Source organism: Xyrauchen texanus, chromosome 15 (assembly GCF_025860055.1).
Source record: "Xyrauchen texanus isolate HMW12.3.18 chromosome 15, RBS_HiC_50CHRs, whole genome shotgun sequence".
In the NCBI taxonomy this organism is placed as follows: domain Eukaryota; kingdom Metazoa; phylum Chordata; class Actinopteri; order Cypriniformes; family Catostomidae; genus Xyrauchen; species Xyrauchen texanus.
Window position 1 is genome coordinate 41,976,593 of NC_068290.1, and position 576,716 is coordinate 42,553,308.

General features: G+C 40.4%; 1 protein-coding gene across 2 annotated transcripts; it reads left to right on the forward strand.

Moving 5' to 3' along the window:
* Positions 1 to 64,974: 64,974 nt before the first annotated feature.
* LOC127655889 (glutamate receptor ionotropic, kainate 2) lies at positions 64,975 to 366,248 on the forward strand. 2 transcript variants are annotated; one of them, XM_052143929.1, is made up of 16 exons: positions 64,975 to 65,381; positions 139,722 to 139,889; positions 140,896 to 141,153; positions 148,267 to 148,448; positions 161,617 to 161,670; positions 164,319 to 164,492; positions 217,566 to 217,709; positions 235,500 to 235,607; positions 239,336 to 239,449; positions 259,127 to 259,333; positions 271,602 to 271,825; positions 288,740 to 288,858; positions 292,234 to 292,451; positions 323,523 to 323,748; positions 342,893 to 343,143; positions 362,141 to 366,248. In XM_052143929.1, the coding sequence occupies exons 1-16, from the start codon at positions 65,252 to 65,254 to the stop codon at positions 362,303 to 362,305; spliced, it is 2,742 nt and encodes a 913-aa protein (XP_051999889.1). In that variant the 5' UTR covers positions 64,975 to 65,251; the 3' UTR covers positions 362,306 to 366,248. The 2 variants fall into 2 exon arrangements, with proteins under 2 accessions (XP_051999889.1, XP_051999890.1); XM_052143930.1 differs by lacking the exon at positions 259,127 to 259,333.
* The last annotated feature ends 210,468 nt before the right edge of the window (positions 366,249 to 576,716 follow it).

Below are 576,716 nucleotides of genomic sequence, written 5' to 3' on the forward strand. Positions count from 1 at the left end.
ATAGGTGAGCCCATAGTTCAGGTTGTGGTATCTAGCCAGCTTAGGGATGTGGTGATGCAAGCTGCTCATAGTGATGTCGCTGGTCATTTAGGAAAACATATGACAGTGAGTTTTGTGACAATTCTATTGGCCTCACCTGAAAAAAGACATTGCTATATACATAAAGACCTGCCACACCTGTCAGTTAATGGGGAAACCCAATCAGTCTTTGAAGCCACTCCCGTTGTGTCTGTTATCTGTCATCACTCAACCATTTGAACATATAATAATTGACTGTGTTCGCCCATTGCCTCCATCCAAGTCTGGTAACGTGTATTTGCTTACTGTAATGTGCCAAGAAACTCGTTACCCTGCAGCTCACCCACTGCAAAACATCACCACCAAAGCTGTTGAGAAAGCATTTACACTATTCATTTCTATCTTTGGTTTACCCAAGATTGTTCAGAGTAATCGAAGGACCAATTTTTTATCATGTATGTTTGCTGAGATTTAGCACTTGCTTAAAGTGACGTATAACCAATCAAGCGCATTTCATGTTAAGAGTCAGGGTGTGCTCGAGCACATTCATCAAACCATAAAGGCATTGTTACGTGCTTATTGTGTTGAATTAAATCGTGATTGGGAAGAGGGGTTACCTTGGTTAATGTGCGGCCCAGGAGGTAACACAAGAGTTTGGGTTTTAGTCCAAAAAAAATAGTTTTCAGTCATACAGTGTGCGGTTCACTTGCTGTTTTTCAGGAGGAGTTGAAAGGTAATGAAGCACCTCAAAATTTGTTGTATTATGTCAGTGGTTTTCACAGACGTTTGTATTGCATGAGAAACTCTTGCCAAAACACAGACAAAAATGAAGCAGCTGTTTGACCACTTGGAATGTTTTGACATTGAATTGTGTTGACCAGGTTGGCGCGGCAATGTATGTGAGCAAACTGGACCTCATTAAATGTTACTGGCTGGTGCCATTAACATCATAAGCACAAGAAGTAATCTCTTTTATTACGCCATCAGGATTATATTCGTTCTCCGTTATGAGTTTCGTTTTTCGAAATGCGCCGCAACCTTTCAGAAATTAATGAATCGAATACTGTCTGGAATGGTCTGGATGGTTGTGCCATTTATCTTGATGACGTTATTAATTTTTGTGACTCTTGGGAACAGCATATTTTGTGTATAAAAGCTCTGTTTGCACATCTAGTTGATGCGTGCTTCACCATTAATCTGACAAAGCATGAGATTTTTGGGAAAAGAGGTAGGGTAGGGTGAGGTCAGGCTAAAGTATCGGCCATTGACCGTTTTCCTCCACCATCGACTAAAAATGAGCTGATTCATTTTTAAGAATGGTCAGCTATTATTTCAGTTTCTCCTTATTTTTCCACCATTGTTTCTCCTCTAACTGATCTGTTGAAAGGTTCTGCTAAGTTTGATTGTACTTTAAATTGTCAAAAGGCCTTTGAAAATGTAAAACTGTTACTGTCAATTTCTCCTGTCCTGGCTGAACCTCAGCTTGATCGGCCTTTTAAAAATCAAGTGGATACGAGCCAAGTCGGAGCAGGTGCCGGAGTACCGAAACCGGAGTAGACCATTCTGTGTTTTTTCTTGAAAATATAATATTATAAAAAATATTCTGTTATCAAAAAAAGAGGCTTTGGCTCTGATCTGGGTGCTCCAACATTTTAATGTGTATTTAATGTGTTCGAGGAGGTTTATCTCAGTTTGTTTATTCAGACCACAACCCTCTGACATTTTTACAAAAAAAGCCCAAATCAGCAGTTGGTGTGATGGGTTCTCTTTTTGCAACCCTATAACCTGAATGTGAGACATATCAGAGGATTCGACAGTGTATTGCTGATACGTTGTCTCGTGCTCCTGATCTAAAAGATTAAGTTGATGATCTCATGTTTGTCTTCTACTTCTTCTGTTCTGTCTGCCATACTTTATTTTATTTCCTTAAATTGCTTTTAGGATCCGGATTGCTGGTTATGAAGAGAGTGGGTTAGTGCGACAGAGGGTGTTTAGTGGGACAGACAAGGTCCTAAAATCGGTGATCCAGAGGTTACTATGGATGTCATAAATATATTGAAGGAGCTTACATCATAATTTGTATTATTTAAATTTTCTTATTGTAAGTTGTAAGACTTGGCAATATAAATAATATTTTAATGAGCAGCTAAACAAAAGAAAAACACACACATGATGGACATGTCTGTAAACGATCTCTCTCTCCCGCACAATCCTCGGCAGTCTGCCTTTATCCCTCTCAGAGGCTTGATTAGCCTGATAAGGGACCGGGTGTGTATAATCATGACCCAGCCCCACCCTCCTCCCTGCCACACTCCTCTCTCGTTCTCTCAGGCAGGGGAGCCCCTGGCATGACGTACACCCCCCTTTCCCTGGGGGAGGGCGTGCCCTAAGCCCCGTCTGCCAGCAGGTCATCACCGTCTACCTGGATGAGGGAGGGGACAAGGGGAGGGAAACAGAAATAATTAAAATGGGGGGGGTACTTCCTGTAACAGTGTAGTACCCCCCAAAAAATTTTACCGTAAAATTTAAAAGAGAGGGAAAAGGCCAACGCAGTCCTCGTCCCCCGGACACGGCTGCTCCATTGGGGTGGGTGGTAGTGGCGAGAAATATACTACGGCATATGCCTCCTCCTTCCTGGATTTCGGCACCAGTGTACAGCAGTTCAATGGAAAGGAGGCGAGAACCGGCTTGACGACATAAATAATATTTTAATGATTAACTTAAACCAAAGATAAACACACACACACACGACAGACATGTACGTAAACGATCTCTCTCTCCCGCCACACCGTCAACAATCTGCCTTTATCCCTGACATACCTGATGCTTGTGAGTGGGAGCTTTATTTGTCCTAGGAAGTGTGGGGCATGGAGCTTTGTGTGGAACTGTTCCAAAAACTTCGTTCTAGCACCCAGTTCCTGCTTTGGATTCTTTCTTGTTTTGTTGTATCCATTCAGACATGCAACACTACATTTGCATCATGCACTTGAAAACACAACTGACTAACATTTATACTGACTTACAACACATTTCATAATTTGTATATCTATTTTAAAATACATTTTATTTTGGAGGTTTTGCACATTTGGTCTTTTTCCTCCAGTTATCATTATACAAAAATATTACTGCAATCAAGTATTCAAGTATTACAGAGCATTGTGTAATAACTGTTCAAGATATATGTACAAGAAAAACAGAGCAACTAAGGCATCAAACTCTGACAAAAAAGTACCATGGTACCAACATGTTTTTTTGGACATGCATCATGGTAATACCATGGTTTTTTTTTTGTGGTTTTTTTTGTAACTTGGTTGCACATAACCACTTTAATTTTGAATATACACTCACTGACCACTTTATTAGGAACACTATGGTCCTAATAAAGTGCCTGATGTGGTCATCAGCTGTTGTAGCCCATCCGCCTCAAGGTTCAACAATGTTGTGCATTCTGAGAAGATATTCTTCCCAGCACAATTGTACCGAGCGGTTATCTGAGTTACTGTAGTCAACTCTCTGATGACCTCTCTCATCAACAAAGCATTTCCATCCACAGAACTGCCCCTCACTGGATTTTTTTTGTTTTTGGCACCATTCTGAGTAATTCTTGAGACTGTTGTGTGTGAAAATCCCATGAGATCAGCAGTTACAGAAATACTCAAACCCGTCTGGCACAACTATTATGCCATGGTCAAAATCATTGAGAATGGCCGGTGAATGTATATATACTGTATATATTTTTTCATTTGTTATGTCCCAGGATGTATCTTGTGTGTGCGTGTGTGTGTGTGTGTGTTTGTACTGTGTGTATTCTTGTTCCGTCTCTCTCATCTCTCTTTTCACAGACTGCCTTCAACTGCTGTCACTAATTGATGCTAACCACTCGGGTGTCATGATTGGTTGTTGGGAGAGGAAGACTGTCTACCAGTCTTGACAGTGCCACACTACAGGGAGCTTCCCTTTCCTCATTCCAGACTGTTGTTGCTGCTGCATATTGTTGTAGCTGATCAAGGTTGTAGTTGTTAACAGGCTTGGGGAGTAACAGAATATATGTGTCACGCTTCCCTATTGTCTGCTCAGTGTTTCACTTGTCAACTGTCTTAAAATTACACTTCCCATAGTTCCCTGCCCTCATCACTGCCCGCAGTCACTCATTGTTCTCACCTGTGTCCTGTTTGATCATCACTCTCCCTGTGTATTTAAACCCTGTTTGTTCCCCCAGACATTGTGGATCGTTCTGTTACGCAAGTAGGAGAGGCAGACGAGGAGTGGGAATCTAAACGTGGGTTCTTTATTGAACAAAATGAAAATAAACAAGACAAGAACAAAGGAAACATCCACGAGGGGAAAATTAAACCAAAACATCAAGGGAACAGGGAGAACAGGGCAAAGCATCTACATCAGACATCCACAAACAATGATCCACAATGACTGGGGAACAAACAGGGTTTAAATACACAGGGAGAGTGATGATCAAACAGGACACAGGTGAGAACAATGAGTGACTGCTGGCAGTGATTAGCTTTACACTAAAATAAAATGCTATTTCTAGCCATTTTACATGCACTTTACCAGACACCATCATATTTTTATCAAAAAAATTAATGTTCTTATTTTCTAGCAAGATCTTTGATATTAGGTCAAAAATCATATTCTTGATAATAATTTGTGTATTGTTTTCCTGTAAAAATATCTAAAAATACTTAAAACAATATCAATTTGATGTACCTTGTTTTAGAAACAACACTGCATAAGATAGATTTAGGTTTTTCAGAGAGTGTATTTAGCAGGGTGTACCTGGTCTGCAACAAACTTTAGGTAGGTGGTATGTGTCAAAGTATCATCCACATAAATACCAGGACCCAGGCTTTCCCAGCAGAATATTGCCCAGAGCATCACACTGCCTCCACCGGCCTGCCTTCTTCCCATAGTGCATCCTGCTTCCATCTCTTCCCCAGGTAAACGATGCACATGTACCCGGCCATCCACGTGATCTAAAAGAAAACGTGATTCTTCAGACCATGCCACCTTCTACCATTGCTCCGTGGTCCAGTTCTGATGCTCACTTACACATTGTATATGCTTTCGGCGGTGAACAAGGGTCAGCATGGGCACTCTGACTGGTCTGTGGCTACAACCCACAAGACCTGCCATTTTGGAGATGCTATGACCCAGTCGTCAAGCTATCACAATTTGGCCTTTGTCAGATCCTTATGCTTGCCATTTTACCTGCTTCCATCACATGAAATTGAAGAACTGACTGTTCACTTGCTGCCTAATATATCCCCCCTTGACAGGTGCCATTGTGATGATTTAATCAATGTTATTCACTTCACCTGTAAGTGGTTTAATGATGTGACCAATCAGTGTGTGTGTGTGTGTGTGTGTGTGTGTGTGTGTATATATCACACACATTGTACTGTATATATTACATATATTCGTGTTTTGGTTCATCCTTTAAAAGTACCATGATATTACCACTAATACAATTACTGTAGCTACCATGGTACCACAGCAGAATTTTTTGTCTGTATAAGCATGAGCGCTCTTGCCACAGACTGTCTGAATGTAAATAAGTTGGCCGAGATGGCAACAGTTCTGCTGCACTGTTTCTGATCATGTTGATAATGGCACCTGTACCGCAGTGGAGGTCTGTTCCAGTAGCATTATACTGACATCACAGCTGCTTGGCAGACAATACACACGTATCTGCTGACTGAGTATCCATCATTTCAGCTCTAAATTACAGTCTGCTTCTCCTCTTGCTATTCATTCAGAGCTGTTTGGATTTAATTTAGTAAACGCTGCACCCTGATCAATATTGTAACAATGACCTAATTATCCTGATGGAGATGAGCATTGTTCATTTATAGTGTCCACTGAAAGGTATCGGCATGTATTACAGAAGTACTGCAGGTATGCCTTACTGTGACAGGGTGGAGGGCGGGGCCGGGTCGTGATTTTACACACCCGGTCCCTTATCAGTGTAATCAAGCCTCCGAGAGGGATAAAGGCCGACTGTGGATGGTGGTGTGACAGAGAGAGAGAGAAAGAGAGAGAGAGAGAGAGAGTTTTTAGGGGCAGCTGTCCGTCGTGTGTGTTTGTGTCTTTTGGTTTCAGTTTTATATAAAAAAATATTATTTATATTCCATTCAATACTTGCCAAATATTTTAACTTACATGTTATAAATGCTTTATAAATACACTTATTCATAATTGTATTAATCAAAAACATAAAATGGCCTTATTCATGATTCATGTCACAATGCAGGAAAAATAGACTATTATAGTGAGATTAAAATAAGGGATTATGTCATTTTGCTACAGTCGGCTTTGTGTTTATATTAATTACTGTATTGTCTTGACTCACTTGTGTAGTGACATTGATGTCAAAAGAATAGTGCCACTCCAAGTGCTGTCCTAACTTAACTAGTCCTCTGCAAAAACACTTTTCAGATCTTCATGCTCATTCACAGCATACTGTATATCATATAATAAAGTGTGATGACCAATAAACCATACTGAACTGTATGTACATGGGTTTCTAATGTTGGCAACTCCTTAATAAATACTTCATATGTGTCCACTTTACATTAAGGTACATTTTCATAGGTTACTAATGTTGAATAGTGTTATAAAGCATTTATAAAATATGAGGTAAAATGGCTCACTATTAATCAGCAGGTTTGCATGAAAGTTGCCCTTTTTCATGTTGTTAAAACAACATATTTATGACTTATAATGCATTTGTAAATGAATAATTAGTCATTAATGAACCCCTTTATAAACCCATAAAAAGGAACATTAATGTAAAGTGTTACCAAACTTTCTCTTATACAGCACAATCTTGTATATTTTAAACCAAAATCTTTATGAAGATAAACAAATATCAGTGTATTCTTAAGCAGCACATACATTCTATCCTTCTTCCTGCAAATGCATCCTGACAGCAAAACCACTCCATAGTCCAGCCACAATATTCATATCACTATGCAGGAGACATGTAGCGATCTGCTGCAGTGAATGGGTGCATTTGTTTATGTGTGAATGGTGCTGAACACTCACTCATGCACTTCAGGAAAGCCTCATGCTGTCGTCTCGCTCCGACATGTACACACATATCCTAATTATTCACATTGTGAAGAGCACTCCGCAGTGAAGGCCTTATCCCGCTGAGCAGCCCTGACCAGATACATCTCAATAACTCACCCCCTGAAATACAAACAGCAATCTGTCCTGTGTGTTAGTTAGTTAGTGGTGCACTTTGAGGACGATACCGTCTCCGATTTTTTTAACACTAAGATCGGCCGATACGATATAGATTTTTTTTAAAGTGCCTTTTGTCACACTTTTGCAATTTTTTTTTAACATTTAAATTTTATTAACGAACATTATAATTAATTAAAAGCTGTAAAAATATATTGTTCATTGTTTGTTCATTATACATATGCATTATGCTGAATGATATAGTGTTTCCAAAATTACATTAAAATGACATTATTTGTGAATTGCTAACATTTATATGTTTTGTAACCGTTATGAATAGGTCTGTTGTCAATATCAAAAGGTCACTGTGACATACTGGCAACCAGTAAAAACCATGAGAGCATCACACACAGCAGAGATACATTCAGAAATAAGACAAATATTTCCATTACAAGCCCTAAACTGCTCCGGTGAGAAATCTCTCATACCTATGGTTTAGTTTACTGTCTTTGGCGTTTTACAGTAACACAAATCACAAATGATTAAGTAAATTCGTGAAGACGCGGTGCAGATATGGTTCAAATGTAGTTGCCGTGATTAGTGGTAATGTGACCAACATTAATCTGATTTAAATTGAGATAAGTGACTGATGATGAGATATTGAGAGCACCTGGAGAGCGTGTATGTGTGATGGACACCACGAGTGAGCATACTGAAGGGAGTGAAGCTGAAAGTGCTCATGATCGCTCAAACAGTCTCTATCGCATTGTCATGACTCACGTTACATCACGCGTACTCAGATTTGTATACGCATGTTTATTCATTGTTTCATTCGTTTTATACCCGTTTACAGTCTCTTTATCCTCTCAGTGAGTCAGAAATACTACCGTAATGACTCTAGAAAACGGGCAACTTAATATTCATACACGTGCAATTCTTACAGTTTTAAAAACAAAACGGCATATTCATCTGAATAACAGCATGTCTGAAAGTTTCAATTTGTGAATACTTACCCATATATACAACAACCCCCAGAGGCCACTCTGTCATGAATCAAGGGCTGAGAAAGCACTCATTTATTAGAGTAGTGCATGTGTGATTCCCTGCGTGCTGCAGAAAAGGTTGGCCCTGAATCTAGGCATGGCCAAACACAGACTTAAGAAAAAACATCCAGTGAGCAGCAGTTCTGTGGATAGAAATGTCTTGTTGATGAGAGAGGTCAACAGAGAATGGTCAGACTGGTTTGAACTGACAAAGTCTACGGTAACTCAGATAACCACTCTGTACAATTGTGGTGATAAGAATATCATTCTGAGGTTGGTGCTGTTTTGGCAGCAAGAGGGGGACCTATGCAATATTTGGTAGGTGAATTTAATGTTGTGGCTGATCAGTGTTTATATATACATATAAATTTAACTTATGCAATTCAACTTTATGATAATACAGCATGTTATTGCACCTGTGCTATTTTTTTATGTTCTTTGCATTTGCTGGACAAAGGTGTCCCGTAATTATATACAGTAATGCCTTTTATAAGGAACCACACCAGAGTGCACTTGAAAGGTGGTCTGGGGTACGGTTCAGTGCGGTTTCCTGCTGATATGAACGCAATCGTACCAAATTGCAGAAGTGAACCAGTTTTGATGACGTATGCTATAATTTGCATATTTGCAGACTACCGATCGCAATTATTATGGTATAATGCATTTCTACTACCTGCTTGTGTCCAAATAAATCACCTTCAGAGAGCAGCTCACATTCTTCACATCTCTTGCAATGGATCAGAGGGTTCGCGACAAACAAATGCTAATATTCATCAAATAATTGCACATTCAATGCATCCGCGGGAGACAAACACAAGTGTATTTGGATAAAAGTGTTTGCTAAATGACTAAATGTAAATGATACACTGTAAAAAAAAAAAAAAAATAAGCAGTGTCTTTTTAATTAAACTTGAATTTTTTTTATATTAACCCTTAAATGCATACCTCAGGTATTTAGAGACCAAGGACCTCATTTCACCCCCTGTACCTCATTAATTTTTTGGAGTTGTGCCCACACCTCTTTAGCATTCCTCAATCTATCTCTTATAAATAGTGACAACCCCCCCAAAAAAACCCTATAATGGTTTAAGTACCAAAAGTGATTACAGGGTCTCTAGAGTACCCAAGGCATGTAAGTGTAATTTTTTTTTTGTTTTTCTTTGCACTTCCATGAATTGATTTTTTGGATTATTTCATATCTATTTGAGTTTACAATCACAGGATATCTATTGTTTTGTGTAATACAAGATAAATGTGTTCTATATTCAGACAAATAAACACAATATCACGGCAAATTCATCAACAATGGTGAATTATCAGTATTTATATGCGTATTCACATATAAGGTGGTGCTGATGTTTCATTGATTGATTTGATTTACATTTGACATTGATATTAGATGAAGAAACAACAAGGAAGTAAACTATAGCAAGTATAACCATTTGGGTGTACTATTGAAATAATGTAAGTTGTGCAACTATTTAGACTCAACAAGTGCCTGAGAAAATACACATAAAATACACATAAGTTACACATAATATGTGTTTGACAGCCAGTTGTGTCTCATGAAATTTCAGTGTGAAAATAATAAATCCTGTTCTTGATTTGTCCTGATTTGTTGCATTATCTCTTTAATTTATGAAAAATAAAACATCAAAAAATATGTTATTTTATTATTTTCTAATGACATTGAAAATATTTTGAACATTTGACACTATCAGTTCCTTTTGTACATCCATTTTTGATAGATATAAGTGAACATGTAAAAGTGTTCATGCATTTAGAGATAAATTTATCCTAATTTAGTTCAAACAGAACACTGTAGTTCAATTTATGTTATCATGAATTAATCTTATTGAATATCATAGAAGTAATGTGTGTTACTGCAGTATGTCCAAGATGAATTCTAATGCTACATGTTAAAGTGAAAGTGTTCAAAAATGAAAATTCTCTCATCATTTTCTAACCTTTATTCCATCCAAGATGTGTATGACTTTTCTTGTTCTGCAGAAAACAAACAAAGGTTTTCAGAAGACTATCTCCAGAGCCGAGATCTTCTTACAAAAATCTTTGTTTGTTCAGAAGAAAAAATAAGTCATACACATCTTGGATGGCATAAGTGTGAATAAATGATGAAATAATAAAAAATTTTGGGTGAACTCTTTAGATTAAGATAACAAAAAAGACAATATAATTTTTTACACGTCTAAAAAAACGTGTATGAAATTATGTCATACATGTTCTTTCTTCGATTTTTCAAGAATTACAGTATATTGGCACCTCAAAGTTGCACTCAGCGATTCCTGAGAAACACTGTTGACATTCGAACTCAACTGCCAAAACAAACACAGCCCTCCCTTCAGTGCTCCTTTGAAAGCTCCGCCCCCCAAATTCATGCACGAGAGATGGTTTTAAATACACTAGCTCCAGACACTCCTAACTCTCCTGCTACTATATCTAACATCACAACAACAGCATATATGGGTTCTGTGAAACATAGCAAAATGTATGTTACCCACCTATCAAGAAGAAAAAGAGCAACTTCTGCCTCCATCTTCAAGACTTTTACCTCTCGGAGGTCTCACCATCGGTGAAAATCCTCGCCGATGTTGACGTGGCTATAAACTAAAACCTTTTTAGTTTATATTCGTCAGACCTTTTTCTCTTGGTCTGTTTCCATTTGTCCTCCTTGGAGTTCATAAAGATTTCATCAGCCAGATTTGCCGTCGCTCTGCCCCCACCCCCCATCCTGTGCACGCAAATAACCACCCCTGTGCTGATTGGCTATAGTGTTGTGTGGACCGGTCAGTTCCACTTTGTTTTTGTCCCATTTACAGAGCCAGGGCTGCGTCCAAATATTAAAAGCCCTTCCCAGGACGGACAGCTAGCAGACTGTGAGGAGATTTTTGCAGAATTTGACAAAAAGTGTATTGGATTAGAATTACTGGGTGCATGTTTTTTTTAGTGCAAGTCCAATTGCTTTGAAAAGTAATAACACAACTCCCTCAACAAAGCTGCATTATTTGTGGTATCCTTCAGGTCTTTGAAAGTTTTATTATAGGTCTTTCGGGAAGAGTTTTTGAATTTTAGATGAAAAATGAACCTTTAGCAAAAGTATCAGACTGTGCTCTTAATGGATCTCCTGCCTTTTGCTTGTCGAAAGCAATAGTTTGGCTTACTTAATTCAGTGAAAGTTTAGGGTGCATTCAGATTGTTGGTGTGCACTTTAATGAATATGTAGTGTTCAGCATGAGGGACTTTCCAACTGTTTGCACTTTCCAATGATCAGGCCAACAGAGACACAAATGAACAGATTGATTTAAGCTCCCCAAGTGGCCAGATATCCAAACTCCATCCATCACCAGCACACAATAGCTTTCTCAAGCGCATCGCTGGTAAGAATCACTCCATCACCTCCGACCAGAGAGACAGGGAGCCAAGACGAACTACAAATTAGTCTGTGCTCTCTTTCCACCTCAAACGAAGCAGTTTGCTGAAGCAAGAGGTGTAAACACAGTCAAAAGAAGAAACGAAGAAGGAAGCTGACGTACTGCTGCTGCTCATCTGAAATCACAGCACTGTTCTCATGGAAACCAGAGTATACCTGCGGAGCTGTCAGAAATATCATCTCTGACCGCATTGTCCATTGGCTGCAGGAGGTCAATACTCAATTCTGCCTTTCTGTTGTTACTGTAGCAATTTCATAATGGTGCTGTTGGTAATTCATTAATTCATAATAAACCCGTTTCTCCCGTTTGCATCTTCGGATATCGGATGCAATCTCTCAAACCTTACACTTCCTGTAAACAGCAAGATGGTAGTGGGCACTTTCCATGAAGAGGATGCAAAATAGTCTTTAAACCTTATATTGTGTTCTGGTCAAAACTGCCCGATTAACTTGTCAATTTTAACATGACTTTGGTCACTCAGGGCATCTGTTTATATATTTATGTGTGTCAATAGTATCATATATTGTGCTTCTTTAGCTCATATCATGCAAAAATAACCACCATTTTTCAGGCTGGTGCAGCTAATGTCCATGTGTGTTCTCGACAGGTGATGTCTGTATCTAAAAGGTCAATGGCTCTTTTATGTGAAAAACTGGCCTTTCTTTTCTACACCCGGCATATTGGGTATTCAAATTTCTTTTATTCATTAACACACACACACACAGTCACACAGCTTCGTGTGTCTCTCTTTCTCCGTGCACCTCTCCTCCACTGCGGTTTTATCTCTCGCCCGCTAACACAGTAATTGACAACAGCTGCGAGAGATAATTCGTCCCAGGTGTCCATACCAGCATCACTCCGCACCGTCTTCACTCAGCCACACCCTGCTCGCCACATACCCCCATCGGGGACCAGGACTAGGGGGAGGAGGGAGGGAGGGTGGAGAGAGAGAAAGAGAGTGAGCGAGAGAGAGTGGAGGAGAGAGAAGATAATAAAATCTTGCCGGCCCCCAAATATGCCGCCGTCAGTGACGCCGGGCAATAGCACTGTACCTACTCAACCGTCCCTTCCGGTAGCCTGCTGATGAACTGCTCCAGTAACACCAGATCGGGCATCTCCTCGGAGTCGCGATCTTCAGCCAGCGGCGAGGACTACAGGACAGCGTGTTCCTCCTCCAAATCCCGGTTTGGGCACCAATGTGACAGAACAGTCTTCTTGTACACTTTCAGTGTCATCACTTTCACACATGGCTTTTCAACTCACCAATCACACAATCACTCTGCTTTCAGCAGTCTCTTAAACACACACACACAGTCACACAGCTTTGTGCGCTTCTCTCTCTCTCTCCGTGTGTCTCTCCTCCACTGCGGCTCTGGCTGGCCTTATCCCTCGCCCGCTAACACCGTAATCACCAACAGCTGTGAGAGATAATTTGCCCCAGGTGTCCATCCCGGCCTCGCTCCGCACCGTCTTCCCTCGGCCATGCCACACTCGCCACAGATAAATAATCTTGTTTTGAGTGGTATTTCAACCCGATCTCATGAAAAGTTGTATGAAAACGTAAACAAACATGCAACTTATAGACCAAACGAACACATAAGCATCCCTTGTCCCGCTGTCTACAAATATTTCATTTCTTCTGTTGTACAGAATACGTATTTCAATGCGAATATAAATCTAATGTGGTGAAATGCAGTTATTTCTGTGTGTTTGCTGCTGAATTAATGACCAAGCCTCCAAGGTAACCACTTATCATTGAGCCCTAGTCAGGGGGTATGTAAAGGCGTTACTAGGGTGAACAGGTTTTGCATCATTTTCAGCAGATCGCATTCCCAGAATTCCACCGTGGCGTATGTGTTTGCCGTTTTGCATTTTTAGTTGTTGGTGTTTTAGACTACTAAAAGTAATTTTCCTTATGAAGCTGCTGCTTGCTCGGATGTTCGCTGCGCCATATGTTGATGGTTGATCACATTTTTGCTGCCGTTATGGTCCTCTTCACTAAAGAATTGTGTGCATTATTGCATGGTGCATCATTGGGTGACTGCTGCTGCCTGCATGGTACATGTATTCTCTATTTATACGCATATTTAGTGTATTGTGCGGGTTATTGGATGTATGATTCGTATTACCCTTTTGTCTAGTGATCTGGAAGGTGTTGGCTTCTGGATAGCTGATTCAGTCTGCTTGGTTTGGTATGTAAAACCCACTCATGTCTCAGTGGCCCTCGTAAAGGTATGTTCATTAGTTTTGCCATAACCTTCTTTGTATTTTAGGAGTTTAAACCAAGCTGTGAGCGTGCCTGTTCTTTTGGTTTTGGCTTTGCATGGCTTACAGATTCAACACTGATGTATACTTTAATTGGGTTGTTTTGTTTTAAAAGTTTAGTTTTGCTGTTGTTTTGAGTGTCAACATTTCTATAACTGTGATTTATTTTTTTGGTTGGAGCAACCTTGCTTTCTGTTTTCTTTTGCATTGGTTGTATGTATTATTTATTTTATTTGTTTCTGTTCTGTTGGATGCTGTGTATCTTTATTGTTAGTTTTTGTTGGCATTCAAGTTTAATGTTCTTCTGTTTTTTTTTTTGGTTTATGTAGTTTATTTTATTGGCATTAATATAATAATCATTGGCCAATTATTAGCTAATTTCTTTATTTTCTTTCTTTCTTTCGTTTTTTGATTAAAACAATTTTGCAGGTTTTAATCTTTGATATATGTATCTGTATACATGCCATAACATCAGTGGGCATGCTGACAGTTTAGGGTTATTGTTACAATGAGATTGCTCCTCACTGTTTGGAAAGCATGATTCTGTTATTAAAACGCATTAAAGAGCAAAATCTGCGTACATTTTCCAGTGGACTTACAGTGTTTAATAATAGGATCAAGTGGGCAGATTAAATTCATATCAAGCTTTATTGGCAAAATAAACTTAAATGTACAGTACATTACCAATGCATTATTAGACTCATAAAAAATATTGAAGGCTAAAGTTTAATTTGCTGAAGTTTAAAATCTATAAATTATGATTTTCTCTGGATGCTGTTCAGTCTAGTATACCTGTCTGCAGCTTGCTGAATGTCCACACTATCACACGCACACACAGTGTCTCTTTTTCGCGGTTCTGCTTTTGAAACTGGCTTGAGAACAGTTCTCCATTCTCCGTGCATTAAATAATCCACTCCCGTGTTTATAATGCCCGGGACACGGGTCACGTGTGACGAAACATGCACTAGAAACAGACAACACCTGTCAATCAACTCAAGAATGCACATACGCATTAGTTATACAAGCCAGGAACATTGCGTTTGTTTGCGAAATCATTTTATGATTCCAGTGTTGTCGGATTTAACTACTGATTTGAAATATGTTTTTGATCATAATCTTGGCCAACCGTTTTGGAGAGTTCGGTCTTTCCTCATTCAAGTAGATATGAGCTGAACTTGTATGCTGCTTGCTTACATAGAAAAATAGCTGCCCGAGAGTGTTCCAAAGATGGCCGCCAGTGGACTGACTTGCTAGAAAGACTTTGCTGTCAATCAATTAGCACGTTCTCATTGTGTTCTAGTTTCAGAAAACAACTGAGGCTTAATCCCATTTTTATGGCATGTTTTCATAACAGTTGTCAGTTGAGGGCGCTATTTTGCTATTGTTGAGTTTGACAACCATGGGATGATGGTTTTCTGCTTGGTTTCACGCTCTACAGTATCTTTGATGTGCAGTGTTTTGGAAAGAGGGGGCATTTGGTTCTTCTCTACTGGTGTTGTGGCATAACCTAACAATTATGTCAAACCCCTACCATGATTTAATTGGAAAATATGTTTGTGTACCAGGTTTAGAAGGAGACAAGGTAACGTATGTATCAGGGTTCAGAAGGAAGAGGACTCAATTGCAGGGTTCAAAACAGTTTATTGGGAAATTGACAAGCACGGGTCGGACAGGACGAGGTCCACAGATAGTAACGGCCTCAGGAAACGTAGACTGGGTCCGTCGGACGGTAACTCCCAGCCAAGAGCAGTCTGCAAAAGAGGTCAATGATGATGGCGAATGAGACGGGGGAAGCAACGGGCAGTGTAGGCAGGTGAGGCGCGGCAAGGGGGAAGGGAGATGACTGCTGGTAGCCCGGAGGTGGCGAGGGAATAGGCTCTGTCCAGCAGCCTGGAAGACGGTGAGACTGGAGAGGGGAAAAAAGGGGAAAAAGGGGAAAGGCTAAACTGCTCGGAATGCAAGCCACAGGGGATGAGAAAAATGAAGCAAAAATCTATAAACTATACAAAGTTAATGTATAGCAAAATAAATAGAAAACATCAATAAAGATAAAAAATAATAAATCAAATCAGGGTTGAGCAAGCTGGGATCAAGACACAGCAAAAGAAAAGCAAAATAGGAAAACCCTAGGAATCCAAAGCAAATCTAAATAGAAGAAAAAATAAAACTTGACTAGATAACTAGATTACCACAAATAGCAAGAAAGAGCAAGATTAGCTCGATGTGAATAACACACGCAAAAACACATTTACATTTACATTTATGCATTTGGCAGACGCTTTTATCCAAAGCGACTTACAGTGCACTTATTGCAGGGACAATCCCCCGGAGCAAACTGGAGTTAAGTGCCTTGCTCAAGGACACAATGGTGGTGGTGTGGGGATCGAACCAGCGACCTTCTGATTACCAGCTCAGCGCTTTAGCCCACTACCCCACTACCACTCCCGATCTGGCAAGAGACAAAAAACACAAGGGGAATATAAAGAGAGGCTAATGAGGAGTGACACGTGAGTGTAATGTTGAACTAACAAGGTAACAAGAGGGAGGGGCGACAGCTGACAGTTGCGCGCATGGAAAACAACACGTGCAGACACACGGTGAACGAACACAAACACCACGCGCCGAAGCACGCGGGCGGACAAACAAGACAGTGAAGTGCTACGGACGAACAACGATACAGACACAAACACAACGAGGCTGATCAAACCGGCATCCTGACAGTATGTGATTGGTTGGTCAAAAAACAAAAAAAATGTATGAGACTGAGATGGATATTTCAGCTTAAATAATTCTTTGACATGTGAGAAATGTTTCATGTGATGACATAGTTATGGTTAGGTTATTACGGTTACGTATCAAATACATTTCGTAACAAATTCTCAAACAAACCTAAACCTTTTTGTTGTAATGCTTTAACCGTCAAACTAGTCCTACTCATATTTACAGCATAACTGCAACCTCCACCTGGTATTAAGATGGCCAATAAGCCTGGAAACTTGCAGAGGTTTCTTCCAGCAGTGGCCAACAGTAAAAATCCATCTCCCATCAACAATAATAAACACATCCAGGCACGGATCATTTGCAGTACAACTGAACACAATCTGTGGAAGCACAAGAATGTTTCTGTATCCTTTTTGGTGGAAGCTTTATGAAACCACTGTCAGTGTTATAACATGACTGCTGTCTTGACCAGCATCTCAAATTAACAGTTCAAACCTGCTTCTCATTAGAGCTCAGCACCTCATATCCTGGTCAACTTGTATTATGCCTCTCTCATTGTTTGTCAAGTGTCACATTAATGTGATGGAGAATTCAACTCCCCTTAAATCACTGTCGTCCTTTGACTGCCCATCACTGGCCCACATCCAGACTCACAGCAGCAGGAGGGCCACAAAACCAAAGCCCTGTTGAGATGCACCTGATGCTGATTGTGCCATAAATCCAGTTTTCTCTTGTGCATGCAGCAAGTGTGTGTGAGGTGCAGGTAGGGCACGGCAATCATGTAAGGAGACGTTGTGTGCTGCATGAAACTCGAGAAAGCATTTGTGAACTTGCAGAGATATGAGGCTGCTGTTTCAGTGCAATGTTCAAACAAGGAATTCGGAAAACTGTGAGTGCCAAATAAATAAAGAAATGAATAGTCAATTAATTTAGAGGGAAAGTGGAACCTCTGAAATCACCTTAGCCACTGATTATGACAACTCAGATACTTTCTCTTTTCAATGGGGGGCAAAAAACCCAGGTCTCCCACACTGCTGGTACAACATGAAATCAGTTAAACCACAGGAGAGGGAAAAACTCTTAAATGATGGTGCTTGTCAGTGAAGACTGATTTATACTTCTCTGTCGAACCTACGATGTAGCCTCAGTGTAATGGGCAACGCTGTGGTTTGCATTCATTGTTCTGCATTGGTATGTACACAGCCAAAATGCTAGTTAATGAGAGAAAATGTCATTTCTGAATTAACTATACATTTCATAAATAACCAAAAGCAGTGCCATTCATGGATTCAAAAGTATTTATTATTGTAGTAATAAAATTAAGTTAATCAAAGTGTGTTGTATTAAGGAAAACATTATTTATTATGCATGTTGCCTGTGATGCAGATCGAAAATACTTTCTGCTTGCACTTCAATTGCTTGAATTATAATAAATAAATATTTATTGACATTGTTTGATATTCATTCCTTGCCTAAAAAACCCTCATTAAATTAAGAAATAAATACTCACTTGACCAAATACTCGCCTGAGTAGGTTTGATGCAGAAGTATAAATCAGCCTTAAATTGGCAGAATGGGGTCAATGTCAGTGTCCTGGAACATTCTGTAGCAGAAGGTTGACTTCCTGTGTGATCATTTCATAAAATTCAGTTAACATTCATTTGTTGCTTCCACATGATCAACTGTCCGATGACATTTTCAACTGACAAATGGATAAAGAAAAGCAATAGACAGTAACAGTCTGGTTCCAGAAGTTAAATTCCCATTCATTTCCCCCATAGAGAAATTGATTTTTAGCAATAAAGTGTACAACTTTCAGGACAGACTAACAAGAGCAGCTCAGAGGCTGTTAAATGATGATACATGCCTCTGTAGAAGCCACAAGCCTGTCTGAACTTCATTCGTAATGATTGTGTATAATTGCAAAAATCAAAGTGAAGAACTACACTACTTATAATCCTGAAGAGCGGTCTACCAATCAGAGAAGGTACTGTTATCATGGAAATGAATATCACATCAAAAGAGTGCAGTAGCAGCAGCTGTCCACTCCCATAAAGCATTGCTTATGATGCTATCAAGTCCAACTCCATTAACTCTGAAACTACTTATATTTTTGTAATCAGAATGAGCTTTATTGCCTAGGGTTCTCACATACACAAGGATTTTTTGGGGGGTTATTGGAGAAGCAAGTGCACACAGAACATTACAGTGTGACACAGAATGTAAAACAAGGTAAGAGTATAAATAGACAGATATATAACAGAATGGAATATGTACATGTGCATGGTTGGGGTACAGTTATTGAATTATATATGTACATATACAGATGTACATGAGATATTTATTTACATTATTGAGGGAGTCCTGAGGCAGTTTAATTGTTCATGAGGAAAATGTCCTGAGGGTAAAAACTGTTCTTTTAACTGGATGCCCTGGCGCTCAGTGCTCTGTAGTGCCATACCTCTGAACCTGTACGTTTACTCATTGTGTGACTGTCCGTTGTAGTTTCCTTCTGTCTGATTTGGTGGATAAAGCAAACCAGACAGTTATAGCTGTACACAAGACAGACTCAATGATGGCTGAGTTGAACTGTGTCAGCACCTCCTGTGGCAGGTTGAGCTTCTTGAGCTGGCGAATGAATTACAAACGCTGTTGAACCTTCTTCACAATGGAGTCTATGTGGGTGTCCCACTTCATGTCTTGAGAGATGGTAGAGCCCAGGAACCTGAATGATTCCACAGCTGCTGCTGGGGCTGTGGGTGCGGGAGATTTCTCCTGAAGTCCATTATCATCTCCACTGTTCTGAGTGTGTTCAGCTCAAGGTTGTTGTGACCACACCAGACAGCCAGCTGTTCAACCTCCCATCTGTATGCAGACTCATCACCATTGTGGATGAAGCCACTGACCGTGGTGTTGTCTGCAAACTTCAGTAGCTTGACAGTGTGGTCCTTTGCAGTGCAGTCATTTGTGTACAGGGAGAAGAGCAGTGGAGAGAGAATGCATCCCTGAGGATCACCAGAGCTAATAGCGAGGGTCCCGAATGTGAGTTTCACCAGTCTCACTAGCTGCTGCCTATCTGTCAGAAAGCTGTTGATAGACTGACAGATTGTGGTTGGCACAGAGAGCTGGGTCAGTTTGGTTGAGATGAGATCAGACATGATGTAATTGAAAGCTGAAATGAAGTCCACAAATAGGATCCTTATTTATTATTAAAAATGAAATACATTTATTTATTGGTTAATAAATCAAATCAAAATAATATAAAATCAAATCACTTTATTGTCACACTACCATGTACACAAGTGCAGCAGTAGGTGAAAGTCTTGTGTGCAGTTCCGAGAAACATAGCAGTCATGACAGTGATGAGACATATACCAATTACAATAAACATCTTCTGATGATCCTCCAAGCTTTTTTCACTCACCGCCTGTTATATATGTCCTGGAGGGAGGGAAGCTCACCTCAGGTGACGTGTCTGGAAGTTCGCACCACCCTTTGCAGGTCTTTGCGGTTGTGGGCGGTGCTATTGCTGTACCAGGCGGTGATGCAGCAAGTCAGGATGCTCTCTACAGTACTGGTGTAGAACCGTGTGAGGATGTGGTGGTTCATTCCAAACTTCCTCAGCCGTCTCAGGAAGAAGAGGCGCTGGTGAGCCTTCTTCACAACGGCCTCAGTGTGGACAGACCATGTGAGTTCTTCAATAATGTGGACACCGAGGAACTTGAAACTGCTGACTCTCTCCACCGGTACTCCATTAATGATGATGGGGCTGTGTTCTCTGTCTGTCTTCCTGAAGTCTACTGCAAGCTCCTTGGTCTTACTGACGTTGGGGGAGAGGTTGTGCTCCATTAATGGTGATGGGGCTGTGTTCTCTGTCTATCTTCCTGAAGTCCACTACAAGCTCCTTGGTCTTACTGACGTTGAGGGAGAGGTTGTGCTCCTGACACCAGCGTGTCAGAGTGTGCACCTCCTCTCTGTAGGATGTTTCATCATTGTCAGTGATCAGATCTACCACCGTCGTATCATCAGCAAACTTAATGATAGCATTGGAGCTATGTGTTGCCACACAGTCATGTGTGTATAGTGAATACAGGAGTGGGCTGAGAACACAGATTTGCGGGGCTCCAGTGTTGAGGTTCAGTGATGAGGAGATGTTACTGCCCATTCTAACCACCTGACATCTGTCTGACAGAAAGTCCAGGATCCAGCTGCACAGTGAGCTGTTTAAGCCCAGAGCCCGGAGATTCTCATCAAGCTTGGAGGGCACTATGGTGTTGAATGATGAGCTGTAGTCTACAAACAGCATTCTCACATATGTGTTCCTTTTTCCCAGGTGGGAGTCCAGTGATGATCTCTGATTAGCCTCTCAAAGAATTTGCTGATGATGGGGGTCAGAGCAACAGGATGCCAGTCATTTAAACAAGTGATTTTTGATTGGTTTTGTACAGGCACAATGGTGGATGTTTTGAAGCATGTTGGGACTACAGACAGGGAGAGGGACAAGCTGAAAATGTCCGTAAAAACACCAGCCATTTGGTTCGCGCACGCTCTGATGACGCGGCCCGGAATGTCGTCTGGACCCGCAGCTTTACGGATGTTCACCTGTCGGAAGGATCGGGTTACATCCACAACAGAGACAGAGAGTGAATCAACCTCTGTAGCATTAGCCGCATGTGCTCTCTCCACGAGGGCGATGTTATTGTCCTAATATATAATTTATTAAGCTCATCCGGGAGAGAGGCAGTGGTGTTCATGACAGAGTTTTTATTCCCTTTGTATTCCGTGGTGATGTTAATTCCCTGCCACATACTTCAAGAGTCGGTGGTGTTGAACTGTCCTTCAATTTTGTGCCTCTACTGGCGTTTGGCTGCTCTGATAGAGTTTCGGAGGGCGTAACTGGCTTGTTTATGCTCCTCCGCGGTCCTCCGGAGGTCCACGCATTAAGTGCTGTGCGAACATCGCCATTAACCCATGGTTTCTGGTTGGGGTAGATCCGTATTGTTTTGGTCGGAACAACGTCCTCTACGCACTTCCTGATGAAACGCGTTATGCTATCAGCGTAAACCTCGATGTCGTCATCAGAGGCGGACTGGAACATCTGCATCCCAGTCTGCGTGATCAAAACAGTCTTGTAGCATAGAGTCTGATTGTTCTGACCAGCACTGGATCGTTCTGAGGGTGGGTGCTTTCTGTTTCAGTTTCTGCCTGTAAGTGGGCAAAAGCAGAATGGAAGAGTGGTCTGATTTGCCAAATGGTGGGCGGGGGAGGGATTTGTAGCCATCCCGGAAAGGAGAATAGCAATGGTCCAAAACCTGGTCCCCTCATGTGTTGAAGCTGATGTGTTGGTGGTATTTTGGTGCGATTGTTTTAAAATTGGCTTTGTTAAAGTCCCCGGTAACAATGAATGCAACCTCAGGGTGCAGGGTTTCCTGCTCACTTATGCTCCCATACAGTTCCTTGAGTGCCCGGTCTGTGTTGGTTTGTGGGGGGATGTACACAGCTGTGATAATGACCACTGTGAATTCACTCGGTAGCCAGAATGATTGATCAGGATAGCAGAAAGACTTGATCAAATGTACGTTCCTCTGATCACACCATGATTTGTTGATCATAAAACACCACCACTGCTGCTTTTACCTGAGAGGTCTTTTACTCGGTCCGCTCGGTGCACGGAGAACCCCGCGGGTTCGATGGCCGAGTCTGGAATCTCTGCAGACATCAGCAATCTCTCGTCTCTCGTTGGAAAGAGATCCGTGCTCTCAGCTCGCAGAGCTTGTTGTCCAGAGACTGAACATTTGCCAGTAGTATACTTTGTAGTGGGGGTCGATTTGCATGACGTCTTACTCTGATGAGCACGCCGGCTCTTTTTCCCCTATTCCTTTTGCGTTTCTGCGGCCGGGCAGCCCAGCCCAAGGGCTCCGCTGGTGTGTTTGCAAACAGCGGGTTGGCATTGAGGAAACTGAAGTGCGGTTTTCAGTGTGTAATTGCAGAACCAATGTCCAAAGGTGTTTGTCTGTCATATACAATAAGGCAGACAACATCCAAGACAAAAAAAAACTAAAAACTGTAAACAAAACGAACAATAAACTGCAGTGATGTGTCAGAGCTCACAACGCAGCAGCCATACTCGGCGCCATTTTAAGTCCAATAGGGTGCACTTCTAAACATTGACAGAATTAACATTTAGCAGATTTGTACACATTTAAAATGTACAGTCTCTACTCAGGATAATATTAACTAGGACAATTCAAGATGTCATAAAGTTATTAAGAAAATGTCCATTCAAATGCTTTCTAGAATGAGAATGTACCGCATGAGTACAGCAAAAGTGTTCTTTATTCTTTATATTTAGTGTAATGGGTATTATTATTCACAAAATTGGTGCAAACAGGTGCACTCAGTGAATTGTAATTTTGCAATATATGTAGTAAATCATGAGCACTCACATTAAAATGAAGACTCCAGTTATATCAGTAACCTTATAAAAGCTGTTTTATTCTACATGGAGAGGGTCCACACATGGGGCCGCCATGTTACAATCACATGACCAGCCGAATACTACTCACTTAATCTCAGTAACGTCCTGTTATTTGACACTTTCACTCATTGATTAAATTAATCATGGCTGAATATAAATGCAAAATTTCTACAATGAAAATGAAAACTATTGATTTTAAATTATGCTGCAGCCAAGACACTTGGTGTCAGTGTAAGTCTTACACCTAACCTTTATTTTTAGTTGTAACCAAGATAAAATCTCTTTTACAAGAGTGACCTGGCCAAGAAGGCAGCACTGACACAAATGACAGATAACATTACATAAGTACAATTTACACCCTTTCCCCCGCCAAAAAGAAAAACAACCAAACAAAAAAACTAAATGATAAAAATTGATCAACCAAAAGGGATAGAAAAAAATAAAGATCAAATCCAGTCAAATATAATGACATAAAACAAAAGTTACTGTGTGCACTTTTAATATATTGCAATCTTTTACTCTTGTTTCTCTTTCGTCTGTATTGGTCTTGCACAAAAGCTCTAGCCTCTTCCCTTTCCATGTCCATCTAAAATGAAATATTATTAATACATATGTATGAAAGGTTGCTTGAATTGATGCAAGAGCAGACCTTTATGGTTCATAAAACCATAAAGATGCTGAACCATTCTGGATGTTAAACTGTTATAAAACTCACAAGACTCAAAAACAAAAACAGCTTATGTTGGTCTTTGTTTATGAGTCTTACGAGTTTTCAATAGAACGCATTGTAGTCAGTAACATCATCTTTCGGTTCTCAAGTGAGTGGAAAAGCAGTCGGACTCTGTATTGATTCTCTGGCTAAACAGCAGCTCTGGCATGAAAAGTGTGTGTGTGTGGCTTTGCCAGGCTGTGATGTAAACTAGAGCCAATCGATAACCAGTTAAGAGACGCCAGCACTGGTGTAAGATGTTCCCTCTTTTTAGTACCTTTCAGAAGCCTCGCATTCTGTACAAGTTGCTGGTGGGACAGATGGTACTGTGAAATTCCCATGAATAGGGAATTACAGTAGTCAAGATGAGAGGATATAAAAGCATAAATTACAGTTTAGAAATACCTCTCAGTTGAAAGAAGCTACCTTTTACAACACAATATATTTATCACATTTAAAGGCTAGGCCAAAGGTTACACCAAGGCTTTTAACATGGTCAGACACATTCATTGATAAGTTAATCTATTCTTGATCTCATTGGTGGAAGGAGAACCAAAAACAATACAGTCTGTCTTATCATTATTAAGCTGGAGAAAGTTCCTCGCCAACCACAACTTAACATCTTCCAGGCACTGAAGAAGGGAACTGAGAGAGTGAACATCTCCTGGTTTAAGAGGAATGTACAATTGTGTGTCATCAGCATAAAGATGGTAAGAGATTTTATGCTTGCAGAAAATATAATCTAATGGACACATATATTGGGAAAATAAAATAGGCCCAAGGAAAGAGCCCTGAGGAATGCCACAACTATGGGTTGCTGATGAAGAACACAAACTTCCAAAATTAATGCAAATGGACCTGTCAGTTAAATAAGATCTGAACTAATTTAAGGCAGTACTTTGCAACCTCACCCTCCAAGCACCCTAACAAAATGCCATGATTAACCGTGTAGAAAGCAGCACTTAGTTCAAGCAGAATTAGAACCAGTGCAAACCCAGATTCAACAGCCAGCATTATGTCATTAGTGACTTAAACCCTCTGGAATCAATGGACAGGGGCGAGTTTACAATTTCTGAGGCCCCAAGCAACCCCATTTTGAAATATTTGGCTTAAAAAATTACATAAAATAGATTTTAAACAGTAATTTTAAATTCATCCATCAGCTATTGAGGCCAAGTACATTCAAAATGTTTAATTATTATTTAATTAAATAAAAATTTAGTAAAGAATGCATGTTTTATAGTTTTTCCACAATACAGTGATAAAAAAAGAAATATTTACCTACATTTATTTTTACCTAACATTTTTTATTTTTAATGAACAGGGTGCACAAAACCTTTACTTCGCTCACAATCATTGTGGAAATTAGTTATTATTTATTATTATTGTAACCCAACAATTATTTATTTTTGTCCAATTTATCATTATAATATTACACTGTATTATTATTGTTTCTTTTAGGATGTGTTATAACAAATTGTAATATATTTCTGTCTTATTTACTTTCAACTGGAGGCTGCAGTGTATTGTTCACCATGTTGCAAAAGGCATTATTTTATGTAAGTATTGTTGGCAACATTCATAACAGAATTATAACAGTAAACATACAAGGTACAGCAGCCCAATTTAATTATTTAGAGGTGAAATCATCTCTGTACAATTTACAAACTTAATATGTGCGCACACCAAGGTCGCCAAATCTCTCCGCCTGGGTGTCATTGAATCCACTCGCACCCCGCCGCCACAGTCCGACAACATAAAAATGCTGCTTGAAAATTTCTGTGCCACCACAGACAGATCGCTTGCCCCTGCCTGGCCACCCTTTTGAAAAACTCCTTGCTCCGCCTCTGCCCTCAGAACACTAGAGCAGAAGATGAAAAACAATGTCAGTTGAGACCTGACTTTCTTTTAACTTGACACAGTGTCGAAACATTTGCCAGTCCTGCGTGAGACACTGAAGAAATAATGAGATATGGTGCAGCAGTCAAGGATGTTCGTCTTGCTCGTGTTTACGTAGGAAAATAATGGAAAACAGAGCACAAGCACATAAAAACACGTTTGGTGTGAATCCGCATGTATCTGTGAGTGAGAGCGCGTGGGCGAAACAAGTTCAGAAGGCCTGTATATTTTTCATAAAGTTCAAACCTGAACCCATAGTCCTACTGACCCGACTCCGCCAGACCTCTAACGTGAACCGCTCTGAGAGCGCTGACAACATCGTATTCACGCCAGAACAACATGTCACCCCTCGAGCTGTTTTTGCTGAGCTTTCCTTCTGGGGCGGGGGGGCATCCCACAATTACGTGTTGGTTAAAACCGCTCGAGGCACTGGCGTGATGACTTGGATTTTTTTTTTAAAACAACAGCAATGACTTAAAATACACCATCATTGATGGTGTATTTTACAAGAGGAAGACATCATTCGAAACTGTAATAGGTCTACTTTTATTTGTGTCCATTTACAATAAAAACAGTATGCACTTTTTGCTGCTTAAATCTCAGTTTACTTTTACTAAGAGCATATAATTGTCACACAGACATGATAAATATGTCCATAGACACCTTGAAATGTCTACTTTTAAATGAACCAATTCAAATCCAATACAAATTTAACTCTGATTGTGTAATGCCTATGAATCTCATGAAAGGTACAGTATTTCCGTCCCAGCTCATTAGTGCTGGTCTAATTAAAGCATTCACAGAGTCCGCTATTCATACGGTTATAATGTGACGCCCCCATCAATACTGTAAAAATGGCATCAAGCTTCATCAGATCACTTTTGAATGATGGCACACTACACACACAGCCTGAACAGTGAGGAAGAATTCACATTTTTGTCAGAAGAAGATCGAGACTCTGATGAGAAACGCTTGCATTTTAATATTGACTTGATCCAGCGGAGGATATCATTTCTGATGAGTAAGTCATTTATTCGTTTATTTCATTGTTTGTGTACTTTGTAATAATAGGGTACAACGGGGCAAAAGGCTCTGCAGTGTAAAATGCTCCTTTTATTTTCTCCCAAAACACTAAATAGTATAATTTTTATTCCATGCTATATATTTGTGGTGATGGGGGCATGGTCATGTGTCTGTCTGCGGGAGAGAGGGAGTGGTGTGGCTCGTCAAGCTGGTTGACATGATTTGTAACAGCTGTTTCTCATTACAGTGATAGTGGAGAGACGCCTTAAAACAGCTGAACACACCAGAAGAGAGAGAGAGAGACCGAGTGTGCAGCATTGTCAAAGTGTTTACATTATGTTTTGAAGCTATTGAGTGATGTGAAGAAGTTTATGTTTATTTTTGAGAGTGAATTATTGAAGTGAGTGAAAAACCCGAAAGAGGGTATCAGCTGCGCAGAAGGCAAGAGAATAAAAGCCTTACCTGAATCGTGTCACTGCTCCCCGTCTCCTCATTTTCCATACCCAAACATGAAGGTCTTGTTACAATATTATTCCAGTATATTATTCCAAACACAACGGAGGTTTATTTCTTTATAGAAAAATGAAATGTCAGTTATGATTGAAATGAACAAGAAATGAAGCGCACCCTTTTCTGACATTTTGAATTACCTTCATTTGTTACTCTAAATCTTGCATCTTGCTGTCTCAAATGTATTTGCCATATTTGACAAATTATGCCATATAACTATTTCTCTAATATTTACACTTCTTCATTTCACAAAAAAAAAAAATAATAATTATATTGTTAGTAATCGTTATATATACACTTGTGGCCAAAAGTTTGGAATAATGTACAGATTTTGTTCTTATATAAAGAAATTGGTACTTTTATTCACCAAAGTGGTATTCAACTGAACACAATGTATAGTCAGGACATTAATAATATTAAAAATTACTATTACAATTTGGGAAAAAAAATCAGAAATTCTTAAAACTACTTCAAAGTGTTCCTCCACATGCAGCAATGACAGCTTTATAGATCTTTGACATTCTAGCTGTCAGTTTGTCCAGATACTCAGGTGACATTTCACCCCACACTTCCTGTAGCACTTGACATAGATGTGACTGTCTTGTCGGGCACTTCTCACACACCTTACAGTCTAGCTGATTCCACAAAAGCTCAATGGGGTTCAGATCCATAACACTCTTTTCTGTTGTCCAATGTCTGTGTTTCTTTGCTCACTCGATCCTTTGTTTATAGTTTTTATTTTCTGTTTCAAAAGTGTCTTTTTCTTTGCTATTCTCCCCATAAGTCCTGCACCCCTGAGTCTTCTCTTTACTGTTGTACATGAAACTGGTGTTGAGCGGGTAGAATTCAATGAAGCTGTCAGCGGAGGACATGTGAGGCGTCTATTTCTCAAACTACAGACTCTGATGTACTTATCCTCTTGTGTAGTTGTACATCTGGTCTTCCACATCTCTTTCTGTCCTTGTTAGAGCCAGTTGTACATTGTCTTTGAAGACTGTAGTGTATACCTTTTGTGTGATATCTTGTTTTTTGGCAATTTCAAGCATTGTATATCCTTCATTCCTCAAAACAATGATTGACAGATGAGTTTCTAGAGAAATCTGTTTCTTTTTTTAACATTTTTGACCTAATATTGAGCTTAAGACATGCCAGTCTATTGCATACTGTAAAAACTCAAAAACAAACACAAAGACAATGTTAAGCTTCATTTAATGAACCAAATAGCTTTCAACTGTGTTTGATATAATGGCAAGTGATTTTCTAGTACCACATTAGCAATTTAGCATGATTACTCAATGATAATGTGTTGGAGTGATGCTGCTGTCTAGATTTGATCAAAAATGACTTTTTTCAAATAGTGATTTTTTACACCAGTAATGTCCTGACTATACTTTGTGATAAGTTGAATGATACTTTGGTGAATTAAAGTACTAATTTCCTTCTGAAACATCAAAATCTGTAGTTTATTCCAAACTTAAGGCCGCCAGTGTAAATTATTTTGTGAACTATGTTGTCAATAAAATGCAAAAAAACATTCTTTCTTCAGTCATCTAAAGGTGGCATTTCACATTGATAGCCCCATTAAGGGGTATGTCATTATCACCCTAGTTGTGAAATACATCAATATTCATGACCATTGACACTCCCTTATATACAGACTTTCTAAAACAAAAGGTGACTTCCAAAAGTTAAATAATTTTATTGTTTAATGTGAATGAATTGACATGGTTTAGGATCTCATGGGCTGAAGAATTGTTAATTTCCACACTCAGTGGCCGCTGGAAGTTCCTCAAAAAGCCATAAACTAAGAGACTGACAAAATGGCTCCTTAAAGTCTGGCATGACCCAGCTAAGTGATATAAGGATGACCATCGGTGTAACTTAATCATCTTTAGAAACAAAAGCAGATCTATCCAAACACACTCTTGGAAAACCCCAACCACTGGAAAACACATTCCAAGAGAGAGTTAACCTCTTGATACGCAATTCCCCTGCACGCTGTAGTGACGTCATTCTGCTTCCATTTAATATATAATTTACCATCTATAAATGTAATGAATGTTAACAAATGATACATCTTTTCAAAGGTCTAAGGGTTCAACATTGATATCTGATCTCTGTTTTACGATAGCAATGCTCCAGAAACAGCCATTTAGTTATTTGTGCCAGGAGTACAAATGATAAAATACAATATCAAAAAGGGACTTCATACCTTTTTTATGAAAACACGATCGCCAGCTGAATCCAGTTCAACACACTTGGGTCAATTGTCCATTACAAGCGTTCATTGAAAAACATCCAATAGCACGTATTGTCCATAAAAGGGATAAATCTGAGAAATATTGATATATTCTCCATTTATTCTCCATTGTTTACATGAGATCTCGCCTGAAAGAATTACCCTTCGTCGTTCTTCAACAAACTGCAATCTGAGCAGCATTCATGTTGTAAAACTGTATATTATTTTATATATTAGAGTCTCATAAACAAAATGAGCATGTCTCCAAAGTCTATTTTTAAAAATGCTGTGTAGTTTTATTCATAATAGCCAAGAACAGTAGTCAGATTTTGTGTCGTTTACTCTGTACACCGGCAGTAATTTTATAGAGAAAAAAAGCTGCAGGAACCTCATTTATTTGTAGTTCATCTTAAAATTTGAAACAAAACTTCTGTAGACTTGTGGCTTTGAGAACATTTTATTTCTGGGTTGTCTTGGAACTTTTATTATTGTTTTTTTAGATTATAAAAACATGTTCAGCACAAAATATTTCCAATACTATAAACTTCAGCTTCTCTAACTTGGGAAATAAAGCCCAACGTGTCTTCTTTCAAAAGATCCTACAACTGTGTCCATACTCCAAAGGGTCCAGTAAATTCAACCATTTAAGTTCAGGAATGTCATTTTCATGTTTTGTGCTCAAAAAGGGTGTGCGTATCAACAGGTTAAAGAACCATCACCCTGGAAACCCATGAAAAGCTAAGATATTCTATTCTGGACAATAACCTTTCTGACACACTTAAAATGAGACATTTCCTGGGGAAAGCCTGACCGTCATATACTAAAACTTAAGTGCTTGCAGACTTGAAGAAAGCAGGTTTTCTTTGAAAGGATTCCTTGGTTTTATTTTTAGCAGAATAAACTAATGCTCATAACTTCAAATGTACAAATGGATTTTTCAAGTGTATCTCAGGACATTTTACCTGTGACAATCGAAAAACTGCACAAAATCTGCCAAAGTGCCTAGAACACTCATTCAAGGTTTAACCTGATCATAATCCTGACAATTATGTTTTTCATAATGAGTAATGTATTATTCATGTTTAAAACTAACAAACTAATTAGTAGGAAGTTTTATCATGCATTATAACTGAATGATAATTGAAATTTAATAAGAAAGTATGTCATGATTAATATGGAAATGTTTGCCTGTTTATGTAGAGAATGTTGATGTTAACAGATGTCATGTCTCTTACACCGATTTCAAGATATAAAATGTATGTTTAAAACATGTACAATTTAAATCGGGAATTTTTAAGAATCCTTTACACAAAGGATTGTAAATCAACTTTGAAAAGGAAAGATAAGTTGACCATGTGACTCTGAAAAGCTGCCTCTGAATGTCTTTGAGCGTCTTTGGGCTACACTCAAGACTCTGGTATGAAGGAAGATGTCTTCAGCAGTCTTCTCTCTTCACCGCTCTTCACCTCCTCTGCACTCTTGCCGTCATGGCTTGCAGCCTCCGTGTCATGTAGAGTCCAAGGAAAATCATGACACAAAGTCCCGAGGAAGCCTCATACTCTCTGCTCTACGGTTCACACTCATAACTATCCTTGCGGAAGGCCTTGCTTCAAAGCCCAGCCTCATCATCCATCAACCCAACAGACATCCACAATCTAATAGATGTCCAAAACATCAACAGCACAATCTTTCTACAAAGAGCCCAAGAACCAAGCAACGCAAGGATACACAACGACATGCAAGTACATCTCCAGACTTGCTGAAAGTGCTGGTGTATTAGTTAAATACTTTGGGTAATCCGATTGCAAATCATATTTATTTTCTCTGTATTGATAATGTTTTTTTCACATTCTGTCACTTTACTCACCAACCTGTTTCATGTTTGTATGTGTTAGATTAGTTTTATGTTTAGATTAGCAATAATGTCTTTCTTCTGCTCTCAGCCTGCATTTACAATACAAGCTTTAGCAGCGAGCTAAACACGAGACCCAGGAAAAGGCATACACAGGATTGGAATTCAAACTTCTTTACTGAAATCCATTTTCCTTTATATTTGTCTCTTCTTTTGTCTTTTGTGTGAAACTGCAACAAACAATAAAGATATTCTCAGAATATTGTCTCTTACAAAGTCCCTTTGATTATGTACATGCATCACAATATGAAGAGAAACACTATATAATACATAAACTGAAACCATTTAAATGTAATCAAATGTCTTTGCTTATATATGCAATATCTTCAGCATATCTAAATTTACGTGAAATCTCTATTCACTCACACTATATATTCAGAATATGGATTACTCTAAAATAAATCCACAATCTTATGACATCCACATAATAAGATCACACAAAAATTATTTAGAGTATAAAACTTACAGATTATGCCTTTCTCAGGAGCAAATATATAAGTAAGAAGAACGTGTATGCAGCCTTGAGATCTCCACCATGTGCTCTGACTAAAACCAGATGACTGCTACATACTTAATGCACTACAGTTCTTATAATAACCAGTAGGTGTCAGCATTCAGACAAAGAAACCACAATTGAATCCAGAACAGTCTAGTTTGTATTCAAGGATAAATTGACTGTGGTATATTTTGATGAATAATCTCGTCACTTGATTTTAAAAGATCTTGCTTCAAAGCTCATACCTAAAATATGTTTGTGATATTATTTCCAATAAGCCATGAGAATAAAAATATTCCAATAAGTGAATTAATTATAATTCTCTTATTAAAGCGAATTCCTTACGATAGAAATTGTGAGCAGATACAATGTTGTATTACCATTTTAATGGTGGAGAATTTTATTCAGACAAATAAGATAATTATTTGTCATTTATCTTTCTTATAATGTTATCAGTGTCCTTAATTTTATTTATCTGAATAATTATTTTTTGCTCAACAAGTTTAAACAATTTTTCAAAATACAAATATGTACATACATGTTGTTGACATATTATTGCAGCACAATTTATGCTGTATACAGTATAATGAGACTTTTCCAATTAATATTGTGTATGTAACTGATCATCAACCATAAGGGAAAGGGATAACACATGACACTTGAGTGTCATGCAAGGCATCTATAAATAAAATGTATAATAATAATAATAATAATAATAATAAAATAATTAGTTGTAAGTTTCATTTGTGTGATTGTATTTACAAGCTTTAAGAGAAACAGGTTAAAAATTACTCAAATAGTTTGATGGTGATTCTACAGGAAAATTTGAAAGAAATATGTGAATTGAGATTTTTTATTTTATTCCAGAAAAAACTTTAAACAATCGTCACAGGTTTTTACATTTACTACAAAGGACTTTGGAACTACAGGGTTTGGCACTTTGTTTATAGTTTTAAATAAAACATTAGGCCTATGACAATTATTCTGAATAATATCTGAAAAATAGCTCGCTCTTGCTGCCTTCAATACATGTTGAGCTCTCCAGTGAATCTCTAAAAATCTCAAAAGAAATTTGGAGCTTATCTTTTTCCATTTTTGCTCTTGCCTAAGGGTTCGGATTTCACTATTCAGCCAGGGCAGAGGGCAAGTTTTTGGTCTCCTAGGCTTGGAAGGAGCAACCACATACAAAATGTCTGTGCATGTCAAATTGAACAAAGTTCTTATGTACCTAGGCCAAGGGAAGGGGATTCTATGATAAGGGTGAATGGAGAAGCAAGAAAAGCCTCAGAAAATCTCACTGCTGTAGACTCATTAACTACCTGAGTAAAATGACCCAAAGTTTTAGTTATAGGAATTGACCAAGAAAGTGTAGGATTAAAAAGGATAGGAGCATGATCTGATAAATGGATTACATCAGTGACAATATTAGTAATAGGAACACCTAAAGACAGATCTAGATCCAGAGTATGACCGAGCCTATGAGTAGGTCCAGAGATGGACTGGATGATGTTAAACGAGTCAGTAAGTTCTAAGAATTCTCTAACCAGAGGTTTGGATGGACAGTACACGTGAATATTAAAATCTCCAAGAATATGAAAATTATCAACAGTAGGAACAAAAAACTCTTGAATAAAATCTTTGTTATATTTAGGGGGTCTATAAATAAATGCACAAATCAATAGAGATGCAAGCTCCACCTTAAACAGTTGTAAGTCAAAGCTGGTATATTTTTCAGTTGAGAGTTGACAACATTTAAAATAGTTCTTAAAAACACTTGCTATACCCCTGTCCTGTCCAGAGGATCTAGGGGAATTTTGAAATGTGCAGTCATTTGGAGAGAGTTCTGCAAGAGGACTTACTGTATGTCCACAACATCCAGCCAATTCTCTGTCACAAATAAAAAAGTCCAAATTATGAGACAAAAAAATTATCATTAAGTATAAAAGTCTTATTCACCAGAAATATTGCGTTCACTAGCACCATCTTAACCGTGGAAAGGTTTACAGATTGAGGAGAATCCAACACAGTGTGTTTCAAAGTTTTTTAAGATTAGGTTCTTTGTCTCGTATACACGATCTCCTCGGGACACACGGAAGACTTGCCATCAGCTGTACTGGAACAACCGGGAGGAGCCATGAGTGTCTCATCTCCATGGTAACAAGGTGCACCAGGAGGACCTGCAGAACGCTGAAGTTCAAGCAAAGTGTTTGCATAGCCAGAGGAGGCATTTCTCTGGCGGATTGACTCTCTCTTTGTTCTTAGAAGTCTGTATGTTAATGACAGTCAACATACATCTCGCACACAAAGGTACGAGAGCCGTAAACATAAACATACACAAGCGAACTACAATTGGGACCTGATGGCCCGCCAGCAAACATTCTGGTGCCATCTTGGATAAGCAGTGATGGTAAGATGCACCAAAGAAAACTGTTCTCGTCAATGCACTTCATGGGGACTTCAGAGTAGGGCTGGGCGATGTAGCGAATATTCACAATATAATCGCGATGATTTTAATGTGTTTTTTTATTTGGCCATTAAGTGTCATAAAGAGCACATCAGAGCACATTTCACGATCCTTCAGGGCTGCACAATTAATCATAAGACCAAAATGGCGATATAGTCATATATGAATATAAAACTGAAAATGCTGCGATTAAAGACAGAAAAAACATGGTCTGTGTGTGCTTCAGAATAATCTCGCTTTTAGAGCAGTTCACATGCAGTAACTGCTGAAAGTTACCATAAATACTTCACAATGTGTCATGGTAGGGGACGGTACCTGCAATGCTCTTTTGCCGCACATTGTTTGATGTGATTTTCTGATTGGTGGATGAGTTAGACTGTTGCTCTCTATTAGTAATTATTTTAAAAGTGTTTTCAAAACTCATGTGGCACCTCTGTTGTTTCATATAGTAGTAAGACAGCATTAAAGCGCAGCATTTTTATGTAATTATTAGTCAAAATGTCATGCTTACCTTGTAGCCTATAGTGTAAAAAACTGAATTCTAAATGATGTAGATTTTTCATAAAAAAAAAAAATCTTAGTGTACTCTGGAACACTTATTTCTTAAAAATGTCTTAAAGCGTTCTGCTCTCATATAAAGTAGTACATCACCATTTTAGATTTAATTACTCACATGCTGAATATTTTCACATCATTTAGTACACTAGAAACTTTTAAAAGCAATAGCTGAATACAGAATCAATTCTGAACATTGTTCTCTCTCATGAAGGAAAACTATTAATAGCACACAATCAGTGCTTTAGATGATTCCTGCTGATAACCAACAGATTAAAGAGAACTTTATTGAAATTATATCTCTTCATCTGCTTATCTGAAGAAGAGAAAATATGTCTTTTGTCGCCCATTCTAAATGATCATGTGTTATGATGCTCTGTGTCTCTGCTAATTCCTCTGTTCTTATTGAAAATATAAGTTAATTCAAAACAATTTTGGCCTCTAAATGACTGATTCCACTAGCATAAATGTTTTAGGGAGAGCAAAGTGAAGCAATTTATGCTCACTCTTCCAGTACAATATCTGTCTGGATGAGAAGTGAGCAGACGATGTGAAATGAATTTCAATTCCGATCTGTCCTCCGTCAGTGTGAACTCCAGCAATGTTCAGGGTGAAAAACTGCTTTGTTCTTCACTTTTCACTTTATATCTCATGCTCAAAGGTCAGATTACTGCCCATTTGTTACATTAAATACTAAAGTACTAAAGAAAGTTTATTTAATATTTCATACTGTATATCACACACTCTCTAAACCAATTTTTCTCTGTGAAATCTGTATTGGACATTGTTAATCTCTTTTTATAAATAAGGCAGGAGAACAAGAAGTGCATAGTTAATAAGCCTAGTCTGACAGTGGTCCATGAAGCACACCAGGTGTGAATGTTGCTTCATCACTGTTGTCTTTAAAACACAGAGCGCACCTCATCTCAAGGAGCCGTCTTCAAATCTCCATGTGTGCACATACTTGCATCCTTGCACGCCCAGGACCAGAGCAGGGAGTGTTCGGCTGAGTTAGATGCGTCACCGGGGGAGAACAGCATGCGCCGCGGCCGATGGGCTAGAGGACGGGCCGCCTTCCCCTCTCACCAGCTGTGGGCCTGCGAAGACAGGCCACCAAGGACGCCGCAGCCACACACACCACGGACCCAAGAGGGGAGTGTGTGCGGCTGTTGGACCCCACTCATGCCTGGGCCATTCCACGGACACTTCCCCGCCCTTCATGGAGCGCCTTCTCATCATGTGGATGCCAGATTCCCCCTTTAGGGTGAACACCATTCCCCCTGGACACTTTAATTTCTCTTTTTATGGACATTTTATGTTTATTATTCACCCACTGTGTCTGTCTCTTGGTCACCCCGCCACTATATATATATATATATATATATATATATATACACTTTGCAAGTTTATTCTGGTCAAGAACTACCCACTTAGACAGGAAGAGAACATCTGACTAATATGTAAAGCCACAAACCACATGAAACTAGTTTGTTTTGGTTTTGCATGGCATTTGGGGGCAAGTAACTTGCGTGTTATAAATGCTTTATAAACACACTTATTCATACTTATATTAATTAAAAGCATAAAATGCGCTAATTCATGATTTATGACACAATGCAGCAAAAATAGACTATTATAGTGAGATTAAAATAAGGGATTATGTCATTTTGCTACAGTCGGCTTTGTGTTTATATTAATTACTGTAATGTCTTGATTCACTTGTGTTGTGACATTGATGTCAAAAGAATGGTGTTACTCAGAGTTCTGTCCTAACTTACCAAGCCCTAGTTACCTAAAGTCCTCTGCTAAAACACTTTTCAGCTCTTCATGCTCATTCACAGCATATATATTATATAATATATAGTCTGATGACCAACAAACCAAAGGAAAACAAGGCTCTTAAAAGTTTGATGATAAAAATTGTCATAAAAAGTGCTGACAAAGGAGGTGCAATAGTAATCTGGGGTAAATATAAATAGAAGTTTCATAGAAGAATCAAATAGACAATTGGAGAATACAGAATTTACTTAACGACTCAACGGCTTACTTTTGATCCTACAGACAGTCTTATGTTAGAGCTGGAACATTCTCTGAAACAGGCTGTGGATAGTGGTTGGATTTCTGATAATGAATTTAAAGTTTTATTCTATAAAAACTCCCATTTAGCCTAATTGTAGTTGCTCCCAAAACTTAACACATTTTTTGAAAATCCTCCAGGTTGACCAGGGATCTGTGGTAATGGGAGCTTAACTGAATCTATTTTAAAGTATATTGACTATTTTATTAAAGGGACAGTTCACCCAAAAATGAAAATTCTCATTATTCACTTACCCTCATGCCATCCCAGATGTTTATGACTGTCTTTCTTCAGCAGAACACAAACTTTTTAGAACAAGATACATCTCTGTCAGGTCCTTATAATAGAAGTACAAGGGTGCCTGCTCTTTGATGGTCCAAAAGTCATATTTAGGCAGCAATAAAGTAATCCACATGTCTTCATTCGATGTCTTCTGAAGCAAAGCGATACGTTTGTGTAAAAACTAATTTGATATTTAAAACGTTATTAACTGAAAAGCGCTTCCTGCCAGCAGCTGACGCGAAGCGTGACTTAAGTGCGTCGGTGAGTTCATGTGGGAATGGACGCTTATTTACAACATAAGAATGCACGTCACGCGAGAGTTTGGCCATTTCAAACCACATCAGAGCCCTGGATGGAAACGGCAATTTTAAGTTACAAATGTTTTAATTATCGACTTTTTTCTTATATAAACCTATGGATACGCTTCAGAAGACATTCATTCACATGAATTACTTTTATGCTGCCTAATTTATTACTTCCATTATTAGGACCTGACAGAGCTCTATCTTCTTCTAAAAATCTTCATTTGTGTTCTGCTGAAGCAATACAGTCATAAACATCTGGGATGGCATCAGAGAATTTTCATTTTTGGGTTTAACTATTCTATTAAGCTCTTTTTACCTTCATTACCAGCAGACATCCAAGACACTACAGATTTATTGAAAAAAATCCAAGAATTGAACAACATTGGCATTATTTCTTATCTAGTAACTGTGGCTGTAGAGTCATTATATACTAACATTGCACATGAAAATGGATTGTTGGCTTTGGAATATTTTCTGAATACTAGAGTTACCACCTTCAGGCTTCATACTGAATCTTACTAAATGGACCCTTAATAACAATATTTTTGTGTTCCAAGAAAAGCTTTTTAAACAAGTAAATGGATGTGCTATGGGCGCTTGGGATTATTTTTAAGGTAAATGGGAACATGATTATGTATTGAATACTAGAACAAATAGTTTTTAGATAACATCATCTGGTGGGGACGTTACATTGATGATATAATCCTACTTTCATCAGGTTCAGAGGAAGCTCTAATATCATTTCACCAATATCTTAATAGTACTAACTCTATCCCTAGAGTACAACAAGGAAAAGATTCATTTTCTGGACCTTAAAATTTGTAAAAATAAAGATGGCTTTTTACATACATCAGTATTTAGGAAATCTACATTTGTAAATGAATCATTAATAAACACCTTTAACAACACCTTAATAAGGGGTTACCCAGTCCTGCTTGTGGATATCTAGTTTACTTGTCAGCATGTTCTTCAAACACTCTGATTATCTTTCAGAGATTTGATTGAAAAACTATTCTAATAAACACTGGTGAGTCCAGTGACTAGTACTGCCTCAAAAGCACTCATTGTGTTAACTTTGTTTTCCATCAGGCTGAAAAAAAACCTGTGCATCCCGACTCCTGGAAATGTAGCATTTAGGGAAATCTGATTGGAGCTTCAGATTTTTTAACAAGTGCTTTCCACCTTTAGGGTGACATATGCATCAGGCGGTCAGTGAATGGACTGTGGGCAGTCTGTGAGTGTGCAGTCTGACTGAGCCTGAGACTACGGACAATCTACTGTAGACCTGGAACATTTCAATAATTTACGTTTCAGACAAAAACGGTCCAGTTAGTTTGCATTAAGCACAACTCCACTCACTGCTCTGCTCTCATACTCCGATTTTGAACTTGTGGTGTTTTGTTCCACAAAAGAATGAGTGTTTTTGAACGAATCATTTTAGTGAACGAATCTTTCATTGCTTCGGTGGTGAATGACTCTTGAATTTCTTTACAAATCAGTCGAGTGAGTGATTGAATGACTTATATACTATATATATATATTTAATTTGTAATTATTTAAATATAGCTATTTATAATTATTGAATCATTATATATTGAATAATATGTATGTAATATTTGACTCAGCAAATATTTATATATGTGATTAATTTCGATTCATTAGATTAATTAATTGGCACACCAATGTTAATGGACAGACAGCCCTATTTAAAACATATTTTGTCTATGATTTTTTTTAATCATTATCATAAATCATCGTATTTATCGTTAAACATACTATTGGACTGCTTAACCAAGCAAGCTCACAGACTAGTACAAAATGACTCATACGAGTTATATGGGGTTTGTGGCTACTTGGTAGGGTTGGGGTACTCAAGTTTGAACTCAAGTCATGAGTTCAGTTTTAATGGACTTGGACTTTTTGGATGCATTTTTACTCAGACTTGACTCAGATTCTAACCTTTGGATTTTTTTTTTCAGAGTCCAGCTGAGTCCATGACATTTGTAATGCTATTAAAAAACAGAAATTAATGAACACACCTCTGTCTGCATGCAGCCGTAATGTAGACATAATCTATTTACACAGAAGACTTCTGTAGTCTTTTGTGGTCCACGCAGTGTTATCAGCTTGGTGCAAAAAAGCTTTATTGCTAAAGCAGACAGCAAATCTAAACAGATAAACAGCACCTATTTATTACTGATTGTAGTAATCAATCATCATTGATGAGCTGCTTAAAATACATTCTATAAAATAAAATAAAGGTGTTATTCAATGGCAGAGTTTGTGTATGAAGCTAAACTTTATGTTACGAGATGAATTTAGTTGGTTATGACGTTTTTATTTAAATGTTTATTTTATAATCTTTTTCTAGCCTATATGTCTGACACTTTTGAAGGACAATTCTGTTAAATGTATGACCTGAAATTATTATTCTCCATGTTTTTGTGGATAAAGAAGAGCTCAATTATATTTTCTATGGTTTTCTATGGTCAGACTGATTGCAGACCAACGCGACTGTCGCTCGAGCAAATATAAAAAATGTGTTTCTTCTGCGTCAGATGCTGCGAGATGCATCAGTGAATTATGTACAGGAGCAGCATGCAGAACTGCCCTGCAGTTTGCAGTTTCCCACTAATTAACTAGAATATCATGTCCATGTTAAATGGCCCTAACATTATCAGTGGGCTTTTCCAGTGTTTTTGTATGTAGCATTTGCAGTCAAATCACGAGACGTAACTTCTCAGCAAATGTATTTTCCCAAATCAGTCGGCAGATAGAGATAAAAGACACAGAAAGAAATCTCAGTATATACTATTTCTTTAGATAGGGATCATTTTAAATAAAACTAAATTAAATTGAATTGACAAATTGAAAATGAAGCAGAAATAAAAACTAAATAAAATTCGAAATAATAAAAACTCTGGTTAGCTTTCACTTTCTGTAGTGTATGTTTGTGTGGAGGGAAAAAGCAACAAATAATTGAAAAATTCAACAGAACACAATAAGAATTGATGGACAGTTTTGTCTTCATACACCTAAAGCATATACTTTCATTCTGAAACCACATTGAGGTTTGTTCAGCTGGATACTAATGTCATGTCTAGATGTGTTCATGTTCATGTTCATGTTTTGTGTTTATGTCTTTTATTTGGAAAAGTAGTGCCATGTCATGTGATTTATCATGTTCCCTCATGTTCATGTGTCTTAATCCCATTGGTTCATGGTCTTTTGTCTTTTTATCTTGTTTATAGTTCTGTTATGTCATTGCTTTATGTCCCCCCCCCCCCCCGTCACGTATTTAAGCCCTCATGTTTACCATTGTCCTTTGTCTAGTATTGAATGTGAGTGTAGATGTTTATGTCAAGTCAAGTTTTAAGTCAAGTCATGTTCATGGTTTAGTTAGGGTTTTCACGTTTATTTAATAAATTGGACTTAGGTTCTCACATCATCATTGTCTAAGCCAGCAGCTACGTTAAAACTAATCATAAAATATAGAGGTAATATAGAATATAGAGGTGTTTTGGTTCCATTTATATTGATAAACTGTTTCTCTTCGTTGTGAAGTTTAAAATAAGCTTAAAATATTGATGTTGAGTTTACAGTTACAATTTTAATTCAGGTTCATGAGCAGATTCATTCAGACTGGACTGGGATTCGGCCTGTTATGGACTCAGTCTTGAGTCCGACTTGGCCCCTTTTGGACTTGGACTTGACTCAGACTCGATTGTTTAAAGACTCGGACTTGACTCGGACTCGACTAAGGTGGACTTGAACCCGACACTTCTACTTTGGCCTTACAGAAGTAGAGACTGGAGTAGACACGAGATATTTGTCTTTGTTTATTACTGCTAGATGGCGCTCATTTGTGACGTGACGGTTTTCATGTGTTTTCATGTCATTTTATGTAACATAAATACGATGTGGATTTGACAAAAAGTCAGATTCTAAAATATGACTATTTATGGAGAAAATTTTTAATTTTTAAGCATAAACTTATTACAAACACCTGGCTATGCCCACAGAGTTTAAGTGGTTAATTATACTGCAATAGGCATGATATTGTCCTTATACTGTTATGTAACTCTTACACTGTGTCCTAACCAGGATTCATTCCATGTAAATCCAAGTTTTTGTCCAAAGCAGAAGCAACTACAACTAGTGACAAGCAACAGCACATTCTGTTGATCACTTTGTTTCTAGCCCTGCCCACTGTAGATGGTCTTAGGTCCAAAATCTCACTCCTCAGAACTGCACATTAAACATCAAATACATTCTGATTGGCTGTTATTGTGTTAAGTGGACAGTAGTTTCTTGCCTAGTGTGCACAAAACTTGTTGCACCATACCTGGTTAGGACACGGCCTAAGGCAGTTTAAAGGAAAAATACAGTGCTAAGGAAGCAAATTTAGTGCTATATGGCTTTAATGTGACCCTCTGAGCTCATCTTATTCCAGAGCTGAATCAAACATGGCTTCATATAATGTGTTTGAAAGCAATCACAGGGCCAGATCAATAGAGTTTTAATCGCATCTCTGCAGCCCTCTGCAACACTCACCCACCTTTTGTCTTCTGGCTAAATAGCTAGTGGCTCTTATTTCGATGTCCTCCATACCCACTTACCTCATCTGGTCAAACTCTTTCTTTCATTCTCACTCGAGTCTTCCTTTCCTTTCTCATCTGCTCTGTCTAACTTTCTTCTTGTTTTAGAAGCAGGGTGTTTCTTTCGGCTATAGCTCAGTAGCTTATACAGTATGTGTATGTATGATTGATAACATCTGCTAAAGTCCCAATTTAGTTGAAGAATCATCTGTTTATGGATAACATCTGTGAAATGTTGGATTATGTTGGATAACTGTGTTTCCCGTCACTGACTGTACCTTCTGTACGTACTGACAGCATGTCACTTTGTTTAGTTATACACAGCAATAACTGTTCTGATACTCACAGTCAGGAAATTCATCAGAAATGGGCTTGTATCAAATTTTCATATCTAAGAAATAATTTTTTTTCAATCTTATGAATTAAACCCTCACAATAAGTTTGGTGTTCCCTCACAATGAGTTTTGCATTTCCTCACGATAGTTTGCATTACCTCGTCATACGTTTTCCATTTCCTTGCAATAGTTTGCGTAACTCTCACAATAAGTTTGGCGTTCCCTCACAATAAGCTTTTTGTTCCTTTGCAATATGTTTTTCATTTCCTCGCAATAAGCCTTGCGTTCCCTTACAATTGGGTTTGCGTTCCCTCACAATGCATCCATCCATTCCTTACACAAATGTACCATGGTTTTACTACAATAATCTTAGTTTAACCATGTTATTCTTAGTAAAACTATAGTAATAAAACAAGAAAACCAAAACTAACATGTAAAATATATTCACTCTGTGTAGTAAACCTGCAGTAACAATGTAACCAATTGTTTGTGGTAAGACGTTTAATTATTGGCTAAACAAAGGATCTTTATATGGTCTGCACTTATATAGGACTTTTTTTAATCTTAGCGGTTTTCAAAGCACTTTACGCTGTGACTCATTCACCCATTCACACCCACACACACCAATGACGCCAGAGCTGCCATGCAAGGCGCTAGCCTGCCATTGGGAGCAACTTGGGGTTCAGTGTCTTGCCCAAGGACACTTCAGCATGTGGAGTCATGTGGGCCAGGAATTGAACCACCAACCCTGTGATTAGTGGCCGCCCCGCTCTACCACCTGAGTCACAGCCGCCCATGCTTTATTTGGCATGTTGTTCCCCATTTACCATTTTTTACTGTTTTAACGAGCCAAGGGCTGTACAAAGAAAAACACTGGCAAATTACAATCAAATTCCACAAACAGCTCTAATTTTGCAAGAGTTTGCGGCATTACCCAATTTGCATAATGTATTCAGTTAATCTGGTATAAATGTATTCTTAGTGAATCTCCCCCAGTAGTAAACATGGTCATACAAAACAGCCAACTTGTTCTTAAACATTTTTAACAATGCTTTAGAAAGAATAACTACAAATCAGACATCTATACTCTACAATTATTTGAATAATAGTTTTTCCAAAAAGTGATCACCCCAGTTTAGTAATCATTGGGCATGTCTTGTGTGTTGTAAGAATTATCCAGTGTAATTTAAGAAAATAAATAAACAAAGCAATTCCAAGTCTTAGGATTCTTTTGATAAAACATATTCAAAATAACATTGACGTTTTAGCATTTAGAAGAGCAATTACTTTTTGAAGCTGAATGAGCTGAAGGTACAAGGCCTCTGTCTCTCCATATAGAAAGAGAGAAAGACACAACATTCTCCTGCTTGTTTTCCATCCTCCACCTCAGCATTCATAAGTAATGTGAAATTAAAGGCTTCTTCACAGTCTATAATTAGTCGACCTTGACTCTAATTATAAATGCTCTGTATGGTGCCACTTCATATTAAACTGAATGGGATATTGTCTTTCATTTTCTGCTTCTGAACATTAGACCATATCACAGGCTGAACGGTACAGGGGCAGAATGAACCACGCACAAACCATCAGAGGAGGAGAGAAATATAGCAATTATTACTGACCAATCAGCATGTGGTTTTCTGGCTACAGTCGAATATTAAAGCAGAAGCATCCTAATGAATATGGATATTTATTCTACTTTGGAATATACACAGGTTTAGTACTGTATAATGCTTATTGGTTATGTGAACGGGTGGTCCAGTAAGGATACCCAGTAACACCAGTTTGACAGGTAATGTGCATTTCATCTGAGAGTAATGGTTACAGAAATGTCAAAGGTGGGAAAATAATGGTGATCTTTACCATGATGTTAATTTATTCAAGACCATTCAGCAAACATTTGATGTACAGTGGCATTAGTATGCAGCTCCTGTCCTTTAAAGTCCTTTAACTCATGTTGTTGATTAGCTGTCCAGCTCTCTGGCTTTCAAAGCTTTTAAGCACCCTTATTTAAATACCATAAAACAGTGAAGTCACAAAATTTTTCTATGGATGATGTATGGCAAAAAAATACAATCCCATCTAAAGCAGCTAACAAGCTTGAGTTTACCTGTAAGGTGGTGTTGTTTTTGGTGTTGTCTTGTAAAAGCTTATGCTGACTTTACACTACACGATTTTAGCCTTGATTTTCCACTTGCCACCTGTTAATGGAGATTGCCAACAAAAGCCCGGAATCAGAGGCAAAATGGTGCTTGCTCACGTGTGCGATGATTGCTATGTGTGAATTTTCAAAGACGTGATCTGAGAGATGTGCCGAAGCATCACAGATGCCCAAGATATATATTTAGCAGGTTAAATATCTAGACCTGTCTGGGACTCCAAGACCTGCAGAGATTTTATCAGAATAAATTCGCATAAGCTTTCAATTATTTGAAACAAAAACGAAGCACAAACGTGTGCTTCTCGAGCCTCAATACCAACAGACTGGTGCTCAATGCAAAATTATTTATTTACCTCCAACTCTCTCTGCAGAACAGACAATCCTTGCTATCCACGTCTCCCCAACCATTCTGTCATTCCATAATCAGTGCACAAACAACTTGGATCGCAAGCTTCATGTGGCCCACCATTTTTAAAGGGAAGAACTCCAGTCTTGTGCAAGAACTCCTGTCTCATATGTGATCTTACATCATTTCCTGTATCACTTCTCATATTCATTTTGTTGTGAAACGTAGTTTGGAGACCAGACAGAGTTGTGTGGGATTCTTTCTAGTAAAATGTTTTGTAATGTGTGTCCCCCTGTCCCTGATCTCTTGTGTAATATGCAAACCACAGCGACTTCAAGACACCCCATTATAGACAGACAGTTGTGTAGTGTGAAAAGAACAGCAATCTAATGACTTTGAAAGTCGTATAGTGTGTGGGCAGCATTACTTTAAAGGGGTCGTCTCTATGGAGCCTCTAAGAGTACAGGAAGTGTAGTTATTTTCTGAAATATCCCTTACAAAATTTTTTTTTTAATGTGGTTATACTATAGTATACCATAGCTGAACTATTGTGTTCGGAGTGGTGGTGGCGTAGTGGGCTAAAGCACATAACTGTTAATCAGAAGGTCGCTGGTTCGAGCCCCACGGCCACCACCATTGTGTCCTTGAGCAAGGCACTTAACTCCAGGTTGCTTCGGGGGGATTGTCCCTGTAATAAGTGCACTGTAAGTTGCTTTGAATAAAACCATCTGCCAAATGCATAAATGTAAATAAATATAGTAAAACCATAGTAATGACAAAATGTACCATCTTTTTTAAACAGAGATACTGTATACACATTACACACACACACACACACACACACACACACACACACACACACACACACACACACACAGATGCTTGAAGACTGTTGTAATCAAAGAGAAGGAGAGCATCTCAGTGTCACATGTAAAAGAAAAAAATTAAGTGCATACAACTTGATGTCATTAAACCAGAGAAATCACACTAATCTTGTATAGGTAATATGAGGTAACAGTAGTTGTAAAAATGACAGTAGAAAAATAGTGTTCTCACACAACATACTGACAAACTGAAATTCTCAACTTCCTGCTGGCCATGTATGAACACACAGAATGATCGGCAATGATTGGTTAAACTAAAGAATCTGATCATGGCCAGCATTCCAATATTTTTGTCTGCTGTTTACAATGCTTATAGAGCTGTTAAAAATGCATGTGAGATATATCATGGCACCTATTGCAGTGATATCTGAAAGGTAATAGGGACATTTTCTCTGTCATTTAAAAAAAATACTTAGAGTAATCCATTAGAAGTTATCTCTAATTTAATTACTTCTCTTCAGCCTGCTTCCATTGTCAGGAACCTTATCCGTAACATCGAAAAAAAAGTCAATATATCTGAAAATTTTATTTTCCTTTGCAAAGGTGTTTTCACCAAGGGCACTGACTTATCCGGTGAATGTACAATCACCTGGACTTTAGTTTCTACTCTGGTGATTAAATCTGAATTAGAGTGCGTTGCTGAAGTAAAATTACATAAAACAAACCCCTGGAGGCAGACGCTTCACATCCACAATCAATGTTTAACATATATTTTTCCCCAGCTGGCGATTTCATACAATTATACAGTGCTGGGGATGATGAGTGCACTGCAATCTTCTTCTCCCAAGCAATCTTCTCTCTATTTTGGCTCTTTGTAATCCTATTCCCCTCTGACAGCCAGCATCTAACCAGCCTTATTAGGACACACTAGAGTGATGAGTTAAAGGTAGGCTGTTGTCCAAGGTCCAGGCAGCAGAGTCTATGAACTGTGATCAAGCCCTTTTCTTTCTGGGTTAAAATGAATAGCTTTTTTTTTTTTTTTTTTTGGCTATTTAGTAAATACTCTAATGACACTAATTTAGCAGATATGCAGATACAGTATTGTACCTGCAAACCCTGGCAACAGCACAATACAATGATCCATTCATTTGTTTTTCTAAATAGTAGAAATAAACTTGGCAGTGACCTATTTTTGACATTGACTTAAGTTGATTGATGATGAAACTGTAGGATCTCATGGGCTGAAGAATCATTCATTTCCATGCTCAGAGGCCCCTGGAATTTCCTCAAAAGCCATAAAATTAAGAGCTGACAAAATGGCTCCTTAAAGTCTGGCATGACCCAGCTAAATGATATAAGGATGACCATCGGTATAACTTAATCATCTTAAAAACCAAACACACTTGGAAAACCCCCACCAGTGGAATACATATTCCAAGAGAGAGTTAAAGAACCATCTCCCTGATATTCTTTATTCTGTACAATTACCAATTTTCTAGTCCCCAAATTAGTCATCAGACATACTCTCTGATCAGTATTCTGCAAACAACAGCTAAAAAAAGTCCCCATGTTTCATTCATTAACACGTGAACACTTAAAATGTTGACATTTCCTTTCGTCATTGGTTCAAGACACAGAGATTGAACAGACTGGGAACTGTTGAACTTCTCTTTAGGAGGACAAACTAACACTCATAACTTGAAATGTACAAATTAAATTTGTAAGTCTATACAAGTGTATCTCAGGTCATCTCATCTTAATCTAGGAACTTTGACACAAACGCAAAATGTACTGTAATATAATTTTATCCTGCACATAATCTGCCAAAGTGCCTAGAACACACATTCATGGGTTAACGTGATCATAATCCTGACAATTATGTTTTTCATAATAGGTAATGTATTATTCATGTTTAAAACTAACAAACTAATTAGTAAGTTTTATCATGCATTATAACTAAATTATATTTTGAATTTAATAAGATGATTAATATGGAAATGTTTGCCTGTTTATATAGAGAATGTTGATGTTAACAGATGTCATGTCTCTTACACCGATTTCAAGATATAAAAGTTAATGATTAAACATGTACTGTTTTGAGCGAGAATCGTCAAGAACCCTTTGGTAGTATGAATGTACACGGGATGGTTAAAGTGCCCACGTACCTCCACCATTATATGTAGGGAAACAGTATGTGTGAGCTAGGAATTAAATGAAACTGTCATCTTTTTGTAAGGAAATTTATAATGGAATTAGTCACGTTCGACAGCTATAATACATTTGTAATTAGTAATCATAATACAATGCCTCGTTGTATATGCTAACAATTTATATTGTAAGGAATTAGCTTTAATAAGGGAATTATGATTAATTCACTGATTGGAGTAATGTTATTATCATGGCTTATTGAAAATAATATTACACATATTTAGGTATAGCTTTGAAGCTAAATCTTTTAAAAACAGGGATGAGATTATTTATCAAAATATACCACAGTCAAATTATCTTTAAAAGGGAAATATGAATAATTAATCAAAACTAATAATTAATTATAAATATTTGGATCAGTTAATAGAAATGTAAGCGCAGCGTAGTTCTAGCGGGAAGACTAGAAGCTGTACATCATCACATCATTAGCTGGGTCACCCCTAGCCAATCACATGTAAGCCATTGCTTTATAAGTCTGCTCACAATCTATCACATTGCTGTTTCAGTGTGCTAACACGGCAACCTCCACCACCCCACCACCACCAGTTGAGCCCCGTCTCGCCTGGGGGTAGGCTCCTTGCCCCTGCCTCCTATCTCCGGCAGGATATGATGGTTCTGAGTACAACTCCCTTGGACCGCCAGATGGAGCATACGCCAAAGAGAGACTTCACTTTTCTGTTTTACTTTCATCAAATAAATGTAATCTTAAACCTCACTCAAGCCTGCGTGTCTTCCCGATAGAATTAACTTGATGTAGCTGAATTAATATTACAATTAACTAATCTGTTCATCCAGTGTACACTAAGTACTGACCTTCTATCATATATATGATATTTTTCGTGGCAAAATAGAAATAACTCCGAATCAACTCGCAAGAATGTACACAAAAGCTTGATTTAAATAAATCACGAACACATAACTAATCTAAACAAACACATGTACAAAATTAATGAAACTGAAACAGAGCAGGGGAATAAAGCTATGAAAAGAGTCATTGTACCATCTGAAAGAACCATCAGTTTCTTACTTCAAAGCACCTTTGTTAACAAAGGGGTTTTCAGCTTATCCTAAACCTCTGTTTAGTTAGATTATTGTATGTTACTTGCAATGCCTTCGCTGTTGAGAGAGCGCCCAGATGCAGTCTCAGGAGAATGCCTTGATGGTTCCTTGAGTCAATGGTGTTGAAGTTGCAATCAATTTATTCCACATTGAATGAAGAAATGATGATGAAATTGCAGTGTTAGTTTGACTCATTATGTTTGAGGAAGTTACACAAGGCTTGATGTGTTTGAGGCCTGCCGACCCACGACCTCACAGTCAGATCGGGTGTTTCCAGTCCCACACAACCAGCAACCAGGAGAAGAAGGGAGAGAGAGGGAGGTCACTCTAACAGTGCCCTTTAACTCCTGAGGGAGGTCACTCCTCTGGAGTTTTGCTTGATCAATGAGAAAGGTGCAATTTTCCAGCAGGAATAGTTCCTTTATTTGGAAGCTGACTCCATTGCATGATTGGAGCAAGCTGACAGTTTGTGCTCTCTTTATGCTCTGAATAATATAGCAAGCAAACAATGCATGCTATAAGGAGGTAATATACACCAATGTGCAGGGCGACACACAAGGATTAATTTGATAGGAAGCATGATACCAATACTTTTACATTATCTAGTGGTTCTTTCATAAAGCATGCATAAAACGGTATCCAATACAAAAGACACAATACGAGACAGTAATAATCATACACACAATGTCCTGGGGATATTTTATTTTTTTAATTATTGAGTTTGTCAATAATTAATGAAGAATAGTCTGTTTTATGGGCTTTATTGGTCTTTCCTATGGGGGAATGGAGTGATTTTATCTCCCCACATTCCTTGGCTTTGCATGTAGCTTCCCTCCCCCAACAGGAATGTCTCTGAGTTCCTCTAGTTGCTGGACCAGTGTCAACAAAGGGAGGGTAAAAGCTGATAATGATCAGTGGGAGAGCAGACATCTCAGAGTCTGCTTGAGCCTACTTGGAGCTTTGCTTGTTACGGTCTTGAGACGTCTTTTGGATTATTCATTAAATAATGAATAATTGTGTGTCTGATTGGTCCAGATGCTACACTGTTTCATGTTTGTATGTGTTAGATTAGTTTTCATGTTTAGATTAGCAATAAAGTCTTGTTTGTATTCAGAGATAATTTGACTGTGGTATATTTTGATAATCTCGTCACTTGATTTACTGAAAATATGTGTGATATGATTTTAATTAAGCCATGATAATAATATTACTCCACTAAGTTAATTAATCATAATTCCCTTATTAAAACTAATTCCTTACAATAAAAATTGTGAGCAGATACAACAAGACATTGTATTACGATTGTAATGTTGGAGAATTCTATTCAGATAAATAATATAATTATTTTTCATTTATCTTTCTTACAATGGTTGTCAAACGTGGCTAATTATAAATTTCCCTACATAATGATGGAGGTACGCGGCACTTTAATCCGTACTTTGTACATCAACATTAACCAAAATTCCTACATAATAATGACGTAGAATGCGGACAGTTTAATTTAATTCCTAACACACATACTGTTCCTACAAACCCTGTACCATCACGCCACTTTGATTGGCAGGTGGCACTTGACGCTCTGTCTTACGCTTGTGTCATCGTGGGCACTATCAGAATTTTCAGACTTATGGGAGGAGAAAAATCTGCAATGCTGCACAGCTATGCTGCCTCTCATTCCCTCCTTTCAGAGAACTAATTTTAAACCCATAACCAAGATGTTCCCTTTCAATTTGGTCACTTAGATTCTGTGTCATTAGCTGATGACGTGGGAGCCGTATACCATATCCTGAAAGGGCAATCCCCACTAGCCAACAGGGTAGAATAAAGACATTGCTAAAACCACCCCTTCATATTGAAAAATAGGAAGGAAGGAAGGGAACAATAAACCATATGGCACGATGCCAAGCATGAGACAATTGCCATACTGGGAAGTGGTCTAATGTCTTAACACATCTTCTCACTTAGTGGAAAGGAGGGGAGCAGGATGGTCACCTTGCCAAAGGGCTTTGATACTATGACATAAGCCAACGGGATAATGAAACATTGCTTGCATATTCTGATTCACAACAGTGGATATAGAGAGACCACAGTTTTTGTGTCCAATACAACTAGCAAAATGATCTGTGAACATTGGACAATCAACCCTCTTTCTTAGTGAAAATCTGTGAAGAGAGGGAATCTCTTGGAACAAAAAATGGAGAAACATGCAGATTATAAAACCTGGCAAATGTGATAGGGAAAGCCTTACCTGCTGACAGACATATATCTTCTATTTACATGTCCTTTGCCCATGCCCAGGAGGAGGCAATGCTCCTAGTGGAATGAGCATGAACACCCATGGGACACTGTATGCCTGACACTGTATGCCTCTGGGCCTTAGAATGGCCTTCGACATGCCAAGTTCGAACTCTAACAAAAGTCACTGACCGAAAAGGCCTGAAGTTCCAAGACAAGTTTGACTGATGCCAAAGTGAGTTGCTGCACATTCTTCAAAGAGAGTATGCTAAAGCTTACTGCCTCTAGTGGCTCCAATGTGGAACAGGTAAACACAGCGTTAAGTCCAGATCGTTCCTTGACCTTGTGTGAGCAGTTCTGTTCTCAAAGGAATTTTCTATAAGGGAGCATCCAACAGCTCAAACACCTTTGTGTCATGGAGTACCAGAGGTGATAATGCATGGTTTCTGGAGAGACAAACAGGTCCACCTCTACTTCCCCGAATATCTTCTAAATCCTAGTAGGAAATCAGTAGGAGACATGACTTGCACCAGAGGAGAATTTGGCTTGCCATTTCAGCATTGGGTGTGATCATACGGCTTCTTGGCAACATATATACGCAACATCAATAACACTGTCTGAACAAATTAGAACGTGTAACCCTTCAACCCATCCCTTTGATCTGATCAAAAGGCTTTCAGTGCAGCAATAGGCAATTTAAGTGCCACACAGTTTATGCACCTGTTCAGGTGAAAAAGGTTGGGAGTCCTTGGCACAGGGCTCCCCAGCCTGTGTCTGACAAGTCTGTAGTGACAACTTTGCATCTGACCATTTGGGAGAGTATCATACCTTCCTGATAAAACTTGGGCCTCCTCCAAGAGGAGAAGTATCCTTTGTAGCAAGCCTAGCTGAAGCCAACATCAGACCCAGCGCTCCCAGGGTATGACACATTGGCACAGTTCTCCCTGGCTTGAACCTTGTCAATTCAAGGAGAATAGACTGAAAGCATCTATTGGTCAGGTGTACAGACATGATTACAGAGTCAGGCTTGAATCCTAAGAAGGAAACTTGCTGATGACAGAACAGTCTCATCCCCAGATGTCAGTGATGCCCTGCTCTTTTGAATAGCTGCCATTCCTAGGCTTAAAACTCAAGTGGGTGTTAGAGAAAAGGGGCACTAATTATGATCCTTATTTTGTGAGTTGTGATGACGCGCACATGAAGGTAATAAGATTCTTATCACCACTGACTTTATATGCAGGGCTTGTGTCTCCTCTGGAATGCTGTCTCTTCTCCATGCATGCACACTGGTTTCCTTGCAGGTCCAGTAAGTGAGCAGGTAGGGAATCCTGCTTTGCCGCAAAACCTGATCCCCAGACTAAAGGTCCTTTACCATACGTCTCGTTTACTGAGGCTCGCCCTTTTGAAGCCAGCTTTGGTAACGTTTCATGCCTGTAAAGACTTACTAAATCATGAGCCAAAAGCATTTGGCTGCATATCATTGGTTTGATCCGCTGAATGAATATGCCCTTCACTGAACCAGTCGAGTCAGTTGTTTGAGTCTGAACAAGATGAGACATCTCGTTAATGAATGAACTGAATGTACTGGCATACTCGTTTGCAAACAAAATGAATGAATCACCCAGTCATCTCTTTCATGAACAGTCATCTCTTTTTTGAATGTGTAAAAATTACTGAAGACTGGACCTCTGTAAATATGTAATATTCAAAAATAATTGTTGATGCTATGTACAACTGAATAAAAATAAATAAGCGGTTGATAACTCCTTTGAATGTCTGCATGTATGTATAATTAGATTATAAATATAATTATGTTCGGATAGTTGGATGGATTCTTTAGTGTCCGCAAATACTGCAAGAGTGTGATGAATTGGTGCTACCTGAAGCTGCGCAGTGCATTTACAGGGCAGAGCAGAGTAAAAGCGGTCATACTAATCTACTGCATGCTATCCCGGGGTTAACACAGTGCGAGTCGCGTGCAACCTATTTGAATTTGACACAGAATTCTCTGTTATGAACCCATCTGATATGGGCGCTGTGCTGAAGCTAGTTGAAACAAGATTAAACAGCCTGTCATATTAAACTACAGTGACGAGGTAAACAGGAAAACATTGTTCCATTCACAACGGTAATTACAGACTTTGCATTCCTCAAATCAGCACCCTTATAGAAATATACCTGACAGTTACTCTAGTAATATTAACTGTAGTAGTAACTATGGGATTATGAGACAAATAGTGTATATATTTATAATAAATGTTAATATTATTAGCCTACAAATATATGAAATATCGTATATTAGGGCAATAAAAGTAACTTATGGATGTTGCTTTTATTATTTCTACATGTGTTTAGGATATTGTTTTTTATGACAAATTCCATAGATTATTATTATTATTATTATTATTTACAAATTAATTACATACAATAATTACATCTAATCATGGTGATCTTTTTTTAATTTTTTTACCTGTGATTAACACGATTTTACTAATATCATAGTTAAACTCTGGATACTATAAACAAACAATGGTAAATTGTCATAAAGGCATATACAAAGCAGAATTTATCAAAAACGTTTTAAAGCCTGGACACTCATGAATCAAGTATGAAGTTATTACTTTTTCTCCTTTGTAAATATGTTCAGTTCTTATTAACTTTAATTGAAAAAGGTGAATTACATGCACTCAGTGTTGATGTAATCTTGGATTTACTGTGACACCTTGTGGTGTGGATGCAGCATCATTCAAAATCAGCAGTTTTCAGTTACAGATACCATTGTAGAAATTCACTATTCACAATAAGCCATGATTAATTTAATCCAAGAGTGAAAGTGTCCAAAAAGAAGACGGTTATTGAGATTATGTGAGTAGTATTCCACTGGTCATGTGATTCTAAAATAACAGCCCCCATGAGGGCATCTCTGCCCCATGTAGAATAAAACAGCTTTTTTAAGGTTACTGATATGACTAGAGTCCTCATCTCATGTGAGTGGTCATGATTTTATACATATGTTTCAAAATTATAATTAATTTTTTCAGAAGTAAATCTGAGTGTACCTTTAAATAATTAAGAGTCTGGCAAAAGGAAAACAATTGATTGATTGATGATATTAATATGTAACAGAGTTAACATAGTCCTAGATAAATTAGTTGTTTCTGTAGTTAAAGGGTAACTAAACACCTGCTCAGAGTCTGACTCCACCCATTAGAAATATTTGAAAATGCAGGAAAAGTGGGCAGACCCCGGCGGGGATAGAGGGAACGAACCGAGTGCGGGGGGTGGGGGCTGGGGTGGCAAGACGACATGTACATGAATCTGGCGTGGTGAGCTGGAACCTGCTTACGTCAGCTGTCACCACTTACGTCACGAAGTACCCCAACAGCCAATAGGAAAATTCAACTGCAGTAGCCACCGTTCAACCTGAAGAGGGCAGCACTCAGACGTTTTTACACCATATACTGTAGAATTAAAACACTTTATACACAAATGTCAAAAAAATTACTTGAATCAATGACCAGTACTAATAAAGCCCCATTCTTACAGATCATTAACTAAAAAAAGTTGGTTTAGGGTTTAGTTACCCTTTAATATGAGAAAATGTTGCTGCCCAAACTAAAATCAATGATTTATTGTCAAATGTGCATTTCTATCTGACAGAAATTCAGTATTAATATTGTTAACTGCATTTGCGATAAAAAAAAATATTTCATTAATTCATTTTGTGTTGCTTTGCCCTACTATTAAAGGCTGACTACAGCGTGAGCCAATAGTATTTGAGTGCATGTAGCGAATGAGAATATCATTGGTTTGACCCACTGAAAGAAAAAATATTAAATAAATGAGACAAGATATCTCATTTGTGAACAAACTGAATGTAATGTACACTTGTATTTGTTTGTAAATGAAATTAATGAATCATGTGTCTCGCTCATGAACGAGGATCTGCTGACCGACTGAATGAGAGGAGGAGACAAGTCTGAATTATGGAGATGGATGAATTATGAATAAAAGTGAGTTATGACCACACAGTACATTGACATATGGATGTTATTTTTTAGGCTAATATTGTGATCTTTTTGTATAGCTTGATAAAAAGTTGTGTTCAGCAGTTCAGAATATAATATATATTCCTTGTTGTTATTTGTGGGGAAATGCATGTAATGTTAAACTCTCTGCAGTGCTGAAGTCTCTAATTACATCAGTTCTGGTTTTGAATGAATGTGCTTTTAGTTCAATGCAATTACTCATTTAAAAAGTAAAAAACTGTCATCTACATGCACAAAGGCGTAATTTGCAGAAATGATCAATTAACTAATCAATGAGTAAATCTGGATGAATTCAAAAGACACACTAAACTGGCTTAAAATCCCCGAAAGTAATGGCATAACAAAACAGAGTGCAGCTCTGGTTCCATTTTTAGTTCTCTCTTGAGCTAAAGGTGTTTAACCCAGTCATTAGAGTGAACAATGACATTATCAAAGTTAATGTTTTTGGTTACCCTTAAAAAAATCTTACAGTTAACATTAATATTAATAATAATAATAATACAAAATAGGTACCATCTAAATCAGTGTTTTACAATCCTTTCCTGGGGTACCACTTTGCTAACACACCTGATTCTACTGATTAGCTAATTAGTAAAGTGTGCCCAATAAGGGAGCCATCCCCAATGTAAAGTGTTAAGCTGTACTGAAACTACACAGCTGTCAGACTACCTGAATCGCTTTACTGCTCACATTACACTACAAGGTTTCTTGTCATCTGTTGTCTTCTTGTCATTGCAGCACACAAACTACACAACAGATCCCTGACGAGATGCACAAATTACAAGATCTTTGACCAAGAGGCATAATTTCACGTGACAAATTAGAGTAATCACAGGATATTTCCAGAGGGTCATGGTCACCTCACTGTCCAAAAGTTGTCTGTTTTTTTTATTTTCTCTGAAAACAAAAAAGGAGACGAAAAATGAAAATATGGCAGAAATAATGATTGGCAAATCGCAATCAGTGTCTGTGTCTTTTTGGAAAGAGAGTTGGACGTAAATAAAACATAGCACAATGTCAATTATGTCGCTCAGGCCATTTGTTAAAGAATAAGTATTGTTAGTTTATTACAATTAATAACAATTATGATCAAATTTGTGGGTTTCCAATCCTGTACAAAGATGCATGATAAGGTTGAGATTGGCTGGAGCAGTTCGCCATTGTTGCTGCAATGTTCACACTACAAGATTATGTGGCAATAATATCAAATCAAACATGCTTGAAAATATCACAGCATTTGTAACAGCTCAAGACCGGTTCAGATCACTTCGCTGAACTGCTCATACTTAACGAGCATTGCTGATTATAGGAAGCACTGATTTGGCTACGAGTTTTGTCATAGACCTCAGAAATCTGTCTGCGACGGCAAAATCAGTCTAAAAATCTTGTAGTCAGGGCACGGCTTTAGTGGTACTCCAGGAAAGGAATGAGAAACACTGATCTAAATTATATGATTTGATCAAAAATATAATTTCACATATCTGAATCAACCTAAAAACAATTATTTACACTTACAAATCTAAATGTAAGGGTTAGGTCAGGTAGAAATATCTCCATATAGGTACCAATTGCAGATTACGATTTTTTAGAAGTGTAAATATTAAGATAGACATACTTTATCCTGTAGATCACTGAATAGAATAAATGTTTACTTTCTTGCAGCACCACATGTTTATTTTCTAAATTAACTTTCACTTTTTCTGCTGAACTGTACCCCCAATTTTTTTTTCTTTATTACAACAACCCTTTGCCAGTTTGAAAACTGAAAGTTCACTAAAATACACTTCTTTGCATGTTACAGTTAACGGCTCTGTTCTGCTTTAAATCTGTTGAAGTGTTGGAAAGATTTATTTGTTTGGCTGATGTGTATGTGTGGTTACAAGACAGCACAGAAACAGTACCATGACAACAATTACAGAAAAGGAGCATGGAGAGAGAGAGAGAGAGAGAGAGAGAGAGAGAGAGAGAGAGAGAGTATATGCTGGACAAAATAATGAAAAGGTTCAAAAAGACTGAACTCACACATTATTTTCCCCTCGGTTACAACCAGCAAGCACTTCCTCCATTCGAGTAGACACAGCAAATTTATAATCTTGTGGGAACGCCACAAAATTCACAAATATCACCCTTCTCCCCCCTGGACGATCCGCCATCTTGCCTGTTTGTCTCATAGGATGTTTCCTCAGTGATAATAAGGAGACATATTCCAGTAAGAATGACAGGTCTGAGATATGGGCTGATCCAGCCTTTGCGGTAATCCACCTCTATCTTTGTTTGGGATAATAGGGGCGACCAGGGGCTCATTAGAGTCTATAGACTGCACTGGATAAACTGCTGAAAGACCTTATTAGCGTTCCTCTAATTCAAAAAGCAGCTGAGGGATCTTAATAGGGATGTCCCCATAAATAATTGGTGTAAACACAAGCGTTCAAAACTAGAAATTAGTCCTGCACCACGCAGGATCAGAGATAAGCTCTCTTGTTGATATTTTCCCTGTTTAATCAAAAGCATCATTCGGCAGAGATGTGGTCTTTGGTTTGCATTTCCCAAGGTAGCTTGTACTACTCTACAGGTTTCACTTATTTGCTGTCTGTCGTACAAAACAAAGAAACTATGAATAATACAAGTTTCATTTATTTCAATTGCAATTGTTTCATCTAGTTTTGCTCCACTAATTAAAATAGTTCCAAACAAAGCCAAAGCAATCTCTGCACACAGATTGACAGCTTGTCTGAAGCGTCCCAGTGCTGTTAAACTAAATATCAGCTCTTTTGGAAGTAATTATTAGTAAACATAATTATGTGTCCACAGAGTGTGAATACATCCACAAAATATGGTAAAAGATAAAAATACAGTGTCTCCGAACAAGCCGTTTAGGTTTGTAAACCCTTATGATGTCAAAAGGGGAAAGGTACCACCCATGGCTGGCGAAGAGATCCGCCCGAGTAGCTTAAATCTGCTCTCATTAAAACCTGAGTCGCCATATTTATCTCCTCACTAGAGCCACTTGTGCTAACTCGAGAATGTCTCAGCTATGAGGTAAACACGCCAAATGTTCTGTTGATGGATGCAAGAGCGAACACAAGAGTCTTCATGTACTCCCGGCATCTTAGCCACTGGATACCCAGTGGATTATTTTTATTTTTGATGGCAATGTGCCCACAACAATAGGAAAATACCACTTCATCAACGATGGTCAACATAAGGCTGGATTTGCGTCCATATATATTTATCAAATTAAAATACAATATATATGGCCAATTTTTATCAGACCAGCTTCCAAGATTGTTAAAATCACGCTGACTGACTTGTTATTTATCAACATACACAGTTAGAATGCTGAAGTAATCTAACTAAAGAGATTCAAATCTGCATCCGTGCTGAAACAGAGAGAGACTGGTTATACATGTTCACAGTTTACTCATACCTTTAATGTAGTAGTGGTCTTTGGCTTCTTTGATTTAACTGGAAAACTGTATTGGTTCAACTGCGTGTTCTTGTGTATCAGTCCCTCTTTTTGTGTGTTTGTTAAATCGTTTGACAGTTATTTTATTGTTTGTGTCTGAAGAATATCACAAAACACAGTTATTTTACTTGATAAGCTTGATAACATTGTGCAAACAGTATATGGTCATTCTACGACTATCATATAAGTCATAACATGCAAGTTGTTTGTAATGGAGCACCTCCTTACAGTTCAACACGCGTCTACAAACAACACAGAATGGCAGTAACAGCCAGCCAGCACGACCTCATCCACTTTCATTCATTTCTTGCTTGATTTATTCATGTTCTGGGGCTTTTGTAGATCAGTGGTTAGATGGATCGATCAGACGTCTGCATTTTTTCACTTTTCTTGATGCAAAAGGCAAAATGGAACGTTTACCAATTTAAATGAATATTAGATCCTAAAACTACACGGAATTATTGTCCTTACCAGGAATATACTTTAATGTCTGTTGTTGTTCATACTTGCTCTTGGACTTGCTATTGGCTGTTGTCATTGCATAATTAATTAGGTACATCTGTGCTGATTTTGGGGCCTGTTTGGGTTTGTTTTTAATGAACATTTAAAAGTTATTGGGGTTATAGTTATGTTTTAGGATCCGTTTAATGCTAATTCCGTTGTTTTACGTTATGACGTTGTTTTTTTAGTTACCATGGGTGATATTAGTGTTCCTTTGAATTAGTTGTGATACTGTTTGACATAATAGTTAACACAAAGTTTTTGAATTGAGTAAATCAATCAATTAATTTCATAAACAATTAGTTAAATTATTGTTTTGAAGCACCTGCATTGTCACACAATAGCGACACCTGCTGGTCAAAACACATGACTTGACCAGTGTGATGTATGGTTAGGCACATTTGTACCAAATTGTTTTTTAAGGTTTCAAAGCTGTATGAAGAGTGTTTCTAAAGCACTCATGACTTGTTAATGTTTGTCTATTCCTGATATTTGGATTGCTTTTGGGATAAATCAGTTTCATCATTATTTTCTATCAAGAGTAGGAAAGCAAAAACAGCTAGTAGTCAATAATTTTCAGTCAATTCCATGCTATACTACTATTAATGCATGAGTGCAGAAGTGCACATATTATTATGTCAGCGGAAGTTCAGTTGAGTTGTAGGCTGGGGGGTGCTTTTTGGCCCCTTTATTATATGATATGTGCTGTGAATGAGCATGAAGATCTGAAAAGTGTTTTTGCAGAGGACTTGTTAAGTTAGGACAGCACTTGGAATATGGAAAATAAGAATATATAACATGCAAGTTAAAATGCTCACTATTTGGCAAGTAATGCATGAGACCCTTTTTATTAATGTTGTTATAACCGCATATAAATTATGTATATTGTATTCATAAATGACCAATTCGTTATTAATTAACACCTTAATAAACCTATAACACAGGAAATATGAATGTTAAGTTTTACTGTGTAAATGAAAAAGTAGATATATTCATATATTTAGTGTGCATTGTTTCAGGTGGTTCTGTATACTTCTGAATTAGATGCAATAAAGTAATGATTTATATACATGTTTATGTGTATGATTATAACTGTCTTTTTGTTAGTTGTTTATAGCTTTGTGTTAGATGTTTCTTGTTGTTTGTTGCACTGGCGGTGTGTTTCATTAAACGTGTATTGCTTCCTGTGGCAGATTAGGTGAATAATTAATTTCCTCTCCGATATGGTAGACTGGTTGTAATTAAAGAGAGAGGGGGAAAGCATTGAGACAGCCCGCTTGTATCACTTCCTCTCTTTCTCCATCTCTCTCTCTCCTCCACACAGTCAGAGACACATCACCGCTCATGGCACTCGCACACATAAACATAGAGATAGAGAGCCGAGACTGAAGCTAGTTTTTCGTGTCCTTTATAAGCCCCAAACTCTCATGGCCATTTTTTTTTATGCACAAGTTAAGAAAAGGTGGGAGCAGCTTTACTTCATTGAAGAATTTAATCTGGACCATATCACATGCAAACTCTCTCTCAAGACCTAAAATTAGGGGGCAATATACTTTGTGCATTTCTCTGGTTGAAAGGCGACGAATAAAGTTAAATAAAGTCTTTTTCACAATTGAGTTGAAAATAAATGAACATAATAATACTCATCAGTTTTTTTTTTTATTTAGGACATTAGCATGGTACCTTGCGGCACTTCTCCAAATAAAAAGTGACTAATTAAGGTACATCTTAGCTAGTTATCTTGGTGGTATGTTGTCACATGTTTTATATATTGTATTGTGCACAATGTATGGATTATAATATTTGTTGTTAAAAGCCAAGGTGTCTTACTTTTAAATGTTGCCTCATCCATTTTTGCTGTTTCATGAATTGTTTTGTGTTTCACAATGGTTCCTCTTTTTCCTGTTGAAATGTCTATAGGTTGTTTAATAAAAGGTTCTCATTGTGACAACTTACCTCGTAGTGTGACATGCCCTGATGTTGTGCCATATTGTCACAAAAGGTGAGCTTGTGTTAAATAGACCTTATCTTTTGTCCTGTGCAATAACTGTGGACATGTTCAATTACTATTGGAAACTAAGGTGTGTGTCTATGAAAAGAAAGGGTAACACTTTAGATGAATGTTCATTTTGTTAAGGGTTTAGGGGTTCATTAATGACTAATAATTTACAACTGTATTATAAACAACTGATATGCAGTTTTCACAACATGCATAAACAAGGTGACTTTCATGCAATATCTGCCAAATAGTGAGCCATTTCACCTCACATTTTATAAATGTTCAACAACACTTTTCAACATTAGTAACCTATGTAAATGTACACATATGAAGCATTCAGTAGTTCAGTATGGTTTAATGGTCATCACACTTTATTATATGATATACAGTATGCTGTGAATGAGCATGAAGATCTGAAAAGTGTTTTGCAGAGGACTTTAAGTTACTAGGACTAGTTAAGTTGGGACAGCACTCGGAGTAACACCATTCTTTAATATCAACACAAAGAGGACTGCAGCAAAATGACATAATCCCTCATTTTAATCTCATTATAATAGTCTATTTTTCCTGCATTGTGACATAAATCATGAATTAGAGCATTTTATGTTTTGATAAATATAAATAAGCGTATTTAACATATAAGTTCAAATGCTCACTATTTGGAAGGTTTTGCATGAAAGATGCATTTTTATTGTATTTATTTTGTTGTTAAAACTCCATATAAATAATTTACAATGCGTTTTTAAATTATTATGAGTCATTAATAAACCCCTTTATAAAGCCTTAAAGGAAACATTAATATAAAGTGTTACCAAAGAAATTGGCATCTCTCCCCTGCTACGTCATTAGGTTACCTTTGATTCAAAGTGACCTTTGCATTAATAAGTGTGTGTGCTATTTCTTTGCATAAAACTTTTTTTATGCAGAGGCATTCTACGATAAATTGCTGTTCCAACACAATGTTCAGGATTATTGCATTCTATTGCAGTATTTTCCAAAACAAAAAGTAGCCTATTTCTTTTGCCGTGTCTGTTCAAACGGTCTCCATCAGTCAAGCACTACACACGATTCATTTCATCTGTAGGCGGCTTACCGTATAATCCATTTTAAAATTAAGTGTTGACGTCTTTGGAGTGTAATTCCCAACACACATTGATTGCAAAAATAAAAGCTTTTAAGAGCCGATGGAGTGCGGTGCTTGAGTGTGTGTCGGTCTTTCAGCGGTGAGTTGTGTTTGTTCGTCCGACAGGAGGCGTGTCTCCTCCGCGGAGCTCCTCTCCTCCAGCAGCCGAGCACATCAGCTGCTGCTCCCGCTGTACTCACACTCCTGCAGCCTGAGCCGAGGTAAGGACATTTAGCTTCACCATCAACATACTTTCATCGCCTCTTTCATTGCTTTTAAATTCATGTCTAATTGAAACATTTTAAACACGTAAGTTTGGCTTATATTTCACAGATGGATGGAGCAGTTCTTAATGCTGCATGTGTGTTTTTGATTTTTTTTAACCTCAAATTATGACTATAATAGCAATTACACAGAGCACACTTTTATAAAATATGAAATAAAAATGAAGGCTTTAGAATTGTTGGTTGTGGTGTTTTAGGGTGTTTTCTGTCAGTCCTCACCTTGATTTTCAAAAAGGGTTATGATGATTTGTAAGTTAATAAAGCATGCTGCCATGTAGAGACGAGACCCCGGGTATGTCTGCACAATACCGCCCCTCACACACACACACACACACACACACACACACACACACACACACTCACACACACACACACACACACACACACACACACACACACACACACACACACACACACTCCGAATCTAAATACGTCAGTTTCCATGAGGTTGAGGCATTGATAAGTTATTAGAGTAAATACACAATACTCTTGCTTAAGTGTGTGTTACAGCTGTCGACGAGTCTTTAAGAATTACTTGAATTACTTTTGGAGTACCTTTCACTTCTGGAGAGACATTTCATTTCAAACTACAAAGCTACACATGACACGCGATTTTCTCAGTATTTGAGCAGATAAACACACGAGTTTAATGCTATACTGAGATGTTAACACGTCCGACAGTGATTCGTTTGCAAGCCTCTATCTATCAATGTGAAACACGTATTTATTTATTTATTTTGTATGTATTATTATTCAAATAATTTTGGAGCAAATAACAGGAGGAAAAAAGATGACCCTCTGTTTTTGCAGAAAAATACAATCATAATCCACACCCGTTAAATGGTCACGATGGCACATGGGATGCAGATTTCCAAATAGCTACATTTTATCATCAGTCATGCGCACTGACCCCGCATGAAATTCTCGGATATGTCTTGCAATCTTGATGAGCCATCTGAAAGGACAAAATCGCATTTGTTCATTCAGCTGAGAGGTGAACTGAGCTACTATTAAAATACAGTAAAACGCTTTGAAGAGGCCGATCTGTGGCCTTCTAACACACACTGTGCGGTCGCTGTCCATGGTGCTGAAATCCACGAACTCCCATTGCTCAGCACATGAGCTCAAGGCGATCTATTCTAGTGCACATCTTTACACGTACTTAAAAACTAAGGGCATTTTTTATTTAATGTGTAATGAGTTCGCCCTCATTGGGCCCTGTTTATTTTTTGAGAGGCCTAAAGAGTCCAAAATATATTATACAGCTGACAGCTATCGTCCTCGTCGAGTTATTAATAACACACTATTATAATGATCAGGTTGAGAGGCTTTTAAATAAAAAAATAAATAAATACAAATAAATGATGAGAGGGATTAGCTGGATCAGTAGCCATATGTGGATGCTATCTTTTGTCAATTATACATTGGACACACACACACACATGCGCGCGCGCGCATAAATGTACCATAGTGAGCAGTTTCCACCACTTACAATTATCACTACAGACATTGTTACTACTGTAAACTGTAAAACCATTATAAATAGGCATATTTATGGAATTTACGTTGAGAATATTTCCGAATCTTTTTATATTGATTAGATTTTAATTTTTTATGACAGTGGTGACTAACACCAAGTTACAACCGTTTAGCTGAAATGAATGTAACGATGGTGTTTTAACGGAAAATATGGTTATACTGGAAACAATTCCTCGATAATTGTAATAATAATAATAATAATTTTATAAAGGAACAAAATTCAGACTCAAAAAGTCAATATTAATTTTCAATTTCTTTTTAAGAGTAGGCCCTACTCATTTGAATACTACCTTGTTACACACTACATAGGTAAATATTGCTACAAACAGTAAAAAACTTGTCAACAAATTGTTGTCTTTCGTCATTGAGCCTCACTGCGATTTTAGGACTGAAGTAGCATATCTGATGAATATATCTTACAGTCAGCAGCCGAAGGTTCTAGGTGTCAATCACCAGTGTTTGAGTGTATGATACAGATCTGATGGTGTTGTGAGTGGTCAGTGTTGCGCTCGCGCTGCTCAGGGCTCGACGTCAGTGTGAGTGCAGCAGTGCAGTAGAGAGCATTGCACACGCAGCCCGCGCGCTCATTCCTCCCGCTTCTGCCATCAACACGCCAAGTGATCCGCTACACCGGGTCTTATCATTCATTTCTGTATCGCTCACTCTTTCAGGCGGCCCCTACATGGATTTCTCCCGGATTTGTCATCTCTAACATGGACGACCGGTCGGAAGGTTGCTCCTTTGCGCAGTGAGTCGGACATGCGGAGTATCGCTGATCGAATGTCCTCTTCTCCATCAGTGACCATGCCGTGATCACGGATCGCTGAAGAAAAAAAACACGTCCAAAGCAGAAATAAGTAGGAACCTTACGGTGACATGCAGTGCATCACAGACATCATGAAGATTTGCTCCCCTCTAACAACTCATGACAGATCCAAGCTTGTGATGTTGCTGATTTTACTGTGTGTGGGATATTCTCACGGGATGCCACATGTGTTACGATTCGGTAAGAGCATTTTAAAACACATTTCGAGTGATTATGCATGCCATGCGTCGTCTTGTCTGTGAAGCTCTTGGTTGTTTTAGTGTTGCGTCACTGTGTGTATTAATGTCAAATAAAATCTAAAGCAGAAATGTTAAATGCAAAATGCTTTTTTGTTCGTATTTGCCACCTTAATTGGAGTTTGCAGTGTATGTAAGCTGTTTCAAACCAAATTTGTAAGATGGGTTACTTTTTCAAACTCCCAACTTGCTTTTTAAAAGTTGCATCCAGTTGCAGACCTCTTCAAAACAATATGCAGGGGTTACTTCATGAGTTAGCACATTATCATTTCTCTAGAGACAGGATGATATTCTCTTGTTCCATATTGTTTGTGAATGTTTTATGAGCAGAAAATCTTGGCTGTGAGAGACTGGACTGACACTTCTCAATTTGGTTGCACTAAGCTCTGTTCTTTCCTACTCTTGTAAGTGGTGCTCTATTCTATTGTATTCTATTCTGGTCTATTCTATTCTGGTCTATTCTTAAATTCAAGGTAGAATAAACGTATCCGTCACTCTGTTCTAGCCTAATATTTTACATGTTTTTCTATTCTATTATTAAATGCAAGATAGAATAAACTTATCTGACACTCTGTTTTACCCTTACATTGTAAATGTATTCTATACTACTCTATTCTATTCTATTCTATTCTATTCTATTCTATTCTATATTCTTCAAGGTAGAATAAAATTATCTTTTCACTCTATTCATGCCTACCATTGTAAAAATAATTCTATTCTATTCTGTTCTATTCTATTTGTCTTACATTTAGGATAAAATACAATTCTTAAGCACATGATGTGGAGGACGTGTAATAAAGAACCAGTTAGATTCAGTGTGTTTCAGTTTTGGATCCTGGCATGACTTTTTGAGAGACAATGCATCAGTAAAGTTTTTTTTTATTACTGTAATAATAATTTCAAATATCACAGAGAAAGTTAGACATGATTTAGTGTAAGCTTTCACTGCATAGATGATTCTTCTTGCATGTTGCTATTAGCAACCATTTAATGAATGCTTTGAAGAAGGCCATCCAAGCTCAGCATTACCTCTCACAACACTAGATCTCTGCTTTCTTAATCGAGTAGCAGTTTTAATTGGAGCAAACCCGCTCGCTTGAGTCTATTATGGTCAACATTGAGAGAGGAAATTTCAGCACAAATGTCAGTAGACTAATATCAAAGGTTGTTGCACTGTGTGGAGAAAGGCCTGTCTGATGTGCACCTTTTGCAGTCTCAATCAATACACTCAAATCATGTTAAATGTACCATAGGGACTTCCACGGCATCGTCCAGGGCTTCCTTTAATTATGTGATGTAATAAGCTGCTTTTCCTCACTTCATGCAACCAGCACACACCGAAAGCACCTCATGCAATCACACACTAGCAAATTTTGTGCCTTCAAGTCTTGTTTTCATAACTGATTTCCGACGACTTTGCCTTAAACTATGGAACTAATGTAACATAATATCTGCAGAGAGATTTTCAAAATGCAGTTTATCATTACTTTGCATGGTTTGCGATTAACTGAATGGTTAAGCATGAGCCATGAGGGAATTATTTGAAACTCACAAACAAACATTAACAGCGTTTGCGTTTTCTGCAGTACATGAAAGCACTGGTAATAAGGCTGCCTCTATGTTCTGTCATTGTCACCCTACACATTGTGTTGTGTTGAATTCTTCATAGATCAAAACATATTGAAACTGAGTTATGTTTGCTGAGGTCTTGGTCATTGTGTGTATATCATGTCTGCATATTTTTCAAAGAAACAGTGAGGGAAATAGCACTTCTCCTTGTGCCAGTAGGATATAGTCTTGTGTGTGTGTGTGTGTGTGTGTGTGTGTGTGTGTCAATGTCTTGTGTAACTGCATTCTCTGGTATAATATTGGAACAATCTATAGGCATGTTGGACAAGAGTGTTCATAAAACTGAAGCTTCTCGTGCAGCGAAAATACATGATGTTGAATCAGATGATGGCAAGAGCTGGAAAACTGAACAAGTGCCACTGTCTTTTGCATGTGTCATCATATTCTCAGTCCTGCTTTAGGAAGCAGCTGTCTGTGAAAACATCTGGCTCTCAGCCACTGTCCCAGCGTCCTCTGTGACTTCACATACGCTTTTTACACACAGTTCACTTCAGTTCTTTCAATTACTTTTTTTTTAAAACAATGTTTTTTTTAAACAAAGGATAATTAAATATATGGCATTTCTCAGTCCAAAGGTCCCTTCAAAAAGTGGTTGCCGTGGTGTTTCAGTAGGGAAGTAGTTCTCCACAATCCAATTTTCACAATAAGATGAATTCCTGATGGATAAAATAAAGTTACTACATCTTCTTTTACTTGTTGAATATGTGGTTTCACTTGGAAATCTATCACTTTAAGACATGTAATTGGGATGTGAATGGCATTACATATTGACTTACATGCTGACGTACTGTACATATTTTTTAACAATTGTTTTTAAATCTTAATTTTGACATGAAGGCAGGTGCTAGGAAATATTTTGTTCCTCTAATACTGTTTTTTTATACTGTTTCTAATACTTGCTTAAGTCTTTCTTTTCTTTCCATTTTTGAGGTTGATGTACTTTTTTTGTATTAAATTGCTACTAAGAGACTGAAATATGCAGAGATAAATGAGAAATACTGCCATTACAGAAACAGCTTGGTTTTGACAATTACTCAAGTCACTAACAAATACTATCACTTCAGGGCCTTCGAACGAATCAGAGATAGTAATAACCAGAGCAACACAACATACTGTAAACATATCACACAAAACAAAATGCAGAGCTGTCTGTTCAATAAAGGATGGTACACTGCGGCAGAATCAAAAGACTCAAAGAGCACAGACAGTCCATCAAAACAAATAAGACACAAAAATGATTTCTCCAGATTCTGTTAGCTGTGAAAGAGTAACTGGATTTACACAGGATTAGAACAAGATGTTCTAGGAGGTCTATAAGTGCTCAAAACGCTATTCAATCCATGCTGAATTATTTATAAAAAGTAAATAAAAACATCTTCAATTCAAGCACATGATCAAAGCAAAGATTATGTCTTTATATTGCGCTCCCAGGAAAAATGAATGGCAGCATTTATTTATTAATATTATGTATTTATAAATCATTTGTTATGTGTTATGTCATTTCCAATGTTCTTAAAAGTGCAGCTTCTAATTTCTGCCCCACTAACCACCCCCCTCTGTCATTAGTCAATTAGGTAATCCCTCCTTATACGCACTTGATTGAGCCAGTGTTGTCGTATATGGTTGCTTATAGGCATAGTTCATCATTTACGCACCCTCATGCCATCCTAGATGTTTATGACTTTCTTTCTTCAGCAGAATACAAATGAAGATTTTTAGAAGAATATTTCAGCTCTGTAGGTCCATACAATGCAAGGGAATGGTGACCAGAACTTTGATGCTCCAAAAATCACATAAACGTCTTCAGAAGTGATATGATAGGTGTGGGTAAAAAAACAGATTTTTAAGTCATTTTGTACTATAAATCTCCATTTTCACTTTCTTCTTTTGCTTTTTTGGCAATTTGCATTGTTTATGCATATCAACATCTACTGGTTGGGGCTGGTCAAATGTGTAGATTATAGTAGTATTGATCTGTTTGTCACCCACTCTTATCATATCGCTTCTGAAGATATAGATTCAACCACTGGGGTTATATAGATTACTTTTATGCTGCCTTTAAAAGCTTTTTGGACCTTCAGAGTTCTGGCCACCATTTACTTGCACTGAATGGCCCAACAGAACGGAGATATTCTTCTAAAAATCTTCATTTGTGTTCAGCAGAAGAAAAAAGTCATACACATCTGGGATGGCATGAGTGTGAGTGAGTAAAGGCTGACAGAATTTTCATTTTTGGGGGAACTATATCTTTAAATAAACAGATTGCAGTTCCATTTGATGCCACTAGTCACACAGTTCAGTCATCAGTACACATTAGGCACGCTTAAAGTTGAAGTTAAAGATGGCTAAAGGTGGTAAGCATTTCCCATTAATGTGGCTGGATGCTGTCCTTCTGCAGTACGGCTGACCATATCTTATGCACCAGTTCTGACTCCATGACCTTTGGTGCAGGTCTACTTCATCAAGGACATAAGGGACCTTGAGAGACAAAGACGAGCATATCACAGCTATCTATATTTGTTTGTATGCTGAGCACGTAACGTAAAGTTCATATCTCATGTTTCAAGGTCTTTGGCATCCGTTGTTCATCTCCTAGAGACATTCAGTGTATTATTACATCACCGTCCATTGGAACCCCTTACAACGAGTCCTATTTGTTTTAAAACGCAGTATATTAGAAACCATTTCATTAACAGAATGAAATACTAATGGCAGACCTGTTCAGAAAGAACCTGTGTTCTTGATGTTCACACACAAATGACATCTTCGACTTCATAAAGTCTTCGTAAATACTCTTGAGATGACCCAATGATCAATGAGTCAATGCTATGTTTTCAAATTGTGCATTGTGCATTTTGGAGGCTGGTCCATAGCATGGGATGTTGGTGTGTTGGTGACCCCATCCAGACATCTTAACTAGCTTAAGACTTCCTTGGTTGACCAGCGTTTTTGATGGTAAACACCATGGTGGTAAACGTAACTAATGGTTAACCCACTAGGCCAGCACAATACCTGAAATGACCAGCATAAACCAGCTTGAACCAACATGTAAATGAATGCTGCTCTAAGACGATCCTTTCAGCAGAGGGAGTAGCTCTGTTCACTGCAGTTCAAGGTACCAGTGATCTGTTCTGTACTTGTGATTATTTGACCTCTTGTACCCTCACATTGAACTTTGCAGACCTACTTGATATCATGAAGTTGTTTCAAACTTTACACGCTTTTAACTATCCAGGGTTTGGCTTCCCTCTACTCTTCTTCTGTCTACAAACCTCCTTATGTCTACCTTTGGCAATCCTGTTAAATGTCATGGTGATTTGTCCACCCACTTCTCTTCTCTCTGGGGCAGACCTGCTATGATTCTGTTTACCTGTGGTACATCTGCACTCCATTTGTCTATACTTCTACCCTTCCAGCCATAAGCTGGACAGATTTAATATGTTAACCTGATATGAATGTATGTGACTGTGGGGACATTTTTGCAAAATTATAATACATGGCTCATGACATGACAATTTTTAACGTTAATGCTCTATTGAGTTTTAAACTAATAGAAAGCGTCATTTTCTGGTGCTTCTATGATGCTTTCGGCTCACGCGCAACATTTTAAGTCGTGCTTTGGTGCAACATTATCATGCTTGAACAAGCTTGTAAATGTAGTTGGTTATGTAATGCAAACATTAACATGTATCGCTTTGCAAGTTATGTGCTATAGTAAAAGTTTTAGGAAAAGAGCGAAAAGCAAGTGTTTATAAACTGATTTTCTGCAGTTTAACTCTTGATTTGTGTAAAAGTCAATAAAAGTTGTTGTTGCAGCACCTCTAGTGTTCTATATACATGGATGTCTGATATGGAGTTTAAAACAAATGTTTGGAATAGTTTCTATAATCCCTCCAATCAAGATTCCCATCAACATTTTTAGCCATCTTAGTTTCTGAATAATTTTTCCCAGTTGTTTTTTCCATAGGGATTTCTTAATAACTTTCCACTGAACGAAATCAACCAGCTTTTATGTTAACCACAACATTGCAAACTTTCATTGTATGCATTTAAAATCATAAAAAAAACTATTTGCAGTAGTATATAAGGTACGAGCCAGTGTACTTAACGTCTTTAATAAAGGAATGAACTACAATCCCATGAAGCATTGCAAATGACATCATTGAATTTGAAACAGTGGAAATGTATTAAACCATTGATTTAAAGCAGTTTTTTTCAATATATTGTGGTTTTATATCAAAATATTCTGTATGCAAATAGGAGTGTGTAAAGAGATCTACTTGATTGTGTCATTAAAGGTGCATCGTGGGATTGTGAGGTCGCCACAGAGCTCTTTTCGTGTGCTTTGTTGGTCGCAATTCTCTAATTGGTAAATATTTTGCCATTTGTAACATTATTTTTTTTAAATGACATTGAAATAATGCAGACTGGTGGCTTTAACAGAAGCATATACCATCGATGAACAACCTCAGAGCTCACGGTAAGTCTGTTTTTAAAGGTTTATACGTTAACATTAAAAATCTATTGCCTATGGAGAAAATGAATGGGAGTTTTACTTCAGGAACTAGACTGTTGCATTCTATAGGCATTTTACCTTTGTTGCCCTAACACTCAGATTCCCTTTAGGTGTGCATGAGCTATAGTGAGTCAGTTTCCAGACTTTGCTCTGTAAGAGAAAACATACACTAGATTAGTACACATTTTTTTGTTCAGTGTGTCCAGTGTTGTACTTGTGGATTGAGGTGTGCCACAGGGATACAGAACTGGAGCAGTTTTAATTTGCAGCAGTGGTCTCAGAAGACACTCACTGCAGGTGCAACGGCAGCCAATGAAAGTGCAGGAGAATGGTGGGTACATATTGGATATTGAGGGCCTTTCTCTTTGCTTTGAGATAACTGAAGGTTTAGTAGCTCTGTTGGAGGATTGCTAAACACAACCAACCAGTGTGCAGATCTACTGATGCACAGGATTTCAGAATTGTTTGATTCTTTAATAACTTGTTGGTTTGTGTCCTGTTCATTTGCATGATGTGTAGTAAGGTAATGTCCAAAGTTGCTGCTTTAATTGATGAGTTAATTATGGGGGGTTGAATTATTTCTTAAATGATGTATAGTTAGTAAATAGTTATGATGTCCAGAGCTGGACATGCAAATTGTACTAAGGGACTACTGTAACAACCAAATGTTCTAAATAAGAACTGACCTCTAATAACATCTGAAGCACATTCAAGTCTAAGCTACCTGGTCGAAGTTCTGAGCCTGTAAGCACACCAAAAGCGCAATGGCGCAAATTCTTCAAATTAATTTAGAACAGTGATTGATTTCTATGGTGACGCTCCAGCACACAGAGAATGGGAGAGAGAAGAAAGAATTAGTTTAGACAGAAGCAACGTCAAACTCCAGCCAGTGAACACAGTAAGCTCCAGACCGGCTGCCTCCTCAACAGGAGTTCCAGTGGAATTGCTTTCAGAGACAGAGTTGCAGGCTGTGAAGCAAATGGTAATTCCATTTCAGTTCACAAGAAGCCGTTTTCGGCTTGGCCGAGTTGAAGATCTCTATCTGTGGGTAAAAATGTTCTGCTCCAATGTGAAGAGACTCATGGCGTTTGGTGGGGGCTGATGCTGTAAAGATTGGCAACTCGTGTAGGTCAATATTAGTTATATTATTGTTATCAGTTTCCATTATGCAGTTAAACAACATGAATAAAAAGGGTGACTTTTATGCAGTGCTTGCCAAATAGTGAGCAATAAATGCTTTATAAGCACACTTATTCACACTTATATTTATTAAAAGCATAACATGCCCTAATTCATTATTTATGTCACAATGAAGCAAAAATAGTCTATTATAGTGAGATTATACAGAGGGATTATGTCATTTTGCTACCGTCGGCTTTGTATTTATATTCATTACTGTAATGTCTTGACTCAATAATTTCCTTGTCACATTAATGTCAAAAGTATGGTGCTACTCCGAATGCTGTCCTAACTTACCAAGTCCTAGTTACAGTACATAAAGTCCTCTGCAAAAACACTTTCCAGCTCTTCATGCTCAGTCACAGCATACATGACCTTTAAATCATACTGGCTCAGTTGGTAGAGCGGGTCAGCCACTAATCGCAGGGTTGGTAGTTTGAATCCTGGCCCACACGACTCCACATGCCGAAGTGTCCTTGGGAAAGTCACTGAACCCCAAGTTGCTCCCAATGGCAGGCTAGCACCTTGCATGGCAGCTCTGCCATCATTGGTGTATGAATGTGTGTATGAATGGGTGAATGAGTCACAGTGTAAAGCGCTTTGAATACCGCTAAGGTTAAAAAGGCACTATATAAGTGCAGAGCATTTACCATTAAATTACATTTTAAAAGGATTCTAATGTTATATAAGTGTTATTAAGCATTTATTAACAACATTAATGTTAGGTGTTACCATAATGATACTTCTACTACTAATCCTATTACTACTTCTACTGCTAATAATACTCGGTTAAGTATCGGCACTACTGAGCCACACGTTTGTTTATTTGGCAATAATTACAAATTTAATGTCAAACATCACATTAGCCGCTAAAAATATACGCAGATGCTAGTGAAAACAATGGACATCGGAAAACGGAAAAAGGCTTCCTTTATGAATCGTGGAACACTTCTACGTTGGATACCCTGCTGCTCATTACATTACATAAAAAATATGTTCTTGTGCTGCATTGTGCAGCAGTTTCACATTCAGTGTTGACAGACACTGTTGTATCATGTCTGGTTAGGACACAGTGTTACACTTTAAAGCACCTTTAAAAACTTGGTGTACATTTTGAAGAATCTTCTCTGAACGAGAGGGGTCAGAATCACTGGGACCGAAATTTAATCACGAGTCAATAACTCATCTTGATGAATTTGAATAATCTTGACTGTAGGGTTTGTACACTAGGACCCATGTTCACGACAGAAACATGATTTAAAATCTGCTGCCAGAAATCAATATGGATGCAAAGCCAAAGGGCTAGATATTGAAAAGTCGCTCTTTCACTCTGACTTGCTAGTCCTGGGAATTTCTGCTGATATGCTATAAATCCAATTTGAAATGTCATGTTAAATGTGCATCGGCATTGAGAATGTTATCGGTTCTCTGGAGGCTTCAGCTTCATGGTAGTGGCTTTTTTTGAAGAAGCTTGTAGGCCATTCCTTGAAAAACTATCAAGAAGTTTGAAAGTATACGAAAGAAAAAGACTTTCAAACTGCAGTTCACACACTGTGAACAGATCTTTGAAAGAGTGTGTTGGCAGCAGTCTGACCTCGTCTTGTAGGACGTTGAGAGAAAATCTTTAATCTTTTCTTTGTTTTCATCATCCTCTCGTCTCGAGTTATCTGTTGATACTGCCAATCAATAGCCCGTCCAGTACCCTAAAGCCCAAACAAAATTACCACGTATGGTAGCAGATGGTAGCGAATTAGGGTGCTTAGTAAATGCCAGCTCTGCCATCCCGACTGACATTTTCAACAAAGATCTAGAAACAACAGGAAGAGAGAAAAGGTGTCACACCATGTGGGATGGAAGAAATGACAGATTCTCCAGTTTCCCGGAACATCTGAGATGTCTGTTATGTCCTTTTCTCACTGGCCTTGGGGATGTGTTCATCTGACGTAACTGCTGAAGCTCAGCTCATAGGAAACTACACTTGGTGAATGTCTGCGGGCAGGGCCGTAACAGGGGTTTGAAAATTAGTGAGGGTGCCAAGAATTGTACCAAAATTACAATTATGTTTTTGCCAACGGCATTGTGAAATGTTAGCTTCTAAAATGAAATAACATAGCCTTCATCATGGCCACTGTTTGCATATTTGACATATTTCATACTGTAGCCTCTACTACAGATGGTGTACTAGTGTAGTGTGCTACTGTTTTTAAACATTTCAGAAAATGTCATGATGATCTGCAAGGCTGGATTAAGACTCCTTTTTGGTGTTTTTTTAATTTTTTATAAAAAAACGATAATTGCAATGATTCGTACCTGTGGGTAGAAATCCGCCACAGCAGTATCTATACAATAATTTCTTAAACTCCTCATCCATCTAGTAATAATAATAAAATAAAGAACTGTGATTGGTCCATCCTGATCAGAGCTGAGAAAAGTAACAGTTGCCAAGTGATAATGGTATCAATGTGTTGCTTTAGTAGTGGTCTGGACCTCTGGACAGCTAATTTACATTTACATTTATGCATTTGGAAGACGCTTTTATCCAAAGCGACTTACAGTGCACTTATTACAGGGACAATCCCCCCGGAGCAAGCTTGCTCAAGGACACAATGGTGGTGGCTGTGGGGATCGAACCAGCAACCTGATTTACAGCCGATTAATGATTTTAAAAACTTTAAATAATTACTGAAATAAAAAAGCTGACAATCGCAGTGATTCTTACCTGTGGATGGAAGCAGTAGTATCTATACAATCACAAACCAGTAATAATAAACAACTGTGATTGGTCCATCTTGAACAGCGCTGAGAAAAGTAACATCCGTCTGGACCTCTGCACAGAAATTTACAGACGATAAATGATATTTAAAACGTTTTGAATAAATATTGAATTAAAGATTCAATGCGCTGTTTTGTGAACTTGTAAGATATAATCTGACCTAAGGCAGTAGAACAATTGCAGTCGCGTGTTGTTCAGTTATAGCTTCAAATGTAATTATGGAATATGATACATTTACCGAGGTCTGGACCTCATAGCTGGTTATGTCCATGTTTGCAGGTCAAGTTTAGTGTAAGCACATCCTGAGAGATTCTAGACTGTTTCTATCAATCAGGCTTTCAAAGTCTCATCTATAAGGTCACAAGTGTGTGTGCTGATGGGTTGCTGTTTTACCTGCTAAGGGTTTGTGCTGATGTTGAACATTTTATATAGTGAGATCACAGTTAGCCTAACACTAGACACTTTTTTGCTTTTTTCTTAGATTATTTTCTCGCCAATGCAAAACACATGACGCCTGGGTGTTGCTGAAAGTTTCCAGGGCATTAACTACTAAACTGCGGTTAATTTTTCAAAAATTTTCAGACTCAAATTTAAAAGCTCACCATTCACACATACTGTGGAATAATAATTTAACAAATTGGTCTAATTTTTCAGAGAACCCTCCATATAAAAGAAAAAGACTCAAATTATTCATAAATAATATTGTATGTATTTACAATCGTATAATAAACAGAATAAAAAGGTTTTTGTTGTCCTGACTTTGTAAACATGGTTTTACCTCACTTTGAAATGCAGTATTGTATTCCACTAGATGGCAGCAAGCACTAGAAATTCTTTTTTTTCTCCATCACATTCCATCACAATGTACAGAGCTGAATATAGGTGGTGCTCTAACATATTTTAGCCCTCACAGATGTGCTCGTCCATAGACATTCAGTCTAAATTTCAGTTAATGCACCACTGTCGTTATTTCCTTGAATTTCTAGGCCTCTGAATGGACTACAAGCTCATTCTAGGTGTCATTAGAATGCTGAGATCCTCCCCTTTCAGATGATCTATATTTTATCATTAATAGTTTATTAAAGATTACTCAATTCAGTTGAATGGAATTTTGTTATGCAATTGAAATTTGTAAATCTTACAGTACATTTATTGTGTCAAACCTATTTTACCGTTTTAGTGTTAATGCTGTAATCTAGTTTCTTAATCTAGGAAGCCCGCAGAGAATGCTGTTACACTGAGAGGGAACTCAATATGACTCCTCTTGTGTTCAGCCTGGGTTATGTGTGCTTTCATGTGTGTGCACGTCTGTGTGTGTGTGCAAGTGTGTTATTTTACCATAGGAAGAGAGCAGAGCTTTGATTTCCCCAGATGTCAAAGTCAAGCTTCATCAGTCCTTTGGAGGAGAAGACTTGAGAGGAAGAGAGAGAGACTAGAGAGAGAGACAGAGACGGTTAGAGTTTGGGACACAGATAAAGAGAGAAATAAATAAAGGATGTTTCCCTTTAAATTAAACATAATTCTAAAATGCTCTGAGACTTTGGGGACTCCTTTGGCTCAGCTCTTTCTCAACTAGAGAGTGTGCTGTTTAGGAGAGTGTCTCGAGTGTCTCAGATTATGTGTGAGCTTGTAAAGTGTTGGGATATGTAAATAAGTGCTGAATACTTCAGGGAATACTGTTGAGTGGATGTTTGAAAATCTCTACAGATCTGCTATAGCACTGAGTTAGGATATCAAGTGAGATTTACTGCTATGACTGTAACGATTTATCCTCAATGTGACACAACCTGATTCAGAGTCTCTTTAATGTGATCAGAACAAGAACCAACATGATTCTTTTTCTGTGGTTATGGGTTGTTTTCATTGAACAAACAGCATAACGTTGGCATCTAAAAATGATGTACTTCATACGGTTGAGCTAAACGGCATAGATAGTGGTTTTCTGAACTTATTCTGTTCAAGTTCAAAGTTTGCTTTTGAATACCCCAGTCAAAGAAAAGATCCAATGAATGGGCCAGTCCATAAACATTCAAATACTCATGGTTTCAAAAGTACAGTCACAAGATGTAAACAATATATTGTGTCTTACAAACATAATCTGTGTATGGGTATATCAAATAATGGGGTTAAAGTTTTTCTTTAGCTAATGGATTTACCCAGATAAGGTTTGTTAGCCAATCTTTCACACTAATATAATTTTTACATGTATAATGTTTATGTCTTCTGGCTATACGTTTGAAACCGTGAGTATGTTTTTGTTGTAATCAACAGTATGTGTCAAATGATGATAATTGAGCTTAACTTAACCCGGAGTATTCTATGTTATAGTGAGTAATTAATGAAGTGGCGTGAACTTTTTCGGCCAATCATAGAAACAACAGGCCCCAATAAATCATATTTGGTGATTTGTGGCTTTTAGTCTATGTCCAGCCTGGTTTTATGAATATAATGCCACCATGGCTAATCACGCTGAAATAAGCGTTTAAATGTACGGTATATTACAAGTCTTCTGAAGCAATATTATCACTTTATGTTATAAATAGACTGAAATTAAGTTCTTTTTCACCCTTAAATCAAATCACTGGTCAGCTCCTGTTTGCAGGCCCAATATCAAATATGGAGGCTACTGCACATGTGTGATGTTATGATGTTTGGTCCCGAAACACTCAAGAATCTATGAAGTTTGATCTTGTTAATGTCCAACCTGCGCTATCAACATAAGGATTTTCTTCTTTTTTGTGATTCACAGTAGAAAGATCAGGGTTCTAGTAACATTAGAGTGAACAAACAATGACAGAATTTGCAAACCTGATCTCATAGAATCAAGTTAAAATACCTACAGCAGTGTTCCTCCTCACCCGGCCCGTGAGAGACAAGTGTTTGGCTCATGCTTAAGGCCTGTTCACACCAAATTGAAATGATTTAATAGCCCCACCATAGCACTTTAAAATAACAATTCTCATGTATAACTCAAATGAGTTTGTTATGCGGCATGACATCGAGGGAAGCCCAATTTAATCATGCATGTGATCCACTATGTGCTACTCTGTTACCGGAGCTTGCATATCGAGGGGAGCCCGGTTGACGTGCACACACCTGCGTGCTCCAGTGCACAGTAGTTGGATAAAGAAGAGTGTATTACTAGCGCTAGAGATTCTCGGTGGAGCGCGCGGCACGCAAGTGATACCAGTGATCAATTACATAAAATTTACTTCGGCGGACCTAAATTTCGCTTTGGTGGCCACTGAAAAATTTTCAATGAGGGAAAAACCTTGTAAACGTGGAATAGTACACATTAAGAAGAGTAGGGATGTAGGTTTTTTGACTTGTGCATTCAGTAGTTTGGAGCCAATTTAAGAATGTTTACACATTAACGAATGAATTGTGTTTTTGTGAAGAGTGACCTGAATGGTGTACACTCACATGAGATGAAGACTGTATAAATAGCTTTCTTTAAAAAGTTTTTTTATTATACATGGTGCGGGTCACCGCCTTTCGCCCAATGTTAGCTGGGATAGGCTCCAGCCCCCCGCGACCCTGTACACAGGATAAGCGGTTGACGATGGATGGATGGATGGATGGATGGTGCGGGTCACCCCTTCAATGTGTTTCACCATGTTGAAATGACGTGACCCACGGTGTTTCACTAAATGTTGAAGAAGAAAATCCTTGCACTCATTGGCTGCCGCCTATGTACTGTAGATACGCTTGGCTATGCTTAGTGCAGTGTTGTTTAGTGATGCGAAGAGCAAAAATAAACAGAATGAGCTTTATTGCCAAGTATGCTTACACACACAAGGAATTTGTCATGGTTACAGAACACAATGGAACATACTTATTTATCGTGATTTCGCAGCGGAGACAACGGGAGATCCAGTAGCTGCACTGCCGAAGAAGTTAAAATAGCAAGAAGACATAAAGATGGCAAAGACAAAAAATGGTAATGTATGCATCTATGTTTTCATTAGTTTAGTGTACAGTAGCTTGGCACAGCGATTGTTGTGGATTTTGACGTTGACGTTGGTTTGCTTGGAAACAAATGAGTTCTTCAAATACAGTAATCATGGTACATTGTAATCTTTCCTTTACCGTAGTATTCTGTATCGCTAGATAATTGAGGTTTATATCACGCTAAGCGGTTCTCTAATAAAAGTAATAACTGTCTTTGGAAATAACATGAAATGCAGTTTCCAAAGTTGATTGATTTGATGGACAATAATTATCAGTCCTTAACAGTAAAGCATGTCCGCTTGATTTCTGACGTTTGTTTAGGCAAAGCAATTATATTGTAGTTGTAATATATAACTTTAGAAATGACCTCAAACTCCGACATTTTCCAGATGCAAATGATATTCCAAAGCTGACGGGGACAGCAGAGGTGATCATGCTGATCCATGTCGATAGATGGCAGTACAGCATCTAACACCACTGTAACATCAGTACTTAAATACACGAAGAAGAGCAACGCTAACGCTAGCTAGAGAACTACTGAATGCCCCTTTAAAGCTTAATTAAAGTTTGTCCTAGAAACCTTATCTGTTTAGGTGAAAATGTAACTTGCTTTTAGCACCACACGGTGGACATTTCTCCTCAGAACGGCCTTTATATGTCTGATGAAAAACGTAATATAATTTTGCTAAAATTTAGCCACAATTCCATTATTTTCATGAGATCAGGCTGACTAAAAGCCCCAAATTGGTCTGTAATAGTTCCTATTACATTGTTTGGCAGGACTTTAACAGGTTGCAGTTGTGAGTGTTTATTGGTGAGGTGATGAAACTGTTGGAGTGAGGGGGAGCTCACTGACGAGGGAGGAACCCTGATGATGGCTCTGGTTGTGCTCTGTTTGAGTGTGATCATGTGGTGGAACATTGTAAAGCTGTGCTCTGGCAGGGGGTAGTGATGAGTTTCACTTCTCCTTAGGTTACACACCAAATGTGATGCTGCCGATCCTTTTGTATCTCAAGTTTAGGATTCAAAAGAGTTTCTTTAGGCCTTTGGTGAAGATTGTGGCTTTGCTGTGCTGTTTTCTGTGGTGTTGCTGCATATTCTATGGAGAAGCCATAATGATGGTGGTTGCACAAAATAGGGAATGCCACAGTGTATACGAGCTATCATTTTTGATATGCTATGAACTTTAGAGAAAGTGACTCATGGTGTATGGACATCTCTGATGTGATCTGCATTGTTTGACTAGGGGCTGTTGGTGGTCTTTTTCCTCTTAGAGGTTTCCTGCACTAAACCTAATTGCAATTCATTCATTAGTATTGAAAGACATGCCAGTACATTGAGTTCTCTCCTCTTGCCGGTTGACCTTTGAACTCTTTGTGTTGGTAAATGAGTGTGACATGATATTACACACAGGTCACAGCTCCCGGGATCTTTCGCAGCTCATTATTACATGGGTGGCGATGCACGCTACATATTTCAATCAATACTGGCTTGCTCACCACAAGTGGAAGAATATGTCATGGTGTTTCATGGTATAAAGCATATGTAATTTACAAGATAATAGTGAAATTGTCATTTATAAAGCTTTGCTCCTTCATTACTAGCTGACATGAAATTCTTAATTTGACATGTCCTGCAATGTGACACAACCAAAACTATTTTAGACAGAATTTTGCTAAATCTACATTTTAATATATGCAGCTTTTATGACATAATAATGGGATTTTGTACTTTTAACAATTACATTTTCACCACACCACCAAGTACAAGTATATATTTATATATATCAGCCGCAACATTAAAACCACCTGTCTAATATTGTGTAGGTCTTCCTCGTACCCCCAAAACAGCACCAACCTGCATCTCAGAATGTTATACTTCTCAGCACCATTGTACAGAGCAGTTATCTGAGTTACCGTAGACTTTGTCAGTTCAAACCAGTCTGACCATTCTCTGTTGACCTCTCTCATCAACAAGACATTTCCATCCACAGAACTGCCACTCGGGCTTGTCAAGCCCGACTGAATAAAGCAAGCTTTGATCTGCGCTATCCCAAAACTCTGGTGATCTTTTCTCTGGAGCATGCTGAAAGCACGCTTCATTCGCCCCGCACAGATGTCTGTGTAAGTTATAAGAGGCACGAATACCATTAAATTTGTTTCGGCAACACGGCCCCAAGTTGCGAGAATTTCACAGAAATTTAAATTCAAGAAAAACTCTGAAAACATCACCAGCCAAAGTGGCTAGAAAGAGTGATGGAGTTAATCGCCACTGATGATTTTTACCTGCGTTTGGTGGGTAGGCGGGTGTTCATTTCAAACCCTGCTTATTCTAATAAATACATTTAATATAAAGGTTGATTCTCTTGCAGTGATTTGGTCACAGTGATGGTCAGGGAGAGTAGAGAAAAGTTTGATCTAGGTAAACATTTACCATGGTTTTACGATAGAAATTTTGACGTAACCATATGTTTTGGCGGAAGCCGTAGTTTTAATGCATTTAATCATGATGTTACTGCAGTAATGTGGTGTAAATGTAGCAACCATGTTTAATTTTGTGGTTACTATGATTTTACTTCATAGTAAAATAAAACAAAAAAAACAATGATGAAACTGTTTGGTTACTGTAGTAATACCATGGGACATTTTGGTAAGGGAAGGTTAGAGTTAGGGGTTGGTTGGTTTATACGCATTTTTACATTTTATTTGAAATATTTTGTTCCTTCACCTGTACTTCTTGTCTTTATGACTCACTTATTGTATTCATAGATTTTTTTCTGTGTAATATTGTACTTCTTATTGAATAATTTACATTGAACCTTCTGTTTTTCAAAAATATACAAATAAATAATCCACAGCTTTAGCACAATGTGTGGACTTTTCAGACGGTCCCTTAACACATCTTCCACAGTATTAGCTCATTTTAGCACAATGTGTAAACTTTTCAGACAAATTTATCAAAAATGTCCAACTTATATCATTGATAAATTAACGATCTGGAACAATTACACTGTGACACCATCTGACCAGCGTATGGGTCATACCATGTCCTGTATTGATTCTATAGGGGACGCATCATTTCGTATTTAAATACAGGATGGGTGGCAACCCTACCTGGAGGTCTAATACATTCTTATGAGCAAAGTTTGGATGTGTAAAATCATGCTTTTATTGTGAAAATGTGTAAATACACAGTGGGTGGAGGGATGTATAAATGGGAAACACCTGGTAAAATCGGGAGTGTTGGCATGTATGGGGTAGAGTGTCTGTGGGATGCTAAATAAACACAATAAACGCATTGCAGCGATGCCTCTATACTGTATTTTAGTCTATAAGGGTGCAAATATTATCTAACACTTAGTGTTGATGCTTTTTTATTGCTATTTACACATAGTGTAAACAGCATCTATCGATAAATAGTATATTAAATAGTCTGCCTTTTATCACCCCATTGCCTAAATGTTTTTATTGTTGTTGTTAAAAGCATAAACTCAGTTGTGTCATATTTCTCAGAATTTGGGGGATATTTTACTCATCAATTCTTTCAAACTGATCATTTTAAAGGTGTACTCAGTAATGTTTTATGTATGTCATCTTGGACTTACACTTACCATAGTGTCTTGCTGCAGCATCATTTAAAATCAATAGTTTTCAGTTTCAGATAACAGTGTAGAAATATTCACAGTCAGTCATGATTACTTTAATCACTGAGTGAAAGTGTCAAATAACAGGACGTTACTGAGATTAAGTGAGTAGTAGTTCGGCTGGTCATGTGATTGTAACATGGCGGCCCCCATGTGTGGACCCTCTCCATGTAGAATAAAACAGCTTTTATAAGGTTACTGATATAACTGGAGTCTATATTATAATGTGAGTGCTCATGATTTACTACATATATTGCAAAATGACTATTAATTTATTAAGGAGTACGTTAAGTACGTTTTTTAATGAGGAAAAAATTACTGAGTGCACCTTTAATAAGTGGGTTCATAAAACCGATGTTGCAGTGAATGTGCTTTATTTAACACCTTAAAACTCTTTGATAATATAAAGGAAACCCCAGCTTTAACTAGTAGTGCCTGGTGACAATACCGTATATGTTTGATTGATGTATTGCTCAAATTGTTCAGTCACTGTTGACTCCTGCATGAAAAATAAGCATTGTGGGTACAGAGACCTGTAGCATTCATTCATAGATAGACAAACATTCACTTTCTGCAGTATTCACACGTACCCACAGGAATAGACAGACAGCACAAGGCAAAAGGGAAGAATCAAGAAGAATTTATCGAGAGATATATGGTGAGAAAGGAAGCACTTCTTAAAATTGTCATTTATTGAAAGAGACTCAATTCAGTCACTCTTTTATTATCTGATCAGTAAATGTCACTCAACGTGTGCAATACCTCAGTCACACACACACACAAGGTCAAAAATTTTGGGTTTTACTATCCTTATGGGGACATTTGGTCCCCACAAAGTGATAAATACACGCTCACACACACACACACACACACACACACACACACACACACACACACACACACACACACACACACACACACACACACACACACACACACACACACGTTGTGTTTCCATGTTTTATGGGGACTTTCCATAGACATAATGGTTTTTATACTGTATAAACTTTATATTCTGTCCCCTAAACCTAACCCTACCCCTAAACCTAACCCTCACAGACAACTTTCTGCATTTTTACATTTTCAAAAAACATCATTTAGTACGATTTATAAGCTGTTTTCCTCATGGGGACTGAAAAATTGTCACCACAACATCAAAAATGTCAGGTTTTAGTATCCTCATGGGGACATTTAATCCCCACAAAGTGATGAATACACACACACACACACACACACACACACACACACACACACACACACACATACACACACACTGATTTTGAGCTAGCTGACAAAGGTTTTTTACATTTCCTTCTGCATTCAAACTCATTTTGGCTTGTCAATTCTAGTGAAGGATGGATGGATAGGCTGTAGGGTCACTTAGTTATTCAATTTCTAAAAATGTTAATATTTTCAGCATCACAAAAATTCCATGATTCTAAATCCACCTAGATTTTTGCATACTTGTGGTTTGAGTTGCTTTAAAATGTTTTCATAAATTATTGAAATAGTTTTGTGTTAATTTATTGATTAATCATTATTTTAGTTTTAGGCACCAATAAACCTGAGCCATTAAGCAGATAAGTTGTTCAAATAGTTGAAATGTTCTCTGGGAAACAGATGACAGATGCTCTAAGTGAGCTCAGATTGTGATGTTTGTGGTAAAGGCCGATGGCAGAATTAGAAGTGCGGCTAAAGCACAGATATGTCATTGTTCCTGCTCATCAGATAGAGCTTCCTGTTCCTCCATATGCTTGACCAGTCCGATTCACCCGGCTAACAGATCGATGTTGAATACCCAAGCATAGCTAAATTCAATTACTCTTACACTATTTGCATCAGAAAAAAAAAACAGCACAAGCCCAATGCAAAATGCTTGCTGTCAGGCTCAGGAAACAAGAATAAAAAATACTGTCCCAACCTCCAAGGACTGTTCAAACTCGAGCTTAAAATTGTCACGGTACCAAAATGATGTAGTCTATAACGATATCAGTGGAAGTTCACGACTCAGAGTACCAAAAATGTATTTGCTATGGAACATACTCTTTTGCTACGAAAACAACAACATGTAGCCTGTATGTATATTTTCAATTAAGTACTCATTGCTTTAAGTGTTAGTGGAGTTTTTGTGCTCTTCCTGGACATAACCATCATTTTGTGCTTATCATACACCTCTGTTTTTGTTGTGGCTTGCTTGACCTTGGTGTCAGCACTTCAATACATAGTTAGTACTAACTAAATGTGACTCAAACGGAGTACTGTATATTCGATCAAAATCCAGGTATAGCATTTTTTTTTTGTTGCATTGTATCAACTTGGCACCAAAGAACTGGTAGCCTACGTTTGGCATCACTAGTAACAAGCTGGAGTTGTCTGCTATTCTGTCTCACCTTATACTTTTTTTCTCACCCAAAATGTTTTTCTCAGAACTCTCCTTTCCATTTTCATTTCGTTTTCTCTGTTATTTGGGTATGGGGTCCTCAATTTCTGCCCTCAAAAGCAGACTTTGGAGCGGTAAGCTTGTGACAGGCTGCAATTGCATTCTCTCCAATTTTTACTCTAATAGTTCTTTTTTCTCTCCCTCGCTTGTTTGCAGTGATTTGTTTGTCTGCCGCTACGTTGCTGTGATTATCTCTTAAAGTTTTTGTTTGTCTTCAGTTTCTCGAGGCATTCAGGAAATAGTTCACCAAAATGAAAATTCAGTCATCGTTTACTCTTCTGTGGAACACAAAAGAAGAGGTTTTGCTTTAAGTTTTACCAAACAATGAAAGTGAAACAGGGCAGGGCATTCTGTGAGAAATGAATTATAATGTTGTTATTTGTCCAAATTCTCCTCCCTTCACCATACCTCAAATATTATTCACATACATGGATGTTATATTTTTTCTTCGCTACAGGAAATGCATAATTTAAATGAATTTAAACCAACTGAATACTGTCATTTAAGGGTTAAACTTCATGTGTCATGTGACACAGCAGCATGATGTCGATTTCTGTGAAGTGCTTCTCAGGCGAAGAGCCAACAAAAGTGCCTCTGGTAAGAAGTTTTGTCATTGAAACATGTTTGGGTGTAAAGAATAGCTTCTCTAGTTTTGTAAGATACACTGCTTTAAAAAAAGCATACATTTATCTTGTATCAGCGTGCTGATAAACATGATGTCCACATATGTGGATTTTGGAACATAATTCCCTTAAAAGTTGAAAAAACATTACTTGTTTTAAATATCTTTCAACATTAACACATCTGTGGATCATGTAGCTTCATTTTAATATACATTTAGTTTTTTCAGTTTTTTGGGGGGTTATTTTATTTTATCATTGATAATATGGTGATATGTTTTAACATTAGTAAATACATTCCTATATATTTACTGTGCATTTTCACATTGAGAATCAATGGGTTCATCCAAAAGCTGGCTTTATATGGAGTTAGGAAGGTGCATTCAGAACTGATCTGAGACCAGTGCAGACAGACAGCACACTGGAGGTTAAGTCACTCACTAGATAGGGAGCAAGGGAGCGTCCTATAGCTTTGTTTGCAGTACCTTCAATCTAAACGTTCTATATCAAAAGTACAGTTTCAGGCTGCAGATGATTTTTGGATCACTCAACATGTTTGACACACATGGGACAATGATCATCAGTGCATAGATTCAGAATTAGAATGTATCATTTTAATTTAGTATGGTTGGCAGTGATTGGATGATGCTGAACATTAATTAGAATCAGAATTAATTATGCTAATTTCTGATGAAATGTCTGTAATGTCTCAAAAACATAAATAACCAACACTTCTGGAAACATAAGAAACAATTTGAAGAAAGAAATCTGACTTTCTATAGCTTGGTGTTATTAAAATTTTTCGCAACTTAGTTCTGCTGTCCACATATGTGGACTTTATTTTTTAGGAAAACTATTTGCTCTAGATTGTTGTTTTTGCATGTTTATTATGTGATACTAGTTACAAAACCAAAAGGGGAATGGAAAATGCACACAGCAGTCACGCTCGAGTCTCTATAAGATGAGGTTAAATATGATGCATCAAAACACAGAGTGACAGGTTCTGTTAGATCACTCAAGCTCAGTAACTTAATCTAAATACACTGACAGATTTTTTGTTTTACTTGTTTTGAATAACAACTAAATAACAAGTTTAACAATAAGTCAATATCAAGTAAAAAATCTGCATCAAGACAAAATCTAGTTGAATTAAAAAAATAATTCACTTTTTTAGATTTTACAGGAAAATAATAAAACAAATCTTTTGTACAATGTTAAGTAATCTCTTCAGTAATCAGAATAGTTTTTGGATGGATCTGTATTCTGATTACCTGCATTCTGATTTAAGTGTAACTGTAATGGAATACATTTATTAATTATTTTTATTATTTTCTATAAATTCAGAAGCAGATGTTGATGTCAGTTCTGAAGGCACGGTCGGTCACTAATTATATTATTTCCACAGTGCTCCCTCTCTTCCACTACACTATTATTATTATCCTCTGCTGTTTTAATTCTACTCAAAAATCTGCGGCTTTAATTGTGACCAACTCTCTCTCTCTGTCTCTCTCTCTCTCTGAGCCTCTTAATAATGGATGCCAGAAAACATCAAGTGCTTTAGCACAGAAATTAGCACTTGACCTTTGCTTTCAAAAGACGATAATGTCTGCACAGTCACTGAGGAGAAAGGCCGTCCATTTCTTCCCCTGAGGTTAAGAAGAAAGACATTACAATTCTCACCTTTGATGAGCGAGAGAATTGAAGGCGAGTGTGAAGCAGAGAGAGAGAGAGAGAGAGAGAGAGAGAGAGAGAGAGAGAGAGAGATGAGACAATGGAATCGTCTTTTAGCTTCTTCTCGTTCTTTTGTTTGATGGAAATTACCCCTGAGGTTCCCGTTTACATTTGCAGCACACCCAGAGATTTTTTAAGGTGTCGTTAAGTCTTTGCGCTAATAGCAAGTGCTAATATTATTAGATATACATGGGTGACCAAAAAAAATTGCCTCAGAATCCCTCTGATGAAAGTATTAACATCAAAACAGATCCCTCAGGCAGCACACACTGAAATAAAGTCATGAAGCACAAGAGTTGGGGGATATATTACAGAAGAGGCGGCTATAAGTCTGATAGATTTAACAAAAAAAGGAGGAGAGAATGGAACTGGGGGATCGGAATCATGATTTCCTCCTTTCTTCCGATAAGAGCTTGGCGAATCCAGAGATAAAGGCCTATTCAGAGGCCTGTAAGAGGAAATTAGGGGGAGGGGGATGCGTGAGGAGAAAAAGGCGGCTTTCATCGGCTCACGAAACTGTGAATTTCCACAAATACACGGCAAGGTTTCTTTGCACGGAAACTAGAGCATGTGGAATATGTTATTTTCACTTACAAATGACAAACAGTGACATACAAGGATGGTGAAAGAGACCCAGAGAGAGCGAGAGAGAGAGAGAGAGGTCAGAATTCAGTTTGAGAAAGTCGTGTGCCTTAAGGTCTGCTGAGAATCACATTTCCTTTGAAAGACAGGAAGAAAAAGGGCAGAATTCACAGTTATGCAATATGTTCAAACAGTTTCATATTTTTTCTTATTCCATTTTCTGACATTTAAATGCTCTAATAGCAAAAATAAAAAGTGAAACTTTACCATATGGCAACTTTGAACCACATTGGAAAAGGGTACCATAACTAGTATTTTCTTAAAAATCCAAATAATTTTTCCCTTTAATAAAATAATATTTGTTGATTGATTGATGCATGAATACACTTGGAACTCCTACAAACTAAAATGTAGATCATTATCAGACATTCTTCAAACTGTTGATTATAAATGTCCTTTTAACCGAAACTAAAGCCTTCGGTTGCTCATCCGCACTGTTGTCATTTGGAAGAGCTATTGTAACTGACTCTTCTCTTCTTCTTGCCCTTTCCGCAAAACATTGCAGTGATAATTTTTGTCTAAAAAGAAGAAATACAATTGTATTAATTATGCATAAATGCATCTATATTTTGGTAAACACTTCCAAATAAATGAATAAGTGAATTAATATAATTTATGCCAGTATCTGTAAAAATTCTCAGTGAGAAAATGTATTAGTAAAAAATCCATTGTGGGACAGTTGCCATATGGCAACATGGCAGTTTTCTTCATTGTGGTGCAGTTTTGCCATTTTGCAACGTTCATATTTTAACTATGTTAAATTTAGTTAATCACCAAACAACAACATCTAATTAACTAATCAAAGATGCTGCAAAAAATCATGTAGAAGAAACCTGTTTAATGCAGCAATTTGTGTAGCACTTCAGCAGGTATCTCCTCTGTAAGAGTTTTTGAGTGAAAGTGTCAAATGTGTCTTAAAAATTGCATATTATTGTTTACTTTAAAGACTTTACATTTACATTTATTCATTTGGCAGACGCTTTTATCCAAAGCGACTTACAAAAGAGGAAGAACATCAGCAAATCATCTTAGGGAGACAGTGGTACAAAAAGTGCCATATTACAAAGTTTCACTATCATCATAATAGTATACAAAACAGATTTAAGTGCAACAAGAAATGTATATATATATATATATATATATATATATATTTATTTTATTTTTTATTTTTATTTTTTATTGACCGGTTAAGTGCTTTTGGAAAAGATGTGTTTTTAGCTGTTTTTTGAAGATAGAGAGAGAGTTAGCTTCCCGGATTGAGTTGGGAAGGTCATTCCACCACCGTGGTATGATGAAACTGAAAGTCCGGGAAAGTGTTTTGGTGCCTCTTTGTTTTGGTACGACAAGGCGACGTTCCTTAGCCGACCGCAGACTTCTGGTGGGAACGTAGCTCTGCATAAATGTTTTTAGGTATGCTGGAGCAGACCCAGTGACTGTTTTATATGCCAGCATCAGGGCCTTGAATTTAAAACGGGCATGAACCGGCAGCCAGTGGAGAGAGACACAGAGTGGTGTAACATGTGCTCTCTTAGGTTCATTAAAGACCAGACGTGCTGCTGCATTCTGGATCATTTGCAGGGGTCTAATAGCACATGCAGGAAGGCCTGCAATGAGAGCGTTACAGTAGTCCAGTCTAGTTATGACAAGGGACTGAACGAGCAGTTGTGTGGCATGTACAGAGAGGAAGGGTCTTATCTTCCTGATATTGTAGAGTGTAAATCTACAAGATCTTGCAGTTTTTGAAATGTGGTCTGTGAAATTTAGCTCATCATCAATGGTTACCCCTAGATTTCTGACCGTTTTGGAAGGCGAAACTGTAGTTGGACCCAGCTGCACGGTGATGTTGTGTTCAACAGCCGGGTTGGCTGGAAAGACAAGGAGTTCGGTCTTGGCAGGGTTGAGTTGAAGGTGATGTTCCTTCATCCAGGCCGAGATGTCTGCCAGACAGGCAGCGATTCGAACGGTCACTGTGGTGTCGTTGGGCTGGAAAGACAAGTAGAGTTGCGTGTCATCAGCGTAGCAGTGGTAAGAGAAACCATGTGACTGGATGATGGGTCCCAGTGATGTTGTGTATATGGAGAAGAGAAGTGGCCCAAGCACTGATCCCTGAGGTACCCCAGTAAGTAACTTGTGTGGCTTGGATACTTCCCCTCTCCATGCTACCTCAAAGGACCTTTCTGAGAGATAAGAGTTGAACCAGTCAAGCACAGTTCCAGTGATACCCAGTTTAGAGAGGGTGGAGAGTAGGATCTGATGGTTGACTGTGTCAAAGGCAGCAGAAAGGTCCAGCAAAATCAGAACGGATGATCTCGATTCAGCTCTCGCCTGTCTCAGCTACTCAGTGACAGACAGCAGGGCAGTCTCAGTGGAGTGTCCACTTTTGAAGCCCGACTGATTGTCATCCTGCAGCTTGTTCTGTGTGAGATAGACGGAGATCTGATTGAAAACTGCCCTTTCAAGTGTTTTTGCCATGAATGGGATGAGAGAGACTGGTCTGTAGTGTTCTATCTGTGTGGGGTTAAGTGCAGGTTTTTTCAGCAGTGGGGTTACTCGAGCCTGCTTAAATGTAGTGGGAAAAGTGCCTGCAAGAAGGGATGTGTTAATTATGTGTGTAAGTGCCGGTAGGATGGACGGAGAGATGGCCTGGAGAAGGTGTGATGGAATGGGGTCAAGGGAACAGGTTGTGGGGTGGTTGGAGAGGAGGAGTTTAGAGACCTCAGTGTCAGTTAAAGGAGAGAACATAGGGAAAGAAGGGTTGCATACAGGAGCCAGGTGTTTGACAGGGTGTGGTGCTGTGAATATATTGCTGATGGCTGTAACCTTATCAGTAAAAAATGTGGCGAATATATCTGCTGTCAGTGATGTGTCAGGTGGTGGAGGGGAGGGCAGAGAAGTGTGTTAAATGTTCTAAACAAGCTACGAGTGTCTGTGGTGCTGTTGATCTTGGTCTGGTAATATGAAGTTTTTGCAGTTTTAACGTTATTTGAAAAAGTTGCGAGCAGAAGCTGATATTTACCTAGATCAGCTGGATCTTTAGATTTCCGCCATCTCCTCTCAGCTGCCCTGAGATCAGTCCGATGTTCACGAAGGACGTCAGACAGCCAGGGGCTGGGTGGTGTAGTCCGTGCTGGTCTAGAGGAGAGAGGACAGATGTTGTCTAGACAGGTTGTTAAAGTAGAGCTAAGTGTGTCTGTGGCAGTGTTCACATCAAGCATGGAAAATACATTTATTGTGGGAAGAGAGGCAGAGACATCAGTGGAAAGGCGAGAGGGTGAGAGGGAACGGAGGTTACGGCGAAAGGAAACCAAAGGTGGGGTCGGTTTTACAATGGATGGGAGAATCATGTTGAATTGAACAAAGTAGTGATCAGAAACATGTAAAGGTGTAACAAGAATATTAGAGGTGGTACAGTTACGTGTAAAAATGAGGTCCAGCTGGTTGCCCGACCTGTGAGTTGCTGTGGTGTGTAGTCTTTCCAAGTCAAATGAGGCCAGAAGAGTATTCAGTTCAATGGCCTGGGGTTTGTCCTGGTGTATGTTGAAATCACCAAGAACCACAAGTGGCCTGCCATCCTCTGGCAAGGAGGACAGCAGGACATCCAATTCCTCAAGAAAGCTTGTCAGCTGACCTGGGGGCGATAGATGACAACAACATGTAATTTTGTGGGTTGCATTGTAGTAATGGCATGGAATTCAAAAGATGTATTGTTACATAGTGAAGCATGTGGTGAAAAAGTCCAGTTATTATGAATGAGCAAACCTGTTCCCCCACCCCTACCAGTATGTCGAGGGGAGTGGGAGAAGGAGAAGTTGTTAGAGAGAGCAGCAGGTGTTGCTGTATCCTCAGGACGTATCCATGTCTCTGTCAGTGCCAGGATGCTGAGGGTGGACTGCGTGGCGAAAGCTGGAATGAAGGCAGCTTTGTTCACAGCAGACTGGCAGTTCCAGAGTCCCACTGAGAACGAGAGTGGAGCAGGTGTTGAAGTGCAAAGCGGCCGTAGGTTGTGTGGGTTGCGTTTTGTCTTGCATCTGTATCTTGTGAACGGTCTACAACAGATAACAGGGATGTGCTTGAAGGCATGTGTTTTTAGTGAACTAGACATGTTAATATGTATGTATAAGTAAAATAATAAAAGAGATAGAATAGAAAAATACTTAAGTGCTTTGGTGAGTGGCGCCTTGTCAGTGTCCTTGCTCGGTGGACTCGCACAGGTAGACTCGCTGGTCTTTACCCAGGTAGACTCGCTGGTCTTTACCCAAGTAGGTCTTCACACGAGGAGGGCTTCACACGAGGGCCACCACTTCCGCTGCCGCTTCCGCGTCAGCATTAAGTCCAATAAATAACAACTTTTACGAGCTGTTCAGTGGAAAAAAGCAGCCACGCCTTAATGCTACTTATCACAACAAAGCCAGTCACGTGGTCACCCGAAACCGAAACTCAGGGTTGCGCGGGAACAAACGCAACTTCTGTACAGCGCAAATAAATTATGCTGCACTTAGCAATAAATAATACTCTGAAACCAGTGAAGCACTGTTGGCAGACACTAAAACGACGAAAGTTTTACACACACACACAGGATAACCAACCCGAAGTGTAAGCAAATCTAGCAACGAATCCTACGTGACAAGTTTAAACAAGTCTAGCAATTCTATCAGCGAATACTATGGGACAAGTCAACACAAATATAGCGCGAACACACACCAAACACACGTCTAAGCGACCCGCGTTCAAGACAGTAAACAAACAGCACCTGATCTAGCAATGAATACCACTATAACAACGTTAAAAACAATGAAATAAACACACTTACATACAACTGCAGACTCCTGTAGATAGATCGCTTCTCCTGAATGACTATGTTTCTAACAGTTTAAATAGTTTACCTGGTGCTGGCCATGCCTTAATGCTACTTATCACAACAAAGCTAGTCACGTGGTCACCAGAAACCGAAACTCAGGGTTGCGCGGGAACAAACGCAACTTCTGTACAGCGCAAATACTTTCATTTCCAACAATGCATTATGTTTTTCATTAAATGAAAAAGTTAACGAAAAATAGATTGTTGCCATATGGCTATCATACAGGGATGTACTGTATACTATACATAGGCGGAAATCGGGGGTGGTGGTATGGTTGTGGTGTCGGTGGTGCCCTAAAATATCATTAAAATATGTGTATTGTAAATAAAATAATGATATATTCTTAAAATAATTGTTTATGAAATAAAATGATACAAATGCAAACGGGAAAAAACCCTTGGTGTCCCCTTCACAAATTGCTCTTGAGAATTGTTATGTTTATTGTCCCCCCCAACATTTTGATGAAATTTTCGCCCTTGACTGTATATATATATATAAATAGGGGTAAGTGTTATAGACTGTGTTTTGCAGTTTGTTGGTTGGTGGTTTGTGTGTGCTGTTTATTTCTGCTGAGCTCTATGAAAAGGGCCAGGAGAGACTTGGCAGATGGAAAGATGCTCCATACCGGCCCGGCAGGTTTTCTGTAAACATCTGTACATCCTCATTTGCATTCTCTCCGCTCTGGAAATTAGCAGTGTAAGGCTAATAAAAGTCATTTCAGAGAAAGCACCAGTATTAGGTCACCATCTGTCACCTGCTAAAACCTGTCCTGAACTCAACATTCATCATGTAACTAGAAGGCCTACATGAAACAGCATTCGCAACTTATTTTACTTTATAATATTTAAGATTATTTAAGAGGACATTCAATGAGAAAAAAAGCTGTTTTCATTTGATTCATTGGGAATTTAAGGGTGGTGAAAAATTTGTGTTCCATTCCAGAATGAAGCCTGACCTGAACTTGCACAGGTGCTCACTTTTGATGAGGCTCATGGCATGGGGCTGAAGATCACCCTCTATGTATCACTTTGAACATGTTTGCACACCATTACACTGATTACTCCCAAAAATCAGCTGATTAAGGAACAGTTTATTGCGTTTACATGAATACATGCATTGTTAGCTTATTAAGCATAATCAGTGTTAGAATGTGCATGTAGACTTGATAACTTCTTTCTTACTCTTATCCTAGTTTTGTTAACTAGCAATACATTTCTGCATAAAGTATGGGGGGTAAAACTTTACATAAATGTTCCTTTTGTGAAGAGTTTATAAAGAGGGTCACTTATTACCAATAACGCATTTAAAAATACATAATAAATAATTCATATTCAGTTATAACAACATCAATAAACAGGGTGACTGTCATGCAACACCTGCCAAATTGTGAAATATTTTATATTTATTACAGTTATAACTGTTTAATAACACATGTTTAACGTTAGTAGCTTCTGAGAATGTACCTTCATTTAAAGTGGATGCATATGAAGCATTTATTGAGAAGTTGCCAACATTAGAAACGTATGTACCAGAGATTCAGCAAAGAAATTTTGGTGCCGTCAAACGAGTCTGGGAATTATAAAGTTTACTGGACAAATTGGAAATACCAATTACCTGCACAGCTCATATTTATGTGTACAGGTGATGTCAGACGAAAAAGAAAATTTATTTGGAGGCAGACCAAGTTGCAAATATTTTTTTATGCACTGTGAAAAAAAAGTCACTAATTTTTCCCAAGCGCTGTTTTCCGTACACACTAAACAGAAACACAGCAGCCAAACAGCCTTCATGCAATGGCTCAATTGTTGTCAGCTACATGATAAATGAGTGTGCGTTTGTAAGCGAATAATACCATGTGTTCTAATATCAGACCTTATGAGTTCTAAAATATATTAACACTATTAAATGCTTAATAAACAAAAGTATTATTTTACTACTGTTTCATTACTATTCAAATATAATGTCATTCATGATATCTTTATACTTTATTCAGACAGTCTTTATGAAACATCTTCTCTCAGTTCAGTGCACATTATGAATGCAGTATAGAATGCTCATTAAAGTCAACGGGTACCAGACCACAAGAGGAAAACAGTTCAATCATGATGTGCCCAGAAGACACACAGGCAAACGGGGACATTTGATATCTCTGTAATGCAAAACCCACAGACTGGCATGCTGAGAGGTATGAATAATGATTTGTATCTTGGTAATGATCTACCTTAAATAAAACAGACCAAAAATGTTAAAAATTCAAAGGTTTCTGCAGCAAAATGAGGTTAGGGTTACACTGACCTATGAGTATAATCAGAGCTATTTTTGGAGCTGTGGAAATATGTGGTTATGAAGTTGGTAGATGCTTGATGTTTTGATTTCTGTGGCTGTATGTGATGGCACACCGTGGGCTGGAATCGCTCTGCTTTTGCCATTTTACATAAGCACTCCAGTATTAAGTGGCACTTCTACAGAATACAGGGTTTTTTTGCATAAAGAGAGAGAGCGAGAGAGATAGAGCGAGAGAGAGAGAGAGAGAGAGAGAGAGAGAGAGGCTCACAGGTATTTATAAAGGTAGTTCACAGGTCTGTAAGTGAGCGAGCTCAGGTTTTACATATTCCAGAGGTTTAGCCTGTAGCGTTTTCCTCAGTAGCGTCCCAATAATGCATCATATATTTTTAATGGTCTCTCCCTTCTAAACTACAATTGGTAAATGTGTGTTGAACAAAGAAGCTGTTCACACTAGGGCTGTTGATTTAACAAATTCAATGTGATTCATTGTATAAATAAAAAATAATGCGTAAAAACAATCTACTGCCATTTATCATGTCCCTGGACTGTAATAAGGAAAATGAATTCCATATAAGCAATTTAAGCTTGTAGTACCACCTGTTTTCTCCAGGGGTCAGTAAGCAAAACTCAGTTTATAGGCAATCCGCAGCCCATACAGAGAACAAACCACACAAACCGAGAGCAGACAACACAAGATGAGAACACGCGTTCTTGTGTACAAACATTTATTGCTTCGTTTTTTCTGTGCATGATCTGTCGCTGAAAATTCACATTTTGATGCAGGGATATTGTGTGTTCGCTAGGATTCAAGGAAATCTTGCCGCTATACAGGCTTACATCAACTGAGCAGGGGTTTGCATTTATTTTGGTAAAGGCCAGGGGCCAGGTAAAGGCCAGGGGCCATCAGCCTTTAAGTTGTTCTACATAGTTCTTGCATCTTTTAAGCCCACACATAGTAGTGCACTTATTCTAATGCATGATGCATAGTTGGTGTATACAGTGTGTAAAGTGTATTCAGTATGTGACTGACGGGACTACTCTGCAATTGCCAAAAGTTTTTCTTTACAAATAATTAATTTCTATCAGGTGTTAGAAAAACTGTATAAAGGCAGAGTATAATTATTAATAGTTTATTTTACCATCTATACTTCAGTGCATTGGTAATTTATTATCTGGGGTCAGTTTTAATAGTAAAATAAAATATTTGGAAATTATAGATTCTATAATCTTTTAAAGTTTGACGCAAAGCAGCATTTTCAACATAAGCCTATAATTGGCCTACAGTTCACAGCGATCAATTTTGCAACCGAATTCGTTAATCTGTTCGAGGTAGATTTAATATAATGGCTTTTCTAAGGACACCTCAATCTGCATCAGACAGTTAATTTTGGAGCATCTCACTTTTGTTGTGTCATAAACATACCGTATTTAGTTGGCTGTGTCAAGTTAACAGTAGTTACCTAAACTTCGTCTTGAGGGGGCCTGGGTAGCTTGCGAGTTCAAATCCAGTGTGTGACTCCAGCCAGTTCTCCTAAGCAACGAAGTTGGCCCGGTTGCTAGGGAGGGTAGAGTCACATGGGGTAACCTCTTTGCGGTCGTGATAAGTGGTTCTCGCTCTCAATGGGGCGTGTAAGTTGCGCATGGATCAGAGAGAGTAGCATCAGCCTCCACATGCTGTTAGTCTCCGTGTTGTCATGCACAATGAACCGTGTGATAAGATGCAACGTGTTCTTATCTGGTGCTGTCTCTATCAGTGAGTGTGGTTTGTTCTCTATAAGTTGTGTGTTGTGTATACAGTCAGAGTTTTCACTCACTGTCTCCTGGAGAAAACAGGTGGTACGTCAAGCTTGAATTGCTCAGGAATATTACTTATTATGGTCCATGGACATGATTAATTGCATAATTTTTTTGAACACATAATTTTTTATATAATTAACTGCACTGAATTAATGTTTTAATTCGAGAGCCCTATTTTTAAACATAACTATTTATAATTGTTTAATCATTATATATTAAATTATTGTTGTTTGAAGGGCTCAGCAAATATTTATGTATGTTATTAATTGCAATTAATACGATTAATTAATCAGCATACCATGTAATTAATTTGATTAAAAATGTGAATCAGTTGACAACCCTAGTTCACACAGGATGTGTTCTTGTTGTTGATTTATTAGGGGCAAAATGTCAGGTTCCTGACACTTGTCAAGTTTTTATTTAGTGCTGAGATCATGTCACCTTTCTTTTAGATTTTGTTTGGGGTTTTTCTCCTTCGTGTGCTCTGTCTCGTTTCTTGACCCTAGCCCCTCATTTACCTTGTTATTCAACACTCTCATGATGAAATCATCAGGATTTGAACAACTTTTAAAAATTTGGCTAATTCGTATGATATCGTGCACTTGCACTCGTTTGAATTCCATGACTTTCACTACAGTCAATAACATCGCTGGACATTGTTTCCATCTAATCCGTGACAATTACTTGCTTCTGTCACACATAACAGCTTCCTATCATGATTACACACTCTACTGATTGGATAAGTTTAGATAAGGGTTTGGGTAAGGGCATAATTCTTAATTTAAGTCATATGCGTGTATATAAACAACATTGTGCAAGACCATACGAAAATCCGTTGGTTACTTCCTAGCCTGTAATGTACCCCAGTTTGAGGTTGACTTATTGGTTTCTCTGGTATATTGAACTTCTGCTTTCTGTTTGTATTCTTAGCTCTTCTTTTATGATGTTTGGGTCAAAAATTACCCATATAGAGTTCAATAGATTTTCAGTAGATTTTCAGCACACTTATCTACTATATTAATAACATGAAAATTGGCATTGGCTTACTTGTACATGCTTTCACACTGAATGCATGCTTATATAGTAGCATTTTAACTGGAAAGAGCACCATCTATAAATCTGTTGTGGTACTTCTTGTGTAAAACTTAGTTTTACTGTAAGGATTTACAGTACTTAAAATAAGCTGATAGAATAAAAATAAATGATAAAATAAGCTGATATATTACATCATTTACAAAAATTGTATTAGTGTGAAAAAATAAACAGAATCATGGTGTAAAGGTATTAACGGAAAGGTGGAGGCGAGAACCGGCTTGACAATATAAATAATATTTTAATATAAAACTGAAACACACAAAGGTGTTGGACAGCTGTCCGTAAATGTCTCTGTCTCTTTGTCACACTGGCATCTTCGGTCGGCCTTTATCCCTCTCGAGGGCTAATTAGCCTGATTAGGGGCCGGGTGTTAAGCATCACGACCCGGCTCCGCCCTCCGCCCCTGCCACATTCCTCCCTTGTTCTCTCAGGCTGGGGAGCCCCCCTTTCCCTGAGGAGGGGTGGGCCTTCCGCCCCATCTGCCGGCAGGTCATCCCCGTCTAACTGGATGAGGGAGGGGACAAGGGGAGGGAAACAAAAAAAATGTGTCACCTACATGCTGTAATGGCGATCGTTCCAAATTAACAAAACATTTTAAAAAGAGAGGGAAAAGGCCAACATGTAGCTGCACTGGGAGAGTGAGAGAGGAAAAAAAATACTTACTTGTCGGTTCTCCGATATGCCACAGCTTGGTCCTCGGCCACTCCTCCACTCTCTAATGGACAACAGCCACGCCTCCCCGGGTGGATTGGAGGCAGTCTTCAGGACCCTGGTTGATGGAACGCCCCGCCACGTTCTCAGTTCTTGTGGTGGTATGTCTCCAAGTGGTCTGCCAGGAGCCCCTCCCCACTGGGTCAGATTTGACCTGAACATAAAGGTGCAGAAAAAAAGTTTGGCATTCAATAAATATAAACACATATGATAAAAACAATTCTCAAAATTGATAAAGTCAATTTTGAGGATAACACCTTTTGACCGAACGTTTCTTGACACAAAATTGTTTGGTGCTGTGAAAATGACACTGCAAATGTGGGACAATCATACGTTTTGAAAAATAAATAGATATGATTTCCCCACAATAAATATTTAAATGTTTTATGTCTTTGTTTAATTTCTCTTTTGCTTAAACATAAAATCATTTATATATTTATAATGGATTTTCATAGTTTAGTATTGAAAGTCAGGGACAAGGCTAAAACAGTCAAATCTATATGTAAAAGGCATTTGAAAAGCACCAAAAATAAATGATTAAGACCTGGTAAAAATCATTCTGTGTGAACGGCCTCTATAAATCAGGCTTTTTCATTTTTCTTGGCTCTCATCCATCGTCATGATCCTTTTCTTTATGGTGATATAGGGAACAGAGGTTGACAGTCCAAGTACAAAATTGATCTGCTCTTCTCTCAGATGGAGTCCTGAGAGAACTAAAAGACTGTATGAATGATGGTGCATAAGAATGTATTTAAATTTTAGAGAGGACCTGTAATAAATTAAGTGCTGGCCAGCCAGTCAATCACAGTGGCTTTCTGATCACTCCTTGGGATGGAATTTACTTGTTCAACTGCCACACAGATAATATATTGTCTCCTGTGATCTGATCAGACCATCCTGATGTTGCAAACAGTGTTGGTAGGACAGTTTTAGCTCCTTTAAGAGAATATGTAGATACAATATCAATTTTGGGAGATTGTAGGTCAGCAATTCAAGAAATGCTTGTTGAGAAGGATAATCGTTCTATTTTCCTTAAAACATGATACCCACATGTGTACAAAAATGCACATAATATTGAGACAATTTTTGGTTGTTGTAACAATTACAACAATATTTGATTAAAACTACGGTTCTTATCTCAGAAATGCACATAAAGCAGTGCCTAATGATGGTTCAATTTGCACATAAGAGGGAAGATTAGCACTACTGGTTTGATCAATACTGTGTTGAAGTGAGAATTTACCAGATGGTATTAAGCAGCTGATGGTATGGACTGTTGTGTAAAATGCCAAAAGCATTGTTGAATCTCATTTGTGGCTCAGTATTTGACAAAGGAGTACAAAACCTCAAGATGGAAATGGATAATACCCATTTTTGGTGTTTTACTGTCTTCTACAGATGTTCTAGATTGTGGTGGTATGTCTGGTCTTCAACCAACCAAAGAGGGTCCATGTCATACCTCTTTTGGTTTACCTTAAGACGATAATGAGCATCAATAGCTCAGTTTGTCCTATCTGTAATAATGGGTCAATTTATACATAGAAACTTGGTTTATATGCCTTAATAAAACACATTATTGGCAAAAAGTAAAGTATATCAATATTGAGGTGAGGTGAGAATTCAACAACTGCTATTAAGCTGTTGATTATTGGGTGTGGGCTTGTTGTAGATGCTCATTTGTGTCTCATTCCGTGGATAGTGGCAATAGAAATGGATACAGCAGGGTTTGGAGTAGAGAAAAATGGCAGGTAAGTGGACAGTTGGGGCAGCCATTACAGGTCACCTGAAACTCAGGAAGGGAAAGTTTACCAGTGTTAAAATTACCTGTTACCTGCAGTTGCCAATTCTGAAGCAACCTCAGGCTACTGAGAGTTATTGACATACAAATGACAACAATCTTAATGAGGAGTTTACATTTGGTGTGTTTCCTTTCCAGAAGGTCCTTGTGAGGTACATAAGGGATCTCCTATACATACTGATCTTTAGGACCATTAGGCCAGAAACATACTTTCTGCAAGAATGCGAGCACTTGACCAAATGCATTGCTAACACGTGGTCCGGTTAAACATACGTAACTTGCGATCTCACGTCACTGTGGTGTTATCAAATCTCAATACCCATGGGTGTGAAAAGACTTACCTTAGAGTCTGTGCTATTACACTGGGTGTGTTATTATTCAGGTGAGAAGCTTTAAATATATTGACATACTTGCTCTGCAATATTCTCTTCAGATCGTTGCGCCGCCATGTCAGTAGTTGATTTTAGAAGAGAAAAACCCCACTGTAGAAGCAAACATTTCACATTGATGTCCCCTGTAGCTCCCTTTGTGGCAACATTGTAACTGCAGTGCATATTTGGGTTGCGTTATAAATTGCAGTCTGACACATTTTGGAATGCAGTTGGCGTGGTTAGAAGTGCCAGCATTCACGTACTTGTATAGAGTATGATTTGACCTATAGAGTCAGAGAACATACCACTTTCTCTCCCGATGGTCATAGGAACTACATATAAATTGTCTGGTATGTCTTCAACTTAACTGTATAATTCCAAATCTAGTGCTGCAAAACACAAGCGTTTATTCCACCATGCAGCACTTGAGAATTAACAAAATCAGTGCTATGTATAAAACTGATTTGCACTAAAAGCGAGAGCCTGCTTTGAAATGACAGATACATTATAATTTAGTTAGAGGCTTCTGTGGGGAAACTCCAATGTGTACTTATCGTATATTTCCATGTATTTGCCAAAGGCCACATTGAACTTAAAAAAGTATAAACTGGAGTCAGTGCTAGAATAAGTTGTGGGAGAGAAGAGAGAAAAGACCTATACCCACACCTGCTTAAAGTTGATAACTATGCTTCCTGGAGGCAGGGACTGGCTCCATGATCAAGCCATGTGGATGAGCAGCATGCTTACAAGGGAGGACAGAGGGGAAATACCAAAGGGAAACTGCTTGAGAAGTCAGCCTCATATTAGGATCTAATATGTAAACAGTAAAATTAGTGGTCAAAAAGAGGTATAACACATTGGGGCAGCACAGCCGATATACATGGTTGGTGGACAGAACAGAACTTCAGTCAACAAAATCTTGACAGCACAGTCTCTTGGATTGGTTTGGAAACCCATAAGATGTGACAGATTGTAATAGTTCTAATACTGTCTCTTTTGGATTGTTTTCACATCAGGTTCGATTGCTTGAGTTTATTTCTACTTCTCTGCCACCGTTGGTCTCTTTTCACAATAGTTCTAGTTTGGTATAAATTGCATTGTGCTTGCATCATCAATGTATATACCACCAATGGTACTAGCTTGTTCCTCTGTAGCTAGGTAACCACTCAGGAGAAGGTGCCAGCTGTTGTACTCATGTTTTTGGAGGACATCATTGCTTGCTTCTGTGTGCTGCAGAGTTCTGCAAGAGATGCAGAGAATGCTGAGTTGCTTGCCAAACAATAAGAAATTCATTATACTATATTGGTGCTTTCAAACTTGGTATGATTACTTGGTCCGAACCTTAGTTCGATTCCTTCCCCTGTCCCCACTGGTTTCTGATCACATCATGTTATTTGGGGTCAAACTGCAGAACGATCGCATCATTAATGCGAGTACTAGTGGTTCAGCTGTTTACCGTTATAACTAGGCAATGACTCAAGAGGAGAATATTATAGCTATTGAAGTATAATCCACAAAAATCTTACATGCACTGAACAGCACTTGCTTTTGTCACCCACGGAAGATTTTAATAAGCAAAGATGTGACGAATGTTAAGCTTGTATGCAATGGACCCACAGATGTGTTGCAAGAAATAAAAAAAATGTGAGCTGCTCTCTAAAGACGATTTATTTGGAGACAAGCAGGAATTAGAAATGCATTATACTGCAATAATTGCGTCCGGGAGCATTCAAAGACTCAAGCAGTTCACATTCGCAATTTCACATAAGCATTAAACCATACCCACTGAGTTCACATGAAGCGTACCCTAGACCACCCTTTCATTTGTTCCGTGGAAATACACCTGATTCGGAAAACAGCATTCAAATCCCCCAAATGAATCAAACTTTGACATCAAACAAACCTATGTGTGCACCAAAAGTTCTAGGCTGCACTTAAAAAAGTGGTTTGGGGTTTGATTCATGTGAACTCTGGTACGGTTTGCTCCTGATGTGAACACAATCATCCGAAATTACAGAAGTGAACCACTATTGATGACATATTTTGCATCTTTAAATGCTCCCAAATGCAATTATTATGGTATAATACATTTCTCGTACCTGTTTGTCTCGAAAAAAAATTGTCTTCAGAGAGCAGCTCACATTATTTAGATCTCTTTCAACACATCAGCAGGCTCACAGCAGACAAACGATAACAATCTTTTAATTTTTGCACATTTAATACATCCGTGGCAGACAAACGCAAGTGCCACGCAGTCCTCTCTTGAACCCGCCGTGTTTCCTCCGCCCCTAACAGTGGCCCTGACTGATCCAGGCGGTCCTCCCCTCGCGGTCGGCGGCCATTCTTCCGCTCTCAGGTGGCCAGGCCCCTCCATCCCCGGTGGATGGCCGTGGCTGCTCAGTTGCGGTGGATGGTATTGGCGAGGACTCTACTATGGCGCATCCCTCCTCCTTCCCGGGTTTCGGAACCAGTGTAACAAGGTTCAATGGAAAGCAGGAGGCGAGAACCGGCTTAACGATATAAATAATATTTAATTGTCAACTTAAACAAAAAGATACAAACATAAACACATGCAGGGCAGCTGCCCGTAACTCTCTCTCTCTCTCTTTTGAACTGCCGCCTCCGGTAGCCTTTATCCCTCTTGAGGGCTTGATTAGCCTGATTAGGGTGGTGTGCAGCATCACGACTCGGCCCCGCCTTCCTCACTGCCACAGATGTGAACAGAGAGCTGCGGAGTCAGGGGGAGGAAACCCTCTCGGCTTCTAACCAAGCAATAGAATCAAGTGTAAAAGCACCCTAGGGAAACAAAAAACTCAGACATTAACCCTTCCTTGGGCTTGTGGAACTTTCAGACTCATTTAGAACCATTTGAAAAATGGGTGAAAATAACCTGCAAAACCAAGGACGGGTTAAACTAGAAACTTTAGTTGGTAATAATTGCATCTGCTTTGTCATTATATGCTGAATTATGACCGTGACCTCATTCTGTCATCAGTTGCATTCCCCTGATCCATAAACCCTGCCTGAGGCCATACTTACAGACATTTTAGGATGGACAAACTCTTGGTTTCCATAGAGTTTAAATATAGTTTGCACAGCAACCACTCAGACTATTGACTAAATGTAAAATTGACAGATTCGTATACAGCATTTGACAGGACGTTTTCAATTATTCATCTGGCCTATTGAATTTTTCCTGCTGGACAGGTTGTTGGAAGGAATGTAAAAGCTCTTACTGTTTTTACTTTGAGCCCTTAGTCTAAACTCCAAATAGACTGGGTACTGTGGATACGTCTCTGTTTCTTCATCCACTTATTTAAGAGCATATGTTGTATATAAATGTGACCTATCTTACCTGCCCACAGAATACCTAGTGAAGGTTTTACCAGTTAGTTTCAGAGTTTAGGGGTTAACCTATATGTTCTTTTGCTTGAAATATAGATGAACCTAATCATTTATCTACCACCAGCGGATGTTTTGGATCTACCAAAACTTGTGAGACTTCAACTCTTCTTAGTCTATCTCAGTTTTTAGGGAAATTGGTTCCTTGCTAAAATATGAATCCTCTTTTACAGATTCTAAATACAGTTTTCTAATCTATGCCTCATTAAAAAAATGTATGCTGGGACATGCTTTATTTGAATTGGAAGCTGGAGACATGGCAGGGTACTCATGCCGGCGGTGTGGCAAGAGAAGCCAGACAGAGAGGCTTACATAGCTCAGGGGTTTGGTCAGTGAATTAACACAGCTTTACAGGAGGACTTCTGGTGAGCTTTGCATTTGAGGAAATATATGCTTTGAAAAATAATGCAGTTCAATAAAATGTTTTGTAAGGAGGTCTCAAGAAACACTTCTTGAGAAATTCTTGATGAACCAGCCTCTTTCAACAAAACACAGACTTTATTTTTCTTGGAGAAATGTATTGTGGACTTTTTGATGCTTAAATAGAACCAATTAATCATTTAAAAGGATCCACTTTAAGGGGTGTGAATTTAAAAAAGTTAACAGAATGAAAAATAACTAGGTTCTCTTTGTATTCACTCTTTATGTTCTCTATATACTTCCAGAGAAGTTCTTCTTTGTTCTACATTTAGGGGTAAAAAGAAGTTCTAAACAGCTGACGGTATGCTGTTTCCGAACATTCAGACACCGATCACACTGCTGTGGGAGGTGTTTAGAGGAGCATTTAAATAAGAGGACACTACATAAACTAATGTGACATTAAAATGTGTTATCAATTATGAGGATTCAGATGAGGGCAGTAAAATAAGTTGTTTTAACCACTCACTGATGATTTACAGTTGGGGCAGCTGTGGATCAGTTGGTAGAGCGGGGTGGCCACTAATTGTCTAGGGTTGGTGGTTTGATTCCCGGCCCACATGACTACACATGCCGAAGTGTCCTTTGGCAAGACACTGAACCCCAAGTTGCTCCTAATGACAGCTAGCACCTTCCATGGCAGCTCTGCCATCATTGGTGTGTGAATGGGTGAATGAGACGCAGTGTAAAGCACATTGAATGCCGCTAAGTTTAAAAAGGCGCTATATACTGTAAGTGCAGACCATTTACCATTTAAAGTAATATGCAGTAGAAAATGTTTGTCTTGTTTAGATTCCATGGGAATGGCCATTTGAGAGTATTTGAGTAGATTTGATTCCTTTTGTAGACTAATAAAAATACATTTAAAAAATAGAATGACATGGTCTTGCACACAGGTGTGTTCAAGTTGAATACTGAACAAAAAAGGTAACAAAGTAGTAGGTGGAGCTTCAGGTCACACCTACTGATGACATTGACTAATTGCAGTAAGAAGGTGTTTAGCAGCCAGTTAGAAGTTTTCCTAAAAGTTCACCCCATTTAAAACAAAATCTGTCTGAAAAGAAGGTATTTTTTCATTTGTTTTGGTGGTTTGGAACAGCTCGTCCAAAGCACCGAAACATATGCAAAAATACCTAATAAATTCGAATTTATGTCATACAAAGTATATCTGGGCCTTTAGTTGTGATAGGGTATCACCTAACTTTACATTCAAGTTGTTTTTTACAAACCAGAAGTTTAGAGATGAAAACATTATTTTTGGGTGTTTTCACCATTCTCAAACCACTTTAACTGGGCCAAAACATGAACAGAATGAAAAAGGGCCCAGTTCTCTTTACATTCACAATCTCTTTGGTCTTGAAAGTGGGCTATGATCTCTTTTTGGTTGACTTTAGCCATTAGTCCAATCCATGGTCTGCATTCACACTGTTATTTTTTCTAAATCCAGCACACATTTCAAATACAATAGTGATGAAAGTGATTATTATTAAGGCTATATTTTATGTTAAGAGTACAATTAGCTCTACATTTTAACTAAACATCTATAATGCTATAATTTAACATAAACATTGCATGTTTTATACATTAAAAGATAAAAGTAACGCATTTAAACTGAATGCATGGTATATTTACATAAAAATACTCTATTTAGAGACAAAGTTCAACAAATTCAATCTAGTCTGTTTAGTAATATTAACAACAAAAAATACAATTGATCACAATTAATTTGAAACAATTGAAAACCATGGGCTACATCTATTCATTGAATAAAATTGAATATATGTCATAATTTCTTAATGTCATGCAACTTTGCTAGACGGTCTGGTACTGAAGATAGACCTTAGAGTTTGTTTTGTGTGAAGCTTTAATATGCTCTTTAATCTATTATGTCCATAGCATCTGCGTCTCTCCTCTGCATGCTATCAATACCAAATGGACTTGAACTGAACTATAAGCAAAGCACCTTGCATGGTCTCAGCTTGGTTTACTTAAAACAATCAACAAAAGTTTATTTGGAAGGTTCAAATATCAGCAAAAATTCTTTCAAACCACTGAAACATTTAGCATGAATCGCATGAATGGCATGAATCACACTGAAGGCCTAGACTTAGATATGAGCAGTCACGGCCCGTGTATTTTAAGTTTTTTACATTGTGTGTACAAAACTTAAAATGCATGGGCCGCGACTGCTCAGATCTAAGTCTAGGCCTTCAGTGTGATTCATGCCATTAAGAAAACACAGTTTCACAATGAATTGGATGCCGTACGCTGTACACAGTCATACATTATGTGGCAATCAACTAATAATACCAATTGACATTTTAAAAACACGTCCATGCACAAACACCATACCCAAAGAGGTCTAATACAAAGAAAAAAGCAAATTAATTGCAATTTAAATGTTGCTTGCAATTAATTTTGTTTCGTCCGAGTACACGGTTACTTTTCAAAACTTGATCTGACATCGAATGCTCAAGCAATAAAATTTACACTTAGAAAACTCCTGATGCTGCTATAACAAAGCAAAAAGCACTTACTAATCTGTTTTCCTTTCCTGTTTAATTAATCAATCGCTCGATCATGCAGAACATCTCAGGTTTGTAAATCCATAATGATCTCTTTCTCAATGGCGATACCAGCAGTGATGACAGCCGACTCGTCAGCAAGATCTCACACTCTTCGATTTCAAATTACATCAATTAAAGCGTGATTGTGTCACTCAAGACCAGCTAGAAGGCCTGGACTGGGACATATCCTAAAGACCACACCCACCAAGAACAAATAAATCAGTCTGATTGGCTAACAATCTTTTGTTAGATTCAATCAGATTGAATCTAACAATCTGACTTTAATTGCTCATTCATTTGCACTGTTGAGGGATTCTGTAGCAATTCTGAAGATGGGGTGGAGCTCAGACTCACGCGCTGCTTCGGCTAAGGAGCATGCGATTTGTGAAACAGTTGTCACACTTTGCTTGTAAACATCGAGGAATAAATTCTGATTGGATAAACTTTTATTTGTTTGTAGATGAATTAGGAGTGGAAAGCGATTGAAAAGGTCAATGAGAATGAAAGGATGAAAATAATATTTATTTATTAGGCATGTTATGCCAGCAGAGAAGGCTTTGCTGGCCCTGAGAAATCACCACTGGAGCTGAGTAACCTAAATGCTACTTGGAAACTGAACCTGCAGCATTACTTTCAAACTGTTCATCAAGCTGTGCCATAAACCATACGGTCCAATATTTTTAGCTATTCTATTAATAATGATAACCTTGTCCCACATATGTTCCGCATACGGCTTTCTCCCAGGGATTTGTCACAAAGAGGCTGTGTTCTCCCTGAGGTGTCTTCTTCTGTCTTGGCCACTCTAGAAAATATATATGCACAGGTAAAAAACAAAACAAACAAACAAACAAAAAAAAAATCCTTGGCTGTTAGATTGAGTGCTCTATTTCAGGTTACTGAGCTCTACAGTGATTGATGGATTGACTCTCTATATTGATGAAGGCATTGATTGATGGATGGATGAAGCCGGGAATGAATATGTGCATGGCTGAATTGTAAGCGATCACATTGAATCATTGGATTATTCTATTAGAGGGTCTGGGCTTGACTGTGGCCAGCCTGCACACACACTCTCTCTCTCTCGCTCTCTCTCTTTCTTTATATGCTCCCCTCCTGCACATCCTGAAATATATTGTGCTCTTGATTAGTCAGTGTGTTGAACATAATTTCTTGTGCAAGGTTTGCACATTACACATGCAACTTTTATGAACAGGATCACAATTGTTCTGGAAACTGAACTGGCATACACAATCACAACTGCTGTAGAAGGTGGAGTGTGTAATATTGTGGTTGGTAAAAATCTCATTTTAATAGGCAAAGATAACTATAAGCCACACTGTGTAGCTCCAACACATTTTCGCAACAATTTTTAATAATTCAATCACAATAGTGAAATTTAAAGTTATAGTACGACTTGGCTTGTACAAAGCATACAAATTGTATTCCCATAGAGGGGTTCATTTCCCTAAAACATCATAAACTAACTATGGTCGCAAGTTCCATCATTTCCAACATAATTCAACGATTTGGTCTTTCTCGAAATCGTAGTTCCAACAAACATTCGCAAGCAGAATCGCAAAGTTGTGTGGTTTGAACTACAGATAGTAGCATAGTTCCTTGTTAGTTTGCTGTGTGGACATCATTTGACTTCACAGAAGCTTCTATATCTTTTATTTCATTTATAACTTTCATTCTGTCAAGACTTTTACCACATTTATTTGAACTTAAGAAAACAGCTTTTTCCGGGGTTTTGAGAAAGTGGCATTCTGAAACATCATGTAAATATGAATGCAGTCTTCCTTACGCCATTTAAAGGATTAAAGGCTGTTAAGAGAAAGCACTTTAACACACAGTTTCTATTGAAGAACATGAATTATGTGTCCATGTTAACGCATAAGTGAAGTTAGTATGTTTTTGAAGAGTGCGCATGTGTTCAAGTGTGTCGGGGGAACCCTGAAGTCTGATGTAGAGGGAAACCACACTATACACTATAAAAATTCCATATTTATTTATGCAATACAAATGACTGATGTATGTCAATAACACGTAATAAACTTCCATTGCCTCCTTCAAAACTCAAATGTTGTTTTTTTCTTCCGTGGTACACCAAAGTTATTTTCTTATAAAAATCATGGTTAGGTTTAGGGTTTGGGTTATTGTGATAACATTGTTAGTTGGTTCGTTTATTTTTCTCTATGGGAGTAAAAGTTTTAGTTTTTGTATGATCCAGCTGAAATTTTTTTTTTACTAATTATTACGACTTGTCTTGAGACTGGGTTGGTGGCAGTAAGTCATGTTGATGGTATAAAAACTTTTATCTGAGTTTCCACATGTCGTTTTGCTTCAAACAATGGCGTGTCCTTTTTCTTGTAGACCCCAAAAAACGAGTCTCATGTTTGACTTTTGATTATCAGGGTTACGAATGAGGCAGCGAAGGCAGACGAGGAGAGCGGATCTAAACGCAGACTTACTTTATTGATTAAGCAAACTAACAAACACAAAGGAAAAACCCTCAATGGGGAAATAAACAAAACTAGAAAAACACGGGCAGAGGAAACATACCAGGCTGACAACAACATTCAACGACAGACAAGGACTGAACCAAAAACCAGGATATAAATACAAAAACATGGGACAAAGGGGCCAATGAACAAACAGAACACAAACTAGATGACAGGGTGATTAACAGAAACCAAAGGCAAATTAACAAGGGCAGGTGAAAACAATGAACAGTGAACACGAGGGAAAACAAGACTAAGGAGCTACAAGGGTGCCAAGAGTGAAAACTAAGGAACTACAAAAGTGACAAAAATGACAAACAAAGGGCAATGGAAAAAACAAGACAAGGTAACTGTTACAATCAGAATAAAGTCTGGTCCACACTGTAGCTTAGTCTGGCCAAGAATTGCCCACTTAGACAAGAAGAGACAGTCTGGCTGACATGTAAAGCAGCCAAGTAGAGTTTGCTTTGTTTTTATGTGCCATTTAGGGGCAAGTTAACATGGAATCTGACAAAACTCATTTGAATAATGGCAAATGAGTGTCTATAGAGTTGTACGGACAACACTTAAGAAATAAGCATAAATGTGTGTAGAATTTGTGATCAAGAATTCTTTACATTCAAAAGTTATAAGAGCTGATTATTATTGGAGTTTGTTTGCCTACATTATCTTAATTTGATTATTCTTAATAACCTGTAAACTCATGAGAATAAAAAGCTCTTCATTTAAACACATTTGCTGGTATTCCGGTGGCTTATCCAATGCACGCATGTGATGATGTTTTCACTATAAAACCAGAGAAAAACCCAATTATTTCAAATGTCATGTCAATGCATTTTTGTATTCTTTTTTTTTTGCATAGTCTTGGTTTTTAGAATGAACTAATTTTTTTTTTAGTTATCAGCTTATTTTTGTTCATTTAAACACACCCACAGACAGAAAACAAAGCAAAATATACAGTTCCTTACATGGATATCTTTTACATTTTCCCAGTTTTCTTGTATAGTCGATCTATGAACAACAATTAAACTTTTTAAAGATGCAGCAGAAAATTCAGCTGAAGAAGAACTGTACAGAAATGTATTTAATAGTGACCCCAGGAAAAAAGATCTTTGTGGTCTTAGAAAGATACATTTTCTTGTGGCTTAACAAAAGGTTGCCAGACTCCAAGTGTCAAGTTTTATTCTGAAAAACATAACCACAACGATGTATATATGCTAGACAACATACTGACACAATGCCTTCATTAATGTATATTTCTGACAGTAGGTCTGTGCTCGATCACTCAAACAGTGTGTGTGGTGATATATGCTCTTAGCAGTGCAGTGTCACATTGATTCTGAGTGATGACTTTACAAGGACTTTTACTTATTTCATTCACCCTGAAAAACAGAGCATTAGTTTCAGACAGTTAATATGCAACAGCACAGAGACAGAGAGTGTTCATAAATAAAGAGAGAGATAGCAAAACAAAAATCAATATCAACTTGATAACATTGTGCAGGGGCATAGATTCAGGGGGGATGAGGGGAAGATAACCCCCCAAATAATCAAAACAAGCAAGTCATTTTTACCAACATTTTTTCCATTTGACAATGAGAACTCACCTTGCCATTTCATTAAAAATGTTAAATGTGTAGTTATTGACCATTAGGGGAAAACTGGATCATGCTAACCAGCCAAACCCTGACCCCTTGGACGTAAACAACATGCAGGCAGCCATTTTTTTGTCATGTGAAGAGAAAACCATAAAACAGAAAATAATATCACAGAGAAGAACCCTGTAGACATTCATGACTGTGCATCATGTTTTAAAAAACATCAGATCAATGGTTAGCAAAAAGTAGCCATTTAAAAGCAGCCATGTATTTTGACTGATTGGGCTGTCAAACTATTAAAATATTTAAACGTGATTAATTGCATAATTTTTGTTGTTAATCGCAATATCTTTATAAACATGAGTGGAAAAAATATGCTTTTGTATTTTGATGTATTTTTCAGTCATCCACACAAAACCTGCCCTATCAACACTCACTCAACAAGTTTTGGGCCTGTTGCCATGTAAAATCCTGGACCGATTTCTCTTCCCAGTCAAGCCCTGATGTCTAAATGTCCGAATTGAGCATGTGGGAAACTTTTGTCCACACTAACTGCATGTGTGAGATAACAGAATGTGTCTTTACCTCTCCGGGCAGTTTGGTAGAAAGAAATTGCAATGAGAAGATAGTGGCAAGGAACTCCTGTTCAATAAAGAGCAATGGAGGAAATCTTTCAGGTGGAAGTGGCCAATGCAGCAAATGTCTGAGACCAAAAGAATAATAGTAAAACTAAATATTGGGGAGACCTAACCCACCTTTGTCAATTGGCCTGTGTAACTTGTTAGAATGCATTCAAGAACGTTTACCATATCCAGATAAAGGATTTAACTATCATATTGTTTAAAATAAAGGAGGGGAACTTCAATGGGGAGAGACTGTAAAGGTAGTTAAATTTGGAAATACCATACATTTTTATAACATTAATCTTTCCCATCATAGATACATGTAATGAAGCCCACCTTTCCACATCACTCGAAAACCTTTCCGGCGTCAAGTGAGATGGCAGCGACCGGAGACTGATCATTCGACACTGTCCACCTAATATTGATGAAACACCTAATGTTATCAGAAGAGCTACGGCCCAAATAAATCCCACCTGATCTATATGTATAAGAGATGCCGTAACTTTACTTAATCTGTATATTTTTACATCTAGCGGGATCAGGGAAGTTGGATGGTAGCTTTTACACTCGCTTGGATCTTTGTCCTTTTTAAGAATCAGACTGATCCAGGTTTGTGTCACGGTTGGGGGAAGCTTTCCTTTCTTTAATGATCTGCATGGCGTCATGTGACCTCATCTTTTTGGAGCTCTTTGCTGTAAATCTATCCTGCGACAAAAGTGTGAAGGGTGAATTAACGTATGAGCATGCGTGAGCATCAGTTTCCAGGTGAAAAATCCACAGAGTGGCTACAAAAGTGTATAACTTGTATATTTAGTTGTAAATTATGTACTATAGTAAATTAAAGTAATAAAAGTAAAGAAAAAAATAATTATAACATTTAATATTATTTAAGTCTACCCCCTAAATGCCCCAATATACTTCTGGAGAATTTCTTCTTCGTGAGCAACAGTATACTGTTTGCAAACATTCAGACATCCATACATTTTTAACCACTCGATGATTTAAAGTAATATACAGTATATGCTGTAGAACATGTAAACATTTTCTTGTTTACATTTTTAATTTATAGCGCTAATGTGCTAACACACTATATGCTGCCATAATATGCACAGATTATACTGTTATTGCCATTTATGATGACATTGATACAACTGCAAGGATGGGTGTATAAAAGAGTAATAATGGGCAAAATACAGACAAAAGAATGCTGATGAGAGGCATATTAGATTTTGGGCAGATATGTGATTGGTTTTCGCTGCAGATTGCACATGAGTGAATGGGCATTTGAGAGTATTTGAGTAGATGTGATTGCTTTTGTAGACTAATAAATGTAGTCCATCAATAGACCGAGGTGATGCAGGCATAGATCAGTGAGGTGTATCGCAGTTCAACCTGGACGGTAATTTCGGTGCGGTTCGGTGTGGTCCATCCTAAATCCAAGGTTCAGACATTTATGGTTGGAGTTGGCATCAGTTCATCCTCTGAAGTCCATCATAATAGACTGAAGTGATGTTTGGCTGGCAAAGGCTGTATTTAGTCATCATCACACAGCGACATAGCAGTGGAGTCCAACATGAAGCAGGAATGGAGCTGTATCCAGCCGGTACTGGTGACCTCAGTATAGGAGTCCTGAGGTTGAGACAGGGAAACAAATAAAATTATATTAGCATAGATGCCATTCAATCTATTGCAGAGTTTTAGATCATGATCAATGTTTCTGGTTTCTGGTTCCAGCAGACTAAACTAAAGCAGCCTAATTTTGCGTTGGCGGATAAATTAGGTGTATGTCTGGCTAAATAGATGAGTCTTTAGTCTAGACTTAAACTGAGTGAGTGTGTCTGCATCTCGAACAGTGTTAGGGAGACTATTCAATAGTTTAGGAGCCAAATATGAAAAGGATCTACCTCCTTTTGTGGATTTTGATATTCTAGGAACTATTAACAGGCCAGAATTTTGCAATCATAATGAATGTGATCGAATATAGCGTGGTAGAAGGTCACTTAAGTACTGCGGAGCTTGACCATTCAAAACTTTGTATGTAGTTAATAGGATTTTTAAATTAATATGAAATTGAACAGGTAGCCAATGTAACGATGATAAAATGGGGCTAATATGATCATATTTCTTTGTTCACGTCAGCACTCTGGCTGCTGCATATTGAACTAATTGAAGTTTTTTTTATCTTGCTGGACATTTTCCCATTAATTCATTACAATAATCTAGTCTTGAGGTCATGAACGCATGAATACGTTTTTCGGCATCAGCTACAGAGAGCATGTGCCGTAATTTAGCAATATTTCTTAGGTGGAAGAATACTGTTCTACAAACATTGTAAATGTGATTTTCATTCAGGACAGATTTGTATCAAATATAACACAGAAGTTCTTCGCTGTTGAAGATGATGTAAAAGTACATCCATCGATAGTCAAATAATATTTTAGCAGCTTATTTGTAGAGGTTTTTGGTCCAATAATTAGTACTCTGTTTTGTCAGAATTGAGTAGAAGGACATTTCTGACCATCCAATCTTTTATTTCATTGATACACTCTGCAAATTTGGAGGACTGTGAAATCTCATTATGTTTTTGAAGAAATATAAAGTTGGGCATCGTCGACATTGCAGTGGAAACTTATTCCACGATTCCTGATAATATCTCCCAGGGGAAACATATACATGGAGAAAAGCAGAGGCCCTAAATCTAATCCCTGTGGCACTCCATATTTTACTTTTGTTTGTTTTGACAATTCCTCATTTACATATACAAAGTTGTAGCGGTCTGCTAAATAGGACCTAAACTATGCTAATGCAACTCCACAAATGACAACATAATTCTCCAGCCTATTCAAGAGAATGTTGTGATCTATCGTGTCGAATGTAGCACTAAGATCTAAAAGCACTAGAAGTAAAATGCAGCCACGATCAGATGATAAGAGCAGGTCATTTGTAACTCTGATAAGTGCAGTCTAAATTCCTGATGAGGCCTAAATTTGTGGTTCATATATACTATTTCTCTGTAGAAAAAACATATTTTGCAAGACACTACCTTTTCTAGTATTTTCAACATAAATGGGAGATTTGAAATCTTTCTATAATTAGCCAATTCTCCAGGATCAAGTTGTGGCTTCTTAATAAACGGTTTGATAACTGCCATTTAAAAGTTTCTTGGGACATTAAAATGGCAGTCCTCAGACAAGGTCTTGCACGCCATGTGTTCATGTTGAATACTGACTGAAAATGTAAACCAAGTAGTAGGTAAAGCTTCAGGTCCCACCTACCGATGACATGGACCAATGGCAGCAATATGTTTAGCAGCCAGTTAGAAGTTTTCTTCAAAGTTCGCCCAGGCGAGCTTTTCCGATCCACTGAAACGAATGCAAAAACACATTTGTTTTGGCCAGATTTTATTCTAAGTTATGTTATACCCCTTCGTTCTTCGATTTTGTATTAAGTATATCTGTGCCTTAACTCGAACCCCAAGCCTAAAACTACCTGTCAGTGAATTAAAAATAGAATTTTAGAGCAAAAATGCAACCTCAAAATCACGCTTACCATTGTTTATGTCAGTGGTTCTCTACCGATTGGGCAGCGGACACTCTCCGGGAGCTGTGATCAGGCTACGATGGAAGGGAAAAAAAACCGTTCCCGCCCTGGCTTACAGAGCGGGGTATAAATGTAAATGTTTACTCACTCTCACACAAAAATAAATCACTGCATTTAAATTGACTCACGACATAGCTTTCCATTCACTCTAGTCTAGTCTCTTGCCAAGTTAAGCTTGTGCCAGCTCTCGCTAGTCTTATCAATCTTGATTTACATAGGCCTTTACTACAAAACCCCAACATTCTTTTTAAAGACTAAACACACAAACATTCTTTTTTAAGATTAGATCAAATCTCAGCCCTAGCCAGTATTTTTTTTTAACTGCTAGGCAGTAGCTACACTTAGCTAAAACTACCCACACGACTAACACACACACACACACACACACACACTGAGGAGGACTACAATCGTTAAATATTAAAATAAAATCTGAATTGTCTGCAAAATAATTATTTTGTTCGTTTAATTAAAGATTGTGCCTAAGTCCCGACTGATTAGCCCCTGATACGTCTCTCAACATACACCACACACACAGTTACATATTGCCTAAACTTTATTGAAAACACATCAAAATGGAGAAATTTCTTGTGAGGACCAACAAGCCAACCGATGCACCACCAGCTGCAAAAAAGCTCGAAGGTGCGATGAAGCATACCTGCAATTTGGGTTTACAGTCACGGCTGATCTGAGACCTCAGTGTGTCGTGTGTGCCGAGGTGCTGGCAAACGACAGTATGAAGCCCTGCAAATTAAAAAGGCACCTCGAAACAAAGCATGCTGGCATTAAAAATAAACCAGCTGAATATTTTAAAAGAAAGCTTGATGGCCTCCATCAGCAACAGGCAACCATTTCAGTGCACAGCACTGTGTCTAAACAGTGTTTGGAGGCATTGTATGTAGTGGCCAAATGGATTGGTAAACTGGGTAAACCGCATACAAGCGCCGAGACTCTCATTTTGCCGGCAGCGCAAGACATGCGCAGAATAATAATAGGCGATAGTGCAGCAGCCAAACTGGGTGCAGTACCACTGTCCAATGACACAGTCGCTAGGAGAATTGTAGACATGTCCAATGATATCAGAGCAACTGATAGAGTTCGTAAAAAAGAGTCCTTACTACGCTCTGCAGCTGGACGAATCCACTGATATTGCTGGCCAGGCACAGCTCCTCACCTATGTCAGGTATCTGCGGGACAAGGCGATTGAGGAGGATGTCCTGTTTTGCCGGCCTCTTCAGTCGCACACTACAGGAGAAGCCATTTTCAATGTCCTTGATATTTTTATCCGTGAAAATGGTTTGGTTTGGGACCGATGCGTTGGCCTATGCACGGATGGTGTGCAGGCAATGACGGGGCGTGAGCGTGGCCTAGCTGCTCGCGTTCAGCAAGTAGCTCCACGTGAGAAATGGACACATTGCATGGTCCATCGCGAAGCACTAGCGGCTAAAAAAATGCCGGTTCTCTTTGACTCCGTGCTGAACCAATCCGTGAAAATAATAAATCTCATCAACACTCGCTTGTTTGGGGTCCTCTGCCAGGAGATGGGGTCAGGGCACGAACAGCTGCTTCTGCACACTGAAGTTCGGTGGCTCTCCAGGGGGCGGGTGTTACAGCGGTTGTATGAGCAGCGAGAGGAGGTGAAGTGGTTTTTGACAGAAATCAAATCAGATCTGGCGAAGCATCTGGATGACACTATGTGGCTTGCGTCTCTGTCCTATTTGGTCGATATATTTGACCGCTTGAATGGCCTCAACCTGTCTTTGCAAGGCTGCGAAACTCATATTTTGCTCCTTGCAGACAAAGTGCACGCCTTCACACAAAAACTAGACCTCTGGCATGGCGCATCAGTCGAGGAACTGCGACATGTTCCCCAGCCTTGCAGACTTTATCACTGATGCAGGCACGTCACACGATTTCTCCTCCCTATTTCAATCAGCGTCTGAGCACCTGTCAGCAATGAGAAAACAATTTGCGACGTTCTTTAAAGAGGATTATCGCTCTTTTGCGTGGGTTCGAGATCCGTTTGTGTGCACAGCAAACAAGCTATCAATTGATATGCAGGAACAGCTTATTGAGCTGAAGAGTGACAGTAGACTGAAGGAACTCTTTAGCTCCTGCCCTCTTTCGTCATTCTGGGCAGCATTGATGCAGGAATGCCCTGAACTCTGTGACGTCGCCTTGAAGATTCTCCTTCCTTTCGCGTCGACATATTTGTGTGAGGCAGGATTCTCAAAAATGACTGCACTCAAAGCGAAATACGCTAATCGTGCACAAATCGAGGATGATTTGAGGCTATGTTTATCAAACATTGAGCCAAGAATTGAGGATCTTTGCAAGGCAAAAGCAGGCTCAGGTCTCACATTAACATCACCTACCAGCAAGCTTCTGTAAAAAATGCAGATGATGCCTACTATTAGGCCTAGTAATAATAACAATAATAAAGCATAAATTAATATCAGAGGTCTGGTGCCAATTCCCAATTATAGCAATAGCCTAGTAATGATAATAGGCCTACTGATGATGATGATAATAATAATAATAATAATAATAATAATAATAATAATAATAATAACAACAATAAAGCATGTAACCTCATATAATTATATAGCAATAGCCTAGTAATGATGATAGGCCTACTACTACTCATAATAATAATAATAATGCCTGCAAGCTCACATTAGAAGTCTGGAGCTACTGCCAATTATAATAATAATAATAATAATAATAATAATAACAACAATAAAGCATGGGGCTGGGCGGGAGGCACTGGGGCCCCAAATGCAATGAACCAGCTTTGGGGGGGGCCAGCTTGCAAAAGGTTGAGAACCCCTGGTTTATGTGAATACAATTTCTTCCTGGTTTCCACAGGACCATAGCCAGTGTTAGATTGCTCATGCAGCACATCAGTAGCCCCGCAGGGAAAGGCAAACACATTTGTATTTATGCAAAAATAAATTATGGGAGAGGCTACTTGTTATTCATTTGGGAAAATGGGGTCTATTTCAGGGTACCTGAACATTTGGAATCAGTATGTTGATTTCCTGAGTGATCATGATTTTCTTTAATTTTTAATTTTTTTTAATTTTCGCCTTTTAAGAATTTTTTCTTCAGTGTGTTCTTAGGAATGCCATGTCGTTTTACATTAAGGGTTATAAAAAATGTCACATTAGTTTTCATAAAAAACTGAAAACATAATCATATACAGAGGTGTACTGAAATCATTGTCTGTATGCATTGCACTTTTCATAAATAAAATGTATGTATTTGTGAAAAAATTAATAGAGCCAGACAATTACAGGGTAAGTCTGGTGGTTCAACACCTGATTCACTGTCATGGTCCTGTCACTCTGTCAGTCTGGGTTTTTGTGTGACAGGACAGTTGCATCATCGTCCCATGTCTGTCTTGTGTTTCGTGTGCTGTCTTTGTGTGAGCACACAGGTCCTGATGTGATTTTGTGCTCTTCAGTTGGTCTCGTGTCTCATGTTTGGAGCATGGTGTCTGGATCCTGACCCTTCTGTCTGAGTCGGTTTCAGTTTTGGTGTTGAGATCTGGACACTCACGTTCCATGTCTAGTCATGTATTGGCATGAGTGCATTGTGCTTATCTTCTTGGCGACATGCAGTTGTGTAAATAATCTATGTCTGTCTCTTGCGACAGCGGACGGTTGTTCCGCTTGCTTTGCGCTGCACACCCGGGTCGTGAGCTGAGGTTCGGTCACTTCGGTCTGAGGTGTGGGGTGTGTGACCGAACTCTTGCACAAGTGTCCTAACTAATTTTGTCACCTGTTGCATGCATCATGTGGTGTTTGCCTCACGATGTGTGCTCAGGTTTTGTTTAGTGTGGGAATGGTGATGCTACGCATTCTCTCGTCTGTTCTGTCGCTTGCTGTGAGCGTATATTGCCTTATCATGCCATTTGGGTGTTTTGTTGTCTTGTGGGTGCACGTGGCTTTATTTTGTTTTTGTATCGCTGCATGTCTCTCAGTCTTGCGTCATACCCAGCCTACTTGTTTACCCATTATTATTTCATTAGTCACACCTGCCCAGTCTTGTTAACCTATTGATTTCTCTGCCTATTTTAGTCCCCCTATGTGTGCTGTCCAATGCCAGTTCGTCTTGTGTGCTTATGTTTCCAGTCAGCCTGTTAGTCTGTTTGTTGGTTCATTCTGTTGTTATTCCCTGTTCCTGTTTCTAGTCCTGTTGGTTCTGTTATTCCCCGTTACCCTCTGCCCCAGCCTGGATAAATGTTTCCCCTACGTGGTAGTTTATGTTTGTTTTATGTAGTTAGTCTTTAATTTTTAACTCTGCTTTTGGGTCCTGAGCCTCTGTTATTTGCAAAATCGTGACACACAGTGACACAATCTGAGCTTAACCAAATTGGCACAGCACATTTTTTATTGTACCGACCTCCAATTAGTTCTAATCACTAGATAGTGGAGGATGCAGCAGACCACTGTGATCTGGACTGTACAGCAACACTCCAATACTGTAATCCAGGAACCTGAATCACCTCTTTATCATGCCGAAAGTTTGCTTGACTACAAAGCGCAACTGGATATATGCGAAGGTTTAACACTATTCAACATAATTTTATCATTATTTGATAATTAACTGCTGCCGTGATGAACATAATATGTACAAAAACATCTCTTTGAAATAAAATTTGGTTTAATGCCTACTTTCCTTGGAAACCACAGAGTTTTTTGAATCTATAATGAGCCTAATATAGAAAGGAGTTGTGTTTGCATGGAAAGGATTGACAAATATCTCATTTTAATACTCACTGCTTCAACTAAATTGCAGGAGGTTAGTGAATAAGATGCAGGTTTGTGCTGAAATATCATGTGCAAAAGTGGCACAACTGCTTAGGGAATGTGTTCCTGTGTTCCATTGACCCATCTGTGAATAAAGAAAATTAAAAGAAATTGGGATGAACCAGAGGGGCGAGAATTGGAATGTGTGTTTCAGTAGAGCTTAACTGATATGCTTAGATGTTGATGTCACTTCTACAGAGTGTGAGGTCTAATTAGGTGCTGCTGTTTCCTCATACATTATCACCCATAATGTGTCTATGTGACTGTGAAATACCTCCCATCACACACAGAAATCACTGAATCTCAAAACATCCAGCTCTTTCGGAGGCACAGAGCGTGTGCTTTTGTCTCCTCAGCTCACCACACCCACAAAAAACACACTGCTTGCTCGCTCAAATGCCGCCGTTTCTCCCCACACGTCCCTGTGTTTGAATAAATAAGCAGCTTTATGCAGAACAGCAAAAGTGATTACCCACTTTTAAAAGCCTTTATGAATATTTATAATGAGTTACTGTCACTGCTTACTTCTGAGGCTATTTTGTTATTCTCAGGAGAAGCACTTTAGATTTTTCAAGCAAATGTTTGATGTGGTGTACGAGCCTGTCTGCCTGCCTCAACTCACGCTAGTGTACATTAACACACACTGATATCTGGACTTTTGTGCTCACTGAGAGAGACTGGAATGACCTAGTGGCTGAGAGAAAGAAAGGGAGAGAGGATGTGAAGTAGTGCAGATGAAGAAATAAAAAAGTAAGGTGTAAATTCTCTAATACTCTATCACATGTAACACTGCCCTTAAAAAAACCCTCCAACTCAATGTATGCAAATTGCAAATGCAAATTAGCTTGTGTTTCAATGCAAATGTTTTCCAGAAGTTTGCAGCTCTTCACCGATAGTGCTAAACCTGCAGCAAACCTTTGGCAACATAGAAGAGTTTACCACAAAGCTCATTTGTATGTTAAAACAACGAGTGGCAAGTTTGCCAGAACTCAATTTATGTAAGGGTGTACACTTTTGTGCACAGTATTATAATGCAAAACCTGAATTTGATTCTAAAACCACCCCCAATCAGATTATATAATCTGATATTTCACTGTAGATCTAAATCAGTTTTATGACTAGGGTTTCTAGGCCGGTTGTTGAGTGGACAGTTCAGTTTCGAGACGTGTTTTCTGGGTCCAATGCATAAATTGGAGTCAGAATTGGTTTTGTGAAGATTTAAATCTGGCAACTGTATATTGCTGGTATAGTCTAATTTTTAAAGCCACCTGACATTGTGTCTGCATGAATCTCTTTGGTTGAAATCACTCTCTTCAAATCTCCTCACTACATTTCAAACTAAAAAACAATAGTGTTATTTACACACACATCTATGCTTTTGGACTCCTTTCATAGTTGAACATATTTGAACAATTTTTTCAAAGAACAAGAGGAGATACTTTACCTTGGTGATGATGTTATAGATGAGCAGACCGAATCCAGCTTCAAGTGACAGCTGGACTGCTGAGGGAAATGAATTGACACTCTTCAAAACCTAAGGGGGGCATTTGATGGACATTTCTCAAGGCTAATGGAGATACTTGTTAAACAGTGAGCCCGATTAAACATCTTTTCATCTGTCATTTCGATGCACAATTCAAACAGTAGTCAGATGTAATTTGGCACATTCCATCTATGGTAAAAAGCAACAATTGTGGAGATACGTGTTTTTCTTCAGACAGCGATGATATGCTGGTGACCGGCATTGCTGGTCTTTTCAATAGGGTGTCAAACTGTTCCTGGCCTCATAGAATCATATTACTATATATTTTTGCTAGATTATTTTATTGGGCTATTTATTTAACTATAGCACATGACTAGCAGTACATTTTAAACTTTTCATTACATAATCAGCTACATTTATACGTTTATTTGTGCACAATCAAATTGAAGCATCACAAAATAATGTGGTTGGATTGCCCCTGTAGTATATTCATGGCTCTATTCCACTGGCCCTGGTTATTTGGCAATTATAAGATTCTATTCATTTGGGTCTAGTTTGAAGTCAAACTGATCTAGCTTGAAGTGATGTTTAGTATTAGCAGAAGTTTAATGCTTCCAGTGATCCAGACCTGAATACCTGGTCTTGAGTGGGGCAGGAGTCATCATTCCGTAAACAATGCAACGTCACAATGTCTATGAAGCTGCTCCGCTGTATTAGAATAATATTCTATTTTGCAAACTCACAATTAATTCCAGCTGCTGGGCCCAGAAGCAATATGACAGTGGGATTTAAGAGCTGTTATGAAGCATGGTTAGAACTGTAACTTAATATGCTTTGAATAATGATTCAGGTTTACTCTTTGAATATTAAAATATATTTATTTGTATCAGAAACACACAACATATGTAGAACTGCTAAACCAGAAGAGGAGTCCTTTCACAAATTAACATTGGTTTTACTTTAGTAATAATGTGATAACCATGGCATGTTTTTGGTGGAAAATATGGTTTGAACACAATCAACCTTGGTACAGTACTACAGTATTGTAGTAACCATAGAAATTACATGATTACTGTAGTAAAACCATGGGTAGATTTCATAAGGAGTTGTAATGCACTGAGAAAAAAGAATAAATAAAACACTGGAAGGAAATTTGTTCCATTTGCGGTCAGCTGAAAATTGAAGTTAATACATTTATCAAAAGTTTATGATGTGCAATGTTTGATGTGTGTGTGTGTGTGTGTGTGTGTGTGTGTGTGTGTGTTGAGAGCATGAAAAGTCATATTGATAGACATTTCACCCAGAGCTTTGACAACAGACCTACTGTCCCGTGCTCAGAGGTTGTTCATCGAAGCCATCAGTCGATGTTATTTCAACTTCATTATTTAGAAATCGTGTTTAGTAGCTGAATTCCTGGTGAAGAACTACACTACCGATGCTGTAGAGAAACACTCTACCAATCAGAGAGACACAGCAAACAAAGTGTGCCAAAAGAGCAACGACCGCCCAGTTCCATGATGCACTCTAAATGACAAAATCGAGTATTCTCCCTACACTTGCAAACTACATACATATTTCCATATATCAGAATAGATTGCTACTAAAACGTAAACTAATTTATTTATATAATAAACAACTTTAAATCAATGGCCAGACATTTTCCATTGTTTTTAATTCAATTTCATCATTCGCAGTGTATCATGGGATTGTACTTTATTCTCTCATTAAAGATGTTAAAGACACAGTCTTTATTACCTTTGTCTTTTTGTCTGAATTTAAAATATTTATTTATTAATTAATAGTTCTCCACTTTTCTCCTCAATTTATAATGCCCAATTCCCAATGCACTCTAAATCCTCATGGTGGCATATTGAATCGTCTCAATCCAGGTGGCAGAGGATTAATATCAATTGCCTCCATGTCAGAGACAGTCAATCCACGCATCTTATCACGGGGCTTGTTGAGCACATTAATACGGAGACATAGCATGTGTGGAGGCTTCACGCTATTCTCCGAGGCATCCACGCACAACTCATCATGTGCCCCACCGAGAGCGAGAACCACATTATAGCAGCCATAAGGAGGGTTAACCCAATGTTACTGTACCCACCTAGCAACCGGGCCAATTTGTTGCTTAGGAAGCCTGAATGGAGTCATTCATTTTTTTTTTATAGTTTTGTGTGGTTTGTGAAGTTTAATATTGAGTTGAATCTCATGTACAGTACTAATCTGACATACCTAATTCAGCTCATGGAGTCACTACTAACGAGCTGGGGTGCATTTCCCATAAAATGACATGACTCACTGTGTAACCACCATAGTATGATGCATCGTTGGAGAAATGAACTAGCTAGTCATGGCTGTTTCCCGAAACAGTAGTAACAATGCTGCATGTCCATCGTTCGAACCACATTAGTTGAGCTGTTGTTATTGACATTTTAAATGTTTTGTTCCATCTCAAAAATTCCTGTGAAGTAATAACTTCCACAAATCTTAAATTATAATAGCTCATTTACTCATACACCAGAAAGCCATTTAATACTAGAAAGCTACTAAAGACACGAAAGCGGCATGCACTTTGTAATGTGACAGATGCATTGCGCTACATTAGAGGGGTTTACCTCTATATCAGACTTCGGTTTTCCCCTTATGCAGTTGAGCACATATGCACATGTGCACTCTTCAAAAACATATGAATGCCACTTAAGCGTTAACATAAACACGTAATAGCTGTGTACTCTGACAGAAACCGTGTGAGATAAAGTGCTTTCTCTTAAGAGCCTTTAATGACTGCACTCGCATTTATGTTTCCATTTTCTTAAATGCATGTAAACATGGACAAAGTGTTTACAGACTGAAAGATATACAGTACATGGAATAAAATATATAGAAGCCTCAGCAAAGTGAAAGAATGTCCATACAGAAAACGAAGAAGAAACTATGCTTCTAACCACTGATAAAAAGCTATAGTTCCAACCGTTGGAACTATGGTTTTGGAAAACAACAATAATTGAACTATGTTGTTAAAGATAGAACTTGCAACCATAGTTGGCTAATAATGCATTTGGGAAACGCACCCCTGATAAGTTGAATCAGGTGTGTTTGATTAGGGAAACATTCAAAATGTGTATTGATGGGGAGGCTCCATGGTTGAAAAGTGTGCATTATATGAACATGTGGACAAGTAAAATAATGGAATTGTGCTCTGGAAACATGTGTAGTCACAAACTGAGAGGGATTGACATCAAAGCAGTTGCCACTTCCTGTCTTTAATCATTGTCCATCTACATGGCAGGCTAGCTAGGCATGAGCGCAGATGGAAAAGAGTTAACACTTTCTCTCATCTATCCCTGTCTGAGAATCCTAGGGAACGAGTTAATTACTGAGACAGCTAGCTTATTTCACCACATCCATCAGCCTTTGTTCCGTCTCAAAAAATCCTGAAGAACCTTCTAGAAGCAGCGGCTCACTTCAGCCCGTTTATGCTTTTATAAAGAGGCCTCTGTTGCCATGGAGCCCACCTGGCCATGACCTTGTGGCTGAACTGGAGTTCATTAGTCACAAAGCATCGCCATGGTCCATTCACTTCGCCAGGCTAGCCAACCAATAGAAGCTTTCTATGTAAGTGTGAGGCCACTGTTTTTTTTTTTTAACCAAGAGTCTGCATAGCAACAGAGTGTTTTGGTCAAGTTCATCAGACTTCAATATATATATATATATATATATATATATATATATATATATATATATATATATATATATATATATATATATATATACCACACCCACACATCTAATCAGCTGGAGAGATATTATCCTTCTCTTTGAAAATGTTTGTGGTAGCTCAGCCTTGCAGTTTCATTTTTTATGACTGCATATTTCAACCGTCTCAGCTTTACATTGCAATTCAACACACACTTGACATTTTTCACTACGAGAAAAAATAATTACTGTCAGTTTGATTTGCCATCCTTTGTTTTCTCATTATCTGGAGTGCGTGTTGCAAAAAGTTCTTCTCGCCCTAAACGCACCCGCTACGAGTTCATAAGTCACAAAATACTCATTTGCAACAGAACGGATAACTGTCTGCACAACAAAAGTGCACAGGTTCAATTTTCTTGGCCACCATAGAATATATTCAGAATGGATAAATAAGATGCCTGTGCCCAATTCGCAGGGAAATGGATTTCAAACAAGATGACAAATGTTCCAGTAATAGCTCTGGAAATAAAGATTGATGCAGTTCCCCGTGAAATATCATTTTGCATCTTTAACCTTTTTTATTTTAAAGAGAAAAAGAAGCTCACAGGCGCGACACATCCCTTGTATTTTGGTCTAGAAGGATAAATCTGTTCAGTTGAATTAAAAACTGAGTGCCTGTTAAGGAGGTCTTGGGACAGTGGGTTAAGTTGTTGCCTTTTATCCGAAGGTTTTCTTTTCAGATGAACCAGCCATAGGTGCTTTGGTGTAGCATCTTCTGGATTTTGAGTTTCAAGAGGCAGATAAAGCAAATGCTTATGGACATTGTACTTTGGGGGAACCAAGCTAAAGGACTTCTTGCCCAGAATTAAAGATTCACAATTAATTTCCTCGTAGATGACCGCACACTCAAAACCTCATGCAGTGATTTATATCTGATGCCCAGTGTGAGAGTGAGCATTTATCACCAACACTACTCGAAGCCAATGGACCTCATGAGGGTTATATTCAGAACTCATTAGATCCAAGGCTGATCTCTTAAATGGGCTAGGATTATCATAAAATGCTGACGGGTCAGGGGCCAAACCATACAAGAAATTAAAGAAAATCGCATTTGAGCACATCTTCCAATCCACATCTCTATTTGAGAACATTTCAAACACTTGACTGCGAGAGGAAAATCAATACGCCATGGCCAAGTTCAAAAATATTCTTCATTAAAAATGGAGAAGGCTGCACATTCTACTAAAGAAGAAAGAAATGGAGAGTAAAGAGAAGCTGTAATAAGATTCATTCTGAAGTATATTAACAAAGTGCTACTGCAAAACATGCAGAAGTGTAAGAGCTCAAGCTCTGCAGCTTCAAAAAGAGCTGTGTTAATGCCAGTCTGTTGTAGTTGCCCACAGTCATTTTTCAGCACTCAGATTTCAGCACTGTTCTCTGGTCTGGTGTTTTCATAACTGCATGAATGTTTTACTAGAAATCAAATTAAAGGCAAAAATATTTGAATGGCTTGAACATACATATTTACCTGTTGGGTTTTTATTATTTGAGCTCTCATGCCAGATATATGGTAAATGGTCTGCACTTATATAGCACCTTTTTAACCTTATCAGTATTCAAAGCACTTTACACTGTTGACTCATTCAGCTGCCATGCAAGGCACTAGCCTGCCATCGGGAGCAACTTGGGGTTCAGTGTCGTGTCCAAAGACACTTCGGCATGTGGAGTCGTATGGGCCGGGATTCAAACCACTAACCCAGCGATTAGTGGCCGACCCGCTCTACCATACTACTTTCTTGGAAATTATATTTTGCACAAAGAAAATGAAGACTATTTTGGGCTAATAATAATAATATATATAAATAATAAATAAATACATAAGAAAAGTTCCCCTTCTGTCACTCACTCGACTTTGTGTCGATGTAGTGACACTAGGGGTCTCTCTTGAGAGCCTCTTATATTTGAAAAAAGGCCAATGAAATTTGGCTAACAGAATTTGCATGCCCCTCCCCCGGACATACGGGTATAAAAGGAGGGAAGCGTGCATCTGTTCAGACAGATTTTTGCTTTGGAGCCGAGCGGTTGTGTTTCATTGAGTTGAGTAAACCCACTGCTGTTCCACATACCTCTAGAGCATACGCTGTTGGAGGTACAGCGCATTTTCAGCGGCTTTTCACTTCTTCTGCACGCCAGTGCAGACTACGCCCCTGGGTGCTTCGACAGCCCTTTTAAAAGTGTATATACATCTGAACGAGTATATTTCTCTAAAAGAGTACACACATTGATGTTGAACGTCTTTTTAAAGACGCATCTTTCACAAGATGCCCTTCTGCCACTTCTGACGGCCATGGGCGCTGCCTCACACTTTTATTCTTCCGGGGGAAAGCCACTATAGCCGCCACCCACGTAGCGCCTTCTACCACGCGCTATTGAGACGGGCAACCCAGGGAGAGATACGTCTACTACAGAGTTGGTGTTCAGATCACTCCATCCCCTGGTGGAGGGCAGGGTGGAGAATCTTTTTCCTTTTCTTTGTTTGATGCAACCCCCATTGGGCTGCGGTACCTACATTGTCACATAAAAGTAGTTTCCTCACTCCCTGGGCCACTTAGCCGGTGCCCACAACTGGCTTTCTCAAGGCGATCAGACACCGAGCCCATGAACGTGGACCTTCCGCCTTCACGTGCCCAACTGCACCACACTCCCACCTCAGGCCGGCAGGTGGAGACGGGTCTAGAGGCCATCTCTACAGAACCTCCTCCTCAGTCGCCTACCGGCCACAGGCCGGGTACGTGGAGAAAGGTAAGTGCTTCGAGCTTCTCCTCAGCACAGCCACCTCGGGACGAAGCAATACTCCCTGATGTGACGTCGCCCGCTCCCCCCTGCCGCGAGGCCTTACCTCCAGGTACTTCACACTTTAGTGCCCCTCGCCCGGAGCTTGGATGCATGGCTTACGTGGGTTTGAGCATACTCTACGAGGAGTGTGGCATCCTTGTGGGCACAGGCCAATGACACCTATCTAGCAGACATCTGCAGAGTGGCAGGCTGGGCAACACCCAATACCTTCGCAAGATTTTACAAACTGCAGGCACTGGGTTGCCTGTACTGGAACACGTGCTCCACAGGTATTGATTACTCTGGTAACCCCCTGTGATGTATTTTCCACAGTATGGTCCCCCTGACGGTGGACCCGCATCTCCCTTGGGCAGAGTTTCCTCTGCCCCCTGGCCGCTGTGTTTGTAGAGCTCCTCCCCATTGAGGCAGGACCTACCACCGCGCCACTTCCATACGTGGCTGGTAAGCCCATGTGACGTCTTTGCAACATGATAACCAGGACACCTTCCCCGATGCGTGTTATAGCATTAGATGGCCCCAGCCGCATCTAACACTCTATGGAGAGAAAACATAGAGAGAGAAAAGGCCACGGCCTGCTCCCATACTAGTAACACTAGCTCCCATTTCTTTATTTTAATAAAGCATAAAAAAGCTAAAATTGCTAAACAATAAATAAAACTATAAACTACTTAAATTGTAAATATGTTTAAATAATTTGATTTTTTTTACTGTAAGGCAGTTACAGAAATGAGAATCACAAGACTAACAGTAACACATTTGGACACATTACGGCAATTTTAATTGCTATGAAATTTTCTGGAAAATAATGTCAAAATACAAAAAAAAACAACCTTAATGGTCCTAAAAAGACTTAAGTTTCTTAATGAAAAGAAAATATCTTGAGATGATTGTAATAATGAGGGTAAGAGGGAGAGGCAGATGGCAGAGCGAGTTAGTTTGTGACCAACAGTGACAGCTGCAGTAAGTAACAGGCCATTTCTCAAATACACTCAACATGAACTAATTTAGTTCTTTATTACACAACATGCTGGTGTTCCTAGAGGCAAAGAAACAATTAATGCATGCAATTAATTTTAAATATTGTTGTATTAAGCCTCTTGATCACCAACATTTGTTCCAGCAACACCAATATTTAAATGACAATTGGAAATACGTGTTGTAGTGAAATTTAAAGGTGATTTTTCAATGTTACACTTTCTCCTATCCCAGCTTACACTAATATGCAGAGTCGATAATAAGGCATTTGCAGGTTGATTTCCCTGAAATGTATAAACTTGTTGTCTTAACCAGCCTGACACATCAACATTGGCCTAACTAATGACATGAGTTCTGTTTGCTGAACAATGGAAGTTAGGGAGAGTGTTCAGGGAAACCTGTCTTTTTTTTTTTTTTTTTTGGTGACTAGTGGATGCAAAAATGTCATATTTTACCTGGTGGCCTAGAAAAACACAAGGGTATTTTACATAAGGGTGCTTTCCTCTCATGATGGGTGTCATGTTGAGATCACATAACCAGGCCGGTACTACTAGATTTGATCTTGGTAACTGCCTCTTATCAGGCACTTTTACTTGTGGAATAAAAAAATCATTGTTGACAAAAACAGAGTGGTGGATCTTGGCATAGACAATATAGGCAGTCACCTAGGGCAGCAGTGTTATACGGGGTGACCTCGACAAGCTGCACTGCAACCCTGCAGCAGTTTTGGAAAAGAAGCGGTTACATTATACAGTATTGTTACAGCAGATAAATTATTTTTACAATAGTGCAGCTTTTCCATAACTAGTTACTTTTTGATGTAGCATGATAAAACACTACATTGCTTTTTGTCACATTGTTTTCCCTTCTCCACACTACATTGTGAAGATGGTGGACTAAAGGCCAAAACATAGAGAAAGTGATGCATTTTCGAACCACATTAAATCATATACTATAAATAAGAATTAAATAATAGGCCTATCATTTGAAAGCTATATTATTACAAACATTTTCATCCTTTAATAGTTTCAATGCAGTTAGCAACTTTTTTTGCTAGCTGCTTTTTTTTATTTCGCCTAGGGCACCATATGGTTCAGAACCGCAACCCCAAATCTTTCAATGCATTTCTATAATGGTATTGGTAAATAGCTGTCTGTATACAGTAAAGTCCAAGACAAATGTTAGCCATTAATTAACAAAAACGTACTTAGTGCATTTTAAAGTTTGTGGTTTCCTAAAAAAGACACCGTAGTTTTAGGGTGGTTCAGGAGAATAATTGTATTTAAGGACATTTAAATTCATGTATGAAAAGGCTTCACATAGAATAATGAATTATTGTTTTATTTGAGTGCACCTCTGAGTTCACCTCAGCCTTGATGTATTCGGCAAGCTGCTCCCTCCCAACACTGCCTCCATGCTCCTGTCTCCTGCATCACAGCTCCAGGCTTGATAAAGATGGAAAGGGTCTTACAAGCCTGCTACACTGTGCTACGCATCTTGATGTACCAGGCTGATAATCTGACACTGACAGCAGTCCACATGAGAACAGACCTGTTGAAAAGAAACTTCACAAATGAGATCTCTTTAGTATCTTCTTCTAGACAGCTCTGAGATCAAATGGAGACTTTTGCAGAAGAATCTCTCATCTTAGAAATAGTAGTGTCAATCTTGAGCAATTTGATGCTTCAATATGGTGCAAAATGCCTTCAAAACAAGACGTTTGACGGTCCGACATTCAGTGTGAAGAGGGTCCTCCTTGATCATCTTTCTGCTAAAATGAGGGACAATAGGCATCCTGGCTAATACAGGACAGTTGGCAACCCTAGTGCAGGCTCACGGTCAATGGAGTATATTTTGAAAGACTAGAAATCTTGACTGTGTGCGAGACGTAATCAGAAGTGAAAAAGCTTAACCTTTACCGTATGTCAACAGTCTGATCTCACAGTGAAATCAGAAATATTAAAGAAGACCTATTATGCCCCTTTTTAGAAGATGTAATATTCCAAAAAAGTAAAAGCCTCAGGTGTCCCCAGAATGCATCACTTATCATTTAGTATACCATATGAAATGCAATGCAAATAAGCTGCTGCTCCCCGCCCCTGACATGGCTCTGGTCTCCATGAATACAATCAGAGACAATGGTAACTTTAGCTGCATTAGCCGTGGAATCAGCTAACAAGCACATTCGTAAATGCGATTTGCAAACATTCACAAAATATACAGTGGGATACTTTCATCTTCAGGATATAAAGCTGGAACATGAACAGTTGGTTCTGATCCATGCTTTAGAATCAAATGTGTTGAAAATCTTGCTTTATATTGACACTCATTCACAAAGCTGTTCGGTGTAAAATGATTTGCAAAAACATATTTTTTTTATGTTTTGGGGCACATTTCCTTCAAAAACAAAACTTGTCCACTGCGTCTTCAGTGGATCTGATGCCGGGAGTACATGAAGACGCAACAGAACACTTATGATGCTTACAAAGCTGTTAAAACATTATTCTTCTCACTCTATCTGCTCCAGCATGGGAAAAAATGGTGGACTGTGTATAGCTCTATGATAGTAGTGTGGAGTCCATCACCAGTCGTGGGCGAGGCCTGAAGAAATGAAAACCATTCATTTTGACACACTGTTTTTGATTAATAGAAATATAAGAATTATATTATAGGTCCCCTTTAAGTTGGCTTTTCTTTAGATATAATCGGTCTGTGCTTACCGATATTTGAAACACTGCCCCCAGTGGCCAAAGCAGTAAGTGTTGTTGGGCTTATAGGCATGTGCGCTAAAAGCAAGTTGTGAATCGGGTTGTTTTCAGCTGTATACGCTAGTAATATAGTGAAGAGGAATGCATATTTTATAAACTGTACCCGCAACTCAAACCCCAAACTTTAACCATTAGCAGAGTAAAAATGTTATGTTATAGGGAAAAATACAACCTTCAAATCCCGCTTGTAACTGATTTTGGTTACATTGCGAAATACGCTGTTGACTCATTTACTTCCGGTTGTACCACAGGGGAAGATAAACACACTGGGGCCAATGCAAATTGTCTGATAGGAGATGGTGCTTGTCAATGAGTCGGCATATTATAGCTGATCCTAGGGTACTTCAACTCTCAGAAACAACATGTCAACTTCCCATGTGATCCTGTTGATGTCAACAACTCTCATTTGGGTCTACTCTCAGTTATTGTAAGGAATTTTTGGAAACAATTGATACCAAATAAATTAGATAAATGGATAAAGAACATTAATGAGAGCTCCAATAAGTCTACTGAGCTTTAAAAGAGTAATAACAATTTCCTCTGGGAATGACTGGAGGAAGGAATAGCTATTGTCATATCAGGTAATTTTCTCATGTTCAATTGGATTTTCTGACCATTTCTTTATACAGCTATAGGGATCTTGTTGCTCCTCTAGCAGACTCATGATATCATTTCTCAGCACATTTCTATAAGCCATTAAAGTATGTGGTTGCACTTAAGATAACACCAATATGAATCAACATCTATGTAGATGAGATTTTACTCCACTCATCTTTTCCCCTTTCAAATCCTCTTATGTTTTCAAAGATAAAGTTCTTCTGAATTCAGCAGCTCTACATGGCTCATTGCCTCCACCGAATGGGACAGCAACTAGAAAACAGAGATGTTTTTGCAGACCTACTAGTATCACTACTACTGATTATATTTATGTAAGTTAAATTCTGAGAGAGATGAATGGGTGGTCTGAGACAATACCAAGTGATTCTCCAGGAGGTTTGAAATAACAGGAATATGAGGAAAAGTAAGAGATGAATTACACATCTGCCAATCTAGAAGGGTATCATTTTGTATGTTGTCACAAAATGTAAATAAAACAAATGCTTGTTTACAATGAAAAACAATCACTTTGTTAATAAAAGTGTTTTTATTTGACCATCTATGTAGCTATTGGAGCTTTTCATTAGCATTCCCATTCATCTCAATGGCAGGTTCTCGGCTAGCGATTGAACCACTGGAAGTACGCGCCCTGCCTGCTGCCATCTTGCTCACTGGTACTCATTTTGGAAAAAATTAATTACCCATATATATACCAGGAGCTCCAAACGTGCTTCAAAACCCACAGAATGCATACAACGGCATCTTTTCTGAACATATGTGGATTCTGTTCATAGAATCCAGGCAGAAAATATATTATTTTAAGCTTTCTACATGACAATGAAGGCTATAATGGTCAGCATTTGTCATATAAACATCCTCTTGTCTTGTAAAAAAAATACAAGACGAATCTTCGGCCATTTTTCACTTAATATTTCTATTTTTGTGCACTTTTAGGAGTACACTATTATGAAGATGACAGTATAGCTTACATGAATTAAAAGCCAAAATACAAAAAAAAAAGTAACTCAAAGTCTAGTGCCCAAAAATGGTACTTAATAATTATTTGTAAACCTTTATAAACATTTACAATGGATCAATATTTTCAACTTTAGATTGGGTACTGCAAAAATACGAAAAAATCAATAACATAAATATGCATGATTTCCTTTTCCATCAACATGGCAGCCAATATGAATAAAGAAGTAAAATCCAACACTTGAACCTGCATCATATATGCCATCATGTGCTGTGCCCATCGACAATGTCAGAGTCAACTTAAGAAGTCTTTTTCAAAGACGCAATTTGATACAATTTGAATGGAATAGTTTTTAATGCAACCAAAATGTCATAAAAATAGTTTGTTTCATGAATCAAACTACTTGTTTATTATAAAACCAAAATGTAGAAGATTTTTAGAAACTAAGACATTTTCTCTGCGTACACAATCGATGTAGAAAGTTACTCGGAGCCACTGATCCAGAGTCAGCTTTTATTTTGAGTATTACACCTTGTGTATCATGTTGTGGCGAGTGGAAGACTAGTCTTATAATCCCAATGCCTAAATGTGTTTACTGATTTTTTTAATACAATGTGTTATCACATAAATCAAACATGTATCACTCATCCAAATGTTCACCTCATATTAAACTAAAACACAAAATGTGCATGAACATTAGTGAGTTGATTGACAGGCGATGTCTGTATCTAAAAGGTGATTGGCTCTTTTTCCTGCAAGGCAGGACTTCCTTTCTACATCCATTGACTGTTGGGTGCTAGAGCTTCTTGGTTGGGCATTCCAATTTCTCCCATTCATTTAAACAGGAGTGACTCATCTCTACTAAATAGACTTTGGCCTCACACTCTTATGTAACTACAATGCCCATCATGCACTACATCTCCTCCCTGAAGTTTGCTCACAATACAGCGACAGTAGAGGTGTACAAAAGCAACACATTACTTAATTTATAAAATAACTCTGATATTATGGTCTAAAATAAAAAATATATTGCATTACTTTGTAATCTGATTACGTAACACGCATTGCTTTTAACTAACCCCAACACTGCTTCTGACTATTAGAATATGCATTAGTTAAAGATCTGTTTAGAATTATATGTTTGTTAATGATTTATTAATGAAAGTTATTACAGGATAAAGTGTTACCAATACTTAATATGTAAGCACATATTAGCTTTATAGATAGTGAGACTGTTCACTGTTTGACATCAAACTTCCTGGTTGCTCAGGTAGGCTTTTAATGTTAATATTGATCTGTTGTGAAGGGAATCCCTCTCTGATCACATCAATTGATTATGTGTGATAATAAAAGACAGTCGTATATAGCTCTCAGACAGGAAGATGACAAGTACTTTACTAATTTTCTCTCTGCTGTTATGGTGCTCTGCTGTACACATCCCTGTGGATACAGAAATGAATGTATTGTGCTGCATTGATTATGTAGCTACAGTGTGATAATATATCACAGCTTCAGCGAGCACTATCGAGCGAGGTGGCATATATGAGTCTGTCGCGAGTGAGCGGGCAGACAAGGGGCATTGTTCACTAGACAGGTGCCCAGCTGAGAGCAACAGCAGCAGCCCTGTACCACTCGCTGTAGGTCTGGCTCACAATGACAAACCTTTGGCAAGGCTGAATATTGTAAACTAGAACTAGGGCTACACAATTAATTCAAATGAAATCAAAATCACGGAATGGCCTAGTGTGATTATTAAACTGAAAGAGACTTAATAAAATAAATATATGTAATGAATGTATTTATGCACTGCTTGCTTTAAAGTGAGTGGTACACTTATATGAGGGTAATTGTAAAAATCCTCCATTCTCTGCACATTTTTAAATATAAAAGGTTGTGTATATGTCTGATCAGATGCAACAGATGTTCAGTGGGAGGGAAAATACATGTAGAAAAACAATGATTACATTATACACAAGATATCCACATTTAACAAACAAAAACATCTGTTTGACAAACAAATGCAAAGAAAAGATGACAGGTTAGTTAACTTATAAATTGTACATTAAGAGACTGACAAGTCTTCTGGAACTCAAATTAAATTACAACAATATAAAGAAATCATGTAGACAGTTATGACTATATAAAAGTCCATATCCTGGAAAACATTTTGACAGATGTTTGAAGATTTGTTAACACTTCAAGAGTTGCATGAAAGCCACACATTTTATTCACATTTTATAACTGTATATCAATTGTTTATAAGGCATTTGTAAATGATTTATTAATTAGGCCCTTTATAAACCCTTAAAATTAATGTTAAAGTGTTAACAAATCTTCAAACATCTGGCATTAATGTTCCCTTTGTTGAGGGTTTATAAAGGGGCTCATTATTGACTTATAAACCATTTACAAATATGTTATAAATCATTTATATACAGTTAAAAAAACATGCATAAAATCAGTGACTTTCATGTAATTCTTACCAAATAGTGAGAATTTTATCGTACGTGTTATAAAGGCGTAATAAATTATGTAAACTCCTAATTCATGATTTATGTCACAATGCAGGAAAAATAGACTATTATAGTGAGATTAAAATGAGGGATTATGTCATTTTGCTACAGTCCTCTTTGTGTTTATATTAATTACTGTATTGTCTTGACTCATGTCATGTTGATGTCAAAAGAATGGTGCCACTTAGAGTGCTTCCTAACTAGTCATAATAACAAATTCCTCTGCAAAAACACTTTTCAGCTCCTCATGCTCATGCACAGCATACTGTATATCATATAATAAAGCCTGATGACCAATAATCTACACTGAAATGTATTAACATAGGTTTCTAACATTGGCAACTCCTTAATAAATGTTTCACATGTGTCCCATTTGCATTAAGGTATATTTTCAATGAGTTATTAATGTTAAGAGTGTTATTAAACATTTATAACATGTGAGGTAAAAGGGCTCACTATTTGGCAGGTATTTCATACCTGCCCTTTTTATTCATGCTGTTATAACTGTATATGAGTGGTTTATAATGCATTTGTAAATGACTTATTAGTCATTCATAAACCCCTTTATAACCCCCTTGAGAATCGATTTCCCCCATTACACGCAGCTAATCAATATTAAGTCTCTGTTCTACATATCTGTCTGGTTCTCTATCATTATGAAAGCAGTGAATTTTGAAATATGCAGGAATTACATTTCTGAATGCCAGCATAACTATGTAATATTGAACCATAAAAAAAAAAAAAACTTGCCAAACTTGGAATTAATACCAATAAAATGAGGTCTAATTAGTCAGTCTGTCTAAATGCTACATTTCATATTGCAAAATAGAAAAGAGAGATTTTACAGTAAATTCACAAGGTGTTTAAAAAAAAAATATCCCCTTTTCTCCCAATATGGAATGAACAATTCCCACTACTTAGTAGGCCCTCGTGGTGGTGCGGTTACTCACCTCAGTCTGGTTGGCGGAGGATGAATCTCCGCTTCTGAGACCGTCAATCTGCACATGACACTGCGGAGACTCACAGCATGTGGAGGCTCATGCTACTCTCCGCGATCCATGCACAATTTACCACATGCCCCATTGAGAGCGAGAACCACTAATCACGACCACAAGGAGGTTACCCCATGTGACTCTACCCTCCCTAGCAACCGGGCCAATTTGGTTGCTTAGGAGACCTGGCTGGAGTCACTCAGCACACCCTGGATTCAAACTCATGACTCCAGGGGTGGTAGTCACGCATCAACTCGCTGAGCCAAACAGACCCCTGGGTGTTTGTTATTTTAACTTTTAGTCTATCTTCCTGTTTAGTTTGTGAGATTATATACTGTAAGAGTCATTGACAGGGAATGCTCAATCAAAAAATCAAAAGTTGAATATGTTAACATTAGTTAATGCATTATAAACTAACATGATCTTACAATGAACAACTGTATTTTTATTAACTAGCATTAACAAAGAATAATAAATACTGTAAAAATGATATTCCTCAATGTTATTTAATAATACCTAATGCATTTACTGATGTACAAATGCAACCGTATTTTAAAGTCCTACCAAAAACCTTTCCACAGTATTATTTTCTATTACACACATCCTACAAATCATGATGACAGCAATAACAAAAGAACATGCAGAAAGGGTTGGCATTATACAAGAACAACTATTATTCTATACTTATTACAACAATATTAAGAAATAGCTCAGTATTTTAATACACATTTAATTACAACAGTAGACAGTAATGTATCGAGTGTTTGTGGCAGTGACCTGCTTTTATTCGTGCTGTCTTGAGGGATCATTTAAATGATGGAGCCTCCAGTGAGTGTAAGTAAAACATTGAGCAGAGCTTTACTCTGACATATGGTGAGTCAACAGGGGCAAACTGCTGACTGACCCAAGCAAAACACTTCAATCTCTCTACGCTGTGCTTCACTGCTCCTCAGGGCTTGATTGATTGATTTGCCAGCCAATCAGAAAGCATCACTCCCCAACACTAAAGGCATCCATTTATCTACAGCCTGTCAAGCACACTCACAAAGGGAAAGCAGTTATGTAGCTAGCGCTTTAAAACATCACTTCTGTAAAGAACTACAATATTTATTTATTAAATGCTTGCACGATTTCAGAAAAAAATAATATATATATATATTGCACTGTTCTTTGACATTACATGTGTTGATGCATTATTTCCTATATTTGTATGTTGTTTTATAAAAAATAAAAAAAAAATGTTAAACCCACAATACAATATTTCTATTTCAATTTAACATTGCTCCTCAATGGCAGTTTTTTCAAGTTGTATTTTTCACAGCTGTTCACATGGTGTTTTGCACCAGTGTGCTTTTGCACTGTGGCTCCCGGTCACATTGTATTTTTGTTTCTTCTCCTTTAAAAAAAATAAAAAATAAAAAAAGTAAACAAGCCAGCTTTCAATTTCACTAATTTCAAAAAGAGGTAACAATAAGTATTTTTATTTATTTTTAATTTTTTTTGGAGCCACCCTGTATACACACACGCATTTGCATAATACATATGTGTAAAACAGTTAAAGGATGGGCAAGGAGGAGGCGAGAACCGGCTTGTCAATATAAATAATTTAATGAAAACTCAAAAACACATAAACAAACACACATGCGGACATGCCCGTAATTCTCTCTCTCTCTCGAACAATCGTCACCGGCCGCCTTTATCCCTTGTGCGCCTCATCAGGCCGATTGGGGACCGGGCGCGCGATATTCCGACCCGGCCCCGTCCCCGCCCCCCTCCGCTCCACATTATGTTAAAAAAAAAATTATAATAAAAAGTTTAATTAATAAAACTGACCGTTTCTCTCATTCTCTCTGTTTCTTTTAGGTGGAATATTTGAATCGATCGAAAGTGGTCCATCAGGTGCTGAAGAACTTGCCTTTAAGTTTGCTTTAAATACTATCAACAGGAACAGAACTTTACTGCCAAACACCACACTAACATACGACATCCAAAGGATAAACATCCATGACAGTTTTGAGGCCTCCAGAAAAGGTAAAGCTATCTCCAGCTGTCTTCAGGGGCCGTAGATGAACAGAGAGTGATTATAGTTAAGCACGTGGGATATATGTATCAGGAGGGACGTGGGCTTTACATTTAATTCATTTAACCACGGGAAGACATCAGTAGCTGTCTGATGCATAAACACAGAGAATTGATTTGTTTCAGGTAATGAGTTTCAGTGACCTGCTGATACCCCTGAGACACGTACACACACTGCAGACGTCTGTCATTTACACATCGGGAAACCATCTTAGAATTATTAGACACTCCATTAGCTGATTTCTCCATGTAAGTTTGTTTAAAGATTATAGAGATATTAGATACACATATATGTCATCAATAAAAGTAAATGAATCCAAAGCTCAGTGTTAACACTGTTGCAATACAATATATAGATATAATATAGACTACTATACTAATATAGATCGTTAATATATTAATTGTTACTAGATTGTTATTATTTTGGAAAATGTAATTAAGCTTATTTTCCCACAGTATGGATTGGGCTCTGGTGTTGTTGTTAAGACATAATATAAAATCCAAAATACTTTTTTTTTTAAATAAAAAAAAGATATAAAATCATTATTAAAAGGATTATTTAATATGCTAATATTTTGCTCTTGGAAGTTAGAATAGTTGAAATATTATATTTTAAAAATAAATAATATTATCTTATGACTCATATATAATTTAATGTCTCATATTTATTTATTTATATTTTATTATATTTATTCCCTCTCAGAAAAAAATAGTTTAATTTAAGGTATCTTTTTATGTACCTCTAAAATGTATTACTTGTTTTCTGTACATAATTGTAGCCTAAGGACCTATTTCCTGAGAGTGTAGTTTATTTTAAATAATAAAAATTAATATTGACTTTTTTAAACATTTTAAAAACTTTTTTAAAATTCTAAATAAATGTTTTTTAGTTTAAGCACAAATGCACTTTAGATCAAATCGTTTAATGTCTCATATTTGACTCTACTTCTGTCTGCAGCTTGTGACCAGCTGTCTCTGGGCGTGGCTGCCATCTTTGGCCCCTCCCACAGCTCCTCTGCGAATGCGGTGCAGTCCATCTGTAACGCTCTGGGGGTGCCGCACATCCAGACCAAGTGGAAACACCAGGTGTCCGACAACCGCGACTCGTTCTACGTCAGTCTGTATCCGGACTTCTCCTCCCTCAGCAGAGCTATTCTCAACCTGGTGCACTTCTTCAAATGGAAAACAGTCACTGTGGTTTACGATGACAGCACAGGTGAGCACTCGCTCGTTTATGACTGTGATTTCTCTCCAGCGGTGTGCGGGCAGACTAACCCTTTGGCCCAGACCGTGCACCATTCCCTGTTCTCCGTCTGGTCTTCAGTATGGCCAAACTGCCCTGCTTGACAAGCTCTGTTAGAACAGTCAGCAGCAAGTGCTAGCACGGCGAGGGGTACATATGCCATATGCCAGAGGTCGCCGCAGGAGCAAACATGCCAACTAGGGGACTTACTGCCAGATTTCCCAGAGCTTTCACTCAGCCTTATTTACACTTCTGTACAGCAAGGATACACTACTATACTGTGACACAATATTAGATGAAGACTAAGACCAATAAAGACTAAAGCACATCGCTTGGCTACAGTAGAAACTCTTTAGCAATACAGAACATTATGCTTTCAAAGTAGTTGAGAGTTAATTGACTGTTTATAAAGCATTGTTCCTACATACATTTTTTTTTAATCATATATTAGTTTATATATATTATATTATATTATACTTTTAGCACTGAGGATTTCTAGAAATTAAAGTCTCTTTAAAACATTTTTCACACTCTCAATCATTTTTAATTAGTCTCCTAACAATATCCAACTGTGTATTTCCATGAATCACAGGAGATTTATATCATTTTTCTCATGAAAATCAACGTGAGCTAGTAGTTGTATGAATATAGTACTCATTTGTCTAGTAATAAGCAAAGAAATACATATCCTGTGATAGTAAACATAAAAATATGATTTATGGAAGCGCAAAAAAACAAAACAAAACAAACGACACTATTACACATTTATTTTGGGTCTTTAATGACCCTATAAACTTTTGGTAAAGAAGTAGATATATAAATGTTACAATTGTGCCTATTTATTTGTTTAGTATAAAAAATAAATACAATTAATGCAATTAATCGCATGCCCCCAGACAGTAATAAGGAAGATTCATGAGAAATGCAAGCTTGTAGTACCACCTGTTTACTCCAGAGGGCAGTAATTGAAATTTCAGCTGTGTGGTAACTCGCAGTTTACATGCAGCACATGCGTTACGTTCTTGCATTCAAAACACTTGATGGAGTGCAAATTCGAACTAAGAGATCTCAAGATGTGTTCTAAGTATTAAACTATATTTAACACAGTGACCTAAAACATTTTATGTTTATGACGCAACGCACCGAGACACGACACAATATATATATATATATATATATATATATATATATATATATATATATATATATATATAGCCACAGATGACGTTCCTGGACCATGAGAGTGGCCATCGCCTGCCCGAGTGACTGCGCTGTGACCTTCATGGCTCTACGGGCGAGGTCAGTCGCTGAGCGCAGTTCCTGCAACACGTCGGGATCAGGGCTACCCCAATGCAGATCTTTAAGTGCCTTGGCCTGGTGGACTTGCAGGAGGGCCATGGCATGCAGGGTGGAAGCGGCATGTCCGGTGGCACTGTAGGCTTTGGCCGTCAGTGACGATGTTGTCCTACAGGCCTTGGAGGGGAGTACAGGGCGACTCCGCCAGGTGGTAGGGTTTTTGGGGCATAGGTGACCGGCCGTGAGAGGTGCGGAGCCCCCAGGAAGCAGTCATCCAACCGCGATGGCTGTGGGGAGGACGGAGGTTTCCAGTCCAGCCCCACACCGGCCCGGGCAGGCATATCGGACATCAGCGCATTGGCCTCAGCCTGGGCATGCAGGCCCAAAGGCGGCAGCCCAGGGGAGTCCTCAGCGTCAGACACCACACTCTCCGATGCAGCAGCGAGCTCATCCACCTTGAGCTATAGAGGATAGGCAGACTGGCCGTGAGGCGAGCCGCTGTTGCCTCGAGCACGGACGGGAGTCAACGAGCGTGCCGGGGGGCTGGTGGTCCGAGGGGGCGTACCTGGCGGAGCTGCACCCGCTGCCATCCCCAGATCGCCTCCATCGCCAGCCGCACCATCCTCAATCACGTGGGAAGAAGGAGCAATGCGGGGAGCGGCTGGAGTCGCAATTGAAAACAATTTCAATTGAAAGCAAGCCGTGACCGCAACGTTGCCATGGTCATGCTCTCGCAGTGAGAACATGAACAATCCACAAACGCTGCCTCGGTGTGATCAATTATCAATTACTAACACAAAGAAACAATGCTTCATAATTTATAAACTACTGACCATTACAGCAACAATCATAAGGCTTTAATTGAGGAAATTCCAAACAACTGATGCCAAACTGATTGACTTTAGAAATATGCTCAAATTGAGCAAGAGCTAGATATGAAAAGACTAAATGGAGCAAAACACATGTGTTTCTCTCCACGCTGTACAACAACTTCATTAATGAATGCAAATCAATGGTTATAATGGCATTCCCTAATGAATCATCTCCGTAATGACATGAGTGGACTGGAAGAGGTCTGCCAATATAAACTCTGTCATCGCCACTCAGCTATCAATATTCTTTTAAAAATAAATGCTAGTGCTGAAAGCATATTAGACACATAAAGAAAGTACACACTACACGTGCCTGCACAACTGAAAACCAAAAATCTGTGCGTATTTAAATGTGCGCAGGGTGTCAGCCTTCAGTCGTAGTAGTGCACACTTGGCTTAGACAATAGTATTGAAAACGCTGTAAGGAAAAGGAACTTATGGTAGGCCCTACTGTTGCTAAATCACATGTATAATTGCTGCTGCAAAGGCTAGAAATATTACCTCTGTTAGCAGGATGTGTCAACTTTGAAAGAGCTCTGAAAATAAATTTTGATCTGTGAGTTTACAAAGCAATGGAAAGCACTTAAAGTTCAAAAGAGGCAAAATAGTTTGTGCCCACATTGCAGAAAACAAATGCTGCTAAATTATTTAATGTGTCAAGGGGAATGCATTAAAGGTTTATGCATATGCCATTCATGCACAAACTCCATCAGCAGAAACAGCGGTTGCAAATCAACGCGCATTGAAAGGCTTAATGGACTCAATAATAATAATAATAAAATGTCTTAAAATGACAACTGTGACATAGTCTTGAAGTAATAGTTCACACAAAAATGTGTCTCATGTCAATTTAAAACCCATATGCTCCATGAAACACAAAATAGGATGTTAGGCTGAATGTTTTTTCTACTTTTTTCCTCCAAAAGTGCAAAACGCCTCAATAAAAAGAATCTTCAGGGTCTTCTGAGGTCATAAAATAGCTTAGTGTGAGGAACAGACTGAAAGTTGTCATTTTCTAAAAATGCCACCTTCAGATGCGTCTTACCATGTTTGACTTCATTGGCACCATTAAGGATGTGCAGGAAGCTGAATTCCGTATTCAGAAAGGCAAGGATAATGACTTAATTAGTTATATTAAAAAGTTATATTGCTCTTCAGGGATTGATATTTGAAATAAACAAATCTAAAATCAATGCAATGGTGAGTCTGTGAAGCCAATATGACTAAAATGTAGACTTTATGAATGAAAATTCAGATACAATTTGGCTGCTTTGCAGTTTGTGCCCAGCTATTTCAAAAGAGTAACATTCACTAAGATACTACAGCCCCAATTCTGAAAATGTTGGGACAGGATGAAAAATGCTAATAAAAGCAAAAAGGAGCTATTTGTAAATTATATTCACCCTTTGCTATATTGAAAGCACATAACTAAACATTATATGATGTTTTACCTTGTGAATTTCCAAATTTTTTTTTTTTTTGTACAGTCATTTCAAATCAGATCATTGCAACATCCTCCCAAAAAATTGAGACAGTTGAGTACTTACCACCGCAAAACATCACAATTTTTTCTAATAACACTTATTAAGCATTTGGACACTCAAGACTTTTAGAAAGTGGAATTTCACCCCATCCATTATGCAGGTCTTCAGCTGCACAATTGTACAGGGTCTTCATTGCTGTATGGTGTGCTTCATAATGCACCACACATTCTCAATTGGAGATGGTCAGGACTGTAGGCAGGCCAATCTAGCACCCGCACTCTCTGCTTTTTCGACCAGTATGTGGTTTGTGGTTTCCTGCTGGAAATTGCAGGGACGTCACAGGAAAAGATGGTGCTGGATGGCAGTTTATGTTGCTCAAAATTAGTATATATCTGTCTGCATTCATGGTGTTCCACAGATGTGCAAGTTACCTATGCCATGGGCACTGACACACCCCTGACCCATACAGACACTGGCTTATGGACTGACGCTAATAACAGCTTGGATGGTCCTTTTCCTCTTTGGTATGGAGAACATGACGGCTGTGTTTTTCAAAAGACTCAATGGATCAAAAAACAGTTCCACTGTTCTACTTTCCATCTAAGATGAGACCGAGCCCAGAGAAGGCAGCAGCGCTTCTGGACAGTGTTGATGTACGGCTTCTCCTTTACATAGTAAAGTTTTAACTTGCATCTGTGGATGCAGCGGTGAGTGGTGTTGACTTACAAAGGTTTACTAAAGTAATCCTAAGCCCATGTTCATGATATCCATTACAGATGAATGATGTTTTTTAAGACAGTGATATCTGAGGGATCAGATATCATGCGCATTCAGAAATGGTTTTTGTCTTGCCCTTTTCGCACCGAGATTTGACCAGATTCCTTGAATGTTTTAACTATATTGTGCACTGTAGAGGATGAAATACCCAAAATCCTTCCAATTTGTCTTTGGGGAACATTGTTCTCAAAGTCCTGGGTTTTTTGCAGAAGCATCTGTTGGCAAATTAACAAGTCTCGAATTATCCTTGCTCTTGAAGGTCTAGGCTGTTTTTGGAGGCTCCTTATTCAGTATACAGTACTATATCAACATTCCTCACCTGTTTAACATCTCCTGTTACATATTGCCTTGTTTTTCAACTCGTCAAATTGTTATTAGTCTTAAATTTACCATCTTACATTTTTTGTGTGTTCCAGAATTCCAAATGAGCCATTTATGCAGCTTGGTTTAAATTAATACTCTTTTCTATTAAGGAGGAAGTTATCAGTTCTGAAACTTGCAGTTTGTCTTAATAGTACAATGGCCTCTTATATGTCAAAAGATCAAGGACATTTTTATTCCTCATGTCATGACCCCTTTAAAAATACACTGGACATTCAGGCGCAGATATTCCCATCAGGTATAATTGCTCCATTACTGTAAAATTAACTTACAACAGAAACAGCTCTTTTCTTCAAAGGATACAGTTCTCAGAAATCCTTCCAGATCTCAGACTGCCTCTGATATTAATGAGAGAATGAGATTGTAGATCTTTTACAAAGCATCTGAAATCCTTTGCATTTTGTCATGTCTATTAAAATCTGTGACTTGGTTTTCATCTTGTTCAATTTGTTCTACACATTTAATCACACATAAATAAGGCCATTCATTAAAGGCTACATTAACCTTGACCTTCATGTTTGGAGCATTCAGAGTTTCACATCAGGAGCCAGCACCCGCCATCCTCTGCAATTAATGCCAAAGAGAAGCTTCATTCATCTCACAATACTGACTCATAGCAGCAGTGTGCTGAAGAACGCCCAGAGAACCCAGCAATTATTACAAGTCACACACAATGCTTTTTTAAAGGGGAATATATATATATATATTAGGGCTGTCAATCGATAAAACATTTTAATCAAATTAATAACATGGTGTCCTGATTAATTAGTCTCGATTAATCGCATATACAAATATTTGCTGAGAAAGCCCATCATATAACAATAAATCAATATATAATGATTATACATATTTATATCAATATATAATTATACATAGTTATCTTTAAATATTAAAAAATTATATATATAATAAAAAATATTCAGATAATTAAAATGCATTACATTCTTGTGGCAGAAGAGATCATCACTGATAAGACAAAAAGTGGCTTTAGAACACAATGTATTGTTTACTACCATATTACTGATCATAAGTCAATCATTGTCATACAGTTCACAGCAATCCATTTCACAAGTGAATTTGTCAGTTGGAGATTTATTATGAGGGATTGTATAAGGACCGTCAATTTACATCTGAGTCAGACATGCTTGTGTAGCGTCTCGGGTGCGTTGCATCACAAACATAAAATGTTTAGGTCACTGTTTAAGTTAAATATAGTTTAATACTCAATCTTTAAACACATCTTGACATCTCTTAGTTCGCATTTACGTTCCATCAAGTGTTTTGAACGCAAGAACGTAACATGTCTATGTTGTGGGTTGTTTTCTTCACTGTATAACTGTGTGTTGCTCATACATCTAAAGTTTCACTTACTGCCCTCTGGAGCAAACAGGTGGTACTACAAGCTTGCATTTCTCAGGAATCTTCCTTATTATGGTCCAGGGGCATGCGATTAATTGCGTTAATATTTTTAACGAATTATTTTTTGCTATATATATATATATATATATATATATATATATATATATATATATATATATATACACACTGGTGGCCAAAAGTTTGGAATAATGATAATATTTTGCTGTTTCGGAAGGAAATTGGAAAGTGGCATTCAACTGATCACAAAGTGCTAAAAAATAATTTGGTGCTAGAAAATCACTTGCCATTATATCAAACACTGCTGAAAGTTATTTGGTTCATTAAATGAAGCTTAACATTGTCTTTGTGTTTGTTTTTGAGTTGTCACAGTATGCAATAGACAATTTCCATAAGAACAAAATCTGTACATTATTCCAAACTTTTGGCGCAGTATGTATATATATATATATATATATATATATATATATATATATATATATATATATATATATATATATATATATGTGTGTATAAGTAGCACATTTTCTGTTGTGCTTTGAATAAATCAGCCCAAAATGAAAATGTTCTTACTGTTCACTACGATTTTCTTTTATTTGTGGAACACAAAAGATACATTTTGCTGAATGTCCAAGCTGCTCACAATGGTTGTACATTCACTATAGACAGCATCATTGATTGTGCTTTTCTTTCATCGATCTGCTCGTGTCTGGTGTAGACTGTGTGTGACAGTTACTAAAAGATCAGCTCGAACATTCTGCCAAACATCTCCTTTTGACTTCCACGTAAGAAAGAAATTCATATAGGTTTGAAATGACAGGATTTTATTTTTGGATGAACTATTTCTTTAATAAAATACTATAATAGCCTTATTGATATTCTCTCTTTGACTCTCTCAGGTTTGATTCGATTACAGGAGCTCATCAAAGCTCCATCTCGTTACAACATTCGGTTAAAAATACGGCAGCTACCAGCAGACACAAAAGATGCCAAGCCGCTTCTTAAAGAGATGAAAAGAGGGAAAGAGTTTCATGTGATCTTTGACTGTGGCCACGAGATGGCTGCTGGAATCCTTAAACAGGTGAGCAGCTCAAATTTCATAAAAACAGGACCTTCTTCATTATGTTCTATTAATCTGCATGTCTGTCTTAGACATGATATACTACACTGAAGGATCAATTCTTCTGCTTACTGGCTATTGTAACAACATTTCTCTTTCAGACATACAATATGTGTATGAAGTTACATAGATCAGAAATGTACAGATACAAAGATGCATAATTGTTGATATGTAGAGACAGGTGATGCAAGCATATCATACAAGAAATGTGCCATTTATCATGTATTATTTCAGCTAACCCCCCACCCTAACCTAAACCTTAACATCTAAAGCATTGCTTCTCAACTAGTTTTGCTTTAGGACACAGAATATTGAACATTAAGTGAGGACCCAACACATTATCAACAAGTAAACAAAAATCTGAAAACAATTTGAATGTATTAAAATGACCATGAACTGCATTATCCCAACAATATGCTAAATGATTTTGGCCTTTGACGTCAACAACTAAAGATGAGGGAAGCATTTTCTCCTCCTTTTTAAAAGTTGATAAGCCTATTTAGTTTGCTATCCTAACTGTTCACTATTATATGTTTCCTTCATTTTTTTATTTTAATTACTCGTAGATGTCAGATGACTACACACATAAAATTCCATTCAGAAAATTACGTTCACCTGATGTCCAAATGACTGGAAGAATACTCTCCAATTATATGTCCACACCAAGAGAACAAAATTCAAAAATGTCAATCAATGAGATTCATTTAACAGCTTTCATTTGTGCCACAAGGTAAAGAAAGAAACTACATTCTCAACAAACAAGGTTGTGCAATATTCAGAAAGCTCTGTGAACATGTTACATTCCTATTCCATTTGAATTGAGGTAGCAAACAGGATGTGAAATTGAATTTGGAGTCAAGGAAGTAGAAAAAGTGTAATTAAATGGAATGAAATTTTAAAAAGATGTAGAGTAAGTGCTGTTTGTGTTAACACATGTTTTTATTTTTTATCTTTCATATTTATCTCTCATTATATACTACTGATATTTTATGTCACACACACACACACACACACACACACACACACACACACACACACACACACACACACACACACACACACACACACACACACACACATGTTGTGTTTCCATGTTTTATGGGGACTTTCCATAGACATAATGGTTTTTATACTGTACAAACTTTATATTCTATCCCCTAAACCTAACCCTACCCCTAAACCTAACCCTCACAGAAAACTTTCTGCATTTTTACATTTTCAAAAAACATAATTTAGTATGATTTATAAGCTGTTTTCCTCATGGGGACCGACAAAATGTCCCCACAAGGTCAAACATTTCGGGCTTTACTATCCTTATGGGGACATTTGGTCCCCACAAAGTGATAAATACACGCTCACACACACACACACACACACACACACGTACACACACACACACACATCATTTAGGGTATTTCCAATTAGATGAAATTGGGGGAATTCCAAATGGCCTTTTTGAACCCTTGAAGGGCACAGCAGGAAGGGTACACCACTTGAAGGTTGTTACAAATGAAAGTGAACAATTGATTGCCAGCGGGTCGTTCAACAAGAATGTTAGCAAAGGGTACATTTATACGGTAATGCCATACATCCAGGGCTGGACTGGTAATCTGGCATACCGAGCATTTTCCTGGTGGGCTGACGCACTTTGGGGCCGATCAGGGGCAGACTGGCCACTGGAAGAACCGAGCGTGTCGATGGGTCGGCAGCAAAATGGACATAATGGGTAAAATGGACACCCCCCTCTCTTCCCTGTCCAGCCCTGCATACATTCTTTAGAGAACCATTGAATTGATTAAAACTTTTTAACGTATTTATTTCACAGCTTTCTTAATCGCTATTAATCAAGGTAAATGCTGCATTAAAATTCATAAATATATTTACTTTACACTTTGTATCAAAGAACTTGGTTAGTCATCATTTATTCTAATTATTTAAATATAAACATGTAATTGTTTTTTTTGTTTTTTTTTGGATAGTTAATTACACATTTTTAAAAGTATTTGTAGACATGCCATAAAATCAATAGACATGCTGTAATTAAAAGTTGGAGTGGACCTTTTTAATAGTAGGATCAAATGGGCAGATTCGATACATATCAAACTTTATTGGCAAGAGAAAATTCTGTTTACATTGCCAATTTATTATTAGAGACTATGCATACAGATATAAAACAAATGTAATGCTCAATTTTCATTTCAACTACCACGGCGACAGCAGAGGCACCCGGAGGCCCTTTGAGACTTTTGGAACTTGGGCGGAGTCCTCACCCTAGTCCAAGGAGGACTTATTGTCATGCGGACATGAACTGTTTGTCGCTGAGTATGGGTGTTATTCTGTGTGCCAGGTTAAGAAAAGAACATCCTGACTTTTGGCCAAGTGCCCTTTTAAGGCGGCTTCTGTGGCTGCCTGTATTCCAATGGGCAATGGTGTGTGAAGGATAGGGTGCCGGCACCCATTGGCCGCGACATGTGCTGTAATTTCCGGTGAGTCAGCGATCTGACTCACGCCGGGGTTCTTTGGGAATGGGTCCGGCTGCACATCTAAATCGGCCAGTATACTCCCCTCTCTCCTCCTGGACCTGCAGGGATGCCAGTGTATGAACTCAACGAGATAGAAGCCGGCTTGCATACATATAGGAAAAGGAAATTGGGCAAACACTTTTTATTTAAAATAACATTATTTTAGATGGACAGGTCAAATAAAGTGGACGGATTAGCTCTGCAGCATGAAAATTAAAAACAGACCTAAAGGCAACTCACACATGTCTGGACGGTATAGATACAATCAAATTTATTCATAAACAGGATAATTTGGTTTCTTAGTAGTTCAAAACTTAAATTGTTGAATTGATGAAATAAAATGGCCCTATGTTAACTAATGCTAGTATCTGGCTAACTGAATTGTTTGCGAATGTAAACTTTAGTGTTATAAAGCTACTTACTGTTAAAAATTACCTTGCAGATATTTATTGTCAATTGATGAATGTTTGAAAAAATTATAATAAACTGCTAAAAGATGTTGCATGCAATTTTTGTCCAGTAGAAAACAGATCACTCTACTTCTGCTCCTCCCAAGTTGTGTTACCAGGGGTGCATTCACATGCAATTCTCCTTCTGTCTGACTGCATGAGTAAATCCAATACAATCACTGAATGATACCACAGATTTCTACTCTATACTGTGTATGTACAGGTTTGAGATTAAGTAGGTTATGTCAATATCTCACAACAGCAAAGACACAACACCAGTCTTCACACAATTTAACACGAAATTACTGTAATTATTTTCCCACTCATTCCCCCAGAATACAGCACATTTTGGCAGCAACAGTTCCTACAGTAAGCCGTGGTTAAAAATACAGTGATAATATTGTAACATACTAAATGTGTTTAAATGCACTAAAGAAAAAGGTTTTTTTTTCCAGGGTTTTTGCAGAAAGAGCAGTTCAGAAACTTCATGTAAACCAGAATGCCGATATCCTTACACCATTTAAGGGATTAAGAGAAAGTTGTTTAACACACCTGGGTTTCTCCTCAAGAATGTGGATTAATGTGGTCATGTAAACATAAGCAGTGTTCTGATGGGTGTCTGAAGAGTGCGCTTGTGCATAAACATACCCAACAAGTCAACACAGCGGAAAGAATTCAAAATTTCTCAGAGTACAGTGGGAAAAGCTCATTCACTCCCTCACATTTGCTAAATGCGCTTGTACATTGGGGGAATCTCTGAGTTTTATGTAAGAGGGAAACCCCACTATTGCAGTGCAATTCCGCTGCAAGTCATGATGTAAAGTTAAGAAAACAAACACAGCAACAACTCTAGAATGTCTGGAAATAAAACACAGCAATAAGGATTGAAATAGCAAAGTCTTCCTTGGATGCCATGTTTAACATTTACACAATGTTGAAGAAAGATACTGATGAACTGCATTTATACAGGAGTAAAGAGTATGCCACTTATACAGTGCATGTGAATGGGAGCGATGCTTTCTTGTGTCCATGTAAATGTAGACACATGATGTTAACAGATGCAGTTGCAGATGATGATACAGCAATAATACTGTCAAAACCACAAACATAATTTACAGTGTATGGCATGAAGGAGAAAAGAGCATGTATTGCTTTTGAGCTGTGAACTTATTGTCTCTTTTGATGTTTTTGTTCTAGATTGATTTCTACACAATCAGTGAAGTGTACAGCTTCTATTGATTACCGATCAGGCAGTCATGCTTACATGCTCTGTTAGTCAGTATGTTTGTATGTATGGAGTTAGTCAATAGGATAACAATCATGAGGTAAAGTGCCCTACAGGCATGATTTAAAAAAATGCTATCTAATTCTAATTCCTTGGAAGAAATTTTGAGGTAAATAAATACATTTGTGCAAAAGTTCAAATGTAAAAGGATATGCATTCATTGTAAATTTCTTTAAATGGGCTCAAATCAGAGAGCCTAAAGAGAGAACTGACATTTCAATGTGTGTATTAACTGAAAGAATTTCCCCCAATTACAGGAATAATAAAATATTAAAGCGGATATTATTCAGCATCAGATTGACTCACAGACCCACTCAATCAGTTCCCGAGAACTGCAGTAATTATGAAGCTGTAAGATGGTCATTATTAGTGGCAGGATATATGCTTCTATAATGGGCAGCTCGGAGAGGATTTGTGTGATATCCACACTTAAAACTTTCTGCTTTGTGAAGTCTTCCCACACTTTTGAACTTTGTTAAATCTGCTTAGACTACAGAGCCATTATTTCCCAACCATATGTTTCATACAAGACTGAATTCAATAATTAATTTCTCTGTGGGGCTGATGATGGAAATGGTAACTAGGTCTAGAAATGATGTCATATTTCAGGTATTTGAATAAATCAAATTGTATCTTTTTTTTTTACATGGTGAAATAAATTACAAAATGTATTACAACAGGATACTTGCCCAATAGACTTACCAAAAACAAAAGTCTGTGCTACTGTCATGTTCTCTGTTGTCTTTTGTTTTTGTGCTGTTATTTTGAAGTTTAGTTTAGTTCCTGTTTGGTTTTTGTAGTCCTTTGTAGTTTCATTTTATGATTGGTTTTCACCTGATTAGTTCTCATTCCCTGATTATTTCACCCAGGTGTTCCTTATTCCCTTGTTTGTTCCTTTCTGTATTTAAGTCCTTGGTTTCCCTGTCTCCTGTGTTAGTTCTTGCATGTTTTTGATGCTCTGTGCCAGGTCTCCCCTGTTTGCGTGTTTCTGAGTTTTTCTATGTTTTTGAATAAACTGCTGCGTCTAGATCCTCATTCTCCGCCTGCTTCGTCACAGAAGAACTAACCAACCATTATGGATCTAGCAGCTGTCAGAATTCTCCTCCTCAGGCAAGAGGACCGTCCAGTTGAGGTTCACGTTCGTGAGTTTTTAGATCTGGCAAATTTAGTGGACTACCCAGAATTTTCCTTGGTGGTTTTCTTCAGAGCAGGTCTCTGTAGTTCACTAAAGGAGCTGTTGCCTCCGGCGGAACCTCACTGGACGCTCCTTGAGTTTGTGGAGGAGACTCTATGAGTGAGCGGCTCGCCGTTCACTGTGGGTGTAGAGGAGGAGGGTTTATCATCTCCTCTCACTGAGGTCACCCCCCAGACTTCCATGGCTCGTCCCCTATGCCTGCCACGGCCAACGAGCCAACACCCACGCCTGCCACGGTCAGCGAGCCAGAGCCCACGGCCACCGAGCCAGCATTGCCAGCTCCATTCGCTCGGAGGAGGAGAAGAGGAAAAACTTCTGCTCCCCAGTCTCCGCCTGCCACGGTCAGCGAGCCAACACCCACGCCTGCCACGGTCAGCGAGCCAACACCCACGCCTGCCACGGTCAGCGAGCCAAACCCACGCCTGCCACGGTCAGCGAGCCAGAGCCCACGGCCACCGAGCCAGCATTGCCAGCTCCATTCGCTTGGAGGAGGAGGAGGAGGAGGAGGAGGAGGAGGAGGAGAAGAAGAAGAAGAAGAAGAAGAGAAAAACTTCTGCTCCCCAGTCTCCGCCTGCCACGGTCAGCGAGCCAGCGCCTGTAGCCTCGACCGTCCCAGAGCCAGCAGCCATGACCGTCCAAGAGCCAGCACCTCTCGAGTCTTCTAGGGCTCCTCCTCCCAAGTCTCCCGAGCCTCCCAGGGCTCCGCCTCTCGAGCCTCCCAGGGCTCCGCCTCTCGAGCCTCCCAGGGCTCCTCCTCCCAAGTCTCTCGAGTCTTCCAGGGCTCCTCTTCCAGGGCTCCTCCTCCCAAGTCTCCCGAGCCTCCCAGGGCTCCGCCTCTCGAGCCTCCCAGGGCTCCGCCTCTCGAGCCTCCCAGGGCTCCGCCTCTCGAGCCTCCCAGGGCTCCGCCTCTCGAGCCTCCCAGGGCTCCTCCTCCCAAGTCTCTCGAGTCTTCCAGGGCTCCTCTTCCAGGGCTCCTCCTCCCAAGTCTCCCGAGCCTCCCAGGGCTCCTCCTCCCGAGCCTCCCAGGGCTCCTCCTCCCGAGCCTCCCAGGGCTCCTCCTCCCGAGCCTTCCAGGGCTCTGCCTCCCAAGTCTCTCGAGCCTTCCAGGGCTCCGCCTCTCGAGCCTTCCAGGGCTCCGCCTCTCGAGCCTTCCAGGGCTCCGCCTCTCGAGCCTTCCAGGGCTCCGCCTCTCGAGCCTTCCAGGGCTCCGCCTCTCGAGTCACTCGAGTCTTCCAGGGCTCCGCCTCTCAAGTCACTCGAGCCTCCCGAGCCACCCAGAGCTCCGCCTACCAGGGCTCCGCCCCTCGAGCCTCCCATGGCTTCAGTTCCTGAGCCTTCCATGGCTCCACCTCCTACGGCTCTGCCTCCCAGGGCTCCGCCCCTCGAGCCTCCCATGGCTTCAATTCCTGAGCCTTCCACGGCTCCACCTCCTACAGCTCCGCCTCCCAGGGCTCTGCCTCCCGAACCTTCCAGGGCTCCGCCTCCCGAGCCTCCTCCCGAGCCTTCCAGGGCTCCTCCTCCCAAGTCTCTCGAGTCTTCCAGGGCTCCTCCTCCCAAGTCTCGAGTCTTCCAGGGCTCCTCCTCTCGAGTCTTCCAGGGCTCCGCCTCCCAAGTCTCTCGAGTCTTCCAGGGCTCCTCCTCCCAAGTCTCCCGAGCCTCCCAGGGCTCCGCCTCTCGAGCCTCCCAGGGCTCCGCCTCTCGAGCCTCCCAGGGCTCCGCCCCTTGTGCCTCCCATGGCTTCAGTTCCTGAGCCTTCCACGGCTCCGCCTCCCAGGGCTCCGCCCCTGGAGCCTCCCATGGCTTCAATTCCTGAGCCTTCCACGGCTCCACCTCCTACGGCTCCACCTCCCAGGGCTCCGCCCCTCGAGCCTCCCATGACTTCAATTCCTGAGCCTTCCACGGCTCCGCCTCCCAGGGCTCTGCCTCCCGAGCCTCCCAGGGCTCTGCCTCCCGAGCCTCCCAGGGCTCCTCCTCCCGACCCTTCCAGGGCTCCGCCTCCCAAGTCTCTCGAGCCTCCCAGGGCTCCGCCTCTCGAACCTTCCAGGGCTCCACCTCCCAGGGCTCCGCCCCTCGAGCCTCCCATGGCTTCAGTTCCTGAGCCTTCCATGGCTCCACCTCCTACGGCTCTGCCTCCCAGGGCTCCGCCCTCAAGCCTCCCATGGCTTCAATTCCTGAGCCTTCCAGGGCGCCGCCTCCCGATCCTTCCAGGGCTCCGCCTCCCGAGCCTTCCAGGGCTCCTCCTCCCAAGTCTCTCGAGCCTTCCAGGGCTCCTCCTCCCGAGCCTTCCAGGGCTCCTCCTCCCAAGTCTCTCGAGTCTTCCAGGGCTCCTCCTCCCAAGTCTCCCGAGCCTCCCAGGGCTCCGCCTCTTGAGCCTCCCAGGGCTCCGCCTCCCAGGGCTCCGCCTCCCAGGGCTCCGCCTCTCGAGCCTTCCAGGGCTCCGCCTCTCGAGCCTTCCAGGGCTCCGCCCCTCGAGCCTCCCATGACTTCAATTCCTGAGCCTTCCACGGCTCCGCCTCCTACGGCTCCGCCTCCAGAGCCTTCCAGGGGTCTGCCTCTAGAGCCTTCCACGGCTCTGCCTCCGAGGGCTCCGCCCCTCGAGCCTCCCAGGGCTCCACCCCTCGAGCCTCCCAGGGCTCCGCCTCCAGAGCCTTCCACGGCTCCACCTCCCTCAGCTTCGCCTCCCGAGCCTTCCACGGCTCCGCCTCTAGAGTCTCCTATGGCGCCACCTCCCCCAGCTCCGCCTCCCGAGCCTTCCCGGGCTCTGCCTCTAGAGCCTCCTACGGCACCACCTCCCTCAGCTCTGCCTCCCGAGCCTTCCACGGCTCCGCCTCTAGAGCTTCCTATGGCGCCACCTCCCTCGGCTCTGCCTCCAGAGCCTTCCAGGTCACTGCCTCTAGAGCCTCCTATGGCACCACCTCCCTCGGCTCCGCCTCCCGAGCCTCCTGAGCCCCCCACGGCTCCTCCTCCAGGGCCTTCCATGGTTCCGCCTCCCAGGCCCCCTGACCCAGTCCCCGTCCTGTGTCCTCCTCCCAGGCCTCCTGACCCGGTCCCTGACCTGTGGTCTCCTCCCAGGCCCCCTGACCCAGTCCCTGTCCTGTGGCCTCCTCCCAGGCCCCCTGACCCAGTCCCTGTCCTGTGGCCTCCTCCCAGGCCTCCTGTTCCAGTCCTGTGGCCTCCAAGGCCCCCTGACCCTGTTCCCGACCTGTGGCCTCCTCCAAGGCCCCCTGACCCAGTCCCTGTCCTGTGGCCGCCTCCCAGGCCCTTGTGCCCCCTTGGACTGCCTGTCTGCCCCTTGTGCCCCCTTGGACTGCCTGTCTGCCCCTTGTGCCCCCTTGGACTGCCTGTTTTCCCCTTGTGTCCCCTTGGACTGCCTGTTTGCCCCTTGTGCCCCCTTGGACAATTTGTTTTTTCTTTTTTGTGCCTTTTGGAGCGTCTGGAATCCGCTCCTTAAAGTGGGGGCTCTGTCATGTTCTCTGTCTTTTGTTTTTGTGCTGTTATTTTGAAGTTTAGTTTAGTTCCTGTTTCCTGTTTGGTTTTTGTAGTCCTTTTGTAGTTTCATTTTATGATTGGATTTCCCCTGATTAGTTCTCATTCCCTGATTATTTCACCCAGGTGTTCCTTACTCCCTTGTTTGTTCCTTTCTGTATTTAAGTCCTTGGTTTCCCTGTCTCCTGTGTTAGTTCTTGCATGTTTTTGATGCTCTGTGCCAGGTCTCCCCTGTTTGCATGTTTCTGAGTTTTCTTTATGTTTTTGAATAAACTGCTGCGTCTAGATCCTCATTCTCCGCCTGCTTCGTCACAGCTACCCCACTTGTGAAAAACACTAGGCACCACTGAAAAGTATCTTTAAAGTGATCCATAAAAGTGACTTTAAATCATTATTTCATGTAAATCTCCCCTCCGCTGTAGCTCTCAATGGTGTCATTAGACACACTATGTCAGGTTTGAAATCAATGATGTTTGGTCATGATTCATGCAAGAACAGCGTGCCTATTTATTTAGTCCATGCAACATCACTGTCCATATGGTCAACTGTTCAGAGCTTTGGCAGAGGGGTGGATAAAGAACTCAGTATGTTCCTCACGCAAAGCTAGCCATAAGTCATATGGAACACTTTTATGATAAGTCCATGGTGCTTTAATGTTTCATTTTAATGCTTGATACCCCCAGTCCTCATTCACTTCATTAAATGGAAAAGACTAACCAGGACATAAAAAATTCAACGTTTGTGTTTCATAAAGTCCTATGGGTTTGGATTGACATTAAGGGTGAGTGAAAAATTATGACAGAACTATTCCTTTTAAGGGATACAAACTGGCTTAAGTGTCATATAGATCTAAAACCTATCACTATGTTTTAACTTCTGTTGTCCCATTGGCTAGTATACAGATAGTTCATTCAATAATGCTGTAAGTGCTTGTGGCTCATCAGAGCAGTTATGAGTTTCCAGCAGCAGACAGCAGATCTCTCCTGGAGGTATTCCACTCCATCTGGACATAATAGCAACTGTTATTAACACAGCAAGCCCACAAAACAACAAATGTAATTACTGACCTGACCTTTACCAATTCTAATCACCCTCTTCTGGCTGACGGCGGTTATAATCTATGATTTGTAAGCTTTGTTTTGTGTCTAAATGTGTATAGCACACACCTGTGCCATATGGCAGAGCTTCCTGTGGTACAGGAGCTGAGGATATCACAGGACCAGTTCCAAATTGAATTTTTACATAAATAATGTGCTATTCATAGGGCTGTTCCAAAAGAAAGTAAGCTGGGGAATCCCTTCAATATGGGTCATTCAGGTAGGTAAGCAAATTGTACATATAGCTGTTTATGAACAGTGTTACTCAAAAAATAATCTGCTACAGTTGACTGAATAATTCCAATATATTGTAATCTGATTACTTTACTGATAACTTCATTGAAAAGTAATCATATTACTAATTACTTTAATTTTAAGTTACTTTCTAAAGAACCTTTCACAGAAACGTGTTGTTTTTTATCTAAAATAATGACATCATTGTCGCAAACAAGTCAAAACACATTTCTCCCTTACAGTGACTTGTTAGGGGGCACACACCCTTCACCTGTCACAAAACACAAACAGATATGCAGTGGCAAAAAATAGTATGTGAAACCTTTGGAATTACCTGCATTTATGAATAAATGTGACTCAAATCTGGTTTGAGATTCATCTAAGTTACAATAATTAACAAACACAAATGGTTTTTACAAATAGCACACAAATTATTGTATTGTTCTTGTACATACTGAATACATCATTCAAACATTCACAGTGTAGGTTGGAAAAGTATGTGAACCCTTAGGCTAATGGCGTCAACAAAAGCTAAAGTCAGGAGTTGGCAAGCCTGGCATTCAATTAATGAAACAGGATTGGAGGTGTGGGTTAGAGCTACTTTGACTGATAAAATCCACTCAAACATTTTGAGATTTCTATGCCTTCACAAAAAAGAGATCTAAAACAACCTATGATCAAGAATTGTTGCTTTGCATGAAGCTGGAAAGGGTTACAAAGTTATATCGAAGAGCTTTGATATTCATCCGTCCACAGTTAGACAGATTGTCTATAAATGGAGACTTCAGTACTGTGGCTACTCTCCCTAGAAGTGACCGTCCAACAAAGATGACTCAAAGGGCACACTGCAGAATGCTCAATGAGGTAAAAAAGAACCCTAGAGTGAAAAATAAAGACTTGAAGGTATCATTGGAATTGGTTAACATCTCTGTTCATAAGTCTACTATACTGAAAAAAATGAAACAGGGATGCTGTCCATGGCAGGACACCACAAAGGAAGCCGCTGCTTTCCAACAAAAACAAGTTTGCCAAAGACCACCTTGACACTCCACAACGCACAATGCTGGAAAAACTTTGCTGGAAAAGGTTGAATAGTTTGGGAAGAACGTGCAGCACTACGTAAGGTGTTAAAAGGGCACTGCAACCAACATGAAAACATCATCCCAATGGTGAAGTACAGCGGAGGGAGCATCATGATTTGGGGTTGCTTTGCTGCTTCAGGGCCTAGAATGCAAGCCGTCAACAAGTTTATCAAGATATCATACAGGATGATGTCAGGATGGCTGTGCGCCAGCTGAAGCTCAGTAGAAGGTGGGTGATGAAGCAGGACAACGACCCTAAACATCAAAGTAACCTTTTGGAGTGGCCTAGTCAGAGCCTAGAACTTAACACCTATAGAGATGCTGTGGAATGACCTCAAGAGAGCCATTCACACCAGACATCCTAAGAATATGACTGAGCTGAAGCAGTTCTGTAAGAAGAATGGTCCAAAATTCCTTCTGAACGTTGTGCAGGTCTAATCCACAGCTACCGGAAACACTTGGTTGAGGTTATTGTTGCCAAAGGAGGGTCCCACCAGTTATTAAATCCAAGGGTTCGCTTACTTTGTTCATAACATTTATCACAACCGTTCAGAGGTGAAATATAAACTGTGTGGCGCTAGACGTGAGGTAAATTTTCTCCCAATCAGATCATAGATCATATCATATCATAGGTAAATTCTCTATTGAGTTTTAAATCAACAAAACAGACCTCCCTACCCTAAATCTAAACCTAAACCTAACTGATAGTATCATAAAAGCAAATGTAAAAAGTGTTTATGAACTGATAATCTGCCTTTTTACTCCTGTTGTAGCACATCTAGAGTTTATTTCACCCAGAAACTGATGCGATACGTACAGCAAGACATGTAATAATTTTGCAAAAATGTAGGTATAGTAACATGAAGTACAAGTGATTAGGCCACAATGATTCTCACATTTCAATTTGTATGAGAAATTGGACACAATTAGCTTGCGTGCTAATTCAGGATCACTTCTGTGATGTAGCAGCTGTTGCCAGGCGTGGAGCCGCTTCATGTAAGTTTCACATCACCCTGCAGTGCATACTAAATAGAGCACATGAAACAGGCTAACACTTGGGTTTAGGCATTTGTTTTTCCAACATTTAACAACACAACAGCTTGGCACATAAATTAATTATTGTTATGGATTGAGTTGTCTGTCAGTCTTCGAGAGATGCCGTGCGAATGTGTGGTTCTGTTGGCGTGGGAACTCTAGAGCTCATTACTTTTATAGAAACAAACAAGCAACAAGTAAACCAAATCCCATCTGCTCTTCTTTTAAATACTTCACCTTCTCTCATCTGCTGCTGAATACAGTAAAACAACACTGTGCTATATACAGTGCTTTAAAACAAATATCAGCCTTTCTTATTTCTTTTTACAAAATGACTATTTGCTATGGGGTTAAAAAGTAGTGGTAGAGCGTATACTATATATGTATATACGTACATACAGGATATATGGTAAGAAAATTGTAAAATATGTGTGCATCTTTGTTATCACTGAATTGGAGTATTTTGAGGTAATGTAAGAGCTCTGGATGGATTTATAAGCAACAGCGAGACAGTTGAGGGTGTGTTTCAAGGGTCTAAAGGAAAGACAGACTGAAAGTTTCATATTATTTCAGCTCACAGTCCTTCGCATATAAAACTTTTATGAGCCACAAAATATCATATAAACAATAAAGGCCATTTTCCTCACATGCCTTTCCTTTATTCAATGATAAATGGCACATTTTCACCAACAGCGTTACTCTTGTCTGAAAATGTTTTCATTATAGCTCAATCTCTTTTCTCAGGCTCTGGCCATGGGAATGATGACTGAATATTACCACTACATATTTACCACCCTGGTAAGTATGACTTTTTATATCATAAAATACTTTAAAATTCATACATCAGACCAGGATAATTTTTTTTGTGGGAATATTGTAAGTTTTATACATGTACACATATATATATATATATATATATATATATATATATATATATATATATATATATATATGGGTGAATAAGTAAAAATAACTGAACCTGAATAAAAAATATATATATATTATTGCTTTGTTGGATAGCGTCCTGGTTTCACAGCCGAGTTACACTTTCATTAAGTGTACATCTCATAGTCTAATTTCTGTCAAACTTTCAGAGATATTCTTTCTTACCTTTTGCGCCATTGGACAACTAATAATAATAATAATAATACTAATAATAATAATATATACAGTGCATTCAGAAAGTATTCAGACCCCTTCATTGTTTCACATTTAGTTTTGGCAGTCTTATGCTAAAATGCTTTAAATTATTGTTGTCACTTCAATCTACACTCCATACCCCATAATGACAAAGCAAAACAACCTTTTTTGATAAAATTGCATTTATTACATTTATTAAAAAGAAAAAACTGAAATAGCACATTGACATAAGTATTCAAACATTGATGAGTCCACCTCTGGCAAATTCAATTGATTGGACATGATTTGGAAAGGCACACACCTCTCTATATAAGGTCTCAGAGCTGAAAATGCATATCAGAGCAAAAACCAAGCCATGAGATCAAAGGAACTGCCTGCAGAGCTAAGAGACAAGATTGTGTCTAGGCACAGATCTGGGGAAGGCTACCAAAATTGTTTGGCTGAATTGAAAGTTTCAAAGAGCACAGTGGCCTCCATAATTCTTAAATGGAAGAAGTTTGGAACAACCAGGACTTTTCGTAGAGCTGGCCACCCAGCCAAACTGAGCAATCGGGGGAGAAGGGCCTTGGTAACATAGGTGACCAAGAACCTGATCATCACTCTGGTTGAGGTCCAGAGATCATGTGTGGAGATGGGAGAAACTTACACAAGGACAACCATCACTGCAACACTCCACCGATTTGAGCTTTATGGCAGAGTGACCAGATGGAAGCCTCTCCTCAGTGCAAGACACATAAAAAAGCACCCAAATGACTCTCCGACTGTGAGAAAAATGATTCTCTGGTCTGAAGAAATAAAGATTGAAATGTTTGGCCTCAATTCTAAGCATAATGTCTGGAGGAAAACAGGCACTGCTCATCATCTGTACAATACCATCTCAATGGTTAAGCATGGTGGTGGTAGCATCTTGCTGTGAGGGTGTTTTTCAGTGCCAGGGACTTGGGGACTGGTCAGGGTTGAAGGAAATCTGAACACAGCAAAATACAAAGATATCCTGAATGAAAACCTGTTCCAGAGCACTCAGGACCTCAGACTGGGCCGAAGGTTCACCTTCCAACAAGACAATGACCCTAAGCACACAGCAAAGACAATACAAGAGTGGCTTAGGGACAACTCTGTGAATGTCCTTGAGTGGCCCAGCCAGAGCCCAGAATTCAACCCAATCGAACATCTCTGGAGAGACCTGAAAATGGCTGACTACCGACAGCCCCCATTCAACCTGACAGAACATGAGAGGACCTGCAGAGAAGAATGGCAGAATATCCCCAAATCCAGGTGTGCAAATTTTGTTGCATTATACCCCTTAAAAACTTGAGACGGTAAACGCTGCCAAAGGTGCTTCAACTAAGTACTGAGTTAGGGGTCTGAATACTTATGTCAATGTGACGTTTCAGTTTTTTCTTTTTAATAAATTTTCTAAAATATAAAATTTTTTTATATTATATAAACAGTGTTGTGTGTAATCCACACGTTATTTTTTATATAATTAATCACACAGAATTAACATGTTAATTCGATATCCCTATATATATATATGTGTGTATATATATATATATATATATATATATATATATATATATATATATCAGCTGTGGCCTGTGCATTTTAAGTCTAGGCCTTCAGTGTTATTCATTCCATTAAGAAAACACAGTTTCACAATGAATAAGATGCTCATACATTATGTGGCCGTCAACTAATAATACCAATTGACATTTTAAAAACACGTCCATGCACGAAAACCATACCCAAAGAGGTCTAATACAAAGAAAAAGCTCTCTAATAATATTTGCAATTTAAATGTTGCTTGCAATTAATTTTGTTTCGTCAGAGTACACAGTTACTTTTCAAAACTTGATCATGAATGCTCAAGCAATAGAATTTACACTTAGAAACTCCTGATGCTGCTATAACAAAGCAAAAAGCACTTACTAATCTGATTTCCTTTCCTGTTTAATTAATCAATCGCTCGATCATGCAGAACATCTCAGGTTTGTAAATCCATAATGAACTCTTTCTCAATGGCGATACCAGCAGTGATGACAGCCGACTCGTCAGCAAGATCTCACACTCTTCGATTTCAAATTACATCAATTAAAGCGTGATTGTGTCACTCAAGAATATATATATATATATATTATCCTTATAATTTGAAAGCTGCCTCTTACTTCTCAAGTCAAAGTCAAACAAGAAACTCAGGATGCCCATAAGCACCATTGTGCACATTCACACTCACAAGGCCACGTCTCTTACATTTCCTATTTTTTTTTTTTATTTTAGTAACAAATGACATGTTCCATATTCTTTAGGATCTCTTTGCATTGGATGTGGAGCCATATCGCTACAGCGGTGTGAATATGACAGGATTCCGTATCCTGAACACAGAGAACAGTCAGGTGTCATCAATAATTGAGAAGTGGTCCATGGAGCGCCTGCAAGCACCTCCTAAACATGACTCGGGCCTGCTGGATGGTTTCATGACAGTAAGACATGTTCTTTTTAAACTATACTGACCAGTTCTTCCCAACTGGTTTTGCTTCAGGATGTGCCAGCGGGTCATAGAGATAAAAATAATTAGCAACATAATAATTAACTACAGTCTTGACCAACACAAAATAGGTATGGTTTAAAGAAGCTCTACTTTACAATGCATGCAGGCATTATGACCAAAACTGACCAAGTGCTTTGAAATCTGCAGACAAATCAGAAGTATTATGATAAATTAATATTCATTTTGCACTGTAAAATTATTATTGCAATCAGTAAAAACATAAAACGGATCAAATAGCCATGTGTCATATGTTGTTGGAAAGCTCTAAATGGGTTCCAACCCACCAATTGTAACCAAGGGCAAGTGGGAATTGATTTATGTAACTTAAATGTTATAATAGCCAAGTCATCAAAAAAAATTCAACCTGCAGAATAATACGAGTATACAGTAAAGATGAAAATATTGAAACTCTAGTTGCGTTTATTGCTGCTGATATCAGCTGCCGGATAAGTTGTTGGCTCAGTCTGTACAGAGCAATTTTACCCAGAAAACTTGAACCCACAACCTGCAGGGTATGCAAGGATCTGACGCATGTGTGATACAGTACGTGCAGGCACTCAATCTAAAATCTGTCTGATATCAGCATACTGGCAGGATCCCAGTACTTCCTCAACAGTGGCTCTTCTGTCCGGGAAAATGGCCAAAGTATGAACTCACTCGAGACTGGGTGAAACGCAAACAGAAGAAGAGATGAGAAGCCACATGCCAAATAGAGCCAACCTGCCAAAATAAATCTCAAGAGACACAAAACAATGACACACTATTGCACTCAATGGTTTGTTTCCTGTTCAGAGAGGAACTACAGATCTATAATGAGGCAAGATTTGATTAAACTCTGCTGTCATTTTAAAGGGATAGTTCACCTAATGAATACTATTCTGTCATTGTTTACTCACTCATGTGTTGTTTTAAAGCCATGTGACCTTCTAGAATGCAAATTGTATTGGTAACACTTTACTTTAATTTTCCCTTTGTTAAGGGTTTATAAAAGTGTTTATTAATGACTAATAAAGCATTTACAAATGCATTATATATCACTGATTTAAAATAGACTAATAGAAAGATTAAAGTAAGGGATTATGTCATTTTGCTACTGGCCGCTTTGTGTTTATATTTATTACTGTATTGTCTTGACTCACTTGTGTTGTCACATTAATGCCAAAAGAATGGTATTACTCCAAGTGCTGTCCCAACTTAAGTCCAAGAAACCTAAAGTCCTCTGCTAAAACACTTCAGATCTTCATGCTCACTCACAACATATATCATATATCCAGAATGTATTCCAAAATGTATTATCAAGAATAAGATTTTTGCCTTAATATCAAAGATCTTACTAGAAAAAAGGAATTTATGATACAATGTGAATTTTCTTGATAAAAATATGATTGTGTCTGGTGATGTATGTATGTGCATGTAAAATGGCTAGAAATAGCATTTTAGCTTAGCATAAAGCTAACAATTTACACAAGGTTTATTTCTATTTCTTCAAACGTACTTCTCTGTCTGCTCGTATGAATGTAACACATCATAAGAAAGTGTTTCACCGCTGTTCAAATGCACTTTGGATCACATCATTTATATGTATAAATGTTTTCCATCTGAAAGTACTAAATATGAAAAAAAAAAATGACAATAATATGCAAAGTAATCTCTTCAGTAATCAAAATACTTTTTGAATGTAACTGTATTCTAATTACCAATGATTTAAATTGTAACAGTAGTGGAATACAGTTACTTATATTTTGTATTTGAAATACGTAATCCTGTTACATATATTCTGTTACTCCCCAACCCTGCATATAATAAAACCTGATGACCAATAAACCATACTGAACTTTATGTACATATGTTTCTAAATGTTGGCAAATTAATGCTTCATGCCTTTTAAAGTAAGGTACATTTTCATAGGTTACATATTTTCAATGAGTGTTATTGAGCATTTATAAAACGTAAGTTAAAATGCTAACTATTTGTCCAGCATTGCATGAGTCATAACTTTTATGCATGTTTTTATAAAAATAAATATACTAGTCTTTAATGAACCCCATTTATAAACCCTTAACTAAAGGAAAAATGTAAAGTACCTCCAAAAAAAATATTCAAATGTTTCCTATACATACATACACATACTGCATATACAGTACATAATTATAACTTCCAGAACCCCTACCAGAATTGTAAAATTGCTCATGATCCCCATCCCAATTCAACATTAGGCATTAATTCCTGTCCATTTACTAGTGTATAAAAGAGAAGCTTGATTATTCTGCTTAACATCTCCATTTGTGCTTCACAGAAGATAGAAAGTCAATGACATGAAAGTGAGTAAATGATGATGATGATTTTTGGAAGTTTTCGTAGAAAATAATTGAGGATAGAATGCAGTAAAGAGTGAAATATATCTATATACTGTTTACTGTCATACACGAATCCACCCGTTCACACACACAGACTGGATTAAGACAGCTGAGGGAGGGCAGCAGGAAGGGAGGGCATCGATTAAAAGACTCAAAGACCTTTAATTAGCTGACTCAGCCTGTCGTACAGCACAGCACAGCACACACAGTAACTCAACCGTATATCTGCACTTATCAAAGGACAAACACTGACTATTCAATCCTCTCTTTCTATGTGTTCTAACGTTGACATTGATGATTATTTCAGAACCTCAATATTTCAGGTTGCCCTGGGATGTGCATTTGAAGGTGGGTGTTAATCAATCAGCCAGTTGGCCAGCCGTCAGAGGCTAATGCATATTGACACTGAGGAAAGTTTCTGTAAACGTTTGATTAGCAGTTTCACTGGTGCTCTGTATTTATAGTCCCGTTAAAGCTTTATATTGAATGACTGGAGAGTAACTTATGGAGCTCAGACTGACAAATACTTCTTGAGAAAAACATAGAGCCACAAGATTTCTGACTAATTCTTTTTTTTCACCCAACTGCCATCAAATTTAGTAACGAAATGCCTCTTCCACTGTAGAGACTGCGATTTGGAGCTCCATATAGTTTTTATTAGAGCTGTCAATTGATAAATTATCAATTTACAAAGTAATGTCTGTTTAGCCAGAGTAATGCATCTTTAATAAAAGTTTAATTGGGCATATCTAGTGCTTACTTTAGATTAGGTCACGCAGAATACTTAGCTTGCAATTAAACAGTGCTTTTATTATGACCTTTATTAAGCAGACATTGCTTTAATAGTAAATGTTCCAAAAACACATTAAAGGAATGTTCCGGGTTCAATCAAGTTAAGTTCAATCAACAGAATTTGTAGCATAATGTTCATTATCACAAAAATACATTTGGACTTACTCCTCCTTTTCTTTAAAAAAAAAGCAAAAAAATGTGTGTTACATGGAGACACTTATACTGGAAGTGAATGAGGCCAATTTTTGAACATGAAAATACTCACAGTTTCAAAAGTATAGACACAAGACATAAAGGATAAGTGTGTAAATGTGATAAACTCACTTACTAACCACATCTGTGTAAAGTTATATCCCATTCGTTACCATGACGATGTACATAATGTCAACCATCCCTAATACAGCTGTAAAAATTTTAATGTAAACATCTTTACAGCTCAAATAATACACGTTTCAACAGAAGAATTATTGATAAGTTTCACATTTGTGTGTTTAAACTCTCCAGAAATTGTCCCTCTCTATGTCAGCCCTATCCCATTAAAAAAAGCCTAAATGCCATAAAAAATACATTCATAAAACATTAAGCATAAATGTATATCCATTTAATTTCATATAAATGTGTGTATATAATTTCCTTAATGACTATGAATTTATACCTTATTAATGTTCTCACGAGCACTTCTTAGCAACTGGTTTGCATCAACTAAAATACATCAGTTGATTAACAAGATTTACAAATTGTTTACTAAGAATGAAAAACCGTTATCAAACTGTTCTTAGAACCTATTAAACAATAGTAAACCATTTGCTACAGAGAATATAAATGAATCACATTCTATTTGTATGTATCTTATTAATGTTTTAATAATGTAGGAAAAATCATTTATAAATGATCAATTAACTATAAACTTGTGCTTTACAAATACTTTATACTGCATAGTTATTATAAAGTGCTACCTTTTTTTACAGTACATAGAAAGACTGACAATTTTGTATTGTTGTTATTTGAGGGCCTATGTTTGTGAGATTAGTTTGTGTGCAGTGGGTTGTGATATCAAATTCTACACATTTTCTCTTTGGACAATAATTAATCTTCATACGGTGAAGGTCTGCCCTAAGTCATGGTTTAACATGCATAATGAAAATGACCTAACAAGGTCCTCAGACTTATTAGCATAATTTCTCTGCTTGCTAATTGCTTTAGTTTCTGTCTGATTTACTTGGCAAGAGCTGATCTTCAGCACAAATCATCATCTGCTGAAAAACACCCATTCATGCCTGTAGAGTCAGTGTCCTTGTGAGTTTATGTAAGGAAGACACAGAGAAAAGACAAATGATTCTTCACAGTACTCTTTAGTGGGACGCACAGAGCTTTTACAAAACCTACCAGGCCCATTTCCATATTCTCCACGTGGCCTGTAATGTATTCACAGGTATTTCTCTAATACATTTAGTGAAATAAGTTATTTTGTAAGTGGTTTTCTGCTTTCTATTTTTCATAATGTTTATTGAATAACTTTATACTATACATCTAAACATTTATTTTATTGTATTTGGCTGTGAACAGATTCTTAAATAATGGTACAGGTGGTACAATGATACAGTGATAGTATCAAATGCTAATAATATGGTACTTAAACATATACCATGGTATACTGATTTATTACCATATTAAAATATCATGTTATTTAAATCGCACTGCTAGGTACTTCCAGTAATACCCTGGTACATAACCAAAATATACTCTCAGAAAAAAAAGTACATTTTAAGGTACAAGGGCCATCAATGGGGGTTGTAACCCTCAAGTGGACCTTTTTGTACTTCTAGTTTTGGGACCCTAAAGACCCTTGAAGGTACATTGTGTACCTTTCAAAGTACATGTATATGTTATGGTCCTCTGAGAACCAAAATTGACCTGCGCAGTACCTTGTTTTCTCCTCAAGGGTACGGTTATGTAAAAAAGGTACAAAAAGGACCCGTTGAGGGGTATCATCCCAGTGACAGCCCTTACACTTTAAAAGGTACAATTTAGTTTTTTTTCTGAGAGTGTGCCATGGCATTGCCATGTTTCCATAAATCTATGGTATTACCATGTTACATATCCAAAACAACACATTATTACGATGTCACATGTTCTAAACATTGGCGCTACCATGTTACCATGTCAAAAATATAGTAATGCTGTGGCATCTTTTGGTGCTTTGTTAGATAAACACAAGATGTTCACTGTAATAAAAAGATTGTAACACATAGGTAAATAGTATTATACTGTGGAATATATTAGCTAAAAATTTATGAATTTGAATATTGCACTCAGTCCCTTATAGACCTGTCTGTCCTTACTGTCTTGTGAGAGATTTGTGTGATTGGCAGCTTTCGTTGGGGAGAAACCATGAGCTTGAAGCGGGGCAGGTGATACCCAACCTACCAGCAATTCAAAACCTACTGTTTCATAAATTACCCTTAAAGCTTAGCTATCAGCCTCCATATCTTTCATTAGACCTGTTATACTCTCCAAAAGTCCCTTTTGTTTAACAAATGGGCTCCTATAGGAGCTGTTAACTCTCTCTGATCCCATTAGCCCTCCATTCCATCATAGCACTGCCTAGAAAGAATCCCTGTTTAATGGCAATCCTTTTACGCACAGAGCTTTTACACGTTTAGCTTTTCTGGAATATTCCAAGAGCCCTGGAGAGTAACAATTGAGCTCATTCACCAGAAGTGATTGAAATGACTCCAAAATGTGTGGGTGAGAACAGCATATGATGTTGTTCTTGGCTGGGAGGTTCTCCCATGTATTTGCTTCATCTTCATTTCTGAGAGGTGGAAGAGAATGCCTGTAAATCTTTTGTATTTGAGAAAAGCCCCACCCTAGCTGCCTCGTATCCAAACAAAGCCCCTTAAGCCTCAACCAACTGCCTGCTCCTAAGATGTTGTGTGGTTTGGTTTGGATGGAGAAGCTGAGATTTGGCTTGGATCTGGCCCACATGCTGCTGGAGGTATTTGGACTGTGCTTAGGTTGACATGAGGTGGATCTGACATGAGCTCAATGTAAAATACTAGAGCACAAAGCTTGTGGTTGCAAAAGAAGGTTGCAGTGGAAAGCAAGAAGTCTTTGTTATTCATTATTAGGAACATTTCTAAACAGGATACCAAAGGCCAGTTTCTGTAACCATGGTCCAGTCCTTGAACAGCTACTATCTAACCCAGTATCCTAACTAAAATTGAGCCTTTTAAATGATTAGGGTTGCCAACTGTCACTTATTAACCAGGACATCCCATATTTTGGCCTAAATAGCTGCTTTACCACCATCGGGCCAGTGTGAGCCAGGTCTATCAACTGGTCAGATAGGGCTAGTAGGCCAAAATCTATGCATTCCTACCATCGAGCCATAGCCCCATAGCGCTGCCTTAAAACCCGCCCTTAATACGCCGCCCTGGTGCCAACTTCACACACCCCGGCCATTTCACAAGCAACAAGGAAACTCAAGCTGAGGTATCAGACTCTGGAGACTAGCTAGCCTTTGAAATGAACCTAGATTTGTACTGTGTCTGCAATTTAGAATTTTTCCCCCCAAAACCTGTACTGTTGCGTGCTGGATATACAACTTGGCAAGTTCGGCGACAATATATTTAATCACTGCTTCATTCGGCAGACAGTCGATCTGACGTTGCGCATTTTCATCAGCCCAAATATTCAGAAGAGACCTGATTTCATCTACTGACCAGTACTGAAGATTCTCCATTCTCTGTTGATCTGTTGAGGTTAGCTGGTAGCTAGATATGAAAGATTGGGGAATGAATATCGTAGTGATGAAACCTCTGACCTGACTCAGCGAAACTCCACCTTTGACATTGACCATGCCTCAATCCCCAGCTGTCCTTCTTTGGCTCAAGGGCAATCGGCGGGCCAGAGAGCTTGGCAACTGGCCTTGAGGAAACCCGGAAGTGACAGTGAGAAGGCAACTGGCCCTGGCATGCACTAGCACACCCTCATTTGGCCAGATAGTGAAAATGCGGCCAATGAAATCATCCTATGTTTTAGCGGCGAGATGTGCAAAAGTAAAATGTCCCATATTGACGTGGAAAAATGCTCAAGTGGGAAGCCACAAGTACTACATAACCTGGTATGGTACAAATTTTCAATAACATTTTTATATGGCTCTTTGTACATACAGTATATGCGGCAGTTTCCTGGTGAAATTAACATTAGAGGTGCTAAAACAACAAGTTTTATACCCTTTCACACAAATCACAAATAAAACGGCAGATTATCAATTCGTAGACACTTTGCAATGTTTATTACACAATGCTATCTTATGACATAAAAACTATTTTACTCTGGTGCATGACTTGTAGTGCAATACATTTTATAAGCTTGTTTATGTATGATCAAGTTGCATGGTTGCTGAACTAATAGAGTGCTGTGCTTGTGAGGAAAAATACCAGGGTATGAGTCCTGAAGAGCAGGTGAGTTGACATGAGAGCTGAAAGATCGCAATTGCATTCTACACCGCAGATTTGCTTTTTATGACACTTTTGGTTAGGTTTAGGTTTAAGGTTAAGGGTAGGGAGGTTGGCAGGTTTTGTTGATCTAAAACTTGTTAAAAATCTCATCCCAAAATTTAACTCGCTTTTAGCGCCACGCAGTGGACATTTCACCTCGGAACTCTGTGATGTGTATATGGAAACACTTAATATCGTTTAGCAAAAATTTCACCACCATCTTGTAATTTTCACAAGATCAGATGGTGTGTGGAATATTGAACACCTCATGCATTCAGGAGTCACACTTTCCTATGTTGCTGAAGGGGCGAAGTTATCTGGCCACGATGCCAGAAAAAGCAATTGTAAAAATAGCAAATGTGGCAACAACCAGGGGCGTGTCCAGATGTGGGGCATAGGGTGGCCCTGGCCAAATTAAATTATATTTAGTGTCTTCTGTGTTTTGCAGTATTAACCTTTAATAACGGTTAATCAGTTATTTAGGAAAGTAACATTTGACTTAAAAAAATTCAGAAAATGTACAGTACATGTCTTATTATTATTATTATTATTATTATTATTATTATTATTATTATTATTATCAGGGATGTTGAATTACGCTTCATGCCACCCTTGAATGAGTCTGTGCCCCACGTGGGCCACCCCAGTCAAAAAAAGTCTGGACATGCCACTGGCAACAAACAAAAATTCTGTGAAGTTAGTGAATAGAAATGTGAGTTGAATGCTTTCCCATCACCCCACTCTGTATGTGCTTATACCGTATGTGCTTTATTTGAGATAAGTGTTGGACTGAGGTGGACTAACATGTTAAAGCTAGCGGCAACACATCATGTGTGTTTGAAATGTAAATTTCTTCAACTAAAAATGACAAGTGTTTCATGCAAAATAAATACATTTTATTTAGAGACAATAATACTCTTTGAAAATGCATGCACTGGATGGCCAAGTACATAGTGTATAGTGCGTCATTTGAGAAACCGGTAACATTTCTCTCACTCCATCTGCCATCTTGGACTTGACACAGTATATTCTGAGATAGCTTTATCCATGAAAGTTGCATGTGATGTTGCCTAAAAAATTCAGCAAAAACAAGGTATTGTATCTTAGAAGGCAGAATAATTTTGTTACCTTCCTTTTGGATCTCGGTGCTCCTATGATTCTTTAAAATGCTAGACAGCTCACTTGGTTTCGGGCCAGAGATTATTTTTGTGCCTCTGGTTTTTCAATTGCCCCGCCCTACATCAACAAATACTAATTTCTGAGGTGCAGAACACTGTAAAAACAATTAAATAATGGCACTGAAAATGTGTCTCGGTGTGGTTTCTCTGGATGGCAATTATGTTTTTTTATTATGGTGTTGTGCTGTGGAGTATAAAAGTGCTGTCACATGGAGGCTGATCCAACACACGAGGGTAGATTAATGACTCCAGGCCCTGCAGTGGAACCGTCAGGTATCCACCTAGACAAGTGTCTCTGGAGACAGGTAACACCACAGACACGAGCCATCATGTTGATTTTAGGAAGCTAAATCAGCTCTGGCCACCCCCCTCTCCTCACTTACCCCTTTCCGCCTGTTTCCCAGAAGACTGCTTGAAGATTCATCCTGTTCCTCCCTGGAGACACAATGTGTTGCTTGCACTTCCCAAAATCAGATCACTTCTCTGAGCGTTGCTATAAAAAAAACAAAACACACAAAAAAACATCTCTTTTGTCCTGCTTCCCTGATCCAACCTCAGAGCTACTGTTAGTGCCGGATGCAGTCTCTGTTTCTATTCATTTTCTGTTTTGCAGTTTTCCTTCATCTTTAAAAACTGGATTTGCTTTTAACCACAGAATAACATTGGCCATGCATATACTGTATATATATATATATATATATATATATATATATATATATATGGCTGAAAAAACGACATAATATGTTGCTAATATATATTTATATAAATGTATTTTGAAAACCAATTTATATATATATATATATATATATATATATATATATATATATATATATATATATATATATATATATATATATATATAAATATATATAAATAAAACAGTCAAAAGTAGAAAGTACATTTACACTTTACATTTATTCATTTGTCAGACATTTTTAAAGCATTTATAGTGCATTCAAACAATCAGTATATCAGTATGTGGGTTCCCAGGGAATTAAACCCATTACTTTGGTCATTTGGTCATAAAAAGGTCATTTTAACGCAGATTACTTTATTTTTTATTTTTATTTTTTACTTAATCCAATTAAAATTCTTGATTTTGTTCACATATGGTATCTGAAAACCCCCAAAAATATTTGGAACATTTTCTTTAATCGTTTAAAAAAAAAAAAGCCACTGGAAATGAATGGATTAGACTACAAAATACAGAAATATTAAGTGTTCAGGAGCAACCCAATCCTTTAGATGGAACACAAAAAGTCCTGGGACATGTGCACACACACACACACACACACACACACACACACACACACACACACACACACACACACACACACACACACACACACACACATGTTGTGTTTCCATGTTTTATGGGGACTTTCCATAGACATAATGGTTTTTATACTGTACAAACTTTATATTCTATCCCCTAAACCTAACCCTAACCCTACCCCTAAACCTAACCCTCACAGAAAACTTTCTGCATTTTTACATTTTCAAAAAACATAATTTAGTATGATTTATAAGCTGTTTTCCTCATGGGGACTGAGGAAACTGGTCAAAACTGGTGTTTCAAAACTGGTCAAAGTTTTGAAACACTTGACTGAAATGTTTCTCATGATCTTAAAAATATTTAGATCTGAAGGCATACGCTTAAATGTTTGAAATTAGAGTTGTAGACAAAAAATAATTTATTTCATTATAAAACTTAAATGTAATTGAAAAAGAAAACGTTTTTGAAATTGATGACTTGGACCAAATAATAAAGAAAAGCAGCCATTAAGTGCCCAACATAGATGGAAACTCCTTCAATGCGGTTTAAAAAGCATCTCAGGGTGATTCCTCAAGAAGTTGCTTGAGAAAATGTCAAGAGTTCATTTCTGCAAATTCTAGACAAAAGGGGACTTCTTTGAAGATGCTAAAATATTACACAGTTTCAATTTATTTTGGATTTGTTTGGCCGGAGGTTGATAAAAATTCTGGAGCGCCACGGAGCTCAACTCGCATAGTTTTCCATTAAATCTGACCCCAATACATTATCAAAGAACATGGATTATTTACTCTTGTCTTTACTGGCATGTTGTGTATAAATGTCTTTCATAGAGCCTACATGATGTATTTTCAGTTACAAGTATGTTGTTTTGTGGTTTGACCGCTTGAATGAAAGACCTACTGTATTCAAGATACAGAGACATTTCATAATAAACATCACCATTTCTAATAATTCAGTTTGCACAGTTACAGCAGTTTCATACACTAACCTGGAAAGTCATCAACGTCACTTAGAAGTACACTAGAAGTACTAAATCCTTCATAACTATCATCGCCCGACTCTGTCTCACATGTTTAACTGTCATTGTCATGTACCAGGAGCTCAGCAACTAACGCTACAGTCAGTGCATAGGGTTTGAGTTCATGAACAGCACAGCAGAGAGGAACACAATACAAGCACAGATTTAAAAGCTCACTTTGGGACTAACGTCTGTTTAGGTTCTGGAACACACGCTTGTGAGTAGTACTCTCAATGTTTTATTGCCATCTTGCAATTTAAAAGAGCAAAAAATGCATTCACTTTTGAAAAGATTAGTGATGTTACCTAAGGCAAGCATCAATATTACTGTCACTCATAGTTCATAGTACTACTTCTACACACACATAAACTCGCGCAACTATTATGTGTGTTTGGTTAACATTCCTATATATGTTTCTCATATATCAGCATGTACTGGTGATTCTATCTGGTTTATAAAGCACAATGAAATCAAATTCAAATCAAGTGTTTAAGGCTATTAGTCCACCTGAATGTGTGTATCTGTCACACCACTGAGACTTCTGCTAGCTAAGACTGCATTCAACTCTGTTGTGTCTACACAAGTTGGTAGACAATTTTAAATCAATATCCATTTGTTTGACTCACGAAGGAAGATTTTATTTTATTTTTATTAGTAAGATTTTATTCTATTTAATTTGCGACGCCATTTTTTTATGACTTGGAAACACATGTATGGCTCCCAGAAGATCTGTTTGAAGTAGTGGATAATGGGCATGGACTGTAAGGTCACTTACTTTTGGGACTGGTCTGTCAAATCTTTGCACAGAAAAGAGAAATATTTAAAACACAGACCCTCTATTTACTAGATCCCTTTACAAGTAAATAGCTATCTGGAGTGGTGGTGGCGTAGTGGGCTAAGCGCATACCTTGTAATCAGAAGGTTGCTGGTTCAAACCCCACAGCCACCACCATTGTGTCCTTGAGCAAGGCACTTAACTCCAGGTTGCTCCGGGGGGATTGTCCCTGTAATAAGTGCACTGTAAATCGCTTTGGATAAAAGCGTCTGCCAAATGCATAAATGTAAATGTAAATCTGGGGGCTTCATCAAGATGGCCCCCGAGTTATCTGAATTGCCTTAAGCAATGTTGCCTTTTCTTTAAGCCCACTGCAAAGCTCACTGCAGATCAGATTCAATGGTAAACTGTGGTGCATACATACAGTATAGCACAAACCTGAGTCTGATGACACTCTTGTCCCCTGGCTATCATATTTTCTTCTGTTCCTATTCTGTCACTTAATAAATTAACAACCAAATGTAATCTCATAAACTGACATATTTGACATAGTGATATATCACTAGCACTGCTTTAATATGTTGCCACATTTACAAACACAAAACAGCAGGAAGTGTTGACATATGGTAATTGGATTAGCTACAAACACCACATTACTTCTTAGTCTGGCCATTGTTATATTTATATTTTCATATTTATATAAATATTGGTACCCTTGGTAAATATGCTCAAAGAAGGCTGTGAAAAAAATAAGCACCATTTATCCTTTTGATCTTTCTTTAAAAAAACTCACAAAAATCTAACCTTTAATTGAAGTAAAACAATTGAAACTGGGGAAAAATCTCATTATTAAATACAGATTTTTCTCCAAAACACATTGGCCATAATTATTGGCACCTTTTTATTCAATACTTTGTGCAACCTCCCTTTGCCGAGATCACAGCCCTGAGTCTTCTCCTATAATGCTGGTTGATCTGAGACCATTCCTCCACACAGAATCTCTCCAGATCCTTCAAATTCAGACTCTCCTCTTCAGTTCACCCCACAGGTTTTCTATGGGGTACAGGTCAGGGGACTGGGATGGCCATGGCAGAACCTTGATTTTGTGGTCAGTGAACCATTTTTGTGTTGATTTTGGATCATTTGGGCAGAGGCAGCCAGGTTTTGATTTTTTATCTGTTGGTATTTGATAGAGTCCATAATGCCATGTATCCGAACAAGCTGTCCAGGACCTCTGGCATAAAAACAGCCCCACAACATTCAAGATGCACCACCATATTTAACCGTGGGCATTGAAGACGTCTTCATCTCTGTGTGCGCCAAACTCATCTCTGGTGTTTACTGTCAAAAAGCATTTGGTTTATTTTTTTTTTCATCTGACCATAGAATCCTGTCCCATTTGATGTTCCAGTAGTGTCTGGCATATCGAAGACACTTGAGTTTGTTGTTGGACGAGAGCAGAGGCTATTTTTCTTGAACCCTTCCCAAACAACCTGTGGTGATGTAGGTGATTGTTTTTAGACTCCAGATGTGATCCTTGGAGATTCTTTGGCCACTTGAACCATCCTCTTCACCATGCGTAGAAACAATATAGACACACGTCCGCTTTCAGGCCGATCCTAAAAATCTCCAGTTGATTGGCAATTCTTAATGATTGCCCTGATGGTGGAAATGGGTATTTTCAATGCTTTAACTATTTTCTTATATCTTATATCTACCCATTTTGTGAAGCTCAACAACATTTGCTGCTCAACAGAATTTAATTCTTTAGTCTTACCCATTGTGAGGATGACTAAGGGATTTTGGCCTGTGTGTTACCTCATATTTATACCTATGTGAAACAGGAAGTCATGGCTGAACATTTTCATGTTGCTTGTCACCCAGGTGTGTCACCCAAAATGTAATATATGAATGATAATATACTTCAGATATATTTTATAAGAATTTCTAGGGGTGCCAATAATTGTAGCCAATGTGTTTTGGAGAAAAATAGTTATTTAATAATGAGATATTTCCTCTCTTACAATTGTTTTACTTAATTAAAGGTTAGATTTTATGAATTCTTTGAATGAAAGATCAAAAGGATAAACAATGCATACTTTTTTCCCACAGCCTTCTTTGCTCATATTTACCAAGAGTGCTATTATTTTTGGCCACTACTGTGTGTGTATATATATATATATATATATATACACACACACACACACACACACACACACACACACACAATCTTATCATCTTATTCCAACATTGTTTTCCCACAGTAATGAGCAGATTCTGCAGGCACATTCCCCTTGTTGTGCTGGGAGAGATTGATAGGGCTTTATATCAAAGAAAAACTGTTCCTCAAAGAGCCATTCCTCGAATCCGTGAACGAGAACGGATTAAAGGTTTGTGTTATCTTAGTAGCAGTCATGATGGGAAGTTGGAAACAAATCACTTTGAAATGGTTGTTATCCATAATGACATTGTGATATTTTCCTAATTAGTGGGATTTGATAAGACGTGCGTCACTATTAATGGCACTTTCCATGAATACTTTGGTGTTCCATTACTTTTTTAAGGCATAAGAGGCACAATTACCATGTGGATTGTTTTACGAGAACTATTAGATATGTCGACTGAACTTTTATCTAACATAAACTTAACCTAGGATGAAATGTAGCTAATTTTAAATAATTAATAATAATAATAATAATAATAATTCCTTACATTTATACAGCACTATACTAGGCCCTCAAAGTGCTTTACATAGTATAGAGGGAATCTCCTAAACCACCACCATTGTGTCCTTGAGCAAGACACTTAACTCCAGGTTGCTCTGGGGGGATTGTCCCTGTAATAAGTGCACTGTAAGTCGCTTTGGATAAAAGCGTCTGCCAAATGCATAAATGTAAATGTAAAAGTACCAATTTCATTCCATAAGAGCAAAATCTGTACATTATTCCAAACTTTAGGCCACCAGTGATTAATTAATCAACATACTATATATATATATATATCTCAAGTATAGTTATGTATATTTGAGTTTCCCTATATGGTACATTTTTCATGGAAACTGCAAATTATTGCTCATATTTAAGGTTAGTGATTGAAACAAATCTCAGACTTACATATTTAACAGTTTGTTACTCATCCTGTTTATACTAAAGACATGACTGATATCTCAAATTGTGCTGCTTGTTGAGGACAGGTGTACTATTACTATACTAAGAGTTCAGACTTACAATTTTCACCTGATTTATGTTAAAGGAAGAACACAATCCAAATCTAGGGACCTAGGGAATCTATTGAATTGGACCAGTAAGCAACCACCTAGAAGCTCAGAACACCTTAACAAGTACATAGCAATGTGTTAATAACCACTCCAAAAAACAAAAACCTTAGCCAACACAACCACTCACAACACCTTAGCATCATGGTGATCAGTTTTGCATTTGCAAACATCACTCACATTAACTTTATAAAATGTAAAAATCTAGTTTGCTTCATTAATGCCTCAAAAGGGTGAAAGCAATTAGATGTTTAATATATTATGTGTATTAATAATTAATTATACATATACTTAATTATATTTATTAAACCTGTGTTTTGAGAATATAAATGTTATAATTGTGGGATGTAATGCAATGTTAAACCCCCCTGTGGTCACTGTCATTTACTGCCCTTCGTTATAAGAAGAATACTTTTTACACAGATTAACTGTTTGTTACACTTGCCGGAGTAATTGCAGCCTTCTGGGACGCTTTCACAGGATGCACTTGCTCCCTTTGAAATGTGAGAATTGCTATGAGAGAAAAAGGGAATTATGGGATTGAATCATACACTCTCAAACACACAAATACTGTAAAAATGCATAAATATAGAGATAATTGTGAATATGAAACTTTTTTTCTTTTTTTTTCTTCTTTTTTTTTTTTGCCCTAAGAAGTTTATTTTGAAGTGAAGTGCAATTCAAAAACTCATTTAAACTTCTGTGCAATTATCTGAAAAGATTATTTGCAGCTGGAGGGGATCAATCCTGCTAACCTGATCTGGAGCATTTTTATTTTTATTTTATTTTTTGGCATTGCTGAACTCTGTTTATGTAGTAAGACATTAACAGAAAAAAATATTTTGCCCCAAGCAAAATTATAAAAATCATTAGTAAATCATCAGAGTGTTTCTTTAATATTGGCCTATGAATATATAGACTGGGTCATGCTTGAAGTTTCAAGCCCAATTTCTCCATATTTAGCAATAAAATGTAACAAACAGACATCAACCAAAGGTACACGTAACTTGGTGTAAGATAATAATATTCTTTACTTAATCATTTAAATTATGAATTATAATACACCAGTTTTGGGAATGTAAATATATCATTGTAAAATTGCTTTCGGTAACCTCTCCATGCACCTGTTTACAGAAATAGCACAAGAGTCGTTATTAAATGCCAATGTAATGGTTTTCACTGTCTGATCAATTGTTCTCATCAAGTAGCTGGTTTTGGATATTGCATTAATGTCACTTTCCTGGAAGCAAGTTTAGGTCATCAATAGAGCTCTAGGAGTTTATAGCTGACATTTCTCAGGTGTGTCTATTTGTGTATTAGCTAAACACAGTATTGATATCCAGATAAAGATTTAAAAATAAACTTAGTTTTAGTATTTAAAAGTGTTATGTTTATTTTGATATTCACAATTTCTGGTTAGAGTTTGTTTTATTTATGTACACTCACTATAAATATATGTTACAGTTGATCTCTTTCATCAGTTCATGCCAACTGTTAATCATGCCAACTAGACAGTAATAAATACATGACTATTTCTGTTTCATTTGCATTAAAGGGGTCATATAATGGTACATGCACTTTTTCAAGTTGATTGTACTGAAATGTGTGTTGGCTGTGCCTGTACACAACCATCCTATTATGATAAAAATCCATCCAGTGTTTTTGTTTTAATCTCCTTATATATTTTCCCCTGCCTCAAATCGAGCCGTTCGACCATGTGACGTCACACGGTCGGACGCCCCTCCCAGGATTGTTGATTGACAGCAGTGTTTCAACACAGACCCCGCCCTCGCTCGTGAGCGAGCTGTCAATCATAGTCCGTCATCATTGTTGATACACTGGAGCAGAATGGTGCCTAAGCGATTGTGGTGTTCTGTTCTTCGGTGTAATAATGAACACAGCAGTCATTTTGATGTTCCTAAATCTGAACCGCTGAAGACGCAGTGGCTGAGTTTTGTTTACGATGGGAATATTCCCCACGAGCAACGTCAATGCGTTCATGTTTGCGCGAATCATTTTTCACCAGACTGCTTTATAAACGAGGGTCAGTATAAAGCTGGTTTTGCTAAGAAGCTGCTGCTGAAAAAAGATTCGGTACCAACTATTTATATTCCCTCTGCACCTACAGAAGAAGTAAGTGTAACATTTTATTAACCTTTATATTAATCTTTGCAAATCGCTTGCACGCTTCACAATGAATGTGGCTAATGTTTACACTCAGGGTACATTACGGCATGTTTTCCATAATGTTACGACGTTCTCAATATAATTCATAATCCCACGTTTATAATGAACAACGCGTTATGGTTATTGTGTTATTAAAAACTGTGTACGGAGGGGCGGGGTGACCAAAGCTCATTATCATTTAAAGTCATATGCACTGAAACGGCGTGCTGAAAGCAGAGCTGTTTTTGAGCAGGTAAAATTAGTGTTTTCTTAAAATACTAATGAGAATTTTTAATAAAAGTATATTACAAAGTTTTCATTTAGACCCTAAAGATTCATATTAACTTGTACAAAAATGGCATTATATGACCCCTTTAAACAATTAATAATAATAATAAACTTTATTTTATATAGCACCTTTAAAAGTAGCTTTTTGAGGTGCTTTATACAGTAAAAACAAACGTATAAGAATACAAAACATTAGTATTAATAAAATATATAAACATGCACATCAAAAGACAATTAATAACAAATCAGAAACACAATAAAACATGCATATGAGAATACATAACATAAAAATATAAAAACAAAACGTCTCAGGTTACGACTGTAACCCTAGTTCCCTGAGAAGGGAACGAGACGATGCGTCGATGACGCTTTGGGAACGCCTTTGCGTGTTTACCCCTGAAGCACATATGTCAACTAGTCAATGGAATGAATGAACGCCACAGGCGGGTGACGTCATGACCAGGAAAGGATATAAGCACATCCGGTGCATTACTCGCGTTAGCTTTTAGAGCCACGAAGGAAACGAATAACCAGGGGTCTCGACCCAAAGATGTACTACCCACAGGGGCGCAGAAAGCCGCAATGGCCGCCACGTAAACCTTTAAGGTAGAAGGACATGAACCTGATGTAAAACGATACTGGAGAAACTCAAGTACTGTGTGACTGAACAGTTATCTGGATCTCGCTGATGCTGGTGACACCAAGACATGAAAACTTTCCACTTAAGTGTATATAATTTCGTAGCCTCGGCCACGTCTGTACCATAGCGTCCAACCCCAAGGGGGCTGGTTGCGTGAGGGAGAACCAAAGTGGACAGTGCGTCGTAAGCTGAGACGCAAACAGATCCACTTCTGCTTGGCCGTAAAATTCCCAAATGAGTTTCACCGCCTCGGGGTGGAGTCTCCATTCCCCTGGCCTCAGCACCTGCCTCGACAGGGTGTCTGCTCCTATATTCTGGTACCCTGGGATATACACTGCCCTCATGGAGAGTATTTTCCCCAGGGACCACAAGAGGATCTGGTGCGCCAGTTTGCAGAGTGGACGCGAGCGCAGACCCCCCTGTCGATTTAAATAAGAGACCACGATGTGTTGTCTGTACGGACAAGCACATGATTGCCCCTCAGATCTGGGAGGAAATGTCTCAATGCATTGAAGACGGCCATCATCCCCAGGCAATTTATGTGCCAAGAGAGATGATGGTTCCTCCACAGACCCTGAGCTGAGTGGCCTTCCATTACCGCTCCCCAGCCGGTGAGAGAAGCGTCTGTCGAGATAGCAACTCGATGGCAAAGAGCTTCCAACACCGGACCCTGGGACAGGGACCAATGTTTCCTCCATATAATCAAGGCGCGGATGCACCGCCGCGTGATCTTGATCATAAGAAGTGGGTTCCCCATTTTTTTTTTTTCTACAAGAGGATCTGGTGCGCCAGTTTGCAGAGTGGACGCGAGCGCAGACCCCCCCTGTCGATTTAAATAAGAGACCACTGATGTGTTGTCTGTACGGACAAGCACATGATGGCCCCTCAGATCTGGGAGGAAATGTCTCAACGCATTGAAGATGGCCATCATCACCCTGGGACAGGAACCAATGTTTCCTCCATGTAATCTAGGCGCGGATGCACCGCCGCATGATCTTGATCGTAAGAAGCGGGTTCCCCCTCGGGGAGAACCCTCTGGTGCTGAGCCACCACTGCAAAGGTCTCATGTACAGCAGGCCAAAGGGGATCACATTGGATGCTGCTGCCGTGAGGCCTAACAGTCTCTCGAACTGTTTCACAGTGCGTGACTGGCCTAGCTTCAACTCTTTTGTGGTTGTGATGATAGCAGCTCCACGAACGGGCGATAGTGTGGCCCGCATCGTGACTGAATCCCATACCACACCAAGGAAAGTGGTTCTCTGTAATGGAGAAAGCACACTCTTCTTGGCATTGAGTCTCAACCCCAATTTCTTCATATGAGCGAGAACGACATCTCGATGCCGACCCGCTGACTGCTCTGATTCCGCCAGAATCAGCCAGTCGTTGATGTAGTTCAGAATGTGTATGTCCTGCAGCCTGAGCGGGGCCAGAGCTGCATCTACGCACTTCGTGAACGTGCGGGGTGACAGAGCTAGACCGAATGGAAGCACCCGATATTGGTATTCTTTGCCCCCGAAAGAAAACCTCAAGAACTTCCTGTGTTGAGGGAGGATGGAGACATGGAAGTAAGCGTCCTTCAAATCTATCGTGACAAACCAGTCCTCAGATCTGATTTGAGTCACTATCTGTTTGAGTGTGAGCATCTTGAATTTCAATTTCATGACTGCACGATTCAGCAAACGGAGATCTAAAATTGGACGCAACCCCCCATCCTTTTTTGGAACAATGAAGTATCGGCTGTAAAACCCAGATTATCTGTCAGGGGAGTACACCTGTTCTATAGCTCCCTTTGCTAAGAGAGACTCTACTTTTTGCTCCATTACCAGAGCCTGCTCAGGATGTACTACCGTGAGTTACACCCCGTTGTAACGAGGCGGAGGAGAACCGAATTGGATTCTGTAACCTTTCTCTATTATCTGCAGGACCCAAGGAGATATATTCGTCAGATTCTTCCACTCTGTCAGAAAATCTACTAAAGGTACCAGTCTTTCGAGACTGGCCTCTGGTGTTAAAGGAACAGCCACTTCGGCGACCTGAAGCATATTGGCAGGAAACAACCGAACTGACTGTTTTTGAACCCCCCTCAGAGGGCTCACGTCCGACGCAATGTCGAGTCGACATTGCGCCGAACTTTCGCTGGATACCACTGTGCCCCGAAGCACCAAGGGTGGCGGGGTTGGCAGACTGGTCCCATGAGGACCCCGAAGTGGAGCGGGCACCGTATTCTGAGGTGTACACCGCTCCACCCCGGTTGGGGCTGTCCTCGATGGTCTGACGTGCATGCATCAGGACCTTTTCTGAGCCGAAGCCTTCTTAGCCGTAAGTACGGTCCTCAGATCCGGCTTAGACTTAGCCGACTTCGGCTGAGAGCGTTGGCTCGGTCCCCAAGATTTATTCGGGGGAGCACGGGACGCAACACTTATTTTCTGTTGCACACGGTGCGAGGAACTTGGCTGGGGATGCTCACGCCCAGCATCCCCAGGGGGATGGACTCGGTGAGGAAGGAATTTTTTAAAAGCCTCAGATTGTTTTTTATTTTCTTGAAATCTTTCAACAACCGTATTCACCGAGTCACCGAAAAGACCAGAGGGAGACATAGGGGCATCTAAAAGAAAAGCCCGCTCTTTATCTTTAATCTCTGCAAGATTTAACCAAAGATGTCTCTCAGTAGCTACGAGGGCTGCCATAGACCGCCCAATAGCACGGGCGGTCTCCTTCATAGCTCTGAGAGAAAGATCTGTAGCCTGACGAAGCTCTCGAATTTCGTCGGGACTAACTCCCTCACTCCTATCGATATCCCCCAGCAGATCTGCCTGATAGGCTTGGAGCACTGCCATCGTGTGCAGACAGGCTCCAGCTTGACCTGCTGCCGTATAAGCCTTACCCACTAAATTGGATGTGGTTTTTAGTGGTTTATTCGGCAACACGGGATCCTTCAGGGACGATGCTGACCCAGGAGACAGATAGCTCGCGAGCGTCTGTTCCGCTGGGGGCATCGACCCATAACCAAAATCTTTCAGCCCCTTTATATTTGAATATGATTTATTCCATGATCTACATAGCTCACTATGTAGATCAGGAAAAAATGGAAGGGCCCGTGATTGAGATGAAACATTAGATGTGAGAAAACGCTCGTCTAATTTGCTTTTAGGACGAGTATCTCTTTTTTTCTGCTGGCCAGTCAATATTTAATTTAATATAATATAATAAAATATTTAACAGCACGAGTTATCACCTCAATAAGCTCCTCATATGCTGGGGAGAGGGATGGCGAATCCTCTCCCCTTATTGTATTAGTGTTTGTCTCACTCTCAACAATGCTCAGTAACTCCACCTCCTCAGAGCTAGAGCACCGAAGCATCGGGCTCTCTTCCCGGGCGGAAGAAGCCGCAGCGCAGGCTTCCGACACCGGCAAGAGAGCAATGGATCCCTCGGGTAAAGGAGGAGATAAGGCAGAGCCCGTCTCCAACCCCGCCGAGAGATCCATTTGCGAACCCCAAGTGAGCCTTCTCTGCGCTGCCTCGGCAGCCGCAGGTCCAGAACCCTGAGGTTCGCGAGCCTGTCCATCATCCTCAAATGCGGACAGACGGGAGCAGAGCACGCGGAGCGGCAGACGCTCACAATGCTGACAGTCAGACCCCTCGAAGGCTGACATCGCATGCTCCACTCCCAAACAAACTACACAAAGCTCATGTGTATCTCCACCCGTGATATAACGAGGGCAAGGAGAAGCACAGGCTTTAAATAGTTGTTTCGCCATAATATCCATTATAAAGAGAGACAGACAACAATAAATAAGACAGACAGTTTTGACACAGAGCGCTTTGCTGAGGCACAAAAGCTAACGCGAGTAACGCACCGGATGTGCTTATATCCTTTCCTGGTCATGACGTCACCTGCCCGTGGCGTTCATTCATTCCATTGACTAGTTGACATAAGTGCTTCAGGGGTAAACACGCAAAGGCGTTCCCAAAACGCCATCGACGCTTCGCAAGTTCCCTCGTAAGGGAACTAAAGTAATCAAGTAAATCTAACCTGATGAGGTATATTTTAGATAAGATTTAACAGGAAGTGAATTGCACAATGTAGGAGCATAAGAAGAAAAAGCCCTGTAACCCGTGGAACATAAGCGAGTTGATGGACAGCCAAAAGTTGACTGGGAGGATAATTTTCTGCAGATATTAAACTTTACTTTTGTACCCCAAAAACAGACTTTTGGGTATAAAACGTGCATTGGTGTGAAGAGACTGGCAATCTTTAGCATGAAGAAAAGGGGGACATTCAGCGGTCATGCATGTGCAATGGCATCACTGTATCCTTTTGCTTATTGGAGTAAATAACAGCCTCCGGTCTCCCGTACATAAAGAAATCTGTGTTCAAAACCCTGTCCTTGCCTTACCACAAATCACTAAGGTAAGCTTACCAACAGTGATTTAAAATTTGAGCTGTCAGGTCAAATTTGGTGCAAATTTGACAGGACAACAGTGACTGGAAATCAGTCTCTGGATGTTTATCTGTTAACTGTTTAGTGAAGTAGTTTACTTTCTATAATGCCTGGATATGTTTCTGGTAGGGTTGTGGAAGCTTATATTGGCTGTCATGCTTTACTGAATCGCTGGCCACTTTATTAGGTACACCTGTACATCTACATATTCATGCGATTATCAAATCAGCTCAGGATCTTCAGCTAATGTTCAAATCAACCATCAGAATGGGGAAAAATTGCGATCTCAGTTATTTCGACCATGGCATGATTGTTGGTGCCAGACGGGCTGGTTTGAATATTTCTGTAACTGTTGATCTCCTGGGATTTTCAACCACAGTCTGTAGAATTTATTCGAATGGTGCCAAAAACATCTAGTGAGTGGCAGTTCTATTAGGAAGAATCGCAGACTTAAGTGAAATATAAGATGACATTTATTTGATGAATATAAAACAGAAATGTAATGTCACTCTTTGGCTTAAGCCCCATCCCGAAGTTGAAGGCAGGGGTGAGGAGCTTACCCCTGTGCAGGATGGGATTAAACTGATGGCAGTTAGTTGGTGGAGGTTGCTGTGTTAGCACACTGAAACAGCAATGTGATAGATTGTGAGCAGACTTATAAAGCGATGGCTCACATGTGGTTGGCTAGGAGTTACCTAGATAGTGGTGCGATGATGTACAGCTGCTAGTCTTCCCGCTAGAACTACGATGCGCGTACATTTCTGTGGGCGAAATGGTTTGTTATTGACTACAGCAGATACAGATCTGATCACCGTTATTTCTTTAAAAATATTTATTTGCCACACTTTTGCAAGTTACATGCTGCTGTTATATGTTGTGGCAGATTGACTGCCTTCCCTAAGCGGGAAGCGGGACTCAGACTTTAATAACAGACAGTATCCCTCTCCCAGCTGATTGGGGTAATTCAGAGCCAGTCGTCCATCCTATCGGCCCAGACACACCCTCCTCCTCGTCACATATGTTTTGTAAAATTACATTCAATTTACATTAATTGTGATATGACATTTATTTGAATTGAAAACAGTAATGAATAGAACTGGTGTCACTATCAAAGATCATTGTAACATACTGGCAACCAGTAAACACCTTGAGAGCATAACACACAGAGAGATGCATTCTAAAATAAGAGATTTTAGAATGGATTTTTTTACCATCTTTAGAGTTTTGTTGAAATTAAAATTACTCATTAGTATTAGGCAAAGGCGTAAAAATGTGGTGCTGTTATTGAAGGTTAAACTGTTTTTGCTGTTATTACTGGTATTACAACAACATATTTGTCCTTTCTGTGTCAAACGGAACAGTGAGTCAGAATTACTACTGTAATGACAAGAATTTAATAATATTCATAACATTTAATTCATACACATTGTTAAAACAAACTGGCATATTCATCTGAATTACAGCATGTCTGAAAGCTGAAATTTGCGAATGCTTAGAAGCATTGAGCAAGTGGTCATTCATTAGAGTAGCAGTGTATGTGTGACTTTGTGCATGCTGCAATTAAATAAAAAAGGGCCCTGAATCTGTTCTCCCTCACCCCAGTTTTAATCATGCGCACCTGCAACTTATCATCACCTCGTTAAGACTTGCACTTAAACTTCACTCTCACACTCTGTCAGTGTCTAGGTAGACACACTCTGCCTTATTTTAAGGTAACGTGGACTCCCCACTTGCTTAGCCGCAGTAGTAAACTGCTTCTCTATTTGTAACTTTGTCAGCGACATGTTTTGGAGAAACAAGATAAGTTACTATGTGAATTCTGTGATTACGACACATCTACTCCCCTGTGTTAACCTCACCAGTATGTCTACAAACTTTTCTGGCTATACTGTACATAACAAGTGACTCTGAGAATACAGCGTTTCTACTCACCTGTGCTTCTACTCTCCTGTTTGTCTACGCAATATAATATACAATATACTTTTGCGCAATATAAGTGACTTTTGAAATCTGAGTTTACTGCTTATTTACTTGCCTGTCTGAAATGTACCTGTTATACCACAAGCCTCTCTGAATGCTCAGGAAACGTGACTTTGAAAACTCTAAAAATATTTTGTTTCAATATACTATCCTGCTCCTCTGTTCTTGCTCGTGACTCACCTGTGACCCCATCTGACGTTAAAGTTACCTGTTTGAGAACATGTTGATCTGGAAATTTACCACTTATTGATTTGTGCCTTCTGTCTTGGCTCTCTGATTGAATATATATATCGCTCCTGAATACTAGCCTTGCTTGCTTGCCTGCTTTTCCCGTGTCCTGTGTAATAAACTTCCCCATCTGAGTTCATCTCAACCTTCTGTGTCAGCGTGTCATTACAGAATCTTGGCAAAATCGGACAATTGCCAACACCGATTTAAGACAAAGACCAGCTGATCTACACTCACCTAAAGGATTATTAGGAACACCTGTTCAATTTCTCATTAATGCAATTATCTAATCAACCAATCACATGGCAGTTGCTTCAATGCATTTAGGGGTGTGGTCCTGGTCAAGACAATCTCCTGAACTCCAAACTGAATGTCAGAATGGGAAAGAAAGGTGATTTAAGCAATTTTGAGCGTGGCATGGTTGTTGGTGCCAGACGGGCCGGTCTGAGTATTTCACAATCTGCTCAGTTACTGGGATTTTCACGCACAACCATTTCTAGGGTTTACAAAGAATGGTGTGAAAAGGGAAAAACATCCAGTATGCAGCAGTTCTGTGGGTGAAAATGCCTTGTTGATGCTAGAGGTCAGAGGAGAATGGGCCGACTGATTCAAGCTGATAGAAGAGCAACTTTGACTGAAATAACCACTCATTACAACCGAGGTATGCAGCAAAGCATTTGTGAAGCCACAACACGCACAACCTTGAGGTGGATGGGCTACAACAGCAGAAGACCCCACCGGGTACCACTCATCTCCACTACAAATAGGAAAAAGAGGCTACAATTTACAAGAGCTCACCAAAATTGGACAGTTGAAGACTGGAAAAATGTTGCCTGGTCTGATGAGTCTCGATTTCTGTTGAGACATTCAGATGGTAGAGTCAGAATTTGGCGTAAACAGAATGAGAATATGGATCCATCATGCCTTGTTACCACTGTGCAGGCTGGTGGAGGCGGTGTAATGGTGTGGGGGATGTTTTCTAGGCACACTTTAGGCCCCTTAGTGCCAATTGGGCATCGTTTAAATGCCACGGCCTACCTGAGCATTGTTTCTGACAATGTCCATCCCTTTATGGCCACCATGTACCCATCCTCTGATGGCTAATTCCAGCAGGATAATGCATCATGTCACAAAGCTCAAATCATTTCAAATTGGTTTCTTCAACATGACAATGAGTTCACTGTACTAAAATGGCCCCCACAGTCACCAGATCTCAACCCAATAGAGCATCTTTGGGATGTGGTAGAATGGGAGCTTCATGCCCTGGATGTGCATCCCACAAATCTCCATCAACTGCAAGATGCTATCCTATCAATATGGGCCCACATTTCTAAAGAATGCTTTCAGCACCTTGTTGAATCAATGCCACGTTGAATTAAGGCAGTTCTGAAGGCGAAAGGGGGTTAAACACAGTATTAGTATGGTGTTCCTAATAATCCTTTAGGTGAGTGTAGATCGGTGGCCAATTGATCGTGCATCAGTTGCACCACAAAATTGCACGTCATGACCCTGAATCTGCAGGTGAGTATCTCTGAGTGATTTCTGAGAATATTGGTAGGCAATGCAAAGAAGCTAAAACTGGAGTAAAATGATTTAAAGACCTCAAGCTGCAGCATTTTGCATTGATTGTAGCTGTGCTAAAGTGTGTTTAAGCGCATGACAGTTATCAAGGCAAGACAAAATAAAATAATGTATAAGTGTGGCAGGGCGGAGGGCGGGGCCGGGTCATGATTCTACACACCTGGTCCCTTATCAGGCTAATTAAGCATCCAAGAGGGATAAAGGCCGGTTGCGGATGGTGGTGCGGGAGAGAGATATCGTTAACGGACATGTCCGTCATGTGTGTGTGTTTGTCTTTGGTTTAAGTTAATCATTAAAATATTATTTATGTCATCAAGCCGGTTCTCGCCTCCTCCTTTCCATTGAACAGCTTTACAATAAGCTTCTCTGTATCCTTGAAAATCAAGAAATGTCTAACCTTTGAAATGATCCTTAACTGAAAACAAACAAACTGAACTAACTTCCAGGCGTGATATTCAACATTTTAATTAGTATCAAAAGTAGACTTCCAAATGTTTCACCACCTGCTGATTATATGGGACCACAGTGCTTACTCAATCTGACTTTTTTTTTTTTTAAGAAACTTGACCGATTATAACAACCTCCGTTTTGTCAGTATTAGAAAATGACATGCTTTCCCTTGTTTTGTTTTATTTCTCTTATACACGCCTAAAAACATTTAAATAATTCAGATCACTGGGATTCAATGAATACAATAAAGTACAATTGTAGGTCGTCTGCACAGCAGTGAAAATTAATGTTGTATTTCCGAATCACAGAAGTGACATATACAGTATAGTGAAAACAGAATTGGCCCTAAAAGGGATCCTTGAATTAACTTTTGAAGAGGAGGACATCTCATCTCCAGACACTACAAATGTACTATTCACATCATCATAGTATTTGCATTTAAATTACAGTTGGTCTTCTCTACATCTGTTTGTGTAAGGATTTCAGACGAGGAGTGGGGATCTAAGTGCAGCTCTTTATTGAGTAAACAGGTAAACACAGAATTAAACAAAACACTGGGAATAAATAAAACATCCACGATGGGATAACAAAGATGAAAACATAAGAAACACCACGGAGGAACACGGAACAAAGAAAACACGGCAGGACAGGTAACGACGCGAACAAGGAACCATAAACATACACGTGAAGTGCAAACATTCAACGACCGACAAGGGAATGGAGGAATAAACAGGGTTTAAATACACAAGGACAAGGGTAACAAGGCCAATCAACAAACAGAACTCTGAAACAGGATAACAAGATAATTAACTAAAACCAATGACAAACAAGAACTGAATCAAAGTAATCAAACAATGAACCAATAAAAACCAGATACAAAACATGGAGGGAAAACAGGATCTGACAAGACTAGGAACAGAACAAGAATTTCAAAATAAAAGTGCACAAAAGAACAAAGGACAATAATGAACATGACAGAATCCCCCCTCAAAGGATTGGATTCCAGACGATCCTAAACACATGACAAGGCAAACAGACAGACCAAGGGAGCAAAAGGGGCAGACAGACAGTCCAAGGGAGCATAAGGGGCAGACAGAGAGTCCAAGGGGGCACAAGGGGCAGACAGACAGTCCAAGGGAGCATAAGGGGCAGACAGACAGTCCAGGGGGCACAAGGGGCAGGCAGGAAGTCCAGGGGGGCACAGAGGGCAAGACAGGCAGGTCTCGGAGGCGCAAGGGGCAGACAGGAAGTCCATGGGGGTATGTGACGGGGACCGGGTCAGGTGGTCTGGGGGGTGTCCACCGAGTAAGGACAGGTTTAGGAGGCCAGGGAGGTGGCCACAGGACAAGGGCCAGTCTGGGAGTGACCACTGGGGAAGCTGACAGAGCTGTGTGATGCGGGGCCAAGGAGGACTTCTGAGGCGGAGCAGTCGAAGACTTGGGTGACGGCGCCGAAGGAGGCGTAGGCAGGGCCGCAGGAGACCCTGGGGGCGGAGCTGAGGGAGCCACTGGAGGCGGAGTCGGGAAAGGCTCAGGAGGCGGAGCCGAGGGAGGATCAGGAGGTGGAGTCGGGAAAGGCTCGGGAGGTGGAGCCGAGGGAGACTCAGGAAGCGGAGCTGAGGGAGGCGGAACCATGGGAAACTCTGGAGGCTCAGGGGGTGGAGCCGTGGGAGGCTCAGGAGGCAGAGCAGAAGGAGGCACAGGAGGCAGAGCAGAGGGAGGCAGAGCAGAGGGAGGCTTGGGAGGCTCAGGGGGCAGAGCCGAGGGAGACTCAGGAGGCGGTGCCGGGGAAAGCAGAACTATGGAAAGCTCTGGAGGCTCAAGGGGCGGAGCCGTGGGCAGCTCAGGAGGCGCCGTAGAAGGCTCTAGAGGCGGAGCCCTAGGAGGCTCTGGAGTCTCTGGGGGCAGAGCCGTAGGAGGCTCTGGAGGCAGAGCCCTGGATGGCTCTGGAGGCGGAGACCTGGAAGGCTCTGGAGTCTCTGGGGGCAGAGCCGTAGGAGGCTCTGGAGGCGGAGCCCTGGATGGCTCTGGAGGCGGAGACCTGGAAGGCTCTGGAGGCGGAGCCCTAGATGGCTCTGGAGTCTCTGGGGGCAGAGCCGTAGGAGGCTCGGGAGGCGGAGCCCTGGATGGCTCTGGAGGCGGAGCCGTAGTAAGCTCAAGAGGCGGAGCCCTGGATGGCTCGAGAGGCAGAGCCCTGGAAGGCTCGAGAGGTGGAGCCCTGGATGGCTCGAGAGGCAGAGCCCTGGAAGGCTCGAGAGGCGGAGCCCTGGATGGCTCGAGAGGCGGAGCCCTGGAAGGCTCGAGGGGCTCGAGAGGCGGAGCCCTAGAAGGCTCGAGAGGCGGAGCCCTGGATGCTCGAGAGGCGGAGCCCTGGAAGGCTCGAGAGGCAGAGCCCTGGAAGGCTCAGGAGACTTGAGAGGCGGAGCCCTGGAAGGCTCGAGAGACTTGAGAGGCGGAGCCCTGGGAGGCTTGAGAGGCTTGAGGGGCGGAGCCCTAGGAGGCTCGGGAGGAGGAGCCCTGGGAGGCTGGAGAGACTTGAGAAGCGGAGCCCTGGACGGCTCGAGAGACGTGAGGGGCGGAGCCCTGGAAGGCTCGAGAGGCTTGAGGGGCAGAGCCCTGGGAGGCTCGGGAGGAGGAGCCCTGGGAGGCTCGAGAGACTTGAGAAGCGGAGCCCTGGACGACTTGAGAGGCGGAGCCCTAGGAGGCTCGGGAGGAGGAGCCCTGGGAGGCTCGGGAGGCTTGAGGGGCGGAGCCCTGGGAGGCTCGAGGGGCGGAGCCCTGGAAGGCTCAAGAGACTTGAGAGGCGGAGCCCTAGGAGGCTCGGGAGGAGGAGCCCTGGGAGGCTCGGGAGGCTTGAGGGGCGGAGCCCTGGGAGGCTCGAGAGGCTTGAGGGGCGGAGCCCTGGAAGGCTCGAGAGGAGCCCTGGAAGGCTCGAGAGACTTGAGAGGCGGAGCCCTTGAAGGCTCGAGAGGCTTGAGGGGCGGAGCCCTGGGAGGCTTGGGAGACTTGAGAGGCGGAGCCCTAGGAGGCCTGAGAGGAGGAGCCCTGGGAGGCTCGAGAGGAGGAGCCCTGGAAGGCTCGAGAGACGTGAGAGGCGGAGCCCTAGACGGCTCGGGAGGAGGAGCCCTGGATGGCTCGGGAGGAGGAGCCCTGGATGGCTCAGGAGGAGGAGCCCTGGAAGGCTCGAGGGTCGCTAGCCCTGGGACGGTCAAGGCTACTGGCACTGGCTCTTGGACGGTCATGGCTACAGGCGCTGGCTCAGGGACGGTCGAGGCTACAGGCGCTGGCTCAGGGACGGTCGAGGCTACAGGCGCTTGCTGCTTGGCAGAGGCAGAAGCTGGAGGGCAGAGGCCTTTCCTTTTCTCCTCCTCCTCCTCCGGGCGGACGAGGCTGGCAACGCTGGCTCGCTGACCGTGGCAGGCGTGGGCTCTGGCTCGCTGACCATGGCAGGCGTGGGCACTGGCTCGTTGGCCGGAATCAAGAGGGGTGATTCCTCGGCAGCGAGTTTCTCTACCACGAGACTCACATACTCCCGCCACACGTGCTTTCCAGGTTCCGGTGCTTCCCTCCTCCGGCATGATGGTAACCCGATCCAGTAGATGGATTTCAGGGAAGCGTCGTCGAACCCGGTGTAGATGGCGACAGTGGAGAAGAGGTAGGAGTACACGCGGATCGACAGATCTGCCTGGGCCAGTTCCGTGAAGCAGGCTGCTAGATCCATTTGAGGGTCAGTCGTTCTGTAAGGATTGCAGACGAGGAGTGGGGGATCTAAGTGCAGCTCTTTACTGAGTAAACAAGTAAACACAGAATTAAACAAAACACTGGGAATAAATAAAACATCCACGATGGGATAACAAAGACGAAAACATAAGAAACAAACCACGGAGGAACACGGAACAAAGAAAACATGGCAGGACAGGTAACAACGCGAACAAGGAACCATAAACATACACGTGAAGTGCAAACATTCAACGACCGACAAGGGAACTTTGGACTCAAGATGGCGCCGAGTATGGCTGCTGCGTTGCGAGCTCCGTTACAACACTGCGGTTTATTGTTTGTTTTGTTTACAGTTCTTTGTTTTTTTGTCTTGGATGTTGTCTGCCTTATTGTTTACGACAGCCAAACGCTTTTGGACATTGGTTCTACAATTTCACATCGAAAACCGGACTTCAAATTCCTTAATGCCGACCCGCTGTTTACAAACACACCGGCGGAGCCCTTTGTCTGGGCTGCCCGGCCGCAGAAACGCAGAAGGAAAAGAGGAAAACGAGCCGGCGTTCTCAACAGAGTAAGACGTCGTGCAAATCGACCCCCGCTACCCAGTATACTACTGGCAAATGTTCAGTCTCTGGACAACAAGCTCTGCGAGCTGAGAGCGCGGATCTCTTTCCAACGAGAGACGAGAGATTGTTGTGTTATCTGCCTTACAGAAACCTGGCTGGCTGCGGAGATTCCAGACTCGGCCATCGAAATCACGGGCTTTTCTGTGCACCGAGCGGACAGAGCGAAAGACCTCTCCGGTAAAAGCAGAGGTGGTGGTGTATGTTTTATGATCAACAAATCCTGGTGTGATCAGAGGAACGTACATTTCATCAAGTCTTTCTGCTCTCCTGATCTGGAATATCTCATGCTTCTGTGTCGACCATTCTGGCTGCCGAGGGAATTCACAGCGGTCATCATCACTGCTGTGTACATCCCCCCACAAGCCGACACAGACCGGGCACTCAGGGAACAGTATGGGAGTATAAGTGAGCAGGAAACCGCGCACCCTGAGGCTGCGTTCATTGTTGCCGGGGACTTTAACAAAGCCAACTTCAAAACAATCGCTCCAAAATACCACCAACACATAAAGTTCAACACACGAGGGGACCGGGTTTTAGCTCATTGTTACTCTCCTTTCCGGGATGGCTACAAATCCCTCCCCCGCCCCCCCATTTGGCAAATCGGACCACTCTTCCGTTCTGCTTTTGCCCGCTTACAAGCAGAAGCTGAAACGGGAAGCACCCACCCTCAGAACGATCCAGTGCTGGTCGGACCAATCAGACTCTGCGCTACAAGACTGTTTTGATCACGCGGACTGGGAGATGTTCCGGTCCGCCTCTGATGACGACATTGAGGTTTACGCTGACAGCGTAACGTGTTTCATCAGGAAGTGCGTAGAGGATGTTGTTCCGACCAAAACAATACGGATATACCCCAACCAGAAACCATGGGTTAACGGCGAGGTTCGCGCGGCACTCAATCCGCTTTTAATTCTTCTAACACGGAGGAGCGTAAACAAGCCAGTTATGCCCTCCGTAACACCATCAGTGAAGCCAAACGCCAGTACAGGCACAAACTTGAAGGTCAGTTCAACACCAGTGACTCTAGAAGCATGTGGCAGGGAATTAATACCATCACGGACTACAAACGGAATAAAGACTCCGCTGTGAACACCGCTGCATCTCTCCCGGACGAACTTAATACATTTTATGCTCGTTTTGAGGACAGTAACACCGCCCTCGCCGAGAGAGCACTCGCTGCTGACGCTACAGAGGTTGATTCACTCTCCGTCTCTGTTGTGGATGTAACCCGATCCTTCTGACGGGTGAACATCCGTAAAGCCGCGGGCCCAGACAGCATTCCGGGCCGCGTCATCAGAGCGTGCGCGAATCAACTGGCTGGTGTTTTTACGGACATTTTCAATCTGTCCCTCTCCCTGTCTGTAGTCCCCACATGCTTCAAAACATCAACCATTGTGCCTGTACCGAAGCAAGCCACAATCACTTGCTTAAATGACTGGCGTCCTGTTGCTCTGACCCCCATCATCAGCAAATGCTTTGAAAGGTTAATCAGAGATTACATCTGCTCTGTTCTGCCCCCCTCTTTGGACCCATTGCAGTTTGCCTACTGCAACAACCGCTCCACTGATGATGCCATTGCATCTACACTACACACTGCTCTCTCCCATCTGGAAAAAAGGAACACATATGTGAGAATGCTGTTTGTAGACTACAGCTCAGCATTCAACACCATAGTGCCCTCCAAGCTTGATGAGAAACTCCGGGCTCTGGGCTTAAACGGCTCACTGTGCAGCTGGATCCTGGATTTCCTGTCAGGCAGACGTCAGGTGGTTAGAATGGGCAGCAACATCTCCTCATCACTGACCCTCAACACTGGAGCCCCACAGGGCTGTGTTCTCAGCCCCCTACTGTATTCCCTATACACGCATGACTGTGTGGCAACACATAGCTCCAATGCCATCATTGTTGACGATACGACGGTGGTAGGTCTGATCACTGACAATGATGAAAGAGCCTACAGAGAGGAGGTGCACACTCTGACATGCTGGTGTCAGGAGCACAACCTCTCCCTCAACGTCAGTAAAACCATGGAGCTTGTGGTGGATTTCAGGAAGAAAGACAGAGAACACAGCCCCATCACCATCAATGGAGCACCAGTAGAGAGAGTCAGCAGTTTCAAGTTCCTCGGTGTCCACATTACTGAAGAACTCACATGGTCCGTCCACACTGAGGCCGTTGTGAAGAAGGCTCACCAGCGCCTCTTCTTCCTGAGACGGCTGAGGAAGTTTGGACTGAACCACCACATCCTCACACGGTTCTACACCAGTACTGTAGAGAGCATCCTGACTGGCTGCATCACCGCCTGGTACGGCAATAGCACCGCCCACAACCGCAAAGCCCTGCAAAGGGTGGTGCGAACTGCCAGAAACATCATCGGAGGTGAGCTTCCCTCCCTCCAGGACATATACACTAGGCGGTGTGTGAAAAAAGCTCGGAGGATCATCAGAGACTCCAGCCACCCGAGTCATGGGTTGCTCTCACTGCTACCATCAGGCAGGCGGTATCGCAGCATCAGGACCCGCACCAGCCGACTACATGACAGCTTCTTTCCCCAAGCAGTCAGACTGTTGAACACTTGATCTATCACGATCAATAATTAGCACTGCACTTTATTCAGCTATAATCTCACACTGGACTGTCAACATATTCTCCTCAATTCAACTACTTATATATATTTCATCTACTCCCACTTATTGTATATTGTGTGTATTGTATATAATTATTGTGTTGTGTAAGTATGTCTACATTTGATATGTAAATTGTTGTTGTGTAAGTATGTTGTTTATTGTAATATAAACATGTCTCATCACTGTCATGACTGCTATGTTGCTCGGAACTGCACACACGACTTTCACCTACTGTTGCACTTGTGTACATGGTAGTGTGACAATAAAGTGATTTGATTTGATTTGATTTGAATGGAGGAATAAACAGGTTTTAAATACACAAGGACAAGGGTAACAAGGCCAATCAACAAACAGAACTCTGAAACAGGCTAACAAGATAATTAACTAAAACCAATGACAAACAAGAACTGAATCAAAGTAATCAAACAATGAACCAATAAAAACCAGATACAAAACATGGAGGGAAAACAGGATCTGACAAGACTAGGAACAGAACAGGAATTTCTAAATAAAAGTACACAAAAGAACAAAGGACAACAATGAACATGACAGTTTGCATACTGAATTGTGATTGTTCTTTTCTTTATTGCATTTCAACAGCAACTAGAAATGCAAATCCAGTTCTTAATTGTATTTACATTAAATTGGTTAAAAATTTGTCCGCTAGTAGAAGATGTCGAGATGAGTTTGTCATTGTTTTGCTCAATAAGCAAATTAAAAGGACAAGTTGTTGATTCTTGGGATACCCCATTCTTAAATACAACAATATTAAAAACGTAACAGATTGAAAGAGCTGAAGATGTGCACTTTTGCTGGTAGTTGTGGATGTTTGTGGGCGAGTAGGAGACATTACTGCAACTGTTGGCAGTCTTGTTGTGCAGAAAATAAGCTACTGTGAAACAATTGATCCTGAGCAACATTTGGCCTTGTATTTAAAGTTAGTTGGCTTACATTTTATTATGCGCTAATATGTGTAATTATTGTGTTATTAACAGAACTATGTGAAGCCTGAGATGCTTTGTTATCGAGATTAACTGAAGGGTTCCCAGAGGTTAAATACTGTTCATTTTCTGTTAAACAATGTATACATCTTCTAACAAAGACCTACCATGAGCTCTGAGGCTGATCAGTGATCAGTTAAAACAACATGAATAAAAATAGCAACTTTCATGCAATACTTGCTAAATAGTGAGCATTTTTCAAAAACATTAAATGCCCTAATTAATTATTTTGTCACAATGTAGCAAGCAAAAATAGACTATTATAATATAGTGATTATTTCTTTTTGCTACAGTCTTTGTGTTTTTATTCATTACTGAAATGTCTTGACTCACTTTTGCGGTCACTTTCCTTGTCACGTTGATGTCAAAAGAATGGTGCTACTCTGAGTCCCAACTTACCTAGACTCAGTTACCTAAATTCTTCTGCAAAAACACTTTTCAGATCTTTTCAGAAGCAGAGAAATGCTTCATATGTGTCCACTTTACAACAAGGTACATTTCCATCAGTTTTTAATGTTCAATAAGTCTAACAGCATGTGAGGTAAAATGGCACACTATTTGACAGGTGCTGCAGGTTGCACTCACAATCCTGAAGACAAATCAGTCAAACCAGAGAAGTCGCAATGGCTCCAGCTGTTGCAATGTGTAACATTATAATAGTTATGCAGATCAACTGTTTTTTCTGGTTGGCAATTCATCTAGTATCTGGTTGGTTTGGTTTAGAACTCTTTATTAAAGAATGAGAGACATGGAAGCACCATTGTTTGGGGCATCTTTGCCAATTCAGATCTAAGTTCACTTTGTGAATGTCAAAAAAGATCAAGCAACCAAACCACAATCCAGACAAATTGACACTGTTATAAGCAAAAGAAAGAGCTTAAACCAATCGAGGTGCGCAGTCAAAATTCTCTGACCTATGGGAGATCTCGGTTACAGTGCTGATGCAGCAGAATGGCAGTTGCAAGTGGATTGCTGTTCTTCTAGATAAACCATACAAGTGAATATTTTGGAGTGGAAGAAGCAGCTTTCTTCTGAAATCTGTAATGGAGTTCTTCCTGCTGGGAGTGCGTGCTTGTCTCTATTGTTGTGTCAAGAAGCACAGACATACATTACAAACGCAATGGCCTATTGTGTGCATGCGGTGGTGAAATGTTCACGGTAGATTAGATAACCCAGGGCTCTCATGCAACAACACCGAGCCTGTGAGGGGATGGGGGGGCAATGACATTACGGCAGTGGCAGAAATACAGATGATTTCCCATTTAACACTCCATTGAGCTTCGGGTTATTCCAAGACCTGACTGGCGGCAGTACTTTTCAGCATCAAAATCCCCCCTCCTGCATCCACCCTCCTGGGACACTGGATCCATTTGCCCACAATAAAGAGTGGGTGGTTATTTTTGGGGGTCTCTGTAGGACAATACCAATGTGTGTAAAATAAAGTGTGTTTGGGATGTTGAGAGTGTGCGAGCGAGCGAGCGAGTAGAAGGAGACAGAGAAAGATGAAAATAGAGTGCAAGTGAGGAAAAACAGACATGATAAGAGCCGTGGAAACTTGGTACAACAGGAGATCGTGGTAATCGTAGCCAAGCTTCAGCCTGTTTGCCAAACAAAGAGCCGGCAAACTCAATTAAAGGGCAGATTTCCCTCCGGATGAAGGGCAATGTGAAATTATTCCTGCCTGTTAAAACTGTCACTTCATTTCACTCTAATTATTACCTCTGATCCCCAGAAACATTTAGCTAATTGTTTTTCTCTCTTCTCCTTCATTATGTTTGATGTGATATCAAGAAGCTACTTTATGGCTTTAGCCCTGGGATCCTTTACATACCGACAGAAAAACAAGAAAAAAATGATTTTCCGTCTCTAAACTGATATTAGCGTGACAATGTCATTCTCATGTTCCATTTCTTTATTTCATGTCTTTATTATAGATGAATATGTGATCCACAAGAATAGACATGCTGGTGTTCTAATTTCACATGAATGACCCAAAATTTGAAAGGTTAATATTGTAATTGCATGTTACGTTTCATCTGTTATCAGTTTCATCTGATATACATTACTTGGTTTCTGTTATATCTTTCATTCAACACAGTACATTACCTTTACCATACAGAGATAATGAACAGCAGAGAAAACATAAATAAAATAAAACATAAGTACAGGTTACAATTTCCACTAACATCTTTCAAAAAGGTTGCATATATTAACATGAAGTTGTTAGGATCCTGTCATCTCTAAGTTTTTTCTTGGTTCTCCAGTTTATCCTGCCCTGTTCTCCTTGTTCTCTGTGTTATGTGCTGTGTCCAGGGTTGGGAGGGTTACTTTTTAAATGTATTCCACTACAGATTACAGAATACATGCTGTAAAATGTAATTTGTAATGTATTCTGTTAGATTACTCAAGGTCAGTAATGTATTCTAAATACTTTGGATTACTTCTTCAGCACTGGTAGATTTTTTCACTTGTTTTGACTATAAAAACTCTGTCAGTACAGTAAGACAAAATACATTCTCTGAAAAACCCAAATATCTTATGCAGTGTTGTTTCTAAAACAACATCAATTAATTGTTTTTAGGATTTTTAGTTATTTTTACTGGAGAACAATACAAAATGATTATCAAGGATATGATTTTTGACCTAATATCAAAGATCTTACAAAAAAAAAAAAATTATGATCTAACATGAATTTACTTGATAAAAAAATATAATCGTGCTGGTAACGTGTATGTAAAATGGCTAGAAATAGCATTTTATCTTAGCATAAAGCTAACAATTTACACAAGGTTTATTTCTATTTCTTCAAACATACGTCTCTGTCTGCTCGTATGAATGTAACACATCATAAGAAAGTGTTTCACCGCTGTTCAAATGCACTTTGGATCACATCATTTATATGTATAAATGTTTTCACCTGAAAGAACTGAATATTAAATGAAACAAATGACAATAAAATGCTAAGTAATCTCTTCAGTAATTCTAATTACCATTTAATTGTAACTGTAGTGGAACACAGTTATTTTTATTACAATATTTTGTATTTTAAATACGTAATCCCATTACATGTATTCCCTTACTCCTCAACCCTGGCTGTGTCGTTGTTAAGCACATGACTTTGTGTTTTGTTGTGCTTGTTTCCCCCTGGCCACACCCTTTTGTCAGCCAGCATTTGTTTATTATTTATTAGTTTCACCTGTTATCCATTACTGCATTTGAGTCCATTATCTTCACGTTTCCTTACAGAAGTAACAATGAACAATAATTTTTAAGCATTTATTAATATTGTTTAATGCTAATTTCAATCTAAGAAATATACTTTTTAACAATAAAAGTTATTTACATTAACATAAATTAATTCATTATTAACTAAAATGACTAAATTATGATTAAACAAGATTAATAAATGCTGTTAAAAATATTGATGAAAAATAGTTCATGATACTTAATGCTAATGATCCCTATTGATACTAAAGCCCCATTTACACATGCAGCAACTTGCAGCCAAAAAAGCAACATAGGCTTCTTCATTTTCAATGAGAGCTGGCAAATTCCTGCGAAGTGAGCGACAGCGACCGTTGGCGACTAGATTTTGTTTTCAAACCAGTTTCCCCAAACACTGTCACCATTTTCCAATGGTCGGACATAGTCCTACTCCAAATTCTCCAATGTTGTCTTAGGCTGCTCCAACAATTAGGGGAATGTTTATAGAGCGCAACAGAGCTACAGTGTTTAAACTTTTGGGAAATTCTATGAAGGTCCGACAACAAAAATGAACTGGATAGGGAAAAATTATGCAAGTGACATTTAAAGACATACTATGTTATCACAGGACACATATAGCTCTGCTTAAAAAAAGTTAGCAGTTTTGTTGGCAAAATATACACTCATAACTGATTTGAAATGTTTTGCCTGATTTTAATGGAAGTAGATACATTTAAATCAAAATGTGAACGAATTAAAGGGTGGCAAGGACTTGAGATTGGATGTGTAATTAGCTAAAAGATGTTGATGTGTAGACTGATTACACAGTGAAGTGAAGGAAGAGCGGCACAGATGACAGACTAGAACTATAGTAGAAATCACAGCAAGACAGTAAAGCCTATAACTACTATATTTATAGTAGAAGCACTGTAAGGGTATATGTAGTCATAAAAGCCTTTCTGCTGAATTACTTTTATGTTATAAAAACAAAAATCGAAATTGGGCATGTTGTGTATATTTTTCATGGTAAACTAATGTATTAAAGTTATTGTATAATTATCATGTTAAATTTTACATATTACTTTTGTCCCATGGTACCATGTATGTTTCTGCAGACATGCGTGTTCAATGCGATCTGTTTTGCGAATGATTAGACATGTTAAAACATGATTCTGTTATAGGTGATCTAAGTTTGTGATTGACCATTAATTCCTTACAAATGATTTGTTGAGGTGCTGTGATATTTGCAAGAGTAATCAGTGGGGTCTTAAGTAGATTTTTGTATGCTGTTCACTTGTGTGAATGAGGTAATTAATATGCGGCTGGAGGGAAGTGATGAGCGACCTTGTGCCGGTGTGTGCGGGGAGGTGAGTGTTCAACATGGTTCTGGGTCTGGCAGGGTAAGCACGCGTGTTTGAGAGAGCGATGGGCAGATCAGCGACAGCGAAGCGGAGTGTACTTGAGTGGATCTCTACTCTCATTTCCCTCGAGTCACAGCGTGTCATGGATCTATGGGATAGAGAGAGAAAGTGTGTGCCAAAGCATCATTCAACAAAATCAGGAGGAATGTGCTTAAGTCTGTCTATCTATCTATCTATCTATCTGTCTGTCTGTCTGTCTGTCTGTCTGTCTGTCTGTCTATCTATCTATCTATCTATCTATCTATCTATCTATCTATCTATCTATCGTTCAGTATGGTCATTCATATGCCCTTAACAAGGCATAAAATATAAAGTGTTACCATTAATATTAATAAGGGGGTTCTAATACACCCGGAGAGAGTTAGCATTCCTATTCATCTCAATAGCACTTGCTTGGATGCATGCTAACATCTTTGCTTATGGGCCTTAAACGGCCAATCAGCTGAGCTGTAAATGCCATGTGACTAATCACTCTGTAGCCACAGAAAAATGACATTTGAATGACTGTCAATGGAGAAACATGGTTTTTGCTTTCATAATGGAGTACCAGCTCCAGCAGTAGCTAACCAGCCAAATCCTGAACCTCTCATATTAATAATTGTAATAAACATTTCTTTCACCAAACAATATAGTTTATCAGTCTAACTATAGGATCTATACAATTGGAATTATAACCTACATTTCTATTAATATATGATTCTATTCTATTTTATAACAGCTTCTAAATGTAGCTCATCCATCAATTATAAGAGTCTGATCTATTTGTATTATAATGTTTATTTTCCCAGCGCTTTGTTTCTCTTCATTCCCAGCCGCCTTTTCAAGTCCACTCCATCTGCTCAGGACACTCTGGTTTCTCTCCGCTTAACTCTATGTTGTCTATGACTATGTTGTCATTACTCCATCACTCATCTTCAGGGGTCATTTCCCTACATCGCTTCCCAGACAAGTGCAGAGATGGGATACGCAGAAAGCATATTGTCATTACAACCGAAAAGCCGAGCATAATGATGATACATTTTACACAGTCAATTTGCCTCCCCATCGAGCCTGTTCTCATGACAACATTTTAAGATTCTAATGGCGAGGTGAGGCCCATCTCGCCCGTATATTTCTGCTCTTAATGCCCTCTGTGTGCTTCTACGTCTCAAAAACTCCAAATAACTCAGGCTGTAAAACAGACGGTGGTGTTTACTGAGGCAGGGTGGAGTCAGAAAACTGCAGAGGCATTGAAGTTTAGGGAGAAATTACACCGAGCACATTGATAGCACTGAGAGAACAAACATAAAGCTCCATCTGGAATATTGCCCCAGGCAGAATCACAAAAACAAACAACAGCCTGCAGGCATTTCTCATTCCATGTACACAAGCACTTGCCTGTCCATATCGTTTCTGATTTCCGTCATCTTTAGATGGTTTCTTTCAGGTTCACTAGTTTGATAAAATGAAAAACTACAACAATTAAAGCTGATCTGTGTATTATTTTGTGCATCAAAATACTTTCTCCTATTTCAACTTAAATGAAGATATGATTATAAGCAAATTGATTCCAAAAATACCATGGAAAACAAATTGCCATTGCATGTATTGTATGTGTATGTGTATGTGTATATATATATATATATATATATATATATATATATATATATATATATATATATATATATATATACACTGGCAGCCAAAAGTTTGGAATAATGTACAGATTTTGCTCTTATGGAAAGATATTGGTACTTTTATTCACCAAAGTGGTATTCAACTGAACACAATTTATAGTCAGGACAATAATAATGTGAAAAATTACTATTACAATTATAAAAAACATTTCAGAACTTCTTAAACTACTTCAAAGAGTTCTCATAAAAACATCCTCCACATGCAGCAATGACAGCTTTACAGATCCTTGACATTCTATCTGTCAGTCTGTCCAGATACTCAGGTGAAATTTCACCCCACACTTCCTGTAGCACTTGCCATAGATGTGACTGTCTTGTCGGGCATTTCTCACACACCTTACAGTCTAGCTGATCCCACAAAAGCTCAATGGGGTTAAGATCCATAACACTCTTTTCCAATTATCTGTTGCCCAATGTCTGTGTTTCTTTGCCCACTCGAACCTTTTCTTTTTGTTTTTCTGTTTCAAAAGTGTCTTTTTCTTTACAATTCTTCCCATAATGCCTGCACCCCTGAGTCATTTACTGTTGTACATGAAACTGGTGTTGAGCGGGTAGAATTCAATGAAGCTGTCAGTGGAGGACATGTGAGGCGTCTATTTCTCAAACTAGAGTCTCTGATGTACTTATCATCTTGTGTAGTTGTACATCTGGTCTTCCACATCTCTTTCTGTCCTTGTTTGAGCCAGTTGTACATTGTCTTTGAAGACTGTAGTGTACACCTTTGTATGAAATCTACAGTTTTTTGGCGGTTTGAAGCATTGTATAGCCTTCATTCCTCAAAACAATGATCGACAGATGAGTTTCTAGAGAATTCTGTTTCTTTTTTAAATTTTTGACCTAATATTGACCTTAAGACGTGCCAGTCTATTGTTTACTGTAAAAACTCAAACACAAAGACAATGTTAAGCGTCATTTCAGGAACCAAATAACTTTCAGCTGTGTTTGATATAATGGCAAGTGATTTTCTTGTATCAAATGATCAATTTAGCATGATTACTCAAGAATAAGGTGTTGGAGTTTTTTACATCAGTAATGTCCTGACTATACATTGTGATCAGTTGAATGCCATTTTGGTGAAAAAAAGTACTAATTTCCTTCCGAAACAGTAAAATCTGATCATTATTCCAAACTTTTGGCCATCAGTATGTGTGTATGTATATATACATAGTTTGTCAATATAATTATTTAGCAGTTAGTTTTTTTTTTTTTACATTTGAAATAAACAAAACATACATACATGTAAAATTGCAACACATTTTATTTCAGTTTTATTTTTTTTCTTTTCCAGCCAAATGTTGATCATGAAATAGTATTTCCCTGTTTTCTCAGAATATGTGCATATAATTAAATGTAAATTGGTTCGTTTGGCGAAATGGCAATAACTTGGAGCAAAGTAATATTAATTTTAACCTAATCAGCCAGGTAAAAATGAGACAAACTAATACTGCATATACAGTTAAACTAACTATAACTTTGTTGTCCAAATATCACAGTTAATTTTACTACTGTAAAACCATGAAACAATTTTGTAAAGGTGGTGATGTGTAATAAAATGCAAAAAAACTAAAAAACAACTACATTGAGTTCTGGTGTCTATATGAGTCCCACTTGCTTGGTGTTCAAGTAACCCTTTCAAAAGTATTGAATATATACACTGCAATAGTGTTAATTATTTTAAAATTAATTAAGTAAAAATATACTCTAATGTTAATTAAATATTGCTCCCTGCAAATTCATTGTTTGATTTTACACTGACAGGGTAAATATATACACCCTAGCACACATTACTTTACTCTGAAAAAGTGTATATTTCTCAACTTATATATTGACTGCATGAACAATGATTGTGTATTCAATATTGAAATAAACAACACCAAGTTTCCAAAAGAGCTTGATTTATTTGAATGCAAGGCACAAAGGCTGCAAAAATCAGTGTAACACATTCAAGAATCACAGTTTGGTATAGAGTGTTTACCACATTAGGTACAGAAACATTAGAGCATTTCAACATTTAAACTCTGTGATCAGTATGTATAATTGCCATTTTTAAAGTCAAATAAAATGCATAAAATGATTCAAAATCTTCCTTTCAGTTTGTCCAAACCAACTTTCATAATTTTCCCCAAGTGAACTATGGACCAAACTTCTTATCTAAGTTCCCATATTCAAATGAACAAGTCTTACCTTGCTATTTCACTTACATTCATCGGATACCAAGCTGACCAAACTGCCCGCCAGTTTTCATATTCATATTAAAACGTGGAGCATGTCGACTCAATACACGTTCCTGTATGTAAAATAAACACTGAACTGGTACTGAAACACGCATTGTGTGTTTTCATCATCAAAAAATAAAAGAAATGTGATGTATGTACAATAAAGGCAGTTCCACTATCTTGTGAATTTTGGTTAGATATTTTGTTTAAAAGCTTTTACACTAAAACCAACCATTTCTAAAAAAAAAAAACCTTAATGTCAAGCTTGTCATCATTTGCATTTCATCTTAAGTTTCCACAGAAATATCTGCCATTTTTTAATTTGAGTTGCTCATCAAATGTGGACTGTGTTGACTCAGTTTACTTCAAGTTCCCATATGTGAAATAAACACTGAATGGATGTTCCGAAACGCAACACCAAAAAAAGTCACACCACTAGAAGGCGCCATTTAACCTGAGCTGAGGTTAATTTAAGTACAGGTTCACTGTAACTCTTTAGGGGCTTTCACAGAAAATGTAATACCACAGAATTTGCTGTGTAGCACAGTGTTACTCTTTTCCTCCTCAGTCCTGTGTGGCGTGTCACGGCTGCCCACAGTTTGAGAGATTTTTCTGGACTTCCTCCATAACACTATAAGCTAGAAACTTCTCACCATAAATGTGTCACATCAATTTTGAGGTCTGCATGCCACAACATCGAGGGAAGCCCGATTGAGAGCAGATCGTTAGCTTGAGCTGATTCCGTTTTACTCTTTAATCACACTGCAAAAATATGGCAGTACAGATTAGATGCATTTAGCTGAATGTGAGATTACCATTCAATCTGTATTTGCAGCTCTAAATTTCACTTGGGTGTTTTCAAATGGGAAAACTTTAGCACTGTTCTTTCCCTGCTATCTGCGACTCAGTCCAAATAGACCCACACTGTTGTAGATGACTTGAGCCAGAAATGTCACTTTTTCAGGTATAAATAGAAACAGACTCCCTTACCTTTATCAGAAAATCAGTTAACCTCCTGAACCAGAGCGTGACTGCTGTGTGAATTTTCCATTTCACTTTCTGATTTGTAACTAGTAGCACCTAATATAAAAGCAAAAAATAAAAAATAAAAAAAACTAGAGCAAATAGTTTTCCTAAAAATGAATGGCAACATAAGTGGACAGTTTTGTTCATGCATTACGGACTGGTAAATTAACACTGGGGAATATGTATGCATAACTTTCCAGTTGTTACATCAGAAAATGTTATCGTAAACAGAGCTAGAGAGAATAAGCAAGCTTATGTGTGTGTGCGTGTGTGTATGTGTGTGTGTGTACAGGTTTAGATGGTTTACAAGGACATTTTTAAGGTTATAAACTGGTAAATACAAGAGTATTATGCTATAAATGTGGTTTATAAGGACATTTTTAGTGTCCCCATTTTTCAAATCACTTTAAATGCTAAATTATGTTTTATTGAAAATGTAAAAATACAGAAAGTTTTTGGTGAAGGTTAAGTTTAGGGGTAGGGTCAGGCTTTAAGTGATAGAATATTTAGTTCATATAGTTTAAAAATCATTATGTTTATGGATAGTCATACCAACGTTTGTGTGTGTGTGTGTGTGTGTGTACGTGTGTGTGTGTGCGTGTGTATGAAACTGGATATGATGTTTGGCCCTCGAGGCCCCTGCATCTCAAAAGCGGCTATTGTTGTACTGGGGCCAAATTTCAGCCTATTTGTATACTCATCACACACACACACACACACACACACACACACACACACACACACACACACACACACACACACACACACACACACACACACACACACACAGAGATAGCCTGAAAGAAATGATAGCTCTTCGGACACACATCATCATGCTCAGTAATGAATTTAATTAAGGGCATATATGACACATCCCCCCCATAAGCCTACAGTCTTATACGTTTTTTCCCCTCTCTGTGTTTTACTGTTTTTTAGTTTGATAATTTGCAAAGGATATGAAAAAGAGGAGATTATGTGCCTCATGAGCTAACTAATTTTACAGAAAATTAAGGACCCAGTTTAAGCAATTAAAAAAAACACAAATAATGTAAGGCTTTATATAACTGAGCAAAAGTCAGAAATTATTTTTATTATTATTATTATTAAGGGGTAATGTTTGATTTTTACAGGCATTTTTGTCTGACTCATTTCCTTGAACTGGTATGTGCCATATAGTAGTAAAATAAAATGTAAAATGATCATGAGCCACAAAACAATTAATCAAACAATGAAAACGGAAAAGGTAAATTACAAAAATATCAAAACATTGTTTTGGCTAACAAATCATGCAATTGATAAATGTAGATATGTATGACATTTAAAACACACATGACAACCTGCGCCAATAATACAAATGTGACAACATGCCCCCAACCTTTGTCCTTGAACACATTTAATCTTATCATTAAAATCAGACTGATCTCACAGTGATATCGTAATAAGAAGGCTGACTATTCTTTTGCTGATGCCTTTAGGTGCTTAACAAAATGCCCCCATTGGCCAAAGAGAGAAGTGTTGTTGGGCATATGGGCACATGAGAGTTCCATTTTCCAGCTAAAATGTCCACGGAGAAGCTGTCAAAAGCAAGTTGTGAAGCCAGCTGTTTCAGCTGTACAGGATGTAATACTGTTAAGAAGAATGCATATTTTATAAACTGTACCCCTCAACCCAAACCCCAATCCTAAACTTAACCATCAGTGGAGTAAAAATGTAATGTTAGAGGGAAAAAAGCAACCTACATGTCATGGACATCACTGATTATGCAAACACGATTACTTCCTGGTTTCAACACAGGATTCACACAAAGGTCTCCCATGCTGCTGATGGCAGCCAATGCAAAAATGCCTGATAGGAGATGCCGCTTGTCCGGAATCCTCAAAAGCAACTTCATGTGTGATCATTTTGTAAAAATCTGCCTTTTTAATATAACGGACATGTAGATACTTCATACTGGCAGCTCAAGTGAGCCATGTCTACATTCTGTTTTAGATCATAAACGTCATGAATAAAGATCTTAAAATGTTTTGTATTTTTTACTCTAGCCTTGGGAGTCAAGCAAATAGTCCCTCACACGCAAACATAGAAGCATTGTTCCTAAACCTCAGCATTTTCTGTGTAGTCTGGGCTTTGTAGCCCGAGCACACTTGACTGACAGCACCATTGATGCACTGTGTGCAGGACTGTCCCTATGGGAAGACCTTTCATTGTGTAGGGTTGGGGTCGACATGTTTATTTAGCACCAGTCATGTTTTAAGAAAGGAAAAGGGACTGTCCAACATAGTAAAAGAGAAAAATATTCAACTTTGAATTTGAAATAAAAATGGGAGTTTTCTAAATGCTTGTGTACACCTATATTACTCTTAAAAATCTTTATGATGAAACACAGCATGTCAGTCCCATTTGCTGCATGTACAGTATGCTTACCTGACAGCTAAAGCGTGGAATGGTCACATGTGCAGTGCTTTATGTGTCAGTTGTAAGTGCTTTTGACAGCTAATAGCATGACATCTCCAAGGTTTTGTCTTGACACAGATTTGCTAACCTCACTCTTCATAAAGAGCATTGGGAGATCAGTTTAGCCCACCTGTTTTGAACTTGAGTGCAAGATCATGTTCCAACAAATGAGTATTCCCACACATGTGCTTTATACATCAGAATGAATCAATCTCTGTCTTACCCAATTAGAGAGACGTATTGTTGACCATGATTTTTTTTCAAGTAGGATATGTCATATCTTATGTTGACCAACATTCCTGGCAAACAAACCCAGTCCAGATCCTATCCCTATACTTCAATGTTCAGGATCGGATCACACTCAGTCAACCGCGTTGCCTTTTAAAGTATACTTTTAACCATGAGTGAATACGAACGTGTTTCACACGTCCACTACAGCTATTTTGGGATACTCTTTTAGTACATTATAGCTGGTGCATGTGGCATTGATGCGCACATGCCCGCAGGTTGAGAGTATCTGGGCCGCACGGACTGTGCTGATGACAAAATTTGTGTAGCATTACGCATACTGTTCATTGAGTAATCAGCAATGCAGACAACCCCTAAATGAAAGTTTGTTCAGATTACTAACCCTAAACATGAGCAATAATAGCTAATATTAATAGTTATGCATGCCTTGGCAACACAACTAATTAGTGCTGATAAGCCCTGCTGAAGATGTTATGCTGCAATGCATGACCACATGGTCACATTTTTATCCAGAGCCCCGATCAGGGACGTACAAAACCCTCCCTACCAGACCTTCACATTTATCAATTCATAAAAGTGTTGAAAGCAATCTAAGCAGAGAAGATTAAATCTTTCAGCACAAGGCAAGAGTGCAAGTGCGAAGGAGGTGTGAAAAGAAAATACATCTGAGCTAATGCTCACATCGGCTGACACATGGGAGTCATGGCTCTTAAAGTGTTTAGTTTTGATTTCATTCAGGAGTGACATAATTGATTTTAATGAGATGTTTATAGAGTGAAGTGGTTGTATTGCTCAATCATTTGCTGGTTTGCCCGTTGGGCTCTGCTAGAGAAATGAACGCCATTCTCTGGTGTCCACTCTCATAATACTTTGCCTCAATCTCTCTTTTTCTTTTCCTTATTTTACAGTTTGCCTCTTTTTTGTTGCTTATCCACAGTGGTTGAATTGGAATGTTGAAGGTGCTCTGTGCTCCCCTTCAGAATATTGACACTCTATGCCAGTTTTGCCTATGCCAAGGTCCATGATTTAATTTTTTTTTCTCTGTGGTGCCTCAGAGACAAGTTCCAAGTTCTGGTCCCTTGGTAACCAGGAAGCAAGCACATTCATATAATCAATGATGAGCTTGATTCAGGTTACATTTTCCCTTACATTTTTAGATTTTTTTTTACTAAGGATTTGGGTTAGGTTGTGGAGTTGATAAAACGTCATTACATTATTTGCTGCTCAAAACAACTAGCTTGGCTGTTGGTGCCCCTCTGTGGACATTTAGGCTGGCAAACTGGAGCTCACATTTGCCCATACATCCAGCTTTGGCCGCTGGGGGCAGTGATTAAAATATTGGTAAGCACAAACCGATTTCAGCTGAAGGTCTTTCAACCTACTGTGGCCGAATTTAAATGCAATTGCAAAGATAATCACTTTTATTTTCAAACAGGTTTCCTGAAAATTCAACCTTTCTGCCATTGGTCAGATAGTCCCAACCCAAACTCATGCCATTGGTTTAGTACCCTTGCTAAATTGGAGTCAGAATGTTTTTAGTGGCTCAAACAAAACCTGGACTAGATCATGCACATACGAAATTCAATGGAAAAATCTTTTCTTTTTTAAATGAAAATTGCGGAATGCCATTATGGATCATTCCAGCCCATGATAACCAATTTGTTCTTATGGGGTTAAAATGTGTGGATTTGTTCTACTACTATCTTCATGCCTTTAACTCTAGAATCTTTTGTATACATTTTAACTGATAATTTTGTTCAAAATAACTTACAGTGAAGGTATACATTTATACCAGGTACTCAAGGTGTACATTTTTCCAGGTAATCGACCCAACATAGTATCAAGACAACTCATAATAATGAGATGACTTACGAGATACAAGCTAAATCATTAGATATTATAAAACTTCTATTCCTATACAGACCAACCAATCAAAACGCTTAATTTCAAACCACAATATTTATCTTCTGTGATTGACAAAAGTTAATTTCCTATTAAAATCATGGTTAGGTTTAGGGTTTGGTGAGGGATTTGAATATATGGTAAGGGTTAGGTATGTGTTAGGGGCTAAAGCGTTGTTCTTTTTTGTTTTCTCTGTAGAAGGAGTTTTTTTGTTCGAGCCAACTTGTGTGATTTCTTATGATTTCACCATCTCATAATATTATTAAGACTTGACATTATGTCAAACCTTTGACCTCAGCATTGCAATCGCCATGCTCTACCAGTTGAACAGCAGAATCACCTCTTTAGAATCTCTAAGATGGAAGCTACCATGTTTTACAAGTCTTTACCAGTCCTCTGTCATTAGCATATATTTATAGGCTGCTTTGGTACAAAGTAAGCCAAAGGCTGCTTTGGTACAGAGTAAGCCAGACTGATGGACCCATAAATCTTTGATGAAAATCTGAAGAAAACCAAAGCATGCCTCCCAGGAGAGAGCGTGTGCACCCTGTGCTTTGATTCCCTATACCCCCAACCCCACAAAAGCCGCACTAATACACACAGACATTAAATATTCATTCATTGAATATTCAGGTGGAGGCCCTGTCTTCTGTTTGTCTGGTGTTATTACTTATTTATTATTCACAATGCATAAGCCGGGCTCATTGACGGGCGATGCCTCAGCAGTGGACTGGATGACTAAGGATAATGTGTATTCTCCGCAGATAGGCAGCGATTGCCCCAGCCTCTGCTGTCCTTTTTTTAATGGCCCGTCCAGATGCTGGGAACAGGGGGATGGGGGCGATCGCTCATGTGAATTCACAGCACGTCTGTGCCTGACAATGTCTCATCCTGTGTCTCAGCTTGGTGTCTCATCTCCTTCTAAGACTAGCGCCTACCACTTTGCACTCCCTTCACACTCTGATTGATTGACAGGCATGGAATGGCGGACAAGTGATTATGAAGCCATTCTGTGTGTTAGTGTTGGACGAAGTGGGAGGGTGACTGACAGCTTTGTGGTGGTACGAAACAGTCACCAGTCAAACTTTCCAAACACATACCCCTCTATTCATTCTGGCCAGCAGCTGGTGACTGGGACCCCGAGGCAACCAGCATGGGCCACTTGCCTCCCGCTGAATTTTCACAACATCTCGATTCCATCAACGCTCGCTCCTGGACAGATTATTAATATCATATGAGTATTTCCTCCCCCAGTCATAAGGGAACCTTGTCAAAGGCGTCACCAGTTAGCATATTGAGCAGACCGTATTTATCTGTCTATTTCAGTAGACATTGGTATTGGCCAACTAATAATTAGGGATATCAATAGACTCAAGTAATCCATCAATTAATACATCATTTATATTAGGTATGCACCGATTTGGCAGCATAATCTCATCAGACTTTGTAAGAATAGGATGAGATGGCAAAATCGCAAGAAATCATACAACTTAATTCGTACAAAAACGCACAACTTATTCAAAATAAAAGCTCCACCTTGTCCATTCACAAAAAAGTAAAACATATATGAAAGTAAATAATGCTTTTTATTTAGCTACTATGTACCATTGTAAATAAAATTAAATGTGCATATCAATGAACATTATTAGAACCAATTCTCCTCAATGCCTCCCTAAATTGAAACTGCTTGGCTGCAATGGCTGTTTGGGTGAAATTATGATTCCTCTGAAATAAAAAAATATTTTAACCATTTCAGAACCATTTATATATCAAATATCATCAATAGGCGGAAACATATCGAGATATAATTTTTTTTTATCCATATCACCCAGCCCTAGCTGTTACTACATAATAAAGTCTTTGAGGACAAAAACTTTCATTTAACCATTATTTTATTAAAGGAATAGTTCACCCAAAAGTGTTGATTCTCTCATCACTTACCCAGCCTTTTGCCTTTTCAAACTCGTTTGACTTTCTTTCTTCTGCAGAAAGCAAACAAAGATATTTAGATGGAGATATGAGATGTTGATATTCATACAATGCAAGTCAGTCTGGCCCAACACTTTCAAGCTCCATAAAGGCCACACAGGCAGAGTAAAGGTAATCCATACCACTTGAGTGGTTTAATCCATGTCTTCTGAAGCAATGTGATCGGTTTAATCCTGTATTTTGTTTTGTCATTCTTCTGTTGAACACAAAAGTTATTTTGCTATTATTTTTACAAGTGAATGTAGAAACTAAAGCAATTATTGCATATGTGCCAGATTGCAATAAACCAGATTTAAAAGCTGTTGTATGGCATCAGAACATTTGGAATATAGTGCACAAATCATATGGATTATTTTATGGTAATTTTTGGAGCATGAAAGCTCCAATTCCCATTTACTTTTCTTATTAGTACGGAACAAAATTGAGAAATGCCATGGCCTCTTTCTAACAGATTCAAAATTAAATTCCTGGTAAGGTTCAGGGTTTTTAATTTGCTGAAGAAAAAAAAGATTTTCATGCAAATGAAAGTGTTAATTATGTAGAATCTGTTTTATGAAGCAAAAAGTCACTTAATTTTATTTTGTGAATAAAGTCACAATATGGGCACTATACTCACACAGCACGGCCTTTGGTAAGTTGTTGCATTATTAATAAATACCAATAGTAAGTTGTGTATCTAAATGACTGGCAGTATGAAGAATGAATCCAACTGTTTATATTCACTATAAAATATACTGTTTAACACCAATAAATGCTACTTAATTATATAAAAGCTTTTATCACGGAAGCACTGTTGTGTGTGTGCAGTGAGTCTTTAATTTTCTAAGATAAGAACCTCTCCGGCTCCATCATAGGAAAGAGCCTTCCAACAGTAGTCTTCCTCAATTTAGTGTCTATGGTACGCTGCATTATGCTAAGCTTGTAGGCTCACCTTGGTTTGTGGTGTGTCCATCAGTGTAATGACTCCAGGCATACACATTACAAAAGTTCCGCCCTTCCAACAAGTGTTTATGCTGGTTTATACTGTATTAATGGTAAATGTGTTAATAACGATTACATTTCCATTTATGCATTTGGAAGATGCTTTTATCCAAAGCGACTTACAGTGCAGTTATTACAGGAGCATTCCCTCCGGAGCAACCCGGAGTTAAGTGTCTTGCTCAAGAACACAATGGTGGTGGCTGTGGGGATCGAACCAGCAACCTTATGATTACCAGTTATGTGCTTTAGTCCACTACACCACCACCACCACTCTTTCTTGATGAAGAAAATGTAATGAGTTAAACTTTTTAAATTAATCTTATGCATTAACGGGTTCATTCTGACTGCTCTAATAAATAAATAGCAGATTTTCAATACATATTGCTCAGTAATGGACACACTGAATCTCTTGGTATAGTGCTTTTATTTATTATTATTGTACTGTACGTTCTGTCTAGATGGTGGTGTGTCTAAAGTCAGTAATGTTTATTTTTTGGGCCGGTCTGACTCTGAATCATTTCCCTGCAAGCTTACAAACAACCATGTGTGAAGTCACATTATTATTAGGGCAGAGCCGTCTTTAGACACAACCTTGTGGCAGACAATCAGAGACAAAAGCTGGAAAATGACAGGTTAGCCTATTATTTATTTGGCAGGATGGCAATTTCTGAAGCCCCCTCAGGCATGATTTCCATACCGGCCTCAGTCTGGGAAGTGTTGTGATTGCTTTTCAATCATCCAAGGCAAACAATAATTAGATTTTATTTTGGTCTGTGGAATAAGAGGTCTTCGATACGGAGGTATGGCAGTAATTCGAAGGCGACTCTGTGAATGGTCATTGAGTTGAATCACGGATCATGACACTGAAATGTTCACATGTTCTAGAGGCTTGATTAATCAGTGTTGGAAAGCTTCAGGTGGTTTTCTGCTGGTGACACCAGTGTGTTTGTATGTGCTTTCAGACAGATGCTGCCCTGATGTATGATGCAGTTCATGTGGTGGCAGTGGCCGTCCAGCAGTCTCCTCAAATCACTGTCAGCTCACTCCAGTGCAACCGCCACAAGCCCTGGCGCTTCGGCAACCGCTTCATGTCACTCATTAAAGAGGTACCACACAACACACCATCTCATTTTCAATCCATGTGTACACACATATTTGGGCTGGGAGTCAATCCCATATAGAAACACATTTCTGATTCCAAGGTAGTCTTTGGATCTGGAGAACTGATTCTGCTCAGAAGCATAAAATAATCTGTAAATCATAAATCTGTAAATCATCAAAGTGTGTTGTTTGGACATACTAATTCAGATTTAACAAGAACAACTGATGAGCAGTAACAGGCAATTTCAATGTGCAGGTGAACTGATGCTTTGTACATTGTTTGCTGTAGTTCTTCGGAACGCAGGCGCATCTGTTCAGCCAACCTTCCCATAAATTCATCCTATGGGATTGAAGTGTCACACGTTTGGATGCATATAGATCCATATTTATTATAAGAATAAACATTACTGCATGGAAAATGTCAAGATTCATACTATCACATACTATCCCATTTTTTTAAGAATCAAGAAAAATAGTCTGAAATCAAACTGAGCATTTCCCTGCAGAAATCATAATTCATCAATAACTTTGCACGTTTCGACATTAAGTATAACATTTAGGACCCACTGAAACCACACAAAAATCAGACTGCATTTATATATATATATATATAAATATATATATTTTGTTTTTGATGTATGATTATTAGCATATAAAGTAACACTTTACATTAATGTTCCATTTGTTAACAGAGTTAATTAATTACTTATAAATCATTTACGAATGCATTATAAATGATTGATATATGCAATAATAACAACATGAATAAAAAGGGCAACTTTCATGCAGTGTATGAGATTTTCTTTGGAAATGCTTAATAAATACACATATTCATACTTATTTTAATCAAAAACATAAAATACCCTATTAATAATTGATGTCATAATGCATAAAAATGGACTAATATAGTGAGATTAAAAAGTGGGATTATGTCATTTTGCTACACTACACTTTGTGTTTATATTCATTACTATAATGTCTTGACTCACTTGTGTTGTCACTTTCCTTCTCATGTTGATGTAAAAAAAATGGTGCTACCTTAACTAGTCCTAGTAACCTAAAGTCCTCTGTAAAAACACTTCCCAGCTCTTCATGCTCATTCATACTGTATATCAGCATACTGTATATCATTTACTAAACTTTACATATGTACATATGTTTCTAATGTTAACAACTCCTTAGTAAATGCTTCATCAGTCCACTTTACATTAAGGTACATCTTCATAGGTCACTTGAGTTGAGCAGGTGTTATTACGCATTTATAACATGTGAGGTAAAATGCTTACTATTTGGCAAATTGCATGAAAGTCATCCTGTTTATGCATGTTCTTATAACGTATATTAATGATTTATAATGATTTGTAAATGACGCATTAATGAACCTCTTTATAAACCCTTTATAAACCTACTTTACTGTAAATATCTAAATGACCCTACAGTAAGTTTGATATATTTACAAAGTTACAAAAATGATGTGTGTTGTACAGTAGCTTGATCTGGGATAGATTCTGCATATAAAGGTAGCCGCTCATATGTAGTTTCTGCATTCATACAGTAAAAAAGTGTTAATTGTGTTTTAACTAGTTTTTCTAAGGATAGGTTTGCATAGAGGGATGAATGGTTGTACAGCAGAGGTTGCACAGGAAGTACTTATACGGTATGGACATGGTGTGGTGTGTGATATGCTAATTACTAGGGATGTGCCAGAAGCCAAATAGCTTATTTGGAAAGGCATGAATAATGACTTCAAAATGAATAAAAAATCATATTGAATAATAGAAAAAACATTTTGAGTGATTATCCAACATGCAAATAGATAAAGCGATATTTTATAGAAACAGATCTAAAATTGCAATGCATTGATGAGTCTGTGAAGCCAGTTTGATGACTAAAGTATAATCTTAATGAAATGTGCATGGTGTGATTTCAATTTCAATGGGATGGCCACGATGGAGTCTGTTTATTGCCCACTTGTCAAGAGTAACATTAACTAAGATCCTATATCGGATATATTGTTAACTTTTTGAAATGTCCATGTTAATGTTTAACATAAAGTTAAACATAGAGGGTAAAGTTTCTGATCAATAAGTGTGATTAATTTATAAAACAAAGCAAATGCATGTCACCTGCACAGAGCAAGAATGGACTGTTGTGTAGGGCTTCATTGTGCCTTTTATTTGCCCACTTGAGTTCCTAAAGGGCATCATTAGACTAATTTCATGATCCTTCAGGGCTGCATAATTAATTAAAATAACATCAACATTGTGATATAGTCATATGTGATTATTAAACCACAAAAGGCTGTGATTAAATTCAATTAATAGCCTACATTGTCTATGCACACTTCTGAGTGAACGACGTGCTGTTCTGCGTGCAAAAAATAAATAAAATAAACAGTTATTTTAGTAATAATAAAAAATAAATACTTGTATGGATTATACAAGGCACATTTGCTATATGGAAACATTAAATAGAACAGTTACATTTATAAATGTAGTTTTGATGCACTTCTAGTTTAAGTCCTGTCCATATTCAAATACATATATATATAATTTTGCCATTGCAACAGATACAGAGAGTGGCTTCGCTGCACAGCCCTACTAATGACTAACTGCAGGCATGTGCTCCCCATGAAGAAAATGATCTGGATTCAACATTAGAACAAACAGAAAACATGTGAATTTGATGGAAACTGTGCAATAGAACCTTTTCTGTGCACACTTTTATAAATTAATTTTCAATTATTAGTAAATTTGCCCCTGTGTTTATATCCTTGAGTGTGTATTTTTCCTTGTTTTTGACCTGAAATAGCACTCTGTTAGAGCGCTACCACAGAAAGCAGTAAATTATCTTAATCTCCAGAAACGATTCTTCTCCGTGCTATTTTCAGAAAAGACGGCTAATCTGAACTCTCCCTGTCATTCTGCTGCCTATATTTAGACTGACGAAAAGCCTTCTTTATTTGCTGTGTGTGATATTGTTAACTGTTCAGCTAAGACTAAAATGGAACGGAGGATGAAATAGATACATAACAGCGTTGAAAATACATAATTTAATACATAAAAATGGGACCAGTGCATAAATCGGCTCAAATCTCTCTGGTTGGGGTGACCGTGCTCCAGACCCCCTGCCCTCTTTTGGATCTTCTTTGCCAAGATTTCATGAAGAGCCTGAGGCAGCAGGCTGTTGTGTTCAAACAGATAAATGGAGGGACTGGCTGAACATGGCAGAGCCATAATCTAGATCAGGGTTTCCCAAACAGGGGTTCATAAGTGAACTCCACGGGGTTTGTGGGAGTGTGAAGAGGTTGCATACCAAAATATTTCCATCCTTTACCAAATTTTAAAAACATTGATGGATAAATCAAAATGTTGCCTGTCAACTGACAGATAAAAAACAAGAACATATCTCTGACTAAGCACATCAATTTCCCTTTTTACCATTGTATATGCAGCTTCATTGTCTCTCTGAGGGTGAGGGATGCAACTAAGGGTGAGAAAATGCCACTTTTTAATGCAAAAGTAAATTACACACTACTCTCAAGTTATGATCAAATTACTTTCATTATCAACAACACAATCGTGTGTTAAAAGTAACCTAAGAGTCATTAATCTAGCATTGTTACCCTGTACACCTGAAAAGAAATTGGTCTGTACCGTTACTGTTTGTGCATTGGTTCTGATTGGTTGGCAGAGGATTCTTTTGGGTCTTAAAGGTCTTTTTAGGTGGCTGACTACTATTTCCTTGTACGTCTGCAGAAGCTTGTAAAATATATATATCATTTCTGAAGAATAGAAACACTTTTTATTTTCTAAAAATATTTCTACGAGTAAGGAGGACATGTCTCCCCAACCTAGGTTTGTCAGGTTTATGGATAGAACCCAAACTGCAGACAGTGTGCATTCAAAAATTCTTTATGATAAAAAAACTAAAAACTGCATAGTGGAACACAGCAACAGTGGAAAAAACAGAACAGACTCTCGATGGAGCAAAACAAGACAGAAAACAAACTAAGTAAAACTATGGCAAGACTAAGCAAAAACTGATAAATGAACAAAGCACTGACCAGCAAAAATAAGATCAGAAGTCAGTGAAACAAGACCGACACAAGGGAACAAAACAGCACAAGACAAGATTAACAAAGGGAATTTTAAGTTAAGGAAAACAGTAGGGCAACAAAAGTGACAGGTGAGGCAGATAAACTAATAATCATATGGGTAACGAGGCCAATAATGGTGGCGGGGTCAATACACAAGGCCGAGCACATGGGGAGTAAAACACATAGAAGACCAAACCAACACTAGAAACAGGGGCCTGTACCAGGTGGCCAGCTAGGAATGCATTTCCCAACAGCATCGTTTGCCAACTATGGTCACAAGTTCCATCATTACCAACATAATTCAACGATTTGGTGTTTGGAACCCCAAAGACTGATGTAAATTGAAACCCCACTATTTTAGTAGTAGTAAATCGGTATTGTCCTTTCAAAGGGCAATTTCTATTGCAGCATTCTGTTACAGCACCTTCATACAACCAATATATAAAATAACATTAAAACAGAGACCAATCATAACTTTTAAAATGAAAATAAACATAGTAATACAGCACCATATTTCAACCGTTATATAAACGACTTTCTAACTTTTCATCCCCTACCTCAGATAAACATTAATAACTGACAGATCATTTACAAAAAGAACTTGAAGCTCTCGCATAAAACCAACAGATGATGGAAAAAGTTAAGACCGTTTCGATAAAACATCTGTGAAACAATGTTAGTAAATATTGCAGTGCAGTCAACTGTCTCTTTACACAGTGCACATCGCATTCAAATTTCAGCTGTAATTTTATATCCTGCAGAAGTTATGTCTCCACCCCCTGCTTAACGACATTAATGGCAGTTCTATATTGTTGACCCAATGTGGTTCAAACGATGGATGTGCAACATAGTTACTAAGGTTTCAGGAAACAGTCATGACTAGCTAGTTAGTTTCTCCAACGATGCATTGCACTATGGTGGTTTAGCAGTGAGTTACGTAATTGTACAGGAACCGCACACCAGGTAAGTTTTAATTTAGTTTGCATCAACCCTAGGTTTTTCACACCATGAAAGTAAATAAACCTTAACCGATGTTTATCGCCATAGTAACTTATGCTCCTCGGCTTACCTGCTTCGTAGCAGGTTTTGTTCTGGGTAACAGATCGCTAACAGATAATGAACGAGTCAACTGTGAGTGAAGTGACATCTCTCAGAGATCTTCTATACCTAGATAACAACCTCCACACTTTTACTATAGGAGAGAGCTTAACTGTCAACTAGCGTGCTACGACAGTATATCACTGTTTGTGATTTACTGAATGAATGGGAAGAGCCATAATCTACTTGTGGCAAAATCGTCTTCTCATATAAAACAGCAATTTTATCATAGCAAACTCCACACATAGTTAATTCCAAAAGGATTATTTAGTGTAAAACATGTTGAAGATTGGTGGACAGGTGGTCAATTCATTAAGTGATGAACTGTTTCCTCACAAAAGCAGTTTATTCAGCGTAATGAAGCATCTCCTACATACTGTAGACATCAATTAAAAAAAGAAAATGTCCTCTTGTCTCCTCACCATTGTACCACCAATACACATTGCAATGCTTACCTTGTAGGTTCCCCTTGATAGAAGGACTCTGCAACTCTGACGCAACAAAGTCACTCGCCCATGTAAAAATAAATAAAATGTTCCCCAAATTAATCACAATTCACTTCTTGAGCTAAATTCCTTACATATTTCATATAAGGGTGGATGACATGGAAAGAACCAGCATTGCTAAGTCCCCTACGTACTTTACTAAATAAATACAAAGGATATTCTGTGGTTATTTTCTTTGAGTTTGCTAAAATATGCAGACCTGGCAGCTTTTTGAGCCTGTCTGTAGTTAGAGACGCTATCCTTCCATGCACCATGAAATATCTCTATTTTGTACTCTTCCATTTGTGTTCCATGTGTGGCCTAATGAAAAGAATTACATAAAATCTTTGGAAAAATAAGCCACTGTGTGAGATCTTACTATTGAAAGAGAGTCTATAAATACAATGACACATCAGCATCTTTGGGACATGGAAAATTATATGCTTGATTTTTAATAACCTGGGTACAATTAAACTGGGTACAAATAAGTGCATACAGAGCACATAACACAAACAGTAAACTAAAACAAGTATGTTTATGGTTCATGGTAAAATACCAATTAAATTGACTTTAAAATAATTAAAAAAATATATATAGTAAACCTACACTGGCGGGAAAAGTTTGGAATAATGTACAGATTTTGCTCTTATGGAAAGAAATTGGTACTTTTATTCACCAAAATGTCATTCAATGGATCACAATGTATAGTCAGGGCAATAATAACATAGAATTTTTTTTAGAACTTCTTAAACTACTTCAAAGAGTTCTGTGACAGCTTTGCAGATCCTTGACATTCTAGCTGCCAGTTTGTTCAGATACTCAAGTGACATTTCACCCCACACTTCGGGCTTATCGGGCACTTCTCACACATCTTACAGTCTAGCTGATCCCACAAAAGCTCAATGGGGTTAAGATCCATAACACTCTTTTCCAATGATCTTTTGTTCAATGTCTGTGTTTCTTTGCCCACTCTAACCTTTACTTTTTGTTTTTCTGTTTCAAAAGTGTCTTTTTCTTTGCTATTCTCCCCATAAGGCTACACCCCTGAGTCTTCTCTTTACTGTTGTACATGAAACTGGTGTTGAGCGGGTAGAATTCAATGAAGCTGTCAGCTGAGGACATGTGAGGCGTCTATTTCTCAAACTAGAGACTCTGATGTACTTATCCTCTTGTTTAGTTGTACATTTGGTCTTCCACATCTCATTCTGTCCTTGTTAGAAGAATGTAGTGTACACCTTTGTGTGATACAATTTCAAGCATTGCATATCCTTCATTCCTCAAAACAACGATTGACAGATGAGTTTCTAGAGAAAGCTGTTTCTATTTTTTTTTGGCCATTTTTGACCTAATATTGACCTTAAGACATGCCAGTCCATTGTGGCAACTCAAAAACAAACACAAAGACAATGTTAAGCTTAATTTTATGAACCAACTAGATTTCAGTTGTGTTTGATAATAAGTGATTTTCTAGTACCAAATTAGCAATTTAGCATGATTACTCAATGATAAGGTGTTGGAGTGATGGCTGCTGTCTAGATTTGATCAAAAAGGACTTTTTCAAATAGTGATGGTGCTGTTTGCTTACATCAGTAATGTTCTGACTATACTTTGTGATCAGTTGAATGCCCACTTTGGTGAATTAAAGTACAAATTTCGTTCTGAAACAGCAAAATTAGGGTAACACTTTATTTTAAGGTGCTTGTAATAAGCGGTAATTAACAGTTAATAAGACACTTATAAGACCTTATAAGATGCATATAAGTGTTAATAAGACACTTATAAGACCTTATAAGATGCATATAAGTATTAATTACTTCATATAAGGGTTAATTAAAGCACAATTAACACATTTATTATTGCTTATAAGACAATTATAAGACCTTATAAGATGCATATAAGTGTTAATAAGACACTTATAAGACCTTATAAGATGCATATAAGTATTAATTACTTCATATAAGGGTTAATTAAAGCACAATTAACACATTTATTATTGCTTATAAGATAATTATAAGCCCTTATTAGAAACTTGTTAACAAGCTATTTATACCTCATGAACCTTAATAAGATGTTTATTAACATTAATTAGACTTAATGAGTGTTAGTAATGTCCTAAAACACATTTGTTATTGCTTGTAAGATATTTTTGAACACTTATTAGAAACTTGTTATCAATGTTAATAGGATGTTTAATGACAGTAATTAGACTGTAAGAGGTTTATATTAATGCCTTATTATGGCTAATAAATCCTTTATTATGCACATATTAACCATTAACAATGCTCCTTTGCAGCTACTTAAAATAAAGTGGGAACAGTGTTTTTTAAATTAATAAATCCTTTATTATGCACTTATTAACCATTAACAATGCACCTTTGCAGCTACCTAAAATAAAGTGGGAACAGTGTCTTATTTAAATTAATAACTCCTTTATTATGCACTTATTAACCATTAACAATGCACCTTTGCAGCTACCTAAAATAACGTGGGAACAGTGTTTATTTAAATGAATAACTCCTTCATTATGCACTTATTAACCATTAACAATGCACCTTTGCAGCTACCTAAACTAAAGTGGGAACAGTGTCTTATTAAGATGAGTGTATTGTGTATATGATAAATTATGAATAAAGGATCCATTTGAAGAACACACAATGAGATAGTGATGAAGCTTAAAAACACACTTTTAGACAGATCTTTTGCAAAGGTATTTGTTTTAGTAAACAAGCGTTTAAAAGCAGTTAACAATTAGTGCAATTATATACTGACCAGAGAATCCTAAAAAAAAAAAAATTATTAAATGTAGTGTAACGCATGTAACGCATAAAATGAAATAGAAATGGCAACTTAAAGTTTGAGGTAGTTTTACAATTTAAAAAAGAAAAATCAAATTTGAGGTAGTTTTACAATTTAAAAAAGAAAAATCCCTTTAGAAAATATTACAAAATAAGGATAATAAATAAATTAAATTAAATAATACATTTCTCAAGTATCAATACATTGCACTTTTAGAACAGCCGAACAAACATAAATGGTAACACAAACTCCCAGTCACTTAAAAATTGCCCTTCCCAAGAGGGAGTAGTTTCCCTGATCTCTTCAGGGCCTGGACCTTGTCCTCGATGTCCGTACTGGTAACAATGACATCCAGACATTTACCAGCGAAATCTCCAAGCTTGTCCTTTCTGGTATGTTGTTTGCTTAGCTCAGCATATTTCTCTGGGGCAGCGATGGCAAGCTCAGCAATGGGCGCATTTAAGCTGATAGTGTTGCGGTCCACTCCCACCTTTCTGCATGCAGCAGTGATTGACTTCTTTTTTTTGTAGGTCCTCAGGACTTTAGCGTAGCGTTCTATGACTTCTGCTGGACCACGTGCTAAGACAATAAAAAAAGGAAACTTGGTATTAGCCTCAGGGAAATAAAATGTGCAGTATACTTTTCAGTTCTTCCATAGGAACCCTAGTCAAACATTGCATAATATAAGTATTCGACTGTGTCAATCTCACAGTCAAAGCTTCGCAGGGAAAAAAAGGATCATGCCATTCAATCAAATGTTATATTGTTTTTAAATAGCAGGCTACTTATTAAATTAAGCGTCAAATAAAATGAATTTATTTTAAGATGACCATTTACAAAAACGTTTTTCAAATGCAGCCTTTAGATTACTTACGCCCGCTTCACACATACTCCGTGTGCAGTGCGTTATCGCGGTGCGTGTTGCGGTGCGTATGCGGTACAGGAGCAGCACGCGCTATAGTCCTTTCACATATGCTGCGTTTGCAGTGCGCTACTGATCCGCAGTTTCTGTGTGCCACAAAATCAAAAATGGCTAAGTAATTTTGATTTTAAATCCAAACGTTAACTTTGACATTGTTTAAGACATTGAAACACTATGAAAATTAATTTGAATCATTGTGATTCTTTGTTTTACATGTAAAATTTACATTGTTACCCCCCTCCCCAAAATATATAATGTATTTTTTGAGGGGGGAAAAAAATCATATATGATGGCATTTTGCAACTTTTGGGACTAATCATACTTTTTTTATTTTTCTTGACCCTGTAATGTAGTAACTGTAGAACACATTAACTGTAATTATGCGTATATGATGACATTAATACAGTTTCTTATCAATGTATGTCTATTTTAATGTGAACAATGCGCTGTCACTTTAATTCAGTGCGGTGCAGCACAGCAGAAATAGACTCGGTGCGGAAACGATCTCTGCACTGCTGTATACGCACCGCACCTGGAACGGATCGACGGACCGCACCCGCGTGCAGTGTGAAAGCTCTAACCTGTTAACATGGGTATGGGAAAAAATACGCACCGCATACGCACTGCAAACGGAGTATGTGTGAAAGGGGCGTTAAATTTAGAATTTATTATTAGACTAGTTATTATTTATTATACCTTCAGTTTTATATGAAAACTGACTGATTTGACATTTGTTGACTAAAAACACTTGTTGATACAACTAGCTTATACGTTATGGTAGGCTAATGAATGATTTGCTTCGTGACATTTTCTCTGGACCTCTTTGATTTTTTATTGAACACCCCTGGTTTACATGATTAACCATTACCTCTTGAAACACAGCTCCTTGTGTTTCTCTTGCTTTCTGTCCCCTCATGCGTTTCTTCCTCTTCGTCTTCTTCATTATCTTCTTTGACTTCTTCTTCATCCCTTTTCTCTTCTTCTTGCCATCGTCCGAAGATGTGGAGGTTGAGGAGCTTGATGAGTAGTTGGTAGATGACGAGGAACTTGTCTCAGGGGACGAAGACGAATCAGAAGCTGACTTGGCAGAGGGGTCAGGGGATTTCTCATAATTTGTTAAGCTGGAGGTTTTTGATGCTGTATGATAAGACAATTATACATTGTCCCCATTAGACAGGAAAAACAAGAAGTACAGCTCACTATTAGGAAGATGTCCTTGATGTTTAGGACTTGAACTGAAAATCTCTACTATATATAATTACATAATACACATATACAGTATGTTTATTGATGAATATCAGTAATTATTGACTTACACAGAGACAGTTGCTCTCTTAAGAAATCTCTCTCCCTGGTTAGCTCCACGATCATGTCTTCCTGAGCAGCTATTTTTTGTTTAGCCAGTTCCACCTCGTGTTTTTGCTTCTGAAAAATGAGATTGGCAGTGGGGGCCATTTGATCAACACCTGGGACTGGAACAGAAAAAAAATGTAGCATTATTATTAATCTGTATCATAGATTTTCCCTTGCAAGGATCTAGGATGGGTGTTTACAGGTGTAACTTGACAACACAGATTGAAATCTTTATACAAACCATGGGAAATACAGGAACACAGTGTAGCCATTAATAATAACCAAACTTCAATCAATTGTTCCTCTGCATGGCTAATCTGACATGTCATTGTTTATGTTACTGTTAACCACAGCTGGGTTAGGGTTAAGGTTAGCTTACCCCGCAGCTCCACTTTAATCTTGAGCAGCTGCAGTCTCTATCCATTAGTCAGTGTAATTTAGCACTCCGAACAAAGTGAGTGAATATTTGCATAAAATAAAAGTTTATCAGTTTGAACATTAAATGTCTTGTCGTTGTGGTGTATTCAATTGAACATTGATTGAAAAGGATTTCAAATCATAGTATTCTGGATTTATTTACGTTTTACACAATGTCCCAACTTTATTGGAATTGGGGTTGTAGATGATAATTCTATAACGCTAACGTTATTGTTCTTTCCTCTATTTAGCCTAAAGACTCATCTAATGACACTTACTTGGCCACTTCTCTAATTTTATTGTCTTCATGTGATTGAAGGGTCTTAGATATGGGAGGGTCACAAGTGATCTATGGTTGTCTGTGGCAGGAATTTCAACTTAAGACCTACATAATCATTTATAATGTTAATATTTTGGCCTATGTATATAACGTTATGAATATGAGAGAGAGAGGTTGTATTTCCGTCCACCTGAGGGAATTTTGCAAAGTAATAATAAGTTACTGGCAACAATCTAACTTGCGCTAACCTTAGCTAGCTAACTGTTATGCTGTTACAGTGTTACGTTATATTTCTTTACTTACCAAAAGAGTCATTCTCCATCTCAGAAATCTTCCTCTTTTGACATTTCCTTTTTTCAGTACCGGCCCGCGTCTGAATCCGACTCGTGGTTTGGGGTAGGGATTTGACGTTGTCCACCTCCTCCATCCCGCCCGCGCTAACACGACGTTCGTCACGACACGACATCTTTTCCCGCCAGCTGCCTAAGCGGAACTTCCGCCCCGCCCCCACTGTCGCCCCCGCTCTCGCTCTTCCACGTTAGTCTCCCGCCAATAAACGAAATAAGAAATGACTTTACCAAGATGGCCCTGCAAAACAAACTCAGGAAACTTATTTTTGAAGGAAGTTCGGTTAGAAAAACATTAAAGCTAATTAAATACCTTCAGAAAAATAAACTTCTCATTGGAAAAGCAAGATGCCGCAGATGTCACCAGAAGATGAGGCTCACCAAAAAGGGAGGACAGGACCATTACAGCTGGTAAGAACTTGTGTTGTGCTTCTTATAATGTAATGCAGACAAAACATTTTTTCTCTCAATTATATATCTCATTCTTTCTGTCTGCAGTGTACATAAGGCCTATTTCATAGTTTTTCACACGATTTCCAGACTTTTGGAGGTGTTTAATCTGGGATTACTTATTAAAAAAAATGAATTTATTCAAATCTGTTCAATGTGTTTCTAAGGCTATCTATTATTATTAAAGGTTAATACCACAATGAAAAATAAATATGTTGATATTCTGTATAGTGCAATATAAACTGAGCTTTACAGTGAAAGGGAAGCTAAGCTATAGTAGTCATGATTGAAGCCTAACTTATAGGAAATAACTAAAAACAAAGGTATTCTAACTCGCCTTGCGGGTCACTCCTTTTCACCCTTAAATAAAACCCCTCAAATGATAAAATGGTCTTTTGCAAAGTGTAATTTGTAATTTGTGTGTAATCTGTAATGTTATAACAAGTATAACAATATATAATAATATACAGCACACGGCTGCATACAAAATTTGGAGTTCCTTCATGCTACATGCATATTAAAATATTGTAACATATACAAAAAATAAAATAAAACAATATAAAAACAGTTATTTATATACATATACAAACATTTATATGAATATAAACAGCAGCAACCAGATGATAGTATGAAAGTTTCATCTTCACAATAAACAGTCTGTCCATCTTGATTGTAATGTAATGTAATTTACTGTAACACTAATGTTACCTATAAAAACTACTGTGTGTTTCTCTTAAGGACATGCCAGCGGTCAGTTCATCGGAGGACTAGGACCATGAAGTCAATCCGTGATAGGTCTCTTTTTCACAGGTCCCACCTTTCTCTTTTTCAGTGGATGCAGTTCATATATAGGTAATGTATTTTAAAGTGCTACATAATTAATTATTTCAAATAGCAACAATAAAATGAAACGTAAATAAACTCAAGATTTTTTGTGTTCATAGATTTGCGCAGGGTCTCCGACTCGACAAGTTGATATGATGCAGGATGAAATAGCAGCAAGCACCACAACCTTGTCAAGTATGTCTCAAAAGCTACGCCAAGTCTGCAGAGAAGCTGTGGAAAAGATGAGAATAAAAAAGGGCAGCTCCTTGGTGGACGACGGAATTTGTCCTTATTGACGAAAGTCTGTTCCGGCATAAGAGAAAGGTGTGAAGATTTGCAACGTAGTCCTTAAGCCTTTTTTGGTTACATGTCCAGTAGGCTTTTACACTCAAAGTTCCTTTCTTTCTACCTTTGTTTCTTAAAACAGTTTTTCATATAGACTTTATCATTTCTGCAGTTTAAGATTTCAGTGAATCTGCATATCAAAAACACAACTTAGGATCCATAATAAAAAAATCTACAGATTATTGTTTATTTCTGTTTATGAATGCGATACCAAAAAGGATTTAATGTTTGGATCTTATAAAAAAGTAATAAAAAAAGTTCCCCTTTCAGATTGTTACCTGCAGCAGAACGGCTGTTCTCAGGTGTATTTGTTTTATTTTGCTATCACACTAATAAACCATAAATTAAATTACCAATCATTCTTTCATTTTGAGCTTGAATTCCCAGTTATTTATCAAAAGAATTTATTATATACAGATTTAATAGTACTCAAATGGAATGTATTGATAGTCAAATGAAGGTTATTGCAGGAACATATTTAAAAAAAAATTAAAATATAGATCTACATAATAATAATCGAGATTTAGCCAAGAGGTATCGCAATATTATTTTGAGGTCATATCATACTTCTTGACTGGACAGATCAATATCCCAGAAGCTTGCATTTTACTGTATTGGGTGTTCCCTTCTTTCTTAAGCAGTAGTTTGCTTTTATTAATTTACCGCACCATTAGCCAATATTATTAAGAGGTGAAAAAACTGAAAAGAACCAATGGTTACCCTGAATTTAGTTTAAAAAAAGCATGTTTTGCTGGAAATTGTTCACTGCATAAGGTCTTTCTTTTTTGCTTTGTTTGTGTCATCACAACAGTATGGGAGAGGAAGAATGGGCGGCACCTGGAGAAGGAGAAAATGGGTGTTTGGCATGTTGGGTGTGAAGCAGGAGGAACAGAAGGGAAAAAGGGTCAAGCCAGTGCTTCGACTGGTGGAGAGAAGGGGTCGTCAGAACCTTGTGCCCCTGATTGCACTCCATGTAAAGACTGGCTCCTCTATCATAAGTGACGAATGGCGGGCATATCGTACGCTAGGTGAGCTCGGGTACAACCATGTGGCAGTTAATCACTCCAGGTGGTATGTGGATCCAAGAACGGGTGCCCACACCCAACATATTGAACGTGCCTGGAGAAGCATCAAGGAGCAGGTTTGGAGGCAGAGGGGGAATCGAACCGAACGCCTACTGTCTGACCATCTTTGCCTTGTTGAGTGGATGGAGTGGCTGGGCAGGAGACACAAAGGTGGCCCTCTCGGAAGGCTCCTGCATGATATAGCGAAGACCTACCAAGTACCAAGTTAGGATGTAGCATGTATTTTTTTTTTTTTTTTTTTTTTTGGATGAACACTTCTTTGAGATATGTAAGTCACTGAGTGAGAGAGGGAAATAATTACATTTTCTATGTAGTAAGTCTGTTTTAATTTGAATACTTTTTTCAAACTTCTTTTTGACTTGAAGTTTTATAGAATGTTCTTTTGGTTGATGCGTTTAGTTAAGTTATGAAATGTGTATTATTATACAAAAAAAAAATGTTACAGTGTGATTTCCTGCTTCACAAATAAAACACCATTTTTTCCAACATACTCATTTTATTTTTTACAAACATTACCTTACTGTTCCCACTTTAGTTTAGGTAGCTGCAAAGGTGCATTGTTAATGGTTAATAAGTGCATAATGAAGGAGTTATTCATTTAAATAAACACTGTTCCCACGTTATTTTAGGTAGCTGCAAAGGTGCATTGTTAATGGTTAATAAGTGCATAATAAAGGATTTATTAATTTAAATAAACACTGTTCCCACTTTATTTTAAGTAGCTGCGAAGGTGCATTGTTAATGGTTAATAAGTGCATAATAAAGGATTTATTAATTTAAATAAACACTGTTCCCACTTTATTTTAAGTAGCTGCAAAGGAGCATTGTTAATGGTTAATATGTGCATAATAAAGGATTTATTAGCCATAATAAGGCATTAATATAAACCTCTTACAGTCTAATTACTGTCATTAAACATCCTATTAACATTGATAACAAGTTTCTAATAAGTGTTCAAAAATATCTTACAAGCAATAACAAATGTGTTTTAGGACATTACTAACACTCATTAAGTGTAATTAATGTTAATAAACATCTTATTAAGGTTCATGAGGTATAAATAGCTTGTTAACAAGTTTCTAATAAGGGCTTATAATTGTCTTATAAGCAATAATAAATGTGTTAATTGTGCTTTAATTAACCCTTATATGAAGTAATTAATACTTATATGCATCTTATAAGGTCTTATAAGTGTCTTATTAACACTTATATGCATCTTATAAGGTCTTATAATTGTCTTATAAGCAATAATAAATGTGTTAATTGTGCTTTAATTAACCCTTATATGAAGTAATTAATACTTATATGCATCTTATAAGGTCTTATAAGTGTCTTATTAACACTTATATGCATCTTATAAGGTCTTATAAGTGTCTTATAACTGTTAATTACTGCTTATTACAAGCACCTTAAAATAAAGTGTTACCCGAAAAGGTAATGTTAATACCTATTAATTAGTTCAGTAAAACAAATAACATAACGATCAACCTGTTAAACAATAATTTGGGTAAGACTTGTCTCATATAAAGGCCGAAACATACTTCAATAAAACACGCAAATACAGACACGGTCCCATTGTGCATACAGTATGTGTGCTCTTGCCATGCTCTGGTGGTTACAAACCTCAGACCACAAGAGGGTAATAGATTTTTTTAGGTGTGACCATGAAACCAGTGCTGCATCCAACACCAGGAAAATGTTGCCTTTGGAGGCTGTTTACGGAGGCTGGATGAAAATAAGGTGCTTTTCAAACTGTTTGGGGACTGGTTTCCTTAAGAGTTCCATTCATTCAAAATGGCTCTCAGTTAAGCCATTTACTGATTAGGGAGCAAGTCAGCTGCCTACATTTTCGGATGCAGCCTGGATGTGGTAGATGAGTCAATATTTCAGGAGTGTGGTGAGACATGGAGAAAAAACAAGCTTGTTTGAATGGACTGGGGCCAAAATGTTTGATATATTTTTCGAGAAGATTCAACTCAAATTGCTGCCCGAGTCTGCCATGACAGTTGTTAATTGAAAGAAGAAAATCTGCTCTAGCACCCCTTGCAGCAACACTGACACATTTCACAACACAACACTACGTGAAAGAGCTTGCATAGCAAGGTGCATCTGCGTTCACATACTTGCGTGTAGAGTATGTTTGGGCCTTAAATGTTGAGTTGGGCTTATACAAGTGCACTAAAACTTTATAGTTTTTATAAATTAAAACTCACGCATTGATTCAGTATGCGCTCCATAAAGAAAATTCTCAGTCCTTATCCATTGCAGCCTCTCTCGCTGACTACTTTATAATGCTTGTTCGCAGTCATTAAAACGTAAAGTTTTAAGTCACTGCAATATGTCATGCATTTCGTTTTAGCAAATGTTTCCATGGCGAATCATGGATTTGGCGCTCTGCTGAGAACTACTCTCTTGTTCAGCGTGAACATGCACAAACTGTGAGTTTCAAACTCAGGGTTGAGTGAACTAACCCAAAACTTGTAACAATCAGCCGCACTAACTGTGTTACACAACATGAAAAGTGGGTCTGAAGTTAAGTGTGGGAAGAGGGTGTGTGAAATAAAGGAAACAAAATATGATTCAACTGAGGTGCATTTATAACAGAAGTCTTTTCAATATTTACAAAGGTCTCTCACAGTCTGTAAAAGGATTACAGGCTCTTTACAATACCCCAACAGTTCTTAATAATCAAATTCCAAATGCAAAGTTTTCACCAGTGTTTATACAAATTCCAAGTGTTGTAATCCAAATGTGCTGTGCAATCATAGAAAGGTAAGTAGTCCAATAGTGATCAAATCCACTGGTAGCATACTCCACAATCTAAGACAGGTGTTGATCGTCTACCAAACACCAGCCCCTGTAGTGAACATGCTGCTGCCTTATATACAATTAGATGGTATAAACACTTCTTACTCCTTGTCACATGACCTCTTGTGACAGGAAGTTAAAACTTTTTTTCAAGACATTTCATTTACTTTAAAACAGGAGTTAAAATAGAAACTGTAACATGTAAAAACAATATAGAAAACACTATTACATTTTTAATAATTTTATGTACATAGTGTTAACATTAAAATGTCCAGCCTTGATGGCTTCCCAGCCTTAATTTCTGGATGAATATAGATATTTAAAACATGCTTTCTCTATGTGTAACCTTAGTTTCAGAGCCAGTTTCACAGGCTTGGAGGTGAGCCATTCATTCTTATAAATTATGTATTTTCTCTGTTTGCCCAGAAAGGAAGAAATCCTATCGAATAGCGCATGTAATTAATATTCTTTTCTCACGCCTCCAGGCACACTGGGACGGCTTGACCGGACGGATAAATTTCAACAGAACCAACGGCCTGAGGACAGATTTCGATCTGGATGTCATCAGCCTCAAGGAGGATGGTCTGGAGAAGGTACAATCTGCTCTAGTCTCAATGGGCATGTCAGATGTCATTATATATATGTAGTCTACCTGCTGTCCTTTATAAGGACAAATATGTGCACACCCGAAAACATACACGCATACATTTCCCCAATTACTAACAAACACACCCACAGCCTGGAAGCAAGTGATGACCTCCCAGTTCTCTTTTGCATGTGCCTGCACCTCCATGAATAATGTATCCCATTAATAATAAAGTCCTCAGTAGCCTTTTACCCTCATGAACACTGAATTAAACAGGTGATTTGCAATTACAAATTACAGCTTGGGTGTTTTCTCAAGTACTTTGTTTTTTGATGGTCGAACGTGCACTTCTTCACTTTGCCGTCTGGTTTTGAGTCAACAATTCTCAAGAGGGCCCTCTGCAGTAATTGAGACAGTTTTGAGAAGGGAGGAATGGGATAGTCATGCTCAATAGTCCTCTTCTTCTGCTGAGAAATTCTAATTTTCTCTCTTTTGTCTAGTTACTTATTTTGCTCTCTCATGCATGGCAACACAGTCTTTTAAATATTTTTTACTTCAAAATACTTCCTGCAGGCGAATGCAGATCATTTTTCAATTAAAGTCCATATACTGGATACACTTTTTTTTTTTAAAGATTTTTACATGTTCCACAGCTATTGGGATGTTAATGTATAATCGGCCCTGTCTGTGAGAAAACTAAGACATGCATATTATTTTCCTCCTTTTCCTTTTCTTCCCATTTATTATAGTGCATTTCTGTCATTTTTGACAGTATTTTAATCAACTCATTATTACTTATTCAAGTCTTTAACAACAGCACAACCTCTTCAGCTTTGCATCACTCTCCGGACCCAGTTTCCAAAAAGAAAAATAATAATTATACATACATATCTGTGCAATTAATCGCGATTAATCGCACACTTATCATGGAATTAAGTATAGACCATTTATCTTGTTTAACACGTTTATTTTGTCATCATTTGCTATATCCAGCAAAGTAAACCAGCAGATTGAACAATTTCACTAATTTCTTTTGATTGCCAAAATTAAGACACAGCACAACTTATTCTGAAATGTCAGGTCAGCTTATTTTTCTAGTCAACATTTAACCAGCTGCTAAGGCATACAAGTTTGTTAAAATTTTCAGGTGCCAGAGCAACCTTCTTCTTGTGCACTATGTGTCCTGCGAGTGAAAATAGTCTCTCACACGGTACAGTTGAAGCTGGAGTTGCTAGATATTTCTGTGCAAGAGTTGCCATCTTGTCATGACCTCTGCTGTGTGCAGACCACCATTGTAGAGGGCGTTGTTCTAGGCATATGCTGGGCAAAGCTCTATATGTAGCAAGAGGGATGGATTCCAGTGATGTTTCATCATCTTACTCTGAATCAGAGCCCAACAAGAGGAGACCAATTTTCTTTTTTGGTGGCTCTGATTCAGCATCTGAGTAATGTGGAGCCTCTTTTAGAATCTTGTCTAATGTTTCCCAAACTTCAGCTCTTTCGGCTTTAGGAATGCATTTCAAGTTTTTAAATCTGGGATCAAGAGCTGTTGCTATTTTGAGCCGAGCAATGTTTGTGTTTACCATGCGCTTTGTCAAATCCCCTTTGAATGTACTGTACAGGTAACACGACAGAACAGGAAACACATTTTTCACCCCCAGAAGTTCCAAGACATATCTGCATAATAAACACACAAAAACACACATCTAATTAATAGATTGCATTTGCTTTATTTAATCAAGTCCCTACAGTACACACAAGCCAGAAAACACATTCTCTCTACAGTTAACATGAACTAACAATGAGCAATGCTTCTACAGCAGTTATTAATTATAGTTCATTTTTAATTTAATTATAGGTATTAGTATTAGTAAAAATTTCTAAACTATGAACGAAGATTAATAAACACTAAGTAATAGTTTACAATTTTTGCTAATAGTTGATAGTTTACAATTGTTGGATTAATATTCATGAATAGGACCTTACTGTAAAGTGTTACCCTCTCTCCTGCTTTACTATCTTTCCTGGTCTCTCTCATACACATGCTGCATTTGACATGAGCTAGTCTAAATATGCAGTAGACAGGATATACAGGACATGTTTTAACAGCAATTATAAAACGCCATCAAAGTCGCCTTCACGAGGAGTCGTGACGATTACCCTCTGTATAATGTGTGCTATACAAGGTATGTGCTCAATAGGAAGCAACCTCGAGTCAACAATCATGTTCCTCGTGCTGTCCGTACCAACAGTAGTGATCTTGCTCTCTATCTCCCACTCCTTCGCCACTTTCATGAACTGTTCAGCGCAGATAATGCGAATGAATCCATATGTCAGTCTTTATCAGTTGTATCCAAGTAATTATAAATGCTTACTGATGTCCAGTGGTCCCCAGTCAATTCAACACTCATTGTTTGTGATAGCAGCTCTGCTTTGCATTTCTTTTCGTTAATGTATAGTTTGTGAATCCTGGACATGATTGTTGATTTTGACGGTAACTCGAACGATGGGTCGGAAGTGGCAATCATGATCACTTCTTTCAGGCCCTGGTCTGCAACGATGTTGATTGGATGGCAATCATTGGCAATCCACTTTGCTATGGCAGTAGTAAGCCTAGCTGAAAATACACTGTATACACTGATCCAGTGTGGGCTGTTGCATACTTCTCGTCGGTTTGCTAGTAGAAACTGTGGTGTTTTTTTACACTTAAATGGTACTTCAAGCTCGATTAGCTTCGATGGTAGGCCAGTTCTTCGTTTCAGTGTATGCACACAACTTTATTTTTATACAGAGTGCCATCTGATTTTCTTTTAAAGTAGACATTTACACCTACTAGGGTTAAAGGTGCTTGCGCCATTGTAGATGATAAAGTAGGGTGATAAACTCCCGACTCCCAAGTTCATCTAACTGCATGACGTGCAGTGTGCTTTAGTAATTTATTTGCGTTAAATTATTTTAACTCGTTAAGGATTTTGAATTAATAGCATGCGTTAACACATTAATGTTGACATCCCTAATATGAATACAACATGTTTTCAAATATTGGAGGATCCCAGCTTTCCAATGACACCTAGATTAAGCTTCTAGTCCACTCAGTGGCCGAGATATTCGATGAAACATTGGGGAAGGTGTGTGGGATCACAAAATAAATGGAATGTCTATGGACAGCTGCGTTAGAGCATCACCTGCATTTCAGATCTGTATATTGTGATGGAAGGTGATTGAGGAAAACATATTTTTCCAAGGAATTGATGCTATCTAGTGGAACAAATGAACACTTTTTACAGGACATCGAGCATACAGAGCTTGAATCACAGGCTTTAAAAGACAGTATTTATTTTTTTCTCCCCAATTTGGAATTCCCAGTTCACTAAGTCCTCGTGGTGGTGTAGTGACTCGCCACAATCTGGGTGGCGGAGGACGAATCTCAGTTGCCTTTGCATGCAAGAGACAGCTGACTTATTCACATTGAAACCAGAAAATTGTCTTTATCTGATCATACCATTCGAGTTAATGTGTTCACTTGATAGAATTCTGATTAATATTGGAATATTCTTCTGAATGTTATGCAGTTTTATACAACATTCCCCAAGATGCTTTTACTGATTCTATGACCATACAAAAAGCTTGGATATTGAAAAAAATGTATTCTCTGTGAAATTTAAGTATTCATCCTCAATTTTCTATCATGTCATACACAAATGAAAACATTAAGTGCCAGAGTTCTTTTTGCAGATTGGAACATGGGATCCTTCGAGTGGTTTGAACATAACTGATAACCAGAAAGGAAAGACAGCAAATGTGACGGACTCTCTCTCCAACAGATCACTGGTGGTGTCTACCATACTGGTAAATACAATTAATTATCTTTAATTTAGCCTATGAACGTTTTCTCTTTAATAACTTCTTTTCTATAGTTTTTTAAACAGGTTTATATGTAACTGTTTACATAAATAGCCTAAATTAATGATTAGGATCTCAACATTTGCTTCATTGCTCACTGCTATATATTATTGGATGTTTGTGCATGTCTTGTTGCTAGGGTCATGACCACCATACACCTAAAACGTTTACACCCTTGCTTTTGCCTCTGTGTTTACTTATGCTACCATGATATTAGCTACTAAAAAACCATCAGACAATTACAATTATTCTTAAAAAAAAAGTTAAGTTTTCCCTCAAACTTCTCTGATATCTGAAGGCAAAGACAGTGAACTTGTGTCAGATCACACACTATCATAGACACTATCATAGACATGATAGATCACTCTATCAGTTTGAGGCTGTTCCAACAATTCCAGTCTCTCACCACCAGTCAGGATACCACATAATCACTTTATCAAACATTGTGTGCAGTGTCAATCAATATGTATACAAATTTCATGATCTTACAACTCATGTTGTAAACAATTACACAAATGTAAAAATTGCATCCTGCCTTTAGAATAAAGTAATTTCACACAGGCAAGAGTGCCGTTGTTCTGAATATCAGCATGGACCAGAACTGTTGTTCTATAATAATTACAACATAGAGGATAAAGCAATAGTTCACCCGAAAATGAAACAATTCTGTCATTGTATTTACTTTCTGAACCCGTAAGCTGTTATTTTTTCCCATGGAATAAGAGAATTTGAAGAATCAATAAGCAGCATTTTCTATTGGACACAGTCACCACATCTCTCAACTCCAAAAAGAACAACAAAAACATTTCTGAAGTAACACGCTAGCTTTGTGTGAGGAAAATACCAAAATGTAAGTCATAATTTACTGATAATCATCCTCTACACAAAGCTCAGAAATCTCTTTTTACCTTCTTTCATCTAGAGCTAGATTTCACATTTCTGAATGCCTCTAAAATTCTTTCATTGTTGTATCAGCCAGTCTGACTGATGAAGGACTTATTGAATCCCATTAATTTATCCCGTAGAGGAATTGATGTTCAATGAAAACATATAAAACTTTAAAGACAGACCTACTGTGAGCTATGAGGTTGTTCATCGATGGTGTGTTCTTCTGTTGAATCCATCCATCTATGTTATCTCAACTTCATAATCAACAACCTAAAATCAATAGTTTTATATATTCCCATTGTTTTTTATTCAATTACATTATTCTCAATGCTTCATGGGATTGTAGTCTGTGCCATCATGAAAGGCAGTAAGTACACAGTCTTGTATCTTTGTCTTTATGTCCTATTTTCAAATCCTTTTTTTGCCTCAACAAAGTTCACGATATTGTGATTCACCTCTTAGCTGGTTGGTTTGGTTCATGGCTTACAACCAGGGGCGGATTTAGTTATTTTGGGGCCCTAGGCAAAGTACAGGAATGGGGCCCTCTTCAATGACATATATTTACATGAATATTCTCTTAAATATGCATTATTATTATTATTATTATTATTATTATTATTATCACATCCTGAAAGATATCACTGAAATACAGTAAGTGTCCTGAAATACCTCATCGGTCTCTGTGGCAGCACTAAACTGTGCAAACAGCCTACAGAAATGTGTCTGTGGATGTGTCTTCCCCCCCAAATGGAGTGGGGAAAAACCTGGCAGTGGTGGCTCAGTGGTTGAGGCTCAGGGTTACTGACCAGAAGGTCGGGGGTTCAAGCCCCAGCACCACCAAGATGCCACTGTTGGGCCCTTGAGCAAGGCACTTAACTCCAGGTTGCTCCAGGGGAATTGTCCCTGTAATTAGTGCACTGTAAGTCACTTTGGATAAAAGCGTCTGCCAAATGCATAAATGTAATGAGTGAATAATATGACAGCACATTAAAGAAACACAATATGGCTATTATGAACTATAAAACATACCACTACAATATCTTTTTTCTTTCTTTATGCACTTTTCTTCCATCAACTTGACCTTGAATTAACTATATCCAAATTATTAGACTTAAAGTTGACTTTGCATGTTTCCAGAAGGCTTTGATCAACTTTAAAATTTGAAAACATTAAAAAGTTAGCTAGATTTATACTGCTAAATAAGGGAAAACACATCAACAGCCTGAGAATTCTTAAAATTTTTTGTCAATTCTCAGGTAATAATCATCATCAACACTGTATAGGTGACTATAGTGAGTGCTGTGCTCGTGGAAGCAGCTGCCGGTGGTGCAGGCTGTGCAGCTGTCTGATCCGTTAAGAAAAACAGCGTTCCCTTATGAAGTCTGGATTCTGTTTTTTCTCTCCACAAATTCAAACCAAACTAAACTAGCAACAATGGAGCTTAACTGGTAACTTTCAACAGAGTATACGGTGATATCACACTAATTTGTCCAAGCGCTTTGACTCATTTTCACCTTTTTACGAACTTGTGTAGATGCAAGACTTTAACCTTAACCTTAAAAGTGTTTCTAGTGAAAATTTCAGCACTCGTTATTTACCATTAATGATAATAACAAAGCACAATATTTTTATTTTTAGGGGCCCTTGGCTTATTTAATGTCTATGGAAGAATGAAATAAGGGAAAATACTTCCTGAACTCTTCCTGAAAATGTTGTGCTCTATTGCTGTCAAATGGTGCAACTATTTAAAACAGGATTTCAGTTAGGAACGAGCCCACAAATCTTCAATGGAAAATGATACATATAAAGACATGAAGGCTTAATGCACTTTCTTTATTTACTATAAAAAGGCCCAATTTACTATGCAATTGAATAAGTGTCTAACAAGTAAAAAGTTTGAATATGAGGTGAGATGAATATTGAGATAATGGGATGAATTTCTCCCGGCTGTATACAATAAACCAAATGGGAGTTGGTGAGATCGAAAGTACCATCATGAGAGATAAAGTGAAAAGAAAATAGAGTTGTGGCTTAGATGTACATAATGACATCAGAACTCAATCTCAGAATGAAGTTCTTTCCTCCCACAAGATGTTTTCTTTTGTCAATAAACATAATATATTCCAGCTGAAAGGACCATTTTATTAAACTGAATGCAGTGAGGGTTTTTATACGCTCTCAGAGCACAGCGCCCGATCTGAATGCATTAAATGCTCCAAATGCTAGTTGCCTGAGTCAGACTGTTGAGGATCAAAGGTGTCATGAATGAAATGAGAGAGACTGTGAGAAGAGAGGTGGGGAAAGCCATGAATGTCAGTCCTTACATGAAAGTTTAATGCCTTCAGGTTTGCCTCTGAAGCATCATTGTGCCGCAGCAGAAAGGAAACTGTTATTAATAGGCTGTGAGCAAATATACTGCTCAGGTTTCTAAACCAAAAAAAGTGACAAAAAGATATTAGAGATCTCATTGTCATTAAAGGATGCAACAAATATCAATGACTTTTTCCATTGACTTTAAAAAATCACATTGTTCTATTTTTTTTAACATTAGTGTATTACAAATGATTTATTTGTGTATCTATGTGCCATTTTTTTTTTATTATAGCATAATGTCTTGGTCTAGTTTAGTCAAGAGTTTCTGGCATAGCGTCTGGTCCACTTTGCACCTTATTCTGACCAACATCTGCCTTCCTAGACAGGAAGAGACCGTCTGACGGCATCTAAAGTGATCAACCACATTTCATTTTGTTTTAATGTGTAGTTTAGGGGTGGGTTTATCTGAAAGTTTGTGCAACATGCATCAGATGGTGGTCGATGTATTAATAAGTCTCCGGTGTAGAGTTGTTGAATGCATGAAGCTGTGGGTCAGTGTCTTGTGTTACTGTGCTTTCAGATTCAGTTGGTCCATCACTGCCTTTTTACACAATGTTAAATCTACACAGTGAACTAGATTGATAAAACTGTGATTAATGTTTAAAAAAGGCATAAATGAACCAGTATATTTTCTTGTCTAAGTGTCAAAAGGCAGAGTGAAGGAAGGTGACTTAGCCTTTAGGGACCGTATCTCTACCATCTTAGTTTAGTTTGATATTTTCTTAGTCACTTTTTTTATGAGTATAGATACAATAGCTGGTGTTCTTGAGAGGTTTTGGTACAAAGAAAAATAATCTAAGACAGTTTGCCCCTCCCTCTTACAGCACACACACACACACACACAGAAATACACTGGCTTATCCCTAATTTACATATCAAACAATATCCATCCAGTATTAGAAGTAATTTAACATATACAGTTCTATCAGACAGTAATAATACAAGCCAGAATTCTGCTCAGTATAGAAAAGTGGTTGGGTTTTTGTTAGATGGAAAATAAGTAAATGAGGCACAAAATGCTCATTACTGTAATGAAAAAATTGTATGTATGTGTGTGTGTGTGTGTGTGTGTGTATATATATATACACACACACACACACACACACAGTTGAAGTCAGAAGTTTACATAAACGTAGCCAAATACATTTAAACTCAAGTCCTGACATTTAATCATAGAAAATGTTTCCTGTCTTATGTCAGTTAGGATCACTACTTTATTTTAAGAATGTGAAATGTCAGAATAATAGTAGAGTATGATTTATTTCAGCTTTTATTTCTTTCATCACATTCCCAGTGGGTCAGAAGTTTACATACAATATGTTAATATATGATAGCATTGCCTTTAAATTTTAATTTTAATTTTAACTTGGGTCAAATGGTTTGGGTAGCCTTCCACAAGCTTCTCACATTTTGTCCCATTCGTCCAGACAGAACTGGTGCAACTGAATCTGGTTTGTAGGCCTCCTGGCTCGCACATGCTTTTTCAGTTCTGTCTAAAAATTATCAATCAATTTGAGGTCAGGGCTTTCTGATGGCCCCTCCAATAGATTGACTTTGTTGTCCTTAAGCCATTTTGCCACAACAAGAGGTATGCTTGGGGTCATTGTCCATGGTCACCTGTCCCTCCTGCAGCAAAGCACCCCCACAACATGATGCTGCTACCCCCATGCTTCAAGGTTGGGATGGTGTACTTCATTTAGAAAGCCTCACCCTTTTTCCTCCAATCATAACGATGGTCATTATGGACAAACAGTACAATTTTTGTTTCATCAGACCAGAGGACATTTCTCCAAATAGTAAGATCTTTGTCCCCATGTGCACTTGCAAATTGTAGTCTGGCTTTTTTATGGCAGTTTTGGAGCAATTGCTTGTTCCTTGCTGAGCAGCCTTTCAAGTTATGTTGATATAGGACTCGTTTTACTGTGGATATAGATACTTGTTTACCTGTTTCCTCCAACATCTTCACAAGGTCCTTTGCTGTTGTTCTGGTGTGATTTACACTTTTCTCACCAAACTATGTTCGTCTCTAGGAGACAGAATGCGTCTCATGGTGTTCCCATGTTGTTTATACTTTCGTACGATTGTTTGTACAGATGAACGTGGTACCTTCAGGTGTTTTTAAATGAATCCCAAGGATGATACAGACTTATGGAGTTCCACAATTGTTTTTCTGAGGTTTTGGCTGATTTCTTTTGATTTTTCCAGGATGTCAAGCAAAGAGGCACTAAGTTTGAAGGTAGGCCTTAAAATACATTCACAAATGAGTTTTAATGACTTCAACCTAAGTGTATGTAAACTTCTGACTTCAAATATATATATATAAATATAAAAATATTTACAGGTAAAACATTTTTCAAACATTTTTATTTGTTTATTTTAATGTTGCGCTGGACAAATATTTGTTTTGGTCTTATACTGATATCTAGCTGCATGTAAGCAGCATTATGCAAATTCAAATGTTCATTTTTGTGACCCGCTCACACACACACAAGACGAGACAGTCACAATGTAAATCAAAACTGCTTTTATTTTTAAAGAGCAGACGAAGGTACAGTGGGGAAAATCCAGTGGGAGAATGGTCGAGGTAAGCGTAGGGTCGAGAGCCGGGGAAACAGGATATAAGAATGATGAGACTAGTGGGAGCAAAAGACAGGGGAACAAGGGGAGCTGGCAAGCTAAGAGGAAGACAAGAGGAGTTCAAAACTAGACAAGACTAGCAGGGGGCAAAGACACGGGAAACTAAATACAATAACCAACCCCCGTGAAACGGATGTGCTGTGGTATTTATAGGGGAAGGTGCAGGTGTAAACAATGAAAGGTGATGAGACGAGTGCAGGTGAAACTAATGTGCAGGAGGATTGGAAGCGCGTGAGAAACTCGAGGAAGGGAGATAACCTACGAGCATCTGAGCGAGTAGGAGCAAAAGTGGGCGTGAGGGCTCGAGCGAGCAAAAAGAGCGTGAAAAGCTCGAGGGGGTGGAGCGAGGGAGTGAGGTCGAGGGAGTGAGTGTGTGTGCTGACGAAGCGGGGATGGGGCAGAGGAGCGGGGTTCGTGACAGTACTCCCCCCTCTGAATAGGATGGCTCCTGACGGCCGCGGGAGGCGGTGCAGGATGATCGGGGGACAGACAAAGGGAAGTGAGACAGTCCATGGGCAGTTCAAGGTAAGGTCAGGGGGAACATAGTGGACAGGCGGGTGGTCGGGAGATCTAGGGGGCAGCCCTAGGGCAGAGACTAGGTCAGGGGGTCTGGAAGGTGACTGGAGGACAGGGACTGGGTCCGGGGGTCTGGAAGGTGACCACCAGACAGGAACAGGGTCAGGAGGCCAGGGAAGAGGTCACAGGACAGGGAGAGTGTCGGGGGCCACCGGACAGGGTCAGGGGGCCAGGGAAGAGCCGTGAAAGGCGGAGCCGTGGAGGACTTGGGAGACGGAGCCGTGAGAGACTCGGCAGGCGGGGTACTGAGAGGCTGCGGAGGCGGCGCCATGACGTGGGAGGTCCCCGAGGCGACGACCTGGCAGGCTCTGTAGTCTCGGGGGGTAGAGCCGTAGCAGGCTCGAGGGGCGGAGCTCTAGAAAGCTCTGGAGTCTTTGGGATCAGAGCCGTGAGAGGCTCGGTAGGTGGAGCCATGGGAGGCTCTGGAGGGGGAGCCGTAGGAGGCCCGAGAGGCGGAGCCGTTGAAAGCTCTGGAGTCTTTGGGAGCAGAGCCATGAGAGGCTCGGGAGGTGGAGCCGTGGGAGGCTCTGGAGGGGGAGCCGTAGGAGGCCCGGGAGGCGGAGCCGTAGGAGGCTCGAGAGGCGGAGCCGTAGGAGGCTCGAGAGGCGGAGCTGTAGGAAGCTCGGGAGTCTCTGGGAGTAGAGCCGTGAGAGGCTCGGGGAAAAAGGTCGTGGAAGACTCGAGAGGCTCTAGAGGTGAGGCCCTGGAAGGCTCGAGAGGCTCGAGGGGGGGAGCCATGAAAGACTCGAGAGACGAAGCCCTGAGAGGCTTGGAAGGGGGTGGAGCCCTGAAAGACTCGAGAGGAGAAGCCCTGAGAGACTCGAGAGGGGAAGCCCTGAGAGGCTTGAGAGGGGGAGGAGCCCTGAGATTCTCGAGGGACGGAGCCCTGAGAGGCTCGAGGGGAGGAGGAGCCCTGAGAGGCTTGAGAGGGGGAGGAGCCCTGAGAGACTCGAGAGGCAAAGCCGTGAGAGGCTTGAGGGGTGGAGCCATGAAAGACTCGTGAGGAGAAGCCCTGGGAGGCTTGAGGGGAGGAGGAGCCCTGAAAGACTCGAGAGGGGAAGCCCTGAGAGGCTTGAGAGGGGGAGGAGCCCTGAGAGACTCGAGAGGCGAAGCCGTGAGAGGCTTGAGGGGTGGAGCCATGAAAGACTCGTGAGGAGAAGCCCTAGGAGGCTTGAGAGGGGGAGGAGCCCTGAGAGACTCGAGAGGCGAAGCTGTGAGAGGCTTGAGGGGTGGAGCCATGAAAGACTCGAGGGGAGGAGGAGGCTTCAAGACGGGGGCCGTGGTAGGCTTCAAGACGGGGGCCGTGGTAGGGAACGCTGGTTCAGTGTCTGCCTCCCCTACAGTAAACGAGGAACCAGCGTACAGTAGGGCGAGGTCAATAAACTGAGCCAGGTTAAGGGAGCAGCGACCACCAGGCATGAATGATGAGGCTGGCTCATTCAGTCCATGTTGAAAAATGGTTTTCAGAGCCACCTCATTAAAATTCACCTGGTTGGCCAGGGCACAAAAATCCACAACATAAACCTCCAAGGGTTGACTCCCCTGACGCAACCCCATGAGTCGGGCCGCTGGCTCCATAATGTCGAGGGCGGGGTTATGAGTTACACAACCGCTGCCTCGCATAAAAAAACCCTTGGTCAGCGTCCGAAGAGCCATAAAACCTCTCCGGGGGTGGAGAGTGCACAGCGCTCAGAAATGCACTGGAGGCATAAACGGGCTCAGGGGCAGACACAGGTGAAATAGGATGAAACAAATCAGAAATAGCGCATACCTGCTGCCCCTGGGCCGTGAGCGCGTGGTCATCACTCCACACTGTAGCTCCTCGCGCCGAATGTGACGTGCTTCTCCGCTCTAGTGAGCTGCGCGAATCCTTAGCGCGGGGCATTGTGACTGTCTACGGTGATGTTGGTTATTTTGTAACCCGCTCACACACACACAAGACAAGGCAGTCACAATGTAAATCAAAACTGCTTTTATTTTTAAAGAGCAGACGAAGGTACAGTGGGGAAAATCCAGAGGGAGAATGGTCGAGGTAAGCTTAGGGTCGAGAGCCGGGCAAACAGGATATAAGAATGACGAGACTAGTGGGAGCAAAAGAAAGGGGAACAAGGGGAGCTGGCAAGCTAAGAGGAAGACAAGAGGAGTTCAAAACTAGACGAGACTAGCGGGGGGCAAAGACACGGGAAACTAAATACAATAACCAACCCCCGTGAAACGGATGTGCTGTGGTATTTATAGGGGAAGGTGCAGGTGTAAACAATGAAAGGTGATGAGACGAGTGCAGGTGAAACTAATGTGCAGGAGGATTGGAAGCGCGTGAGAAACTTGAGGAAGGGAGATAACCTACGAGCATGTGAGCGAGTAGGAGCAAAAGTGGGCGTGAGGGCTCGAGCGAGCAAAAAGAGCGTGAAAAGCTTGAGGGGGCGGAGCGAGGGAGTGAGGTCGAGGGAGTGAGTGTGTGTGCGACGAAGCGGGGGTGGGGCAGAGGAGCGGGGTTCGTGACAATTTTTATACATGTAAAAGTATTATTAAAATGTTTTATCTACTGACACACAAATCCTGGCTAGTATTAACAGTGATTGACTTGACTACTATTTTCAACACTATTTTGAAAAATGTTCTTCATTTATTGAAACATAAAATAATTCAAACAAAAATATTACTTAATTCAAATTACACTTCGAACAAAAAAATAAATATAATCAAGAGGTGGTATTGCTTGGACCCATCCTTTCACAACATCACCATGACGGTCATTGAAGCACATGGCTTTTCCGCAACTCTACCTGCCATTCTTGCCTGATGACCATACTGTCTCAACTTGTATGTAGCCTGCCTCTCTGAAATTTCGGCTTGGATGAAGAAATGCCACCTTCATGCAACCTTGCCAAGACAGAACCTTGTGATCCCAACCAGCCCATCTGTTGACCACAACCTCATTATTCATCTTGGTTCAACTACATTAACACCAACCAGAACAGCTCAAAACCTGGGAGTGGTTGTTGATGGCCAGTTTAATTTCACTGCACACATCTCATCAACTGCTAGGTCTTGCAGATTCATGCTCTACAACATCAGGAATATCAGACCTTTTCTGTCTGAAAATACTGCACAGCTCCTGGTCCAAGCCCGGGTCATTTCAAGACTGGACTACTGCAATGCTCTGTTGGTTGGCCTCCCAGCTAACACAATTATGCCACTGCAGATGATCCAGAATGCAGCAGCATGTCTGGTCTTCAATCATTTAAAAAGGGCTCATGTCACCGCACTCTTGATTTCACTCCACTGGCTACCTGTAGCTGCCCGCATCAAATTTAATGCTTTGACTCTGACCTTCAGAACAGCCAATGGAACCACACCCTCTTACTTCAACTCATTTCTTCAGGTCTATGCTCCAACTCCCTCTCTGTGGTCTATGAATGAGTGAATCTTGGTGGTCCCATCACAAAGAGGCTCAAAGTCTATTTCACGGTCATTCACTTTTTCTATTCCACTGTGATGGAATGAACTTCCAACCTTCACACAATCTGCTGTTAACTTAAACATTCAAGAACTAGCTGAAAACACATATATTATACTTACATCTGCACTTAACCTGCAATTAATGTACAGAAATTATTTTTATAAAAAAAAATTATTGTCTGTCTCTTTCTTCTGTGCTAGGATCTTTACTACTCCAACCACTGTGAAAACATGGCAGTCTTATACTGCAGATGTTGTTAAACTTTGTATGTAGTGGTGGTGGTGTAGTGGGCTAAAGCACATAACTGGTAATCAGAAGGTCGGTGGTTCGATCCCCATGGCCACCACCATTGTGTCCTTGAGGAAAGCACTTAACTCCAGGTTGCTCCGGGGGAATTGTCCCTGTAAAAAGTGTACTGTAAGTATTTTTGGATAATAGCGTCTGCCAAATGCATAAATGTAAATGTATTAAAATGTATTAGTGCAACGACCAAATTCTTAGAAAAATTGCAAATTGCGCCTTTTCATTTACATAAAATACACCCTGAGTTTACACGCCTACACCCACAGTAGCGCAAACACTGCCCCCCACGGCCACTTTTTCTGTGCACTGGCACGAAAATCACACTTAGAATTAACACTCTCATGAAAATTGGATTAGATGTTGCACACAGTCATAGCGTGTAGCGCTGCACTTTGCGCACTCATGAAAATAGTGCCCTTTGATTTGGTAGACAAAGTTTTTTTCAAATATTAATCACATTTTTTAATTAATAAATGCACTGCATTTAAAAAAAATGTTTATAAAATATTATTCAGCACAACTCATGCCAAACTGTCTTTTTTTTTTTTTACAGAAATTTCAGCTTTTAATGAGACTTTTAATTTTTTGACTGTCTCCGTAAGGTCGCACCACATGACATTATTTATTTAAGCCACAGTAAAAATATCAAAATGACTTTGAATTCAGTAATTGAAAGCATGTTCATCACAGAAGAGGTGTATTAAAGTAATTGTTTTGTGTGAATTGCCTTTGTATGTATTTTTTAATAATTTATTACACGCAGACAAAAAATGGGCATCACATCATTGAGCCTAATATTTGCTGTGAAACCTTCAGAAAAAGACAATTCAATATAAATAATCAATATATTAAATAACATATTAATTCCAATTATATTATTATGGAAGGTGAGTTAAATCATTGATTAGCCAATAAAAAAAATAACTTTAGTCAATTTATTGAATTTATTTTATTCCCATATCATTTAAAATAAGGCAACAGTCCACAACAATCCATTTTGCAAATGCGTTTGTCCATTTGTCCTGTTCTCACATGATACGTTCTTGCATTTCATCTGCACTATTTTTAATTGTTGGTCTATGTATGCGTCAGACAGATGTTTTTGAAGCACCTCACTGGTTTACAGTATCATGTTGCAGTCTGAGGACGCTGGGTCATGTTATAAGTAGCTTGAAACTTTGAAAATAGCGACTGGAGACCACATTTTCTTTATGCTAAATAACATGTATTATTTTGCTCTCTATTGCATGTATTATCATGACTCGAACATGTTTTTGACAGGTTGTCTGAGTTTCACCCCAAAATGATTTCCATCTGAAACAGATTACTTGTAGAAACAAAGTTGCTTTTTAAAGAACTTTTGAAAGTATTTAGGCTTTTTTTTTATGTGTTCTGTGCTGTTGGGGTTAGGACTGCGAAGCGCCGACATCTCAGGATTCATATTGTTGATCAAGGGCGGTTTGAAATGCAGAAATAGCAGTTTTACAGCAACATTAATCAGAGACATTTGGCACTTATGAAATATAATATATATCTTGCTATTTTTCCCACAAAACATTTCACAAGTACTTCAAAGCATGCCAGAATATTTCCAGATATTAAGACGCATTTTCTTCAGAGTTGTGAGTAGCTGTCCTACCCATCTGACCTTGAATGTGCTACGTTTCTCTTTGGCGTAAACATGCTACACAGACTCACTGAAGGGCTTTCAAGTATACTTTCTCTTTAATCACAAATAGACATTTTAGTTGGGAGGAAAGAACAGAGCGAACATTTTATAGGAAGTAAAAAATGAAGATACTAAAAGGTTCATTCTATGTTTAATAAATAAATATTATTTAATCATTCAAACTTATAAAAAAACAAACAAAGAAAATTTCACCCTTCTGGTGGCAAGATTTGCATTACACCAGTGTCGCCTACGGATACAGCTTGCAGATGTTTGAGCTCAGCTCAGTAAATGAAACCCAGATTAATGTGGAACCCATATAACAAATAAACGACAGCAGCGGTGCTCAGCGAGCATTCGGCTTCAAGGATAAGTCATAGTGCTACCCCTGTTTAAAATGCTCAGGCAGACTGTGAGAAGACCTCTCCAACGTCAGTTGTGTTTCCATGGAAATACACACATGTACAAACAGGCATAATAAGCATGGTGAACTCTCAAGGGTTATACGAGCTTTCGTACAAAGAAAATAAGATCTGAAGACTAGAGGCCTGAAGAAGCGTGCGGTCAGAGTTTAGTAACGAACTATAGCTCTGACTGCGCTGGAAGCAACACAGGTGCAGTGTCACTCTTATAGCATTTCAGCGCTCTCATATAAACACTTATTGGCTTCACTTTGATTTGAACTCTCTGCAAGACCTTTTAACCCAGAGCAACATAACCAGGACTGAATTTAATGCAACAGAATTCATGACTACTCCTAAATGAGACATGAAATTATTGTTACGAATATAGCAACGAGATCTCATGAGAATTTGTATTTATTCTTACATACATTTTGGTTTTATTCGGACATCAAAACGTGCGATATTGACGTACTGACAACATCTAATTGACATAATTTTACGTCTTAACACCTAGAGACACGACCAAATGTTTACGTGTACTGTTTGAATTTATTAACATTGAATTCATAGAATTAATCAGTTACTTACCTTTAATTCATAATCAATGAGATAAGTTAAATGCCACCACATTTATTTAACACAGTTGACATAATAATATGACATTTGAATGGTTTCTTTCAGTTCTGCTGTCCTATTTAAAGTTTTAAAGGATTACATCACTTTAACCAAGACACCAATTTGTTCAAATGAATAAAAACTCTATTTTTAATTATTTAATAATTTATTAATCATTTAATTGTATTTTTGTTTGCAACTGGACACAAAATGACTTTTCAGAATATGGCAAAAACTGAACTGAATTTTTCTAAATAAATTATTGTGATTAAACTTTAATAAATGGTTTGGTTTAGGAGTAGGTGTAGGATTAGTGGCTGTAAAATATATATAAATGAATATACAAAAATTATTGTTGCTGTAGATTAATCTACTTGTTTTATATTTTTATGAAAAGTGATTATGTTTAGAGGTTGGGGAAGGGTTAAGGGATCTGAAATATCTATAAAAGAGTAAAAATTTACAAATATATTTGTAATCGATTTGTGTATTCAAATATATAATGGATTTGTCAATATTTTAAATTTCTGAAGCTGTAAATATTTTTGAATTTTTACAGCTTTAGAATTTATATATCTGCCTAGTTTCTTTCAAAACTGTTCCTACTCCTTTTTTTGTATTATGTATCAAAATGTATATATTTTTTTAAATATTTTTTGTACCATCCAAAACGCTTTGAAACCTGCAGACTTTGACCTCTAGAACATCTGTATGGTATCATTAAGGCTGCGATTATAAGACTGAAATCATGATATGGCCTTGCGCCATTGCTAAACTGCTAAAGGCTGCATTATATATTGCATTGACTGCTTCAGTCAGCGATGTGCAAGCAAGCAGCGCCCTCTTGCAGGTATGTGCACAGATGCAATGTCTCATTATGGAGAACAGCAGAGTAGGTGTATTAATATAGAACAGTGATTAAAACTTACTGGAACTATCTGTGCATTAAACGTCTATATCGCACACCCAAAGCGTCTCCCAACTTAAAAACTTGTATCAGGTAGGCTCCCTGAGCGTGATTAATTACTCCATCTGTCCTGATTTTCAGCTGTGTTCTGCACTAATGCTGAAGCTGTTAGTTTAACTCTATTTCTCATCTATAGTGTAGCGGTAATCCGAGTGATCATCGAGTGAGAGTCAGTTCCAGACGTCAACATCAGCTCAACTAGTTCGTAACACACACAAGACAGTCTTTTGTTGCCACCTGCTGGCTCAAACCTTTAATGTCTTTAGGGATTAATTAAATTCCCACATCTAGCTGCTCTTACACATCTACACTGCCTTAACATGTTAGTTTGGAACACCACGAACACAAGCGGAGTGATAAAAACTGTAAAGTGTCTCAGCGCTGAGGTTTGAACGCCTCCTGTCCAAGCTGAACTGTTTATATATATATATATATATATATATATATATATATATATATATATATATATATATGTATACTGTTGAATTACTATTATGTATAAATACTTTACAATGCAAATTGTTTCACATTGCGGTAGTGAGAATGTCATTATGGCCATCTTTTTCTCACTGCGGTAATGAAAATTTTCATGACAATAAGTTCACATTGTAAAAAATCTTAAAGACCCTATTGATATCCTTAATTTTCTATATGCAAACGTTTGGTTACGTATGTAACCTCCGTTCCCCGAGGGAGGGAACGACACGTTGTGTTGGAGAAGCGACACTAGGGGTCTCTCTTGAGCGCCGATATTCACCTCTGATCTATGAAAAAAGGCCAATGAGAGTTGGCAGCCAGTATTTGCATGTCCCGCCCCCGGACATACGGGTATTTAAGCGGTGCAAATACGGGAGTTCATTCAGGATTTTTCTGAGGAGCCGGAAATGGTCCGGCCACAACAGTGGCTCGGTTCAGTGACATGGCGGAGGAAAGACACAACGTGTCGTTCCCTCCCTCGGGGAACGGAGGTTACATACGTAACCAAACGTTCCCCTTCTGTCGCTCTCTCCACGTTGTGTCGGAGAAGCGACACTAGGGGACCCATTCCAATCTTGCCATGTGCTGAACCGTGTACGTGAACTGCCGATACAGAGGCGGGCAGGGATTCATCCAGTGCCACGCATCGTCTGTACCCGGCTGCACGTACCCTTCCCCAATGCCCCATACGAACATCGGGATCCTTCTAGTTACCCTGGGAGGGGAACAAGGCGATGTTTGCCAACATGGGAACGGGCCAGCCTGGCTGGGCCTCTTTTCTCTCTATGTTTCTCGCATAGAGCAATCACGGCCAGGGCCCTTACACGCATATAGGGAAGGGGGTCTTACCTAGACCCTGCGGAGACCACACCTGCGCTTTTTCTTGGGGAGGAAAAGTGGTAGACACGTCACACGGCCGTCTTAGGGCTCGTGTGGAAAGTATGGTGCGGTGGTAGATCCCAGCCTCGAAGGGGGGAGTTGCTACAGCATGGCGACCGGGGCAGCTGTAACTGCCTAAGGGAGACACGGGGGTCTGCTCGTAAGGGGACAGAACCGTGGAAATACACACAGGGGGCGTCCGCATAGGAGGCCTTCTACTTTACCTGTGGAGCACCTATACCAGTACAGGGTAGCCATCAGGGTACCCGCAGTGGCTTGGGTCGGCGAGTTCCTCCGCTGAACCGCGGACCCGGAGGGCTGGGGAGGAATCGACCAGGGGCCCGACTCGGAGTGGGGCGCCCTGGGAAGAAGGCGCACTACTTTACCTTGACGTCAGGAAAAGGGCGCTGGGCGCAAGCGATCCACCCGGCCGGTCGGTCTACGTGTTACCGAGTTCTACGGGCTCGGACCTGAGAAAACACGAGACGCAACCGACTCAACGCGGAGGTTGTAAAACCTCGCGAAGGTGTTGGGTGTTGCCCAACCCGCGGCTCTACAGATGTCTGCTAGGGAGGTGCCCTTGGCCAGTGCCCACGAGGACGCAACACCCCTTGTTGAGTGAGCTCGGACCCGTACGGGTAGGGGCACGGCCTGGGTGTGATAAGCCAGTGTGATGGCATCGACAACCCAGTGGGCGAGCCTCTGTTTGGAGATGGCATTCCCTTTCTGCCGTCCCCCAAAGCAGACAAAGAGCTGCTCAGAGCGTCTGGTGCTCAGTGTGCGGTCCAGGTAAATGCGCAGGGCACGCACTGGACACAGCAACGAAAGGGCTGGGTCTGCCTCCTCCCGGGACAGCGCTTGCAGGTTCACTACCTGATCTCGGAATGGTGTGGTAGGAACCTTGGGCACATAGCCCGGTCGCGGTCTTAGGATCACAGACGTATCTGCCGGACCGAACTCCAGGCAAGTGTCGCTGACAGAGAACGCTTGCAGGTCCCCGACCCTCTTAATGGAGGCGAGCGCGATCAGCAGGGCCGTCTTAAGAGAGAGGGCCCTGAGTCCAACTGATTCGAGCGGCTCGAAGGGAGGTCTCTGGAGTCCTGCCAAGACTACCGAGAGATCCCAGGAGGGAACTAGGCCTGGCCGGGAGGGATTCAACCTCCGGGCGCCTCTCAGGAACCTGAGGATCAGGTCGTGCTTACCCAAAGACTTGCCGTCTACAGGATCGTGGTGGGCGGCGATAGCGGCAACATACACCTTGAGGGTGGACGGGGACAGCCTCCTGTCCAGCCTCTCCTGTAGGAACAGAAGCACTGACCTAATCACGCATCTCTGTGGGTCTTCGGCTCGGGAAGAACACCAATCTGCGAACAAGCGCCACTTTAGGGCGTAAAGGTGCCTGGTAGAGGGAGCTCTGGCTTGGTTGATGGTATTCACAATGGTCGCTGGTAAGCCGGCTAGCTCTTCCGCGTCCCGTCCAGGGACCAGACGTGGAGGTTCCAGAGGTCTGGGCGCGGGTGCCAGAGCATGCCCCATCCCTGAGAGAGGAGGTCCTTTCTCAGGGGAATTCGCCAGGGAGGAGCTGTCGCGAGGAGCCTGAGTTCCGAGAACCAAGTCCGAGTGGGCCAGTAGGGGGCCACCAACGTGACTTGCTCCTCGTCCTCCCTGACCTTGCACAGCACCGGTGCAAGAAGGCTCACTGGGGGAAATGCGTACTTGCGCAGCCCCGAGGGCCAGCTGTGTGCCAGCGCGTTGTCCCGAGGGGAGCCTCTGTTAGGGCGTACCAGAGCGGGCAGTGGGAGGTTTCCTGGGCGGCAAACAGGTCTACCTGGGCTTTGCCAAACTGTTCCCAAATCAGCTGGACCGACTGGGGGTGAAGCCTCCACTCCCCGCCGGGCAGGCGTTGTCGTGATAGCGCGTCCGCTATGACGTTGAGCTCGCCGGGGATGTGAGTGGCACGCAGCGACTTGAGCCCCCATCAGGGGGTGTGGCAAATGAAAAAACAAAGGATTCTCCTCCCGGCCCTCCACCGGGGACGGAGCAGTCTTACCACCTCCGGAGCTAACGTCTTCGGCTCTGGGTCGGCTGTCTCAGGAACGCTTGGGAGCCTTCCGGGTCCTGGAGGGGGTTCATGAGACAGGGGGCGTGCGCCGCCTGCGGAGTGCTCGACGCTGGGGCTGAGAGCTGGGCCCGGGTTGAGGCGGAGCAGGAGCTGGTTTCCTCGCAGGGGACGCCCTCGGCGGGCAGACGGGGCAGGGCCCGTAGCGGCAGGTCTGCGGCGGGGCATGATGTGCGAAATGGCCTCCGTCTGCTTCTTCACCGCGGAGAACTGTTGGGCGAAGTCCTCGACGGTGTCACCGAAAAGGCCAATCTGGGAGACAGGTGCGTCCAGGAAGCGGTTTTTGTCAGCCTCACGCATCTCGACCAGGTTGAGCCAAAGATGGCGTTCCTGGACCACTAGGGTGGCCATCGTCTGTCCGAGTGCCTGCGCTGTGGCCTTCGTCGCTCTCAGGGCGAGGTCGGTCGCTGAGCGCAGTTCCTGCAGCACATCAGGATCAGGTCCACCCCCGTGCATGTTTCTGAGAGCTTTGGCCTGGTGGACTTGCAGGAGGGCCATCGCATGCAGGGCGGAGGCAGCGCGTCCAGCCGTAGTGTAGGCCTTCGCGTTAAGCGAGGATGTTGTCCTACAGGGCTTGGACGGGAGTACGGGGGCGACCCCGCCAGGAGGTAGGGCTACCGGGGCATAGATGGTGCGCAACTGCCCTATCAACCTGGGGAATCGCGTCGTACCCGTGGCGCTCTCCGCCGTCGAGGGTGGAGAGAGTGGAGCGGGTGGCACCTAGACGAGCGGAGAGCGGGGCTCTCCACGTAGAGGTCAGCTCATCATGCACCTCCGGGAAGAAAGGGACCGGGGGGATGTGAGGCCGCGAACGGCGCGCTGCCCCCAGGAACCAATCATCCAACCGAGAAGGCTGTGGGGAGGATGGAGGGTTCCAGTCCAACCCCACGCTCAAGGCGGCCCGGGCAAGCATGTCGGACATCTGAGCGTCGGCCTCAGCCTGGGCCTGCTGGCCCGAAGGCGGCAGTCCAGAGGAGTCCTCGGCATCAGACACCGCACTCTCCGATGCAGCGGCGAGCTCATCTGCTTCGGACTCGGGAGGATAGACAGCCGGGCCGTGAGGCGAGCCGCTATCGCCGCGAGCGTGGACGGAGACCAGCGAGCGTGTCGGGGAACGGGAGGTTCGCGGGGGCTACCCGGCGAAACTGCACCCGCTGCCGCCCCCAAATCGCCCCCAGCGCCAACCGCACCGTCCTTAATCCAGTGGGAAGAAGGAGCAATGCGGGGTGCAGCTGGGGTGGCTTGCTTTCTGTTGTAAGCGAGCCGCGACCGCAACGTGGTCGTGGTCATGTTCTCGCAGTGAGAACATGAACCATCCACAAACGCCGCCTCGGTGTGATCGCGGCCCAAACACACAAGACAGCGCCTGTGGCCGTCTGAAGCAGAGAGCACTCTACCGCATCCAGGAACGACACAGGGGCGGAAAGGCATCTTGAAAAAGACGCGTCCTTAAAAGGACGTTCAACGCCGCTGTGTTTGCTCTTTTAGAGAAAATTACTCTTTTAGTAAAAACTCTTTTAATACACAGTGTGTGTGTGTACGTGTCTGCGCTGTCGAGCGCTCAGGGGCAACAATGCACGCCGTGCACTGAGAAGGAGAAAGCCGCTGTTGTGCGCCGTCAGATCCAACAGCATGCAGATCGTCAGAGGAAAACAGGAACGTTTAAGTGGCGTGTAACTCGCAGCAAACTGCAGACAGACCATCGGCTCCGAAGAAATTTTCTGAATGAACTCCCGTATTTGCGCCGCTTAAATAACCGTATGTCCGGGGAGGGACATGCAAATACTGGCTGCCAACTCTCATTGGCCTTTTTTCATAGATCAGAGGTGAATATCGGCGCTCAAGAGAGACCCCTAGTGTCGCTTCTCCGACACAACGTGGAGAGAGCGACAGAAGGGGAAATATAGTTTCTTATTTGTTTGTGTTAGCTCTACTGTTGAACACCTGAATGAATATATAACCCCCATAACTAGCTTTTATTGTTTTTATATGCTAAGTTATCATTGAAATATAGAGGGACATGCAGAGAGAGAGAGAGAGAGAATAGAAAGAGAGCAAAAGACCATGGATCTTTCTTTTGGCACCTGTTCAGACCATATCACAACATTTGATCTAATTTCTGGTAGGTGTAGAATGAGCCGATGCTGAGCTGCATTACACTTCCTGTGTGAAAGGCTTATCGCTCAGTGTGTCCACCCTGATACCCTTATCTCAAACATCAAAAACAGAGTGCCATGTCTTCTGCCTCCACAGGAAGAGCCCTACGTAATGTTCAAGAAGTCAGATAAGCCGCTGTATGGCAACGATCGTTTCGAGGGCTTCTGCATCGATCTGTTGCGAGAGCTCGGCGCCATCCTGGGCTTCACCTATGAGGTGCGACTGGTGGAGGACGGGAAGTACGGAGCACAGGAGGAGAGCACGGGCCAGTGGAACGGCATGGTCCGAGAACTGATGGACCACGTGAGTCATCCTCCTTTTATTGATCTGTCATATCATTAGAGCACTTAACTGAGCACTGAAGGCTTTTCTTCAAGTGTCTGTCACATTTTCATGATTTTTCAAGATTAAAAGAGAGAAACAGATAGGCCTGTGTATACCACAAATTTGTTCAAAGACCCCATGATGCATAGTATATGTGTGTGTATATATATATATATATATATATATATATATATATATATATATATATATATAACACACACACGTGCGCGCACATATAATATCATATGCATTTGTACTGTATGAAAATGAATATAATACACAAAAATACATGCAACGCTGAGTAAAATTAAAAAAAAACACAACAAAGCAGAAAAAACGTACATAATATAAACATAATGGTAACACTTTCTATGAAGCCCACATTTATAAAGCATTGTAAAGGCATTAATATGCATTAGTAATGTCTCATAATACACCTTATAATATGTTATAATTCTCATAAATAATTGTAACCAAAATTACCTATTCAAAGTTATACCTAATAGTATATATATATATATACACTGTACCATAATGCATTATAATACAAGCAACATCCAATTTTATATGCAGAAGTTATAATATATATATATATATATAATAGGTACATTGGTAGCCACAAATTTTGAATAATGTACAGATTTTGCTCATGCAAAGAAATTGGTACTTTTATTCACCAAAGTGGTATTCAACTGATCACAATGTATAGTCAGGACATTAATAACATGAAAAATTACTATTACAATTTGATCAAAAATATTCAGAACTACTTCAAAGAGTTCTCATCAAAAAATCCTCCTCGTGCAGCAATGACAGCTTTACAGATCCTTGACATTCTATCTGTCAGTTTATCCAGATACTCAGGTGACATTTCACCCCACACTTCCTGTAGCACTTGCCATAGATGTGACTGTCTTGTTGGGCACTTCTCACACACCTTACAGTCTAGCTGATCCCACAAAAGCTCAATGGGGTTAAGATCCATAACACTCTTTTCCAATTATCTGTTGTCCAATGTCTGTTTCTTTGCCCACTCGAACCTTTTCTTTTTGTTTTTCTGTTTCAAAAGTTCTTTGCAATTCTTCCCATAAGGCTGCACCCCTGAGTCTTCTCTTTACTGTTGTACATGAAACTGGTGTTGAGCGGGTAGAATTCAATGAAGCTGTCAGCGGAGGACATGTGAGGCGTCTATTTCTCAAACTAGAGACTCTGATGTACTTATCCTCTTGTTTAGTTGTACATCTGGTCTTCCACATCTCATTCTGTCCTTGTTAGAGACAGTTGTCCTTTGTCTTTGAAGACTGTAGTGTATACCTTTGTATGAAATCTTCAGTTTTTTGGCAGTTTGAAGCATTGTATATCCTTCATTCCTCAAAACAATGATTGACAGATGAGTTTCTAGAGAAATCTGTTTCTTTTTTTGACATTTTTGACCTAATATTGAGCTTAAGACATGCCATCTATTGCATACTGTAAAAACTCATAAACAAACACAAAGACAACGTTAAGCTTCATTTAATGAACCAAATAGCTTTCAACTGTGTTTGATATAATGGCAAGTGATTTTCTAGTACCACATTAGCAATTTAGCATGATTACTCAATGATAATGTGTTAGAGTGATGCTGCTGTCTAGATTTGATCAAAAATGACTTTTTTCAAATAGTGATTTTTTACATCAGTAATGTTCGGACTATACTTTGTGACCAGTTGAATTTCCACTTTGGTGAAATATAGTACTAATTTCCTTCTGAAACATCAAAATCTGTATGTTTGTACTGACGTTTTCCACCAGTGTATGCTTTAAGTACAGTGACAAAAGCAACTTCTTCTTATAATCATCCATAAGATATTTTTAAGTGTTTATAAGACATTGCAAGTCATGCTGAACGTTATATACATAACACATGCACAAAATACAAAATAACATGCATTTAATGTCAATTTTGAGATATTACGAAAAACACTTAAGGTTAAAATATATCAGACACTCTAAATATGTAATGTTGATCACACATGTAGCCAATCTTATTGGGTGTAAACGCAAGAATAAAAAATAAATAAATAAACTGATTCTATACTGGACCCTTTTCAATAAAATGTAATGTTTGTACATCTTATTTAGGAACTTATTTTATAAATAACTCCCATTATATGTTTGACATGTAAGGTATTACATTTAAGCTTATGAGAAGATATTGTTTTGTAACTTAAGTAAAGCAGTTAAAGACCACTTATAATATGATCACGTCATAAAGACTTTTGAATGTTTATTTAAATATTATTATTGTTGTTGTTTTTATTATTAATATAATAATAATAATTATTATTATTATATTTTATAATTATTATTATTATTTAATTAAATGATTGATTAAATGGAATATGTAGGCTACATAAACTGTGGAATGTGTTATTAAATGTGGTTTCTCCTGGTATTTCTGACATTAATATCTACTGAAACAGAATTTTCGTTTATGTCTGTGCAGTGTGCAAGTAACAATGTTATTCTGGAGGCATGAGGTGTCACGCAATTGTAAAAGGTCAAGTACATATTTTGCATATTAAAAGAAATGAGAATAAATTAATATAGCCTACAAACTAAAATCACCGTAAATCTCTATCACAGTTTTATGATACACTGTGTTCGCATATTGGTTGTGGAGAACATAATTAATTAATTAAATTACATGTGCAGAATTAGTGAAATGCAGTGGAATAAATTGCAAGATAGAGCCTCTATATATATCTAGAAATGAAAAGAAATTATATTTTTTTCTTTGTAATCCTCCGTGAGCAGGAATATTCTGAATAGATTTACACTGTATGAAGTATTTAAGCCTCTATGGAGCATCCAGGTGGTGGAGGACGAATCTCAGTTGCCTCCACGTCTGAGACAGTCAATCAGCACATCTTATCATGTGGCTTGTTGAGAGTGTTACCACGGAAACCTAGCGCATGTGGAGGCTTCACGCTATTCTCCGTGGCATCCACGCATCACTCTCCACACACCCCACTGAGAGTGAGAACCAAATTATAGTGACCATGAGGAGGTTTCCCCATGTGACTCTACCCTCCCTAACAACCAGGCCAAGTGGTTGCTTAGGAAGCCTGACTGGAGTAACTTTAGCATACCCTGAATTCGAACTTGCGACTCCAGGTGTAGTAGTCAACGTCTTTACTTGCTGAGCTACCCAGGATCCCCTCTATGGAGCATTGAAACACTTTGGGAATAAAGGATTAACCAGATAATTACCTTAATGTGGATATAAATGTGGTCAACTTGCAGTCGAACTCCACTTTAAAATCATCACGTCTTTGGTCAGGAAAACATCGTGCTCAGGTTGGTTTATAAATCCTTACGTGAGAATTGTGTGAAACATTTGTTGTTAATGTGATCAGACGTTTCAAACAGACATTTCAAGAAGTGGAAAATGTGTATGATATAGATCAGCAGTGACCAACCCTGCTCCTGGAGAGCTACCTTCCTGCAGAGTTTAGATCCAACCCTAATCAAACACACCTGAACCAGCTTATCAAGGTCTTTAGGATTACTTGAAAATGACAGCCAGGTGTGTTGGAGCTAAACTCTGCAGGAAGGTAGCTCACCAGGAGCAGGGTTGGTCACCCCTGATATAGATAATACTCAAGCTTAGATTTCTAAGACACCCACAATTAACATAGACTGCAAACAGAGTCGAGAATGCGGCCATTCGATCTGAACTTAAAATCACCATGCGCATTTTCATTCAAAAGGTTTACACTGTAGTAACATTGGCTTCACATACTCATCATTGCTTTGTAATTTTCTATATGTGTATTTAAAATATCGCTTTATGCCTGTGCTCGTTGGATGAACAGTCTACCGAATATTGATCTATTATTCTGATTAATTCGTTATTCATTTTGAAGTCATTATTCATGGCTTTCTGAAGAAAGTATTCAGCTTCAGGCACATCCATATTAGAAAGTGTTACCAAATTAACAGAACAGAACAATAACAGAATAAATATAGAAAAACAGTGTAAAGGGATTTAGACGTGCAAGGAGGAGGTGAGAACCGGCTTGGCAATATAAATAATAGTTTAATGAGAAACTTAAACAAAAGACACAAACACACACACACACACACACGACGGACATGTCCGTAAACAATCTCTCTCTCCCGCACAATCCTCCGCAGTTGGCCTTTATCCCTCTCGGAGGCTTCATTAGCCTGATAAGGGTGTGTAGAATCACGACCCGCCCTCCGCCCTGCCACAGACAGCAATAATAAGAATCAGATAAATAAGTAAATAAGTAGATAAATAAATACCTGGTTGAGTAAGCTAGGGTAAATTCTAAACAATTTATGTGAAAAAAAGTAGATAACAAAAATACAAATGTAAAATCTATTTAAAAGAAATATATCACAAATGTACTTTTACAGCAAAACATTTACAAAAATAATGTTGTTGGGTTTCAGAAAACAATAGATATTGTCACTTTATTTGTACACTTGTCAAACATCTTGTTGGTTACAAAATAAAAAAATCACTGTAACACCAGTTAAAATGTCCGTGTAAAAATGGCTGAGAAAAGTAGTTACACTGAAAAAACTGCTAACCTGCAACTATTACCTCGAGGAGCTATTTATGCCTGAGTTGACTCTTAAAATCAGTTGTGTATTCTTATGTATTCAGATTGATATATTGATGTTAAATAATGTTTTTGACTTGAATCAAACCTATTGATATAGGTGTTACCACATGAAGCAATGTTTCAGTGTAGTTCTGAGAAAAGCTCCAGCATTAGTTTGCAGATGACACTTGCTTTGATATTATGTTATCTAATGCACTGACATTCATAAATTGTGTCCCACAGAAAGTGTTCAAAGGTGTCAAAATATTTTTGGAGCCACTGTGTTTCCTTTTTAAATAGGTTATTAGGCTATTTTAGACCATTTTATTGGACATTAAAAATAGATATGCCCCCGAGAGCAAGATTAGCCATCATTATTTCTGTCTGTATTCCCGGAGGTGATGTGTACGCTGCTAAAAGTTAATTGTCAACTTTTAAGATTACACTAGCATATAGATGACCTCAAAGCTAACAGACATGTACTAAAAGCCACAGTTCTCTAACTTTGATTTCATGGGGTCTGTGTGAAATCAGTGTGTGTGTGTGTGTGTGTGTGTGTGTGTGTGTGTGTGTGTGTGTGTGTGTGTGTGTGTGTGAACAGCAGATGGTACGAAGAAGTGATAAAACTCAAACACATAATGCCGAAAGGACACAAAAGAAAAATCTAGCATTATGTTTCCTCTATAGAGCCTATTAAGCACACACACTTATTAAGGTACACGCTTGAGCAAACACTGCCCACACACTCATTAAACTCCACAAAAGTCTATGATAAGAATAAACACACAGCTGAAAAAGGAGCATTTTCAGTATTCAATAGCAGTATTCACTGTTCAATCCAATGTCTCACACATGTAATACATGTCTCTTAGTCACTCCTCTTCAGTTGGTCAAGGTCAGATCATCTGGTGTGAAAACAGAGCATTCCCCGGCAACGCACACACAGAAGATGTGAGAAGGACACACTGTAATTGGTCTTGACAAGCTTTGAGAGCAGTCTGCGGTTTGCCAGTACATTGATGTGCTAGAGATAAAAATATCTTGTCAAAGGACTTTAGAAGCAAAAAGAAAGGTAGCGAGACAACATCTGCTCACTTCTGGCATTAATTTGCCCCCTCTGGGAATAATTACAGACAGTTCAATAATTCTTGACGTAAGCCTTTATTTTGACTGAAATTATACAAATTCCAGCAGTTAAAGTAGTGAAATTGAACCAAATGTCACTTTTAGGGGCCGAGTTGCCTTAGCTGGTGTTAGCATTAAGACAGCTGCTGCTCCGTCTTGCTTGAAGCGCATTAGCTTTACTGTGTCAAGACTGATGTTTCTTTGAAGAAAAATCGCTTCAAACTTGTAGGTTATATCAATTAAAGTCAAACTTTATCAAACTACAGCACTGGGATTGGAAATATATATTTCAAAACTTGAAAAGTTTGAAGAGCTTAGAAATAACTTAAGGGGCTTAAAACTTTTACGCATGATATAAACGAAAGTGATATAAAATATAAAAAAATATAAAAGAGAAAACGGAATAATCTTTTACATGCAGGTCAGTGCAAGGAAATGTTTCTTTTAAAAGTAACACATTACATTAATATACTACTCCCTTAGAAACAGAAATAATTACATTGTTCATTTTTATGAAAAAAGAATACCTTTAAATAAATTTTCCTTACTCTTACTGTCATTTGTATAAATCTTCTTTTCTTCCAGATTGTGCTATGCTTTGTTAACAGGTTACTGTGCAAAAGTGTTAGGAACACATGTCTTATGTCTTATGATTGTTATTTATATCTTCAGCTTTAGTGTGTCAATAGAAAATATACATTTTAGACTCCAAAACATTCATTTTGCAAATAGAATGGAATAGAAAAGAAGAACAGGGAGGCCTGCAACAGATGGCATGGGCACAACAGAGCCCCCCCCCCCAATTTGGAATGCCCAATTCCCAATGCACTCTAAGTCCTCATGGTGGCGTAGTGACTCAATCCGGGTGGTGGAGGATGAATCCCAGTTCCCTATATGTCACATACTCAATGTTGTGTCGATGTAGTGACACTAGGGGTCGCCCTAGGGAGCCCAAAACACCTCTTACCTTTGAGAAAAGTCCAAAGGGAATCGGCGAATGGAATTTGCATGCCACTCCCCCGGACATACGGGTATCAAGTGAGCTGGCTCACAACCATTCATTCTGATTTTTTTCTCCGGAGCCGTGCGGTGTTCATTCATTAAATTATACTGCTGTTCCATTCACCTCTTCATATGCTATTGGATATAAGGTTCATTTCAGCGGTTTCTCCCCCTTGTGCATGTATAATTGCAGAGAACGCCCCTGGGCTCTTCGACAGCTAAAAAGTGAGTATATTCTAAAAGAGTATTTTCATCTAAAAGAGTGCCACTGATGGTGATTATCTTTTTAAAGATGCCTTTCGAGTGTTCGTTGATGGTTCATGCTCTCACTGCGTGCGGAGCTGGCACCCATTCTTGCCCGGGCTGCCACGAGGGTCGGGATTGAGTAGAACCCTCCACCCTGCCCTGAGCCCTAGTGGCTTAATGATTGGTTCCTGGGCACAGAGTACCACTCACAGCTGCGCCCCACCCTGGTTCCATTCTTCCCGGAGGTGCATGAGGAGCTCACGAAATCTTGGCAGACACCTTTTACTTTCTGGACACAACCTCTTTGCACCTCGCCTGGTGTCTCCTCCTCTGGAGTCAGCAGCGACAGAAGTACCTGTACCTGCAAAATGCTGCCACCTGGCAGGGTCGCCTGAGACTCCTGTCCAACACCTGTAAGTCCACGATGTCCTTGGTGACCAAGGCTTACAGTGCCGCTGGACAGGCCGCCTCCACCTAGCACGCCATGGCCCTCCTGCAAGTGCACCAGGCCAAGGTGTTGAAAGTGTTGCACAAGGTTAGTCCTGACTCAGAAGTGATGCAGGAGCTGCGCATGGTGACCGATCTCGCCCTCCAGGCTCTCGGGCAGGTAATGTCCACCTTGATGGTCCAGAGGCGACAGCATCGAGGACTTTGCCCAGCAGTTCTCGGAGGTTAAGAAGCAGATGGAGGCTATCCAACACATCCTTCCTCGGCGTGGCTCAAGGTCCCGCACCCTGTCTGCTCATCACCGAGGGCATTCCCCTGCAGTGACAACACTGGCTCCGCTGCAACCCGGGCCGACTGCCCCGCCCCGACGCATCGTGTGGCCATCACGCCATTCTGCAACTGCATATTTAGCCCTTAAACGGACCTTGTATTTCTGCGGGCAGGGATCCCCTTAGAGCAAGTGTCCAGTAGTTTCATTGTTAATACAGATGCCTCCAAGTTATGCTGGGGCGCCGGGTTCAATGGGCACGCAGCCATGGGCTCCTGGACAGGGCTGCGACTGCGTTGACATATCAACTGCCTCGAGTCCTTGCGGAGGCTTCAGCCATTGATCCAGGGCAAACACAGGTAGACCTGTTAGATCCTCCCACTGCCCACTCTGGTACTCCCTGGCCGAGGCTCCCCTCGGAACTGGCACACAGCTGGCCCAAGAAGCACAACCTGATCATCGGGTTCCTAAGAGGCACGAGGAGGTTTGATCCTCCTAGGCCGCACCTCATTCCCTCGTGGGACCTCTCTGTGGTCCTGCTGTGCCTGTGGAGAGCCCCTATTGAGTCCCAGTTGAGCTCTGGGGCAGTGGTGGCTCAGTGGTTGCGGCTCAGGGTTACTGACCAGAAGGTCGGGGGTTCAAGCCCCAGCACCACCAATATGCCACTGTTGGGCCCTTGAGCAAGGCCCTTAACCCTATCTGCTCCAGGGGCGCCGTATCATGGCTGACCCTGCACTCTGACCCCAGCTTAGCTGGGATATGTGAAAACTAATACATTTCACTGTATATATGCAAAGAACTGTGTGTATAATGTGTGACCAAAATAAAGGATTCTATTCTATTCTATTCTATTCTAGAGTCAGTTGAGCTAAAGGCTCTCTCATTGAAGACTGCCCTCCTGACTGAGCTCACGTCCATCAAGAGGGTTGGGGACCTGCAGGCATTCTCTTTTAGTGACACCAGCCTTGAGTTTGGTCCGGCTTACTCTCACATGATTTGAGACCCCGACTGGGCTATGTACCCAAGATTCTCATGACCCCTTTGGGGATCAGGTTGTGAGCCTGCAAGCGTTGCCCCAGGAGGAGGCAGACCCAGCCTTGTCGTTGCTGTGTCAGGTGCACGCTTTGCGCATCTACTTGGACCACACACAGAGCTTTAGATGCTCTGAGCAGCTCTTTGTCTGATTGGAGGACAGCAGAAAGGGAGGGCTGTCTCCAAACAGAGGATCGCCCACTGGGTCGTGGAGGCCATCACGATACCAGGCCCAGGACATGCCGCCTCCTTTGGGACTATGAGCAGACTCCTTCTGGGCTTTGATCTATGGTGCCTCTCTAGCAGACATTTGTAGAGCAGCGGGCTGGGCAACACCCAATGCCTTCACAAGAATTTATAATCTCTGGGTTGAGCCAGTTTCATCCCGTGTGTTGTCAGGTACGAACAGGTGTACCGCTTGCGTAACTCCCCATGAGAGTTCATGAGACGTGAACCCTGGATGTCTTTCCTCCTCAGCCCTGTGGCAGGCGAATTCGGTGGAGAAATTAGATGCCGGCCCAGTACGCTAGTATGCCCTGTATTGGGGTTGGTGCTCCACATGTGCTGGTTGCCCGTGGGTAACCCTGTGTGATGTATTTTCCGCATTATGGTTTCCCTGCTCTTCTTGGGCAGAACTCCCTCTGCCACCGGTCGCTGTGTTTGTAGAGCGCCCCCCCTCTGGGTAGGACCTACTGCGGGGACTACTTCCACATGGACTTAAGATACCAGCAGTATTTTAAGTCCATGTGATGAATTCTCCACACGTTACCTCCCCTTAGGGCAGGGTGTGGTCTCCGCGGTGTCTTACCCCTTGGGAAAGGACACCGAACGCAGATGCATATGGACCCAGCTTAATGATTTTCTATTTTTGTGGGAGAAAAAAGAAGAGGCCACGCCTGATAGCCTGTCCCCACTGTAAGTTTGTCTTGTCCCCGGGGTGAGATGGGCTGTACGACACTCATGTGGTGTTGGGGAAGTTTACGTGGGCACCGGGGGCACTTGCTACGAGGCACGCAGTTGTCTGCCTGCACCTGCACCGCCAGTCCATGTAAAACAGTTCAGCTGGTTGTGGTTTTTCATATAGGGTCTCCTAGTGTCACTACATCGACACAATGTCGAGTGACTGACAGATAGGGAACATCTTGGTTACTCTCGTAATCTCCTTTCCCTAATGGAGGGAACGAGACTTTGTGTCCCTCTTGACACAATGCTGAGCTACCCGCTGAAATGGCCTGGACCCTGTCTCGACTCCTCAGCACAAAACCTGAATGAGTAGTTGTGAGCCAGCTCCTTTTATAGTCAGCGTCTTTACTCGCTGAGCTATCCAGGCCCCCTTACATGTTGTTTGTTAAATAAAATAAGTGCCTTTTATATTGTCATTGTACAATAAATAATTAAAATATTATCTTAAAAATATGTACTTTTTATTATGTTGACAGTGTATTTTTTCCCTACCTACTGTTTGAGTAATGTTTGATATACAAACCTAAAGAGAAATAATTAAACAACAATTTCAATTCAAATCTATTTGTGTAGTGCTTTGAAAGAGACGAACACTTGGAAATCCATAGTATATAATATAATATAGTATTTAATTACATTTGAAACTATAGATTATACAAAGAATAACACCAATAGATAATAAAGATTAATTTCACACTGTAAAAAAAAAAAAATCTGTTACATTTTTGCTAAAAAAAAAAACTTGCACTTATGGATGCCAGAAATTCACCTTACAAATATACTTTACGGGATGTCATTACTTCTTACTTTTTACTTCTTGCAACAAATACATCATCGTGAACATCTCTTATTCAGAAGTTACAAATGTTTGTGCTGTTTTATGCTCTGATTTGGTCGCAATATTACAAAACGTATGTGATGATCCCATCTATATGAATGTAAGAGCTGCTTTTAACTCATGAAGAATACACAGAAAGAAACCAAATCATATTAGTGTATAAGAGTAATATGTTTCCATTGTAGTCTGGTGGTGTGAATACTGTATGTGCTTCATGATCTTATGATGTGTTAAAATTAGTATACACACATTAAATATATACTATATATTCACATTATTGTGCTTTTATTATTTATTTCAATGTGTTACAATTATGATATACTGAGTGTTATGAATAACATCGTCCTGTGTGCATTTCCAGTGTTATAAATATAATTGATACAATACAGATGTGTACAGATATCTGACATGTCTGAATAAATGAGCAAAGACCATGCTCTCCACCTTCATCACTGTTTCATTTAAAAGCTAAAACTTGATTGAAAGAGAAAATACATTTTGCCTATGTTAAGTAAACTGAAGTATCAAGATTTATATAAAAAAATAAAAATAATACATTTGCCTGGTTTTGCTGAATCCCACAAAGCAGCACATTGAAGGTAAATGGAAATTTGGTTGGAGTGGTCATACAGTGACGTCACATGAAACAGTTCAATATATATATATTTACCATATATGGTAAAGTAACTACAATTTTACCAGTTTTATTTTTAAATTACATGTTATGTCGTGGAACATGTTATGTAATGGAATATATATTTTCCATTATTTTTCAGTTCAAGTTTAGCTTTTTTGTAACAGTGCATGATTTCTTACCAGTCTTTATACTGCAGAATGAAAAAAATTATAATATTTATAATCTAGTTTTTATTATATTGTGTCACTCGCTGTGTATATCTATGTGACTAATTGTCTTAAGCTAAGTGTTTTCAGGTTTTTGTTTTGTTTTGTCAGGATTTACATAAATTTTTAAAAACATTGTGATGAATAAATATTTAATGAGTAGATTTAAAAAGTTCTTAATATGTATTGCACATTACTTATCAACCGTTACCCCAAAACTGAAGTGTGATAAGAAAATGCATAGATTCATGCATAAAATATTTCATATGTTTAAGCACTCTTACATAGCCCAATTCAATCTGACAGTGTACATAAGAATCGTTTGAATGATTTACACAGAAATTCGCACTGCTTATGTTTCATGGATGTTGACATTTTTGTGTCAAAAAAACATTTGGATGTGTACGATGAAATTTGCAGTTAATCTGTCCCTGAAAGTGCAGAACTCAAAGTGCACACCTTTCTCTAAAAACTTGGGATATTTCTGCCTCTGACAGTGAGCCAACAGCAGCAGACCTCTTCAAAACCTTTAACCCTTTTCATTTTGCCTCTTTCATAAGTGCTATTTTTATTTTTTAGCCTAGTTTGTTAGCTGGGAGAGTGGATTCGGTCCAGTGCACCGCCGGCCCCTTACACCCAGTAAATCATGAATAGCTTTAGTAAGTGCTGAAACAGTAGCAGGTAAATCAAGAGTGAGAGAGTGCCAGAGTCCACGAGAGGGCTTTAAATTTCCTCTTAAACGCTGCGGGGCAGAGTGTGTGATGTGTAAAAGCCCTGTTTTCTTAATTTGATTTCCTCTAAATGCCTCTGCTCGCCCTGATTTACAGCCTATCGCTCTTCTCCCTGTGCGTTGTTTGTTGGCAGAAAGCTGATCTTGCAGTGGCGCCCCTGGCCATCACGTACGTGCGGGAGAAGGTCATCGACTTCTCCAAACCCTTCATGACGCTGGGGATAAGTATACTGTACCGCAAGCCCAACGGCACCAACCCTGGGGTGTTCTCCTTTCTCAACCCCCTCTCCCCCGACATCTGGATGTATATTCTGCTCGCTTACTTGGGTGTCAGTTGTGTGCTGTTTGTCATAGCCAGGTAACATGCCAGCCACATATATAGACATAACCCTACATCAGAGCCTCATCTCATTAACATCTTACTTAAATTAATCAGTTCAACAAAACATGAAAATTCTGTCATCATTTACTCACCTTCATGTCGCTCCAAACCTTTATGACTTTCCATCTTTTCTGTAATTTAAAAGGTGATTTTTTTTAAAGATATCATGGCTGTTCTTTCCATGTAATAAAAGTGAATGGGTCTGTCAATCACTGAAAGTATTGTGAAAGTCCTCAATACAACTTGTGCTCTATATTCCAAGTAGTGCTGTGTTTATCTGATTACAAAGTAATCAGTTACTGTAATGTAATTACAGTACTTTACAGTGCAGAACACTACTTTTCAGTCAAAAGTAGTGTGTTGAATTACATGTTATATTCTTGCAATCAGATTATTTACTGATTTAAATTTTTTTTAATAATCAGTTAATTACTTTTAAGTATATTACTCGTGTAACACATCACTGAAAAATATTATTTATGTAGAATGCATTTAAAATATGAATTATATACTTGTGTGTACATATATATTTCTGTTTGAATTATATAGAAGCATTATTTTTAAATTGTTTAATTAAAAAAACAAACCTTTCTGTGAAAAGGGTTTTAGAAAGTAATTTAAAACTAAAGAAACTATCAAAAGTACTTTTTTTGATTAAGGAATTATTGAAATGATTACTTATACATTTTAATACTCTGATTAAAATTTTAGGTAAATAATTGGTAATTTGTAATGGATTTCTTTTAAAGTAACTTCACGATTATAATAACTTTATGTAACAAATAGAGTGAAATTTGAGTTGTTATTCACAGGAAATCTTCCTTTCCTCCAAAGCTCTAAAATTAAATAAAGTTCCAGTGACGTCAAAGACTTGTGGTCATGAGATGTGTAAAATTTTGTATCAAAAGGCATTGATAAGTCATTTTTCCATTCCATAGTGTGGTTGGCGAGGAAGATTTTCAGTGAACAACAACTTAAGTTTTGGTCTGTTCCTCACACATAGCAATCATATTGCTTAAGAATACTTGGAATATTGAGAATGAGTCATACGGACAGAGCCGCATTAACACACAGGCTTACCTGAGCTTGAGCCCCAGGGCCCCCAACTCCCAGCTGCGGCACCCCTCACCCTATTCTGTCCCATTGACATTCTGGGAGATGATGATATGAACTGTTAACAAGACAGCAAATACTGCCCATGTAGCGTATTGTCCTACAGTAAAAGTGATCCACACTCGCCTTTTGTTCTCCAAGGAAGATAGAAAGTCATACGGGTTTGGAATAAAATTAAGGTCAGTAATGAAGACAGAATTTATATTTCTGGGTGAACTATTTCTTTAAAAATCCTGAATGCCATGCCATTCTCACAGTATTTACATAAAGAGGTGTCATGAGACTCGGCTCAGTCATTTTCTGGGAAATTAGGGATATATAAAATTCCTGCAGGTGAGAATAGGAGATAACAAAGAGCTGAGTATTTCAGCTCTGAGATGGAGACAGACGGAGAGATACAGAGGCAAACACACACACACACACGCGCACAGTATGTGCCTCTCATCAGATAATGAACAACAACACAAACCACAAAAGGAGAGATGCAAAATCCCACTGTCAAGACTGTATGTGTGTGTGTGTGTGTGTGTGAGAGAGAGAGAGAGAGAGAGAGAGAGAGAATAAGGCACTTTTCTGGTGTGACATGCAATCTCTCTCCCCATCCCTCGTTTTCACTGCTGTCTATAGTTTGTATACTTTACTTTTTACATCCTGCTTCAAATGCCCTTTGGAAACAGAGATCCTATGATATTCATGATATATATAAAAATAATCATAAAAATTAACCCTTAAATGCATGTGTGTTTAGACATATCTTATTACCTACCTCGGGTATTTAGTGACAGACATGTATGTGACAAAAATACTACAGTAAAAAAACTTCAATTGTTTAACGAGTAGTTACTGTAAAATCCATGTTAAAAACTATAATATATTTAAAAAGACAATACATGGAGTTTTACGGTAAAATCCTGTATAATTAATGGTTAAAATTTACATTATATTCAACAAAAGAGTACATTATTGGTACAATTATGGGAAAAACCAGTAATCGGGCATTCCCAGAATTCCCTGCATGACCCATTACATTTAAATATATTTTATGGGAATAGTTATGTTTCTTCTTATTTTTAATATCAGTTTTGTTCTTTAGGGTGTTCTGTGTTATATTAGTGACACTGAGCGCTGTCGCTACATGTTTATTGGTCATTGCTCCTATAAGAGCCACTGTTGGTGAACTTCTACTACGGTGATTAAAAATACATTATAAAGTGAAAAGGAGATTTTTACAGTTACAGAAGGTTAATATATTAAGTTTATAATTTAATAATATAAATTACAGTAATACCATAAAATATACCATAAAAACAATTTTAAACTGTAAAATGTACAGGTTGTTCTGTAAAGTTGTTTACATTTTTACTGCATTGTTTACATAATTATTCTGGCAAACATAGCTGCCAGTTTTTAGTTTTTCTTTACAACAGGATTTTTTTTACAGTGTAGGCTTCATTATTCATATTATATTATATTATATTATATTATAATGTATACTAAAGAGGTGTGGGCATAGCCCCCAAAAATGTATAAGCTGTAGGGGGTGGAATGGGTCCCGGGTCACTAAAGCCTGAGGTATGCATTTAAGGGTTAAACATGTTTAAAATGTGTGAAATAATAATTAGCATTTGAATTGTAGTTAAAATAGCCAATGTTTGAGTATGTGTGTATCAAGATGCTGATGAGATCAGAGAGGCTTAGAAACAATTCCTGGCCAGCCCTTCTGCAGCAGTGAACATCTAATGAAATTTAGCTGCTCTGTTATTTAATATGTGGTTATATATTTTGAAACTGGGATTAATTATCGGGTCAACACAATTATGTAAATGTTTTGGAAGACTTGGAGAAAGCTACAAATATTGCACCACATGCCATTTATCATTAACAACAAGCTCCTAAATGATGTGAAATGGAGTTATAATAAGACTAAGTGGTCTTTGGGGCTTAATTTATGTGTAACTTAACTACACTTTATTGTTTATAATAAATATACAATGCAGAGTATTTGTCCACTAATTAATGATATATCGGGTTAAATACAACTTAAGCTAGTTAATAACAGTTCTGGATTCTTCCTATAATTGTCATATTACATTTTCAGAATACATTTCTAAAATAGATTTGAAATAATACAAAACCATTGGTCATTTGAAGCATGATGTGGAGAAATCAGGTCTTATGTTAACCATAAAAATTTTGGGTGGACTCTGCTATGCAGAGGGGTTAATCCGGGAGTTTTATGGTTAATGCACTTGTGTTTTATAAATGTTACTGGCAATATGATCACACAAGATTATAAAAAGCTACAACTGTCATCTAAGTTGGTTCAGAATATGCACCTCTCACCTAATAACTGCACTTATGTTAATGCTGGGTAAGTCTTCTGCCTTTTTATTTCTCAAACTAGAGCACAAACATTGAGTAACAGCAAATAAAACAGCATGCTTTCACAAACACAAACCTGAGAAGATCTAACATAGGAGAATATTGGTGTAAAATGTGTTTACATGTGTTTGTTTCTTTGTACACATTTCTTTATGTGTGCATGCATGACTGCTATTTGTATGTGCACTGTAAAGCGGGTATTTGCAGCAAAAGTGTGTGCTTGTGTGCAAGAGAAAGACAGAGAGCGAGAGAGAGAGAGACAGATCAGAGGGTGACATAATGGGGACTGGTGGAGGGTTTCCTAAGGCTTGTTCTCAACATGCAGTATTTAGAAACCTTCCTTCTGGGCATGGTATGAAAGTCAAATATTTATCCTCTTCTCAGAATCTGCAATGCATATCACCAGTTGTTTTTATTGTTATTGTGTTCCTCTCCTCTCAAAGGTTCCCCCCATTTCTATTCTTTTTCATGAAAGCAGGTGATGACACAGCTGAGGATGTCTCTATAAGTAAATTAATCAAACAGAAAGGCTATCATATCTAAAACGTAAATCAAGCAAAAGGGTGACTCTTTAAAATAGCATGCAACCAATGCAGTGCTGCTGTTGAATAAATCACACTTCTTCACCTGTTGGTGAGTGTGATACATGGTAAAACCATATTCTTATCAAAGGCAAACAAATCTTCTGATGCCATTATATGCAAGCTTATCTATAGCTTTGGTTGAGGTTTATTGTTTTATTTTAATTTAAGTCAACATGAAACACTTTTTACAACAAATGTAAGTTACTACAGGTCTAGTTGTGTGTTCTTATTTTGTAATGTTTGGCTACCCTCTGGTGGCCTGCATGATTTTCTTGGCTGTATTGTATCTGTGTCTTATTAGACGATTAAGCTAACCTGTATACCTAGCATGCCTGTAATAGGAGTTCTGGTTGTTAGCGGTAGCCAGCGGGTGACTAAGTTAGCTGGCATGAGCTGGCAAAGGATGCAGATGAAGGAAGATGCCTTGAAGTTTGCCTTGTTTTCATTTGAGCTATTTTGCCTTCCTCTCTGTGCATCATAAGTTTGACCTTTGTGATTAATTTGATAATAATAATAAACAAAACTAGGGCTCACTCCTTTTCATGGAAAGGCTTGCAAACTATTTTAATATGCCCTGAAAAATATGAATGAAATAAGTGTTGTGGGATATCTCGCCAGTCTCTGTGACAGCTCTAGAATCTGCATTAACAGCAAACAATAATGTGTCCACGGTCCACAGACAATGACGCTTTCTGCCTGTCAATAATTTTATACGTTCTCATAGTATTGTAGTTGCAGCGAATTATTCAGGCATAATGCCACTTTTATGCCATTATGAGGGCGCTATTTTGCTGCTGTTGTTTTTGACAACCATTTTTCTCATGTCGGTCTCAATAAAGCTAATTTGGAATCTTTGGAGTGCTGGTTTTGGAAAAAAGGGGTGTGGCTAATCCAACGGCTCAGTTTGAGGAAATTCTAAAAATGCTAAATTCGCATACAGCACCTGTAATTCGGTGTGATTAATTTCAAAACATTTACGCAGTTAATCATGTTCCCGGACCTTAATATGGAATTTTCCTTATATCTGAGCTATTCAGTACTTCACACTGGATATTATCTCTTCTTGCATATGTGCAGGTCAAGTCTAATATCAACAAAGTCACACGTGACACAGGGTCCTCCCATATTTAACCCTGTGACTGTCTCTACAGAATCTTCTTGCCCAGACTCCGTGCGACAGGTGGCTCTGGCGGTCATCCAGAACTCATAGAACTGTAGTTACATACGTAATCTTGTAACTCTAAGAGGAAGTTGAAGGCCACAAAAGAACAGCTGTCACCATAGTGCAGGGAGCAGCTACATTAACACTAATGTCTGGAGAAAGTATCTGTAGACAAACAAATCGCTGCAGCACAGATGTCACAGAGAGGGACACCTCGCAGTGCTGCCCAAGATGTGGATATACCTCAAGTCAAGTGGCATCTTACACCTGTTGGCAATGGATAATTGTTAGCCTTGTAAGCATGGGGGATCACATCTAGCACCCAGTGCGACAACCTCTACTTTGAAAGGGGCTGACCCTTTTTTGGCCCACCATAGCAGAGAAATAGTTGGTCTGATTGTCATACATTTTCTGTGGCCCTCAGATAGCAACAGAGTTCAACTTGACTGTTTTCCTGTGTATCTGACACTGGTGGATTAAAGACTGACTGTTCAATAGCTTGGTTTACTTAATGAGGCCGGGAGCCTCTTTGAGAGAAAAGGGAGGCAGTGTAAGTGTCTTCCAAACCCGATTCAGGTCCCATGAGCCTTCAAATGTGGTTGCAGACTCTCAGAGGCCAAATACACAGCTGCAGATGGTCTGGATCCAGGTGCCAAATCTGACCCTCTAACTCAGGGGTGTCAAACTCTGTTCCTGGAGGGCCGAAGCCATGCGCAGTTTAGTTCCAGCCCTGCTCCAAAATGCCTCCTTTTAATCATCAAGCACTCCCGAAGACCTTGATTAGCTGCTTCAGGTGTGTTTAATTAGGGTTGGAGCTAAACTCTGCTGGACTGTGGCCCTCCAGGAACTGAGTTTGACACCCCTGCTCTAACTTATGGGTTCCTTCCTCATGGGAAGGCTCCAGGTTTCGCCCTCTAGGAGCTTGTGCAATATTGAAAATCATGGCCTTCCGGACCACTTCAGAGCCACTAGGAGCAGTCTGTGTTGTCCCTGAAGGACAAGGGGGTTGGAGGAAAGGCATAGAGCAACAGGTCTGGACAGGCATAAGCTAGCGCATCCTGACCCAGACAGCTAGATTCCTTCATCAGGGAGAACCAGAGAGGGCAGTGGGTTGAGGATGCTGATGCAAAGAGGTCTACCTTTGCCCTGCCAAACCATTGCCAAACCATATCTACCACCTCCGGGTTGAGCCTCTACTCCCCCAAGCGAGGTTTGTGGCACAATGCAAAATCTGCCACCATGTTCAACATACCTGGGAGGTGCATAGCTTTGGTGCTTGCAAATGGAGGGAATTGCCAAGTTAGAAGTTTCTGTGCCACCCGTAGGGATTGGCTGGACCTGGTACCCCAATGATGGTTGATGTGATGGACCAGTGAAGTGTTTTCTGACCTAAGGACATGTCTGCCCTTCAGGACTGTCCAAAAGTACTTCAGAGCTAACAGCACTGCTCGTAGGTCTCATGGGAGCCTGACCTGTCTCTGAAATCATTGGAAGAGTAGCAGGATACTGTCCACCCGCTGCAGTGATGGTGAGGCTTTCATCAACTGAGAATCCAGACTAGATACCTATGAAGGTATCTGGCACTTCCTGGTATTTACCATGTAGTCCAGCTGGGTAACATGGGAAAGTAGCATGGTGGCTACCTGTATTGCTTGCTCCTGAGATGGAAAACAGTGGTACATGAACACATGTACCCCCTGGCCTGGATTGGTAACAAAGCTGCAGCTATACACCTGGTAAAGACTCATGGGGATAGAGAAAGACCGAATGGAAGGACACGGAACTGATAGATCTGACCCTGGAATGTGAAGCGGAGGAATGACCTGTGTTGTGGTGCAATTGGAACAAGAAAGTAAGCGTCCTTCAAATCTGCTGTGGTGAACCACTGCTGCTGTCTGACTGCCTGGAGAACATCGGCTGTTTGCAGCTTGTCATTTGGCAGCACTTTGAGGAACTAGTTTAGGCCTCGAGGATCGAGTATGGGTCATACACATTTTTAGGAATAATGAAATACACTGAATAGAACCTACTGAGCTGTGCTGACCACTGGCCAAGCGTTCTACCCCTTGGTGCCTGAAATGGTTGTTGTCCCTGAGCCTGGGGACGTTGAACAGGTCACTCTAAATGCTGATTGGTTTCTGTGAGCAGTGTCTGTGCACATTAATGAATGAGTGCGAGTCAGGTCATGCCCCACTGTGGGCTGGTGATACTGAAAACAAGATGATGGAACTCTCCTGAGGTCAGCAAACTGCTGCATGGTTTGGTTTACTTAGACACTGCCTTCCAGTGTCTGCTGCACCATTGGACCAAAGAGCTGGCCCGGAACTACCAGAAGGTCCCAAAGTGTTCTCCCACAGGCTTCGGATAGCAGTGATTGAGCCAGCCAGACTTGACGGTGTGCCTACGTGAGCGTTGACATATGTCTGCCCAGCTATCTTGATATAAAAGCAAATGCCTGTAGTGAAGTATCGCTTGGGCTTTGGACTGAAGGATCACCCCCAAGGGCTGAAGGGACTGGGACAGCACTAGCATGAGATGGGAGAGCGAATTTCCGATGTGACCCATGTGTGCCGCTGTACTATAAGCCTGCATGAAGAAATCGTCAGTAATTCAGCATTGAGGCCACAGGCAGCGAGAATTAGGTCTTAAGGCCTCTTCCGGAGAAAGAACAAAGGAAGCAATAAACGGGCCCACTTTAGAAATCTGACCCAAGCTATAAGCAACTGCCTCCTCATTGACACCAAAGGCCTGCATGCACTAGTGTGGCGTGTAAGGGACTTATTGGCTCTTCTGTAGCTCCTCAATATAGTCCTTAGATGCTCTTAGCACTAAGAGCTGAGGGTTGCAAAACGCTTCTGAAAAAAGCAATAGTGGGGGCTGCTACTGTAGGGGCTGTGTTTAGATTTAAACGTGCCAATGCAATGTGGAGAGATTGCTTCACTATGTCCTGATCTGACTCTAATCCCTCTGTTGATCCTGCTGCTTTTCGCGACTTAGTGACTCCCACAAGAGCCCTTCAACCAAAGCTAGCCTGGAAGTCCTCTGCTCCCAAGGCATGGCACTGAATTTTATGCAGGCCTCCTCTGTGAGGCCCAGTTTGAGGTGTTCTAACCCTAAACAGGAAGGGCAGCAGTCATGTCCATCATCTTTCTAGAGTGGGGCCATGCACACCATGCAGGCGTGAATTAAATGTTCCATGCTAATATGGATAGCAACCTTTAGATGCTGAGCGGAAAGACACTGGCTGTACAAAACCTGCATGTGGTTATTACTGAAAACATTAAATCATAATGTGCTCTAGTCAAATTAACTCATATGCTACTTACCCAAGCCACTAATTGAGTATGGCTCAGCAGGTAGACCGCTATATGGAGCACAAACACTCTAACAGCAGCATTGCCTACAGCTGATTTGTCTCCAATCTGCAAGCTAGCTATTAGCAACCACTGTATGGAAGTTGCCGTGAGAACGAGTGAACTCCAAGTAAATATGTAAACAACACTCAACAGAAGAGCCACTGATTCCCATAGATAGCCAGAGAATTCACAGAGAACAGTAACGAGGTTACTCACTTGAATTTGCCGGTAATCAGCTGTATCAAACAATGAATGAGTTGGAATTCAGTTTGCAATCCGCTGCAGCCTCTTGAGGACGCGATCACCATGAGACTTAAAAAAAAATTATTGTTGCGACGCTGTGAAGGACAGATTAGAAATGTTCTAGTACAATTTTATTTACAATTACGACCTGCAATACTTGCATGTATGCATTTGCGAGAAGATTATAGAGACAATCAGCAGGTAGTTGCGGTGTTAAATAGGGGTGGATCATGTGTCATCCTGGGTCATGTGTCAATTACTGCCATTGGCAGTCAGAAAGAACAAACTAGATCCACCTGTTTTTTCCAGAAAGCAAAACTCGCAGTATCAGCAACATTCAGCTTATACAGACAGAGAACAAACCACACTTACAAAGGGCAGACAACACAAGATAAGAACACCTTCTTGTCTTTAAACACAGCTTGATGGAGCGGAAATGTGAACAAAGGGATCTCAAGATGGTTTTTCTAAGTAATAAAACTTGTTTAACTTGGCACAGTGACCTAAAAAAATTAGTTTTATGGCGTGATGCAAACAAGATGTTACAAAAGCATCCATCTGATGCAGGTGTACATTGACATGTCCTTATACAAGCCCTTATAATACATCTCAGACTGATTGGTGAATTCAGTTGCAAAATGGATTGCTATGGACTGTACACCAATGATAGGCTTATGTTCAATAATATGGAAATAAACAATATATAGTTTTTTTTTTTAATGCTTTACTCATGTGCCACAATAATGTAAATAAAACAACTTTGTTGCGAGCCTTTGCATCACCCTCCTTTGTGTTATGGCCTTGGCTGTAACACAAATGGCGGCTCGTCCCATTCACTCTTTTTGGTAAGGGAGTGTGCTTTGTTAATCAGATTTCTAAATAAACTAGGATATGAATTAAGAGAAACCATGTAGGGTGTAAACTTTATATATAGATTATACATACATATATATATATATATATATATATATATATATATATATATATATATATATATATTTCTATCTGGAATTGATTGGATCATGTTTTTCACACCAGAATGGAGCTTGTTGATGGGAAGGGAGGAGTTGAAAAATACAACAGAATCACGTTACTATACCTAAATTTTAACAAAATAATTTTTATGTTGCTTGTGGTGCACATTGCTTGAGGCGCTGCAACAACTATGACTTTTATTCCCTTTCACAAAAATCAAAACGGCAGATTATCACTTCATACACACTTTATTTTCGCTCCGTTCCTCACACACAATAATATCTTTTGACATCTTAACACTTTTATTGTAGTTTATGACTTGTTAGGCAATACAATTTAAAGTTTGTATTAAACAAACAACTACATTTACAAGCTTGATCAAGTGTGATCAAACAATGTGTTAGCTCAACTGAAAGAGCCTTGCACTTGTGATGCGAAAGAGCAGTGTACAAGTCCTGAAGAGCACACAAGTCAACACATGAGGCAAAAGTGTCATAGAAGCACCACAAAATGACGTGGTTGCTTCAACAGTTGCGTTTTTAATCTCACATTTGCTTTTTATGGCACTATCTGTTAAGGTTCATGGTTTAGGGTCGGCAAGTCGGTTTTGTTGATTTCTTTCCTTTGAATAACATCAGAGACTATTTAACTGAATGGGGAGAAATTGGAACACCCATTATGGTGGATGTAGAAAAGAAAATCCTACCTTACATGTGAAAGAGCCAATAATCTTTAAGATACAGATATCGCCTGTCAGTTAATTTAAAAATAGCTGGACCACCCTGAAAAATAGATTCTTTTTAACGTAATCTGAGCTAAAGTTGCACAATTTATGTTACCATTGTCATCAGATTGTTGATTGAAATTTGTATTTTGATCATAATCTTGACCAACCGTTTTGGAGATGTAAGTCTTTCCCCATTTAGGTCGATAGGAGCTGTATTTATATGCCACTTGTTTCCATATAAAATAGCTAGAATGTACCCAAAGATGGCCACAGAGGGCCGACTTTCCTTGAAAGGGACTTAAATAGCACATTCCTATTCTTTTTGTGTAAGATTCATTAGCACATGTTATCAAATAAGTAAAAAATGTCCGTTTTAATTTTATGTTGAGTATAGGGGTTGTGGGTGGTTGGCTACTATGCTTTTAGTGTGGTATTTTGTGGGGGGAATCACTAAGAATTAATTGCGCCAGCTATTTGCACACGCTGTCTGTGCTAGTTTTGCACGTGATTCACTAAAGGAATTATGCAGATCTGGCAATGGTGCAAAGCACAATTTACACTTGGGTCCCTACTTCAATGCACTGTAAGTATATGTAATGTAATGACATTCTTTCACCCATTTTATAATATACCAGGTGAAGATCATAAGTCTGATCACTTAGGAAAGTGACTTTCCTCATCAACCCGCATGATTTGTATCATTCATGTCAGCAGCGTTGTAGGAAAAGTTACACGTTGTAGTTTAATAACCAGGGTTAAGAATTTATTAAAATCAATAATAACCCTAAGTGTGAGTTATAGTAACAGTAATGCTTGCATTGTTCTTACTGCAGTGAGAAACCAGAGGCAAACGAACGGAAGGGATGTGTGCTCTTCACAGAATGAGTAATGCTTCCACCAGTCTGGGCAAGTACTTATCAGATCCCCCTCATTTCCAGGTGGAATATGCTTCTAAATGGGCTGCACTTAAGATGATTTAACAGACTGCTGTGTGGGGCTGACTAGATAATTAACTCTGTCTAGGAGGGAGTTAGGAGACAAGGGAAAGGAGACAAAATGGATGAGTAAAATTCCAAAAATACGAGAGCCATGGCTGAGTCAAGCATTCTGATATCTGTGAACATAGGCCATGTTATAGTCCTGGGGTTTTCAAAATGTTTGATGCCAAAGACCCACAAATTTTACAATCCTCTTGCATGGGATCCCCTCCTACAATAAAAAAAAACAGGTTTAAACAATATTTTCATGTATAATGACCCATTGATGTTTTAGTGTGTATGTTTAGCATTATCTCATCAAAATGATGGAACAAAATTTTTTGTAAAATTATATCATGGGTTCTCCAGACCTGTTATAGACATTTCATAAGACAAAAACCCAGTTAGACTACGCTGAACAAGAAGTTAGTCTTTGTAATCCATAGTAGCACATTGATTATCAATGCATCCTTGGGTAGCCTCCTTAATGGATTGAAAGTCAGCTCCTCAACATGACCTCATGCCATGTTCCTGAAGTGAAACGCAGCTGCACAGTAGCTATATTTAAATATGTCAGTCTTCAGTATCTGACATGACCGTTATCGGTTGCAGGATCAGTCGTGTGCAGAAGGACTTCCTGAAAAACGCCACCATTGTTCTTTCCTGCGCATCAATGTTTTCACAGCCACCGTTTATCTCGTCACATTGACCTTTCTCCAAATTTTCCCTATGCGGCACAGATGACCTGAGATAGCATAAGGTCAGCATAATTGGATCAAACAGACAGCTAACGGCGACTGATGCTTCCTGTATCAGCAGGTTAAGCTGCATCTCGCACAGACAGAAGCCAGTGTCCGCTCCCCTCCCCTCCTTCGCTTGAACGCTCAGACCGATGACAACCGTACTCATTCATGTTAGACTTACCGTTAGTAATTGGCTTTATGGTACATGATTGCATGAACTTGCACAAATACCCTAGGTGTAAGAGGTAGTGGTTCGCAGTCGCATCTTTGTATGGTCTATATGAATGCAATAAGGCATCACAAAAAGACAAGCAAGCAAATACGATTTAGACTAAATGAACCGATAAATGAATAGCAATTCAAATGAATCAAGCATTGTTCTATGAGTCCTTTCCACACACTGCAAAAACAAAAAACAAGCAACAAAAAAATAATCTTATGCAGTTTTGTTGTAAAAAAACACTGATAAAAATGAAATTAAGAAGAATTCATTTTCAAAGGGAAAACAAGTTTATTTGTGTTTTTCATTGGCAAATAGTTTTTTTTGCCAGCAGCCTCCTAAGGCAGCATTTTAACTGAAATGAAAGCTCATAAGTAACTGATTTTGAACACTAGGCTTTATGGGTAGGTTACTCTGTTTCTCTATGGAAGTAAAAGATGTAAATTTTTTAACAACGCAACTCATATGATTTTTTTATTTATATATTTTGCTATCTCATACTAATTAGGGCTGGGTAATACAGTTAAAAAATTATATATCCACATTTTTCAGCCTATTGACTGTTTTGATAATATCTCGATAATTATTATTATTATTACAGGAATGGCTTTGGCTCAGTTGGTAGAGTGGGTCGGCCACTAATCGCAGGGTTGGTGGTTCGAATCCCGGCCCACAAGACTCCACATGCCGAAGTGTCCTTGGGCAAGACACTGAACCCCAAGTTGCTCCCAATGGCAGGCTAGCACCTTGCATGGCAGCTCTGCCGCCATTGGTGTGTAAATGTGTGTGTGAATGGGTGAATGAGTCACAGTGTAAAGCGCTTTGAATACCGGTGCTATATTAGTGCAGACCATTTACCATTTATTTGCTCTGAAATGGCTCAAAAGGGATTTTTTTTTCCTTTTAAATCAGAGGGACCATAATTTCAACAGCCATTGTTGCCAAGTAGATTACATTTATTAAAGGTATTGAATAAAAATCTATTTTAAAATAACGAAGGCATCTTTCCTCAGTTTTTCATTAAATGAACACAAGGGAGAATGAGTACACATTTATATTTTATGCACAATCATACATAGCCTAACAAAAAGCATTATTTACCTTCATATATATTTTACTTAAAAGCTCCAGGTGAAAGTGATGTGTCAAAATAAAAGCTCACCAAATATGTTTATTTTGTGAATTTCAGTTTGATCTTGTTATGGTTGATGTTCAAACCTTGTTTGCTCAAGTAACTTTCTGCTGTAATAAATTATATCCCCATTAAAATATGATATGTAATAAAACAACATTTCATTAATAATATAGGCTATTTAGCTTATGTAAATAACAATCTTCAATAACTGTATCTAAAATGAATAAGGGACAATAAATAATTACTAATACAACAGGCTGGAAAAATAGACATTTATTCTTTTTTTCTTTTCTCCCCTTTCTCCCCAATTTGCCCAATTCCCAATGTGCTCTAAGTCCTTGTGGTGGCGTAGTGACGCGTAGTGTCTGAGACCATCAGTCCGCACATCTTATCATGTGGCTTGTTGAGTGCTTTACCCCGGTGACCTAGCGCATGTGGAGGCTTCACGCTATTCTACGCGGCATCCAGGCACAACTCACCATGTGCCCCAGCGAGAGCGAGAATCACTTTATAGTGAACACGAGGAGGTTACCCATGTGACTCTACCCTCCCTAGCAACCAGGCCATTTGGTTGCTTAGGAAGCCTGACTGGAGTCACTCAGCATGGACATTTATTCATTTTAATATTTTATGTATTTTGTATATGTTGAAACTCGACACCGGTCGGCATACACAGGAAAGTTAGATCGGTTTCGTGCTGAAGAAGTACGTTTTTTACATAATGTTTTCTCCCATTGGTGTAAACAAGCGTAAATGCCAACATCATATATTTCAAAAGGACTGAAACCTGTCAACCAAAACATGAGCTCACTGATGTCATTATGTGAGTCTGCTTTTTTATTGCAACCGTCACTCCTGGTTGGAGGCTTCCATAAATATTTAGTTTATACGTAGTGTTATGTCCTACCTAAATTTAGTGGTCCAACGCTCAAATATTTAGTAGTGCGTAAATTGTGACTTAGTGTCCATTTATGCCTCAACTAGGCTAAGTTGTAACGTACATTTAGCTGGTGCAACCGGCCCCTGTTGTTCACAATGTCCCGCATCTGATTTCATCTCCTCCTTTTCTGTTATTCAGTGCCACTTTTGTACATTTGTATAATTACTTGTAGCTATTACTAATATTTGGAATTGTGAATACTTAAATATAATATTTTAATGAAGAACTGAACCAAAAGATAAACACGCACGGACAGCTGTCCGTAACTCTCTCAATCTGTCGCACTGCCGTCTCCAGACGGCCCTTATCCCTCTTGGGCTAATCAGCCCAATTAGGGGCCGGGTGTGCAGAATCAAGACCAGGCCCCACCCTCCACCCTGCCACACATGTGCCTGATTGGAATGCGCAAAAATCACAAGCCCATGAGCCCTGGACATACACAGAACAGTGTACAATCTGAACCGCACACAGACATGTTTATCAGTCTTTCAATAATCACAAATGACCATAAAGCCATTTCAATGTTATTTTGATTAATTGTGCAGCCCTGAAGGATTGTGAAATTAGTCAGCTGATGCTCTTTATGAAATAATATGGCCAAATAGAAAAAATATTTATAATATCGTAACTATTCAAATAACATACCTCTCGGTTCTGCCATCTTCTTGAATTCCTTTTTTTTATTCGTAACAATGTATTCTGGAATTGCCTTTTCCATGTAGGATGCATATGATGCTGCCTTTGAACCACTTCACTAGGTTTTGGAACAGAACTTATATATGTCTGTGAGGGGAATATGTAGACTGTGCTTTATTACTTTTATACAGAAGCTGAGCTATTTAATGAGCACAGCAGTCATTTTTAGATGGATAAACTATGATTGCTCAGTACTTTATGAATCTTGCTCAAGGACTGCACAGAAACTCTTCTGTAGTTTGAGCTTCTGAAAATCAATAATTTCTGTTCTAAATAAGAATAAAGAACTAGCTAAGACAAATAATCTCCTCAGTATCTGATTGCTCAACCCTTGAAAATCCTGATGATGCTTTTTTATTCCACCACTTCAGCACAAACAGAATTGGGTCACAATGCTTAATTGTCATCCAATCAACCTTTACTAATGTAATGTCACTTATATTTAGCTGGAGTAAATGGAAAATCTTAATGTGGGAGGGAGATAGCACAGAATGAGGCATTGGGGTGTGAAGATGATGGAATGGACTAGATCTTCTGCATAGGCCGTCTAGATGAATTTACCCTTCTTAAAGGAATATTCCAGATTCAATACAAGTTAGGATTTGTAAACAACATAAGTGGCATGCTGTCAATTACAACAGAAAATACTTTATGTGTACAAGTAAATTTTGACAGTATATGTAGAGTATGTATTCAGTATATTACTTTTTTATTTATTTTTGTCATTATTATTGCTCGTCATTAGTTTCTTCTGGCCACTGGCTTATGTTTTGTTTTGGGTGATGTCCCCCAGCATGGGATGCTGGTGTCCCCACCAGGCTTTTAAACTAACTTAACCAGCTTCATCAGAAAGACCCTGCTAGTCATCCAGCATCACCAGCTAGGTTTTGATGTTGAAAAGTATGACTATGTTGGTACACCAGCTACATCAGCACCGAACCAGCATAAACCAGCCTAGACCAGTATGGAAATTTTGAGCAGGGTTTATGTTGTTAATTAAGGTCAACATCAGCATGAGGCAAATAATGTCTAAAATAATTTTTATGATTACCGCAGTTTGTAAAAACTAACAAAATTAACAAATAAATAAAAAGTGTGTGTACAAAAATGCACTTACAATGAATGTCTATGAAGCAAGCTTTGTACGCTTGCAGCATAGACATCTACAGCAAGCGCATAAATGTCAACTATTGTTTTTGTTTGTTTTCAAAACTTGTATTTAACCCATGATATTGCTTTAATTTAATTAGGGGTTGTAGGGCTTGTGTCATGGCCAGGGTCAGGTTTAGATTGCATTAATTTTAAGTGTGGTTGCCTTTGATATGAATATGTTGTTATATTTGGGCATGTCTGAAATTTAGAAAAGGGTGAGTAAAGTGAATTAAAACTGTTCTAACTAACATGTAACTATCATAAACTTAATTTCATAATAATTTTCAAACATTTTAATCATTTGAGAAGTTAGACTGTGATAGACTCTTCAAGAAAGTTTAATCTTAATATGTAAATAACTGATGATTATGCTAACCCGTCTTTGTCTCCTTGTGTCTCTAAAGGTTGACCTGCATTTCTTTTTTCTCTTTTACCATATTCTTTAGACTGAAATGTATCTGTGTGTTCTGTGTTGATCACCACAGGTTTAGCCCCTACGAATGGTATAACCCCCACCCATGCAACCCTGACTCGGACGTGGTGGAAAACAATTTCACCCTGCTAAATAGTTTCTGGTTCGGAGTTGGAGCTCTCATGCAGCAAGGTAGACGCCTCTGCCTGCCCCTCTTAGCACACGTCCCACTCTTTTGCTGGGGGTCCCAATTTGCTCTTGTCAAGCCCACTGTGATGCATGGGTGCCTCTGTGCATGTAGACCTAGATGTGAATGGGTCACTGGCCAGTAGTATGGGACTGTGTGGGTCTTGAGAAACAGTGGATGTTATGTAGAGGATTAATTGGTCATTAGTTATGCATGCTGACCGTTCCCATAACAACCATTCTCTTCAACTTCAGGGTTCCAGCAGGTAAGTCCAATTTCTGTGCCATAATCATAAAGAAACATTACACAGAAAATACATACTTGGTCCTGTGTCATAGAGTGTCATGTGTATCCATTATTTCTAACACTAACTCTAACAAATCCTGATGCCACATCTTCTCAACTATAGGATGTCTTAGACTGGAAAAGGACTTTGGTCCTATTTAAAACGATTGAGGGACAATGTTACACGTAACCTGCATGCCTTTGCATTTCATTAGTGTAGAGTAAAATTTTGTTGAGTAATGAAAGATACCATGCCATTGTTTGCATAGTAGCATGGGTAATGTATGCACTGCATCTATGAAATGGAATGGAGCAAAGCTTGGATTGGGTTGCCATATAGCAGTAGCATTGATTCTTTGTAAAACCTACTTAGTGAAGAAAGCATATTTTAGGATTGGATGAAACCGGGGACCAGTTGTTTACAATGTGGACAGCATTGGCATTTGTATTTGCATAGAAACACTGAAGATATAGAATGGTGCAATCATGATGGTAGTATCTTCTTGCATCACTGTGAAAATTGAGGTATTAAACCTTTCAATTTTAATTGCCCAACAGTATCTCCCCATAATGTCAGGACTGCAGGGTGTCTCAGGGATTCATTTAGGATCTTCTGTGAGTTTGGCAGAGAAGATGTGGCATTAGGCTGAGGGCTAAAGGGGCAAGGTTTGCATTTGATGGCTGTCTGCATGTCATGTTGAGTGAGTGACACTACACTGTAGAGAGGCTCCCCTGTCCACGGCTTGTCAGCCCCCAGAAACCTGTGGGATGGCGTGTTTGGACATGACGTTACCTTGAGTACATGACAGTCAGCCCCAACCAGGTTGTGTAAGGTCACCATCACCTCTATACGGTCAGACCCAAAGGGTCTCTCAAAGTCCATTGGGGTGAGACTTCAAAATGAAAGCACTCAGCTCTCTTCTTGGGACAGTTTTCTTTTGGTTTCTTTGTTCTTGTGACATTGTGACATGTTTGTTACTTTAATAAATTGGTTTTGAGCCCCAAGGCACCTCTTGCACTAATAATACTACTTGTTAAGGCATGTTTGAAGTGTGTAATTTCTGCAAACTTAATGATGCTAAGCAGAATTGCAATTACATTTCCAAACATGTTTCCCAAACTGACATGCCTCCCCTTCAGGGTTGTCAACTGCCATATTTTGGCCAAAATAAAGACGTCCCAGATAGGATGCCTATTGTCCCATATTTAAGTGGTGAAACTCTTCCTACCAGATGGTGAACCATTCTGTATTGAAGGCACCTGCAGGGTGAATTCTGGTAGATTTGGCCACTTTTTGACAGTGGCCCAATTTATCAGAATTCAATCCATCTGTATTTTAACATATAAAATACACATGTCACCTTTGTTAACTGAACTGCTAGAGTTTCAGAGGGAAGAGTGTTGAATCTCTCTTTCTTCCCTTTTCATTGGCTGCTCGAGCCATGTGTAGCTAGAGTTAAAAAACCAAACTCTAACTGACAGGTCACTAGTGCTTTATCAGTCTGTTGAGGCCTGATTAAAACTCTTCGCAATTCATGTAACGGCTAATCTTCTCCACAGTCCATTGTGTTTAGCCATGGACTCAATGAGCCAGATCAATGCTTGCAACTGACTCATAATACTGGGGAAGAGACGCCTGTTATTTCCCTGCTCTGTTGTCCTTTGACATCTCCTCATTTTTTCCCCATTGATTGATTTCCTCTACATGATTGTGGTGACAACTTGATTAAGGAATAACAGAAAATTACACTTAGGTTATGACATAAATTGGCTGTTCATGTTGGCTTTCTCCCACAAGCCAAATGGATTGTTGAGTTGAGCAATACAAAGTCTGATGCAAAATGTAAGTCTCTTATATAAGCTTTAATACAAAATTGAATACAAAATCTGCACTTATGGTGAAACTTTGATTTCCTAATTAAAATTGAGCATATCCTTATTACAAATTACCCCTAAATTATCCCACAATGCAAATATATTCTCCCATTCACTAGTCTTATCTTTGGTGTGGACAGTTTAGCATGGGCCCAGAACACAGTTAGCATCCCTGCTAGAAAACCCAGCTTAAGATAGTAGCTGTTTTGGAACATGGTAGCTGTTTTAGTTGGTGTTTACGACCCAATCATGTGAGAAGTCAGTAGTAATTAGTATGAGATGGCAAAATTGTGAGAAATTGTACAAGTTGTCTCATTCAAAAAAGTATGACTTTTACTCCCATAGAGAAAAATAGGAACCAACATATAATATTTCGATTTTTCTACATTTATCTCCTTGTCCAAACTTAAACCTAAGCATAAAGTCTAACCCCTTACCCAAACCCTAAATCTAATGATTGAACCTATAATTTTATGAGGAGAATGACTGATGTGTGGAATGGAAGAAAGATAAACATTTGGGTTTTGATCTAACATTTTTAGGATTTTTCCCAAGTTAACTCCTGACCCAAACTCTAAACCTAACCATAATGTGTAAACCCTTACCTTACCCTAAACCTAACCATTTTAATAGCTTAATAAATATGTTTGTGTAGCACGAAAGAAAGAAAAGAGTTTGGAATGACACGAGGGAATTGCATTACGTGTTACTGACATCAGTCATTTGTATTGCATATATGAATGAGCAACCAATTTGTTTATAGTTCATTTCTTTAAATAAAGAGTTGGATAGGAGGCTAGATAAAACATGTGATGTCTGCATTGTATTGATGTGAAATTCTGTGTGTTGACTGGTTGGTCTCTATGGGAATAGAAGTCATAGTCGCCAAGTTGTGCAATATTTTACAATTTTACCATATCGTTAAAATGAATTGCGAGTTGTCATGAGACTGTGCTGGATGACTAGCTGGTCATTAGTTGGCCAAGCTACCTGCTGGTCAACCAGCTATTGACCAGCTTGTACCAGCTATTGCACAGTTAGAAACCAGCTGCCATGTTTCAAAACACATCTATCACCTTAAGATGGATTTTCCAGCAGGGATTGATTCTATCTTCCAGGCATGCTGCAGTGACAAGTATACAAAGAAGAAGCCCTGGTGCTGGTCCTCCCATTGCGACCACTGCTCTACCCTAAACAAAATCTCTGCTCCTCTCCAATAGGTTCCGAGCTCATGCCCAGAGCCCTCTCCACCAGGATAGTAGGAGGCATCTGGTGGTTTTTTACCCTAATCATCATATCCTCCTACACGGCCAACCTAGCCGCCTTCCTCACCGTGGAGAGAATGGAGTCCCCAATTGATTCGGCTGATGATCTGGCCAAGCAGACCAAGATCGAGTATGGGGTGGTGGAAGATGGTTCCACAATGACATTCTTTAAGGTGAGTTGGGGCTGTCATGCCACTTGTACTTGTCACACAATCTCACCCTACAGACAACATTCAAATAGGATTGTGATGTGATTATATATTTTCATTGATTATAGCCTTGCTAATTGAGTCACAAGAAAGGCCAATGACAAGCCACATTCAAAAGATTTATTTTTAATATTGTTATGTTTGGTTAGTTTATGTTGCTAATACTTAAATATTGAGCTGTGGTGCTAATGTGGGTAACGTGAGTTCGAATCTGGCTTGTGACATTTGCTTATCCTGTTCCCCTTTTTATACGCCCCCTCAAACTTACATGCACCTTAAAAGATTGATGTTAATTGGACTAAAGCAAGAATTTGATCTTTTTTAAATGTCATGTAAACACTTTAGTCTGACCGAAATTATTCCAATCCGATTGTATGAAGTAGAACTTACAGAACTAGATAATGTGATTCTAGCTCTGATTCATCTAGCATGTACTGTATACAAATTAAGGCCTGTTTACACCAAATTCGTGACAATTTTGCGACATGGTCTTCCAGCAAAAGGTCTATTCACACAGAGTCTGTGAAACTTGAAATGAAAAAGGATTTCACGCATATACAGTATGCGGAGTTGTTGTTGTTCTACAAACATTTATACTTGTTTCCTGCCTGGACCCTTCAGCAATCATCTGTCAATGCTAGAGATGAATATATTGAATGTTGTTAAAGCATTTATTAACCTAATTTGCCATAACTGTTTCACTATGTTCTTTCCATGGTGTTGATGCATTTTAGGAGTATATAATCTGTTTTTTATGTGAGTGAGATGATGAAAGTGCGCTGTTTCATAAATATACGTTCTTTTCTCATTTGCACGTGTATTTTGCTACAAGTATATTCCAAATGGACTCCTGAACCCAACTTTTATTTTATAATGCCTGTATTTTATAGCACAGGGCACAGTGATATACATGTGGAATAATGTACTGTACATTAAGAATAAGAGTGGCTCACAGTCTGTTCTTTATTTAAATTATTGCAAATCTTAATAGTAAAATCCTTGCAATAAAAATTGCAGCGTGGTTCTACAATTAATTTGTCTACAGTAAAATATTGCATGTGAAGTTTTTTTTGTGATATTTTACTACGTGCATAATTAAAAACAAATTGCCGAACCTTACTGCTATTTTTAATGCCTTGAGAATATAACAAGCACAGTGATATACATATTAAATAATGTACATTAAGACAGAACACCATAAGCATACTTTCAAAAACAAACCAAAAGCTCATTCAGAATGAATATTCACACCGAAAAAACAGACTTGATGTGAATAGGCCTTTAATCGGACCATAACTGACCTCAGCATGCTGCACATGTTAAATATGATGATCAAATCACCTTGCACAGCACCATATTACAATTTTAATCTTAATTTTCAATCAATATTGTTGCCTTAATAGATATCATACCAGTGTCTCAGATGTCAAAGTCTGCATGTTTCAAAGAGTTTTGAAAGATTTATCCTTTTTCCAAATCTATTTTAGTCACATTTGTAACGCAAGTAAATTTCCTGATCTAAACTGGATCTAGAAACTTGTCTAGAATGAAAATTCTCTGATGTCTGAACTCTATCTGCAGGGATTTGTGATTATACAAAGAGTTTGATGTATTTTGATGTATGTAACACTTTACAATAAGGTTCCATTTGTTAACATTTTATAACTTGAACTAACAATAAGCAAAACATTTACAGCATTTATTAATCGTAGTAATATGCGTAGTAATACAAAACATTTAATATGCGTAGTAATAAATTTTTTAAATCAAAAGTTTTATATGTAAACATTAGTTCATGCTCTTTGAGCAAATATGAACAAACAATGAACAATTGTATTTTTATTTACTAGCATTAACTAAGATAATAAAATGCTGTAAAAAACAGTATATTGTTCATTGTTATTTCATGATACCTAATGTATTATCTAATGTTAATGAATAGAAAATTATTGTAAAGTGTTACCGATGTACTGGTAGTGAGTCCTTTATATGAGGATTTAAATTTCACGTTTAGACTTCACATGTCCTTGCCGTAACACGGAAGCTGGTGGAAGACCTCAAAATTTGATTACACACCGTGTCATGTAAAAACCAGCTGTCGCTTGATTATAACTGCCCATATAAATGTACTGACTGATGAGGATGTAGGTTTGAGTAATGTGCCATTCTGAGGTGTGGAAATGGTAAACAAATGGAAAATACATAATTTAGTGGTGCCTCAAAATCGGCTTTTGAGTTTAACAGTAATGAGAGGGTAAAAGTGCTATCAGAGTTAATGTAAACATCTTCTCAGATTGTCATGTTTTGAATTCCTACTTCACTGGATCTATCTGATGTACTTAGATAAAGCGGTTCAATAGACAATATGTGAAATCTGTGCTCTTCAACAGGGATCTGAAGTATGCAATAGAAAGCAAAATGTTTGAGGATGAAGACTTTATTCTTCACCTCATAATTGAGGGTGCTCGTCAGAGCTTTTATTGCCGTAGTCTGCTGGAGGTGACAAAGGTTAGAAGCATTTTATGACAGCACACACTTTTAAGTGCCTGTGTGTGTGAAATCTCCTCTGCATTTCTTTATGAAGTCCCAGGGGCCGTGCATGTGATCAGAGTAACACTTAAATGTCTCTTATAAGTCAGTGTGGTTCCTTTTGGCCTCCGCTGTTTATTTTTGTAAATGTTCAGCAGCATAATGACCATATAATTATATTCTGTACTGAGTACTCATGTGTACTGTCATACAACTTAAAGGTTGTATATCTGTTCTATTTTGTTGGTAACACTTTACAAGAGGGTAACAAAGTGGGTCAGTTCACCCAGAAATGAAAATTCTCTCATCCTCATGCCATCCTAGATGTGTATGACTTTCTTTCTTCTGCTGAAGATAGATAATATTTAACATAAAAAAAAAGAATTCAACAGCAAGGAGCAGCATTTGTTTATGTAGTGCCACTAAGAGGAGGGGGTTGTGGGTGCGCTGGGTAGCTCAGCGAGTAAAGACGCTGACTACCACCCCTGGAGTCACAAGTTCGAATCCAGGGTGTGCTTAGTGACTCCAACCAGGTCTAAATTGGCCCGGTTGCTAGGGCGGGTAGAGTCACATGGGGTAACCTCCTCATGTTCGCAATAATGTGGTTCTCGATCTCGGTGGGGTGCGTGGTAAGTTGTGCGTGGATGCCGCGGAGAATAGCGTGAAGCCTCCACACACACTATGTCTCCGTGGTAACGTGCTCAACAAGCCACGTGATAAGATGCACGGTTGACCGTCTCAGACATGGAGGAAACTGAGATTCGTCCTCTGCCACCCGGATTGAGGTGAGTCGCTATGCCACCACGAGGACTTCGAGCATATTGGGAATTGGGCATTCCAAATTAGGGAAAAAAGAAGAAAAAAATTTTATAAATCGAATACATTTTTTAAGACGTATATATCCTTTCCGCATCCCTTCATGCTTCAACTTGTTTAATTAGGCCTAATTACACACACACACACACACACACACACACACACACATGCACACACATAATTATACATACATTCGTACCTCAGATGGTATCGGTTTTCGGTTCGTACCCAAAACCAACTGAATCACTTCAGATGACATTGATTAAAGCACTGGAGTCTTATGGATTACTTTTATGCTGATTTTATCAATTTTTTGGAGCATTTGGAGTTCTGGTCACCATATACTTGCATTGTATGGACCTGGATATTCTTCTAAATATATTTGTGTTCAGCAGAAGAAAGAAAGTCATACAGATCTGGGATGGCATGAGGGTGAGTGAATAATGAGAACATTTCATTTTGGGGTGAACTGACCCTTTAAATAATGGGAAGGATTAACTTGTTTCCTCAGATCAAAATCAGATAAAAAATTTAAGAAAAAAGGCAGATAGGAAGATTAGTGCAGATTGGTGCAAACCGAGTCTCTTTCAAAGCATCCTGGTCCTGACAGCCCCTATATTCTATAGCGTTCAGATTTCCCAAAGGAATTGCAGATGTTATGAGAGCTGAACACTGAGCACAATATGCTTTTATGAGCAGGTGCTGATGTATTGAGTGATTGAGTGGCAGTGTGAGTGACTGACGTCTTGATAAACTGCTTTTATTGATTCTGTATAATGCACTACATAAAAAAACAGTCTGAGAATTCAGTAGTAGCAAGAACATTACACTCTAAAAAGGGCTCTTTATACGTTAGTTATATTAATAGTTCAGTTTAGAATAATATCTATCTGAGGACCACTGTTGTGCTAAAATGGTTCTTATAGTTTGGGTTTAAGGTTGTCTGTTCAGCACCTGAAATGTTTCTGCTATTGTTCAACTGTTCAAACATTAACACACACGGTAGCTGCATGTGGCTCTCTCTCTCCTGAACTGCCGCATTCGGCTCAGCCTTATCCCTCTCCTCGGCTGATTAGCCCCGCCCTCCTCTTTGTCACACTCCTTCCTTTGCCTCAGGCCGGGGAATCCCCTTCCGGCCGTGCCTGCCGGCAGGCTTTCCCTACTTTTCCAGACCTGGGAGGGAGACAAGGGGAGGGAAAAGAGGAGAGTGAAAGGGCAAGGCGGAACGACAGTGAGAGAGAGGAAAGAGAGAAAATAAATTGCTCGTTGGTTCCCAGACATGACGTCACCTTAATCACTCCTCCACCCTCTGGCGGATGAGAACCGCTCCTCCCTGGGTTCAGAGCAGCGAGTCCTCCAACCCCTGGCAGAGGGAACACTCCTCCGCATTCTGGCGGCCGGTAGCACGCACCTCTGCCCTTGGCAGAGGCTCCACCACTCTAGTCGAGCCCGTCCTCCCCTCGCGGACGGGTTTTGAACAGGGATTAAAATGTTCAAGGAAGAGGTTGGAACTGGCTGAACAATCAAAATAATATTTATTGTAGACTTAAAAAGACACATTAATTTTATTTTATATTATTTTATTATTTTTATTTTATTTTATCCATAGCCACAGGTCCCATAATTAAAATGCCCAGTATCTGTTTTATTAGATAATGAAATGAAATTGAATGTGATGCCCTGTGTGCTCTTATATCAGGCCACCTGTGTGAGTTTCTGCTTAAAATGGTGATTTTAAATGCTGTGGTCTCCAGACCTCAAAGCTGTTGAAAATCTGCAGCATCTCCAGATTTTATTGCTGGAAAAATAATTTGAATAATATTGGTTTAGGTTTATTGAAATGGCCGCTAGCGGGATGGGTTGATGTGGCTCTTGGGAGTTTGAGTTGGATGAGAGCACTAATGGCAACTCCCTGTTTTAGTTGATACCTCAAATATACTGCTGTTGTCTTAGAACAATGACTCATTTTTGGCAGGCAGGGCTTTTTACAGAATTTGGCACTGTATGTTTCATAAAAATATTTAAAATCTGAAATGTATTACAAGCACAATCATACCCTGACCACTGCTTCCAAAACACACAGCTACAAGATGATATTGTACATGTTCAACTCTCTGAGTTCAGGTCCATCTCTGTGTTTCCAAAAGAAAAAATGTTTGCCTGTGCACTGTGTCATGATGTGCTTCAGTACTATAGAGTAAAAAGAAAGCCAAAGTAGCAGAAGATTATGCCCATTTTTTGGCTTCCACCATCTGCAAGCCAACAGTTCCCTGATCTGAACATTCTGCCCTAAGGCGGACACATTAAATTATAGAATATTGTAACCCATGAAAGCAGGTGGAGAACACCAGATATAGTCCCTTTCATCTCTGGAGGTTTGCTTTCTTTGTCCTTTTCTGTTCTTAGGCATCTTAATACAGTATCTGTCACGTCTAGAATGCCACATTCTATGCTTCAAAAGATATTATGATCAAAAAGAGGAGCAAAGGACAGGCTCCCTGGGAAAGCAAACCTCTCTCTCTCTCTCTATCTCTCTCTCTCTCACACTCTCTCTCTTTCTCACTCTCTCTCTCTCTTATCCTTCAATATCAAAACATTATGTGGCAACCTTTGGCTCAGAGTACACTTTGCTCACTTCTTGTGGTGTCGCTGCTTGGTGACATCGGTCTCTCTGTTAGAGTCTATGGAGGGAATTTACTAAGAGTGAATTGTTCCTACTGATAGTGTTGTTTATTTGCACTGGCTTTCTGCATTGTTTAGACACATGATGCACTAAAGTAACTATGCAAATCAGATAGTGGCACTAACCCAAACCAAAATATATGTGTTTAATGCAATTTGCATGACACAAATCCCCATTTTGTGAGCCGGTTGTGCTAGGTTGTGGAGGATGCAGCAGACTTCCACAATATGGATTTCTAGACTAGGACTACACAGCATCACTCCACCACTGTGATCCAAAAAACTGATATGGCTCTTTAAAATGGTGATATGCAATTGACTACACTGCACGTCTGGAAATATACTACATCTCTGCCAAAGCTCTGGGCTTTCCAGGTCCAGGTAAACATTATGAGTTAGGTCACTGGCCATTTAAACCTTTTGGCCGAGTAGGCCAAGGCACACATAGCAATTTAGTTCATTAGCGTAACACCATTGAGCCAAGGCTCATCTTGCTAGAATACACTGTGTGTAGATGGCTCTTCGGAGCAGCAGCAGTACACAAGTCTTTGTGATAGAACTGCTTGGTTGGGATGTTGTGATTCGTATTTATGTGTTATGCATTTGTGCTTTGTTGGGCATTTATATGTATATATATCTGTGCAGTAAATTGTCTTACATGCTTGATGCAGCACATCTTGCCAAATTATGCAACAGCATCATGTCCACATGCTTAACTCAGTATGTCTGTGTATGTGCCAGCAGAAGCAAGTCTCTGTACTTGCTTTGCAGCAGCAGCATAACAGATCTAGTCCACCAAGACCAATATCCTATCAATATGTCATACACACATTAACAAGCTAAATCTACTCAAGAGTTGACATGCCTGAACAATAGTAAGCCTATTTTCAGTATTCTAACTCCCAAGTCATCAAATTCTGCCACTTGTGCAAGAACCCTGTGTGTCAGTATGTAAATGCTAAAAGCACCCCTCAGCGCTGGTTACAGCAGGTAAGCTCAGGGCAGTCTCATATGGGAGGCATCACTGTCAATCCTCAGTTATTATTCCTTGTGTTTTACTGTTTTACTATACTTATAAATATATTAGTGTAGTTATATGATAATTATATGTTAGTGAAGTTATACTATCATTATACAGTAATATATTTTTTTAAGATCTAACCACTTTTCAAGACATAACATTCAGATAAATTTACAGACACAACCCAAATAATTTTATACTATTATATATATATTTTGAGTACTTAACACTACCCCTACACTTAAACCAGTTCTCAGCAATATAAAGGATGAAACAAGCATAAAAGTACAGTTACAATTAAACAAACAAACAAAAATATATATATTCCAAACCAAACGATGTGTGCATGAGACACGCGAGAGCCAATGGTTTTGACATCGCTAATGTCAAACCTGTGTCATAATACTTCGAGGTAGCAATTTTTGAACGTCTAAATGAGAGCGGGGATTTGTTATGGACACTGGAGGATTGTAATCGCTGAATAAAGACAACAGATTAAACATTAACCACTGCAAAATAATACATTTTACATAGAAAGGAAGTTTGTTTTTGCTGAAAAAGAATGAGAGTGGCGTTTTTTATATACTGTGCAGACATATTTCATAGCATTTACAGCAGCGCTTTGTTAAACAGGATTGTGGATATTTAGTGAATAAAATGCAGTGTTTTTGCATTAAAATACTGCTGAAATAACTGTTTAGTGAATTCTTCCCTCAGTTTGCTCACGTTAATACTCCTCCCGCTCCCCTCATCCCTCATCACTGTAAATGCTATCTTCATGTTTTTAATTGGTTGAGCAATATTTAATGGAATCTGCGGCCAGTTCTCAGTTGCAATGCCGTCACTGGTACATTCTCATATTTCCTGAGCAATCTTCGTCTTATCATTCCTCAGTGAGTATTTCTCTTTGGACCCCTGGACTGTAGAGATGAGATATACAGAGGAAATGAATCACCGCACCCAATGCAATCAGAGCAGCAGCAGAAGAGAGCAGCCACACCTGCAGAGACACACAGTGATGTTTAAAGACCAGTGATTCAACCAGGAGTATAATTTGTTCAGCAGCAAGTTAACTCGAGAAACGTCAATACCAATGACATAGGGGTGTTGTTTTCAAATATGATATCAAATGGCTTAAATATGTAAAGATCCACTCTAATTTACGTAGAGGAAAAAGGAAGTGTCCAACTTTACCTGAAATCGCCCTATTTTTAAAGGACAGAGAGTGTAAAATTAAGTGTGTAACAAGAAAAGACCAAATTTGTCTAAATAAGCCTTTACAAATATAATGCAGTTTCCAATGCTCAATTTTATAAATGTATGGTTTAAAGCTGAAGCCATACGTTTAGACTGGTTGCCTAGGGGAATTGTCATAGCACCACAGAGACACAGTGTTTACAGTTTTTGTAAAAATCTACCTATGAATCGCTTACTTATAGGTGTCTCTGTATATTAAGCTGGAATATGAGAAAGTATTTTAACACTGCCAGAGTTACACACTTTATCTTAAAGGAATATTTAGAAAACGTATTGTTGCGTCCCTGGAAGTTAATTGGTCAATACACACAATGCTGAAATACACAATGTAGTAACAGCTAGGAAGTAAAGCACCTGTTCACCCTCGCTACCGTGCATATAACTCTGCACTCTCTTAATGATTCGTCCCTACAATGACTTTTTGACTTCATCACCAAAACGTCGACATTGGTCTTTATTTAAATGTCACACTGATGCTGTATCCAACCAATTTCAGAGGATTTCAGAGGATACATTTTAAAATGGAAGGAATTAAAAATTCTTCCATTTCCTCGTTGCTTTATTTATTTATTGCTTATTTGCTCATTGTTTTTGTTTTGTTTTTTTGTGGCATGGGATACAAAGGTTGTTTTTAGAATGTCCAAGTTGTAGCTCAAAAAAAGAAACATAAATATGGTCATAAAAATCATCCATGCTGTTATTGAGCTGTATTCCGGATATTCCAATGCCGTGTGATGGCTTGCATTTAAAATTGATGGCTCAAGAAGTGTTACGACACAGCTTTGACATCAGTGATGTCAAATGCAATTGGCTGTTGCATGTCATGTGACCGACTGCTACATTCTAATGTTTGGATGTATATTTTGAATGAGATGTCAGTGCTTTCATGTAGAGGAAGATTTACAGTGACTTAAACCTTCACTTTCACTCTGTTCCTCACAAGAAGCTGTTGTGTGATTTCGGATGACTTTAAATGCAGCATAAGTCGTTTGGAATGACTTTTGTGATTTGTTGGAATAAATTATTGTGACTGTACATGTATCTGCTTGTTAGGTCTTGTATATGGTTAATTGGTTATATTGTTGTTATATTATTGATTAGGTTTAGGTGTAGGGTTGGGGCTAGGTGTTCAAAAACATCTATAAGTCATAACAGGGATGTCTTCGTCATGAGACTGCCCTTTTACAGACCAACTATTAACCTTAGATTGCATGTCAAGAATCAAATATCTTATAGTGTAAAGATGCCACTTAAATCTAAAATCTTAAATATAAATGTTTGATCTAAATCTATATATTGTATTAAAAATTAACAGTAGAAAAAAATAAGTTCACAAGTTTGCATATCCATATAATCCTTGAAAATGATGAAGTAAACATAATTGGATTGCTGTCCATATAGAAGGCTCAAGATTGAGACTTGACTCGAGCACTAAAGAAATTCGGGACTACTCTAGTGTAACGATTGACATGATTAGATGAACCAGCTCCTCCCAAACCTTCATTTAGAACTCCATTATATATACAGTAATTTGGAAATGCACATTCTTATGTGTTGGATACACCGCTGTTTTATCCATGTGAAAAATTGTTCTTAAAGAATCACAGGGATGTCTTGTGTCCAAATACCTTTACATCTAGCTTTGATCCAGCAGATGTAGTCCTCCTGTGTTCTGGTCAGTGATTCTCAACATCTTTAAGCACTTTGTGTCTCTAGTTTTGCCAGTTTATTCCTTACATAAAATGTGTGGTAGAGTTTATTTATTAATTTTTGTGAAATTGCAACCCTGTCGTGCTAGTAAGAGCTAGCTAAAAGCATAAAAACACTATTGAAATGTGATGATAGAGACTGACCTTTTAACCGTCCTATAGTATTGAGAAATGGCACCTCCCTTAGGTATTCGTGGCCAAATGTGTAACTTTTTTTATGATGACAATGATACCATGTCTTCTTCCCTGGAGTAAGAACTATAAAATTATGCATTTCTTTTGGTATTTTATTTTAAAGATTCTGAACCTACACTTCTATAAGTTGAAACATGAAGAAAATATGAGAATGTGACATAAACTGGAGGCAGATTGCTGCCATCTGATGACTTCCGGTTATGGCACAGCACTTAGTAGCAAGATTTCGCTCTGCTGAACAAAACATGTAATGATACTATTATTATACTATTATACTCTTGCTTCATCTCCAAATCATTACCAAGACATCCTTTAAAAAGTCAAATCAAAAAAGCTTGACGAGTATTTCTCCAACTCGGAGGGCTGGGCAGCAGGCTCTCAAAACTCAGATGGTGAGGTGGCAAGTGTGGATACTAATCCAATATTGAAAAAACAACCACCATGGAAGATATTCACCAAGAGGTTATTTAGCTGAAGGTGGATTTTTCAGTCAAGTTGGAGTCGGTACTTACCATGCTGACAGATGTGAACAATAAACGATTGCTCCATGAGACTAACTGAAGAATGAATATCTCAGATGGAAGACATGTACTGAAACCAAAATACTGATCTAAAAATGATGATATCAAGGTTGTTTATGAAGGAGCCGCATTTCAAACTTTTATAACAAACAATGGAGAACATTTTGAATTCTATCAGTTTTGAAGATAAATGGCTGCAAACCTATATGTGGATAGTTCACAACGCTAATAGACTTCTATCGGTTTTATAGAAGTATTTTATTTAAATGCATTGTTGTGCTTTGAGTTGGGATAATATTTTAGTGTATGAAAAAGAGCTCTAACATAAAGGAAAGCAGTGTTGGAATGTTTAAGAGATTAAAGGTGATTAACGGCTCCTCGGATAGAGAACAGGTGGACCCATTGTGTACTTAGAAAAAGTGAGGTTCTCTTACGAGAGGTTCTCTCGTATTGCGTAAGCTAGCTTACGCTATGGGAAAGATTCATCTTTTCTGAGATATTGAAGCCAAAAAATTATCCTTAATTTTGTATCCATTGTCAACGCAGTGCAGAAACTGCATACCTTGAGCGGGCTAGCTAGCTAGCTCTTTGGTTGTTCTGCGGCAACTGCTGCAGCCTATAGACGAACTTGAGTGAACTTGCGTCCAATGACAGGCGCTCGCGCCGTCACTGTATCAAGCCCGCCAGAATGGGCGTGGCTAGAGTGCATATAAGCGTAATTTCGTAGGCTGGAACCCTGATTTTCATCTATTCAGCGAAGCTCTTCGCATCTCTGAACTGCAGAAGCCGCGTCGCCGTTCGAGGGGCATCTAGCAAGCTTGGACAGCGCTCGAAGAAGCCGGCCGTCTTCGCCACCTTCAGCCATCCTGCGAGCTACGCCATCCGGCGACGTATCCTTTTTAGAGCAAGCAAGTTCCTCAGCGAACTTCACAAAAAGAGCAACGAGCGTCTTTTTTAAGATGCCTCGCACCACATGCGCCTCATGCCGCGCCCCTCTCAGCGCCAGAGACCGCCACCTCATCTGCGCTCTCTGCCTGGGACTGGAACATGCAGAGCTCGCCCTCGCTGACGGCGGATGCGACCTCTGCGAGGAGCTTCCGATGTCGACCCTGCAGGCTCGACTCGAAGCACTCAAAACCGAAGCCACCGCGCCGCCTTTTGTTTCGCCGCGCAGAAAGAAGCGCCGCTCCCAAAGGCTGCCTGAACCGGTGTTAGAAGCGACTACCTCGCCGGAGCCTCTCCCTCAAGCCTCGCTTTCACCCTCCCTGCCCCCCGGGATGCGCAGTTGCCGCCGAGCGGCCGCACTGTTGCCATCTCAGATGACGAGGTGGAGGATAAGGGCTGCTGTTGCATCATGGCTTCGGACAGCGAGGAGTGGTCAGGCTCCCAAGCCTCCTCTTCGGCCCAGGAATTCAGCAGGACCCGCGCCGGAGTCGAGGAAGAACTAACGCGCCTCCTCACACAGGCCGTCGACCGCCTCGGGCTCGAGTGGTCACCGCCCTCTGAGCAGTCTCCCAACAGACTCGACGGCTGATTTTTTTCAGAGCCGTCGCCGCGCGGCGCCCGCAGCCCGGGCCGCTCCCTTCCTGCCGGAACTCCACGCCGAGCTCTCTAAATCGTGGAACGCGCCTCTCTCGGCCAGGAACTGATTCCATGTCTCCATCGCTTCGGTGGACGGCGCCACCAAGAGGGGCTACTCTTCCATCCCCCCGGTCGAGGATTCGGTAGCAGCACATCTTTGCCCGCCCTCCGCGAGATGGCGGTCTAAGCCAGTGCTCCCGTCTAAGGCCTGCACAACTACTTCCGCCTGTGTTGGCCGCGCCTATGCCGCCGCCGGCCAAGCCGCATCTGCTCTGCATTCCATGGTCGTTTTACAGATCCTCCAAGCGGACCTTCCTCGAGAGTGGGATGAGAAAGGCAGGCACCCAGAGGCTGTTTCAGATCTAAGGAGCGTGACGGATCTCACCCTTCACGCCACCAAAGCTGCAGCTCAAGCCCTAGGGAAGTGCATGGCCACGCTGACTGTGACCGAGAGACACCTATGGCTAACGCTAGCCGACATGGGAGAAGCTGAACGCTCCACGTTCCTCAACGCGCCGCTCTCTCCGTCCGGTCTCTTCGGTTCCGCGGTGAGTGGCATTGTTGACCGTTTCTCGGAAGTCCACCCAAGCCATGAATCTCTTCCTGCCTCGTCACGCTAGCTCCTCTGCAGGCCGCCCACGTGACCAGCCTCCTGCATGAGCCTCTTCACAGCGCCCAGCTCAGCAAAGCCAGACTTCTCAGCGTCGACAGGGCGGCCGCCCTAGAACGCGCTCAGACAGCTGCCACAGACCGCCGCCCCCCGCGGGCCTCGGCCTAAGATTGCGCTGAAACCTGAGCAACCGAAGTCCTCCTAGCTTTGTTAAGGAAACGACGGCTCAGTCCCGCCGTGGCCGGACCACCGTCAAAGCTTTGCCCCCTGTCAGTCCCTTTTTTTTTTTTTACTGCCCGCTTGCCTGCACTCAAATGCCGTTTTCACGGCGACCCAAAGAAAGCTTGTGAAAAGCAAACATACCTTATGTGTAGAAAATGTGCCCACAATCCAGTGTTCACCCCTACACACAAGCATTACACTTCCCATGTCCCTATCAGAGCCCACTCACATAAAGCAGGCACAGCCAGCTCGAGTGTTAGAGTCAATAAATGCGCCCACGAATCCGTGCGCACGCTCCTTCTCTGCCCGCTCTGTCACACGGCCAGCAAACACCTCTCTGTATGTAAGTCCCATGCCCGTGACTATGCTCGCGCATCACTTCACAGATGTGACTCTTTCCCCATTCACCTCAATCGGGAAGTCACTCACAGAACAGCCTGTCCCTGCTGTCTGCGAGCAGTCATGCATAAGCACAGTAAGCGCGCTCACACATTCTGTTCAGCTCGCTGTGTGCGGCAATCAGGGCGACTTGGCCATTCACCCTCTAGCGTTACGCTTCAAAGCGTGGAAAGCTATCCCAGGGATATCCAAATGGGTGTTAAGCACAATAAAACAGGGCTATTTGCTACAGTTCGATCGCCGCCCTCCCGCTTCAGAGCTGGCTCGAAACTACTGTGAACACGGAAGCAGCCTGCATGCTTCGTTCAGAAATAGCAAACCTTCTGTGCAAAAGGGCCATAGAGAGAGTGCCACCTTCTCTGAGCGAGTTGGGGTTTTACATCCATTATTTTCTTGTCCCCAAGAAAGACGGTGGCCTTAGACCAATATTAGATCTCAGGGTTTTGAACAAGGTGCTCGCAAAAAGACCGTTCAAAATGCTTACGATCAGGAAACTCCTCGCGCATGTGCGCCAGGGGGACTGGTTTATTTCTCTCGATCTGAAAGATGCCTACTTTCAGATTCAGATAAATCCCCATCACAGGCCATTCTTGAGATTCGCCTTCGACGGCCAGGTTTATCAATACACCGTCCTTCCGTTCGGCCTGTCTTTAGCACCCCGTACTTTCACGAAGTGCATGGATGCAGCACTCGCACCCCTGCGGAGTCAGGGCTTGCGAATTCTGAACTATTTGGACGATTGGCTGATTTTGGCACAGTCACATACGGAGCTTCTGTCTCACAGGACAGTTCTCCTCAGTCATCTGAACAGTTTGGGTCTTGCAGTCAATTGGACCAAGAGCTCACTTCAGCCCAGTCAGGCAATTTCCTTCCTTGGAATAGAGCTAGACTCCATGGCGATGACGGCTCGCTTATCTACGCAGCGCGCGCGCCGTGTTCAGCGACTAGCCGCGTCTTTTCAGATGAACAGCCTCACGCCTCTGAAAAAATTTCAGAGAATGCTAGGTTACATGGCCTCAGCGCAGCAGTACTCCAGCTGGGTTTACTGCGCATCGCCCGCTTCAGCATTGGCTAAACACCCAGCGTCTCGCCGGGCTTGGGCCACGGGCCGCCAGCCGATCAGAGTGACTCAGACCTGTATCTCAGCTCTGCAGCCCTGGGCAGTGGCCGAATGGTATCAGCGGGGAGTGACGATGGGAGCTGTATCTCGCCGAAAAGTCATCTCGACAGACGCGTCCAACACGGGTTGGGGCGCGATCTACGAGGGCTCTCCGGTTTTTGGCCTATGGTCAGTTCAGGAAAAGCTCCTTCACATAAATTGTCTGGAAATGATAGCGGTCGAGTACGCACTCGTGGTCCGTTCGGACAACAGATCTGTGGTATCCTATCTAAACCGTCAGGGCGGTGTCAGATCCAGGAACCTCTTCCATCTGACAAAACGCATACTGAGTTGGTCCCAGTGCTACCTGCGCTCGCTGAGGGCGACGCTGCGTGCCAGGCCACCTGAGCGGCGGCCCAGACAGACTGTCCAGAGACAATATTTCCCCAGGGGAATGGTCCCTGCACGCTCAAACAGTCCAGAAGTTATGGAGCATATTCGGCAGAGCAGAGATGAGACCTCTTTGCGTCAGAAGAGAACTCTCACTGCCCAGTATTTTTCTCGAGCGAGGATGCGCTGGCCCAGGACTGGCCCAACCGCCCGCTTTACGCCTTCCCTCCCGTCTCGCTATTGCCACAGGTAATGCAGAGGATCAGGAAACGCGTCACTCGGTGCTCCTCATAGCCCCGCACTGGGAGAATCAGACATGGTTCCGGAGCTTACGCAGCTGTCACTGACAGCCCGTGGTCCATTCCAGTGAGAGCAGATCTCCTCTCTCAAGCTCGCGGCACGATCTGGCATCCCCACCCAGAGGCTGGGCGCTGCACGTGGGTGATCAGCGACTACCCGTCGCTTTGCCAGAAGGAGTAATAAACACTATCATACACGCTAGAGCCCCTTCCACGAGAAGACTCTATGCGTCCAAATGGTCTGTGTTTTCAAAATGGTGCACCGACAGAGACCTGGACCCATGGACATGTGGGGTGTCGTCGCTGCTCGTGTTTTTACAAGAGCTGCTGGATAAGGGCAGATCCCCATCCATGCTCAAAGTGTACGTGGCGGCCGTCGCGGCGTTCGCTGAACCCCTGCATGGCCAGTCACTGGGAAAAAACGAGCTGGTCATCCGCTTCCTCAGGGGAGCTAGACGGATGAACCCCCCACGCCCCCCATCGGTTCCTATCTGGGATCTTTCCGTAGTTCTCGAAGCTATGAAAGCCCCCCCCCCTTCGAACCGCTTCAATCCGTGGATTTGAAATACCTTTCACTCAAAACCGTTTTTCTGACTGCCCTGTCATCAGTTAAACGTGTGGGAGACCTTCACGCGCTGTCTGTCAGCGCTGCGTGTCTTGAGTTTGGACCAAGTGACTCCAAGGTCATTTTAAAGCCTAGACACGGCTATGTCCCCAACGTGATCGGTACTCTTTTCAGAGCACAAATCATTTCCCAATCGGCGCTGCCAGCATCCGATAGCGAACGCGACGCCAATCTCCTTTGCCCAGTCAGAGCACTGAGATTGTATACTGCGTGCTCCACCTCTTTCAGACGCTCTGAGCAGCTTTTCGTTTCGTTCGGAGGGCGCACCAAAGGTTTCGCTGCCTCGAAACAGACACTGTCTAGATGGATAGTGGACGTTATTGCTGCCGCGTACGCGTCAAAAGACCTACCATGCCCGTTAGGCATTAGGGCTCACTCCACTAGAGGCATGGCCTCCTCGTGGGCATGGTCCAGCGGGATTTCCATTCACGACATATGTGTGGCAGCGGGCTGGGCTTCCCCCTCCACCTTTGTCAGATTTTACAATCTGGAAGTGCCCGCCCTGCAGGCAAAACTACTAGCGGTTTAATACACTACAGCTCCCCTGGGACACATTCCACACAGACCGGCACCGCCGCTCTGTCTTTCCCTTCCCACTATGTGCTTATGTATTACACACACACTGGCCCGCACTCTTGCTGGCCAAATATTATTTCCCCACTCATGGGTCCCCCCACCCCTGGGGCTCATGCAGTGGATGCTTGGCGCGCACGGCGTTGACAATGGGTTCCCGTAGCGTAAGCTAGCTTACGCAATACGAGAGAACCTCTCGTAAGAGAACGAATCGGTTACCTTACGGAACCTCGGTTCTCTCTAGAAGAGGGAACGAGTATTGCGTAGCCGGCCGTGCTCGCGCCACGAGCGATTTTCGCTTCATTCAATGAAAACCAGGGTTCTAGCCTACGAACTTACGCTTATATGCACTCTAGCCACGCCCATTCTGGCGGGCTTTGATACAGTGACAGCGCGAGCGCCTGTCATTGGACGCAAGTTCACTCAAGTTCGTCTATAGGCTGCAGCAGTTGCCGCAGAGCAACCAATGAGCTCGCTAGCTAGCCCGCTCAAGGTATGCAGTTGCTGCACTGCGTTGACAATGGATACAAAATTAAGGATAATTTTTTGGCTTCAATATCTCAGAAAAGATGAATCTTTCCCGTAGCGTAAGCTAGCTTACGCACTACTCGTTCCCTCTTCTAGAGAGAACCGAGGTTACGTAAGGTAACCGATTCGGTTTTTTGAACCAGTGGGAGTTTATTTTTATTTGTATTGTTAGGTTTGTTTTGTTTGTTGTTTTCTTATATAAAAGTGCATAAGTACATTTTGATACACTTTCTGTTTGATCAAGGGGATATACAAGAAGTCTAACAAGTCCATGGCCTTATTTCCCAAAAGCATCGTAAGCCATCGTAAAATCCATTTAACAATTCATCTTAGTTTTAAGGACCATTTCACAAAACCATGTTACTTAAGTAGTGCTTGAAAATGCTTTTAGATTAACAAGTGCTCTGGAGTACTCGCACCGAACTAAGAACATTGTTAAGGATGCAGACTTATAAAAAAACCTGCAAACACAAAACACAAAACTACACCTAATACAATTTAAACACCTATAGCTACATTTTATGTTCATTTAATATCAGTATACACACGTTTTATTGTATTTATTTTATTAACCGATAAGGCTAATAATAATAATGAATGCATAAAATGGTTAGTCAATACTGGATGAACAGATACATTAATAAGTAAACAAATAATAATTATTTGTGGACTATTTGGTAACAAAAAAGTGGTGGCATGATTGTTGCCGAGAACTGTAACAATTACAATCAGAGAGAGAAGGAAAGAAGTCAATAATTTGCTGCCGTGCATGAAAATCTTCCTACAGTATATTAGCTCCTCGTCTCCTCTTCCTCTCTGACACTTAAGAGCTCTCTCACCCGCACCACGCGTTGGTGCATTGCTGTTACCGTTATCACTTTTGGGAGTAAAGAGCAGATCTCCCTTTGACTGGATGTCCCTAAAGCACAACTTCCACGAGTCTCATTATTTTGCGCTCTGCAATAACACACTGAACCTCATTATATTCAATTCATTCTTGTTGTCAGTAGCAGGATCATACACAGGGTTTCCACTGCCTTCACTGATCCTTCAAGCTTTAATCTCGACCCACAGAGCAAATTTTGAAAACAAAATATTAAAATACACATCTGATGAACTAAGCAGTGATTGTGTAAAAGAAATATTCTGCACAAAACGATTGCAAAACATAATGCAATTATGTGGTAAATTAAAAATGTACCCTGAAGAAAATATTTTTAAATCTTTCCAGCGAGCTAAATTACAAATGTTTTTAAAGTTACATACAAATATAATGACGTGGCAATGACGAGCAGCACTGCACAGTCACATTTCAGCACTGTCACACGGACAGCGACTCTTAAGTAGCACTTAAAGCACGTCTTCACTCGTTCATGTTAAGTGCAGTTTTGGGAAACGCATGTAAAAAATGGAATTAAATCGCTTGTAGAAAATGCTCTTAACCGAAAAGATCAATCATTATTGGGAAACGACGCCCATATCTGTATTTAGTCCAATATGAGGGAATGATCATTTAATTCCTGTGCGTAATGATCCAGGATTTAAATGTTTTAAACTCTTCTAAAGGCACATTAATTCACTGCATGTGGGAATGTGAGAAAATTAAAGAGTCTTGGAAGGAAATTTCAAACATGATATCTTCAGTAGTATCCTTGAATTTACCCCTAGATCCAGTGCTATTTATCTTAGGCATTTTTTTCAGACAATGACAATAAAACATGATACTCAGATTCTAATTGATGTGTATTTTACAAGCCAAATGGATTATTGCCATCTCCAGGAAAAAACTCGAAAGACCCACCAATTCCCTTTGGTTGAAAGAGATGTCTTCTTGCATTGCATTGGAAAAGATAATATATATCCCAAAAATATTTGTGGTCCATTCATCTAATTTGTCGAACACGATAATCAGCTTGACTAAGGTATATTTATATGTATGTCATTTCAGTCCCTATATTAAAGAAAACAATTATTGATGTGATGGTGTTCTGGAACCAGTACCCCCCTGACCGTATACATGCAACTGTGTGTGTGTGTGTGTGTGTGTGTGTGTGTATATGTGTGTGTATGTGTGTTCTGCATTGTGAGTGTGTTATTGTATCACCCCTTCATTTCTGAGTGTGTGTGTTTAGCAGTGTGTCTGATTTATTTTTTTTGTCTGTAAGTGTGTTTGCGTGTGAATGGATGTGCTGCACAGAGGATGTTTTAGAGTCTCACCCTGTAATTTCTGTCTGTTTTTTTTTTTCTGCATTGTGGCTAATTTATTCATTTTGTGTTTGACAGATAAAAAAAAACTTGCTCTGTTTTTGGTCTTTTCCATTCATTTTCAATGGTTCGTCAATTTTGACCATGAATAAGGTGTCGCTTATTTTTACGACCACTCAGACATATCGAATCAATCCCATTTTGCTTATATATATATATATATATTTTTTTTCGATTTGACCAAACACTTTATTAGGGATAATATTGTGGATTAACTGTAGAGACAAGGCACATCTTTAATACTTTAAACAGGTATATGGTACTGTATATATTTGTGTAGGTCATAATCAAATACATTTTGACAACTCTAACAATAGACACCAAGAGACTACAAACACACACACACACACACAATTAATATCTAATCACCTCTGCTTGTGGATGCTCTAAAAAAACCTTTTCATGTGCACATGCATTTTCTCTCTCATCACACGTAGCCTTTGTATTTAGCAACTTCTTTAAAATATCTTTACATTGTGAAATTAGTGCTGCAGAACTGATGTATGGCTTCACAGTGACTCGTTCCATCTGTGTCAGTGTAATGAGAGTGTGAATTAAAACGGACATCCACCTGCCTGCTGCACTTCCAGCATCATTATCAGGGCCTTATGGGTAAGGCCTGGAGATGTTTGTTTTGGACTAATCTTCTTCACAACAAACGGATCTCTCGGTGGAATATCTCACAAAAAGAAACAATCTACACAGCACTGCACACTGCAAAACTCTGTCACTTTTATTAGTGTGTTATTAGCCTTAATATCACCCACTAGATTTATGGCTCAATACATTCTGTCTTTATCTCCTTTACCACAAGGATCTTAGTGTTTAAAATACTTAAATTAAGAAAATATGTAATATATTACAATTTATTTAAAGTAGCTATATATTTTTCAATAATAATAACAAGATAATAATTCATTAATAAATAATATATAACACATTTTTACATATGAACAATTTTTATTGTCAACTCTTCAACATTTCAATACCTGGAAGAATTGTGTGTCAGTATAACACAAGCTCCCTAGTCTTTTGTTTTAATGTGAAATCATATTTAGTAGCTGCACAGAATCAAATAGATGAGTGGAGTTTAAATGTAGTTTAAATTTATTCTGCAGTACATTATAATTTAATAAGGAATGATGGGCCATTTAACTGTAATGTAGTCTCATACTGTTGAAGCTCTTTATACCTGAGGGCTGCTTTATGAGATGAGATATGAACATTAGAATATGTTGATTAAAATCCTCATTAATCCGTTTACTGTGGTTCATTTTTCAAATTTACTCTGTTTTTTTAAGGTATTTCATAGCACATTAAGCCTCAGCTGTAGGAACTTAGATAGGAAAGTAAAGTACAGCATACTTGCTTATTAGGTGATGAAATAAATTCAATTTTAACTGCACACCATTCTTTAGGAGCTCAGTTCAACTAAGCATGTTAGCAAAACAAGGCCAGAATTTATGAGGAAATGTGTACATAAGAGTGTGGTGACGTGAGTTTCAATAAAGATCAGTAACATCATGTGTTGGGTTTTTCAGCATTGTGGATGTTTTTCAGTGAAGGTTTGGGAAGCTGGAAAGTATTTAACAAACAAAAAAGCTGATTAAATATTTTAAATCTGGAATTGATCCTTTATTAATGGACAGTAAGACATGTTTTGTCAGGTAACCTAAATAACTTGTTTAGTTAAAGTATAAAATAGTAATTAATATAAAAATGTGTAGCACATTGCAGTTTAAATTCTTCTAATCAGATTGCAGTTACTGAATTTCAAATGAAGTAAATCCATTTTTAAGGACTTACTTAGGTTAAACATTTCTAAACATTATTAGACTGCAGTCCATTAAGCATCGCTGTCTAATTGTCATTAAGTTGTTACAAGGATTACATCATGGTTTTAAAAAGTACTTTTTTTAGCGTTCTTAGTGGTCTAACACCATTCCTCAATGTCGTTAGAGATAGCCAATCAAATCAAAGAATATGGGACTCATAGAAGCTAAGCGTCAATCTAGTTATTCCAGGCTCCCACAATGAGGGTGAAAAAATAAAGAGTGAGTAAATTATTTTATATTTTTTACTAGCCAGCTAACATAGCAACCCAATCTCGTGAAAATTTGTACATATTTCATGAGTTGGCTATTTCATATGATTTTGAATGAGTTTGTTCATATAAATTCAAGGATGTCTAATGCGGAAGTAAGCGTGAGTTCTGCGCAAGAGGTGTTAAGGATATGCTTATTAATATTACGCCCTTACCCAAACCCCTTATCTAAACCTAACCAATCAGTAGAGTGTGTATGCATGATAAGAAGCTGTTGTGAGTGACAGAAGCAAGTAATTGTCACGGATTAAATGGAAACGATGTCCAGCGACATCAATGGCTGTAGTGAAAGTCATACAAATTCATATGAGAGCAGTCGTATGATATTATGCGCTATAGCCAAATTTAGAACATTTGTACGAATCGTTGTGAGAATGTGTTGAACGTAGTCATGTTATTTTACAGATACATCAGTAATGAAAAGAAATTCAGATTTGAGACAGCACAAAAAAGAAAACTAATGTGATTACTTTTTTGATTAAGTAATCATTGAAGTAATCTTACATAAAAATAACAACTTGACTTGATTACAAATTTAGAAAAGTGATTTGTAATTTGTAGTAGAATACTTTCTTGAGTAATTTACCAAAAGTTGAGTACAGTATGTCTGATTTAACCTAACTACATTTGGTTACAATAAGGAAAGTATTTTTTAAGGATCAGAACAAGTAGAAATAGGTAATTATGCTAACAACTGCACATTTTCTCTCTTTACAGTTTATTCTGGCCAGATGTTTTGATACTAGCTAATTTGAGATGTATAAAGAACCCCACAGAGCGACAAACACAATGGCAAGCAAAACACAATCATTCTGTGGATAAAGAAACAAAAAATAGAAGCCTTCTATGTGTTGGTGCAGATGTGATATAACTGCAGGATAGTGTAAATGAAACTATTAGCTTAGGTCGTTATAATAATATTTAGGCTATTTTATGCAGAAGTAATATCCTTTGTACCATCTGCAGATCACAGTGCTCATTTACAGAGGTTTAAAGGGAACATCTATCATATTTGGATTAAATAAATGAATGACACTAGAAAAACAAGATACTGTCTTGTGAGACTACTCTTTTATGTCATATCTGCACTTTAATATAATCATAATCTTTCCTTTTAAATGCCCACCCTATATATTTATTTATTTAGCAGACATTTTATCTACGTGGCATACAAATGAGGAATGTCACATGTAAGCAATTCATTTTATAATTAACAAGCAGTATAAATAACATGTTAAGCCCTACACATTTTGAGTTTATAAGTCTTTTCTGTAATGATACCCACTGTAAGGTTGTTTTACAATACAGGTAAATCAATTCCTCGATGTCTGCTTATCAGGGCGGATCTGTTTTATTCTTCTTCTAGTATTTGTCTGAAAGTTGGAGCAGATTATTTCTTTGTTTCATTGATATTCTCCTGTCATGTGTAAGGACAACAGTGATGTGAGTGCAGCTGTGATTGCAGGGAGTGTGATTGTAGTGTGCAGTAAATTAATCAAAAACCAGATTAAAGTACAGCAATCTGTGAGCACTTCAGCATGATCAAAGCATTAGACAATCAATCCACACAATCTCAAATCAACTGTAATGTATTCACATCACACATAACAGACACGACAGTGATGCAGACAGAATGAGAGCAGATTACTAGAGAAATTACTGATTTAAGTCACCTCTTGCTGGAGGGATTATTAGGTTGGTTTAGTGTCAATAGTCAAAACCACTGTCTGTAGACTGATATAAGACAAAGTACTGTTTATATAAACAACATTCTGAAAAATATGTCTGCTTTACATCAACTATAAACCATCATTATGTGTTATAGAAGGCATCAATCTCATTAGTTTTCTTAATTATATTTAATTAAGAATGGTTCTAGCATCCACATATTTTACATTTTAAGAGACTGATATGTGCAATATCTACTGTAAATGTTGGTGGCTTAAAAATGCAAACACGTTAACATGTACTTGTACATTAGCACATTATTAGACATGGTTATCATTGTTATCGTGTTATCATTAACAAAAAACTTTTGTCTTTTTTTTGTCACTTGCGAGTCTACTCTAGATTTTGTTATTGCTAGTATTATTTCTGGAGCACTGGTTTAGTCAACCTGGACTCATAGAATCACGAACAATACCTTTGTTGTACATGGCTTATTGCACTTAATTGCACATATTATCACCATTTCCTGGTGAAATGAATACACTTAGAGAAGGTTTTGTACACTAAGGTAAATTATTTGTTTAATGCTTTAACTTTTTAAGGGCCATGTCCTCCTCCTCATCACAGGAGCCTTTAATTTTGGGTACATCACTGAAACAGGAAATCTTAAAAACACCTTCAGATCTTAAAGGTTTAAACAGTGATTGTAATTACATTAACCCTCAGGGGTTGACGGATGCGCCGGCGCATCTGCTGGATTTTTTACAGATAAGTGTAAGACATCATTAGAAACTATAAAGGGTCTACTTTTATTTGTGTACTCTCACAATAACGTCTCGGTTACTGTCGTAACCTCCGTTCCCTGATGGAGGGAACGAGACGTGTTGTCGATGTAGTGACACTAGGGGTCGAGAGCCTGAGACACCTTCAGATCTTTGAGAAAAGGCCAATGAGAATTGGTGAGTAGAATTTGCATGCCACTCCCCCCGATATACGAGTGTAAAAGGGAGGCTGGAATGCAGATTCATTCAGGTTTTTGCACTGAGGAGCCTAGACAAGATCCCGACTAATACAGCGGTGTCAGAGGTTATGACAGTAACCAAGACATTCCCCATCTGTCACTCACTTGACGTTGTGTCGATGTAGTAACACTAGGGGTCCCTATACAAAACACCACAATAGCTGAACATTGTTAGGTGAACTGCCGATGCAGGTGTAGGCATGCTACTGTAAGTGTAGGAACAGATGCACTTGGACAGCACGTAGCCTTCCCAGATGCCCCAAAACGTTGTGTAATTCCCAACAACCCTGAGGGAGGGAACGTATCTAGTATGGGAGCAGGCCGCGCCAGACGTTTTTCTCTCAACTGAGTCTTAGATTCGGCTGGGGCCTTTAAATGCTCATAAAATGCTTGGGGAAGGCGTTCTTATCTGTTCCTATACTTTCAGTGGGAAAAGACCCTGAAGGGGAGGGTAAAAAAAGTGGCCAATATGACATCGAAGAGGCACTGCGGTAGGTCCTGCCCTTCATAGGGGAGGAGTTCTTCAACGCAGCGACCAGGGCAGAGAGGAATCTGCCAAGGGAGACACATGTCTACTGAACGGGGCTCTCCATAGGCCTAAAAGGACCAAGGAGAGGTCCCATGAGGGAAAGAGGCACAGTCTAGGAAGGTTCAACCTCCTGGCGCCTCTCAGGAACCTGATGATCAGGTCGTGCTTACCGAGAGACTTACCTTCAACAGTGTCGTGGTATGCTGCTATAGCAGATAAATAGACCTTGAGAGTGGAGGGGGACAGCCGCCCGTCCAACTTCTCGTAAAGTAAGAAAAGCACTACTAACTTGACTGCACATCTCTGGGGGGTCTTCGCCATGGGAAGAATACCACTTAGCAAAGATACACCACTTCAGGGAATACAGCTGCCTTGTAGAAGGAGCTCTGGCTTGAGTGATCGTGTTAACCACTGTAGGCGGTAGACCAGTTAGGTCTTCCTCGTCCCGTCTAGGGACCAGACATGGAGATTCCAGAGGTCTGGGTGTGGGTGCCAGAGGGTGCCCCGTTTCTGAGAAAGAAGGTATTTCCTCAGGGGAATTTGCCAGGGAGGTGGGCCAATACGGAGCAACGAGATTGACTTGCTCCTCATCCTCCCTGATCTTGCACAGAACCTGTGGAAAGAATTAACTCCATATCAGCTGGCCACCTAGGGGTGGAGTCTCCACACTCCCCTGAGCATCACCTGCCGCGACAGAGCATCTGCTGTGATGTTGAGGTTGCCAGGGACCTGATTCGCCGCTGACTCCAGAGGAGGAGTTGACGGGCAAGATGCGACACAAGCATAAACCACCTTGGCGGTTTATATAAGCCACTGTTGTCGATCCGGACCTACACATGCTTGCCCTAGCAGTTGCCTCCGCAGGGCAAGATGTACTTCCAGCAGTTGATGTGCCAACGCAGGCGAGGTCCTGTCCAGGAGCCAACGGCTGCATGCCCATTGCACATGGTGCCCCAGCCGGTCTTGGGGGCATCCGTCGTAACCACGACACACCTGGACACTTGCTGTATGGGTGCTCCAACCCGCAGGAACGCAAGGTTTGTCCAAGGGCTGAAAAGGTGGCTCATGCAGGCATAAGAGCAACGCGATGTGTGCCGCAGCGCCATGTGGACCTCGTGACTCAGGTCTGGAGCCAGTGCTGTAGTGGTATCATATGCATCAACCTGAGCGCCGTGACCGCCGCTGAGGATGCCCCAGGATCTTCTGAAAGTATTTCAGTGGGACCAACATTCGCCACCTGGATAAGTTCAAGCAGTTCAACACCAACTGTGTGCGCTTGCATGTGAGGCACGCTATCATTGACACAGAGTCTAACTCCATGCCAAGAAAAGAGATGCTCTGAACTGGGGAGAGCTTGCTCTTTTCCCAGTTGACTCGAAGCCCTAAACGGCTGATGTGCATGAGCACCAGGTCTCTGTGTGAACACAGTAACTCGTGAGTGCGCTAGAATCAGCCAGTAGTTGATGTAATTGAGTATGTGAATGCCCACTTCCCTTAGCGGGGCAAGGGCTACCTCTGTGATCTTCATGAAGATGCGAAGGGACTGGGACTGTCACGAATGTAAGGCAATGAAGGCAGATGAAGGTTGAGGATCCAAATGCAGCTTACATTATTGTTAACAAAAACACAAAGGAAAACCCTCAGTGGGGAAATAAACATAAATAGAGAACTCGGGCAGGGAACACAGACCAGGGTAACAACATTCACAAACATTCAACGATAGACAAGGACTGAACCAAAAACCGGGGCATAAATACATGAACAAGGGACAAAGGGGCCAATGAACAAACAGAACTCAAAACAAGATAACAAGATGACAAACAGAAGCAAATGGCAAACTAATGAGGACAGGTGAAAACAATGACTGAGAACATGAACGCTAACAAGAAGACTGTGGAGCTACAAAAGGGACAAAAGTGAAAACTAAGGAGTACAAAAGTGACAAAAATGGTAAACAATAGGGCAACGGTGGAACAAGACAGGGTATACATAACAGGGACAAGCCGAAAGAGAGGACCTTGTACTGTTACGCCCGAGCGTCGAACCGTAGGAAGGGTCTGTGTTGAGGTAAATTCGAGGAGTGAAAGTACGCGTCATTTAGGTCTATCGTCACTAACCAATCTTGATGCTGGATGCATGTCAGAATGTGCTCAGAATCTTGAACGGGAGTCTGTGCAAGGCCCGGTTCAGGACTCGCAGGTCTAAGATTGGCCGCAACCCTTCTTGGGAACAATGAAGTAAGGGATGTAAAACCCCTGTCTCACCTCAAATGGAGGGAAATGCTATATCGCACCCTTCCGTAGGAGGACCGTAATCTCCGCTTGTAGGACGGCAGTGCTCCCATCCTTCACTAACATGAAGAGAACGCCGCAGAACCAGGGTGGGTGCCTGGCGAATTGAATCGCGAAGCCGAGTTGGATGGTTCTGGCGGGTTGGAGAGCGACAGTCACGCGTCCAAACTCCGGGCAAGGTTCACTAATGGAAGGATCACATCCGATGTTCCTGGGGGTGGGGCCTCGTGGCAGGGAGGAGCAGGGTGTGCCGCATTGGGGAGCGGTGCGCTGATCCAAGGCAGCCACTCTGAGGGGATCCACAAAGAACTTACCTTGCTCTGTGCACCCGGCGACTGAGGAGGAGGGCCTCTGAGGCCGTTGTCTTGACTCTTCACCGACGGCTGGCTACAAACAGATGGGGGTGCTTGGGAGCCCTCCTGGTGGTCTTCGCGGCCGGCCGAGAAGCGGTGGGCGTCCCTCTCCTGCGGGGGGCCAAGAACTGGGCATGGGCTGGGACGGAGCCGGTTGGGTCTGGGTTGCCGCAGGGGGATGCCCTCGGCAAACAGATGGGGTGTGCACTCTTGAGCCGCGCTGGGGGAAGTTGTGCTGGATGGCCTCCGTCTGCTGTTTCACCACCGAGAACTGCTGGGCGAAGTCCTTGACGGTGTCGCTGAAGAGGCCAACCTTGGAGATGGGAGCATTAAGGAATCATGCCTTGTCCGCGTCCCTCATCTCGACCAGGTTCAGCCACAGGTGGTGCTCCTGGACCACAAGTGTGGACATCATCTGCCCGAGTCTCACACGGAGGCCGATGTTGGTCGCCAAGCACAGCTCTTGTAGTACACCTGGATCAGAACTACCCTTGTGCAGCTCTTTCAAAGCCTTAGCCTGATGGACCTGTAAGAGGGCCATGGCTTGCAGGGAGGAGGTGGCCTGACCGGCAGCGCTGTAGGCTTTAGTCGCCTGACACAGAAATCGGGAATGGAGTGCTGGGCAATTTCGCCAGGTGGTGGGCCTCAGCAGGCACAGGTGTGCCGCGATTGCCTTATCCACCTTGGGAATTGCAGCATAACCCTCTGCCGCAGCGAGAGAGGACGAGCCAAAGGATCGTGTTCGGGCAGTAAAAGGTGCCCTCCAAGATCGTGTCAGCTCGTCATGCACCTCCGGGAAGAAGGGGACTGGAGGGGGCGTTGACGTGAGCGGTGCACCGAACCAAGATACGAGTCATCAAGGCGTGAGTGCTCAGGGGTGGGTGGAGGGTTCCACTCAAGCCCAACACTCACGGCCCAGGAAAGCATGGTGGTCAGCTCCATGTCGGTCTCAGACTGGGCTGCCTTACCCAAAGGCGGCACCCCGGTCGAGTCCTCGGCATCTGACATCAGCAAGGCGCTCTCCGATGCAGCGATCGAGTTCCGAAAGAGACATTAGGCTGGCAATGAGGCAAGCCTGTCTCATCCCAGGACTGGACGGGTGCAAACGATACAGTTACAAGGTCCGTGGGGTTTTACCCGGCGGGACCGTACCCACTGAAGTTCCCAAATCACTTTCAGTGTTAACCAGGGCGGCCTCGTACCCGTAGGTAGAAGGACTAGCGATGGGGACAGCTGAAGCCGCTTTCCCTCAAAAGAAGGAAAGCTGCGACCGTAAAGATGCCATGGTCATGTTCTCGTTCTCAATGTGATCCGGACCAAGACATCAATATTCATGATCATTCATGCCTCCTCGCTTATGGCTTTTCTAACACTAAAAGTGTCATACAAAAGTTAAATGACTATATTGTTTTATATGAATGAGTGATCAGGATGGTTTTCACATCATTTTGTAGCAAAAACTAGGCTGAAAGATCCGGTTCTCAAAAGTCTTGTTTAGGTAAGTGTTATATGGCCTTATTTCAGTGACTTACAGTTTCTAAAAACCACACATAAACTTTATTTTCTCAAAATTACAAACATGTACATACAGTACATGTTGCTCACATATTAATGTAGCCCAATTTGTGCTGAATACAGTGTTATCAGACTTTAGCCATTAATGTGTTTTTAAGCAATTGAAAATAGCACAAATGTCAAGGCATGTCAAAACTTCTCCAGGGCCCAAAAACACCCTCAGACCACAGAGGGTTAAAACCATTTACTCTTGAAATGCATCATACATGTTGACTAGTGCAAAATAGCAAAATGCACAGGTAACAGATATTTTCATGTTTTATTATCGATTACTGTTTTGAGATAAAATGAGACTTTTTAATTAATCTCTCTCTCTCTCTCTCTCTCTCTCTCTCTCTCTCTCTCTCTCTCTCTCTCTCTCTCTCTCTCTGAGCCCTTATGGTTTTGCCTCATCAGCAATTGTAGTCTACATGTTCAACTGGCTGATTTGTCAAGGGTAACACCAAAAGATTCTGATAGGCACTTGGCAAATCACCCAGTTGATCTAAAATATTGATCGGCCACAAAAAGTCATTACACACAATAATAGCAGGCAAGACCTTGAGTGTGACTTAATTAGGTTTCAAATGCCATCGAATGTGTTTGCAGAGGCACAAAAAGACCACAGGTTTAAAATGTGTGAAACTTCTTTGCAAATGGCACCAAGTTTTCTTGTAACTTACCTTAATATCTCTGTTGATCATGAGCTTTATTTGTCATTGTACTGGTATAAGATGGTGTTATTTTGCATGTTGAATTTTCCATGCTGTCAGTTTAAATTTCAGTTTTGGAGATTAGTCAGGATTAGGCTTAAACAGATTTGTAAGTTCCTGCCACAGTAATCATATGAAGGGGCAAAACATATCACTTTTATCCGCAATATACAGATTCTTTCTAAAAAAGATTATTTCTAAAATGAAATACCAGCATATGAGTTATCTTTCCAGCAAAAGAGCAGTGATATACAAAAATTATTGTCTGTTTCAAGACTTTCTGTGGATGTTTATTGATAATCCAACATTATATCATTAGGATTCATGGGTATTTGTGAGTAAAGTGCAGTTCTAGTATACATTTTGAATGTTTCTATAAACACTAATATATAAATGTATGAACAAAACTGGACTATTATTCTGATCAACTAGACATATTATATAAATCATGTAGAAGTGCATATATATTGATTGGAATAATCTAATACAACATTCTACATAACGTGAATAAATGAGAATCTTTACAAACAATGTTTTGACAGCTTCTAAAAACCCATGTATAACTGTAATTGTTTACAAATGGTTCATAAATCTTATTAACTTAAGAAAATGAACATTTTACATTAATGTTCTCTTTGTTAAGGGTTTATAGATGGGTTCATTAATGAATAGTAAGCCATTTACAAATGCACTATAAATATGTGATATGCAGGTATAAATGCTTGTATATGTATAGGGTCTAATGTTGGCAACTCCATAAGAAATTCTTGATTTGTGTTAATTTTACATTAAAGTTGTTTTTATTTATTTATAGGTAACTAATATTGTATGAGTGTTATTAAGCATTTATAACATGTGAGGTAAAACTGCTCAATATTTGGCACACAATCTTAAGTATTACTTGACCATTGATATTTGTATTAATGTTCTTATAACTACATAAATATGCCATTTAAATATGCCATCATTCACTGGTCATTGAGATTCCCGCCATTGGATTGTGTCTGATTATTGTCTGATTGGGATTGTATTCTGATTACTGCAATCTTCAGAGGATTCATAGATTAGTACATGTGCACAATTGCTTATATTTTATTTTATGTGTAAATAAATACCTATGAATACAAAGGTGATCACCCTGGTTCTGCAAACATTGTCAACCAAGCCTCTTTTTTTCTTTTTGATGTATTACATGCTTTGGTGTCCTCACAATTAAGACAATATAGGCTACTGCTATGAAGCAACAATATTAAGTGGTTGCAGTTCTAATATTATTTGTTCCTAGTATAAATCAATTCATTTTAAAGTAATAGCTATAAATAATAAGTTATTAAAAACTAAAGAAAGGAGAGCATGAGAAGATGATCTCTCAATTCTCCTACCAAGCTGTTTGGGTTTACAATTAGGATTCTTGTCTCTCGGTTATTTGTCAAAAAGCATTTTAATTCAAAGTCTGATAATGAATTTGGCTTCTTTCCCAGAAAACGAAGATCTCCACGTATGATAAGATGTGGGAGTTCATGAGCAGTCGCAGGCATTCGGTGATGGTGAAGAGCATCGAGGAGGGAATTGAGAGGGTGCTAACCTCAGATTACGCCTTCCTCATGGAGTCCACCACCATTGAATTTGTCACCCAACGCAACTGCAATCTCACACAGATTGGAGGTCTCATTGACTCCAAGGCCTACGGAGTTGGCACACCAATGGGTAAGACTGAATTTTCCACATTTGAAATTCATCTTTTTACATATCAAGTAGTTATCTTAACTGAGAGGTTCACTGAGGACTTAAACTGGTTAACAGTTTTATAGACAAAATGTGATTGATATCAAAGATTTACCTAAAGACAACCTTGTCTGAAGTTTAAATAATGAGACACCATGACTCAAAGCTCCAAAACGGTGAGTGCTCATTTCTTTTGTCAATCAATGTTTGCACCAATGATTGAAATGATGCTTCTGGAAATACTGATGTTATTGATCTATTAAATAATCAGTCACTGCCATTTGCCAACAACTGAAGAAATGTGCATAACCAAAACCAAACTATTCACATTTCTTCCACAAAAATAAGTCATTACTACCTCAAGAAAACATGAATCATTGAACAGACTGATTGAAATGAGAGATGCGGTCGTTTATGAACACTGACATAGAAGTGTATTCTCCTCGATGTGTGTTCCCTCACACTGCAGCGTTGACTCAAATCTTCATTTCATCTTGATTAATGACTGTCTGGCTCGGTCAGTGAAGGTGAACCGGTTGAGGTTAGTGTCTCTGAACGGCGCTCAGTGTCTCTTCAGCGGCTCAGCGAATCTGCAGAAACGTGGATCCTGAGGCAAACGTGCGTGAAATAGACAAATGGATGAGATAAATAAATGAAAAGAGATTCCGTGAGGCGTTTCCCTCCTGTGCATAAGATTATCAGTCTCAGTGGCAGATTGTCTTAATCCTGTTATACATTCAGAGGCAGAAATAGGGGAAAGAGTCCCTGCTAAGACTTGGGTCTGAAAACATCCAGAATTATACATGATACTGCTGTAAGACATCTGAACACAATGACCCTATAAACACTTGCCTTATCACAGGTTTTTAGAAAGGGAAATAGGGTTTCTATGTTTTCTTTCACATTAGAGGCAGTTTATGAGCTGTGTACAAATAATGCACAGAATACGTCTGATCCTGGGCTGGGATAAATAGTCAAATCTAATGTTATTATTCCTGAGATGATTTTTTTTATTTGTAATTTATATACAGTGGGTTCCAAAGTCTGAGACTACACTGAAGCTGGGATTCTAAAACGATTTTACACACAACAGTGAACAAAGTTTGGGAAATGGAATTTAAAACAAAGGGGAACATGTTACGGTAATGTTCCCTATGATAATGGGCTATTTTATGACTAATAATATATTTACAAATGCGTTATAAAATTATTGATATGCATTCATAACAACATGAGTAAAAATGTTGACTTTCATGCAATTCCTAGCAAATAGTGAGCCATTTTACCTCACGTTATACATGATTAATATCACTTATTCAACATTAGTAAGTTATACAAATTTATCAAAATGTAAAGTCATCAGCTATGAAGCATTTATTGAGCAACTTTAAAAACCTGTAAAAAAAATAAATAAAAGTTCAGTGTGGTTTAATGATCATCAGGCTTTGTTTTGTTATATATGCTGAGAAAGAGCGTGATGACCTGAAAAGTGTTTTTGAAGAGGATTTAACAAGGACTAGGCAAAACTGTTCTATTTGACATCAACGTGACAAGGAAAGTGTCAACTCAAGTGAGTCAAGACATTAAAGTTATACATATAAACACAAAGCGGACTGTAGCAAAATGACATAATCACTCTTTTTAATCTCAATATAATAGTTTAGTTTTTTCTGCATTGTGAGAAAAAAATATATATGTTTTTGATTAAAATAAGTATGATTATGTAGTAGTATTGCATGAAAGTCACCCTTGTTTAATCATATTGTAATAAGTATAAATGATTTATAACGCATGTGTATGCGTTATTAATCAATTCCTTTATAAACCCTTAATAAAGGGAATGAAAAGTCTTACCAAACGAAGAAACACTAGGATATAACATTAATAAATATTTAAGATTTTTGCACTCATTTTAGGTCACCAATCAAATAAGCAGATTTGTGACTGGCCGTGCTAACTCATTAAAGAAAAAGCCAGGCATACCAATTTCTGAAATGTATTTACATTTTTCAATTAATTAAACTTTTGAATTTAAAATGATTATGACGATAAAATAATTTGAACTTTATATTTATTTATTTTTTAATTATGTTTTTGCATGAAATTAGAATAAAGCAAAACAGAAGCATTTTCACTAGTGGTCTCAGCAGTAGTAGCTTGTGACCACAGATACAGTATATGGTAAATGGTCTGCACTTATATAGCGCCTTTTTTAACCTTAGAGGTTAGCAAAGCATTTTACACTGTGACTCATTCACCCACACACATTCACACTCATACACCAATGACGGCAGAGCTGCCATGCAAGGTGCTAGCCTGGCATTGGGAGCAACTTGGGGTTCAGTGTCTTGCCCAAGGACACTTCGGCATGTGGAGTCATGTGGACCAGGAATCGAACCGCCAACCCTGTGATTAGTGGCCGCCCCGCTCTACCACCTGAGCCACAGCCTTCCCAAATATAGGTGGGGCAGATCTTGCGATAAGCGCTACTGATCTGTTTCAGTGACGTTACTTTTTCAGGTCTGAAGTTAACACAAATATTGCCAAATTTGATTTTCACGGACATTCAAATATATTTTATCCACGATTTACCTCCATACACCAGCGAGTCTGATGTGTGACAGGCAAGTGCACACACCTACCAGTACATCATCGTGAACATCTCTTATTCAGAAGTTACAAATGTTTGTGCTGTTTTATGCTCTGATTTGGTCGCAATATTACAAAACGTATGTGATGATCCCATCTATATGAATGTAAGAGCTGCTTTTAACTCATGAAGAATACACAGAAAGAAACCAAATCATATTAGTGTATAAGAGTAATATGTTTCCATTGTAGTCTGGTGGTGTGAATACTGTATGTGCTTCATGATCTTATGATGTGTTAAAATTAGTATACACACATTAAATATATACTATATATTCACATTATTGTGCTTTTATTATTTATTTCAATGTGTTACAATTATGATATACTGAGTGTTATGAATAACATCGTCCTGTGTGCATTTCCAGTGTTATAAATATAATTGATACAATACAGATGTGTACAGATATCTGACATGTCTGAATAAATGAGCAAAGCCCCACTAGTGTTTTATCCCTGCTTTCTCTGTTCATCACTGCTTGACTTTTGTGAAATGAAGCCATGTCACTTAAAATATAAAACTTTATTGAAAGAAAAATTTAATTTAGGCTCTGATAATGAAACACCAGCATCATCTTTTCATGATTTATAAATAGAAATACAAATGTAGCTGGCTTTTGCCGCATCCCACAGCACAGCACAATGAAAAAATATGGAATAAGGCGCGGTCATACAGTGACGTCACATGAAACAGGTCAATAGGTTATGAATAACCAAAGTCTTTTTAGCAAGTCAGTCCACTGGCAGCCATCTTTGGAATGGTCTCAGGCAGTTATTTTTCTATGTAAACAAGTGGCATACTGTCTCCTTGCAAAATAAAAAGAATGAAAAGAAAATATTGGAAACATAACATTTTATTCAGTTTACAAAGAGCAAGGCTTTTTGGCGTACCATTTTTCATCATAAAATACATACAATGCCTTATCACCTACCCTTGTATTTTGATTTCCAAACTATTTCTATGTCTGGCTTGTCAGGACCTGGATGTTTGATGGCCAATTTGTCTGAATTTGCAATAGAAATGACACGCTGTTACACACACACATCCAGAATCTGTCACACTGCTGGCGCACACTTATACTCACGTTATCTTTTGTTTGGCTCTATACTTATGAGCAGATTAATTTCTGCCCCAATGAGTCTCAATGAAGGCTTGTTGCCGTACCATATTTGACCACAGATTTCCATTGGGAAAAACAGAGGGGCACTGTGGAGTTCTGCTCAAGATCGATATCAAACAGTGTAATGGAGATTTCTGCTACATTAAGACTTAAAAACAGGATAAAAACATATACTATGCATGCTTTTAAGTACACATCATTTTAAGTCAGCATTTTGAACACATTTATGGTTTAATTACATTATTGGCAGTTTAGGGTATATGGATCTATGTTTTGAAGTGGATGAATATTTAGGTGGGGCTCTGCTCTACCAGCCCATATAGACCAGCCAAGTCTGGGTCTCATACTTTTGGACCTTACTGTATATTTATTGTATACTATTAAACATGAGAGAGAGAGAAAGGAGAAGAAAATTGTGGTAGAATCACTTAGAAATTACCTCAAAGCTGCATATGCAACAAATGACCTCAGCGTGTGATCATATCGCATATAATACAGCATGATCCATTACATGCAGAATTGCTTTAAAAGGACCAAAATAACCAAGAATGGAAGAGGCACCTTGATGTGAGAATCAAAGGCCTTTTGGCCACCTACAGAGCCAGACATCTCTACTTCAGGCACCACATCAATCAGACAAATGAATGTATACCACTAGCTTCATTTCACTCATTCAGTGTTCTGTGAGGACTGATGTACTCTGCTCTGTGGCTGTTCATAATGTTCCGTTTTTTCAGCAGAGATTAAACATCACACTAGCTGGACACGTACCAAGAGACCTCTGATGACCCAGCATGCAGAAAGGAATTATGCATAAATTATAAATTATTCAAATTATATTTGTCAAATAAATAGATAAATAAATATAGTCTCATTAAAAGCTGGAAAAATGTTTTTGGCATATGCAGACATTTTATTTTTTATACATGTGACGCAGATGTCAAATATATATTTCCATTGAGTTTCAGTTACTTGCTCATAAACAGAATATTCTAAATTTGCAATCCAATCAAATTATTTAGATTGAGAAAACATGTGCATGTATTATAAAGCTCTTGTGACTTTATGGTAATTATAACGGCCTGAATAGAGGCGGTTGTGTAATGATGGGAGCCCGTACTTAAAGGGAAGGGCATACTGTAAGTATATATTTTTAATGGCCAATGAATAGCCAGTGCTCTAAACAGAGCAGACTTGTGAAGAAAGAGACGTTACGTCTAGGTTGTAAAACTTGCGAATGTGTTTTGAGAGGACCATCTTGCTGAAACACATGTGTCTTGTAAGGACACACAATACGTCCATGCCCATGAGGAGGCCATGCCTCTAGTTGAGTGTGCTTTAACACCAATTGGGTAAGCCTGACTCTGCGACTCAAAAGCCAGGGTAATTGCATCGACAAGCTTTTGCTTGGAGACGGACATTCCTTTTGTGTGTCTTCCATAGCATGCAAAGAGCTGATCAGACAGTCTGAACTGGCAGGTGCGCTCAACGTATGCGTGTAGCGCTCGCACATGTCATATCTAATGCAAAGATTGTTCCTCATCTGAATTAAATGGAGGAGGGAAGAAGGTCAGAAGGTGAACCTCCTGCACTTTGAAGGGTGTGGTCAGGACATTGGGTACATTGCTTTTCCTGGGTATGACAGTGGCTCTTGAAAGACCGGAGCCAAACTGGACATGAATTGTCGACTGAACATGCGTGTCACCTAACCGTTTACTGAGGCTAGAGCCAGCAGTAGTGCAGACTTAATGGAGAGCAATGCGCAAATCAAGAGTCCAAAGGCTCGAAGGGGGGCCCTGCGAGAGCTTTTAGGACTTAAGTTAAGTCCCAAGTCGGGACTGCACAGAAGCCGGCTGAGGTGGGTTTAATCGTTTTGCTCTTTTAAGGAACTTTATGATTAAATCATGCTTGCCTATAGGGGTGATGGTTTCATTTGCGTTATACGCAGATATAGTTGCCACATACACTTTGAGTGTTGACACGGACAATAATTGCACCCATTCTGAAATACATCCGCGTAATGGGACAGAGGGCAATTTGGTTTGCTCACCACATGATATGATGTGACACTTACTGTAGGGAAGTGGTTGTGCATAATATGTGTGCTTTGAAGAGGAAAAAGGTGCTCTTTATTGAGAATGTGTGAGCATCTCTTGCATTTGCAAAAAATGCTGTATTCTTTTTGCACTTATTGCATTTTTTATTACATTTATTTGAGTGTAAGACACAAACAACATTTTGAACAATATTGTGAACAACAATATTCCTTTCCTGACCAAAAATAGTGGGGAGATGGCGAACAATGTTTTGTGTTTCTCCAATCAAGCCTTTTTTTTTTGGAGCAGACCCAGAGGGAATCGTGGGCTCTGCTTTCTGCTTCAAAGGGTTGTGCCCATCAGGAGTGCTTTTGCTGCACGTGCTGAAACGCAGGTGCCCGCGAGGCAGCAGTTATAGGGCTTTTAGTCGGGCACTGACTCGAAAAACAGAGAGAGGCTGAACCAGCTGTGATATACTCCGTGTGGGCATAAAGTGTCTCATAGCCTACGACTGTGCTGCTGAATCGCGACATAACACTCCGCAAACGTATTCATAGAGCCGCCGAAAAGGCCGGCTGGGACACTGCAGCTTCCAAAAGAGTGGATTTTTCCAACAAGCTGATCCAGCTTGTTGTGCTGCTGAGTAAGCTTTTCCCGCCAGTGCGTATGTTTGTCGACACGGTTTGGAAGGATGTACATGTTACTTGCTGGGCAGAGGTGTGCCGCTACCGCCTCCTCCACAGGGGGTAATTGGGCATACCGCTTACTTTCCCGTGATCCACATTAAGAGGATTGCGTCACTGCTCGAGTGCGCCATATAAGGTTGAGCGCCATGAATTGAATAGTTCGTTATCAACTTCGGGGAAGAATTGTGCGGGATTCTGCCGTTCGACGGCGTCCGGACTGCTGGAACCATTCATCAAGGCGAGACTGTTCAGTTTCCTCTGGGGGAGACCAGTCAGGATGAAGCTCTTCGACTGCCCTTGTAAGGACACGGGCATCTCCCAGTCAGTGGCGCATGCACATTCCTCGCCCTCGCTGGGGGGAGAGGCAGCCGCATCATCCAATGAACATTTGCCTGATGTGGATAGAGACATGACATCATCAACCCCAGCATCAGATGAGGCCGCATGCTCCTTCAGAGGCCGGAGAAACATGCACTTTGTGGAGATTGAGGGGCTCGTGTGGCGTGTGCTGTGACGAAATCCACCTCAAATTAATTTTGCTTCACCTCGTGGCCCCGCTGTGCCTCCTCGTGTGAACCCTTGAGTATCACAGAAGAGGCGGGTAGGAGGGAACGAGTGGCTGAATCATCCCTCAGCACGAGGGCGATTCGTGAGCAAAGTGACTTGAGACTGGGCCCAGACTGAAAACGCAGCTCTCATGCTGATATGACAGCAGGATGTGTCTCTCGCACAAGGAACGCTGACGGAAAGACATCTAGAAAAAGACGCAAACACATAAGTGACTCTTAGATATTATATATATATATATATATATATATATATATATATATATATATATATATATATATATTTATATTTAGATCACACAAATACAATGGCTTTTTAAAGAATACTCTAAACCTGCCGACGCACTACGGAGAATCAGGATGCTAAGGTCCGTTCCCAGCAGAGCTTCAAGCATCGAGGCGGAGAGATGTTCTCCGCACTGCAGGGGAGTGGAGAGTCTTCTCGCTGCCATGAAGATTCCAACCGCTGACTCATGTGTATCGACAGCGAAATGTAGAGGGCTTCGAGACAAGAGATGATCGCTGTCTTGAGGGAAGAAATTCTGAGGAAATGGTGTCTGTGCTCAGTTTCGCGCCAAAACAGGCGGGGCTCAAACACCATAGCCAATATTAGAATATTGGCATTATTATAGAGAGGTTTCAAATAGGTTGTGTATGCAGGCACTGCCCATATGAGTTACTACGCAATGTCAAGTGGACTGAGTCGAAAGGGAACTGAGTGATTCCCTGCTTTATGGTTGATAGATACTGCACAAACCCTTATCAAGTCATTAGACTGGGAGGAAAGTAAATGTCCAGTGAGAAAATTACTGAGCCTGCATTGCAGTGAATGTCAATACTGAGATGCTGAGACATCTTCTGATTAAAAGTGGACTACATTTCTTAACAGGGGAGATGAATATTGAACCTCTATCATGATCAGTAATCTAGAGCCACTTACTAGCGAATAATTAGTACATAGCCAGACTTTCAAATATCTGCATAAAATCCACTTTACATTTTCTTCTGGCTGAGAACTGCCAATTACATATTTAAAGCCACAACCCCCAGATCATAAAGCCTATTTTTCTGTTAAAATAATGGTAAGGTTTAGACTTAAAGGGATAGTTCTCCCAAAACTGAGAGAATTTCATTTTTGGGTGAACTATCCCTTTATTTACTCACTCTCATGCCATCCCAGATTGGATAATTTTCTTCTGCAGAAAACAAAGAACATTTCAGCTCTGTAGATCCATACAATGCAAATAAATGGATACCAAAACATTTAAGGCCCAATATTTAAATAAAGGCAGCATACAAGTAATCCATAAGACTCCAATATTTAAATCCATATCTTCACAAGTGATATGACATTGTGTGTGTGAGAAACAGATCAATGTTTAAGTCCAATGTTTTTTTTTACTTTTAGTTTTTGGCGATTGGGATTCTTCATGCATGTTGCCACCTACTGGGCAGGGAGGATAATTTATAATAAAACATATTTAAATATTGATCTGCATTGTATTGTATGAGATATTTTTCCAAAACTCTTAATTTGTGTACTGCTGAAGAAAGTCATGCACATTTGGGATGGCATAAGGGTGAGTACATGACGAGAGAATTTTCATTTTTGGGTGAAATATTCCTTTAAGGGTAAGACTTTATTGTTATGTTTAGGTTTGGGTTAGGGGTTAAACTTAGTAATAATGGTAATAACATTGTTCATGTTGTTTTCTCTCTCTCTCTCTCTCTCTATGTGAGTAAAGGTTGTACATTTTTGTATGAGGCAACTCATTTGATTTCTTACGATTTCGCCATCTCGTACTATTACAACGTCCTGAGTTTGGGTTTGCTTATTAATATTAATTGGATGGCGCTCATGATGGTGGCACAAGTTTGAGTTCACCTTGCATCATTTCTTGAGCCTGTTCCTCCTCCTTTTCCTCATCATTGCATGTCCTCTCTCCAGCTCCTTTTCATTAAAAAATCTATATATATATATATATATATATATATATATATATATATATAAAACAATTGCAAATGGGCAGATCAAGGTGGTGTCAAGAGAATATCTTATGTACTTTCCCTGTAAACATTTTTCCTCTAAAATTCCTGAAGGTGAATGACGAATATTCATGCAGTCTTGAAACCTCATAATCATAAATTGCTCATGTATCAGGGACTTACTGGCTCAGATCTCTTAATCCATTCATGGGTTGAAGGCCTTTGTGTTGGTTTATGGAGGGATCCAAGTTACCCAGCTTTTCCACATGGACAGAGAAATCCAGCTGTCAAATGCCTTGTCTCTCACAGATGTTTATGCTTAGTCACTCAGCTGGTTAAATGAGTTAGGTATGTTGTCTAACAGAAAACCCAGTGAGAGTGTTTTCAGACTGTCGGCTGTGTGTCATGGGATTGTATTGTGTAGAATTAATGCAGAGCACATGGAAAATGATTTTTAGCATGATCACTTCCCTGTGTGCTGTTCTCAGACAGCTCCACACAAGGGATCTCCATTGCTAATCCTACCCTTTCAGAGGCGGTTAACATAGGCAGGCTGCTCTTCCCATTCAGGAGTCCGTTTAGCATATATCTCACTGATTTGAGCAGCACACAGTTGGTGGTTTGCATTAACGGTGGAGCTGTGATGGTGGGAAACGCCTCAGTCTTTCTGGCAAGCATCCCTGTGCTGTAACAGACAGGATCAGTGTTCAGACCATCTGCAGTCTAGCGTGTTGGTTAATAAGATGTGTAAAGGAGAGTTTTTAATGCTGGGTGCAGTTGAATGTTTAATTTCATATTTATCGAGACAGGTGAATGCAAAAAGCAAATGTTTTGTAGTAAGCTTAGATTATTGTGCCAATTCTGGCTTTTAAAGTAAACATGAAATCAGAATGTACCCTATTTACTTTCTTAAAGGGTTAGTTCACCCAAAAATTAAGATTTTGTCTTCTGAAGGGATCCAGTTGTTTTGGGGGGAAAACAGACCGAAGATTACAGTTACTTTAAATAAAGTTTATTCATATTAGGTACATTACTTGGATTATGCATATTTCTACATTATAAAACATTTAAAACATGAATTTAATTCAAATGTAAAAAAAAGTCATTTGTAATTTTTGTGGATTACTTTATTGAGGAACTTACCCAACACTGACCACTAGCCAAATAACTATTTAGGCATTATTTCAGCTACTGTTGTAGATAATGGCTTAACTTAAACCTCACAATAGTTAATAGTTTTAATTTAAGATCTGTCAGGGCAAAGTAATGGGTAGTACTCTAGATAATTTGTAGGTATGGTGTATGCAGAAACAATACATATGTCTCTGTATACATTTCCATTCACCATTTTGAGTTTTTATAACTATTCCCAGACCGATGGTCTGATTTGCAGGTACTCATGCCATTGGTTGAGCCATTATTGCTATGTTGTTTGTGCTGGCTAGGTTGAACATGACCCACAGTGTTTACACTCTTTTGGAAGTCAACCTACCAATGGTTTACTTCTAGATGAGTCTGCAAATAAAACTGGGATACAAGAAAGCATTTGAAAATCAAAATCATCACTTGGTGTCTTGCTAAATGTGTGTGACACCTGTGATTTATCTCAGTGGTTTGGGGCAGTGCAGCTTGCCCCTCGAGGATTGTGGAAATAGAAAGCCCCCCAGTCAGCTTTCAGCATGTTGACTGTCCCTGTCCCTTGAGGCTTCATTAAGAAGTGTCATGTGCGATGCCATGTCATCAAACATCTGTCACTAGTTCGGTAGTGCACAAGGAGCTTAGATATTTTTAAAAAAATAGCATATGTTTGTAATTGTAACACTGGGAAGAAGTCAAGAGAGCTGGATCTAGGTGCAGCTAAGGATTTTAATGGAAATAAACAAATACAAATAACTGGTAGACACGGGAACAAATAAAACATCCGCATTGGGAAACAAGAACATGAACAGGAGCAAACATCTACGAAGGGCACTGGTTAAACACGGGAGGTCAAACACATGCAACAACTGACAACAAATGATCAAACAACAGGGCTTAAATACACAAAGGATAATGACTATATGAAACACAGGTGAGGACAATGAAGGACAGCTGGCAGAGATGAGAGCAGGGAATTATGGGAAGTGTAGTCCAGGAACAGATGACAGGGGAGAAACACAGGGCAGACAACAGTGAATCGTGACAGTAATACAGTATTTATATTATACTGTGTAAGTATTTGTTGTACTATAAAGGTATAATGAAAAATAAATATACACAGTGTATTTTTAGTAATGAGAATATACTTTAATCACAATGTGAATAATGGAAATAAAATAAATACATATATATACAAATTTCAGTGAAATGTCCAATATTGCTGGTTTGATTACCACAAATAGCGAGCTTGATGAGGCATCAACATTATGTCCTGTTCAAGAAATTGAACCCAAGGTTGCTCCAAGTTAATAGTGCCATTAAACATCATGGGAAAGTCTTGGAAATCCTAAATTCTACCAGCCCTTGTTGTATGGCAATAAATAAATATTTGAGATCTAAACCAACAAAATAAACATGTGCATACTTCACTCGCTCATAACTGCTTATGTGGATGGTGCAAAAGTATTCCTTGTCATTAAAGAACAGCATCAGTATGTATCTACAGTGGCTCCATAAAGCATTTGGACTCTTAAGTCAGACTTAAAAATCTATATTTGCATTAGATAACACAATATCAAACCAATTGGCATTTATGTTAATAATTAATAAAAAGTGTCTTTTAATTAAATTAATAACACAAACTTTTCTAACAAAACATTTCAGTTAAATTATAAAATTATAGATATAAGTATTTGGACACTTTGACATGTTGTCAAATGTTGGTGGAGCATGTCTGTATTAATCTGATGAACTTAATCTGTAGTTCAACCAAAAATGAAAATTCAGTCATTGTTTACTCACACCTTTGTTGTTATAACCCTATATGACTTTCTTTTTCTTAACACAAAGGGAGACATTTTGAAAAATGTTATGCTTTGTGATGTCATACAATGGCAGTTTATGGAGACTACCTCTTCAAGCTTCAAAAGGACACAAAAGAATAATTCAGAAGTCTAATCAATTGTTCCATGAGACATGATTGTTATGAAAGCATAAGAGAAGTATGAAAAACAAATCAAAATCTAATGTATTATTCAGTTCACACAGCATCCTTGTAACAGGTCCACCATGGCGATAGTGACAAAAGAACACAACACAGTTGCAGAAAAACCAGAGAACAGGACTTCCTATACATGTCTAAAGAGTTTGTAGTCAAAGAATAGATGCATTTCTATGCCCAGCCTTATTTTTCCTCAATCAAAAAGAGAGGGATGAAGTAGGCAGGAATATTTGTCACCTCGTCTCCATTTTGCACCAGTGAGAATTTGTGACAGACCTGAAGAGAATGAGACCTCCACAAAAATATTTAGTTGGTGTAACACATTCTCGGCCAAAATACTGTAGTTTTTAACCTGCTCATGAGATGCTGGCTTTAATATACTGTTATGAGAAAGTTTGCCAGATCACAGCGGACAGAGTACCAGAAATAGAAAACAGAATGTATCGTCGCTTGACACGGCTGGTTAGGACAAAAACTCTGATTAACATAGAAAATATACCTTATATCACGTGTTGTTTGCCGTCAGGTTAACGCTCTGGGGTCAATGGACGCGCCGGCGCGTCCTGCTGGATATTTTCGTCAATACAGCATCATTTTTGGGTATACAGATAAGTGTAAGACATCATTAGAGACTATAAAGGGTCTACTTTTATTTGTGTACACTCACAATAACAACAATTTGTTGTGCTTTTGTAAAATAAAGAAAATAAAAAGGGTGAGCTTTCAGCTGTCTCTGTTCATGAGCATATTTCAGAAACACGTCACTAAAATGAACTGAAACTCCACGAATACTGATCACACGAACATGAAACATATGTCTAAAGAAAGCTTAAAATGTCTACTTTTAAATAAAACAATTAAAACAAAATTTCTCCTGCAATGTAATCCGTATGAAACAAAGGGATGTACCGGTTTAACCGGTTCATCTCATTATCTGTAATGTGATCCCACCCACCAGCAGAAAGCTCATTCATACGCTAATGTGCTGAGACAATCAAGGCATGAACGTTTGTATTTTGAAGAGAGACTTGATCCAGTTGAGGATACAATTTCAGACGAGTAAGTCATTTAGTTTTCTTTAGCTGACATGCTATTTTATATAAACATGTACATATTTTACTAGTGGTACTATTTCCAGACTTGCCAGACAGGATTCAGAGTATTGACATTTGAAATATGTCCTAATAAGCAAGTTTTAGTTACATTTAAATTCTGTTTCAGCTAAAGCATTTATTTAAATTGTATGCTGTATTATATAAATATGATATAAAAATAATATGAATGTTTACATTACATTTTAACTAGTGTTTATGCTCCCTCATTATCATCAACAAAGCTTGTGCTTGCAAATATGTGTTCAGGTGTAAATGAGTAAAATGCACTTTAAATATGCCCATATTAGAAAATCAGCATATTATAATGATTTCTGAAGGATCATGTGACACTGAAGACTGCAGTAATGATGCTGAAAATTCAGCTTTGATCACAAATTGCATTTTACAATATATTCAAATAGAAAACAGTTTTTACTGTATTTTGGATCAAATAAATGCAGTCTTGGTGAGCAGAAGTGACTTCTTTTAAACGGTAGTGTAGGTATAAAATTAAGTCTTTATTATAAGAAAATGTACAGTCAGATTACTTCTTTTAACTTAAAACTTGATTTTGATCATTAAATCTCCTTACATTCATTCTCTTTCTGTCACATTCCTCATTGATAGGCCAAGGGGAGGGTCTTTGTCTTCTCAGGTGTAAATCACCTCAATATTCAATATAGTTCACGCCTCCTCGCATATTGCTTTTCAACACTAAAATTGTCTTACAAAAGTTAAATTACTATATTGTTTGGTATGAATGAGTGATCAGGATGGTTTTCACATAATTTTGTAGCAAAAACTCTAGGCTACAAGATCCAGTTCTCAAAAGTCTTGTGGACAAATGTTTAGTATATGGCCTTATTTCAGTGACTTAAATTTCTTTACATAAACATTGTTTTCTCAAAAATACAAACCTGTACATGCATGTTGCTCACATATTATTGTAGCCCAGTTTGTGCTGAATGCAGTGTTATCAGACTTTAGTCATTAATGTGTTTTTAAGCAACTGAAAAAAGCACAAACGTCAAGGCATGTCAAAACTTCTCCAGGGCCCAAAACACCCTCAGACCCCAGAGGGATAAGACACGGTGTGACTGTGGCTGCCTGTAGCCTGCTCAATGTTTCTGTTTGATTTCTGAGTACTCCATTTAAAAAAAAAAATAATAAGGTTGGGCATAGAAATGCCACAATGCATCAATTCATGTTCAGTAAGTTCTATTCTCTGTTTTGTATGCAGCGATGTTGTGTTCTATTGTCACTATCGCTGTGGCAGATCTGTTTTTAGATTAACTAAATGTGTTTTCACTTGAATGCCCTATGTCACGAGGGGCCTGAGTGCACAGGAGCTCAAATGTCGGTCAACAGTTTCACAAAATAATACATTAGATTTAGGATTATTTCTCTCCAAACATTTTCCTATGCTTTCATAACAATCACGTCTCATGAAATAATTTCTTAGACTTCTGAATTATATTTTGCATTCTTTTGAAGCTTGAAGAGGTGGTCACTATTAACTGCCATTGTATGGCATCACTGAACACAATTTTATTTTATTTTATTTTTCACAATTTCTCCCTTTGTGTTAAGAAAAAGAAAGCCATATGGGATTATAACAACACAAGGGTGAGTAAACAATTACTGAATAAGATTTTTGGGGTGAACTATCCCTTTAAGGAGAACTGACTATATATATATATATATATATATACACACACATACTACAAAAAGTAATGTAAAGTTAGTTCTGAGAGAAGCTCTAGTATCAATAATATGCAAATGACACTTGGTTTGATATTTTGTAATCTAATGTAATGACATTTGCTTAATACTAATACTTTTTGTGGCCAGTGTAAATACATGTATGTTTCTGTAAGTCTATTTTTTTATGTCAGCTGCCGTTTAGACTACCCAACACTGCCAACACTTACCATCTGATGCATACTGCACAGTTTGCCATGTTAGTAACATAAAATATTTGTGTTTTATGTGATTTGTGTGATGCACTTACTGTTGTTGCAAGTATACTAAATATTAGGATTATATTATAATTGGTCACATTATCAATCATGCGGTCTCTGTCTGTTTTATTGGGTGATTCTTGGGCAGAATAAGCTGCATTGTGTACTCTTTGTTGATAGTCAAATATCGCATGCTGTTAGACAAGTTGCCTTTTGTTTTAAGCAGATTAAGTGTCAGTTATCGTTAAATCCATGATAATATCTATACACATGCTCTTGATTTCAAGTGATTGGGTTAGAATAAGACTTTAAACCTATTTAAAGGGGTCTAGTCCATGCATACAAGGCATATGTGTTATCTACGAGAGAATAACTGTCACCAATAATAATAATATAGGCTATAATCCTTATTTTATTGAGTTAACCACAGTAATACCTCCATTATTACCACATTAAAGGATCAAAGAGATGGTTGAGTGCTCTAATTCTTTCTCATATTTCAGATAAAATGAGAAAGCACCTTTCCAGACGTTTTTTACTCTGTTTACCTCTTTTTGCGAGGGAGGTGAGGGGGCTGATGGGAATCGGGGAGAATTTCAAATAGAGGCCCACGAGGAGGCCCAGAAGGAAACATTACCTCAAATTAAGAATGACAACTAGTTTTAATTAGACAGAAAATGAATAGATAAAAGCAGAAAATGCCGGTCCCTCGAATGTAATTGGGTTTTATTGGTGTTATCAATGGCACCCTGGGAGCTATGTTTCAGCAAACAGCATTAGGGTTTTATGGCTCGTACCACATTAGTTTGTGTCTTTCACACCTCAATAATGCTCATAAGACTGTGAGAATCTCACATAATCTCACACTGCTAGAGCAACAAACTTCATGTTTAAATTTCCCAGTTTTCCTCAGAGTCTTGTAGAAAGAATAAGACTTTTTATATACGTATACATATGACCACTCACAGGTGAATAACACTGATCATCTCCTAACAAGTCCATGTGTCAAGGTCTGGGTAGATTAGATGGTAAGTGAACAATCAGTTCTTGAAGTCAATGTGTTGAATGGGCAGGAGGAAAGACCTGAGCGATCGGCGAAGGGGTGTTGGGCTCGCAAGGCTCATCGATGTTGGAGGACAACAAAGGCTATCCCATCTGGTCCGACCTGACAGAAGGCCTACTGTGTCACACTTCTCAATTTTTTTTAATGATGGTTACGGGAGGAATGTGTCACAACACACAGTGCATAACACCCATATGCATATGGGGTCGCGTGGCCGCAGACCAGTAGTCATGGGACCAGAGTGCCCATGATGACCACTGTCCACAGTCGAAAGCACCTACAATATACAGAACTGGACCTTGGAGCAGTGGAAGAAGGTCACCTGGTCTGATGAGCTCCATTTTCTATTAGATCACGTGGACGGCCATGTATGTGTGCACAATTTACCCAGGGAAGTGATGGAACCAGGATGCACTCTAGGAAGACAATAAGCCAGTGGAGGGAATGTGATGCTGTGGGAAATGCTGGGAAACCCTAGGTCCAGTCAATCATGCAAACGTCAATTTTACCAGTGCCACCTACCTAAATATAATTTCAGACCAGGTACACCCATTCATGGCAATGGTATTCCCTAATGGCAGTGGCCTCTTTCAGCAGGATAATGCACCCTGCCACACTGCACACATTGTTCGGGAAAGCTTTGAGGAACATGATGAAGAGTTCAAGATGTTGCCCTGACTTCCAATTACCCAGATCTCAATCCAATTGAGCATCTGTGGGATGTGCTGGACCAACAAGTCCAATCCACAGAGACTCCACCTCGCAACTTACAGGACTTGAAGGATCTGCTGCTAATGTCTTGGTGCCAGATACCCCAGGACACCTTCAGGTGTCCCGGCAGGTGGTCATAATGTTTTGGCTTATCAGTGTGTATTTCAGCTTGTCCAGATATACTCTGTAGATTTTTTCAAATTTTTACCATTAGTTTTCAGCATTAGAGGGAAAACATATCATCATGTTGAAACAGCCCCCCATGCCTTATACATAATCTGGTTCCAACACCATTCCTCATTGCAAGACAGCATGGCGAAAGAGTCTGAAACTCTTTGAAGAAGCTCCCATATTTATGTATTATAACTTTAAGCAACTGACAATAACTGTAACAACTATGGTATTCTGGAAACTACTGAATTGTTACCATGGTTAATTATTTTAATAATTAACCATGGTAACAACCATGGGCTAATTGAGGGGTAAACTTTACCCATAAATCTAAATAGATTTATCACAGTAATCTTTTGATAAGTGGTTTGTGTTTTCTTGATGTTTTCCTATGGCATCTACGGGGTCTGAGTCTCTAAACACAGAGGTGTAGCACCAAATGTTGGGCCCCGGGCATAGAATGATTTTAGGCCCTCTAAACATTTTGGGTTTTGGTGGGGGTGAAATGTAGTGGTTTGTGTGTAATTCACAAAATCTTATTTCAAACACAATATTCTTTAAATCATGCAACAAATTAGTAAAATTTTGTAAAAACTAACAAAATAAATAATACATGTAGAAATTTGACAAGTTTTATTGTTGGCAAAGTCTCCAAAAGATGTCTGAATTGATTTGTTCCAAGTTTTTCAGTATATCCTGAGGCATTACTGATTTCAGGTAGTTTTTGCAAGTTTTAAAGGAGCACTCAGCAATTTTTTCCATATTAAAAAAGTTTAACTCCTAAAGACATGAATTGTAATTTTGCAATATATGTAGTAAATCATGAGCACTCACATTAAAATGAAGACCTCAGTTATATCAGTAACCTTATAAAAGCTGTTTTATTCTACATGGCGAGGGTCCACACATGGGGGCTGCCATGTTAGAATCACATGACCAGCCGAATACTACTCTCTTAATTGATTAAAGTAATCATGACTGACTGTGAATATTTCTACAATGACATCTGAAACTGAAAACTATTGATTTGAAATGATGCTGCATATATGCCACTAGGTGTCAGTGTAAGTCCAATTTGACAAAAGTTACAGAGTGCACCTTTAACTTGCTAACTGATATTTAAACAGGGTCTAAAATTAACTTAAATTATTATTAAACTAATTATAATATTTATAATTACATAATAAAATATAAAATAAATTTAAATAAAAATCATGCAAAATTCAGTTTCATGGCTTTTTATAATAAATACATTATAATTATTAACCGAACCATCAAAGAAAATGCACAGAATAGTTTGCTTTATTCACTATTCTTGAAGATTATGCAAAGTGAAAAAATGACCATTTTGCACAGGATTAAAATCACAGAGAAGCTCTGGTAATTATTACATTACCTACATCCCTATATAGAATTTGTCATGTCCCAAAAGGGCTTTTGATCACATTTTTATTTATTTATTCTTCGAGTTTGGTTTAGGGTTAGGGTATGGTTAAGAGTATATGATTAATAAAATATGCATTCCTGTTATATATTGCATCATTAAAAACAACTTGCTTTTGGTGCCCCTCTGTGGACATTTCACATGGACACTTAAGTTCACACATGCCCATACATTCCAAAACACTTCCAGCTTCAACTCCAGTTCAGCCACTGGGGGCAGTGATTTGAATTTTGGTGAGCACAGACCAACTTTAGCTCAAGAAATTTCAACATACTGTTTCTGAATTCACAGTAAGATCAGTCTGGTATCTCACAGGAGATGACATGTGTGTGCTCCTATTTGCAGTATTGAAGAGGCTTTGGATGTGAATGACAGGTGCTCAATGCTGCAGAAATGTGCTCAGCATTTACTTGAATCACATTATCGCAAATGAGAAGACACCAAGTAGAACTAATTCACAGCATTGTGTTAAATCAGTTTCCTCTTTTTGACCCTGCAGGTTCTCCTTACCGAGATAAGATCACCATCGCAATCCTGCAGCTGCAGGAGGAGGGAAAGTTGCACATGATGAAGGAGAAGTGGTGGCGAGGGAATGGCTGTCCCGAGGAGGAGAATAAAGAAGCCAGTGCGCTGGGCGTCCAGAACATCGGCGGAATTTTCATTGTTCTGGCCGCTGGACTCGTTCTCTCTGTCTTTGTGGCAGTTGGGGAGTTTCTCTATAAGTCCAAACAAAACGCACAGCTGGAAAAGGTAAAAAAACATTTTCACATTTCTGGACTGCAATAATGTGAAAATACTGTACTTAATAGTGCTGAGGATTATATTCTATAAAGAATCTTATTGAAGATTCTTTATAGACAACAAATCACAAGAAATTGGTTTGCTATTTTTGTTTTTCATCAATGGGGTATTGTGGGTGAAATAAGCCAGCCAATCAGATGAGGAGTTATATCTACTTATGACTCTCAGCATGATAATTAATCTGTTACAAATCAATACATCTAGTATTAATTCTGTCTGAATTTGGCTCTATTGTTGTGGTATTGGGAGCAAAGCATGAGGTATATTTCACCGGTAATATTTTACAGACAGTGCCGTCTGGGGAGCAAACAGTTCTTCTTGATGTAAGACTGTGAAGACAGGAGGGATTGGGGTTTACTTGCTCAAATGGCTGCCATTCTCATCTCGCCTCAACAGATGTGTTGTATTTCCCCCATGTCCACTTCACTCTTATTCTTGATCTACAGAACCAGTGAATACTTGAAATATACAGTCCATAAGGACAGCATTAAAATAACAAATTCTTAAAAAAAAGACCTAAAACTTTTGTTTTTATGCATGGAGTTTCCACATACACTGTACAATTTTAAATATACTTGAGGCAATATTAGAGGTTCCTCAGATAACAAACTGGTGGAACCCTCTGGGGATCCAGTGGACCCCCTATCAGTTCTCAAGGCAATGTTCACACTAATATGTTTTAGTTTGAAAACATGTTAATTTTGCTTTGGTTATACCTCTGATTTTTATTTGTTAATGCTCTTCATTTCTGCGTACTGAAAACGATGACCGTAGGACACTTAAAGTGGAAATCAAAATGAAAATGAATCAGTGTGGCCATGGCCTTACTGGGGGAAGAGGCTTTATTTGGTTCACCTATATCACTTGATGTTCTCATTCTTCTAAGCTGTTTGCACTTATCCCTGAAATTCTTGCACTGAGAGAACTTGTCAAGTTGAAGAGCATTGATGATATGCTTTCCTACTGATGTGTTGTCCACCCAAGAGTTGACAATCTTCTGTGAGGTCAACAAACGAATTTTACAATGACGCTGTACATAGTATAAACGCTGTCTTCGATCACCTAGTGTGCTTTAGTTCATTCAGGAGAAAAAAAGCTGTACTTCTTCCATCATGTGGATGACATATCAGTAGGAAATCCCATCAACAACTCTCTCTGACTAGCCAAGTTCTTTAAACTCTACTAAAGAGAGTTCTTGCAGGAACTATTAATAAAGGACTATCAATGCTTCCTTCAGTAACCACATTAAAAGAGAAAGGCTCTGAGGCTCTTGAAATATATTTTGATATTCCTTGAGCACATAAAAAGGGTATTTTAGACACCTTTAAAGCATGACTGGAGGATCTCCAGAGGTTCTTGTCGGTGTGGCATCTAATAAACCCCAAATGGTGCTTCAAATATATTGTATTTTTTCCCAGTGTTCTGTAGGCTGTTTTCTCAAACAAATACTGTACACTGTTTAATCATGTATTGGGTTTTACAGAATTTGTTGCCATTTGAAATTAAACCAACCTGGTCTCATGAAAAGTTGTATTAATAGTATGAGATGGCGAAATGGTAAGAGCGTGTACAAAAATGTAAAAATAAACACATTTTATAACTATGTTATTACAATAACCTAAACATAACTATACCCAAACCCTTACCATGATTTTAATGATGAAAATCATTTGTGCATACCAAGGAAAAAACATTGGGGTTTAAAACTATATGAAGGAAGCGTACTATAGGTTATTGACATACATAAGTCAATTGTATTGCATAAATTAATATGTAATGAGTAACCAAATTTGTTTACAGACGTTTCCTTTCTTTAAATGCAATGTTGAATAGAAGGCTTGCAAAAGTGGGATGCCTTTATTTTATTGATTTGAAATTCTGTTTGTTGATTGGTGGGTCGAAAAGTTTTGTTAGAGCAGGTTACATTTACAATGTATTCTACTACAGTTTACACAATACATGCTGTAAAACTGGTGGCCCATGTGCCAAATATGTCACGCCAATCATCTTCATCTGGCCCTTTGAATTATTTTGATAAAACTGCCTTGCAGTCTAAAACACCATGCGCTCTCCAACTCAGTGGTGAGTTCAACGACACTCTGTGCAGATGCAACAGAATCTTGCGGGCATCAATTGTCCAAACTGAAGAACGTGTTTAAGCTTTTCTGGCCATATACAGTTGTTTAGTTACACTGCTTTACAAAACATGTGCCAGCACTGTTTCGGTAAGCATTTGTTCTTTTTCAATCAAATGTATCTAAATTACATACATTTTTGAATATAATTTACATAAAATTGCTTACATCTTTTATAGGCTTGTATGTGGGTCTTATCTACAATTCCAACATGATCACACGGGAAGTCGGCATGCTTTTTTCGAAAGTTCCGGTACCCTAGGATCGGCAACAGTATGCCGAATCAGTATCTCTCATCAGACATATTTGGAACGGCTCAACAACAAGAACTTTCTCTCGTGGCACAACTGGTAGTGTGTTGCGTCAGTTGCATGGGAGACTACAGTTCATTCCCCATTCGAAGGTTGCATTTTTATCCCTAACATTGCATTTTGTCTGTACTAATGGTTAGGGTTAGATTTGGGTTTTGGTTGGGGGGTAGATTAAATACAATAAGCATTTCTCTTCACACGCTTGTTTATATGATCTGAAACACTTACCGCTTTAGCCTCCTGAGGCAGTGTTTTCCGGTCAACGTATACCAATTTCGGCTAAAGAAAAATTACCACACACTTGCTGAATTTTATGTGAGATTATGCTGACAATTCGGTGACATATAAGTCGTCAGTTGAAGTTTTGGTATTTATATTTTGTTTCCCTCGATTTATTGTCCACCCAGATATGTCATGATACTGTGACATGTAATTTATGATATATGTTATGAAATGACATCACACACAAAGGTGGTGACATTGGGTGTTCAGTACAATTATTTTAAGCTATTAACGTATGTTACTCTTGTATTATTTATGTTACTTTCTTCTTTTGCGTTTAATGTCGGTGGTCAACAGAACAGCTTTCTGTGCTTTAGCACCACCAAATGCGCTGGTTTTGATAACTGCAGCAGCTCCTGACATGTGATACACAGTAAAAATTTTATTGGTCGAGGTGATTCATTGCCGGCCGAAGAAAAAAAACATTCACTGTAATAAAAAAAAGCTTTGCTTTGTTAGTGCGGTGTAAATGGCTCGTTAGGAAATCCATTTGCATTTGGTTTGAAAAGCCCTTTAAAGGGCATGGCTCATGTGTTTAGGGTCTGTAGTGCTTGAAAAAAGTTATAATGGGAAGTGCCATTAAACCTGCATACATGAATATATCCTGACTCTCTTTGGTTAGCTGTGAGTCAGCATTCTCAATCGCGAACATCATCTAATCAAATCAACTTTGTTTTCAATTTAGCAATGATTATCTGGACAATTTCTTTCCCTCACGGAACGATATAATAGAGAAAATAGACATAAGGGAGGAATAGACATATCCTCATTTTGTATTTTATTTTTAAGAAAATTGAATGTAAATGTATTATTATGTACCATAGCATTTTTATATTAGAAGACAATTGTTTTATTATGAGGGTTGATATTGTGAAATTTGTTGGTTTTAGCAGATCTAAATGTTCTTCCTCGATTTTCATAATTTGTGAAAATTAATCTTTCTTCAAAACATATTTGTTTGTGCAGAGAATGAAGTCAAGTTTTTTCTTTAGAAGAAACTTATTACCAGACCTTAAAACATTTTAATTGAAGGTTAATTATTGAAAAATGACCTTTTTAATGTAAATAAATACACAATATTAATGGTGGTCACTGGTCAATTTTGTATTTTATTTTTATTTGTAGTTGAAGAGCCCTCCTGTAAAATGTTATTTGTAATGTATTCTGTTAAACTAGTCAAGGTCAGTAACATAATCTAAATACTTTGGATTACTTCTTCAGCATTATATACAAGTTAATAACAAATGGAAAAAAAGTTAAAATACATATTTATATAAAAAAATTAATTATCTTAAAAAGTCAAAATTTCATGTGCAGTGTTGCTTCTAAAACAGAATAAAGTAAATGTATCTTGTTTGAATTATTTTTAGATATTTTACTGGAAATCAATAATAAAATAATTTATCATCAAGAATAAGATTTTTGCATTACATCTTTCCCCAAACATCAAAGGTCTTCAAAGGACTAGAAAAACTACATGAATTTTCCATGAATCTATCATGAATATTCTTTATATAAAAAATAGAATCATCCTCTAACAGATGCATGTAAAATGGCTAGAAATAGCATTTTAGCTTATCATTAAGCTAAACCTTCACATTTACACAAGGTTAATCTCATTACTATATGTAGCTAATTAATGTACGTTAATATTTGTAACTTTAAACACACGTTTTTATGCTTGAATAGATACTAAACTTGCAATATGGATGTTTGAAAGCATCTAAAATATACAAATGTTTATGTATTTACAGCTTCTGAAATGTAAAATATGGAACCTATTGCAACTATATTTGAATACGCAAATTAATTATAATATATTTGTAAATTTTTACTGTTTTATAGATATTTCAGATCCCTTAACCCTACCCCAACCTCTAAACATAATCACTTTTCAACAGTATAAAAACATAAAACAAGTAGATTAATCTACAGCAGCATATAATGATATATATGCCACTAATCACACATCTACTCTAAACCTAACAATAACCATTTATTAAGAATATAAAACACATTACAGACAGACAAATGTAATATCACAATAATTGATTTAGAAAAATGGCAAAATTCAGTACAAAAGTATGCATCCGATGCGCTGCATCCGATGTGCTCCCAGATGGCATACAATAGCATTGTGTGAGCTAGAGAGTGGAATTTATATGATTAATCACTTTAAATCTTCTCCTGATGCACACTTTAGCAGCGCTGTCATATCACATTCAATCATATACATCACAGAATACGGCATCTCACAAACGATCACGAGACACTTGAGAGCCAATGAGCATTTAACATCACTGCTGTAAACCGCTGGTCGTAATGCTTGAGGCGGCATTTTTTGAATTTTTTAAATGAAACGGTGGGCGCGATGGTGCAACAGCTGATGGAGACGGAGATCGTTGAATAAAAGGCTTGAATTTGGGTCTGTTCTTCACAGAGAGCAGTCTGAAGATTTGGATTATAGCTAAAATTTAAGGATTCATTTTATTGTTGTTTTATGGTGCTTTTTGTGTTTGTTTGTTTTTTGTTTTGGCATATTCTGAAAACTCCTGCAAACAAAAATTTAATTAAATGTTTAATAAATGATTAAAGGATTACAGAGTTTTTATTCATTTTAACATTTTAAAGTTTATTCTTGAAAAAAGTGATATAATCCTTTAATATGTTGTATAGGGCTGCAGAACTGAATGAAACCGTTAAATTATAATGTCATCTGCATAAAATCATGGCATTTAACTCGTCTCATTGATTATACATTAAATGCAATTAACTGATTAATTCTATGAATTCATCATGAATCAAGTCAAACAGTACACGTAAACATTTGTACGTTTCAATAGGTGTTAATATGTAAAATGATGACGTTCACATGCTGTCAATATGTGAATATTGTACGTTTCGGTGTCTATGTAAACGTAAGAGAATGTATGTTTGCTAGAACCAAACTGTATGTAAGAGTACATACGCGTTCTCATGAGATCACGTTGCCTTTTTACTCATAACAGTATGAAATAGCCCTCTGTCTGCTCGTATGTATGTAACACATTAAAATAAAGTGTTTCACTGCTGTTCGAATGCTTCTTGGATCGCATCATTTATATGGATAATTCAGTTTTACAACTGAATAGACTAAATATTAAATGAAACAAATTAAAATTAAATACAAAAGAATCTCATCAGTAATCAAAATACTCTTATTATGTAACAGTATTCTAATTACCAACTATTTAAATTATAACTCTAGTGGAATACAGTTACAAATATTTTATATTTGGAAAATGTAATCCTGTTACATGTATTTTGTTACTCAACCCTGCGTAAAGTCATATTATATCTTACAATTTTGCCATCTCGTACAAATTATTATGAGTTCTCATGAGACTATGTTGATTATACAGATGAGCATTGATTTCACTCACTAGAAAGGCTGCAGTGCATGTTAACCAGCTAATTATTTTAATGATTCTATATCATTTTAAATGTCTGATATTATTAGCTCTGATGGAAATTCCTGTCAAGAAGTCCACGATTTTGTCAAGTACATGCATGTGTTCCTGTATCAACATGTTTTATGGGAATGATTGCTTTTCAAAAATGTTATTCAAGCCCAAAAGGATGTTGATCCAGGAACACATCATATATTTGGCAAAATTATGGTCACTGATAAATCCATGTTGTTTGATCTTTAAATATGAATAACATGGCAATGTCTTCAGCAGTTATTGTTGAAGCATAACTACAGCATCAGCCACCCCAATCTGAGGCTTGACACTTCCTTGTGATTCCAAAAATCCCACGTTTTCATTGTGGAGGAACCCTCTTTTATAGACAATACATTAGTGTGCTGGCTGATCCTTGATTAATAATTTTATATGATAAGTTTGGTTTCAAATGTTTTTTTTTTAGAATTACCGAGATTGGCTGTAGAAGGTAGAACATAAAAGGGCAACTGGATGGAACTGACAAACCTTTAAATTCCCAAGTTGCCATTGAACAGGACATACCATTGCAAGCACACACTAGAGAGAGTTTCGTTCAAGTGAAGATGATAGAGGGGGAATTTAAGTGTTTTTGTACAAGACTCCAGCTGCTGTCCTTTCTTCAGTTTTCTCTAACACTGTGCTGCAGAAAATGATATGGTAATGCCTCTTAATTTTCTTGTAGGATGTGATCAGTAGCACATTCCTCCCAGAAATTAGCATTTTATAATTGCCTCTATTTTATAAGATTAGGAAAGAGCCAACAATCTGACCAACAATCTTGCTGTCTTTGATGGAAGTATAGAAATGTATAAATGGTTCCTATATATTGCTGTAGACATATTGTATTTTTTACAGTTTCTTGAAGAATTCCCCAACCACCATCACCAAAATAAATACAATATAACAATGCTAATAATAGTTCACAGGTAAAACATTGCAATTGTGTATCAGTTTAGCTAATATACATAAAGTAGGTTCTAATTGTATGTGAAGTACAAAATAATTTCTAGAATTGTCCATCACTTTTTTTCTTTCTTATTAATATTTGCACATTGCATCTTCACTGGGTAGTGTATGCACAAACATTGTTCACACATACAGAGGCACATATAAATGGTTGTTTAAATAAAATAATTGAAATTATATTTCTGCTTCTATTTTCTCTTTTTTTGCACATTTTACATCAATATTTTTCCTCCATCACACACACACACATTCTACCATTACATTCCCTCATTACTGGTATGAACATTCAATCAATTTTATCATCGACAAAAAGCCAGTTGCACATCTTTATGATCATACTTTTGGATGCTAACCAAATATCATTCAGCAGTCAAGAGTCACATGTAGAAAGCTCAAATGTAAATAATAATGAAAAGTATAGGGGAATATGTGGGTTATTGGTTTTCAACATTTCTGTGATTTTTTTTTTAAACTATGTAATAGCAAAACTATTTTTAAAGGTTTTATGCAACAAAATGTAGCACAGAAGATGTTTACATTTTACCATATTTGTTTGATGCTGGTTAAAATAAAAATGTTACTCAGGCTCAAATTCTGATATATTTGAAATCCATATAGATTATATCAATCAATAAGGTTATTTGCTGTTACATACGGTCAGTTACAACAGAAAATTATTTTGACCTGTCCGTCTGTTAGTAAAAAAAGAAAAAAAAGAAAAGGTGTTTAGAGTACTACACTTACATAGGAAATATATGGGGCAAGTGTATCAGAGGGTTTGAAATGAATACGATGAAGTCTGTATTTTTGTTTAAAGCACTTTTGTTATAGATAATAAAAAATATATATTATTTGATCTGTAAAGTTGTCTTACTCATCCTTTTAAGGTAGGACTACTTTTTTAGGCGGATTAACTTCTGGCTATGTGATACTGATGTAATTCCTGTATGTGCTTATGATACAAATTGAGGATTGAATATAATTTTGCAAATTAAGTAATTATTTTACACCAGTCTTATGCTAACAAGTGTATTTATCTTTCATGACTATACAATTCAAACTGTTACAATTCTTGGATTTAATGTTCATCCCTATGCTATACAGTTGTCCAAAGATGTTAATTTCAAGTACATTACTATAGAATGTTTACACTTTTTTTTTTCTTTTGACAAACAAAATTGAAATTATTTTCTGTGGTAATTCAGTATCATGACCAAAAGAACTAGGTCACGAGTACAAGCGGCCGAAATGGGCTACCTCAGAAGGGTGGCGGGCTTCTTCCTTAGAGATAGGGTGAGGAGCTCAGTCATCCGTGAGGAGCTCGGAGTAGAGCTGCTGCTCCTTTGCGTCGAAAGGAGTCAGTTGAGGTGGTTTGGGCTTCTGGTAAGGATGCCCCCTGGCTGCCTCCCTAGGGAGGTGTTTCAGGCACGTCCAGCTGGGAGGAGGCCTCGGGGAAGACCCAGGATTAGGTGGAGAGATTACATCTCCACACTGGCCTGGGAACGCCTCGGGGTCCCCCAGTCAGAGCTGGTTAATGTGGCTCGGGATAGGGAAGTTTGGGGCCCCCTGCTGGAGCAGCTGCCCCCGCGACCCGACTTCGGATAAACGGTTGAAGATGGATGGATGGTAATTCAGTAATTTTAATGTAATCTTGTGTTGAAGCAGTAAACGTATTTGGCTTGCTGTCTATATACTGGAGGGCTTGGAACATGAGACACGACTCGTGTCCGGATTACCCCCAAAAAGACATTAAGATGAAAGAGCAGTACCATGACTATGGCAGGAAGTATTTAGGACAGCAATCCAGCAACAATTCAATTTGGTAAATTGGCTTGGTGTATGCTTCTGAATTGCTCTTCCCCCAAAATCTGTATTGAGGGAGTGCTTTAAGCATTTGTTGGAAGGTGTGTTCTTGTACGATGGCTGGTCGAGAGGGCTACGTTGCGATTTGAACGAGAGACCACCACTCGTCGTAGAAGTATGCGAACAGGGAAGGTGGAAATGAGAATTGGCTCGTGCTGCGTTCGAAAGGGAGGGCTCACACTGCTATTTGAATGGGAGACTGCTTTATAAAGAGAGAGAGCTCACAGTATTCAAATAGGTAAGCCCAGCAAGCAATCGAACGGGGAAGGTGAGAATGAGAATTGTGTCGCACTGTTAAAAAGGGAGGGTTCACACTGCGATTCGAACGGGAGACTTCTCTATAGAGAGCTAGTGCACACGGTATTCAAACAGGTAAGCCCAGAAAGCAATCAAACTGGGAGAATGAGAACAAGAGGAACAGGTCTTGTTTGCAGAGGTAGCCTCACTCAATAGACTACCCATAGATAGGGAAATATGATGCTTTGAGAAGAGGAGGTGGTGACCACTATCTCCTGTAATACTAGCTGCAGCTGCTGAAAAGCAAAGACAAAAAGGCTTCGGCAGAAGCATGGTAAAACGCTGCTGTGGCAGTAGAGTAAAGTGGGTTACCTGTGGGAGCAGAGTTAAGTCAGTACTGTGACAGTGGAGTAGAGGAGATGGAATGGTAAAAAAGAGGGGGGGGTGCTCCTGCGGGAGCAGAGTTTAAACCACTGCTGCGGCAGTGGATTGAGTATTTGGGGGCATAGTAAATGAGCTTCTGTTGGAACGCTGCTGTGTTTTTATTGCTATAGATGCACTTCTATGAATGAACGGAACTTAGACATTGAAAGCGCCTGTGAAGAAAATATTAACAACCATGTACACATATTTGGTATGGGTTGGGCACTGTTGCTGTGGTATCAAATAGGGCACAAAATACTTAATTTGATTTATTAACACCTGTAGGGGAGCAAATGGTTAGTTAAGATTACATACATTTATTACCTTTATATTCGACTGTAAGGGAAGCCAAAGTTTAGTTATGGAAAACGTGTCAATTACAATTACAACTTTATTACATTTGTCATGGTTGGGCACTGTTGCTGCTGTATCAAATAGGGCACAAAAGATTTCATTAAATTCATCAACACCTGTAAGGGAAACAAAGGTTATAGTTTACTTACCTGTAGCAGAAGCAAATGGTTAGTTAGGAATATGTTAATTTATTACCTTTATTTACGTATGTAAGGGAAGCAGAAGGTTAGTTATGGAAACATGTAATTTACGTCTATATGCAGCTTTGAGGGAAGTGAAATGTTTGTTAAGAATACAACTTTATTATGTTTGTAATGGCAGGGCACTGCTGCAGCAGTTTCAAAATGTGAAAGGGGTTATGCTGTGGCATAAAAGAGAATAAGCGGTCAATGCTGCGGCAGTATCAGTCAACCATCAGATCATACTCTCCACCCTCTCTTCGCAAAGCCACATCAGCGACTTAATGGGGTACCTCAGGGTTAGGTGCTTGGACCACTTCTCTTCTCTATATACACAACATCACTGGGACCCATAATTCAGGCACATGGTTTCTCTTACCACTGCTACGCTGATTATGCACAACTCTATTTCACTCTTTCCATCCCAACGACACCACAGTGACTGCTCAAATCTCTGCCTGCCTGGCAGACATCTCGGCCTGGATGAATAAACACCACCTGCAACTTAACCAAGCCAAGAGTGAACTCCTTGTCTTTCCAGCCAACCCTGCTGTTGAAAACAGCATCACCGTGCAGCTGGGTGCAACTACAAGTCAAGTGAAGTCAAGTGGTTTTTATTGTCATTTCAACCATATACAGTTAGTACAGTAAACAGCAAAATGAGACAACGTTCCTCCAGGACCATGGTGCTACATAAACACAATGGGAATGCCTGCATAGCGTTCGAATGGGAGGACCCACACTGCATTCGAATGGCACGGAGTAAAGAACCTTGCAGTTTGTGATGGGCATATATTTATGAGCTGTGTCACTAGAGTTTTAATAAGAGGAAACATAAGAGGAAACAGGAACATTTTTGCGGTGTTGTGGGAGATTTAGTGGCACGACCTGAATGGTTCCGCTATTGCGGCACCTGGAAAACACATTTGCGCTGCTTTGCGGTGTGGTGGGAGTATTTCGCATGGTCCAAACGACACCCAACCCAATGACACCACAGTGAATGATCGAATCCCTGCCTGGCAGACATCTCGGCCTGGATGAAGGAACACCACCTGCAGCCCAAGCCAAGACCGAATCCCTTGTCTTTCCAGCCAACCCTGCTGTTGAACACAACATAACCGTGCAACTGGGCGCAACTACAGTAACACCTTCTAAAATGGTCAGAAATCTAGGGTAACCATCAATAACAAACTACATTTCACAGAACACATATCAAAGACAGCAAGATCATGTAGATTTACACTCTACAATATCGGGAAGATAAGACTTGTTCTGTCACTTGTCATAACTAGACAGTACTACTGTAACACTCTCATCGCAGGCCTGCAAATGATCCAGAATGCAGCAGCACGTCTGGTGTTTAATCAACCAAATAGAGCACATGTTAAAAGTCGCTGGAAAGTCGCAGAAAGTCGTTGGTTTGATCCCCACAGCCACCACCATTGTGTCCTTGAGCAAGGCTCTGGGGGGATTGTCCCTGTAATAATTGCACTGTAAGTCGCTTTGGATAAAAGCGTCTGCCAAATGCATAAATGGAAATGTTACACCACTCCTTGTCTACCTTCACTGGCTACCGGTTGATGCATGCATCAAGTTCAAGGCTGTGATGCTGGCATACTGAATAGTCACAGCATACCTAAAATAATTTCTGCAGAGCTACGAGCCCACTAGAAGCCTCCGGCACCAAATAACTTTCCTGGACTTTCGGCTTCATCATACCATGTTGGTGGAATAACCTTCCCAATTGCAACCGTGAAGCTGACTTTCTGTCTTCAAAAAATTGATAAAAACACTTTTCCTTGAGCACTTAACTTGTCAAAAAAAAAAAAAAATTCTTGTTCTGTTTTGAGTACTATGCTGATGCTAGTGAGACTTTGTAATATGGCACATTTTGTACCTTACGAAAGTCTCCTTAAGATGATTTGCTTATGTTCTCTTTTGCCAAATTAATAAATATCAATGTAAATGTATCGAGCGTGGGGGAACTGCAGCACATTATCTGGTGGGGTACTGTGGCTGCAGTATCAAATAGGGAACATAGTTTATCACATTTAGACACACCTTACTGTGTGTCGGGCTCATTCCGACTATGAGCAAAGGAAATGCCAATGCCAAGGTTAATGGGAAAAGCTAAAAGGCTCTTAAGATTACTGCACCACCACTGCACTCGAACAGGAGAGCTCATACTGCATTCTGGATGGGAGAGCCCACATGTGATTCGAACGGGAGCCTGCATTGCGGTCGAACGGAAGGGTCCACACTGCGATTCGAATGGGAGAGCCTGCGACCAATGCTTTGAGGCTCACACTGCATTCGAACGGGAAAGCCCACACTGCCATTCGATAGGAATGCCTGCGTAGCGTTCAAACGGTGTGGTTTGGTTTTTTGGGAGTTTGTTGCATAACTCAAAAGACGCCGCAGTTGTGGTACGTGGACAGCACATTTGTGCTACTTAGGGATGTTTTGAGCTGAAGGTAGAAGCACCGCAGTTGTGCTTTCTTAACTAAAATAGTTGTCACCTTTGGCTCCTCAGTAGGTAATGGTGAAGTCTTGGAAAGACACCTAGATAGAGAAAGTGAGAGGTAAACCTTTCATCCAGTGACAAAATTTAAATGGGCTCTCGCAGAGACCAGCTGCAAGTAATATTGGTGAGACCCTTCTGAAGGTGCTATTTCAGGTGTTGCTGTAGAAAAGACAAAATGATTATATTTTGGTAAAACTTTAGAAAAAATGTGCTTGGGAATACAGTACATCTTCATAAAATAGCATAAAATGATCTGAGAAAGAGCTTTGGTCTGTTCGGCATACAGATAAGGAATGACTTGCAATCATCATTGAAGGATTCACTTTAGGCCATTCGCTCTTTAGGAGTATAAATGTCACCTGTAGTACAATATACTTCTTGCATAGAAAATGCATCGCATAGCAATAGGTGTGAATTATCTCTGAATGCTTTGATTTGCAGCTCTGCACTGCATACAGAAATGCATGAGATATGTGCCGGGAAATACAGTACATCTTAATAAACATTGTGAAAAACAGCATAAAATGATCTCAGAAATAAGACCTTTTGCTCTGTACTGCATGCAGATATGCAGAAGAAATGAACTTGCAATCATTACTGAAGGATACAATTGTGGTCATTCGCTCATTACTGAAGGATACAATTGTGGTCATTCGCTCATTAGAGTATGACTGCCCCCTGCTGTACAATATATGTCAATAATGCTGAGAGCAAGCGAGATGTTTATGAATGAGTTCGGATGCGGTGCATGATCTGCCTCTTGAATTCGGCTCTTGTCTGTTCGGACTGAGCCTGTTTATATCTGCAGTATGCTGTGGAATGGTCAGTGATGCGCGGCAGCGAGCTTGCGATAAAATGTCTGCGTTGGTTTGAAAATAATTTGTCATTAGATTATTGGTCGATTGAAGGGAGTTCTGTGTTGCATGATGCCCCTGTGTTCAGAATTAATAATCATGCTCCGAAGGGCTCTTTGGAGGGAGAAACAATCTTGATATTCATGTTAGAAAATGAGAAACAATCGCTGGATAGAGCACGCCCCCTTAACAAGCTGCGGCGAGATAATGAGACTGAGAGGCATCACCTTTGTGGCAGTACCTGTTTACAAATGCTGGGGTTTGAAATGGTGGTTGGATTGAATAGTTAATCATGTTTCATTCACATTCAACTAAAATTGAATTCTAATGGCATGAAGCTGGAACGGCGCCAGGTTTGCAGAGGCAGCTGGCACTGCTTTCTGGGTGGAAAGTTTAGATAAGAGAACATATGAGCAGTCGTAGACAGCTGTTTCACATTTATAAAGTGCAGGAGCAAGTTTGTGGCAGTAACTTCACGCTATAAACTGCTTTGTCGATTGGAGCATAGGAAGACAGACAGGGTAAACATATATACTGTATATAAAAGCTGCTGTGGCAGCTTCTGTTGAATAACGAGACTGTGAATGGAAGAGCTGTTCTGGTGGAGCTGAATGCTTTGCAGGGAAGTTGCATCCTATGATCCGGCTGCCTAGGTCTGTTCGTGGGGAAATGGGCAGGGCCAAATGCCGGAAAGATTCTCATGTAAGGAGAGTTGTCACAGGAAGCAGGTAAGCAGTGGCTTATATACTCCTGCTCGTGGGCTGTGATTTGTCCGATTAAAATGAACTCCTCCCGAACCTTTGTTAATTACTCCATTATTGAGTCTATTGATAGAACTTAAAGGGTTAGTTCACCTAAAAATGAAAAGTATCTCATTATTTACTCACCCACATGCCATCCAGATTTGAAGAATATTTCAGCTCTGTAGGTCCACACAATGCAAGTAAATGGGTACCAAATTTTGAATGTCAAAAAAGCACATAAAGTCATCATAGACGTAATCCATAAGACTCCAGCAGTTAAATCCATATCTTCAGAAGCAATATGATAAGTGTGGGTGAGAAACAGATAAATCTATTTTTTTAAAAAAAAAAGTCTTTTTTTACTATCAATCTCCACTTCCACTTTCACTTTTTCACCTACTGAACATGGAGGAGAATTTATAGTAAAAATAGACTTAAATATTGATCTGTTTCTCACCAACACTTATCGTATTACTTATGAATAAATGGATTTAACCACTGAGTCTTCTGGATTATGTGATTTTTGGACCTTCAAACTGTTGTTACCCATTCACTTGCATTGTGAGGACCTACACAGCTAAGATATTCTTCTAAAAAGCTTCATTTGTTTTCAGCAGTAGAAAGACACATCTGGGATGGCATGAGTGTTAGTAAATGATGAGAGAATGTAAATTGTTAGGGTGAACAATCCCTTTAAATTTAAATTACCCTAGAATATTAATTTAATCTCATACAGTATGCCCGCTCTAAATTTAAATATAAAGCATGTATTACTTCAGTTTGTGCCTGTAAATCATAAGCAAGTTTCCTGTTATTGGCTGTTGTGGAGGACGGTGCTATGAAGAAAGCCGATCTTTGGGTAAGAACAACACTGATTGGAATGCCTAACTAGCACCTTATTCTATCATCACGTCTCACAAATGTATCTCAACTGAAAACACTGTAAACACAGTCAATTGTTTTTACAAATGTGCACCTTGTACACATTCACTGATGTATTCCACACATAAGTGTTTCAGTGTTTCATTTTTACTTGATGTTGCTAGTGACCATTTGAAACTACTTGTATTTGTTCACAATCAAAGGCCAAAAACACTAAGGCATAATAATTTGTGAAGAATGCAATTGTTAAATGATGTGTATATTAATTAATTTACCAAGAGAAAAAAACAGGAATGACAATTGCATATGTGCTTTCCTCACCGTTATACAGTTGAAAATATCACCATTTGTTTATTTTTTGGAGAGTGCGGTGTGTTTCATTGGCTATACAGGATATAAAATGTATAGAAAAATAATGTGCATCAATAAATCATGCAACCTGGCAGGAGGAAGCGGGGTGAAGAAATCTGCTCAGGAGAAATGGCTTTAGTTGTGATGCTCGTGCTGTGCATCCAGATGGACACCAGCATACTCATTATCTCCTTTCTCCACCTCCAACTTTCACCCATCAACCCACACCACACAGTGACCAAACTCACCCACTATCCTCCACCCTTCCAGAGATTGCAAACCCTTCCAGTATGGCTACGTTCACACAGCAGCAGAATATGGTTGTTTGTCCTGTTTTAAAGTGCTCAATACAGCTACAGTTCACACACAGTTCAGATTGACTCCCTTGAATTTTCAGGACTTACAACTGAATTTTGAGAAGGTGTTCGGTTGCTGTGTGCAATATGAAAGGAACCACATTCAACAACTTGTTGTTTGTTGTGTCATTGACATACCTATTGCATGAAGCAATTTATGACAAATGGCAGCATTATGTTGGTGCAGTAAGAGACCAAAAAATTTAATAAGTGACACAAAAAAAGTTTTTGGCTGCATATCTGAGAAGACAAAGAGTTGAATCTGCCTGAAATAGTTTAGAATACAAATGTTATTATTAAAGATGCCATACAACAGTGTCATCTGTCACTATGATTACTGGCATTACTCTTTGTTATAGAGAGCAACAGTCTTGCTGTTGTGTTTTTCCCATTTATTTTCTCCATAGGGATTTCACAAAAGCACTCTAAGCCATAGACCAAACCAACCAGCACTGAGGGGAGTCACATTACAAACTTTGATTTACTTTGAAGCAAAAAAACTATTTGAAATTCAAATAAAAACGCAGAGGTACAGATCTGCGTACTTTTAAGCATTGCGAATGACATATGGTGGCAAGAAAAATTATGAGAGCACTTTGTAATTAACTGGTTTTCTGCATTAAAGCTGAAGTATGTAATTTTTTCAGCACTAGCACCACCAAAAGGAATTGCAAATATCAACGTTGTTTTCAAAATTGCTTTCTGAGTACACCCTTGTCTGCTGTTGTTCAAACAAAGAGATATTCCTGCCCCCAAATGATGCCACTGGTTGAGTAAAGATGTTGGGGTGGGTTTAAGTGGCTTGCCAAAACAAAGAGCAATTTTCAAAGCACCACAAAAAGACAGTGCTTACAGTTTTTGTGAAAATTAACCTATGAATGACTTATAGTTGTTTCTACATATTAAGCTAGGATAGGAGAAAGTATTTTAACACTGACAAAGTTACATCAGCTTTAATTGGTCATAAAATGTGATCTCTTCTTCATCAAAGTCACAAGTATAGACAAACACATTGAGCTTAAGGTAACAACACACAAACAATTATAATCTTTCATGTCTTTCTTGAACACATCCCGTTAAACATTTATAGTGCTGTGGAAAAAGGAAGTGAACCCTTGGATTTAATAACTGGTAGATCCTCCTTTGGCAGCAATAACCTCAACCAAGCATTTCTGGTAGCTGTGGATTAGACCTGCACAACGTTCAGAAGGAATTTTTGACCATTCTTCTTACAGAACTGCTTCAGCTCAGTCATATTCTTAGGATGTCTGGTGTGAATGGCTCTCTTGAGGTCATTCCACAGCATCTCTATTGGGTTAAGGTCTGGGCTCTTACTGGGCCACTCCAAAAGTTGAATTGTATTTTTTAGAAACAATTCAGTAGTGGATTTACTTGTCATTGTCCTGCTGCCTCACCCGACTTTTACTGGTCTTCAGCTGGCACACAGCCACTCTGACAATATCCCGTAGGAGATCTTGCTAAACTTCATGTTATAACTTCATAACATTCATTTTTCACCTCAATGATGGTAAGCAGTCCAGGCCTCAAAGCAGCAAAGCAGTCCCAAATCATGATACTCTCTCCACTGTACTTCACCGTTGTTTTCATGTTGGTATGCAGTGGCCTGTTTATGCCATAAGTAGTGCTGCGTGTTCTTTCCAAACAATTCAACCTTAGCTTTAATGTTTTCAATATAGTAGACTCATGAACAGATATGATAACCAGTTCCTTCAGAGATTAACCATCCTTTAACCATATTCCTTCAAGTCTTTATCTGTCACTCTAGGGTTCTTTTTTACCTCATTGAGCATTCTGCAGTATGCCCTTTGAGTCCTTTTGGCTGGATGTCCACTTCTGGGGAGAGTAGCCACAGTACTGAAGTCTCCATTTATAGACAATTTGTCTAACTGTGGACAGATGGATATCTAAGCTTTTCCAGATAACTTTGTAACCGTTTCCAGCTTTATGCAAAGTAAAAATTCTTGATCGTAATTCCTCTGAGATCTATTTTTTGTGAGGCATCGTCCTCATCAGCAGATTATTCTTGTGAATAGCAAGCACAAAATGTTTGAATTATTTTTATATGTCAAAGTAGCTCTAACCAATACCTCCAATCATGTTCCATAAATCGGATGCCAGGTTTGTCAACTCCTGACTCTAATTAGCTTTTGTTGACATCATTAGCCTAGGGGTTTACATACTTGTTCCAACCTACACTGTGAATGTTTTAATGATGTATTCAATATGTACAAGAACAATACAATAATGTGAGTGTTATTAATTATTGTAAAATAGATCAAACCAAGTTTTAAGACAAATTTATACATAAATGCAGGTAATTCCAAATGGTTCACATAATTTTTCTTGCCACTGTAATCAAAGTAAAAACAATGGAAAGTTGATTATAAGTACAGAACCAATATATTTCAAGTGAATTGCAAAATATGTGTTGATTGTAGGGAAAGGGACAGTGGGTGTGGGAGTGGGCAGTTGCTGCAGAGCTCTTTTGGCATGCTTTATTGGATGCTATTCTCTAATTGGTGGATCTTTCCTTTCAGGATCATGGGTAGTGTAGTTCTTTATCTGGATGTTTGCTATTTAACATTATTTTGAAACAATGCATTTAAAATAACATGGACTGATGGCTTTGACCCAAGAATATACCATCAATTAACCTGGGAGCTCAAGGTAGGTCTGTCTTTCAATGTTTATAAGTGATTGTTAAAAATCAATATGCCTATGAAGAAAATTAACAGGAGTTTTATTTTTTAAACCTGACTGTTGCGGGTTCTATTGTGAGTTTGTATTTGGTTACCTGTTGGTACAGACAGTATTTAATCCTGCCTGAATCCTGCCTGTTGTATGAACAACTTTCAAAGTCACGCTTTATATTCAGTAGCCAATCACTGACTGTGTGAACGGAGCCTACAGGTATGTGTGTTTGTTTGTTTAATGATTGAAGGAACCCCCAGTCAGCTCTGTTTTGTTTATGTCTGTACAGAGGTCCTTCTGCAGTGCCATGGTGGACGAGCTGCGGGTTTCCCTCAAGTGCCAACGACGACTCAAACACAAGCCGCAACTTCCCGTCATGGTCAAAACAGATGAAGTCATCAACATGCACACCTTCAACGACCGAAGACTGCCAGGCAAAGAGACCATGGCCTAAAAGGGACACCAGCTTTCCCTTTCTTTTGATCCTGGAGAAGAAAACATCAAAGGGAAAAATGTGGGTGGGGAGGAAGTCGGTTTTCTATATTGGGATGGGAAGCTTGTCATTTCAAACAATTAGTTACTGAGAACAACAACAGAAAGTGAAACATATTTCCTGTGGAAATAACTTGAATCTTGGCAGAAATTTAGTTACCTCATCGCTCCACAACACCACCAGAGCAAAGACTGACCCATGCCATCGTTCAGGGTAACTCTTAGCAGGAAATACACACAGCTAGAGCAGTGAGATCAAAATGATGGAAAGTGGTTTGTCTGCTCATCCATGCTAGTTTTGGTTTGATGACACTCTGTTGTCTGCATTGAGTCCATTAGAGAGAATGCAGAGACTCGCCCTGACAAATACAGGGACGAAAGGACAGATTTTTAATACACACTTGTGCTAAATTGCTTTTAGGAGCAAAATTAAACAGACAGTGCAGAACTACTCAGAAACAATCAATCTGCAGTCTTTATTCAGCGGCAGAGCAATATCACTGAAATCATTTAACATGTTTTTCACCCACACTCACAAGCAATGGAAGCAGGATGGGGTAACAGGCAATATATTACTTTAACTTGTTTGCATTTTAAAGTACTAACACTTTCAGCGTGTAAGGCCAGAGAATGTGTGTGTGTGTGTGTGTGTGTGTGTGTGTGTGTGTGTGTGTGTGTGTGTGTGTGTGTGTGCTTTTTCTTTTCTTTTTTAGTAAAATAAATATACTGAAAGAGTGTGACAGTTGCTCTTTTCAGTGCTGTAGTAGTGGCCCCTGCTGAATGCCACAATGACTGATAGGATGAATCTCATGAGAACATTTCACCCCAAAATAAGAAACTATTTTGTATTTTGAAAATTAAACCTAGTTTTAGGACCATTAATATTTCTTTTGGAGTTTTTATTTTGTATTTTGTTTTATTCCCATTATTCTCAATTGAGATTGACATGTATTAAGATTCTGGAATTTAATTACTGCATTACAATAATTTGATTCCAATTAATGTAATGCAGTCGATTTTACTGTATTAGGTTAAACTGTTACTGTAATAAAATATTTTTTGTTTATTTAAATCAGCATACATTAAAGGCAGTACAATATATAGTATAAAGGTGATGTATAAATATTTTATACATCTAAATATAAATAACTTGCGATTTAAATAGGATATCTGTTTTAAATTCCCTGTGTATACACGGTTGACTTTTATTATGACATACCACACTTTTATTTTGTATGCTGCGAGCATACAGAAGTTCTGCCATTCCAGTGTTTCACTTTTCTATGCATTTTTATTCCATTGTTGTAACCATATCCGGTTTGTATTATTATTTATATAGCCTATTTACAATCTATACATATTATAATCATTATGTAAATCACAATGTAATTAACACAAATGTACAGGCTATCATTGCAATGGTTTCATCTCAAATAAACATAATAAAGTACTCATCAGAATATGTCTGATAGCATTAAACATAACTAATCCCTTGTTAAACCAAATATGAGTGCTATCATACCTGTAGCAATGAAGGGGTTATTGCAGATTAAAAAATGCGCATGGATCACCACATATAACTTGCACATTGCATCATCATTCACATAATACATTTCAATGATACAAACCAGATGTGAAATAACAACAATTAAAAACTTTTGTTCATGAACGCACATTCACAATTTCTGAGATAAATGGGTGCATTCCATTCTGAAGGACTCATCAATTTGCCCTAATCCCGTCCCAGAATCAGAGCTTCAGAGGGCTGAATGGTGTATGGCTCAAAAATATAATTCATTCGGAACGCACTTTAACGGCATCTATCCAAGTCAAATAAGCCACAGTTACCGTCGCACAAAGGCTGGTGCTAATTTATCTAATCAGAAATACTGTATTTACACATGACACTATTAACTACCTTTAAGAATGCAAAAAAAGAAATTAACAAATGCTTGAAAACGTTTAGGCTATATGAAGAAATGTAAGCTTCATCAAATATGTGTTTATTTATTTGAATAAAAAATGAACCAGTAAACAAAATTAAAGTATATGTTCAATTGTTAAATAAAAACAAATAACAGATAATGTGATAACAGATCTGTAGAATAACAGATCAAGCGATTTTACAATAAAATATTGAATTACTTATGAAAATCGAGAGATCATGGACAACATGGACAAATTGACCATTGTTACCAAATGTTTGCCGGAGCTTTACCACTACCGGCGAAGAGCTGCAAACGTTTGGCTATCATTTGCAGCAAATAAAAAGCTAATTTGCATGTGAAAATAACGAGTGGCAGATTTGCTGCACATTTGCGGCTAGTTTAGATTTTTTTTGTAAGGGATGCAATAATAAAACTGACAATTTCAAACAGAAAGCCAGGGGATTGAATGTTCATTATAAGAATTAAAATATTTGTTGAACCATGGAGATGAAGGGATGTCACATGTTTTTGTTAATAGAACCAAAGTGTGTTTGCAGTTGCAGCTGGTTTGATATACATTACACTTAGCACACTTCTAGATATCTAACATATGGTCTGGTTCTGGTCCGCTTGGTAGAGAAGTGCCCATCAGTTGAATCCTATGGAAATGCTCGTTTTGAAGGGCCTTTTGAAGCAGATATTTATGAGCCCTTAGATTTGGAACGTCACTTCAACATGGTGGTCATGATTGTTGTTCTTTTGAAAGTTCCCTTTGGAGGCTGATTTATGCCGTTTGGAAAGCAGGGTGAAATGAAAACTGAAATGCTGCAATAGTGGAACTGCTGTCGGCTCCTGGATTACAAAATAAAAGTGTGTTACTGTATGTCATAATAAAGGTCAACCATACACAGGGAAATTAGAACAATTCATGTGTTAGATGATTTTACATTGTAAAAAAATTATTTGAATGGTCCTTAAATAGGTTTCATTTTCTTTGAGCAAAATATTATTTCTCATTTCAGGGTGAATAATGAATGGGATATGTTCTTAATATGTTGATATTCATCTGTTAAGCTCTTCAAAAATTTGGTAAATTAACTTAAAAGAACTCAAGAAACAAAATACTTTTGCTATGTATTTATTCAAGCATTTATCATTTGTTACAGATACAACAACTATGAACACACATAGCTATTCAGTAATATTTTACGTCTCTTTTTCAATATCCAAGTTTCAGTTGAATGTCACGTTACATGTTTGTACTTTTGTGGATTTGATTTCAGAAACAGAATCCTTGTGGAAACTTGTGCAAATGTAAGATTTCTATAAACTAAGGTGTTTTGTACAATTAAATAATATCAACATTTTGTAATAGTTTTTATCAACACAAATCAATCATTGGCATCTCTCTCTTGATATGGGGCTGGGCCATCCCGTGGTGTCTACACCAGAATTTAAGGTGATGATGGCCTCTGGGCCCGAACATATCCAGGACCACATTACCTGGCCTCCATGAGGAAGAGTCCATGCCAGGGTTCATGATAGATACCCCATCTGAACTGGGCATACTGAGGCCCACATGAAGGGGGAAGTGCTGAGCATGCCCGGTGTTGATGTGACACACATTTTGGAAAGATCCTATTTTTATCATGTAAAGGAACCATATTTAAATAAAGATATTTTAACTTGAGATAAATAGAAACGATAAAACTGATTCAGATGTGTGGTACATACATATATAAATATACGAAGTGAAGAGAACTGCTAATTTCACTTCTTATTTGATGCCCGGTTTCTAATAGACTGCTAGTACTCAGTGCTGAGACGTTGTGTGTAAATGGTTTAAAATGGATAAGATGTATTTCAAGATTTTTTCAGATACAAAGCAATTTTGACCATATTGTGAAAACAAACTGAAGTGCACACAGTTTACTGTCTGAAGTTGATGCACAAGTTTAAAGGAAGTCATTAAAAAAAGTCAGCACACTTGTGTGGCGTGGTCTCTTTCATTTCCTCTTCATAGGCAGGGCACATTTCACACAGTTAATAATGCATTTGGGTTTTTTAAGTCTCTTTTACTACATGCAAATATCAGTTTGAAATGTTTCTACTGACAAAGTGCTAATTAATATTTACATTTACTGCATTTGGAAGATTGCTCTTTAGCAAAGGAGCTTAGAAAAATAACTTTAGTGATTGCAATTAAAAAGTAATTTGGTACTGTTGAAATAAATATCCTTAAAAGTAATCAATATGATGTGTATCATATTCCAAGTCTTCTGTAAGCATAGAATAGGAGGAGAGAAGCTCATTCACAGTAGCTCACATGTTCATGTGAGAACTTGCTTTTTTAGCACTAAACAATACAATTCTTACATTAACATGTGAGCCATTGTAAGCGAGCTTGTCTCAGCGCTCATGAACCTCATGTATTTGAATATGATGCACAATTCACATGTACTTCTTTTATGATACTTTTGGGTACTTTTTAAGCTTTCAATTGTATCTCTTTACAAAGTCCCTTTCATGGCAAGTCAGTCCACTCGGCATCCATCTTTGGAATGCTCCCGGAGAGACTGGGCAGCTATTTTCAATGTAAACAAGCAGCATAAGTACAGCTCCCATCTACTTGAATGGGGAAAGACTGGAATCTCCAAAACAGTTGGTCAAGATTACAATCAAAGGACATATTTCAAATCCAGCCTGATCTCAAGAAATGTACGTGAGCATTGCAACGTTTTTGCAAAACTGAAATTCCGTGCTTCATTACACGTTTGGCTGTAGTTTCCAAGGGAAATGCCAAAACCGAACAAAATGTGGTTGTAATCAGATGAGGTTTTTAAGATGAATTTAAGATGGAGATTTTAATGAGTAAAGCATACCTCCCTAACCTAGAACTTTACCCTAAACTTAACCAATAGTGATGTAAAAGATAAATGAGCGTTTAACAAAACAAACATCCTTACCCTTAACCAACACTTAACCCTAACCAATAGTGTTTTAAAATGCTCATTTGAAAAGCTAATTTTCTGAAGCAACCATCTCATATTGTGTCGCATCTATGCCACTTTTATGCATCTTTGGCTGGACTTGAACCATGGTTGACAAGCCCAAAGTCCAGCACTTTATCTGGTCAGCTACCAAGCACTCAAATCATATTGGAATAAGTGGGTACTGTATATGTAGATCGGTCTCTAATACAGTGTTAAAATGTATGGTTTTTCAAATCATGCACTAAAGTAAAAGTGTTTTGATTAGATATAGGGGTGAGTAATAGAGCAAAAACAAGTTTATAAAATCATAGTCAGCTATAAATAGTACTCATGATTTGTGACAATGAATAAAACGCACAGTTGTTGTAGTGCCTCTAGTGTTCATTCAAGAGGGAAACTAAAGTGAAACATAGTAAGCAGCATGTGAAAGTCAGTTTGCAAAAATATATATAGAGCAGGGTTCCAGTTAGCCAGTAATTACCGGTTTTTGACCGTTAAAATATCCTAATGTCTGACAAATTCAAACATTAGACACAATGTCCGGTGAAAATACGTATTAGCACAATGTGTCAGCAACCCCTTTTAATGATACCATAAGTGTACAATGTGACGCCATGATTTGATAACAGCGCTTTGCTGCCAAGCAGGTTTAAATTATCCGGAAGCTTGCAGAGTCCTAATCTGTGGCTACCCCACACATTATTCTCGTCTTGCGTGCCCACAGTAAAGCTTATCACTTCAGAATCACATTAAAACCTTGTGTTGCCATCTTCTGGAGAGAAGGAATCAATCAAATCAAAATCAAATCACTTTATTGTCACACTACTGTGTACATAAGTGCAACAGTAGGTGAAAGTCGTGTGTGCAGTTCCGAGCAACGCAGCGGTACCAATTACAATAAACAACATATTTACACAACAAAATTTACATATCAAATGTACACATACTTACAAAACACAATATAAAATGTACAGTAAACAATACACACAATATAGAATACACATAGCCTACAATAAAAATAACAAATATAAATACAGTAGTTGAATTGGGGAGAATATATTTGACAGTCCAGTGTGTGATACAAGATGATAATTAATAAAGTGCAGAGCTGATTGTTGATCGTGAGAGATCAAGTGTTCAAAAGTCTGATTGCTTGGGGGAAGAAGCTGTCATATAGTCCGCTGGTGCGGGTCCTGATGCTGCAATACCGCCTGCCTGATGGTAGCAGTGAGAACAGCCCATGACTCGGGTGGCTTGAGTCTCTGATCATCCTCCGAACTTTTTTCACTCACCGCCTGTTATAGATGTCCTGGAGGGAGGGAAGCTCACCTCCGATGATGTTTCTGGCAGTTTGCACCACCCTTTGCAGGTCTTTGCGTTTGTGGGCAGTGCTATTGCTGTACCAGGCGGTGATGCAGCCAGTCAGGATGCTATCTACAGTGCTGGTGTAGAACCGTGTGAGGATGTGGTGGTTCAGTCCAAACTTCCTCAGCTGTCTCAGGAAGAAGAGGAGCTGGTGAGCCTTCTTCACAACGGCCTCAGTGTGGACGGGCCATGTGAGTTCCTCAGTAATGTTGACACAGAGGAACTTGAAGCTGCTGACTCTCTCCACCGGTGCTCCATTAATGGTGATGGGGCTGTGTTCTTTGTCTTTCCTCCTGAAGTCCACCACAAGCTCCTTGGTCTTACTGATGTTGAGGGAGAGGTTGTGCTCCTGACACCAGTGTGTCAGAGTGTGCACCTCCTCTCTGTAGGATGTTTCGTCATTGTTCAGTGATCAGATCTACCACCGTCGTATCGTCAGCAAACTTAATGATGGCATTGGAGCTATGTGTTGCCACACAGTCATGTGTGTACAGGGAATACAGGAGAGGGCTGAGAACACAGATTTGCGGGGCTCCAGTGTTGAGGGTCAGTGATGAGGAGATGTTGCTGCCCATTCTAACCACCTGACGTCTGTCTGACAGGAAATCCAGGATCCAGCTGCACAGCAAGCTTTTTAAGCTCAGAGCCCGGAGATTCTCATCAAGCTTGGAGGGCACTATGGTGTTGAATGCTGAGCTGTAGTCTACAAACAGCATTCTCACATATGTGTTCCTAATTTCCAGGTGGGAGAGAGCAGTGTGTATTGTAGATGCAATGGCATCATCAGTGAAGCGGTTGTTGCGGTAGGCAAACTGCAATGCGTCCAAAGAGGTGGGCAGAACAGAGCAGATGTAATCTCTGATTAACCTCTCAAAGCATTTGCTAATGATGGGGGTCAGAGCAACAGGACGCCAGTCATTTAAGCAAGTGATTTTGTCTTGCTTCGGTACAGGCACAATGGTTGATGTTTTAAAGCATGTGGGTACTACAGACAGGGAGAGGGACAGGTTTAAAATGCCCATAAAAACACCAGTCAGTTGGTTCGCGCACGTTCTGATGACGCGGCCCGGAATGCCGTCTGGACCCACGGATTTACGGATGTTCACCCGTCGGAAGGATCGGGTTACATCCACAACAGAGACAGAGAGTGAATCAACCTCTGTAGCGTCAGCAGCGAGTGCTCTCTCCGCGAGGGCGGTGTTATTGTCCTCAAAACGAGCATAAAATGTATTAAGCTCATCCGGGAGAGAGGCAGCGGTGTTCATGGCAGAGTTTTTATTCCGTTTATAGTCCATGATGATGTTAATTCCCTGCCACATACTTCTAGAGTCTGTGGTGTTGAACTGTCCTTCAATTTTGTACCTATACTGTCATTTGGCTGCACTGATAGAGTTACGGAGGGCATAACTGGCTTGTTTACGCTCCTATTTACGGAATTAAAAGCGGAGGTCCGTGCACTAAGTGCCGAGCGAACATTGCCGTTAACCCATGGTTTCTGGTTGGGGTAGATCGGTATTGCTTTGGTTGGCACAACGTCCTCTACACACTTCCTGATGAAACGCGTTATGCTATCAGCGTAAACCTCGATGTCGTCATCAGAGGCGGACCGGAACATCTCCCAGTCCGTGTGATCAAAACAGTCTTGTAGCGCAGAGTCTGATTGGTCCGACTAGCACTGGATCGTTCTGAGGGTGGGTGCTTCCCATTTCAGTTTTTGCCTGTAAGCGGGCAGAAGCAGAACGGAAGAGTGGTCTGATTTGCCAAATGGTTGGTGGGGGAGGGATATTTGTAGCCATCCCAGAAAGGAGAATAGTAGTGTGTCCAAGACCCGGCCTCCTCGTGTGTTGAAGCTGATGTGTTGGTGGTATATTGGTGCTATTGTTTTAAAATTGGCTTTGTTGAAGTCCCCGGCAACAATGAACGCAGCCTCAGGGTGCGCGGTTTCTTGCTCACCCTGAGTTCCCTGAGTACCCGGTCTGTGTCGGCTTGTGGGGGGATGTATACAGCTGTGATAATGACCGCTGTGAATTCCCTCAGTAGGACACTATGGTTTTATGAATCTCAAGTTGTAAAGACACACTGGACACATTTTTTTTTTTGTGCTATGAAAAATTGTACGAAATAGTCTTAAAAATAAAGAGCCAAGGATATTAGCCAAGAATAATTATATGACATAACCAAACAATTTGTTATTTTAATATTTATTTATAAACAAAAAAATATGTGGCAAATTGCTGTTTGGTTTCGTTTTGCCCCATTGTTGAATATCTTTTTAATTAATAAGTTATAATGAACCAACGTTTATCGTTCAGTTGACCTGAATGTGTCAAAATTAGCCTGTATTATTATGCATGATCATCTCGTTTACAATGCAAAATAAACACTGAAATAAAAAATTCCATTTGTCCGGCAAACCTTTTCATTACTGGACACGTTGGCCGGCACCAAAATTTCTGAAAAAATTTTAAAGCGGAAACTCAATTAGACCAGGTTGTTGAAATCAGTTATAAAATGTAAACAATTACATCATTATTTGTGCTTTTATAACTCTTTACAAAAAAAAACTAAAAACTAGTAACTTAACTTAGTAACTTAAGCTAATACAAATGCACGTTTTAGAGTTGATTGACAGGCAATGTCTGAATCTGAAAGGTGACTGACTCTTTTCTTGTAAGGCGGGACTTCCTTTTCATCAACTATTCGGCGATCCAATTTATCCCGTTCATTTTAGTAGGAAGGGTCAATCTCTGCTAAATAGTATCTGGTCACTATCAACTGCCATTGTAGACACTCCAGAATATTCATTATAATTTCTCCTTTTTAGTTCCCCTTAAATAAGAACGTCATATCGTTTTTATATGACATGAGGGCAAGTAAATCATGAAAGAAATACAAATAATTCTGGTGATTTTATTTCTTATTTGTGCAATCCCTACCCCTAAAATTAAATAATAATTAGTTGACAAGATTGCTGGTCCTACTTGTGTAAATTATGTTTACACAAATTATCACCATTGTGGCCTTGAGCCCTACATTGTCAAAAATGGTAACCTGCATTTGCTACCTCAAATTTTATTTCTACATAGGCTAAATGTAATGTAACCTAATGCAATTTTTTATTTTTTTACAGAACAGTTTGAGCCTGGTTCACTGCCTCTGCAAACTGCATATAATGTAAATTGTACAGCAAATTCCACCGGTTGCAGTGATATTTATTTATTTTTCTTTTCCTGCAGGTCTATCAAAGTGAACTAGCTTGCTAGTTCTTACCTCTATAGTAATTTGACATTAAACATTAATGTTTATAATTTAGTTTCTGATTGTTGGCTAGAACGACTGGAGGAATACAAAAGAGGGCCTGAAAATGGCAATTCCAGTCAGTAAGTAACAACTTTGCACAAAGAATAAAAAATGAAGAAAACCCTAGAAATAACAGCAAAGCTAACATTAACCAAACAAATGTTGCATCTTTCTGTGTTGACACATATAAATTTACATGATTGATGTGCATTCATTCATTCAGTATATATGAACAACAAAGGGAGAAAAAAATATGGAATATACAGTATGATGCAAAAAGGGACAAAGTGCTTATACAGCTGAAGTAAGCCATGTAGAAGATATAAACCAACTCCTCAAATTTCTCATAAATCAGATTTTACTTGCATTGACATTTAATATGGACTTTTTTTTTACCACCGAGAAACTAACTCATTAAAACTCATTCGATTTTTCAATGTCAAAAATGTATTTTGCGCATAAAAAACAACAACAAAAAAACCTTCATATGGATCCATCAGGCAAGTGTTAACATTCTCAACATTATGTCTCTCCCTCTCGCTCTTACTTTCTATCTTTCTCTCTTCTCTGTGTATGTGCATGTATGCTGTGTTGGTTTTGTGCCTGCACGTGCGGCCCTGATGGCCATTCTCAGCAATTCCTTTATCAGATGGATGTTTTCACACAAGGTGGGCTCAGCCGGCCGCTAATCTTCACACCTCCGGCAGGGCGAGTGGAAAGCTCAGGAGCTGATAACAAACCTACATGCCACATAGAATTAATTGGCTAATTATCATAGAGAACGAGTGAAGAAAAATCTAGACATCACGAGTAAGCTTTGTCCCTCGGCATTCTTCTCATCATGAAGTCATATCCTGTTTATCAATTACCAGTTTTAATGAGCACGTAGATGGACATTGCTGTTCCATCTCAGGTTTGCATGTTTCTTGGAAATCATAAAGATCATATTTCAACAGCCCTCTAATACTTTTCTGGACTTTAACTACCTAAATCTGTATTTACAGGTAATATGTTTTTGTTTTTTTGTTTGTTTTTATTTAAGAAGAAATTCATTGTGTTCACTGATAGTATTGTTTATTTGCATATGCTGACCACATTGATTTTGCACAGATTAACACAAGTAATTCTACACATCAGTTTTGTTAATTGGCAAAAAATAAATTCCCCTAGACTGATCACACAGAATTTGGTGACAGTAGGACCTCCAGTTTCTGGGTGAAATTCCAGGTGAAGTGTCAAAAACAATCTATTAATTAATTATGTTAAATACATGTTGCACGTAAGGTTGTCAACTTTCAACAAGCCAAATCTGTGACATTTTATTTTGCAGTTTACTTATTTGATTAATGGGAAATAATTTTGGCTTATATTGGGTTTTTATTGTACTGTACTATACTTCAGTATTACAAGTGCTGCAGTTTTTCATTGTCATTTGACAGTCTCTCTCTCAGAGCAAGCACTGACACAGGCTTTGTGTTTTATTGCAACATGAATTTACTTACGTTGGTGGAAAACAATTATAATACATTTGAATGTTATATTTTGGACAAAATGCTACTGCTTTAATTCTCCTGTTCCCAGGTACATTTCTACCAGAAAGACACAATTAATGTAACAATTAATTTGAATAAACTCAATGAATAGTTTCCTTTGGAGCAAGCCCAGTCCTACGGTTCAGCTCCTGTGAAAGGAGGATATCCCAAAAGGAATTAGAACTTTGTATGTAATATACTTTGAGCTTCACTCAGCATGATTCTTCTGCAAATGATTCCATGTTAAAACTAAACAAACACTCGAAGGTATGCTTGCAACTTTATATTGCATATCTAATCAACTCCTGACGAACACATTTTAATTCTTATTTGAATGATGCAACTCCCTTTGTATTTTTACAACATGTAAAATACATTTGCATTCCAAGCTTCTGAATTTGTACCAAAAGCAGCACTCGAACGATTACACCATGCCTTCTCATGATGAATAATTATGAGAAAAGTTACTAAACACTGCTGATGTACAGCTGTGAAATAAGATGTTTACATCATATCCAGGGTCCTTCGCTAATTACTGATTCTAGAAGTATGGAGAAAAAAAAATACAAAATACAAAATCAAACCTGGAAGAAAATTTGTCTAAAAAATTACCTTAATAAATATTATTCACACCATAATGCCATCATGGAAAAAATATATACATATAGGTTCAAATGAATTTTTGTCTTTCATGACCCTGTAAGTGCTTTTTTATTTCACTCAGTAATAGACAAATAGTGAGTAAAAAACAAAACATTATCTACATTGTCATATTTTCATTAATTACATTTGCTTAAATGCATTTACGCAACATTATGTCAAAACTGAATAGAAATCCTTCTCAAATGCAGGTGACATCAAGTCTAACAAAACATGACAACAGCTAAACAAGTTAGATGTAATCCAAAAGTAAACTGATTATATTACTATAAATTAATCCAAGATATTAGGTTGCTGATGGCAAGTTCAGTCATTTAATTTGTTATCAGTACCGCAATGCAATTTAATGTAATTACAAGTACTTGTTTTTATCACAGGGCTATGACTTCCTGTTTCCCATTCTGTTTTGCTGATGGCACGCTGCACAAGTATTTTTGTTTGTAGCTTGTAAGCCTGCTTAGCATTGATTATTCCTATATGCTCATGATTTTATTTTAAAATATGCTTTGGTTTTTTCTCACTTTTCAACTCTTTCAACTGCGTGTATATTACAGTGTGACCCGTTACCTTTTTTTTCTTTTTTCCCACTTTTCAACATTTCACATTTCGACTGTGTTTATTCATTTTTTCCTCTGTGTTTTACACAGATTATGGCATCAATCACAAACATCTGCTGATCTGGAACTAACACAACAACAGCAAACAATTGTATGAGGGATTCACATTGATCTCAAACCCTCGCCGCTCAAGAACAACCATTACAACAACAAAAACAACAAACAACTGCGTTAAGTCACGGCATCCGCTCATATTATTGCTTCCTGCATTGCATGGCACATGTTTACTATAGTTTCTTCCATCAGCAGTGAGGAGGAGTGTACATGTGATGAATGTAAGGAATTAGTCAGGCTGATGGTGAAGGTTAATGAGTTAGAGACATGCATCCGAAAGCTCATCGAGGACGAGAAAGAGAAGTCGGTAGATACTGTTTCAGACTATTTCGGACTGTTTACATTACATCGAGCTACAAACACACTTTGGTTACAGCAGGGCGTATGGGTGACATCTCGGCAAAGAGATACCACTCTCCTGTTCCTGTTTCCAATCGATTCTCCCCACTCAGTGATGCACCCACTGAGGCCTTGTCCACACTAATAAGTTTTCGTTTGAATATACTTTTTTTATCTCCATTTTGACCTTCTGTCCACACTGAGACAGCGTTTTTGTCCATGAAAACTGAGCTTTTTGAAAACGCGGATACATTTTAAAATGCTGTTTTTGTGTTGTAGTGTGGACTTTGAAAACAGATATATGAAAATGATGATGTATTTGTTGTCATGTGATGCAGTCATGTGATCTATCCAACCAAAACAATCAAGATGGCGGCCCGTGTTATAGCGGCACTGTTGTGCTTGATACTCATTTTGATAGCGTTGTTAAAAAATAAATGTTACTTTGTACAACCATCACATTGCATTCCTTCAAAGGTGAAGGGAAGTTTACTTGGAATTGGTTTCCGGCGACGGAACACGAGGACAATTGCGTTTCAGACCGTACATGCAACGGGGATTTTCCGCATCTGCAGTAACACGATTTAAGCATTTTCATACGTTTCATTGAGGATGAGTAACTTTTGGAATACGCTTGAAAACGCTAGTGTGGACGGAGAGATTTTTAGAATGTAAATGCCTTTTTCAAATGTATCCGGATTAATGTATACATAGCCTGAGAATCATGTAGAAAGAGCCCTGGTTATAGGAGATTCGTAAGGAACGTGGAAAGAGAGACTGCAGCCACTAGTGATTACTAGTGATCAGTTGTAGATCACTAAAGATAATATTAAAGAGGTGTGTTAACTTGCAAAATCGATGTCAGACACTGTAATATGCTCTGGTCCCCGCCCTGCTTGTCGTGGTGACAAGGTTTATAGTACAGGAGATTAGAGTCACTGAATGGCTGGATTACTGAGTGTTGTCCGGAGAATAGCATAGGATTTATAGAGTTTTTGAGGTAGACCTGACCTGCTAAAGTGAGACTATCACTTTAGTGATAGTATTTGTCTAACTGGGGCCCAGGTCAGGAAGCAGACAAACTGGCTATTCTGACTGTCAGCTAGCTGCCTTGAGATGTCACAAATGTCACATAAATACACAGTATATAGATCACTGATCTGATATTCTGATTTCCTTGGTGAATTTGCAAATGTTCTATCAGATATAATAGTACTGTGGATAGAGCTTCAATTTTTGGTGACTTCAAAATTCACATAGATAATGAAAATGACTCATTGGGATTAGCATTTATCAATATTCTAAACTCTCTTGGAGTGAAAGGACCAACTCATCACCATAAACATATGCTATATTTAATTCTGTCATATGGATATTGATATTATAGATATTCTGCCGAAGAGCAATGACATCTCAGATAATTACCTCGTATTTTGTATGCTGCGATCAGCTAATGTTACTTAATCTAAACCACACTATCATTCAAGTAGAACTATTCCTTCGAACACTAGAGATAGCTTCACTAATAATCTTTTAGATTTATCTCATAATCTCAGTAAGGCAAAAAGTCTAGAACTTGACTTAATATCAGAAAATATAAATACAGTCTTCTGTAGCACTCTTGACAGTGTCAACCCTTCAATTAAATAAAAAAGACCCACACCATGGTACAATGATCACAATCATGCTCTCAAGAGAGCAGCTAGGAAAATGGAGCACAAGTGGAAGAATACAAAATTTGAGGTATTTCACGGTGTATGAAAGGATAGTGTCTGTAGCTACAGATAGCTTCCAGGTGTAGCTGCCAGGTCAACATATTTTAGAAAACTCATAAAAAATAACCACGACAATCCTAGGTGTTTATTCAGTACTGTGGCTAATTTGTATATATTATTGAATAATATATATGAATAAAGCATAGACTGAACCAGATATTTTGTCGCAGCACAATAGTAATGACTTCATTAATTTCTTTACTGAAAAACATTTAATAATCAGAAAGAAAATTTGAATTATGAAATCATCTGTCTCAGTACCACAGAAAACAGTATCTCATGAGCAACTTCAATCCTTCACTGTCATAAGTCATGAAGAGCTAACAAAACATATCGAAACATCAAAAGCCACAACATGTATTTTAGATCCAATACCATCTAAGCTCTTAAAAGAGGTATTACCTGTAATCTCAGAACCTCCTCTTAATATTATTAACTACTGTTTATCCTTAGGACAAGTCCCAAGAAATGTTAAAATGGCAGTTATCAAACTGCTTATTAAGAAGCCACAGCTTGATCCTGGAAAATTGCCCAATTGTAGACCAATTTCAAATCTCCCGTTTATGTCAAAAATACTAGAAAAGGTAGTGTCGTGGCCTGGGTAGCTCAGCGAGTATTGACGCTGACTACCACCCCTGGAGTCACGAGTTCAAATCCAGGACATGCTGAGTGACTCCAGCCAGGTCTCCAAAGCAACCAAATCGGCCCAGTTGCTAGGGAGGGAAGAGTCACATGGGGTAACCTCCTTGTGTTCGCAATAATGTGTTGTTCTCGCTCTCGGTGGGGTATGTGGTGAGTTGTGCGTGGATGCCTCAGAGAATAGCATGGGCCTCCACATGCGCTATGTCACCACGATAACGCACTCAACAAGCCACGTAATAAGATGCGTGGATGAGAATCATCCTCTGCCACCCGGGACCCGAGTCACTACGCCACCATGAGGACTTAGAGCGCCTTGGGAATTGGGCATTTGAAATTGGGGAGAAACCATTTTAATTTCTACAGAGAAATTGTATATATGAACAATTTCAGTCCGGATAAATGCCCCATCACAGTACAGAGACTGCACTTATCAGAGTTACAAATGACCTGCTCTTGTCATCTGATCATGGCTGTATTTCTCTTCTAGTGCTTTTAGATCTTAATGCTGCCTTCGACACCATAGATCACAACATTCTCTTGAAAAGGCTTGAGGATTATGTTGGCATTTGTTAACTTGCCTTAGCATGGTTTAGGTCCTATTTAGCAGACTGCTACCACTTTGTCTGTATAAATAACAAATTAAGTATAAAGTGCCACAGGGATCAGTTTTAGGGCTTCTGCTTTTCTCCTTATATATGCTTCCCCTGGGAGATATTATAAGGAATCGCAGAATACGTTTCTACTGTTATGTCAACGATACCAACTTTACATTTCTTCAAACCCATAGAAATTTCACAGTTCTCAAAATTATCAGTGTATCAATGAAATCAAAGATTAGATGGCCAGAAATTTCCTTCTACTCAATTCTGACAAAACAGAGGTACTAATAATTGGACCAAAAACCTCTAATAATAAACCACTTAAGTATAATTTAACTCTCGATGGATGTACTGTTACATCATCTGCTACAGCAAAGAACTTAGGTGTTATATTTGATACCAATCTGTCCTTTGACAATCAAATTTCCAATGTTTTTAGAACAGCATTCTTCCACCAATTGCAAAGCTACGACACATGCTCTCTGTTGCTGATGCCGAAAAACGAATTCATGTGTTCATGACCTCAAGACTAGATTATTGTAATGCATTACTAGGAGGATGTCCTGCAAGTTCAATAAATAAACTTCAATTGGTTCAAAATACAGCAGCCAGAGTCTATAACCAAGAAATATGATCATATTAGCCCCATTTGAACATTGTTACATTGGCTACCTGTTAAATTTAATATTAATTAAAATAAATTGTTAACTACGTACAAAGCTTTAAATGGTCTTGCTCCACAGTACTTAAGCGACCTTCTACCATGCTATATTCCATCATGTTCATTACGATTGGAAAATTCTGGCCTGTTAATAGTTTCTAGAATATCAAAATCCACAAAAGAAGGTAATAATCTTCCTATTTGGCACCTAAACTATGGAATAGTTTCCCTAACGCTGTTTGGGATGCAGACACATTCACTCAGTATAAGTGTAGAATAAAGACTATTCATTTAGCCAGGTTTACACCTAATTTATCCATCAGCTCACAATTAGTCTGCTTTAGTTCAGTCTGCTGGATCCAGAAACATTTATCATGCTCTACAACTGTATATTATTCTATTTGTTTCCCTGTCTCAACCCTTTCCCGAGATTACCAAAGCTGGCCAGATCCACCTCCGTTCCTGCTTGGTGTCAGACTCCACTGCTATGTGTCTCTGAGTGATGACGACTAAGTGCGACTAAGACTCAGTCTATTACGATGGACTTCAGGGGATGAACTGATGCCAACTCCAACCATAGGATATGGGATACTTCATATGCCACTGCCTCAACCTTGGACTTAGGATAGAGCTCACCAAAATGACCTGCTGGTTGAACTGCAAAACACCTCACTGATCTCAGCCTGCATCACCTTGGTCTAATGACGGACTACACTCTTAAAATTGAATACATAGACTTTCAATTATTATCCAGCAAATGCCTTCATCTGCCAATTAACAAGGACAATGCATCAATGTGAACTTCAGCAGTTTATCCAGGATGATGTTCAAAGACATTAGTCATTAATCTTACAGTTCATAAAAAGCTTTGTATAAACACTGGCCCTTAACACTTACTTAGTTTACTCATTTAAACCATGACTTGCAATGCACATTTATAACTAATATTGGCATTATATTTATGCTGGTTAGCCAGAGGGGAACTGGCCCCCACAGTGAGCCTGGTTTCTCCCAAGGTTATTTTTCTCCGTTAACCAACATCTTATGGAGTTTTGTGTTCCTTGCCACAGTATATATATTCAAATTACACAATAATCACTCTAAGACTTTATAGATATTACAGTTTTCATCTTCTTTTAATGCATGATTTTCTGTTAAGCTGCTTTGATACATTGTGTGTTGTGAAAAGACCTATTTAAATAAAAATGACTTAATACTACCCAGCACTGCATACTGGATGAACCCTAGCTACAATTTAATTATCTAGATCAGTTAGTCTGACTTCAAAAAATCAGACTTGTATGATTTCAGATGGACTAAAGCATTTACATGACATTTTAAAAATTAAAAAATTGTTGTTGAATGTTGAAGATCTAATTTGAGTTTTTAAAAGCAACTTGAGTGTTTGTGCAGCTTCAAGAGAACAAACATACACTCACTGAGCACTTTATTAGGAACACTATAGTCCTAATAATGTTCCCGACATGGTCTTCTACTGTTGTAGCCCATCTACTTCAAGGTTCGATGTGTTGTAGATTCTGAGATGCTATTCTGCTCATTACAATTGTAATCTGAGCTACCGTAGCCTTTCTGTCAACCAGTCTGGCCAACCAGTCTTGCCATTCTCCGTTTACCTCTCTCATCAACAATGCATTTCCGTCAGCAGAACTGACCTTGCATTTTTTTTTTGCATTATTCTTAAGTAAAATCTATGGACTCTTGTGCATACAAATCCCAGGAGATCAGCAGTTACAGAAATACTCAAACCAGCCCATAAGCACCAACAATCATGTAACAGTCGAAATCACTGAGATAATCTTTTTCCTCATTCTGACCCATATCTGCATAAATGCACTGCTGCCACACGATTGGCTGATTAGACAATAACATGAATAAGTAGGTGTACATGTGTTCATAATAAAGTGTTCATTGAGTGTAAATATTTATTGTTCTACATTTACATAATTCTTTAATTCTTTAAAATTGCTTTCTTATTTATATACTAATTTCTTTCTACTTATCAATTTTTATGTTGGGCCCTATAAGAGTGCTAGCACCAAGTACAGTGCTATGCCATAATTCAAACCCTCAATGTCAATGGGCATGACCATGAAGATTTGGTATTTTTGTGCAAGCATGTGCTAAGTCTAGGCGCAAGTGGGTTTGGCATGCATAATGCGCTAATGGGCTGGCTCAAGTGCAACTGAATTCTGAGGTTCTTCTCCAGCACGTCTGCGTCCTACTATATAGGCCATTCCCTTTCAAGCACCAGCAAAATAAACAAAAACAGCACATTCATAAGCAGTTAATTGTGTAAATGGAATGTATGCAACGATTTAGAAGATATATGGACTTACGTTCTTTTGTGCATTAACTGTGTCCTTGTTGAATATCAGGTATTTTTCTCTGACATTGACACATTATTTACACTCCATTACATTATAGAGAATTTAAATATTACATTGTATGTAAGCATGACCTGTTTGCTTCTCAGGAGACCTCCCATTGCCCGCTCTGGTACTCCCTAATGGAGGCTCCCCTCGGGACAGACGCGCTGGTACAAAGCTGGCCCCGGGGGTTACGCAAGTATGCGGAAGATCTAAGTGGCCTACCACCTGCCATCATAGACAAGATCAACCAAGCAAGAGCTCCATCTACCAGGCAACTTTGTGGCGCTTGTTCGCAAATTGGTGTTCTTACCGGTCCGAAGACCTGCAGAGGTGCGCAGTCGTGTCAGTGCTCTCATTTTTGCAGGAGAGGTTGGAGGGGAGGCTGTCCCCCTCCACCTTGAAGGTGTATGTAGCTGTTATCGCTGCCTACCACGATACAGTGATGATGGCAAGCCCTTGGGTAAGCACGACTTGATTATCAGGTTCCTTAGAGGCACCCGGAGACTGAACCCTCCCCGGCCAATTATGTTCCCCTGCTGGGATCTCTCAGTGGTCCTCTCGGGCCTTCAGAGACCCCCCTTCGAGCCACTAGAATCATTCGAGCTCAAAGCCCTCTCCTTGAAGATGACCCTCCTGATCACGCTCGCTTCCATCAAGAGGGTAGGGGACTTGCAAGCGTTCTCTGTCAGCAACACCTGCCTGGATTTTGGTCCGCCAGACACTCATGACATCCTAAGACCGCGACCGGGCTACGTGCCCAATGGCACCTCCCTAGCAGACATTTGCAGATCAGTGGGCTGGCAACACCCAATACCTTTATGACATTTTTCAATCTCAGGGTTGAGTCTGTCTCGTCCTGTGTTTTCTCAGGTCTGAGCCGGTAGAACTTGGTAATGCGGAACAACTGACCGGGAGTACTGCTTGCACCTAGCGCCTTTCCCCTCCACTGAACCCACTAACTCGGCTCCCTGGATGACTCCTCCCTAGCACTCTGGTCCGTGAATTCAGCAGAGGAATTCCATGACCAGACCCACTACGGGTACTAAAACTACTCTGTACTGGAATAGGTGCTCCACAGGACGGGCCCTTGTGTGGATTATTCCCCCTGTGTTTATTTTCCACGGTACGGTCCCCCTACAAGCAGACCCGCATCTCCCTTGGGTAGTCCCCGCTGCCCTCCGGTCACCGTGTTTGTAGCAACTCCTCCCTCGCAGCAGGTAGGATCTACCACCACGCCATTTCCACATGTGGCCTGAAAACCCATGTGATGGGCTAGGGAGACACTCTTTACGTCTCCCTAGCCTGGGCAGGTGGTGGTCTCCGCAGGGTCTTTTCCCCCTGACAGAATAGGAGTTGGAAAAGAACACCTTACCCGATGCGTGTGATAGCGTTAAGATGGCCTCAGCCAATTTGACTCTATGCGAGAAACATAGAGAGAGAAAAAGCACGGCTGGCGCAGCCTGCTCCCATGCTTGGCACGTCGCTTTGTTCCCCCCTTCGAGGTGCCGGGAACCTAAAAGGTTTATGATGATTTTATGGGCCGTTGGTGAAGGGTACTTGAAGTCTGACGCAGCCTGTCTCTTTGGCACGCAACTGCCTGCCTGCACCTGCATCAGCAGCACACGTACATGGTTCAGTGCATGGCATGATTGAATATGGACCCCTAGTGTTGCTTCTTCGACACAACATCGAAGTGAGCAACAGATGGGGAACATCTAGGTTACTGTTGTAACCTCCGTTCCCTGATGGAGGGAATGAGACTTTGTGTCTTCCCGGCTACGACGCTGAACCGAGCCACTGTTATGGCCGAACCTCATTCTCGGCTCCTCAGTGCAAAACCCTAGTATTGCTTCTACGACACACGTCTCGTTCCCTCCATCAGGAAACGGGGGTTACAGCAGTAACCAAGACGACGTTATCTCCATGTAAATGTCTTCCAAGTCACTGGATAATGTTGTGAAGTTGTAATTATCCATTGTCTTTGCTTGATATAATTACACTTGTTGAACTTGTTTTGGTCAGACGAAATCAGACTGAGCATTGAGGACCACACAACTAAGATTATTCAATAAATTCTACTCATTTCTACCATAATTTTCATCTTCTGCTTTCTGCTATATTCTCTACTGCCTATTCCTTGCACTTGGCTGATAGAAGAGTGAGTTAATATAAAAAGCTTTTGATGTTGATTGGTTTTAGATATCAGACAGATATTTCGATATCTTCTGACAGAGAAAGAGGTCAAGTGGGAGACTCTATCTAACATTCCTTGCGTTGTCAGTCATGATGGATGATCTAAAATTAAAACTGTTTTAGTGCATGTAAATTAATTGATTATCCGCTTTTCCACTATTGGGCCAATGCCAGCCAGGGCTATAAACTAATCAGCCATCGCCAATAGCCTCAAACCTTGTGCCGCAGGATCAAAATCGATCTGCATTCCCACCATCGGGCCAATATCCCTGAAGCGTTGCCATAAAATACACCCTTAATATGCCACCCTGGTGCTAACTTCACAAAACCTGCCAATTTCACAAGCAAGAAAGAAACTCAAGCTGAGGTGTCAGACTAGCTAGCACTCAATTTGAACACTGATTTTTTTGTGTGTCCGTATACTCAACTTGGCAAGTTTGGCAAAAATATACTTAATCACATCTTCATTTCAGCAGATGCCGTCAATCTGATATTGTTAGGAATTCCTTGTCTTGTTTCACTGTTGCCATTGTTTGCCTTTTTTGTCACCTTTGCTTTCCTTAGTTTTCTCTTCATTCCCCTGTTGTCTGCCCTGTGTCTCACTAATCTATTGTTTATGAACTACATTTCCTACAATCCACCTGCCGTCATCACTGCCATTTTGTTCATTGTTTTCACCTGTGTCTCATTTGTATTATCACTCCCTGTGTATTTAAGCCCTGCTTTTTGTTCACTCCTTGTCGTTCGTTGAATGTTGTTTAGCCTGGTTTGCGGTCCTTGCCTATGTTCCCTGTTTTATGTTTATTTCCCCATTGAGGGTTTTCCTTTGTGTTTGTTTTCTTAATAAAGTTAAGCTGCATTTTAGATCCGCTCTCCTCGTCTGCCTTCGCTGCCTCATTCATAACAGAACGAACGACCCACAATGGATCTAGCGGCTTTCTTCAATGAGCTGTCCCAAGCGGATCTGTCGATCCGCGAATACACCTACTTTTTTGTCGCCGCGACCAGCATTGGCGGATGGAGAGGAAGCTGAAAGCGACTTACCGAGCCGGCCTGCCTCACGCCCGGTGGCAAGAGTCGCCCGAATCGAGGGTTACACCTGGCGAGAGTACGTCGATCTGATCTTGTCGACTTTCGCAGCTGGCGAACCTCCTCTCTCGATCCCGGGTGTGCTCTCCACGGGAATCAACACCTCCACGCTGCCAGCTTGGTCCGCTCCAGAGCCGGTGTGCCCAGCTTCCTCTGTTCCTGAACCAGCGTGCTCAACTTCGCCCGCTCTAGCGCCAGCGCGCTCAACCTCGTCAGCCCGAAGGAGGAGGAGGAGGGCAGAAGCTTCTGCTCATTACTCCACACCTTCCACGGCCAGCGAGCCTGTGCCCACGCCTGCCACGGCCAGCGAGCCAGAGCCCACGCCTGCCACGGTCGGCGAGCCAGAGCCCTCGCCTGCCCCGGTCTGGGAGCCAGAGCCCTCGCCTGCCCCGGTCTGCGAGCCAGAGCCCTCATCAGCTACGGTCGGCGAGCCAGAACCCTCGCCTGCCCCGGTCTGCGAGCCAGAGCCCTCGTCAGCCACGGTCAGTGAACCCAACCCAGTGCATGCCACGGTCATCCAGCCAGAACCTGTCGCCTCAGAGGTCAGTGAGCCAGTACCTGTCACCTTGGTCATCCCTGAGCCAGCGCCTGTAGCCTCCGACGTCAGCGAGCCAGCGCCTGTAGCCTCCGACGTCAGCGAGCCAGCGCCTGTAGCCTCCGACGTCAGCGAGCCAGCGCCTGTAGCCTCCGACGTCAGCCAGCCAGCGCCTGTAGCCTCCGACATCAGCGAGCCAGCGCCTGTAGCCTCGACTGTCCCTGAGCCAGCGCCTGTAGCCTCGACTGTCCCTGAGCCAGCGCCTGTAGCCTCGACCGTCCCAGAGCCAGCACCTGTGGTCTTGTCCGTCCCAGAGCCAGTAGCCATGACTGTCCAAGAGCCAGCGCCAGTAGCCATGACTGTCCAAGAGCCAGCGCCAGTAGCCATGACTGTCCAAGAGCCAGCGCCAGTAGCCATGACTGTCCAAGAGCCAGCGCCAGTAGCCATGACTGTCCAAGAGCCAGCGCCAGTAGCCATGACCGTCCAAGAGCCAGCACCCCTCGAGCCTCCCAGGGCTCCTCCTTCCGAGCTTTCCAGAGCTCCACCTTCCGAGCTTCCAGCGAGCCAGCGCCTGTAGCCTCCTACGTCAGCCAGCCAGCGCCTGTAGCCTCCGACATCAGCGAGCCAGCGCCTGTAGCCTCGACTGTCCCTGAGCCAGCGCCTGTAGCCTCGACTGTCCCTGAGCCAGCGCCTGTAGCCTCGACCGTCCCAGAGCCAGCACCTGTGGTCTTGTCCGTCCCAGAGCCAGTAGCCATGACTGTCCAAGAGCCAGCGCCAGTAGCCATGACTGTCCAAGAGCCAGCGCCAGTAGCCATGACCGTCCAAGAGCCAGCACCCCTCGAGCCTCCCAGGGCTCCTCCTTCCGAGCTTTCCAGAGCTCTGCATTCCGAGCTTCCTGAGCTTTCCAGAGCTCCGCCTTCCGAGCTTTCCAGAGCTCCACCTTCCGAGCTTCCTAGAGCTCCGCCTTTCCAGCCTCCCGAGCTTCCTAGAGCTCCACCTTCCGAGCTTCCTAGAGCTCCACCTTCCGAGCCTCCCGAGCTTTCCAGAGCTCCACCTCCCAAGCTTTCCAGAGCTCCACCTCCCGAGCTTTCCAGAGCTCCGCCTTCCGAGCCTCCCGAGCTTTCCAGAGCTTCACCTCTCAAGCCTCCCAGGGCTCCGCCTCTCAAGCCTCTCGAGCCTCCCAGGACTCCGCCTCCAGAGCCTCTCGAGTCTTCCACGGCCCTTCTCCCCGAGCCTCCTATGGCTCCACCTCCAGAGCCTCCTATGGCTCCGCCTCCCAAGCCTCCTACAGCTCTGCTCCCAGAGACTCCAGAGCTTCTTATGGCTCCTCCTCCCAAGCCTCCTAGGGCTCCGCCTCCCAGGGCTCCATCTCTCAAGTCTCTCGAGTCTGCCAGGGCTCCTCCTCTCGAGCCTCCCAGGGCTCCGCCTCTCGAGCCTCCCTCTGCTCTGCCTCCTGAGCCTCCCACGGCTCTGCCCCCTGAGCCTCCCGAGCTTTCCATGGTTCCTCCTCCCTCGGCTCTGCCTGCTGAGCCTCCCACGGCTCCGCCCCCTGAGGCCTCTGAGCCTCCAGAGCCTCCCTCAGCTGAGCCTCCCGAGCTTTCCATGGTTCCTCCTCCCTCGGCTCTGCCTCCTGAGCCTCCCACGGCTCCGCCCCCTGAGGCCTCTGAGCCTCCAGAGCCTCCCTCAGCTCCGCCTCCAGAGCCTCCCTCAGCTGAGCCTCCCTCGGCTCTGCCTCCAGAGCCTCCCTCGGCTCTGCCTCCAGAGCCTCCTACGGCTCTGCCTCCAGAGCCTCCTACGGCTCCGCCCTCAGAGCCTCCCGAGCCTCCCGAGCCTCCTGCGGCTCCGCCTCCCGAGCCTCCTGCGGCTCTGCCTCCCGAGCCTCCTGCGGCTCCGCCTCCCGAGCCTCCTGCGGCTCCGCCTCCAGAGCCTCCTGCGGCTCCGCCGCCAGAGCCTTCCAGGTCACCACCTTTAGGGCCTCCTCCCAGGGGTCCTGAACCTGTCCCTGACCTGTGGCCTCCTCCCAGACCTTCTGACCCTGTTCCCGTCCTGTGGCCTCCTCCCAGGCCTCCTGACCCAGTCCCTGTCCTGTGGCCACCTCCCAGGCCACCTGACCCTGTTCCAGTCCTCTGGCCTCCTCCCAGGTCTCCTGACCCGTCCCTGTCCTGTGGCCTCCTCCCAGGCCTTCTGACCCTGTTCCTGTCCTGTGGCCTCCTCCCAGGCCTCCTGACCCGGTCCCTGTCCTGTGGTCTCCTCCCAGGCCTCCTGACCCAGTCCCTGTCCTGTGGCCTCCTCCCAGGCCTCCTGACCCAGTCCCTGTCCTGTGGCCTCCTCCCAGGCCTCCTGACCCAGTCCTTGTCCTGTGGCCTCCTCCCAGGCCTCCTGACCCAGTCCCTGTCCTGTGGCCTCTGCCCAGGCCCCCTGACCCAGTCCCTGTCCAGTGGCCTCCTCCCAGGTTTCCTGACCCAGTCCCTGTCCTGTGGCCTCCTCCCAGGCCTCCTGACCCGGTCCCTGTCCTGTGGCCTCTGCCCAGGCCCCCTGACCCAGTCCCTGTCCAGTGGCCTCCTCCCAGGTTCCCCAAACCTGTCCTTGCCCGGTGGCCAGCTCCATGACCACCTGAACTTGTCCTTGCCCTCTGTGCCCCCTTGGACTTCCTGCCTGCCCTCTGTGCCCCCTTGGACTTCCTGCCTGCCCTCTGTGCTCCCTTGGACTTCCTGCCTGCCCTCTGTGCCCCCTTGGACTTCCTGCCTGCCATCTGTGCCCCCTTGGACTTCCTGCCTGCCCTTTGTGCCCCCTTGGACTTCCTGCCTGCCTTCTGTGCCCCCTTGGACTTCCTGTCTACCCTTCGTTGCCCCCTGGACTGCCTGTCTGCCCGTCGTTGCCCCCCTTGGTCTGTCTGCCCACCACAAGCTCCCCCCCCAGTCTATGGACATTTTTTGTTTTGTTTTATGTTGATCGTCTGGAATCCGATCCTTGAGGGGGGGCTATGTTAGGAATTCCTTGTCTTGTTTCACTGTTGCCATTGTTTGCCTTTTTTGTCGCCTTTGCTTTCCTTAGTTTTCTCTTCATTCCCCTGTTGTCTGCCCTGTGTCTCACTAATCTATTGTTTATGAACTACATTTCCCACAATCCACCTGCCGTCATCACTGCCATTTTGTTCATTGTTTTCCCCTGTGTCTCATTAGTGGTGCTTGCAAAGCATCACTATTGTAATCTCACATACTTATTATACTTTTTATTTTTATTTTTATTATATCTCTTAACAAAACTTCGGCACCTAACTCGTCCCGCACCGTTTGGCGTAGACCCACGAATGAGGTATCAAATCGAACGGCCTATTGAGGACACGTGTGCTATGACTTTTATAAGCGATCGGGTACGGTATTTGCCCCAGGGGCAAAAAAGCGGCCGAAAAATCCCATAGACTTAACATTGAGACAAACTTTGACGCGTCACAGCTCCAAGCGAGGATTTCGTAGAAACGTGTGATTTGCCACATTTGAAGAGGCTGGCAGGCTCTGTAAGAGCATACCTCAATATGGGGTAAAAGTTGCACCCCTGGGGGGCAGGAGCTGCCCAAAAATGCCCCAATTGACTTATAATGGTGGAGAACGGCCCATGAAATGAACAGGCATAGGGATTTGTATTGAACATAGCTCTGGAACACAGTGTCATAGAGACGAGGGGGTGGGCTCATTTTACTCAGACAACCAATCAGTCTCTCTGGATCATTGTGAAGCTATCAAGCCACGCCCTAGCAACCATTAAGAGCACCTTAGCAACAAGTCCCATACACTTCTATTGAAAAAGATCAAAGGGATATCTCCGGATAGAAGTGTCATAGAAACACAAGGGTGGTCTCGTTTGACTCGGGACAGCAAACAGCCAATCATGCATCACTTCAACACTTCCTAGCCCCTCCCTAGCAACCATTGTCGAGCACCTTAACAACCAAAATCCATAGAGGGATATCTTCCATTCTGAATGTCACAGAGGCATGGGAGTTGGTTTATATCATTCATACTGACAAGCAGCCTTTGGAGATTCATGATTGGCAGCTGCCAAGCCACTCCCTAGCAACTACACAGAGTACCCTAGCAACCGTTTAGCAGTAACTATATCTCTGCACCAGAAAATCAGAGAGACTTCTGGGTTGATTTATTTCAATCAGGATGGCAAGGAGACTTGATAAGTATCACTATGTTAACTGCCTAGCAACCAGATGGGGTTACCCTAGCAACCGAGTAACAAATCACATATCTCTGCATCAGAAAAACGTAGAGACTTCCGGGTTGACTTATTTCAAACAGGATGGCAAGGACACTTCATTAGTATCACTATGGTAACTGCCTAGCAACCAGATGGGCTTACCCTAGCAACCGAGTAACAAATCACATATCTCTGCATCACAAAAACATAGACACTTCCGGGTTGACTTACTTCAATCAGGATGGCAAGGACACTTCATTAGTATCACTATGGTAACTGCCTAGCAACCAGATGGGCTTACCCTAGCAACCGAGTAACAAATCACATATCTCTGCATCAGAAAAACGTAGAGACTTCCGGGTTGACTTATTTCAATAAGGATGGCAAGGACACTTGATTAGTATCACTATGGTATCTGCCTAGCAACCAGATGGGGTTACCCTAGCAACCGAGTAAAAAATCACATATCTCTGCATCACAAAAACATAGAGACTTCCGGGTTGACTTATTTCAATCAGGATGGCAAGGAGACTTCATTAGTATCACTATGGTAACTGCCTAGCAACCAGATGGGCTTACCCTAGCAACCGAGTAACAAATCACATATCTCTGCATCAGAAAAACGTAGAGACTTCCGGGTTGACTTATTTCAATAAGGATGGCAAGGACACTTGATTAGTATCACTATGGTATCTGCCTAGCAACCAGATGGGGTTACCCTAGCAACCGAGTAAAAAATCACATATCTCTGCATCACAAAAACATAGAGACTTCCGGGTTGATTTATTTTAATCAGGATGGCCAGGAGACTTGATTAGTATCACTATGGTAACTGCCTAGCAACCAGATGGAGTTACCCTAGCAACCGAGCAACATATCACATATCTCTGCACCAGAACACACTACAGACTTCCGGGTTGACTTATTTCACTCAGGATGGAAAGGAGCCATGTATTGTATTACCTTGGTAACTGCATAGCAACCACACGGGCTTACCCTAGCAACCGAGTAACAAATCACATATTTCTGCACCAGAAAATCGTACAGACTTCTGGGTTGATTTATTTATGACCATAATTTTTGTTCTTTTCCAGTTACAACATGCTGTTTGACGAGTTTTGCCACGGCAAGCACCACTCACATTTTCTTCAGGAAATGTACCTATCTAGTTTGTATTATCACTCCCTGTGTATTTAAGCCCTGCTTTTTGTTCACTCCTTGTCGTTCGTTGAATGTTGTTTAGCCTGGTTTGCTGTCCTTGCCTATGTTCCCTGTTTTATGTTTATTTCCCCATTGAGAGTTTTCCTTTGTGTTTCTTTTCTTAATAAAGTTAAGCTGCATTATAGATCCGCTCTCCTCGTCTGCCTTCGCTGCCTCATTCATAACAGATGTTGCAAATTTTCATCAGCCCAAATGTTAAGAAGAGCTCTGATTATGTCTATTGACCATTACTGATGACTGTCTGCTCTCTGGTGATCTGTTGAGGCAAGCAAGTAGCTAGATATGAAAGATTGGGAAATGAGTATGTGCTGAAACCTATGACCTGACTCAGCGAAACTCCACCTTTGACATTGATCCCCCCATCTTAATCCCCTTTGTAGTTATTTTTGCAATTCCATTTGGTGAGGCTAGTTGCACAGAAATTACACACTTCAGCTTTAAATTCACTGGCATTTAATAGCGCTGACTTTTGTAAATAAAACTATATACAATATAATAAGCCTAATTAACATTAAAAGGAGACAAGTTTAATTTAATAAAGATAATGGCGAAAGGATACACTACATGGTGGCATTTCCTTTTATTATAGAAAATATTTATTTTCCACTGCACATTCTCATGAGACATCTAATCTATGCTTTTCGGATGTTGTTTTTAAGTAAAAGTATAAAGTCTAAGTTGCAAAAGTAGCAACATTTTGCACCCAAGTCCTTTTCTGTAAGGATGAAAATTTTTAATATAGAAGCATTACATAAACTCTCCCTTGAGTGTTATTCCATTTTAAACTGACTTTTGAATTGTTTTGTGCAAGTGGTCAGATATATATATAGGCCTTATTTCTTGTAAAATATATGAGTGTTAACACCACAAAAGCATCATAGGGTTAGGTCATATGAGGAGAAAGTGACAAATGTTGATTCTCTACTGAATCCCAAGACATCGGTGCTTCAGACATAATCCCAAATTACACTTGAGCGAAGTCCTCTCAAACCCCATGGGGCGTGACAGATTACGCTAAACCTGTCCCACACAAGCGTAATGGGGCATGACCAGATTACATACAGCTGACTGCAACTCCAGCCTGAGCTCCAGAGAGAGAAAGCACACAATTGTCTTCATCCTCCTCGGACTGTGTCTCTCTCTGAAAAACTCAGGAGGGTGATGGGCGAAGACTCTTGCTGGCAGAGGGTCAAATACCATTGAAAATGTACAGAAGTACTAGTATGACTGCTGTAAAATTTACTTCTTTGAATTGATCTTAAAGCACCTGAGGATTAGAAGCATGACTTCAAAGGTGAGTATGTGAGGAGGCTTTGAAATGCAACCCTTAAAAAAAATAACTATTCACAGCATCACAGGGAGCCGTTGCTCTCATATGGTAGCAGGTGCAGATATATTACTTTTCTTGGGTTTCAGTATCTGTGCTTGAAGACAAACGCTGTGTACCCTGATTTGTAAAATGTATCATTCCTCTACTGCATTTTTATGAGTTTGAGTCTGTCTTTACAACTGTTTGCCTACATTTTAATTTTGTTTTATTTTCTGCCAAAGATATGAATGAAAAATGTGAAAGAGGTAGTGAAAAACCAGCAAAACATTTTCTGTCCAAATTAGTGCAGGGTAAAATCACCCCATGTTTCTGCAAGAAAGTAGTCAACTATATGAGCATGTGTACAAAATAAGAAGTAAATGCAAAGAAAATGTGCAGTAAATACAATATGTGTGGCATGGTTGGTTGTATACTAGGATATATGACTTTGCAGCCTGATATCATTATTATTCGTAGCTTTTAAACATTTAAACATACAATATGAAATGTACAATATGAACATATTGACAGCATTTAAACATAAACATTCTTTTCTAATCTCATTTAATCAATCTTTTGTTACTGATATTTCATGTTAAATTTAGAACAATGCCTAATACCTCTCAAAAAACCTGCATATGTTTTCCCTATATCTATTCAAAACAGCAGGGTACATGATCCACTCATCTGACATGCCAGTATGAGGCATATGAGTCTTTGCCAGCACAAGCGATCACCCATTAGACTCAATGTTAGTGCTTAAGAGGATTTATGATTGACTGCCTCATTTCACTTTTAATAATAACCATAATTTGGGGTTATAAAAGCTCTTGTGCTTTTTTATATTAAAGCCTGCATGTCTACTATCCATCTTCTAATAGCATGAGGCTGTCATTGATTTTTATTCCAATCCAAATTTTTGCCTGAAAAAGAGTATTTATCCCTTGGGATGAAATATAATCCCTTTTTTTAACCATAGCTCTCATAATATATGTTCATTGGGTGGCAAAGAAATTTTGATTTTGAAATTTATGAGGAATAGTGACAACAGAAAAGGGAAAGCAAATGGCAAGGTGTAGAGCAATGGCGAATGCTTTATGACTGCATGAGAAGCATAGCTTACCACAAAAGTTCATGAAAAATGTGGCAATGACATTTTTTTTGTGCAAATAATATTTAATATCACTCTGTGCATTTCAATATTTTACATAATACAATGTAAAATACAGTATTACACAGCACTTTCATGCTGTCCTTGAAAGTAACTCAATCTAGTTTTGTAGACACGGTCTGTCTGGCTTTAAATCAAGGGCATAGAGATGGCTTGAACATGCGGTGTACTTGCTAGTTTTGATTATCGGGGGGGTTACCAGATCTGTAGAGGTAGAAATTTCTGAGATCATCCAATAAAGATCTCGTGTTACACAAGGCGAGGAGTAAAGGAAAGCTTTCTTGGAAGAACCAAAAAATTTTCTAGTTCCCAGACTTTGTAAATTCGAGATACTAAGGATGGCCACAAAATATTTACATGCCCATGGCAAGCAATGTCCTTCATAAAGTCAATTGTGTGATATTCTCTATGCAAATGAGTGGGCCTGACTCACTGAATATTCACTTGACTGTCCAAGGAAACTGGATGCCTTTTTTGTTTCTTTTTGTGCTGGTTTCGCAAAGCGGCTGGAGTTTGTTTTGTGGAGGAACACACCTTCGGAACAGTTATGTGGATGAATCTACATGTTCTTTGGAGTTTGTTTTATAGATTAATTTCTGTTGTGTAATTCTGTTTCTTGAGCATTCCGATGGCAAATTTGTTGCGGGGACTCTAGTAGGAATACGTGGACTGTTTGAGTTCAGAGGTATAGATGCTGGTTAGCAATGTAGTGCATGGGGTTAATGCGCATGTTTTTATTTTTTCTGTGTTTTTTGTTCGGGGGAAATTTTGGAGTTTGATTGTTGCACTAATGTTGGAATGTGGTTGTTATAATTTTATTTTTGACACACAATATACATGTTCTAATCTGTCAAAATGTCAGATGTTCATATGAGTGGATTCTCTCTCTCCACATGGAATGTGACTGGGTTGGGGCACCCCATAAAAAGAAGGAATGTTTTTTTCGTTTCTTAAATGCAAGAAATATGATATAGTGTTTCTTTAAGAAATGCACCTTTTCCTGCAGGAAGCTGAACATTATGGGAAGAAATAGGGTAGACATGTTCCCTTTACAAAAAGCTTCACTTTGATACTGCGCTGCTAAGCGCTACAGGGAACAACTCTAGCTGTGAACCGAGCTGAAATAGTGTGTGTAACACATCAATGAACATTGACTGGAATTTATAGCCTTGGCTGATGTAATCATTAGATGCACCTGTGGCAAGGCTATAAATGGATACGTCACCAGGTGTCATCAGAAACTCTTTTTTCAGAGCGATTCTGTTTCTGTGTATTTCACAAACCCTGTCAACTTCCTTTCCTCTGTTAGAAGTTAGAATCAGTTAGGCAGTGTACAGTGAACGTTGTTCTCTTTTCTCTTCTGTTTAGAAAATATTATATATATATATATATATATATATATATTTCTAAAAAAGAAAGAAAAAGCCGCAAATGGTGCGTGTTCCCCTCTTCTTGCTCTATAGCTGAAGACGACACACATCAGTTTTTGCTGTTTGTTTGGGGGTAAGAGCATGCTGCTCTCGCGTTGCAGCAGGGCGGGTGCGAGCACTGCGATTTGCTTTAACAGGCAGAGTGCGTCGTGCTCGCCTCGCTTGCTTCCGGGAGTCAGCACTCACGAAAAAAAAAAAAAAAAAGATTGTTCGTGGGGCTCTTGCGTGGATTTGGCTGAGGAGCAAGAGACGGGTTGTTCCCTTTCTCTCACTTTCTCCCCAAACCCAGCTGGTCCTTCACATGATTTTGAAGCGCGTTCCGACGCTTCTTCGGATCATGAGGTGGATCGCGATTCTCTTCCCGCCTCCGAGCTCTCCGTCCGCGATAGAAAATCTACGGAGGAATTGCTCGATGTTGTTACTTGTGCGGTTGCCAGATTGGACTGGCCACGCGAAAAAGAGACCCCCAAATGCTCCAAATTAGGGGATAGATTTTATCTTCAAGTCGAAGAAAGGGAACACCTCATGGGTCCCTTCCCTTCTTTGATAACCTCCATGAAGAGCTTTTTCGCTCATGGAGAACCCCTAAAAAAAATATATATATATATATATTTTCTTCCCATGTTCACATACCCTCGACGTCATTATATTCGACTATCGTGTGTGCTGAGGCACGGAGGTATTCAGTGATGCCGTTGGTCGAAGAGACGCTTGCGGGCTATCTCTCGCCGGGCTCGGCATCGTCACTTCAGAAGCCCTCTCTCCCCTCAAAGCCTTGTAGAACAACCTCCACTTTAGTGGGAAGGGCTTATCAAGCAGCAGGTCAGGCTGGTGCTTCTCTGCACACTATGCTGTTTTACAGGCGTACCAGGCTGACCTCCTGGACGACCTGAGTGTGGGTTCTGCGCTTGACGAGCAAGCCTCAGACCCGCCTCGGTCCTGACTGAAGGGAGGCTCAAAAGCAAAGCGTGGGAGTCGTGCTCCTCCTCCCAGGGATTGGGGACAGTCTCGCCGCCCTCGCCAGCCCCCGAAGCAAGACCCAAGAGAAAACCCTGACGGTCTTGCGCCTAGATTAGGGGTTAGCTCCCCTCGGGACGGGGCGCGTGCTTCACTTCACCCCTCCCGGTACCCCCTCGAAGCCCCCCCATTCCCGCCACCTCTTGGTGTTTCGGGTTGCAGAGGCTTCCGTCAAAATTGGGTGTTTTCGCTGTTCCTGCATTTTATTCAGGACGCGAAACACCCGACAACCCCTCAACAGGAAGTGTTAAAATATAATACCCATCTCAGAGATCCTGGCAGCGTGGAAACTTCTGCCAGATATATTCTTTTCTGTGGGTCTAATAAGGGCGTCAGGATTTAATTCACTCGCCGCTTTTCCGTGTTTCAACGGCGTGTTCTCACTACCGTAAACCGGATTTTGTTTTTTGTAAAAACAAAAAACTCAATCTCCTGGTTAAAGGGGCCATGGTATGTGTTCCCCTTTCAGAGAGAGAGTTAGGTTATTACACTAAATACTTCCCGTTTCCCATGGAGGGTGAGGGGTGGCGTCTGGCTTAGATCTTAAAGCTTGAACTACCCGTGGGTGTTCAAGTCCAAGATGATGCCTGTCAAGACGGTCGTGTCTCAAGCCCTACAACTTGTTTGGCTGGTCACCATCGATCTTATGACGCACTTCTATACTTCATTTAGAAGTTCTGCCACAACATGGAAAGTTCCTGAGGTTCACTTCCAGGGGCGAAGTCTTTCAGGGTCAGGTTCTTTCACTCAGCCTAGCCCTTTTTACCCGCACATTCACAATGCATGATGTAGCGCTGGCTCCTTGCGACTCCGGGGCATCTGCATTCTGAATTATGTAGACGACTGGCTGATCCTAGCGCAGTTCCAGGAACTGGCAGTTCAGCACAGGGATATCGTCTTAGCTCATCTGTTTCTCTGGGGTTGAGGCTCAACGCCAAGAAAAGCGTCCTCTCTCCCATTCGGAACACTGTCTATCGGGGCATCGTATGGAGTTCAATCGCAATGTGGGCACAACTGTCTCCCGCTAGGACTGAGTCCATTCAGATCACCCTGAGCAAAGTCAGGCTAGGTCAAGGTTGCACTGTTATCAGTATCAACGATTTCCAGGTCTCAGGGCGACCGCGTCCACGGTGGTCCCTCTGGACCTTCTGCTCATGAGACCGTTTTTGTTGTGGCCAAAAGCCAGGGGATTTCTTCCAAGGGCCAAAACCCCTAGGCTAAATAGGGTTATGCGCCTCAGGCTTCGTTCCCTTTCTATGTGGTTCAGACCCCGGTTTTCTGCTTTGGGTCCCACTCTAGGTGCGTCTTGTTGTCGCAGGCTGCTAACGACAGACACCTCCCTGATGGGCGGGGTAGCGGCCTTAAGTGGTCGTCCAGCTTAAGGGGTTAGGAGGGTCATCAGCTCGGTTGTCACAGTCACTGTCTTGGGTTGATGGCTGTATTTCTGGCCCTGAAATACCTCCTCCTGAGGCTGCAATGTCTTGGTGTGGGTGGACAATACAGCGGTAGCCTCTTACATAAATCATCAAGGAGACCCACGTTCTTGTCAGCTGTATTTCTGACACGTTGGGTTCTCCTTAGGGCCCAGGGCAAGCTCCTGTCACTCAGGTCAGTTATATCCCTGGATGCCCGTATATGGGAGCAGATTTACAGTCCAGACAGAAATACCAACGGGGGAGTTAAGAACTCCACCCTAAGGTAGTAGTTGCCCAGAGTTCAGCCAGCAAGGGTTTTTGCCTCTTACTGATAGCACCAGCTGGCCGAACAGGGCTTGGTTCTCAGAGCTAATCTCTTCCCTCGACGGCTCGCCTTGGGCGATTCCGAACAGGAAGGATCTTCTATCTCAGGCACAGGGCAATATTTCATCCCTGCCCCAAATTGTGGAATCTTTCATGTTTGGCCCCTAAGGGTACCAACTGAGGGACACAGGGCTCTCTCCTGAGGTTATCGAGACCTTTTTAAATGCCGGGCTTTTTCCACTTGGAACAAGTTTGGGTGAGATCTTAGGGCAGAAGAGGACCTCTTCGCCTCTATGAATAGCGCAATGTCTCCTCTACTTCTCCCTGAAATCACCCAGCCCCCTTGGGTCTGGACGTTAAGACACATACATGACCCAGAATGCATCTGTATGCATTTCTTTGCCCGGTTTCTCTGCTCCCGGGAGTCTTGGCAATGTTCACCAGCAAGGGTCTTGCCTCCTATTAACTCTTTCCCCGCCAGTGTTTTTAAAAAAAAGTTGCCAGCCACCGCCAGGGTTTTTGACGATTTTCGCTAAACTTTAATGGCCCCATGAATATATGAAGATGCTATATATCACAATAAAGATCTGAGCCTCTGCTTTTAGGCAAAAAAAAGGATTTTATTTTATCTCCATTTGTTCTTTTTTTATTGCGACTTGAACAGAGGTCGGTTTTGTCAAAAAACAACATTTCAGACAAAAAGCTGATAAAAAGGCATGTTTATGTCTGATATTTTGAGCTTCTCAATACTCCACTTCTTCATGTTTGAGACGATCGCAGTCTGTTTCTTTGATCAAAGAGTTGCGTACTCTTTCAAAACATGCGGAGGGGTCTTCCTTACCGTATAACACCTAAAACACGGAAACACGGAAAATTCCGTGTTTGGCGGGGAAGCGTTTTTTCATAAAACACGGAAAATTCCGTGTTTTCCTTGGCCCGAATTGTGAAACCTTTCATGTCTGGCCCCTAAAGGTACTGAATGAGGTTCACAGGGTTTTCTCTTGAGGTTATCGAGACCATTTCAAGTGCTAGGGCTCCCTCCACTTGGAACTGATCTGGGTAGATTTTACAGGGCAGAAGAGGACCTCTTCGCCTCTGTTGATAGCGCAGTGTCTCCTCTACTTCTCCCCGAGTCGCCCAGCAACCCCATGGAGGGGCCGATCGTAATAACGCATTCATAGCACAAATGCACCTGCATGCATTTCCATCTACTAAAGTTCTTATTACAGAACCAGCTAACTGCCAGTTTGCTTCAGTTCTGGATTTTCTGTAGAAAGAACTGTCAGCGGGCATTTGCCTCACCACTGCCAGGTTCTACGTGGCCACTGCGGTTTGCCATGGCTTGGTGGGTGGGGTGCCCTCAAAGAGGCATCCTCATTATTGCCCGGGCCTACGAGGCGCAGTAGGTTTTAGGGTATACTCTACCAGAGGGCTCTCCTCCTCTAAAACATTGGCTAGAGGTCTCCCTCTGCAGCAAGTTTGTGATGCGGCAGGTTGTCCTCTCCGCACACATTCATTAGATTTTTATAGTTTGGATGTTCTGCCACTCCGGGCTCTTATGCCCTTGAGTCGACATCTCAAACTCATGTCTGGACAAGTTTGTGATGCGGCAGGCTGGTCCTCTCCGCTCACATTCATCAGTTTTTATGACTAGTTTGTGTTGCCATAGGGTTCTCTTTGCACACATTCATCGAACTTTATGGGCTAGATGCTTTGCTACTCCGGACTCTTATGTCCTTGAGTCGACATCTCAGCCCATGCCTAAACAAGTTTGTGATGCGGCAGGTTGTCCTCTCCGCACACATTCATTGGATTTTTCTAGTTTGGATGTTCTGCACTCCGGGCTCTTATGCCCTTGAGTCTACATCTCAGCTCATGCCTGAACAAGTTTGTGATGCGGCAGGCTGGTCCTCTCCGCTCACATTCATCAGTTTTTATGACAAGTTTTTGTTGCGATCGGGTTCTCTTCGCACACATTCATCGAACTTTATGGGTTAGATGCTTTGCTACTCCGGGCTCTTATGCCCTTGAGTCGACATCTCAGCCCATGCCTAAACAAGTTTGTGATGCGGCAGGCTGGTCCTCTCCGCACACATTCATCAAAATTTAATGGTTTAGATGTTTATGCTACTCCGGGCTCTTATGCCCTTGAGTCGACATCTCAACCTCATGTCTGAGACCTCTCGCGTTTTTGTGAGTACACTGCACAACAGCAGGGGTCCGGACAGCCCCAAGTGCGGCGGCGTGGGTATTGCGTTCCCCGTAGCACTTAGCAGCGCAGCATCAAAGTGAAGCTTTTTGTAAAGGGAACCTCTCGGGTTACATGTGTAACCCTTGTTCCCTGAAAAAAGCGGAATGAGATGCTGCGCTGCTTTGACGCACTGGGACGTCCCAGGACTGCTTTTCAAAAAGAAGTATCTGACGACACCTGGTGACGTATCCATTTATAGCCTGGCCACAGGTGCATCTAATGATTACATCAGCCGAGGCTATAAATTCCAGTCAATGTTCATTGACGTGTTACACACACTATTTCAGCTCGGTTCACAGCTAGAGTTGTTCCCCGTAGCGCTTAGCAGCGCAGCGTCTCGTTCCGCTTTTTTCAGGGAACAAGGGTTACACATGTAACCCGAGACGTTTTCTTTAGTGCTGGCTCAAGTACGAGCATGAGTGTCATTACATTGATAAGTAAGCATCTACAATTCAAATGTCTCAAACAGATTAGTGATAAATTAGGATTAAAGGTTTAGCATAAATTCAGGGGCAGAGTTTGATTTTGGCTTATATTTATGCACCTAACACTGATGATCGGGCTTAATTTGAAACATCTTAGTCTCAGATCACGCCCTGGTGAATTTACAGGTGTTGGCATATACGGAGAAAAATAAATCATATGGCTGGCGCTTTAATGTATCCCTTTTGCAAAATCCTGAATTTCAACTAATGTTAAAGGCTGCAATCGATGTTTATATGAAACTTGGCTAATGGATTAAGTAAAGTTATGACATTTTTATACATATTGATGTTATACATAAAGGTTTATTCAGGGCCGCAGCTCTTCTGATAACATCAGGCATCTCATTAATATCATGAGCTCAGTGGTGAATGATCAGACTCTGGTCGCTGCCATCTTACTTGATGCTGAAAAGGCATTTGCTATGGTTGAATTGGATTATCTTTTTAAGATTTTGGAAATATACGGGTTCAGGAATCCTTTTATGTGATGGATTATGTTCCGATTTCAGATTATTTTACTCTGAACAGAGGCACCCGTCATGGTTGCCCTCTTTCCCCTTTATTGTTCTGTCTTGCCCTGGAACAATTTTCAGCCACGATAAAAAAGGAAGATGATTTTCCAGGGGTGGTGGCGGGAGGTATGGCGCATAAGCTTTTGCTTTACGCAGATGATGTTTTATTTTTCATCTCTGACTCTACTAGGTCTAAGCCTTGCCTCCATAGAATTATGAATTCGTTGTCTAAGTTCTCAGGATACAGAGTCAATTTGTCTGAATCCAAAGCTTTGGATCTGATAGCGTACTGCCCAGTAAAGGCCTTTCAGCCGTGCATTTCCAGTGGCACAAACAGGGGATTACATATTTGGGCATTTTATTCCAAGCAAATCTGTGTGATTTAGTTAGAGTTCATTTTGACCATTACATTTATCTATGATTGGGAAGGTTAATGTTATTAAAATGAACTGTATTCCAAAATTCAACTACTTGCTATAGTCGCTCCATGTAGATGTCCCCCTCTATTATTTCAAGCAATTTGATAGCATAGCGAAGTCCTTTATTTGGAATGGTAAGGATCCCAGTTTACATTTCAGTAAATTACAAAAATTTACTGACAAAGGTGGGCTAGGCCTACCCAAGATTTTGTTTTATTATGCATTTGGTCTCAGACATTTGGCTGATTGGTCGCTTCCACCTGAAAGAGCCCCTCCCTGATTTTGTATTGAACAGGAATTTCTTGCTCCTATTTTGCCATTGCAAAGCCTTTATATTAAACTATGATTAAGTCACACCCTGATATCTCGCATTTGCACGCGGTATGGATAAAAGAGTCCAGAATGTTTCATTCTGACATTTTTTTAAATGTTGCCTCGAGCATATGGCTGAACCCAAAATTACTTATGAATAAGTCCCTTTTCTGCTGGTCAGAGTGGATTGTGAGGGAGGTTAATATGTTCAGTGACTTATATGAGAGTGGAGTGTTGTGATCCTTCGAAAATATTGTTCAACATTTCAGGATTCTCATATCTCAGTTCTTAATGTATTTACAGCTTTGCCACCTGCTCTGTACTATTTTTTGGGGATAGCATACACCCCCCTAAAACGGAAGATACTCTAGAAGTGGTGATTAATGCTTTTTGAAAAGGTTATGAGGCATCAGTTTATTACTCCTTGTTAATTCAGAGTCTGGGGGACAGAGCTTCAACTTCTCTCAAAGATTATGGGAGAAAGATTTAAACATGTTATTGGTGGAGGGAGTGTGGGCTAGGATTCTAAAAAAACGTCAAGTCTACATCTAGAGATTAGGGGGGATGTTCGAGGGAGGGGTTTCATGTATATCATTTATTCCGTATTTTATGTTGTGTTTGTTGTCTTGTAGATAGAATCAATAAAAACTGTTAATAATAACAAAGAATGTATAAACTAGTTGGTCCACCTTGGATGAACCTTCTCCCATTCCATCCATCACTCATTCTCACCAACTACTATCCTGAGGTCAACAGAACTGGCTAGTTCCAGCTACATTCCTGCTTCGTGTTGGACTCCATTGTTACGTGTCTCTGTGTGATGACGACTAAATGCAGCCGGTGCCAGCCAAACATCACTTCAGTCTATTAGGATGGACTTCAGAGGATGAATCGATGCCAACTCCAACCATAAGACATGGGATACTTCATATGCCATAGTCTGAATCTTGGATTTAAGAAGGACCACACCGAACCTCACTTAAATTAACGGCCAGGTTGAACTGTGATGCATCTCAATGATCTCTGCCTGCATCACCTTGGTCTATTGATGGACTACACTCTTGAAATGGAATACATAGACTATCAATTGCCATTAAACGCCTTCATCAGCCAATTAACAAGCACAATTGCATCTATCGGCACTTTTCCACTGCACCTCAACTCTACTCACTTTCCACTTGCATTGCATTTCCACAGCAGTTTAGTGCCATCTCAACGTGGGTGGGATTATAGGCTGATTGTCAAAGTTGCACCACCTCTACTGCCGTGAAATCATCTTAAACATGACACAAACTGACCAAAACAATAACATGACCGCAAGCTGTTAGCTACTTGCTCATTGTACTGCATAAAGCAGTTGTTGCATGGTGATATTACACAAGTGTAACAGTTAACCCTCTGGGGTCTGAGGGTGTTTTGGGCCCTGGAGAAGTTTTGACATGCCTTGACATTTGTGCTTTTTTCAGTTGCTTAAAAACACATTAAAGGCTAAAGTCTGATAACACTGCATTCAGCACAAACTGGGCTACAATAATATGTGAGCAACATGTATGTACAGGTTTGTATTTTTGAGAAAATAACGTTTACGCGTGGTTTTTGAAAAAACAAAAAATTTAAGTAATTGAAATAAGGCCATATAACACATACTAAACATTTGTCCAAAAGACTTTTGAGAACTGGAATTTTTTCTTGAGGCCTAGAATTTTTGCTACAAAATGATTTGAAAACCATTCTGATCACTCATTCATACCAAACAATATAGTAATTAAACTTTTGTAAGACACTTTTAGTGTTGAAATGTTATATGCGAGGAGGTGTGAACTATACTGAATATTGAGGTGATTTACACCTGAGAATACAAAGACCCTCCCATTGGCCTATCAATGAGGAATGTGACAAAGAGAATGAATGTGAGGAGACTTGATCAAAATCTAATCTAAGTTAATAGAAGTAATCTGACTGTACATTTTCTTTAAATAAAGACTTTACTTAATTTTAGACCTACACTACCATTTAAAAGAAGTCTCTTCTGCTCACCAAGGCTGCATTTATTTGATCCAAAATACAGTAAAAACAGTGATATTTTTAACTAGTTTTACAATTTTAAAAGAACAGTTTTATATTTGAATATATTGTAAAATGTAATTTGTGATTCAGCATCATTACTGCAGTCTTCAGTGTCACATGATCCTTCAGAAATTATAATATGGTGATTTTCTAATATGGGCATATGTAAAGTGCATTTTACTCATTTAACCTGAAGACATATTTGCAAGCCCAAGCTTTGTTGATGATAATGATGTTGTTGATGTTGATGATATTGAGGCAGCATAAACACTAGATAACATATATTCTAAACATTCATATTATTTTTATATCATATTTAAATCATACAGCATACAATTTAAATACCTGCTTTAGCCGAAACAGCATTTAAATGTAACTAAAACTTGCTTATTAGGACATATTTCAAATGTCAATACTCTGAATCCTGTCTGGCAGGTCTGGACTAGTAACAGTCCCACTAGTAAAATATGTACATGTTTATATAAAATAGCATGTTAACTAAAGAAAACTAAATGACTTATTCGTCCAAAATTGTATCGTCTGCTGGATCAAGTCTCTCTTCAAAATACAAACATTGAGTTGTGTTGTGTTTACATTAAACCTCACCGTTGGGGCGTGCACCATTTGCATTGATCGCTTCAGCACATTAGCGTATGAATGGCGCGCTCTGCTGTTGGGTGTGATCACATTATCTATAATTAGATGAACCAGTTTCATACAGATTACATTGCAAGAGAATATTTTTTTTAAGTTTTACATTTGAATTGTTTTATTTAAAAGTAGACATTTTAAGTTTTATTTAGACATATGTTTCATGTTTGTGTGATAAGTATTCGTGGAGTTTCAGTTAATTTTTGTGACGTGTTTCAGAAATATGCTCGTGAACATAGAGACAGCTGAAAGCTCACCCTTTTTATTTTCTTTATTTTACAAAAGCACAAGGTTTTGTTGTTATTGTGAGTGTACACAAATAAAAGAAGACCCTTTATAGTCTCTAATGATGTCTTACACTTATCTGTATGCTCCAAAATGACAGAGTATTTTAAGTTGTTTCTGCTGTAATGATGAAAATATCCAGCAGGACGCGCCGTCGACCCCAGAGGGTTAAATTGGCCTGGTTATTTTAGAAGCAAGCTTCCAGTAGCTGGTCAACTAAATAACGTGAAGCTTTCAAGCAGAGTATAGAGTTAACAAAACAAAACATACCATTTTCTGTCGTGGATCAACGCCAGTCCAGGGCACTCTCCCTCCCATTTCTCGCCAGTTTAGATGCTGTCCATTTGGTCGAACCACTTCCTCTTTTCGTTGATGGTTCTTGTAAAGCAGTTCAATGGAAAGGAGGTTGATGATGTAAATAATATTTTAATGAGAAACTTAAAAGACAACACACATGACGGACATGTCCTTAAAAGATCTCTCTCTCTAACACCACCGTCTGCCTTCGGGCTTTATCCCTCTCTGAGGCTTAATTAGACTGATAAGGGACCGGGTGTATTATCGGCCCCGCCCTCCGCCCTGCTACAGTTCTGTAGTCACTTTTAAGTGTTTTTTACTTTTTCCTACACTGTTGGTAGGTCCGGTGGTAGTCGTGTGTGGCCAACAGCAGAGACATTTCTTGAGAGACTTTTTGTTTCGCTCATCGCTAACGAGTGGACCGTCTGCACCTCGTTTATTGAACACGGCGTGGTTTTGCGCACAGCCATTTCTTTTTTCACAATTCGAAAGTCGCGTAAACAAATGTTATTGCTGTTGCTAACTTTAAAACTAGCGGGTTGGTTTCGTGTGTCGGAAATCCAGGGACGCTGATAGTGACCATTCTCCCTGACCAATCAGTGATCTGCAGGACTTTTACATCAAATTTAGTATCGGCTCGGCTCGTTGGAACCTCCGCCGAGGTGGTACTAAAAAATGTATCAGGTAACAGTGGAAAACCCCCAAGGTTATTTTTCTCCTACTAAAAGACATCTTACAGAGCTTTGTGTTCCTTGCCAGAGTCACCATCAGCTTGCTCAATGGGGTTATAAATACAATTATTATTTAATGACTTATTTTTAAAAACATTTCACAATCATTTTTAAAAACATTTCACAATCATATTTTATCTAATTACACAATGATGACTTGAACACATTATAGATATTAAATTTTTATCTTCTGTTAATGCCTGATCTTCTGTAAAGCTGCTTTGAAACAATGTGTGTTGTGAAAGGCGCGATACAAATAAAAATTACTTGAATTGACTATAGAATTATGTTTATTATAGAAAGGATTCATAAATATATAGATATTTCTAAAGATGTAAATACAAAAAAGCGTGACTGCTGTAAGCATTTTCCATTTCCCTTTTTTATTTGTAACTAGTAGCATCTAATAAACAAGCATAAAATAATATAAGCAAATTGTTTTCCTAAACATGTATGTCCACATATGTGTACAGCCAGTCTACGTTGTGACACTTTTAATAACACTTATACAAAGTCAGATTTTTTCATTTCATTTTTTAATTATGTTTCCAGGAGTCTTGGTTATCCATGTTTTTTTTTTTTAGACGTAACAGACATTACAGCTAATTTGCTGAAAAGTTAATAAAACTTATTCAAAGTAATGTCTAGCACCATCCAATCACTGCCAACCATGTTAAAATAAAATGTAGCATAATAAAATTGTGAATCTATGCACTGATAATCCTTGTCCCATGTCTGCCAAACATGCTGATTGATCCAAACACCATCTGCAACCTGAGACTGAACTTTTGGTGGGATTTTAGGATTGAATGCACTTAACTGCATAGAAAGCTATAAGATGCTCCCTTGCTCACTCTTTAGTGAATGACTTAACCTCCAGTGTGCTGTCTGTCTGCAGTGGTCTCAAAACATTTAAAAATTAACCTTATTTTCATCCTAACTCCATATAAATCCTCTGAAAGCTAAATTTTCCAATACAAAAATGCATTTAATAACAAATAATATATAGAATCATATTGCACAGAGATAACAAAATTAAGCATAACAAAATGTATATTACAATTAAGCTAAATGACTCACAGATGTGTTAGAGTTAAAAGTTATTCAAAATAACGAACATGTACTTTTGAGGAAATTCGGTGTCAGTGTCCACATATTAGACATCGTGTTTAACAGTCTGCAGACGAGAGAAAATGAACAGATTTTTTAAAGCAGCATATCAAACGAAACTAGAGACGCTACTCTTTACAACCAAACAGGTTTCAATGAAAAACCTTTAAGATATTTCTTACCAGAGGTATTTATTTGCAGCTGCATCCATAGGAGCATTTTAAGCAAATCAACGTCACGTGACTCGGTGCAGCAGAAGTTAACCCTTTAAATGACAGTCTAGAGCAGGGGTCACCAACCTTTTTGATACTGAGAACTACTTCATGGGTACTGAGTCATACGAAGGGCTACCAGTTTGATACACTCTTCTGAAATAACAAATTTGCTTAGTTTGCCTTATACATTATTAATAATGTAAAGACTCTGATCACGTTAATGATTTCTCACAATAATTACCAACAATGACAAGGTGGGAAACAGATATCAATATTCAGCACTTTATTTCTATTTATCTCAGTAATTGTAAAATGTTCAGATGATCACTTACATTACATTTCTTTGGAAAAATGTCCCATTTTCACTAGCCACTGACAAACCTTTTAAACAAATCATGAACTATGTTGCACCATGTTTCAAAAAGTTATCAATTATGTACATTGTAATGTCTGTAATGTAGTGAAAAATCTTAAATATTTTTAAATAAATCTTGTCACATTTTGAACTAATGACCAAATCTGCTGTATTTTTAATAAAATAATAACTGTTACATGTCATGAACACACATTTTAAATTGAACAATTCTTCAACATTTTAATTAAACTTTGCCATGGCACTGACATGTTGCCACTGACATCTGGTATAATTTTCTTTGTTAGTGGGAAGACTGGCATTGCATGCTGTTTACCATTGTATTGTAATCTGGTGTGTAACTTGACACTGCAACTGTGAGTAACTCTTTCAGATGTGCATCAGTGAGGCGTGTTCTGTGTTTGTTCTTGATGAAGTTCATGTCAGAAAATGCTGATTCACATAGATAGGTAGAACCAAACAGGCTGGCAACCTTCATAGCTGCTGCACACACACACACACCACTGTACTTCTCTGTGTCAACAGGGCACCAAAAGTTTGGTGCAGCCTGGTAGGCTTTGAGGTGGAGGTCATTTTGCAATGTTATGATTTCAATCTCCACCTGTTCAGCATCCAAGTTGAACGTTGTACTTAGTTGCTCAGCAAAGCTTGTTGTGTCCACATTCATGAAAGGATTGGAAATGATTGATACACATGGCTCAAGCTGATCTAGGTCACAAAACCTATTCTCAAACTCTTGCCCAAGTCTGTTTATGACTTCATAGTACTTGTCTGCAACTTTGTCAAATGTATCAGATGCAGAAGCATTGTCTTTCAGCACTGACTGCACAGAGGGAAAGTGCAGCACCTTTTTCTCTGTAGATCCACAGAGAAAATGTTCAATTTGGCTTTAAATGCATTTAAAGCACTTATCATATTAACAACAGTCTTGCCTTTACCTTGCAGCTCGCAGTTCAATTGGTTTAGTTTCCCAGTAATGTCCATCAAAAATGCAATGTCAAGTGTCCACTCTGTGTCCTCTAGCAGTGAGACGTCTTTGCCTTTGGACTGCATGAACTCTTTGATTTCACCCAAAAGTGACAAAAAACAAAGTAAAACTCGTCCTCTGCTGAGCCATCTGATTTCTGTGTGTAGTAGCAGGTCACCATATTCAGCTGCCATCTCCAATAGCACTTTGAAAATCCTGTGCTGTTTTGCTTTGGAGCGGATATTGTTTATGATTTTCACAACGGGAGTCATCACGTGCCCAGAGCCGATCACTTTGGCACACAATGCCTGCTGGTGAATGATGCAGTGGTAATGCAGAAATTTTGGGAAGTCTGGGTCACCTTTACAGTGAGCGATGAAACCTGCATGTCGGCCTATCATAGCAGGAGCCCTATATGTGGTCACCGCTACCAGATTTTCCAATGGTACCTTTTTCTGCACGAAAAACTCCTTCACTGTGTTATAAATGTCAACTCCCCTCGTAGTTGTCTTTATGGGCAGTAGTGTCAGGAGTTCTTCTCTTGTGGAGAAATCTTCAAACACCATCCAGATAAAAACCATCAGCTGCGCTGTGCTGTCCACGGACTCGTCGCACTGGATGCTAAACCACCTGCACCTTGCCAGATCCCGTTCCAGCTGATCGACCAAGTTACTGGACAAAGCTGACACTCGTCTAGCCATCGTAGATGCCCCCAGTTGGACGTCGGAGAGAGTGGCGATTACATCGCTTCCATATTTCTCGTCTTTAAGTACAGTGTTAGCAATTATCATCATTGCTTCTTTGACAACTTCTCCGTCTGAAAATGCCTTCTTCTTCTTGATCAGGAAATGCGTAGCTCTAAAAGAGGCTTCGGTTGCTTTTTGTGACTTTTTCGCCGGCCTTGTGAAAAAAGCTTGTTGCTTACCCAAAGCTGTCTTTAGCTCAAGGGCTTTTTCTGCCGTAGTGCGCTTCCGGTGGGTAGTTAGTAGTTTTTGTGATTCAGTAGTAAAGTGTCTCTCCACATTGTGCCGCTTTGCCGTTGCCACAGTCGCTCCGCATATAAGACACACGCAGGTTTCTTTCACAGTCGTAAAAAAGAACTCTCGACTCCCATTCGTTGTGAAAGTGATACGTTTTCTTTCTTTTTTCTGCCATGTTTTTGGGGTAAGAAACTACGTTCAGCGCCAATCTTCGCTGCGCCCTCTAGCTTAGCCTACTCTTCACGAGCACTGTATTGTCACACGCACAATACTGACCGAACTGGAGTACGTCAGAGTTCACCTAAACTTATCTAAACTTCATGTATAAGAAACATATTTTTAAGATATTTTCATTTTTTAAATCTATATAAATGCAAGTGTGATTTAAAAAAAAAATGAATAGCAACAGAATAAAATAAAATTTTATACGCAGCTGAGTTGTGCTATTTTTAGAACAGGCCTGCGGGCGACTCATGTGGTCTTTGGGGGCGACCTGGTGCCCGCGGACACCGTGTTGGTGACCCCTGGTCTAGAGACATTTAAATTATACGTTGCGTATAACAAAGCCAAAATACAACGTCTATGCATGTGAATGCGGGGTCACAAGAGGTTAAGATGCTCTATTGATCAAGCACCCTTACATATATCATAAATTATATCATAAAATATATATTTTCTAAATAATCGCTCAAGTACATTTACAAGGAGACAGTGGTACGAAAAGTCCCATACTACAAAGTTTCACTAGCATCAGAATAGTATTCAAAACAGATTAAAATACAACAAGATTTTATTAATACATTTTTTTGACTGGTTAAGTGCTCATGGAAAAGATGCGTTTTTTGAAGACAGAAAGTGAGTCAGTTTCACGGATGCAGTTGGGAAGGTCATTCCACCAATGTGGTATGATGAAGCCGGAAGTCCGGGAAAGTTTTTTGGTTCCTCTTTGTGCTGGTACAACAAGGCGACATTCCTTAGCTGACCGCAGGCTTCTAGTGGGCACGTAGCTCTGCAGAAATGATTTTGGGTATGCTGGAGCAGACCCAGTGACTGTTCTGTATGCCAGTAGCAGAGCCTTGAACTTGATACGTGCATCAACCGGCAGCCAGAGAAGAGAGACAAGGACATTTACATTTAAAGACACAAGAACATTTAAAGGTGCACTCAGTAACTTTTTTGTTAGTTATTTGGACTAACAATGACACCTAGTGGTGTGGATGCAGCATCATTCAAAATCAATAGTTTTCAGTTATAGATGCCATTGTATTGTAGGGCCTTGCCCCACTCAAAATGGCAGCAGAAACAGCATGGCCCTTTGTTCTATGATCAAAGGTGAGACAAAGAAGTAAGTTTCCCAGAATGTGTCACAGTCGGACGGGAAGTCCCGCCCATGGACCCAATCTCAAACGTCATTGGTCAAAAGCAGCTTATGACAGATGACGTCATCTTCTTAACAAAACCAACGGTCAGATTTGATTACTCTCTCTGCCTACATCAACAAAAGCTGTGGTCTAAAGAGACGTGTATCTACACACAAAGGAATTTCTCTCCTTCTGGACAAAGAGAGACCATGTTTTTCTAACCTCACTATTTGGCCACAGTAGAGTAAGATTAACTTAGCTTTGTTCCAGTCGTCTAGTATACTTATTACAACCGGTTCATTTCATTTTCACTGTGAGACAACAATGAATTTATTTAGAAAACGGAAAAGGCGACCAGCTTCCCTTCTCAATCATTTTCTATCAATGTTGACTACCTCCTGCATTTCTCTCCATCACCGGACCCGCGAAATAACACAGAGACGCATCTTTTCGGTGACGAGCATAAGACAAAGGACAAAATCCACATTGTTTTCTCCTGACCGCTCAACACAACAGGAATTCAAACGGACAACCCTGCTGAAATCACACAGGATTTCACAAGTAAGGCTTGATATCTGGGCAGATTTAGTTTAGAAACTGTGACTTTTCTTATAAAACTAAATCATATATATTTGATTGCTGAATGTTTGATGTTTTGTTTACATTTGTATGTTTAACTACAATCGCTGATTGCTGTTTTGATTTGTGAGATCGTTATTTTTGGGTGAAAAGTTATTTTATTGAGTGATCTGAACTAACTATTCAATCACGCTCTTACCAGCGTGTATCCTTTGTTAAATTGCATAAACCCCTGTTTGTTCGCTCTCTCTCACACTCACTGAAATTCACGGAGTGAGCAGCACCAGGGTTTATGTCCGAATCAGGCTGGTTTTTCTCCTGCCTGTTTTGTTCAGTTCCTTTGTGTGTCTGCTCATTATCACCCACACGTGGTATTAGCTCCGTTGCTCTGGATCTGATCCAGCCATCTTTATTTCCTACACATTCAAATAATCCACCCTTTATGATCTAATCCTCCATTTTGAAACTAGTTTCCAATTTGAATTCAGTTCACCATTTTGAACCTAGTTCTCAATGTTGAAACCGATCCTCTATTTTGAAACTGGTTCCACACGTGGAGTTTAGTCCACCATTTTGTGTCTTTGTTACCGAATCTTGACACACCCACACACACACATACATACACTAGCATATAGCTCCACAATTTAGTCAGGATTTCCATGTCATGTTTTTGTGTTATATTCATATAGTATTGCAGTGTTCATTGCTGTTTGATTATAATAAATCTTGTTATATTATAATAAGAAGTATTCCTAGTTGTTTGTTTGAATATTTGTGTTGAAGCCAGCCTCTGCCACGTCAAGAACTCCAGTATTACTTCAGTATTGTTAAATTGTTGTTGTTAGAAGCCAACTGTAACCAGAATACTGTTGGATTCGTATGGTAATATTTTGACTAGCTTCTTCCCTTTTTGATTATTTTGATTATTAATCAAAATACTCAAGCTTAAGGGTAGAATTTTATGAGACTTGATCAGTCACTTACTATCATTTTTCTCTTGTCAAAGAGTGGTGCCCCGAGGATAGAATTTAACTAGTTAAATTATATTATTTAATTTAATAATTAATTAATAATTAATAAACATTAATTATTAGTTATATCGGATTGTAAAACTGATCTAAACAACCAGTGCACCCTACAGTATAAATTCACTTAATCCATTTAATCCATTAGTGAAAGTGTCCAAAAACAGAGCAGTTACTGAAATTAGGCGAGTACAATTTTGCATATGTTTTAAAATGACAATTAATTACTTTTGAAGTAAAACTTTTTTAATGAGGAAAAAAAATCACTGAGTGCACCTTTAAAATGTATTATAATATCTTATATAACTAAATAACCTTAATGTATCTTATATAACTAAATAACCTTAACTCAATAATGTCAACATTTACCAAACTATTAAAAATCTGGGCACCTTTGGCATAATATATTTTGGCATAAATGTATTTAACCTACTATGATTTGGGACACATTAGTTTTAATCTCGCATAATATTTAGAGTAAGAAATGAGGAAAAATGGGAAGACAGAGCAGTTAGTTAGATCATGTTTAGTTTGGTAATTCTGTAGGAGCCAATAACTGACCTCAGAGTCATGAAGATAAACAGCTATAACCACTTCATCAGTTTGATATATATATATGGATTTATTTTTTTAAGATTTTGAAGAATTCTAATATGGTCAATATTTAACAATTATAATAATTATTATTAAAAGGGATGCTGGGGCTAGTTGACAAACTACTTACTCCAGTTAATGTTTCTCAGTGTAGGTTTATTTATGAAAGTCAGTTTCTTTACAGGCACATTACCATCTTGACCAAAAATTTGAAAAAATATTTAACATTTTGACAGTTATTTCTACCAGAAAGACTCGAGAATCATGATATGGGGATAGAAACGTTTTCCTTTGGCTTAAGCCCACTCCTATGGTTCAGCACTCAGATTCAAGATGATCACGTCAGGGGAAAGGAACTTACCCTAGAACAGAAACTAAACTGATGGTAAAGGGGTGGCTAGGGGGGTGAAAAAATGTGCATAACAATTTATGAAAGACAGTTGCAGAGTTTATAAAGCAAATGCTGGATTATGATTGGATGAGATGCCTGAATTGAATGAATGGTGTAATACAATGGTGTAATGAGTCTTCCTCACATAACTACCGCTACGATTCCATTTCTACCAGAAAGTCTTGGAAAAGTGCCAACATACCAAAGTGTAAGTCTACTTAGTCGGGAGTTTATTATTGCATTCACGTCGGCCATCATTGTGAGAACCTAATGTATGTTCGTAGTAGGTCCCAATTGTAAAACCTCCTCTTTTGTGGTATGTAATGGAGATGCTCCTGGGCCCAAACACATCAACCCCAATGTAAGTAAATGGAGGTTCAGAGCTGTTCAAATCACACACTAGAAAATAAAGGAAGATCAAATCAAATCAATCAAATCAAATCACTTTATTGTCACACTACCATGTACACAAGTGCAACAGTAGGTGAAATTCTTGTGTGCATACTTACACAACACAATTTACATATCAAATGTACACATACTTACACAACACGATAATTATATACAATACACACAATATAGAATACACAATATACAATACAATAAGTAAGGAGTATATGAAATATATATATATATATATATATATATATATATATATATATATATATATATATATATATATATATGTATATGAAGCAGTATATTGAGGAGAATATGTTGACAGTCCAGTGTGAGATTATAGATTAATAAAGTGCAGTGCTAATTATTGATCCTGATAGATCAAGTGTTCAACAGTCTGATTGCTTGGGGGAAAAAGCTATCATGTAGTCGGCTGGTGCGGGTCCTGATGCTGCGATACCGCCTGACTGATGGTAGCAGTGAGAACAGACCATGACTTGGGTGGCTGGAGTCTCTGATGATCCTCCGAGCTTTTTTCACACACCGCCTTGTATATATGTCCTGGAGGGAGGGAAGCTCACCTCCGATGATGTTCCTGGCAGTTCGCACCACCCTTTGCAGGGCTTTGCAGTTGTCCGCGGTGCTATTGCCGTACCAGGCGGTGATGCAGCCAGTCAGGATGCTCTCTACAGTGCTGGTGTAGAACCGTGTGAGGATGTGGTGGTTCATTCCAAACTTCCTCAGCCGTCTCAGGAAGAAGAGGCGCTGGTGAGCCTTCTTCACAACGGCCTCAGTGTGGACGGACCATGTGAGTTCCTCAGTAATGTGGACACCGAGGAACTTGAAGCTGCTGACTCTCTCCACCGGTGCTCCATTGATGGTGATGGGGCTGTGTTCTCCGTCTTTCTTCCTGAAGTCCACAACAAGCTCCTTGGTTTTACTGACACTGAGGGAGAGGTTGTGCTCTTGACACCAGCGTGTCAGAGTGTGCACCTCCTCTCTGTAGGCTCTTTCATCATTGTCAGTGATCAGACCTACCACCGTCGTATCGTCACTGGAGCTATGTGTTGCCACACAGTCATGTGTGTACAGGGAATAGAGGAGTGGGCTGAGAACACAGCCCTGCGGGGCTCCAGTGTTGAGGGTCAGTGATGAGGAGGTGTTGCTGCCCATTCTAACCACCTGACGTCTGCTTGACAGGAAATCCAGGATCCAGCTGCACAGCGAGCTGTTTAAGCCCAGAGCCCGGAATTTCTCATCAAGCTTGGAGGACACTATGGTGTTGAATGCTGAGCTGTAATCTACAGCTCGCTGTGGATTCTCACATATGTGTTCCTTTTTTCCAGATGGGAGAGAGCAGTGTGTATTGTAGATGCAAAGGCATCATCGGTGGAGCGGTTGTTGCGGTAGGCAAACTGCAATGGGTTCAAAGAGGGGGGCAGAACAGAGCAGATGTAATCTCTGATTAACCTCTCGAAGCATTTGCTGATGATGGGGGTCAGAGCAACAGGACGCCAGTCATTTAAGCAAGTGATTATAGCTTGCTTCGGAACAGGCACAATGGTTGATGTTTTGAAGCATGTGGGGACTACAGGCAGGGAGAGGGACAGATTGAAAATGTCCGTAAAAACACCAGCCAGTTGATTCGCGCACGCTCTGATGACGCGGCCCGGAATGCCGTCTGGACCCGCGGCTTTACGGATGTTCACCCGTCGGAAGGATCAGGTTACATCCACAACCGAGACGGAGAGTGAACCAACCTCTATAGCGTCAGCCGCGAATACTCTCTCCGCGAGGGCGGTGTTATTGTCCTCAAAACGAGCATAAAATGTATTAAGTTCGTCCGGGAGAGATGCAGCGGTGTTCATGGTGGAGACTTTATTCCGTTTGTAGTCCGTGATTGTGTTAATTCCCTGCCACATACTTCTAGAGTCAGTGGTGTTAGAACTGACCTTCAAGCTTGTGCCTGTACTGGCGTTTGGCTGTACTGATAGTGTTACGGAGGGCATAACTGGCTTGTTTACGCTCCTCCATGTTAGAAGAATTAAAAGCGGAGGTCCGCGCAGTGAGTGCCGTGCGAACATCGCCATTAACCCATGGTTTCTGGTTGGGGTATATCCATATAGTTTTGGTCGGAACAACGTCCTCTACGCACTTCCTGATGAAACACGTTACGCTGTCAGCGTAAACCTCGATGTCGTCATCAGAGGCGGACCGGAACATCTCCCACTCCGCGTGATCAAAACAGTCTTGTAGCACAGAGTCTGATTGGTCCGACCAGCACTGGATCGTTCTGAGGGTGGGTGCTTCCCGTTTTAGTTTCTGCCTGTAAGCAGGTAGAAGTAGAACAGAAGAATGGTCCGATTTGCCAAATGGGGGCGGGGGAGGGATTTGTAGCCTTCCCGGAAAGGAGAGTAACAATGATCTAAAACCCGGTCCCCTCGTGTGTTGAACTTTATGTGTTGGTGGTATTTTGGAGCGATTGTTTTGAAGTTGGCTTTGTTAAAGTCCCCGGCAACAATGAATGCAGCCTCAGGGTGCGCGGTTTCCTGCTCACTTATACTCCCATACAGTTCCCTGAGTGCCCGGTCTGTGTCGGCTTGTGGGGGGATGTACACAGCTGTGATGATGACCGCTGTGAATTCCCTCGGCAGCCAGAATGGTCGACACAGAAGCATGAGAAATTCCAGATCAGGAGAGCAGAAAGACTTGATTAAATGTACGTTCCTCTGATCACACCATGATTTGTTGATCATAAAACATACACCACCACCTCTGCTTTTACCGGAGAGGTCTTTCGCTCGCTCCGCTCGGTGCACGGAGAAGCCCGTGATTTCGATGGCCGAGTCTGGAATCTCCGCAGCCAGCCAGGTTTCTGTAAGGCAGATAACACAGCAATCTCTCGTCTCTCGTTGGAAAGAGATCCGTGCTCTCAGCTCGCAGAGCTTGTTGTCCAGAGACTGAACATTTGCCAGTAGTATACTGGGTAGCGGGGGTCGATTTGCACGACGTCTTACTCTGATGAGAACGCCGGCTCGTTTTCCTCTTTTCCTTCTGCGTTTCCGCGGCCGAGCAGCCCAGACAAAGAGCTCCGCCGGCGTGTTTGTAAACAGCGGGTCGGCATTAAGGAATTTGAAGTCCGGTTTTCGATGTGTAATTGTAGAACCAATGTCCAAAAGCGTTTGTCTGTCGTAAACAATAAGGCAGACAACATCCAAGACAAAAAAACAAAGAACTGTAAACAAAACAAACAATAAACCGGAGTGTTGTAACGGAGCTCGCAACGCAGCAGCCATGCTCGGCGCCATCTTGAGACTAATAGATACACATCTCTTGGCTCCCACAATCCAAAAGCCTGCAATATGGATTGTTCCTTTGTTAAAGAATGAACCTGGGGCAGTGGTGGCTCAGTGGTTGAGGCTCAGGGTTACTGACCAGAAGGTTGGGGGCTCAAGCCCCAGCACCACCAAGATGCCACTGTTGGGCCCTTGAGCAAGGCACTTAACTCCAGGTTGCTACGGGGGGGATTGTCCCTGTAATAAGTGCACTGTAAGTCGCTTTGGATAAAAGCATCTGCCAAATGCATAAATGTAAATGTAAAGTGTCTTCCTTGATGCCGTGATTGCTCACAATAGTGTCTTGCTATCAAAACTGGAACATGATGTTGTCTTGGGATAATGATCGTCAATGATTCTTTGCGTCATGTCTAATGTTTGCCTGAGAGATACGTCCTCCAATCCTCTTGAGGCCATCCTCATCTATAAAGGGATTAGGTGTATAGAGAGAACTATCCTTTGAGATGTTTTTGCTGCCTCTACAGCACTGGAATTCTTTAGAGAAAGTCTTCTTGCATGGCTCGAATGATGACATTCTTGGCTTGTGTTAAAATATCTACTTTATTTGACGCAAAGTAGTTTTGTGTATTTGGCTACGTCCTTTTAGAAAGAGTTAGCAGTTTGTAATAGGTGCACAACCACCTGAAGTGCTTTCTTACTGGATACATGCTCAAAGCATGCTGAACCAAGGTTGATGTGGGGAGTGTCACTACATCTGGGCAGACATGAAAATCTTCTGTGGGATCGACGAGGTCATATATGTCTGCACCAAGGCTGTATGTGACAAGAATACTAGACCCGTAAGCCACATTGTTTCACCAAGAAAACATGTGGGAATGAATAACGATGCATGGTCAGCTGGATATTGGTCAATTGGTATGTAACTAAATTGATGAGGGTCAGCACTTCTCCTTATTCTCTGAACTTGATTATTCATTAACAATAAGAACCAACATTTCTAGCTATGGATGTAGCCAAAGACTACCTTGCTGTCCGTGAAGAAGGTAATCTTATCAAATCAATGTCCATCTCTGACATTATAAGGTAAGACATGTCTAGGTCTTGCAGCACAGAGCTCAAGGCATGGAATAGTCCTATCTGGACTGGGGCTAGTCTGGCTTTTATGAAAGTGAAGCCTGTCTCATAGCTCAGAAAAGTTACTGACGCTATGGTTAAAACAGAAGAATCTGAGATTGCTTAAAGCTTCTGATGGGGAAGATTTGATGTGGGGCCTGGAGATCCGGAGCTGTTGGAGCTCATGAAGAGCTCCATTGATGCCAGTGTTCCTTCTTCTCAGGGGGTAAAGGCATGTCCCAGTCATTACAGTCAGCTTAGGTCTCTAATTAATGCCTTGCCTTGAACAACTTGAGCTGCAATCCCGGTGTGATCATATAGCCCATTCACAGTTGTTAAAACACCACAGCAAGTAAATTACTTCTTATCAATTGACACTTGAAATGTAAGTGAGTCACTTGTGTTGTTCCAGTTCACCCTAGGTCCAAGTCTCTTAGACTTTCACTTATTCATTCACTTGAATGTTCTTCTGAAGGGAACGCTCTCATGACTTCTATACTGTTAGATGCAATTTTGTGAAGCCTAAAACTTGAACAAACAAGAATCTCTTGCTTCTTTTCAAAAGATCAATTGCAGCTGAAGCATTAGGGAATGATTTAAAACCAAAGTCAATGTAGAAATCCCTTTCTACAAACTCCCAAGCACCATCCCCATACTCTGCGTTTGCTTCTCTAGCTGTTTGTCCGATTACATAAATCACAACAGCACGAGACGAGCTGTTACCAAAGATGTGGACCTTCATCCTATTTTCAAGGATGTTCTTGCTTGGATTTTTGTCTGTCACCCCTATTCTCCCTGCACAAGTTGACAGACAGATAACACCTCCACCAATCATCACTATGAAGAAGATATTCAGTTTAGGCTGGATATCTCAGCTGCCACATCATCAAGCACCATCGAAGGCAGTCTCAATTGTGAGGACCGTTTGAAGGCAGCCTCGTTTCATAGTCTTTGTTCGCCATATTTTGGAGGATGCATCAAGTGCATCCTTCACAGCATTCAATCATCCACAATGCCTTGCACATGTACACTTAATAGACATTCTCATTCTAGCACTAAATGCTGAGGAGGAGCCTAGCATACAGCTTGGCTAATTGGCTGCAGCCTTCTGACTGAAAAGCACCCACAGTATGCTTACAAAATGTATTCTAATTTGAAGGTGCTTGTAACCAACATGCAAAACCAGTGCTACATAAAAAAAATATTTGTTATGTAAACTTTTGACTCTAAACCTTATAATTACTGAGTCTGAGATACACTCTTTGTGACAACTAGCCCTGGTCACACCTTTAATCTTTTAATATCCCATGTGACCCTGACTTGATTCATGCATGCAGTGTCATATTTCTCATGAATTAATAGCTGTAGGTACTTAGGCAAAGAAGCTCACTGTGGGCAAGCACATGATTCTAGAGGGTTGGGGGGGGGTTGTTCATCTTTATATCATACAAAAAAGCTTTTAATATTCAGGAAATTTAAGAATATCAGATTGTCGCATGAGGCACTGACAGGCTGAGCCCTTATCACAACACACAGGAAAATTACAGTTCTATATTCCACCCCACAAACCATGTCACACAATCTTAGTATAACACCTGCATACAAATGCACACATGCACATGTGTAAAAACATCACAATCAACTGCAACATTTTCATTTAACTTGAGTGGTGTTTTCTTATTAAAAATTTGCCACCATGTTACTAGGGTGTTTTGTGTGGTTGCTAAGTGGTCTTATTGGCTCAAGTAAAAAAAAAACGGACCCCCAAGTCTCAATACTATTTTGGACTGTAGATTTGGCCCAAATCCTTCCTTCAGTGCACGTCTTTTGGGTTTAATCATCATTTTATCATAGGCTAAAATAAAATTGAATCACAAGGAAAAGTAATATCCCAGCTCTGCTGATTACAATTTAAGTCATGTAATTCGTAATTAGTGTCAAATTGCATTTCAGTGCACTGCACCTCTCCTCAACTTAAACATATAAACATATATAAATATATAAAATTCTTCATATTTGTGGTTTTTATTTACAGTACATTAATTTTCTATTTGTTACAGGTTTACAAATGGTTTAATTTATGATTAACGATACATTTACAAATGCATAATAGATCAATAATATGCAGTTATCTCAAAATAAATAAAAAGGATGACATCCAATACTTGCCAAATAGTCATCCATTTTTCCTTGCATGTTATAAATGCTCAATATATATATTTTTTGCAGAGGACTTTAGGTAACTAGGACTAGGTAAGTTGGGACATTACTTGGAGTAACACCATTCTTTTGACATCAGTGTGACAACACAAGTGAATCAAGACATTACAGTAATAAATATAAACAAAGCAGACTGTAGCAAAATGACAATCTCACTTTTTAATCTCACTATAATAGTCTATTTTTGCAGCATTGTGACATAAATCATGAATTAGGGCATTTGATCTTTTTGATTAAAATAATAATGAATACGTTTATTTATTTAGCATTTATAACAAATAAGATGGTCACTATTTGGCCAGTATTGGATTAAAGTGGCCCTTTATATGCATGTTTTATAACAACAATTGTTTATAATGCATTTATAAATTAATTATTAGTCATTAATGAACCCCCTTTTAACCCTAACAAGGGTTAAATTAAAGTAAAGTTTTACCATATTCCCTTGTTGCTATATTTCCTTAAAAAGCCAAGAAGTAAAATAAATAAATTAGTCATGAAAACCCCATTGGAATGGTCATCACTTTAGCTTTGAGATATTAAGAATTGTTTTATATAACAGTGTCCATCACACTGACCTAATGCATATGCAAAACACAATAAAAAGGATGTCCATCATTTTATAGTTAGATTTTCTCTGGATGCTGCAGCTTTTATCAAAAGAACATTTGCATGTGAAGGCTGGATTTTAATGTCACCGCATGTGATAGAACAGATGAACTAAAGAAACCCCATTAACACTAAAACCTCACCAGCACTTTTACAAAGAATCCATCTCCTCCTCTGTTCATTATACATTCATTCTGAGGCTTTTTCCCCATGCAGTTTTATATCTTCATTCAGCTATCATCAGGATCGTACTCTGTTAAATTGCCATAATTTTAAGGCACTTGCCAGTATAAACAGACAATGAAGTCATTGCATTGCTAAGGGAATGCATAACAAATTGAGTATTGTAGAAAATCAAAACATATAAGATTAGCATGTTATGTTTACAATTTTGCTTCTCTTCAGCCAGGGAATGTGTGTACTCATGACTTGCTACTGATATTTAAGGATATTGAATATTTGATAAATTGGTCACATTTTACATGATTGAAATGGAGGTAAACTTACTGTCTTTATCAATATGTCATTGTGTACAAGCTGTACATAATTGACAGTAAATAATGTGGGGAGGTCAATTGGGATTTTTGAGGAGGGGGAACTCTAATAGTGAGCGCACATGGTAAAAACTGAACTGGAGCCTGCCAGGGAATCGAATGAAAAATGTAGAAAGTGACAAACAAACTAATATTTTTTTCTTCTTTTTTGAATCAGAGGTGCCGGAACACCGTTCTCAATCATTCAGCCCCAAATTTAACTCCTGCGTCTTTGTGTGCATGATATTTGCTAGCTATCATGGTCATTTTTGCATGGACCTTCAACATTCAAATCCAAAACATTCTGAATCATGGTGGTACCCTAATGTCTAATGCTGTTACAGCCCTAGTATTTTTGGCATAGTTTTGGAAAATATGCATTTATAAAATAATAATTTCCTGAAAGTTTTTTTATGTATGTCCTTAATTCACAACAGTAATATACTGTTAAAACTCGTTTATACTGTAAGTGCTAACAGTTTTCCCACAGCCACGTTTAAAAAGCTCTTTCATGATTTCAGTGAATGACTGATCCATTTGCAGTCAAGTGTTTGAAGCAGAAAAGTAACTCATGCGACCATATCTTTGCATTTGCCCTTGGCCTCATTTAATTAAACTAAACTGAGTTCAGCACAAATTGTCTCCATATTCCCAGTCAGTCTCAATTTAACCCTACACTTTCATTCACTAATAAGGGTCAAGGGTCAACATACATGCAGATACACATTCAGAAAATAACTTACCAGCTTGGCACCAGCTTCTCCGTGAGATTTTTCCAAATCTTTTGCCAGGATTGCCATAAACCATCTCACTGAATGCAGAGGATTGAGCGTCATAGAGCTTGAGCAAAACAGAGCATGGGAATGTTTGCCACACATAAGCAACAGAAAAAAGGGGAATAACTGGAGAAATTACATTTAGAATTCACTGCATTCACAAGGAGACACACACACACACACGCAGACACACACAGACACACAGAGAGAGATGAGCCAAAACATTATGACCACTCACAGGTGAAGCGAATAATTTTGATCATTTCCTAACAAGGCCACATGTCAAGGTCTGGGTAGATTAGATGATAAGTGAGCAATCAGTTCTCATAGTCAACATGTTGAATGCAGGAGTAATGACCGGAGTGACTTTACCTGGGCCAAATGTTTATGGCCAAAAGACTAGGTCAGAGCATCTCTGAAATGGCAAGGCTTGTGGCGTGCTCCTGGCCAGCAGTGGTGAGTACCTATCGACAGTGGTCCGAGTAGGGACAAACCACAAACCAGCGACAGGGTGTTTGGCACCCAAGACTCATTGATGCGTGAGGACAACGTAGGCTATCCCGTTTGGTCCGAACCGACAGATGATCTACTGTGGCACAGAATATGTTATTGACACATTAATGTTACGTGAGGACACAACGTGTCACAACACACAGTGCATTGCATCCTGCTTCATGTGGGACTGCTGAAGACTTTAAATGTAAGTATTTTTCCCATTGTGAAGTCACAGAGCCAAACACCAGTTATTTGCAAAGAAATAACACATTTTATTCATTCCTTTAGTTATCGGACATAGGAGAGAAAGTACAATTTAAATTTAAAGAGTGGTGTCAAGTTGGTCTCTCCGTATTTCTCAGTCTTTCTCTGAAGAAAATACTGTTACAGGGCATTTTTAAATCCATCCATAGGAAAAAACAACAACACATTCTTCCACTGGTTAAAATTAGACCATATTACTTCCCCTCCTCACATAATTTGAAACACATCTCTGAAAAGTCTTCCTCAGCAACTTTACATCCAGACAACACAAATGTATGCATCTTATATAAGACTTGCATAAAGGACTTAAATAAAGTTTGACTTGCACTAGGCTTTAGGCATGCACATTAGACAACATAATATAAAAACGTAAGTGCAATAATGTAATACAAATGAATTAGTGCTAAAAAATTATTATGAATACAAATAATGATTAATAATACTAATAAACATGAAAATTTAGCCTATTCTGCATAGCCGCAGACCGGTCAGAGTGCCCATGAGGACCCCGTCCACTGTTGAAGGCAACTACAATGGGCATATTAGCATCAAAACTGGACGTTGGAGCAGTCAAGAAGGTCACCTGGTCCCATTTTCTTTTACATTACGTGGACGGCAGTGTACGTGTGTGCTGTTTACCTGGGGAAGTAATGAGGCCAGGATGCACTGTGGGAAGACGTCAAGCAAGTGGAGGGAGTATGATGCTCTGGGTGTGGCCATTCATGTGGATGTCAAATTGACATGTGCCAACTACCTAAACATTGTTGCAGACCAGGTACACCCCTTCATGGCAGTGGTATTCCTTGATGGCAGTGGCCTCTTTCAGCAGGACAATGCGTCCTGCCACATGGCACACATTGTTTGGGAATAGTTTGAGGCACATGATGAAGAGTTCAAGGTGTTTCCCTGGCCTCCAAATTCCCCAGATCTCAATCCGATTGAGCATCTGTGGGAAGTGCTGAACCAACAAGTCCGATCCACAGAGACTCCACCTCGCAACATACAGGACTTGAAAGATCTGCTGCTAATGTCTTATCACAGGACACCTTCAGTGGTCTTTTAGAGTCCATGCCTCAGTGGGTCAGTGCTGTTTTGACAACACGCGGAGGACCAACATTATATTAGGTTGTTTTGGCTCATCAGTGTATATACAGTACCATATATATCATATGGCATTAGATTAGCATTAGTAAGCATATATTAGATATCACATGAGATTGCAGGGATTAGGGATTGAGACAAAGCAAGTAATATTTGGATGATCATATGATCTCAACGTGGTGGCACTTTTGAATGTTCACTTAACACCATAAATAATCAGGAATTCATTTTAGGGACGGATTTCAAATTGTTCTGAGCAGAAACAGTATTTTTTTTATCCAGCTCCAGCACCCTGTGGCTTCCTTTTCAATTGGTAACCGATTACAACAAAATTACAGTTGATAACATAATTTTTTAAATGACAGTATTCTGTACTAAGGGTGGTACCATTTGCAGTGTATCCAGATCTTGCTAGAGAAATCTGACTCTTTGCCTCACCAAAATAAGCAACAATTTGCCAATTTTTTCCTGTCTGGGAGAATGATCAGAAATCATAAGAAGCATAGTGTACATAAAATAAATAAAAGTATTGTTAATAATCAATAAATATCCAACAACAATTACCCACATCTTGCAAATGCACAGACCATGTTCTTCTGGAGCACATAAAGACCTGATCAAGCAATTTAATAAGCAGCACTGGGGTAAAACAAAATGAAGCACACACTTACTGCTCTTTAGATTTTTAAACCAATCTGAAACCAAACATTTTCAACATTATCTAAAGTAAGAACCTTACTTTATTTATTTATTTTAAACAAATGACATTTTAATCACAGATCTGCTCCTCAGTCAAATTCCATCAGGATCAAATCTGTATTAATACATCATACATCACTCTTTAAAATAATGTTTTCACTCCGGAACAATTAAAAGGGACTTTTTTTTCTGTTACGTTCTGAAAAGGAGGCTTACATTTTCTTCACTGGTTTAATGAGTAAAATTCAGCTGTAAACAACATGGAGATGTGTTCATTAAGAGAGATGTAGCAGCAATATACAGGAGCTGCCATATTGATCAGTTGTTTACTCAAGGACCTACAATGACTAAGTCCCAGTTGCCGCCAACCTTTTCTATCAGATTAATGAAGTGACCACGCTGGTAATAGCCCTTCAGCTGACACGTCCATTTTAGAACATGAGAGACACTTCTCTCTTTCATTATTCCAGGACAAAGCATCCATGCTCCCCTCCTTTATTCTCCTTATCAAAATCATATTTGCTTTGTCCTTGGGGGACAGCTCTGGCATTGGGCTCCAGCTCAGACAGTGCAGTTCAGCCACCTGATCAGCATAAACAAGTTCCAGTGCCCTAATATATTTATTTACCTTCTATTTAACTGAATGTTAAATCAATCAACTGCCAGCTCTTGCCACCGTGCTGTGCCAGTACATCCATTTCAGATGCCCATAGGCTGTTGGAGAGGCAGTGAGCCGCACATATGTCTGCTGTCAAAAGTGACAGAAGTGGGATTTGCCATTTTCTCTATCGTACTCTCTTCTTTTCCCCGCTTTATGTCTTTCTCTCTCCTTTTCATTCTTTCAACACTCATCCTAAAGAGATTCATATTGGATTGCATGTACACAGTGGGGTCCAAAAGTCTGAGTCCACATTAAAAAGCTGGAATTTTTTTGGTTTTTTTTTCATTCAAACTTTTAATATTTTGAAAGAAAATAAAGCACATTTAAGACATAATAATGAATAAGAAATAATGGTAACACTTTGCATTAATGTTATCTTCGTAAATGGTTTATAAGTGGGTTCGTTAATGACTAATAAGTCGCATAAATGTATTATAAATCACTAATATGCAGTTAAACATCATGAATAAAAAGGGCTACTTTCATGCAACACTTCCCAAATAATGAGCATTTTTACTTACAGATTATAAATGCTTTATAAGTACACTTATTCATAATTGTATTAATCAAAAACATAAAATGGCCTTATTCATGATTCATGTCACAATGCAGGAAAAATAGACTATTATAGTGAGATTAAAATAAGGGATTATGTCATTTTGCTACAGTCGGCTTTGTGTTTATATTAATTACTGTATTGTCTTGACTCACTTGTGTAGTGACATTGATGTCAAAAGAATAGTGCCACTCCAAGTGCTGTCCTAACTTAACTAGTCCTCTGCAAAAACACTTTTCAGATCTTTATGCTCATTCACAGCATACTGTATATCATATAATAAAGTGTGATGACCAATAAACCATACTGAACTGTATGTACATGGGTTTCTAATGTTGCCAGGTATTGTGTGAAAATCACCTTATGTAAATGAATTATTTGTCATTAATGAGCCTCTTTACAAACCTTTTACAACTTTTACAAACACTAACAATGCATAAGCAAATTTGTGACATTGATCATGTTAACTCCTTTGCTCTTTGGAACATTTTCAAATCATGCTGGATCATGCAGGTTTTATCCATGCCAGCTCATGCCGTCATTAAAACAAAAAGCCAACTTAGTAAGAAATCCATATCAAATTTTCAATCAAACCTTCCACTCAAGTTGATATGCTTAAAATATAATTTGTAATGTAAAATGTTAAAATAGGAAAGAATGAAAAATAGAAACATTATTACTCGTTTTCTCAGACTTTTACACCACATTGATGTAGAAATTGTATTACAGCAGGTGTGAATGTGTTCATAAATCTTGTTGTACTGAATGAGAGTAAGTCTCAGTGTGTTACACAATAGAGGCCTTGAGGGTACTGGATGTGACCGATGGAGATCATCTTCTAAAGTCATTAGTTCAAGGTGCGGCTGCCAGCATTGGCTTGGAAGTGCAATGCACTAATCACATGGACAGCATGAAACGTTAAATGTTGACCTACGAAGCCAACAGAGCTTCTCAGTAGTTCAGCCGGTGTGTGAATGTTTACTTTTATGTACATGAACAATAGCTTTTCAGTCTAATAATTAATGTACAACATGCAACCAAATTCTAAAACAGGTTTACAAAAACAAACTGTTGATAATATATGGTTCAGAAAGGCTTATTGCTGAAAAGCGGAGAGCACTTTTTAGTATAAAAAAAAAGGTTAAATGGATGAAAACACACACACACACACACACACACACACACACACACACACACACACACACACACACACACACACACAGCTAAATTGGGACATACCATATACTTCTATTGTTTTTATATAAAGCTAACTATAATCTTAATTGATCGTAACCTACAACCTAAACCTAACCTTAACAGAAAATGTTTTGCATTATTAGAATTTAAAAAAAATCATTATTTAATTTATGTTGTATGTATTTATGAATCGTTTTTCCAAATGAGGACAACCCAAAATACGTCTGATTTAGCTCAGTTTTGGGTGCAAATGTGTCCCCAAACTATAGGTAAATCCACACATACACACATAAGGATGGTTCTCTCACTTACGCATTCATCTGTGGCAGCTGAAGGCAAATGTGCTGGTTGTAATATCTGTTAGGGATGTGATGAATTGGTCTGTACTCTGCCATGCCTGAAAAGTGGATCACATTTGTGAAGGTGCATACAGATGATTCTGCAGGGAAAAATAAAACGTACTGATCATGAGTTTAATACTGTGTAATTATCCTTCTAAACTCACAGAGATAAAAGTATTAATGATAATGAAATTCATTTGCATACATTTCTTGCTATTTTATTCAGTGAAAGATGTGAAAATCTTTGTTTGCATGTTATTAAATACAGAAATGCATGTATTTAATATAAAAATGACATAAAATATGCATAAGAAGGACAATAAATGTTTAAGTTCACTTCAAATTTAAATGGAAAGATAGTAATAACCAGTAAGTGCAACCTGACCAACATGATGAATTATATTTAGCGTGGATTTATCTTGAGGAAACAGTAAAACAAGACAAGGTCATACGTTACACAGTCACAGCACTCATTCAGACAAAGAGATTAATGACAGAAAGACAGAGAAACATCATCTGGATCAGTGTTGGTTCATACTTTAAAACTGTAGCTTGCTAAGTTACATTCTACTCTTCATTTCAAGTAGTTCAAATACAGTCAGCTGCACAACTGTCACGAACCCCGCTCCCTTGCTCCGCCCCCTCGAGCTTCCACGCTCGTTCCGCCCCCTCGAGCTCCCACGCTCGTTCCGCCCCCTCGAGCTCGCACGCTCTTTTTGCTCGCTCGAGCCCTCACGACCACTTTGCTCCTACTCGCTCACATGCTCGTAGGCAATCTCCCTTCCTCGAGTTTCTCATGCGTTTCCAATCCCCCAGAACATTATGACCACCTGCACTCGCGTCATCTGCACTCCTGCACATTAGTTTCACCTGCACTCGTCTCATCACCTGTCATGGTTTACACCTGCACTTGCCCCTATATATATCACTACCCTTTCGTCTCACGGTTGTTGGTTATTGTATTTAGTTTCCCGTGTCTTTGCCCCCCACTAGTCTCGTCTAGTTTTGACCTCCTCTCGTTCACCTCTTAGCTTGCCAGCTCCCCTTGTCCCCTGTCTTTTGCTCCCCACTGGTCTCGTCATTTTCCTCTTGATTCCCCGGCTTTCGAGCTCCCCTTGTTCCCCTGTCTTTTGCTCCCTCTAGTCCCGTCTCACTGATTCTGATTACCCCGGCTTTGACCCCCTACGCTCTCGTTGACCACTCTCTCCTGGATTTGCCCCTTTACCCTATCTTGATTCCCCGGCTTCGATTTAACGCTCACCCTGACCATTCTTCACTGGATTTGCCCCTTGATTGTACTTTTGCCTGCTTTTATTGTTAACAATAAAAGCAGTTTTTGACTTACATTGTGACTGTCTCATATTGTGTGTGTGTGTGTCCGGGTTACAACAACATGTAGTTATCAGAAAGTAGCTAATTACATTGAAGCTACTTAAGGAGGCAAATCCTTTTTAAATATATAACTATACGCTGATATAATTTAGACTTTAATCATAATGAATATGTTGAGCATAATGATGATAGATTTTAGCTATTGAATCTTCTTACATTTCATGCTCTATACCTGCATCAAGCTAGACATCCAATTTTAACCAATCAAAAAGAATTCAGCAAGACCTAACAAATTTAGTTCCATTATGACACATTTCACTGGATTTAATAAAGTACTTCACGATTCAGTTTTCTTCAATTGCTCAAGTCGCTGTTTAACCATTTCCTCTTTTTTTTCGCAAATCTAAGAAAAACACAAATAATGCTGAAGGACAGGTTAAGATCAAAGGTAGTGGAAAGTGAGTGAAAAAGTCAAACAGATGGACAGAGAGAGAGAGACAGAAAGAGAGAGCTCATTTGTATTAAATCCCTCAGATAACAACATTGCCAGCAAATATATTTGGAATAAAAATAAATATGAGCAAATAGGTTTTTTGTTGTTGCTGTTGTGTGTTGTGTGTGTGTGTGTGTGTGTGTGTGTGTGTGTGTGTGTGTGTGTGTGTGTGTGTGTGTGTGTGTGTGTGTGTGTGTAAATGAAAAAAAGCTTGAGGAGACAGTGTCTCTCACTTGATATAAATTCCTTGCCTCCTAAATCCATTTTACTATGCAGATGATAGTTTTATCCTAATGGAAAAACCATTAGGGTAAATATTATGCAAACGAAGTGGCCCATTTCTCTCAACTCCGTTCATGGCCTCAGGGTTTGATAATGAGCTTCCATGTTTTCACAGAATGACAATTAGCTAACAAATCTGAAGGATGCATGCAAGCCATATGCAAAGCTCTAACGCAACTGCAAGGTCTGCAAATAAATCCTGCACTTTAATGTTAGTACTGTTAGGGATTTCTGTGAAGTGTCTGAAAAAGTAATATGTGTTAAAAGTAACATCTTATGTGTCACCATGTTTAACTTAAACATGGCAGCTGATGAATGAAGATAGCGAATATGTTCAATTCACTGAATCAAGTCAAGTATGCATGATGCATGCAATCTTCTGACAGTAATTCCTTGCATAATACTTTAAAATAATTCAGCAAAGCTTCCCTGTTCTTCACATGTTACATTGATTCACACATCTTTACATTAGATTACACTGTTATTAATTACGGAGGCAGTGAATGCTGTTGTTACATACTGAGTGTAAAGTACAGTACTGTTAAAGCTAGTAAGTATTGTAAATTAGTGTGATGTAAGTTAGTTATTTTTTATTTGCTTAACCAAAGCACATATGTAAATATTAATTTCAATTGATTAAAAAAAAAAAAAAGTTTTGATTAAACATTTAAGTGGAGTATTTAATACAAAATTCAAATTTACAATAAAATACACAAGAGTAGTCGACACATAACATATCCATGAACTTTTTTTTTTTTTTAAATATGTTTGGTTAAAATGTATTTATACACATATGCTAAAGTGTATACTTTAGGTGCTGTGACTGGTTACTATTCATTTTTGGCCAAACATTTTTATATAGCATGTACGTATATCTATCAAAAATGGATCTACAAAATGCCCAGATAGTAGGGATGGGCAGATCGATACTAAAGTATCGATACCTCTGATACTGATGTGGTATCAAGAATATCGATCCTTACATAAAAATATATATCCTGAAGTTTAGTTTTTTTAACAAGTGTTCTTATTATTTACATTACATGACTATTAATTCATCTCATAAGTGGTGGAAAAAATTATTATATGAGCAAATTGTTGCATGGCACTGGAACCATTTTTTCTTCCACTCATCTTGTTGCACATAAATGCTTAAATACACTAGCAGTCACAGATCAGCCTGATCTCACAGTGAAATCGGGAAAAAATAGATCAACTTTTTTCATCAAAATCAGTATACGTTGACCGAAATTTCGAAACACTGACCCCAGTGGCCAAAGCGGTAGGTTTTGTAGGCCTTATGTGCACCTGTGAGCTCCATTTATGTCCACGAGAGGTCACCAAAAGCTAGTAGTGAAGCAAGTTGTTTTCAGCTATTCAGGACATTATAAAATGAAGAGAAAATAATATATTTATAGATTCTATCCCCCAAACCCAAACCTTAAGTGGAGTGGAGTAAAAAAGTAATGTTAGGGGGAAAAGTGAAACCTCCCAATCATGCTTGTCATTGATTATTCAAAAGTCATTGATTATTCAAAAGTCATTGATTATACAAATCAGTTGATGTAATGCGCTGCCATTCACACCAGGTGGAAAGGTAAATACATTGAAACCACTGCAAACATGTCTGATAAGAATGCTGCATGTCAGCGTATCGACATACATTAGCCGATCCTAGGGTAACGAAACTATAAGGAACATCATCCTGACTTCACTTATGATCATGTTGCACAGCAACCGCTCACCCTTTTAGTCATAGTGCTCATTCAAAGAGGGAGCAGTGTTTCCTGAGGTAATGACAGAAAAACATCATCTGGAGTAATTCACACTAATGACAAACCTTGACGTGACATGTAATATAATGGGCTTGTTTGACAATTTTTACTGGTTTATTTAAATTCAGAGTTGTTAAAACATTGATAATGATCTTTAATCCTTGTTATTAAATTATACACTTATGAAAACTTACCATGGATTTACTGTAGTAATGTTATATTAACCATGACTAGTAACCACGACTGTAGTAACCATGTTATGCTTTGTTCTTTTTGTATGTTTTGTTTTGTTTCTTTTTGGCAGTAACCAAGGTTTTGATACAGTTAATCATGGCTTTACTAATAGTAATTATTTAATAATATCTATGGTTAATTTTGAGATTTTATATGTGGCTTATACTAGTTCATTTTTAAAGTGTAAACTAAGCAGCTAATAATTTTCTATTTAGGCCCATATATATATATATATATATATATATATATATATATATATATATATATATATTATATACACTCACCTAAAGGATTATTAGGAACACTTGTTCAATTTCTCATTAATGCTTCAATGCATTTAGTGGGGTGGTCCTGGTCAAGACAATCTCCTGAACTCCAATCTGAATGTCAGAATGAGAAAGAAAGGTGATTTAAGCAATTTTGAGCGTGGCATGGTTGTTGGTGCTAGACGGGCCGGTCTGAGTATTTCACAATCTGCTCAGTTACTGGGATTTTCACGCACAACCATTTCTAAGGTTTACAAAGAATGGTGTGAAAAGGGAAAAACATCCAGTATGCGGCAGTCCTGTGGGCGAAAATGCCTTGTTGATGCTAGAGGTCAGAGGAGAATGGGCCAACTGATTCAAGCTGATAGAAGAGCAACTTTGCCTGAAATAACCACTCGTTACAACCGAGGTATGCAGCAAAGCATTTGTGAAGCCACAACACGCACAACCTTGAGGCAGATGGGCTACAACAGCAGAAGACCCCACCGGGTACCACTCATCTCCACTACAAATAGGAAAAAGAGGCTACAATTTGCAAGAGCTCACCAAAATTGGACAATTGAAGACTGGAAAAATGTTGCCTGGTCTGATGAGTCTCGATTTCTGTTGAGACATTCAGATGGTAGAATCAGAATTTGGCGTAAACAGAATGAGAACATGGATCCATCATGCCTTGTTACCACTGTGCAGGCTGGTGGTGGTGGTGTAATGGTGTGGGGGATGTTTTCTTGGCACACTTTAGGCCCCTTAGTGCCAATTGGGCATCGTTTAAATGCCACGGCCTACCTGAGCATTGTGTCTGACCATGTCCATCCCTTTATGTCCACCATGTACCCATCCTCTGATGGCTACTTCCAGCAGGATAATGCACCATGTCACAAAGCTCGAATCATTTCAAATTGGTTTCTTCAACATGACAATGAGTTCACTGTACTAAAATGGCCCCCACAGTCACCAGATCTCAACCCAATAGAGCATCTTTGTGATGTGGTGGAATGGGAGCTTCGTGCCCTGGATGTGCATCCCACAAATCCACATCAACTGCAAGATGCTATCCTATCAATTTGGGCCAACATTTCTAAAGAATGCTTTCAGCACCTTGTTGAATCAATGCCACGTAGAATTAAGGCAGTTCTGAAGGCGAAAGGGAGTCAAACACAGTATTAGTATGGTGTTCCTAATAATCCTTTAGGTGAGTGTATATACATGGGCCTAAATAGAAAATAGCACAATTACTCCAGTAAATATATATATACAACAGTTTGTTCTGGTCCTCCATTCTGATTGGACGAGAGACGTTTCATGAGCACTGATGGTGTGACGCTTCACTGTGTGTATCACTCTGCTTGTGTTCGTGCTATTCTAAACTGAAGTGTAAGCGTAATGCATATGTGTTAGGAATTACTGTCTTTATTTTTGAAATTACATATGTTAGCCAGCAGGTGGTAGCAAAATATCATTTTTGTGTGTAATATGAGCCAGTTGATGACGTCAAATGAATCCGTTAGTCATTATTTACATAGAACAGCGCTCTGTGAGTTTCCACGTTGGATACATACTGGACATCACTGTTTCTATATTGAATGACATATGCACACCGGCTACCTCAAAATAGAGAGGAATACACCGCTTGGACATCTATATTCCACTGAGAAAACTGACCGTCAGAAAGCTATAAGCATCTCTGATTGGGTGTGGCAACAGGTGATCACACACGCTCCGTCTGTCTCTCTCTCTCTCTCTCTCTCTCTCTCACACACACACACACACACACAGACAAAAACACACATCCATTCGTCTATCCTTGTTTATCCAATGACTTGTTAGAAACAGCACAAGCCGTGATACTATTCTGAAGTGAACATTTTGAATTACTAACAGAGGCTTGGACGCATCATTTGTTTTGAACAGCAACAGCAGATTCTGATTCGTTGTGTAAGAAAGTAGTTACATACACAAATGCGATTTTTATGACTACTCAATCAGCAGAAGACTATATATATATATATATATATATATATATATATATATATATATATATATATATATATATATATATATATAAGTAAAGTACAAGTAAAAATTAAGTTACTAATTTTATCCAAGGAATTACTCAAAATTAAATTTAACCCTCTGGGGTTGACGGACACGCCGGCGCGTCCTGCTGGATATTTTCATCATTACAGCAGAAACAACTTAAAATACTCCGTCATTTTTGGGTATACAGATAAGTGTAAGACATCATTAGAGACAATAAAGGGTCTACTTTTATTTGTGTACACTCACAATAACAACAAAATCTTGTGCTTTTGTAAAATAAAGAAAATAAAAAGGGTGAGCTTTCAGCTGTCTCTGTGTTCATGAGCATATTTCAGAAACACGTCACAAAAATTAACTGAAACTCCACGAATACTTCTCATACAAACATGAAACATATTTCTAAAGAAAGCTTAAAATGTCTACTTTTATATAAAACAATTCAAATTTAAAACAAATATTCTCCTGCAATGCAATCTGTTTGAAACAAAGTGATGTACATTTTTTACCGGTCCATCTCATTATCTGTAATGTGATCCCACCCACCAGCAGAGCGTGCCATTCATACGCTAATGTTCTGAGACGATCAAGGCAAATGTACACGCCCCCGACTCTGAGGTTGTAAACACTTTTCATTAATTTTTCTGGACATTTGCAATGATACACAGGCGACTGTGGGGTTTGATTTAAACACATTTCATTCATTTTTCTGCGCATTTGCAACAATACACAGATGAGAAAGCTCCAGGATATTATGGAAGATTTAACATTTTCCTCAGAAGAGGAAACTCCAATGAACGTTTGTATTTTGAAGAGAGATTTGATCCAGCCAAGGATACAATTTCAGACGAGTAAGTCATTTAGTTTTCATAAGTTGACATCCTATTTACATTTACATTTACATTTATGCATTTGGCAGACGCTTTTATCCAAAGCGACTTACAGTGCACTTGTTACAGGGACAATCCCCCCCGGAGCAACCTGGAGTTAAGTGCCTTGCTCAAGGGCCCAACAGTGGCATCTTGGTGGTGCTGGGGCTTGAACCCCCGACCTTCTGGTCAGTAACCCTGAGCCTCAACCACTGAGCCACCACTGCCCCATATTTTATATAAACATGTTCATATTTTACTAGTGGTACTGTTTCCAGACTTGCCAGCCAGGATTCAGAGTATTGAAATTTTAAATATGTCATAATAAGAAAGTTTTAGTTACATTTAAATGCTGTTTCGGCTAGAAAACTGTTCTTTTAAATTGTAAAAAGAGTTCAGAATATCAATGTTGTTTCTGTATTTTGGTATTTTATACTTCTTTTAATGGTAGTGTAGGTCTAAAATTAAGTAAAGTCTTTATGTAAAGAAAATATATAGTCAGATTACTTCTTTTAACTTAAAACTTGATTTTGATCATTAAGTCTCCTCACATTCATTCTCTATCCCTCATTGATAGGCCCAGGGGAGGGGTCTTTGTATCCTCAGGTGTGAAATACATTCATATTCAAGATAGTTCACACCTCCTTGCATATTACCTATCAACACTAAAAGTGTCTTACAAAAGTTCAATTACTATATTGTTTTGAATGAATGAGTGATCAGGATGGTTTTCACATCATTTTGTAGCAAATATTCTAGGCTACAAGATCCAGTTCTCAAAAGTCTTGTGGACAAATGTTTAGTATGTGTTATATGACCTTATTTCAATGACTTACAATTTTAGTTTTTTCAAAAACCATGCATAAACATTGTTTTCTCAAAAATACAAACCTGTACATGCATGTTGCGCACATATTATTGTAGCCCAGTTTGTGCTGAATACAGTGTAATCAGACTTCAGCAACTTTTGCTCACATATTATTGTAGCCCAGTTTGTGCTGAATACAGTGTAATCAGACTTTAGCAACTTTTTAAGCAACTGAAAAAGCACAAATGTCAAGGCATGTCAAAAGTTCTCCAGGGCCCAAAACACCCTCAGTCCCCAGAGGGTTAATAGAGGTATCGATATCGGTGATATTGGCCTAAAAGGACTTGGTATCGGATAGTGAAACATTTTCAAAGCATTTTCAAGACAATAATAGAATAGAATATTTTCTGTTATTTTTTTATTTGATGCTAATGATATATCAAAAAGATGACCGCTGGCTGAGAAAAACATGCTGAGCAACACATAATCTACACATAAGCTTCACATGTGTATTTTCTCAGGCACTTATTTTACAGAATTTCAGTTTTACACCCAAATGTCAGTAGTCATCATACTGTTCATGTCATGTTCAAACTTGTGTACTTGCAATAGTGTACTTCAATGTAGTTTCTTAATCAAATAGCAATGACAAATGCAACTCAAGTTAATCACTGAAACAACAGCACCATGTTGAGGAACAAATTACATTTTTAATATGTACAGTATGGGTACATGCTTATTGTTGCGTGGAAATTTGACATGATACAATAGTCATTTGTATGAATATAGTACTCTTTTGTCTTGTAATAAACACAACAATAGATATCCCTTGATAGTAAACGTAATAGTTTGCACTATGTGTCACTGAGCAATGACTACTTACTGCAGCAAGCGCAAACCAGACAGCGAGGGGTGCTTCGATGACCACTGTCTGCATCACTTCTGTTTACTTTGATGGACTTCACAGAGGATGAACTGTTGCCAACTCCAGCCGTATATGGCATACTTCACTGGCAAATGCCTACACCTCATTCTTAGTGTGGACTTCAATGAAAATGAACTGCAACAAGCTTCTGGATGGACTACGAGGCACACCTCATTGACCTCAGCCTGCATCATCTTGGGGTGCATTTCACTTTACTTAATGGAAGACCATTCCACTTCATTAAGTGGACAAGGGAAGTTTCTGTTGACAGACCCTTAATCCCTCGATTTTGGCACAGGGAGTGAGCCTACTTTGATGTATGCTTCAGGCAACTCCATATCTCACAACGCAACTTGATTGTGACAGCACAGAACATGCTTAAAGTAATCCACCTCCAAACTCTATTATATGATGGAAGTAAAGTCAGTTAAGCAGTTTTAAAAAGTTATTCTGAGATTTAACAGCATAATGCCTGTAGCTACCTTAACCTGACTGTTTGTTACAAAGTTATTGCCTATACATGTATGTTCATTGTGATGTTACCATTTTCATTAACTTGATTAATAATTTCTAACAATTATTTTCAATAAAATCAATTTTTTTCTTTCTTTAAGATACATAAGCCTCTTCCCTCTTTGGGAACACCTTTAGGTGTGACCAGCTGTGAATGTGTGTGCAACACGTCAATGAAATTGACTAGATTTTATAGCCTCTGCTGGTGACATCATTGGATGCACCTGTAGCAGGGCTATAAATAGATGCGTCACAGGTGCATCGTCAGGTATTTTGTCTGAAGAGTCGTCCTGGGGCATCCCAGTGTGGCAATGAAGCGCAGCATCTCGTTCCGATTTATCAGGGAACAGGGGTTGCAGTTAAGTAACCCGAGACATTCCCTATCAAAAAGCTAAACTTTGATGCTGCGCTGATTTAGCGCTTTGGGAACGAGAATACCCACACCACCGCACTGTGGATGTCCGGACCCCTTACGGTTGTGTAGTTGTGCTCACAAGAGCGCAAGAGGTCTCAGACATGAGCTTGTGATGTAGACTCAAGGACATAAGAGTGGTATGAACATCCAAACTATAGAATCTTATGAATGTATGTGGAGAGGACCAGCCCGCTGCATTACAAACATGTTGCAGAGGGACACCTCTAGCCAAGGCTTTAGAGGAGGCGACCCCTCTGGTAGAGTGAGCCCTGATCCCTACTGGCAAAGATTGACAGTGCGCCTTGTAGGCCAGGGCAATAGCATCCCTCACCCAATTCGACATTGACTGCTTGGTGGCGGATGCCCCTTGTTGCGGCCCCCATGGCAAACGGATAGTTGCCCTGACTTACGCCACTGGCTAGTGCGGTGAGTCAATTTACTTTCACATTTCATTTATCAGATGTCCCGCCAATCATCCAGGTAACTTATTCAATGTGCAGCTCAACTTACCCTGTTCGCCACACATGCCACCTCCTCATAAGTAGAGGGCCTGGCAGGAGACTCTGCACTAATAGCTCAATATTGCCTTGGCAAAATGGCAAGTTTCTCAGACACTAGAGGTTCAAAGGGGGTCTCAACCAGACCCTCAAGGACTATTGCTAAGTCCCATAAAGGGATCCTGGTCCTAGCAGGAGGTCTCAATCGCATGACTCCACGGCCGAAGCGAGCGAGCAGAGGATGTCTCTCCAACGGCATCCCGCTATTTGATGAAGAAACTACATTGAAGTACACTATTGCAAGTACACAAGTTTGAACATGACATGAACAGTATGATATAACTACTGACATTTGGGTGTAAAACTGAAATTCTGTAAAATAAGTGTCTGAGAAAATACACATGCGAATATGTCGACGTCGAGGGCACGAAGACACGGGAAGTATAAGGTTTCCTCCATGAACTAGAGAGCTTGTCATGGAGGTCATCAAAGAAAGGAAGAACTGATATAGCGTTCCCTTCCTTTCCCTTTTTTTTTTGGCCATCAGACAGAAATCTGTCTTCTAGTTTGGAGCGTTTGGGGTCTCTTGTTCGCGTGGCTAGTCTAACTGTAGTCTGGCCACAGCCCGAGTAACCACCTTGAGTAATTCCTCAGCCGCTTTATTATTGTGTGTGGAATGTTCAGAGGTTCAGCGTCCCCCTCGTGAACTGAAGAGGCGCTGAAGCGCGTTTAGGCTTACGAGAAGGATCAGCTGGATCTGGGGAGAGAGCGAGCAATAGGGACGGACCTGTCTCTCGCTCCTCAGCCAGATCTATGCGAGAGCCCCACTATGAAAGTTTGGGCGCTGTCTCTTGGAAGTGAGCGAGACGAGTGCGAAGCATTTTGTCTGTAAACAGATCGCAATGCTCGCACCTGCCCCACACCAACGCAAGAGAAGCATACTCTTCCCCCAATCACACAAAACAAAACTAGTGTGTATCCGTTTCAGCCATCAAGCTTAAACATGGGAACACACACCGCTTGCTTTGTTTATCAGTCATTCTTTTTCTTTTCTTTTTTTAAAGAAAGGAGAAAGGTTTCTGCGCACTGCTTAACAATTCTAACTCCTAACAGAGGAAAGTAGAAAGGTCTGACAGTCAAGAAGCACAACACACACAGAATGATCTGAAGACAAAAGATCTGATGATGCACCTGTGATGCATCTATTTATAGCCCTGCTACAGGTGCATCCAATAATGTCACCAGCGGAGGCTATAAATTGTAGTCAACTTCATTGACGTGTTGCACACATATTCACAGCTGGTCACACATAAAGTTGTTCCCAAAGCACTAAATCAACGCAGCATCAAAGTGTAGCTTTTTGATAGGGAACACCACATACATGCTGTATACAGAGGGTAACTGGCTCCCCCTGCTGAGCCTGTCTTTTTTTGGGGTTTGGGTTCCTTGCCACAGTTGCCCTTATGCCAAGTTTACACTACACGATTTTAGGCCCGATTTTCACTCGCCGACAGTTTCGTGGAGCCTGAAATCATAGGCAAATTGGAGCTCGCTCCCGTGAACTAGGAACGCAATGTATGAATTATCAAAGACGCAATCTGAGAGAAGGACCTGTCTGCGATTCCAAATTGCTCAATGTGAAATGTGTTTTGACTGAATACAACTGCAGCGTTGAACTACAGCCAATTAGAAAGCAAGAAACGGGGCAGGGGAAGTTTCAGTGGGAGGAGTCCTGATGTATCTGCAACAGAACATCAACTTGCATGGCTACGGTATTAAGAAAGTCTCATTGGATTGAAGAAATGGAGGAACAATTTGTGGAACATTGGCAGGAGCACCAGCTTTGATTTTTCATCTGAAATGTACCACAACCAGGTGGAGAAAGAGAAGAGTTGGAGAGAAATTGCCAATTCTTTTGGACAGTCAGGTAAGCAAATAGGTAGATTTTACAGTAAGTAGGAGGTACTTTTTCATATTGTAACCAATAAAATATGTGATGCCTTTACACATTATGTAAAGGCGATTAAAAACGTACACATCATATTCTGAAATCCATAACGTATGATCATAATTTTTTTTTCGTATCTCGTATCACTTCTCGCGTGTACTCTTGTGAAACGCAATTTCAGGGCTGGGTTCAGGCAGAGTCATAGGGGATTCGTCAATTGTCACATGTGTAATGTATTCACACCTATTGACGATTCGTTGTGAAATTTGAAAAACAGATGATTTCCATGACAAGACAGAGAGTTGTGTAATATGAACGGTACCACAATCCAACGTCTTTGAAGGTCGTGTAGTGTGTAGGAGGCATTAGCTTGCTCTCTAGGGGCCTAAAGGCAAATAATTTTATGGCATGATTTTTACTTTTTCAATGAAACTGCCCAATGAGGACTTAAAACATTTAAGACATTACATATGTTGCAGCATAATTTGCTGTAAAGCTGCTTTGAAACAATGTGTGTTTTGAAAAGTGTTATAGAAATAAAAATTACTTGATATACTGTAGATATGAAAATATTCTTCAAAATATGATTTATGGAAGTGCAAAATAAATATTGCGACATTATTATATATATTGGATCACTAACGTCCCTGTATTTGGTACATCAAGAATTTAGAAATATACAGTATTTTTTGCAATACTGTCAATTGTATTTAGGGGCCAAGAACCGAAGGTACGTAGCCCCTATTGTATCTGTTAGTATTATTATTATTATTATTACTCCCCAATGGGAGTCTATGGAAGCCTTTAGAACCAGAAGGAAAATTATGAAATTTGACACACTGATGGGGTGGTCATGAATAGTCCCCATAGTAAATTTAGGATCTCTAGGACAAACTTCATAGTGCAAACACCAGTTAAAAAAATCATTTTCTTTTGCACATATATTTTGAACAGTTTGTCCTAGAAACAAAATATTTTATTTGTCTGATTACACTCCTCTTAATGTTTCAAATGAATCCCCATATATTATAACTACTGCCCATTACAGTAGTGGCCATCTTGGATAATGATGTTTAGGTTTAAAAGTTTCACATCCTCAAACTTTGTCTGATTTGTCCGAACAATGGCTCAAAATAATCTCCAGACAATGCTGCACAGATATTATTTATTATTGTTTAAAAGTTACGGCAGCACAAATTTAACGTTGATTGTAAACGTAAGGTTGATGTAAAACTGGATGAGAGGCTGTATCTCGGCAACAGTTTGTTCTATCAAAACTAAATTGATATGCTTCATCAGGACCATGATCTTAAGGTATATGCAAAGTTTGGAGAAAAAAAAAGTTTTATTTTTGCCCATAACAGTATGTCCTAAATATGGGTCATGAGGATTTCAATTATACCAAATTTTCTCATATCAGCCATACTGTCCCTCAGCCAATGTGACATAACTTTATGGCATTATGTCCTGAAGATAACTGAGCAGTTTGGAGACAGCGCAACTGGATTGTTCTCTGAACTGTGAACCAGAAAGTCCTATGTTCAAATCCATACTGGGGCAACTTGTCCCGTCGTGTTTTCTTGTTCTGTATGTTATACGTTCTTGCGGTTTTAAATGGTTGCAATGCTGGTGCTTGGCCCTGTAATTGCTGAATGCAGCTATGTATTTTTATTTTATAGTTACACTATTTAAACCTATTACTACACTATTAAAAAGAGAATAGTTGAGTAAAGAGGTGGGAGAATAAGCCCCAAAAATGGATGAGGTAAAGGCGATTAATTTAAAATGGTCCTGCCATGTGACACATGAGTTCTAAAAAAGAAATAGTAAAATGCTGTTTAACATGTCACTGTAAGACGTAAACTTCCCAAAAGTATTTAATGCCAACAACCCACAATGAGGATATCTTAATCCCACGCTGTAAAACTGTCCACTATAATGAAGCTTTAGAGCTTCCAAGTAAGCATTCTACAGTGGCAATTCATTGACTGGATCTCCAGTCACAGCTCAAGGACTCCCCCATTCTTGCAAAAATTCACATACAGTATATATTTTAGAAGGTCCTCCTACACATCATACACAGTCCATCCATTCCACCTCTATCCATATGGATTCCTAAAGGACTTAACCAAACCCTCACATCTCTAAACAGACACTTTCACGCGCAGATTAAAAGGAGCATAATCTTGTGATCTTTATGTTAACTTTCAAAATGGTTGCCGCAAAACCCAATTTACTTTCACATTTCATTTATCAGATGTCCCGCCAATCCTCCAAGTAACTTATTCAATGTGCAGCTCAACTTACCCTGTTCGCCACACATGCCACCTCCTCATAAGTAGAGCGCCTGGCAGGAGACTCTGCACTAATAGCTCAATATTGCCTTGGCAAAATGGCAAATGCTAATGCAAATTACCAGTTCCAATATGATTAATTAGCTGCTATGTAACTTTTGGGTGGCAGGGCTGCACAGGTTTGTATTAGTCCTCCAGGAAACAAAGTTTTGGTTTGAAGTTACCAGGCTGCTAAAATTAGTGCTTATATGAAAAATAAACTAGTCCTTTATTTAACCAAAGTTACAAGGTTCATGGCAGAGAAACTTTTTAAAATATTCAAGAATGTTGTTTTTGGCAGTTAATATCAAGTAGCAAGATTTCATTGAGCATGAATATAAATTCCACTTTGTTTATAAAGTTATGTCAGTGAAATAGTAATGCATTTTTACTCCACTACATTCCAAAGCATATATCTTATTATATGTATTCACTACATTTTAGAAAAAACAATGTTGTTCCTCATTATTTTGAAGGAAATTGATAATACCGAAATGTTATGATTCACGCTGAAGCAATTCACGATTACTGTAAATGTTTTTCCCCAAAAAACTTGTATAATTGTGCTGGTAGGCAAAAGACTGGTCTCTTTGCAATGGTTCTCAAGTAAACAACTCACTGATTCAATGGTGTGATCATTACAGGTCTTAAGTTAGCAACTCTCTGAACTGGTCTCTCTGTGTTGTCTGAATTGAAATTAACCAAGGTCCTTGAGAAATATGATCGTCAGAGCTTGAGTATATGGAGGATTTCACCAATGGACTGAGCAGTAAGTATTATAATAAATTAAAGCAGATTTAATATGTTAGTCATCAATAAATAAGGTTGCCTGAGGTGATATAAAATTTTTTTTTAAATCTCTACAGGTGAAGTGCTGCAAACATCTGGCAAACAGCAGCGGCAAATCACAAGTTAATTTGCATGTGAAAATAATGAGTGGCAAACTTGTGGCAAGTTTGATGCTAATTTGGCAGAACTCTACATTTTTTTGTAATGGAATATTTGTGTAATTAGTCCATCATTGTTAAATATTCACTCCACTTATAACTATTTATATATGTAATTTTTTTTATTTGCATTTCTTTGACCGCTGCAGGCTTGCCCCATAACATGAATATTCAAAACATTTTATTGAATCCCCTTTTCTAGCAATTTGGAATACTCAATTCCCACTACTTAGTACGTTCTCATGATGGCACGGTTATTCACCCTCAATCAGTGTTGCGGAGGGCAAGCCTCAGTTGCCTCAATCCGTCAAACCGCGCACCTTATCATGTGGCTTGTTGTGCATGACACCACGGAGACTCTGCATGTGTTGGCTCATGATACTCTCAGCGACGTGCTCCATTGATAGCTAGAACCACTAATCACGAACACAAGGAATTACCCCATGTGACTCTACCCTCCCTAGCAACGGGCCAATTTGGTTGCTTAGGAGACCTGGCTAGAGTCACTCAGCACACCCTGGATTCGAACTCGCGACTCCAGGGGTGGTAGTCAGCGTCAATAATCACTGAGCTACCCAGGCCCCTTTAAAACATTATTTTATAAAACCAAACATTTTTACTATGAAACGTTTTTTAAGTAACATAAATGTAATGTGTTTAGTCTTGTGATTACTTTTGGATAAAGTAATGTATAAATTAATTAATTTAGTAATTTACTCAACACTTGTTGGTTAGGAACTGTTTAAAATGGTTTTAAAAACTGTTAAAATCACTAATTGTATTGTTTATACAGAAACAGTTATGACGTTTTAGGTGGAAAATTACCATTTGGTGATTTTATACCATGTTACGTTACTCAGTAAGTGATGGTAAAGTTATGTCTTAGCTGAATATTAGGGGTTAAGTTAACTATACAAACAGTTGGGGTGTCATTATATAAGATTAGTTTGTCAGTTGGATGCACAAATAGTTTGTAATGTAATAACTTCAGGCAGATTTAGTTAAGTAGTAGTAAATAGTTAGTAAATTGTTAATAGTAGTCTGCAACCACAGAATGCATCTCTGTGCAAATTTACTTAGAAACTAATTTTAACACCCTTTCAAATGGAGCCCATTCAAATGCAGTGTGGGCCATGCCCTCCCATTTGTTTGGACATTCAAATGTGGGCTTTCCTGTTCAGTTCAGATGTAGTGTGACCTTATTCTGGTGCTATTGACACTTTTTGCCCACAACACTCCTGATAAAGTTTCACGAATCTACTTGCATATACTGTTCATGCAATGTTTTTCCATTCCCTACGGGGGAGCCTATTGTCCAATTAAGGTTTGCTCTCCACATAACCAGATTATACATGGTAACACTTACCAGATGAATTGGTTATCATACTTAAAAGACCTGCCATTGTGAACTGCAAGTCAAACCAGTTCACCATTACATATTCTCTCATATTTTATTTTACTTCATTGTTGTCACTTCACTTTTAGCACTGAGCGCCTTTACATGCATGTTCTTACATCAATTATGCTTAATAAGCCAACAATGCATGTGGTCATGTAAACACAATAAACCACATTCCTTTATCTTCGTAAAGGCCATAAACGGCTTATGAATAACCCGGTCAACAAAGGTAGATTTTTGCCCATTATGCCAATTTTGCATGCCATGTAAACACCTCACCTCATGCCTCTTCACGGTTTGATGTCAAAAGTAGAGAATAACGCAATTATTTTAAATGTGAATTTAAATTAATCAAATTTTAATACGTGGATTTCTTGCCTTGTCAGATTTTTTAAATAAGCTGATTTTAAAGAGTAATCAGCATATTGGTGCATGTAAACAGGCTCATTGTCATAAAACATAAAACAGTACAAGGATCATAGATTTAGGTTGAAAACATTTACCATCATCTGCAAATTATGTGATGTCAGAAGTTTAAAATGTTTAGAATTTGGGTTAATTTCAAAATCTAAATGAAGTAAGAAAAATCTCTAGATTAGATTGAACTAATCATTCAGTCTCTTTTGCCCACCAGCACAATTATAAATGTTTATTGGAAGAAAAAAATGGCTCAAAAGAATCAATCATTTAAAGTAATCATAAATTACTTCAGCATAAATCATTTCAATTCGGTATGTAACTATTTATGTTTTCTTTAATCAATTCTTTCTCCCTTTATTCCTAATGAATATTCTTATACTGAAGACGTGTTGCACTGTAGTTGTGTTTGCTGGGTGTTAACACTGACCTATAAAAGTGGCACTACTTGCTCACTCCATTATAAATGCACTTACAAACCAATTTTATACATCTGCATAATACGCAGTTATTTTTTTTAGATTGATAATTTAGATCTTTTTTCTTTCTTTGACTCTTGCCAGCAGTTTCTTTACAAGTCTCAAACGGTAATGCTCATATGTGTCCTATACATAAATTTAGATTGGTTTTCATCACTACAATTTCTAACAATTTCTGTAAAATCCAACCTGGACTCATAGCGTGATGTTACTATACATTCATTTTGCGAAATTAATTTTATGCTGCTCATTTTGATGCAAATATTCCAGCAGTTTCCTGGTGAAATGAATACAAGGCACTGCAACAATACTGACTTTAATTCCTTTTCACACAAATCACAGGTAAAAAGGTAGATTTTACTTTTCACCCTGTTCCTCACACAGTGCTCTCTTAGTACATCTAAACGCTTTTACTAAAGCACATGTTGTCAGGATATAGGCAAGGAGGCAGAGGTAAGTGAATCCAAACACAGCTTTATTCAAAGTGGCAAGAGTGCTAGGTGAGTATTTAGTGAGTTCAAGTGCAGATACGGTGAAGATCACTCGGTGCAGGACGGGCAACAGGTAAGCACACCCACTTCAGGAATGTAGATACCAAGTAGTCACAGTTCATTGATACTAGTCTTCTCTCTTACAGATGCAGTAACTAGCAAGCAGGTTCGGAGGACTCACTGGAGGATTGGAAGAATACAGGATCACTGACGATAGGCAATTCGAACAGGAGTCCTGGAGACAACAGAACGAGGACACAGAGGTTAGAGATTTGCAGGTGAGTATACGTTACGTCTTAGCAACCAGGGTGCATCAGAGGCTTAGAAGACAACGGTGAAAGGTCTGTTCCTGCTGGAGGCTTGACGCTGAACTGGGGTTATGGTGAGTGTTTTATAGTGCTTGTTGATGAGGCTGCTAATGGTGAACAGGTGTGTGTGATTAGTAATCCGGAGAGGGTGATCGTTGTGTGGGGGGTGGAATCAAGCTTGGTTGATCTCTGACATTACCCCCCCCTCCAGAGTCCGCGCCAGCAGACCTTGGACCCCGACGTCGTGGGGGTCTGCCTCGAGGTCCTGGTGCTGGTTTCCCAGGATGCCGATCATGAAACTCCGTGAGTAGATTGGGATCGAGGATATCATTACGAGGTACCCAGCATCTCTCTTCCTGTCCGTAACACTCCCAATCCACCAGGTATTCGAGTCGACCACCCCGACGTCGGGAGTCTAATATCTCCTCTACCATGTAGATGGGCTCGGTTTCAATGGACGGTATAGGGGGGTTGTCTTCAGGGACAGGATCTGCAGAGGGAACAGGTACAGGTAAGTGATGGGGTTTTAGGAGGGAGATGTGAAATGTGGGGTGGATGTGGTACTGAGCAGGCAGGCGAAGTTGGTAGGTGACTGGGTTGACTTGTCTTTCGACGGGGAATGGACCAATGTATTTTGGGCTCAGCTTACGACAGGGTTGCTTTAGACAGATGTCTCGGGTGGAAAGCCATACCAGTTGCCCGGGTTGGTAATTGGGAGCCTGGTGGCGACGGGTATCTGCAAAGTGCTGCTGCCGATTTATAGCTTGCTGAAGGTGATGGTGTGCCTGATTCCATACTCTTTCACTGTCTTGGAACCATGTGTTGACCGCGGGTACCTCTGATGGCTCACCAGACCAGGGGAATAGTGGTGGCTGGTAACCCAGAACACATTGAAATGGAGTTAGGTTAGTGGATACCTGCCAGAGGGAGTTTTGGGCATACTCTGCCCAAATTAAGTATCGTCTCCAGTCCTGGTTGGAATGGCAGAATGTACGAAGAAAATGGCTGACATCCTGGAACTTTAGTTCGGTTTGGCCACTTGACTGTGGGTGGTAGCCTGATGTTAAGCTTACTGTTACGTTCAGTAGAGCAAAGAATGCTCGCCACACTCTGGAGATGAACTGGGGCCCTCTGTCGGACACGATATCCTCTGGAATGCCGAAATTACGAAAGACATGCTCCATTAGTAATTCTGCAGTGTCAAAGGCTGTGGGCAGTTTCTTTAGGGGAATTAACTTGCAGGCCTTAGAGAATCGATCAATGGCCACAAGGATGCAGGTATAGCCGTCAGAGGCTGGAAGGTCTGTGACGTAATCTACCCCAATATGGGACCAGGGCCGATGTGGGATGGACAGTGGTAGTAATTTCCCAGTAGGCAGATGACGTGGAACCTTAGTCATGGCGCAGAGAGTGCATCCCTGGGTAAATGTCGTAATGTCGTGTTGCATGTTTGGCCACCAGTATTTGTGTTGGAGAATCGAGTAAGTCTTACTGATGCCTGGGTGACCTGTTCCAACAGACAAATGGGCGGAGGAGATGAGAGAAATGCGGAAGTCTTCGTGTACATAGATCTTTCCAGCGGGACACTCTGGAGGACCAGGGAAGCGCTGTGATATTTCGAGGAGTTGTTCGTCAAGGTCCCACTGGATGGGGTGAACAAATAATTTCGCTGGCAGGATGGCTTCAGGCTCTTCCTGGGATGCTTTGGGGGCATGGAGACGTGACAAGGCATCTGCTCGAATGTTCTTTGAGCCTGGACATTAAGATATGTGAAAGTGAAAACGAGTAAAGAACAGGGCCCATCTAGCTTGACGTGGGTTGAGTCTTTTGGCTTCCTTCAAATATTGGAGATTTTTGTGGTCAGTAAGGACAATGAACGGGTGCTTTGCCCCTTCCAACCAGTGCCTCCACTCTTCTAGGGCGAGTTTAACGGCCAGGAGTTCTCGGTTGCCGATATCATAGTTGCTCTCAGCTGTGGATAACTTACGTGAAAAGAACGCACAGGGCATGGGTTTGGAAGAGTGTTCTGAGCACTGCGACAGGATTGCTCCTACCCCAGTAGTAGAGGCATCTACCTCGACGAGGAAAACCTTTTCAGGATCTGGGTGACAGAGCAGGGGCGCACTGGTGAATGCGGTCTTGAGAGACTGAAAGGCGTGTTCGGCATCAGAGTTCCAAGAAAGAGCTTTTGGTTTTCCCTTCAGGAGAGAAGTTAGTGGAGCTGTTAACATACTATAATTACTTATGAACCGTCGGTAGAAATTTGAGAAGCCCAGGAATCTTTGCAGTTCTTTTACCGACTGTGGAGTGGGCCAGGAGGTGATGGCTTTGGTCTTGTGGTCATCCATCTCAACTCCTCGTTCGCTGAGGTGGTAACCCAGGAACTCGACAGTGGTCTGATGGAACATGCATTTTTCTGCCTTCAAGAACAGAGAGAATTCCCGGAGCCGTTGGAGTACTAGGGAGACGTGACGTTGGTGTTCTACTGGGTCTTTCGAGTAGATTAGAATGTCGTCGATGTAGACTAACACAAAGCGATTCAGGAAGTCTCGGAGCACTTCGTCCATGAAACTCTGAAAGACGGAAGGAGCGTTTACCAGACCATACGGCATCACGAGGTATTCGTAGTGCCCTGCGGGGGTAATGAATGCTGTCTTCCACTCATCCCCATCTCGTATTCTAATTAGGTTGTATGCACTTCTTAAGTCAAGTTTGGTAAACATTCTGGCTTCTCGAAGTTGTTCGAGGGCGGATGGGACAAGAGGGAGTGGGTAACTGAATTCGACTGTGATCTCATTGAGCGCTCTGTAATCTATGCATGGCCTTAACCCTCCATCTTTCTTGGAAACGAAAAAGAAACTGGCGGCAGCAGGCGAGGTGGATGGTCTGATATACCCCTGGTGTAGAGCCTCCTCGATGTATTTTTGCATAGCAGTCTGTTCAGGAATGGACAAGGAGTACACCCGACCCTTTGGAATGGGTTCCCCTGGAATCAAGTCAATGGCACAGTCCCATCGTCGGTGTGGTGGTAACCTGGAAGCTGCAACAGGACTGAACACATCCGCAAATGAAGAATACACTGGAGGAATAGTCACTGACAGGTTGTCAGTCGGGCTTTCGATGGAAGTTGAACTCACTGAAACCGTTCTGGGGGCTCGGTGGATAACGGGACTGGGAGTGCAACATCAGTCGAAGGGCAGTTGCAGCCCCAATTCAGAATCTTGCCAGATTTCCAATCAATGGTAGGTTGATGGCGGATGAGCCATGGACGACCAAGGATTATGTCAGTTTGGCTATTCTCGAGAATGAACGGTTCAAACGATTCTTGGTGAGTGTTCTCAACACATAATGTAATGGGTGTTATCTGAGATGTTACGTACCCCCTGTTGATAACTTCGCCAGTTACTGCATGGATGGAGTATGGTTTGGATGTGTTGGATCTCTGAAGTTTGAGTTTCTTGCAGAGATTTCCGGATATGAAATCGCCTGCCAACCCGGAGTCAACGATGGCCGCGACTGAAGTGTGGAAATTCAGAGACTTCAGGGTTACTGATATTGTTAACGGGGTTGATACTAAAGGGTGGTTAAGAACTGAACTTACAAGTAGACGAGGAGGGCGTGATGGGCATGTACGGAGGAAATGGCCCTCAATCCCACAATATAAGCATAATCTTAATTCTCGGCGGCGATTGCGCTCAGCTTGAGACAGTCGATGGGTTTCTACTTGCATCTTTTCCGACCTCGGTTCTGAGTAGAATTCAGGTGGAACCTGATGAAGTACGGAGGTCTTCGGGCTGTGCAGGATTCATAGCGGTGTACGGTCAAGCCTTCTGTCAGGATACAGGCAAGGAGGCAGAGGTAAGTGAATCCAAACACAGCTTTATTCAAAGTGGCAAGAGTGCTAGGTGAGTATTTAGTGAGTTCAAGTGCAGATACGGTGAAGATCACTTGGTGCAGGACGGGCAACAGGTAAGCACACCCACTTCAGGAATGTAGATACCAAGTAGTCACAGTTCATTGATACTAGTCTTCTCTCTTACGGATGCAGTCACTAGCAAGCAGGTTCGGAGGACTCACTGGAGGATTGGAAGAATACAGGATCACTGACGATAGGCAATTCGAACAGGAGTCCTGGAGACAACAGAACGAGGACACAGAGGTTAGAGATTTGCAGGTGAGTATACGTTACGTCTTAGCAACCAGGGTGCATCAGAGGCTCAGAAGACAACGGTGAAAGGTCTGTTCCTGTTGGAGGCTTGACGCTGAACTGGGGTTATGGTGAGTGTTTTATAGTGCTTGTTGATGAGGCTGCTAATGGTGAACAGGTGTGTGTGATTAGTAATCCGGAGAGGGTGATCGTTGTGTGGGGGGTGGAATCAAGCTTGGTTGATCTCTGACACATGTCTTGTAAGCCGATACATTTTAAAGTTGAACTGTGGAACTTTGTGCTCTCCAGTGACATCTGTGGTAAAAAAAAATAAAAAATAAAAAGCAATTAATGGAAGAACACGTTACTTCAGTCATGTTTCGGCACTGCTCTTCTGGTGGATGAATCTCATGGTTTGAGGTTACCTGGACATCACTTGAGTGTGTGATCATGACTGGGAGATATTCAGAGCCAGAGTAATAATGTGCTATTTTCATGTTGATAATAAGTTAAATTATTAAACATTTAAAACCAGAATATGAATTGCTTTGGTGAAGATTTTAAGACAAAACACATGTATAGTTTGAATTAATAAATTTTACACTTGTAGTGCTTTTCTGACAGTACACTCAATGCGGAATCTGTTTAACTTTGCTCAAAATCTCATATTCATCTGTTACAAACTGATTTATATGTGTAGGGGAAAAGGAAATAATTTTGTGTTAGAAAAATATAAATGTATTTGTTATGTTTTTATGAGTTTTATGCACGTCGCAGTTGTGACGTCATTGGTGCGCTGCTGCTCTCCCTCTATAGTCTGCGTGAAGTTTGAGTGGAGAGGGCTGGAACAGGCAAATTGTCATTGCAACATTCATCAACTGCTGGAAATGTTTTCCATTTTACACAGCCTCCTCCAAAAAAGACTTATGAACTAGCAGTTGGACTCTAGCCTTTATTTATTGATCACAACACAACGTAGAGAGGTAGCCATGACGGTGTTGGCTACATTTGACCCATGACCCAGATGCTTTAGAAGAATCAATGTCAGTTTGACCGCCGAACATTGCTGAGTATTGCTTTCCCATCTCAGAGACTGAGTTGAACTCATCTTCCTCAGTTTAATTTGCTGGGACAATGAGGTACAAAGACTGAGTATAGCAACACAGACAAAATCTGTATAATTTCTTCAAGAGGAGATCTACTATGACTGAAATATTTCTCTCTATAAAATAAAAAAAAGAAAAAAAAAAAGCAAATAGATACAAAATAATAATTCTCCTATTGTCATGTTATTTTTTTTTTTAACAATGCCATATTAATGCTGAGGAACATGTCCAGGATGAGGTTTACTTTGGTGTTGGGAGAGGGAAGTTTTGTAAAGACATGGAGCCACAGGTGTTGCTGACTCTCCAATGTTTTGCTCTACACTAATGTCAATTGACAGTCAGGTCCCTAAGTCAGACATGACTACCACTGATTTAAGTTGCAGACAGGACATCCCAGCACAATTAAAGAAGGAAAGTGATACAAAAGAGGATGTGACACATTCAGAATGTAGGTTTAGAACCACCTTCAATTGTCCCTCATTCACTGACTATGACTGGTGTAAAGTTAGTGATGCAGTCCAATGTGAAAGAGCCATCAAGCTTTCACGGTGATGGAACAGACAACTCAATATTCACATTGAGAGTGGAAAGAACAAATCAGTGTCTACTTAAGAAAGAGAAGTGTGCCTACAGGAGAGCAGGCTCAAGAAATTACGTCAAGACTTGGAGGGAGGGCTAGAGACATCACTAAATAACATTATACAGTAACCCATCCCTAAGACCTGGCGAAGGCCCAAGAGTTATTATTGACATCCTAAAGCACTTCAGAACTGACATATTCTGCAATGCATCTCGCTGACTTTTATAATATACTACCTACAGTAGGAGAGAACTTGATTCTGGACTACTGGATTCACATAAACAAAGTTGTTGATGTGGCTGAGGAGTGTTTGAAGAGGCAAGGCCGAAACCTTGAAGATCCGAGTGCAGACCGCTGCACTTGACGAATAGGTGCTCCAGTGAAACCGCAAGGTCAAATGGAAGTTGTGAGGGATTTGTCTGATAATGCCAGTTTGCAGACTCTCATCAGTTTACTGGTTTGGATGTTGATGCAGAACCATCAAGTGGCAGCTCAAGCACCATATTTTCCAAAAGATCCCCAACTATGATGACTGGTAGCAATGGTATGAGAACATATATGCAGCTGCACCGGAAGGTGTTCAAGTGGTCATGCAGAATACACAAAGTGTTGAACTGTTTAGTGCAGGAGTCAGCAACCTATGGCACGTGTGCAAGCATTCGCAGGGATAATCACTGGCACGCCAACAATGGCAAAAGAGGAGTAGACTATTTTATTTATATTAATTCCGCACCTGCATCCCAAGCTACATCTTGATGTTATCCTTCCTCATGATAACACAGCGTGTTTTCATGAGCTGAATGTGAGGCTAAATACAATTTCAAAATGTGACAAGACTACAGTACACCCAACAGACTTGTGCAGTGTGTGCAAGCCATTCGCGCATCATGAGCCGGTAGCGCTTCACTTTTGGTTAATCGCGTGTGAACAGGTTCGTTGAGCAATGGAGGAGTCAGGAGACAGGAGTGAGGAAGAGTCAGGAGTGAAGCAGGTTTGAAATCAGCTGTTTAAGTTTTGAGCTGAACATACGACGGTCACCGCCGTAGAAATGCAAATATACATAAAACAATAACATACTCTGTCTGTGGAGCTCTCTGGATCCACTCTCTCTCTCCCACTCGACACTTGGCGTCCCTTTTAAATGTGTCTCTCCGTATCACTACAACAAGACACAGGTGTTAGAGATAATTACAAACCAGGTGACAAGCCTTACTGCTCTCTCTCTCTCTCCCGCAGACCGACACACGACCACGCCCCCCATGCCACATCGCGCAAGTAAACGTGCCCGCTTTGCTTCGATCAGGCTGCGTGGATGACAGCCTACATTCTGTGTTTAATTTGTTTCTTTTTGCTTTCAAAACACCACAATTAATCCTTGAGATTTCCAACCCAGCATACAGGTACACCCTCCTTAAACTATGGTCACACTCAAAATGACATTAAACGAATCACGAACAGCACAAGTCTTGTCACACTTTAATAGTGTTTAGCCTCCCATTCAACTGATGAAAACACGCTGTGTGATCATGAGGATGGATTACATCAAGATGTAGATTGGAATGCAGGTGCGAAAACTATATATATATATATATAAAATAGTCTGCTCCTCTCTCCCTGTTGCTTCTGTGCCATCTGCATGATCTAGAAAAAATATATGAAATAATATAAGAAATTATGAAGATTCAACAATATTTCATGATCAGTAATCAGGGGCCGGATTCACAAAAATATTCCGTTCCCACTGCTGACTGCCAGGAGGCGGTGGCCGATTGTTTATTTTGTAAGTTGTATTGTTTACTTTTTTCCATAAAACTCCATCATTGCCATTCCTGCATTCGCAGACTGCTGCACTTGATGAATAAACCCCGGTAGGCTAGGTACTAGATTGGATGTTGAAGCAGAACCATCAAGTGGCAGCTCAAGCACCATATTTTCCAAACAAACCCCAACCATTACGAAAGCCATGCAGAGTATGCAAAGCAACCGATCACTCTACGTCATGCATTGCAGACAAGATGGATTGTGTTTTTCTTGCTTTAAGCCAGGACATTTACCCCAACATGTATTCAAGTCAGGGGCTTAATTATAACATAAAACACTAAACTGGAACATAACAGACGTTGACAACACACATTCACACACACACACAGCTCTCTGTGTGTGTGTCTCTTTCTCTCTCTGGCATCCCGACTCCTCCTCTTATCTCTCTCCTGCTGATTGAGCCACTCAGCACCAGATGTGCACCCTCACGGCCCTGCCACGCCCTCTTCCTCATCATACATGTTTTGGTCTAAAATCACATTTCTACATAAACAGCCCATTATGACTTCAGACTCAACATGATAGAACGCATCACATTTAAAACAACCCAGTTAGTTCCACGCTCTTTTCCAAGTGTCTTAGCAGCAGCTATTACCAATGTATAGAAAATAGCAGGGATTCTTAATTCACAGCACACCGAACATCGCTGAACCCCACCCTCAAATCGCAGTAGACCTCGGGTATCCTGGCCAGATCCATCGGCTACTTCTGCAACACAGAACAGGACACAAATGGGGAGAGCGCAGAAACAAGACAGTGAGACAGACAGAGAGAACTCCAGGACAACACAGAACTCTCAGCCATATTCAAGTGTGGATTATGGGTTACCAGCCATAGATGTCCCAAAACCACTGGAGCAGTGGGAGAGTGGGTGATGTAAAATCGGATCTCCTAGACATGGCTCCCAGGTGAGCAGGAGAGGTGCTGTGATGTGGGTAACCGTAGTGAGAGGAGTGTCACAGAGAGTATTGGCGGTGATGGGTTCATCCAGAAGAGTCTTGGGAAGAGACCATTTAGCAACTAGATTAGTGTCTATGAAGTAACACTCTGCTCCAGAGTCCACCTGAACTGAGACGGAGTGACGGGTGTTGTTGCTCTGCAACCAGGCCAGTAGGATGGTTCTATTGCCAGGGGATTTATCCAACCCCTTGCCTACTGGTGAGCTGTGTCTTTTACTGGACAGGAGGCTGCAGTTTGTCCTGGTTGTCCACAGTATTGACAGAGGCTGTTGATGTGGTGTCGGTGTCGTTCTGTGGTGGATAGCCAAGCAACCACAATCTGATAGGCTCCTCCTCGGGACTGGACTCAAAGTGTTCACCGGATGAAGGAGGTGGAGTAGCAGCAGAGAGAGGCACCGATGGAGGAAGTCTACAGTGACAATATCGCAGGGCTAGTCTTTTGTTGACTTTATTCATTAGGTCCAATTCCCTCAGATTGGTCCATGTTTGGCCAGATTGTTCTATCAGGAGTGGTTTAAGGAATTACCTAAATGCAGAGGGAATGACAATGAAAACAGTTTTTATTGAAACACAAATGAATGAACTGATGACTGAAAATGTCCTGGTTGCAGAGAGGTGAGTGTGAACTGGGACATCTGGACGAGGAATGGTGGTAAGGAGGATAACAGCAACGACCCATTTTAAAAGAAGATGTCTGTATTGCTCTTAAAGCTATTGACCAAACAAAATCAGCAGGACCAGACAATCTAGAACCTTTCTTGCTGAAGGTTGCAGCTGAAATTATAGCTAAGCCTATAGCATACCTTTTTAATTGTAGTTTGCAGACAAGTTCAATTCCCAAATTATGGAAAGCAGCCTATGTGCTTCCTTTGCTAAAGGGTGGCGACCCCTCAGATCTTCACAATTATAGGCCAATTTCCAAACTCTCTATTCTTGCAAAAATATTGGAAGCTTAAGTAAACTGTCAATTAAAAGAATACTTGGCAGAGCACAACATTTTAACTGATGTACAGTCGGGCTTTAGAGCTGGACACAGCACTGTTACAACAACTTTGTTGCTATTAAATGACATTATAAATGCCTTGAATAAAAAACAACACTGCGCTGCCTTATTTGTGGATCTGTCCAAAGCTTTTGACTCTGTTGACCATGAGCTATTGCTAAATAGACTAAGTAACATTGGATTAGGAAACACAGCTATCAATTGGTTCAAAAACTATCTTACAGAACGAACACAATGTGTTTCTATAGATGGTCTTAAATCAGACTTTTTAGAGATTTCTAAGGGTGTTCCTCAAGGCTCGATTTTAGCTCCTATTTTATTTTCTATATTCATAAATAATATTGGAAAGGATGTGCAAACTGCTAAACTACACCTTTATGCAGATCATACTGTGATATATTCAGTTGCCCCTTCACTGAACCAAGCTATAAATTACCTTCAGTTAGCCTTCCAACAGCTACAAACTTCATTACATGGCCTCAAGTTAGTGCTAAATACTAAGAAAACCAAATCTATGACGTATTCAAGGGCTCGTTCCCAATCCCAAGATAATATAACTATTAATACACTAACTGGGGACTTATTCGAAAATGTCTCATCATATAAGTATTTAGGTTTTTTGCTGGACAACAAACTTTCTTTTAAAGTTCATGTTGAAAAGCTTGTAAAAAAGCTGAAACTAAGGCTGGGGTTTTACTTTAGGAATAAGTCTTGTTTTAATCTGTTAGCTAGAAAAAAACTCGTGCAGGCTACTTTTTTGAGTGTTTTGGACTATGGTGATGTTGTCTACATGCATACTGCCTCTAATACTCTCCACGTTTTAGATTCGGTGTATCATAGTGCTCTACGTTTTTTAACTAACTCTGGTTTCCGTACTCATCATTGTACGCTGTATGAACTGGTAGGCTGGTTGTCATTAAGTCTACGTAGACAACTTCATTTGCATATTTTTCTATACAAGGCCATGTTGGGTAAATTGCCGGCATATCTATGTAATCTCCTGATGAAGAATTCCAGCAGTTTTCATCTCCGATCCACGAGGTGGCTTTCTTACCAGGTTCCAAGGGTTTTTACTGAGCTGGGAAAAAAAGCCTTCTCTTACTTTGCGCCATGGTCTTGGAATAACTTGCAAAATTTGCTACATCTAACTGATCTAGTCCCATTAAATGAATTTAAGGCCCTGTTAAAATGCCATATAACTCAAAAATGTAACTGCCATATGTGACCTGTTCCTTTCTATGTGTGACGCTTGTTTGTTTGTTGACTATGTTGTATTTTGTATTTAAATTGTAACTGGTGTGCTGTCTTGGCCAGGTCTCCCTCGAAAAAGAGACTTCAGTCTCAAGGGACTTCCTGGTTAAATAAAGGTTAAATAAAAAAATACAAAAATAAAATGAGGTAAGTAATCCACAGAGCAGTGATGGCTGTGATGAGCTGAGACACCATGCGATGAATGGCAGAGAGGATGACAATGAGGTGAGGTGAATAATCCAGAGCAGCAATAGTTCAGAGTAAGTGTCCAAATGATAATTCCAATAGGAGAAGCCAGGAGCCGTAAACACCGAATCCACACTGGAAAGTACTGAGAGAACAAAGGTGGAAACAGACTGACAGAAAGGCAAGACTGCACACAAAAAACAAACGGGAACAATCTGGCGACTAGACGAGGCATGAGAAGGAAATAAATACACAGCTGTAATGACACAGGTGGGGGTGATTGCCTTGTGAGTGGCGCAAACGAGCGTCTCCAAGGAAATGCTGATTGCTTCACTCACGTGGCAAAGGAAAACACACTAAAACACACTGACACACAAAAGGAACCAGCAGATAAGCCGGAACAAAATGACACAGTAACTTCCCCCCGACAACATAGATACATTGCGACTAATTAACACTCGAGAAATGTTCGATTCATAAAAGCATGACTAGCAATATAAGCTTAAACAACCCTTCCAGAAAACATATCCAAGCATTATATTAGGTAAACAACTTTGCCAAATGGATAAAAATCCATCTAGACTGCATGGCAGAATGCTGCCTGAACTGTATGAGTGTAACTGAACTTAACAGCGTAGTTTCTCCAGCTGGAACATGTGACAGCCAGTACTTCTTATCTGTGTTTACGGACATGGTGTTATGATGCATGGATGAATGACATAATTCCAAATCCTACCTGACAGCTCAAAATACAAATCAAATTTATAGGCTTACTGTAGTGAATTGGGGTAAATTAAGGACATTGTTTTGAATACTGATTGTTTATGTACTCAGTCAATAAAGACAATTTGCTCATTTTTAACCAAAAATTCTTCCATAGTGAAACTTTAATGTTTGCATTATATAACCAACTACATTTACAAGCTTCTTCAAATGTGATCAAATTGCCCAGTAGCTCAACTATGTTGCACTTATGATGCAAAGTACCAGGGTATGAGTCCTGAACGGTCCCACGCAAGTTGACACGTTAGCCAAAAGTGTCAAAGAAGCAACACAATATGCTTCAACAATTGTGTTTTTCATCTCACATTTGCTTTTTATGACACTATCAGTTAGATTTAGATTTAAGGTCTAGGGTAGGAAGGTAGGTTTCGTTGAATTAAATCTAAATAGAGAATTAAACTTAAAGACCTAATTTAAGAGACTATTTAACTCACATTTAGTGCCACAATGCGGATGTAATTTAATGTCATTTTGCAAAAATGTTGGTACAGTCACATTATTTTCATGAGATCAGGCTACTTAAATCATTACTTCACTGCTAACAATTTCTTGAAATAATAATGAGAGCAAACATGCCATAGTTTAGAATTTTAGTTTGGGAATTATTTTAAAGACAGCTGAGTCCTAAAACAATATAGCTGGAAGTTGCTTATTTGTTAAGTTACTTTTAAAAACAGAATTCCTGCATTTGCTGGATGGAACATCTTTTTGATTAGTATGTGAACAGCTCCATACAAAGAAATCACCATCAGTTCTCGAAAATAAATCTTTCTGAAGGAAGCCAGGCATGACAGGCGTTTCATGGTGAAAAAGTTCTTGAACATCATCCCATTGATTCTGATAGACAAAAACAGCTGTCAGATATAATACCCAATGCCTTTGATCTCAAAAGCACATCACCTCTGGGATGCACAAGATATATTAAAGAAAACACAATGCAAACAATAAAAGGAGTTGCATGTAGCAATCAACCAGGCAAATAAGCCCATGCAAAATATGAGGGTAAAAAGCCAAAGGAATATCCTGTCAAATCCTCAAAAAGTGTTTTTCAGTCAAAACATTGTGATGAGAAATGTTCAGCATGTCTTTTTCATCACCAAAATATTATCAGTAATGGTCCTCTCTTTAAGATGAATAGCTGATCTTAAAGGCCACTTATGTCGGCAAGTAGCCTGAAGCCCCTCACTGTGTGTGCGTGTGTGTCAGTAGCCAAAACACTAAAAGCCTGAAACATCCAAAATTACACCTGCTACCCCTTAAAGGTGTAGCAGGTAAAGTAATGGTGCCGCAGTTCCTGACTATCAGTTAAATTCCAGCAGTCTGTGAAATGGTGGAGTAAGACACAAGACAAAGTGCATGTGTGGTCAGCTCTGGAGCCTGATGTATAAATATTGCATATGCACAAAATGAGAAAAAAATGCTAAATTTCCCATGCACACATCGGGTCTGTTCTAAAGCTTAGTCAGCTGCCTCGCTGTCTCCAGCCTACATAGGCAGCTGTCTTCTATGGCAGCATCCTAACTGACATAGAACTTTATAAGAGAGTGATTTGGAACACACTACTAAGGAGGTAGATCCATGTGTCATTCAAATAGCGCTCCTCACGAGCAGTGCACAGAAATCTTGACCCGCAACTGATACTCTAATCAGTGGCGCCTGCAGCTGCATGGCCATATGCACTGTGTGTACCATGAGTGCTCCGAATGACCTGAGAAATATTTACTCTCAGAATATTTCACTAATCATGAAATGTGTCCCATATTTCTGTTTAAAAGATCAAGCAATGCCCACTTTGTGAATGAATAATTGTTTTGAGTTTGTTCTTTTCAGTGCATTGGCCAAACTGGCTTGCAAAATGGTCTGAATCGATTCGTGATTCAGTAAAATTTGTTTAGAGCGCTCTCTCACGGAATCATTTGGAGCGGTTTCTCACACAGTAAAACAGTATCGAGGTATTTACAAATACATTATTGGATACAGTGTAAATTGACCTATAGTCATCTGAAACAAAAGGCTGTCTTTTTGAGAGGTAACTTTTAGAAACTTCAGCTTGTTCTATGTCACGTGAACAAGGGGCTATTCAAACTGAACATGTTTTTGCATCTGTGCGCACTGTTTTTCAATCATTTTCCATGTAAACATTCGCTAGATGGATGTTGTTTCACTGTGTTTTTAGCATCTCTCAAGGGAACGGTCTGTCTGAACGGTAACTGGAAGAAACGCTGCAGCCAATATTTACATGAATGCTACTCATACTTGAGAAAATAAATTAATGCTTATCTCAAAGTTACCAGAATTCAACACTTTAGTGTTGGTTTTTGCCAAAAATCTCTCACGGACTCCTCAGATATAAGGTTTATTAGGCAGATTTAGAGGTCTGCAAACCCAACCCGGGCCCGATGGGACCCGAGAACCCGACAGGTATCCAACAGATACGCGTGAATGGACGAGTTAGGGGCCGTTCACACCGTATGTTTTTGTGCATGTCTGTTCTGTTTTCCCATTGTTTAAACAGGCTGCATAGGCTTTCATGTTATTCAAGATTGTTCTGCACCAGGTGAAGTTTCAGTAAATAAACGGTAAGGTAATTCTTTTTTTCCTTTCTGCTCTTGTGTACTAAGGGGCTGCCACGCCTTGATAAAATTGTGTATGTTTACAGTTTCATTACTGTTATTTAAATAATATACAGCTGTACTAGGAGAAGAAATTAGAACTCATTTTGTCTCTGAAGACAGCCCTCCTTGTGGCACTCACTTATATCAAGAGGGTTGGGGACCTGCAGGCACTCTCTGTCACCGGCAAATGCCTGGAGATCAGGCCGGCAGAATCTCACGTGATCTAGAGAGCCCGGCCCAGTTACGTGCCCAAAGTTACCATCACTCCCTTTCGGGATCAGGTGGTGAACCTGCGAGTGCTCCCGTCAGAGGACCAGGCCTTGTCTTTGTTGTGTCCAGTTCATGACCTGCGCATCTTTCTGGACCGCACACAGAGCTTTAGACGCTCTGAACAGCTGTATGTCTGTTTTGGAGGACAGCAGAAGGGAGACTTTGGGTATGTCGTTGGGTATGTCATTTTCAAGCTCATGCACAAAAAGACAGCTGATATTAATGGGTAAACCATTATAAAAATGACTTTTTTTTTTGGCAATTTTTAAATTTTTTGTGTGTCACACTATTTATAAGAGGAATACTTAAGAGGTGTGGGCACAGCTCAAAAAATTTGGAGGTATAGGGGGTAGAAGCAGGTGCTGGGTCTCTAAAGACCAGAGGTATGCATTTAAGGGTTAATGGAGTTAATGCTTTAACTGCTTTAAAATCGCTGCAAAATTGAGTTGAGTATTGATTTGAGAAAACTAAATCCAAAAAATATACTGTATATTTATTAGCTTTTATTACCTCAATCCACATTCAAAACAATATATTAGAATATTATTACGGCATTGACTGTTTAAAAAGGTATCACCTGAATCACAATTGAGTTGATGTATTTTAATAATATAATAATACAATATTATAAATATTATATTTTTGACATTATAATAGAATAATCTATCAAACTATATGTGCCCTCTCCAGACCGCATATCATACGGCAGTTCATAGAGTATTTTTTCCTGTGAATGAGTGCTCACAGTAGAGAAAAAGGGGGCATTCATGGGGATATCTGGTGTTTTGATGCTGTTGACGTGATGCACGCTCGTTTCATTACAACAACACAGGATGATGAAATGTTCATTAACCAAGACTTTGAGCATTTCTGAGAAGTTTTATGTATTGACACTTACTACTAACCCTGGAGTCATGAATTAAATTCCAGGGTGTGAATAGCATGAGCCTCCATTTGCTGTGAGTCTCCTCGGTGTCATGCACAGCGAGCCACGTGATAAGATGCACGGAATGACTGTCTCAGAAGCGGAGGCAGTCATTCCGAACTGAGACTTGTCCACCACCACCCAGATTGAGGTGAGTAACTGTGCCACCACGAGGACCTAGTAAGTAGTGGGAATTGGGCATGCCAAATTGGAGAGGAAAAGGGGATAAAATGAGATGCAGTTACTTCTTCCACTTTGGGAAGTTTAAAAGACAGATCTTATCAAATCTGTCATCATCCAGAGGGTCATGGTATGAGGAATACAATTTTACTTGATATTTTAACATAGTCATTGTACTATAAAAACATACTGTAAGTTTCAGAACTAAAACTTCCTCCTTAATATAAAAAGATCATTTATTTGAACCAAGCTGCAAAAACGGCTCGTTTGGAATTTGTGGAACATATGACTTCACAAGGACCAAATACATCTGCATATGGAACAACTATTTTTCTGTCATTGCACCCATGACCCTGCCCTCTCAGTCACACAGGTAAAGAGGAGAGAGATTGGGACTGTCAACGGAGATTCATCCTAAGTGGACTTACACAGGACACCTTCATGTGCCTGTCTGGATTTAAATGTTTTTCTACATAAACATAAGATAAGATAGACTTTATTGTCTCAAAGGAAATATGTCTTGGGCACATACAGTACAGTATCTGATGTTTAAATACAAATAACATAGTGCATACATACAGTACATACACAGGCTCTCACCCATACACATGCATACACACAAAACCTACAGTACATAAACAGATTGCCATCAACCAACCAATTGCACACTTCCCGTCATACAATACACCTGTAGTCAACATAATGGTAAAAGTCATCATTAAAAATGTGTTACATTTTTGGTGTAATGCACCACACCGCAACGGATGCTTCCCTGGTAGACAACATCATTGATTATAATTGGTTCTATTGCTTTTGTAGTGATGTGACTCTCACATTTGGTGTAGACAGGATGTGAGTATTAACTGTTGTGCTTGGGATGAACAGTTTAATATGTTAGGATGCGAAGTGTTGGATGTGTGTTATGTGTAAACCATGACATTTCGTTTTATAATGTTTTTTTGCTTATTCAGTTTCTTCCTATTGAGTTTTAAAAATGGCTCTATTTTTTAGGGGCTGGATGATTTTAACCAATCAGAACAGAGTGCATTTACATTGAACTTTTAAGGAGGAGCTTATGCCAAAACCGAGCATTTCAGACAGGGTGAAAAATTATGACACATTACTAAATAATGCTAAATAAAATTTTAATGCAAAAAAACTTTACTAACATTATCAGTTCACCTCTGGGAATAATAAAGGGATCATAAAACATATAAAAAGAACATTTCATGACCCTTTAAGATTTACTTATTAAAACTTGCTCTTGGCAGTTTTGTGAATAGTTTTAGGCTTAAATTCTTAACTAGGAACTCTTTTAAGAACTCCTTGATAAAAAATATTTTTGAATACGGCCACTTGTCTGGAAAAACACACTCAAAATAAGGGACTTGGCCCACCCAAAATAATCGAGAATATAAGCATTTTCCTTTACCACCTAACGTCCTGGTACTTTTCCCTTAGTAACTTTCTAGATGAGAATTCTTTTCCATCTACAGTCCTGGTAGTTTTCCCTTAGTATCCTTCTAGATGAGAACTATTAAGAGGATCAAGACTTTCCTATCTTCCATTTCCCATCACTCACATAATGATGTCATCTAGTATCGACCATTTTTCTTGTGATGTTGTTTGGACCAATAGCAACAACAAAAAAAAAGGATGCCAGGATCAGAGCTACACTTTTGTTAAGGCTGTTTTACACAAACCATCTGAAAATGTAGGCAGCTGCCTAATCAGTTAATGGTTTAAATGACAGGATTTTTGGATGAATAGAAATCTTAAGGAAACTGGTCTCTGAACAGTTTAAAAAGCACCTTATTGTCATCCTACCACCTTATACCTCGTTATCCATATTAACTCCTAAATACAGTTTTTGGATGTAGCCTGTGTCTTAAGGTTACAACTTGGCAATGAGTCATGGTTGCAATGCTCCATGCAGCTGGAGTGAGAGATGAGACGAGGTGGTCTTTGTCCACGTAGCACACACTGAACTCAGTGGACAACATGTTGAAAATGCTCTATAAACCTTTTTATCAACACAATCTTTTACAATAATGGATTTTATGACTCAACATAAATTACTATACTGAAATAACCACTCATTTAACCACACAGTAACAGGCATGCAATACTTCCTTCATGTAAACTAGATTTCATGACTAGATTTCAAATGGTAAATGCCCCCGACTGTGCCTTAAAAATCATCAAGTTCATTCACTTTTCTGCGTGTTTGGAAGATGGCACAAAACACAGGTGAGGAAGAGTCCACATGTTCCTCAGAAGAAGAGCGGGACTCCGATGAATGTTTGCATTTTGAAGAGTGACTTGATACAATTTCGGATGAGTAATTCATTTAGTTTTACTTACATGGGTCAATGACATGACATGTATTTTTTGTGTCCAAATTCATTATTTTCCTAAAAAGAATTTGAATAAATACGTGTCATATATCAAATTGATCTACAATATCTCCTTTATAAGAAACCCTTTTTATTTTATTGAAATTCAATAGATTTTTTGAGTTTTGGTGTTTGAAAGACCAAAAATGTCAGGTGGTGCGACCGTCCGAACGTACAAGCAGAGAACAAAACTGAGATATAAATGTTCATTTTCTCAATAAAATTCTTAATCAAATATTTTGGCATGATTTTATGTTAAATTCCTTATAAATGAGGGGAAATAGTGTATCGGACCTATTTCAAAACTATTCTATTACTTAAAAAACCTTTGTCCGAAAAATTGACTTCTACTAATGTCAGGGAGGGCGACCGACATAAAAATGCAATTTTATGCAACGTTCCTTTAACTCTTTCCCCGCCAAACACGGAATTTCCCGTGTTTTATGAAAAAACGCTTCCCCGCCAAACACGGAATTTTCCGGGTTTCCGTGTTTTAGGTGTTATACGGTAAGGAAGACCCCTCCGCATGTTTTGAAAGAGTATGCAACTCTTTGATCAAAGAAACAGACTGCGATCGTCTCAAACATGAAGAAGTGGAGTATTGAGAAGCTCAAAATATCAGACATAAACATGCCTTTTTATCAGCTTTTTGTCTGAAATGTTGTTTTTTGACAAAACCGACCTCTGTTCAAGTCGCAATAAAAAAAGAACAAATGAAGATAAAATAAAATAGTTTTTTTTGCCTAAAAGCAGAGGCTCAGATCTTTATTGTGATATATAGCATCTTCATATATTCATGGAAGAAAATATTCTGCGGGCCATTAGCGAAAATCGTCAAAAACCCTGGCGGTGGCTGGCAACTTTTTTTTTTAAAACGCTGGCGGGGAAAGAGTTAAGAAAACCATGTGACGGCAATTGACATCACACAGAAGACTCCAGAGGACCCCTTTGATGCAGTAACAAGATTAGTAGCCCACCCATAAATATTAGATAATTTGACATTTTTGAGTAATTGTAACGGTTACCCTGTCTTGTCCCTCTGTTGCCCTTTGTTTGTAATTTTGTCACTTTTGGTATTTCTTAGTTTTCACTTTAGTCCCTTATTTAACTCCACAGTCCTCTGTTAGCGTTCGTGTTCACTGTTCATTGTTTACACCTGCCCTTGTTAATTTGCCTTTGGTTTCTGTTAATCACCTTGTTATCTTGTTTGAGTTCTGTTCTTTCATTGGCCCCTTTTCCCATGTTTGTGTATTTATACCCCGTGTCTTTGTTCAGTCTTTGTCGATCGTTGTTTGATGTTAGCCTGATGTGTGCTTCTCTCCCTTGTTCCCTGTTTGTCTCTACCGTGGTTACCTTAACTAGTTTATGTTTCTTTTCCCCATCGTGGGTTGTTCTTTTGTTCATTTTGTGTTTTCTGATTAAATAAACTCAAACTGCGTTTGGATCCGCATCTCCTCGTCAGCCTCGTTATTCAAGCGTTACAGAACGATCGACGCACAATGGATCCAGCAGTTTTTCGGGCGAACTATGAACTGCTCAGCCTGAAGCAAGGGGACCGACCTATAGAAGATCACATCCACGACTTTCTTGTTCTGGCAAACGTTTCAGACTTCCCTAATTTCTCCCTGGTGGTCTTCTTCCGAGGCAACCTGAGTGGCGGGCTGAAGGAGCGGCTGCCACCGCCAACGCGCGACTGGACGCTCCGCGCGTTCGTTGAGGAGACCCTACAGATCTGCGGTTCTCCCTTAACAGTGGACATCCTCGAGGAGAACCCCGTAGCGCCTCCCGCAGTATTGACCCTCCATTCACCCGTGGTTCGTCCTTTCACGCCAGTCAACGAGCCAGCGCGGTCCTCTTCGTCTGCCCGGAGGAGGAGGAGAAGACAGGCTTCCGCCTCCCGGTCCACGCCTGCCCCGGTGAGCGAGCCAGCTGCCACGCATGTCACAGTGAGCGAGCCAGCTGCCACGCATGTCACAGTGAGCGAGCCAGCGGCCACGCATGTCACAGTGAGCGAACCAGCGCCTACGGCCTCTACCGTCAGCAAGCCTGAGCCCTCGTCAACCGCGGTCAGCGAGCCTGAGCCCTTGCCAGCCACGGTCAGCGAACCTGAAGCCACGCCGACCAGGAACAACATCCCAGCTTCGCCAGTCGCATCAGCCCGGAGGAAGAGGAGAAAGGGAGAGGTCTCTGCACTCCAGCCACCGCCTGCCACAGCCCCATGCTCTGAACCCCCCTTGGCTCTGCCCTCAGCGCCCAGCGAACCCAAGCCGGCGCTTACCACGGCAACCCAGCCAGTGCTTGTAGCCTCGGACGTCCCTGAGCCAGCGCCTGCGGCCTCGACCGTCCCTGAGCCAGCGCCTGCGGCCTCGACCGTCCCTGAGCCAGCGCCTGCGGCCTCGACCGTCCCTGAGCCAGCGCCTGCGGCCTCGGCCGTCCCTGAGCCAGCGCCTGCGCCTCGACCGTCCTGAGCCAGCGCCTGCAGCTCGACCGTCCCTGAGCCAGCGCCTGCGGCCTCGACCGTCCAAGAGCCAGAGCCCGAAGCCATGACCGTCAAAGAGCCAGTGCCAGTAACCGTGACCGCCCAAGAGCCAGCGCCAGTGGTCGTGCTCATCCTAGAGCCAGCACCTCTCGGGTCTTCCAGGGCTCCTCCTCCCGAGCTTTCCAGAGCTCAGCCATCCGAGTTTCCCGAGCTTTCCAGAGCTCCGCCATCCGAGTTTCCCGAGCTTTCTAGAGCTCAGCCATCCGAGTTTCCGAGCTTTCCAGAGCTCAGCCATCCGAGTTTCCGAGCTTTCCAGAGCTCAGCCATCCGAGTTTCCGAGCTTTCCAGAGCTCCGCCATCCGAAGTTTCCGAGCTTTCCAGAGCTCCGCCTTCCGAGTTTCCCGAGCTTTCCAGAGCTCCGCCTTCCGAGTTTCCCGAGCTTACCAGAGCTCCGCCTTCCGAGTTTCCCGAGCTTTGCAGAGCTCCGCCTCCCGAGCTTTACAGAGCTCCAGCCTCCCGAGCTTTACAGAGCTCCGCCTCTCAAGCCTCTCGAGCCTTCCAGGGCTGCGCCTCTCAAGCCTCTCGAGCCTACCAGGGGTCCGCCCCTCAAGCCTCTCGAGCCTCCTAGGGCACCGCCTCTCAAGTCTCTCGAGTCTTCCAGGGCTCCGTCTCTCAAGCCTCCCGAGCTTTCCAGAGCTCCGCTCTCCGAGCTTCCCAGAGCTCCGCCTCTCAAGCCCCTCGAGCCTTCCAGGACTCCGTCTCTCAAGCCTCTCAAGCTTTCCAGAGCTCCGCCCCCTGAGCTCCCCAGAACTCCGCCTCTCAAGCCTTCCAGGGCTCCGCCCCTCAAGTCTCTCGAGTCTTCCAGGACTCCGTCCCTCAAGCCTCTCGAGCCTGCCAGGGCTCCGCCCCTCAAGCCTCTCGAGCCTGCCAGGGCTCCGCCCCTCAAGCCTCTCGAGCCTCCCAGGGCTCCGCCCCTCAAGCCTCTCGAGCCTCCCAGGGCTCCGCCTCCTGAACCTCTCGAGCCTCCTACGGCTCCGCCCCAGAGCCTCTCGAGCCTCCTGCAGCTCCGCCTACGGGGCCTCCTGCGGTTCCACCCCCAGAGCCTTCTACAGCTCCGCCTCCAGAGCCTCCGATTGCTCCGCCTCTCGATCCACTCAAGCCTTTGACGGCTCCGCCCCAGAGCCTCTTGAGCCTCCTACGGCTCCACCTCTCGAGCCACTCAAGCCTTCGACGGCCCCGCCCTCAGAGCCTCCCGAGCCTCCTACGGCTCCGCCACCCGAGCCTCCTACGGCTCCGCCGCTCGAGCCACTCAAGCCTTCGGCGGCTCCGCCCTCAGAGCCTCCTATGGCTCCGCCTCCCGAGCCTCCTCCGGCACCGCCTCTCAAGCCACTCAAGCCTTTGGCGGCTCCACCCTCAGAGCCTCCCTACGTCTCTACCCCCAGAGACTCCAGAGTCTTCCTGGTCTCCGCTCCTAGAGCCTCCCACGGTGCCGCCTACCTCGGCTCCGCCTCCTGAGCCTCTTTCAGCTCCACCTCCTGAACCTCCCGAGCCTCTCCCGGCTCCGCCTCCGAAGCCTCCATTGGCTCCATCTTCAGAGCCTTCATCGCCCTCGCCTCCTTCGGCTCCGCCTCCTGAACCTCCTTCAATTCCTCCTCCGGAGCCTCCCGAGCCTCTCCCGGCTCCGCCCCCGAAGCCTCCATTGGCTCCGTCTTCAGAGCCTTCTTCGCCCTCGCCACCTTCGGCTCCACCTCCAGTGGCTCCGCCTTCTGAGCCTTCTACACCATCGCCTCCCTTGGCTCCGCCCAACACTGTTCCGCCTCCTGACCTGCCCAAGGCCTTACCACCTGAGTCTGCCATGGCCCTGCCTAAGCCTCCTTTGGCGCCGCCTCCTAAGTCTTCTATGGCTCTGCCTCCGAAGTCCTCCTTGGCTCCGCCTCACACGGCTCTGCCAGCCTGTCCTGTGGCCTCTTCCCAGACCTCCTGACCCAGTCCCGTGGCCTCTTCCCAGGCCCCCTGACCCAGCCCCTGTCCGGTGGCCTCCACCCAGGCCTCCTGACCCAGTCCCTGTCCATTGGTCTCCTCCCTGGTCCCCCAAACCTGTCCTTACCCTGTGGCCAGCTCCCAGACCACTGAAACCTGACCCCGCCCGGTCGATACCACCCCGGCCTCCTAAACCTGTCCCTTGTGCCCCCGTGGACTGTCTCATCTCCCTTTGTGCCCCCCGTGGACTGTCGCATCTCCCTTTGTGCCCCCGTGGACTGTCTCATTTCCCCTCGTGGCCCCCCCCGGACTTCCTGCCTGCCCTCTGTGCCCCTTGGACTGCCTCCTTGTTCTTGTGCCCCCCCTGGTCTGCCTGTCTGCCCCCGGACTTCCTGCCTGCCCAGTGTTCCCCCCTGGTCTGCCTGTCTGCCCATGTGCCCACTTGGACTGTCTGTTTGCCCCTGGTGCCCTCATGTTGTTCTTATGGATTTTTGTCTTTTGTTGTGTGTTATTAAGGATCGTCTGGTATCCGATCCTTAAGGGGGCTATGTAACGGTTACCCTGTCTTGTCCCTCTGTTGCCCTTTGTTTGTAATTTTGTCACTTTTGGTATTTCTTAGTTTTCACTTTAGTCCCTTATTTAACTCCACAGTCCTCTGTTAGCGTTCGTGTTCACTGTTCATTGTTTACACCTGCCCTTGTTAATTTGCCTTTGGTTTCTGTTAATCACCTTGTTATCTTGTTTGAGTTCTGTTCTTTCATTGGCCCCTTTTCCCATGTTTGTGTATTTATACCCCGTGTCTTTGTTCAGTCTTTGTCGATCGTTGTTTGATGTTAGCCTGATGTGTGCTTCTCTCCCTTGTTCCCTGTTTGTCTCTACCGTGGTTACCTTAACTAGTTTATGTTTCTTTTCCCCATCGTGGGTTGTTCTTTTGTTCATTTTGTGTTTTCTGATTAAATAAACTCAAACTGCGTTTGGATCCGCATCTCCTCGTCAGCCTCGTTATTCAAACGTTACAGTAATGATGAGGTTGATTCAACTTATCATGTCAGGTGGTATGACCCCTGGAAAACGTTGAAAATGTGTTGTTATTATAAAAATGTGTATTTGATTTTAAAAATTTATGTATAACCTTGAGCACATGGTCAAACATTTGTATAGGCGTCCAAGTTAATGCCTGTTAGATTCGAATTGAGTTTGAAATGTCAGGTGGTGCGACCAGAGTTCCAGTTAAACCAACTAAAAAAAGTCATGTTAATTCATGTTTTTGAATATTAAATACATTTTAACAAATATATAAAGCTTTTAAGTTGTTTAAAGGTGCAATCTACATATGTATATATATATTTTTTTATTTTATTATGGTATGTGTGACAATTTAAAGAGCACATTGTCCATCTTAAAGTCCTATTCTTCAAGAATATAGGACTGTATAATCAACATTGATACTAAAACAATTGCATCTTTAAATTAATCTATTTTAATTTGTTTTTGTAGATGCAAAACATTGAGAATGAAAATATACTTATGCTTTCTCTATGAAGAACGCTTTCTATTTTTTGTCTGTATAGTTACAATAAGTGAAGGTAGTGAAATATAAAACCATGCCATACTCTCTGCAGAAATGCAATGTACACCTGAGTTATAAATTCACAAAAACTGCAGAAAATACTGATATGGTCCTTTCAAACCCTTTATAAACAGCTTGAAACACATCAGAATCAGAAAAAGCTTTTATTGCCAAGTACGTTTTTTACGCATACAAGGAATTTGTTGTGGTGTTGCAGGTGTGTTCACACAGTCTCTAAATATATATATACACATATACTGTATATATACCTACATATATTATTTTTATCAATTCTTTGAATCAATACAAATTTTAATCTTAAAATATAAATATAAACCGAAGAAGAAACATCTTGATAATCTTTAAATATGAGAAGATATTAGATATGGATACATTTAATCCATTAATCCAGTGTGTTGGGCATTTCTCCGCTTGAGCTGCGTGAGTTAAACGTGCTAATACCGGCAAAATGAACTGCTTTAAAATGCTAAAAACCTAATTTAAATGCCTACTACTTATACATGAGATTCATCAATACACCCACAACATTTATGGAATAACTTACATCTGCACAAACGAATGAACACGTGAACTTGAATTAAATGATGCGCTAGTCAGAATAATAATTATTTGCATTGTGTAATTTGCTTTGTGAATGCACTGTTTCTATAAGAAACAGAATACATGCAATGTAATATCCTTTCACGGAAAATGAATACGTTTCTAAAGTATGAAGAACTTACAGTACAGTAGGCTGACTTCTAAAAAGTACCTAATACTTCAGTCTATTTATTATTATTTCAGGAGCTCAGGTTTTTCACAAGGACAGAAGGCCTTTGTACACTTAAACTGTCTGTTTGAAACGTTTACATTAGAACATTTTTATATATTTTTTTCTAAATATTTGAATGTTTTATAAATGTTTGGTTTGTTAAAGTTTAACACTTTTTTTTGTCAATTTTGCACTTCATCAAGTAAAATATATTATTTTCATTGACTAAACTTATGTACAAATTTTTGTATAACTGACTAAAATTAATGAATATAACATGACAAAATATTGACTATTTAAAGGACATTTTTGTCAAAAGAAAATGAACATGGATAAAAAAAATACATGGCATTTGATAAAGCAAGTGAAACTGTATCCCTAATAACACTGTAAACTATAAACAAAAAAACAAGCAATAATGGGGGATAAAATATACTTTATTAAACATGAAAATAATATGTACAAGAAGTCAATTTCAGAAGTCATACGTATTAGTAAACATACACTGTAACTTCCCCTGACAATGGATTGCGATCGTAAACACATGAGTAATGTTTGTTTCATAAAAGCATTACCCCTACCAGACAACATACTGTATCCAATTCCAAACAAGATAGCAGGTAAACAACTTTGCCAAACGGTAAAGTAGCTTGCTACATTTAAGCTACTTCTTTTCAACCAGATGCACGGAGCATACTGTCATAGACGAAGCATCTAAAAGACTTATTCACATGATGTTTATTAAAGCCATGGTACAACATAGCACTGTATAGTGCAATGCAGTATACAGGTTTACAGTATGATGTAATATAAAATGTATGTACAATAAAATGTCAATTCTTATTTATGTGCATGTAAAAAAAATATGTAAATTCATATTTAAACATGCTACATTACCCATGTGTTAAATATTAACATTTTTATTTTTCAAATTTACTCAACTACCTCTACAAACCCATACCCATTTGAACATTTAATTTGCACATTCCTATATAAAAACTTTGTGTACATTTCTGACTGATCTTAAACTGTATTCTGTGTCTAGCTGTTGTATTTCTGTATGTTTTGGAATCTTCTGGTCAGAGGCCAAATTCCTTGTGTGTTTAAGCACATCTGGGCAATAAAAATGTGGTATCGGATGGTATCAGACAGTAATACCATGGTACTTTGATAAACAATTAGGCCTACCATATTTATGTACCATTCTTTATTTACATTTTGCCTCAAAGTACTTCAAAGAATGCCATGGTACTACAATGAAAGTTTGATAGTAACATATTCATATACAATTGTATTTTCATGGTGGTTTTAGGCAATTCAAAGAATACCATAGTACTTCGCTATATGATTACCATATTCATATACCATTGTATTAACATGGTGCTACCAGGTAATGGTTCATGCCATGGTACTTTTTTATATGTTTTTTTTTTTTTTGTGTAGGCTACTAGTGTTTTGGTACTCTTTTGGTTGGAAGATGTATTTACCTATTTAAGTCTGAATAAATAAATGTAACTTGCACAGATACTCATTTGTTCATATTTTATTAAATATCCATCATTACTTAAAGCTTAATTGTGTAATATCTACACCACCGCAGATGGGATCCACCAATGCTGGAATTGCAAAAAATTAAATAAATAAAAATCTCTTTTCAAACAGCTTTTTGAGAATGGATCCCATCTGCCATTTATCAAACAAACAGATAGTCCAACCCCAAATTCACACCATTGGCTGAGTCAACAATGCTCTGTCAGGCTGGACGGGTCTCTCAAAACAAACAAAGGTATTTTTATAGCACCACAGAGACACAGGGGTCTAATTTCATGACCGCGCTAGGCGCAATGGCTGTACACTGTGTCTTATCCAATTTTTGTGTGAGTGCTAATTCTAAGCGTAATTATCGAGTAAGAGGGCATGGATGGGAGTGTTTGCTCTGTGGGTGTCTACATGCAAACCGTGGGTGTACTGCATGTTAATGGTGGCACAATGCCGGGTTTGCTATTTTTCTGAGAAATAGTTCATTTTACTTAGACGTTTGAGAACCACGTCTAATCTCAGTGAAGTCTAAAACCAGTTCCTGCAGAACAAAGCATATTACAAGCAGGTGATACATGGGTGAGCAGGTTGAGATTCAACAGTCCCAGAAAGGCCGGTAGAGAATATATAACACGTACATCGTGGCCTGGAGCAGTGCAAGCAACAAAGGAGTGGATGCATTGCATGCAGCCCATTTACACTACCACATTCTCACGAATGGGCTGTCTTCGTTTACATGAACACTGCTTGATATGAAATGGAATATATAATAGGATGCAGGACAAGTTAATCAGACAAGAAACTCAGAATGAATTTGCACTTGACCCAGCCCATTAACGCTTTGTACGCACTGTTTCGCCAACCCACTTTCGTCTGGGCTTAGCGCATGCTTGCATGAAAATATAAAAACTTTATGGACATGTCCACTGACTTTGCATCAGCATGATGCATTGCATAGCGCTGCCCTAAAGGCAAAGCACAACTTAAAAATAGAGCCTAGTTTGTACAGCTTTAAAGAAAATTAACCTAGGAATGGCTTACTTATAAATGTCTCTGCATAGATATTAACACAGCAAAGGTTACATATTTCAGCTTAAACATTTTGTGAGACACAATTATGACATTAATGAGATATGCAAGTGCTTTTACTTTGTTTAACAAATGTAAGGCTGGTGGCTGCCCATCATTTGGAAACAAAAAGGTTCCATTATCAAATGAAAGAAAAACAATGTCAAGCAAAAATTTGCCAACCTGTGATATCTAGAGTGACAAAGAGAGCAAATAAAATAGTTAACAATGTATTTGCAAGCAGTTTTATATTAAGTAAACTTTCTCAGAGGCATGTTCTACTAAGGCATCACTTAAGATGTTGATGATTTCAAGCACTCTTTGTCATTGTAGATTTAGCAGATTATCAGGCACTTAAAAACAGCAACACAACACTCTTTATAAAATACGTACAGTATAATAATATTTAGTAACTCTATTAAGCAGGACCTTAGTAATAACTAAAACACATTGAACTGGAACACCAATTTCAGTAGTAGCAAAAAACAGTAATGTTAACTAATAATAAAACAAAGGATTAAATCCAGTGGCCACATGCATGCAGAGTCATTTTCAAACACAATCTTCTTCTAAACAAACAGGTTACTAACAGAAATTGTCTATGCCCAGATTTTTAAAGACATACTGTACACCCTATCTGCTTTAATCTTATCATACTACGCAGGAAGAGGTAGACTTGTCAGCCCAGCCATGGTTGACTGACTGCTGCTTAGCAACTGTATGGAAGGGCATCATGTTCTGTGTCTGTTTTTCTCTTCCTTCCTTCCTTTTGGTTCTTGAATAATTTGATACAGTACTGTCAGCTTGTATTTTTCAAACAAAGCCTCAAGTTGCAGTATACCTCTTCAAGATTCACCTACATTAGGTTATACACACAAAATCTTACACCCACGTTACAAATAAAGTGTGCTCATAGACTTTGTAGAAGATTTTATCTTCAACTAGTCTTTAGCCCTATGCACTATCCCTGCTTTTTTTAAAAAGCACTACCATTGAGGGGGTCACGTGACACCATGCGAGGAGCAGACATGTAGACTGCGAGCTCTGGGCACTTTGCAATTTAAAAAAATATATATTTTCATGTTATAATCCAGTATAATTCGATACACTTAGTGACAATTATGTGTTCAAGATGAAATCCCTGAAACAATCCCTGACCGGGAACTTGATTTGGGTGGTGTGGCCGGGGAAATTCAGTGTCAACTAACCAACATGCTTGTGCTGCTGACAAAGGTTGTTGCTGACTTGGAGGATCTCGTTGTAATACATCGATTGATTACAGCGATGGAAACAAAGTTCTCTGTGTTGATTACAAGAGTGGCAGATGTTGAGAAATGGATCGATTATCTGGTGTCATCGGCGAGGGATTTATCCGCTAATCTGCCTGCGACCAAAGTTGATTTGGAACATGTTCTTGAAAAGCTTGAAGATTTTGAGAATAGCAGCTGAAGGAATACCATCCGAATTGTTGGAATTCCTGAGCATGAGGAGCGCAGAGATATGGTGAAATTGAGAATATTTCTGAATATTCAAACTGAGAATAGACACCAAGCACAGCCACAAGTTATTTTTGTGCCCAAAACAAGCATTGACTTTCATAAAACAATGGGTGAATAACCATTGGGTGTTTCCCATATGAGTGGATCGACACGCTGTTCATTTACTTTTTTTGGCTCAATTTTTGTTTCTTTTTGTGTTGGTTCTGCCTAGCGGAGTTTTTTTGTGGAATGACACTCCAAGGGACTTTTGCATTGACGAAAGGTCACTTTTACACTGAAGTTTTCGGCTAGATTGAGAATGGACACTATTGGTGACCGCAAAATAGCTACATACCTTTTTTTTTCTTAGGGGTCGGATCACACAATATGCCTCATTAATCAAAAAATCCAAAGCACGAGAACTGGTGGAGTTGGAAGGAAATTTTAAAAGTGCAGAGGCAGAGCTGAAGCGCTGTATGTCGTCTGATGGCCTCAGATAATTGACCCAATTGAAATACAGATTTAATACTATTTTGTCACAGAAAGTGGAATTTTGGTAATTCAGGGCAAGACAGTCATACTTTGAGTCGTGGGACAAAGTAGGAAAACTTTTGGCTAGATATATAAAGCAGAGAGACTTTCTCTACCATTTCCTCAGTGAAATCTGCTGGTAGTGAAATTTTTACCTCGGCCATTGATATTAATAATGCCTTTAAAGAGTTCTATCTTGATCTTTATAGTTCCACATCTTCATCTACAGATGAAAATATTAGAAACCATTAGAACTGCCTAAATTAACAACTGAGCAAAAAAACATCTTTCGGAATACAGAGTTAATTAGTCTCAATCCGATGCGTTGTCTCTGACTGTGTACTGTCCAGTAACAGCTTTTCGGCTCGGCACCTTTCAATGGCCCAAACAGGGCATTAAGTATTTGGGTATTTTATTCCCAGCAAATTTATGTGATTTAGTCAGAGTTCATTTTGACCTTTTAATAAAAAGGTTTTCGAGTGATGTGGGTAGGTGGGCTTCATTACGTTTATCAATGATTGGAAAGGTTAGTGTTATTAAAATTAATTGTATTCCAAAATTCAACTATCTACTACAGTCTCTCCCTGTTGATGTCCCCCTCTCTTATTTCAAGCAATTTGATTGCATAGCGAAGTCCTTCATTTGGAATGTAAAGCGTCCCAGGTTACATTTCAATAAGTTACATAGGCCTGTTGACAAATGCCCAAGATTTTGTTTTATCACTCTGCATTCGGTCTCAGACATTTAGCTCATTGGTCACTTCCACCTGAGAGAGCCGCTCCTTGGTTTGGGATTGAACAGAAAGTATGTGCCCCTATTTTACTATTACAAAGCCGTTCCTTTAAACTAACCAGAGAAGTTAAGTCGCACCACATTGTCTCACATGCTTTGTCACAGAAGAACTGACCCAAGATGGATCTAGCAGCCGTCAGAATTCTCCTCCTCGAGCAAGGGGACCGTCCAGTTGAGGATCACGTCCGTGAGTTTTTAGAGCTGGTGAACTTAGTGCACTACCCCGAATAATCTTTTGTGGTTTTCTTCAGGGCGGGTCTCAGTAGTGCACTAAAGGAGCTATTGCCTCCAGCGGATCCTGAGCTCGCTGAGTTCGTGGAGGAGGCTCTGCGAGTTAGCGGCTCGCCTTTCACTGTGAGCGTAGAGGAAGACCAACGCCCATGCCTGCCACGGCCAACGAGCCAACGCCCTTGCCTGCCACGGCCAACGCCTGCCACGGCCAACGAGCCAACGCCAACGCCCACGCCTGCCACGCCCAACCATCCAACGCTCTCACCTGCCATGGCCAACGAGCCAATGCCCATGCCTGCCACGGCCAACGAGCTGGAAGCCTCATCCGTCCCAGAGCCAGCGTTGCAAGCCTCGTCCGTCCCGAGGAGGAGGAGGAGCAGAAGAAGAAAGGCTTCTGTTCCCCAGTCTCCGCCTTCCACAGCTCCGCCTTCCATGGCTCCGTCTCCAGAGCCTTCCACGGCTCCACCCCCTGAGCCTTCCACAGCTCTGCATTCCACAGCTCCATCTCCAGAGCCTTCCACGGCTCCGCCCATTGAGCCTTCCATGGCTCCATCTCCAGAGCATTCCACGGCTCCGTCTCCAGAGCCTTCCACGGCTCCGCCCACACAGCCTTCCATGGCTCCGCCTTCCATGGCTCCACCCCCTGAGCCTTCCACTGCTCTGCCTTCCACGGCTCCACCCCCAGAGCCTTCCATGGCCCTGTGTCCTGAGACTTCCACGGCCCTCTCTCCTGAACCTTCCACGGGCCCTGTCTCCTGAGCCTTCAACGGGCCCGCCCCCGGAGTCCTCCTTGGCTCCGCATTCCACGGACAATGCTCTTTTCCTAGTTGACCCGAACCCCTAAGATGCCTGAGCACCAAGTCCCTGTGCACAAACAACAAGTCCCACGAGTGAGCTAGGAACAGCCAGTCGTCGAGAGAGTTGAGGATGCGAATACCCACTTCCCTTAACGGGGCAAGGACTTCCTCTGCGACCTTCGTGAAGGCGCGAGGTGACAGGGACAGACCGAAGGGGAGGACCTTGTACTGGTATGCCCGGCCCTCGAAAGAAAACCGAAGGAAGGGTCTGTGTCAAGGAAAGACCAAGACATGGAATAATGCGTCCTTAAGGTCTACCGCCGCAAACCAATCTTGATGCCGCACACTCGCTAAAATGCGTTTTTTGCGTCAGCATCTTGAACAGGAGTCTGTGCAAAGTCTGGTTCAGAGCTCGCTGGTCCAAGACTGGCCGCAACCTTTTTTGGGTATGACGAAGTAGGTGCTGTAAAACCCCTTCCTCATCACGGCTGGAGGAACAGGCTCTATCGCGTCCTTCCGTAGGAGGGAGATCTCCACATGCAGGGCAACGCCGTTCTCTCCTTGATTCCTGGTGTGCTTTCTAGGTGGCACAGATAGCTGGCAGCTTCAATTCTCAGTCCAACCTACTATCTCCAAACCAACACTTTAATTCTTCATCCCGTCAGATAAAAGGTTAATCAAAGGTTTAACTTCATTCTATTTGCATTTAATTACAAATTTTCTATAAAGTTCATGCTGAGACCATCAAAATATTAAAAGATGAAAATTGCTCACGCCACGAAATACAGAAATACATATCTCTCTTTCCCACACATGTATGTGAAAGAGGGATGGAATTACATTGCATGCAATACATCACATGTTTTGAGACCTACTTTTTACTTTGATTGATTGATTGATTTTGTCATTGTCTTCTGATTGGTTTCTTTTCTACCCTTTCTGGCCAATTTCCATGGTTAGTGGTCATATTTGTTTCCGGTTAGTGTGTAAAACTGTGGCAAAGAGGTGCTTTGGACTTTACTATTACCAAGATATTTATTCTGTTACCAACTGGTTAGTAGCAGTGCTGGATAGTAATGTATTACATGTAATCTGACTTGATTCTAAAAATCAAGTAATTGTAAATAGATTCAAGTCAAGTCATTTTTAATTGTATGGCACTTTTCACAACACACATCATTTCAAAGCAGCTTTACAGAAAATGAAACTGTAACAGAAACTGAAGCTATTAGAGTTATCACTGTGTACAAGCCTAAAGTGACTGTGACAATAACACAAAACTCCATAAGATGTTAGTTAATGGAGAAAAATAACCTTGGGGTATATAACCAGTTCCCCTCTGGCTAAACAGCAAGAATATAATGCCAAGATAAGTTACGTGTATTAGTTCCCCTTCTGTCACTCACTTGACGTTGTGTCGCATGAAGTGACACAAGGGGTGTTCTTGGGACGCCAAATGTACCTCTGAACTTGAGAAAAGGCCAATGTCAAATTGGCTTACAGAATTTGCATGCCCTGCCCAGACATATGGGTATAAAGGGAAGCAGGGCAGCGTCTATCAGTCAGAATTTTTCGTCGCAGCCGAGCGGTTGTGCAACAGCAAAGCTGAGTTCACCACTGTTCCACTCACCTCTGTTGGCAAGAAGCACTGCTGTTGGATCTACGACGCATTTCCAGCTGGCGTTCTCTCTCTCTGCACGCTGTGCAGTCCACACCCCTGGGTACTTCGACAGCGCTTTCATTGCCTGAAGGAGTGTTTCTCCTCCTAAAAATAGTTTTTTTCCTCTAAAAGAGTTTGAGTTCCCACTCATAAAAGAGCAATATACAGCAGGCGTTGAACGTCCTTTTCAGGACGCGTCTGTTTCAAGATGTCTTTCCGCCTGGAAAGACATCCTGGATGTGTTTGATTTCTCTCTACTTCTGATGGTCATAAAAGCTGCCTCGCGTGCCTGGGCTGCAATCACTCACAGGCAGCATTTTATGAATGGTTCATGTTCTCAGTACAGTTTCTTACGAGAGAAAGCCACTTCAGCCGCCCCCCATGTCGATCCTTCTTCCCACGGGATTGAGGACGACCCGACTGGCGATGAAGGCAATTTGGAGATAACAACGGACTCGGTTTCACCAGGTAAATACCCACGAACCACCCGCCTCCTGGCATGCTTGGTTGTTTCTGTCCGAGCTTGGGATGAGTGCGGCTCGCCTCGCGGCCAGCCGGCATTCTCCTTTGAGCCCCCGGAATTGGATGACGACATTGCCACTGCATTGTAGAGTGTCACAGCGGCGCCTGATGCTGATGACTCCGCCCTGCATGCCATGGCTCTCCTGCAAGTCCACCAAGCCAAGGCACTCAAAGGCGTTGTGCAGGAACTGCACTCTGCCACAACCTCGCTCTCAGAGCCACGAAGGTCACAGCACAGGCACTCAGGCGGGCGATGATGATGGCGATGGTACCAAGACCACTCCGTCCCCCGGTGGAGGGGCAGGAGGAGAATCCTTGTTTCATTTGCCGCACCGTATTCGGGCTGCGGCACAAACATTCTAAATAAAGAGTGATTTCCTCACACCCTGGGTCATCCAGCCAGCCCTAAATCTCTACAGTTCCGGCTCCCCAGATGCAGCTCTCTCGCCTCCGGACCTGCGACTGCTCAGCCCTGGCAGGCCAGCGCTGACGAGTTCTGAAAAAGCCTCTCAAGGACCTCTTCCTCAGTCTCTAACCCACCCCCTGCCAGGTGTGCAGAGCAAGGTAAGTGCTTTGAGTCTTTTCTCAACACCCAAACCTCGGGACGCTCTTCTGCCTGCCCCACCCAGTACTTCAAAAGCAATCATCCCGTTAGTGCCCCTCGTGTGGAGTTTGGACGTGGAGCTTTCGCTGCCCAACCCGTCATGCTGGTTGGCCAGGAACATCCGACTCCACTACATGATTCAGTTCGCCCGGCTCCCACCTCGTTTCGGTGGTATTCGCTCCACCACCATATGCGGTGAAAAAGCCAGCGCTTTACGGGCAGAGTTCACAAATCTGCTTCTCAAGGACGCGATAGAGCCCGTCCCTTCAGCCGAGATGGAGAAGGGTCTCTACAGCCCTTACTTCATCGTACCCAAAAAAAGTGGTGGGTTGCGATCAATCTTGGACCTGCGAGTTCTCAACCGGGCTTTGCACAGACTACCGTTCAAAATGCTCACGCAGAAACAGATTCTTACCTGCGTTTGACAGCTAGATTAGTTCACGGCGGTTGACCTGAAGGACACGTACTTCCACGAATCCATCTTTTCTCAACACCGACCCTTCCTACGGTTCGTGTTCGACGGCCATGTGTAACAGCACAATGTCCTCCCCTTCGGCCTGTCCCTGTCCCCTCGCATCTTCACGAAGGTCGCAGAGGCAGCCCTTGACACGCTAAGGGAAGTGGGTATCTGCATACTCAACTACCTTGAAGACTGGTTCATCATGGCTCACTCTCGAGAATTACTATGCGCTCACAGGGACCAGGTGCTCAGGCACCTCAGCCGTCTAGGGCTTCAGGTCAACTGGGAAAAGAGCAAGCTCGCCCCTGTTCAGAGCATCTCTGTTCTCTACAATGGCGGCGTGCCTCACCAACGAGCGTGACCAGTCAGTGCTCAGGTGCCTCGCTCTTGAGTCACTTCATTCAACACAACGCTGCCCCACTGCCCTTTATACCCATTTGTCCGGGGCAGGGCATGGAAATTCTGTCTGCCATTTTGACTTTGGCCTTTACTCAAGTTCAGAGGTACGTTTGGAGTCCCAGGAAGACCCCTTGTGTCACTTAATTCGACACAATGTCTCGTTCCCTCCCTCAGGGAACGGAGGTTACGACAGTAACCATGATGTTATGTGTAGTACAAGTCATGGTTTAAATTAGTATACTGATTATATGGAGTATACGGAGACCAATGTTAAAAAATAGGATTTTGTATGAACTGTAAGATTAATGACAAAAGGAATTTGAAGTCCATTTTGAATTATATGCAGAAGTGTACATATACGCTTTGTCCTTTGTAGAATAATAGAAGAATAGATGCCATTACATTTTAAAGCAGAGTTATAGAATATAAACAGTGTTTCTGGTTCCAGCAGACATGGATAATGCAGCATAAGTATGGGTTGAGGAATACGTTTAACTAGCACTGTTTATTAGCAATATGCTTAGAATGTATGATCAAAATATTATAATATCATTATTATAATAATATATAATATAATATTATACTTGTGAGAGATCAACCAAGCTTGATTCCACCCTCCACTCAACGATCACTCTCTCCGGATGACTAATCACACACACGTGTTCACCATTAGCAACCTCATCAACACGCACTATAAATCACTCACCATAACCCCAGTTCAGCGTCAAGCCTCCAACAGGAACAGACCTTTCACCGTTGTCTTCTGAACCCCACCCGATTCAGACCTTTCACCATTGTCTTCTGAACCCTTGATGCACCCCGATTGCAGAAACGTAACATAGACTCACCAGAAAATCTCTAACCTCTGTGTCCTCGCTCTGTTGTCTCCAGAACTCCTGTTCGTATTGATCAGTCGCCAGTTCTCCTGTATCCCTCCGATCCGCCAGTGAGTCTTCCGAACCTGTTTACCAGTGACTGCTTCTGAAAGAGAGGATTTGTATCACTGAACTGTGACTACTCGATGCCCACATTCCCGAAGTGGTTGTGCTTACCTGTTGCCCGTCCTGCACCGAGTGACCTTCACCGTATCTGCACCTGAACTGACTAAACACTCACCTAACACTCTTTCCACCTAAAATAAAGCTGTGTTTGGGTTCACACATCCTTGCTTATATCCTGACAATACTGTTGTTATTATTATTATTTTTATTTATTTATTGGCCAATGCCGATACCAATAGGGTGACAAATAGTCAATATAATGCTGAAACATATAATATAATTTAATGATACAGTAGCACATAAGATGTAACCAATAATTTAATTTAATTTAAATGAACATGTACGTGCATGTGCTACCTATTGATTTCCATTTAATATGATATACAACTATATAGTTGGCATCCCAAATACATGGGAAAAACTAATGGACACAAGGACCACAGATTTGTATTACACTTTACAGTTGTAAAGACCCAACAATACATTCAGTATTGTTTTAGCAGCAGTCATTTTATCTGTTCATTGATTGCTGTTGAAAGAGAGAGAGATAATTTAAATGGTCTTCCAATGATGAAAAACATGCTCTTAACATTGATGATAGCTCTTCCCTGAGGATAAGCATAAATCCACTACAAGGCAGCAGGCATTAATGCTGACGCTGCCCTAATTCACTTCATAAAAATCTATTCAAATCAGATGCTTCAAACCCTAAAGCAATCAACAAACTGAGGCCTGTGCCATGGTCCTGATCTTATAGCAAGTTGTTACAGGAATAGCAACAAAGACAGACAGCAAATCCAGAGAGAGAGAGAGAGAGAGAGAGAGATACTTAAACTATGTATTTTTGACTTTGACTAATTTAGTACATTTTGTAACAGTGCAATATAGAAAATTCCCTTTCAAAGCAAGTCAGTTCACTCAGCCGCCATGTTAGGAATGCTCCCGGGAAGCTATTTTCTATTGATAAAAGTGGCATAAAAGTACAGCTCCTTTCTACTTGAATAGGGGAAAACCAATCTCCAAAATGATTGGTCAAGTTTATGATCAAAGAACTTACACTCACTGACCACTTTATTAGGAACAATATGGTCCTAATATAGTGCCTGATGTGGTCTTCTGCTTTTGTAACCCATCAACCTCAAGGTTTGGCATGTGCATTCTGAGATTCTATTCTGCTCACTATAATTGTACGGAGTGGTTATCTGAGTTACCGTAGACTTTCTGTCAGCTCGAACCAGTCTGGCCATTCTCAGTTGACCTCTCTCATCAACAAGTTGTTTCCATCCGCAGAACTGCCACTCACTGGATGTTTTTTTTATTTCTGGCTCCATTCTGCCTGCTTAAACCTGATTAATAAATTAAAGTTTTTGGTGTTACTCAGAGGACAGGATATAAATGTAAGTCTTTTGCACTAATAATGCTTAATGTGACAACGTTAGATATAAATAAAAAAAACTGTCGTCTTTTAACCTTGCTACAATATATAGATCACCTGGGCCTTATTCTGATTTCCTTGGCGAATTAGCAAATTTGTATCAGATCTTGTAGTTACTGTAGATAGAGCTTTAATTGTTGGTGACTTCAACGTTCACATAGTTAATGAAAATGACACATTAGGATTAGCATTGATTGATATTCTCAGCTCTCTTGGAGTCAGACAAAATGTAACAGGACCAACTCATTGCCATAATCATATGCTAGATTTAATTCTGTCATATGGGGTTGATGGTGATAATATAGAAATTCTGCTGCGATAAGCTAATGTTACTCAATCTACACCATGCTATCGTTCAGGTAGAACTGTTCTTTCGACTACTAAAGATAGCTTCACTCATAAACTTCCAGATCTATCTCATACACTCAGTAAACCCCAAAGTCTAGAAGAACTTGATGAAATAACAGAAAATATAAATACTGTCATTTCAAGAACTCTTGATAGTGTTGCCCCCACCACCCTTTTGATTGAAGAAAAAACATTGCACCATGGTTCAATGATCACACTCATGCACTAAAGACTGAAGCTTGGAAAATGGAATGCAAGTGGAAGAATACAAAATTAGAGGTATTTTGTGGTGCATGGAAGGATAGTGTGTCTGTAGTTACTAAAAGCTGCCAGGTCAGCATATTTTAACAAACTCATAGAAAATAACCACAACAATCCTAGGTATTCAGTACTGTGGCTAAATTGGTTAGGAATAAAGTCTCAACAGAACCAGATATTCCATAGCAGCACAATAGTAATTACTTCATAAATTTCTTTATTGATAAAATTTAAATAATCAGAAATAAAATTGCTATTATGCAATCATCTGTCATAGCACCTCAGAAAACAGTCTCTCGTAATTTTCCTCACATGCAACTTCAATCCTTCGCCATCATAGTTCATGAAGAGCTAACAAATCTTATCGAAACATCAAAAGCCACAACATGTTTGTTAAATCCAATACCAACCTAGCTCTTAAAAGAGGTATTCCCTGTAATCTCAGAACCCCTTCTTAATATTATTAACTCATCACTATCCTTAGGACATGTTCCAAGAAACTTTATAATGGCAGTTATCAAACCGCTTATTACGAGGCCACAACTTGATCCTAGAGAACTGGCTAATTATAGACCGATTTCAAAACCTTATGTTGAAAATACTAGAAAAGGTTGTATCCTCCCAAAAACAAAATATTTCTACAGAGAAATAGTATATATAAACAATTTCAGTCAGGATTTAGGCCTCATCACAGTACAGAGGCTACACTTATCAGAGTTACAAATGACTTGCTCTTATCATCTGCAATGGCTGCATTTCACTTCTAGTGCTTTTAGATCTTAGTGCTGCATTCGACACAATAGATCACAACATTCTCTTGAATAGGCTAGATAATTATGTTGGCAATTGTGGAATAAATTAAACCTAATTTATCCTTCAACTCACAATTAGGCTGCTTTAGATAGATCTGCATGAAATGGAAGTGCAACGTAGTGCAGCGTAGTTCTAGCGGGAAGAATAGCAGATGTATTTCATAAGTGGGGCAATTCCTAGCCAATCGCACGTAAGCCATTGCTTCATAAGCCTGCTCACAATCTATCACATTGCTGTTTCAGTGCGTTAAAACACAGGCAACTAGATGCGCTTCAGCGCCTCCAGGCCACATATAACCAGTGCACAGCACTTCTCCGGAAGCCCGCCTTCCCTCCCCTTTCCAACGACGTTGTCACTTCATCTAAACTTCTGCCAACATCAAACCCATGGGGAGTAAACAACCAGAAAACATATCTCATTCACTCAGGAGATCTCCCTCAATCGCATTGCACGACCCAGGCATGGAAGGAGCGCGCACCCCGCGATTCCTGCAAAATCATCGGCTCAGGCAGCAGCCGGCTTCCATCAAAAATAAGCTAAGTCATTTTCATATCCATCAAATGCATTCAGATCTAGTCATGGGTCTGGACCTTCCGTTGCCATGCTACCTGTTCATCACAAAGTTGCAAAGCTGCATGTTCATCATAACGCATTCGCATCAACATCAATAGCCAGTATTTCATGTCAACAGCGGATTCACTCTCATAGTATGGCAGGCAATCGCGCAATCTTATGAGGGCAACGCGGTCAAGGTTCATTCACTTGTCATTCACAGACTGCATGCCCGAGCGTTCCCCATCGGGGAATTAAGATAATTATTCAGGCATATCATCATGTACAGTCAACGCTTATCATACGGGCTCTCATTACTTCATTCAGTAAGATTCCCCCATTTTCGGCCGCTTCGCCCAAATCACGTAGCGTGTTCCAATCCAATTCATCTTCCCTATGCCCTACTCACTAGGAAGACCGAGCCCACGATGTGAGTATTCCGAGGGAGCATGACATCAGTTTCACCCGTCGATGTGCGCCCCCCCTTCCGGAGCACAAACCATGCAAATTACATACCCAACTTAAATGGCTGTATCTACTGGCTCCCCTGGAGTATGGACACAGTTGTAATATCTTTTGAAAGAAGACACTTTGGGCTTCACTTCTCAAGTTTCAGAATTAATATATGTTGTTATTTTAAAGCAAAAAAAAAAAAAAGATGGGCTCATTCTGTTTAGAAGACTTCATATATAAGATAATATACAGTTTTACAACAGGAACGCTGCTCAGATTGCATAGTCCGTCGAAGAACGACAAAGTGTCATTCTTCCAGGTGAGATCTCATGTAAACATGGAGAACATATCAAGATTTATAATTACGTACAAAAGTGCTACTGGACGTTATAGAATGAACTCTGTCACGGACAATTGACCCGAGCTGGCTGAACTGGATTCATCTGGCGATCGCTAATTCTTAATAAGGTATGAAGTCCCGTTTTTGATATAGCATGTTGTCATCCGCACTTCTGGCACAAATAAACAAATTGCTGTTTCTGGAGGACTGCTATCATGCAACAGAGATCGGATATCAACATCGAACACTTAGACCTTCGAAAAGACGTATAATCTGTTATCATTAATCACATATTCATGCTTGCTTAAACGTAAGCAGAGTGACTTCACTCCCGAGCGCAAACAAATATGTATCAATGGGTTAATATTGCCTTCACCAAGCCTTGTGAAAGAATTTACTTCGTTCAGTACAACATTCGATGAGGTTCCCAGAGCGCCTCCAAGGGCACACTTACGCGATCCATAAAACACAGCATTTTCTTACTCCAGACGTACTTCCATGTTCTCATCGCTATCATCACTGTTGCAGCGTGCCTCTTCCACCGCGCACCGCTTCCCCTATACTTCAGATTATCTACCACCAGCGTAAGGCATTTCGCTAGGATCAGGACATACAGCGAGGAATTCCCATCTCATGGCATACTTTCATTTTATTATCATTCAGGCATCATCAAAGAGCAGAAATTCGTTGGCATGTCTTCACAATCATTCACTCATCGTGGTCAGACCACTACAGCAACAACTAATCCGAACCAATATGATTGACAGCGTAAATGCCGGAATCCAGCCATACATGTTTAGGCGTGCGTGTATCTGGTCTCCGAAATATGCCAGAGACAATGGTAACTTAGCACAGCAGCCGTCGAATCAGCTTTCAAGCACATTTGGAAGGAGATTTGCAAATATTCACAAAATATATAGTGCGATACTGCATCTTCAGGTCGTAAAGGTGGGACATGAACAGCTGGAACTGATCCATGCTCAAGAATCACATTCTGAAGATCCCGATTCATATCAACACAGATTCACAAAGCAGTCTCGTGCAAGATGATTCGCACAAACATACACGCATTCTTGTATGTTTTGGGGCACACCTCCTTCAAAAACTAAACTGTCCACTGCATCTTCAGGGCTCTCTGCCAGGAGTACATGAAGACTTTCCTTTCACAGCCAACAACCAAACTCATGAATCTGAGACATTATTCTTCTCACCGTATTATCTCCAGCTCGAGGAATAAGAGGGAGGAGCACGAGAGAGAGGAGAGGAGGAGAGAAAAAAAAAAAAAATATAGCTGCAAGCAGCGATGGCGGGCCCAAGCCGGTGGCACCGCCACCCCCCGTGCCTTTAGGGTTACTGTGCACGATGGGCAATAACGTAACCTCGCTTTGACCGTCGAGAAGATGCGTGCTGTAGAGCTTGCATCAGTGTGAGCTCTTCAAAAGTGCGCATCGAGGGCACATATCAACCACAAAGTATGCGCAAGCACCCTTCTGATATTTAAAATGAAAAATGACACACCCTACGGTCTCATGGAGTTAATGGACACATGAAATATGTACACAAGACTGACAATTCATATGAAGTGTGCCATTTGGGACAGGGCCTATGACCGTGAACCACAATAGTCACATCTATGAGGTAATTCAAATGTAGAATAATTTTTAATGTCATAGGATGTCATAGGTCAATATCTTTTGCAGCACTTAAACGTGTTAATCCAGAAGGCCAGTATTTATACGGAGGTCTCTGTACAGGTTTATTAATGTAATTATAATTTACACACTGCTGAAGTTTCATCGAGATCAGTTAATGTATGCAGAAGTTATAACACACTTCCTTGCTTTCATACTACCTTTATGTGCTTTTTGGATCTTCAAAGTTCATTTGCTATGTGTTCCACATTCAAACCAAAATATCTGACTGTCTGTTGGTCGGAGCTAATGACTGTAAATTAGAAAGTTGTTCGGCTTGACGAGAACAATATACACGCAGAGTTTTGTAACTGTAGATAGAACTAAGTTATAACACACTTTATGTGTCCTTTTTTAGTCATAAATTAATTTCCTCGCCACGACCAAAACGTTCGAGATATTTAAAATCCGTCCGCAATGTAGCATCCTCAATGTCTCGACTTCATGCTGACTGAGTTTGGTGGCGATTGGATTAATTCTCTAGGAGGAATATATATAATTCCAGAGCATGTGTTTCCAAACAACCCATAATAGCCGACTTCCTGTTGGGCTGGCGTAAAACTTAGAGCACGAAAGTTGTTTGGCCCGATGAGATATAGAAGTGTACCGAGTTTCATATTATTACATGCAAGCATGTTGATATATGGACAAGTGTACAGACCCCGTTCAAGGGGGCGCTGTCGAGCCCCCCTGCCACGCCCTGGTACCAGATTCAGCCCGGCCCTGATGGCCGCGAGTTCTGACCTGTGTGCAAAGTTTCAAGAGTTTTTGAGTACGTTAAGGGCCCCAAAAGTCCCGGAAACCTTGAAAAACAATATCTTAATGCAAATCTCACCCAACAGAGAAATCCCCTCTCCCTCCCCCTCCCCTCCACTCCCCACACACAGAGAATTGGCAGGGGGCACGTTGTCAGAGAGAGACAGAGAGAGAGAAAAACATAGAATGGGAGCGGTCACTCTGTCAGTCAGAGAGAGAAAAATTCCAAGAAATCCACATTCAAACCACAATATCTGACTTTCTGTTGGTCGGAGCTAATGACTGTAAATTAGAAAGTTGTTCGGCTTGACGAGAACAATATACACGCCGAGTTTTGTAACTGTAGATAGAACTAACTAAGTTATAACACACTTTATGTGTCCATTTTTAGTCCTAAATCAATTTCCTCGCCACGGCCAAACCGTTCGAGATATCAAAAATCCGTCCAGAATGTAGCATCCTCAATGTCTTGACTTCAAGCCGACCGAGTTTGGTGGCAATTGGATTCATTTTCTAGGAGGAAAATATATAACTCCAGAGCACGTGTTTCCAAACAACCCATAATAGCCGACTTCCTGTTGGGCTGGCGTAAAACTTAGAGCACGAAAGTTGTTCGGCCCGATGAGATCTACAAGTGTACCGAGTTTCATATTATTACATGCAAGCATGTTTGATATATGGACAAGTGTTCGAATTCCATTCCAGGGGGCGCTGTCGAACCCCCTGGGACGTCCGGGTACCATCTTCGGCCCGGCCCTGATGGCCGCGGGTTCCGACCCGTGTGCAAAGTTTCAAGAGTTTTCGAGCACGTTAAGGGCCCCAAAACCTTGAAAAACAAAAATAAAAGCATTCTCACTCATCAGCCAAATCAGCACCCTCCCCACAGACACAGAGAGACGTAGGGTCAGTGAGAGAGGGAGAGAAAATTCTCCAAAACATCCACATTCAAACCAAAATATCTGACTTTCTGTTGGTCTGAGCTAATGACTGTAAATTAGAAAGTTGTCCGGCTCGATGAGAACAATATAATTACGGAGTTTTGTGACTGTGGGTCAAAGTGTAAAGCAACCCCCCCACTTTTGTCAAAAGGTGGCGCTACTGAGCCCCTGCACCACGCCCGTTTCTGAAACTTTGCACATGTCTACTGGCTAATAATTGTGATGTGTCTGTCGAGTTTCATGCAATTTCAAGTATGCTAAGAGTCTCAAAAGCATCAAAAAAGAATATTCGAGTTTGAAGCGTTGCCGCGGCAACAGTATCGAAGATATCAATAATCCTTTCACATGTCTACATCTGCCGTGTGTTTACATTATACACCTAAATTTTTAAGTAAATCGGGTAAAAATAAGAGGGTGATTTCAAAGCATTTTGAAAGTGACACACTTCCTACTGCCAGTTGGTGGCGCTATAACTTTGACTCACAATAGTCACATCCATGCGATCGGCCTGTTACAGCGAACACACTGCTGAAGTTTCATCGAGATCAATTAATGTATGCAGAAGTTATAACACACTTCCTGTTTCTCTTTTCACGCCATCATTTCATTTCCTCACCACGGCCAAACCCTTCGAGAGATCAAAAATCCGCTGTCAATTTTTCATCCTCAATGTCTTGACTTCATGCTGACCGAGTTTCGTGGCGATTGGTGGAATTCTCTAGGAGTATTTCACATTCCATTGCATGCGTTTTCCAAATAAACCTAAATAGACGATTTCCTTTTGGGCTGAGGTAAAAAGTAAAGTATGAAGGATATATGAAACGATGAGATCTATATGTGTACCGAGTTTCATATTATTACATGCAAGCGTGTTTGATTTATGGACCAAGTTTTCGGACCCTGTTCTAGGGGGCGCTGTCGAGCCCCCCTGCCACGCCCGGGTACCAGCTTCAGCCCGGCCCTAATGGCCGCGGGTTCTGACCCGTGTGCAAAGTTTCAAGAGTTTTTGAGCATGTTAAGAGCCCCAAAAGTGCCCCAATATTCGTAAAAATAATAATAATAATAATAATTCTAACGAAAACAATAGGGCCTTGCCTTTTCAAGGCTTGGGCCCTAATAATCCTAACAAAAACAATAGGGCCTTGCCTTTTCAAGGCTTGGGCCCTAATAATAATAATCCTAACGAAAACAATAGGGCCTTGCCTTTTCAAGGCTTGGGCCCTAATTCTAACGAAAACAATAGGGCCTTGCCTTTTCAAGGCTTGGGCCCTAATAATAATCCTAACGAAAACAATAGGGCCTTGCCTTTTCAAGGCTTGGGCCCTAAATATAATGAGCCACGTCTCTAGAATTCTAGACATCACACACATTCTCTAACCATGCAAGCTTCCCCACCCTAAAGAAACATGACAGGATCAGGTCCCAGCCCCATTAGTCCACCTCAATTTTACCATGCTTATCATTCCTCAAGGCCACTCCACCGTTTTTTCCGCCTCCTCACACTAGCTCATTCCATAGACGGCCACTCCTACCCACCAATCGATTAATTTCTGGATGACACGCCCCTATTTCTCGGACATGGCTCCCTCCATAGGATTCAGGGGTTGCCGTCTAGGGCCATGGTTCACAGAGGAAAGGTCAGAATTATACTTTCTTCAATATAGCTTCCTACGCTCCAGACGCTCTCTCCGTAAGTATTCCCATTGCTAGATATTTCATAATTGAATGTATTTAACAAATGTTCTCCACCTACAATCCCAGTCTCAATGCGGCTCAGCGGAGGGAAGAAAGAAATGACACCGAGACCCAAGCTTCAAATCCTTCCTTGCCATTCATACAGCACTTCATCATACGGTCCAGCAAACAACCTTTCCCTCTACCCTCCAATGAAATGGTTCTTTACCCTACACGGGGTAAAATATATGTTCGAGTTCAGAAATAGGAAATACACTCGCAGAACCACTGCAGCCTCGTTCCGTGATGACACAGCAAGCTACATCTACAAAATAAATTTAAAATGGGCCTTTCTTATTCCACACCCATCATCACAGCCAGTGTCATATGGGTTCCCTCCAGAAACTCAAACGCATCGTAGTCATGTGACAATTCCGCAGTCGTTACTACAATCAATAAAGTCTGGCCCTCCTCGAACCATCATGTCCCCTATGAGACGTCTGACATGGCAGAGCATTTCCTGTAACTTCATCATCCCAGCCAGACACATTCCTGGGTTTTTCAACTTCCCTCCCTCGCTTTGCAGGAGTTCCACAGACCAGCTCGACGGGCACCCTTCGAGGTATACTGGAATCTACTATGAAGATGCTCGGCCGCTGCTCTCCCCAATCGTACCTGAAATGGTCAACTTGACCCAAATCATCAAACAAGCTCAACTCTCTATCAGCCATAAGTTCTCATGCATATCTGGTGGTGGTCGGTGGCTCTTCCCCAGCTCATCCTTACCTACACAATGATTCAAGCAAGCTCACCGTTCGCAAGGACAGCACATAACTATGTCCCCCCTCGCCGTTCTTCCATAATCTCAAGCACAGTTCCGTTGCATAGGAATTGCTCAAACCAGCCGCCCTCGCCGGAAACTCGCACCATAACGAGATGGCTTTCAACAAGGTACGGCACGACAACATCATCATTATCGTATGGCGTTATGTATGCGTTCACTCTGGCAAAGATCAAACAACTTTCCCTCGTCGGAGGGTTTTCATATCAAACGTTTTCTTTCAACAAAGGGATTGCACGCAACATCGTCATTATCATACGTCATTATCGTACCATACATGCATGCCATAACCCCGGCAGGTTATTTATAAAATAAAAAAAAAAAAACACATTTCATCACTATTTTCGGAGGGCTTCATAGTCATACGTCTTCTTTCAGCAAAGGGATAACCACACTGCTCGCCTTAGGCAGATTCTGCACAACCAGGGGCCTCAACAGAGAGCCCAAAAACACACCCAAAAAAAAAACCTTCCCATTGCAGAGGCTTCACCCTCGGACCGCCGGACGGGGCCTACGCCAAAGAGAGAGACATTACTTTGTTTTACATTTATCAAATAAATGGCATCTTAAACTTCACTCAAGCCTGCGTGTCTTCCCGATAGAACCAGAAACAGTGACCATGATCTATAACTGCAATAAATGTAATGGCATCTATGCTAATATAATTTTATTTGTATTCCTGTCTCAATCTCAGGACTCCTATCCTGAGGTCACCAGAACTGGCTGGATCCAGCTCCATCCTTGCTTTGTGTTGAACCACTGATACGTGTCATTGTGTGATGATGATGAACTGATGTCAACTCCAACCATAAGACATGGGATTCTTCATATGCCATTGCCTGAACCTTGGATTTAGGATAGACCTCATGGAAATTACCAGCCAGGTAGAACTGCGATGCACCTAACTGAAATATGACTCGGTCTAATGATGGACTACACTCTTGAAATGGAATACATAGACTATCAATTAATTGCCAACAAAAGCCTTCATCAGCCAACTAACAAGGACAATTGCATCTATGTGAACATCTGCAGTTAATCCAGGATGGACACCTTGAACTTCAAAGACATTTTACAACATTTTATTAAAAATGTTAACCATGACTTGCACTATACATACAGTAAGTATTAATGGCATTATATTCATGATGTTAGCCAGAGGGGATCTGGCCCCCACAGTGAGTCTAGTTTCTCAAAAGGTTTTTTTTCTCTATTAATCAACATCTTATGGAGTTTTGTGTTCCTTGCCACAGTAGCCTTCAGCATGCTCACTGGGGTTATAAATACAATTATTATTTAATTACTTATTTTTAAACACAATTCACAATCTTATTTGATCAAACTACACTATACACTACTCTAGAGACTGTTGTGTGTGAAAATCCCAGGAGATCAGCAGTTACAGAAATACTCAAACCAGCCCATCTGGCACCAACAATCATGCCATGGTCAAATCACTGAGATAAAATTGTTCCCCCATTCTGATGGTTGATGTGAACATTAACTAAAGCTCCTGACCCATTTCTGCATGATTTTATGCATTGCACTGCTGCCACGATTGGTTAATCACATGAATAAGTAGGTGAACAGGTGTTTCCTAATAAAGTGCTCAGTGACTGTATTTCAAATCGGCATTAAAAATCTGACAACAATGGTAGCCTATCATAAATTGTGCTTCTTTAGCTCAGATCACGCCTAAAAAATTCTATTTTTCAGGCTGGTTCAGCTAATATGCATGTGTGATCGTGAGTTAACTGATTGGGAATATCTATCTACAAGGTGTTTGGAAGGTGGGACTTTGATTTTTACATCCACTCCATCTTGTTGCTAAATAGTCTCTGAATATAGCTGTGCATGTGTATTATGGAATAGGCAACCCTAAAATGAATATTCTCTCATTATTTTCTCACGCTCATGCCATCCTCAGATCCCAGATTAAAGATTTTTGGAAGAATATTTTTGCTCTGTAGATACATAAATTGCAAGTTAATGGCTTTAAAACAGAGGACCATAGATATTCATACATAGATGCCTCATTCAGCTTGTTTGGATACGTCAACTTTAGTTTTAAATATTGATCTATTTCTTACATACACCTAGCATTTAGCTTCAGAAGACATTAATTAATCCACTGGAGTTGTATGGTTTACTTTTATGTGAGCTATATGTGCTTTTCAGTGCTTCAAAAATGTGGCACCCATTCACTTGCACTTTAAGGACTTACATATCTGAGATATTCTTCTAAAAATATTAGTTTGTGTTCTGCTAAAGAAAGACATCATACACATATGGGATGAGGACCACCACTACTGTCCGCCAGGAGGTGGAGGATTCTGCTGCCATCCACCAGGAGGCGGTGGCCAAGGGATGGATGAGTGAGTCCAGTGCCATCGCCCGGCGTTGCTGACGGAGGTGTTCAAGCTGGCTGAGGACCGAGTGGGGGGCGTGGTCGGGAACCAGAGTTTTTTTCTTTCCCAACTCTTTCTTTTCTCTCTCTTTCTCTCTCTATCTCGGGCTCTCCCGCACTCTCTTTCTCTCTCTTCTCTCCCTCCCCTCATCCTGCTAATGTTCCCAGGAGGCGGGGACAACCAGCTGGTGGTGTAATGGCCAGAAGGGCAACACCTCCCCTCAAGGAATTGGACCTGAATCTGGTGTTGGGGGTATGTGACGAGGAGGAGGGTGTGGTCAGGCTGTAAAGTTGGATGCCTGGTGCTTATTTACCCCAATCAACTATCAGATATGCAAGGTATTTGCACTAGTTTTTTTGCCCAAATCATGGATTACGTGGATTGTCTTGCGAGAGAAGAGATGCTCACTGCTATCTCTGCTCGGTTTTTCGAAGGCTGCATTAATCTTGCACTTTTCAGACTGCTGTTGGATCTACACATGAGGTTTTTGAAGTCCAATCAAGCGCATCGCATTAAGGAGTGTCTGTTTGAGTTCACTGGATCTGTTGAGACTTTTCCTCGATCTGCCCCCTTGGCTCACACTGGGGAATGAGTCAGTCAAGGTGATGCTTTTGTTTGCGAGGGTATTGGACAATGGACTTTGTGCCTCCTTGGTTAAGCATGGTTATGTCATTTAATTCAGGCGGTTACTGGTGATGTTCAATAGAGTCATTCCTACAGTGGTATTGGTTCAGGAATCCCTATTCTTCACTCAGAAAATGTATTTCCTCTTTCAGGAGCAATAGAGGAGTTTCCTTCTTCTCAGAGGATGTGGCTTTTACAACCATCATTTCCTGGTCCCAAAGAGAGATGGATGGTATGTGTCCCATTCTGATTTTGAGACAATTACATTTAAATTTAAATGTCATTTCTGTATGCTAAATAAATAAATACAATACTGTCACAAATATGGTCGAGGAATTGTTTGTGACAATATATTTGAAGGATGCTTATTTTCTAATTCAGATTGCACACAGGTGCATTCTAAACACAGGTGCTTTCTCAGATTCACATTCGGGGGCAAAATGTACCAGTTTCACATCCTTCCTTTCACTTGTGCCATGCAGCTTTGGCCCTTTTGAGGTTTCATGGCAATCGCATTTTGAATTATCTCAATGGATGGTTGGTGCCGATGATGTTATTCTCAGCCATCTAAAGAAATCGGGGCTGCAAGTCATCCTGGAGTGTCCTGTTGTCAAAGCAACACAATCTGTTTCTAGGTGTGGAGCTGAACTTGCTGGCGATGATGACGCGCCTGTCTACAGCTTGCATTCAGTCATTACGGCATTGTCAATGTTCAGAGAGGGACATGTTCTCAAATTTGGGGATGGATCTTCTGTCCAAACAGGGTTTAATACCCAGAGAATGGACATTACATCCTCTGATTGTGAAACAGATCTGGAGGAGGTTTGGCAGAGCGGACGTGGACCTGCTTGCATCGAGCGAGACATCACACTGTTCCCTGTGGTTCTCTCTTTCGCCCCAGCACCATTGGATATCGATGCGCTGGTGCATCAGTGGCTAACAGCGTGTCTCTATGCATTTACACAGACCAAACTACTGCAGACAGTTTTGTAGAGGATTTGGGAGGATCAAGTTCAGCTACTATAAGTGGTGCCGTATTGAACATCTCACATATAGTTTTCAACTCTGGTCTTTCTCCTGGAGGGGATGCCTTGGGAGTTTCCAATCAGAATGGACATGTTGTCTCAGGTGTGGGACAGAATTTGGCAACCCCAGCCAGACTTTTGGAAGCTATGGGTTTGGCCCCTCAACGGGGCACTCTTATCAATGATGGTTGATACCCCTGTGGTTGATACCTTCTGAATGTGAGAGCCCCATCAACAAAAAGGCTATATACATTTAAGTGGTATTCTGGTGTTCAGCACTAAGTCAAGACTCCATTCACTGCCCTATTGATTGTCTCTCGTTTTATGCACAGAGTGTGCCGAGTGCTTAGACCTATATCAGACCTGTATAAGTTTCTGAATCTTCAATCTGCCCTGCTTTTGGCATTGGGATTGAGTTTCTGCATGAGTTGGTGATTTCCTTATCCTGTCCATCAATCCTTTGTGTATGGATTTCTCATCAGGGTTATCAAGGTCATGTTGAGATAAGGTTATCTCAAATTTTTTTCACTCGTAGACTATTAATCTGTTGTCTCTCTCTCTCCTCCCCCATTTGAGTCAGATGAGAGTGAAAGGTTGTATATGCTGTGCCCTGTTAGTGCTCTGAGGGTTAATGTCGACCACACTAGAGGTCTGCGCGGGCCTTAAAATGAAACCCGAACCTGAACCATACCCGAGACCATAGTGGCATCGCTTAAGCGCAGGGGCAGGGCCGAGCGGTGTCTGTGCAGATCGAGGGCGGGAAGATAAGTGGTGAATGAGTTCCACCTGTGTCACACACCGGTCTCACATTCCAGTGAGCTTTGGTGGTAGTATTTAAGGAGAGAAGACAGCGGCAGACAGGGAAAGAGACACACATGAAGCTGTGTTCAGCATATTTGTGGGGAACCAGCATGTGAAGATGTTTTACGTTATGTTTAAGAAATAAATGTCTACATGATTGTCAAGACAGTCTCCAATAAATACAGAAATCAACAAAAAAATTGATGAGACTGTATAAGAGCTTGAGACCACATGACCACTGATGTCTTCCCAATGTGTCATCACGCAGTGTCTCGTTCCAACTCAGACATTTTCCTGCTCATCAAATTCAAAATAATGTACTTCCTCCTAACCCTAACTGTCAAGTCTAACCTTAACCCTAAACATGCATCGCATTAAGCTACGTTTTGACTTAAAGTAATTAGATTAGATGAATTATATAATTAGATAAATAATTACCATGTAATCATATGATACCCAATAAATACACTAAGTATATACTCACTGATCACTTTATTATGAACACCTTTACACCTACATATTCATGTGATTATCTAATCAGCCAATCGTGCGGCAGCAGTGCAATGTATAAAGTCATGCAGGTAAGGGTCAGGAGCTTCAGTTAATGTTCACATCAAACATCAGAATGGGGGAAAAATGTGATCTTAGTGATTTCAAGCATGGCAGGATTGTTGGTGCCAGACGGGCTGGTTTGAGTATTTCTGTAACTGCTGGGATTGTAACAGTACCAAAAGTTTACTCAGAATGGTGCCAAAAACAAAAAACATCCAGTTCTGCAGACAGAAACACCCTGCGAACCCTGATGAGGGAATGAGATGTTGTATCGAGGTTGTGACACTAGGGGTCGGTCTTGGGAGACCCAAACATCTCTGATCTTTGAGAGAAAGGCCAATGGGAATTGGCGAGTGGAATTTGCATGCCACTCCCCCGGACATATGGGTATAAAAGGAGCTGGCTCGCAACCACTCATTCAGGTTTTGTGCTGAGGAGCCGAGACATGGACCCGACAATTTCAGCGGGTAGTTCAGTGTTGTGGCAGGAGGGACACTTGCCGAAATGGAGGTTACGAAAGTAACCAAGATGTTCCCTATCTTTCACTCACTCAACGTTGTGTCGACGTAGTGACACTAGGGGTCCTTATGCGAAATGCCACCACTAGCTGAACTGTGTTACGTTGACTGGCGGTGCGAGATGGGTAAGCTGTTGCATGCCTCGTAGCCAGTGCACCCAACCATTAAGTAACTTCCTCCAACACACCTACGAGTGTAATACAGTCCCCCGCACCTCAGGGACAAGTCGACTGCCCCAAAAATGGGGACAGGCTGCCCCAGCCATGACCTCTTCTCTTTTTTCTCCACAAAAAAGAATGGAAATCGTTCAGCTGGGGGCCATAAGTGTCCGCATTGGGGAGGTGTCCCTTCCCAATGGGAAGACACCACAGAGACCGCACCCTACCCGAAAGGGAGGTAATTGTGTGGAAATAATTCACATGGTCTTATCGAGCTTTGTCGGCAGTGTCGCATGTTGAGAACTCCCTGTGGTATGTCCTACCCAGAGGGGAGGGGTTCTACAAACACAGCGACCGGTGGCAGAGGGAACTCTGCCCAAGGAAGATGCAGGTTTACCAACGGGGAAACCGTCTTGCGGAAGATACATCACACACGATTACATACATGCAACCAGCTCATATGGAACACCTACCCCATTACAGGGCCTATTTAGCACACGTACTGGGCTGGCATTGAGTTTCTCCACCAACTCGCCTGCCCAGTGGGCTTAGGAGGAAGGACATCCAGGGTCCATGTCTTCGTGAACATTGCTAGGAGGAAAAGCGCATGTCTCCGCCTCCAGGAGAAGGAAGACGCTATGCACAACTGATACACTCAGCCAGTTGTCCTGCAAAAAGACCTGTTTGTACCTGAAAACACACGGGACAAAACAGTCTCAACCCGGAGATTGTAGAACCTCGCAAAGGTGTTGGGTGTCACCCAGCCCGCTGCTCTGAAGATGTCTGCTAAAGAGACGCCATTGGTCAGACTTTTTCTGCCTCCTCCTGGGGCAGCGCTTGCAGGTTCACCACCTGATCCCAAAACGGGTTGTGGGATTCTTAGTCACATAACGTGGTCAGGGTCTCAGTACCATGTGAGAGTATTCCGGACCAATCTCCAGACACGTGTTGTTGACAGAGAAAGCCTGCAGGTGCCCTACCCTCTTGATGGACATGAGCGCAGTTAGGAGGGCTGTCTTCAGAGAGACTGCCTTTAGTTCAACTATCTCCAAGGGCTCAAACAGGGCTCCTTTTAGGCAGGCAGTGGTGGCTCAGTGGTTGAGGCTCAGGGTTACTGACCAGAAGGTCAGGGTTCAAGCCCCAGTACCACCAAGATGCCACTGTTGGGCCCTTGAGCAATTCACTTAACTCTAGGTTGCTCCGGGGGGATTGTCCCTGTAAGTCGCTTTGGATAAAAGCATCTGCCAAATGCATAAATGTAAACGTAAATGTCTGATGATAAAGTCTATTCATCTGAAATCAAAAACTCCAAGTCTTTGTGAGTGATTTTTCACAGAGATGGCACTAACCACAAAACTCATTGCACACGGCCATGCTCGGAGGCATCCGTCGTAACGCATCATGACTGGACCCCTGCCCACAGAAATACAAGGTCTGTCTAAGGGCTGAACAAGCAGTGGCACATTGGTGTGACGTCCGCGTTGTGCCATGAACATCTCGGGACTGAGTCTGAAGTGGCTGCTGAAGCGGTCTCATATGCATCAACCCGAGTGGTGTGACCACCGCTGAGGATGCTATTTGCTCCAGGAGGCTCTGAAATTGCTTCAGTGGAACCGAAGTTCTCCACCTGAACAACTTCAGGCAGTTCAGCACTGACTTTCCATGCTCGCTAGTGAGGTGTGCCATCATAGAGACTGAATCTAACTCCATCCTGAGAAAAGAGATATTCTGAACCGGGGAGAGCTTGCTCTTTTTGACCCGAAGCCCCAACCGGTTGAATTGCTCCACACAACAAGTCTCGAGAGTAAGCTAGAATCAGCCAGTCATCAAGATAGTTGAGGATGCAGACGCCCACTTCCCATAGCGGGGCAAGGTCTGCCTCTGCGACTTTTGTGAAGATGCAAGGTGACAGGGACAGGTTGAAGGGGAGGTCTTTGTACTAATACGCCCAGCCCTCGGAGGCAAACCACAGAAAGGGCCTGTGCCTGTGTCAAGGTAAAACCAAGACGTGGAATTACGTGTACTTCAAGTCTACTGCAAAGCAATCTTGATGCCAGACGCTCGCTAAGATGTGTTTCTGCATGAGCATCTTGAAGGCCCGGTTCAGTACTCACAGGTCCAAGATTGGCCACAACCCACCGCCTTTCTTTACTACGATGAAGTAGGGAATGTAAAACCCCTTCTTCATCTTGTTTGGATGGACAGGTTCTATTGTGTCCTTCCAGAGAAGGACCGCAATCTCCACACACAGGGGAGCGGCATTCTCGCCCTTCACTGAGGTGAAACGGACGCCGTTGAACCCAGGCGGACGTCAGGTGGAGCATGAGGTGCCACATTGAGGGAGTCTGGGGACATCGAAGCACTTACCTCCCTCCGGATACCCACCATTTGACCGGTCAGGGACGGGGGAGGAAGGAAATCATCCTCGTAGTCCGTCACAACCGCCCTGGCATGGGTGTGTTTGTGCCACAGGTGGGCACGCAGGGGCGGGAGGGCCATCTGCACCGTACCTGCTGTAAAAGTGCGGTGTCCGGCAGTAGTGATAACGACGGCCGTAAAAACTGGTTGTGTGACTCGTTGAACGAGGAATCTGCTCTTTTCTTGAAAATGTGGGTACCGCAGCCCCTCAGGCATGCGGCGCAATCAAAAGAAAAGGTAACAAAAGATTCTCCTCCTGTGTCTCCACTGTGGGATGGAGTGGTCTGCTTACCACATCCAATGCAGCAGGTCTCCATGTCCCTCCGTCTCAGGGGCTCTTCGAAGCCTTCCTTGGGTTCTTGGTGGTGGGCCGCGAGACGGGGGGTGTCTGCTTACTGCGGGCGGCTCCACACCGGGGCCGGCCTGCTGGGGCGGGCTGCGGCGGAGCTGGTGTTGTTGCCGCAGGGGGACCCCCTTGGCGACAAGCAGACGGGGTGTGGGACCATGATCCGTGTTGGGGCAGGATGTGCTGAATAGTCTCTGTCTGCTTCTTAACCGCCGAGAACTGCTGGGCAAAGTCCTCAATGGTGTCGCAGAATAGGCCAACCTGGGAGATGGGGGCGTCAAGGAATCGTATCTTGTCATCCTCCCTTATCTCGACCAGGTTGAGCTAAAGGTGGACATCACCTGCCTGAGAGTCTGCGCCTAGACCTTCCTCCCTGATGCATCTCCTGCATCAATCCCGGGTCAGAACTACCCTTGTGCAGTTCTCTCAGTGCCTTTGCTTGGTACACTTGCAGGAGAGCCATGGCATGCAGGGCAGAGGTGGCCTATTCATGGACACCGTAGGCCTTGGTCACCAGTGACAACATGAGAATAACTGCACCGCAACTGCCTTATCCACCTGGGGTATTGCCAAGTACCACCTGGTAGCCCCACCAGCGAGGGTAGTGAGAGCGGAGGATTTCAGAGATCAGTCCCGGGCAGTAAAAGGTGCCCGCCACAACCTTGTGAGCTACTCATGCACCTCCGGGAAGAAAGGGACCGGGCCCAGGAACCAATAATCAAGCCACGAGGGTTCAGGGCGGAGGGTTCCACTCCAGCCCGAAACTCGCAGCCATACGGGCAAGGTGGGAGCCCAGTCGAGTCCTTGGCATCAGACTGAACCAGCCAGCTCCCCGATGCTGCTATCGAGCTCATCCACTTCGTGAGCCCCGAATGTGACTGTGAACTCGCCCTCAGATCTCACTACATCAACACAACTTTGAGTACAGCCCTCTGTACAATTGTAGTGAGTATAATAGAATATCAGAATGCACAACACATCAAACCTTGAGGTGGGATACAACAGCAGATGACCCTGTCTGACTTTTTATAAGGACAATATTATTCCTAAGAATATGCTCAGTGAGTGTAAGTAGGCTATATTTACTATCATTATTTATCTCAACACCATTTCCACGAAGACTTTTAACAATTTAATTTTTAACACTGGAATTTTTAACAAGGTACCTTACAAGTCTGCGTATTGCGTATCCTACCCCCAAAAAGAGAGAAAGTAGTATACTACCCCCAAAAGAGATGATCCAGTTTGGTACGAACCAGGTCTTGTGTTGGGCGTTCATTCTGGAGGAGGAATTAAGAGATGCGAGCGTCAGAATTTTATGTGAAATTTGCAATACCTCTGGCGTGGTTGTGTGAAGCCTTTGCGATGGGAAAGCATTTTTTTTTTTTTCGAGTTTGATTTCATCCCTGTGCATTTCCTCTTTGTGTGATTTTGGGCACTCCTTCGAGAGCCCCTGGTTGAGCAGAATCTTTGCTTTAGGCCGGCATTGCTGTGCAGTGTCTTTGTTGAAAGATAAACAACATTTGATATGAAAACCCTCCGGCAAGGGAAAGTTGTTTGAGTTATCTTTGCTGAAGAGGACAACGTGTGTAGAGCCATACGATAATGGCGACGTTGCGTGCAGTCCCTTCGTTGAAAGACATTTGGTATGAAAACCCTCCGGCAAGGGAAAAGTTGTGTGAGGTATCTTTGCCGAAGGGGACAACATGTGTAGAGCCATACGTAATGGCAATGTTGCGTGCGGTCCCTTTGTTGAAAGAAAACAACACTGATATGAAAACCCTCCGACGAGGGAAAGTAGTTTGAGGTATCTTTGCCGAAGGGGACAACGTGTGTAGAGCCATACGATAATGGCGACGTTGCGTGCGGTCCCTTCGATGAAAGAAAACCTTTGATATGAAAACCCTCCGATGAGGGAAAGTTGTTTGATGGTTATCTTTGCCAGAGTGAACAGCATACATAACACCATACGATAATGGCGATGTTGTCGTGCCATACCTTGTTGAAAGCCATCTCGTTATGCGAGCTTCCGGCGAGGGCGGCTGGTTTGAGCAATACCTATGCGAAGGAACTGTGCTTGAGATTATGGAAGTCCGGCAAGGGGGAGGGGGGGACATAGTTATGTTCTGTCCTTGCGAACGGTGAGCGTTCTTTAATTGAATCATTGTGTAGGTAAGGATGAGCTGGGGAAGAGCCACCAACCACCACCAGATATGCATGAGAACTTATGGCTGATGGAGAGTTGAGCTTGTTTGATGATTTTGGTCAAGTTGACCATTTCAGGTACGATTGGGGAGTGCAACGGCCGAGCATCTTCATTGTAGATTCCAGTATACCTCGAAGGGTGCCCGTCGAGCTGGTCTGTGGAACTCCTGCGAAGCGAGGGAGGGGGTCAGAGACTACATTGAAAAACCCAGGAATGTGTCTGGCTGGGATGATGAAGTTACAGGAAATGCTCTGCCATGTCAAACTTCTCATAGGGGACATGATGGTTCGAGGAGGGCCAGACTTTATTGATTGTAGAAACGACTGCGGAATTGTCGCATGACTATGATGCGTTTGAGTTTCTGGAGGGAACCCATATGACGCTGGCCGTGATGATGGGTGTGGAAGAAGAAAGGCCTATTTTAAACTTATTTTGTAGATGTAGCTTGCCGTGTCATCGTGGAATTAGGTTGCAGTGGTTCTGGGAATGTATTTCCTATTTCTGAACTCAAACATATATTTTACCCCAAATAGGGTAAAGAACCATTTCATTGAAGGGTAGAGGGGAAGGTTGTTTGCTGGACCGTATGATGAAGTGCTGTACAAATGGAGAGGAAGGATTGGAAGCTTGGGTCTCAGTGTCATTTCTTTTCTTTCTTTGGGATTGTAGATTGAGAACATTTGTTAAATACATTCAATTATGAAATATCTAGCAATGGGATTACTTGCGAAGAGAGCGTCTTGAGCGTAGGAAGCTATATCGAAGAAGGTATAATTCTGGCCATTCCCCTGTGAACCATGGTCCAAGACGGCAACCCCTGAATCCTATGGAGGGAGCCATGTCCAAGAAATAGGGGCATGTCATCCGGAGATTCTCGCCAGCCATCATCGATTGGTGGGTAGGAGAGGCTGTCTATGGAATGAGCTAGTGTGAGGAGGTGGAAAAAAGGCGGAGTGGCCTTGAGGAATGATAAGCATGGCAAAATTTAGGAGGCCTGATGGGGCTGGAGATTGCGTTAGGATACCCAAACTGACCAGGGAACGATGTGAAAATAGACCTGATCCTGTCATGTTTCTTTAGGGGGGAAGCTTGCATGGTTAGAGAACGTGTGTGATGTCTAGAATTCTAAAGACGTGGCTCGTTGTGGGTTGTGTGTTTTATTCCTCGAGCTGGAGATAATACGGTGAGAAGAACAATGTCTCAGCTTCATGAGAGTTTAGTTGTTGGCTGTAAAAGGAACATGTGAGTCTTATGTACTCCCGGCATAGAGCCCTGAAGATGCAGTGGACAGTTTAGTTTTTGGAGGTGTGCCCCAAAACATACGAAAATGTGTGCATGTTTGTGCAAATCATCTTGCACGAGACTGCTTTGTGAATGTGTGTTGATATGAATCAGGATCTTCAAGAATGTGATTCTCGGATCAGTTCCGGCTGTTCATGTCCCACCTTTATGACCTGAAGATGCAGTATCGCACTTTATCTTTTGTGAATATTTGCAATTCTCCTTCCGATTGTGTTTGACAGCTGATTCGACGGCTGATGTGCCATGTTACCATTGTCTCTGACATATTCCGGTGACCAGATACACGCACGCCTAAACGTGTATGGCTGAATTCCGGCATTTACACTGTTGATCATATTGGTTCTGATTAGTTGTTGCTGTAGTGGTCTGACCATGATGAGTGAATGATTTGTGAAGACATGCCAATGAATTTCTGCTCTTTGATGATGCCTGAATGATAATAAAATGGAAGTATGCCATGAGATGGGAATTACTTGCTGTATGACCTGATCATTGCGAAATGCCTTACGTTGATGAATAGGGGAAGCGGTGTGGAGCCTACCGCTAGGGGTCAGAGGCGCGCCGCAACAGTGGTGCTAGCGATGAGAACATGGAAGTTCGTCTGGAGTAAGAAAATGCTGCGTTTTATGGATCGTGTAAATGCGCCCTTGGAGGCGCTCTGGGAACCTCATCGAATGTTGTACCGAATGAAGTAAATTCTTTCACAAGGCTTGGTGAAGGCTATATTAACCCATTGATACGTATTTGTTTGCACTCGGGAGTGACGTCACTCATCTTACGTTTAATATATTTGCATTCTGATATATGCATGCATGGATATGCGATTAATGTTAAGAGATTATATGTCTTTTCGAAGGTCTAATTGTTCGACGTTGATATCCGATGATAGCAGTCCTCCAGAAACAGCAGTTTGTTTATTTGTGCCGGAAGTGCGGATGACAACATGCAATATCAAAAACGGGACTTCATACCTTATTATGAAATAGCGATCGCCAGATGAATCCAGTTCAGCCTGCTTAGGTCAATTGTCCGTGACAAGAGTTCATTCTATAACGTCCAGTAGCACTTTTGTACGTAATTATAACTCTTGATATGTTCTCTATGTTTACATGAGATCTCGCCTGGAAGAATTACACTTCATCATCATTTTTCGACAGACTATGCAATCTGAGCAGCATTCCCGTTGTAAAACTGTATATTATCTTATATATGAAGTCTTCTACACAGAATGAGCCCATCTCAAAGTCCAAAACTTGTTTTTTTTCTTTTTTTAGATTGTAGTTTTTTGCTTTAAAATAACAACATATATTAATTCTGAAACTTGAGAAGTGAAGCTCAAAGTGTCTTCTTTCAAAAGATACTACAACTGTGTCCATACTCCAGGGGAGCCAGTAGATACAGCCATTTAAGTTGGGTATGTAATTTGCATGGTTTGTGCTTGGGCATACGGATGATGAATTGGATTGGTTCGCACCCGTTACATGATTTGGGCGAAGGCGGCCACAAAATGGGGGAATCTTACTGAATTAAGTAATGAGAGCCCGTATGATAAGCGTTGACTCTACATGATGATATGCATGAATAATTATCTTAATTCCCCGATGGGGAACGCTCGGGCATGCAGACTCTGAATGACAAGTGAATGAACCTTGACCGAGTTGCCCTCATGAGATTAAATGAAATATTACATGAAATACTGGCTTTTGATGTTGATGCGAATGCGTTATGATGAACATGCAGCGTTGCAACTTTGTGATGTACAGGTAGCATGGCAACGGAAGGTCTAGACCCCTGACTAGATCTGAATGAATTTGATGGATATGAAAATGACTTTCCAATTCTGATGGAAGCCGGCTGCTGCCTGGGCCGATGATTTTGCAGGATTCACCGGGTCATGCAAAGCGATTGAGAGAGATCTCCTGAGTGAATGAGATATGGGTGAAGATCTGGGTTTGCTGGTTGTTTACTCCCCATGGGTTTGATGTTGGCAGAAGTTGAGATGAAGTGACAACGTCGTTGGAAAGGGAAGGCGGGCTTCCAGAGATGTGCTGTGCACTGGTTGTGGCCTGGAGAAGTTGAAGCGCGTCTAGTTGCAGTGTTAGCACACCGAAATGTGATAGATTGTGAGCGGACTTATAAAGCATTGGCTTACGTGCGATTGGCTAGGAGTTACCCAGCTAATGATGTGATGATGTACACCTGCTGGTCTTCCCGCTAGAACTACGCTCCACTTCCATTTCCTGAACACACACCAAAGAAATACTCTTCACATGGACACTCCAATGACCTGCTTCTCTCAACTCATTAATACAATTAATGATTCAAGACAATATGTAGAAGTGATGTGTTCAAAGACGTTTTCAAGAAAGAAAGAAAAAGAAAAAAACTACATTCTTCACCTTATGTTGAAAGATTAAGAATACACTGCCCATTTAAATATGCACTTTGCAATTATTTCAAAAACTCACCCCTTTAAGGAGGTGGACATTTTCGTATGACTCTTTTTTTATTTCACTTAAAGTTTCTTCTAGATTGGCAAGTTTAAATTAATCAATTAAAATTCCTCAATGACAAATTAGATTTTCCCTGCTTATCATAATTAAATATCCCCTAGTCATAAAAAGCTAAGCTCATATTGAAAAAGTACAATGTTGAATGGTGTACAGAACCATTATTGAACTTAAATTAGTCTTCATTGAGTCTGGGGGTATGGACTTTGTACTGTTTAATGCACTAGATTGCTCAAATGCTTTTATGTACTTTAATATACCATTCTGAGTTTGTAATGTGTGTAAGGCATGCCCAGCTAAACAGAATACAATTGATTGATCTCCAGTAAACCCTAAATGCCTCACTTGACATGTGATTAATTTACACAGGAAACAATATAGGATACAAACTGTGTTTAAACATAAATTAATGTTTTTGTCCATTCAATTAGGTCTGTGTGACAACAGTTTTTCCACACTAAAGTGTGTGTCATATTTGCTAGCATGGGTTTGCTTTTAGGCCATTCAGGATCATTCAGCTTGCATATAGTTATTCAGGAGCATATCAGATAGTGTGCTGTATTAATGCCTTGTACACACTAATACTTTTTCATTTGAAAACACATCTTTTTCCACACTGAGACTGCGTTTTTGTCTGCGAAAACTGAGCTTTTTTAGCGTTGTAGTGTGGACTGTAAAACTGGATATATATGAAAATTATAATGTATTTATTGTTATGTGATGCAGTCATGTGATCTATCCAACCAAAACAATCAAGATGGCGGCCCATGTTATAGCAGTGCTGTTGTACTTGATACTTTGATAGTGTTGTTAAAAAATAAATGTTACTTTGTACCACCATCACATTGCATTCCTTCAAAGGCAAAGGGAAGTTTACTCGGAATTGTTGTCCGGCAACGAAACACGAGGACAATTACGTTTCAGACCATACATGCAACGGGGATGTTCCACATGCGCAGTAACATTATTTAAGCGTTTTCATACGTTTCATTGTGGACGAGCTACTTTTGGAAAATGTTTGAAAATGCTAGTGTGGATGGAGAGCATTTTGAAATGAAAATACAGTTTTCAAATGTATCCGGATTAATGTAGATGTAGCCTAAGACAGACAGACGAACACTAATCCATTCATAAATTATCATTAAATAGGCTACAAGAAATGATGGTTCCCCTTCTGTCGCTCTCTCCACGTTGTGTCGGAGAAGCGACACTAGGGGTCTCTCTTGAGCGCCGCTATTCACCTCTGACCTATTGAAAAGGGCCAATGAGAGTTGGCAGTCAGTATTTGCATACCCCGCCCCCGCATACGGGTATTTAAGCGGGGCAAATACGGAAGTTTAGTCAGAAAATTTCTTCGGAGCCGATGGTCTGTCTGCAGTTTGCTGCGAGTTTACACACCACTTTAAACTTTCCTGTTTCCTCTGACGATCTGCATGCTGTTGGATCTTGACGGCGCACAACAGCAGCTTTCTCCTTCACATTGCACGGCGTGCATTGTTGCCCCTGAGCCCCCCGCGAACCTCCCGTTCCCCGACACGCTCGCTGGTCCCCGTCCATGCTCGCGGCGATAGCGGCTCGCCTCATGGCCTGGCTGTCTGTCCTCCCAAGCCCGAAGCAGATGAGCTCGCCGCTGCATCGGAGAGTGTGATGTCTGATGCCGAGGACTCCCCTGGACTGCCGCTTTCGGGCCAGCAGGCCCAGGCTGAGGCCGACGCTCAGATGTCTGACATGCTTTCCCGGGCCGCCGTGAGCATGGGGTTGGATTGGAACCCTCCATCCTCCCCACAGCCTTCACGGTTGGATAACTGGTTCCTGGGGGCAGCGCGCCGTTCGCGGCCTCGCATCCCCCCGGTCCCGTTTTTCCCGGAGGTGCATGACGAGCTGACGTCTACGTGGAGAGCCCCGCTCTCCGCCCGTCTAGGTGCCACCCGCTCCACTCTCACCACCCTCGACGCCGGAGAGCGCCACGGATACGGGGCGATTCCCCAGGTCGATAGGGCAGTTGCGTACCATCTATGCCCCGGTAGCCCTACCTCCTGGCGTGGCCGCCCCGTACTCCCATCCAAGCCCTGTAGGACAACATCCTCACTCAACGCGAAGGCCTACAGTGCGGCTGGACGCGCTGCCTCCGCCCTGCATGCGACGGCCCTCCTGCAAGTCCACCAGGCCAAAGCACTCAGAAACATGCACGGGGGTGGACCTGATCAGCAGGAACTGCGCTCAGCGACCGACCTCGCCCTGAGAGCGACGAAGGCCACAGCGCAGGCACTCGGACAGGCAATGGCCACCCTAGTGGTCCAGGAATGCCATCTTTGGCTCAATCTGGTCGAGATGCGTGAGGCCGACAAGAACCGCTTCCTGGACGCACCTGTCTCTCAGATTGGCCTTTTCGGCGACACCGTCGAGGACTTCGCCCAACAGTTCTCCGCGGTGAAGAAGCAGACGGAGGCCATCTCTCACATCATGCCCCGCCGCACACCTGCCGCTACGGGCCCTGCCCCGTCTGCTCGACGAGGGTGTCCCCTTGCAGTGAAGAAACCAGCTCCTGCTCCGCCTCTACCCGGGCCCAGCTCTCAGCCCCAGCGTCGAGCACCCCGCAGGCGGCGCACGCCCCCTGTCTCACGAACCCCCTCTAGGACCCGGAAGGCCCCTAAACGTTCCTGAGACAGCCGACCCAGAGCCGAAGACGTTAGCTCCGGAGGTGGTAAGACCGCTCCGTCCCCCGGTGGAGGGCCGGGAGGAGAATCCTTTGTTTTTTCATTTGCCACACCCCCTGACGGGGGCTGTGGTACCCACATTCTCAATAAAAGAGCTATTTCCTTTGCCTCTGGGTCACCTGGCCCGCAAATGCCATTCTCTCGGCAATCTGCTTTCAGATTACGACAGTCCCGGTACACCGGACGCGGCGATCCCGCCTTCCGCCTGCCCACGACTGTCCCCCAGCCGGCCGGTTCAGACGAGTCCAGAGGATGCCAGCATCAGACCTCCTCCTCAGTCACGAACCCGCCCCCTGCCGGGTGCGTGGAGCAAGATAAGTGCTTTGAGTCTATTCTCAGCACCTCAGCCTCAGGCCGCAACGAAGCCGCCCGACGCTGCGCTACCTGTTCCGCCCCGCTGCGAGGCCCCGCCGGGTACGTCCAAAATACGTGTCCCTTTGGTGCCCCTAGCGCAGAGCTGGGAAGCGTGGCTTTCACTTCCCAACGCATCACACTGGCTGCACCGGACCATTCGACTCGGTTACGCAATTCAGTTTGCCCGGCTCCCGCCCCCCTTCAGAGGCGTCCGCTTTTCCGCAGTACACGGCGAGAATGCCAGTTCCCTGCGCACGGAAATCACGAACCTCTTAGCCAAGGGCGCGGTGGAGCCCGTCCCTCCAACCGAAATGAGGAAGGGTTTCTACAGCCCTTACTTCATTGTACCCAAGAAAGTCGGCGGCTTACGACCAATCCTGGACCTGCGAGTTTTCAATTGGGCCTTGTTAAAACTCCCGTTCAAAATGCTCACGCAGAGAAATATTCTGGCTGGTGTTCAGCATCTAGATTGGTTCGCAGTGGTAGACCTGAAGGACGCGTACTTCCACGTCTCAATTCTGCCATGACACCGACCCTTCTTACGGTTCGCGTTCGACGGCCAGGCGTTTCAGTACAAAGTCCTCCCCTTCGGCCTGTCTCTGTCCCCTCGTGTCTTCACGAAGGTCGCAGAGGCGGCCCTTGCCCCGCTACGAGTAGCTGACATCCGCATTCTCAACTACCTCGACGACTGGCTCATCCTAGCACACTCTCGAGAGTTACTATGCACACACAGAGACCAGGTGCTCTGGCACCTCAGCCGTTTGGGGCTTCAGGTCAACTGGGAAAAGAGCAAGCTCACTCCGGTTCAGAGCATCTCTTTTCTCGGGTTGGAGTTAGATTCAGTCTCAATGACAGCATGTCTCACGAGAGAGCGTGCTCAGTCGGTGCTGGACTGCCTCGCTTCCTTCAAGCCAGGCACAGTGGTCCCTCTAAAACTTTTCCAGAGGCTCCTGGGGCATATGGCGTCCTCCGCGGCGGTCGCGCCGCTGGGGTTGATGCATATGAGACCACTCCAGCACTGGCTCCAGACTCGAGTCCCGAGACAAGCATGGCACCACGGCACGCATCGGGTAAGGATCACCCCCGCCTGCCTCAAAACACTCCGACCCTGGACAGACCTCTGCTTTTTACGGGCAGGAGTGCCCCTGCAGCAGGTGTCCCGACGCGTTCTGGTCACAACCGACGCCTCCCGGTCTGGGTGGGGTGCCGTGTGCAGTGGGCACGCAGCAGCGGGCCATTGGAAAGGGGCCCCGCTGCGTTGGCACATCAATTGCCTGGAGTTGCTGACCGTCCTTCTTGCTCTCAGGAAGTTCCTCCCGTTAGTTCGGGACAAACATGTCCTCGTGAGATCAGACAGCACCACGGTGGTGGCGTACATAAATCGCCAAGGCGGCGTACGCTCCTGCCACATGTCACAACTCGCCCGCCGTCTCCTCCTATGGAGCCAGCAGCGACTCAAGTTGCTGCGTGCCACTCACTTCCCTGGCAAGCTCAACGTCGTAGCGGACGCGCTATCACGACAACGCCTGCCCGGCGGGGAGTGGAGGCTTCACCCCCAGTCGGTCCAGCTGATTTGGGAACGGTTTGGCAAGGCCCAGGTAGACCTGTTGGCCTACCAGGAAACCTCCCACTGCCCGCTCTGGTACGCCCTAACAGAGGCTCCCCTCGGGACAGACGCACTGGCACACAGCTGGCCCTCAGGGCTGCGCAAGTACGCATTTCCCCCAGTGAGCCTTCTTGCACCGGTGCTGTGCAAGGTCAGGGAGGACGAGGAGCAAGTCACATTAGTGGCCCCCTACTGGCCCACACGGACTTGGTTCTTGGAACTCAGATTTCTCGCGACAGCTCCTCCCTGGCGAATTCCCCTGAGAAAGGACATCCTCTCTCAGGGATGGGGCACGCTCTGGCACCCACGCCCAGACCTCTGGAACCTCCACGTCTGGTCCCTGGACGGGATGCGGAAGAGCTAGCCGGCTTACCGGCGACCGTTGTGAATACAATCAACCAAGCCAGAGCTCCCTCTACCAGGCACCTTTACGCCCTAAAGTGGCGCTTGTTCGCAGATTGGTGTTCTTCCCGAACCGAAGACCCGCAGAGATGCGCGATCAAGTCAGTGCTCCTGTTCCTACAGGAGAGGCTGGACAGGAGGCTGTCCCCGTCCACCCTCAAGGTGTATGTTGCCGCCATTGCTGCCCACCACGATCCTGTAGACGGCAAGTCTTTGGGTAAGCACGACTTGATCCTCAGGTTCCTGAGAGGCGCCCGGAGGTTGAATCCCTCCCGGCCAGGCCTAGTTCTCTCCTGGGATCCCTCGGTAGTGTTGGCAGGACTCCAGAGACCTCCCTTCGAGCCGCTTGAATCAATTGGACCCAGGGCACTCTCTCTTAAGACGGCCCTGCTGATCGCGCTCGCCTCTATCAAGAGGGTCGGGGACCTGCAAGCGTTCTCTTTCAGCGACACTTGCCTGGAGTTCGGTCCAGCGGATACGTCTGTGATCCTAAGACCGCGACCGGGCTATGGGTCCAAGGTTCCTACAACACCCTTCCGAGATCAGGTAGTGAACCTGCAAGCGCTGTCCCGGGAGGAGGCAGACCCAGCCCTTTCGTTGCTATGTCCAGTGCGCGCCCTGCGCATTTACCTGGACCGCACACAGAGCACCAGACGCTCTAAGCAGCTCTTTGTCTGCTTTGGGGGACGGCAGAAAGGGAATGCCGTCTCCAAACAGAGGCTCACCCACTGGGTTGTCGACGCCATCACACTGGCTCATCACACCCAGGCCGTGCCCCTTCCCTTGTGGGTCCGAGCTCACTCAACAAGGGGTGTTGCGTCCTCGTGGGCACTGGCCAAGGGCACCTCCCTAGCAGACATCTGTAGAGCCGCGGGTTGGGCAACACCCAACACCTTCGCGAGGTTTTACAACCTCCGCGTTGAGTCGGTTGCGTCTTGTGTTTTGTCAGGTCCGAGCCCGTAGAACTCTGTAACACGTAGACCGACCGGCTGGGTCCAACCCCAAGAAAAAGGGCAGGTGTGGTCTCCGCAGGGTCTGGGTAAGACCCCCTTCCCTATATGCGTGTAAGGGCCCCGGCCGTGATTGCTCTATGCGAGAAACATAGAGAGAAAAGAGGCCCAGCCAGGCTGGCCCGTTCCCATGTTGGAAAACATCGCCTTGTTCCCCTCCCAGGGTAACTAGAAGGATTCCGGTGTTCTTATGGGGCATTGGGGAAGGGTACGTGCAGCCAGGTACAGACGATGCGCGGCACTGGATGAAATCCCTGCCCGCCTCTGTATCGCCGGTTCACGTACACGGTTCAGCGCATGGCAAGATTGGAATGGGTCCCCTAGTGTCGCTTCTCCTACACAACGTGGAGAGAGCAACAGAAGGGGAACGTTTGGTTACGTATGTAACCTCCGTTCCCCGAGGGAGGGAACGACACGTTGTGTCTTTCCTCCGTCATGTCGCTGAACCGAGCCACTGTTGTGGCCGGACCATTTCCGGCTCCTCAGAAAAATCCTGACTAAACTTTCGTATTTGCCTCGCTTAAATACCCGTATGTGGGGGCGGGGTATGCAAATACTGACTGCCAACTCTCATTGGCCCTTTTCAGTAGGTCAGAGGTGAATATCGGCGCTCAAGAGAGACCCCTAGTGTCGCTTCTCCGACACAATGTGTCGTTCCCTCCCTCGGGGAACAGAGGTTACATACGTAACCAAACGTTTCCAGTTTGCTCTAAAACTTTTTTGACAACTTCTTAAACAAAATAACAAGACTTTAAGAACAGTTGCTATAGACTTTAGATAGGTGCTTTGTTTAAATTGAGCTGAAAATGCCCCAAAAGTGCTGTTTGTGAAGTGGAAACACCACGTTTCCAAAGATTATCTGAGATTTGGGGTCCGATTAAGAACATTTTAATGTCTTTTGATTCAGATTATAGTAGCTGAACCAGGATTTGACAAAAATTATGACATTTCATGGATCATGATCATTGATCACCTCTCTTTGAGCTTTTCATGAAGATATCACAAAGAAAAATGGCTGTTTTTAATTTACAAAGTGCTATTACAGCTATTAATATGATCTAACAGTTACCTTTTTCTGAATGAAAAAGACTGCAATGTAAGATCCAGCAGGTCAAACAGGGCCCTATCTCGCCACCACCACAGCATGCACTGACTGTTGTGAAAGGATATATTAATAAAATATAATGTATAACTTGTAAAATGTGTCTCTGCATTTATTTTGAATGCAGTAAGTACAAAAAATTTTTTTTGTTTTATTGCATGTCTTTTTTGTTTGTTCTTTTTCAGGCTTTAGATGTGTGTTAAACGTGAGGTTGTGCAAACATCAGCCTGTTAAATGTCCAAAATAAAAATACATGCCTTCTGAATCAACTTAAAACTAGTGTATTACTTTACTATAAATGATAGATATCCCTTTTAGAAACTTTCATTAACATTAACAAACATTATTACATTATAAAATGATTAACAGATTGTAATGTAATTTAAATGAAAAGGAGGAGGCGAGAACCGGCTTGGCGATATAAATAAAAGTTTAATAATAAACTTAAACAGAAGACAACAAACACACACATATGACGGACATGTCCGTAAACGATCTCTCTCTCCCACACTACCCTCCGCAATCAGCTTTTATCCCTCTCGGAGGCTTGATAAGCCTGATAAGGGACCGGGTGTTTAGAATCACGACCTGGCCCCGCCCTCCGCCCTGCCACATAAATTATTAAAACTAAACCAACATATGCTGTTGGTCCCCCGTGTAGTGCCAAAACAGCGTTGACCCACTGAGGCATGAAGTCTACAAGACCCCTGAAGATGTCATGTGGTATCTGCGGAGGTGGAAAGTAATGAATTACAACTACACTCATTACAGTACTTGAGTAAATGTTTCTAATTTTTAAAGTATAATAAATCATAGTACTTTTATTTCAGTTGATTAAAAATCAAGTATTCAACTTCGCTACAGTTATATTTCACCACAATTACAAAGCACAAACATTTTTATTTTTGGGAAGCAGAAATCAAGTTATAAGCGAGAAATCTGTTTATGTTAAAATACAGCATCAAACTGACGCCTGTGTCCTCACTTCTCTAGCTTCTCCAAGACTTTCTGCAATGTCACTATACAATAACTGTAATACTGTGATTTTCTGCATATTTCATCTTTCATGCCATTCATTAAGGTATGAGGGAACCGTCTGAACACATTTAACCACTGACCAAACTTCACTTGTTTTTAAGGTAGGCAATGTTTTAACTGCTGTCAAACATTAACGCAATATAGTTTGACATATATGTAAGGATATCTTGTTTACTTGCTCTACTATATGTCTAAAACAAACTTTTTAAAGACCTTAGAAAGATGCAATTCAAACAGTGTCGGAAATGAATTTTGTCAATTTAGTGGAATTTTTGCCCTGAGATTCAAAATTTGGGGGCAAAAAATGCCCATGCAATGAGTTCTCGTGTTTTATTAATAATATCTGAAGTAGTTACAATTACATACATTGTGATTGTTATGTATACCCTGTCTTGTTTCACTGTTGCCCTTTTGTTTGCCATTTTTGTCACTTTTGCATTTCTTAGTTTTCACTTTAGTCCCTTATGTAACTCCATAGTCCCCTTGTTAGCGTTCCTGTTTTCTGTCATTGTTTTCACCTGCCCTCATTAGTTTGCCTTTTGCTTCTGTTAATCACCTTGTTATCTTGTTTGAGTTCTGTTCGTTCATTGGCCCCTTTTTCCCATGTTTATGTATTTATACCCTGTTTCTTTGTTCAGTCCTTGTCTATCGTTGTTTGATGTTAGCCTGGTGTGTGTGTGTGTGTGTGTGTGTGTGTGTGTGTGTGTGTGTGTGTGTGTGTGTGTGTGTGTGTGTGTGTGTGTGTGTGTGTGTGTGTGTGTGTGTGTGTGTGTGTGTGTGTGTGTGTGTGTGTGTGTGTGTGTGTGTGTGTGTGTGTGTGTGTGTGTGTGTGTGTGTGTGTGTGTGTGTGTGTGTGTGTGTGTGTGTGTGTCCTTCCTTCCTCCTCCCTCCCGAGTCCTCTGGTTGTTTACATCGTGTTTAGTTAACAGTTTTTATGTTTGATTTCCCCATTGTGGGTTGTTCCTTTGTGTTTACCTGTTTGTTAATTAAATAAAGTTTAAACTGCGTTTGGATCCGCATCTCCTCCTCTGCCTCGTTACTCAAGCGTTACAGTGATCTTCTTTTGACTTTTCAGTTTTTAACTTTTGAACATAATTTTTTCCCCGCTGTCCAGTTCCTCGCGCCATTGTGCTCACAGACCGGCTGTCCGTTTCTTTAAATCTGCATCAGTTCGGTATTGTACTCCCAAACTAAATTCCATAACCGTTTGCCCCTCTTGTTCAAAATATACAAATTTCAGGAGAAATGTGTTACTTTTTGCCTATTTTTAAAACCAAAATTTGACTTGCAAGTTTAAAGCAACTTGTAAGAACTCAATACTTCAGTAAATGGGGAAAACACCCACTGTATTGTGATTTCCGCATGGTAGAGCAACCAAAATTTCCTTGAGAACCAAATTAGCACTTTAGAATGCTTTTGTAAGGAATAGGTGACACAGTATATGTTTGCCATCAAAAGTAAAGAAAAAATTTAATAAATACCACTTAAAACAATTATTTCAAACCGTAATATTAATTTGCAATGAATGATTTTGGCAGTATATTTATCAATTTAATGCATCCTTGATGAAAGGAAGCATCAATATCTTTCAAGAACTAAAATGTCTTTGTGTTCTAAAAAAGGAAGCATGTATGCTATATATAATATAATTTAGTAACTTTACTACTATATATAATAAAGTAACATGTAACGCATTTACTTGAGTAGTTAAATAACTACTTATTTACTCTTACTTGATTCATAATATTTCTCAGTACTTCAACTTCAGTAGCAGTACATTTACTTAAGTAAAAAAAAAACTCTTTCCACCACTGGGCATTTGCTCCAAAACTTTAGCAGTAGATCCTTCAAGTCCTGTAAGTTGCGAGGTGGAGCCTTTCATAAGTCTTAATGGCTTGTATTGGCAAAAACATTCAATGCAAAGAGTCAATATTTACAGTGTTGACCCTTGTTCTTCATAACCTCTGAAATTCGCTCTGGCATGCTGGATATCAGCTTCTGGGCCAAATCCTGACTGATGGCGATCCATTCTTGCCTTATTAGTGCTCGGAGTTGATCACAATTTGTGGGCTTCTGCTTGTCCACTTGCCTTTTGAGGATTGACCACAGGTTCTCTATGGGATTAAGACAATTTCCGCAATGTAATGATCTCCAAGCCACTTCATTATCACACTTGCCTTGTGACATGGTGCTCCATCATGCTGGAAAATGCACGGATCATCACCAAATTGCTCCTGGATCGTTGGGAGAAGTTGCTCTTGCAGGACGTTTTGATACCATTCTTTATTCATTGCAGTGTTTTTTGGCAGAATTGTGAGAGAGTCCACTCCCTTAGATGAAAAGCAACCCCACACATGGATGGTCTCACTGTTGGCACGACACAGGACTCATGGTAGCGTTCACCTTTTCTCCAGATGTCCCAAACAGTCGGAAGGGGGCTTCATCAGAGAAAATAACTTTGCACCAGTCTTCTGCTTTCCAATCCTTGTACTTCCTGCAGAATTTCAGTCTGTCCTTGATGTTTATCTTGGAGAGAAGTGACTTCTTTACTGCCCTTCTTGACACCAGGCCATTGTCCAAAAGTCTTTGCCTCACTGTGCATGCAGATGCAATCTTGAGCAAGCTCTGCACTGGTGGTGTCACGATTCCGTAGCTGACTCTTCAGGAGGAGACAGTCCTGGTGCTTGCTGGACACTTTATGACTTCCTGAAGCCTTCTTCACTGCAGTTGAACCTCTCTCCTTGAAGTTCTTGATGATCCAGTAAATGGTTCTTTCAGGTGCAATAATCTTTGCAACAATTTCCTTGCATGTGAGTCAATTTTGATGTAAAGCAATGCTGGCTGCGCGTCTTTTTTTTTTAGCGGTAACCATTGCTAACAAGAGCACAATGATTGGAAGCACTTCTTCGCTCCTTTTATAGCAATCAGTCTGCTCTTATAATCCAATCAGAATGATAGAGTGATTTCACTTGACTAGTACTCGTTCACACTTTCCCAGGTGCTACTGATATGATTAGTGAAATTATGTTAGCTGGTCATTTTGTGCCAGGGCCAAAAAACAGTGAAATTTAGGTTTTTGTGATAAAGTTAGAAAACTTTGAAACAATGTGAATCAACACCACAACAACTGATGCAGAAAACTTTGCAAAACACAACATTTATGTCACTGCCAATACTTTTGGCCATGGCTGTATATGTTCACTGTATATTTTGACAGCAAGCTAAGACTTCACAGACACAGAATGTCTCTTTACAAAATTGAATAAGGATAGGTAAATCTATGAAATAAAGAAATACAATAAACAATATGAATTTCCATTCACAATATGTACATGAAATACTTATACAAATAAAAAGACGTGTCTTTAAAAAGACATTCAATGCCAATTTGTAAACTCTTTTAGAGGAAATATACTCTTTTAGGAAATCAAAGAAGGGAGAAAGCCGCTGGTAATGCGCAGGAGGATCCAACAGCAATACTCTTAGAGGTGAGTGGAACAGTAGTGAATGTCTCAGCTCGCTGATCACACAACCGTTCGGCTCCGAAGAAAGAATCTGACTGAACAGATGCACAATCCCTGCATTTTATACCCGTATGTCCGGGGGCAGGACATGCTAATTCTGTTTGCCAATTTGGCATTGGCCTTTTTCATATTCAGAGGTATCCGAGTCTCCCGAAAGTAGCCCCTTGTGTCACTACAATCGACACAACATTGAGTGAGTGACAGAAGTGGAACATGTAGATTAATCAAAACTGTCTGTAGATATGTTGCACTCATCCATAGTGTCCATTCTCAATCTGGCTTTGAACTTCAGTGTAAAATTGACCTTCCATCAAAGCAAAAGTTTATTGAAGGAGAAGTGTCATGCAACAAAAGAAACTCCAGCCACTAGGCAGAGCCAATGCAAAAAGAAACAAAAATGGTGCCCAGCTTCCTTAGACAGTTGAGTTATGTACGGCAAGTCAGTCCACTCACACAAGAAACGCCCAATGGTTTACTCACCCATAGATTCTATGAAGGTCAGTGCCTGCTTGAGGCATAAAAATAATTTGGACCGTCCTTGGTGTCTATTCTCAGTTTGGCCGGAAACATCAGTGCAAAAGCAATCTTCCATTGATGTAAGAGTTTCTTACATTCCTTGAACCAATTACATTTCTCTCCAAAATCCGGGAAAAAGAAAATATTGTGATTCTTCCTAGAAAGTTTTCCTTTGCTCCTCGCCTGGCTCAACACGAGATCTTTATCAGATGATCTCAGAAATGTGGCCAGAATTGATCGGGGCCTGTCTCCCTCAGCAGATCCTTGAGCCGGGACTCTGTGAGCTCGCTCGATTTCCAGCTTATGACCTGTTATTTCGAGCAGACTCGGGAAGAGCTCATCCAGGAATTTCACTATATATCTGCCTTCTTCATACTCAGGAATTCCAACAATCGATATATTGTTCCTTCGTTCCTACTTTTGAGATTTAAAATTTTTTCCAAAATGTATTCCAAGTCTGATTTGGACGCAGGCGGATCTGTTTCTCAACATCTGCCGCTCTTGTGGCCAACTGAGAGAATTTTGCTTTCATCGCCGTAATCGACCGTCGTATTACAGCAAGATCCTCCAAGTCAGCAAAAACCTTCGTCAGCATCACCGAGATGTTAGACAGTTGACGCTGAATTTCTTCTCCCGTCACACTTTCCAAATCGAGTCCCTGGCTCACAGGCCCGTCAGATGTTTCATCTTGAGCACGTAAGTGTCTTTTAATGTCTCCAGAGTCTGAGGACTTTGACTTATTTGCTCTTTGAGGTCATTTGAGAAAACTCCATTGCATAGGTTTCTTCCTGTGCAGCACGCATGACTACAATCTTAGCTTTTGAGAAGTTTTCAGATGAGCAACCTGATGAACAATAATGCCAACTTCTGCAGTTTGAAGATTCATCAGACAATGGTTTACGAATACAATGGCAATGTGAATGAGACATACAATAGCACGGATAAGTGATTCGCAATTAGAGAATCTGGAGAAGCGATGTGATCCCAGCTTCTTGCTCGCAGATGTCGTGCTCATATTAGAGACTTCTGGTCACACATTCACATCAGATTCAGGATTTATAAGCTCAAAAGTTTCTCTCTTTGGAGAATTTGAGGATTCAGCAAGGAATGTTGGCCCTGAAAGCCATGAACTCTTTCCAAGGCATGTTGCAGGAATGGAACTTGTAGCTATATCTGCTGTATTTTGATCAGTACGTACGTAAAACCACTGTTCAGGTTGACTAGATATTCTTATCCTTAAGACTCGGTTATTGATGTACACATAGAAGCATCTGGTCTGGTTATGTATGTATCCCATTACCACCTTGCTGTTCGTGTGGAACGTTAAGGCATCAAGATTCATGTCTATCTCAGATGAAATGAGGTCAACCAATTCCACTGCCAAGACTGCAGCGCACAGTTTACTTTAACATTTATTCATTTGGCAGACGCTTTTATCCAAAGCGACTTACCAGGAAACATAAGCGAATCATCTCAAGGAGACAGTGGTACGAAAAGTGCCATAAAGCTTCATTACAAAGCATTACAAAGTTTCACTAGCATCAGAATAGTATTCAAAACAGATTAAAGTGCTAAATTAATTTTTATTTTTTTGGAGACTGGTTAAGTGCTCATGGAAAAGATGTGTTTCAGCCGTTTTTTTTTTAAGACAGAAAGTGTCAGCTTCACGGATGGAGTTGGGAAGGTCATTCCACCAACGTGGAATGATGAAGCCGAAAGACTGGGAAAGTGTTTTGGTGCCTCTTTGTGCTGGTACAACAAGGCAATGTTCCTTAACCGACCACAGGCTTCTAGTGGGGTCTAATTACACATGCATGGAGGCCTGCAAAGAGAGCATTACAGTAGTCCAGTCTAGTTATGACAAGTAACTGAACAAGAAGTTATGTGGCATGTTCAGGAAGGGCGCAGTTCCATGGTATGCTCAGGAAGTGGAGCAAGTTTCACTTTACTCATTACAAAACGTGTGGTCACTTAAGATAAGTGACTTGAGCAACAGCTTTAGTAGAGGCATTTGAAAATACACACAACTCTCTGCGTGCAGCTTCTGATGGTGAGACCTCAGTGTAGGTTCTAGGAATTTGAAGATGCCTTAATTCTTGCAGAGACTCTTCCACTTAACCCATGATTCTTCCATGCCCTGAGGCAGGGAATAGTCCCAATCAATGTTCCCTAGAGTTAACGGTCATAGAATTAATTTACCTTGGACAGTCACTGGGGCTACGAACCCTAAAAGTTGTACAGACTATTAATAGTTGACAAGGCACCTTGATGTGTGAAAGGCTTCATTTTATCTGGCACTTTAAAAAATGAAACAATCTGTTTTGAGATCCCAATTTAGACCCAGACTTCACTGTATGGGAAGATCATCTGTGCCAAGATCTAGATCTTTTAGATCGCTTGCGTACTCTTGGGATGGGAAGGCTTCCATGACTTCTCACTTATTTGAAGACATTTTATGCAATATCAGGTTTGATTTAGCAAGAATGTATTGTGTTCGCTTCAGTAAATTCACTGCTGCTACTACATTAGGAAGGGACTTTAACCCATCATCTATGTAGAAATCACGTTCTAAAAACTGTTACACTTCAGGATCCTGCTCTTTTCCTTCCTGATGGACAGATTTTCTGAGGCCATGAATGGCAACAGCTGGTGATGGAGTAATTTCAAAGACGTGTACCATCATACGATATTCTACCAGAGACTCTATCCAGAGTCTTTGTGTAAAGTGTGCTTAACTGTGAGTGGCTTATGGACATTTCCAAGACAGACATTGCCTACAATAACCCAATCCATGTCAAGTTTCTGAGCGTATGGCAAGTCATGGGGGCCATTGATTAGTTTACGCCCTTTGTGCAATCTTGAGGACATCCCGTCCAGGAGAAGATGTGAGCTTCAGATTCAAGTTCAGGAATGAGATGTGTAACTGATTTAAGATGTGAATAGTGAAGAGCAGCAGAAGCAGAAGGAATCTCTGATCTGTTATTAGGAATCTCATTACACTCACAGATTGGGAAGTGGAATGCAAACATTTCCATTCATGGATTAAATTTGAAAGCCACTAGTTCGTCTTCCAGATGTCTCCATTATTCAAGCACAAGATTTTAGAGAATTTGGAGAATTAGGGCCTTGGATATCGAAGATGTCAAACAACTCTGAACGAGCCAGTGATCTGTTACTTTGCTCATGAATTATTGTACAAAACTTCACTGCTCTGTCACGACAACCAAAAGGATATACTTTGGCAAGACAGTTTTTTGAGTATGTCCTGTCAGTTAGATCACCACCACAGACTTGAGTGCATTGTGATGAGCTGTCAGATAATTGCAAAAGATCTCTCTCCCCACCATGCTCTGGATGGGGGATTGTGTCTTTAGTCGTTAATGTTGTTTCTGGATGAAGAGCAGTATCATGCTTCTCGCTACCACAATCTGCATTTAACACAGGTTTTGCAGTTTTTTGCAATGTGAAATATGCATGCCACACCTGAAACGAATTACATTTTCTTTTAAGTATGTTTTAAACTCTCCTAGAGACTTTTCTCTAAAGACACAACTCTTGTGAAGAGGATGTGCTTTTTTGTGCATGGGACACAGTTTGTCACAATCGTTGCTTTTGCTAAAGGTTTTATCTAAGGGAGATGAGACAGCAGGTGACACATCCGTTTTGTAGACTGTAATCTCTTTCTGTTCATGCTGCTTTCACCAAGCTAGTTAAGGAAGAGCATCTGCTCAAGATGTAAAACCGAAACTTGGGTCATTTTTGTTCCTTGCCTGTTGACTAATACATTGAACGAATGAGGAAATGGAACATTGTGTCTTAGTTTATAGTCAGAGCCCACAGATAACCACATATCTTGTTGCCCAAAAGGAAGTTTTCCAACTATAGGATTCACACCGCGTGCAGTGCAGGCAAGTCTCCATCAATTTTGGCTGACTGTTGCTCCATGAGCAAGTCACTTAACTCTCTTAACTTTGCATAATCTTTATTTGATAGCTTGGGAAAACTCTCAAGGCATTTGAATAGTGAATTCTCTATCACCTCAGGTGAGCCGTAACATTCCTCTAGACTGGAGCTGGGGCTCTCTCTGCATGAGCTCGCAGAATCTCAAAGAAACAGCGGTATTGTTCTTGGTGCAGCTCAAGCTGGGTTTGTTGGTGAGTTTGATGTAGGCCAACAAGGGACTAAAGGACATTGGCCAACTTGGTGGAGGGCTCCATGGGGCATACTTCCAATTTTGGGTCCTAGGTTTCAGCACCAGTGTGAGGGTGGTTGATAAGGAGGGCACAAGAGGCAGGTTGCTCCATTCACAGATAAGGATTTTAATGACCACACTTCAGCACTCACAACGTCACACAATAATCTCTTCAGCTTCACAATAATAACTTTCTGGACCCAGACTCTCTCTCCTGTCAGCTGGTTGTGTGACTGCTTTTATGCCACTCTCCCCATGCTCACTGGAATTAGAAACCTCCAGACGGGCACTTGACCACGTCCCCACTGCCACACATCACAAATTGATGTCTACATGAATAACCAGACTCAGGGTTTCCCAGCAGAACATTGCCCAGAGCATCACACTCTCTCCACCAGCTTGTCGTCTTCTCACAGTGCATCCAGGTGCCATCATTTCCCCAAATAAATGGCGCACACGTACGCGGCCGTCCACTTGATGTAAAAGAAATTGGAACTCGTTCCGATGCTCGGTTGCCTATTGTAGGCACTTTTGACTTTGGACAGGGGTAATCTTCGCAATTTAAACTCTGTGGAGGTCTTCAAGAAGGATTTAAAAACCTATCTCTTCAAACAGGATTTCCCTACCTCAGACTTTTTTTTTTACTTAGACTGTTGTAAAGCGATTTGAGATTGCTTTGCAATGTAATGTATTATTATTATTATTATTATTATTATTATTATTATCATGGGCACTTTGACCGGTCTGCGGCTATGCAGCCCCATATGCAGCAGGTTGCGTTGCACTGTGTGTTGTGACACATTCCTCCCATAACCATCAATACAATTTTCTGACTTGTGCCACAGTATTCCTTCAGTTGGTTCAGACCAGATGGGATAGCCTTCGTTACCCTCACACATTGATTAGCCTTGGGTGCCCAACACCATGTCACTGGTTTGTGGTTTGCCCCTCCTCAAAACACTGTCGGTAGGTACTCAAAACTGAAGACCAGCAGCACTCCACAAGCCTTGCTGTTTCAGAAATGCTCTTACATAGTCATCTGGCCATAACAATTTGGCCCTTGTCAGGGTCTCTAAAGTGTTTACCCCTGCCCATTTCTCCTGCATTCAACACACTGATTACGAGATACCATAGAGAAGAGATTGTTCACTTACCATTGAATCTACCCAGACCTTGCCATGGGACCTTGTTAGGAGATGATCAACTTTATTCGCGTCACCTGTGAATGGTCATAATGTTTTGGCTCATCTGTGTATTTTCAATTTGATATTGTTGAGATGTAAGGAAGTTTATGAGATGAAGTGGAGGTTAGCAGAGGATATTAATTGAGGGCCTTGGCACAGACAGGTGTCAAAAACAGTTGAATTAATTCTTGCCTTATCTACGTGTAACCGGCAGAGTAACAGCCGTAGCAGGGTTGTCCTTCTGTGCTCGCCGTATTCCTCTTCCCCTCAGCCATGCCCTCTAGTTAGCTTGTAAGCAGCTAGTTATTCATTAGTGTCAATAGCACTTTGTATAAAACCGGCACATCGGGTGGAAAACGAAGTAATCCCTTAGTTTGTACGTCCTCTTTACACTGTGTTCGCTGTGCTGTTGCCTATGAAGGATGTGTGACGGTGTACCAGACGCTTCCGGGTAGTAGTGTTGATCTATTGAAGGTCTTGGCTGGAAGACGCTATGCACGCGCGTACTGTCACTGCCTATGGGAATGCGAGTTGAGGTTTGCAGGCGGGGGAGATAACCGGGGAGCCCCATTTCTGTTTATGTTGAGTGTTGTATCACTGGAGAAAGATTGTCACTGCTGTTTTGCCTTTTGTGAATTTAATGTAATTGTAGCTTTTGCCTCATTTTGTTTTTTTCTTTATTTTTGTTACTTTTGTTTTCTGTCTGATCTGGCCTAAACATAGGCTTGGTTGGTTTTTGTTATTTTATTCTCCTTCCTCTATTTTGTTGTATGTCAGCAATAGGTGTGGTATTGGCTGCCCCATCATTTTTGCTGTGATAATGCTAACATCTAGCTCTGCTTATTCCTGATCCAACCAGAGTGTTGAAGCTGTTTGTGGAGTAGGTCGCCGGATTGGAGTCCTCCTCTTCACCCATCGCACACAGTATTTTTAGTGGTAATGTGCACCTCACTATTTGCAGTGATCACTTTTTATAGTATCTGTGCCTATGAGTGTATGTGTGTGTGTGTGGGCATGTTTGCATGAACAGGCAACATAATCAGCAGCACGGGTGGTGTGTCGGTCTCACGGGTGGTGTGTCGGTCTCACTCCTCTTCCAGGACAGGTAACCCCTTCCAAACAGCTGATCCCTTGAAGCCATTATTGTTTGTGTGGTGATATTCCTAGTGGCAGCCACTACCCCCTTTTTTGCTGGCCTGTGGGGCTTAATCTGTATTGCCTCACACTATGTTGAGAAAACAAACTCCAGGCTGTTATTATTCCCCACCAAACACGGAATTTTCCGGGTTTTATGAAAAAACGCTTTCCCGCCAAACACAGAATTTTCCCGGTAATCGTGTTTTAGGTGGTATAAGGTAAGGAAAACCAGCACGCATGTTTTGAAAGAGTACGCAACTCTTTGATCAAAGAAACAGACTGCGATCGTGTCAAACGTGAAGTGGAACACCATAATAATACTAAAGCACTTGTTTGATAAAAATGCCTTTTTCTCAGCTTTTTGTCCGAAATGTTGTTTTGACAAAACCTACCTCTTTTCAAGTGGCAATAAAAAAAGAACAAATGAAGATAAAAAAAAAAATATTCTGCGGGCCATTAAAGTTTAGCGAAAATCGTCAAAAACCCTGGCGGTGGCTGGCAACTTTTTTTAAAAACGCTGGCGGGGAAAGAGTTAATAAATATTGTTATATTTTTATATTGAAATATCACGTCTCTGTCATTACTTCATTAGCTGTGTGGGAGAGCCCTCTTGGTTAAATCTTGGTGTGAAAGGCCCCAGGTGGCGTAGTCGAGCACCCTAGAGTCCATAACTTTGTCCCATGACTCCTGTGTTTGGTCACAATTGCACTCTTGAGATCACTCTGTATTTTGGGTAAGCACATTCTCCCTTAAAACTGAGCAATCTTTTATTGGTTAATAGGTCCTAACAGTTTCCTATATTAACATTTAGCTAGAATGTCAAAAACCAGCCCTCAAGGCCACAAGTACTGAAGCATATCTTGTAGAAGATGAGCACAGACAGAGCACAAACAGAAATTACTTTACATGTAAAGTGTATACTGTTCAACTAAAAGACCTCAAAGAAAAATCTAATGTACAAAAACAGGCTATTTTCCAAAGTGACTTTGTGTTGTGACAAAACTATAGCAGGTACATAAAATGCATCATCCTATATAATGGGATGTCAACAATTATACAGCCAATTATACTGGTTCCTATATAACTGGGGTGCTATCCAATCATATTTTTGATAATTTATTAAAGGTGTATTTAAAGGTGTAAGTAGCCATGCTTTTTTCCAAAGCAACTTACAGTTAATTTTGAAACACACACACACACACACACACACAAAAGAAAAAGAAAAAAGGAAACGAAAAGCATGAGTAAAGGCCTTTGTATTCTCCAGAGCCAAAAAGAAGTAAAACCTTAATTAAACACTTACTATTATGACATTAAAATGTGTTATCAGTGACTTCATCCCCCCATCTATGAGTAGAATTAACATAATCAATAAAAGATACTGTTTTTACCACTTGTTGATGATTGAAAGTAATATCTGTGCAATCTGTTGTTTACATTTTGCATTCATGGCACTAATGTTCTAACATGCTATACAGGGCCATAATATGCACTGATTACACTCTGTTATAGTATTTTATGATGACATGGATACTACTGCAAAGATTGTGGTATAAATGAGTGTTAGTGGGCAAAATACAGACAAAAGAATGATGATAAAAAGCATATCTCAATATGGGCAGATGTGTGAATGGCTTTCAGCTTTTCGCAGAAGGCACATGAGTGAAGCAGCACATCAGACAACATTGGCACTTAAGAGTATTTGAGTAAATCTGATTCTTATGCAGACTAATGAAACAACCTCCCCCACACACACACAAAAATTAGCATGACTTGTTCTTGAAAAATGCCTCTACGCAAATGATTGTACAGTTGTAGGTACGTTTCCACCAGCTTGCTAATAACTCTGCACACCGGTGTGTTCCTGTTGACTGATCTTAACTGGACAAATGTCAGTAAAACTTTCTGAAAGTTTGCACTGACAAGCCACGAACCACCATAATGAAATTAATAACACCTTTGTTTTGGCCAGATTTTACGTGACACTAACACTGTTCTACAATCGAGGTTCAAAGACAGAACTAGACAGGAATCTGTCATTTTAAGACAGGTAATGGGAGCTACTATTTGATAATGGCTTATAGGGGATTGAAAATCCAATATTGTATTTTTAAAGTGCAAGTGGGACTATTTTTTTATTTGCCTGATATAAGTTGGTCTCATTTAATTACATGATATAAAGCTGTGTTTTCCCTTAACTTTGGTTTGTAGGGAAGCCACAAGATATCTGTTACTATGGTAACTTGTCTAAAAATATGAGATATGAAAATGAACTTAACATTGCAAGAATAAACAGAACCTTCTAAGTTGCATGTCTGACCAGGGCTTTGGATTTCCACAACTATTGCTGTGCCATCCCAACAACGTTCACATAAATTATGGCTTTGGCCTTGTATGGACCCTGTCAGAGATTTTTAATATTTCCATTTAAAGCATGTTTAGAGATTAGACAATATTTCACAGTCCCTTCTTATCACTTACTTGGAAATTATCACTGACTGGGAAGTCCTCAGAAAATGTGAGATGTATAGAACTGAAGAGGTTGTTTCAAGAAAAGCTGCGAGAAAGATAATCATGTCATATACCGAACAGTTAATGCATTCGGAATTACTTTCACTGCATAACACAGAGATCAATGCACATTGTGATGCAGTGTAGAGCCTCCACCCTAGGATGACTGGAGGGAATAATTACCTTAGAGGTGCACTCTTGTGAAAGACACTCCAACCAATTGGCAAAAGTTAGATCAAAGCTGCGGATCAACATATTGATATGTGCTGTGTATAAACATCAAAAGCCTTTTAAATATGGAAAGGGGTGATGTGAAGGCAATGAAATATTTGAAACAACAGCTTCTTCATAGAGGAATTAAATTGCTGAAGGCATTAGATGGCAAATGATAGACAGACAGACAGATCATGTCACCTCAGAGTGTCACATTTCCCGGTCACACTTTATATTAGGTGGCCTTAACTACTATGTACTAGCATTAAATACATACAAGACTATGTATTTGCTGTGTAACTACATGTTGTTCTGCAAAATTCCCACATTTTCTGCTACTGAGGTTGAGGTAGGTTTAGGAGTAAGGGTAGGGTTAGTGATAGGGTTAGTATTAGGGGTTAGAGTTAGGTTTTGGGGTAAGGGTTGGGTTAGGTGTAAAGTTAACTGTGTAAATACAAAAATAATTAAATGCAAGTACTTTAAATGCAATTACAATGCAACAAAATGTATACATATTAAGTATATTGTATCAAATGGTTAAGTACATAGTAGTTAAGGCCATCTGATATAAAGTGGGTTCAATTTCCCCCAAAAAATCTCTACTTCCTCTCCTACAAGAATACTTGGTACTGGTTGAAACTGGTTGGGCATCAGAACCCCATAGAAAGGGACAGGCATGTTTGTATGTCAATGACTAAGGCAAACTTGATCATTCCCATTCACTCACTCATAAAATGACTACTCCAAGTTTCACTTGGCCAAGAGTATGATTTGAATCACTAATGCAGCCGTTTTATTCTACAATAATAGAACTGAGAGAGCTGTTTTATAAAGCACAGGACCATGAAAGAATGAATCTCATTTTGTGCCAGAGACATTTATCATTCAGTTTTGAACTGAGAGCAATTACCTCGGCCTTATTGTATTACCACTTTCACAGCATTCCTTCATTCCTCATTTTCAATGCAGTCCGAAGCACCAGAAACTTCCATTAGTACCCTCACTGCTGAGGTGACTACTGTAATTCTGTGTCTGCCCACTGCTCTCACTCTTTTTCTCTCTTTGTATCAGTGACCAAGGAAAAATTGCAGCTGGAGCACATTGATGTGAACGGACCACTGATGATATCCACACTGCTCTCCAGCTTTCCAGTGTTGGTGTGAGCCCATCAGCATTGTATCCCAACTAAGTGCACGACTTGAAGATGAAACCCTGACCTGGTTTCCCTGATCATACAGATCAGGAGCTTAAGTTAATGTTCATATCAACCATCCGTATGGGGGGGTTGTCTTGAACAACTGAATTTATTCAGAATAGTATCAAAAACAAAAAATATATTGTTGATGAGAGAGGTCTACAGAGAATGTCCAGGCTGGTTCAAGCTGACAGAAAGTTATGTTAACTCAGATAACCACTCGTAGATAACACTTGTAGTGTGCAGAATATCATGTCAGAATGCACAACATGTCGAACCTGGAAGCGGACAGGCTACAACAGAAGAAGACCACATCTGACCATAGTGTTCCTAATAAAGTGCTCAATGAGTGTATATAATTATACCAACCAAAAGTTTGAAAAAGGGTGGTCATGTTCTATAGTTTATGTGACCCATTGCCTTGTTAACATAACTAGCACTATACTTTAAATTGACTTTATTTTTGATTGGGATGTAACTGCTTTATCATCTTGAGAGCACTGCTGAAAATAAAATCCTTCAGCCAAAATCCTAGCATCTCATCCAGAGTTATTTGCATGGGGCGCATTACTCAGATTAATGCTCCAGTCACAAAAAATATTGTATATGGATAGCAGCTGAAGGAAAGCACTGACCTAAGATAGAGACAAAAAAAGGAGTAACCAAGGTAACTGACAAAGTGCTTGATCAAGGCCATGCCAGCAGCCGTACATAGGGACACTAACAATAAACAACCTCTACTAAAGAACCATTCAAATAGTGAGACCTTAATTCCCATTTAGTACTACCTTTACATATTTCATTAAATATGTATATATATAAATAATATACTGTATATATATATATATATATATATATATATATATATATATATATATATATATATATATATATATATATTCTGAAATGAACGTAGTCTCTTTTAGACCCTATGCCATTAGCGCATATATGCTCCACTAAACAAACAAGTTATTCAAGGATTCATTTGTGCACAAAGCAATATTGCAAAGCATTATTTGCATAATTAGAGGTCAGGGCTGATTGCGGTAGAGGTATGAAAGCATGTGTTTATAAGACAATGCCTTTTAGAACATTGCTTATTTTCTTTCAAATAAAATATTTAAATAGCATTTTGATGCCAATTAACATTTGCCATTTTAAGGACAAACATATATATTGTATTTTTATTGCATTTTATTTCAATTTTCTTTATAATGAACAGCAGTGTTGGGAAAGCTACATTAATCTTCCCAAACTACAAGCTACTCATAGCTTAAAAGTAGTTAAACTACCGTAAAGCTACTCTTTAAAAAGAAGTAAAATACACTACAAGTTACTAATAAAAAGTAGTTTACAACATTGAAGCTATTTGAAGAAAATATTTTAAGATATAAAACAATCAGTTGATATTATTTAGGTATGCAAGCAGATTGCAGAATTCAATAATATCACCTGATTTAATTAGTGACATTGCCTTATGGAAATTAACCATGGTTTTACTTCAGTGACCATAGTTTAACCACAGTATTTGTAGTAAAACAATAGTAACAAAAAAATTAGCCATGATAACCATGCAAATTGTTTATTTTCACAGATTTATTTACATGAACCGTCCGAAAGAATTCCACTGATGCTTTGATGTACAATGTGATAAATGTTGCATTTTGTGAACTAAATGGTAAATGTTCTGCACATATATAGCTCTTTTTTAACCTTAGCAGTTTTCAAAGCGCTTTACACTGTGACTCATTCACCCATTTACACACACTCTCACACTCCAATGATGGCAGAGCTGCCATGCAAGGCGCTAGCCTGCCATTGGGAGCAACTTGGGATTCAGTGTCTTGCCCAAGGACACTTCGGCATGTGGGCCAGGAATCGAACTGCAAACCCTGCAAGTAGTGGCCAACACGCTCTACCACCTGAACCACAGTGCTACTCCTTGGAAAATGTAGATTGATACTTGAAAAGCTACACAATTGTGAAAATAGTTGAACTACTTTCATGCTACTGAAAAAATGCAGTTAAGTTAGAAATGCCACTGTTAACTGCTTTCAACACTGATAAACAGAATGGAGACACATGAGTGGCCCTATCAAGAACTCGGTCATCAGACCAAAGAAATAAATAATTCTATAAATTCAACTCATCCATGACAGACAGAATTTAATTTACTACATGCACAGATGTAGCTGTATAAAATCTCATTACAATTACATTAAAGTGAGAGAGGCATATTAAGCAAATAATGCAAACATTTCTTTTAACAGATTTAATATAATTCATTTTCTATGCATACATTTCTTTAGTCTACAGCCACACTAGCAAGAAATACGTCACTGGAATAAATCACAGAAAATGAAAATGCTGTCAACATTTACTCACACTCATGGAAATTCTAACCCATATAATCTTGCCCCAAGCCATAGCTTGCTGTAAGCATGCGATTTTCAAACATCAAGACAGCTGTAACTAGATTGCAAGCCTTGTTCTGTGAAAAGTGCTGTGACATTCACATGCAATATTCATACACCGTGTTTATATGTAGTCCCACAGAATATACTGTAGTTAGTAACCTGTAAATTACTCCCTTCTCTCTGCCTCATAACCACCCTTGAGTAGTTAAATTTGCAAATCTATAATTTGAAGACTTCACACTTTCGGTTAGACCTGGAGGATCATTGGAATCTTTTGATCCCTGGAGTAGTACCCTGAAAAAATAAAATAAAATAATAACTTTGGACACCAAAACCTACTATCCAACTTAGTAGTTTCACTTTCAGTGATATTGTTTCAGGGTTTAGCAATGGCTGAAGAGGCTGATTCAACAATCAAGCAACTTGTTAGGGCTTGTAAAGCAGTTCAATGGAAAGGAGGAGGCGAGAACTGGCCTATATAAACAATATTTTATAATATATAAACAATATTTTAATGATTAACTTAAACAAAAGACAAACACACACATGACGGACATGTCCGTAAACGATCTCTCTCTCCCGCACCACTGCCCGTAATCAGCCTTTATCCCTCTCGGAAGCTTAATTAGCCTGATAAGGGACCGGGTGTATAATCACGACCCGGCCCTGCCCTGTCACAGGGCTCTATACAGGTTCATCAGAATCTGTCATCACCAAAACAATCTAAAATATTCTGCAGCCGATCCAGGTTCAAGATGGCTAAGGAAGGTGGGAAACTGGTTTCTAACAAGGGTCCTTTCAGCCACCCCCTATGCAACTACAGAGTTGATGTTATATGGTAATGCAATTAACTTGTTACATACCAGCCAGGGATGCATTTCAAACTTAAGTTGATCATAGAGACCACTGGCGCGAATGGTTTCTACAATCTAATTAGGCTTACAATGCTTTTGGGCCCTTAACCCTCTGGGGTCTGAGGGTGTTTTTGGCCCTGGAGAAGTTTTGACATGCCTTGACATTTGTGCTTTTTCAGTTTCTTAAAAACATATTAATGTATTGGCTTAAGTCTGATAAGACTGTATTCAGCACAAACTGGGCTACAATAATTTGTGAGTAACATGTGTGTACATGTTTGCATTTTTGAGAAAATACATGCATGGTTTTTGAAAAAATTAAAATGTTAAGTAATTGAAATAAGGCCATATAACACATACTAAACATTTGTCCACAAGCCTTTTGAGAACTGGATCTTGTAGCCTAGAGTTTTTGCTACAGAATTATGTGAAAACCATCCTGATCACTCATTCATACAAAACAATATAGTCTTTTAACCTTTGTAAGACACTTTTAGTGTTAGAAAGGTCATATGCGAGGCGGCATGCATTATCATGAATATTGATGTGATTCACATCTGAGGAGACAAAGACCCCTGCCCTGGGATGAGGAATGTGACAGAAAGCAATGAGGAATGTGACAGAAAGAGAATGAATGTGAGGAGACTTAATGATCAAAATCAAGTTTTAAGTTAAAATGATGATGATCAAATTTGTAATCGTGTCTTCGGATCTGAGGCCATATGTTTTGGACACTCGGGTGAAGAGAGGGGCGGAGCTGTCAACCGATCACCATCTGGAAAGACCTGGGAAGCCCACGCGAGTAGTGCGGGTGAACTGGGAACATTTGGAAGAGGCCTCTGTCCACGAGATATTCAACTCACACCTCCAGTGGAGCTTTTCAGGCATCCCTGCGGAGGTTGGGGACATTGAACCAGAGTGGGCAATGTTCAAAGCTTCCATTGCCAAAGCCATGGTGGAGAGCTGCGGCCTCAAGCTCTTAGGTGCATCAAGGGGCGGTAACCCTCGAACACCATGGTGGACACTGGTGGTCAGGGAAGCCATCCAATTGAAGAAAGAGGCCTTCCGGGATATGTTGTCCCGGAGGTCTCCGGAGGCAGTTGCAAGGTACCGGCCCTAAGGGCTGCGGCCTCTGCCGTGAGGGAGGCAAAGCAGTGGGTGTGGGAAAAGTTTGGAGAAGCCATGGAGAAGTGTTTCTGGAAAACCATCCGCCACCTTAGGAGGGCGAAATGGGGAACCATCCAAGCTGTACACAGCAAAGATGAGATGCTGTTGACCACAACCGAGGAGGTTATTGGGTGGTGGAAGGAACACTTTGAAGAAGTCCTAAATCCCAACATGCCCTTTATGCTAGAGGCAGAGCCGCAGGCTGATGTAGGATCGCTTGGCAGTCGAGTGTGAAGTGCGTGGGATGAGGATAAGCACCTCTAAATCTGAGGCCATGGTTCTCAGCAGGAAACCGATGGAGTGCGTTCTCCAGGTAGGGAAGGAGGTATTGCCCCAAGTGAAGGAGTTCAAGTGCCTCAGGGTCTTCACAAGTGAGGGGACAATTGAGCGGGAGGTTGGCTGGAGAATCGGGGTAGCGGGGGAAGTATTGCACTCGCTCTATCACACAGTTGCACGAAAAGAGAGCTGAGCCGGAAGGCAAAGCTCTCGATCTACCGGTCAATTTTCTTTCCTACCCTCAACTATGGTCATGAAGGCTGGGTCATGACCGAAAGAACTAGGTCGCGAGCACAAGCAGCCGAAATGTGTTTCCTCAGAAGGGTGGCGGGCTTCTACCTTAGAGATAGGGTGAGGAGCTCAGTCATCAGTGAGGAACTCGGAGTAGAGCTGCTGCTTTGCATCAAAAGGAGCCAGTTGAGGTGGTTTGGACATCTGGTAAGAATGCCCCCTGGGCGCCTCGCTAGGGAGGTGTTTCAGGCACGTCCAGCTGGGAGGAGGCCTCGGGGAAGACCCATAACTAGGTGGAGAGATTATCTCCACACTGACCTGGGAATGCCTTGGGGTCCCCCAGTCAGAGCTGGTTAATGTGGCTCGGGATAGGGACGTTTGGGGCTCCCTGCTGGAGCTGCTGCCCCCGCGACCCGACTTCGGATAAGTGGTTGAAGATGGATGGATGGAAGGATGATTTTCTAATATGGGCATATTTACATCACATTTTACACATTTACACCCGACCACGTATTTGCAACCACAAGCTTCGTTGATGATAATGAGGCAGCATAAACACTAGTTAAAATATAATCTAAACATTCATATTATTTTTATATCATATTACATATCATATTTATTTATATGTAATTTAGAGCATACAATTTAAATACCTGCTTTAGCCGAAAAAGTATTCAAATGTAACAAAACATTTCAAATTTCAATACACTGAATCCTGGCTGACAAGTCTGGAAATAGTCCCATTAGTAAAATATGTATATGTTTATATAAAATAGCATGTCAACTAATATGTGGGTCAATGACAAATAAGATTTTCAAGATGAAAAAAATATATATTTTAAGCAAAACAGTTTTAAAATGCATTTTTATGTCCAAAACAATGTATGGTGTTGATTCATATTGGTTTTACAGCATTTTAGGCAGCATTAATTCATTATTAATCAAGATTTCTGATTTTACCACCCAGAAAATGTCAGGTGGTGCTACCATATATTAATTTAAAATAATATACATTTAATGTACTTAGCACTACTGAGACTTGTAAATATGAATCATTGTAGTGTCTAAAATGCATATCACATGGTAAATTCCCTTTCTATTTCTTTATTTATTGCCCTTTTATTCCAAATCATATAAACGGCTGCTTTTCTGTGTGTTCAAACACCCATTTTTCCATAAGGACTTTTTATGTTTTGTTTTTAACTTTAAAAATGATTTGTATAGGTTATATAAAGGTTTACAGTTATGTTTCTTACTTCATTTTGCAATTGCAGTGGGAATTGATACATTTAAATGTAAATTTGCTGGTTGCACCACCTGACCATGACCGGTCGCACCACCTGACATTGTGATCAATAATCATTGATATTCACAAAATAAAAAGAAAGATATGTCAATGAATTTTATTCAGGTTTTGTTATGCAGGGTGTGGAAGCAGGACAGGACAGACAGAGGTGCGGATCCAAATGCGGTATTTATTATGGCAACTAAAAATCACATAAAAACACAGGAACAAAAGAAAACATCCACAATGGGAAAACAGAGACTGAACCTTTGAAAGGACACGGGAACATCTACAAAGGGCACAGGAACCTCGAACGGGTGAGTAATCACGGGAAACACGGGCAGGAAACAAGGAGCTAAAACATACAACGATCGACAAGGAGTGGAAAACACACAGGGTTTATATACACAGACACAGGAGGATCACAAACGACAAACAGGTGCAAACAATGACACAGTGATGGCAGTAAGATCTGGGAACTGTGGGAAGTGTAGTTTTTCACAAGGACAGTGAGACTCAGGGCGGACAACAGGGAAAACGTGACAAGGAACGGGATCGGTGACGGGTGAAACGGAAAACACGGAGCGGACAACAAGAAAACGTGAAATAAACGTGATAGTGAAACAAAGAACAGAGGGCAGACAACACAGGAACATAACATAACCCCCCAAAAGGACCGGATTCCAGACGGCCCTAAAGCAAAAGAAAAACCCACACAGAAGAACCAAAACAAAAGATCCAAGGAGTGAGGGGGTAGACCCGGGGGGACACAGACAGAGAAAAGGGAGCACAGAGACAGACCAAGAAGGCACAAGGGACACGGAGACAGACCACGGGGGCACAAGGGGCAATTAGGCAGTCCACGGGGGCACAAAGGGAAATGAGACAGGCCACGGGCCACAAGGGGCAATTAGGCATTCCATGGGGGCACACAGGGAAATGAGACAGGCCACGGGGGCACAAGGGGCAATTAGGCAGTCCATGGGGGCACACAGGGACAGGTCCAGGAGGCCTAGGAAGCGGCCACAAGACAGGAACAGGTCTGGGGGGCCTGGGAGGTGGCCATCGGACAGGGACAGGTCCAGGAGGCCTGGGAGGCGGCCTCAGGACAGGGGCAGGTCTAGGAGGTCTGGGAGATGGTCGCAGAACAAGGGCCGGCACAGGGATCCTGGGGAGTGGCTCTGGGACAGGTGGCGCCACAGGAGGCTTCAAAGGCGGAGGCCTGGAAGGCTCGAGTGACCTGAGAGGTGGAGGCCTGGAAGACTCAGGAGTCGGAGCCGAGGGAGGCTCAGGAGGTGGAGCCGAGGAAGGTGGCGCCGTAGGAGGCCCCAGAGGCGGAGGCCTGGAAGACTCTGGAGGTGGAGCCGAGGAAGGCCTAGGAGGCGGAGGCCTGGAAGGCTCTGGAGGTGGAGCCAAGGGAGGCGGTGCCATAGGAGGTTTCAGAGGCGTGGCCCTAGAAGGCACTGGAGTCTCTGGGAGCAGAGCCATAGGAGGCTCGGGAGGCGGAGCCGTGAAAGGCTCGGGAGACGGAGCCGTAGGAGGCCTGGGAGTTTCTGGGAGAAGAGCCGTAGAAGGCTCGGGGAGAAGAGCCGCAGGACGCTCCGGAGGCGGAGCCGTAGGAGGCTCGGGGAGAAGGGCCGTGGAAGACTCAAGAGGCTTGAGAGGCGGAGCCCTGGAAGGCCCGAGAGGCCCGAGAGGCTTGAGAGGCGGAGCCCTGGAAGGCTGGAGAGGCTTGTGGGGCAGAGCCCTGGAAGGCTCGAGAGGCTCAAGAGGCGGAGCCCTAGAAGGCTCGAGTGACTTGAGGGGCGGAGCCCTGGGAGGCTCGAGAGGCTCAAGAGGCTTGAGAGGCAGAGCCCTGGGAGGCTCGAGTGGCTCGAGAGGCGGAGCCCTGGAAGGCTCGAGTGACTTGAGGGGCGGAACCCTGGGTGGCCCGAGAGGCTTGAGAGGAGGAGCTCTGGAAAACTCGAGAGGAGGAACTCTGGAAAGCTCGAGAGGAGGAGGTCTGGAAAGCTAGAGAGGAGGAGGCTCAGGAGGTGGAGCCGAGGATAGTGGTGCCGTAGGAGTTCCCAGAGGCGGAGGCCTGGAAGACTCTGGAGGTGGAGCCGAGGAAGGCCTAGGAGGCGGAGGCCTGGAAGGCTCTGGAGGTGGAGCCAAGGGAGGCGGTGCCGTAGGAGGTTTCAGAGGCGTGGCCCTAGAAGGCACTGAAGTCTCTGGGAGCAGAGCCATAGGAGGCTCGGGAGGCGGAGCCGTGAAAGGCTCGGGAGACGGAGCCGTAGGAGGCCTGGGAGTTTCTGGGAGAAGAGCCGTAGAAGGCTCAGGGAGAAGAGCCGCAGGACGCTCCGGAGGCGGAGCCGTAGGAGGCTCGAGGAGAAGGGCCATGGAAGGCTCGAGAGGCTCGAGAGGCTTGAGAGGCGGAGCCCTGGAAGGCCCGAGAGGCTTGAGAGGCGGAGCCCTGGAAGGCTGGAAAGGCTTGTGGGGCGGAGCCCTGGAAGGCTCGAGAGGCTCGAGAGGCGGAGCCCTAGAAGGCTCAAGTGACTTGAGGGGCGGAGCCCTGGGAGGCTCGAGAGGCTCGAGACGCTTGAGAGGCAGAGCCCTGGGAGGCTCGAGTGGCTCGAGAGGCGGAGCCCTGGAAGGCTCGAGTGACTTGAAGGGCGGAGCCCTGGGTGGCCCGAGAGGCTTGAGAGGAGGAGCTCTGGAAAGCTTGAGAGGAGGAGCCCTGGAAAGCTCGAGAGGAGGAGGTCTGGAAAGCTCAAGAGGAGGAGCTCTGGAAAGCTCGAGAGGAGCGCTGCAAAGCTCGAGAGGAGGAGCTCTGGAAAGCTCGGGAAGCTTGAGAGGTGGAGCCCTGGAAGGCTTGAGAGGCTTGAGAGACGGAGCCCTGGAAGGCTCGAGATGCTTGAGGGGTGGAGCCCTGAAAGGCTCGAGAGGCTTGAGGGGCGGAGCCCTGGAAGGCTCGAGAGGCTTGAGGGGCGGAGCCCTGGAAGGCTCGAGAGGCAGAGCCCTAGGAGGCTCGAGAGACTGGAGAGGCGGAGCCCTGGAAGGCTCGGGAGGCGGAGCTCTGGAAAGCTCGGGAGGCGGAGCTCTGGAAAGCACAGGAAGCTCAGAAGGCGGGGCTCTGAAAGCCCGGAAGGCGGAGCTCTGGAAAGCTTGGAAGGCGGAGCTCTGGAAAGCTCGGGTAACTCGGAAGGCGGAGCTCTGGAAAGCTCGGGTAACTTGGAAGGCGGAGCTCTGGAAAGCTTGGGTAACTCGGAAGGCAGAGCTCTGGAAAGCTCGGGAAACTCGGAAGGCGGAGCTCTGGAAAGCTCGGGAGGAGGAGCCCTAGAAGACTCGAGAGACTTGAGAGACTTGGGAGGCGGAGCCCTTGAAGACTCGGGAGGAGGAGCCCTGGAAGGCTCGAGAGGCGCTGGCTCTAGGACGTGCACGACCACTGGCGCTGGCTCTTGGATGGTCCTGGCTACTGGCGCTGGCTCTTGGATGGTCACGGCCACTGGCGCTGGCTCTTGGACGGTCACGACCACTGGCGCTGGCTCTTGGACGGTCACGGCTACTGGCGCTGGCTCTTGGACGGTCACGGCCACTGGCGCTGGCTCTTGGACGGTCACGGCCACTGGCGCTGGCTCTTGGATGGTCGAGGCTACAGGCGCTGGCTCAGGGACGGTCGAGGCTACAGGCGCTGGCTCAGGGATGGGCGAGGCTACAGGCGCTGGCTCAGGGACGGTCGAGGCTACAGGCACTGGCTCATTGACCTCTGAGGCGACAGGTACTGGCTGGGTGACCGTAGCTGACGAGGGCTCTGGCTCGCAGACCGGGGCAGGCGAGGGCTCTGGCTCGCTGACCGTAGCTGACGAGGGCCCTGGCTCACAGACCGGGGCAGGCGAGGGCTCTGGCTCGTTGGCTGTGGCTGGCGTGGGCTCTGGCTCGCTGGCCGTGGCAGGCGAGGGCTCTGGCTCGCTGGCCGTGTCAGGCGTGGGCTCTGGCTCGCTGGCCGTGGCAGGCGTGGGCTCTGGCTCGCTGGCTGTGGCAGGCGTGGGCTCTGGCTCGCTGGCCGTGGCAGGCGTGGGCTCTGGCTTGCTGGCCGTGGCTGGCGTGGAATAGCGAGCAGAAGCTTCTGCCCTCCTCCTCCTCCTTCGGGCTGACGAGGTTGAGCGCGCTGGCGCAGGAGCAGAGGAAGCTGAGCACACCGGCTCTGGAGCGGACCAAACTGGCGGCGCTGGTTTGTGGATTAAGGCAGGCGTGGAGGTTGGCTTGCTGGCAGGTGGGGCAGGCGCGAAAGGACGAGCCATGGAAGACTGGAGGGTCACCACTGCGGGAGGAGAGGCAGGGTCATCCTCAACAACGCCCACAGTGAGTGACGAGCCGCAGACCAGCAAAGTCTCCTCCATGAATTCCAGGAGAGTCCAGCCGCGCGTCGCCGGTGGCAACCGCTCCTTAAGCGAACTGTTCAGATTGCCCCTGAAGAAAGCCACCAGGGAGGAGTCTGGGAAGTCCGCAACACTCGCCAGCTCGAGGAAGTCACGGATGTGGTCCTCCACAGGACGGTCCTCTTGTTTCAGGCAGAGGAGTCTGAAGTTCGCCTGTTGCACCGCTGGATCCATTGTGGGTCGATCGTTCTGTTGTGCAGGGTGTGGAAGCAGGACAGGACAGACAGAGGTGCGGATCCAAATGCGGTATTTATTATGGCAACTAAAAATCACATAAAAACACAGGAACAAAAGAAAACATCCACAATGGGAAAACAGAGACTGAACCTTTGAAAGGACACGGAAACATCTACAAAGGGCACAGGAACCTCGAACGGGTGAGTAATCACGGGAAACACGGGCAGGAAACAAGGAGCTAAAACATACAACGATCGACAAGGAGTGGAAAACACACAGGGTTTATATACACAGACACAGGAGGATCACAAACGACAAACAGGTGCAAACAATGACACAGTGATGGCAGTGAGAAGATCTGGGAACTGTGGGAAGTGTAGTTTTTCACAAGGACAGTGAGACTCAGGGCGGACAACAGGGAAAACGTGACAAGGAACGGGATCGGTGACGGGTGAAACGGAAAACACGGAGCGGACAACAAGAAAACGTGAAATAAACGTGATAGTGAAACAAAGAACAGAGGGCAGACAACACAGGAACGTAACAGGTTTCAATTGGCTTTTTTATTTTAATCCTCTGACCAATTTATACTGTATCTCAATCATATAATTAAATTTCATTAACAAGAAAGTGCAAAACAATACTGCATGTTATGATAACATTTGATCATAGCTTCAATAAATCTAGAAATTTAAAACATCTCCGGGAACACATTTAAAAAACGAGAACATCTTTTATAAAATGTCAATACAAAAAACAAAACTTGGTAATACATAATACATATACACTAAAAAATGCTGGGTTGAAAATAACCTAATTTGGGTTGTTTTGCAACCCATGGCTGGGTCCAATATGGACAAACCCAACCGTGGGTAATTTTAACCTAACATGTTGGGTTGTACAACCAACCCAACTCTATGGGTTGATTGTCTAACACATCTTATGGGTAGTGATAATTTTTTGCTGGGTTACAACAACCCAGTTGTAGGTAATGTCTCCCCATCCAGCTTGAAGCACTGCGCTGATCAGCTGTCTCCAGTGTTCACAGACATTTTCAACACCTCACTGGAGACATGTCACGTGCCAGCCTGCTTCAAGTCTTCAACTATCATCCCTGTTCCCAAGAAGTCAAGGACCACAGGACATAACGACTTCAGACCCGTCGCCCTGACCTCTGTGGTGATGAAGTCCTTTGAGCGCCTTGTGCTTTCTCACCTCAAAGTCATCACTGACCCCCTCCTGGACCCCCTGCAGTTTGCATACAGAGCCAACAGGTCTGTAGATGATGCAGTCAACTTGTCCCTCCACTACATTCTCCAGCACCTGGACTCCGCAGGAACCTACGCCAGGATTCTGTTTGTTGATTTCAGCTCTGCCTTTAACACCATCATCCTGGCTCTGCTCCAGGAGAAGCTCTCCCAGCTAAGTGTGCCTGACTCCACCTGCAGGTGGATAACTGACTTCCTGTCTGACAGGAAGTAGCATGTGAGGCTGGGGAAACACGTCTCCGACTCACAGTCCATTAGCACTGGATCCCCTCAGGGCTGCGTTCTTTCTCCTCTGCTCTTCTCCCTGTACACTAACAGTTGCACCTCCAGTCACCAGTCCGTCAAGCTTCTGAAGTTTGCGGATGACACCTCCCTCATCGGACGCATCTCTGATGGTGACGAGTCCGCCTACAGGTGGGAGGTCGACCACCTGGTGACCTGGTAAAACCAAAACAACCCAGAGCTCAACACTCTAAAGACAGTGGAGATGGTTGTGGACTTCAGGAAGAACTCAGCCTCACCTGCACCTGCCCCCATCACCCTCTGCGACTCCACAATTGACACTGTGGATTCTTTCTGCTTCCTGGGAACTATCATCTCCCAGAACCTCAAGTGGGAGCTGAACATCAGCACCCTCATCAAGAAAGCACAACAGAGGATGTATTTCCTGCGGCAGCTGAAGAAATTCAACCTGCCAAAGTCAATGATGGTGTACTTCTACATAGCCATCATCGAGTCCATCCTCACTTCCTCCATCACTATCTGGTATGCTGCTACTACTGCCAAGGACAAGGGCAGACTGCAGTGTGTCATCCGGTCTGCAAAGAAGGTGATTGGTTGCAATCTGCCGCCGCTCCAGGACCTGTACGACTCCAGGACCCTGAAGCGTGCTGGAAAGATTGTGACTGATCTCTCCCACCCTGGCCACAATCTCTTTGAATCACTCCCCTCTGGCAGAAGGCTGAGGTCCATCAGGACAAAAACCTCAAGCCACAAGAACAGATTCTTCCCATCCGCCACTTGCCTTATCAACAATTCCCGGTACCCATTTTATTCTTGTATATATAATCATAGACATCTAAAACTACTCTCTCTCCACAGTCCCTCCCCGAGAGTCCCCCAAAAACATAAAATAACTGCCTCATTTCCCATTAAATGAATCCCAGATCCCCAGCGTTCTACACGACATCTCCTCAAAAGGTGCCACCCTCCCCATCTCCTTGCACCACTCACGAATTGAGGGCACTCCAGCCGACTTCCATCCCCTTAAAACAATCATCCTGCCTATCATTTTTTAGAATCCTAGCCCACACTCCCTCCTCCAATACCAAGTTAAAATCTTTCTCCCATAATCTCTTGAGAGAAGTAAAATGTTCCCCAGACTCTGCTTTAGCAGGGAGTAATATACTGATGCCTCATGACCTTTTCCAAAAGCAGTAATCACCACTCCCAGAGTGGCTGTTCTGTGCAATATCTTTGCAGTATGCTACTCCCAAAAATAGTACAAAGCAGGTGGTGCAGCTGTAAATACTTAAAAAAATTAGATCTGGGAATCCCAAAATGTTGTCAAAGTTTTCAAAAGATCTCAACACACCACTCTCATATAGGTCACTGAGCGTAGTAACCTCCCTCACAATCCACTCTGACCAGCAGAAAGGGGACTTATAAATACATAATTTTGGGTTCATCCATATGCTCGAGGCAACATTTAAATAAAAGATAATGGGGTGTAACTTAACTACTCAGGTTAGTTTGATAGAAAGGCTTTGCAATAGCGAAATAGGGGCAAGAACTTCCTGTTCGATACAAAACCAGGAAGGGGCTCTCTCAGGTGGACTCGACCAATGAGCCAAATGTCTGAGACCAAATGCATAATAATAAAAACAAAATCTTGGGTAGGCCTAGCCCACCTGAGTCATGATCACACACGCGATATCCAGGCAACCTCAAATCATGAGATTCATCCGCCAGAGCAGTTGTGTCGAAACATGACAAATGAAATGTATTCTTCTGCAAATTCCTTGCAATTTTATATTTCAACCACAGATGTCGCTAAAGAACACAAAGTTACGTAGTGCAGCTTTTATGATGGGTAAGTCAAAATACAAGTCACATTTATTTAAACAGCACACATTAAACACATAGCTGTTTGAAAAAAATGTTTATTTTTGCATTTCTGTTCAGTGCAGAAATTACACACCTCAGCTTTAAATTACAACATAAATGTCATAATTTTCAAATTAGCCAGATCTCACAAGCAGGAATGAAAAAGTTTGGAACTATAATGTGTAATATTGTAGCTATTTAGTAAAGAACCATGTTCACCCTAAACATGTTCTCACAGATAAATGCATCTCTGAAATCACAGCTGTTAGGTCCTATATCAAACATTAGCTTATATACGGATGTGGTTGGAGCTTGTAAAATGATGCAACTGCCCAAGTAAGGATGTAAAGTGCTATATGATGATGTAAATGCATCTTATTCTTTACTAATTTTTACTTTGTACAGTAAATGTTTTCCTCAACTCCCTGCGGCAATGCAGTCTCTATGGCAAGGGCAACTCATATACAGTCAATGTGCGTTACAAAATGAAACCAAATACTTTCCTAGCAGCTTCACATATCCCCTTTCTGCTCTATTTTGGCTATCACAGATGATCTATCAAAAGCGAATCAGTGCTTTCATCAATAAAGGGACTCTGGCATTTTTCAGCATTCAAATACTTTCAAGCTCCATGGATGGATGTGGCTTGCCTATCAGCTCCACAACAACAAAGATGCAATTCAGAAATATTAGAGGAAGATGGAGCCAAGTGTTTCTTTCCTCAATCCTACTACCCCTCACTGCTGTCAAATCCACCTTGTTAGCACTCTTCCTACAGAGCCTTAGCTACAATGAGCTGACATAGAATTAGACATAGAAAGCCCTGTTTCTGTAGAAGAAAAAACATAGGGAAACATATTATTTTGTTGCAAATGCTCAACACTGAGGAAACTGGCAAGGGATGTTGTCATGTGTTTAGGAACTCAGGGACAAATAATCACATCTGTCTTAAATCATCTCATTATTGACTCACCTTTAAGCCATCTCAGATGTGCATGTCTTTCTTTATTCAGCAGAACCGAAATTAAGATTTTTATTAGCACATCTCAGCTCAGTATGGCCATACAATGCAAGTGAATGGGTGCCACAGGGCTGCTGGCTGTTTGATGGTCCAAAAGGCATAGTTAGCCATCATAAAAGTAATTTACATAACTCCAGTTGATCAATCAATGCCTTCTGAAGCAAACTGATATGTAAAAAGTAAATCGATAAGGGGAGGCAGCAGAGGTGAATTAACAACTTGTGCGACAATCTTGTTATTAGTGCTCCCATTTGCCAGAGCGATCTCACTATTGGTGGTGGTTTATATTTGTGTGGGGAGCTCGACAGTAATGAGTTAACTTGTGAGGAAGTACTTTGAGTGTAGCTTACATGTCGAGAAGCAACTCAGCAAGTTTAGTGCCTCCATCTTACTGTCCTTCACCTTGTTAATGGTTTACTCCCTTCTCTGTCTTTTAGAAAGCCTTCGAACTTTGGCTTTAACCTTTGTAGGCAAAGCTAAATTTATTTTCCTTTGTACACATCTGCCATGATTGTTCATATTAATTAACCTATTTATAAACCATTAACAAAGGGAACATTAATGTAAAATGTTGCCAAACAGTTTACATATGGATAAAAGAATAATACTGTTGAAAAATACGTTTGAAATCATGTTCACTCATGACAGTGACTTGTCATTGTCCAGTCATTTTACAAGTAAAATTTTACTTGGTCCAGATCACCTCATGGGGTCCAACATATTGAGGTCATATGACCAGCTGAATACTACTCACTTTATCTCAGTAAACCCTCTGTTATTGCACACTTTAGCATGTGGACAAAGTTACTCATAGCTGACCGTGAATATCACATTTCTACAAAGGCACTGATGATTGAAAACATTTCCTTTTTTATAATGCTGCATCCACATTGATAAAGTTTGGGAAAGCTGTTTGAAAATAATGATGATCTTTGCAGTTCTGTTTGGTTATGGTAGTGGCACTGAAATTACACACTTCACCTTTAACTTTAGTATGATACTGCTCAAACTATTCTCAGACTATGATAATTATAATTTTTTAGCATAAATGTTTCATGTTGCATGATATTTCTTTGCTTTAGGATTTTTTTTTAATGCTACCATGTAAGGCAGCATTTTATTTCCTTTCCCCATACTGCAGATGTTACCAGACCTGGAGCCATTTCTTGCATGCTGACTGAGATCATGCCTCATTCTCGCCTTTCACAAGCTTCGTATTTATCACCATGACTGATAGAGATAAAAGATGGAGTCTTGTTACTGTGGTGGGGAAACCTGGCTTAACCATTAGTTCAGACATTTTAAACGAGTCTGGTAATGTGTATGTCTGAGCCTGGTTCTCCTTTAACCAGAAAATTATTGTCATATGAATATCTACTCTTTATATAGGTCTGGTGCTCACTTTGATGGTGATACAATGGAGTGTTGTATTAATTTCCAGTCAGATGAAGAAACAGAACTGTATTAATGTGCTTGTCTGAATTAAAGATGACATTAAAACCCAATGCAACTCATGACAAGGGCTGAAACACAAGAACAAATATTACTCAATGAAAAAAAAGCATACAACTATTGAACAAACAAAAATAAAAGTAATTGATAAAAAGCATTAAATAAAATTAAAGCTTAAACGAAACCACAAGATGGACTTTAGAAGAGAATAAAATCTAAAAAAGATCTAAAGATCTCACTTATATAATTATATAATGTATATATTTCTTTATATTAATATATGATATAAGGAATGCCCACACCACTTTTTACAGACCAAGAATGAGTACCATTAATTCCTTTTTATACTTTATACTGATATCGATACTGTAATAAAAGGAGTTTGGCAAGCAATGGTTTAAAACCCAATTGCAGAAATTGTAATTAATCAAATGAAAACATCATAAATACACAAAACTCACCAACTCAAATTTAGAACACTGAATATGTTACACAAAGACAGATAGTCTTTTTAACCTCCTGTTAAAAAGGAGCCGTTTAAACCCCTGTGTTGTATTTTCCACTGTATGGTCCCCCATTCTGCAGACCCGCGTCTCCCTTTGGCCTCCCAATTACTACCAGATCGACCCTGGGACTGCGCCATTGAACTGTTACTTGCTGCTCCTCTTCCTCATGGACAGGTTTACCCACTATCCATCCTGCAACAGCAGGTGATGGAAGAGTATATAGATGAAGCATTTCGACAAGGATATATTCACCCATTCACTTCTCCTGCTGCATCCAGCTTCTTTTTTGTGGCAAAGAACGACTGGGGTCTCAGACCTTGTATACTAGCATGCCTTAAATAACAGTCAAATTCAAATACATACTTTCACTTGTTCTGAATGCCTTAAAGTACTGAGAGGGGCCAACATCTTAACTAAACTTGACCTACGTAGTACCTACAATCTTATCTGTATACTGTACATGAGGGTGATGAATGGCCATCATTACCTGGCCAAAACCATCCACAGTGAATGAGTTACAGTGGTTCCTCAGCTTCGCCAACTTCTATCAATGCTTTATCAGAAATTTCAGCAAGCCAGTCATACCCCTCGGCAGTCTAATAAAATCTAGGGATGCACTGATACTACTTTTTCTCCTTTGATCCGATTCTGATATTGGAAATATCAGTATAGACCGATAACGAACCGATACCAGTGTTGTTTTTTGCTAAATCAGTTTAGAATATCTTTACATTATTGTGTGAAACTAATTGGGAGTAATCTTTAATATGTAAAGAAACACAAACCTCTAACTACATATTATTTCAATATAAATGTATAGCTTATTAAGAAACACTTTATTATTAACTATTGTACTGGATAATGTAGCAGGAAAATTAACAGTATTTACAGTTAAGTCATCAGTAGAATTTTTTCAACTTGTATCTGGACTTTAAAGGATTCATTTACATTTACATTTATGCATTTGGCAGATGCTTTTATCCAAAGCGACTTACAGAGCCCTTATTACAGGGACAATCCCCCTGGAGCAACCTGGAGTTAAGTGCCTTGCTCAAGGACACAATGGTGGTGGCTGTGGGGTTCGAACCAGCGACCTTCTGATTACCAGTTTACCAGTTATGTGGTTTAGACCACTACACAGTTATTTTTTGAAACCAATTAAACTTAAATATTATTATAATTTGTAAACAAAAAATTATATATTATAATAGTAATATATAGTAATATATCTCAATCGTGCACCTTTAACTTTTAAACCCTCACGCTTTTATTTTGACATTCTGAACTCTGCAGGAATTCTTGTATGTGTCTGTTTGTAGGCAAGTTCACAGTAGTTTAATTCGGTTCTTTTTCAAATTCTGGTTAAATGCACCTCCAGTGCTGTTCTAAATGCATATTATAAGTGAACCAAACTATTGAGCATCTACATCTGAGATGTTGTACGCGATCAGCGCTCAAATATTGCACACCATGTGAAGGCTAAAAATAGACGCACTGGAGCTGCACGTGCATTTTATATATTTACTTATTAAACACAGCCTTGTTATTCACAGAGCTATCACACGTCTTCAAGTGGCTTTGAATAGGTAGCGATGCAAGAATATCAAAACCGATGCTCTATCTCATCCTCACCCTTTAGACCAGGCCCCATCTTCTCCTGAGCACATTCTTCTTTCCTTCATCCTTGTTAGCTCCATACAATGGGAAATTGATCAACAAATTGCCCAGGCCACCTCCAACAAACCTGCTCCCATCGATTTTTCTCAAGGATGCACTTACATTCCCTCTTCCCTCTGACATCAGCTGTTAGATTGGCTCCACTCATCTCCTGGATCTGGACACCTGGAAGTATGTACAGTATGTGCTGCATACTACAAAGTGAATGCAGGCTCTGCTCTCTGTCAACTACTACACACACAATATGAAATGAAATCTCACGATGAGGTGTTTTCAGTGTGTTAGCAGCCGGCTAACACATTCACTTTGAAGCGTGCAGCACATATATTTATTATATTAAAGGGTTCATGAAATGAAGAATCCAAATGTCCTTGATATTTAGACATATAAGAGGTAACTGTACTATAAAAACATACTGTAAATTTCAGAACTCAAAACTCCCTGTTGTATTTGTATTTACACATCCCTCAACATGCGTCATTTCACCCTTGGCCTCCCCCCTCTGGCGGAAGTTCAAGTCCAGATGGCAGGCCTTGTGTAACACCAAAGAGGTACTATCAGGACTATATGAAATTATTTTGTATATAAACATGAACTACACCGACTCTTTGACCACTACTTTTAAAAGATGCAGTGTCAAGTTACATCTTTGAAAGGGAGAAGCAGTTCTCTCATTCAGTTGCTGCCTCTTGTTTATTTGACCACAAACGCATCATGGACACGTTATTTCGCCCATCTGCACTATTTTTAATTGTTGGTATATTTAAACATAGGCCATATTTTTTTTATCCCCTTTTCTCCCAATTTGGAATGCCCAATTTCCACTACTTAGTAGTTCCTCGTGGTGGCAAAGTTATTCAACTCAATCCGGGTGTTGGAGGACAAGCCTCAGTTGCCTCCGCTTCTGAAACAGTCAATCCGCGCATCTTCTCACGTGGCTCCCTGTGCATGACTCCGCGGAGACTCACAGCATATGGAGGCTCATGCTAATCTCTGTGATCCACGCACAACTTACCATGCACCCTATTGAGAGCGAGAACCCCTAATTGCGACCACAAGGAGATTACCCCATGTGACTCTACCCTCCCTAGCAACTGGGGCAATTTGGTTGCTTAGGAGACCTGACTGGAGTCACTCAGCACACCCTGGATTCAAACGTGTGACTCCAAGGGTGGTAGTCAGCATCAATACTCGCTGAGCTACACAGGCCCCCAACATAAGACGTATTTGACTATGGACGTCTTTGAACGTTTCGGTGTGTTTCCGCCTCAGTGGGCCTTCAGTATGTTTGTACATAATTTTACCGTTCTTTGGACTATGTATGTGCATTTTTTTATCTCATGTCAGTATGGATTGCTTGTGAACAGACAAAATACAATTCAAGCTTTGCAAAGGATCAGTTATTGAAGAATAAAGCCGTTATAAACACTTTAAACACAAATGTAAGTAAACCCTTTCTTTCATGAATATTTAAAATGTCATGACAGTTTGATAGTTTATGGTGGCCTGTGTTAACATTTGTGCTTGTTTAATATATTCAGATGCAGTGTGTTGGATGTGTGTTATGTGTAAACCCTGCAATTTTGTTTTATAATGTCGAAGTTCATTCTCTTCCGATTATGTTTGGTGAATTTGAGGGTCTGCATGATGTTAGCCAATCATAACAGTGAATGTACAGTGGGCACTTAGAAAAATACAAAATACACTGGCCGCTTACTTAGAATAATTATTTTATAGTCTACACCTTCACATACAACATGCTACAAAAAAATAAAAAAATAAAAAAGCATGGACATGTACAATTCTCTCTCAGATTAGTACGTTTTCCATATTACATTTGGCTGTTTCTCTGTGGTTCACATCTAAATCAATCACTATTAATTTTGGTAGATTAACATTTCTCAGGTGGTTGAGTATTTAAATTAATTTATTGGCAATATTGGGCAACATTTCATATCTTCTCACCTTTAAAATAAATAGGCTATCTCTTAAGGTTAATAGGGGAAATCTGTAGAGCAGTTCCATGCGTGTGTATATCAGATTGAACCCTTCAACTATTTGTTTACACAGATATCATAAATCATCAAAATGAAGAGGAAAATGGTAGATATATCTAAGTTCTTCAGCAAAGGGGCTGCAAATTCTGAGGCAGGTGATGATGATGAGACAGTTAGGGTGGAGGATGGAGATGAAGAGCAAGACAATTATAGGTAGAGCACAGGGTCTGACAAGAAATGTAGAGAAGAGAAAGAGAGGCAGGAGGTAGAGGAGTCAGCTGGTTCCACCGACTTTGACCCAACAGGCATGACTGACATGCTGCCCTCATTAAAATTTGGGTAGCTAGCAACCCTTTTTGAAAATGTCATTGTTTAGATGTTTCATTAATTTAATTGATAAATTATACGTAAATTCATCTTTTTAATTCATTGGAAAGATTTTTTAGCCTGATTTATGGAAAAGCATACACATCTAAGAAGTTAATGTTAATGAGCATATATTTTATGAAATGCACTGTTAATTATTAGTTAATCATAGATATACCCAAATCGAGAGCAGAGTGTTCAAAACACCATTAAAGCTCTTTCCAAGAATCATCCAGGTGGATAGGAGACACAACCACAATGGTACAACATCCTTAAATGGCTAGAATACGCGCAGAGTAAAGACTCAACTTACTACTATGCCTGCAGACACTTTAGCCTTCCAAACTATGGTGAGTCAGTCTTTGCAACAGTCAGCGATTCAGAAACTGGAAAAAGGGCATGTGACTCATGCCAAATTGGAATCTCACATTAATGCCATGCTAGCATAGACAGAGTATCAGAAATCAGCTACAACCAACTATTCTGTGCTGAGCGCTTTAAATAATAAGTACAACAAATTGGTAAAGGGAAATCGTGGATACATAAAAACAATTGCTGATATATTGCTCCTCACAGCAACACAGCATATTGCACAGATAAGCCATAGACATACAGATAATAAGGGTAACTTCCTTGCTATAATGGAGATTATTCCTAAGCATGATGAAACTGTTAAAAGAAAGATGACTAAACAATGAAACACAACATACACGGGTCACAGTGTAAAAAATTAAATAGTGTCTTGCTGAAATGGTCCATACATCTATTATCAAGGAGATTAAAGAAAGTGAGTCTTAGTATCGTGGTAGATAAACAAAAGATGTTAGTAAGAAGAAACAAATGTCTATGGTGTTAAGGTACTACTACAGTGGTGCAGTACATGAAAGCTTCTTACATTTTAAGGCTGCAGAGTACTTGGATTCTGAGGCTCTAACCTAGAAAATAATTTGAATGCTTCAGAATTATGGCCTTTATTACAAAAATAATTTAGTAGGCCAAGCATACGATGGTGCCTCTGTCATGAGCGGCAACAACTCAGGAGTACAAGCAAGAATTTGAAAGGAAGCACCTCTGGCATTCTATGTACACTGTTATGCAAACTGCTTAAATCTCGTGCTTGTGGATACAGTTAAAACAGTCCCTGATGTACATTGTTTCTTTTCACTCTTACAAAAGCTTTATGTCAGGGACTTATCTCCACAAAATGTGGTTAGATGTCCAGAATCAAATGTATCAGAGGCCACCTCGAGAAATGCAATGGCTGTCAGACACTCATTGGGCATATAGTTATCTTGCCTGTAAAACTGTAAAAGACAGACTACCAGCCGTCATCCATGTACTTGAAGAAATTTCACAGGAGCAAAATAGAGGGAGGGCTGTTGAGGCACATGGTATATTAGCCCAAATTTGGAGACACAAAACACCTGTCAGATGTTTTACAGTCCTCACAACTGAACCTGAGCACTGCAGTTACCCTTGTTGATTCACTTATGGATATATTTAATAATTACAAAGAGATGTCATATTTTGTGGAAATCTGGGATAATATCAGGAATCTTGCCCAAGAGTGCAACGTTTCCCTTGTAACTCCAAAGTGTGAAGTGAAAGTAAGCCCCAAACTCGATGGACATTACATTACATTACATCTTCACTAACTGGAATACAGACAGAGATGGATAAAGACACCATACCTGTCCTTGATATTCTGCTCTGTGAGTTAAAGAGAAGATTTTTAAAAGAAAATTGTGACACCATGATTGGCATACAAGCTGTAAATCCTTCCAGTCCAACATTCTATGACAAAGATGCCATATTTGTGTTTGCCTCAAAGTAAAACTTCAACATTGAAGATCTGTCATATGAGGTTCCTCAGCTCAAAATAATTATATTGAGAAAGTGGAACAGTGGATTGCAAACACCAGCAAGTCTACTAGAGTTGACAGTGTTTATTGAGCCTTTTAAGGAGGTGTTTCATGAGTTTTTCAAACTTTGTAAAATTGCACTTGCCTTACCTGTCAGCACTGCAGCTTGCGAGTGCCGTTTTTCTGTGCTTAAGTGCACAAATACCTAAGAAATACCATGAGTGACGAAAGACTAAGTAATTTGGGGGGTTTAAATTTAGAGTCCAAAAGGGCTCAGGGCATTAATCTGGATGATTTTGTTGATGTATTTGCAAAAAGTCATTGCAACAGAAGAATAAAGCTGTATTGAGCTTCTTGAGCTGTGTGTTGTAAAATAATCTGTAACCAAGTATGATTACATTTACTGCAACTATACAGTATAGCTAATGTGGTCTTCCATTTTTATTGAATTTGAGAATGTCTTGAATGATACATCCATGTTTTCATGTGCAACTTTAATTAAAATTAGGATTAGAATAAAATTAGAATAAAAATAAAGAATATGTTTATTATTATTATTTTTTCTTTAGTGTTCAAAAATTAAACATCCATGTTTTAAAATGCACTATTTTCCTGGTTTTGCATTGAAGTTGCAGAATTAACTTTTCAGAATATGCAGTATAAAAATCGTGTGGAGTATCTTTTGTCTTTATGGTTTTAACTCCCTTAGGCTTCCCTCATATTCATAGTTTATTAATGCAAAATTTTAGTAGCTTATATTTTACAGAAAGACTCAAATGAATGTAAAAACAGTGTTATGATCACAACAAGTGTTGCTTACCCTTAGATTCAACCATGCTACAGCCTTTATAGTGTGCCACCCTTACATTGTCATTGTAACCATCTTGCCACCCCATAAAACAAATCCTGGAAGCACCACTGGCGCTCAGGCCAAAACGTGCGTTTCAGACAGAGGGCCAACAAAATTATCATATATTATTAAATTGTGACTGTTTTGGTGCAAAACAACTTTTATAACATTATCATTGGACCTCAGGGAAGATAATAAATGTAATTAAAAAAGCACACCATGACCCCTTTAAATCTTAGCCTTTGCAGTTTAATAATAATAAAGCAAATAGATTTTGTGCACTGAATGTATATGCAATGACATTCATACGTCAGATGGTATCGTTTTTTTGGTATCAGAGCATTTTTAGAGAACAAATATGTAAGAGCAGTATCATATTCTGATACCGATATTGGGACACCCAAAATAGAATACATACATGATACATAATAAATATGTTTATGAAATATTCTTCTAATAATAGGAGCTCACACTGGATTGTGTTGTTTGACAGCCCTTGTACTGTCCCTCGTTAAAATAATTGTAATACAATGTGTCAAAAATTTCAAATTTTCTGCCTAAAATCAAAGTTCCTTTGATTTGTTTACTGGCACATAGCTGCTGTTGCAAGTTGGTTCAGCGGGTGGCCATCTCAGAACACAAATAGGAAAATATTGAAATCTCCAACTGTAGGCTAAGGTTACATTTCAGAATTATATGTTAAATCAGCAATAAATTCACAGAATAGTGGTATCACGAATATTGCTACTTTTTTACTCAAATCAGGCTAAAAACCAGTTAATGTGCATGTATGTTCTAATCCATGTAGTTATCTATGTTTGTAAAACAATACACACAAAAAGTGACATTTATAAGGTGCTGAGTCTAAAATATTATAGTCCTAAATAAAAAAGTGCTCACAATTTACTACTCCACAAAATACCTTTAAAAATATGACCATGTGTTGAAAGTTTTCTTCAGAACAAAACTTACATCCCATGGTTCATACAGCTGCTTGGAATTTTGTTGTTAATAGCTCCACCTAATCTGTTGTCCAAGGTCGGGTACATAGCAACACGTAAAATATAGTATAAACATAGCTAAATACAAATATCCATAATTTCCCCCCCAAAAATACACAACCACTATAAAGTACAAAAATATATTTCACGAGTTTGTGTGCCTATATAATTGTTGGCATAAATGGTAAAACAGGTTTCCCTTGAGGTTCGCAATTGAAGTGCTCGAGGAGAAATCCTACGGGTTAGGTGGTGAAATTATCATATGTAAGCGAGCTCCCAGAGTTTTTTTATGTTTTTTTTTTTTTAAAAGGTGAAGGATAGATGTAATTGTTTGATGTGGGCAAGGTTGGTTGTGATAAATTAATGGAAGGCATCTAAACGACTGAGCTGTTTAATTTGATGTTCAGGTAAGCCTTTCTTGGCAGCAGTGGTTGCTGCTCTGAAGTGGAAGGAGTGGGAGACAAACACGGGCAGGGATACTGGAGTGGGTGAGGATGTATTTAAGGTAGTGCCGAATGGGGAGGAGATTTGGCTACTTCTATGGGCGGGAAGACGGGTAGAGACTGGTATGGTTAGATAGTTAATAATGAGGATGAAATGGCCATGTTTTGATTGATCAGTTTTACTGCATTTGATAAGGAAATGGATAGTGTTGTTGTCCAATATTTGGACGTGAGGCGAGTGGGATTGTTTTTTTGTATTTATTTGATTAAGAGGGAGATCTGTGGGTTTTCTATTGTGGGGCATTGTTCTCCATGCATTAATTTCAAGACAAATTGGATGCTGCTCAGGTAAACTCTGATGATACCATGATGGATGGTCTTGGTTCAGGTAAGTGATGAATGAGGATATATAAAGTAGTGAAAAATCTGGAAAAGGCTGATTGTAAGTTCCACACACAGATGGGGCAGGAGACAGGACCGTAGGCGGAGGCAGCCTCATGCTAAGTTCAGCTCCATGGGTGGGTAGATTAGCGGTTGAAGATGGAATAGACTAAGGGGGAAAAAAGGGATGTGGTACCATAGGCATAGGCAGCCTCATGTTTAGGTCCGCTCTGTAAGTTGGTAGATTAGAAGTGGAAGAAGGAATGGAGTAAGTGGGAAAAGAGGGAGATGGGACAGTTCCGTAGATCTGCTCCATATATAGATTAGTTAAATTGAGAAGATATAGCAAATGCATGTTCAGAAGGGGAAAGCATTAGTGTTGAAGCGGGGGCAGAACCATTGTGTGGGGCAACGATTGTCCACCAGCCAGGAAGAGAGACGGAAGAGGAAGTGCTGGCATCTGCCTTGAGAGCTGAGGAATAGGAGGATTGAGGGTATTAGTGGAAGATTAAGATGCGAAAGACGCGTAATGCGTGTGAAACCCTGCACGATTTGTTGATAGCGTGAGTAAAGATGGCAGAGTTGTACTTTGATAGCTCTTTGTGAGAAATGTATGCTGGATTTAGAAAGGGCTTGACGAAGAGCATTTACAGACTATTTTGAAATGGGGAGAACTGACAGACCTTCTCAAGATTGAAAATTTCAAAGATATGGATTGATGTCAAAGTCCTCATTGAAACCATACAGAGATAATGTACGAATACAGTAAATCCATGAAGTCTCCCTCCAGAGTAGTAAATTATCTACAGTATATCACCTCCCCTATGTGGGATACTCAATGCCCCAGTATCTAAGACTAGACACACTGAGTGTTTATATTTCAAAAATTGCATTGCCACTGGACTATTAATGTTAAAAATCTGTATATTGCTACAATGTTTACCTATTCTAATCTTCAGTGGTCTCCTCATCTTACCTACCAATCCCATACCACGTGGACATTTCAGAAGATAGATTACATTATTTGTATTATAGCTAATCACAACCTTGATTTTTGTGCCTTTATAAATGATTAAGCAATTTATATGCATATTAATAATTACATTGCATACATGACACATACTTTTATTGCCATCTGTTATTTTATCTATGAAATGTTCCTATATTAAGAGGAGGCATGTCTGATCTAACTTACATATTGTATCTCTAAAGTGGAATATCTCTTATCTCTGTGATTTAGTAGAATTCTGATATGACTTTTACAAACGATTAGACAGGCAATGTTTGCCAGCAGATGAAAATTCGATTGAAAAATCCCATAAACTTGAAATGTATAAATGATCAGTGGGATCATATCTCTGTATCTGAATGTCGAGACTTGGGGGTTGGCTCATTTGACTCGGGCTAGCAAGCAGCCTCTATGTATCACTCTGGCAACTGCCTAGCTATGCCTTTGCAAGTCAATTAATTTTTTCTTGTATAGCGCTTTTCATAATACACATTGGTTCAAAGCAGCTTTACAGAAAATCATGCTGTATTGTATTAAGTGTCTTAAAGTCCTCATTTAGCAGTTAAATTGGAAAAAGTAATTGAAAAAATAATTAAAAATAATTTGTATTTTGGCCTCCAATGAGCAAGCGAAATATTACTGTGTCAGTGAACCCAAAACTCCATAAGATGTTAGTTAGTGGAGAAAAAAATGGAGAAACCAGACAGTGCGGGGAGTCAGTTCTAGCAACCCTGGAAACTGCCTAGTCTCTCACATTTAACAGAGCTTACATCCAATTTGTCCTGACGAGCACATTTTTTCCATGTTTATAAACCGATTAGCTACAACATTAAAACAACCAGCCTAATATTGTGTAGGTCCCCCACATGCTGCCAAAACATTGCCAACCCGCATCTCATTATAGCAGTTGAGATTTTTCCGTGTTCCAACGAGCACACAAACGGATCCGAAGGAGACCGCAGAGCAATCCACGTGTATTGGAAATGACTGTTACCACAAATGAGATTTGCTGTGTTGTCGTCCAACCATGCTGGACTGTTTGTGAATTTCTGACATCGTGGGTGAGACCAGCACACTGACTGTGGTACACATGTATACTGTAACTTCTTCTCATGTATTATAGGCTTATTTGTTACCATATAATTGTTACCATATCTAATCATGTTACTGATTAGTTTGTAGTTGGAGGTTTATTGACTGCAATGTATTGATAATTAATTGATATTACTGCATCAATAAATTGTTATACTTTAAAGAGAAGTGTTTTGGTATTGTTCTGCATGCACCTGTGTCAAGGGCTGGAAGGGGATGTCAGGGCTCGGATTGAAGCCTTAATTGTTTTACTTTTGAATGTCGATGTTCTCTGGATGTCGACTTTCCTAAGAGAAAAACTGAGCCACCCCTGGGGCAGTGGTGGCTCAGTGGTTGAGGGTTACTGACCAGAAGGTCGGGGGTTCAAGCCCCAGCACCACCAAGATGCCACTGTTGGGCCCTTGAGCAAGGCACTTAACTCCAGGTTGCTCCGGAGGGATTGTTCCTGTAATAACTGCACTGTAAGTCGCTTTGGATAAAAGCATCTGCCAAATGCATAAATGTAAGAGAACAATCCTATAGTGAGACTGTTATACTGTCTTTTATTAGTCCCTGATTCCAGGGTGGTGCCCCGGCGATATTAATACATATCAATATTCTATTGATTTTGATAATTATTGATTTGAAGGATCAATAAGCGAATGTTAATTAAAATTTTTCTAGTGATTTTAATAATGAATAATTATCTTTGATAATAATTAGTATTCAATTGAAATGGATAATTGATGGTTATATTTGATGATTGTTGATTTAAAGGATTAAAAGCTATTGTTGATTCTCATAAATATTCTTTTGATTTTAATAATTAATAATTATCTTTGATCATTATTAATTATTGCTAAATGCTAAATTAAAAAAAATAATTATAATTAAATTTAAATAAATTATAGCTAATAGGCCTGTTCAGTATAGACAGGATGATCTGCGGCCCACAAATTGCATGCGTGATACGATAATGTTCAGTGGAGACGAGGGGAATTCTATATCACTGCTGGGCTTTCATTACTGAGACATGTTTGCATCCAGATGAGGCGTGATCACTGTATTTTCAGTATTGCGCATCATGAGCTGCTTGAAGTTCTCGCTTGAGCCTTAAAACAAAATTGGTATGGTGTTAACCGTGTCAGTGCACCTCCGAGTTTTGCCGATGGTGCTGTTTTTTTTTTTCAGAGCTGCACATTAAGAATTGATGTTCTCCCTTCTCAGTGAGACTGTTCAGGTCTCTGGCGCAGCTGCCTTTGCGGTACTTATTAAAAGCACCATGACATGAATTGTCATTCCGGACACCAACATCTCTGCCCAGGAAACTGGCAGGTCTATAGGCGGTCCGTTGAATTACTGAAACTAAAACATAAAGGTCCCACTAACTTTTTTCTCAACTTTAGATATGATCAGAAAAGATTAGAAGTTGTGTTTTTAGCACTGTTTTAAATGACTATTATTGATGCAATGGGTGTTTTAAGTTATTTAAGAATTTAGCAGGCTGTAAAAGGTTCATGGCATCGTGTAGTAATAAAACATAAATGTCCTGGCTAGTGACTTAATGTTTTTTCTAATTCCTTGAGTACATTTGTATGTATTGCTTATTGTTTTCATGCTTATATCAATAGTTGGCACTTATTGCTTCTAGATGGAACAACTCACAGTCTCTAATTTCTCACCAAGACAGGCATCTTGACCATTCTGACTCTATTGGCGAGTGCTCTTTTAGCATGGCCTCACATTTGCATGAGTGCTGGAAAGCAGTCGGCCAACAAGGACGAATCTCAGTTGCCTCTGCAGAGAGCCAGAACCACAAAATTGCAACCACGAGGAGGTTACCCCATGTGACTCAACCCTCCATTGCAACCGGGCCAATTTGGTTGCTTAGGAGACCTGGCTGGAGTCACTCAGCACGCTCTGGATTCGAACTCACAACTCCAAGGGTGGTAGACAGCATCTTAACTCACTGATCTATCCAAGCCCCCCGTATATTTCCCTTATTTGACACACCCACAAATATAAATAAAACTGGATCGCTGATGCAACGTTAAACTGCCAGCAGGTGGTTTCATGTGGAAGTGCTTGCTGTTGTCATACATGGATACATGTCATAAATTGCGAGTTAATTTGCCATTCAAACCTATTGCTTCAGTTTAAATTTAACCAGCTTCGCTTTGAGTGTCTCCCTCAGGCGCTGTATGGGAGGGATAGAGAGCACAAACTCTTATTCAAGTGACAGTGAGAAAAAGGCACTTTTTGATAAAAACATAAATCAAGTAACTCTGAACAAACACTTCAATGCTCACAATAAATAAGTCTGAAAATGTCTGTTTGTATCTTACCTCAGTTTCAGTAAAATTGTTTACATTCAGCTGTTCTGTACTCTGATTAAGTTTATTAGAGGTAGACTGTTTGATATACACTACCTGTCAAAAGTTTTGGAACTTTTAAATTTAAGCAGTTTAAGTCCAGTGAATAAACTGAAATGGTACAAAGGTAAGTGGTAAACTGCCAGAGGTTAAAAAAAAACATTTAGGTAACCAAAAACTGAAAAATAAAGTACATTTCAGAGTTATACAAAAAGGCCTTTTTCAGGGAACAAGTAATGGGTTAACAACTTACAGCTGTTCTGCAGCATGTAAGTAAATTAGGCCTTGAAAGATGATGTTAACAATTCCAACTTTCCAAAAGGTGTCCCAACTTTTGTTGATTACTTACAAACCCTATGTCTGTGTAACCCCTAGGGGACGCTCTAACAAACAATTTGACTATCAAAGCTAGAAAACCCAAACAGCGCTCCCCTTTAAACTATTTTAGGCAGGTTATGTCTGAAGAAGGAACAGCAATGGGACAGATGTACTCAAATATATATTTTATTAAACACTAAACACAATAATATACTGAATGGCAATCAGAACAGGCAAATGTTCCCTGTAGGTAGCAGTGAACAATTCTACAATAAATAAACCACAGTGAATAAAAGTCTCATAGTAAATGAGTTACAGGATATCAAATCTCATAATACATAGAATACAGTGAGTAAATAGATTCTGTTCACATACAAACACTCCAACACTGCAAGAAACACTTCAAACCAAATCGGCCGTGCATACACACACTAACCCAGCATTTCACACGTCAATTAACAAAGGAAGACAGACAGACCATTGTAACTCTTAAAAGTTTAGGTCTTTCCTTTAGAGAAATTGCAAAGAAAGCCAATGTGTTAGTGAGTACAGTTTCCTGTTTGGGATGAACTGGACAAAAGGGTGAAAGCAAAGCAACCTACAAGTGCAACACATTTGTGGGAACTTCTTCAACAGTGTTGAGAAGAACTTTCTGAAAAATATTTGATTGCCATTGTAGAAAGAATGCCACGAGTGTGTTCGAATATGATACTTTGATGAGTCAAAAATGTTGATTACATTTTGTTAAACAAATGATTCCATGATCTTGTTTATTTGTTCTATGCTTTAATTTCAGAGTACATTGAGACATTAAACTGCGTAAATTTTAATAAACAAATGGAAAAATAGAGGTGTTCTATTGACTGGTAGTGTAGATACACCTAACTCGCTCTGGTTTTCAAGAAACAGGAAAAATTCCCGACTTTAAATAAGTAAATAATTACATGTGTATGACGTTTCCGTTGTAGGGATGTACATGCAGATTTCAGATATTAACTTGGTAATTGGTGATGTTTACTCGCTAAAATTCGATAATTTCCTATTAAGTTAATAGGGACATTGGAATGTATGGGCATAGCAATATGTAAACGCAGTGGCTTCACTGTTATGAAGTCATGTGCATGCCTGTTCTATATATATCAGTGGACACACCCAATTCAGGTCTTGGAGTCTCCACTAATGAGCTGATGAGTTGAATCAGGTGTGTTTGATTAGGGAGATATCCAAAATTTGTAGTGTTGGGGGGGCCTCCAGGAGTTGGGAGCTACTGATATCCACCTTTTTCCTGGGGCTTTTACTGGGGAAACTAATGTTGGTGTGTCTTCCACCAGAAGTCATTCTATAGCATTCCCTAGCTCTGGCTGGAGTCATTTTAGACCCTGTTTACAGCTGATAATAAGACACATTATCCGATCGAAAATGTTCAGTATTATATATAGTTGTAAATGGGTTGTAAAATATTTAGTGACTGGATCGCAAAAAACAGATACAGAGGTTGTCAAAAAACCTGTCATTTAGAGGTTTAAAATGCGGTCCTGATTCATCCTGGTTTAAACAACAGTTTAAACTTACATGCCGATTTAAAAGGAAATAACTGTCCAATCGGAAAACTTGAAAAAGCGATTACTTACCCGAGGATATGAACTTCACAGCTCTTCCTCAGTGTGTCTGTCTGATATCAACATGCAGGTTGACAAGATGACAAGCGCACATCTGAAGCTGAACTAACACAGGTACTCCACTTAAACAACTGATAATTTTGCTCAAAAGTTTGTGTTTGTGCTTAGATTAAATCTCAACTGCATCTGGGAGATACAGCATGCCGGTTTTGTTTGTGCTTTCTTTGTCTTTATTCTTTTTTTTTATTTAACTTTTTTGCTGTTCATTATCGTTCAGTAACACAGATATAGTGAATTATGTATTTTAACTGCAGGATCTATAGTCATTCTAAGAGAAGCGATCTATCTACAAGAGTCTGCAATTGCGTGTAAGTGTGTTACACATTATTTTACTTTGTTGCAGTGTAGTAATCATTGCTAGACTTGTGCTGTTTGTTTACTGTCTTGAACTCGTATCGCTTAAATGTGTGTTGGTGTGTGTGCACGCTACATTGTTTTGACTTGTCCCAGGGTATTCACTGTTATATTTAGAGTTGTTTATCAAGTGTGTGTAAAGCTATCATTGATTTTAGTGTCTATAAACAGTGCTTCACTTGCTTTAGAGTATCATTAATTGTTAAATGTAGCATAATTTATTTACGGTGTACTGAAATCGCGTTTGTTCCAGCACTTGTAACCTTGCATTTTTCGGTTGCCTACATGACTAGCTTTGTTGTGCTAAGAAGCTTTAAGGCACGTCTATCGTTTTTCACTGAATGGCTGATTTGCATTGTGTATATATTTGACGCAAATGCTGACGCAGAAGCGGCAGCAGAAGTGGTAGCCCTTGTGTAAAGCTCTCCTCATTTGAAGACCTACTTGTGTAAAGACCAGCGAGCACTTAATTATCTATTAATTTGACCTATTTTCTTAATTTCCTTCTACATGCTAACATGTCTACTCTTCGAATAACATATGCCTTCAAGCACATACCTTTTATCTGACTGTTATAGACTGTTTACACAATACAGACACAAGATAAAACACAACCCACACAACCTACGGCCACTTTGTACTTCAGCACGTGCTCTGCTCTCTTTCTCGGTGGGATTCTGGAACTGCCAGTCAGCTGTGAACAAAGCTGACTTCATTACAGCCTTCCTCACTCTCTGACATCCTTCGTGAACATCGGACGGACATCAGGGCAGCTGAGAGGAGATGACAGAAATCTAAAGATCCAGCAGATCTAGGTAAGTATCAGTCTTTGCTTGCAATTTTTTCAGATAATGTTAAATCTGAAAAAAAAAATGTCATGTTATCAGAACAAGATCAACAGCACCACAGACACTAGCAGCTTGTTTAGAATTTTCAACACACTTATCTGTCCTCCCCCACCACCGCTTGACACATCACTGAGAGCAGATGTCTTCACAATATTTTTTACTAAAAAGGTTACAACCATCAGCAATACATTCTCAGCACCACACCCTGTCAAACACCCATCTGCTGTATGCAACTCTTCTGTCTCTATATTATCTCCTCTTACTGACACAGGTCTCTAAACTCCTCCTCTCCAACCACCCCGCCACCTGTTCCCTTGACCCTATTCCTTCTCAACTTCTCCAGGCCATCTCTCCGTCTATCCTACCTGTACTAACACACATAAATAACACATCTCTACTCACAGGCACTTTTCCCACTACATTTAAGCAGGCTTGAGTAACCCCACTGCTCAAGAAACCCGCACTTAACTCCACACAAGTAGAACACTACAGACTAGTCTCTCTCATCCCATTCATGGAAAAAAAAAACACTTGATAGGGCAGTTTTCAATCAAATATCTGCCTATCTCTCACAGAACACGCTGCTGGATGACAATCAGACAGGCTTCAAAAGTGGACACTTCACCGAGACTGCCCTGCTTTGTCACTGAGTCGCTGAGAGGGGCGAAAGCTGAATCCAGATCACCCGTCCTGATTCAGCTGGACCTTTCTGCAGCCTTTGACACAGTCAACCATCAGATCTTACTCTCCACCCTCTCTTCGCTGGCATCACAAGAACTGTGCTTGACTGGTTTAATTCTTATTTCACAGGTAGGTCCTTCAAGGTATCCTGGAGATGTGAGGTGTCCAAGCCACATCAGCTACTTACTGGGGTACCTCAGGGTTCAGTGCTTGGGCCACTTCTCTTCTCTATATACACAACATCACTGGGACCCATCATTCATGGTTTCTCTTACCACTGCTACGCCGATGACATGCAGCTCTACTTGTTTTCCCAACCCAACGACACCACGGTGTCGGCTCGAATCTCTGCATGCCTGGCAGACATCTCGGCCTGGATGAAGGAACACTACCTGCAATTTAACCCAGCCAAGGCCGAACTCCTTGTCTATCCAGCCAACCCTGCTGTTGAACACAACATCACTGTGCAGCTGGGTTCAACTACAGTTTCGCCTTCCAAAACGGTCAGAAATCTAGGGATAACCATCGATAACAAACTACATTTTACAGACCACATCTCAAAGACCGCAAGATCATGTAGATCTACACTCTACAATATCACAAAGATAAGAACCTTCCTCTCTGAACATGCAACATAAATTCTTGTTCAGTCACTTTTCATAACTAGACTAGACTACTGTAACACTCTCAATGCAGGTCTACCTGCATGTGCCGTTAGACCCCTGCAAATGATCCAGAATGCAGCAGCACATCTGGTCTTTAATGAAACTAAGAGAGCGCATGTTACACCACTCCATTTCTCTCTTCACTGGCTGCTGGTTGATGCACGTATCAAATTCATGGCTCTGGTGGTAGCATATTGTCACGATCCCCTGTTGTCTGCCCCATGTCTCACTTGTCAATTGTCATGCACTACACTTCCCATGATTCCCGGCCCTCATCACTGCCAGCCCTGTGTCATTGTGCTCACCTGATTGTCGTTTGTCATCATCAATTGTCGATTGTCTCCTGTGTATTTAAACCCTGCTGTTTCTCCATTCCCCTGTCAATCGTTGATGTTCGTGGATGCTTGTTTGTTTATATTATCCGTGCTCTCCGTAATGTTAATCCTGCCTGTGAACCCACTGAATGTCTTTCGTGTTTTTGTTTTATTCTCCCATTGTGGATATTTCCTTTGTTCCTGTTTTGTCTGTCTTCACGTTTTTCAATAAAACCACTGGAAGTAGATCCTCGCCCCTCGTCTGCCTTCACCTACACTCATAACACATATAGAACAGTCACTGGGTCTGCTCCAGTAAACCTAAAATCATTTCTGCAGAGCTACGTGCCCACTAGAAGCCTGTGGTCGGCTTAGGAACGTTGCCTTGTACCAACACAAAGAGGCACCAAAACACTTTCCCGGACTTTTGGCTTCATCATACCACATTGGTGGAATAACCTTCCAAACTCCACTTAAGCAGTCACTAAAAAATAAAAAATATATTGTTGCATCTTAATTTGTTTAGAATACTACTATTCTGATGCTAGTGAAACCTTGTAATATGGCACTTTTTGTGCCAATGTCTCCTTAAGATGATTCACTTATGTTTTCCACTTTTGTAAGTAGTTTTGGATAAAAGCGTCTGCCAAATAAATAAATGTAAATAAATATACGTCCTCATGAAATCATACATGCTCTCCTCAAAATCCCAACACTGTAATGAAAGAATTATTGGATGTACACCGCAATATCAATTGTGTTTACTTGATAATGGTAGTAACACCCACATTTCGAGCTAAGTGTCACAGGACATAGGGAAAAGGTGGATTGCGGAAACAAGCCAAATAGAGTGTGGCACTCTTTTTTGGCAATGCAATATCAAATGTCTATCAGAACATTTTGAATGAAAAAGCACAGTAATAACATCCATCAACTGTTTCTTAAGTGATCCAATAATTGACTTATTTGCCCTTTACAAGACACAAACTGAAAAAAGGTTTCTGAGAGACAGCCAGTCAGTGAATTAACAGCTGACAATGTGTTTAAAATGTAAATGTCCAGCTCCTGTCATTCATCAGCCTATTGCACAAACAATCTGGCTCTGTTTATGAATTTGCACAATATTGCACAGTAAATGCTGAAATGATTAAATATATATATATGTTCCTTTTCTTTAAAACATCTTAGTTGGAATTGTGAACTTGTGTTATCTTCTAATAAGGATAAATGGAGATATAGAAAAATGTCTATTGCTCAGACTTGACTTTGACAGCTCAAGTGTAATTCAAGTTGATGTAACATTTACAATTCTCTTCAAAATGACAAATGGCCTCCTGAACAAAGGAATGACTAAAGAATAGTGTAATTATTCTACTCCCATATCTACACTTCATGATGGTAAGGATACTAGCATGAGGAAGGAAGAGGGTTTCGTTGACAGACTGCACTAAACAAAATCACTGTCGTCAGTTTTACTGAATCCTTCCTTTGTTCATTACTTAACAAATGCATGTAACCAATTGAACTTAATTTAGTGTTTTGTCAGCTCTACTTGGCCTAATCCATTTGTGTTGGCACAACATGAACATTTTTGTTGGCATTAACTGAAACCACAGTGATTTTTAATTATCATTATGCGATGCACGAAACAGGATGGAGAGAGTAAATGTTGACACTAAGTGTTATATTATGTGCTTTGTGCAAGATGAATACAAGGGGAGAATAGTTAGTACTAAATGTTTGTTATGTTGAGATTTAGAAGAGTTTATGTATGTTGGAATTTTGTGGGTTACCACTGTGATGAACATTATAGTTTAAGCATAAGTTGAGGAGGACAAATACATAACACTTACAAAAAAATCTAAACTAGCCGCAAATGTGCCACTCATTATTTTCACATGCAAATGAGCTTTGATTCACTGCAAATGTTTGTCAGAAGTTTGCAGCTCTTCTCCAGTAGTTGTGAACCTCCAGCAAACCTTTGGAAACAATGGACAATTTGCCACAAAGCTTTTTTTGCATGTGAAAAGTATCAGTGGCAAGTTTGTGGCAAATTTACCATGAACTTTTGATTTTCGTAACAATTAGCAATTTTTGTGCCACATACATCAAAGTGGTAAGAATTACTTTGTTGAAATTCATGCCAATACATTTACCATGTACAGTAAACACAAACTGTTTACTGAAAGAATATATTGAACTTCAAGATCAACACTTAATATCAAGTAGATCAAAAATAATAAAAAATAATACTGAATGTTAACAAATGGTTTGGCCTTATTCGAAAAAAGCTTTTGTCCAATTTACTTTAGTTCATACAACTAAACCGTGGCTTGTTGGAGATACTCAACACTGTTGCTTGGAACCACATGACTCTGATTTTTTAAAGTAAATCAAACTGTGTCAAATAATGAGCCTCTTTTCTTCATGTAATAAAAGCTTAATACCACTTATTCAACATTAGTAACCTATAAAAATGTACCTTAATGTAAAGTGTGCAGGTGTGAAGCAGTTATTAAAGCATTACCAAAAGAAACCAGTACATACAACTTCAGTGTAGCGTAATTGTCATCAAGCTTTATTACATGACATACAATGTTTTTGGATGCTTAAGCTGAACTTAAAATTGCATTAATTATTTTGAATTTGAGAGCAACATATCAAACCAATTTGCATTTACTGTAAAGAAAGATAACATAAGCACAATTTTCTAGCAGAACATTTAACAAAAAGAAGCTTATGTTGTAAATTATAAAACAACAGATATATAGTTTAAAATGAAGACAAAAAAAGTACAAATATTTAGACACTTGATAATGGCTTCATAAAAGATTCAAAGTTCAAGTGTTTAAGTTTTTAGTTTGAAATCCTTTCCTTCACAGAACTTCTTGACAATGTCTGGGCATACTGTATAATCAACACGTTTCTGTAAAAGCTGTTTAAAGTTTCATCCAGGTTTCAGAAAGAAAAGCTTTCAGTTCATCCCACAAGAACATCGACAAGCTGATATTTGACGATCTGGTCCTGGTTTCTCACTACTTTTTACTTCTTCTTTTCTCTACTAAAATCTTATGGAGCTTCTGGCTTCTTGCCCCAGTTGCCTTTGGCTTGCTCACTGGGGGCCAGAAGAAACAAAATTAAGGTTATTTTATTTTATTTTTATTTCATAATGTTTTTTTATGAAACTGCTAAATGAGGACTCGAATACATTTAAGACAGTACAGCATGGCTTTCTGTAAAGCTGCTTTGAAACTATGTGTATAGTGAAAACTGCTATACAAATAAAAATGCATTTTTAGCCATTAGCCATTGTGTCCTTGAAAACACAATATATTACTTCATTAAGGACTGAATCAGTTATAAGTGTGCAAGAAGCTTAAGAAAATTATGTTGAAATTAGTGGTTATTAGTATGCTAAAAACTCTTGACAGCAATTATTGGCTCAATATGTTCATTCAAGGGTATATTAGATCCAAAAAATAACAATTAAACAAATTAAGACAGTCTTCACAACCAACAATGTGTAAAGTGAGCTATTATTATTGATGACCCATTGCTCTTTATGTGTCACAACTTAATAGTAGGACCTTGCTAAAATGGACAAGCTTACAATGAAATGTTTATCATTAAAAGAGACAAAAGTTGGTCTTGTCATCAACGGTCACAATTATCCATGAGCCCTCAAGAAAGTCTTTCTGGAATCTCAAGGTTTTATTACATTTTTATGTTTGTGTGTATAAAAATGACAAATGTTATGATTTGTAGGGTTCAAAACCCAGGACACACTAAAAAATTGACTAATCCATTACCTGACAAACCTCAAAGCACTTGACAACATGCACAATGTAGTGGAGATGATATGCACAGCAGCAGGAAAACTGATCCCAGCTCCCATGTGCTTTCAGAGCGAAGTCCCTCTGCAACATCCAGAGCCTCAGAGCAGAATGAAGTTTATCATTAGTCACCGCCAGTGCAGGTACTTCATGCGTCATTTGATTAATAGAACAATTTCTGGGTAACGTCCTTATTCATTGTTTTCTCTGGTGGGACTCAATAGGAAAGTGTTGATTAATGGGAAGTGGCACGGAAATGGTAATATCCAATTTTAAAATGCATGACCTACTTTTATGCACTAGTTTTAACTTTCACTGCTTCCTTCGACCTGGGTCTCTCATTTCTTATCTTAAGTAATAGAATATTTTTTTGTCAGGACACCAACATAGTTTCCCTAATGTCAATGTTTTATATTTGTCATGAAAATGTTAACTAGTCATTTGTGAGCAGTTGGTTTCAGAGAGGAGAATTTCACATTGTCCTCTTATCCACCAGTGACTCTTGGACAACCAGAAGGTTTCACATCTTTACAATGATGTAAAGAGAGGGAGATTTTTCTTAGATTAGTTAATGAATCTCACTGTACTGACACTGTCATTCAATTGCATCTTATATTTCACTATCCAAATCAGATTATATTGAGTCTACACTCTCAAACAACTTATATTTGTAAGTATGGGCTTTGATCAAAGATGGCGGTGCGGTAGCACGCAGCGGCCGCTCCGTATCCAAAATCGTGCTATTTTGGTTGCTATTTTTTTTTCTTAGCCTGACTTTTACGGCACATGGACATCGGAGCAACCAGTGTTTACCATCGCCAGACACTGCTCAAATACAAGATTCATGCAACAGCCAAGCTGCATGATCATCTGCAGGAGAAGCTATGTGACCTTGGCTTGCCGCGGAGACCAGGCCTCAAGTCCTCGGCAATGCCTGATGCCGGTGTCCGGTGGAAGAGACGTCGTAAGCGGTGTGCGAGGAAGCGGGAAGCATGGCAAGAGGGCGGGGGTCCATGCTAGTCTAAAAACAAATCCTAGCCAGCCGGCTCTCTCATCTATCCTGCTCTCAAATGTTTGCTCCCTGGACTACATCCGGCTCCAGCAGACTAAGCAGCATGAGTTTAGAGACTGGTGCGTCTTTGTTTTCGTGGAGATGTGGCTCAGCGACAGAGTTCCGGACGCCGCCATTCAGTTAGACGGGCTCGCCTCATTTTGCGCCGACAGAAATGCAGCTCTGTGCAGTAAGACTCGCGGTGGTGGCTTGTGTGTTTACATTAACATGGAATGGTGCACAAACTCTATGCTAGTCTCTAGCTACTACTCATCACTGGTGGAGCTTGTTACTGTTAGATGCAGTCCTTTTTATTTACCACAGGAATTTACCACTGTCATTATAACCGGAGTTTACATTCCCCCCAGTGCTAATGCTAAGGAAGCGCTCTGTGAACTGTATGGGGCTATTAGAGATCTGCAGAATGCTCACACTGACGGACTGTTTATTGTCGCCGGAGATTTCAACCATGCGAATATCAAGACAGTGCTCCGTATGTATTGGGTATCAGTATGTGGACTTTGCAACGAGAGGGGCGAACACGCAAGATCTTGTTTACACAAACATCCCAGACATGTATCGGGAAAAGCGCCGCCCCCACCTTGGCTACTCAGACCACATCTCTGTTATGCTAATCCCAGCATACAGACTGGCACATGTAGAGGGAGGCTGCAACATATGGCTACTCTACCAACTTGGAGGAATACACAGCATCAGTGATCAGCTACATCAGCAAGTGCATTGATGATGTCACTTTCTCCAAGGCCATCACCACACGCTCCAACCAGAAGCCGTTGATGATTGCGGAGGTGCGTGTGCTGCTGAGGACCAGAGACTCCGCCTTCAGAGTAGGCGACAAGGCGGCACTAAGAACACAGAAGTCCAAACTGTCCCGGGCCATCAGAGAGGCAATGTGCGCACACGCCCAGAGAATCCACAGTCACTTTCAGGACAGCGGCGAGACATGGCGCATGTGGCAGGGCATCCAGGCCATCACCAACTGCAGAACATCAGTTGCCTGTGACAAAGATGCCTCCCTTCCAGATGTGCTGAACACCTTCTACGCTCGGTTTGAGGCGCAGAACGACATTGCGGCGAGGAAGACCACCTCCCAACAACCAGATGTGAAGAAAACTCGATGTAGAGTCAACCCACGGAAAGCTGCTGGACCAGACCACCTTCCTGGCAGAGTGCTCAGAGGATGTGCAGACCAGCTGGCAGATGTTCTTACCGAATTCTATAACATCTCTCGGAGCAGCGCTGTCGTTCCAATGCGCTTCAAGGCCACCACCATCATCCCCATGCCGAAGAAGTCTTCAGTGTGCTGCCTCAACGACAACTGTCCTGTCGCACTCCCACCCATCATCATGAAGTGCTTCGAGAGGCTTATCATGAGGCACATTATGACCCAGCTGCCCCCCTCACTAGACCCACTGTAGTTTGTGTATCGTCCCAACCGTTCAACAGGCGACACCATCCCCACCACCCTCCACCTGGCCCTCACTCACCTAGATAAAAAGGACTCATACGTATGATTGCTGTTCATAGACTTCAGCTCAGCATTCAACACAGTCATTCCTCAGCACCTGATTGGAAAGCTGAACCTGCAACTGCTAATGAACCTGCAACTGGATCCTGGACTTCCTGACTGGGAGACCTCAGTCATTCAGGATCGGGAACCTAATCTCCATCACCACCACACTGAGCTCTGGGGCCCCCCAGAGCTGTGTGCCCAGTCCTTTGCTGTTACTCTGCTGACTCACGACTGTGCAGCAATGCACAGCTCAAACCACATCATCAAGTTCGCCAATGACATGACCGTAGTGGGCCTCATAAGCAAGAACAAGGAGTCAGCATACAGAGAGGAGGTGCAGCGACTAACGGACTGGTGTAGAGCCAACAACCTGTCTCTGAATGTGGACAAAACAAAAGAGATGGTTGTTGACTTCAGGAGAGCACAGAGTGACCACTTTCCACTGAACATCGACGGCTCCTCTGTGGAGATCGTCAAGAGCACCAAATTCCTAGGTGTTCAAGTCAAGTCAAGTGGTTTTTATTGTCGTTTCAACCATATACAGTTAGTACAGTACACAGCAAAACGAGACAACGTTCCTCCAGGACCATGGTGCTACATAAAAACAACAAAGGACCAACATAGGACCACATGAGACTACACAACGAAATAAAATACCTATATAAAAAAACCTATATATATCTATATAAAGTGCATGTGCAAACATGTGCAAAAAGTACAGGACAGTACAACAAATTACTGACAATGAACAGGACAATAGACAGTGCAGCGCCGACCAGTACTCAGTAGTGCAAAAAGATGACAGTTTCTAAAAATGTAAACATAACATACTATGAGATAATGTTCTATGCACATAGCAGTTATTGAGGTAGCAGACAGTTAGCAGACAGATATAAAGTGACAGTTATTAAAGTGCAACTCAGGACACGTGTGTGTGTCAAACCAGTCTCTGAGTATTGAGAAGTCTGATGGCTTGGGGAAGAAGCTGTTACACAGTCTGGCCGTGAGGGCCCGAATGCTTCGGTACCTCTTGCCAGACGGGAGGAGGGTAAAGAGTTTGTGTGAGGGGTGTGTGGGGTCGTCCACAATGCTGGTTGCTTCTATGGATACAGTGTTTTTTGAAAATGTCTTTGATGGAGGGAAGAGAGACCCTGATGATCTTCTCAGCTGTCCTCACTATCCTCTGCAGGGCTTTGCGGTCCGAAACGGTGCAAGTCCCAAACCAGGCAGTGATACAGCTGCTCAGGATGCTCTCAATAGTCCCTCTATAGAATGTAGTGAGGATGGGGGTTGGGAGATGTGCTTTCCTCAGCCTTCGAAGAAAGTAGAGACGCTGCTGGGCTTTCTTGGTGATAGAGCTGGTGTTGAGGGACCAGGTGAGGTTCTCCGCCAGGTGAACACCAAGAAATTTGGTGCTCTTGATGATCTCCACAGAGGAGCCGTCGATGTTCAGCGGAGTGTGTTCACCTTGTGCTCTCCTAAAGTCAACAACCATCTCTTTTGTTTTGTCGACATTCAGGGACAGGTTGTTGGCTCTACACCAGTTCGTCAGTCGCTGCACCTCCTCTCTGTATGCTGACTCATTGTTCTTGCTGATGAGACCCACCACGGTCGGTGTCATCGGCGAACTTGATGATGTGATTCGAGCTGTGCATTGCTGCACAGTCGTGAGTCAGCAGAGTGAACAGCAGTGGACTGAGCACACAGCCCTGGGGGCCCCAGTGCTCAGTGTGGTGGTGGTGGAGATGCTGTTCCCGATCCGGACTGACTGAGGTCTCCCAGTCAGGAAGTCCAGGATCCAGTTGCAGAGGGAGGTGTCCAGGCCCAGCAGGTTCAGCTTTCCAATCAGGTGCTGGGGAATGATTGTGTTGAATGCTGAGCTGAAATCTATGAACAGCATTCGAACGTATGAGTCCTTATTGTCTAGGTGGGTGAGGGCCAGATGGAGGGTTGTGGTGATGGCATCGTCCGTTGAACGGTTTGAACGATACGCAAACTGCAGTGGGTCTAGTGAGGGGGGCAGCTGGGTCTTAATCTGCCTCATGACAAGCCTCTCGAAGCACTTCATGATGATGGGTGTAAGTGCGACGGGACGGTAGTCGTTGAGGCAGGACACTGAAGACTTCTTTGGCATGGGTGAGACCTGGTGAGGTCCCTTTCACCTGGTGAGAACCTCACCTGGTCCCTCAACAACAGCTGTATTACCAAGAAAGCCCAGCAGCATCTTTACTTTCTTCGAAGGCTGAGAAAAGCATATCTCCCACCCCCATCCTCACTACATTCTATAGAGGGACTATTGAGAGCATCCTGAGCAGCTGCATCACTGCCTGGTTTGGGACTTGCACCGTTTCGGACCGCAAAGCCCTGCAGAGGATAGTGAGGACAGCTGAGAAGATCATCAGGGTCTCTCTTCCCTCCATCAAAGACATTTACACCAAACGCTGCATCCGCAAAGCAACCAGCATTGGCGATGACCCCACACACCCCTCACACAAACTCTTCACCCTCCTGCCTACACAGACTATGTAACAGCTTCTTCCCCGAAGCCATCAGACTCCTCAAAACTCAGAGACTGGACTGACACACACACACACCCCTGCACACCATCCAACATTTGCACATGTCCAGAGTTGCACTTATTCATTGTCACTTTATACCTGGCTGCTACCTCAATATTTACTATGTCCATAGAACACTATTTCATAGTATGTTGTGAAATAGTATGTTATGTTTACATTTGGCATTTTTAGAAAGTGTCATCTTTTTGCTCTACTTGATTTCAAAAGTGCACTTGCTATTAGAATGCATACAAGAAGGGATGTTGTGATAATGCTGCTTGAGTATTTTAATCATACATGGAAATCACACATGAACACCCCAAGCACTTTTGTTATTGTTTTATGTCTGTCCGAATTAGCACTGAGTGCCTGCTTAAAAATGGAAGAGAGTGTGTGCAGTTTCAGCTCACCTCTGGCTCTTTCCCTAGGTGATGTCAGCATAAATGATTAACCATGTATTAATATATTACTACAACGGCATCTTAATGCCATTAATCAAAGCGTATTATTGATGCTCATGATAGATTACAGCAGTTCAAGGAAACATGAAGAACTTGCGTGCACGTTTTTAATAAACGCTCATGTGCATTATTGATACCATTATACAGCACTCGTGTCGAGTGATATGGTTTGGTTTTATACCGAGAACTGTAACACCCCTAATATACTATAAGTATTGGTTCACACCTCTTAATCATTGAATTCAGGTGTTTCATTCAGTCCCATTGCCACAGGTGTATAAAATCAAGCACCTAGCCAGGAGCTTCATGGCATGGGTTTCCATGGTTGAGCAGCTGTATGCAAACCTTACATCACCAAGCACAATGTTTGTGGGGCAATGTTTGTGGGTTTGTGGCAACTCGAAATTAATGCCTATGGATTTAGAATGGGATGTCATAAAAGCTCCTGTAGGTGGAATGTGTAGGTGTCCCAATACCTTTGTCCATATATATATATATGAAAAGAATATTTTGAAAATAACTTCAAATGGATTGTTTAAATACTAATAATAAACAGCGTTAAATCAATAGTTTTCTAACAGTTTTCCATAGTTTTTAATTTGATTATGTACTTTGTAATGCTTTATGGGATTGTAGTTTGTATATAAAAAATTGCAAGACTAATTGAAAAAAACATTTTTCTTCAAATCAAAGTTTGTAATGATGTGTTTGACTTCGGAGATAATCGTTTTGATCCTGGTTTGGATTTTATGAAATTCATATGAACAAAATGAAGGGGAAATCACTTCAGAAACCAAGACGGCTGAAAAAGTAGTAGGGACCTTACCACATCTAGGTAGCACAATTACTACAATATGATGCAGTCTTGAGGGTGGGCACTTTTCATTTGGGCTACTTAAACATAAACAGAAATGCACTCTAGCAAATTCATATCAACACACTAAAAATATATGCTTATTTTGACCAAACAGGTGAAACCATAGGTGTGTTTCACTGAAGTTCCCTATGCCCTAATCCCTTCAAAGGGTTTACCCTCCAAAGTAAGAGGGACATCATGGTTGAAGGGTGTAGGGATTCAAAATAGCGGTCATTAGGAATGCACGGTAATGGTATATATATCCAAGTAAAAGGGTCAGAGGCTGATGCTTAATCAACATCACTTGCACCCGATCATAAATCTTTACAATGCAAACCAAAAAATAAATGTAAAAAATGCTTTAAAACAGCAAGACTTTATGGAAAATTTAAGCATTGTGTTTTAAATGTTTACTTTATATTTATTTTAATTAAAAATGTGCCCAGAAACCAAATGTACAGTGAACAATCAATTACATAATTAAATTCTTGTTGCACTTAAATTTGTTTTGTATACTATTCTGATGATAGTGAAACTTTGTAGTATGGCACTTTTCGTACCACTGTCTCCTTAATATGATTCACTTATGTTTTCCTCTTTTGTAAGTCGCTTTGGATAAAAGCGTCTGCCAAATTAATAAATGTAAATGTAATGTATTAAATAAATAAACTGTTAAGAACCAGTTATACTTTATGTGAAATTGAAGAACAAATGGGTGTGATGTCATATAGAACAGAATCTGGCCAAAAAGATGATGTTTTTGCGTTCGTTTTCGGAAAATGTTTACCAGCTGCAAAACACCTTCTTACTGCCATTGGTCCACATCATCAGTAGATGTGACCTAGAGCTCCACCTGCATTGAGGCTGACAGCCAATTCAAAATTAGTCAATGTGAAAACACCGGTCTTGAGGGTTATTAGTGAGGTTGTGTAAATTTACCTAAATCTGTGCGACCGTTCGTTTAGAGCCATTTTTCAAGACCATGTCATGCAAACAAGTTAAACCCTATGAAAGCGTCAAGGGCTCTTTGAAGCAGTTAATTTGAAGCACTTTGGTTGTGAATAATCCTACAATATGGCAGCAAAGATTGTTCTCCCTTCGATCATTCGGAGGCTGATTTATCCCATTTGGAATGGAAAGATCCTGTCTGCTTATTCTTGCTAATTGGCCATCGTTCAGTGCATTGCTCATCATTCAATGAGCTAAATAAACACTCCTTTTGTCATTTATCTGTGTGGAAGAAAGGTACAGATGCTTGGTATATTTAAAACTTCATGTACTTTCATGCTTCCCACTTGCCACAGGTCACTAAGAAAAAGATCATTATTTCCTCTGCTAGGCTCCCAAGAGTTTCAGGACTCGAGAGCTAATTAAAATTGCCCTGAAACCACAGTGACATCTGCAAATTATTTTAGATCAGCATAACCTGTCCTTGCAGAGAATATACAGAACTCAAAATTGATCTGTTTAGCTGAGGCTAGCTAAAAACGCTGTACAAAAAATTGCGTCATTTGAGGAAGACATAATAGTTTGTGGACTTTTCTACATAGTTTATGAACTTTACAGAACTGGCTCATTATCTTTTTTTTTCTTCTTTTTTTTTTTTTTTTTTTTTACAAATAAAGGTCATCTATTCTACTCTGTTTCAACATAGAGAAGTTACATTTTTATATTCAAGACTGAAGGTAGACATAAGCAATTGTGGCTCATGGTTAATAATGTCGACTGGACAAATGTCACAATTAGATTAGATGATTAGATGTTTTATTACCTCTTGTAACGTTTGGCAGAAGGAGGCAGACGAGGATTGAGGATCTACACGCGGGTTTTATTAATCAAAGGT

Bases quoted from the DNA above. Each gene is read 5' to 3' on its own strand.
- LOC127655889 (XM_052143929.1), top strand. From the start codon at position 65,252: ATGCAGTGCATCACAGACATCATGAAGATTTGCTCCCCTCTAACAACT. The intron at 65,382-139,721 runs GTAAGAGCATTT...TGTTTCTTTTAG, and splicing joins GCCACATGTGTTACGATTCG to GTGGAATATTTGAATCGATC. The intron at 148,449-161,616 runs GTGAGCAGCTCA...CTCTTTTCTCAG, and splicing joins CTGCTGGAATCCTTAAACAG to GCTCTGGCCATGGGAATGAT.